Source organism: Pectinophora gossypiella, chromosome 3 (assembly GCF_024362695.1).
Source record: "Pectinophora gossypiella chromosome 3, ilPecGoss1.1, whole genome shotgun sequence".
NCBI classification, from domain to species: Eukaryota; Metazoa; Arthropoda; class Insecta; order Lepidoptera; family Gelechiidae; genus Pectinophora; species Pectinophora gossypiella.
In genome coordinates, this window is record NC_065406.1 from 10,549,145 (window position 1) to 11,037,012 (window position 487,868).

General features: G+C 38.8%; 20 protein-coding genes, 1 long non-coding RNA gene and 1 other non-coding gene across 70 annotated transcripts; 11 read left to right on the forward strand and 11 right to left on the reverse strand.

Annotated features, from left to right (window-relative positions):
- Positions 1 to 297: 297 nt before the first annotated feature.
- On the forward strand, positions 298 to 20,723 carry LOC126381881 (protein tramtrack, alpha isoform-like). Of its 5 annotated transcripts, XM_050031437.1 has the most exons (5): positions 1,317 to 1,510; positions 7,275 to 8,355; positions 18,415 to 18,837; positions 18,924 to 19,184; positions 20,153 to 20,723. In XM_050031437.1, the coding sequence occupies exons 2-5, from the start codon at positions 7,497 to 7,499 to the stop codon at positions 20,305 to 20,307; spliced, it is 1,698 nt and encodes a 565-aa protein (XP_049887394.1). In that variant the 5' UTR covers positions 1,317 to 1,510; positions 7,275 to 7,496; the 3' UTR covers positions 20,308 to 20,723. The 5 variants fall into 5 exon arrangements, with proteins under 5 accessions (XP_049887391.1, XP_049887394.1, XP_049887393.1 ...); XM_050031434.1 differs by lacking the exons at positions 1,317 to 1,510; positions 18,415 to 18,837; positions 18,924 to 19,184; positions 20,153 to 20,723 and adding exons at positions 298 to 713; positions 9,169 to 14,816; XM_050031436.1 differs by lacking the exons at positions 18,415 to 18,837; positions 18,924 to 19,184; positions 20,153 to 20,723 and adding an exon at positions 15,045 to 18,239.
- Positions 20,724 to 23,178: 2,455 nt separating this feature from the next.
- Positions 23,179 to 24,574, forward strand: LOC126381884 (MRN complex-interacting protein). The gene is made up of 3 exons (XM_050031439.1): positions 23,179 to 23,190; positions 23,245 to 23,408; positions 23,684 to 24,574. Exons 2-3 carry the CDS (start codon positions 23,358 to 23,360, stop codon positions 24,524 to 24,526), a joined length of 894 nt encoding a protein of 297 aa, XP_049887396.1. The 5' UTR covers positions 23,179 to 23,190; positions 23,245 to 23,357; the 3' UTR covers positions 24,527 to 24,574.
- On the reverse strand, positions 24,573 to 169,923 carry LOC126381878 (extracellular sulfatase SULF-1 homolog). 3 transcript variants are annotated; one of them, XM_050031416.1, is made up of 17 exons: positions 169,644 to 169,923; positions 112,214 to 113,051; positions 111,360 to 111,499; positions 63,215 to 63,366; positions 62,233 to 62,402; positions 45,089 to 45,227; positions 44,326 to 44,513; positions 29,938 to 30,102; positions 29,191 to 29,350; positions 28,606 to 28,774; positions 28,144 to 28,292; positions 26,610 to 28,054; positions 26,411 to 26,525; positions 26,057 to 26,276; positions 25,702 to 25,833; positions 25,419 to 25,497; positions 24,573 to 25,337 (listed from the first exon to the last, which is right to left on the reverse strand). In XM_050031416.1, exons 2-17 carry the CDS (start codon positions 112,897 to 112,899, stop codon positions 25,256 to 25,258), a joined length of 4,191 nt encoding a protein of 1,396 aa, XP_049887373.1. In that variant the 5' UTR covers positions 112,900 to 113,051; positions 169,644 to 169,923; the 3' UTR covers positions 24,573 to 25,255. The 3 variants fall into 3 exon arrangements, with proteins under 3 accessions (XP_049887373.1, XP_049887370.1, XP_049887372.1); XM_050031413.1 differs by having other exon boundaries at positions 28,144 to 28,295; XM_050031415.1 differs by lacking the exon at positions 169,644 to 169,923 and adding an exon at positions 119,921 to 120,058 and having other exon boundaries at positions 28,144 to 28,295.
- Trnak-cuu (transfer RNA lysine (anticodon CUU)) lies at positions 152,541 to 152,613 on the reverse strand. Its single transcript has one exon. It is a non-coding gene; the product is annotated as a tRNA-Lys (tRNA).
- Positions 169,924 to 180,033: 10,110 nt separating the features above from the next.
- Positions 180,034 to 194,620, forward strand: LOC126382294 (uncharacterized). Its single transcript, XM_050032112.1, has 22 exons — positions 180,034 to 180,225; positions 181,177 to 181,359; positions 182,078 to 182,108; positions 183,946 to 184,106; positions 184,618 to 184,772; positions 185,286 to 185,444; positions 186,368 to 186,480; positions 186,836 to 187,012; positions 187,346 to 187,639; positions 187,930 to 188,064; positions 188,329 to 188,468; positions 189,393 to 189,501; positions 190,012 to 190,124; positions 190,359 to 190,544; positions 190,948 to 191,135; positions 191,408 to 191,532; positions 191,619 to 191,724; positions 192,098 to 192,257; positions 192,517 to 192,550; positions 193,044 to 193,141; positions 193,970 to 193,991; positions 194,485 to 194,620. The coding sequence occupies exons 1-22, from the start codon at positions 180,034 to 180,036 to the stop codon at positions 194,502 to 194,504; spliced, it is 2,901 nt and encodes a 966-aa protein (XP_049888069.1). The 3' UTR covers positions 194,505 to 194,620.
- A 294-nt stretch (positions 194,621 to 194,914) lies between these two features.
- Positions 194,915 to 201,953, reverse strand: LOC126381877 (zinc finger Ran-binding domain-containing protein 2). 3 transcript variants are annotated; one of them, XM_050031411.1, is made up of 8 exons: positions 201,448 to 201,951; positions 201,193 to 201,357; positions 197,724 to 200,930; positions 197,505 to 197,637; positions 197,231 to 197,333; positions 196,929 to 197,000; positions 196,589 to 196,726; positions 194,915 to 196,190 (listed from the first exon to the last, which is right to left on the reverse strand). In XM_050031411.1, exons 1-8 carry the CDS (start codon positions 201,715 to 201,717, stop codon positions 196,067 to 196,069), a joined length of 4,212 nt encoding a protein of 1,403 aa, XP_049887368.1. In that variant the 5' UTR covers positions 201,718 to 201,951; the 3' UTR covers positions 194,915 to 196,066. The 3 variants fall into 3 exon arrangements, 2 of the variants coding, with proteins under 2 accessions (XP_049887368.1, XP_049887369.1); XM_050031412.1 differs by lacking the exon at positions 197,724 to 200,930 and having other exon boundaries at positions 201,448 to 201,944; XR_007568993.1 differs by lacking the exon at positions 194,915 to 196,190 and having other exon boundaries at positions 196,659 to 196,726; positions 197,218 to 197,333; positions 201,448 to 201,953.
- A 2,395-nt stretch (positions 201,954 to 204,348) lies between these two features.
- LOC126381882 (transcription factor E2F7-like) lies at positions 204,349 to 206,412 on the forward strand. The gene is made up of 3 exons (XM_050031438.1): positions 204,349 to 204,795; positions 204,869 to 205,202; positions 205,280 to 206,412. The coding sequence occupies exons 1-3, from the start codon at positions 204,608 to 204,610 to the stop codon at positions 205,757 to 205,759; spliced, it is 1,002 nt and encodes a 333-aa protein (XP_049887395.1). The 5' UTR covers positions 204,349 to 204,607; the 3' UTR covers positions 205,760 to 206,412.
- A 71-nt stretch (positions 206,413 to 206,483) lies between these two features.
- LOC126381885 (prenylated Rab acceptor protein 1) lies at positions 206,484 to 210,500 on the reverse strand. Of its 2 annotated transcripts, none has more exons than XM_050031441.1 (6): positions 210,331 to 210,500; positions 209,719 to 209,821; positions 209,327 to 209,430; positions 208,059 to 208,143; positions 207,632 to 207,740; positions 206,484 to 207,201 (listed from the first exon to the last, which is right to left on the reverse strand). In XM_050031441.1, the coding sequence occupies exons 1-6, from the start codon at positions 210,399 to 210,401 to the stop codon at positions 207,098 to 207,100; spliced, it is 576 nt and encodes a 191-aa protein (XP_049887398.1). In that variant the 5' UTR covers positions 210,402 to 210,500; the 3' UTR covers positions 206,484 to 207,097. The 2 variants fall into 2 exon arrangements, with proteins under 2 accessions (XP_049887398.1, XP_049887397.1); XM_050031440.1 differs by having other exon boundaries at positions 210,310 to 210,500.
- A 4,969-nt stretch (positions 210,501 to 215,469) lies between these two features.
- On the forward strand, positions 215,470 to 217,062 carry LOC126381888 (uncharacterized). Of its 2 annotated transcripts, none has more exons than XR_007568996.1 (2): positions 215,470 to 215,879; positions 216,632 to 217,062. It is a non-coding gene; the product is annotated as an uncharacterized LOC126381888 (long non-coding RNA). The 2 variants fall into 2 exon arrangements; XR_007568997.1 differs by lacking the exon at positions 215,470 to 215,879 and adding an exon at positions 216,027 to 216,167.
- Positions 217,050 to 324,882, reverse strand: LOC126381879 (nuclear receptor coactivator 7). 15 transcript variants are annotated; one of them, XM_050031418.1, is made up of 24 exons: positions 297,219 to 297,403; positions 288,063 to 288,785; positions 273,031 to 273,093; positions 271,634 to 271,731; positions 269,732 to 269,802; positions 268,670 to 268,805; positions 262,282 to 262,374; positions 260,690 to 260,793; positions 257,975 to 258,168; positions 257,027 to 257,099; positions 255,074 to 255,223; positions 254,215 to 254,307; positions 253,518 to 253,739; positions 251,719 to 251,922; positions 251,117 to 251,265; positions 249,311 to 249,432; positions 248,672 to 248,834; positions 248,150 to 248,288; positions 246,449 to 246,502; positions 222,447 to 222,565; positions 220,663 to 220,822; positions 219,542 to 219,788; positions 219,132 to 219,240; positions 217,050 to 219,024 (listed from the first exon to the last, which is right to left on the reverse strand). In XM_050031418.1, the coding sequence occupies exons 2-24, from the start codon at positions 288,620 to 288,622 to the stop codon at positions 218,889 to 218,891; spliced, it is 3,459 nt and encodes a 1,152-aa protein (XP_049887375.1). In that variant the 5' UTR covers positions 288,623 to 288,785; positions 297,219 to 297,403; the 3' UTR covers positions 217,050 to 218,888. The 15 variants fall into 15 exon arrangements, with proteins under 15 accessions (XP_049887375.1, XP_049887374.1, XP_049887376.1 ...); XM_050031417.1 differs by having other exon boundaries at positions 288,063 to 288,788; XM_050031419.1 differs by having other exon boundaries at positions 288,063 to 288,788; positions 297,240 to 297,402.
- On the forward strand, positions 272,856 to 328,899 carry LOC126381887 (uncharacterized). Of its 3 annotated transcripts, none has more exons than XM_050031444.1 (2): positions 272,856 to 273,240; positions 328,186 to 328,899. In XM_050031444.1, exons 1-2 carry the CDS (start codon positions 273,049 to 273,051, stop codon positions 328,360 to 328,362), a joined length of 369 nt encoding a protein of 122 aa, XP_049887401.1. In that variant the 5' UTR covers positions 272,856 to 273,048; the 3' UTR covers positions 328,363 to 328,899. The 3 variants fall into 3 exon arrangements, 1 of the variants encoding a protein (XP_049887401.1); XR_007568995.1 differs by lacking the exon at positions 272,856 to 273,240 and adding an exon at positions 327,752 to 327,820; XR_007568994.1 differs by lacking the exon at positions 272,856 to 273,240 and adding an exon at positions 327,833 to 328,009.
- A 3,809-nt stretch (positions 328,900 to 332,708) lies between these two features.
- Positions 332,709 to 336,656, forward strand: LOC126382024 (ankyrin repeat domain-containing protein 13C). The gene has a single exon (XM_050031710.1). The coding sequence runs from the start codon at positions 333,174 to 333,176 to the stop codon at positions 334,518 to 334,520; it is 1,347 nt and encodes a 448-aa protein (XP_049887667.1). The 5' UTR covers positions 332,709 to 333,173; the 3' UTR covers positions 334,521 to 336,656.
- A 46-nt stretch (positions 336,657 to 336,702) lies between these two features.
- On the reverse strand, positions 336,703 to 353,624 carry LOC126382023 (coiled-coil domain-containing protein 39). The gene is made up of 24 exons (XM_050031709.1): positions 353,361 to 353,624; positions 353,147 to 353,255; positions 352,828 to 352,975; positions 352,335 to 352,492; positions 351,818 to 351,937; positions 351,548 to 351,649; positions 351,149 to 351,340; positions 350,561 to 350,686; positions 350,037 to 350,126; positions 349,365 to 349,491; positions 348,447 to 348,535; positions 348,273 to 348,370; positions 346,977 to 347,106; positions 346,443 to 346,637; positions 345,612 to 345,751; positions 344,543 to 344,618; positions 343,615 to 343,774; positions 342,880 to 343,045; positions 341,552 to 341,699; positions 340,385 to 340,560; positions 339,906 to 339,958; positions 338,652 to 338,770; positions 337,751 to 337,775; positions 336,703 to 337,135 (listed from the first exon to the last, which is right to left on the reverse strand). Exons 1-24 carry the CDS (start codon positions 353,495 to 353,497, stop codon positions 337,032 to 337,034), a joined length of 2,988 nt encoding a protein of 995 aa, XP_049887666.1. The 5' UTR covers positions 353,498 to 353,624; the 3' UTR covers positions 336,703 to 337,031.
- Positions 353,625 to 353,929: 305 nt separating this feature from the next.
- On the forward strand, positions 353,930 to 356,013 carry LOC126382283 (zinc finger protein 260). The gene is made up of 3 exons (XM_050032099.1): positions 353,930 to 354,865; positions 355,080 to 355,277; positions 355,357 to 356,013. Exons 1-3 carry the CDS (start codon positions 353,992 to 353,994, stop codon positions 356,004 to 356,006), a joined length of 1,722 nt encoding a protein of 573 aa, XP_049888056.1. The 5' UTR covers positions 353,930 to 353,991; the 3' UTR covers positions 356,007 to 356,013.
- A 322-nt stretch (positions 356,014 to 356,335) lies between these two features.
- LOC126381944 (E3 ubiquitin-protein ligase TRIP12) lies at positions 356,336 to 410,800 on the forward strand. Of its 3 annotated transcripts, none has more exons than XM_050031534.1 (41): positions 356,336 to 356,694; positions 373,454 to 373,700; positions 376,641 to 377,584; positions 378,012 to 378,107; positions 378,728 to 378,819; positions 379,945 to 380,046; positions 380,878 to 380,983; positions 382,216 to 382,289; positions 382,937 to 383,033; positions 391,610 to 391,822; positions 392,141 to 392,331; positions 392,635 to 392,823; positions 393,165 to 393,313; positions 393,697 to 393,832; positions 394,399 to 394,563; positions 394,975 to 395,149; positions 395,436 to 395,660; positions 396,099 to 396,277; positions 396,587 to 396,820; positions 397,192 to 397,324; positions 397,643 to 397,730; positions 397,877 to 398,052; positions 398,330 to 398,504; positions 398,615 to 398,807; positions 399,478 to 399,668; positions 400,070 to 400,265; positions 401,095 to 401,192; positions 402,040 to 402,177; positions 402,752 to 402,876; positions 403,765 to 403,917; positions 404,207 to 404,418; positions 405,199 to 405,290; positions 406,029 to 406,263; positions 406,558 to 406,695; positions 407,197 to 407,318; positions 407,947 to 408,145; positions 408,411 to 408,599; positions 408,988 to 409,156; positions 409,551 to 409,667; positions 409,768 to 409,947; positions 410,036 to 410,800. In XM_050031534.1, exons 2-41 carry the CDS (start codon positions 373,642 to 373,644, stop codon positions 410,230 to 410,232), a joined length of 6,942 nt encoding a protein of 2,313 aa, XP_049887491.1. In that variant the 5' UTR covers positions 356,336 to 356,694; positions 373,454 to 373,641; the 3' UTR covers positions 410,233 to 410,800. The 3 variants fall into 3 exon arrangements, with proteins under 3 accessions (XP_049887491.1, XP_049887493.1, XP_049887492.1); XM_050031536.1 differs by having other exon boundaries at positions 376,653 to 377,584; XM_050031535.1 differs by lacking the exon at positions 356,336 to 356,694 and adding an exon at positions 373,169 to 373,370.
- LOC126381945 (uncharacterized) lies at positions 384,293 to 390,606 on the reverse strand. Of its 3 annotated transcripts, none has more exons than XM_050031539.1 (4): positions 390,589 to 390,606; positions 389,761 to 389,937; positions 389,158 to 389,373; positions 384,293 to 388,522 (listed from the first exon to the last, which is right to left on the reverse strand). In XM_050031539.1, exon 4 carries the CDS (start codon positions 388,274 to 388,276, stop codon positions 384,914 to 384,916), a length of 3,363 nt encoding a protein of 1,120 aa, XP_049887496.1. In that variant the 5' UTR covers positions 388,277 to 388,522; positions 389,158 to 389,373; positions 389,761 to 389,937; positions 390,589 to 390,606; the 3' UTR covers positions 384,293 to 384,913. The 3 variants fall into 3 exon arrangements, with proteins under 3 accessions (XP_049887496.1, XP_049887497.1, XP_049887495.1); XM_050031540.1 differs by having other exon boundaries at positions 390,082 to 390,593; XM_050031538.1 differs by lacking the exon at positions 390,589 to 390,606 and adding an exon at positions 390,082 to 390,586.
- A 169-nt stretch (positions 410,801 to 410,969) lies between the features above and the next one.
- Positions 410,970 to 412,505, reverse strand: LOC126381946 (transmembrane protein 256 homolog). Of its 2 annotated transcripts, none has more exons than XM_050031542.1 (3): positions 412,368 to 412,505; positions 411,892 to 412,167; positions 410,970 to 411,558 (listed from the first exon to the last, which is right to left on the reverse strand). In XM_050031542.1, the coding sequence occupies exons 2-3, from the start codon at positions 412,111 to 412,113 to the stop codon at positions 411,415 to 411,417; spliced, it is 366 nt and encodes a 121-aa protein (XP_049887499.1). In that variant the 5' UTR covers positions 412,114 to 412,167; positions 412,368 to 412,505; the 3' UTR covers positions 410,970 to 411,414. The 2 variants fall into 2 exon arrangements, with proteins under 2 accessions (XP_049887499.1, XP_049887498.1); XM_050031541.1 differs by having other exon boundaries at positions 412,294 to 412,473.
- Positions 412,506 to 415,272: 2,767 nt separating this feature from the next.
- LOC126381949 (inter-alpha-trypsin inhibitor heavy chain H4-like) lies at positions 415,273 to 441,493 on the reverse strand. 16 transcript variants are annotated; one of them, XM_050031551.1, is made up of 23 exons: positions 441,315 to 441,493; positions 435,900 to 436,022; positions 431,982 to 432,217; positions 430,321 to 430,431; positions 429,647 to 429,900; positions 429,205 to 429,308; positions 428,817 to 428,948; positions 428,076 to 428,276; positions 427,491 to 427,650; positions 426,783 to 426,995; positions 426,313 to 426,459; positions 425,678 to 425,844; positions 424,964 to 425,110; positions 424,076 to 424,273; positions 423,245 to 423,332; positions 422,957 to 422,977; positions 422,452 to 422,565; positions 420,124 to 420,234; positions 418,894 to 418,917; positions 418,136 to 418,177; positions 416,786 to 417,000; positions 416,252 to 416,394; positions 415,273 to 415,816 (listed from the first exon to the last, which is right to left on the reverse strand). In XM_050031551.1, the coding sequence occupies exons 2-23, from the start codon at positions 436,014 to 436,016 to the stop codon at positions 415,765 to 415,767; spliced, it is 2,997 nt and encodes a 998-aa protein (XP_049887508.1). In that variant the 5' UTR covers positions 436,017 to 436,022; positions 441,315 to 441,493; the 3' UTR covers positions 415,273 to 415,764. The 16 variants fall into 16 exon arrangements, with proteins under 16 accessions (XP_049887508.1, XP_049887511.1, XP_049887509.1 ...); XM_050031554.1 differs by having other exon boundaries at positions 420,124 to 420,210; positions 422,452 to 422,556; positions 441,315 to 441,492; XM_050031552.1 differs by having other exon boundaries at positions 422,452 to 422,556; positions 441,315 to 441,492.
- Positions 441,494 to 445,940: 4,447 nt separating this feature from the next.
- LOC126381951 (probable histone-lysine N-methyltransferase set-23) lies at positions 445,941 to 447,058 on the reverse strand. The gene has a single exon (XM_050031568.1). The coding sequence runs from the start codon at positions 446,772 to 446,774 to the stop codon at positions 445,941 to 445,943; it is 834 nt and encodes a 277-aa protein (XP_049887525.1). The 5' UTR covers positions 446,775 to 447,058.
- A 389-nt stretch (positions 447,059 to 447,447) lies between these two features.
- LOC126381948 (GTPase-activating protein) lies at positions 447,448 to 475,910 on the forward strand. Its single transcript, XM_050031550.1, has 16 exons — positions 447,448 to 448,000; positions 458,296 to 458,416; positions 465,163 to 465,964; positions 466,047 to 466,162; positions 466,906 to 467,098; positions 467,676 to 467,824; positions 468,419 to 468,635; positions 469,321 to 469,524; positions 469,723 to 469,866; positions 470,306 to 470,400; positions 470,635 to 470,745; positions 471,081 to 471,217; positions 471,998 to 472,136; positions 472,397 to 472,584; positions 472,864 to 472,996; positions 473,113 to 475,910. Exons 1-16 carry the CDS (start codon positions 447,916 to 447,918, stop codon positions 474,416 to 474,418), a joined length of 4,140 nt encoding a protein of 1,379 aa, XP_049887507.1. The 5' UTR covers positions 447,448 to 447,915; the 3' UTR covers positions 474,419 to 475,910.
- A 2,146-nt stretch (positions 475,911 to 478,056) lies between these two features.
- LOC126382029 (serine/arginine repetitive matrix protein 2-like) lies at positions 478,057 to 483,026 on the forward strand. Its single transcript, XM_050031714.1, has 3 exons — positions 478,057 to 478,240; positions 480,856 to 481,266; positions 481,628 to 483,026. Exons 1-3 carry the CDS (start codon positions 478,213 to 478,215, stop codon positions 482,404 to 482,406), a joined length of 1,218 nt encoding a protein of 405 aa, XP_049887671.1. The 5' UTR covers positions 478,057 to 478,212; the 3' UTR covers positions 482,407 to 483,026.
- Positions 483,027 to 483,443: 417 nt separating this feature from the next.
- LOC126382030 (protein cereblon-like) lies at positions 483,444 to 485,150 on the reverse strand. 3 transcript variants are annotated; one of them, XM_050031716.1, is made up of 5 exons: positions 484,823 to 485,150; positions 484,553 to 484,755; positions 484,290 to 484,467; positions 484,030 to 484,081; positions 483,445 to 483,521 (listed from the first exon to the last, which is right to left on the reverse strand). In XM_050031716.1, the coding sequence occupies exons 1-5, from the start codon at positions 484,935 to 484,937 to the stop codon at positions 483,461 to 483,463; spliced, it is 609 nt and encodes a 202-aa protein (XP_049887673.1). In that variant the 5' UTR covers positions 484,938 to 485,150; the 3' UTR covers positions 483,445 to 483,460. The 3 variants fall into 3 exon arrangements, with proteins under 3 accessions (XP_049887674.1, XP_049887673.1, XP_049887672.1); XM_050031715.1 differs by lacking the exon at positions 483,445 to 483,521 and adding an exon at positions 483,579 to 483,739; XM_050031717.1 differs by lacking the exon at positions 484,030 to 484,081 and having other exon boundaries at positions 483,444 to 483,521.
- Between the last annotated feature and the right edge of the window lie 2,718 nt (positions 485,151 to 487,868).

Here is a 487,868-nt window from a genome sequence, read left to right on the forward strand (position 1 = left end):
TAATGATTATTTAAACATAAGTACACGATGTAGGTTTGGTTGACGAAAAGGGATAAACGATTTATTTTTGTTTTTTGTTTCGATGAAAGTAGCTAATAGTCCCAGGTTGTTCCCGGGAGCTGACCGTCACGCATTGTAGTCGCCAGGACTTCACGTCGCGTGTTTTCCACGATTCACTTTTGAAACTTTCTAACCCTGTGGTGGCGGCGCGCGGGGGGAGGGGCGCGCGCTGCCAGAGAGAGGGTACCGACCTCATTGCCCATTGCCACTCCTCCCGCCGAGGCGGCAGGCCATTTTTATTAAAAATACTTCCGACTCCACAAACGCGCGCGGATTTTTTGTTCGTATCCTGTTAAAATTTGTGAAACAATCAAAAAGTACAATTACATTTTAAAAAGTGAATAATTTGTTACATCTTAATTGATTGTTAAAAAAACTTTCCTGAAAATAACTCAAAACTTTGGTGTCTGTGTCTTTTCAAACGAAAAAAAAATTGTAAAAGAGCGCCCCGCGATCTATTTTCCGTGTGGGTTCGGGTGCGTTCGTTGCGAAAAGTGGCGGCAATCGGGCATCTTCGGCGGCGGTCGCCGCGAGGAGCGTCCTACCAACCCCGCCCGTGGGGGACAGAGACGGAGCACGCTGCTGACATGGCGACAACACGAATGGATTGATGTTTTTCACGTGGAAAACTCATCCCTCGAACATATCTAGATGTAAGTGAGCTGATGATAAACATCTATAGCTGTATTCAGTGCATAGGTATATATTTTTAAAAGAACTTCAACGGTTTATTTATTGTTATTAGGTATATCATAGACTTAAAATACAGGAAAGGTACGAAAAATATTAATTGACTTAGGTAGCAAAAGAAGAGTCATCAAGGTCAACCGGCGACAAATTAAAATAAATGTTTCTACATTGATATTCTAGGTAGAAGATACCTATAGGCACTTAACATGAATCATCTTTCTTTTCGTGGTTTTATTAAGGGACGCAGGAGGACGGGTGCAGTCCTTGAGTGCTCACGGACTACACCCTTCTTCAATAAACAGGCCTACCTATTCATTATCTGTCACTGAGAATAAAGGTCGCTCTGAAATAGACGAATATGACGTAGGTTGTATACACCCATCCTAGGATGCATAAATACATAGAATCAGGTTAGATTTAGCCTACAGATCAGGGATGTTCTCTGCAATGGGAGAGAAAATCAATAAATTTCAATAAATCAATATTTTACCATGCACCCTGCGCTGAATATATCCGCTGCCGCCATTTGGATAATGACGGCGTATTTTTTGTGAGAGATATTCGAGGCGCGGAGCGAGTCGGTGGCTCGGCTCTCGGCGCTCGTGGCGCTGTGGCGAACCGTGGCGCGCGCCCGCGCGGGGTTGCGCCGTCAGTCGTCGGGTGAGCGGGGTGCGACGTAAACGCGGACTCAGACTATGGCGGAAGGGCTGATCCTCATTCCCATAAAAGGGTCGAGTTGATTGTGGTGCAGTTACGTGTGGTATGTTTTCTTATGTTAGTGCAGTGATATAATTACACTTCAATGTTTTTTATCTCGTGGTATCGGCCGATTTAAAGTGAATATCGTAGGTAATAATGCCATTGTGATGACGTAATGTAACGCGCTCGACTGGGTGCGTAGTAATAATTCGAGCGCCCGTTTATACCGCGATAACGTTGTGGTCAGCACCTGTGGATGTGGATTGGATTATTCGCGTATTGTATTTTTTTAAATTAGTTATTCCGGTTCAAATAAGATTCTAATTGGAGTGCTCGACGTAGATATTATAATTTCGCCCCGTTATTTCAAGTACCTAACCTTAGTACGGCGTTGTGAATAGTTCTAACCGCCAGTAATGTATGATAATGGAAATGGTGGTGTAAATGCAGAAGGTTACGTGCTGGCAGGATGTTTTTTTCCTACTGCAGTGCGCTCGGCGCACGGATCGCCTCCCGCCGCTAGAGGCGCCCTCGATTTTTTTAACCTTGATTGACTGTAGACAGGCATTGAATTCATTCACCAGCAAACAAAATTTGCCAAAGTCGATACATATCTTAACAACAGCTGATAAATAATATTGTTTGGTGTGCCAGTGTTGATATAATATTATATTTAGTCGGATATTACGGTTTCTAATGAGTATGATAATCACTAAATGTTGATATTAAGCTGGAATGATTTCGTATGAAGCAAAAGCTATTATAAAAACGTTGTAAATACTTAAAACAATAGAGGTTTAATCACGTTTAATTTCAATTTTGATCGTGAAGCGGCGTCGGCTAGTCGGACGTGTCCATAATCCAACTGAAAACAGCCTCCATATTACGAGACGCTGTGCGTAGGTTTACACAATACTGTTTAGCTTTATTGTAACGCCTGCCGCGTTTTACTACTGAGTGTAATTGCTCTTGTTTTTCTGTTAGGAACTATCAAAAAGTTATCATTGAAAACACTTAAAAACTACTGCTTAAAACTAAAATATTATTACATAAATAAACATATACTAATTAATTTAACAAAACATATCTATTTACAAAATAATTCCGTTAATATTGTACGACTTTAATAATAATAATTATCACATTGCGTAGGTAGCCGTACCTACATTCCACAGCCGAGCCGTTACTCTTCCGGTCGGATGTTCGACACAATCCTTCTGCCTTTGTAGCGAGAACACCTCGATTACTCGTATATTTTTTAAATACGTTTTTTTACTAATTTTGTCTACGATATAATAATTTATAGTGTTGTGTTATCCCCATTAATTGGGTAAGTGTAGCAATTACTATTTTTATTAGTTTAAATATCAACGTAGACTAGTACATGCTTTCTTTGTTCATTGCATGACTGTCATTTTTCATAATCATCGTGTAAATGTATTTTCACGCTTTAGTGCTTATTTTATATCATAATTAGCAATCTTTTATGTTCAAAACAACATTTAAATTGTCAATTTTTCTAAATTAATTCTACTTAACCAACTTAAAGTTATCTTTGTACCTAAGTACTTTCCTTGTTTAAATAATTCTTAAATGGAACAATATTAATGTACAAAATACGTTTAATATCGTTGCTATTAAAATTATTCAGCTTAAAATATTCAATTTTACTATTTTTTTAGATAGTTTTTTAAAACAACTACCTACCATAAATTTATCTTGTTCTTTGTTCTTTTTCTAAATTTATTTTGCTAAATTCACTTTTATTGTGTGTAATTTGCTGACAGCCACATCTTAGATTGCTAAGCTTGCTTGCTATCCACTTCCCATCTTCAATCAAGCTAAGGAATCGGCATGTGGCAGTCAGACTGGGAATTCGGACAATTCTTGAAATGACTAATTCCGGGTTCCAGGGTTCACCCTTCGAGTTCAGCAACCGCAGGACCCACTACCGGTCCTGTACTTACCTGCACCGTTTCACCCTTCGAGTTCTACAACCGCAGGACCCACTACCGGTCCTGTACTTACCTCTACCGCTTCACCTTTCGGGTTCTACAACCCGCTGGATCCACTTTCGGTCCTGTACTTACCCCACCGTTTCTGCTGCCCTGCTGCGCGCGCCGGTGTACCCCGTGTCGTCGTGGGAAGAGTTACAGGGAAGTGGTAGTTTTCCTACTGCACCAAGGGTGCTCAGCCAGTATCAAATTACCTGCGACCCAGAGATCCGATCTATGTACTTGCTAGGGATTTAATGTCAATAAACTTGGTTTTATTTCTATATACCGTTTTATTTACCCTAGTAAGTACAACCTATTTGATTCGCGTGATAAGAACGTGACAATGGCGCCCAACGAAGGAAATACTGAGCTGAGTATCCTTTTTGCTGGTTTTAGCATTTTTGGTCATCTTTGGTGTTGGTCTGATTATTTTGTCTAGCTCTAAGTGAATTGTAACTGCAACTTTTGTGTGCTGTGGTTGCTTTGTGGGAATACCTTACTATTTCTCTTTCAAGGTGATTGCATACAATTAAAAACTCAAAATCGAACCTACCACATCGCACAGAAGGAAATCTTTGATTTTGCACTGCCAACCTCTGTCTATCCCTGTGTTTTAATTGTTGTGTACTTTTGATAGTAGCATTTGTTTTCTTGTTATTTTCCTTCTGCCGTTTGTTGTGTTTTAGTTATTAAGACTTCAGGTACTTGCAACACTTACTCAAAAAATAACTATTCAATTAAACTAATTACAATTAAAACATAAAGTAATAGAGATGTCTCGTCCAATCAAATATTTATCACTTCAGAAAGATGAACTCCTTTATGAAGAGGTACATGGCATGTCAAGGATATTAAACTTACAAACTATTCTAAATAATTATATCTAAACTTTTACCTAACTAAAATAAAACTTTCTATATTTACAAAACTTCCTTGCTGGGATGGAAGTGAGAGAAAAACATAGAATCCCCCAGCTGCTTACTAATTCTCGAGCAGACTGTAAGAGTCAGTCAAGAGATTGATGTGTAATACCATCAAACGCCTTAGGCCTGCCAAAAACTTAAATCTTGAGCATGGCATGCGTCTTCTAATATCTTCTAATATTCTCTAAAAATACCTTACATACTACCTTAAAAAAAAAAAAAACTAAAACTACACTTACTAAACTATACTAAAAAATCCAAAACTAGCCTAAAACAATGTCTTACTTACTAAAACTACCTACCGTCTTAAATATATTTACTTATATATAGTATTTCTAATTTTTTTTTTACAAAAAAAAAATATTGAATCTCCAGGCCCTACCCCTAGGACATTCTATTTATTTTATCTTCGGCCCTACCCCGAAGATAAGAAAATTATACTATAAAAAGAAAAAAAAAACGGTTACCTTAAATCTCCTATTGATTACGTGTGAGTACTAAGCTGCGGTTAAAAGTCTAGTACTCTTTTTGGAAAGGACGCAGTCACTTAAAACGAAATAAGATAACTGTTTGTGTGTGAAAGGGATGAAAGAAAGTAGGGGGGTGAATGGAAGGGTTGAAATGAATGTGTACCACGTAATTTTTAGAATAGTCAATAGTAAGAAGGACAGACTAGCTTACATTTTAGTCAGTGGATTTTCTTAGCGAAAATCCTACCCAAAAAAGGGGGGTATGTAACGCCTGCCGCGTTTTACTACTGAGTGTAATTGCTCTTGTTTTTCTGTTAGGAACTATCAAAAAGTTATCATTGAAAACACTTAAAAACTACTGCTTAAAACTAAAATATTATTACATAAATAAACATATACTAATTAATTTAACAAAACATATCTATTTACAAAATAATTCCGTTAATATTGTACGACTTTAATAATAATAATTATCACATTGCGTAGGTAGCCGTACCTACATTCCACAGCCGAGCCGTTACTCTTCCGGTCGGATGTTCGACACAATCCTTCTGCCTTTGTAGCGAGAACACCTCGATTACTCGTATATTTTTTAAATACGTTTTTTTACTAATTTTGTCTACGATATAATAATTTATAGTGTTGTGTTATCCCCATTAATTGGGTAAGTGTAGCAATTACTATTTTTATTAGTTTAAATATCAACGTAGACTAGTACATGCTTTCTTTGTTCATTGCATGACTGTCATTTTTCATAATCATCGTGTAAATGTATTTTCACGCTTTAGTGCTTATTTTATATCATAATTAGCAATCTTTTATGTTCAAAACAACATTTAAATTGTCAATTTTTCTAAATTAATTCTACTTAACCAACTTAAAGTTATCTTTGTACCTAAGTACTTTCCTTGTTTAAATAATTCTTAAATGGAACAATATTAATGTACAAAATACGTTTAATATCGTTGCTATTAAAATTATTCAGCTTAAAATATTCAATTTTACTATTTTTTTAGATAGTTTTTTAAAACAACTACCTACCATAAATTTATCTTGTTCTTTGTTCTTTTTCTAAATTTATTTTGCTAAATTCACTTTTATTGTGTGTAATTTGCTGACAGCCACATCTTAGATTGCTAAGCTTGCTTGCTATCCACTTCCCATCTTCAATCAAGCTAAGGAATCGGCATGTGGCAGTCAGACTGGGAATTCGGACAATTCTTGAAATGACTAATTCCGGGTTCCAGGGTTCACCCTTCGAGTTCAGCAACCGCAGGACCCACTACCGGTCCTGTACTTACCTGCACCGTTTCACCCTTCGAGTTCTACAACCGCAGGACCCACTACCGGTCCTGTACTTACCTCTACCGCTTCACCTTTCGGGTTCTACAACCCGCTGGATCCACTTTCGGTCCTGTACTTACCCCACCGTTTCTGCTGCCCTGCTGCGCGCGCCGGTGTACCCCGTGTCGTCGTGGGAAGAGTTACAGGGAAGTGGTAGTTTTCCTACTGCACCAAGGGTGCTCAGCCAGTATCAAATTACCTGCGACCCAGAGATCCGATCTATGTACTTGCTAGGGATTTAATGTCAATAAACTTGGTTTTATTTCTATATACCGTTTTATTTACCCTAGTAAGTACAACCTATTTGATTCGCGTGATAAGAACGTGACATTATCAACATTTATTCATGCCCATAAACTAATGAATAACAATAAAACCACATTTTTTGCATTTCTTCATTAAAACATAATGAGTTGGTAACGAAATCATATTAGTGAACCATAGCTGTGAAGTCAGATTTTAAATAGCTAGTTGTATGAAATTATTATCGATAATTAACATTATAATTGCCATCATAATTTTCACGCATTAGTAATATACTAATATACTACGAGTAATATACTACGAGTGTAAAGATGAGTGTAATTAATTATGCATGATATGACATAAAATTACACTCGTTATAATAATGGGGGCTTATAGCAACATTATATTACTAAATCCCTGTGTACATGCAACCTTTTTATATCCAAACTGAAACTGAAAAACCAATATTATGAAAGATAGCGTCTTATAACTATCTGAGAGAAAAGAAAATAGCAGACGCGGAGAGCTATCGCGTGAATTTTCTCCGAGGATAATAGCGTGACTGATATCACACATGCTGTAATCATAAAGAGTAATTAATCAGACTCGGCACGAACGGAGAGAAATCATGGCGTCCCCACTTTCTGTTTTAACTTGCATTTAGAGCTTGTCAAAATAAAGATACATTTTGAAACTTTGATGAAGAATTGCGATTGAGAAGCGTTTGACCTGCTGTGGGACACTTCCCACAGCAGTGTAAGCTAACATCAGAATAATACTGTAAAAGTGTCATATTGTAGCCCTGATTTGCCCTATGTAATAAAACCCTTGTTGTCCTATTTCAGGTTCCCCTGCGCCCGTCAAGCGAAAAGCACTGACATTATGAAAAACTTTAATTGAAATGGCTTTTAAAAAGTAAACATTATCTATTGTTGACGTTTTGTTGTATTGTTCATGGAACAAGAGAGAATACTTATGTATACATTATTGAGAAATTGTTGGAATAGATTTTAAGTCTGATCTGCTGAATCATATCTTCCAAAGAAAGTATCTACACAGAAGGAAAGATGGCTACACAAAGATTTTGTTTGAGATGGAACAATCACCAGTCGAACATGCTGTCGGTGTTCGACCAGTTGCTGCATGCGGAGACGTTCACCGACGTCACCCTCGCCGTGGACGGCCAACTGCTGAAGGCGCACAAAATGGTTCTATCGGCGTGCAGCCCCTACTTCCAGGCTTTGTTTGTCAACCATCAAGAAAAACATCCTATTGTCATACTGAAGGATGTTCCCTATTCGGACATGAAAAGCTTATTAGATTTTATGTACAGAGGAGAAGTGAGCGTTGACCAGGAAAGGTTAACGGCTTTCTTAAAAGTAGCCGAGAGTCTAAGGATAAAGGGCCTCACTGAAGTTAACGAGGAGAAATGCGATATTCCAGCCCTTACCAACTCGCTAATACAACAACAGGGTGGTAACGCCTCCGCTCATACTCCCCCACCTCAACTACACAGAATACATCCATACATGCACCAAAAGCGGCCCGCTTCTGGAATGCCCTCGGGAGGAGCACCTCCCAATCTACTAATGCCATTGTTGGGCAACGCACTAATGCAACCGAAAAGAAAACGAGGCCGACCAAGAAAGCTCAGTGGAAGTTCTAGTGACGCCTTAAACACGGCAGCTAGTCCACCAGGCGAGTTCGTACCGGAGTCGGCGTCTCACGCTAACTCCAACCGCGCCGGCGACCAGCTGATCCGAGGCTCCCCGGAAATGCTGGAGGTGAAGATGTCCATGGACGGGTTCAGCGCGGAGGATGGCGGCACGTCGGGCGGCGAGGAGGGCGGTGAGGCACTGCTCATCGACGAGGGTGATGACGCGCAGTCCACCGACGCTCTCGCCGGCAAAGACTCCGAAACCGCAGGTACGTGTTTACATAAACTTCTTGCTGTAGCTGTGACGTTTATAAACATTTTTACCACCCGTTGTATAGCAACAATGTTATCTCTTGTGGTCAAATACAACGAAATATAATAGACGACGAAATCTTTCTTAAATGATAAAAAACGGACTTGTAAAATACTTAGTTTTGGATGAGGATGTATGAAAACACTTTATAGTTGCTTACCTTTTGTAAATATGTTAATCTTCCTTTCCGACAATCTAACACTGTTATATAACAGTTAAACAATTTAGGAAAAATAAGGGAAAAGCTAATGGGATATAAGCTTTGATGGTAGGAAAATAGTTTAAGTGAAAAAGTGAAGTGTACTTTGAATACTACTTATTTATAATATTTAAAGTTTATTCAAAAGGGGTAAGTGATAATCTATCAAATTATTTTTGACATATCGAAGTAACAGATGCTTATTTCTTCTATAAATCAACAGTTAACTATTGCTTGCTTTCTGCTTTCGGGGAGAGCTATTAGAGGAATGGCCAGGGGCAAATTCGGTGTGGTAATGGTTTCAGTACCTAATTTGTAATTTCTTCCATCAAAAACTTCTTTGAGTAATATTAAGTTATAATACGAGAAAAGGGAAAACAAACAAGGCTTATTCCCAATAGCTTTCCTTCATTATAAAGCAATTGGAAATATTCTAGTCAAAAATCAGTTTACAATCAGTTTTGTTTAGATAAACACTAAAATATTTCCAATAAAACTAAATACAACTTTAAATTCATTAATACACTTACCCAATTCGCGTAAATGAGACCTGAAATTGTAATATTTCAGATCCCGATAAAGCGCCCAAAGAGGAATCCCAGCAAAACTATCCAAGCAATGGTCCCGTGCTATCTATCGAAAACGGATCGATAAAGCAGGAGCCGGCTTCCGACGCCACCGACGGCTACAACGAGCCCATCGAATACAAATACAATCCCGACAGAAGCCGCGAAAACTCCAATTCACAAGAAGGCCCTCTCAAAGACACCGATGACAAAATCAGACTAGGTCGTAACTTAAAGCCAAAGAATAGTAAAAAACTACTACCCCAAATGTCAAAAATTAGAGCCCGAAACTTATTCAATCAGCTCTCTGGTCTTTCTAACTTAAATCCGGCGCTTAATAGTTTTGATAAGTTTCCTCCCGAGACTGTACTAATGCCGGCCCTCGCTACACAGCTCTTTGCTGCCGAGCTGGAACAAAATAATCTGAATTTGGCTAACAATGAGGTGGCAGACTTGTCGCAAACCAACTGGGAACACCGCATATTCCCTTCTCCTATCAGGAAGAATAATATGGGAAGTGTAGGTAACTACCATGAGGAAACTAACGAGTCTGTGAGGGATTACTGCATCAAAGAAGGTGAAAATGTCTTTAGGTGCAAAATATGCGCCCGTGTATACACTCATATCAGCAATTTCTGTCGCCATTATGTTACTTCGCATAAAAAGGACGTCAAGGTGTTCCCATGTCCGATTTGCTTCAAGGAGTTCACTCGAAAAGATAACATGATTGCACATCTTAAGATAATACACAAAAATCAGCCCAACGCCAATGAACAAATGGCAAAACAAGAGTCTTAATCAAATTGGCAGAATAGTCATTACTCAGCATATTTTGAAGTGGAAGTAAAAGATCTGATTACAGCGAGAGTAGGGTTCACTCACCTCTTAACCAGATGAATTCGAAATAGTATGTAACATATAGATTGCCGTTGAATAGGTCTCGAGCTCTATGTTTCACAATGTATCAATAAGTTTGTTGATATTAACGATATAGAAGTCGTTTGTTGTTATAATTATCTATTTATTTATGTTGTTCCATTGTTTCTCACGAGTGCTGATTTCAAAGAGATTTAAGAAATATTCTTTAATTTACTTGTTATTTTGCACTTAATTGTTACTTAATTTTATTACTTACAAAATTTTCAGGGTACAAAGCAACTACTCATGGTGATCGTTAATTCAAATGTAGTCTATTCAATTACTGTTTATATTCTGATTATTACATGCAATTCTCATTGAACTGAATTAGTTAGTTAAATTAGTCTAGTAGTTATATTAACGAGCGTAGCAATGGCGAGGCCTTTTATAAGTCACTATGGCAGCTATAGCTGTCGATAGCGACCTGCCCGCTGGTCCGTGGACGAGGCTCTATATATTGACTGGAAAGGCTCGATATCTAGCCGCCATTGTGTAGTGGTGTAAATGCATTTTCATTTAACTTGCCTTATTAGTGATCTTAGTTGTAAATAACGATTTGACTTCTCCGAAGTAGAACTCAACACAGGCTATGATTTTAATATCTAGAATTGTTAAGATTAATTTATAATATTTTATTAATGTTGAAATATTTGGTTGTATATGTTATGCTATTCAGAGACGCGTGTATCTAATTACAGCGTAATAGAAACAAATCTTAAATGAACGTAGCATCAAATCTCATTGCAGCGAAGAACGTAGAAAATTAAATCACACCTATTTATAATTTATGAATTGTAATTATAAACACCTTCAGTTCCTGTGCGATTATAAGCCCCAAATTCCAAAAGATAGAAAGGTACGAGTTAAAATTAGCAAAAGAGAACTCTTATTTCTTATCAATAGACAATTTATTATGTAAACTATATCTATCTACCGACTATACACGTGTACGTCAAAGACAATATTGTACGAGGCTAGTAAGTACATACCTATTTATTACAAAGTTTAAACATGCAAAGAGTAGTTAAGAAGCTCCTCAGAAATATTCTCATTTTTATTGCTATGAAATGTTATAATTGTAACAGTTTATTTGGAAAATGAAAAGAATAAATCTATTTAAATGTAAATATTTTGAAGATAGAACTTGGCGTTGTTATAAAAGTGATTAGCAAGGTGCTTTGAAAGAACTTATTGATAACTGGAATCATGAGATGATTTGTAAATTATATTTTAGTAGGAATCAAAATGCCTTAAATATTAAATAAGGAAAGTACTTATAAATTATTTAGTTAAAACTTAGAGGCAAAATGTAGTCTTCCATGTAACTATAGCAACACTTTTTGTCACTGAAGGACTCTGGGACCCATCACTGGATACAAATAGGTTGATCAGGTGTTCAATGTTACACCATGTAAACAATATTTTCCACTGTCTTATTGATTGTGGGGCCCAAAGTTCATTACTGTCTAGTGGTTAAAACCTAGATTTATCATGACCACTACTATAGGTATTTCATGAATATCGTGCGTTAACGAGGCGCATTGTCTACAACTAAATACTCAGATAATATTTACTTCTATAGAACCTACTTCGACACGAATTTCGTTTGTGAAACCCCAGATAAATTCCAAAATATTAAATGTAGGTCCAGGGAACGCTTGCCTATTAGTGTGCCTTTACTTGTATATAAGTTAAATATTTATCGACTACTAGATGACTAAGAAATTTCAAAGAATGTTATGTATATTTATTTATTTTCATTATTCAGAGTTTACAATCTATATACTTTAAGAAGCTTCCTTAGAAATAGAAACCTTTTAGGCCCAAGTAGTTAAAAATAAAATTTATATATTTAAAAATAAGAATATCATCTCATGTTTCCCATTTTATTTGGAAAGCAAAAGAACTAATGTTTTGAGAAGTTAATAATTAATGAAATCGTAAGATTCGAGGCGACTTAGTCTTGATAAATCAATATTAAGACTGTTTAAATTCATAAAACGAATTTATTGTACCTTCATAAACTTTATAATGAAAATTTATCTTGGACAATGATAGGTACTTAATGGGGAAATTAGATTAAGGTGAGGCTATTACTGAAAATTTTCGAAAATCTCTTACTTATTATAGTCAATTTAGCCAGTGCCTAAGCTTAATCCATTCTACACCGTATCTTAACTTAGTATTTTTTTTTATAAGATATGAAAGAAGTACCGAAACATTTATTTAAACATTTTTGTTCAGATGAAGGGTACAGTTCTAACTGTTTTAAATATAATTTGTGACGTGTTTCCATTTACCAACCTATATTATCATACAATATACTTTATTTATTAAATGTTATATCATCAATTGGTGCTAAATTATACTTGTATAAGAGAACGTCACATATGATGTGACCTATAAATGAAATTGTCCCTATAATATATACTTAATTATTGTTTGTTGAATTGTTGTTTCAAAATTTATCTATAAGTCGTCCTGTTTTTATTGGGGTTTAGAAAGTTTTGGGAAAAGAATATTATGAACTTTTGTTACCGGTATATCGAATGTTTACTTATTGCCTGTCTACTTAATGCATTATTTTTGTGTAGTTGTCTACAACACAATAGAGAATATATCTCGCAGTAACACTGTTATGTAACCCATATGTCGTCGATTATCACATTCGTAAAGCAATAATATTATAATCATTACGGTTTAATTAAAACAGTTGCAGCATACTTATTCTAAGGTTATCAACGCGATAACGTTTTAATTCATTTATCTAAATAAAACTATATTACCTTTTAGAAATAGTCCAGACGGGAGAACATGATTTATGAAAAAGTTATTTGGTAATTTGTTTAATATAACAGTTTGTTGCCAACTTGGAATTTATGATACACAAAGAAATGAGCCTAAATGTTTTGTAACTGTAAATTACAATCAAGTTGATGATAAACCAAAACGAGTAACAACAGAACTATTACCACATGTTTAATTATTGAGACAGATATTTAAGAAATTCAATCAATATAACACAACTCTCATAGTATATAAATATTATATATTATATTACTTACTGGTATGAATTAACATTACGCGAAATGTTTATTTAAATAGTCTTTAGCCAAATGTTGAATACATCAATAATTTTATTGTTTGCACTTAGACAATAGCAAATGCAAAATGTAATATTTAGATACATTTAGATGAAGATTACACGACTTAGAGCTATTTGTTAATGAAGAAAATACATTGGTATACAATAAGGTGTTAATTACTATTTTTAGAATCTTTAAAGAAATAATAAAAGTTACAGGAAAAATAGCAAATCTTTCTCTTGCAGTTATTATTATGTTTTGTTTTGTTTCACTTGTTTATATTTGATTTATTATAATACCTTCTTTATTTGATTGTGACGTTGGCAAAATCTCATTATATTAACAGCTTATTTAGTAGAATGTTGAATTATATTGTGTACTTATTATGTTTCATGAAACGCTATAGGCATCTGAAGCTTAACACTGTAATGTGGACGTTAAAGTGAGTTATGGGTGACGACCCCGGGCCGTGTGCCACGCGAGTTCCCGGCTCGCTCGTCTGTACACTTTACACTCCGGTGATATTACAGCAACGACGACCGACACTAACGATTCAGATTATTAAAAAATAAATTTTATTTTAATAGTAGCAAAGTAACAACACGGGTTATTAGTAAAGAGTAGAATAAAGGTTAAGTTATTTATAATATTGTAGACATAAATAGTATTGTTAACAATGGAGTGACTTTTTTAAACTGTAGGGAGCTTGGTAGTCACGAAGAGAGGACTGATCAGGTATGTTATCCTATGACACTACTCTCAGGTAGACGGTGTGGTTAGAGCTAGATATGTTTAATGTGCTTTCTATGTTGCTCAAATTGATGCTATGCGGTGAACAAAGTATTTTTGGTCCAGTACAAATTGTTGCTTGTGTATTTTTATTTTAAACTCCATGAATTTAAGCATCATCCACACATTTTATTTTAATGAGGCTATTCTTATGTTTCTTTTTCAAATTACGCCTTAATTTTAAGTTTATGTGAACGAGGCAGCTACATACTTCAGTTCCTTGAATTTTAATTCCTCTCAGTAAAGAACGATACGAGTTATGTTTATTTTTCAACTTTGAAACCCACCTTTTGTGATCTTTAAAGCTAAGTTAACTGAATGTTATTTTTATAATTATTGTACCTACTTACTGTACTTGCCGAAATAGTTCCAAATGCAAACACTTGAGTCCTATTATATCATAGTGAAATCTATTCTTTTTTTTTGTTATATTATTTTTTAATTTATTATTTAGACGTAATGGTTATTTCATATATTTTAAGCAGTCCGATTGGCAAAACTTCAATGTTTGTTCAAATCTTGGCTACTGTAAGCACTATCTATGAACTCTACATCGATGCAACCTAACTTTATCATTTTTATCGTGCTCAGCCACTAAAATGTAATTAATTATTTTATTTGGTTCTGAATTTTTAATTTTGATTTGTATGTTTTAATTTAAGATTTACACTACATGGATGAGTTTGTTTTGCATGTTCATTGATATACTGTGGTGCTACTGTTACATCAGCATCTTGATGGTCAAGTAAATCAAACTTATACATATCGAGTAGGGTCATCGATTGTAGTTCATCATTTTTATCATGGTCAAATCGATGTCATTCATTCAATTTGAACAAATAAAGGTTAATATATTTTATTTGGTTTTTATTTTGCCTGCCCACAATTATAGATGTTATAATTTGCAAGTCTATCATATTTGGATCGTAGTTTTTTGGTACCTACACAATACCTAGTATATGCAATAGCTAGATTTTTATTTATTGCTAATAACACCAAATTGTTAATAGAAGTATAAAATATTAGTCTTGTTTAATTAAGGATTGTCTCATGATATATTAACATTTTACATTATTATTTATTTCAGATCGTGGCACACCAGATTCTGAAAATAAGGATCAATCAATTGACGGTCATGGTAAAATTCGTGTGAACCCAGCGACTCAGGCATCCACCTCGAACGAGTATCAAAACGACTCCCTCAACAACAACACGTTACAAGGCAATCAGATGCAGAGGCCATCGGTTCGGAGAAGGATAAGGAGAAGAGCAAACTCTGCCTCCAACGATCCAGCAGAACAGCTAACGGAGATGTCGGTCCGAGGCCTCAACCTGTTCCGGTACGCCTCGGTCAACGAAGGCGTCTACCAGTGCACAGAGTGCGCCAAGGAAAATATCCAGAAAACTTTCAAAAACAAATATTCATTCCAGAGGCATGCGTTCCTTTACCATGAAGGTCAACAGAGGAAAGTTTTTCCTTGTCCCGTATGCTGCAAAGAATTCTCAAGGCCTGACAAAATGAAAAATCATATGAAAACGACACATGACTGTTACGTGCCCAAGGACTGTGTTTATCCACCGAACGCGTTCTTCATGCTGCCCGGGATGGAGGGGCAGCTACCGCCGGGCATCAAGCTGGAGGCGATGGGCGCGGGCTCGCCGCGCGGCTCCACGCCCTCGCACTCCTCACCCGACCCCGCGCAAGTCTGAGTGAAGTCACGTGACATACGCACACTCAGTATTATTCCAAGATAACTTTCTATAAGGACCATCTATGTGCCTTCGATAAATGCCTAAAAATATGTTATCCTACAGTTAGTGTTCTTTAGATATTTAGATTTCCGGAGTTCAATTATTAGAGTATTTATTCTATTTTTGGAGTAAAATTTTGATGTACACTTTTATAAGTACGTATTATATATTTCCAATGATACCGTTATGCATTTAATATCTAATGTTTGTTACATAAAGCTCATTACGTTATACATGTTTAAAAGTATGGTTGTGCAAATATTAGACAATAAATATAATAAAATCGTATAATTATGGCCAGTTACGCAATAATTACGCTATTATAAAATTTTGACACTTTTATACATCAATATATAGAGCACAAATAGGTGCCGTACAAGTGCCTGGTATGTTAATAATGGACATTATAAGTCGAAAGTTTTCCATTTAGTTCTGAGTTGTTGCCCAGAAAGTAGAGTTAGCGCAATATCGCAAGACACCAACCAAAGACTGTAACTAACATTTCATCCGTCTTGGCATTATGACAATAATATATATTATAATATGGAGAATATCTGCTTTGAACATTGGCAACAAGTAAGAGCATCTCGAAATAACTTTACGGCTAACTTGTTAAAATACTTATAGCAAAGTTAATTTTGAATTCTTTATCATTAAAGACTTGTGTAATGTAGATGTATTAATGGAATTACTATCTAAATGTTAGTGAGTTTACTGTTACTGGTACCTTTTGAATCTTTATTAGTAGGAGAGTATAGTTTGAGAAGTTAAATTATCAATATGTTCGCATAAAGTTTAGCAGTGCCATAGCACATTTATTATATTTGTTTAAATGTATAGATACGGATGTTTCCAACTCTTGCTACTTATTTCTCTTTTAGAGTAAGGTGGAGTCCTCGGAGTTCCAGGACCAGAAACGACATGAAATCACCAGTTCTTCCATTAATAAGGGAAATAACATTTAGATAATGTTTACGGTAACGACTAATCTCCATGTTTATATTAAGTTCAAATCTGAGAGGATTATACTAAGTATAAGAGCAATTTTTATTAAGAGAGAAAGTTTAAAAATTATAGATTTTAGATTTATTACTTTATCTACTTAAAAGATTATCGGTTATATTGAGTTTTTTTGTATTTTAGCGCACAATATTTGAAATAGTTTATGTGAAGTTTATTTTAAGTTTTGATAAGTCACGTTCTTGTATATAGTTTATGGTGTATTACTTGAATCATTAATATTACATAGTCGCCAATAAGGTATTAACAATCGCAGTGTGATTTTATATAAATATAAGTCAGCGCCAGTCAATCGCACAAATAATCTCAAACGTGGTCGCATTTGCATGACGTGTCGTAGAGGTATGCGATTTATGTGTAGTTATTTTTATTTCTTTTATTTTTGTTTTAATTCACAACTCATGTCACACTCATACGTGGACTTTGGTTCTGATTTTTTTCTTCCTTAACTAATTGGTGAGCGTTATTTTTTCTTTCTCTTGTAGTATTTTATTTTGTGATATTAGTGCTAACTAAGTTGGCGATCATGTTCATTGTTGAGTTATTGTAATTCTTTACTTTTTTCACTTCTTAACACGTGCTGCAAGGCAGCGTATTAATATGTGTCTATAAATACCTGACATTTTCAAATCATTTAATGTTTAAGGGTAAAAGTATTATGTACAAACAGCACTTGAGTGAAGTAGTATTTTGGTATTCTTCGTAATTTTGATTTCAGTAATCACACTTAGGGTTTAAATTTTATTTGAAAAAAAAAAAATAGATAATTACTATTTTACAGAATTCCTATATAGTTTAAAACTTGTAGATTATGTTTGGTATGTATAATTGGTACATAGAAGTTCAGATATATGCATTACTTACTTTATATTTTATCACAAGTTTGTATAGTTTTTTTTATTTCATGTGAAGTGCAATGTTTTATAAGCAAGTGTTGTTTATTCTATATTCTATTCAAATAATTACAATACAGATCAAAATATGTTTAAATCGCCTTGATAAAGGTTTATTAGATATCTACACGGTATATTCTTTCGTTGTTCACTTATGTCTAAAAATATATAATTCTAAATTTATTTCCTTTTATATCCTACTAAATTGAGTTACGTCTAATTTACTGTAGGTACATTTAAGAGGAATCGTCGATAGTATTTTATTTTTCAGTGAGTATAGACGTCGGCCATATTGAATATTTTAATCTCTCGACAATTCCTTACTTTATAGTATATTTTAATAAGACCGTTAGATTTTCGATAGTGTTTATATAGTAACAGTTATTAACAAATACTACCACAGTTTAACTGATTTAATGAATAATTTTAATAAGTCTAATTATCGTTGCAAACATCAAAGCTTTAACAATACATTGATGTAAACGAGACAACAAAATATTTTTATTGTAACAAAAAGTAGGTTTATATTACAGAAAGGATCTTACCATCTCACTGAATAATCAATGTGAAAACATGTACACTACAAGTAATCCAAATAAAACTGAAAAATATATGAACTGTTGTTATTTTTTTCTATTTTCCTGAGTTTTCCAAAGTGTATTTTTATTGTGTATGGTGACCATGAGCAATCATTCCTTCCTTTTGCAAAACTATAATTAAAATGTCGATTTTTAGATTTTTTATTATAAAATGGCATTAATGTTTCACGAATATTTAATGTAACTATTTCAGATTACCACTTCACAGATGAAGATGGCAACACCATGCCTGTAATAACTCTGGAAGTATTGTCTGACTCGAGCCACGAACACTTCGAGCATGTTCAAGAGCCGTACGCTGAGATATATCCCGTGAGTTACGTCCATGCTACACCGGATTCAAATACTGGATTACACTTCCTCTCAGAGAAATCCGATGAATCGGTTAAGATAGTCGATAAGGATGAGTCTAAAGAAACACCAAAGGCAAGGACTGATTTGTTAGAGTACATGATGAGGAATGACGGAAGTGTCGTGTGCAAGCTTTGTGGGGAAATATTGCAGAGTCGAACACATTGGTACCGGCACAAATATAAACACCACGTCACACAGCCGCTCCATCCTGCCCCGCTTTTCCAGTGCGAACAATGTCTTGTGTTTTTCAAGAGTAGAAAAGGTTGGTTTAGTTTAAAAAAAACTGTAGTCGATAACATGATGTTACTGTACTGACAAATTTCACAAAAACATTCTACTATCTTTCAGGGTATATCGGCCACTTAGCTAGCAGACACAGCGAAGTACTAGCAGAATCAAATCCAGTATTAAATAACTCGCAAGTAGAAGCGACTGCGATAGTAAAGGAGACAACCACACAAGCTACCCAGGTCACTCCAGAAGAACCAGTTCAACCAGATCCTGAAATGTCTATACCAAAAACCACTGTACCAACTTACCAATCATCAGTACTGAAACAAGCGCCTGCGAGAACAACAGAAGCAAAAAGAGCTTCTAGAGGAAGTCGAGGTAAATCTTGAAGCGACTTAGTAAGTCACAGACTAAAAATTGTTCCCTAAATCAGAATAAGCACTCCAAATCACTAGATATCAATGTATATTTATGACGATACAGAAAATCTACTTCTTATCAATTAATCACACCATTCTCTAAACACACATACATTACTAGTTAGTGGAAGCTGCTGCTCTAGCAGCTTCCGATCCCAAGATAAGGTCGTAGGGCTAACATACATAACATACACAAATACACTGTCACACACACACGCACACACGCACACTCGCACACTCGCACACACGCACACACACACGCACACACACACACACACACACACACACACACACACACACACACACACACACACACACACACACACACACACACACACACACACTGCAACCGTTCCCGAATCTATTTTTTATATTCTTACTTAATTACTTGTTTCATTTTAATTAATGTAATCGCTCATTTTTGTTTTCCACTACTTTTGTCATTTTACTGTATTGGTTCTTTTTACATTATATAAGTTTACTCTTATAGCTCAACTTATGTGGCCGAACCCTGATTACCAAGTCACAGGCCTGTGTGCTTAGTTTGGTTTATCAGAGTTCAACAATTAATTTGTACAACTTTGTTTCTTATAAATAAATAAATAAAAATGTCACGAGATAAAAATTCTGATTTCTTTCAAATCAAATATATTTTCAACGTAGTATTTTCATTGCTGTACCAAGGTTTCATCACTGCACGAACTTAGGGTCTTAACTAGCCACAAAGAGCTCAAAAAGATAAGGACAACATGTTGTTGTACCTGTTAGGAAATCCATCACCCGTTAAACAAGGATACCCTCGAGTGTACCGGGTGAGAGTAAGGACTCAGCGCTTCCCATTTGCCTGGCCAAGTAATGAATGTCATCTAAGACACGTCATAAAAAATATTTACCCGGTGACTAAACTTACATGTACGCTTATTTCAGATGCAAACCCAGCTGATTGGGAGGAGAAGCGATCTCGAGAGGAGAAGCTGGTATCAGATATAATAGACCGCGTGCGTCGTGAGTGTGAGGCCCAGGGCACCGGCGGCCCCGCGAGGCGAGGCTATTCTCGTCGGTACACCCTCATGCACACATAACGCCGAATTAGGAATGCGTACGGAAAAAAAGTTCCTGTATTGATTAAGTTCGCTCGGGAAACGTCACCCGATGTAGTTATTAAAAACTCCGCTCTCTCCTCCGATCTCCGATCTCATTGTTAAAAATAAAAAGGACACTTAAGATCCCTGGTAATTGAGTAGATAAGATATGAAAATTAAAATATTTGATTATTTCATAAAATTTTAACATAATGGAAAAATTTAGTTTTCAATAGAATGTGGCCTAATATGTTTTAAAAAATTTTAAAAAGTGCTCATTTTGTGCCAAGAGTAAATTAGCACGTGCCAATTGTATTACTAAAGTTAAGGTGCCAAAATTGTCCAGTATTGTAAATGAAGTAGGTACCTAATAAAATAATGCATTTAAATATTTCAATAATTTGACCGTAATGTGACAGTTGTGTAACTCAGTAGATGTCTATAACAATTCATTTAAATCATTAATTAACTCTTTATATTTAAAACATAATTTATATATTATAGTACATCATCTAATTGATCGAGATAGTGCCATTTGCGACATTTGCCTTCACATGAATATGCCTCCTACAACACAACACACAAACACAATTTTTATTAAACCTTTTTTTTTTATTTTGTTATTTATTTTAGTTTTTTATGTTAATTGTTAAGTAGGTATTTGTATTTTTTTTTGTTTATTATTATTTATTTATGTATTTTTGTCTTAACTGTTTGTCTGGAACAACAAACTTTCACATTTACTTATGATATCTCAGTTTACTTTTATTTAATACAAGAAGAAGACAATATTATAACATAACACAGTCATGCAATCTCAAAATCTTGTCAACCACAACATTCAGGGTTATTAACCTATCCCTATCACTGATTATATAAACCATCATGTAAAAAATAAGTTCTACTGTGAGAAGTAGGAACTAATGCTGTCCTCTATGCTCCCATCACAATTGAAGCATATAAATTATAAATAAAACATAACTGTTTCATGTAATGGTTATAGATTATAAGTATGAGAAGTGAGACTGGATAAACCATTAGACAACGGAAAAAATATAAGTATTATATTTAACAGTTTATATAGGAATATAAGTGTAGGTTTTGTTAAACATTTGTTTGTATTATAATGAAGTTGCTTTAATGTTTTGATAAGTCTTGTGCAATATTGGCATAACAAAACGGGTGTTAACTAATAAATTAAGTTATTTTTATATATTTTTCATTATTTTACATTGGTGATTTAGGTACCAATCTTATTAATATTTAAATTGCTATAAATATTTACTTACTTACATAAGAAACCAAGGCCAAAGCATTATCACGAGGGCTCAAATTTTCAATGTTAACCATCGTATTAATAATACACATATTTATTTATTTTTTCTTGTTTTTATGGCAATGGGTCGCTTTATTTATTCTTTTAAAAAATAAAACACCAACTCACTGACCTATCCTAAGTACGTGTCTTATGTCATTCGTAACATACCTACCTAAATAATAATAATGCAGTATGTATGTATCACATAATCATTTCTTTATATTTAAAACATTTTAAGCTTATACCTACTTACGTATTCATAAATTAATCGATGTGTCAAACTAATTGTAAATTACGATACTTACTATACAAAATCTGTGATGAATGTGGCTCAGAAATAAATATATTGAGAAAGAATTTTACCTGCTCTTTGTATTAACACTATTCACAACTCTATGAATCTAATACACAAGAAAAATATTCATTTCCAATTTGAAAAACTTTCGTTCCCTCAATTTAATGAACTGTCAGAAGGCTAAGAGATAAAAAAAAAGAAGGCTTAGAGAGTCAATCTTATACAGCCTTGTCTGTGGTTCTTTATCTTACCTACCGGTGCTTAGTCTTTTAATTATGATAAATAAGTAGTAACATCAATGATAAAATATAACAAATGGTCTTTATAAATCTAAAGTACCATTTTTATGTTATACAATATAAAAGGAAAGAAAAGATTAATCAAAAAAGGCTGGTTGTGTTGTATTAAAGCTGTAGCCTTGGTTCTGCGTGAATAGGAAGAAATAATTTAAAAAAAACTGTAAAAGTCAATCAAACAAAGGCTTTTTGGCGGGAAACGGGAACGCGACAGTTGCTTTCTTCATTGAATAATGTAAATAATTAATACGAAGTGGTGTTTTGTGGTTAATGATCGCATTAAGTTAGTCGGAAGACATTCGCGAGTGTTATTATATCGGAGTATTCAATGAACAAAGTGTATCTGCCTATTTTCGCTTCGTGGCAGGAAGCCGCTTCATAACTCGAAAGTTTATGCGGACTTTTGAGTTAATTCGTTTCGGGGTTCGGAGTAGGAGTCTACTCCGAGGGTGGGGGCTTAGGTTTCATCATCATCACCATTCATAATTTCATTAATCATCAAGAAAAAGAATACGTAAGACATGGCTGTATGGGCATAGTTCCCTTTGCCTTACCCTTCGGAGAAAACCAAAACAAAAAAAAGGCTTTTTGGCGGGAAACGGGAACGGGACAGTTGCTTTCTTCATTGAATAATCTAAATAATTAATACGAAGTGGTGTTTTGTGGTTAATGATCGCATTAAGTTAGTCGGAAGACATTTGCGGGTGTTATTATATAGGAGTATTCAATAAACAAAGTGTATCTGCCTATTTTCGCTTCGTGGCAGGAAGCCGCTTCATAACTCAAAAGTGTATGCGGACTTTTGAGTTAATTCGTTTCGGGGTTCGGAGTAGGAGTCTACTCCGAGAGTGGGGGCTTAGGTTTCATCATCATCATCATCTTTCATCATTTCATCAATCATCAAGAAAAAAAATACGTAAGACATGGCTGTATGGGCATAGTTCCCTTTGCCTTACCCTTGGGGGAAAACCAAAACAAAAAAAAAACAATCAAACAAAAGTAAACAATTATAAACTCTCAGCGTTTATCCATTATCTAATTCTAAATAATTAAATTTTTCATTGTGATTATCATCTATACTTAATTAACAATTTTGGTTCTTTATTATTCCTATGACAACTAAGTAAAAAGCGTTATAAACATGCCTCAAACATTTCAAGTGCTTCGGTGCTACAAATGTCTCGTCTTTCAAGTAAGTTATATAAATTACTATGTATGTATAACTCCTGTGTATCAGCTTGCCGCCTCCTGTAGTGGTACGGTATGTCACGTTCTCAACGTGAGTTATTTCTTTGATTCGCACGGGTTTATTACTTAAACTTACCAACTAAAAGTTTTGCGTTTAGTGATGGCATTACTTATCTTTCACTCATAAGCTCACACAAAAAAAATACTTCTTGCTTTTGGAATGATTACATGTACTATGATGCATCTTATTTGTTATTATCTGTTAATTAAATTTTTCAGGTTCATCAAACCAAAAAGTCAAATAAATGGGAATGTAAAATGTGTGCAGCAAAACAATCAGTCAAAAGACATTATGGAATTGGTACCGCCAAAGATTGCCGTTTGCATGTTCAGAAACTGAATGGAATTAGAGGGGAAATGGATGAACTAAAGGAGACGAAAAGATTGGATTCAGATGATGAAGAAGAATTTATTGAAGATAATACTCATATTGAAGAATGTGATGTTAAAACAAGTAAGTCACAAACAAACAGTAAATGGTCAAAATATATTGATGATAGTGAAGAGGTTACTGAATCAGTTCCCGAAGCAACTATGTATCTAAACAATACTGAGGTTGTTTTTGAAATGCCCAAAAAAAGAAAGAGGACTAATTTTAAAACTCCCGTATTGCGTACACCTTTATGGAATTCTAATTCTAAAAAACAGACTGATGACTCACAATCCAATGTAAATAGTAATACTAGTAATCCAGTTTATGATAATGATGGTGATGATCTTGCTTCTATAACAATGATGCACTCAGAAACTAAATATCTTGCTACTACTGAACCAGAAGTAAAGAAGTACTTACCTAGTAATTATTTTATTGAACATGAACTAGTAAAGGAAAACACGCAATTGCCAGTTAACGATCAGAAAACTGTTCCACCAATGCTTGCTCTACAAAAAGTTAGCAGCACTTCCAAATGGGCACAATATGTTGATGAAGAATTTGAAGATAATGATGAAAGTGATATGTCACTTAGCTTGAATAAAGATAATTTTCAGAGTCAAAAGAAAAATCAAGAATTATTTACTTTGTGTGATGATGGTGATCTTGATAATGTATTAGACATTTAAAGTTGTTATTTGTACAAGGATGTTAGAATAAACAGGCTACACGAAATACTTTTTAACATTTTTATTATTAAAACCAATACACATATCATCACAATGGCAACAGTAATATCACTTTTATAACCTCTACTAGATAGCTAGTGTACTACAGACATCTGAATTGTAATATCATTCATAATACATCTACAAAAAAACTTCGATGCTTACAATCTTCAAAGGTTGCATACAAATTTATACAATGCTATAATATAAATATTTGTTCAGTTAAAGCTAGAAATATACCATCTACAGAATGTCAAAAGGGAAGAAAAATAATACAGGAATGAATGTGGTTTAGAAATAGAACAGACACTTCCATTGAAGGAGACAAAAACTGTAAAACATTGATTTTGTTGAAATACAAAATTATGTTTAGGCAGTGATTTAAATTCTTTTTTCTTCGTTAAGTGGGCGATAGACAAAAAAACAGCAGGCACAGAATCTGTTTCTTACTTCAAGCAATATTAAACTTACACTGAGTAAAAAGATTATCATAGGAAGCCCTACAAGATTCGATGCTTTATAGTTTACTTATATTACTATGAGTCGTCAACTATTTGAAAACTATCAGTAATTAACCTCAGTCAAGTGTCTCCGGATCTCGAGACCCTTGGCCGCGTTTGATGAATCGCTGTCGCTAATAAAAGCAGGATCTGCTTTGTTGTCGTATCCAGTAGTTTACATTCGAGTAGACTAGAATGCCATCATGTGTCGACGCCGGTGCAACTCGCGCGCCCTCGCGTACCGACGACCGTACCCATTCCATCGCCAAGCCCTGATAACAAGAGTTCGTCATTAAAATCTAATTTAACAGTTCTAAATTAGGAACAGTTGTCTGGCTTTATCTAAAACTTACCTTTCATTATAGCCAACAGATTCTCCTCTGAAAACATGTTCACTTTCATAACGTCGACTTGCTACTTCCTCGCTGTTCCCTGTGAATTGATAAAACAATTTGATTAAATATGAATTTGATTTCATCTCTTTCAAAATTGATACTTTAAAAACGTTTCGAAAGCGTCTTAGAACAGTCCGTGTTGTTATAAAATTCGATTTTATGATTATATTTTAAAGTCAAAATCATCAGTCGATCGCATTTTCTGCGTCCCATAAGACACTAGATGCATACAATTGCCTACCAGTAGGATTTGAATGCGAAAATCGTCGACAGGATGGACCTCGGCAGCTCAATAGTTGCTGCAATTGGTTGTGGAAATAATCTTTCTCTGCATTTGTCAGGTATTTGACTCGATTTTGTGTTTCAAAGGGATCTGAAAGCAGATAGATAAACATAGGTAAGAAAAAGTAGTAAAAAAGTACTCTTGGAGAATTCAGCGTCCCTTTTTTATTTTATTTATTTGTGGAAATCATACAGCTTATAATTACACGTCGTATATAACTATAACACATATAATATAGGTAGTGCGTATAGTGGACAATTATCATTTATTTCAGTTCAATATGTCGTCGTAGATCAATGCAAAGAAAACTTACCAATCCTCAAGTTGTAATAAGTGACCAGTCCGGTAACAAACTCGCAGTACAATAAGTTATGTGTAGCATTGATGGTTCTGACGCAGTTATAGGTGTTATTGGAAGCACTCATGCAGAAGCAAAAAGGTCCCGCAGTCCATAAAGGTGCTGTGCGCCAATGGTCGTTGTCGTGACGGAAGCAGTTCATACGTTCGGACTCACAAAGCCGCTCTAACTCCGCCTGAAAGTAATAGATTTCATTATAAAATCATTCATTTATTATATCTTTGAGTAAGTATTTGATTCTACTCAAATTGAGAAATTAATATTACAGTATGGTTACCGACACTCTCTGTTAGTTTGTTGCTTACTTACCTTTTTCTTAGCTTTCCTCATTTTCTTGCGTAGTCTTTGCTCCTTGAGTTTCCTGCGCTCTTCCCTTGCTTTTTGAGCAGCTTCAATGTAACCATGGCCTGGACCTCTGGTTTTCCTAAAATGAAAGTCAATTTTATTATTTAAACTATAAGAAAAAGGAACTGTCATAGAAAAATATCAAATATAGTTTATTACGAACCTGTTTTCTTCACAATAACATACATGTTTGTCCTCGTTTTCAATATACAATGGATGCAACCTCCTCGTGAAGATATCAACCGGTTTTCCAAATATTCCTATGTTACTAGTGGCTCCTCGATTAGGGTTCCGATTCTCGAACTCAGATGCATCAAGTCTCGCTGGTCCTAAGTTTGAAGTTACAGTTGAAGTTTTAGAAGTCTGATGTTTATGTGACGTAATAGCAGTCGATGATTCTGCCTTTACTCTTTCTGTGGTTTGTTCTGTTGCTAGAATTTTATCAATGGCCGAATTAAAATAATTCAAGCCTAAAGAAAAATCTACCGGTAATACCTGATCAGTAGATACTTCGTCAGTTATCTGCTTTGCGTTAGACACTTCAAACTGCTTTGAAAACTCTGTTGTGGTTACATCCTCTGTAGTTATAGTGCTTTGTAAAGTGCTCTTATCCAACTCTCCGTTTTTATCGTAATAGTTGTCTTCTGTAATAATAGTGGTCACAATTGGTTTCGGTAATTCTTCGAGAATAGGCGTTATATTTTCTTCAACCATCACGTTGGTACTACTTTGTGTTATAACTTCAGTCGTAGTTTCATTTTTAAGTTGTACGCCGAAAATATCGTCTTTGGTATTAGCATTCACTGTGGGCATGACATATTCGTTAGATTGTCTAAATTTCTTATCAAACAGTGTGATATTTCTGTGTTTTGGTTTCAGTCTGTGAATTCTACTTTTTCTGATGTGCTCCTTGGTGCTGTTGTGATCATGTGTCACAGTTGTATTATGTAGATGGTTATTTATATATAGCGGTGGCACAGTTTGTGCATCCAATGCCGGTTTTGCAGTTTTCAAATGTCTCTTGATTTCTTTTAAGTCTTCTAACTTTGTCCTTAATTGTCTTATTTGGTCTTCTAAACTCAGTCTATTTGTATGCCAAGCTTTCAAGTCATTGTAAATAACCTGAGAACAGTTAACTTGACCGTCTTTTTCTATTTTGCATTCCAACGAAGATTCGTTATTGTTAGTAACAGCATCATTCCTATGTTTATGTTTGTTATGATTAATGTGTTGTGCACGCCGCTTAGTTCTCTTATGTTCTATGTTATCTTTGGTACGTTCATAAGCTTCTAGAAAAGCTTCTGTTTCTTTAATTAGTCTTTCTATTTTATCCTTTGTGTCGCTATCTTCTAATTCATTGTACGGATCATTTTTGAAGCTTAGATGACCGATACTTGGGTTTTCTTTTAGGATACTATCGACGGTATTAGGTTCATATACGTCGTTGTCTATGGACCTGCGAGTTCGATTGTTGTTTTCCTTTTGAGCATCGATGGGTCTTCTGGCAATTGTGCCGTCGGTTTCCAGTCTAGTATAGACAAGTCCACTGGGTGTAAAGCAAGCGCATTTCTTTGTGCTCATTTTTGGTTGTGGAACGTTGATATCCGGCTGTGGAATAAAGACACAAATTGAAACACTTTTAATAAAGATAACAGTACATATACTTATAAGAAGACTAAATTGAAGTTATTTCTTACCTCATATTTGCACTTATGCCGACGCCACCTTCCATTGACAAGGACGCACTTCCATTTTCGACCAGCGGAGCATGGTGCTCGTAGCTCTGCCTTGGAGCACTCTGCAGCCAACCGAGCCGCTTTTCCATTCACTAGGCTTACATCTGGCACTTCTGTAAATAAATATTTTTTTAACCAACAAACTTTTTAGTCATTTATTGTGAAGAAATACATAAGGTAGCCTATTATTCGTGAACTGGGCCATGGTATTAATGTTTATTATAAGTTTTGTAATGTAAAAGGACATTATATGACTTAACAATAGCATCAAACGTTTTGTCGACTTCAGGCTTGCCCTAAGAGCGGCTTCCATAACCTGATACAAGAACGTTCTAACTTGGTTGTCATTCTTACCTTTACCTGTATGTATTTCTTTTTCTTTATAAAAGAACAATATATAACATAATCTTTTTTCATACTCACGGTCTATCTTAGCGCCACCAGGGTTGAGGAAGTTAGGCTGGCTGTTGATGCTGGCATCTTCAGAGTCCAGAACCTTTTCCAGGCTTGCCTCTAACACGGGATTGTGGCTCTCATTGGTGACCAGCGGCTCAGAAGATTTGGGTTCAATTGTATCCGCTTCTGTGCTGTCCTGTAAGTTATTTTGTATATAAAATTTGCAGTGGATGGTTAGAAAAGTCTGACCACTGGTTGGCTGCTGTCCTGAACACTTTTACCAAGCCGAAATGCTGCACCATGATGCAGGATTGTGAGACCAATGATCGACCTCTCTCCTCGCACATAACGATTACATAATTAGTTACTTAGTAATAGTAGCCGGGACCGACCGCTTAACGTGCCTTCTGAAACACAGATCATTTGACTTTCGGATAATCGGGTATTCAGCCTGCAACCCGCCACTTCCGGCCACGATTTCATTATCGAAAGGATCAAGGTTCATGTTATTCCTACATTTGATAAAACCTAAAATTAATAAAACCTGACCTACTAAAGTAGGCCAGTCTTAATAGTTCTAGTATAGTTTCTATAATAATTTTAACAGCATACATCATCGTCGTCATCATCAGGCTCTAAAAAGTCGTCGTCCGAGTCATCGAAGTCTCCACTCTCGGAGGAAACCTCCGGGTGGGCGGTGGTCACACGATCGCTGTTCATTCCGCGGCTATACTTCAGCGATAGGTGCGCTTGCGTCTCTCGCCGACCCGAACTGAAAACATTTTAATTTTTCATCAATATTTCTAATTCAATATATTATTTCAGACTTAGATTTTTTTTGTTAGTAGTTTATATTGTTGTGAGCAGATAATTTTTGCCCGCTTCAAAGGGTCTATTAAATGCATAGAAATAATGTAAAAATATGCTACAACGGTTATAAAAAGTATTAGAAGAATAAAGTAGGTAGGTTTTAAACTTAGGTAATCCATTGACATATTCAATCTTTTTTTACTAAGCAACCGTGGTAGCCCAGCTGGAATGAACCGTTGAATCTGACTGTGAGGTCGAAAGTTCGAATCCCATTTTTGAGTTCATTTTTAAATTTATGTTTTGATAAGTGATTATCACTTGTTCAGCGGTGAAGGGAAACATCGTGAGGAAAACCACATTCCCAAGAATTGCGTTTCGGAGGAATGTGACCTAACTTACCTATAATGGCTAGTTTTTCCTTCGTGGGATGGTAGATCAGACGGGCAGTTGCTTTGCTGAAAAACAGCACCTATCGCACCTTTTGGTTAGGTAACCGGTGCCAGTGATAGACGGAATAACGCTAGGGAGATGATAGTAAATTTTGTCTACCTTTCCACAAGGAAAGTATCTGGCCAATGAGCAGTTGCTTGTCTTCGTCGTCGTGGTTGCAACAGCGGCAGGAGCGACCGTCCGTCCATGTGTGCTGGAGGCTCCACCCCGCCCATATCCAGGAATGTTGGCGCCAAGTCAATGTTTAGAACTATATCGTCGACACTGTAATTTAAAACGAAACTTTTTAAGAATGTATGTGTTAAAGATGTGGCTGTAGTTGTTGTTGTCGTTGCGTTTTGACGGAATAAAAAGATTATTTTTCGTTTCAGCCTTTTGCCAGTAAGCAAATTGAGCCGTAAGTGTAAGGCAATATAATATAATGGCGCAAGTATAACATCATATTTATGACTTTTTGCAAGAATTTCAAAAATACGATAAATTGTTCCATTATTCATATTTAACCACTTGAAATGTCTCGTTCAAGTAAATTACTGCCGTCCGCAAATAAAAATAACTTTCATATAAGTACAAAAAGTTTGCATAAAAATATTTTATTAAGTATTTAAAAAAAATATAATATATATTAAACTATACTGGCGTAAAAGTAAGAAAAATTTTGACGTAAAGCCATTTGCTTCGATAAAAAAAATATTTTTAAAATTTTAAATAAGTAGTTTTTTCAAAATATTTTTACCATTTCAACCAGTACATGCCCGATTATGAAAATTGAAACTTTTTAGAGATTATGAAAAAAGGGTAACAGAGGTTTGTGTGCGTTACCCCAACAAGAAAGTATCTCCTAGAGTTATATGAGTAGAACGTATAGTTGGTGCCTTATCTGCTGTAAATGTGCCCCCACATAAAAAATGTGTGCCCCCTGTCGTTTCGAAAAAAAATCGAAAAAACGATTCTTGCTGGGGTAACGTTTTTCTAGCAGGAAAATTCTAAACGAATGATCGGAGAGAGAAAAACTGTGCATGGCCAGATAGCTTATATGTGTGCCAAAATGTGCCCCCAAAAATAAAATCTGTGCCCCTTCAGATTTTCGAGATATTGCATTTCCTGCTGGAGTAACGTTTTGATGAATAGTATATCTCTAAAACCATTGCATGTGCCCCTGTAGAATAAACATACGCGAGTAGCTCTTAATGTGTGCCCCTTTGTGCCCCAATTAGATTTTAGAAAATATTTATAGTTTTCAAGTTATCGCGGTTTTATGAAAACCCGAAAAAACATCGCAGCGCCTAAATGAGACAAGGCATAACTTCGCTGAAAACTGTATTCGGTCTTTCTTGACGCTAATAATAACCATACAAAGTTTCAAAAATGTTCATGCATGCGTTTTTGAATAATCTTGCTAAAAGTAAAAACGATGGTGTCATAACTTTGACGGCAAAATACAAGGAACTGGCACAATCCCAGATGTGTAGGTGTAAACCAAAATCTTGTGCCTTTAGTCAAAAATATATGGTGAAAATATTGAGCTTCAAATGTTACGCATTAAGTAAATATAAACAAAAAACCAAAATATGTAAACAACGGCTGGTTATCCGACCAAATCTGAATGACTACTAAAAAGCGACGGATTCATACTGTCATGATCTTGGGAAAATGTTACATGGGTTTCTTATTTTACAGATGAATTTCGTATGTTCTAGCATTAATAGTCTGTGGGGCGGAAGTTAGAAGTTGGTAAAAGATGGGATTTGTGCTGACTGTCATGTCAGTCATACGATCAATGTACAATAATAGACTTTTAATCTCTAAATTAAAGCCGTTGCATTGCAATAATATTTTAATGTTTTAAAATATTATTAAATAAAATCATTACGTAATATTTATCAGTGAGGAGGTAAAATAACTAGTTAATTCATAAATCAAAGTAAGTATTTACTAAAGGCGGGACCGGAAGTGGGAATAACGCCGCGAATGTAAAACAAAACAAGAGCGGGGACACTTTTGGTTGGACCGCTCAACGGACACGTTACGCGGGACAAAATTAGATAGAGAGTGACTTATTGAGTGTCTTGGATTTAGTAATTCGGTTTCTGATAATTCAGAAGTGTTAATCAGTGAGCCCACGTTACAACCCACAAAGTGGACAAGGATTGATTGTGATGTGAGTACTATGGTTACAATTACTCATTCATTGGATTTCGTTTTGGCGCCATTATGATTTTTACGCAAGTATTTTGCATTGATAATTTTAGAAATGTTTGTTTAATGTTGTGTCTACTCCGTTGGGAGTTGTGGGCATGAATTCATGTATATGTACATGTTTTACAAGTAATTTGACAGTGAAACCTTTCACGAAACAATGAAAAACAGCAGTGTTTATTTCGTTTTGGCGCCATTATGATACATTTATCTTGGTATATTCCTTTACGCAAGAATTTTACAGTAATAATTTTTGAAATGTTTGTTTGTGTTGACTTCGGTAGAAGTTGTGGCCGTGAATTTACGTATAACTTATACCTATATGTTATAGAAGTGATGAGATAGTACACATTTATTTACTTATTATTATTAATTTTTACCGAAGATTTCTCGTTGAAAGTACCCAGGTATTTTCTATATAAAACGAAACATAATATAAATACCAAGTTTATTTTTAAGCTGTTTAAATGTTTTAAAAAAAATTACGGACACAATTTCTCTAAGTCCCTGTTAATAAATTTTGCTGATGAAAATTTTACAAGTTTGGGTTCCATACTAATTTTACTCGAAAATTCGGCTATGTTGATGGCCCTTACAAAATCGATTGAAAGTTTCAACTGATAGTGCCACTAATTGCATTTGACTGAAGTGAATGCTACTTTACAATTTGCAGTTGAAAGTATAATCATTATTTGTGTTGTGACATACAGAATATTTATAGGGAGTGAATGGTGTTTTACAAAATTGAATGTTTATTTTAAAATAATATACAGAGAGTTTGTAGGAACTCGAATGTCGATGGATAGCAATGTCATGTAGGTGACAGAATAAAATAGAGTTTGTAGGAACTCGAATGTCGATGGATAGCAATGTCATGTAGGTGACAGAATAAAATAGAGTTTGTAGGAACTCGAATGTCAATGGATAGCAATGTCATGTAGGTGACAGAATAAAATAGAGTTTGTAGGGAGTCGAATGTCAATGGATAGCAATGTCATGTAGGTGACAGAATAAAATAGAGTTTGTAGGCACTCGAATGTCAATGGATAGCAATGTCATGTAGTTGACAGAATAGAATAGAGTTTGTAGGAACTCTAATGACAAAGAATATTAATGTCATGTAGATGACAGAATAGAATAGAATTTATAAGAATTATAATGTCAAAGGATAGCAATGTCATGTAGGTGACAGTATAAGATAGAGTTTGTAGGAACTCAAATGTCAATGGATAACATTGTAGTGTCATTTAGGTGATAGAGCGGAATAGAGTTTGTAGGAACTCTAATGACAAAGAATATTAATGTAAGTCGTGTAGGACACAGAATAGAGTAGAGTTTGTAGAAACTCTTAACGACAATTAATTTCAATGTCATAAATGAGATCAAATACTGAACAGAATAGACAAAGTTTGTAGGAACTAAACGACAACGAATTTTAAATATCTTGTATGAGATAGAATAGAGTAGGTTGTAGGAGATTCTTGAATGAAAATGATGTGTAAAGTGTAGATATATTTTATTTATCTGCAAAAGTACCGGTTTTATTTTCCAAATGTTTTAATAGAGATAAAAAAAAAAAAAGATGGAAGATAACGTAATAAAGGAAGGAAAAACTGTTTCAGAATGAATACTGAAACTGTCACTGGCCGTAGAGGCCGCAAGAGACGGAGACCTATGGTGATTTCATCGGACTCTGAAGAAGAGATACCCACGAAAAGTCTGAAAACAGCTACTGATGGACTTACAAAAGAGGAATTAATGCAAATTATAGTATCGTTACGTGCAGAATCCAGTAGGTCTAGTGTGAATAATTTACCTAGTCATCACAACAATGTTGTCCCTGAGTTTGACCCTAATAACAAGTCGCAGAATGTTGATAGATGGTTAAGCAAAGTAAATGAATGCAAAAATATATATGGCTGGGATGAAAAAGCAACGATTCATTTTTCCCTTCAAAAGTTGACAGGATTGGCAAAGAAATGGTACGAGTCATTATCTAGTGTTAATTATACTTGGGAACAATGGCAACTGAAACTTTGTAAAGCCTTTCCCAGCGACGAAAATTATGGGAAATTACTAGAAGAGATGTTGGCACGGGTGACTCGACCCAATGAAGGTTTGAAGGAGTATTTTTACGAAAAGTTAACGTTACTTGGCCGTTGTGAGATTACAGGACAAAAAGCTGTCGACTGCGTCGTTCATGGAATCACAGATGTGACGGTTAGAAATGGTGCACAGGCCTTACAATGTAAAGAGCCAGAAGATTTATTACTGTACTTGGTTTCGCAGAAGACTAGAGACGTCTGGCCACGGGCTGGTGTAAGTCAATCGGGAAGGAGAGATCAGCGTAATCCTAATAATCAATTTCCTAATCGTAATGGTGGCACCAATTATTCTAAAGCTTTGATTCAGTGTTACAACTGCCGAGAAAATGGACATGCTTTTGCAGCCTGTCCAAAACCCATTGTTAGATGTCGCATTTGTAATCGTATCGGTCATGATCTTGCGTTGTGTTCTAGAAAACCTCTCATGTCTTATAATTCCACTATGGATAAAAAGACATTGAAAATAGTAGTAGATTTACCACAGAATATAGAACAAGAAAGTGACGGACAGACAAGACTGAAACGCGTACAGGAAACATCACAACCGATACAATTACTGGCGAATATTCCTGTAACCAATAAGAAGTTTTATAAAACCATGATTATTGATGGCATTGCTTTACAAACATATGTTGATTTTGGAAGTGACGTTAGTCTTATCCGTTCATCTGATGCTAGAAATTTAGGGTTAAAGGAGAGCAAAGGTAGTTTGCCGATTATTAGGGGGTTTGGGAATTCAATTGTTAGTCCGATTTCTAAGACAATTGCTTTTATAAGAGTAGATGAAGTAGAAACACAGTTAGAATTTTTAGTTGTTAACGATGATCTTTTACAGACTGCTGTCTTAATTGGGCAAAATTTTACAGAAATGTCGTCTATTACTGTTTTAAAAGACAAAGATAACCTTTTCTTTTATAATAGCCCTACAGATGAAAATGATTTTTCTTGCAACAATGATAAAGCTTTTAAACTTTATATTCGACATGAAACTGCCATAGATAAAGGAGGAATATTAGAAGTTTACACTGATGAACCTTTCACTGGTGACATTTATGCAGATGGTAATACTAATTTATCTCCGAACCAAGAGTATCATTTTCATCGAGGATGTTATAGTTTGGTAAACGGAGTTGGATTCGTATTTGTGTCGGTATTTACGGACGGAGTTGTGAATTTTAAACGAGATATGTTGTTGGCCAGGGTAACACCTGTTATTGAGAGAAATATTGTACAAGTCAATAAGATTGATCTGAATAAGTCAACCCCACCACCTTTGGATAAATCGGCGATTAAAGTAAACCGTGATTTGTGTATGTCAGATCAGGAGAGACTACACCGGCTTTTAGAAAAGTATCGGTCTTGTTTTGCGAGTAATCTAGGGGAGTTGGGTTGTACCAGACAAGCCGAAATGACAATTGAATTAAATGATACAAGACCAGTCATTTACCGACCATATCGTATGTCTGTACATGAACGGGAGAAAGTTCGAGATATAGTAGATGAATTGGTTCAAAATGATATAGTTCAGGAGTCTCAATCAAATTATGCGAGTCCGGTTATTCTAGTAAAAAAAAAGTCAGGAGAAGCGCGGTTATGTATTGATTTTAGAGCTTTAAATGCTAAAACCGTAAAGGATAAATATCCACTACCCCTAATAGACGATCAAATCTCGAATTTGAGTGGTAATGTCTTTTTCATCACATTAGACCTGGCATCAGGATATTATCAGATTCCGATGGAAAAAGGCAGTCGTCATTTGACTGCATTTGTTACCCCAGACGGACATTATGAGTTCAAGAGAATGCCGTTTGGGTTGGCTAATGCTCCAGCCGTGTTTCAAAAAATGATGAATAGAGTTCTTGGTTCACGAAGATTTACATCAGCTTTTGCATACATGGACGATCTTCTCATTCCATCAGCGTCAATAGAAGAAGGATTTCAGAGACTGGAGATTGTACTTCAATTGCTTCAAAGTGCTGGGTTGACGTTGAAATTGCCAAAGTGTAGCTTTTTTGACACACAGATTGAATATTTGGGGTACGAGATTTCGTCTCAAGGTATTAAGCCAGGTGAACGAAAAATTACGGCTGTTAAAGATTTTCCAGAACCCAAGAATGTCCATGACGTAAGACAGTTTTTAGGGTTGGCCAGTTATTTCCGAAAATTTGTCCAAGGTTTTGGTGAAATAGCGAGACCCTTGACCATGTTACTAAAGCAGAAAACTCCCTGGCAATGGACACATTTGCAAAAAACAGCGTTCGACAGTCTGAAGCAAAAATTGGTAGAAAGACCTGTTTTAGCTTTGTATGATTCAAAGCTGGAAACAGAGCTACACACAGACGCCAGCTCTCATGGTTTAGGCGGCATATTAATGCAGTGGCAAAGTAACCCTAGGGTACTTAAGCCAGTTGCGTATTTTAGTCGACAGACAACTGCAGAAGAAAGGCATCTTCATTCTTATGAATTGGAGACTCTTGCGGTTGTTTGTTCACTTAAAAAGTTTCGATGTTATTTATTGGGGTCCAAGTTCATTATTTATACTGACTGCAGTGCATTGAGACATACATTGACAAAAAGGGACTTGATACCTCGGATCGCTAGATGGTGGCTTCAGATAAGTGAGTTTGATTTCGATATAGAGTATCGCCCAGGATGTCGTATGAATCACGTCGATGCTCTAAGTAGAAATCCCTTATTTAGTTTAGATGGGGTTGATGCAAACCGAGAGGTTGACGATTTTCCACATGTGTTAAAGATCACTTCGGAGAATTGGCTACACACTTTGCAATTAGCCGACGCCGAGATATTGAGAATTTCTAAGATTTTGAAACCCGATACAGATGATGAGTCTAAGGACATTAAAAAAAATTATACGATTAAGGATCATCTCGTCTACAGGAAGGTGGATGACCAATTACGTTTAGTAGTTCCACGGAGTGCTCGTTGGCAAGTATGTAAAATTAACCATGATAATATTGGCCATTTTGGTTTTTCAAAAACGCTAGAACGGATTAAAAGTCAATATTGGTTTCCCAAGCTACGACACTTCGTTAAGAAGTACGTTTCCGCTTGCATAGAGTGTGCTTATAACAAGGACACTGAGTCGAAAACTCGAAGTGGACATTTACATCCTATCGAGAAGAAAGACATTCCGTTTCATACGATTCACGTTGATCATCTTGGACCTTTTGTGAAAAGCAAACGGGGAAACAATTACATATTGACAGTAGTTGACGGGTTCACCAAATATCTTTTTGCAAGACCCGTTAAGGACACAAAAAGTAGAACGGTTCTAAAAGTATTAGAAAGCATTTTTACCGACTTTGGCACTCCTACGAGAATTATTTCCGATCGTGGATCTGCATTTACTTCTGCTCAATTTAGATCATATTGTGCAGCTAGTGGAATTAAGCATATTCTAAACGCGGTGGCTTGTCCTCGAGCCAATGGCCAGGCTGAAAGATTCAACCAGACTATACTTGCAGCACTATCCACGCAAAATTATAATAATGATGAACGTGATTGGGACAATCAATTAAGTAAAATTCAATGGGGCATTAATAACACAGTTAATGCATCTACAAAGAAGGCTCCTTCAGAGCTACTGTTTGGGATAAAGTTAAGCAATCCTTCTGAGAATAAACTACATAGTGCCATGACAGATACAAGCACTACAGATATAACACACATTGATGATCGAGCAAAAATGCGTAGAGAAGCTAGTGACAATATTAAAATGTGTCAGGACAAACAAAAAGAAGCTTTTGATATGAACCGGAAGCCAGCTCGAATGTACAAAGAAGGTGACTTGGTGAAAATCACTAAGGTTAGCTTTATAAACGACGGGAAAAGTAAAAAGTTATTACCCAAGTTCATCGGTCCATTCAAAGTTATTAAAAGTTTAGGTAATGATAGATATCAGATATCTGACGTGTCGGGATTTAGTAAGAAAAGGCCTTACGATACTGTAGTGTCAGCTGATCGGATGAGACCTTGGATTCATTTTAAATCTTTAGAAGTTGTGAGTAATTCTAGCTCTGATGTAGGAGAAAGTGATTCAGATCATAACGTTACAGAGTAAATATTGTATGCTCGTATCAGATTAATATAACGTATAAACTGTTTTTAGTTTAATATAATAAGACTAGAGTTTGATATAAGTAAATATTTTGTTTGAAAAATTCAGTAAACATTTGCATTGGAGATAAGATTGATGATGATGTTTTTATTTTTGAAATGGTAATTAATGATATTTACACAATTTGTTCGTTTCGAGTGTCATGATATATATTAAAAAAATAATAATAATAATAATATCTCTTAAATATTTCTTAGTGTTATGGTTATATTTAATGTACTAAACTGAATGTTATGGAGAGTAATAAATGTTATGCTATAAACTTAAATATTCTTTTATGTACATACCTATGGATTATGTATATGCCTAAAGTGCTCCGGAGAGAGCACGGAGTCGGATGGCCGAGTGTCATGATCTTGGGAAAATGTTACATGGGTTTCTTATTTTACAGATGAATTTCGTATGTTCTAGCATTAATAGTCTGTGGGGCGGAAGTTAGAAGTTGGTAAAAGATGGGATTTGTGCTGACTGTCATGTCAGTCATACGATCAATGTACAATAATAGACTTTTAATCTCTAAATTAAAGCCGTTGCATTGCAATAATATTTTAATGTTTTAAAATATTATTAAATAAAATCATTACGTAATATTTATCAGTGAGGAGGTAAAATAACTAGTTAATTCATAAATCAAAGTAAGTATTTACTAAAGGCGGGACCGGAAGTGGGAATAACGCCGCGAATGTAAAACAAAACAAGAGCGGGGACACTTTTGGTTGGACCGCTCAACGGACACGTTACGCGGGACAAAATTAGATAGAGAGTGACTTATTGAGTGTCTTGGATTTAGTAATTCGGTTTCTGATAATACATATCGATGACCTTCTTTACTTTACTCACTAACCGGTTCACACGTGTTGTGCCTGAGTACACTGAAGTAGAAAAGTAATAACTAATAAAATAAAGTTGTTATTGGATAATATTTTAATAGCTGTTTCTATGACCTTACACATGATTAAGTACATTTATAAGAGCCATTTTTTTAATATTTTTAATATTTTTTTACACAATATTATTCTTATACTTAATATTGATCTGTGATTTTTTGTGATGTTTACTAATTATAATTATGTTAGGCTATGAAAAACTGATCTGTGATTTGATGCAATAATTACTTTAAGAATTAAAATTAAGGGAATAAAAATAATAATTTCCACATCAACAAGCTGTTTCATTTATATAGTCACAAGGTGCATTTAATATATTTTTTAATTAGCCCTCAAAACTTTTGAACGCGACTGTAAGGACAACAGCTTAGGTATAATACGTCCAATAAAGAAGGTCCTCGTTAAGTATGAATCCGTCGCTTTTTAGTAGTCATTCAGATTTGGTCGGATAACCAGCCGTTGTTTACATATTTTGGTTTTTTGTTTATATTTACTTAATGCGTAACATTTGAAGCTCAATATTTTCACCATATATTTTTGACTAAAGGCACAAGATTTTGGTTTACACCTACACATCTGGGATTGTGCCAGTTCCTTGTATTTTGCCGTCAAAGTTATGACACCATCGTTTTTACTTTTAGCAAGATTATTCAAAAACGCATGCATGAACATTTTTGAAACTTTGTATGGTTATTATTAGCGTCAAGAAAGACCGAATACAGTTTTCAGCGAAGTTATGCCTTGTCTCATTTAGGCGCTGCGATGTTTTTTCGGGTTTTCATAAAACCGCGATAACTTGAAAACTATAAATATTTTCTAAAATCTAATTGGGGCTAGTGATGGGCAGGGAAAGAAAAAATTGGGTGGGAAAGAAAAAATATCGGGAAAATATGGGAAAATAAAATAAACACCCGAAAAATTCCCGAATCATGGGAAAATATTTTTTATTTAATTATTTTTAATCTTATTATTATTTTTATCTCGTTTCCATGTCTCGGGTCGGGTCTGTCATGGAGTCCCGGACTTTTGGAAGGCGTGCGTGGGGCCGAAGCCAACACCTTAAGACAATTTACTCTAAATGTGTTGTGACACCAACCGGCGATTATCCCTGTATGCACTATGGGAGTGCACCCAAAGACAATCCCTGGTTCGTGTAGGACTATTGCAGATTATGGGAACAAAAGGAACTGGGCTATTGGGTTGGGGGTTAGTGAACCGGGATACTGGGGCTATGGGGGACTATGGCGCCTGCTCGACCAATGTTAATAACAGAGATATATTGGGCAGGCGGTGACTCGTCACTCACTGGTTGGGCCACCTATCTAGCCGACGCGACTGGACGGCAAGGCAGCAACATGGTTGTGAGCATCTCTGGTTGTCAAGAGGTGTACACCGCTTTCTGCGAGGCGGTTTACCCGCCTTACCAACTCGCGACTTATGCATCTTTCACTTCCACCCTGCGAGCGTATAGCTCTAACGCCCCACTCTGGCTGGCCAATGAAGGCAAGCCAGAGGTGAGAGTCCTGCGGCCCCCGCTAAGGTCCACTCTGGCCAGCCAGTACTGTCACCATCTTTGTTGCTCTTCTTTGGACTCTCTCTAGTAGTGCAATGTCCTTCCTATAGTAAAGTCTCCATATTTGAAACCCATGTTCTAACAGCCATCTGACGTAAGTAAGTTTTGTAAAGCCTAAGAAACAATTCCGTATCTATATGATAAAAAGCTTTTCTAATTATGTATAAGAGGGAGTTATCCTTCTTAGTGATTCCAATAATGTGTTCGTCCCACTTTAGATTATGTGTTATCGTTATGCCAAGGTCATTTTGTTTTTAACACACTCGAGAGGTTTTGAGTCAATGGTGTAACTCAACGTGGGGTGGTTACTGCCAACATGCAACACAGTGCATTTGTCTACGTTTAATGTGATTAGCCAATCTCGGGTCCAAGCAATTACTCTATCGAGATCATCTTGGATTATATTATGGCTAATAAGTGGATTCCCCGTTATTTTCGTGTCATCTGCAAAGAGTGATATATCAGACATGATACCATGTTTAAGATCTGTAAGGTAGATACTGAATAAAATAGGTCCTAACACCGATCCCTGCGGCACACAGCTGAGGACTTTTCTGGGAACAGAGTATGATTCTCCGATGCGCACAGAGAATATGCGATTTGACAGGAAGTCTTCAATCCACTTCACGACATTGCCTCTGATTCCAAAGGGCTCTAATTTAGCAATCAATCGTGTGACAGGAACTCGATCAAAAGCTTGTTCATAGTCCAAGTAAATAATATCTGTAGGTATTCGTGCCTCCCAATTTCATGCACAAAACCATGTTGCTCCTCGATGATGACATTCTCTCGTGCCAAAAGCATCCTATATATCCTATAATATGTAGATATCTTTGCATGGAATTATTAAAATCGAACATTCCATTCAAAATATATTACAAAGGAGATCGTCGGCTTTCCATACTTTGGCCGGCCCAAATTTGAAAGTGCCGGTCAGAGAAAAAAAATGTGTCAAACTTTTCGAGTAGATTGTTCTGAACATTTTTTACTATGACACCAGACGTGTATGACCATTAGTTTGGCTTAAATGGATTTTAAAAATCTCGATTTTTCATACATTTTGTAAAAAATAATATTATGTCCGTTGGGAAAAAGAGGTATACAGGCGTATTACAAAGGACCGTTAGAACATTTATTAGTATAGCGCCAAAGTTCTATGACCATTATTTTGACTTTTATTGGAATTTACGTTTTAGTTCAAATGTGAAAAATGCCGACCAGCAAAAATATCATGTTGAGAGTATCGAGTAGATGCCTGATAACATTTTTTTCTATAGCGCCAAACTTGTATGACCATTAGTTTGGCTTTTAGTGTATTTTAAAAATCTTGATTTCTTATTTATTTTGTATGAAAATAAAGTGCTTTGGGTAAAAAATGCGGTACGGCGGATTAAAAAGGACCTTTAGAACATTTAATAATCTGGCGCAAAACATTTTTGACCGTTATCTTGACTTTTTATTCGTCTCTCTTTCCGTTTTGGTTCAAATGGGAAAATGTCAGCCAGCGAAACAAAATAAGTCAAATCTTTTGGTAAACGACTTGAAACGTATTTTTACTATACTACCAAATGTCGACTTTGGCTTTTATTGGACTTTTTAAAAAAACTTTTTTCTATACATTTTAACAATGACAACAAGCAGAGCTTTCCCAATGGCTAGTTATTAGTCAGATAAATACTTTGTGTTTTTGTTTTGAGTGTTGTTAGGTGAACTTCTATATTAATACTATCTGATTTTAGATATGATGTTGGCTGTAGTTTTTGCATTCGACTCAACGTTACGGCCTAAGTTTAGGTTGAATTATGGTATTGATTCACCTTGACCGTAAATGGTTACCACCCTCCAAAGATAAGCTTGCCATCTAGTGACGAAATTCGTATTTTGGCATGACGTCTGAAGTATCTGTTAGGGAAAACAGGAGTCGGGTAGTTGTACTTTGCAAGTATGCCTATCACAATGTCCTGGTGCTACTCGGCCGATAACATAGTACCTCTATCACCCCACTGTTTATTCCTTGTTTACACTTTTCTTTAAAAAAAATAGCTTCTTAAGCGTGTATCACCATCAGGTAAGATAGTGGTCAAACGCAAACCTATTTTTCAAAAGACGACCACCATATTACGCCTTTAGCAAGATAGTTCCATTATCACTAGATAAAACATTTTTTTAATTTTTGAAAAATCGATTTAATTTCAAAATATTGGTCATAGTCGTTTAATGCCATAGTAATAAACATTCTGACGATCCTTTAAATAACGCGCCTGTTATATTTTATTTTTAATTATACAAAATGAAACAAAATTCAAGTTTTTTTTTTAAATCCAACAAAAGCCAAACTAATTAATGGTCATACACGTTTTTGTCATAGTGAATAATGTTTACAGGTATCTTCTCGATAGCTTTGACATGTGTTTTTTTGCTGACCGGCACTTTTCACACAGAAACTATAACGTAAAGTCCAACAAAAGTCAAAATAATGGTCATAGATGTTTGGTGCCCTAATAATAAATGGTCAAATGGATAAGTTCTAACGGGATATACAAATATTGTTCCATGGCCGGCACTTCACATTTTCACCAAAAATGTATGAAAATTCAGTTTTTTTTTAATTCGAATAAAACCGAAAATATTGACCCTACAGCTTTGGTGCCATAGTAATAAATGCTCAGACGAATAAGTTCTAAGGATAATAAATACCATTATTGTTACTTGGCCGGCACTTTACATTTTCACCATAAATGTTTGAAAAATACAGTTTTTTAAAATCGAATAAAACCGAAGATATTTACCCTACAGCTTTGGTGCCATAGTAATAAATGCTCATACGGATAAGATCTAACGGAATATAGCAAAATTATTTTTTGGCCGGCACTTTAGACTTCTGGGCCGAAATCCGATGATCTCCTTTAAGTTTTTTAAGAGTTCATACGACACTACGACAGAAAATAAATTGGGCATAAGTAGGCATACATTATATTTAAATGGTCTTTGTTGGAAATCCTTACTTTTAATACAAATATATGCGATAAAAAATATTTTCCCTTGAAATGGGAATTTTTCGGGTTTTTTCCCTCAGAATTGGGAAAATTCCCAAAACGCGGGAATTTTCCGGGTAAGAACCCAACACTAATTGGGGCACAAAGGGGCACACATTAAGAGCTACTCGCGTATGTTTATTCTACAGGGGCACATGCAATGGTTTTAGAGATATACTATTCATCAAAACGTTACTCCAGCAGGAAATGCAATATCTCGAAAATCTGAAGGGGCACAGATTTTATTTTTGGGGGCACATTTTGGCACACATATAAGCTATCTGGCCATGCACAGTTTTTCTCTCTCCGATCATTCGTTTAGAATTTTCCTGCTAGAAAAACGTTACCCCAGCAAGAATCGTTTTTTCGATTTTTTTTCGAAACGACAGGGGGCACACATTTTTTATGTGGGGGCACATTTACAGCAGATAAGGCACCAACTATACGTTCTACTCATATAACTCTAGGAGATACTTTCTTGTTGGGGTAACGCACACCAGAGGTTTTGCTACATTTTTATCTATTTTTAAGTCAAGAAAAAAACTCTTACACAGTTCCAGGTTCGACTCCGGGTCCTCGCACAAGGAATGGCACTCTGATGTCGAACTCGAATGGAAAGCTTTTGCCTTTGACAAGACCAAACTGCCCAAGATGATACCCATGGTCCGAAGTGTACACTAAATACGTGTTATCCAATTCTCCCAGTGCTTTCAGTTCTTGATAAACTCGCTCTACCGCCTGAAATAAAATCAATTTTAAATGCATTATCAGGAGAGCTTTCTAGATTAAGTTTTAGACTCGGTAAAGCGCGTTGTAATCTGGTATTATCTTAAGACTGCGGCAAAATCTTGCTATGAATAAAATTATCGCCTACGTATTGCGTTTTGCTTGTAAAAAAATACGAAATCCCCCGCCTAATCCGTATGCTCATCTACCCGGTTGCGTGTGCATGTGTTTAAGCGTTAATATTCTTTGAAAAGAGAAATTAGGCGGGTTGAAAAGGCCACATCAAAGCAATTCGTATAAAAAAAGCAATATTGCTATTTGACATTTGTGTGCATTGCGCGCTTACTTTTATATTATAATATTAAAATGTTGGGTTTTTATAATAGCACATTTTGTTTGTCTCATAGTGATTTTCTGAGTTATTGTAATCATAATAATTATTTACCACTAATAGCATTTACGCGTCCGTCCGTTAACTCAATAAGATAATTTTAATTTAAGGTATTTTGTATTTCTCTAGTAAATGAATTGTGAAGTGGAGAAATACATTTCTTAAACCGTTAACCCCCCCTGATCCCTAAACTCACCATGTCAACGCTCTGGAGGGTCTGCAGTCGTTTGGTCATGAGCAGGTCGGTGAACTGGCGGTGTATTGGCTTCATCTTCTCCGTCACCCGCAGGATCCACTGCTTGTCCGGGTTTGGGGCCATATCGTATGTTGGGGTGCTGTTGACAAGGAATTTCACTGATTAGAATTCATAAAATCCTCCTTTTTGAAGTCCTTAAAAAATAGATAACTTCATATTTTCGAAATTTTACCCGAATTAAGTTGGTTGCACACCAGCGAGATACCTTGTTTATTTGTACGGATTATGTTAAAGATTTAACATCAGCAGCTCTGCATCACCTATCCCCTTCCTTTTCGGTGGATAAGAAAATGACAAGTATAACTTAATATAAAATAAAGTGATTGGCTGAATGGATGCCATTGTCAATGTCTTCTAGTCTACAGGTCATAATATGGGGAAGGATATACTTAATTGATTTTCAGAAGCAATTAAAATATGCCCGGGGTGATCCGCTGAATGTAAGAATCCTACGCTAAGTATTTTGTAGGTATTTTTTATACCTCCAAAGATTCCATATCTTATCTTGACTTGAGTACGTCAGACTACGAGTCAGTTATATTCCTGTATAAATCGTCTTTTATTTGCAATCTCAAGGCTTTCATGTGCCGACAATTAACTCGAGCTCCACAGGGATGAATTTTAGACCTTAATTAGTTCATTATTTAAGACTTAAAAAAATATTTTGTTTACATGTAGTGATTCTTGCATTTTGATTGTTTTTGTTCTGTTCTAAAGTTAATTTCTCGAACTTCTGGGTTAGTAACATGTGTAATAAAAAGGTAGGTTTATCTATTAGTTTGCAAATCAAGTACCTATAAGTGACTATTATTTGTTATTTTTGCAATAACATACCAGTCAGTATTTTGAATTCGTCAATAAATAAATTTAAAAAGCATGTGAAGCTTACATTATGTAAAAAGCTTATTAGATTAATGATTACCTAAATGATAAAAATGTCTGGTATTCAAGGTGTCCCTCTAGTTATTAAATAACTTATAACGTATACCTACATTGATTTAAAAGATGTGCTGCTTTTACAATTCCTTGTCATTCTCTCAGCCATAACACCTTGCGAAATGACGTAGATTCAAAAATGTTAAATTGACCTTCGACAAGTTTATCTATGGTAATGATTCGAATGTCTGAAACCATCTTCAAGAAGTTTTATGCGCTTGATAAACGCTCATAACCGTTACATCCTTGAAAAAAAGCAATTTTGGCGCCCTACAATTTGTGGCCCAAGCATGTTATGTTTCTTAATTCAGCCCTGTAGTTAATTTATTCGCCGGCTTCGCGGCGGGCGGCAGACCTTTGGACGGCCGTATGTTACATCCCAATGCTGATAAATTAAGCCGTTTAAGGAAGTTTACATGATACGCCCCGCTACTTTAATACTAAGTGTTAGAAGAGGCATTCGAATCGTTAGGCTTAAGTGGAGATGGGCAGGACACTTGGCAAGACGGGAAGACAACAGATGGACTAAGGCTGTTACTGAATCGTGGCCAAGGGATGGAATGCGATATCGAGGCAGACCACAGTTGGGTGACATTGTGAGGTACGCCGGAAAGCAATGGATGAGACTTGCAAAGAAAGGATGGCGTGATAGAGAGGAGGCCTATACCCAGCAGCGGGTAGATACAGACAGTGTAGATGGATCGTTAGCACAGAATTGATCGGCTTAATCTCTTACTCTACCCACCTCATTAGGGATAAAGGGCGTGACTATATGTATTTATGGACATAGTAGGATTGGCAAATTGCAACTTAAACTGATTGTTGTGTCGTTGTACATTCATATTTTATAATACAATGCATTAACTAATTTGTACTTGTACTCTAAAATTATGCTCCCATGAGATGAAAGTGCTTACCTAATATTAAATAGACAATAATCGATCGACCTACCAACCCGCAGTGGAGCAGCGTGGTGGAGTATGCTCCATACCCCCTCCGGTTGATTGAGGGGAGGCCTGTGCCCAGCAGTGGGACGTATATAGGCAATTCATGTAATCGATCGACCTAATATCGACTGTCACAACACTAGCTTACTTAAATTTATTACTATATACTTACTATTTACTATATATTGTATTGGTTGTAATGAGTGAGTGTTGTGAACTACTGTAATGAGTTCATTAGTGGACCCACGATAATACTACAGAATAAATACAAAGTCGGTGCACTCTACATCGAACACAACCAAAGAATGTCGGCAGTAACAATTGACCAGAAAATAGCATTTCTCATCGAATCGACGCCACGTTCCTATTGTTGGTCTGACCTGCAATAAATCAAGTTTCATGCGCATTGACACACGTTATTACACTCACTGTAAACAAATCTTGTACACTCTGGTTGTTTCGCTTGATATACTTTTTACATAAGTACCTATTGTTAGATAGAACAGAATCAATCGGCCGATTCTCGACTGATACATCACTACGCTAATGAGTATCGCAGTATTTTTAAATTTGTCAGAAAATAAATTTAATACTCATATGAAGCTTACTTTATCTAAAAAAACTTATTATAAGATTAATGATTACTTACCTAAATTGATAAAAATGGTCGGTATTAAATGTGTTCCTCTAGTTATTAAATAACTTGTAATGTATACGCTCATTGATTTAAAAGATGTGTTGCTGTTGCAGTTTCTTGTCATTTCTTCTACTCAGCCATAACACCTTGCGAAATGACGTAAATTCAAAATTCAACAAGTTTATCCATGATAATTACGCTGAATAAATGACTCTGATTTCTGATTTCCTTTTGCAAGACAGCTCTAGCTCGTACCGCTTATTGCTTTCGTGTGTCCGGAAATGCGATAGTTTCGCAAAGGCTTTATGAAAAAGCATTGTACAAGTTATGTACAATACTTATTTTACTATAAATTCAAAATTCACAAATATCTTTATTCAGTAGGTAACATAGTTACACTTTGAATCGTCAATTTTTACACAACGAACGTCTCATCCGCCTAAAACTACTGCAGCTTGTCACAACCTGTATAGCCGGGGAAAAGAAGCTGCAAGAAAAACCTCGGCACAGGGCCCTAGACGTTCTTTAAAAATACTTAGTAAAACAGTATTGATGGGCAACTAATACAGGTAGATACTAAGCCTAAATGTAGCCAACCTTTCGATACAAGCCTCAGGTCACGACCTGGCCGAGGTTCTGTAATCCATGCGATAAAAACCGGACAGCCGACGGAGACAAATTGCTCGGAAGTCCTTGAATTTTATTCAATTTTCTTTATTATTTTTTGTTACTCCCTCAAATTGATTGTTTTCCGATATATTTTAAGTTTTTTTTAGTCATTTCTTGAATCCTAGCGGTGTTTTGTTTGGACGCTAATATCTCTAAATTTGGTATAAAGTACTTAGACGCTTTTATTAATTATCCTATAGAATAATCTATTTGACAAACATACGTAACGTAACATAAACAGCCTATAGGTATACGTCCCACTGCTGGGCAAAGGCCTCCCCGTATTCAACCGGAGCGGGTATGGAGCATACTTCACCACGCTGCTCCACTGCGGGTTGATGGAAGTGTTTGGACTATTTGACAAAATTAAAATAAAATCAGAATACGTTTTAATTTTTTTGTGATTTGGGCCGGACGTAATATATTATGAGGATTTTATTGTAATTTCTTCTGTCAATGACCTGAACTTTAGCGTGGAAAGTAATTAAAAATGTAGGTTTGCCATGAAAAATTTAATATAAGTAAGCTGCAATATCGAGCCTGCGGGCAAATGTCTAGACTTTACATTCATAATAAAAGGCATCGGCATGCATTTATTCTGAGTTCGCGGCGACTTTGCGGCGCCGGCATCGAACTTGGGACCGATCGGTTCGCATCACCACTAGTTACCGCCCGTGGCACTGTCTATAGGTTTATAAATTAAACGATTCGTGAAAGTCGATTTTATATTTTCCAAGCACAATGCCTAATTAGCGTCTCTCGCCAACACTCATATAACACTTACGTCGTGAAATGCCTAGCAATTGCGGCTTTTCATAGGATTGAGCATAGTTACGTTGTTTACTTATACCATGTTAATAAATACGCACTACATTGATGTTGCTTCAACGACATATGACAAGACTAAATTTATTCTAATCTTTCATCCTGTTTTTTTACTTAGACACAAAAAAGGACAGCTATGGTCTCAAATAAGTTTCAATATTCAATATTTTTGCATACTATAATGGTGTACAAGTTTGTAAGTTACATTTACATATGAGTTTAACCCTTTCACGGGCGGAGACCATGGGTCATTTGATGGTTCATTATAGATAGTATGACACATTATAATCAGAACGTCATTAGACGAAAAGTCCTTCCTAAAGTCCTTGAAAGTGTTAACATCCTAGATCCTTTCGGGCACAACAAAATAGAAGTTTAAAAGAGAAGATTTTAGTCCCGTCAAATAAGTTAGTTATGCAATTTCAAATCGAAACGATTATATATTTAAGAGTCCTAAATTCTGGGCTCTCAATTGACGACACAGACAGATAAACGCAATTTTTATTGCGTTAAAAAAAAAAAGTTTTTTTTTAAAGTTTAGAAGATACGACTAACTGTGTGGTCTCACCGCCCGCCGCCGTCGGTTCCGCCCGGGCGCCCGACATACGTTTTAAAATATGTAGGTACATACTAATGGAGCCTAAATGAACCTAACACGATAAAAAACTCGTCCGCATGTTATAACATTTGTTTTTACTTTTTAGAAGCTCTCGGGTTTGAAAACTTAGTTGTTAATTTGTTTTAGTACCCACGATTGATTGATTACTTATTATAACACTTTTGACCGAAGAGAAACACGCTTACCATTAGGATTCCTTTTTACCATTTTGGTACGGAAGCCTAAAAAGATTTACTTTCTCACAGTAAGTTGATAGAAGAAAATTAGCATTTTGAAACGGACAATCTAGGCTACAAGTGTAAGAACTTTCGAAACTGAAAGCAATGATTTGCTAAAGTTTGGAACGATCAATAGCCTCTAAGACCGAATGTTCTTTATAAATCCAAACCCCATTGTTTAACTATTGTGTCTGGAAATCTCGGTCTTAAGAGGATAGATATATAAGCACAAAACGCGAACTTAATTACTAACCGTCTAAAAATATAGCTTTGCCGATTATCCTCAAAGGTACTTTCAAATAACGTAGCTAAATTAGAAACTTCCATTGAAAAATGTCGCAAACTTCGAATCACACCTCAGGGTCCAATGACCTAACTCTCACCCTTCCCGTGACTCCCAACCAAAGCCATTCGATTCCGTATTCAAATGCAATGCATATTCAAACCCAGCTGGTGTTGGTAAACTATCAAACTGCTAGCAATATCGGTCGCGGTGGCTGACGTCGTTGGAATATATTGTTTACCTACACTGCCAATACCAAATGCTACTCTATGAAAATTCGGAGAAATAATGTTGAAACGATGCTAATGCAACCGCTGTCGTTCATATCTCCCTAGCGTTATCCCGTTTTCACGGGTTACGCTTACCTAACCTGAAGATTTGACAGGTCCGGTTTTTTACAGAAGCGACTGCCTGTCTGACCTTCCAACCTGAAGGGGAAACCAGCCCAATACAGGTTTGATCACATAGCTTCGAAACGCATTTCTCGTGTATGTGAAAACAAGTTCGAAAATCATTGGTTTACGCCTGTGCTGGGATTCGGACCTGCGACCTCAAAGTGAGAGTCAAGCGTTCGCGGATGTCTCAGTAGTCGCGTATACCAAGGACCTTATTTTATCTCGCGTCGTGTCGCGTCGCGCTTACATAGCGTATTGGGTAATTTTTACATGATATTTTTACCTTACCTATATTTACAGCCACCAGAACAGTGTTCTTCGTATAAGTTTAAACATCCAAGTTCCAAATTCAATTAGACATTCAAAGATGGCTGCCGTAAAGTCAATCGCAGTGCAACATCAAACTGCCAGTTATATTAGTTCGCAGCTGCTCTAGTACTCTGCCAGCCACATCTGACGTCGTGACGCTCAATTTATAGTCGCTTCTAGTCTGCAACTATTCTTGAAATCTGCATAGCTAGTAAAACAAATATTTTATTCCTTCTGACATATAAATTGAGAACCATATTGAGTCGAAAAAGACGTAAAAGTGAGTTTGTTGTGTTTTGTTGTTACAAAACACGCGCACTAAACGAATATTTATTAATATCTGAATAAAGTATAATATCGTCACTGGAAAGGCAAAATTACGTAAGCGCCAAAATAGGCATTTTGGGTTTTTTATACACTTCTCATCAAAAAAATCGAAACACTTCCGTTTTCATTGTTTCTGTCCGAATTTAACACAAAAAAGAATTCATACGATGAAAAAAAATACATAAATGTATAGCTGGCAGTTTGGCCATTACAGTAATAAGCGAAAATTCTAAATTCAAAATTAGAATTTCATTTGTTTATCTTATAAACGAAATGAATCACTGTTTTGAGACAAATGTGTGTTTAGGGTTGGAGTACATTTAGCGTTTAAAAACTAAAAATTGGCGCCTATCCTTAAACTTTTTGTTTTTTATTTCAATACTGTGACTTTGGGACGTCTGAAAAAAGGTTTTTTTTTTCTAAAACGTATGGATACTTCGCCCACAGAAGCCGCCCAAGTTGTGGCATTGCTGGATTCTGGCCTTAGTCAGCGTGTTGTGGCTGCAAGACTGCATCTAAGCCTGTCATCTGTTCATAGAGTCTATAAACGTTACCGGGAGACTGGTTTGTTCACGCGCCGTTCAGGATCTGGCAGGAATCGGGTCACTTCTGAGCGAGATGATCGATTTATTGTAACAACTTCTTTAAGAAATCGACGCCTTAACGCTTTTCAACTGCAGCAGCGGCTTCGTGTTGTACGAAGGGTGGCTGTAAGTGACTCTACAATTAGAAGAAGGTTGAAGGATCGTGGACTGGTACCGCATAAGTCAGCAAATGGGCCGAAATTAACTGCAGACCATCGAAGAGCGCGCCTTAACTTTGCACGTGAGCACCTAAATTGGTCATACCTACAGTGGAGCAAAGTTCTCTTTTCTGATGAGTGTAAAATTATGCTGTATGGTAACGACGGAAGGAACAAGGTCTACAGAAGAGACGGAGAACGCTATGCACAATGCTGCATTGAAGAAAAGGTCAGCTATAGTGGCGGTTCGTGGACGGTTTGGGAAGGAATCAGCGCCGACGGTAAGACAGAGCTTGCTTTCGTGTCTGGGCCACGTCTGCCTGCACTAAACTGTCATCGGTACGTCGAAGAGTGTCTCGAGCCTCATGTGATGCCCTATGCACATTTTATTGGCAACGGCTTCATATTCATGCACGACAATGCTAGGGCTCACACCGCGGGCGTCGTACGAGATTATCTTAACGAAGTCGATATCTCTATTATGGAATGGCCAGCAAGAAGCCCGGACATGAATCCCATTGAACATCTGTGGGATGAATTAAAGAGACGAATTCGAGCAAGAGATCCTGCCCCAGAAACACTTAGCCAGCTGCAAGATGCAATCCAAGAAGAATGGGACAATATACCACAGCATGTGATCGTGACTCTCATCCGATCGATGAAGAACCGTATGGAAGCAGTAATTAGAGCTCGGAGAGGGAATACAAGTTATTAAATAAACGTTTTTTAGATTTTTTTTTCATTTACGTGTGTTGTTTTATCCATTTCCTTTATACTCCATACGGAATAAAAATGACTCATTTAACAAAATACGAAACCTATGAAAAATTCATTTAAATTTAGAACATTAACATTAAGATTTGATAAGCTCATATTACTCACTATTAAACGACATTTAACATTTATTCCTAAATGTACACATTTTTCTGATAATCCTGACAAAACGTAAACTTGCAAGGTGTTTCGATTTTTTTGATGAGAAGTGTATATTCGGAATCAGCGTTTCATTCTGCGTCGATCTGTCTGGGTAGCATTGCGATACGAGCACTTTTTTGGCGCTTACGTAAATTTAAAAATAGTTGACTTTTTTCAATTCCAGTTTCTTAAACGACAAGATTTTGGTGTTTTTTTCGTGACTGGTGTATATGTAATATTGTGTTCCTATATAATAACTACATATTAACTTTAAGTAAATTTGGCATTCTATAGTTTGAAAAGTATCATTTTATTAGTAATTTTGGACTACTGAAAATAAAAAATAGACTATGTATAAGTAATTTTTATTTACAGCTTTTAAAATAAGTAAGGCGTATAAGAAAAAAATGTCTTAGCATGTTTATGCAGTGAATGGCGTATAAGTAATTTTGACTAACAGTATTTAGAATAAGTAAGGCGTGTACGTAAATTTGCCTTCGCATTTTTATGCTGTTATTAAGCAAGTTTGTGGGCTAGCAGTAAGTTTCCCAGGAAGTTATTTTTTAACAATAGGTCTAAAAGTAAAACTATTTTAGAATTGATTTTATAATTTATTAGCGACCCGCCCGGCTTCGCTCGGATGCAATGCTGAGGAAAAATGAAATTATTTACGACATCACATTAAAATCCTCAAAAATAACAGTATTTCTACACTATTTATTGGATGTCATTATACATACCTATAAACTTTCCTCTTGAATCACTCTATCTACTAAAGAAAATTGCATCAAAATCCGTTGCGCAATTTTAAAGATTTAAGCGTACATAGGGATATAGGGACAGAAAAAGCGACTTTGTTATACTTTTTAAGTTCTGTCGTTTGCATATTTAGCGCCAATTTTGAATCGAGAACTCAAAATTCAAATTTGTTGGAATTTCGAATATCAAAACAATTGAAAGCATTACGATTTATGCAATTGTTTAGTCACAGCGTTGGTTTGAATCTGTCAGGTCACGTCCGAAAATGAATCTTACAAAGAAAAATTTTCTAAACTTTCGAAGAGGCCTACCGCGACTTCAGTTTTTCAAACAGTTAAAATCTCTATTCCACGATGAAGTGCCATGTCTGCGAACCATCGAACGCTGGTATTTAGAATTCGAGCGTGGACATCCGCCTTCACTGAAGATAATATCGTTGCTGTGAGACAACTAATCCTCAAAAATCGTCATGTGACATACCGAGAATAGAGGCGTTATTAGGCATTTCAGGGACAACCATTTAAACGATATTGCATGAGGCACTTGGTGTGAGAAAACTAGTTTGCCGTTGCATCCCGCATTTTCTGACGATCATAAGGTAGCCCGCGTCAGATGGTGTAAGAAAACTCTTCAGAGGTTCAACCGAGGAGAGTCAAATCACGTGTACGACATCATCAGTGGTGACGAATCTTGGATTTATGCTATTATCCTAATTCCAAACAACAATCCACAGTTTGGGTCTTCCAAAACGAGTCAAAGCCGACTAAAGTTGTTCGCTCTCGAAGCACTTCAAAGAAGATGGTGGCTACCTTCATGGAGAAAATCGGTCATGTTGCGACAATTGCACTTGAAGATCGTAGGACGGTTAATGCGGATTGGTATACCACAATTTGTTTACCACAAGTCATCGCCGAACTTCGAAAATCTAACCCAAAGCGACGCATGATGATGCGCAGGGGTGCAGGATGCTGCACCATGACAACGGAAGCTCACACACCACTCGTCAAACGATTATTTGAAGCAGGAAAACGTAGAAATTCTTGACCATCCTCCATACAGTCCTGACCTAAGCTCCAATGATTTCTTTACATTTCCTAAAATTAAAAAAGAAACTCTTCGCGGTCAAAGGTTCCAGTGCGGTGAAGAAGCGGCCAACGCTTTCAAGTCAGCCATTTTGAACACCTCTACTTTGGAGTGGAATAAATGTTAAATAATACCTGGTTCGAGCGAATGGAAAAGTGTATTAAACTTCGTGGTAAATACTCTGAAAAACAATAAGGGGAATTATTGAGGAATTAGAAATTATTGAGGAATTAAAAAGACTTGACCCTTCCAGAGACTTGACTAGACTTAGAGCCACGTATGCTTGTCCTAATTCAAACAATTTTGAGCCCAAATATACTACTGCATGGTCGACTGTGCTGCCCTGCATATGTTATGTTATGTTAGTGGGCTCTGTTTTCCGCATTTAGACTCTAAGGTGGCCCATTATGCGTGTAATTGTTGACTACGTAAGCCAACCTATCTCCTTCCAGAAGCTCAGAAGCCTCCTGGGGATTGCACAGGCTTCGCGGAGCGACCCCATTCCTTTGAGGATTTTTACCCGTTGTGCTGACACTCCCGTGCATTCCAGGATTACGTGGGGGGCAGTTTCTTCTGCGTCCAGACAGCCTCTGCAAAGTGGGCTGTCCGTTATCCCTAAGTTAAATAGGTGCTTGTTGAGTGGGCAGTGACCCGTTATACTGCCCACTACTATTCGGAGGTCATTGCGGTTTAAGCGAAGCAGTCGGCGAGTGAATTGGATATCATAGACATGATATCCTTCGACTGTCTGCATGTGGGCAGCTGTGTCCATCTGTCGTTGTGTAGTTGCTGGGTATGGTCTCTTACCCACGAGCGTAACTGACTGAAAGGTATCGGCAGGATTGGTTCGGGTCCATATACCCTGGTGTCTGATCCTCTCCTTGCCAGTTCGTCGGCGGCATCATTACCCAGCGATCCACTGTGCTGCCCTGCATATTATGGACGGTGGATGCCAATGACAAAATTAAGGGCAACATCCTTCTTTCAGTCATTTTGTAATATCGTCCATCTTGGATTTGAAATTTTGACATAATGACAGTATTCTACTAGTGTAGTCCTATCATTTGATACCCATATTGAGGGGGTTGTGGAAAAATATGTAATCCCCCATTATGTACCGGCTGCCATCTTAGATTTATAATGTTATTGATTTTATTATATTGTATTGACATCGGAATTAAAGGTGCGTACCAAATTTCAGATCAATCTGACAACAGGAAGGTACTTAAATTGCAATATCTAATTTTGATACAAATATACCGTACGGGTTTAGCTAAATAAAACCGTTTAACCCTTTCACGGACAGAGACCATGGGTCATTGGTGGTTCATAATAGGTAGTATGACACCTTGGAATCGGAAGGTCCGTATACGTTCTGTCTTTGAAAGTGTTAAAAAGAAACTTTTACAAACAGATAACGGGTTGTACGCTATTATTTATATTTTATGAAACTTTATTTCTGGCACTTCAGTATTTTAATAGCTATTTTTATAAATCAATTGAAGTAATAAGTAATTTAAGGAGGTATTAAGAATAATTATTTGTCTCTTACGTCTTTTTACCCATGTAAGATATTACAAAAACTTACTTTAAAGAATCTTTGGTGAACTGACATAATCAATCGATCACTTTTTAGGCAATTTTCACATAATGAAAGCAGATGTGTAAAAGTCGTTACAGTAACTTTTACTCCGCTAACATTAGAGTATTATTATATTTAAAGAAATATTGTCGTTCTCGTATGCATTGTCGTAAGAGCTGTAAGTAATTTTGCTTCCAAATAATATTTTGACCAGATGGCGGTTAAGTAAATTTGCTTTACTGTAAACTGAAGTCATTTTTACGTAAGCGCCACTATATCCTAAAATAGCAATCCAACTGTTATGATATGTATTGCTAGACATAGAAAATTAAAAAACAATGTAACCTTTCATTGACATCATCTAAATTGGATAATTGGGTAAAAAGTTATGATAAAAAAACGAAAAAATGAAACTTTAAACGGCTTTTTCTCGAAATGGCCTTTTGGCGCTTACGTAATTTTGCCTTTCCAGTGACGATATGTCTATCCGTTTTTGCGATGATTGTAAGTCTTTCCCTCTCCGGTTGAATGAGGGGAGACCTGTGCCCAGCAAAGGAACGTGTATAGGTTGTTTATGTTATGTTATAAGTCTTTGATTAAGTAGAAACATACGCTGCTTTAACGATAGAAGGTAGAGTTAAGTAAGGTATTTATACCGGACATATCGTAAAATCTGACAGAGGGATTATGTTCTTTCTGACATGTTGGACAATTGTTATGGGCGATGGGCTGATCCCTTATCACCATAAGGTCCATCATATCCATCTTAGGACTTCGTGTCAACAGTGGCTGCAAGTTGTCTTGTGACTCTACCCACTTTAGTAAAATTACGAGATTAACTAGGTTACTTAACAAATTACAAAGTTTGTAACAGAATTGCTTTTAGTAAAATGAAAAATCTAGACACGTATAATGCAAAAGACTAATCAACTAATGTGACAGACGCGTCGACCCAAACGCCCAGCACAGGCCCGAACGCCGGCAATTTTCTGCCTACGTGTCAAGAGATTGCTCTACATTATTCCGCGCCTACATCATCCGTCGAGTAAACAAGCCAGCGTGATGCTGCCGAAATCACGGACAGAGACGAACTAAGAATATTTAGCTACATTTTTTTTACTAGTGGTTACTCAAACGGAAAGGTGTTGAATATACTGAGGTGTGTCAAACTGAATCTTATGGTGCGAACTCGCTAAGTGCAAAATGAGGTAACTTGTTCCCCCTTAGCTAGAAATATCCTTTTTCATGTCGGAACCCAATTTTTTACGAAAAAATAATATGAAAGTTCGCCACCAAACTTGGCACATTTTGATATTCACCCATTTACTTAAAACCATGAATATCCTTAAGCGCAAATAAACAATAACTTGAGCGAGCGGTTCAAGATTGATCTCTTATAAATCTTCTTTTACCGTGTGTTGGTAGATGACCAACGTTCAGCAGCCTTAGTGTCAGGGTTACTAGTGATGAGTGATGTGAGAACTACTTACTATTTTATTTCACTATCACCAATTGATTATCTACTTTTGGTGTAATGCCTTCAGGTTTATCAGAAGTGAATAGGTATGGGATCAACGTTGGGGACATTATGATGATACATAATTGATTGTTTTTAATATAATTTTACAGCTGGTGAAATCAAGAGTTCCGGCCAAGTAGTTAATGCCATTTGCGACAATAAGTCACGTCAAAAAAAGAATGAAAAAAAAAAACAAATAAAGAGCACACAATACATTGTCTTTTAATCTTCAGAATCACACATTCTACCCTTTGAAATGATGTGAAAACCATTAAAAAGTGAAGTTAAGTGAAATTAATAAACGTGTTGTCTTTATTTTTAGGGAACTCGTGGACTACATCATTGGACTTCCCACCGAATAGACTCCAAGAAAATTTAAATCTATTTCATCGTTTCTAAACTATGCTACCATAGACATTTAAAAAGTGAAGTTAATTGAAATGATATGAAATTAAAAGCGCTTTCAATTTTTCCTCGTATCAAATGTCCACCTACTAGCGCCCCCCAGTATTTCTCCTAGGGCCGTCCGTTGCCTGTCGATCGCAGCAGCCAGCAAGTGGAGGAGTCTAAACATTCTTATGAAACATAAATCAACGACGGCGGCGGCGAAATTACGAGTATTCAGGGCACGACCGTAAGTATACCTGAAAATTTCTGAGTGCTCTCGCAAAAAATGAGCCCGGCTCATTTTTACACGTGGTTCCGTATGCCCACATATTTTTAGGGTATTTTTAGAGCGCTACTTTGTATAACAATCAAGATTTATTGTTTCCAATTGATATATGGTTTTAAATAAATAAAGGTATCTTTATGTTTTTGTAAGAAAGTTCTTTCGAAAGTAAAGACAGCAACTTTCTTCCACTTATATTCTGTTTGTTCCACCCGTTTTTTCGTTGTTTATATTCAATATCGCACGCAAACTTCGAACCAAGCGCGCTAAATTTATTTGTTTACTCTCTTCAAGTTTGGACCAACTTTTCGGCTTTCCTGAGACCCCTAAAAAGCCGGTCAGCTTCTTAAATATTTAAAGAAGCGCAAGATGGCTGGCCGCGAAACGACGCGCCGGAGCAATTAGTGTTTTGTTGGAATATTTAGGGGACGTGCCGATTAATTCCCACGGATTTTATGCTCGAAAACAATTAGTTAAGTTTATTTTCGTTAGAGCTTACATTGTGTAAGTATATTAGAATCTTTAAACAATTCCCATCAGAGCTACTGATTTTTCTGGCGCTTCAAACATTTTAAAACGATATTCTTCTTCTATCGTATCGTTAAGCCGTTGGTCCCGGTTACTACTTACTGATGTAAGTAAGTAGTCGTTACATGAGCCATGTCAGGGGCCTTTGGCGGCTCAATAGGCGAAAAGATGTGTTGCTGTTGCAGTTTCTTGTCATTTCTTCTCCTCGGCCATAACACCTTGCGAAATGACGTAAATTCAAAAATGTTATATTGACCTTCAACAAGTTTATCCATGATAATTACGTTGAATAAATGATTCTGATTCTGAATAGCAACCCTGACACCAGGGTTGATGAGGTTAGTACTCCACCTCACAACCCACTCGATAGAAGAAGAAAACGATATTGAAATGTCAACAATTAAGGACCATCTATTTTAAGTACTGTACATTTTATTTTGTTTCGTTCATTACGTTACTTTTTCTTATCCATTATGACGTTCTGCGTGGTTAGAGAGATAGGATCACGAGCTGGATGTCGTCGTATAATGTGGTAATCAGCAAAACTCCGTATCATTCTACAAAAAGCTAATTTAAAACAGCTCTATTCAATAATTCATAAAACTTTCCCACATTCCGCTTTTATCAATTAGGCATAAACCACTAAAACTTATAATAAAATCGCCGAGTTTGACCTATCGTTGTCCTAATTAAAAAGATAACCTTACCAAAATAGTCGGGCCCTTACCTGACCTTTCTAATGCGTAGTGAAATAAATTCCTAATCTATACAACCTAGTAGGTACCATTCAACTCTATCGATTGGGGTAATGACCTTTACAGGTTTTAGAGGTGTATTGCCGGCGAAGACAACTGCTATGCTACATGTTTGAGCGTGTATAAGTAGACTTGTATATGTATGTTACTTTAAACAACATAGTTTGTGATAAGTAGAAAATAAATAAGGAAGATATAAGAGCGTACCCTAAATATTGTTATAGATACAATATTTTATGTTTATTTGTTTTTTTAAAGAACGTCTAGGGCCCTGTGCCGAGGCTGTTCTTGCAGCTTCTTTTCCCCGGCTATACAGGTTGTGAGAAGCTGCAATAGTTTTAAGCGGATGAGACGTTCGTTATGTAAAAATTGACGATTCAAAGTATAACTATGTTACCTACTGAATAAAGATATTTTTGAATTTGAATATAGTCGAAACAGTTTCTAAGGAAGTCGGTAAAAATTTTCATTAAAATAAATTTAAAGTCAATGTGGTCCTGTGATGCACCGGCTTGCTTCTCAAATGGGTAGCGCAGGTTCGAATCCCGGTACCGGATTTGCACCAATGAGTTATTAATTTATCTTCAGCCAGCAGCAACGTACTCGACAGTCGACTATTATACCACCTATCACGATGGTCTACCGTGAAGTTCGGTGACAGATGTACCTCTGACAGCCCCAATAAGAATATAATCATGAGCTTATAAAGTCGGTTAAAATAATCATGATCATTGTTAAAATAAACACCATCCGGGATTTGAGAGCTAAAAATAGAGAAATAAAGCCAATTAAGACGAAATCTCGAAATGTGTTTTAATTATGATAAAAACCGCGTAAACCTCAAACAAGCTATAGCTTTATACACTAGTCTCATCTTAAAATATCTCAATATCTACCCATAAACATTCGGACGCCTGTAAACAGTATAGGTACCTAAGCACTTTATGGATTTTATACCCAATCCCGACATTTTCAGCCTTTCAGGCTATATGGTAGCAGGTGGATTCGGATGACAGGGGTCCAGCCAGGTAGAAATTTACGACAACCACTCGAAAACGATATGTTTCGGAAAATCGAACGTTTTACGGCAATGGGTTCTTTAACTTACCTACAAATAAGTGTAGTAGGGTCACGAGTACTAATATGTATACACTTTGAAACCATGTCGCATTAACTTTTTTGACAAATTAAACCGTAAGTCTCATTAAATGTCAAATATGATAGTGCGACAGGGTTCTAAAGTGGGTACATGATATTGCTCATGACTGTACGTACATATCCCAATCATAGGTATTTTTTGCCATGACTTGATTTGCCGGAGATGGCCTTAACTATTTGGCTTGAAAAATAATTTTGGCTCCCATTCATAGGAAAAGGACTAAGTACTATAAAATGCAGCTGGACGCCTGTTTATACGGTAATTCTAAGAATTGCCAAGTAATCCTACTTTGGCAGTTCGAAACGAATATCTACTTTATTATCATATATAAGTTAAAAGAGATTTATTTACAATTTGCTTATTATATAGAAAAATATTTTTAACAATAGCTATTTATAAATTAGTAGGTATATCCGGGACGTATATCTACTTTTAATCATACACAGATCACACCGACTACTTCCTCTTGCTTCTATCCCACTAACGCGAAATCAACTCAGCGGGTTTTATAAACTCCACAACAAAAAGCTTTTACTGCACTTTAGCAACAGTACACAGTAGATCTCCCATATAAACTATCTGTCCAATTCTACACGTGCTTTGGAACTAACTGGAACTTTCCAGTCGCATTTAGCATAAGTTGGAGCTTATCTTATCGGCTCGGCACGCGCCCCACACTTAAGTTTAAGTAACTTGAGCACAATGTTCTTGTAATGTACTGATTTTGTAGAGATATCTGCTCGAGGAAATGGAAAATTCACTCGAGCTTGATAGTGTTAGTAATCTTCATGCAAAGGTTCTATTTGGATACAGGAAATCCTCATAAGTAGTGCAGTCTTGAAAAAGTAATCAAGTTTGTGAAAAATGGCAAGATAAAGTGGAGACTTTGCCCAGCAGTGGTACTTGAGATGCGATAAGAATCAAATTATGCAACTTATGATGATCTTAGTCGATGCGAGTCTGTTTAGCAGGTCACATAACATAACTGTACCATCTCTTCGGTAGTTTGAGGATCACTTAAAAAACAGTCCTCGCGGCACGACGCATACGACGCGACAAATACCATCGACCGATAAGCTGTCTACGTAGCCAAATACGCTGCGCCTATTGGTTAAATCCCACGATATTTAGTCGCGTCTATATAGAATACTGCCCTGAACCAAGTATTGTTATGTAAAAGGTAAATTCCAGTTCAATAAATACTTACTGATGCGTAGTAACATTGAAGAATAGATGCGAGTACTGGGGGGCCGAGTCTTCAGGGCCATGGGGCGCCGGGAAAGACATCACCAGCAGAACTGGCTTGCGAGTGAAGCGACGCTTGGATGCGCGCAGGAATGCGATCGAATCGTTGGCTATCAAGTCTGGGTAGTAGTCCTGGAATGAGGGTAATAATAATAAAGTATTATGCTAAAGAAAAGTTTAATGTAAGTAATGATGACTGCCAGTAGCCAGAAATCTATTCAACCTAATACCCGAAGTAGCGCAGCTTTTCAGACTCTACTCCGTAAGTACCACAAATGATTCACAAGCGGAAACTTCGTAGTGACCCAGGGAGGGGCCTAGTGTTCTTTCACCCTTGAAGGTTACCTGGAAGAAATTAGCAATAACGCCGCCAAGTGTGCTTCTCTTGTCACTTTTGTGATAGTTTTTAATGTTGTGTTTATATGTGCAATAAAGCGTTTTGTATTGTATTGTACCTATGATTTATTTATTTCCTTCAGTGAAGTTACATTACTGGCGGAAGGGCTACTTGCGTTAGCGGATAGATGATTCACAGACTCATTACATGATTGGTACCATCTCGGTAAACGAACTTCTCCAACAACTTTTAATAGTTCTAACCAGCTTACACCATTTTTTAAAAGAGTGAATCTCAAAATTTCAAGTTTGGTGGCGAATTTCATATTATTTTTTCGTGAAAAATTGGGTTCCGACATGAAAAAGATCCAAAAGGATCCTCGGTTCCGACATGAAAAAGGAATTTTTCTATTCCCAATTCTCCCAATTTCCCCAATTTTTCACGAAAAAATTATATGACAGTCGCCACCAAACTTGACACATTTTGATATTCACCCAAAATACAAATCGTCTGGAATAATATCATCCCAATGATGATTGATCCAGCCGGTTCCGGCTACAGCGACTGCTGATGGACCACACTGGAGGTGGTAAATCATCCAACTGACCTTATGATAATCGTCGCCATGCTTGATGCGCTTGCCGTTCATGTTGACGCTGTAGTTGTAGTACTTGGAGTTCATGATGAGCCCGCCCCACTCGCGCCAGCCCGGCGGGATGTACGACCCGTTGTACTTGTTCAAGTACTTGCCGAAGTAGCCTGAGACAAAAGAGATTTTACATTGTTTTAAGTTTACGCGGTTATTATCATAATTAAAGCACATAATAACGGGTTCTTACCGCGTTTAAATGGGGATATGTGCACAGAAAGCCAACACACACTGATCGTTATCTGCACGCGACCTCTCATCATCACCCTCGCCATTTGAATGCGGTAGTAACATCCTTAACCAACCGAGCATATGACATATGCGACAATGAGCACATAGACGCTGAAATTAGCCATGTACAGGAGGTGCTTCGAAACAATGGTTATAGGATAGATGTTAGAGCTTTGCGGGCAAAACCAAAGGTCAAGACGACCGTACCCAGGGTTGAACGTCAGCCAGCATTTCTTCCATATCTGAAGGGAGTTACTGATAAGATAGGAAATATTTTAAGTAAATATTTAATAAAAACTATATTTACTCCTTCAAAGAAAATTGCACAGAGTCTACGTTCCCCGAAAGACTGTTTTCCGTTTGAGAGCCCCGGCGTATACAAAATAGACTGTAGTTGTGGTAGTTCGTACATCGGACAAACAAAACGGTCTATTTCTTGCCGGATTAAAGAACATATTAGTGCCATGAAGAAAAACGACGTGCAGAAATCTGCTATAGCTGAGCACGTACTGGAGTCGAGCCCTAACCACTGGATCGAGTTTAACAATCCACGAATATTATCGACAGAACGTCATTACATCCCCAGACTCGTAAAAGAGGCTATTGAAATCAGAAAACATAAAAATTTCAACAGGGAAGACGGGTTCAAGTTGTCGAGTATGTGGAATCCAGTAGTAGGTGTTGTAAAAAGCTTGAAACGGCCTAATGTGGTGAAAAAACGTGAGGACACAGTGAGTGCGGTTTGTCGTAGTGAGTTTCGTGCGAGTTCAGATGGTTCCGAACATTCCGGTATCAAAAACATAAACAAGCGGCAGAGAAAGAGGGTAGACAGATATGTCTGCCCGTAGAAAATTATGGATCTACCTACTCCACTCCAATCTCATCAGTCATCCCGTGATCATGGCACTTGCAACAGTGTCGAAATATCGGGAGTCTCATATCCCCATTTAAACGCGGTAAGAACCCGTTATTATGTGCTTTAAAAGAGATTTTACTGTTAGGTCGGTTAGGTGACACGGTAAGTAATCTGAAAACTACATAGATGGCTTAATAGTAACCCTGACACCAGGGTTGATGAAGTTGGCAATCCACCTCACAACCCACACGATAGAAGAAGAACCGTTTGGACCATAGTCTTCTGCAAAGTATAAAATAATAACAATGTCTCTGTGCATCGTAGTTTCTAAACACATCGGCCAATGAATGGTCTGAATCGTTCCATTAGTTGAACACAAATAGCTAAATGCTGAAATGGGAACGCTTCCGTTAATTTAATTTCAAACAGTTTGACATTTCTAATTTTAAATGCAACGTTTCTATTCGAATATAAATACTTAGTTTTATACTTGCTTGTTTCTTATTTTATATTTTTAATTTTGATTATTATTACGTATAGAAGTAACGAAATGTACAAACATAAATTATTGCTTAGTATTTTTATGAAAATACCTACTTACATTAAAATTTATATGTCATTAAATATATTGCGTCGTGTGATAACCGCCTAAGAAACTAACTTTAGCATTTACTTATACTTAACATTAATTTGGACGTCTTATGTCCAGAATCGTAAACAGATTCCACTAACAATCTGCGTTTTCAAATGGAAAAGACATCAAGTCGAAGCGACGTAAACTTAACACAAAAGTTTGCAAGTTGCGGACAAGGAGAATTACTTGGAAAGTAGTTGGGAACACGAATGCATCGCGGCTGAGGATGGCTTCTGAAACGTTATTCCAACTTGTGATGTTCCAGTGTTCTTGTTTACATAACTGGAAACATCTGTGCATCTAGTGATGGGAAATTAAGGTTCTAGCCGAGCGCTTAGAGAACAAAATCATAAGGAACATTCTATCGTAAATTTGTTCACACACCACTGCAAGGAAAAGGGAGACAAAGTAGCGGGTACAGAATCTTGATAAGAAACGTGCTTAGCTTAAGAACTGTCCAGGGTTTTTTAAAATCTTCGATTTAATGCGCTTTTTCTCCAAAAGTGGCCATGCTCATCAATACACCCTCAATAATAACCAAGACAATACTCAGTCACATCTCAGTTTCAAGCCTGACGATTCTGAGTCGAGATGTTTGTACCATTTCGTTGGCTAAAAATAGTCTTCTTCTATCGCGTGGGTTGTGAGGTGGATTACCAACCTCAGCATCCCGGAAAAAATAATAGTGTAGTTTGTTTAGTGGTAAAAAGTAACTATCCACGGTTTGTTGCCTGTATCTTCGATTCTCCAATGGGAAACTATAGCTGGCGTAAGTTTATGTTATATAGCCTTTCAATTCAAGTTGTAACAGGATGGCAGCAATTAGAGACTTTCTAGACACCTGAGTATTCTTACGCATTACCTATTTACATAGTCACTTGTGGCTAGACCCGTTAGCGAAATTGCTTCTCGCGGGAAACTCAAACATTTTTAATACGCAATAAGGCATAAGGTAGGCCTGTTGTGCCTTTCTGTATCTTGTGTCCATTGAGCTCAATAAAGTATTTTATCTATCTATCTACATTCAGTACTAATCAAGTGTAGTGTTCCAAGAAAAACGTCTATTAGAACAATGTTAATAAGGAAGGATAGAATGACAAGAGCATCGTCGGCATTGTTCTTTTAGACAATAGTGCTCGAATTTTAATTTGGGCACAGCTGACGCAAACAGCGGGGTTTTTAATTTGGAGTGAGGCGTGCTGCGTCAGCCGATGAAGCGGCCACGAGGCACTGATTGCTTCGCTCGCGGATCCTGACTGGTCTAAGGGAACAAGCGAATAGGATAAAGAAGTAATATTACGGAAACGGCGTATAAAGCTGAAAGCGGACCAAAATTCTTCCTCACCCCACGCACTTTCGGAATTTTTCAGTTTTATATGGAATTATGTGGGGAATATAATGACTATTACAGAACAGATATAAGGTCGATTTTTTTTGTTTTTTTTTGAAAACTGAGAAAGTAATCAAAAAAATATTGAAAAAAAATCAGCGCGTAATGTCACTCGATGGCTTCCGATATTTTCAAATTAATAAAACAAAAGTCGACTTTTTCTGTTCATTATCTTTAACGACAAACATCCTCAGTGCGACAGCGTCCAAAGACAGCGTAATACTGATTTTATCAATGTTCCGATTCGCCAATTTTTGTGGGAAACACATGAAAACAACATTCTCAAAAGCTTTTAAATTGAACCACATCATTAATGGGAACCGGAAACAAAAGAAGGCAGGAAAGTGTAAACTGTAAATGGAACAAATTCTTTCCTTGTGACTTTTTTTTTCTTTTACATAACTAAGTACATATATTTATAATTAAAAAATATTTTTTACGTCACAGAATAATAAATATATGTATTTAGAAGAGTGAGCGAAAGACAAAAAACTAGAGCTTGGCACTAGCGCGTGATTGAAAATCATAGGGATAAAAAACAATATTGCTATTTGACATTGCGCACTTACTTTTAGTATGCGCAATTTCAAATTGCAATATAGCCTAGGGCACTTACTTTTTCTTCTATCGAGTGGGTTGTAAGGTGGAGTACTAACCTCATCAACCCTGCTGTCAAAGTTGCTATTGAGCCGCCAAAGGCCCTGACAGTAGTAACCGGGACCAACGGCTTAACGTGCCTTCCGAAGCACAGATCATCTTACTTTCGGACAATCAAATCAAATCAATGGTGATCAGCCTGTAATTTCCTAACCAAACTAGGGATCACAACGTACGTATAATTTAAAAACAACAAAAAAGTAACTTTAGTCACTTGTTGAACAATTAACTAATACTTAAGTATTATCCATCACCTGTTTGTTCTTAAGAATGAAGATTTAGTACCTACAAAGTTTGAATCTGTATAGAAGCGAACGCAATACTAAAATAGAAACTACTGTCTGCACCAGCGCAATTCAAATAAAACAACTAAAATTCCATTACCATGTTCAAACCAAACCTGGAGTACGCTTTCATACTAACAGCTGTATTTTATTCCATTAAACTACAATGACCAGCTGTAGCTGATTTTTCCCATTCCATCTCTTTGAATTTGATCTCAATTTAACTTAGTCCGAAGCAACCTTCTTTTAAAAATAATTCACTTAATTAATTAATTCTAAATTCAAGTTTTCAAATTCCACGTCAAAAGCACAGGAAATCTTCGAACGCTCTTCTTTTGTTATTCGTTTTTCGGGCCTTCTTTTCAACCAGCTACTCATGTCTAATTAGGCTGTTCAAGAAATATTCCAACGTCTCTTCTTAGCTCCCAATTACGTAAATGAGTTCTGTATTTCCAACAACCATATTAGATCACATTTCTCGGTATCTTATCTACGACAGGCGTGTTCTTATCGGCTGTCAATGAAAGCTCAGCTCCTGCCAACTTGCTGATAACTAAGCGTAATAAGTCTTATTTGAACATTAATATTGACAGTTGATGTCGTAAAACAAGATGTTGTTGTAGTTAAATAACAGAAAAATACACATATTCACATCTACAAGTACGTAGGAACATTACTATTAAAGTAAAACCATATTAGTTCAAACACAGAACATATTGATATCCAACATTCATTATACTTACACTTTGATTTGTTTTGATTATCTACCAATTACTAGTATTTATTCAATACGACTAATATAATTAAATTTCTGTAGTTCAACCATGACCGATACTTTACGCTCCCGATCGTCAACTGTTTTCTTTTTAAAAATGTCCGCCGTTGTTTCTTTTTAAAGGACTGGACCATAAGAGTTTTGGCCAAAGGAGTCTACTTGGGCGACAATTACAATACTGTCTATCGCCTGTGCCTTATATGACGTAAATACACAGGATAATAATATTCTAAGATAACGTTTTTTGTTCTTAGAACCAATTATATTACTTATGACTAAATTGTTCAAAGACTAGTAAGTGCCATAAAGTTCATTGCATGCAGGATTGAAATATTTAGACCAATATCTGTCGCAAGTGACAAAGTTTGGGTCATAAGCAGAGCGGGGACTATTTATCGTTTCATTAAAGTGACACAGGTCGGGTTAGGACAGGTCACGAGCCTTTCCACAGCCTTCTCTACCCGTTGCCCACTAACAACCTCAGGAATTCCAGAATCCAATTTAATGTCTCCAACCTTAATCTCGCTAAAGAGTGACATTGACAGGCAGTAATACCGCCTAGGCTGTGTTAGGCTATGTACACACTAGTGGTTAGGGAAACTGGCTAGAGACCATATTAAGACCATTAGAATGAATCATCCATATCCACCAAAATAATTAAGGCTATACTAATATGGACTATTTAGCAAAAATAAATAAGCGGTGAACGTGTACAAGTATTAAATATTTGACACCCAAGCAAAATGCGGCTAAGCAAAAAAGAGGGTTATGTGTTTGATCCCTATGTATGTATGATATATGTGTGTGTATGCACGTCTGTTCCAACCTAACTTCTAAACCACTTATCATAATTTAATTAATGAAGCGTCTGAATTGTCCGGTGGTTATAGGCTATGTGATATTAGGCTAAATTCAATGTGACGCCCTCTAGAGTACATAAACTTGAGGACTAAAAAGAAATTATTTTTCGCATGGTAGTGTGTTGGGTATAAAATTAAAGGGCTTAATTTGCACATTTCAAATATGTACATATAGCTAGCTTTTGTTTGCTAGTTTCCTTGTATACTCGATAATTACGTTGAATTACTACTCAGACAGGTTCCAAATAGGTTTTATCTCCAAATCTTGCACAAAACACGTATTGGAGGCACGTTATCATAATAAATAAAACCCCAAAATAAATAAGTTTAGAAAATAAAACCCGAATACGGAAAACTCCACGATCTAAAAAGTATGAAACAAAATAATAGGTATCTACTTACATGTTTCTCTAAAATTCTTCCGATTAGTGTTTATTAATTTGTCCTAAGAGCTTGCTTACCACGGCATACGACCACGGCTATCTTCTGGGTGGCAAGAATTATCGAAAGACATACTATTTTCTTGTTTTTTTTAGAGCTTGATTATTCCGTAGTTGGGTTTTAGTTTTTAAACTTATATTTTAATTCGATCGAACTTTGCTTGGCTGTGAAATACTTATACACACGTTCGTTCTCCGCTTTTTTAATTGATAAGGCAATAAGTGTCTGCAATAAAGGCCTATAGTGAATAGTAGTGGTGCCCACCGTGTAGCTGAGAGGTTATCAACCGTAATCTATCTTGCTGAAGAGGCACAATCCCTTAGTCCACTTTCATCGAGGATGAAAAGCAACTGCAACGTACATTACTACTCTTCGTCCAACAGATAAGTAAGTAAATTCAAATAAAAGGTATCAAAAAGGCAGCAAATTACCGAATTTAGAATTTTCTTACTTGGCGATTAGGTACTTAACCCACTCTAGCGGTCGTCGCAGTGTCATGTCTGAGGCCAATAAAACCGTTATCAGAAGCAATGTGGAGAGCCGACAAAGCCTACGCGCTGGCTTATGATAGCGCACACGCAATCCTCAACTTTATTTATTGTTTACTACTAACCACTTCGTTTTTTTTTTGTAGAAAGCGGGGGAAACTTTCGTTAGAACTTCCGAAAAACTAATAAAAAAATGAATAAGGGTGACAGCGGAAAAAGCAAGAGCATGGCATTTTCGTGATATTATTTTCCTTTCCTCCCGGATTATTGATTCTTTATACTAGCCACATCTTAGTAGTTAGTAGATTAAACAGGAGAAAGGGATCACGTCTTTATAATGGACTATTGAGTTGAATATAATAGAGAGCTAATATGGAGTATGGCTGCCCACCATTGTATTATAGGGACACGTTATCTATTATAGTAAGTAATATCCCATAGGCCAAAAGCATCTACCCTTACAATAAGGATTTTATATACATATAATATTATGTATATCACCATCTTTGCCTTTGCTTAGACAGTCGCTTCTGTAATAAAACCGGACCTGTCAAATCTTCAGGTTAGGCTAGCGGAACCTGTGAGAAACAGGATAATGCTAGGGGGGGGGGGGGGATGATGATGACCATCTTTGCCTACCCCTTCGGGCTTCAGGCGTGGTGTTATGTTGTCCCAAAGGATGATAAGGATGCTGCTAAATACTTAACCATCGACACGAAAGAGAAAAAGACAAAAAGATACAACCCAAAGGAAGTAAAAATATATAAATACAATTGTACATAAATGTAATATTTTTTTCAGATCCCGGATCTTATTTTCGTTTCAGCAGCAGCTCTAATCTCCAAGTCGCGACCTCGTTTCGAATGTTACATGTTTAAACTTACCTACATTTATCCCTGGCCTGCGCTCCGGCGAAAGCTTTATAAAATATTGCATATATGTTTTCTGTTTAAAAAGAGAGCTGAAAAGTAGTAATGTTTACGTACTTACCATATATTATAAAGTTACATTTTGAATGATTTAGCAAAGAGTTGAATAGAAAGAGTGTTAATCGCCATCTTGTGGTCGAATTTAAAACTTAAAACTAGTGTTGCCACATTATTTTATGTGAGGATTCGAACAGTGTGTATGACGTCTATTCCCCAAAAATAGGAAAGAAGAAAACTTAGAAAAACTAAGCTTTTTCCAACTGGCTGCATTTATTTTCCGTAAGTAACTCATTCTTCAGACGGGATACACTCTTCGTCCACATTTTATAGCAATTTATCATGAATTTTAGCTGGACAGTATGGAGAACTGTCAAAATTTAGGAACACTCAGCACTGTTGAGTCAACAGTGCTGAGTTTTTATCCTCATGGATCAGGAAATCTTTACGAAAAACCTTCTACTTTAAACAATTTCCAATCAATTTCATTAAAAGTCCCTCCAATTTGTATTTAGGTAAGTAGGTGTTATAATTACAGCATTCTGAAATCAGTCGTAATGCCGTTACCGTAAAGTTCTCAAGTTGATCTCTTTCACGAATGGTTTCCATTGAGCGCGACACATTTTCTTCATTACGCCGCCGTTGTCATTCACAACACTCGCATTGAGTAGGGTTGACAGTCATGCCTTGAATCTAAATATATAAAAGGAGAAACTGACTGACTGACACATCAACGCACAGCCTAAGCGGCTAAACGTAGGCACTTGAAATTTGGAAGGGGCGTAGCTTAGGTACCGCAGAGGTGCACTAAGAAAGGAATTCCTGAAATTCCCACGGGAACAGGAATCACCGGGAAAATCATTTTGTATGAAAAATATAAAGCGCTTTAGTTAGACGCTTGATGCAGGTACCTTAGTAAACTTAAAGCTTAGTTGCAACAGGATATTGCAAAATTTCCACGGCAACGGGAGTTAGCGGGAAAAAACATTCGTATGAAAAAATCTAAACCGCGTAAGATACGAGTAGATGTTTTCAATCTAGCATGCATGTATACCATAGTAAATATAAAGTTTAGTTATGGCTGTATTTTGAAAAATGGGAGTAAGCGGGAAAAAAATGTTGTATCAAAAAAATCTAAACTGCATACCTAAGTTAAATGTCTAAAATTTGACATGCACTCCCACACACACAGATATCTCTATTTTATAACACGCCACGCGGACAAAGTCGCGGGCAAAAGCTAGTAACTCCATCTCTGATTCATTCACATCTCTCTCCAGAGATGTGGTGTTGGAGGCGAATGCTAAGAATACCTTGGACTGCGTAGCGCACTAATGCATCGATCATGACCCAGCTCCAAATAAAAACTCGTCTATCCACTATATGCCAACAACGCATCCTTTCTTATTTCGGGCACACGATGCGCAGAGGTGATGACAGTTTGGAGAAACTGATTGTGGTTGGGAACACTGAAGGCAAAAGATCTCGTGGTCGTTCACCGACTAGATGGACTGATCAAGTGAAAGACGCGTCGTCATCCAAGTTCTACACAGTAGTAAGGGAGGCGCTGGACAGGAACCGGTGGAGGCAGATCATACGCTCCAGGTGCAACCCTGATGCTGACCACGATCCTCAGATATGAGGGACCGGCCAAGAGAGAGAGCTCTAGGTTATATGTATAACAAACCCTCACCGTTGTCATATTAGACAGGACATGATGCAACCGTCGAGTTTTTCCACATTATTTTTAAGATAATAACGTGTTTTCGTCTAAACATAAGACAACTGTTTCTTTTTTAAGGCAACTTTTTACACTTTTATCCCAAATGGCAATTACTACCTGGTCAGAAGGCTACTAACTGGTTATTTATAAAAACATGTTTTGTAGTGAAAAATATTTTGTTTCTTACCCTGTGGAAATTGACGGCAGCCCTGAAGGTAACGAGATTGCCCTGAGGCGTGAGGTTCGTGAGCGACGCCACTCCACCTCGACCATTGTCGTGTAATTATAAGGTTTTATATAAAACTAGCTTTTGCCCGCGACTTCGTCCGCGTGGTGTGTTATATAAGAGAGAGATCTTTGTGTGTGTGGTGCATATCAAATTTCAAGCATCTAACTTATGCAGTTTAGATTTTTTCATACAATTTCTTTCCCAATAACTCCCATTTTTCAAAATACAGCCAAAAATAAACTTTATATTTACTAAGGTATGCATGCATGCTAGATTGAATCAATTGATTGAATAGATTTTTTTTTAATTGATTGTTCATTGAGTTTTAATTTTAATACACATTTCCTCTCTTCCCTTCAACGTTGCTGTGCCCTACAGGGTCCATGTTTTAGTTCCTATGCCTATGTAACACCCCATTGTACTACATGGAATGCAATAAATAATTTAATTGAATTGAATTGAAAACATCTATCTTACGCGGTTTCGATTTCTTCATACAAATGTGTTTTTCCCGCTAACTCCCGTTTCCGTGGGAATTTTGCAAAATCCTGTTGCAACTAAGCTTTAAGTTAACTAAGGTACCTGCATGCCAAATTTCAAGCGTCTATCTTGAGCGGTTTAGATTTTTCATACAAAAGGATTTTCCCGCTAATTTCCGTTCCCGTGGGAATTCCGGGAATTCCTTTCTTAGTGCACCTCTACGGTACCTAAGCTATGTCCCTTCCAAATTTCAAATGCCTACGTTTAGCCGTTCAGGCTATGCGTTGATATGTCAGTCACTGAGTCAATCAGTTTCTCCTTTTATTAAGATTTGATGTTTTCATACAAATGTTTTTTCCCGCTAACTACCGTTCCCGTGGGAATTTTGTAATATCCTGTTGCAACTAAGCTTTAAGTTTACTAAAGTACCTGCATGCCAAATTTCAAACGTCTAACTTGAATGGTTTAGATTTTTCATACAAAAGGATTTTCCCGTTAATTCCCATTCCCGTGGGAATTTCGGGAATTCCTTTCTTAGTGCACCTCCACGGTACCTAAGGTACCTGCATGCCAAATTTCAAACGTCTAACTTGAGTGGTTTAGATTTTTCATACAAAAGGATTTTCCCGCTAATTCCCGTTCTCGTGGGAATTTCGGGAATTCCTTTCTTAGTGCACCTCCACGGTACCTAAGGTACCTGCATGACAAATTTCAAACGTCTAACTTGAGTGGTTTAGATTTTTCATACAAAAGGATTTTCCCGCTAATTCCCATTCCCGTGGGAATTTCGGGAATTCCTTTCTTAGTGCACCTCCACGGTACCTAAGGTACCTGCATGACAAATTTCAAACGTCTAACTTGAGTGGTTTAGATTTTTCATACAAAAGGATTTTCCCGCTAATTCCCGTTCTCGTGGGAATTTCGGGAATTCCTTTCTTAGTGCACCTCCACGGTACCTAAGGTACCTGCATGACAAATTTCAAACGTCTAACTTGAGTGGTTTAGATTTTTCATACAAAAGGATTTTCCCGCTAATTCCCATTCCCGTGGGAATTTCGGGAATTCCTTTCTTAGTGCACCTCCACGGTACCTAAGGTACCTGCATGACAAATTTCAAACGTCTAACTTGAGTGGTTTAGATTTTTCATACAAAAGGATTTTCCCGCTAATTCCCGTTCTCGTGGGAATTTCGGGAATTCCTTTCTTAGTGCACCTCTACGGTACCTAAGGTATCTGCATGCCAAATTTCAAACGTCTAACTTGAGTGGTTTAGATTTTTCATACAAAAGGATTTTCCCGCTAATTCCCGTTCCCGTGAGAATTTTGGGAATTCCTTTCTTAGTGCACCTCTACGGTACCTAAGGTACCTGCATGCCAAATTTCAAACGTCTAACTTGAGTGGTTTAGATTTTTCATACAAAAGGATTTTCCCGCTAATTCCCGTTCTCGTGGGAATTTCGAGAATTCCTTTCTTAGTGCACCTCTACGGTACCTAAGGTATCTGCATGCCAAATTTCAAACGTCTAACTTGAGTGGTTTAGATTTTTCATACAAAAGGATTTTCCCGCTAATTCCCGTTCCCGTGGGAATTTCGGGAATTCCTTTCTTAGTACACCTCTACGGTACCTAAGGTACCTGCATGACAAATTTCAAACGTCTAACTTGAGTGGTTTAGATTTTTCATACAAAAGGATTTTCCCGCTAATTCCCGTTCTCGTGGGAATTTCGGGAATTCCTTTCTTAGTGCACCTCTACGGTACCTAAGGTATCTGCATGCCAAATTTCAAACGTCTAACTTGAGTAGTTTAGATTTTTCATACAAAAGGATTTTCCCGCTAATTCCCGTTCCCATGGGAATTTCGGGAATTCCTTTCTTAGTGCACCTCCACGGTATCTAAGGTACCTGCATGCCAAATTTCAAACGTCTAACTTGAGTGGTTTAGATTTTTCATACAAAAGGATTTTCCCGCTAATTCCCGTTCCCGTAGGAATTTCGGGAATTCCTTTCTTAGTGCACCTCTACGGTATCTAAGGTCCCTGCATGCCAAATTTCAAACGTCTAACTTGAGTGGTTTAGATTTTTCATACAAAAGGATTTCCCTTCACTACTCTGCTCCTATTGATTGTAGCGTGATGAAAAGTATACTATAACCTGTCCAGGAGTGTGAAGAATAATTGTACCAAGTTTCATTAAAATCCGTCCAGTAGTTTTTGTTTCTATAAGGAACATACAGGCAGACAGACAGACAGACAGACAGACAGACAGACAGACAGACAGACAAAAATTTTACTGATTGCATTTTTGGCATCAGTATCGATCACTTATCACCCCCTGATAGTTATTTTGAAAAAATATTTAATGTACAGAATTGACCTCTCTACAGATTTATTATAAGTATAGATACTTCTATCTACAACATACGAGTTTCCTCAGCATCTCATCACAAATGTGTTAATGCCGCATGAAACTGGATCAGCTCGAATCTGATTTGTTTGAAATTCTATTTATAAAAGAACTCATGTAATTTTCTCAGCAATTTTACTTACGTGTTAATTGTTTCGCACATTTCAGCGTTTGTCTCACTAAGTTGCTAATTGTTTGAATGACACGACTTCCTCTTCGATAGGTGTCATGTTAGAATGTATACGAAGGGACTCGTTAGAATTGCAAGACACGAAACTGCAATCTTCGTAGTTAGAATGGCACATGGCAGTTGTTCTGTGCGATTGCACATGTTTCAATGCTTTAGATAGTTGTCTAATATTTTGGCAGTTGTATCTATTCTGTACGACATCTCTGACACTGCAATAAGATGAGAATTTTGCAGCCAGAGCAGCATTTTGTGAAATGTTAAATTATTAATGTTAAATTGGCCACATCGAAGCAATTCATCTCAGAAAGCAATATTGCAATTTGACATTTGCGCATATAAAAGTAAATGCGCAATGCAGAAATGATTCAGCTCATTATTCTGAGTTAATATCAAGTGGCATTATCTATCGCAAAAGTACAGCATTGAAAATTATTTAAAAAACCGAAACAATAAACAAATTTTTCGGTTTAATATTCCACTTCATATTAACTCAGAATCATGGCCTGAATCATCCCCCTTTGTATTCGTTACGATGTCATTAACACCCTGTATTATAAGAACAATTTTGAAAAAATAAAAAGTATCCAGTTCGAGTTATTCGATTTAATTTCATTTTGAATAAGCTTTATCTTTCACATTTTTAACGCTCTTAACAATAAGGCCTTTGCCCGTCTTGGAGTAAACTTATCCTGGAAATGTCTTGTTAAGTGTGCAATAAAGTGTTTTATTATTATTTTTAGCCTTTGAAAGAGACTACGCACAGACGTTTTTGCCACCTTTACAAAAATAAGTAGGATCGAGTATTTTCCTATTTCAAATCAATTTTAATAACGCATGTCCGGTATTTTTACCACGCACCTTACTCCACTATATCAATTAAAGTAGCGTGCAAACTCGAGGGTCCGAGTCATAAATATTAATTATAAGCCCATGTAAATAATTGTGGTTGTTATAACAATCGCCATTCATCACCTCAGCGCGTTGTCCGCCTGTAATTTATGTCTCGAAGGCGATAATAATAGAATTTAATGGCAATGGATTGGTTTGGACAATGCTATATCATGTCTCCCGGCATTGTTGACTATTAGATAAGTTATGAAATCACTTGATACAATTAGTAGTGGTCCATTTCAATGGTTCAGGCATGCGGATTAGCTGGCACGGGGTCAACGGTAGTTACTTTGTATGCAATGATAGATAACCTAACACAATCGAGCTACACAGTTCAGAGAATGTCCATATTTTAATATAAGTTACCGGTACGAGTGTTAAATAGAATATTGGAGAATGGTAAGAAGTAAGTACCTGATAGTAGGAATACATAAACCACATTATGGTCACGAGTACTAATAGTAAACACTTAACTTTTTTGACAAATTAAACCGTAAGTCTCATTAAATGTCAAATATGATTGTGCGACAGGGTACTAAAGTGGGTACATGATATTGCTCATGACTGTACAGTCACGTATAAAATATGTATACCTACGTAGTAATGAATCGACACTTCTCACATCGCGATTCGATATAGCATTGATCTGCAGGGATTAGGGTAAGGCTGCCAACATAGAACAGAAAACATCCTTTTCTCATGTTGCCAGTCAGTATTGAACCGCATGTAACAAAGAGTTCGACCATAGAGTTCTTAATATCAAGAAATGACGCTGCCGGTACATACATGAGGGATGGGGCGAATAAAAAAATACTTTATATTTTAAATTTCGAATCAATAAACTAATGATCTCGCACATAATTTTATCCCCTCCACCACGCAGTGCACCTCTCTTTCACTCCTTTACGGTGGTTTCCCGCATACATACATAGATGAACTCACGCCTATTTCCCACAGGGGTAAGCAGAGACTATGGAATACCATTTACTTAGATCCTGGCACACTTTTCTTGCTTCCTCTTCATTCATCAACCGCAGCAGGAGAGATTGAAATATGCACAAAATGAGCATATTATATGCGGCAGCGGAAAATATTATAAAACTTTCCACATACGTTCATTGCTTTTTTGGTATCGCGCTACCACAATTAGCGCTTGTGTTACCACACAATGAACAGCGGGTGAATCGATGTAGCGGTCCAGCCAGTCACGCTTTGGTGCGGCTGCTTCCCACGACGACGTGAGTTAACAGGCGACATACGGACTCATGTATAATTGGGGCATAAGTAGATCTCCTTGTTTCTATGATCTGTGAGTTCAAAAATTGACCATTTTTTGATAACGTCTTAACTTAACTCTGTCGTTTCGGTCTGAGTATCTAAGTAGATTGTCATTTGTTTCGATATGACAAGAATCGCGTTGCGCTCTGATGAAGTTCCCTTAGCTAGCTTTATATACCAACACCACAGTATTTACCGTGTGAAATAGGTATAGTTAAGCGCTCCTTTATTCGGTATGCATGGCAACACTGTACAACTGGCAAATATTTCTCCCAGCTAGACAGAAGGTAAAAACATGCAGTTTGAAAATGCATTGCATTCCATCAGAATCACTATGCAGTCATATTTGTTATTCCAAACTCGACTATGTGGTAAAGTATGTACCTGATATAATTAGTTTTATTCATTTCATATAACTTACTATGCTGGTAGCAAATCTACATATTCCTTGGTAATCCTTTTCGACTTTTAAATTATTCTTCTAAATATTATGTAGAGGTGGTAATCCGAAGTTTCGAAGTTTGAAAATAGAAAAAAGTATACTTGACAATCTAGCCAAATGAGATACTTTTTACGGAACCGAAAGTAGGTATTCTTTGGAGTTTGTGTGGTTATACTGTACGACGTCCGACGATTAGCATTTTGAAGATATATTTAAAGAGAATATAATTCACGATGTATTTTTTTTTTTCGGAAAATGAGGTGACGACGACCTCCGTGGTTGAGCGTTGGGCTCACGATCCGGAGGGTCCGGGTTCGAATCCCGGTGGGGTCATACCACAAAAATTTCTTTGTGATCCCTAGTTTGATGTTAGATGATCCGTGCTTCAGAAGGCATTACTTACTGATGTAAGTAAGTAGTCGTTATATGAGTCATGTTAGGGGCCTTTGGCGCCTCAATAACCCTGATACCTGGATTGATGAGGTTGGTAATCCACCTCACAACCCACACGATAAAAGAAAAAGACTGGGACATACCAGCAAGATCCACAAAGACATCGGAGGAAAGCGGAAAGTATTACCAAGTAGAATGGGTACAATACATGTAGCTTTATGCGTTGTGTCCACTCTGTTAGGGCTGCGGATGTGAGTTCTTTGTCTGCCTATTATAATTACTTTTTATGGCGATGTAAGCTGCCTAAATATTTCTTTCAATAATAGGCTTTCAAATTCCACCTACCTCTCTTATATCATATTGTATTCGATGTCATTGAACCGTAGAGGTCAATTACATCGCAGCTATTATTAACTGGTCGACCCACTCATATCATACAATATAATAAAAATATTAAATCCATTCATACTCTTCACACCACATTCATCATTTCGTTAACAATAACCCGTTTCCCTAACACCAACGACAGTACTAACCAATCGGCCTCATTTTCAGTTCATTGACGACTACGCTATGAATGAGATGCGCGCACGCAGGCTGTTCACGACGAAAGGAAAAGCAAAAAGACAACAGCGCATCTACTCCATACAAACACCTCCACAGCGAGTTGCGGACTCAACGGCATTCGTTTTCCCTTTAGCCGTAGAAAAACAGTATTAACTATACAACTCTCACGAGCAATCGTATTTATATTAAATTATATAAGCATAGGAGAGCCACAAGTTAACATAAGACGTGTGCGTGTGTTAATAGTTAATATTGAATTCATAAGATTGGACGAAAAATAATTTGACGTTTGGACTAATCTAAGCGCTTGTAATCTTATGTGGTGTATATCTAATGTCAGCGTTATTATTGAGATGACAGAAGCCCATGGGAATGCTCCCATAACGACTGTCAAATAATAATAATGTAGTGAACCCACTGTTTTCTTTCTACTATGAATGAGCCGCGCGCAGGCTGTCCGCGCAGTGCGCAGGCGTGCGGGCACGTGCGGCGCCCACGCAGCTCACCGGAAGTATCGCCCGATTTGTCTGACCGCTACTGGACGATGTATGTACCGCGATCAAGCGAGGGATAAGCTCTTAGCGATTAAGGATATAAAAAAGTATTATAAATATTCTTATGGACAATAATAATGAACAAAATGTATAAAATTAACCTTTCCTATTTATAGATTTTGTTTAACAATGGGATCTTTAGATACTATATATATGAATTAAATCTTACGTACCTTAGAACAAACACATCGAAAGACTCTTCGTACCCAAGATTGCGTTTCAATTTCAGTACAATATTCGGATGACCTCATTTCATAGATAATTTATAATAAGTACGTATAATAGAAACTATATAATGTAGGTAATCTGAAATGTATCTGTTTCTTTTCTTAATTTTCATGTTCATCAATTATTAGAATTTGAATTAAGAACTAACGTACTTTATAGCCGTGTTCTCACGGCAACATATTTATTGTACTTATTAAAATAGCAAAACGGACCTGCGGTTGCCAAGGGACATAATAAAAATAGAAGGTGAGGCATTGATATTAAACTTATTTTGTAACAACCTACCAAATAAATAAGGGCACATCCGTCCACCTCCATGTCACAATGACCAAAAATGGAAGCTCTACCTACGATGTTATCTGTTTGAATCACCGCTAATCTTTACAAATATTTAACGCATATAGTGTATAATTTACACCACATTTACGTAAGTTCACGGCATAACTTGCCCCCGGTGGGCGGATTATGTGGATTCCGTCGATGTCAATCTGTGACTTGTTTATGCCAGCCATTTTAACACCACCGGTCATTACATTACACTAACTAATTACCTTTGACGCTTTAAAAAACATTTTGATTTTATCAGTTCGTCGACAACATAATTAGTAATATTAAATTGTAATTAATCGCAGTTTTTTTTACCTTTGATGGGTTTGCTCTTGGCCCCAGATTTGCCCGAAGGCATTGACGAGGCCTAAGATGGAAAGAGCTCATCGAGCAGAAAGTTATTAAGTAATGTGTCCGGCCCAATGGGAATGGATTAATGTTTGTATGCATCCTGAGCGGTGGGCACGGATCGTCACGCATTGAGTGCCTCATGACGGGTACAGGCGTCGTGGTAGACCTCGAAAGAGATGGCGTTCCGGCTTGGACGCTTGCCGGAATACGCACAGGACCGCGAAAAATGGAAAGAGGAAGGGGAGGCCTTTGCCCAGCAAAAGCTGTGCTAAATTCGAACCTGCGACCTTAAGGTGAGAGGCAAGCGTTCTACCAACTGGGCTACCACGGCTCATATAATAGTAGTATATGAAGTACCTATAATAGTTTTATTTAGTCTATGACAATACCGTGACACTAAATATAAATATGGCTATAAAAACATGGTATAGCATTTCAAAACATTATCGACCATGGTAATACTGCGAAGGTTAACAAAAAACATAAATAATAAATCGTACGTAATACAATCTTGCGCAGGTGTCAAAGACGCATTATCAGCTTGCAAGTTGTTCCTAGAACGATGACGGTGAAAAGATTATTTGAAACCTATCATATTGTTAAAATATAACATCACTATTTACTAAGAGCTACGTTCTTATCGGTGTAGCATTCTCGATGCTTTTGACTAGACTTTAGTCTGGTTCTGGGCAGTTAAAATGGCCACATCGAAGCAATTCATCTAAGAAAGCAAAATTGCTATTTGACAGTTGTTTGCATTGCGCACTTACTTTTATATGCGCAAATGTCAAATCGCAATATTGCTTTCTTAGATGAATTGCTTCGATGTGGCCATTTTAATACCCCTCTGGACTATACTGGGTGTTAGTGACATTGTAACGAAAACTTTGATGGATGATTCACACCATGATTCTGGGTTAAAATCAAGTGTTTTTTTTTTTTTTCATGTAAATTCTGTCTCTGGTTCTGGGCTATACCGCTTTTCAGCTGCAGCAGGCAGTGTTCGGAAAACCCATTTAAAAAGTTAACCGGTATAAACGGTTACAGATTTAATCTTTTTATTACGGTAACATGTTATTCTGTTAACACTTTTGAAGGTTTGAAAATGGATGGCACAGTAATTTATTATGACCTGTCTTGGGAACTAGTTCTGTGTCGACAACATCATACCTACGTGACTCATACTCATGAGTTACATCTATTCCTAAAGACTAGATCAGACGAAGATTCATCTGGGCCAGATGAATGAACAGGATGGCCCTGTGGGATAATACGTTAATAAAAGTATTTTTTCTACTCCTCTACTTTAATCTGGCATTTAAATAACCAAAAAGTCTAATATAAGTACATACATAATTAAACTCTTTGAAAAAGTGTACGCTCTATGGCCTATAAAAGCATTGTTTACAAAGTGTAACTGTACTATAATGTCGCCAAAAAAGCATTGTTGTTGTTTTTTTTTTTTTGACCTGGAAACTGGCACCTTTACTTTGTTTGGTGCCATAGATATACTATAAAAAAAAAGTTTACATTTGCCGCCATTTTCCCGCGCGTTGGAAAATAAATTGGAATTTTTTTGTGTTTCGTTTAAAATTACGTCGTCGTAGAAAAAGTATTGTATGCAACGTTGTATAACTAGGTCAAAAAATGCTCGTGGCGTCTCTTATTGCGATGTTCGCCAAGGCTCACATCGCAACTCACGCCACTCGCATTTTTTGACCCTTCTTATACAACTGTTGCATAAAATACTATTATGCAACAGTTGTATAAGAAGGGTCAAAAAATGCGAGTGGCGTGAGTTGCGATGTGAGCCTTGGCGAACATCGCAATAAGAGACGCCACGAGCATTTTTTGACCTAGTTATACAACGTTGCATACAATACTTTTTCTACGACGACGTAATTTTAAATGAAACAAAAATTATACAAAGAAAAATTTTATTTATAAAAATTATTTTCCAACGCGCGGGAAAATGGCGGCAAATGTATACTTTTTTTTTATAGTATATCTATGGCACCGAACAAAGTAAAGGTGCCAGTTACCAGGTCAAAAAAAAAAAAACAACAACAATGCTTTTTTGGCGACATTATAGTACAGTTACACTTTGTAAACAATGCTTTTATAGGCCATAGAGCGTACACTTTTTCAAAGAGTTTAATTATGTATGTACTTATATTAGACTTTTTGGTTATTTAAATGCCAGATTAAAGTAGAGGAGTAGAAAAAATACTATTTTGTAACGTTAGGTCGTTATTCGTTATTATAATATAGTAGTTTGTTTTTATGATAATGGCAACACTGTCACTCAGATTGCTACCAGAAAAATGTCAGATTTGTTATATTTTATTTCAATAGAAAAAGAAGTTGTTTAAAGCAATATCTCTTTGATTTCCCCACTCCGGGTGAGAGCCCTCACCGCTCCCCATTTGTCCGGCCAAATATCTAATGCCTATGTATGTATGTTTTATGTAGATCTTTTTAAGTTATATTGCATTATTATTTACTTATACCTGTATTGCACCGTCCCCGACTCCAATATGTAGCAAGTTCATTCACCCTAAGGTTGCCTGGAAGAAATTGCTATTTAGCAATAAGGCCGCCGATTGTACTTCTCCTGTCACATTTGTAGTTGTTTTTAGTGTTGTGTTTATATGTGCAATAAAGCGTTTTTGTATTGTATTGTATTGTAAAGCCATCTGCGGCAAATCTACAATAAGTCACGTGAAAAAAAAGACGCCTGCTATCTCCTGTACTCCCAAGCAATCGAAACAAACTACTTACATCTCAAATCACCAAGCAGAAACAACTCCATTTTTTATGACCATTCGGGGTTGGTCGTATTTTTGAGTCGTTCACCCCTGAAAATATACACCTGTCTCATCTTGCAAATGACAAATTTTGATATGCTATGTGAAATGGGTATATACTTTCGCACGCGAATCGAAAAGTGCTAGTCAAGAGCGGTGCTGGTGACGGCTCAATTACCACCACAATGGAAGACAATCGCAAAACTGACAACCCAGAGTATTCTCTTATATTTATTTGCTCTTTCATTCATGGAGGGCTGGACGCGCTTTTAACGGGACGGGATTTTGAAGGGTTGGAAAGAAGTGGCCCGTGTTATGGCAGAGTTTTGCCTTGCAAATACAATATTGGTTGGCCAATCTTCTGCTATCGCACATAGGTTGTGAGGTGGATTACTAATCCCATCAACCCTGATGTCATAACCCTGATTACTGAGCCGCCATAGGCCCCTGACATGACTCATGCAACGACTACGTACTTACTTACATTAGTAAGTACGGCTTAACGTGCCTTCCGAAGCACTGATCATCTTACTTTTGGACAATCAGGTGATCAGCCTATAATATCCTAACCAAACTAGGGATCACAAAGTAATTTTTGTGATTTGTCCCCACAGGGATTCGAATCCGGGACCTCCGGATCGTGAGCACAACGCTCAACCACTGGACCACGGAGGCCGCCGGTTGGCCAGTAATAACTAAACAGTATAAAAATTGGCTATTTAATTTTAATCTCAATTCAATGTTTCAAAATATAATTATATGTATATTACATCGAATATTAAAATAACTGTTATTAATCGTCATATCTGCTTATCACCGGACCACAGTGTAACAGACAGTTGGTCTGATAATAATGGAATAGCGACCAACCCATCTCACCGGTGGTAAAATTCAATCACGATTCAGCTTCACTTTCCGGCCGAACTGTTAGTTTCTACTTCATTGATTTAAATTGGAGATCTAAAAATACACCGAACGTTTCTACCTATCCAATTATAAAGAGGTAGAGTAGACGTGGCCGTTGGTCCCGGTTACTACTTACTGATGTAAGTAAGTACTTAAGTAGTCGTTACATGAGCCACGTCAGGGGCTTTTAGCGGCTCAATAGTAACCCTGACAACAGGGTTGGTGAGGTTGGTACTCCACCTCACTACCCACACGATAGAAGAGAAGAAGAAGTAGCAGGTACAGGAAGAAGTACAGGATACGAAAACCCGCAATTTCGGATATAATTATTTCATTGCTAAATCACAAATAATAACGTTTTTAAAAATAAATTGCTACATAAGTATATCTTGGGAGTGAAGTTATTATTTTTCCGTAAATCTGAGTGTGCTGCGTTAGCCTTTTTTTGTAATTCAAATGCTCCCAGAATAGGAAAGAAATTGATAAACTTATCTGTTGCTACTTAATTACATGGATAAGTAAGAAATAATTCATTATATAATAAATATATAAACTACGCATGAAATGTGTAGGTACCTACCTACCGCAGCACGCATGTTACTTTGCTTTTAATAGAGTACCTATCCCTTGATCACGAAGCTCTAGGATGCCTTAATAAGTCATCATCATCAGCCGTATGACGCCCACTGCTGGGCATAGGCCTCCCCCAAGGATCTCCACGACGATCGGTCCTGCGCTGCCCGCATCCGCTGCCTTAATAAGTAAATCAATCTAAATGTTCAACTCGAAAGTACAAGTTACAAATAACACTTTACAAACAACCAAAAAAGAAGAAGTGGACTTGTAAAAACAAAACACCACGCAAGTTGTAAACTAGGGGTGCGTGGGAGGACCGGCGACGACCATTGAGAATCACATCCATTCTTGCTCACCGCATGAATGGACTATCAATAAACGTTTAATAGCACACATTTACATAACATTTCCATAACATTACACTTTTATAGTGGAAAGGGCTTAAAAGTTTCATTCAGAAATATGTCTGATGCTAACGCGGTTGCTACTTTAGCTAACAAGGAGGAAAGACGTTTCCTATATATATATAAACTATGTGTATATGTACGGATTTACATTATTAGTGGAGGCACAATGAAGTCATGAAAGTTATCAAGACGCCTAAACGAGTTCTGATAACCTAGAGTGACACAAAATCACACCCAATAGGAATAATCAACATTGCTGTTCGTACTAGCTAAGCTTCTAGTCTGTTGGGCTATCGAAATATTCAAACTGCAATAATCAACTTTTGCTTAGAACAAGGCTTGAAAGGGAAGCTTTAATTTAATTCTATGCTTACTTAGACGTCTGCAGTACTATAAGGTAAACGCGCCGGTTATAGACTTACGCCGAGAGAAGGATTCTACTAAGGAATCTCGTCTCTGGAGACAATATAAATTAGTCCCTATCCGGCGGTTAAGCAGGACATCCAGAGGGCTATATTTTTTAACAGAACAATTGCCACAATTGGCGTGTCGTTAAATTACAACGAGAAATCTTCCCTGACAGGCGTAATTATGAAAAAGTAGAATTAGATTCAATTAGTGACCTCTATGCGGGATAAGATAGAGTTCCTTACAGATTTGGGATGCCCATTTTCGAATTGAGTACACGAATTGGTCCTTAATTCTGTAATTATTCATTTAATAGTGTAACAGACCGTTGGTCTGATGCATCTCGTATTATCTCATATATCTTATCTTCCTGACAAAGGTTACGTCAGGAAGAAGTAATTCTTGGCTTGTCGATAACATCAAAATAATGATTGCTTTAATAAATGCCAAGCCAAAGACAAAGGGCAACACATCTGACGCACTCGTTTCGCTCTACTAACGGTTCATAATGAAAATTAACTCAAGTTCACGGACAAATGTTTAAAAATAAATGTTTTGGCTACAATGGGAATATGAAACTCAGTATGTTGCGTTTGTAGTACGTTGTTGTTGTTATGTTGTTGTACGTACTCCGCCTGTGCAACCGTTGAAGTTTTCACCCGTATCCCTGAGCAAGGGTAATAGAGGTACGTTACGGTAGAAATAAATATGCTTGAGTTAGTAATTAGTAAGGCACATTTTAAGTATTTCCTCCGTTCCAGTTCAATAAAACGAATACAAACTCACTATACTCTGGACATGGGCAATGCAAATGAAATTTGACACCTCATTATCGAGAAAAATTTCTCTCGTGACCAAATACGGGCCCATTAACCTTTCTCATTTACGTCTACCTACTTATTTGACCTATGAGTGCGCCCACGAGGTAGGGAAGGGCCAATCATTGGAACATTCGCCCCACGCAGCGTGTTGCGAAAGAACATAAGCAGTGTTCGTGTTGTTTCTCAAACGTTTACATCCCTGCAAGCATTATGTCTGATTCTACTGCCGCCTCAATTATTTACTACGTATATTTACGCAACCACTTAATCTAAGCTTCCTTAAAACTTGTCTAACCACTTCGCTGTGGTTAAAGCGTGTGATTTCCCTTTAGCAGCTGTACTGGTACTTACAATTTAATTGCTTAAAGAGTAGCTAGTGTAAAATCTATTTCAAGGCAACGCAGGACGCAGCAAAATATGCAGCAGTTTTTCAAAGTTTTGCATCCCTAAATAGAACTTTCGTAACTTCGTACAAAGTACAACTACAGTTACGCCCTTGGGGGTCAAAGCATGCTAATCAGCTGTCTCCCCCCTCCTCCCACTATCTCCAGCACTCAGTCGTGACGTGAAAGTGTTGAGTGTACACACTAATGTGCGAGTTAGCGAGTGCATCGGCTAAAAGCTTTCAAACAAATACGTACACTGGAAGCTACGAGCAAGTAACCACAGCACCACAATACGTATTTATTCAGCGAACGAAGCACTAATTACTGGCTGAAATACGTAAGCAGTATACATAATAAACAAGGACAATACCACTGTCGCTAGGAGTTTGAACTCTAAAGCTACTGTAGCGACATGGAATAGCTATCTTCAGACACGTGTTGGAAGTACTTCGTCCTTTATCAGTTTGAGAAAGTCACATCAAATTACCTATATTCTAAGAATACTTAATTAACATCCCTATGCTTGCTTTGAATTACAAAGCTGTTGAAAATGTTGTTTGTCGTATTTTCATTTGTATTTCATTAATAATTTATTATATACGTCAATCAATCTAAATTCGTATCCAGTAAAATAATGTCTACTTTCGAAGTCTATTTGTTTCTATTAATTATCTTGACTGCGTGCGTAAAACATAAGTTACTAAGTTACATAGTTAGAATAGCTATCATTTAAGTAACAGATCTCAGACAAGGTATCTGAAACGGCCATTAATTATTATCCTTCAGCAAAACACAGATGTGGGGCAAGCGATAGTAACCACAACACCTCAGAAACATACACCGACGTCTGGCCACAACGAGGTTGATACTAAGAGGCATAGAATCTAGTAGTGTATCTAGTAACTTAGATAGGTTTGATAGTTGGTAGACCAAGTGGCGCGGTTGGATGTACCCATTGCACTACACAGCACGTAACGGCCTCCGTGGTTCACTGGGTGAGCGTTGGGCTCACGATCCGGAGGTCCCGGGTTCGAATCCCGGTGGGGACATATCACAAAAATCACTTTGTGATCCCTAGTTTGGTTAGGACATTACAGGCTGATCACCTGATTGTCCAAAAAGTAAGATGATCCGTGCTTCGGAAGGCACGTTAAGCCGTTGGTCCCGGTTACTACTTACTGATGTAAGTAAGTAGTCGTTACATGAGCCATGTCAGGGGCCTTTGGCGGCTCAATGGTAACCCTGACACCAGGGTTAATAAGGTTGGTACTCCACCCTACAACCCACACGACAGAAGAAGACTACACAGCCCGGTCACTTCATACAAATATCTCGCCCTTATACAGACATCACACATTGACTCTGGTACACGCGCAACTGAGTGTGTGACGTTTAGGGCTACTGCAATAATTTACCGACCTTACTTGGATACTACTACGCTCGGGAGACGCTGTCTCGCTCCCACGCATGAGGCAAAGGTACCTCGAGCGAGACAGATATAAAATTATTATGCATAATAAACAAAAAATGATTATTATAAAAATACTAGGTCATTGGTGCTGATTCTAATACAATACCATTTAATTTTATTTTAAGTTATACTTACCTGTCATTTTCTTATCCGCCGAAAGGGAAAAGGACGGGTATAAAATTTATGGAAAACACGTCAAATTTCGGCAGAAATTTAAAAAAACCGTCCCAAAATTTTACATTAGCCAATAACCCGACAGAATTAAGATGACAGCATCCGTTAAACGGGTTGCAAATCAGCGAGGTGCTATTTTATTCGCCCGGGTTATTCATTAGACAATGAAATCCGTAAAACCCAATCGTTATTAAAAGTAATAATGTTGAAAGTTCATTCTAATCCCTACATTATTCCCAACCGCATTGCGAACAGATAACTTCACTAGGCTCGACTATCAAGTAACAGTTTACTTAGTATCGCACTAACCACAATACACATGGTACCGTAACGGCTAGACAGAAAGGCACCTGCAGTGGTTACCTGTGGCCTCACAGCCTTGTCATGCGAAAAATACAGTCGCGTTAAAGTTAAACCGACAGAGGGATTGTGTCCTCTAACATGATGGACTAATGTTATGGGCGATAGGCTGATCCCTATCACCATAAGGTACATCATATCCAGCTTACGACAACATATCAACAGTGGCTGCAAGTTGTCTTTGATTGCTTGTGGCTCTGCCCACCCCATTAGGTATTACGGGCGTGAGTTTATGTATGTATGTTAAAGTTAAAAATAACCAGTGGTCAACAGTTCACACAGTTTTTGAAGCCTATTTCGAGGTTCATTAAAGGATAGATTTATTGTGGTAGAAACCACTTAGTCGAATCTAAAATTATGTCTTTATAACAATGTTATATGCAGATGTATCGTTCTAGCGTGTATGTTGACAGATATAGATTTATTAAAATACGGATTAATAGTATACTTAAGTAAGATTTAGCTTTTAGCGGCTCACCACCTATCACGTTGGTCGAACAGAAGCTCGGTGAGATGTGGGTACTTAGTCCATCTTGCTATGGATGTACCTCTGACTACCCTTATTCGTGAGCTATGTTATGTGTTTGCTTTAAACTGTCAATAAAAAATGTTAAAGCTGAAAACCCGAACGACGCACACGCAACTCGCTTAAGCACTCATTAAATAGGTATTGCAGAAAAGCTGCAGTTGAACACATTGATTTAGTGCCTAGTCTTTGCAGTTGACACTCAGGTATTTTGTAATTGAAATGCCTTATGCAAAGTCAAACAGTTTTCCCATCTTATAAATCATAATGATTGATCGGCACCCTATTAAATGTTAAAATTATTGACTATTGCTACTTGCTGAAGTTATGAGCAAGTATTCACGAAATGTTACGCAAAGCTTATGAGAAAACGGCTATGTAAGTGTCAATCTAGGTGTGGTATAAGAAAACCATGCAGGTATGCTCAATCCCACTTTGATGACGTAAGTGTTACCACTGTGTTACCTTAATGGTATCTCCATCAGTCCAAGGACGTAAATTTTATTATTGAAAATTAAGTGAATTACTGATTATTGTATTCAATTACTATTACTTGTCATATGTATAAAAAATCATTAAAATTGTAAGTAAAAATTTTACAAAAAATTCAAAATTTGCTTGCAAAATAAATATTATAAACATTGGGCATTGGTATTTTTTTTTCTTAGGAAAGGCAACGAAGTGGAATGACGTTCGAATGACGTCAGCTGGGCTAACCTTGAAATGTAAGCTGTCACTATTGAGCATAAGTACCTAGTTTTCTTATACCATGAATCTAGGAATATGGTGTACTAAGCAATAGCCTAGTAAACTGCTTGTTACTATGCAGTTTTAATCCTATTTTCTATACTTTTGATAAATAGTGGCTGCAAATTATCTATTGAGGAGTTTTTGCCTCATATTTTTCTTTATAAATCATTATCACTTTTGACAAGAACATGATGTACATTCATGTGCATTCAATGACTATGAGGACCATTGTTTTTAACAAATATACACATAAACTCACGCCTATCTCCCACTGGGGTAAGCAGAGACTATGGAATTCCATTTGCATCGATCCTGACACACTTCTATTGCTTCCTCCACATTCATCAATCGTTTCATACACGCATGGTTCAGAGTAGATCGTACTAAACCTTTTCTAAGGACATCTCCAATTTGTCAATGTACGTCCTTCTAGGTCTTCCTCTGCCAGCCCTACCGTCAACCGTCACTTTATAAGTATACACTTTCGTAATCCTATTATCCTTCATGCACTCTATGTGTCCAAACCAACTTAACATTCCTTTCTCAATTTTAGTCACTATATCGTCCTTTACACCACTTCTCTCTTAAAAAAAATATATCTATTAAACTATTCCTTATGTTTCTTGCTTGCTTGTCCTATTCTTCTTCTTATCGTGTGGGTTGTGAGGTGGAATACCAGCCTCAACAACCCTGTGTCAGGGTTATTACTGAGCCGCCAAAGGCCCCTGACATGGCTCACGTAACGATTACATACTTACATCGGTAAGTAGTAACCGGGACCAAGGGCTTAACGTGCCTTCCGAAACACGGAAGCTTGTCCTGTTAACTATGCATGAATTCACAGAAAACCCGAATAGAATGGAATGATGTAGAAAGTCTAACCTACTGTGCCTAAACTAAATAATATATGTAAGTAGGTATCTTTCTTTTTTTCCTACGCCTGAATTTGAGGTGCAAGAAGGTGCAATAAAACACCCTCACCTAGATTCCAAGAGCTGTAAAATGAATACCTGTGAGGCTGTGTGCTATCAGAGCCTCAGGATTAGAATGTCAGAAACAGACTGCGCGACCTAGTTCGTAACTCGGCGTTCTCAAGTGCCTAGTATTAACTTAAAGTACCCACCCGTACGGTCACGAGTACTAATATGTATATAACTATATACGTACTTTGGTACCATGACACATCAACTTTTTTGACAAATTGAACTGTAAGTCTCACTAAATGTCAAATATGTTAGTGCGACAGGGTTGTGAAATGGGTACATGATATTGCTCATGACTGTACACGTTATCAATTTTTTTTTTATAGCACTCACCCTCACTTATCGGTCTAATATTAAATTAGCACTCAATATTCTAAAGAGATGGCGCCTGGGTCGGCTTAATATCGATACATAGATAGAAAGAATAGGGTAGTTTCCAACTAGTCAAATCTGTTACTTTTTACTAAACGTCAAAATACGAAATTACTATGGAATTTTTAAATGAAAATTAACTGTGACGTCATAGAAAAAGTGATAAAATGTCGGACTTATTATTAAGTAAGTAAGTACGTTATTCTTGATTAAAAAGAATAAATAAGTTAAATAGAAAAAAATTAAATGTTTTTCGCTAGTTTTATATTTGTCTTTATTTAGTAATCAGAATTTTATAATTTATCTCGAACCTAGTACAGGACCCAATTTCGCATAGACAGGTTGCGGGTTCAAGTCCCGTTCGAGTCGGAATGTTTTTCGATTTAATTTTCTCTTTACACGTGATCAAGTTAATTTACGACTGATTTTCACTGCCTTCGTGAATATAAGCGAGATTAGATATCTTGTTGTAGAACCAACGCTTATCTACTTCATTTGAAAAAGGTGGATTTATACAAACATTTTTTTTTAATTTAGTAAGTAGGTATACCTGTGCGCTTGTATAATAGAACAATGTAATAGTGTTTGTATACGACAATTGTGTCAGCGTATAAAAAGGCAGGTAGGTATTGCAACTGTTTTTAAGGAGTTTTCTATATTTTTAAGGTATTTCTGCGGTAAAAAGCCAACATACTTATTCTATATTCTGCTTAGTCTTAATAAAAATAAAGTTCATAAAGTAAAAATTAAAGTAAGTCTTGACTAGGGGATCTAAAGCTGGATATATGATCCATGCAGGATATTTTATTTTTGTCTGCCATACGCAATAATAAAAGTAAAAACCATAATACGCATAACAGGTACTTAATAAAGGTACACATAGACAACCAATAACAACTTCTCATTTACATGATACTAACTCTGCCAATAGAATAACAAACATCTCCAGATAATCAGCCATTGAATGCAAAGCTAGAACAAGTCTAAGGTGATAAGATCAATGGGACGAGAGACGCGTGCGCCGGCGCAGGTCTAGACTGCGCGGCGGCTGCGCCCAGCCCACGCGCGCCAACAGAGCTGCGTTACTCACCGGACAACGGCTAACGGTCGCAGCTATATTCGTTTCATAAACACATTTAAAAAAAAGCACCAAGACTATGATTCACTGGTTTAATTATAAGTTTTAAGTAAGTACATAAATGACCGTCTGTCTACCTTCAATCGATTAAAACAGAGCCAGAATTGAGCCTTTGTTCTCATAAATAAGAACAGATTCTCAAAAGGACAGATTTAAAAAAACCAATGTACCTACCGGTAAGCATAAAAAGAGAAATGGTGTATTACGCTATACGTTGGGGTACCTATGATGTAAGATAGACCATAGGGAACAAGATCGGACTTAGTTACCTACTTAAACCTAATATTTTTAAGTAATTTTTGGGGTCACTATTGGCAATTATCATTTATTATTATTATTTTATTATCTGCCAATTTTAACCACATTTAATTTATATTTAAGATGTTTCATGCTTGTCCTCACCTATTCAAACAAGAAACAAGAAACATTTATTGAGAAGCTGTGTAGGTACATACATTCGCGAGATAGATTCAATTTAATTATCGTTCTTCTATGTTTTGCTAGATTTAAAAGTTTCTAGGAAAGGCGGCCATTGTAATAAACTAGTAGAGCGTATGGTGGATCGAGTAATTTTTATTTTTATACAGATTTTGTACGTTTTTAGGCAGTTTCGTTTTTCTGTCGCGACCTCGGGAGCTAATAAAATACATACATAAACTCACGCCCGTAATCCCTAATGGGGAGCTAATAAAATAATAAGTTAATTTAGCTTTTTCTGCATCGGCTCTATGTATATACCCGCATACATAGAGCGAAGGTACATACGAGATGCATAAACGTGTAAATATCTATGTAGATAAGTACATCATACTCCGCTTTTAGAATGTAAAATTATGGCGGTAAGTACGCGGTAAACCAAAGGTTAAAACACAACTTTAGCAGACAATTCAATTACGGACTCACAGAAACAGCTTTTAACTGTTTAGTGCTGAACCAACAATTTGCTGTACATTTGCCCGTTTTAAATCCGAGTGGAGTGCACTAACCGGTACTCTGTTAATTAAGTATTACCCGCCCAACGTAAATTGTGTTCAACGGGATTTCTCAAACAAACTTCTACACAATGCGGACTCACCCGCAGTCTGAACATCCGCTTGTTTCCGCGATAATGTTTGCTTATTGAAATTTCGAGTTTATTTGCTTTGGTCGATTGGAATGGAGAAGTAGCTCGAAGTTTCCACATCGACGATTTGTTTAATAGACGGTAAAACTTCAAACAAAACTCGCTCAAGATATCCCCTTTTGTCCAGGCTAGTTGTGGATGTCAACCGAAATAATTTTACAATAATCGCTGCTGACTATTCAACGCGGAAACGCAGCCAGCATTATGGGTACATTTACGCCAGGTACGATTAGAGGCAGGCTTTTTATTTAAGAATTAGTTTAAGTTTAATTGGTAATTGTATATAATTTATTTTATTTTGAGTTTTGTTTATTTATTTAGTTTTATTTTTGTATAAATATGTAACTATCAAACTGAAAATTATGCTTATTAACTCCAATTAAACACTACCTATTCAATAGAATCATATTACTTAATTAGCGGCAGCGATTAATAATTTTTACATTACCCATCGTTGTGGAACTTCTAGGTATACTAAGTAGATATCTTTCCTGTAAAGATTCGCGTGTGAAAATGCTATCACATGGGCGAATGGAGCTATGAATAGAAATATACAGTTTATTCCCCCCAAGAAGCAAATAGATCTAGCCGAGTACTAGTACGCAGTATCTGGTAGCGAATTAAAACAAATGACGCGTGTAGCTGTTTTCTGCCTGAGTACATCGTAAAGCGATAAAGAGATTATAATCCTTTCTAATATGATGGTAAGTTGATGGTAGGGCTGGCAGAGGAAGACCGAGAAGGACTTACGATGACCAAATTGGAGATGTCCTTAGAAAAGGTTTAATACGATCTACCCTGAACCGGCGTGCATGTATGAAGCGATTGATGAATGTGGAGGAAGCAAGAGAAGTGTGTCAGGATCGAAGCAAATTGAATTCTCTAGTCTCTGCTTACCCCGGTGGGAAATAGGCGTGAGTTTATGTATGTATGTATGTCTAATATGATGGCATATTAAAAGCACGATGAGCTGGTTGCCGACACCATCATCAATCGTCTGTAAACGCCCTAAGGTTCATCACACCGTAAGTGTGGGTTACTTTCTGTACATTTTCATAAAAATGTTTAAGGATATTTACGACATTAGTCGGTTGCGCAAGTGGGGTAACACCTTAACCAAAGAGTCTCTTTTCCATTTGATTAAATCAAGAATGTAAGTAAGTATATTACTACAATTGGTTACAATTCCTATGGCCTTGAAGGCACTTATTGAATGATAACTTTAACAATTCAACTAGCAATATATTTTTTGTATATTAATATAATTCTAAATGTAACTATGTATAAGATCTACGATCTATCTACCAAATGGTATATGCACGTGTTTTAACGTTTAAGTAAAAAGCACTTAGATATCCATCTTGTTATTTACTGATTAATTGTGGCTCTGCCAACCCCATTAGTGTATGCGGACCAGAGTTTATATACCTTTATTAGATTAGTATATTCATGTAAGTTGAGGAGCTCGGTGGCGCAGCGGTAAACGCGCTCCGTCTACGATTGTTGAAGTTAAGCAACTTTCGCAAAGGCCAGTCATTGGATGGGTGACCACAAAAAAAAAGTTTTCATCTCGAGCTCCTCCGTGCTTCGGAAGGCACGTTAAGCCGTTAGTCCCGGCTGCATTAGCAGTCGTTAATAACTATCAATCCGCACTGGGCCCGCGTGATGGTTTAAGGCCCGATCTCCCTATCCATCCATAGGGAAGGCCCGTGCCCCATCAGTGGGGACGCTAATGGGCTAATGATGATGATGATGATTCATGTAAGCGTGGCCAGTTATTGGTTAGCAAAAATTTAGTATCGATCGCTACCGACTCGCAAAGAAGAGAAGTATATTCATATATACAAGTAGTTACTATAGGTGGTTAAAGACCTGCATCTTATCATACTAAAGAGAAACCCGACAATCGCCTACGCATCTCCACTTTCGTCTTTGAGCGGAAGATGCAATTTGACGATTTGTGTATATGTCCATGCGCGTACGCGTTGTGGGCGAGCCGGAAGGGAAAGCAAGGGATTTATGATGCCTCGTTTAGAGCATAAATTTACAAGCGGAATGGTCTTTACAGCCGTTTGATAAATCCTTTGCGCATGTCCCGTGTCGTGAAGGCACTCATTTGAATTGCATTACGAAGGGTGAACTCAGGATTCGGCCGTAATGATCTTTGACTTTGAGGAAATGAAGCAAGCTGTCACAAACGTTGAAATGTGTATTAAACACGTTGGGAGAATGCCGCCATTGTTTTCGTAAGAGCTAAACCAAACCAGAACCAAAACTGCTAACCTAACCTAACGGAACTAAAAGTATCTCTATAAGTAGTATCTGGAGTGTTAAAAAGCACATCGAAGCAATTCATCTCAAAATAATGTGCCATTTTTAACCGACCTAATAAAATATTAAATATTCAAAATATTTAAGGGATTAATATGACAAAAAACTAAAGAGCTAGTGTTATCTTAATAATTCATAAATAAGAGCTAGGTTTCGGCAATATATGAGCCTTTATCCAGTGCTCAAAAAAATTAACTCTGGGCACAAGCTTCTCGAAGTTCAGGAGGCTGTTTCCACTGCCACGCATTTTGCACATCAAGGACGCTACTCTCCTCATAATACTCTTTCTCATAATGGCTCCAAAGCTAATTAAATGGAAATCAACCCGAACGAACGTATCAACTCAATCTAAATAGTTCACTAATGTATGAAGTGCATGAAGCTTCAAAAGAGACGTAGCAAAATCTCCATCATGTAGATAGTAGGTACTTAAGTAACGAGCGCACACGCCTATGCTACTACCATAGAGCAACACAGACCTCTTGCTCTATAATACAGAGAATGTCAGAGAGTCTATATAAATATATACCTAGTCTAATCCCTAGTCCCTAGTTTGGTTAGGATATTACAGGCTGATCACCTGATTGTCCAAAAGTAAGATGATCCGTGCTTCGCAAGGCACGTTAAGCCGTTGGTCCCGGTTATTACTTACTGATGTAAGTATGTCGTCGTTATCATGTCAGGGGCCTATGGCGGCTCAATAGTAACCCTGACACCAGGATTAATGAGGTTAGTAATTCACAACCCACAAGATAGAAGAAGAAGACTGATCCAAACATGAATTCGAAAATAATTTTATGTAAGTACTTACCCATACCATCTCTAAGTTTTATTTTGCAATAGTTTTAGTTTTCGTTTTATTTTTTCATACCATTTGAACGTTGTTAAAAGAAAGCTTACACGATCTGTTTTTTCTTTTTTTTTTTTCTTTTTTTTTTTTCAATTACTTATTGTTCTTTTTAATTTGTTAACTTTAGTTTCTACTTTTTATTATCAGTGTTGTGTGCGTCTATAATTGGCAGGCATACCGGAACTTTTCGTATGTGTATTTTATTTTGTGTGTTTGTGTATGTACTGCTGTTGATGCACCATAATAAATAAATAGACAAAAAACTATATTTATTTTTCAAAATTGGCTTACAAAGTTAGCGCTTTTTGAACGTCAAAAACTAAATTACATATTATGTAACTAGCTGTAAAATAACTACCACATCGGAATCTGTAATGCTGAGGGAAAGACATGGCCAGAAAACCTCCCAGCACAGGGCTCTAGTCCTACTGTTTCATGTTTTCCTTTCTTCTTTAAATCCAGTTTGTATTACATAATTTATAAAATTAAATACAATAGTATTCCAATTACAGTCGGTGGAAGGAAAGTGAAAAACAAAGAGTTTATGTAACTTTATCACAGAAACAGTGTTTTATGAGCTCCCTGACAGAAGCAGGCCTGTCCACATACGCAGCACGACTTGTCACCTTGCCAATCTCAACGGGCCGGAACCGGCCGGATGGTCAAATCGGGTCCTCTTCTCTCCCCAAATACTCGCAAGGACAGTTCCATTTGGCTGACGTGTCTGATGCGACAATCGCCTGTGTCCGGCTGCCCACCCCAAGTAGCAACCGATTGTCTTAAAAGAGAATTGTAGATATCTTGAAGGCAAGTAGACTAAATCAAACCCTTGTCTTGGATAAGTCTTATATGTCTCCAAGATATCCCTCAAGATATCTTGAAGATACAGTTTAGTAAAAGTGGGCACATACTTTAACTCTTATACAAGACAGACTTAAGACAACGCTAAGTCAGACTTAAACCCTACTTTAGACAATGTTCTTGCATATTCTAAACTTAGAATTCTTGTAGTATCACTTAATACCAAGAATGTATACTTGAAGATATCTACAATACTTAGTTAAGACTATAGGATTGAATTGCACTGAGTCAATTGTAACTTAACGAAGTAAAACTTCAGATCATACTAAAACGATTTTTACTTCACGCGTCTTTATTTTAGAATATAATGGCGAACATTTATATTAACACAAGAAATGAAGACTGTAAGAAAATGGCGTCTAAAATATTTGTTAAGTTGTTTTAACAAAAGGTTATTCTGCCGTTTCACATACAGGAAATTATAAACGCATGATTGTTTCTCGTGTAAAATCGATAGAAAGTGTTAAAAAACAGAAGGGCCTTTAATATATCAGAAAAATAATAATAAAATTTGGATTGATTATTCAGCAAATAAAAAAAATGGTGACATATAGTATAGAGAAATTCATTTTCTATTAATATGTGACAGCTGAACGCAGTAATTGTTACTACAACAGGAATATATATTAATTTACTTCAGTTTTTGACGATAATATTGTCAAAAAAATATTACATGTTTTCTTCCTGTAAATGCAAAATGGCGTTAAGTAATATTTTTCTAAATGAAGTAAGACTTTAGAAACAATTGATTTCGTAAGAATCAGTTTAGAAAAGTAAAGTCAAGTTGCACTTCATCAAGTACTAGTTAAGATAAATTTTACTTCAATTGTCTAGGAGTATACCAACTTAAGACAAAAAGTATTTAGTGAATTCCTACTTAAAACTTTTATATCTAAAGTGATCCTCTATTTTGATTTAGTAAAGTAATGTCGTAAAATCATGTTTGTTTATTCTGTGCCAGAATCATCTATGTAACAAGTAACAATTAAAATCGAACAAGCTTAAAACCTATGGAAAGTATGTTTGTTTGAGAGGTAAGTTTTTCGACTCGTGGAAGATAAAAAAATATTGTTATGCTGAGTTCTTACTTGGATAGGAATGTGATTTACTTAATTATTTAATATTTATCACAATTGGAACTAACAAACATAAACTCAATTTGCTAATGAGTCTCCGTGCATACATTCTCATAGGTACCTACATGGTTCGCTGACGCAAAGTAGGTACGATCACCGCGCTTCTAATTGCCAACGGAAACAATGTGATTATTGTAAAAATTAACGAGTATCCGTTGAATATTGTATATACGAAGAACACTTGCAATTTGATTAACGTCGTGTGTGTGCGCGGTAGTTTCTAATCCCACCTAAAACATTATTGTTAAAAAAGGCGGCCAAATTCCCGATGTCTTTATCAAGCTAAAAAATAAAGGAATCAAATCTAATGCCCACTTTAAATGCATTTAACCATACACAAAACTTAAAATAGATATGTTTTGTTTATGATTGTGAATAAAGCTTAGTTAAAAATAGGTACATTTTTAAAATTATTAAAAGAAAGAATGAAAGAAGAAAGAAAAGTATCTAGACACGCGCCAGCGTGTCAAGCCAAGTTCAAGAAATAGAACTGGCGAGCCGCACCGTGTGTATTATTACACGAACCATTTGGAGCCACTTTTGACCCCCTCATAAATCAAAAAATATTTCACATAAACGTATCAAATTTGGCTCATATATTGAGACTTGTGAGATACATATAAGTGTTCTAAATTTCATAAGCTTATCTCAAACGGTTATTTAGATATTAATGTCCAAAATCCTCATTTTTTGACTGACTGACTGACTCATTTTTATCAAAACTCTAACCCAGTTCCAGATGACCTAGAGAGTTAAAATTTGGTATGCAGATAGGTAATTAGATGAATATAAAGGAAAAAATAAAAAAAACTGGCAACTTTTTAATAATTAGATTCTATCATGAACGCTTAACATAAATACCTAATTAGTGCCTGTACCTAACTATAGATGTAAGAATCAGTAAGTAATCAAAACTCATGACAGCCGGTCTTTTTGTGGTAGGTATGTAGATTAACTTAACATAACATACAATCACGCCTATATGCCCTATCGGGGTAGGCAGAGCACTAAGTGATCATAAAACCACTTGATGCCACATTTGACAAGTACTTTAAGGGTAGGTAAGCAAGTTGGAACATGTGTTTAGCAGTGATAGGTTGTCAGCTTTTCGCCCACGATACAACACAACTCTCATCCATTTTACTGGCATATTATTTTACCTATAAAGTCGACTTTTAGTTTTGAATTTGTCTTTTTAAAAGGACCCACGCGTTACGAAGATATGTACTTACCTACAATAAGACAGATCTTAGGCTACAATATATTATCTTATGTTATAAGAAGATATGATATGTTATACTGTTACTTATAAATAAATTTCAGGACTGACCATTGAACTTGGCACCCATTTAGATCTCACTTCTTTTGTCGTTGAAGTCAACAACCAAAGCATTGCATAATATTGAACTTGGCTCTCATTTCACGTCTATGTTTTTGATTGGATTTATTTATTATTAGACTAATAGGTACCTAATTTTATATTTGAACTTAGCAGGTTTTAATATAAAACTCGATTTTTCATAGTGTAGTGTTGCCGTGCGCTTAGACTAGGTTAGACTAGCTTAGTCATTTTTGAGAAGATTTGTGCGAGACGTAGGTACCTGGGCCGCCACGCGCTGGATCGGATTTGAAAAACAGGAACTTACGATTTTTTTGCCAAAATTAAATATAACCAATCGATATAAAAAAAATTATGGCAATGAAGAAGATATCGCATCGCTAACAAAAACAGTGGGATGTGCATTATCACAGGTTAGTTTTCTGTATTTAATATTCTGCCTTCGAAAACCACCAGATCCTTTTATTATTTGGACTTCATCCATCTTTCTGCTTGCTTCTATTTCGATTTTATCGTCCATTGAATAGACTTTTCTTATGTTTTACTTATTGTAGTCAAAAACGAATAAAACAGTCTTGTATAGGAGCAACAAATAATAAAAATTGCCTTAAGTATATCTAGGCAATCAATTTTTACTTTACAAGACTAAACTGATACTTCACTAAATCAATTTAGTGTTAAGTGAGCCTTTAAATAATCTGAGTAAAGTAAAAGAATACTTGTAGACTTAACAGTAGGCTGAGATAAGACTAAATAGTTTTGTGAATACTTAACTTGGTTTTGTGTATTCTAAATTATCTAAAGTAGGATTTTTTGAAAACTATATAGTATTAAAGAAGGAAATGAATTTATGAAGTCCTAATAAGTCCTATTTGATTTGGATAAATCTCACTTTAGCTAAAGTTTAGACATATATGACTTAATCACAATTCTTGATTGCTACTTGGGACGGCCTGCCTACGCCACTACTATGATGCTTAGGAAATCTAAATTCGCCTGCAAGTGTCTTCTGTAATGCCCTGCATTGATTTATTGTTGCATATGCTAGGACCTGGAAGTAATCTGTTAGCGTTTGCGTTACTGCCTAGTTGTGTAATAGTAGTACATATCTTATTACTAACTCACCATCTGCCTGGCCACGACATATACTTTTTATAGGGGTACCTACTTACTTATCAGAGAAAAATCCCAAAAGCACCATAAATCTACTTCTCCTGATATAAGAGTCCTAAACAGTAAATAAAAGCCAGCCCAGATGTGTCCCAGGAGACCGGTAAGAAATAGACTGGATATTATTAACTCGCACAATGATTGATTAGCACTAAATCAATCTTCAAGCTAAAGGAAACACGGAGAGGGCTTATTGTTCAATTTAAAATAACTAGATACCTCGTCAAAGAAGATTAAAGGAATTATTTGAACGTTCTGTGAGGATACTTTGAACGCTTCAACGCTTGAAGGAAATCAAAAATAAAATAAAGTAGAAAATATTCTCTGCGTACCGTGCCGCCAGCTACTTTACTCCACTCAAAGGTTTAAATAGGTTTTGCTTAGAACATTTTATAAGACTACAAAGAGCTTCATTTTTTCTTCTTACAGTAAAAAAGAAATTGCTGCAGTTCAATAAAGTTCTATCTGAAGTTTTAATCACTAAGAAATGGTGCTTATAAAAAAGCAAGTAATTATCGCTAGGTGAAGTGCCGATAGTAAGTTGATCTTGCGATGGATGATCTGACTAGCGGTGGATATAGAATTATTTAAATATTTGAGAAAAAAAAACGTATTTGCGATAAAGCACAGAAAAACAAAAATCAATACCACCGTTCGTGGTTCACACACAAACAAGAGTAAAAAGTTTTTATTTATTTGTTTTTTCAAATGAATAAAGTCTTTTTGGTGTGTTTCGCTTGGATAGGTAAGCTTATTAACCGAAATATAAAAAATAGAGCAAGTGGCTCAAACATCAGTCATGAGCTTATGTTAAGTAATTATCCTGTAGATTTACGCAAATGATACCTCCATCATGGTATCCTCCCATGATACCATGTACAAACACTAATCCATTACTATATACATATCAATTTGATCTCCGTTTCTGAACGACATAGAACATCAAACATCAGAAAGTCACGCTCATATCCCTATAGGGGTGGGTAGAACGATATAGAAAGCAAACTTCCAATCGTTTCTATCCTACGGAACCTTTACGTGTTTAAGTGTAATTGCGATTGCGCAGGTCATACCGATTACATCGCAATCGTAAAGCCAGAATAAAATACAAGAATCTGACCATGTTAATTTAATTAGAAAGCGCTGTTTTAATTTAGCGCGAACTTTACCGCAGTGGGTGGGTTAAGGGCGTCGACACACGGCGAGTTTTTTTTTTGTTTATCCAGCCATGAACGTTTGAGTGAATAAAAGTATAACGCAGGTTACTGTTCCGGGTATTAGTTAGGACCATCATCATCCTCCTACCCTTATGTCACTCTAGGTGTGGTCGGCATAACATGTATTCCTCTTCCATTTATTTCTGTCAGTAGTCATCTCGGTACTCACACCTTTCACAAGCATATATCCTTCTTTAAACAATCCATCCACACTTTCTTAGGTCGTCCCTTACACCTATATCCACGTTCATATTCATAACTATGTTTATTGGTTTTTTTGTTAAACATAGGAACGGATTATGAAATAAACCATAACTTAATTAACTTTTTTGGTGAGCTGCGGCACCCATATATCTTTATGCTTTCCAACTATATATTAATGTGTGTTTATTTTAATGTTGTAAATGTATATATGTGTGTGTGTGTGGTTTTACCTAAATAAACATTATTATTATTATTATTAATTATTATTACTATTAAATTATTAATGCGTTGAATATTAAAAGCGATGACCGGTGACAGGATCACACTAGAAGGCGAAACATCAGAGATCAATCTCACTATGTTTATAATACTTAGATCATAATATACAACTTAGGATTCCAATACTAACACTGCAAGTTATATTTCAACTATAGTGGATCTGCTCCCAATAAGACTTACCGGAGACTGTTATGACAATATGCACTTTGTCGACTAAACTCATAAGTATTACAACACGACGAATGAGTCGCTACGGAAAAAGTATAATCTACCGTGCGCTTGAGCACTAAAAGTGCTACAAGTTGAGTCAGACGGCATTCCTGACCTTATTGCATCACTGCACTGTCTGACGGGTATGAGTGCAACGCTCCGCAGGTATTACGTACGTACGAATAATCTTTTCCTTTTAAATGTTAATGCGCATTGTTTATACTTTTAGCTCACAAGCTTTCAATCTTTCAATCACAGCACTTCATCAACAACAATAAAGACCTTAGTTATGAATTCAAATCCTGATACACGATTGATGAACATGGAAACTAGCATTCGTTTGTATTCGAAAATACGATACTGCCACAGACTACTACAACCATTGATGCATAATGTGTTGCTACAACAAACTACTACAAAATTTAGCTCAGGCCTGTTAAAAGTGATAAAAATGAATAGGATTGGCATACTATAATACATTCTAGATATATTTTTATCATTATCGCTGTCTACTAACCACTAGGCAACAATGAACGGCAACACGTTACGCGCAACATGTACTGCAACGTACCACAACAACACCCGACGTTGCCAGCTGAGGCGCAATATGTCGCGCTTCTTGTTGTTTGTTTAGAGCATGGTATAAGAAAACCAGGTATGCTCAAAACTGACAGTCATCCCACTCTACGTTGCCATTTCGTAAAAAATAAATTACCCACGTCCAATGTTTTTCATTTACTTTGCAAGGAAATTTTTTACTTTTAGTAAAATATTTACATACAGTTTTAATTTTATATAATGTGACAAATAATAGTAATTAAATACATTAGTCAGTAATTCAATTAATTTTCAATAATAAAATTTACGTCCTTGGAATGTTGGAGATACTAATTGAATGGTAACACTTACGTCATCAATATTATATTTATATTTATGTAAAACTAGCTGTTGTTATTCCGAATAAATAAAAATAAAAAATAAAAAAAATAAATCAATGGGCTAGAAATTGTGGTTTGTCATAGGATTGAGCATACCTGGTCTTCTTATACCATGTTTTAGATGAGCGTTCGTTAGTTGAGCATCAATTGTTGTCGAGTGGAGACGTGACGCGCAACAACACTATTTCCTCTGTCTGGCAACATGTTGTCGACGACGTACGTGTATTAGATGCATAGATTAGACAGGCAACGTTGTTAAACAAAAGTTCCGCGCTAACTTTCAACATGTTGCGCGCGCCAAATGCTGCCAAGTGGGAACGCGGGTTAATAATCGTTTGCAACTTGGCTAAGGCCCACGGTAAGCCTACCAAGTGAGATTCTATTACTTTCATTGTACTATACGGGTTGGTTTGTGATAAAAATGGTCTGGTCCGCAATATTTTATGTTCTACTAACGGGGCACTTTATATTTTAATGAATAAACAGCCAAAAGTTCTTTCAAGAGTCGTTAATGCCTGAAACCCGCCTCTATTCATTACAAAGCACTTTACATTCATTATAATTTTATGGCATTTTAACGCCATAGGTTTAAAGGAAAATGTTCATTAATTGGAAACCTCCAATTTATGAATAACCTACATACTCATAATTTTAATTTTGGTAATATTTTAACGTAACCTAACTGTGGGGATATCTATGGTATTTTTCTATGGTTTGGTCTTGTCACAGATGTCACATGAATATTGCTTCTATTTCCCAATAAAAATGCACGATTTGAACGCCATTTAATTACACATAATACTATCCTTTCGTGTTCATTATTCATTTTTTAGAACATCCCCAATTTGTATAATCACTCGAAGCCTTTGAAATGTGGTGTTGGATGAGGATGGAAAGAATAAGTTGGACTGAAAGAGTTACTAATGAAGTGCTAGTAAGAGTAAGGGAAAAGAGGCAAATATTGACAGTTATTGAGAACAGAAAATTACATTAGCATGAACATGGCAAAGACAAAAATTATGTCCAACGACCATGTCGCACCCACTCCAGTTCAGGTTGGGAACGTTACACTCGAAGTTGTAGACCAGTACATTTACCTAGGACAAATAATCCAGTTAGGTAAGTCCAACTTCGAGAAAGAGATCTCTCGTCGGATCCAACTCGGATGGGCAGCGTTCGGGAAGCTGCGGAATATCTTCTCGTCCAAAATACCTCAGTGTCTCAAGACGAAAGTCTTTGACCAGTGCGTGTTGCCAGTGATGACCTACGGCAGTGAGACGTGGCCGCTTACTATGGGTCTCGTGAGGAGGCTCGGTGTCGCTCAGCGGGCAATGGAGAGAGCTATGCTCGGTATTTCCCTGCTCGATCGAATCAGAAATGAGGAGATCCGCAGGAGAACTAAAGTCACCGACATAGCTCGAAGAATTGCAAAGCTGAAGTGGCAGTGGGCAGGACACATAGCGAGGAGAACCGATGGCCGATGGGGCGGAAAGGTTCTGGAGTGGCGACCACGTGTCGGACGACGCTCAGTGGGTAGGCCCGCTACAAGGTGGACCGACGATCTGGTGAAGGTCGCGGGAAGCCGCTGGATGCGGGCAGCGCAGGACCGATCGTCGTGGAGATCCTTGGGGGAGGCCTATGCCCAGCAGTGGGCGTCATACGGCTGATGATGATGAGAACAGAAAAGGCAAGATAATTGAACTTAATAAGACACGACGAATTTATTAAAAAACACCATAGAAGAGAAGCTACAAGGAAAGAGAGGAAGGGGAAGACCAAGAAGAGCTTACATGGAACAAATTAAAGAGAAGGTGAACGTCGTGTCTTATAACGAAGTGAAGGAATTGGCCTTTGATAGACAAGAATGCAGAATGCTAAACCGATAAGAGCATGGCTCTTAAATTAGTGATGATGATGATGGCGCAACAATTACACTTGCATGCAAACTTTCTAGTCATCAAAACCATCGTACGTATCACACTAAGAATTCTTATAACACACTTGACGTGTCATATCTATCATAATCCCGCAGCAAACACGTTATATTTTTTCTAAAAGCTACCGCCATACAATATTCATGTCTAACAGATCACTCCTGCGCTCAATACACGAGTCCATCGCATTCTCAGGTGGGCGAGTATCGCATTACTGCGTTTTTGCCTTGAGTCTAACTATGCCTGCGCCCGCGCCTATGCCAGACAGATCGGCGCGAGCTTCCTATTGACACAGATAAAACATTGAATATGTAATAAAAGGTACACAAAAGTCAGACTTATAGACCACTTTTTGGAATAAACAAAACCTCTAGTTACCAGAGTTTAAAGTAATTATCTAGAAAAGCAACATTGCTATTTGACATTTGTTTGCATTGCACACTTACTTTCGTTCGCGCAAATGTCAAATTGCAATATTCCTTTTTTAGACGAATTGCTTCGATGTGGCGTTTTTAACCCCGCTGGACATGACATGGAAAAACATTTATAACGGCTATGAGTAAAAATATTGCTATTTACAACAGAGTGATTTGGTTCTGAGTTACTTAAATAAAAGTGTGGGACACTATGCTGGTGTCACCGCTTAAAGGAATAGGTACGGTCACGAGCATTAATATGTATACATTTTGGTACCATGTCACATTAACTTTTTTGACAAATTGAACTGTAGTCTCACTAAATGTCAAATATGTTAATACGACAGAGTCCTAAAGTGAGTACATTATAATGCTCATGAGTGTACTCTAGGTAGAAGAGTTCTTGCGGCAAAAGTTAAAAAAAAATACTGTAAACTATTATTCCATAACATGTGTGAAGGAAACCAGAGAGAATTTTAGAAATTAACTTTGATTTGAATTAGGAATGAATTCCAGAATATAATCAGCCGGGACGATATTTTTTGTCAATGAAGAATGTCTGGATTACAATATTGGCACTTATAACAAAAAAGCCTTTCGTCAGGTCTCAGTAGCGACTATACTATACCTACATTCTACTTGCCCCGCTGTAGTTTCGGAACGTTACGCAACATAAATCCAAATAGGGGCAGGTTTCAAAACGTATCTAGTCAACGCTGTTCATACAGGCTAGCCGTGTAAATCTTCGTTCGACCTGACATTTACCACGACACCGCGCGTAAATTCGCAGCGAATGTCTATCCAACTTAAAAACTGTGCAACTGTTTTGAATTCTGCAAATATATAATTAGCAGGCTTAACAGGACGTCATAATGATAAGTTGCAGTCACTTTTTGTATGCTTCCTTGGTCACGGTTACCTGCGTTCGTAATTCTGTGTTATGTTATGTGAACCGTGCTAGATGTATCCAGGTGAGAGCCGCACTGCACAGCACTCCCTATTTGTTCTACCAAGTAGTAGCAGATAGCAACCCATTTTCGGCATATCTACAATAAGTCACGAAATAAACATACTGTCTTCTTCTATCGTGTGGGTTGTGAGGTGAATTACCAACCTCATCAACCCTGATTCCAGGGTTATTATTGAGCCACCAAAAGGGCCCTGACATGGCTCATGTAACGACTACTTACCTACTTACATCAGTAAGTAGTAACCGGGACCAAAGGCTTAACGTACCTTCCGAAGCACGGATCATTTGCATGCGGGACATGCTGTAGGAATGTAATAATCCATTACCGAAGGTATTGGTGCTGATTCCAGTACACACCACTTAATTTTATTCTAAGTTATACCTGTAATTTTCTTTCTACTGAAATGGAAAGGGACGGGTAATCAACAGGTATAAAATGTATGGTTCACACGTCAATTTTAGGCACAAATTACAAAAAACCCTCCCGAAATTTTATATTGCCCACTAACCCGACAGAATTAAGTTGACAGCGCTCGTCATACAGGTTGAATACCAGATGTCTATTTTATTCGCCCGGGTTATTCATTCATTTTAAAAATAACAATTGCCAATCATCCGTTTCTTTCCTTTTCGGCGGATAAGAAAATGACGGGTAGAACTTAAAATAAAATTAAGAGTCTGCTGGTACCTAAGTCTATAACATGGACATGCATGATGCCGTAAAAATAAACGCTTTTATTTTAAAAGTCTGATTGATTAGGTGTCACACAATCGCGTCCATTATTCATATAAAATCACAATAAATGTGTAGGTATAAAGGAATTTGTATCAATAACAAGTACGATTATCATTTCATATACGTCAATATTCAATTGGAATTTAATATGCAGTAGGCTGCAGTGCAAACAGTCTATGTAATTTCTGCTAATTTGTGACCAATAAAATGTGTTTCCAGCATTTATTTACTTACTTACTTTAAAACGAAGTAGACATTTCAATGTAAAGAAATAGGATTCAAATGCCGCTCAAGTATCGTAAGTGCGATCACGCCCAATTGTAAACTTGTGACTTGCTTGCAGAGAGGGTTATTATGATAATTTGTTTATTATTATGTTTATTTTGCGTGTATTGATCTGTTATCACAATCGTATAATCATTTTGTCATTAAGTACTTCATAAACTTATCTGCCCTTTTTAGATAGAATACGAGTAAAATTGTCTTTGCGCGTAGAGCAACATGTATAATTAATTAAATTGAAATTGTACCTATACATTAGAAAACTTAAACAGATTAAAGAAAAGGTTAACGTCGTGTCTTATAGGGAAGTCAAGGAATTGGCCTTTGATAGACTGGAATGGAAAATGCTACACCGACAAGAGCGTGGCTCTTAAATTGATGATGATGATTAGAAAACTTACATCTTAGTCGTTACGTGAGCTATGTCAGGGGCCTTCGGCGGCTCAATAGTTACCCTGACACCAAGGTTGATGGGGTTGGTACTCTACCTCACAACCCACACGATAGAAAAAGATTAGAAAACTCACGAAAATATATCGTTCAAAATAGGCTATTTGACTGTGTCAAAGATAAATTATAAAATACTAATCTAGAAATAGATGCCAGTCTAAGTTGATCAAAAACAAATCCTATTTTACTTTTCAAATTATTATCAAATTTTATTAATGAATTAAGTAACATTGATACGACGTTTGACCGCTTTTATTGATGACGTCACATACAAACTCTAAAGAAAACTTTCGAAAAGTCAAAACGTTTCGTCTAAAAAATATCTCATTTGACTAGTTTGTACCTACCTAACTTTTTTTACTTTTAGGAATTATCTCATTTTTACTTTTTTTATCTTTTCATAAGGTGAAAACACACTGACACCCGACTGCCGCATCGCACTGATGCCACTCTAATAGCTACCTAATAATTATTTTAGAGAATTATTCGTCTCTCTCTCTCTCGACATTAAACTCCACTTATATAAAAATCAACAAACTGAAAGAGAAAAAAGAGTACTATCCAACTCAACACCTACGGAAACTCGAAAGTTAAACAGCACATTCAATCGCCTTGAGTCACCTTAACATTACCGAATAGCTCTAATGCACCTAGTGAATGAGAACTTTATCAGCAGGACTCATGGTAAAAACTATAGATTCTTTCAGACATATTTAAATGAAAATACAGCCGCCAGATACGATAAGAACAATAAAATAAATGTAAGTACATTGTACAAAATTAGACATTGCTTGCCTTGATGAGAACAAAATCTTAATAGGCACTTACTACAACTGATACCGTCTCTCGTGTGAGGTATGAGATCTATAACCGATCTGTCAACCCTGGTGTCAGGGTTACTATTGAGACGCCAAAGTCCCCTAACATGGCTCGTATAACGACTGCTTACTTAAGTAAATAACTATAACGTAATAATTCATCATAATCTCCCTACCGTTATCTCGTTTTTCACGGGGTCCGCTTATCTAACCTGAAGATTTGACAGGTCCGGTTTTTTACAGTAGCGACTGCATGTGTGACCCTCCAACCCGGGAAGAGAAAACCAGTCCAATACTGGTTAGGACACATACTTCCGAATATGCATTTGAAAAATGCGGGTTGCCTCATGTGTTCCTTCACCGCTGAGCACATGATAATAAGTTATGATCCAATCATGAATTCGAAAACAAATTCGACAATCATTGGTTTAGGCCTGTGCTATGACCATTTATGGTCAGTCACATTTCTAGCGCGAGCAAGCCAACGCGTCTCAATGTTTGATATCCTAAGTAATACAGTTCATTCAATTATTTGTGTGGGGTATTATTATACAGGGTGTTAGTGACATCGTAACGAAAACTTTAAGGGGTGATTGAGGCCATGATTCTGAGATGATATCAAGTGGAATTTTCCGTCGCAAAAGTATGGAATTGAAAATAATTAAAAAAATACAAAAATTTTCAGGAATATTCAGTCTGATAATTCCACTTGATATCAACTCAGAATCATGGTCTGAACCATCCCCCTCAGTATTCGTTACGGTGTCACTAACACCCATACCTACTTGTATGGCTACCGTAGTACTTGTGTGGGGTGTAAGTGACATCGTAACGAATACTGAGGGGGATGATTCAGCTGATTATTCTGAGTTAATATCAAGTGGAATTTTTCATCGCAAAAGTATAGAATAGAAAATAATTAAAAAAAATCTACAAAAAATCATGAATTTTGCGACGAAAAATTCCACTTGATATTAACTCAGAATTATGGCCTGAATCATCCCCCTGAGTATTCGTTACGATGTCACTAACACCCTGTAATTTACCAGCACTCCCTACACTGGATTCGAACCTGCGACCTCGAAGTGAGAGGCAAGCGTTGTACCAACCGGGCTACCACGGATCTATAACGTGTGTAAAATAATGTAAACTCACCAGTGCGGTACCCAGCGTTGGAGAGGTAGGTGGCGAAGGTGTTGGTCTCGTGTGTGGCCTGCCACATGGGCGACGAGCAGTTGTCATTGTTGGTGTACACGTTGTGGTTGTGGACGTACACTCCCGTCAGCAGCGAGCTCCTGCACAAGAAAGTCATGTTGTAAACACATACATAAACTCAAGCCTTCAACCCCGGAGGTGATAAAGGAAGCAATCAGAAGATAACTTACCAGCCACTTCTGATTCAAAATCCCAAGATTCATGAACCAGACAAATATGCAAATAGGAAAAAATGTAACAACTACTATGAAGATTTAGAGTTGCAGTGCCGTTGCAAGGCTGCTAATATGCAGCACAGAACGCAGCACTAAATAGAATGTAACTTCATACGATAATACAGTAAGTATATTATAACTTTTGAATTGCATTAGATGTATCGCTACTCTAGCAAGTTATAGTATTCCACAGAAACACACATTGAACCTATTAGTATAATACTCAGCAGAATAATCCCTTTCATAGCGACATCACAGAATTTGTCTTCAAAATCTGCAAAATTATTCCGAGAAATCACTAAACACGTTCTCGAGGTCTCTACGTGATCATTAATTTGTCCGTTCAAATGAACTGCGATTGAAACATAACGTTGGCAAACACCCAAATGCGTTTGTTTTACGAGTACATTTCGGAAAGCTCTCAAATATTGCAACTGCATTTCATGGAAACGGACGAACAATGTGTGCTGTGGTGACTATAATTAAATAAATAGCCATTAAAATGTACGACTGGCAGCGCAAACAATGACAATTACTTACTTACTGTTTATTTAAATAATAGAGTTGTAAAATACATACCTCGAAGGACAACACATCGGCGTTGTAGTGTAAGCATGTCTGAACTCTGCCCCGGCACTCCTGATGGCCTTCATCGTCCGCGGCATGAAGTTCAAGCTGCCCAATTCAACGTCCTGGTCATCGGTAAGAATCAAAATTATGTTTGGTTTCCTTTCTCTTGGCTGCGGATAGGGGATGTAACGTTCCTGCCACTTATTCGACACTTTCACCTTAGATCTTGTGTTATTCTCCTTTAGTGGAGCAGTGTGAAGCCTCTCCTGCATCCTGTTTTGATTAACTGGCTTCTTCCTATCAGCGAACTTGTCCATACTACTCCTGTTCCAATGTCTATCTGTTTCTGTCTTGCGGGGTTTTTCATCTCGCCTCAAGCTGAATGGTTCGATAGTCCTGTTTTTGTGGTCTTCAGCTGACTCAAATCCCTTCCTCCGATCTCTTCTGATTTCATGTTCTCTTTCCCAAGCCCGACGTCGTTCACCACGATACCGGGAACTGTTCCGGTGCCTCAAGTTCCGTCGTTCCGATGGGAGATCAGTCAGAGTTCCATTGAACGTGGTTCTATTGCGATTGTTCTCTCTGTTCCTCAGCTCTCGAGCTCTCGCTGCGTCTTCATCTTCGAACGAATCCCTCTTCGCGGATATCAGAACGAAGTTCCAAGTGAGTAAGAGTGATATTATTTTCAAATTCATTTTGATTATTAATAACTTATTCTATCACAGTTTAACTTCTAAGAAGTTGAATAGTTTTCTTATTCTAATGTGCGTTAGTTAGATTTTAAGTCGTTAAAGATTTTAACGACCGGCAGCGATTCTTCGCGCGATGCGCCATGTTGTACCACCACCTGGAACAAAGGTATATTGCTTAGTGAATATGGTACGGAAGTTTATCGAGGGCAACGCCTATTTCGTGTTTACTTAGAATATTGAAATATGCTCAATTTCAAGTTCGAGCAATCAATAGCGGCGTTTAATGGCGGTGGAAGTGAATCAATCGCAGGTAGCTTTTAACAGAATTGGACTGGTCGGGGTCGGGGCCCTCTCTGCAAACAAATTGCGCAGCTCCTGCACGCGAGCTACTATGCATATTGAGTCCGCCGGCTTGATGTCTAGATTTATCGCAACCCGCTACATTAGTATGTGAGAGGAAAGGTTGCTAAGGTATATATTATGCACCATGGTAAAATTATAATAATTCAACAATTTATACCAAAATAGAAACAAATTGTATCTATCACATCGATGTCTACAAAACCGCAATACTAACTTCTATAACATTGTAAACATTATAATCGGTGTAAAGTAAACTTCAAATAAATAATTACACTATTTAATAAATTCGTCGAGTTTTATTAAGTGTACAACATTCTTGCCTCTTCTGTCCTCAATAACTCTCAATATTTGCCTCTTTTCCTAAGGGAAAAAGATCCTAGTAAGAGCTTACTCTTACTAGGATCTTTTTTCCATGCTCCCCCAACACCACATTTCAAAGGCATCGAGTCTCTCTGCATCCATATATTAGTCAAAAATAATACTTATTACCATCAAAACAACTTTTAAAATCTTTATCCAATCACCCCAACTAGCGATACCGGCCGAATCCTGATTTATAAGGTCCACTTCGACTGAAGCGGTAATGGATGAGGGCGCATGCGATCGATGGTGTCTAATCTTGTGAATAATCTAGACACATTTCAAACACGGCAGAGATAGAAAGATCAGACTGACTAAATACTGGACGCCATATAGGTAGGCCTAGAACTGAAAAGTGGAGTCGCATTTACTATAGATTACAAAATTTCAGTCCTGAATTTATATTTGAACACATGCATGTTTCCTGTCGTGCGGATGCCGGATCTTGTTCGATTCGCAATCCCCCATGTATAAAAATAGATTTCCGGACATTGGATTTCCATTAAATAAGTCCCTTTTTTCTTATTAAAAATCTTATCTGTCGCGAATCTTATTAAACTTACTTCCACTCACTTGTCACAGAGCACTTGTCGCCAACTCAACTCGACTGATGAACTTATCTGACAAATAGGAATGCTGCCCACTTGCCGGCAGGTAGAATATCAGATTACAAAATATCCGAGTAAATCATGAGGTCATAATATAGGATAGTGGTCCAGAAGGCTCACCCACAAGGCGTTAAAAGACGACATCGAAACAATTCATCTACAAAAAAATGGGGTGTAGTGGGGCGTTTGAGACTAAACTTTGGGACTTTACCAGCCAGTCCATTGAGGACGGTAATGATCCTTTGGCCACAAACGTTCCATAATCTCTCGCCAGTGGCTCCAAGTAGCTGCGGTGCACGCAGCGGCCACACCCCGGCAAACCGCGTTGGCTCGCGGGCTGAACCTGGCAGAGGGGGGCTTGTCGCTTAGGCGATAGGTCTGACAACGGATCCTTCCCGTATAGTGCTTGAAGACTGTTTCGGTGGTGAAGGTAAACCAACGCAGATATGCAACCGGTTTTGGCGGATCTGGCGAGACAGCAAGGCATGGTGAAAGGCCGAGGGCGATGGTAGAAGGCTCAGTTACTATCGGCCAGACACTGCATCCGAACCTCTCTCTGGTTGTAACGGCTTTCCGTTCCACTGGGAATAGTGAGATCAGGACGAGAGAGTGCTCCTGTGTAGGCGCGCACACCTGAGCACTATAATATATCCTGCGCAAATGACTTTTCTCCGACGTCTGGACTCCGATCGACAAATTTCGTCCTGTGGCGATAGGCAGAGGCAGAGAGGTCTGGTTGTGATGCCAACTGGGCTTTGGCTAATGACTGCACACAGGCGGCTCAGGGAGAGTGGTCGCTTCTGCATTGCACAGGGCTAACAATGCGGGCTCGGCAGCACCCTGAGTGTCGAAGCAGCTCTATTTAGGGGGGCACTGCTTCCCCCGCTCAGCCGGGGAGGGGACTAGAAAAGGTGTCCCAAACAAATGCTTAGCCCAACCCCCTTTGGAGGTAGTAGCCACGGCTGCCTCTGCATCTTTTATTTCGTGGTCGACCGATGCAAAATAAAAATATTAGTTTAAAGAATATTAAAACCAGGACTATGACATTCGGCGCATGGAATGTGCGAACCCTCCTTGATCGCGACTGCAACATCTGCCCAGAACGGAAAACTGCCATAGTAGCCCGTGAACTCGGACGCTACGATGTGGATATTGCTGCTCTCAGTGAGACGCACTTGGCTGATGAGGGGGAGCTGGTGGAGCGCGGGGGCGGATACACCTTTTATTGGAAGGGTACCTCTGCTACCGAGCCCAGGCGATCTGGTGTTGGTTTCGCAATCAAAAATTGCATTGCAATTAATTTGGAGCAGTGGCCTGTGCACATCTCAGACCGCGTTACTTCTTTGCGCCTACACCTGGACAATGACAACTTCATGACGGTGATCAGTGTATACGCACCAACTATGGACGGGGGTGATGATATGAAGGCCAAGTTTTACGAAGAGATCGCGCAGCTCCTCTCTAGGATTCGTCCTAGTGAGCAGGTATTAATGCTGGGTGACTTTAACGCGAGAGTCGGTCGTGATTTCGAGGCTTGGCCTAAGGTCTTGGGAAGACATGGTGTTGGTAAAATGAACAGTAACGGCCAATTGTTACTATCGCTATGTGCCCAATTCGAACTGGCTATTACTAACACTATGTTTAGGCTTCCTGCCAAATACAAGACCACATGGATGCACCCCAGGTCCAAGCACTGGCACCTGATTGACTATGCCATCATAAAACAGACAGACTTCTCCCAAGTTCACGTCACTCGTGTTATGAGAGGTGCTCACTGCTGGAGCGACCATCGGCTCGTATTGACGAAGCTTAAGCTCCGTTTGCATCCTCCTCGCAGATCTCGAGGAGTGAAACCTGTGCGTCTGAACGTAGATAGGCTCCAGGATCCAGACACTCAGGAGAAATATGCTCAGGCAATCAGTGCCACGGTTCGGACACTAAATACAGAAAGTGGTGATCCTCTAACTGAATGGCAAAAGCTCTCGTCGAAATTAGTCGATATTGCGTCAGACACGGTAGGTGTAACACGCAGCCGCTATAACGACTGGTACGACGATAACGACGAGGTGCTGACCGAGGCAATTAGGAAACACCGAGCACTCTTTCATCAGAGTCCTGGCCGGCAGACGGAGCAGGTCAAGAGTAGCAGTACTCAACTACGAAGGTTGGTGCGGGAGGTGAAGGACAGGTGGTGGCTTGACAGGGCTAAGCGCATCCAGTGGCTTTCCGATACGAACCAGCTGGGTGCATTTTACGGTGAGGTGCGTAAGCTTATTGGGACGACACCTAGATGCAACATCCCACTTAGATCTCAGGACGGCTCGATGCTGCTTACCAACAAGCAGGATGTACTCAATCGGTGGAGGGAGCACTTCAACAACCTGCTTAATATTGATAGGGCTGCAGACTTGCAGTTCATCAATTCCATGCCATCGCTCCCCACCACAAGTGAGCTGGACGCTCCATTGGCGCTGAACGAAGTTGTTGCTGCTATTAAGCAGCAAAAGAACGGGAAGGCGTGCGGTATTGACAATGTACCCGGTGAACTGCTGAAATACGGAGGTGAGGAACTGCATGTCACTATCTTTAGACTGTTCTTGCGTATGTGGGATGAGGGGAGCGTGCCTGCAGACTTTAGTGTCTCTCGCATTTGCTCCTTGTATAAGAACAAGGGAGACCGCTCAGACTGCAATTCCTACAGGGGCATATCTCTTCTGTCTTCACCGGGGAAGGTCTTTGCTCGCGTTCTATTAAATCGCCTAGTGAAGCTAAGCGAAAACATCTTGCCGGAGACACAGTTTGGCTTCCGACCTGACCGAGGCACATGTGAGGCCATTTTCTCTATACGGCAACTTCAGGAGAAGAGCAGAGAGCAAGGTCAACCTCTGTATCTTTGTTTTGTTGACCTAGAAAAGGCCTTTGACAGTGTGCCTCGTGAAGCTCTGTGGATGGTACTAGCGAAACTGGGATGCACGGACAAGTTTGTGAGGCTAATTCGACTCCTGCACGATGGCATGCAATGCTGTGTCAGTATGGGGCGCGATCAATCGAAATACTTCGGTGTTACTTGTGGCGTCAAGCAGGGATGTGTTCTAGCGCCGACTCTTTTCGCCCTTTATTTTGCGGTTGTAGTTCGGGACACCTTGCAAACTCTGTCCGAAGGCGTCCGTCTTCGCTTTCGTACCGATGGCGGTGTTTTCAATCTGGCCAGACTAAAAGCCTACACCAAAGTGTCTTACACCACCATCACGGAGATAATGTACGCAGACGACTTGTGTTTCGTGGCGGAATCCCCGGATGGTCTGCAACGGCTTATGTCGGGTCTCTACGAGTCATGTCGTCGATTTGGCCTGAAAATCAGTATCAAGAAGACCGAAGTCATGGCTCTGGATACACTGAGTGTCCCTATCGACGTGGTGCTCGGCGGGGACTTGCTTAAGCGGGTAGACAAGTTCAAATATCTGGGGAGCACGATAACGTCTAAGTGCCGCCTTGACGATGAAGTAAACAGTAGAATTGGAGCCGCTGCTGCTGCATTTGGTAAACTTCGCGCCAAGGTGTTCCGTTCGCACGAGATTAAGCTACATACCAAGGTGTCTGTGTATACGGCGATCGTCCTGCCAAATCTCCTGTATGCCTCCGAAACCTGGTGCCCGTACCGCAAGCACATCCGCATGTTAGATAGGTTTCATCTCAACTGCCTCCGTAACATCTTAAACATTCATTGGTACGATCGTGTTCGAAACACTGAAGTCCTGCGACGTGCGAATGTTGGAGGCGTTGAGGCCTATTTGATGAGGCGGCAGTTGCGGTGGTGTGGGCATGTCTCCCGTATGTCTAATGACAGAGTAGCAAAGCGCATCTTCTACTCGGAATTGCAAGAGGGCAAGCGGAAACAGGGCGGCCAACTCTTGCGGTACAAAGATGTGCTCAAACGCCACATGAAAGGATGCGGCGTGGCCCCATCGCGGTGGGAGATACTGGCCCAGGATCGGCCGCAATGGAGGCATACTGTGAACACCAAGGTGTATGGTTTTGAACAGAAACGTCGGGAAGAGCTTGATTTGAAACGCGACGAACTGAAGGCCCGACCATCTGCGGCCATAACTTACAACTATATCGGAGGTGTGCTGACGTGCAGTGAATGTGGCCGTACATTCGCTGCTAAGATCGGTTACGTCAGCCATATAAGAGCGCATCTTAGGCGTTCCTAGATTGGAGACTTGTCGCCATGGCCGAATACGGCTGGATGGATATATATATATAAGTGCGCAATGCCAACAAATGTCAAATAGCAATATTGCTTTTTATTTATTTATTTATAAAAACGTACCAACAGCTTACATAATAAAACATTAAATAAAATAAAAGTTACATCAGGAATTAGACTGTTACATAAGCAAGCATGTTTTAGATGAATTACTTCGATGTGGCCTTTTTAACCCGCCAGAGCTTAAATAACTCTGCGTAAATTGCCAGTGAGTATCTAATACATTGAAGGTCTAGGGGTTGGTCGGTCAGTGATCGAGCCCAACACAAACTCCCATGGGACTGTGACTGTGAATTGTATTTACATACAAGATTCTGCAATTTAGCGGCCCACGGGACTCGGCTGACTGGCATATGGGACGCCACGTCAGCAGTGTCAGCCGTTACATTATAACTATACATGGGTACGTATCTACCCACATTTTAGCAAAAAAATAATTAGGGGACTTTTATGTTGACATTATTTATGATAGTTTTGCTTCGGACAGTATTTGCTACTTCGATAAGAACGATGGGGAGAGTGGAGGGTGACAGTAATAAAAAAAAATGTTTATTTCTCTCACTAGCTTAGAACTAAAACCATTATTGTAATAAACCATTTACGAAATGACTGTTTAAAGTTAATAACATATATTAAACGAAACAGGCTTTCTCCTATATTATTTGGTCATGGAAAGACAGCCCAGCATTATCATTTTTTGACGTCAGTTAATGTAAGCAGGTTTGCCTCAAATGGCATTTACAACACACCCCAGCATAAAGTAAGATAAATATAAAGTTGTGTTAAATGGAGCGAAATCGATCGACTGGGAGCCTCACTAATTCTAGATTGGATGTGTCACATCACAAATTACGTTTGACAGTTTTCCGATCTCCCGCCGCTTTGAGGTTGTTGTAAAATTTAATCTGTATTAAAATGCAGTCGTATTGTGCTGAAATGTGGTAAATATAGTTGTTTCTAAGCCAAGATATGGCAAAATAGAACCTCAAGGCAGCAGCACAAATTAGAAGCAAAGCAACGACGTGCGCGTTACCAAACTTTTATTTCAATTGCGCAAAATTCGAATTCCCTTGATTAAGCAAGTTTATTTCCCGCTGTATGTTACTCGAACATTTCATACCAGTAAACAAGGTGGCCTAAAATAACAGGTTTGCTTTGCATTTTCCTTTTGTTTGTAAGAAGAAAGCACGCTCTATATTTACAATACATTTAACAAGGGATCGGTGGAGGAATGGTGGGAGTAAAGTTGTACTGTGAATTCAACAAGCTTTGTTTTACAAAATATTTGTATTAGATTTTGTACGTTGTTTTTGCTACATTCGGGTCTATTTCCGTAATGTTATTCTTCTCAAGTAATTTCATTCTAAATATACTTCTTTTAAACACGGGAGGTTATTGTTCGCTAAATATATCTATTACTTACCTACTATAAATTGCTCAGAGTTAGACTGAAAAATTAAGACGAGCACGTTCAAAATCACATCACAAAAACACATCTTAGTCTAGTCAAATGCCAGTTGAGAATACGTATTTCCGTAGACATGTTTATCTAAGTCACACCCAGTCAGGCTTAGCAAACCGACTAATTCAGGAATGTTGACTGTTTATATCTTAACAAACATGCTTTGCAACATTGCCAATTTGACTGCTTATGATTTGTAAATTTGCAATGTCTATTTGTCTTGTTAGAGTTGTTTTACACGGGCGGTGGAGCGCGCTGCGAATCAGTTTCGTCTCGCGTTATAAGTAAGTGTGACGATTTTTTTTAATGCAGACAGAACAGATAGAAAACATGCAGGCGTGTTGAGTCACGGTTTCTTAAAAGCTCCCGCTTTCCGCCAAGGACTTTCCCGGCACCACCTCTATGTATTGGGAGCGTAAGCAAGTATGTACGTACAATGTAATAATTGATCGCATAATTAAATACTTTTTTGTGATATACATTACATTAGTACCAGTACAGGCGCTCTCATCTATCGAGTGTAGATTTTTTGCAAACACAAAGGCCTATTAACCTATTTTAGAATAAAACTTAGTTTGTTATAAATGCGTCGCGCACCGTACTAAGTGCGTTATAATATTTCACGCGACCGACACGCGTTATCGCGTTAAACGCGCGGCTCTTCAAAGAGATAAGTCTCCCTGTGTGTGGAAGGACTTTTACATTTCGTATTTGACTCACACGACAATAAGCACGTCATAGTCCAAAGCAGTAGAAAATACTTTAGTAATATCAAATATGATACTTACTAAAGTTCATTTATGATTAAAACATGAAGCTCAGCGGTGAAGGAATGCATCGTGAGGAAACTCACATACCTAAGATTATGCGTTTCGGAAGTATGTGACCTAACTGTATTGGCCTTCGCGGGTTGTAAGGTCAGACAGGCGATCGCTTCTGTAAAAAACCGGACCTGTCAAATCTTAAGGTTAGGTAAGCGGACCTTGTGAAAACGGGATAACGCTAAGATGATGAAACAGACAATCATTTTTATTACCTTCCTTGTATTTCCGGCAAAACTTTCTAATTTTCCAAAGTGCCACAGAATTTCATCGGCAGTTAAATAAGCATTATAAATTAGAAGTTAATCACCTATTCGGAAGTTGTGCTGTTGTAAATCCCTTAATGGCAGTCGGGAACAAAGTTTATTCTTCGCTAAGTTTTCGCTACGTAAATTTTACGAAAGGAAACAACGAAGGGTTGTATTACTGGTGCGAGTTATACCTGGGTACTTCTTCGAATATATAACACAACATAAGCTCATATATTTGTTTATATATTTTCTTTATGTGTTCCTTGTGTCTGTTTTATTGTGTACAAATAAATAAATAATATCCATTGGGGTAGTCATGGTACATCCATCGCAAGATGATACTTATATCACGACCTCACACCGATTCGATTATAGGTAGTTCTAGCAGATTTTCTTTACTTATTAGCTAAGGAGGTGGACAGAACCGCAAGATATCGGAAGACTTTTGATACTAAGTATGAGATGTACCCTACCTACCGTATAAACATCCTCGACTTTGATAAGAGTAACATCTATATTTATTCATTGCATCTTATTTTCTTCATATTGTATTCTATATATTAACGTTCAACTGTGACTTTAAGTTCCTGTTTGTGAAGTGCCATTTACTAAACTGTTTACTGTTCGACTCCTGTCTTCCTGTTACTACTACCTACTCCTGTTTTACTACTCTGCCCGCACGTCGGGTCTCCGGGCATCCGCCTCGGCCCTTCGTGCCGCACCGCTGTCGGCTTTTACGACATCTCCTAGAAGACAAGCAGCTGAACGTGTTCTATGTATTATTCGCGCTCACTCCAGCATAGAAGCACGCAAGCACCATAGTTATAAGTACTGGATAGTTATTCTGGGTTCAATGTAGCCGTCCAGTGAAGAATGGAGATCGTTTATTCTCATTAGTCCTCATAAAGTGTACAATGCACGAGCTACGTCTATTTTAGTATCGGATAAACTGGACGAAATATTGACACGGCATGTTGTGGCAATTCTAGGTATTTACTGCTGGATATGTGCTATAAGTTGACATCATTATGACTTAGATTTTATATTTCTAATAAGTATACTTAAGCTTTAATTTGTCGTTGAAATATATTTTTATTATACACGTATCATTATGCGTATAATAACATCATTATGCCCATTGGCCTTCTTACAGTTTAAATGCGGGAAACAGACCCCACTAACATAAACAAAAATATACATATTTTTATTATTAGCTGTAACTGGATCAGCTGTAATTGCATCGGGCTCCATACCACTGAATTCGACTTTATGAGCTTGAATTCATGTTTGGATTATAGATAATTGTTGTCACATACTTTCCGGGATTTGTGTCTGCTAATGGCTATAGGCTCGCCGCCAATTTATTTTATATTTTATTTTTATTTATTTATCGGTGTTAGAATTTAATGTTACATTTTAAATAGTTAACATCGGAAAACCATAATCTAGTATCGGATAAACTAAACGAAATATTGACACGGCATGTTGTAGTAATTCTAGGTATTGTATTCTAATGTAATTTACTGCAGATATGTGCTACAAGTTGACGTCATTATAACTTAGATTTTATATTTCTTAGAAACTTTTTAAACTTGTTAGAAACAATAAGGAATTGGCCTTTGATAGGCTGGAATGGAAAATGCTACACCGACAAGAGCGTGGCTCTTAAATTGATGATGATGATGAGAAACAATAATTACATGGGACATAGTCTTACATATAACACGCGAGGAGTGGGTGTATATAATATACAACTGCCTACCTCTTTGGAGACACAGGCGTGATGTCATGTTATGTTATGACTCATTATGTTATATACTTGCAATAAACATACTTATAACACTTATATGTATACACCGAAATTTTCTTTTTTGAAAAAATACGTTAGCTGCTGGGCCCAGGCCTCAATTCAATCAACCGAAGGGAGTATGCAACATACTCCACCACGCTGCTACGCTGCGGTGCTTCCTACGGCAAAAAAATCGCAAAAAAAAATTAGGCATTTTTTTGATGAGTTTGCTCTTGGCCCAGAATCAATAAGAAATTTACGCAAAAAAAAAATCGCGTATCATAATCATCATGAAACCGCTTTAGTCCACGGCTGGGCAAAAACCTTCTACTTACCGTTCTACCTCCGCAGAACACATACGTTATCTTCGCTACGTTATCGCATAGGAAATATAATATAATATTACTAATGCACGGCAAAATATTGTCCTAAAATCCTTTGACTTCCTTATTGCACAAAACAGAAAGACCCCTATTAAAATTGGAAAATAATAAAAAGCAAAATATTTCCTGAGTGGTGCCTCCAGCAGGGTCGCGATTGGCTTCGTACAGGGTTCATCACGATCTCATAATACTTCTCCTTAATGAGAACGCTTAGGAAATGCACTCCTCTTTCCTCTCACAAAGAGGAAATAAAAGTGTTCAGAAAGAAGTGATGAAAATAATTAAATTGTTTCCACGCGAAGATGACTGGGTCTCTAACATAAACTTTGTTTAAAAAGTTCAATTTAAAATATTAGGTACCTAAGGGATTTATCGTCATATTTGTATTATAATTTGTACAATTATGAAAGCATAAGTAGCAACACTTTAATTAATAATTAAAGGTACCTAAATTAATTATTTCTTTTTTTTTTGACGTGACTTATTGTAGATTTGCCGCCGATGGCATTAACTACTTGGCCGGACAAATGGGGAACGCTGAAGGCTCTCACGGTACAACGTTTAAGACAACAACTCAGGGCGTCGTCTGAGAGGAAAAATATCTGAAAGAATTAATCGACTCTAGTGGGTCGATAGCGATAAGCGCTGATTGAGGGAAATCGTCGACCACGTCGGCGGGGTCGGTATCGGGGGTCCTAAAGTGTTTGGTGTCGCGAGCTGATTGGCTGCATTAATTATTTCGGTGAGATGTTTCCCTAGGTAACTCCGCATATTTTTTCTGCGAAAACGAAAAGATGGTAATTTGCTTTGGTTTCATAAATAAACGCAGTATATCATCGAACTTTTGACAGATTTATTACACTTAATATCTTAAATGAAAGTCCTAAGGACTTACATAAATAGACGAGAATTACGTTCGAACAACTTGTGTTATGCGAATGGCATAAAGTTGTCATTGACCTTGGCAACTACTCTATTAAGAAGTTATAAAGGTGATTGACCTGGGGGTTTAAAATGGCCACATCGAAGCAATTCATCCAAGAAAGCAATATTGCGATTTGACATTTGTTTGCATTGCGCACTTACTTTTATATGCGCAAATGTCAAATTGCAATATTGCTTTCTTAGATGAATTGCTTCGATGTGGCCATTTTAACCCCTCTGACTTACACCATAGCGTCACGAATTCGAATCCCGGTTCGGGCCCTAAACCACTGATTACGACTATAATGAATTTGAATTCATATTTGTATACCTAATTAATATCACATGGCTTTTTTATATGACTTCGCTACGCAATTTCACATGGTTACCATGATTGTTGTCGCCGAACGAAGTAAATACTCCTTTAGCCAAAACTCTATGGTCTCTCAAAAATAAACATAATGCCGGACATTTTTAAGAAGAAAAAAGGAGAATTGACAGGCACGAAAAGGGTTGGTTATGGTTTAACTACAGATAATTGGTAGATAATTAAAACAAATGTAAGTATATAATGAATGTTGGATATCAATATAAATGTGTATGAACTAATATGGGTTTTTGTTAATATGATTAAATATATGAAAGCTAGACACAGGCTGGCGAGGAGTGGGTAAACAGGTATACTATATTATTATATCTCTACCTACCCCTTCTCTGCAGACGTGATACTATGCTTTGTTATGATAAATAGCCACAGACATCCACTAAATTACACTCTCGTATATCACACAAGTGGTCGAAACCGACATCCATCAACATTCACACTTCACATTGACCATATGTTTTTTATGAGCTGGGCATTAATTGTTGCTATCGGTATTTCAAGTGGCAAACTGCAGGGCTAGGCCGCCACATTGATTGAACATTACAAACCGACACGTTAAACTGAGAAGTTACGATCGCACTCACTTTAACAACGGTTTACGACGAGAAATATAATCGGCTGACCGACCTCTGGACCTAGGGAATTGCACTAAGAGACCCCCCACACTAGCGTCTTTCGAGCGGCGTCGTCGTGCCAGCCGCGCATGCTCGGCGTTCGGCAGCCGGCCAGCGCAGACGTCGCGTCGTCGCGACTTCGACGTCGCGTAGACGTCGACGTCAACGTCGCGTAGACGTCGCGCTGATGCTGGCACGACGACGTAGCCCGAAAGACGCTAGTGTGGGTGGTCTCTAAAACATAATATAACATAACATATCGTCGCCGAAGTCGCTAACTGACGTATTTGTCATTTTTGGCGAATCTGATTTGCACTCTTTGCTATTGTCAGACACAAATTATTTTAGCATATAATTGCAGATGCGTTAGTTTGCAACCCCACATTATATAGCATAAGCAAACGACTATATCCCATTGGGGTAGTCCGAGGCACATCCATCGGAAGAAGAACTAAGTAACCACAGCGTGACAGGTGGTGAACCGTATCGCCGTCTATAATAATCGAGCCAACTGCGATAGTGAAGTCAACCGGGTGAGAGCCTTCAAGTAGTTAATGCCATCTGCGGCAAATCTACAATAAGTCACGTCAAAAAAAAGGTAGTGAAGTCTGCACTTAAGATAATAACTCATTAGTGCAAGTCCTGTTCCAGGGTTAGAACCAACGCTCCTCGATCGAGAAGCAAGCCGGTGTACCACAGGACCACAGGGTCTATTGCACTAAAACCTATGGATTAGAAATCTTCAGATACATACATACATACATAAACTCACGCCCGTAATCCCTAATGGGGTAGGCAGAGCCACAAGTAATCAAAGACAACTTGCAGCCACTCTTGATACGATGTCGTAAGCTGGATATGATGAACCTTATGGTGATAAGGGATCAGCCTATCGCCCATAACATTAGTCCATCATGTTAGAGGACACAATCCCTCTGTCGGTTTTTACGACATGCCCGGGAAGACAAGCAGCTGAACGTTATCTATGTTTTTTATTTGCTCCCAGAACAGCATAGAAGCAAAATCTTCAGATACAGAGGAGATATACCGGGAAGCGGAATTTGTATGGAATTGCGCTGTATGATCCCCTATGCAAGGGTAGTTTTCGCTCACGCGAGCCCCTCTCAAATCCACCGTCTACAGGTAATACAAAATCGTTTCATGCGGAAAGCCACGGGAGCTCCGTGGTTCCTTCGCAATGAAAATCTGCACATTGACCTAGGTCTGCCAACCATTGCCCAATGGCTCAAATTAGCTTCCAAACGTTTTTTCGATTCTGCTCCGCACCACCCAAATCCCCTGGTAGTTGCGGCTTCCGAGTACATTCCGCTTAGGGACGGTACTGAAAAGTATCGGCGTCCGAAGGACGTAATATACGATCCCGACGACCCGATTACTCTAGCCATAGAGGCAGCCAATCAGCTCGCGACACCAAACACTTCAGGTCCCCGATACCGACCCCGCCGGCGTGATCGACGATTTCACTCATTCAACGCTTATCGCTATCGACCCACTAGGGTCGATTAATTCTTTCAAATATTTTTCCTTTCAGACGACGCCCTGAGCCGAGGTTCGCGCCCAACTGGGCACCCTCAGGCCTGTTGTCTTAAACGTTGTACCGGGTGAGAGCCTTCAGCGCTCCCCATTTGTCCGGCCAAGTAGTTAATGCCATCTGCGGCAAATCTACAATAAGTCACGTCAAAAAAAAAAAAAACTGTATGATCATATGTCTGGATTTCTATAGGTACCCACAAACTAATATTCCGCCCCCGCAACGCTTTCGACATCTACCACATTTTGTTACCTAATTACCTTTTAGTTTTAAGTATTACATATTTTAAATGTTTATATTTTTAACATTAAAAAGTTATGTTACGTTTTAAACCTAAATAAGTATTTTATCTATCTATTTGAGAAAGAAAACAGATGACATCTGCAAAACATATAACAATTTTAAACCAACGCAGCGCGAACAACTCCTTTGGTTTTGTTTGCCTAATTAAGTATAATTTAAATCAATACATATTTGGTACATCGCGCCATTCTGTTCACAATTCAATTATTATTTTAATAATTCATTTCTACAGGTGAAGGAACGTGAATATTAACCGTAGTAGTAGATAAACATCGAGGAAAAACAACCTGCAAGTAAATAAAGTGCACTCATAGTTTACGTAAACCAAAAACATATCATTAAAAATAAGGAAACGGTTTATTAAATCATATATTTGGAGCATTGCACTCTATGGAAGTGAAACGTGGACTATGACACAGAGAGACAGAGAGAGGTTGGAAGCGTTTGAGATGTAGTGTTGGCGAAGGATGGAGGAGGGTATAAGCTGGACTGAAATGGTGTCAAATGAAAAAGTGCTGGAAAGAGTTGAAGAAAAGAGAACTTTATTGAAGACTATAGAGAACCGGAGAGGAAATATGATTGGCCACCTGATACGACACGATTCATTTATAACAAACATTATAGAAGGAAAAATTGAAGGGAAGAGAGGAAGGGGTAGACCTAGGATAACATTTATGAAACAAATAAAAGAGAAGGTGCAGGTCGTGTCGTATCGGGAGGTGAAGGTTTTGGCGGGAAGAAGAGAGGAATGGCGGTTACTCCACCGACAAGAGCGCAGCTCTTAAATAGAGAGAGAGAGAGAGAGAGAGTTTACGTAAAATCAAAAGCTTCATCTGGTGTCTTAAGGCTCAGTAAGCCGATGCACAAGTCGCACAAACAAGTTGTTTAGCAACACGACGACGAATGAAACCGCCAGACGCATGCCAACATTGTCGCCAATCTAACTCGGCTGTCCATTACAGTTATTAGTAGAAACCAGGATATTTCTGTCTCGATACCTATTAAGTATAAACAGGGAGTTGGTGACACCGTACCGAACACTGAGCGAGATGATTCAGCTCATGTTTCTGAGTTAATATCAAGTGGAACTGTCCGTCTCAAAATTTATGATTATTTTTGACTTTTTTTTTAAATTATTTTTTTAATAAAAATAAGTAATAAAATATAACATGTCTCCTATCATCCTATGTGATAATCGTATTAAAATTATAATATAAAAATAATTTTCCCTAAAAAAAAGAAAAAAAATTTTTTTAATTATTGTCAAAGCTATATACTTTTGCGATGGAAAATTCCACGTGATATTAACTCAGAATCATCATCCCCCTCAGTATTCGTTTCGGCGTCACTTACACCCCACGTACGTACGTACCCATGCTATATGAGTGTTAGTGACACCGTAACGAAAACTTTGGGCGATGATTCAGACCATGATTCTGAGTTGACATTCAGTGGAATTTCCCATCGGAAAATTCAAGAAACTTTTTGTGTTTTTTTGAATTAAGTATTTTCAGTTCCATAATATTTGCGACGGAAAAATCCACTTGATATCAACTCAAAATCATGGTCTGAATCATCCCTCAAAGTTTTCATTACGGAGTCACTAATACCCTGTATATCAAAAGTTTTATGTCTGTAATCAAATGTTTAAAAGCCCATAAAGTTTAAGCTCAGAGCAGAATTAGTAACTGTAACTAATTAGAGTAATTTTATTATTATAATGTACTTAATTCGAGAAGCAGTTCATGTTGACGTGGTTAACAGTGAAGGAAAATGTAAATCAAATGAAAGATATTTAATATCTTCATTACAAAACAACGTGATGGTGTGTATTTACTTTTTTTATTCAGTGTGTAGTGATATGTCTGATGTAAGTACGTTTTTCCCATCAAAGTTACTTGCTTACCTAAAATTGGGCTCTAATGTTTTAAGTTTCATTTTCTCTCATAGAGCAACGCGGACCTCACCGGGTCTTCCTCTACAAAAAGTTTAAATTCGTAAGTAGGTAGTCTCCTCTCTTCTATCGTGTGTGTTGTGAGGTGGATTACCAACCTCATCAACCCTGGTGTCAGGGTTACTATTGAGCCACTAAAGTAGTAACCGGGACCAACGGTTTAAGGTGCCTTCCGAAGCACGGATCGTCTTACTTTCGGACAATTAGGTGATGAGTCTGTAATGTCCTAAGCAGACGGAACGTGAGCCCAACGCTCAACCACGGAGGCCGTTAGTAGGTAGTTAAAACAAAAAAAAACCTACCTAGGTAAACGAAATATGTAAAATACTTATAATTACTTACATATACCTATCAAATGGAGTTAAGATTTACGATTCTCCTAAACAATACTCAGATATTAAAGCAATATCTTAGTCAGATAGAGTTGTTGGAAGCGTAAAGTCTCTTCTAATCCCGATGCCTAAAGTGTGGCCCGAATTAGCGCGCCGTAAACAAAATCACGCGCCCGCGCCGCCGCTGAGGATGGATGCAACGCGATTCTTTCATTACGATACTAGGGCTGGCAGGGCAAAGGTTAACAAGTATCTTGTACAAACAGAAATAAAGCTTTATCCATAAAACAGTATCACATCCCGGACACTCCATACAAAAAACCTCGTTTTACACCAGACCCTACACATTGACGTTATCGTACACGCGCATCTATGTGTGTCACGTCTGAGACTAAAGTAAAACCGAGGGGGTGAGTCAAACCTAGCTCAGCCGCTGGTGGGGAGCGGAGAGTTGCCGTTGTCTTCAGTTTTTTGGTCAATAGTCATAGAAAGGGCAAAAAATATAACACTTGTCTGACAATGATTTGAAAGTGGACTCTCCTTAACCTCACTGTTACCAACCAACGCATACAGATCTATGTCCATAAACATCCGAAACATTTGGACACAATTTATAACATAAACAGCCTATATACGTCCCACTGCTGGGCACAGGCCTCCCCTCAATCAACCGGAGGGGGTGTGGAGCATACTCCACCACGCTGCTCCAATGCGGGTTGGTGGAGGCGTTTTTACGGCTAATAGCCGGGACCAACGGCTTAACGTGCCGAAGCACGGAATCATCTTACTTTTTCGGACAATCAGGTGATTCAAGCCTGAAAAGTCCTTACCAAACAAAGGACAGTCTCACAAAGTGATTTCGACAATGTCCCCATCGGGAAACGAACCCGGACCTCCAGATCGTGAGCCTAACGCTCTAACCACTAGACCACGGAGGCTGTTAAACACACACACACACACACACATAATTTATACTCTAAATTATTCCATTGTTCTTTGCCACTCCTTATTCTTAAGCGTGACGATTGTGTACCGAGTTTGAAATTACCAATCGTACGGTTAAGATAGCTCAACAACTTAGTTATATAAGGATATATATACATCTATGTAACCTTTACCTTATAATCCTGTCGAGTATCATGATATGCGCGGACAGGACTATTAACAGCATTCTTTTGTCAGCTCCACTGATATTACGATACGCGAGTCCAGATTAATAAAGTTACACAAACTATTTTTTTTTTGTAGTGCTGGAATTTTTATGTAGATATTGAATCTTTGAACGGATCTGTGAACGGGTCAACACAGAGAAATCCAGCGCAACGCAGCGCCATTTTATACTTTCCGCTCCGGCACGCTACCAGTACCGCTTTGTATAAGATGTGGAAACTGTAAGTATTTGAAAACGTATTTTGAGCCGTCAAGAAAATAAAAATTGCTTATTATGGGCATACCTAGCTTGGACACTCCATACAAAAATGTAATTCTGACTACGTGTAAGTGCGAGCGAGATGCAGTCTGCCCGTTCTCTCCCTTACTCCTTATCGGGTTAGGCCGGGTTTCCACTGACGCGGAGATGAGCGGAGAAGAGCGGAGATGTGCGGATTTGACCAATCACAGCGTTCGAGAGAGCGAAAAACGAAGACGCTCTGTCACTCTCTCCCTCATGGTGATTGGTCGATTCCTGCACATCTCCGCGTCAATAGAAACGCAGCCTTAAATAAACCATACTATTTAAATCATTTTATCCCGAACCGTATATGGCGCACATCGTTCTAGTACTGGTATTAATGTAATTAATTAATTACAGAAATTCTCTGCTCAAATTACGTGCGCAATAACAACGCGTCATCGATCCAGTTTTAATTAAAAAAACCAATGGAAACCAATCCGAGTCGATTAGAGCAACATACCTCTCTTTGAACGATAGTTCTTTTAATTAAATTCTAGCTTGGATTCAAAGGTGTATACTTAATTGTACTACGTATAGAAATGTACTGGATCTGCCATTGAATGGAACTACTTCATTATAAATGTAATTTAGTTTAGAGGAAAAAGTATTATTTCTTGCAAAAAGCATAAAGCAAAAAGCATAAAGTTAATAGCATAAAGTTTTGAGGCAATCCCAGGAAGCAAAGTTATAGGGTAGTTTCCAACAAGTCAAATCAGTTACTTTTTGCTAATCATCAAAACAATGAAATTACTATGGAATTTGTATGAAAAAGCAACCTGGGACGGCATAGAAAAAACATGACAAATTGACGAACTTATTATTACATTTTTCTTTATTAATATTCATAAATAAATTAAATAGAAAAAAGAAAACTTTTTGGCGCCATTAGATCTGTCTTTATTTAGTAAGTAATCAGAATTTTATAATTTATCTCTGACCTAGGAAACTACCCAATTACTTGAGTTGGGGTGTCTCGCACCCTAGTCCATCGCAAATTTATAAAACTATCTCGTCGTATTTATAAGTTACGAACTAGAAAGTCTCGCTTGTCCTCCTACATCTGGCATAAGATGAACTGAGTACCCACACTTCACTGAGTTTTCTGTTAGGCCAACATTAGTGAGGTAGGTGGTTTTCTTCTTATCGTGTGGGTTGTGAGGTGGAATACCAACTGATCAACCTAACAAATAAATCTTTAAAAAAATAAACTGCGGTAATTAAATCCGGGATCTCTAGTTTGATGAGCTAATACCGGCTTCGATATGGGTATTTCTCAGCGCTTAAAATTTTCGAGTTCTGTTGGGTTTTTTCTGTAATTAGGTACTTTATAGATCTAAAGTATATTTTTATGTGAACCTTATACTAATATCTACCTTGGACAAATGCTGTTTATTTAATAATGGCATTTTAAATGTATAAAAAAAACTTTTGAAACTTTCTTCTGATTCATATGTCGTGTCCGTTCCCCACTTTTCTGCGTAAAATTGTCAATAACTCGTATCTTATTGAAATAACAATATTATTAATAATATTGAAAGAAGATTAATTGTTTTACAAAATGAAATAAAGAAGTTTGTAATTTCTACTCAGAATTTGTCAAGGAACAATGATTGCTTTTCAAACATTATTATATTTATTATTATTATTCTTTACTCTATGCTTTATGCAGTGAGATGTATAGCCGCCATATTTACATAAAAATAATATTATTTAAAGGCCCCGATTCCTGTACCTCCTTGTTTTACTTTAAGTTATACCTGTCATTTTCTTATCCGCCGAAAAGGAAAGGAACGGATGATTGACAGCTCTTAATTTTAGGAAGAATGAGTAAATGAATGAATAACCCGGGCGAATAAAATAGGCATCTCGCTGGTATGCAATCCGTTTGACGTGCTGTCTACTTAACTCTGTCGGATTATTGGCCAATGCAAAATTTTTAAACGGATGTTTTAGATTTGTGCTTATTATTGACGTGTGTTGCATTTATGCCTGTCGATTACCCGGCCCTTTCTTTTTCAACGGATAAGAAAATGACAGATATAACTTAAAATAAAATTAGATGGTGTTTACGGGAATTAGCACCGTTAAGTGTGTATCTGAATAACAAGCTAGCATAATCACTTCTTAATAGTTTAGTACATGTGTTAGTAATTAAAATTATAGTATTAATACTAGTGAGACAGCGACGCCGCATTACAGTATAATTTATAGTCGCACAGTCGCACACTCATAGGTCACATTGTCTTAATTAATTCTCAACAGTTGTACAAACGAAACTCATATCTATAAACTCTGCAGACTAGTAATAAAGGAACACCTATTCTGTAAGACAATCCGGCCAAGTAGTTAAGGCCATCTGCGGCAAATCTACAATAAGTAACGTAAAAAAAAGAACCTATAGGGCTAACATGCGAAACGTGGTAAAAATTCTGTCACGGCCATTTTATCGATTCTGACGATATAATTATATCAATTGGTGCTAACATATGAACCGAAATAAATAGTGCCGCTATGTCAAAATACGAACAAAATTACGTGGCGGAAAAAAAACAACCTTTTTGCGCAAGATAGCCCTGCTGGTAACCTATTCCATCATCAAACGACCGCGTTTAGAAGTCCTATTGGCGTCTTAACATGGTCGTATGATGACCACAGACAGAAGCAGCATTCTGCTCGCAGGTGTGCTGATACTCAAACTCAAATATATCCCTATTCAGTTGGTAACATAGTTACACTTTGAATCGTCTTTACATAAACATATTTTTAAATAAGATTGACAGGTCCAGTTTACAGAAGCGGCTGTCTGTCTTTTGTCGAACGTCTCATCTACTAGTAGATGCTTCTCCTCTACGATAGATAAACATATTGTTTATATAATTATGTTCTAATTACAACAATAGGATAGTCTTCATTCAGAAGGAGAAAATTAAATCGAAAAAAATCTGACTCGGACGGGACTTGAACGCAGCTCTTGTCAAGCCGGGACGAGCGTGTTAACCATTACACCAGCGGGTCCTCCGCCTGCCCAAGCGCAATTCTTTAGATCTATGTATCGTCAATAAGCCGACGTCGGCGCCATCTATCTAAAATATTGAGTATTAATATTACTTAGACTGATAAGTCTACAGTTATGTAGATTTCAAGTTATTTTTCGCGGGTTCAAGTCTCGTTCGAGTCAGAAATTTTCCGATTTAATTTTCTCCTCACAATTCCCTAAGGTCGGGTAAGTGCTATAAAAAACAAAAACAGTCTTCATAAAGTAAGATTTGTATCCATTTGTTCACAGATTTACAATAGCACTTCCTACAAACGATAAAGTTGTAGGAAATAAAACCTATCTGAGTCGTAAATAATGCAAACTGTAGGTATAACCATAGCATTCCTAGTGCACAGTAAGATTTGTGATCAACAGGTAGTAATACTACCTAGTATTTACTTAGTACTTCACAGTAACTGTACCTACTATTTCTGAATCCTCCGCCAATGGGCTAACGGGGCATAGAATAAGGAATACTACTAAGGAATAATACTACGTACAGAATGGCAACTCTCCACTCCGCACCAGCGTCTGAGCTAAGTTTACCTCACCCCCCTCGAACATAGTTTAGACTTGAATCGTATAGCGTCAGACGTCACACACACAGAATCGCGTATACGATTACGTCAATGTGTAGTGTCTGTGTGAAACGAGGTTGTTTGTATAAAGTGTCCAGGGTGTGACGGGGGGTAAGGGCGAGAGAGGGTATCTGCGCTTTCGCACCCGCCTATGCACTAAAAGTACGCCTGCGCAGATGACCGCTTCCATCATCATCAATCTTGAATGATGTAATGTACTTACTTGACTATAAAACCACGACATCTGCCTTAAACTAACTGCTACTAAACAGATTAGTAATAACTAATGTTGTTTTTATAATACTCACCTGTGCTTAGGGAAACTCACAAAGAGAAAATAAAATCGAAAAAGTGTGACACGGACGGCATTAGAACCTGCAACTCTTATGAGGCCGGGACGAGCGTGTTGTATTAACCATTACTACTATTATTCCTTATTCTATACCATTACAACACCGGGTCCTCATCCTGTCCATACATTTTTTTTATCTACATCGTCATTATAAATTATTCTTTTAAAGCTAGAGTAAATAGATATTAAATGAAACATTCGTTGCTGAAAAAACGGTTGCTAATCTATCCATGGAGGCATTCCCACGAGACTGCGCCCGCGCAGACCAGACACATGGCGGCGCCATCGCCAACGCCGGCGGATTTGTTTATCCGCCAAGCAAATAAACACTATGTTAATGACGCATTTGACGCTCCATCATACATATGTTGAGATTACATTATGATATTATGATCGTATAGAATGTAAACATGATTTAGATGTCGAATGTATGGTGACCTTAGCTGTTTCTGTGTTGGTGTTAAAAGGTCATAAGTAATTGTCATAGTAGCAATAGGTACACGTACACGGTCAGAGATTGTGTTGTAATTTGTAATCAGATGAAATCCGTACAGATCCTCTGCAACTAATAGTAAAACATGGCGGCATTATTAGAATATACCTACTAGGGAATGCACCGATCTCGCGAGATCTCATTTAATTTTTCAGGATCAATCCCGAAGCGTAATATGACGAGATCCCATTAGAGACTGGCGGGATTGGGTGAACCTCCTTAGTTATATTTTTGTTTTATGCTGATTTTCAAAGTAAACTTTATTATTTATTTAGTAATATTATTAAAGAATAAAGGTTTTAAAGTTTTTTGGTTTTAAAGGTTTTTGTTTTTAAAGGTTTACGTTCAGCTGCTTGTCTTCCCGGGCATGTCGTAAAAACCGACAGAGGGATTGCGTCCTCTAACATGATGGACTAATGTTATGGGCGATAGGCTGATCCCTTATCACCAAAAGGTTCATCATATCCATCTTAGGACTTCGTATCAACAGTGGCTGCAAGTTGTCTTTGATTACTTGTGGCTCTGCCCACCCCATTTGCGTGAGTTTATGTATGTATGTATGTATGTTTTTGTTTTCTTTCAAAAAATATTTTATTCTAATTAACCTCACTATCCATATGATTCCGTGCTTCGGTAAGGCACGTTAAGCCGTTGGTCCCGGCTATTAGCCGTAAAAACACCTCCACCAACCCGCAGTGGAGCAGCGTGGTGGAGTATGCTCCATACCCCCTCCGGTTGATTGAGGGGAGGCCTGTGCCCAGCAGTGGGACGTATATAGGCAGTTTCTGTTTATGTTATGTAACCTCACTATCACAAACAAGAATAAATTTTGTCAGAGAATAAATTGAAAGCTCACGTGAAGCTTACTTGAATGTGTTCCTCTAGTTATTAAATAACTTGTAATGTGTACCATTGGTTTTTAAAAGATGTGTTGCTGTTGCAGTTTCTTGTAATTTCTTCTCCTCAGCCATAACACCTTGCGAAATGACGTAAATTCAAAAATGTTACATTGACCTGCAACAAGTTTATCCATGATAATTACGTTGAATAAATGATTCTGATTTCTGATTTCAAGCAGTATTCCTCGTTTTCAGCCATCCTTACACATTTTTTTATGAACTAGACGAGATCCCGAAAATTTCTCGATCTTGAATTTGCGATCTCGAGTCGGAATTGCATTCCCCAGTGCACCTAACTATTAAAAAAGCAGAAAAAAAAGTTTAATTAAGGAGAGAAAGAGAGAGAGAGGGAGAGACTGGTTTACAGTATTCATTATGTTATGATTTATGTTGTGTAAGTATTCTTAATTCTCAAAAAATACTGAGAATCAGCCATTTTGTATCTCTCTACCAATGAACAAAGAGAATATAATTGACTACGTTTTACCAATGAATGTCATTGGTAGGTGTCTATCTACAATCAGAGTCGACAGTTTACCAACGGGATTCTCTTAAAATGCATAAATGTTTTTGTCATAATTTTAATTATCATAATCCTTTTTGCATAACGTTTTTTAGCATAATATTACTTTCCCATAATAACATCTAAGAATACTGGTTTGTTAGGTATAACTTATTTTTGGACTAAGTAATATTTGTAACGAAAAGTACACTGAATGATGACCAACAGCATGAAATAGAGTCAAAAAATATAAAAAGTCACAATCATGAACCAAATGCAGCCAAGGAAAAAGTTTTGGAAATGTTCAAAGTTGTGCCAAAACTTTTCTTATTTGGAGTATAGTTTTTATGCTTATAATAATTATGCTTATATATCATTATTGTCATTAATTATTTTGTTTATAATAGTTATGATTTTCAAAATTATGCTTAAAAAGTTATGACTTTATACTATGCGTAACTAATAATAGGACAAGTAACATTAGGTAAGTATGCCATGGTAAATTATTACATAAAATTTTATGAGTAAAAATAGAGAACCTTTACTAACCACAGAGTTCTTATTATAGACAGTCATTTCATCCTGTAAACTTTGAATATCAACGAATAAATACACACAACTTTAGATGATTTGACAAGTCACCCACGGAACCCCCAACAAACATAGGGATTTCATTCATACACTGAAAGCTAAATTACTGAGGAATGTAACTAACTCTGCATCATCATAAGTTCATAACGGACATTTCCATTTTTAATTCTTTTGTTTCTAACAAGACTTATTTTTGTTCTATATATAAACACATACACACATATGTATAAGTACGTAACATTTTTAACTCTTATGTTTGTTAAGAAGATTTATAGCTGTTTTCATTTAGAAGATAATTTCTGTTTAAGTTTTATACATAGTTATTTATACTTTAATAATACCTAGATATATATACGTTCTGTTTTTGTAATTGTGAATGCCGTGTGTACCTGTAATTGGGTCACATATTCAAAAATTAACTTAAGACTTTAATTTTATTACTTTACAGTCATGAGCAATATAATGTACCCACTTTAGGACTCTGTCGCACTAACATATTTGACATTTAGTGAGACTTACAGTTCAATTTGTCAAAAAGTTAATGTGATATGGTAGCAAAGTGTATACATATTAATGCTCGTGACCGTACCTACTCACTAAATACTTAAGTAACTAATACCAAACCGAGACTTTGTTTGAAGTAGCATCTACAAAGCAAATAGGATTCCAATTATAGCCGACTAATGGTAGGTTAGGAATCGTTTGTTTGCTCATGTACTGGTAAGGCGCGTCCTCGCCAAAACATTCGAACTAATATTAGACGTAATGCGCATGCGACGAATGATCGCCGCTTTTGTTATAGTGCGGGTGAGACGAGATTAGAAGCGAAATAACTCAGTCGCTAACTTTTTACATTACCATAGATTTCAATTGATACATTTTAGTCACTTTAAAAGTTTCACGATCTTTATACATAAGTAGGAAACTATTTTTAACGGGTCGATATTTGTTTAAATGTTAAATAAGCTGTGATGATTTTTAGCTACGACTATTTCTGTACCCTTAATCATGATTGTACATAATATAGATACTGTTTACACGTATCTTGATAAAAAATATCCAAAGTAAAGAGAAAATACCTCAACCTTTGAACGGCGATATAACATTTCTCTGCTCGATACAACAATCTACAAGAATACTAATCACACCTATAATCCTAAGTGTACAAACACAAAAGAGATTACGAAAAACAAACGACTTGCTATTTTATTTCACATGAACTTTGAAACTTTTAAATATTTTACTAAAACACTCACACTTTCTTTTTTTTTAGCTGCATACTTGTTTGCGCCCGTGGTTTTTGAGACCGCAGGTTCTTGGTGTTGTGAAGCGGGGAATAGATCAGGGAGACCGTCCGGTGGGTCGAAGTCGAGGGGGTGACCCTAGGTCTCGGTTTTACCTGTTCCAACGCTCAATCAGTAGCTGTACGACAATAACGCGTGATGGGGTCGACCAGGTCAGTCTCAGAGCTTTTTCCTAAAATTATGACGAAATTAAGAACCTATGTATGTTTCAAATTTAATGTACTTAAATACTATTAGGAAGACTTTGTTACCTAATTCTTCATCATCAATTTAAGAGCCATGCTCCTGTCGGTGCAGCATTTTCCATGCTACTTTTTTAGGGAGAAATAGGGCAGTGGTACCTTTGTTACCTAATTATTAATCTTAAATAATAGGCTAGTTTTCTACTAGTCAAATCACGAAATTACTATGGAATTTGTATGAAAATAACCTAATTATTATTTTACTAACTATACCTATTATATACTAAATATATCTTCATAGTAACTATACTAAATATGTCTTCTTATAATAATTACGATCTGACTATCAAACTATTCTCTCTGGAATATGTTAAAAATGAGAGTGAGTAATATTTAAAGGGTACGTTGAACAATATCGGGCTCGTGAATGCGCGGCGCGTGACCCGACCCGGCAGCATTCCATAACAGGCTCCACTATTAATAAAATTCCTCAATTCTGATAGTTTTTTCACGTATTTATAAACAGGAGTACATCATTCTTCTTCCTTAAACGTAATGAATTTATAAGACTTGTCGTGAAACAGTTCCCTGATTTCAATGGACCGGATAGCACAACATAGAAGAACTAACATATTATTTAATTACTCTCCTAACAATATGTGACAACATGCAAACACACACCATACAATCCATACATACATACATACATACATATCTGCACCCACTTTCCAAACGCAAACACATCAAATCTTACTCACCCATCACCTTGTGTACGTAACAGTACCCACCTAATTTGTCTGCCTCATTTTGTCATTGTTATTATGTAAGTACATTATATCCGCTCTTAATTGGCTGTATAAGTATGTAATCTTAAGTTGTTATTGTTGCAGTTTATGCTGTAAAGTTTGCAATAAACGATAAAATAAAATTAAAATTCTATCGTGTGAAACACAGACTCAGACACCAGTAACTTACGTCGTACCTTATTTCTAATGCTAAATCTATTCAATGTTGTACTTTTTACACAATAAATAAATGTTATTATTCATTCTAGAACCCATGTACGTGAGCGTCTGCATGTCTGGCTGTTTAGCAGATATAAGAATAAACAAGAGAATAAGTGTGTTAATATTTGCACAATATCCTTGCAAATAAAGTGCCCAGATACCTACTGCTGAAATCGTCTGTATTAGACATTTATGAGGCTATATTTTCGTTTCCGCAAATAAAGTATTTGTACCGGTGTTCACTATTTAGGCCTCTGCCCAGCAGTGGGATGTATATAGGCTTTTTATGTTATATATCCATTCAAAAACTCTTACCGTATATTTTCGGGTGCATCTTGCTATAACCAACCAGGCTATGTTAACGATTAAGTATATGGAGAATATTTTTTCTAAAAAAACTCAAGTTAACGGTAAGAAGATACCTACCTAATATACCTTAGTATTGGCAACGTATGCGCAGTTAACGTTGACACGTAGGTTTAGGTATAGTGCAATGTCATAACTTTTCCCGACTTTTATAGTTCAATAACATTTAAATTCACATCTCATCCGCCTAAAACTACTGCAGCCTCTCAAAATCTGCATAGCCGGGGAAAAGTAGCTGCAAGAAAAACCTCGGCACAGGGTTCTAAACGTTCTTTTAAAAATAAACAGAAAATATTGCTAAGTACTTAAATATACAATTTAGTAATTTAGCTGCCTAATATCAGTTCAGTCAATCCCATGCATTAATATCTCATAATAACCTTTTTCTACAAAGTTTCTGTTTAATTTCTGTCTCGAAACTGTTCAAAGGTAAATTCTGAATGTCAAATTAACGTTTCAATAACGTAAAACAACCAATCAATACTTATTTTAATGTTATTTATTAGAATTCTAAACCTAATATCTATATTTAGTTACTAATAAACAAAATAACTGGTCTGTCTGTTAATTAGTCCCGTTTGAACGTAGTTTATGGTTTTACAACAGATACGGTGAATTGTAAATCGATTCTATTCTAATAAGCTGAAATACCGATGGCTCCCAAATTGGCAAAATCAATAAACCAGTTTCACAACAATCGAGACCTGGGCAAAGTTCCTGTTCGGGGCTGCATGTTAATTGCTTCGGAGTTTAGTTCATTTTCGTCTCATATCCCTTACGGTAATATAAATAAGGCGAGAGTCATGAAGTCGGTCATAGATCTCACAACGCGAGAGAACTTTTTTTGACATGACTTATTGTATATTTGCCACTGATAGCATTCACTACTTGGCCGGACAAATGGGGAGCGCTGAGGGCTCTCACCCGGTACAAAATTTAAGACAACAGGCCTGAGGGTGCCCAATTGGGCGCGAACCTCGGCTCAGGGCGTCATCTGAGAGGATAGTATTTGAAATAATTAATCGACACTAGCGGGTCGATAGCGATAAGCGCTGAGTGCGGAAAATCTTCAACGACGCCGGCGGGGTCGGTATCGAGACTCTGAAGTGTTTGTTGTCGCGAGCTGATTAACCGTCTCTATGGTTAAAGTAATCGGGTCGTCGGGATTTGACTATATCAAGCTTAAAAAAATACATAGATATATGATAGAATGTAATGCTTTGATCAATTATAAGTTAGATGCCCGGGATGATAAACGACATGAAACATTCGAAATCTTTCTTTTCGTCCCGGACCATTTATAAAATATAATCAATAATATAAATAGGTGATAGAAAGAGGACCCAAAACTATAATTATTAAGTAAGTCGTTTAACATAAAAATGACGCTATAAAAATACCTACATAATGTGAAATCAAGTTTGTAACTATTAGAATTAGTAAAAAATATGTTTTGACACATAATAACTCAAAGGCCAAGTCCAATAAAGCATAGAATAATGATTTTCATATCATAAATAATATTTCATACTTGACATCGCTGATAGATAAATAATTATATTACTACTCATAGCTTACCATACGAATATTAACATAATTACGAAAAAAAAGGTAAATTAAAACTCGTATAAATGTCGCAATTTAAGTTCGAAAACAGATAATGTTGTTAAAAAACGTTGGTTTTTATGAAAATAGAGAAAAATATTCTTGTCTCTTTCGTAAATGAGAATAATAACAAAGTACCTTTATGATTTGAAATAGACTACTATGGGCGCCATCCCATTCGCGTCAGACAGAGTACTGCGGGGCGGAAGGCAAGAGGGAAACCATCCTATTTTTTCGAAAAAAGTAGCATGGAGACCGCTACACCGACAAAAACGTGGCTCTTTAATTAGTGACCTTTATAATTAAAAGGAACTTGACTATCGATAATCGCTAATATTGAAATAGAACCTCGTCTAAGAAAAACAATCCAATTTTTCTCTAATATACTCAACTTACGCAACAAATACTTCGACATTTGATCATGTTTATTGATGAATTATGACGTCATATTTTTTTATTTTCGTACAAAATTCATAGTTTATCGGTTTGACGTTTCCATAAAAGTATCTCATTTGAACAAATTTTTATCTATCCTATTTTCCTTTACTACTTAACCTGCCATGTTCTGTTACAATTTGAGGACATTTATTTTTTTCTATCAAAAAAAAATCCTATGTACTTAAATGAAAAAGCTTTCATTTCACAATGATTCAGCGTGGAAAAAATAAAAACATCTAGGTAACCATACACATCCGTCGGTCGCCCTTTTGGTTTCAAAACCTGGCTAGCACACTGCAATGTATCGAGGTACACGCAGGCGCCGATACCGATATTGTACATTTCGATTATTTCCATATCTTCAAACTTTACCCGCAGCATGGAAGCTCGTCACTCATATTTTTTTTTTTGGCAATAAGGCCGCCTATTGTACTTATGTTTTTATTCGTATGTTTATGTCCTTTGTATATGTCGTTGTGCAATAAAGTATTATTGATTGATTGATTGATATTTTATCATGGATTGATTTGACACTTAGCTTCGACCGGTTAGAAAAAGTCGTTTTAATATAATAAACGTGCGCAGACAACGCAAGAAACGATTCGGCAAAAAACGGCCAATCAAATTTAAACACTAATTTAGGTAGGAGTCCTACTGAGGACGTTAAAGCGATAAATTATGGAAATAAGTATGTAAGTACCTATATTCTGGTAAAGTTTTAATTGCCGATACGAACACAATGGTACGCTCCATCTTAGTTAGCGATAATGCGATGAATATACTAATATTTACATGCATACACGAAAAATCCCAGATGGCTAAAACGACACGAAAATATGCGACTTGATTCGCTTCGTTTTGCCATTTTGGGATGTGGAATATTTATCTGTTATTTGTGGTTGATAAATTTAAGAAGAACGTCTGATTCTGTCAATTAATTCATTGCCAGGTACAACCTCGATTCCTGGAAAAAACTATATCGGTGTCTTTATATACTTATTAATTGTAATTTATTTAAAACTAGCGACCCGCCCCGGCTTTGCTCGGGTGCAATCCTAAAGAAAAAATGAAATTATTTACGACATCACATTAAAAACCTCAAAAATAACAGTATTTCTCCACTATTTAATGCATGTATGTTATTATACATATAAACCTTCCTCTTGAATCGCTCTATCTATTAAAAAAAAACCGCATCAAAATCCGTTGCGTAGTTTTAAAGATCTAACGGTACATTATATAGGGACAGAAAAAGCGACTTTGTTTTATACTATGTAGTGATTAGTGTAATTTGTGAGCAAACGAAAAATAGTTCAATTCACTTTGTACTAACATAGTTCTAATACTTACACAAAAAAACCAGGATTAAAAATATATTTTCAAGTTATTCGCGGCCCGCTACTCCTTTACTCTGCAGTATCAATTCGCTATCCGCTACCCGCTAACATTCGAACAACCAGCCCAAGAACCAGATGCTATCTAGCGCCGGCGTAAGAAACAAGATTAAACACCCGTATATTTAGCTACAGTGGCTGGAATGTTTTTATACTCCTATAATTACCTCGTCCTTTTTCGTTTTAAATGTACCATAGAGCACATTCTCGAGTTAGAGACCTACCTTTATAACGGAAGGATTGCGTAGGGCTGTATTATCTATACTATGTATATATATACTTATGAACGTGTCTCTCTCAGCAACCAAAGTCTATCTATGCGTACCTGAAAATAAGGAAAGTATAATTAGATATGTATTATTTGGTAGCATCAATTAACCTCACGCACTTTAGGGACGTCTCTATTGAGATGGAAAGAAAGAAAAAGTTCCGGGTAACCATCATTTTTAATATCATTTTTATTCCAATTCAAAAATATCTTTATTCAGTAGGTAACATAGTTACACTTTGAATCGTCAATTTTCACATAACGAACGTCTCATCCGCTTAAACTACTACAGCTTCTCACAACCTGTATAGCCGGGGAAAAGAAGCTGCAAGAAAAACCTCGGCACAGGGCCCTAGACGTTCTTTAAAAAAAATAGAACTAAGTATAGGTAGGTACCCTATCCTGCTGGAATAATCCGTCAGTCAAGTGCAACCAGAAAAAGTGTATTAGTTTTCGCAGAATCTAGCACAGAATATAGAGGTAATATTTAGCATGAATCACAAAATCTATAGCGCATATCAGTGAACTAAATACCAAATATTCTAGCACTACTATATGAATAACAGCCTCCGTGGTCTAGTGGTAAGAGCGTTAGGCTCACGATCTGGAGGTCCGAGTTCGATTCCCGATGGGGACATTGTCGACATCACTTTGTGAGAATGTCCTTTGTTTGGTAAGGACTTTTCAGGCTTGAATCACCTGATTGTCCGAAAAAGTAAGTTGATTCCGTGCTTCGGAGGGCACGTTAAGCCGTTGGTCCCGGCTATTAGCCGTAAAAACACCTCCACCAACCCGCAAAGAAAGACAATGTCGAAAATAAACAATTGCACAAAGTGAAAGTAGTGTGTTGAAAGCTTTTCATGCCTTTCTTGAAAAGGGTTTGTATTGTATCCAAAAGTCGAACATAAATAATTAGGTATTGACAGTCCAATTGCGATTGGATAATTAAATTTGGCAGTATGAAAATTTTATGCTTGTTAATTTATCTGGTGAAGCTTCGTTGAAGGATTAACTGTAACTAAAAATGAAAGTGGAAAGTCCCTCCGAGTCAGACTTTTTTTATTAAGTGTACCGATGACTATGGTTCTGTTTGTAATACCTGTCATTATCTTATGTTCTTATTACAAACACACTGATAAAAGAAGAAGAGTAGATATGATATGAAAAAAAAAAACGAATGTACGATAATCACCCGTCACCACATTTGGCTATTGGTCCTCTTAGCTTACCCCATAAGGAAAACAACCTGAAGGTATGTATAATATTTAATTGGTATTCCAGTAGCATCTGCTTATAAAATACCTGCTTAGCTAGTGTAAAAGGAAAAGTCACTCACAGGTTTCCTATAAGGTCCCCATTCCATTGGCTTTCTTAAAGGTAAGACCAGGAATCAGTTCAGCTACTGAAGCAGTAGTCAGGGATAGGTACAGGCAGATAAATAAGTAAACTGCAATAAATACTTATTGGTTAATAGTGAATGTTATGAGAGTCGTGCAGGAACTGAAGAAAGGCAATGGACCGAGCAATGGGACACAGCAAGATAGGTAAGTAAGTATATAAACATAATATTAACTCCAAAACAGTGCTAAATAAAACAATCTGTAAAAAGACTGAGTCTTTAAATGATGGACTTTCCAGGCTATATACCCCAAAAATAATATAGATTGTGCTGTCGAAATTTAACATGATAATTACGTATTTTCTCATTACTCGGGTAATTATTTTAAAATACAATGTAATGGCAGCAGCTTAAATAAAAATACTTGTTGCTTGATATTTGGATCACATTATGTATAAAATTATGTTGCAACCTATATTGCTTCTCTTTATTTTGACCAGAATAATAATGGGTGGAAGATGTAATTGTACCGGGGTGGTAATAAAAAGGGTCATCTTTTATACCTAAAAATAAACATATAGAAGATTCATGTCTATAATCCACGAAATTAGAAGTTTAAACGAAGGAAAGTCTTCACAGCGCCATCTATATTGTTTTAGGAACGTAGCCTGGAAGTCCCTTTGTTCAATTTCTACCGTTTCCCTCATCATCATCATTAATTTTAGAGCCACGCTCTTGTCAGTAGCATTCTCCTTGCTATTTTTTAAAGAAAAAAATGGGCTGCCTTCCGCTTTGCCTCATCTAGTCCTAAAACTTAACTTACAACGGATGATATTGAAATCGCATCATAATACTCAACGTATACAACCAGGAATGAGCTATGAATAAACAAATTACGTTCGTTGACGATACCAGCGCTGGCTCGATTTATTCCACCGTAAAAGGCGGGCGTTATGGGCGGGCTACGAATGCACATGCACGGCCATACATGGCTATGCATTCTATTCTTTCCAAGGAATAAAACCACTCCGGACTTTCTAACGCGCCGGGGCTCATAAAAGCTAAGTAGACCTTCTGCCAATCACCTCATAAAGACCTTTAATGTTCTCCTTTGCCGTATAATTTACATATAGATACAAAGGTCTTTTGAAGCCGAAGCCTACACTGCCTACATTCCGCGTTTAGTTTCTCACTTGCTTACTTATAATATCGACAGGTGCTTTTGCTAGGAAATATACTTCCATAGCACGTTTTCGGCATATTAATCAGGCATAACAAAACAGAATGTTCGTTGAATTCTGCGCACGGTTTACTTACCTGCAATCTTTGTGTAATCACTCCCTTCGAATTCCGTACCACTTAACAACTTGTTATTCAGATGAAGCTTACGAACAAAATCGGATCTTGAAAAAATTGTGACGTGAGTCTGAAATTTAAGTGTCATAATTGTCATCTAAAACCTTTTAGTATCCTCGAAATGTTTTCTTTATTATTTTACACCACATTCCCTATTTAAGAGACGTCTGTTTCAAAGTTTAAGTGCACTTGAATAGCTACAAATAACAAATGGGTCCTAAAATCTAACCCTGGGCGACATCCACATCGAGTTACTTGAAAAAGCTTGACCTTATTCCGTCAGTTTGGAGACAGTTTCATATTCCTAAAAGCAGTATTGTGTAGGGCTACAAAAGACCGTCTTACAATTCCGCCGAGGGTTTTGGAAGCCCTTCAAGGTTTAAGGGCAGCGGGGCGCCCGGGCGGGCTGACGGGCGGCGCTCGTTTAATATCGTCGGCTACTCCTCGACAAACATTGACTAGAGATTACATAGACTACTGCGGCTGGTTCAACGAGCTATTCTTCTGTAAACAAATCTTGAGATGAATTCTAGTCACTCATTGTGATTCTATCGCTGTCAATTGAACCCGTGAACAAATGTTGCAAATGACGCGTTTTGTTTAGTATTAAGAAAACTAATCGAGAACTACAAATAACTTACCTAGTTCTTTCTTCGTCTAGGTACTTTAATACTTTTAAATCTGAGTTTTAAACAGGTAAGTAGTTATTTACTATCCACATAAACATTGTTAGTAACTGAACATTGTACAAATAGACAATAGGGTAGTTTCCAACTAGTCAAATCAGTTACTTCTTACTAAACGTCAAAACAAAGCAACCTGTGACGTCATCTAAAACATTGCACTGGCTGCTTTTTTTTAATTATTTTTTTTTAAATATTGTTTATATCTTGTTTTTCTTGTTTATTTGATTGTGCATGCTGTGACTATTTGAAATTGAGCTAGCTCTTAATCTTTTTATTGTATTGTCTGTAACTTTGCATGTGCAGAGTGTAGCTTGTAAGTTGTCCACAATATAAATATATAAAATAAAAACATGACAAAATGTCGCACTTAATTTTTCTTTATTAAAATTAATAAATAGGTTAAATAGAAAAGACGTTTTTTGTCTCCTTTAGATGTGTCTTTATTTAGTAATCAGAATTTCACAATTTATCTTTGACCTAGGAAACTACCCAATGGTAGATAATATCTCAAATTCAAAAAGCTTTCCAGATTTGTAGTCTAAGCGTATTTTAATTTTAAGCGAATATATCTGTAACAAATAGGCGTAAATATTGGCATTTTACGACAACGCCCAACTTCGCAAAGGCTAGGTTAACAGATGATAAGAATTGAGTAGCTTTTAATAATTATTATGGACGAACTTAAGCAACACTCATCTTTGCGAGAATTTTTTTGTGGGAATGCGAATGTTCGCAGATTCGGGATATGGAGATTTGCTGAAACAAACGTCTGTTGGTACAGTGGAATGGCTCCGAATGTATATTGTTACCCCGCTTCAGTTCCCGTCCTTCGCAAATATTAATATGATTGTCGATTGTTTGTCGTTTGCTCTGCCATTTAAAGCTATTTTATCGAAGTTATTTTTTGTGTTATTAACCTCTTCTTCCCCCAACAAAAATGGCGGATATTCGAACGCAATTCGAACAATAAATGACAGATAGCAATATTGCTTTTTTCGATAAATTGCTTCGATGTCGCTTTTTTAGTCACCCTGATTGTTATGTAATTGATACTTCAAATGCGTAAGTACATCAGTCGAAAAGAAAAATGAAAATTATTTGAAACATCTTATACCGACTTCTGTTTATAGATTAGAGTTGATTATTTTTTTCCCTAGGTTGTTTTTTATTCGGGTATTGGGCAAAAATGTAAAATTACATAGATTTTTTTACTTTTTTTTTCATGTTTTTTTAGTATAGTAATTGTAAGTAAAACATTGGCTATTTCTAAATGAAAGCAGACCAGAGATACCTTATTGTTTGTAGTAAATCGGTTACCCTTCCCTCGTAATAGCCTATAAAATTTAATTTATATTTCACTAAGCACTACTAAACAGTTAAGTGTATACAGCCACTTTGACCCTAACCTAACCCTGTATTTAAGTACCTAACAAGTAATACAGCGACAAGTTCATCATAAACACAAATAAAAAAAAATAAACCCTACTGCATTACCATAATCATAATCATATCATTTAGGAGTGAGTGAGAGAGAAGAGAGGATTGCGGAATGACAGGGAAATGGCGGACGGTTTTTTGAATAAGGGAAAACGTAGAAAATTATAAAACGTTTAAAATAAACAAAGGTAAAGAAATAATAATATTTTCCTTCATGCCCTATCCCACAATTTTTGGAAAGGTGCAACCTCGTTTATCCTTGAAAACGAAACAATTGCACAAAATTGTTGGTCCCAAAAAACGGGACATTCGTCTTCGTCGGGACAATAGCTCGAGGACACGCGGGACACCGTACCACCTGGTGTTCTAATTAAACCAGCCCCATCGCGATAAATTTCCCTCCAGGCGAGGACCCACCTTCGGTCACTAGCGATGGGATGATATAACTAGTATTAAATACTAAGTACTTAGTTGTAGCAGAAGAAATGACAAGAAACCTCAATAGCAACAAATATTTTAAATAAATCAATGTAATTATACATTACAAGTTATGAAATATATAGAGGAACATATTTAATACCATGCAATTTTATAATTTAGGTAATCATTAATCTTATAATAAGGTTTTTTACGTAAAGTAAGCTTCACATGAGCTTTAAATTTATTTTCTGACAAATTCAAAATAAAACATTTAAATGTGCTCACCGGTATCATTTGCTTATAATGTATCATTTATGAATTTTAAGCATTACGTTACAATGCTCGGTTCTCCCTCTCACTGATTTAATTCTCGAATCTGTAACGTTTCTTTTTTTCTTAGGTTTTGGCTTCGCGTGGCCTGCTCATTTGCCACGCTAGGAAAACTAGTAAAAAGGAAAAAACAAGGAACTGAATTTAGAAAATCTGTAGTCTACGAGTGGTGAAAATATTGGATTCTGCTACGATCAAACAACACTCATTTTAACAATAGTTTATACGTACTTACAAATGGTTTTAGATGGGTTATTACCCACCCGTGGTCATATAACCCTCTTAAACGGGTATCGTAAAATATTCATTAAACCTGACTGAAAACCCTTTATAACTGTACTTTGGTTTATTACCTACTAAACTAACTACTAACTTATGATGCGAATCTGGAAAATTTCTAGTCAATGGCATATCCATTTCTTCAACTTTCGATTTATAATGATGATAACCTAAGCTAGGTTCAAAATTTCTTGAACATTCACCATATGCTTAGGTACTTACATAGTAATTTATCAGTCTATATAACATTCATTATAGCAGTAAACTGTATAATATGTTGGCCAGATATAATGATCTTGACATTACTATGCCCTTAAATGCATAATATATAAAAACAGCACTGGCTGCTTTTTGTTAGATCATTTCTATTAATTTTCTAATATAGTTTATGTCTTGTTTTTGTTGTTAACTTGATTGTGCATGCTATGACTACTATCTTATTTTTTTTATTGTTTGTAACTTTGGATGTGCAGAGCGTAACTTGTCCATAATATATTTAAAAAAAGAAAAAAAATGTTTGATAATAAACTGTTTAGTTTTGTTATTTATGTAACAGCTTGTTGAGGTAGTATTATTTATCTAAGTTCGTTACAGCTGTCCCATCCCTAGGAGCATTCATCCTAAGGAACATCGCAATATTACACTGTGAAAGTATACGGTTACGACTTACAACTCGCACTGACTGTCGACTTACTTACTAAGGGGATCACACTGACAAATTCTTTTTTAATTAGCTGATAAAAAAGCCTATCAAAACATATCACATAGTCGTACATACATACCTACGTCCTTTATCCCTAATAGGGTATTTGACTGGATAAAAGATAAATTATAAAATGCTAATCTAGAAATACAAGCCAGTCTAAGGGTGGTATCCAAGTTGTTTGTAAATGTTTGTTTCCTTTTGGTGGTTGCCTGGAAGAAATTGCTCTAGAGCAATAAGGCCGCCCAAATTGTACTGTATTCATGTTTTATGTCTGATTGTTGAAATTTTAGTTTTGTGCAATAAAGTATATTTGATTTGATTTGATTTTTGATTTGGTATTAATAAACCAATCTTAGCTGAGACTACCCTCAAGACCATGCTTAAGTTTCTGTTTTTATTATACATACAAGAACTGTCACATTGGCATGATCTTGAGAGCAGTCTCAAAGCTGAGATTAGTTTATTAATACCACCCTAAGATGATCATAAAACAATCTCATTTTTATTTATCGACTTATTTTTGAATTTTATTCATGAATTAAGTAACAATGAGAACAACGATTGACCGCTTCTATTGATGACGTCACAAGACAAATTTCCGTACAAACTCCAAAGAAAACTTTCGTTTTGACGTTTCGTTAAAAGTATCTCACTTCACTAGGTTGTCAAGTAGTCTATTAGGTACTCACATATGAAAGCTACCAAAGTGATGACGTCACAACAGGGAAGTTTACAAAACGGTATCGAAACTTATTTGCAAAGGATAAGCTTAATAAGGGAAGATGGTATCGCTACTTCCGAGCTACCGGGTACGCATATTGATGCGAAAATACGTTTTGTACACTAGGTACAGTAAGGAACAAATAGTTGTAATGTCCAATAATTAGGGACGTTCAAGGGGGCCGTATAGCATGGGCACATCTCTAGAGATTAGTTAGAGCGTTGGTCTCTCGATCAGAATGTTTAGGGTTCGATTACCGGTGGAGACATATCACAAAAAAAAAAACACTTTATGGTCCCTACTTTGGTTACGACACAGCCAATCCGTGCTTCGGAGAGCACGTTTACTATTTACTTAATTAAGTATGCAGTGGTTCATACATGAGCTATATCAAGGGCGGTTGGTGGCTCAATAGTACCGCAGAAACCAGGGTGCTGAGGTCGGTCTTGACTTCACAACCCACACGAGAAGACTATGAAATAGTTTTTGATTTATGAGGGGGTCAAAAGTGGCTCCAAATGGTTCGTGTAATATTGCACACGGTGCGGCTCGCCAGTTCTGTTTCTTGAACTTGGCTTGACACGCTACCGCGTGTCTAGATAGGGTGTTAGTGACATCGTAACGAAAACTTTGAGGGATGATCCAGACCATGATTCTGAGCGGAAAATTCCACTTGATAGTAACTCATAATCACGGCCTGAATCATCTCCTTTAGTATTCGTTACGACGTCACGAAAACCATCTATATAAATAATAACGGTATAGTTTTTAGTCTAATGGCCAATAAAGGATCATTTTAATGTCCACTTGTGCTAATTAATATTAATGAATATTAGGCGGCGCTTAGTGTGAACCAAAACTAATAGCTTCGTACATAATCTATCTTTCCGTTTATCATGGGAATAGTAATTAAAGAAACATGTTGATTTATAATTGGAACATCCAGATGTAGCCACGAGTATATAATATCGATTATCAACTAGATTTTAAATTTTATAGCAACCCGGCCTACCCAACATGGTCTAGTACGACAGATTCCTAAACGAGCCTCCCGCGTTCATATCTTCTTCTTCTTATCGTGTGGGTTATGAGGTGGAATACCAACCTCATCAACCCTGGTGTCAGGGTTATTACTGACCCGCCAAAGGCCCCTAACATGGCTCATGTAACGACTACATACTTACATCAGTAAGTAATAACCGGGACCAACGGCTTAACGTGTCTTCCGAAGCACGGATCATCTGACTTTCGGATAATCAGGTGATCAGCCTGTAATTTCCTAACCAAACTAGAGTCACAAAATATTTTTTGTGATATGTCCCCACCGGGATTCGAACTTGGGGCCTCCGGATCGTGAGCCCCACGCTCAACCACTGGACCATGGAGGACGTTATGGTCGTATGCCCGCGCGCTTTAATAGTTAAACGAGCGTGCTGCGCCACACTCACGCACTTCCGCTATCTGTCAAATTCATATTTTTTTCTTCTTCCAGACTTCATGCGAACGCTATACTAGTCCCCCCGTATCTGACGCCCAAAGTGAGGCTCGAACCCACGACCCTGAGATTAAGAGTCTCGTGCTCTACCAACTGAGCTAGCCGGGCCCCATTTTATATGTCGTTGTTGCCAATTTCAAATCTATTATGTGCAATCATTTTTACAGAAATTAAAAAAAAACTTTCGCCTGATTTTTTTTGTATGACTGTGTGTTACAAATATTAAAAGATACTTAATTGATATTTACGTACTTACATAAGAATTTTAGGAGGAAATACTGCAATGTTTTAGGAGCAAAATACTATTTGATCCTGACAAAAAAATAAATTTGGTAAGGGTGACACATAAGAGCTTTTAAATTGCCAACGACGATATTCGCTTTTCTGAATAGAAACAGTTTCCTTTACGTAGCTCAGCCTTGGGAAGTTAAAGATCTGTAAATTATCATAAACACGACACGCGAAAAACTTCAAGCGACGACCATACAAATCGAATAAAATAAAAATATGTTATAAGTGCCATATTGCGGAGACGTTGGAGCCGAATACTGTCACATCTTAAAGATTTATAAGAAGAAATATGTGTAAACGGGAAAATTCATGCGTCAATTTGAAGTGATTTTAGCCTCTCTCTTCCGGACGCTCTGTTTTATGATTTAATTCGTGATTTCTTCTGGGAACTGATATTAGGCAGTCAAATTACTAAATTATATAACAGTTTTAAAGAGAAAAATAAAAGATCTAGGGCCCTGTGTCGAGATTTTTCTGGCAGCTTCTTTTCCCCGGCTATACGGGTTGTGAGACGATTCAAAGTGTAACTATGTTACCTACTGAATAATTATAATAAATAATTATTATAATAAACATTTTCTATTCTATTATAATAATCATATTTTTGAATTTCGAATTTAATCCTGACAGGAGTTACGAGTAGAGGGCCCCCATCAATTGCGGGGCCATGGGCACTTGCCCAGAGTGCCCAATGGGGAAGATGGGTCACTTTCCTTCTCTATCTAACTCCTCCTCTGCATCCGAGAACGTGTCTCTATTCGTACAACTGTAGTTTGCAAACACTGCAACTCGATACTGTTTTATTGCACTGCAGATTCATAGAATTGAGACAATACCGAGTTACGACACTATTAACAATAACTATGCAGCTTGGGTTACTACTTTACGATGCTTAGATCTGCTTAATATAGGTACCTATCTAGGTATAATAAATAATTATTTGAGCTTTTAGTTCTAGAAATTCTATGACACAATGTGGTTTGATAAAAATTGTGAAAAAAATGAGGCAAAACCGGCTAAAACGAATACCTAATACGTATATATTTAAATCCGCTTGCTCTAATGAATTACTTGCCAACGAATTCTTCAATAGCAACTCCACATAAAACATACCTAACACATGAATAAGTAGGTAAAATATAAGCAATAAGATTAATTAATTATATTAAAGGATGGAATGAAATCCGATACGTCTCTGTCTGTATTAATTATAAATAAAATATGATAAACAGATAAATATCAGCAGATTATAGGTGCTCTTTTAAATGCTTATCCTACGTTTAGTCTTCTTATCGTGTGGGTTGTGAGGTGGAATACCAGCCTCATCAACCTTTGGCGGGTCAATCATAACCCTGACATCAGGGTCGATGAGGCTGGTATTCCTACATTTAGTGAGTGATATAAGTAGTAAGTATCCTTATGTTGTGGATATACCACCAATCCGCACTAAACATTTCGTCTCTTCCTTTTTGATGCGAATAGCGAAGGATTGGAACTGCCTGCCGTCGCCGCGTCGTCTGTTTTTCCAACTCGTTATAATCTGTCTTCAAGGCTAAAGTGAATAGGCATTTGTTAGGTAAGCTTGATCCACCTTAGACCACGTCGCCACTTACCATCAGGTACCTAATATTGTATAATGTACGGTCGCGAGTACTAATATATATATATATATATATATATATATATATATATATATATATATATATATATACACTTTGAAACCATGTCACATTAACTTTTTGCAAATGAAACCGTAAGTCTCATTAAATGTCACATTGTGATAGTGCGACAAGTTTCTAAAGTGGGTACATGATATTGCTCATAATTGTGCGTGCGTGGTGGGTGGGTATATACTTAATAGATCTATTAATGAATGTCTTCAAAATGTGTATTCAAGTCTAGGGGAGCCCCAAGGTCTCAAGTCAGTATTAAAAGCGAATATCTATATATATACTACGAATGAGCCTTATAATTACAATTATTATGATTATTTTAATTAAAACACAATAACGGGTTCTTACCGAGTTTAAATCAGGGATATGAGACTCCCGATATTTCGAAACTGTGTCATCCCGTGATCATGGCACTTGAAACAGTGTCGAAATATCGGGAGTCTCATATCCCTGATTTAAATGAGGTAAGAACCCGTTATTATGTCTTTTAATTATGATAATAACCGTGTAAATCTAAAACTATGATTATTTGATATAAACAAGATATATTCTAAATTATGGATATGTCATCAACAGTAAGGAAAGAAGACTACCGGTCCTCTCCGGGATACTTCCCTCCGGTACAACATCCCTATTTTGTTTATTATAGGGTTATTTTTCCGAGAAAGAACCTACAGGGAGGGTCAAAACGCCAGATCAAAGCTATTCATCTAAAAAGCAATATTACAAGTTGACATTTGCGCATACAAAAGTGCACAATACAAACAAATGTCGAATAGCAATATTGCTTTTTTAGATAGATTGCTTCAGTGTTGTCTTTTTAACCCCCATATGCTCAGCTTTCAAAAATAAAATGTCTCAATGTAAGGTTTATGTTTAAAAAATATTAAATTCTTACAACGTAAAGACAGACTATTAATTTATATTCAAAGTCCAGTCCAATCGGCATTTAAATATTCATTAAGGTATTGCAAACGAGTCAATAACCGCTAAACATTTGCAAGTATTATGTTTAATTTAAAAACATACAAATCTCACTCTTTCATTTCCAAGTTCTTAGATATAGCGCTCGCCATTTGTCCGACCAAATAGTTAATGCCATTAGCGGCAATTCGACAATAAGTCACGTCAAAAATAGTCTAGGCTTTTCTAATCTAATTGAGAGAAAAACAAAAGTGTCAAAAGTTGGAACATGCTTAGATGCAACTATTACCTAGCAAATTCTACGAAACTCGCTATAAAAAACTTTATTCCAAATCTGTAGATAAACCAGCTTTATTATGGAGAGTGCTATTTTTCGAGGCACTTACATAAAAGGTAGTATAATATAGGGAATATGTTCCAATGGAGAGCGCACTAAAAGTAGAAGCGAGTGCGACACTGGTTTTCCATTACACGACGTCTCGCGGTCGGATCGGTCGGCCGATAAGTACTGAGCGATCCCCGGGAATTACCCCTACTATATGCTACTTTCCAGTCCCACGGGGTATAACGTAGAACCCTTGCCCAGCGATACGGGTGAAGACCTCAACGGTTGCAGAGGCGAAGATGGGAGCCATCGGTACGACAATGCAGGACGGAAGGGGCAAGTCGCAGGGTCTGTAACCTAGAACCTGACAGAGTAAAAGTAAGATGATCCGTGCTTGGGAAGGCACGTTAAGCCGTTGGTTCCGGTTACTACTTACTGATGTAAATAAGTAGTTGTTACCATGAGCCATGTCAGGGGCCTTTGGCGGCTCAATATTAACCCTGACACCAGGGGTGATGAGTTTGGTACTCCTCCTCACAACCCACACGATGGAAGGATTAGGAAAACAATATCTACTCGCAATCTCGATACATATACCACCAACATTCGCATTGTGAACTTAATCAAGCAGAAAAATATTTCTATCCTCATTCAGTCATTGATAATTGAAACAATGCTGTGTCTATTGTCACCTATTAAGTAAAAAAACTGTTGCTTTCTATCCATGTCGGTGTATTCAATTCAAGTGAAATGTTGTTCCAAGGTGACCCGATATCTGCCTTACACCAATACCAAAAGTGGTTGCAGGTTCTTCCGACAACCAACCTCAAAGAGGAAAGGGGTACTTATAAGAAAATACATCGTTGCCTTATAATTAGTAGTATTGTTTCTTATTCTATGTATAATTATAGTGAAAACCTCGTCTTTTTATTAAAAAATCACATTCTGATTAGACTCGTTAGTTTTCAATCTACGTAAAAAATCTAATCTCAGTTTTTATTTGGAATGAAAATAGTGTGTCCGTTTTGTTGAAGAAAATCACATTAGAAAATCATCATTAAGTATTTCGTTTTCATGGGGTCCGCTTACCTAAGTCCGGTTTTCTACAGAAGCGACGGCCTGTCTGACCTTCCAACCCGCGAAGAGAAAATCAGCCCAATACAGGTTGGATCACGTACCTCCGAAAATGCATTTGAAAAATGCGGGTTTCCTCATGATGTTTTCCTTCACCGCTGAGCACGTGATAATCATTTACGATCCAAACATAAATTCCAAAACAAATTCGACAATCATTGGTTTAGGCCTGTACTGGATTTGAACCTGCGACCTCAAAATGAGAGGGAAGCATTCTACCAACTGGGCTACCACGGCTCTCATCAGAATAAATTATGATTTTTCAAAAAGGCGCTTACAAGGAGAAAAAGTAATAAATTTTCCTTTGCCGATATCGAAAACCGATGGTAACGGATCAATTCAAGCTTAAAAGATATTTTTATTATTATCACCCGCTCCATGTTAGGAACGAGTGGACACTTTGTTAAAAGAAACCGCTTTTCAGCTGCAAGTAATGTCGTATGAAGCGGTTAAAGGATTAGATTGTTATTTTACAACTTAGAACCTTTCATTTACGTAACTGGTTACGTGGTTCTATTACGGTATTCTGCCAAAGGTTAGTAAAAATAGGTACAAAGATAAATAGTGGCCAGTGGCATAACAAATTTATATTGTATTTCATTTACAACTATTTTCTTGTGTCATGCACTTTTGTTACCTGCTGCCTTGTTTTGTGTTCGGGGGGGTTAAAAAGTAAAAAACAATTTTAACATTTGTTTGCATTGCGCACAATTACTTTTATACGCGCAAATGTCAAATTGCAATATTGTTTTTTAAAATGAATTGCTTCGATGTAGCCTTTTTAACCCCCCTGTTCTTTATCCGAGGTTTGCTGGAAACAAACTCAACAGTTAAGCTCCCCTTTGTTCATTTTCATCTCTGTTATATTTCTGTGTAATTCGATGGTGTGCAATAAACAATAATAACATTTAATAAGTTGTCTAACCTTTTTTATATTCAAATTATGTGATTACACCGCCACCAACCCGCAATGGTGCATCGTGGTGAAGTAGGTAGACATTTCATCATCATCATCATCAGCCCATTAACGTCCGCACTGCTGGGGCACGGGCCTTCCCTATAGATGGATAGGGAGATCGGGCCTTAAACCACCACGCGGGCCCAGTGCGGATTGGTGGTTATTAACGACTGCACACGTAGACATTTACTTATATCTATTTATATCTAATAGTACAAACACATCACCATTACAGGCGGACCCAATGCGATGAATGTATATAGGTAGTACGCATATAGCAGTAGGTAAGTCACGTCTAAAATCAACTCTATCGTAACTACCTACCTACAACAACCTACTATCTATCTTGAAATATTATAGCTAATGAAAACGATTGTCTGATGCGTCTAATACTTTCCCGGCTACCCAGCCATAGATAATTTAATGACAATATCCACTCGTAATATATAATACCTCACGACTCCTGCATCAGTGCGCATACTCTTGCATCCAGAGTCGGCACACAATAATAGATTACCTAGAATATAATTATTCAGACTACGTAGCCGTATTTGGGCAGGCTCCCTGGGCCTCGCCTTGTTTGGTGACCCCACCCCGCCATATTTAAAAGAAAAAAAGTCATACATCAGCATTCCAGGAACGAAGGATGATCACACCTAGTAAGGTGGCGTACGACTTGCTATGCCCACAAAACAACCAAGTGCTTGTGAGCACTTTGTTTATGAGACATTTTTTTAATAAGTCGTTTAAATAATAATGATACCTCATGTCGTTATTTTTATCTCGAATTTCTCTAGTCCCTACGCCGCCCTTCAGTCCTTTTATGGATCATAATCATGCAAACATTAAGCCTGATATAACCACGTACTAATAAATTACTTGCTATGAACGCGTAAATTGGGTTTTAAAAGTGCACGACCTCCGTGGTCCAGTGGTTTAGCGTTGGGCTCACTATCCGGAGGTCCCGGGTTCGAATCCCGCCAGAGACATATCACAATAATCACTTTGTGATCCCTAGTTTGGTAAAGACATTACAGGCTGATCACCTGATTGTCCAAAAAGTAAGATGATTCGTGCTTCGGAAGGCACGTTAAGCCGTTGGTCCCGGTTACTGCTTACTGATGTAAGTAAGTAGTCGTTACATGAGCCATGTCTGGGGCCTTTGGCGGCTCAATAATAACCCTGACACCAGGGTTGATGAGGTTGGTAATGCACCTCACAACCCACACGATAGAAGAAGAAGAAAGTGCACAAATTACACAACTTATCTACAACATCATTGTCGAACCTATTGGTTATTTTTGTTCTCTGTTTGTTTGTTTGTCTCTGTTTAGTCCTGTGCAATAAAGTATATTTTTTATATCATGGATCAATGTTATTATTAAAGCTTCCATGTACAAATAACCAGATCCTACTTATAGTTCTATTTTTAAAAAAACCTGAACAAATCTAAAGACAATTTAGATATAAAAAATAATATAAAGACAATAAAAATAAAATAATTTACAACAGCATTTTATCTTGATCAAGTATATTTTATACTTGACTAAGATATAATTAACACGGGCAAAACCAATAATTAAAGATTATAACTACTTAGCAGTGATTCATTGATAAAGGCAAACGCAGAAAAAATCGCAACATCCTAAAAGAAAAACAAAGTGTGAATAAGAATAAATTATTCAAGCTTATAAGTACCTACACAGAAACAGGGACTTTCAGAAGGCGCCTAAACTTCTACCGACATAAAAAGCTACAAAGTAAAAAAAAATGTAAGTAACTACAATATAATTGTCTGCCGTTCATTTCTTTGTAGTGGCAGCAATGAATGATACAAAGAACGCCAGTCATTCATAACTTGGTTTCTTTGTAATGGCGGGTGAGCTTTGATTAAAAAAAAACGGTCGGAGCTAACTACGTAACAACAGTGATGCTAAAATTATTTCGCTCATCCTCAATTTTTCTACATCATTTATGCGACTAGGTTAATATAAAATGTAGTTGAAATGATATCTAGTCGCTTTGCGATGTAGTCTTTAATGTAGTAAGTCATATTGCTACCTAGACAATGGGACCAACCCCACAAAACAAATGTCAGCGCAAGGTAGTGTTCATACATAAACGGCCTATATACGTCCCACTGCTGGGCACAGGCCTCCCCTCAATCAACCGGAGGGGGTATGGAGCATCCACCACGCTGCTCCAATGCGGGTTAGTGTTTTTACGGCTAATAGCCGGGAACAACGACTTAACGTGCCCTCCGAAGCATCATCTTACTTTTCGAACAATCAGGGGGTCTAGCCTGAAAAGTCCTTACCAAACATAGGACAGTCTCACAAAGTGATTTCGACAATTTCCCCATCGGGAATCGAACCTGGACCTCCAGATCGTAAGCCTAACGCTCTAACCACTAGACCACCGAGGCTGTAGTGGAAGGTAGTGTTTAAAACGAATAATATCTTGAACACTCACTACCGTACGCTTACATTTTAAATTGAGGCTGAGATACATAATATAATAGTGCCGATTCCAGTATACACCATCATTTTCTTATCCGCCGAAAAGTAAAGGGACGGTTAATCGACAGGCATAAAATTTATGGAATGTCAAATTTAGGCAAAAAGTTAAAAATCCATTCCAAAATTATATATTGGCCAAAAACCTGACAGAATTAAGTTGACAGCACACGTGAAACGGATTGCATATGAGCGGGTTGCCCATTTTATTTGCCCGGGTTATTAATTCATTCAGTCATTCATTTTAAAATTAACAGTTGCCAATCAAGGTCCGTCCTTTTCGGCGGGTAAGAAAATGACAGGTATAACTTAAATAAAATTAGGTGTCTGCAGGAATCGAAGCCATTGTTTACATAAAGTGTGTGTGGTGTTAGTGTCGGCCATTGAATGGTTTACCATCTAATGATTGAAACAAATTAAAATAAGTAGGTTGATAAAAAATTTGCAGAGAAGAAAAAAATAAGTACCTCTATGTAAAGCTTTTTACTGTTAATATAATAGAGTTAATATAAAACGGTAATATGACTCGTAAGTGCATATATCTTTGTATTTAATTTTTTATATAATACAAGTATTCCCATGCTGCACTATCCCACTATATTATATAACATTAAATATCACCTATACTTAAAGGTTTTCTGGAAGAGCTTGCTACTTAGCGATAAGGCCGCCTATTGTACTCTTGCTATTTCCCTTTTGTTTTGTATTTTGTATTATCTGTGTGTGCCAAAAAGTATTTGTTATGTTTTGTTATAAGCTCAGGAGTAGTCAGAGAGTAAGTGCCTACAGCTGACCGAGCTTTCTGATAGACCAACGTGATAGGAACGCGAGCCAACTGTGTTAGTGAAAACTGCATTTCAGACTGACTTTTATTATGTTTACGTAAGTATCTTAATCAAATAAACAGCAGTCATGTCGCCATAAGCTTGTATGCGACGTAAAAAATCCAATATAGCACAGTACTGTAAAAATATGAGCTTTCCAGCGGAATTCATGAATATAATCTTCATAAATAAACGATAAAGGCATTCGCATTCGCACCGCCCCGTGTTTTGACATGCACCTGAAAGCACCAGTCAGCTTCATATTTACAGCAGATTTAAAAAATATATAATGGCCATTTTTATGATATTGCCAGAATAGGTGTATATATATTACGTTAGTAAAACGCCCTTTCATAAAAAGTCAACGAAGCGTTGCGGTACCATAATTTTCCTGTTTACCCTAAACTTGCGTAACCCAAAACAATATTGACGAAAAAACAACTCATTGAAGAGAAAACCTTACTTTCGGGTTGATGGATAAATTGATAGACTACCTGACTGGCTACACGGTAATTATCTGGAGCACGCAGTTTTTTCCACTACGGTACTCCTTTGGGGATTATTGAATTTTCAGATATCAAATTCAGTGGAATAGAGTCGACTCTTTAATCGAACTTAGTTCGTAACGTAACTAACGTAGTTAGTACTCTCCAACAAGCCATCCGTACGGCAATTCAGGACGGAAGAGGCGAGTCACAGGGACTGTAACCTGGAAACTGACAGAGGGCAGCAGTAAACGTCAGTACTATTCAGAGGCGGAGGACAGGAGTCATAGTACGGCTTTGAAATAGACTACTCTGGGCGCCATCCCACTCGCGTCAGACAGAGTACTACGGGGCTAGGCAAGAGGGACACCACTGCTCTATTTTTCCCTAAAAAGTAGCATGGAGAATGCTACACTGACAAGAGCGTGGCTCTTAAATTGGTGATGTGATTACTCTCCAACAAGTATGACAAGCACATAATATATGTAAAAGTAACAAATACGTAAATACAACGAAACATGGATCCACTTTATCACCAAGCAACAGTGTATTATCTTTTCCTTTAAGTTAAAAAAAGTTTCTATTCTTAGAAATAAATATTTTACAATATCACGAAATATACGAGACGGGGCTAGAGCTTTTACTCGGAGGAATTCAATATTTCACGACTTTGTCACACCCTAGAGGTTTGCCACGTTACAAATCTTATTTCTGCCGCGCGCCTCTATATATTTCATAAGCAATATTTGTTTCAACATTTTTAACTGGTATTTAATATCTACTTAATATGATTGCTATTATTTTTTTTAGAAAAAGAAAAGTACATTTCTCTTAAACAATAATATTTCTACATAAATAGTAGGTACTAATATATTTAAAATATATTTAATAATTATAGATATCTACAGCCCAGTTTTATCCAGTTTTTCAATTCAATAGCTTTTATTCATAATCACTTTGAAAATAAACAAAATAATAATTTTAATGACTTCCATATCACCAAAAGAATTCGCATTTAAAATGTCGATAAAGTATTTTACCCACAGAATACAGACGATGAATTGTTATTAATAATTACATACGGATTCTTGGAATTACCTACTGCAAAACATAATCAAAAACATCCTTATCATTATTCAAGACTGACTCGTTTAAAGTCTTCAGACGAGTCTTCGGCCTATAAAACGATAGCTGATCTCTAGATTTGCCTTCAACAGCATTAGCTACTTACTCAGCCGGACCAACGGGTAGCGCAGGGTATAAGTGACATCATAACAAATACTGAGGGGAATGATTCATCTCATTATTCTGAATAAATATCAAGTTTCCATCACAAAAGTATAGAATTGAAAAAAAGAACACAACAAAAAAAATGAAGTTTGCGACGGAAAATTCCACTTGATATTAACTCAGAATCGTGGTCTGAATCATCCCCCTCAGTATTCGTTACGTTATCATTAACACACAGTATAATATCACAGAGCGCGGAGATTGTACGAGAGAATTCACTTTCGTATACGACGACACAGTACCACAGTAGTATTGTACAACAGTGGGTTCGACAAAATCATTGCATGTGGTAATAGGTCCACGATTGCAACGGACCTCCGCGCCGCAAGGGTTACACTCCCGCTTTCTGCGTATCGAAGCTGGAGTAAGATAACAAGGATTATAAACCCACAAAGGCTAGATTACAGCTACTGTGCACCCTAGATAAATATAGATAAGGACCAGGCCCCACAAACGAGCTCAGCTGGTCTGAACATTCGCCTTATCAGTGTGGATGTCATTTACTGACAATCTCGATGAAGCAAGATTGTAAAGGTCTTTGGGATCCATTGAACTATGTAAATGTAAGAGATATGTAGTTGAAGTTTTTATGATGATGAATTCCTGAGTAGATCTTATGTTTTGTTGCATCTCGACAATATTTTATTCGTCCTTTGTTTGTTAAGTTTCAAATTGAATTTGTTATTGACAGTATTGCAAAAAATATACCTAATATTTTTTTTTATATTTCTAATGTAATCTAGCCTATAAGCCTTAGAAACACCTCCACCAACCCGCATTGGAGCAGCGTGGTGGAGTATGCTGCATACCCCCTCCGGTTGATTTAGGGGAGGCCTGTGCCCAGCAGTAATGCTATGCTAGCCTATAAGATCCTACTGCTGGGCAAAGGCCTCCGTCACCTCTTTACACTTTTCGCTGTCCTGTGCGTACCTACTTCTAATCACATCACTTTAAGAGCCACGCTCTTGTCGGTCTATCATTCTCAATGCTACTTTTTTAGAGAAAACTATATCACTACTTTTACTTTTTGTACTTCTAATAGGTATCAAAATACAAACTCCCTAAATTACGACCCATTATTTTCTCCGAGCCCCTATTTCAGATGCAGATATATTCCGACTCAGCAGATTCCATTCCAAGTCAGCATTTTTGCACCAACTCGACCGGACGAGTAGAAAAATAACGTTTTAGAAAAATCATGCATTCGCTTGCAAAAACAAGGAGCATTTTAAATTAAATCATTAACGCTTGGGAGCATCAAGCCTTACAAATGAGGAGTCGTTAAGAGTGATTACCAGTTTCTTGTCAGGGTTCCGCGGGTCAAAATTACACCATATTCAGCGGCCTTCCTGTGTTTTTATATAAAAAGCAGCGGTGCTAATGATAGCGTTTACAAGTGGATACAAACTAGCAATTTGTAGCCGAGTGCAAATTACACTCCCATTGCGTTTACTACTCACTTATGGTCAAGTTTATTGAGCACGAACATTGTGAATTTTGATACATGCCAAATGACTTCATAGAGGAAATCAAAATACAATATTTCTACCATAATAATTAATTGATCCCATTTTGTACTTGCTATACGGAAAACATGTTAAGTTATGAATTCTGTTTAATTTTACCTGCAACAATTTTATATTTTTGTCTATTACTGAAGCAATTTTCATTACGTAACCTGAGAAGATTTGAAAAACCTAATCACACCTATTCCCTCATTGAAATTTCTATACTTTATAATATAACGTAAGTATCTCTGTTTTAAAGTGGACATTACAGTAGACATTAAAGTCTATAGGAATAGCTACAAGCTGCGCATATGCGATTGTCACATTTAAATTCACATTCTACCATGATCTTTCACCTAATGACTGCATATTTTGCAGAATAACATATTATGAAGTCATTTGTCAAAGCAGGCAATAGCAAAAAGTTGACCTGAGCGTAATAACTTGCTATAAAACCTGGTTTTACTGCTTGTATTGCTTTATGTTTATGACAACATACGTTAATAAAGTAGTTTTAGACGTCAAAGCAATAACTCATACTGGTACTTATTTGTTTAATGATACCACTTTTGGTGATAAATACGTGTTGTCACAAATCAAGTAAAAGTTTTGAGTTACCTAATAAAAGTACATAATGACACTATTTATTTAATAACTTACATACATAAATACATAAACCCACGCCTATTTCCCACCGGGGTAAGCAGAGACTATAGAATTCCATTTGCTTCGATCCTGACACACTTCTCTTGCTTCCTCCACATTCATCAATCGCTTCATACACGCACGCCGGTTCAGAGTAGATCGTATTAAACCTTTTCTTCGGACATCTCCAATTTAGTCATCGTAAGTCCTAACTTAATAACTTCTAATAAGAAATAAAGAAACTGTATTGTCCAGCTAAGTAATCTTCTTCTCTATCGTGTGGGTTGTGAGGTGGACTACCAACCTCATCGACCCTGGTGTCAGAGTTACTATTGAGCCGCCAAAGGCCCCTGACATGGCTCATGTAACGACTACTTACTTACATCAGTAAGTAGTAACCGAGACCAACGGCTTAAAATCAAATCAAAATCAAATCAAATATACTTTATTGCACACAACATACAAAACAAATTAACACAGATGATGATAGATACAGTACAGTGTAACGTGTCTTCCGAAGAACGGATCATCTTACTTTCAAACAATCTGATCATCTAGGGCCCACAAAGTAATTTTTGTGATATGTTCCCACCGGGAATCGAACCCGGAACCTCCGGATCGTGAGCCCTACGCTCAACCACTGGACCACGGAAGTTGTTAGCCAAGCAATGAATGTCATTTATATAAATAGGTACCTACTTACGTGTCTAACGTAACACCTTGGACACTTCATACAAAACACCTCATTCTACACAGACACTACACATTGACGTTATCATACACGCGCATCTGTGTGTGTGATGTCTGACGCCCATACGATTGAAGACTAACATAAGACCAATAAAGGGGTGAGACCGTGAGGCACTTTAAGCCCTTGGTCCCGGTTACTACTTACTGATGTAAGTAAGTAGTCGTTACACGAGCCATGGCATGCCTTTAGCGGCTCAAAATTAACTTTGACACCAGGGGTTGATGAGGTCAGTAATAAGATGATCAAAATCAGTCTCATTTTACTTTTCGACTTGTTTTCGAATTTTATTCATGAATTAAGTAACAATGAGTACGACGATTGACCGATTTTATTGATGACGTCACAGGACAGTATTTCCATACAAACTCCAAAGAAAACTTTCGTTTTGACGTTTCGTAAAAAGTATCTTATTTGACTATGTTGTCAAGTAGCCTATTTAATTAATATAAAATGAATTATTATTAAATATTGTCATGGTTACGACGTCAGTATCCCTATGACCCGGCAACACTGACCATTATTGAATCACGAGATGTAGGTCAAATCGGGCATAAATTAATGTAGCGCACACATCACCATGCTCACTTGATTGTATGCAGAAATCTATTTTCGAACATTTATGCGAAATTATTAATGTCGCAATTAATTTTATTTTTTAATTAAATAGGGTAATGGTAAATTGGAATTGTGTATTCAAAGGACATTAAAAATAAAGCAGCTGTTTTTTATTGACTTGCACATAGTGCAGTGGTTTCCAACCTTTTTTTAATTTTGATTATTATACGCACGGACCACAAGATTCAATATGTCCTCAACAGCAAATTATATTGGCACAAAGCAACACTAGTGCCATAAAAAAAAAACAGCAAATTATTGAGAATTTCGAACTTCGAAAAATTTTACATGTTCTTGAATTTCTAAGCTTTTTTCTTTGTTTTTATTGATTGGCAACAATTAATCGTTACACTGTGTCTAAAGAAACACAAGTATTTATGATTTTATCCATCGCTTTTTATTTTACCAATATCAACCAAGACATTAGGTTATTTACCAAAAAGTAATCAAACTACTTTTGATGACGTGTGTATCTAGGTACATTTACATGATAAAATGTTGGTCAGCGAGAGAGTCGACTGCTGGACCGAAGCGAAGGCCTATTGTCATTCAATCGGCCATTGTGGGCCTTTGTCGGGCCGCGCGGAGCCCTGCGGTCATTCCACAAGGGGACACCAAATATGTTAAAATAATGCACGCTATTTATAGGGGATAAAGACTGGTTACATTGTTATTCGTACTGACCCTTCGGACACAAATTCGAGGGATTGTTTGACCTTCGAGAGATTTAAAACTTTTTGCATTCACATAAATTGTAAATCTCCTTATTTGACCATACAGTTTGGTTTAGAGAAAGTAATAAAAAAATACAAAAACACCGAACAATTTCACCAAAAAGTTTTGTTCAATGTTTGCATTCAAATAACTTACTAGCTGAAATGGATCGAATATTACTTTTGAAAGCTTTTAAAAATAAACTTTTTTATTTTTTATGTCCACAAGTGGCGTCGGTATTGTATTTTTCAGTGCATACAAGCCAGTCATGTCAATATTTTTTTCGATAAGTAATAAAACTCTTTGGTATTATTTTATTTAGTTAACAGAACGATATTTATTTACCTAATCAAAACTGTTTTATTTAAAAGAATGTTTTGTTTGCGAGCTACTAAAACATAAAAAAATACTATTAATTTTCTTAGTGTAAATAAGTACGTCAGGTTTAGCTTATTAAATATAAAATTATGAGGAGAAGAGCCAAAGTTAACAACTTCCTGGCTCTAGGCGGTATAAGTTGTACTTCTTAATAGATGGTATAATGACCACATGACCATACCCCTGGGCGGTGTAAAAGTACCAGCAATCAATGACTGCTACCGTCATACTGAGACACTGGAGTGCTTGCATACTTTAAGTTAGTTACTCTAACATAACATAAGCTGATGAAGATATCCCAATTGGCTACCTGACAGTTGTAACAATAAAATATGAAATAAGTCGGATATGGTAATTTATCATTTAATGACGTGGTAATCATTCATGATCCAAACATGAATTCGAAAAACGATTTCGAAAAAGTTATAGGATTAGGCCCGTGCTGGATTCGAACCTGCGACCTTACAGTGAATCAAGCGTTCTTCCAACAGGGCTACCACTACTCAAATTTGTAAGAGAACGCATCGGCATGTTACAAATTACTCTCAAGATGAGAGACTTTAGTTATAAGCTGTAAAGATCAAATCAGATCAAACTATCCTCGATGGCCTGAGGGCGTCCGAAGAAATGTTGATCGGGAGTCCAAGCCAAAAACTGTCCGAAAAAAAGTAAAAATGAAGAAGACCCGCTTAATAATCTACCATGAACACCTACAGCCAATGACAAAAACTTCAATTATCGAAAATAACTGAAAGTTATATTCTGATTAGTAGTTGCTCTGTCCACCCCACTCTTCTTCTTGTCGTTTCGATGGCATTCAGATTTTTTGAGCCCAGTATTTTGCCACCAGGACAGCAATTTCGTTTTTTTTTTTATCGGACCGGAGCTATGGCTGACCTGACATCTTGTCCCGCGTGCCCTGATACCTGTACGCGAGAGGAGCTAAAGAATGCTGCCGAAAATGCTATCCACCTCATTAGGAAATAGAGATAACATTCGTTGGTTTACGTACCTATGTGTTTTCTTATACTGTTTAGGTCCAAGTCCTTTACCTAACGTCTATCAACAACAGGATAATTGCCTACGAGATAAAGATACACAATTGTAGGTACCTATTATGTGATTATTCATTATCTTTGAGTACCTTTATACAATGGGTAGTAGGTACTTATTATAGTTCATATCGCATATAGTTAATATTATAATAATTATTAATATAGGTAGGTAGGTACTTACCTACGTTTAGGTACCTATATAAAGTGTAAGTTCTTATGACAGTTCTGAGTCATGGTTAGTACTTGCATACATTGTTTTTCAATGCATCCAGGTAGGTACCCATAAACATTTATCCCAGCATTTACTCAGGTTTACTACAGGCTTCTCACCCGTAAGAGGTAGTCTGTAAAACAACCTGTACTGTAAAATATAAAGGTACTTAAATCTCGTATTTGACATCTTTTACTTACCTACCTACCTACCTATATTCCAAAGAAACTTGACGTAATACTGTAAATAAATTAAGATTTCAGTGAAGGAGCTACGTGTATGGATGTAGGTACCTACCTACCTAGGTACCTACCTACATTCCACCCGGAAAGTTTCAAACTATTACTTATCAAACACCTAAATCAGTTTAAAAACTTCACTGTTCGCAGAAAATACTGTTAGGAAAGCATATTTACATTGTCTCATGCGTTATGTATGAATCTTGTTTCCATCCAAGATAATGCACATACAGATTAAAGACCTAAAAAAACTCAGGGTGCCACGGATGCAGTTAAAAATTACGCTCTTCTCATGATTATACCCAATTATATCTATATGTGGACACGTTATCTCACGAGTAATGATACTATTATGCGACAAGCACAATAAAGCGTGGAGATATCAAGAAGCACAGATTAAATGGTCGTTAGTCTCCTTCTCCATACCTACTTCAGTTTTAGAAAAGCGCAAAAACTCTAAAAGTGCCTAAACAATATGCGCTCACAAAAACCTAGGTCACACTATGTCACCGCTATAAATACTGTGATGACAATAATAATTTATTGAAACAAGTCAAGCGTCCCGTTGACCGTTTTTGAAGGATCACCCCACGAATACTCACCGTTATTAAAGGTGCAACAGGATCTCGCATGCAGGCGGTGCCGGTGCTTTCCACAAAATTGAAGACACGAACTCAAAACTGGTCAGGGTGGATCAAATCACTAAATATAACTAAGCAAACAGCAAACAAGCCGCTAAACTAAACACACGAGGAGTATTTACTGTTCGGACCCGTGGATGCGGGTGGTGAGACAGTACGTAAAGTTTTTGACGTTAGAAGTTGCGGAGACGACACGCACGGGCGGCAGGCAGCCGCGCCGACACAAGACTGCGTATCTCGCGCGTCCGTCCTCGGAATTCACGATCCTCGAGCTTTCGTACCGGAGGAAGCACCCGTCCCGCTCGCGCAACCGGTCACCTGCCGATTAAAAAAACGCAGGAGAAGCCTCACTTTCGGCGAAATATAAACCACACCAAGTGTACCGGGTACTCGACAATGCACATTGATATCCGAAAGCGACGATTATGATTTGGTGAGATTTGTGGGCTAGTTTAGAGGGGGGCACGTACTCTCTCATGGTTAGCCGGACGAGTGTTCGCACGCCGCACACTGTAATTTGGATACATTATCTATCATTGGAGATCTCGTAAATTGCGGTGTGAGAGCGGTGGAGCGGGTGTACTGCGGCCGGCGACCGGGCCGGCGGGGAGCGGGTACTTGACGCGCGCCTGATAATGAGCCGAATCAACAAGGAGTTATTTTAGCGGACGACCTGTAATCACCGATACAAACCGACCGTCGCTTCCCAGTATCGAATTCAATTAGCCGTTGTTGGTCCGCTTTATCTGAAGAACATCCTGGGTCAATATTTATAAATACAAAGTAGAGAAGCCCACATTACCCTATTTTTGAGTTGAACTCCTGAATTTACTAAACTACCACGGGAAACAAAGGAGGTTCGTGAATGTGGTTGTATTTTTAGGGAACAATACCTACCGGTCTTTGTGTTAGCTTGTTGCTGGAGGGAGCGGAGATAGGATCTAGAATTGAAAGCGTTTATTACGCGCTGACACTTACTTAGCTTCCTGTGTAGGAAAAGGCATGCAAATGCAAAATTGTAGTTGATTGACATTAATTTAGCAATTAAACAATTTGGGTCGGTCGTTATTCAGCGAATACGCACATCGGCGCTCGTAAAACTGTACACGAGGATATCCTATAATACACGATGGACCCGCGAACAATTCTGTAGCAGCACATACAATATACTTACAATCAACTTTGACAAATCTTTGTGAATTGAATTCGGAGAACTCTTTCGACACAAAAAAATAGTGGTGTATAAATACCTTTGCCTGTTGAGCAGCCAGTGATTTCGAAGATAACAAAAAAGAAAAAAATAAAGGTCACAGGAATTTATTCCCTTCACATCGTAAGGTCAAATGTCAGATGTAACTCGTTGCCCTCGATGTGAACAGAGGATGATAACTTGGATGAGGCGGGAGAAATATTGGTCCGCGGAAAAGGACTAAGCGTCGGAAACCAAGATTGCTGCCACTCTTTATGTTGGTGCTAAATCGGAAGTACCCAACTTAACCTGAGGTCACACCCCGGACACTTCATCACGCTCTGGACACTTCATAAAAACTCTTTCACACAGACACTACCCATTGATATTATCCTAGAAGCGATTCAAGTCTAAACTATGTTCGAGGGGGGTGAGGTAAACCTATCTCAGACGCTGGTGGGGAGCGGAGAGTTGCCGTTCTATACGTAGTATTATTCCTTATTCTATAACTACATACAGACACTACACATTGACGTTATCGTACACGCGCATCTGTGTTTGTGACGTCTGACGCCCATACGATTGAAGACTAAAGCAAGACCGAGGGGGAGTGATGTAAACCTAGCTCAGCCTCTGGTGGGGAGAGGGGAGTTGCTGTTCTATACGTAGTATTATTCCTTATTCTATCCTGATGTGTCCGAACTATTTTTGCTAATCAGAAAAATCCAACTTAACTAGTCTTATAGGACTTAACTTCATTCCTAGATACGTAACCTAGGTAGCGTGACATGCTTGCTTTTAAGATCAGCCCCGATAAATGGGAGGACCTGGCCAGTGACCGGAATAAGTGGAGGACGTCTTTGGCCGATGGGTGCAAAGCACACGATGAAACCTGGTTCCAGATTCTGGCCGACAAGCGCGAGAGGCGACACAGAAATGAAGGGGCTGATTTACCACCTGTGCCGTCTAATAACCCTCAACTACAATGCCAGTCGTGCGGCCGCTACTGTCGCTCTCGCATCGGACTTTACAGCCATTTTAAAAGCTGCCACAGAAACGCTGTTTGAATCATCTGATAAAGATGTAAAGGCCTGAACCTAGGTAGGGTAATTGTTAGTACTGGTTACCAGTCCGTCAACCTTCACTACCACATTAGAAGAGTTAACGTCCACAGAGGCCCAGTAGTTGGGTGGTAGGCTCACGATCCAAAAGTCCCGGGAACGAATCCCAATGAGAACGTATTACAAAAATCACTATGTGATCCCTTTTGGTTAGGCCATTGCAAGCAGATCATTGTCCTTAATTTTATTTTGACGTAACTTATTGTAGATTTGCCCCAAATGGCCACTACTTGGCCGGACAAATGGAGAGCGCTGAGGACTCTCACCCGGTATTACACCCGATTGGCCGAAAATAAGATGATCGTACATTTACTTGTAGTAGACGTTACATAAACCATGTCACCAGGTTTGATGATATCGATCTTTGGTCTCACAACCCGCACGAGAGAAGCAGATTAGTAGAAAGCAAGAGTAAAGAAATATAGTTACCTACGTAAATAACTACTTAATCCTAATTATGTTCCTGGTAGAGTTGGGGCGTCAGAAGACAACTTTGGTACCCGTGGCGCCATTATAAAGATGTGATACAGGTGTTCAGACCATGATTCTGAGTTGATATCAAAGTGATATCAAGTGAAATTTCCTGTCCGTAAATTTATGAACATTTTAGTATTTTTTTATTATTTTCAGTTCCATACTTTTGCGACGGAAAATACCTTTTGATATCAACTCAGAATCATCGTCGAATCATCCCTCAAAGTTTTCGTTACGATGTCACTAACACCCTGTCTAGTTACGTAAAATATTACTACTTAGTCCTAATTACATGATGGACTAATGTTATGGGCGATAGGCTGATCCCTTATCACCATAAGGTTCATCATATCCATCTTTGGAATTCGTATCAACAGTGGCTGCAAGTTGTCTTTGATTACTTGTGGCTCTGCCCACCCCATTAGGGATTACGGGCGTGAGTTTATGTATGTATGTATGTAGTCCTAATTAAACCATCACGCGGGCCCAGTGCGGATTGATGGTTATTAACGACTGCTAATGCAGCCGGGACCAACGGCTTAACGTGCCATCCGAAGCACGGAGGAGCTCGAGATGAAAACTTTTACCACAGAGCTCCTCCAGTGATGGTTTAAGGCCCGATCTCCCTATCCATCCATAGGGAAGGCCCGTGCCCCAGCAGTGGGGACGTTAATGGGCTGATGATGATGATGAGTCCTAATTATGTTCTTGGTAGAGTTGGGGCTTCAGAAGACCACTCTGGTACCCGTGGCGCCATTATAACGATGTGATCCAGTACATCTAGTGACAGCTTGCCAGTTTCTGATATCTGTGACTGCTAGCCTCTTGCGTATAATAGGGTAGTTTCCAATCAGTTACTTTTTACTAAACGTCTTTTTTTTGACGAGACTTATTGTAGATTTGCCGCAGATGGCAGCTACTTGGCCGGACAAATGGAGAGCGCTGAAGGCTCTCACCCGGTATAACGTTTAAGACAACAGGCCTGAGAGGAAAAATATTTGAAAGAATTTACTAAACGTCAAAACATTAAATTACTATGGAATTTGTATGAAAAAGCAAGCAACCTGTGACGTCATAGAAAAACGTGATATAATGTCGCACTTATTACATTTATAATGATTAAAATTCATAAATAATTTAAATAGAAAATAGAAAACGTTTTTTGTCACCTTTACATCTGTCTTTATTTAGTCATGAGAATTTCGTAATTTACGTTTGACCTAGGAAAATACCCAATTGGTCCATCACTTTACACAGGATGTGACCATATGACGTAGGTACAATATAACTATTATGTGTTGTAGGTACTATGTATGTATACATTTATCTCTCCTTTCACAAGTATCAATTGTATATCACCGCTCTTGACCCTAAGTGCACGATTGCGTTGTGCGGCAAGGTCATTTTAATATAGAATTTATCACCAGGAAGTAAGACACAATGTCAAGGTTAGCATTATTATTGCAACCCATTTGAAAACAATATGTTAACAATACCTATCATAAAAGCTGTTACAATTAAAACACATAATACCGGGTTCTTACTGTACCCAGGTTCTTGAAATTTTATGAATTTTTAATACCGGGTTCTTACCTCGTTATTATCAGGGATATTGGAAACCCCGATATATCCCTGATAATAACGCGGTACTTAAGAATCCACAACAATTTCAAACAGCACACAAACGTTAGAATCGCAACATGGTAAAAGGCATCTGCAACGTGCAAACTCTGCAAGCGACGGCAAATTTTTCACATCCACAGTCGCAATTTTATCTGTGTCTATCCCGCTAACGTAATAGGAACTAATACATTACATTATTTATTATTTTGGAATCGTTTTTTTTACGATACTTATGGATAAATTGTAAAATAACTCCGTTTAGTTTTTTATATTACATATTGTATAATTCCATAGAGGTTGCATGAATTATCTGTGGAAACTGTTTTGTTGTTAAGCTACTTATATGTAAGTACTTATTTAAATCTGTTATAAAATACAACTGTTTCTTTCCCAAATAAACTAAAATAAATAAAAATACACCCGGAGCAAATTCTTTATTAGCGCCTTCATAAACCCCTTCAGCAGAAGCCCGGGATAGGATGAAATCTAGGAAACTGACATAACGTCGGCGCACGCTTGCTCATTAGTTACTGTCGTACGATTTACAAAGTACAGCATAATATAGTTATCCTAAAACTAATAAAAATCCCGAATGTGAATATACGTTCTAAAACAATGCCAAAGTAAACTGCATTAAACATAACAAGCGACCATGGACGGATCCCGGGGGGTCATGACCCCCTGAGCGACAGGTTGGGTCATGGGTGACCACTTCTTCTATCGTGTGGGTTGTGAGGTGGATTACAAACCTCATCAACCCTGGTGTCAGGGTTACTATTGACCCGCCAAAGGCCCCTGACATGACTCATGTAACGATTACGTACTTACATCAGTAAGTAGTAACCGGGACCAACGACTTAACGTGTTATTTTCGGACAATCAGGTGAACTGTAATGTCCTAACCAAACTAGAGATCACAAAGTCATTTTTGTGATATGTGATATGTCCCCACCGGGATTCGAAACCGGGACCTCCGTATCGTGAGCCCAACGCTCAACCACTGAACCACGGAGGCCGTGATTACTGCAACTGTATCTAATTCTCTAAGGAGACAGATTGTCTGGGACCTGGTGATCCTGTCATAAAAGCTGAATCCACTCCTACAAGCAACCCACAATCGCAGCTAGAATCACAAGTTCAAGAAATATGCCAAAGTGCTAGCTGTGCTCCGCAGCTCTGCAACTGACGGAAAAAGCGTTCACAGTCGCAAGTTTATCTCTGTCGACCCCACCAACCCGCCGCTTTGTGGAGGAAACTACATATATACCAAAGACAAATGCTTTATTAGCTTACTTTGTGGCGTATTTTAGCATCTACCGGGGTATTTTTTTTTTACTTACTGTAGATTTGCCGCAGATGGCATTAACTACTTGGCCGGACAAATGGGGAGCGCTGAAGGCTCTCACCCGGTACGGTACAACGTTTAAGACAACAGGCCTGAGGGTGCCCAGTTGGGCACGAACCTCGGCTCAGGGAAGGGGTAAGAACGCTATTAGCTCTTCTCTGATATGGTAGATCAATGACGGTCATCAACCCTGGTGCCAGAGGCCCCTGACCTGGCTCGCAACGACCACGTACTTACTTAAGTAAATAGTAACCGGCCCGACCGATTAACGTGCGGAAGTTCGCCGTTCCGAAGACAATAAGTTTTGATACAAATTACCCTGAAAGAAATTACAGCACTAAACCTGATGATGCAGCCGAAACCAGAACACGCTTGCCCGGAATATTCAATTTACCTTCACTTATAAGCGAAAAATATTTTTCTGACTTTGTACTTTAGTTACATCCTTCACAAGAACTTTCGTGGTCTAATAGTTAGAGCGTTGGGCTCACGATCTGGAGGTCCGAGTTCGATTCCCGATGGGAACATTGTCGAAATCACTTTGTCAGACTGTCCTTTGTTTAGTAAGCACATTGCAGGCTTGAATCACCTGATTACACAAAAAAATAAGATGGTTCCCTGCTTCGGAGAGCACGTTAAGCTGTTGGATCCGGCTATTAGCCGTAAAACAGCTTCACCAACCCGCAGTGGAGCAGCGTGGTGGAATATACTATAGAACCTTTCCGGTTGATTGAGGGGACGCCAGTGCCCAGCAGTGGGACATTATAGTCTACGTATATTTTTTTTTACTTTAGGTAAGTACATAACCCAAGACGTAGGTTACATAGCCACATAAATTAACAAGTCATACCAACCTAAGCGCGAAAATCCTAGGTCAATGTACTAAAGGCTAAGAACCCTAACCTTATAGTGCAGCGTGAAATTGAAGTGTAGGTACTTCTAAATAATGTGCCGATTAATAAAATTAATGGACCTATGATTCAAGAGGCTCCATAGATGACGGTTATGATTAAATAACTTTTATCGCGCATTATTACTTTACAGTTATCTTCTGTCCTTTGCTAGAATGCAATAAGCTTTATATAAGTTTTTTCTTGTTTAACAAATGATCATTTTAAGATCTAACATTGTACATAAAAATACAGCAATTATCCAAATTAATAACCTTGATTGTTCAAGCGACTAGGTCCGAACGTGCGACCTCAAAGTGACAGGCAAGCGTTCTACCAACTGGGCTACCACGGACCACGGCTCGCTCTTCTAATCCTCATCGCTTTAAAATACAAAGGAAATTTACACTTAGGTAATATTTATTCTTATCCCTAATTGGGTTTTCTTCCAGCTAACCTTGGACTAAATGAACGAAACTCACGCACGATAACTTATGAGTTACAAATTCAGTTTACTTGTATAAAATAAATAAATAAAAATTGTTTATTTCTCATAATTGTAGCGAAGTTTGTCGTCGAGACTTCCCAGTAAGTAATTGGAGTACTTGTGTTGGGAATGACTCGCAAGTCCCCTTTGGTATACGGTCACGAGCATTAATATGTATACACTTTGGTACCATGTCACATTAACTTTTTTGACAAATTGAACTGTAAGTCTCACTAAATGTCAAATATGTTAGTGCGACAGAGTCCTAAAGTGGGTACATTATATTGCTCATGACTGTACATAAGATTTTAAAACATGGTAAATATATAGGTATATAAACACATTAAAAAAACAATTGAATTAAAAGAAAATGTGAGTGAGAGCAAATGAGCAAGTGTGATTATGTATACTTATTACTCATATTACTATACACATACAAAAACTACTTATTATTACTACAAAAATACATTTATATTACATAAATATGGGCATGTCGTATAATCCATAGAAGGATTCTATCCTTTCCAACCCTTGTCACCATAAGACTCATCATATCCATTTTAGCACTTCGTATTAAGTGGCTGCAAGTTGTATTTGATTACTTGGGGTCCATATTGGCTCACATTGAATTCTAATTCCTATTCTTTGTCTGACTACCTGTTTGTGGTCATAATAATCACTCTTAATAATTTTATTTTTTAATATATTTTTTACTCATATATTTTATTACTACCAACAGAGCTCATAACCGTTAGTGATCATATTTTTTAACCAGGATTTTAACCAAGAACCAGTTTAAAATTTAAATATATTTTTTAGATTTTTTTTCTTCATAACATTAATGATTACATTGGTTGAAAATATACTTTAAACATAGGAGTTAAAAAGTTATGTAAGACAATGCGCACCTGATTACTTGTGACTCTGCCCACCACTTTAGAGATTACGGGCGCGTGTTTAAATGTATATTTATTTACTCTGTAAGCTTTATGTCATAACAAATAGGCTAAATGGGCCACACACGCGGCCAAAGTTAGTCTCAAACGGGTAATACAATCAGAGCGGGAACTATAAATACCGGGTGCGCTGTCCAGGCTGGCTAAAATGAAAGAGAACTGAAAAACTAACTGAATTAACTTTATCGAGAGCTTGGATATGAAATACTGGGCTGCGAACGAAAATTTATTTTCACTCTGAATTTTAGTCACCCTATGACCCACTTTAGTTATACGAGCAAATATTTAATCGTGTTCACATAACATATCTCGTCTCATCTTACAGATAAACTTAAGTTATTATTATTATTTTTTATGATTTTGGTTTGTTTTTCTTTTTTTGTTATTAATTAATTTTTGATTTTGGTGTTCTTTATGTTTTTTTTTTGTACGTGTGGTTCCTGTCCTGTGTTGAATGTAATGACCTATCTCTCTGTGTCTGTGGTGTCCGGAAGTAATAAATGTTTCTTTCTTTCTATAAATATAATAAGTGGTTGCTTATTTGATTATACTAACTGCGCTGTACCTATTTGAAGATGTAGATTTCTGAACGGTCCAGTCTAGTTACATAACAAAAGTTCACTACTGTAAGTATATTCCTAACTGGGTTAGCCAGAGGTAAATCCATCGCAAGATGATCTTACACACGCTTCATCGAGCTTTAAACCAATGAGATAGGTGCTGAGTCCTATCGCTGTCTCTAATTCTTTAAATATAATTACAATGGCCTTGATTTCTGCACACATCTCTTAATTGTATTTTAAGTTATACCCGTCATTTTCTTATCCACCGAAAAGAAAGAGGACGGGAGATTGACAACTGTAAATTTTAAAATGATTGGCATCTTATGCGACCGGATTCACGCGTACTGTCAACGTAATTCTGTCGGGTTCTTGACCAATATTAAATTGGGAGGGTTTTTTAAATTTCTGCCTAAAATCTGTCGATTACCCGTCTCTTTCCTTTTCGGCGGATAAGAAAATCACAGGTGTAACTTAAAATAAAATTAGAATATGTCTGCAGGAATAGGGCCAATACGTATTTAGCTACACATAGGTTTCAGTTGCAGAGCTCTTAGGCAGTTTAGTATGTAAGTAAATAAAATATCAGAGATCACAGCCCTCGGGATTCCGCATGCGTGATGGAACGAACTCCTTAGATTGCTTTTCGAATATCATTCAAAATACTTGACGTGATACAAAATATTTGACAAGATCATTTTAGTGTTTACTAAACTTCTACGAGCACTCATCGTATTTTTTAATTTAATAATTTTATTTAGATTTTGTTCTACATTTTAGTTGAATTATTTAGTTTTTAGTGATTTAATTGATACCGTTCCTTTGGAGTTTATTTCGTTAAATAATTCAAGAATCATGGCATCACGTAAGTACCTACTTGTCCATCAATATAATGTTTACTCTCTTTATATCTTTATGCAAGAAATACCTGCACTTCAGTTACCTTCGGGACACCCTGAGTAATAGATATTAATTAATAGCAAATCCTTTCGCCAAGAAATGAAATTTCAAAGGATACGACGCCGATACATTAGTCGGCTTTTTTAAATATTTAAACATAACAGCCTATATACGTCTCATTGCTAGGCACAGGCCTCCCCTCATTCAACCAATAAAAAAACCGGCTAATAAAAGGCCGGCCGGTTAATACAAATCGGCTTTGTAAATATTTACTAAGATATAATTTGAATAGCATCATATCCATAATAAATATAAATGTTTCAAGTTATAGGATGAAACTTTCTAGCACTGTAATATGCCACCTAGCATCCAACAAGCAACGGTTTCAACATTAACAATCATCTCCCTAGCGTTATCCAGTTTTCACATGGTCCGCTTATCTAACCTGAAGATTTTACAGGTCCTGTATTTTACAGAAGCGACTGTCTGTCAGACCTTCCACCTCGCAAAGGGCAAACTTGTCCAATACAAGTGTGGTCACAAAACTCCGAAATGCACCGTTGAGCAAGAGATAGACATTTTAAAACATGGATTCGAAAATCATTGGTTTAGGCCCGTGCTGGGTTCGAACCTGCGACCTTACAGTGAGAGTCAAGCGTTCTGCCAACTGGGCTACCACGACTCCCGTAAACAAACAATACATTTTTAAGTAATACTCAGTTTACAAACACAAATCAATTATTTATTTCTTAGTTGAGGTTATCTATTCCGGCGCGCACAGCTGATCCAAAAGAATGAACGCGACGATGACGGCTGACCGAGTGAGTGAACGATCGGTGGCCCCGCGCCCCGCACCTCCGCCCGCTCTCGCCTTTGCCGCCTTCCCTCCGAAAGCAGCGATTAACAACATGACAGTAATTTTAACAATTACCATTTCAGAGGAGCCCGTAGTACTAAGTATCGGCGAGATGATCGACCAAGCAATAGGCACACCAGAGGTACGCAATACTTTCTTCTTACGAGATACTGGACGTAACCGAGTGTAATGCAAGTTGAAAGAAGTACCTTCTATCGTGTGGGTTATGAGGTGAATTACCAACCTCTTCAAAGACTACTTACGTGCTTACATCAGTAAGCAGTAACCGGGACCAACGGCTTAACCTGGCATCATCTTACTTTCGGACAATCAAGTGATTAGCCTGCAATGTCCTAACCAAACCAGGATTCACAAAGTGATTTTCGTGAGGTGACTTCACCGGGATTCAATCAATCAATCAATAATACTTTATTGCACAACGACATATACAAAGGACATAAACATACGAATAAAAACATAAGTACAATAGGCGGCCTTATTGCTAAATAGCAACCCTATTATTATTATTGGGTTGGGATTCGAACCCAGGACCTCCGGATCGTGAGCCCAACGCTCAGCCACTGGACCATACAGGCTGTTAAAGAAGTTCCAATAAAGGATCCTCAGTCTCCTACCAGTATAAGGATTACGGGTGAAAGATCAGACAACTTTAACTGCCGCTTTTCCGGGCCCTTTCGACCAGGGTTAAAAGTCCACATCGATGCAATTCATCTAAAAAAGCAATATTGCTATTTGACATTTGTTTGCATTGCGCACTTACTTTTATATGCGCCAAAGTCAAATTGCAATATTGCTTTTTTAGATGAATCGATACGATGTGCCTTTTTAACCCCCCGTTCACTTCTGCCGCAGTTTATAATGACAGAATCTCAGATCAGGGAGTCCTTTAAAAAATGGAAAATGTCGATCAGGTCAGGGCGCAGGCCTCAAGTTTTTGCTACTGCGAGCCTCTATGGCTAGACTAATCAGATCATCAGGATCGTGTGCTACGTCCGTCGAGCGGGATAAGCGCCTACTTCGGGGCGAAACCGAGCTGAACGTAAACAAGTTCTGAATGATACTGTTTCTTCAGATAGGTGTGGTGGACTTCAACATGCTGCAGACGGTGCTACACTGCCTGGCGCAGCAAATGAGGGTTCAGAACAAGAATGTGGAGCTTCGCGGTAGCATCTCCCACTTGCCTGTTGGGCGTGACCACGGGCAGACCATCGACCTGCACGAGTACGTCGTCGACACTAGTGGAGCGGAGGGAAAGGTACTTTCCATAATATTTTATTCGTCTCCTTCTATCGTGTGGCTTATAAGGTTTTTAAAATATGAGATAGGCTTTCGTGCTCAGCGATGAAGGAAAGCATCGTGAGGAAAAACACATTCCCGAGAAATGCATTTTAGCAGGTTGGAAGATCAGACAGGCAGTAAATTCTGTAAAAAACCGGACCTGTCAAATCGTCAGGTTAGGTAACCGGACCCTGCGAAAAACGGGTAATGCTATGGAGATGATGAGATAGGCTTTCTAAGTCAGCGACAAAAGGAACGACAGGCAGAGATGACGTAACTAACGGTCTCGATGCAAAAGATCACTGGTGGCACTGTTGAGAGCCGCGAAAATGTATTGCTCAATTGAAACAGATAAAATAATAATTAGGTATTTTAATATTTTTGAGTTGTATGTTGCCACTTAATACGCAATACACACCAAAGCCGCCAACCCGCCGCCACAGCCCGCCGACACGACCCGGCGATAAGTCGTCTGCTTGCGTAGATTCAAAGTTGCCTGGCGACTTGCAACGAATGAAGCCGCCGACAAAAATGTTACCAACAAAAGTGGACGGGTCGGCAGGTTCGGTGTGTACTGAAATTATCACAATCGCTAAGAGATGGTAGGTAGGTATAGGTACGCCAATTGCAAAAGTAGCTACAAATTTTCTAACGGTTTTTTAATGTTGTCAATTAATGTCATTCTTGTATTTCAGACGTTTAAAGAAGTTAAAACACCTGATAAAGGTATGTGATGTCCGTTTTGTGATCAACTAGCGACTAGACCCGGATTCGTCCGGGTAGGTAAAATTTTTACCCTACGTCACCCCCGGACACTTCATACAAACAGACAGACACCACACATTGACGTTGTCGTACACGCGCATCTGGGTGCGTGACGTCTGACGCCATACGATTGAAGACTAAACTATGTTCGATGTTCGGTGAGGCAAAGCTAGCTCAGGCGCTGGTGGGGAGTAGAGAGTTGCCGTTCTATACGTAGTATTATTCCTTATTCTATGCCTATGTATGGCATAGAACAATCAATGATACCTACAAGTATAGAAGGGACACTGCGCCCCGCACCAATATGAGCTTGGAGCGATTTTGATTTACTTCACCCTCCCCCGATGGCGATGGTAGCTACTGTAATCTATAAGCGCGCGTCCGTCTCGCTCGCACGGGGAAAGGCGACACACGGTAAGAATGAGATTTTTGTATGGAACATTACTTAGTCTTGGAGAAAGGAAATCATACATACATAACACACAAACAGTAACATTTTCTTTCCTTTAACTTCATTTTGTATTATTGTTTTTTTTTTTATTATCATTTATTTATTCAATTGTTTTTTTTACTTTAATAATTTATTTTTAAATTATTTTTGCAGGGCCTTCGCCGCCACCGAATGAACAAAGCATTTTAGTTGGTAATTAATGACTATCTTATTTTTGATTTAGTTTTGTTTTTACAAAATAAGTTTATCCTTCTAAAATATATTATGATACATTGCTTTTTTAGTCTTCTATTTTGTTTTTTTTTAAATGCCTATAAACTTTTTCTTTCCAGCCGAACTTATAAGGAGAGCTGAACCAGGTAAACCAGAAAATAACTACACGCTATGCTTCATACATACCTAATAATGAAATCAATGTTTTTACGTGTTACCCCTTTCATCAAATCAAATATCATTCATGTTCTTTCATTATCATGGAAACATTGTTAATTAGAAAGGTTGGACGTACCTGATAGAGAGCAGTCCATGGACAGCAACCTTGAAACAAACAAAATCAAATATAAATAGAATTAAAAAATAATAATTAAGTACCTAATTAGATATCAAAAATATACTTCACTGACCTTTTGATCCGATCGTCGATCGTTCACCGAAAATTCTCTGAGCACCTTCAATTCATCATCAATTAATTACATCTACATCACAACAAATGAAATGATGTCAGAACTACCCTACAGGCATGTTCCCACTATGTGGTAACGATCTGTTCCCTTTAATGCGATTGTTTGTCGTCAATTTTTTTTATTGTTAACTACTATCGCTGTTAATTGTCGTGCTAGCCGTTTCCACTGTCATGACAATCTGGGTGGTAAAAATGACTAAATCGAATTCATCTAAGAAAGCAATATTGCAATTTGACATTTATTTGCATTGCGCACTTACTTTTATATGCGCAAATGTCAAATTGCAATATTGCTTCGATGTGGCCATTTTAACCCCCCTGTTGTCACTGCAAAAAATGTTGTAAACGACAGTAAATCGTGAAGTTCTATATGTAAACACCTCCATTTAAACATATAAGCCACGACACTTAAAACTACACGATTATCTTTCGTCACGATAAAGTGAGAACGCGCCCTACCTTCTTGCCAATTCTTGAAATTACATACAAACCAGCTTGTAATTCCCACTTTCCTTTGAACAAAACGAAAAGTTACCTATTTTAACTGCTGCTGCAGTTTCTTGTAGTTTCTTCTCCTCAGTCATAACACCTTGTAAAATAACGTAGATTCAAAAATGTTAAATTGACCTTCAATAAATGATACTGATTTCTGCTTTCATCGCTAGAGGAAGACCCGTACGGCCCTACGGTGACTTTGGAGGCTATGGTGGAGGAAGCGACTTCGCACTACGGTCTCAGAGACCGCCACACGCCTCAACCCACCGGCCCCAGCGCCCCGCCCTCGCAAGGGGGTCAGCCCGGCGGAGCCCGCGAGACCGCTCAGAAGGTATAAAATCTATCTTCCTTCTGTTACCTCCTCTAATGTTCACATTTACTGAAAAGATGATTTGCTATCGAGTTTCTTGTCATTTCTTCTCCTCACCTTGCGAAATGACTAACATCCGCATTCTAAGATGTTCAATCGACTCTTCCTCCACTCAGCTCAGCATTTTAGTATTTCAAGTTGACATTACGTCCTCGACTTGAGGTCTTTATTCACTGGAGTCAAGCATTATCATACTGCCAACAAAGTAATACGAAATTAATCAAGTTATGCCTCACTGGAGTAAATTAGAACATAGAATAAGGAATAATACTACGTTACTCGAGTTAAGGTTGAGGCGCCGTCCTCGAAAATCCGATTTTGAGCTGAGTTTAAGGAAAATTTTGAGGGCTCAAGGAGTCGACGAAGTTTCAAATTAAACAGCTTAGTATACGGGCGGTAGAATCAATAATCATTGTAAAATGTATCTTCGTTCATCTTTGACGTTGAATAAATGAGTTTTCAATTATTTTAGAAGTCACAGCATGGGAGAGGGCAATTACCGAGCGGAGAGAGACTGTCCCTAGTTACGCTCAGCAAATTTAATGTACTACAAAATACCGTAGAAGACTTGAAGAGCCGCGTCTACGGAATGTCGCCGAAGAATATGGACCTTTTGGAAGACGTCAGGTTTGCCATTGGAGTATCATCATCATCAGCCGTACGACGCCCACTGCTGGGCATAGGCCTCCCCCAAGGATCTCCACGACGATCGGTCCTGCGCTGCCCGCATCCAGCGGCTTCCATTGGAGTAAACATAACATAATTTAAATGGCCTAAAATATTAACTATTCCGTGTATACGAGTATAGCCCACTGCTGGGCACAGGCCTCCCGGAATAGTTATGCCTATAATATGTCCCATCACGCTTCTTCACGTAACTATTAAGTATCTAATCTTTGGCTCGTTGCTATTATGGCCAATCCATTGCCCAGAGTTTTCAAACCGCACGAAGGCCTTTGACTTGGCTTTACTTTTATGTACACACGATTAAAAATTAAGCAGTTTTATAAAATCGTATGTGTGCACATAATATGCCTACTTATAGGCACCTACGTTCTGTAACGAAACTTATAGCCAAGGCTGATAATTTCCTGTATGAACAAAAACTTAAGCCTATTTTGCTATGTACTCACAATTCAGATCGCAAACGAACCTAAAAGCAATCACGGACATGTGGAACACCTTGAACGTGCAGTCTCGTCTGGATGCCGCTGAGAATGGCATCGGCAAGCTGAGCTCGCTGGTTGAAGACGTCATCACTGAATTCCCTAATCTACAGAAGCGCCTCCAAGAACAACGGTAATGCTTGTTTTACAATATAACAAACTCATAAGCTCACGATTATATCCCGAATTAGTCGTGACTTCACCCAGCAACAACATTACGAGAGATAGGCTCATCTAACCACCCGCAGACAGTCGAAAGCCATCATCCCGTCAATATCCAAGCGTTTCACAAAAAAACTGCTCAGCTTGAACCGAAAAGACCTCCGAATAGTGGTTGAAGGCTGTATGGAGACAAGAAACTGCCTCTCACGCCATCCTGTAATGCGTGGAAGTTGCAGCACAACGGGCACAAATCCTACAGCAAACAAGGTCGCTACGTGAAGCCTGTGAACGCCCCAGGAGGCTTCTGGGCTTCTGGTAGGAGCTAGGTTGGCTAGTATAGCTAAGATTTATTACAAGCATAATGGGCCATCCACGTGTCTGAACCATAACGAATCATACCATATCCCAATCGGGGTAGTCGAAGGTACATCCATCGCAAGATGAACTGTGTTAGTGAAAACTATACTTAAAATAAATTAGGGTGATGTTTATTTTGTTTCTACCTATACCTATAAGTAGAAACAAAACTAGATGATTTTCATGACAGTGGAAGAAGCGAAACTGCTGATGTGTCAGCTCAGGGTAGCAGTACGCAGAAAACAACATTATAAAGAGAAAACAGCTTTAAGTAGTAGGTACCCAGTAAAAAGAACTATTCATAGTATGCATATCGTCATCACTAGTATTAGACGAATATGAATGACTCATTCGAAGGGGCAGATAGGTATTTTTTCGAATTATTCGACTGAAAAAAGTACCTACTTACTTATTTGAATTAGTCGAATTAAATTCTTTATGGAGTTGAGTGGCTCGTTTTCTGATTGCTTGTGGCTGTGGCAACCCCATTAGGGCAAGGCATGAGTTTAATTTACTTGCGTTTTTCTTTACATTTAGCGCTGCTGCTGGCCCAACCGCAGCACCTCCAGCCGCGACAGGGGCTCCAGGACCGCCAGGGTCCTCCGGTCATCAGGGACCGCCCGGGCCGCCGGGACCCCCCGGACCTCCAGGCAGGGTCACCAGATATAAAAAAAATAAAAATAAAATAAAAAGTCATTTATTTCTGAAGATATATATTTTGAAATGACCCCATTTATATGCGATACCTACTGTTTGATAAAATTTTGCCCCAAAACTGTTATTACGAAACTTATAAGGATCTTACGTCGTAATAATACACCAAACACCATCAACATCCCCGACTAAACGAAGTCATTGACTAGGATGTCAATCAAATAGGCAAGACACGAGCTGGATTAGTTTAAAAAAATATATATACCTACCTATATTTCCTCCCTAATACTTTCCCCGTCGTTCTTATTTAAAATTGAGAAAATACCCTGAATTTGTCAATCCCGCCTCCAGGGCCCCCTGGTCCTCCAGGTCCCCCAGGAGGTGGCTTGCCAGGTGTAACCGGTGCTGCTGGTACAGCTCTTCCTCCAGGTGTATCCGGGCCAGTAGCGGTCCCAGGGCTTCCAGGCGCTCAAGGATACGAAGTTGCCCCGGGAGTGTTCGCGATTCCTGGACCTCCTGGTCCTCCAGGTATTTTGCACACTATATTAAGGTAAATATGAGAAACTACATTTTCTTTTTGTTTCGATTGTAATATTAGATTTTATCAGCATTTTGTCACCCAAACAGCGTTCTCGGCAGGACTCATCAGCTCCTCTCGCAAACAGAGTCAGAGCACACGGGCCAAGTGACCCATAGGCTGCCCAGGTCTGATCCATTCAGAAATCCTGACCTGGACAGGTTATCTCCACTTCACTCAACTTGAGAAACTATATCTACAAGATCTACACTACCTATAAGTGTAAAACTATTGTTATTACCTACCTATCACATTTAATACAATAAATGTATATTCTATTCTAGGCCCACCAGGTCCACCAGGGCCCGGTTTCGCAGGCTCACCAGGTGGACCCGGCCCTGCTGGACCACCGGGGGCAACAGGACCGACTGCTGCACCCGCGCCCGGGGCCAAATCACTCGGACCACCAGCGTCTATGACACAGTTTGAAGCGTTCACCAGTACTGATCCAACAGCCGGCTTCAAAGACATGTCCACTGGCGACATTGAAGCTATTGCGAAAAACGTAAAGGATCTACGGACGGATCTGGATAACTTGTATGTTATATTCTACCGCACGTTGGACGACATTGGAGTTGGTGAGTCATTTGATTTATTTGTCTTAAGCTTAATAAAATTTAGTTACCTATCTATAGGAACTCTCATAGAATACTTTAAAATCGGTATTCAAATATATACATAGTTTCACTTACGCCCGCAATTCCTAAGGTGGACACAGCGACAAGTAATCAGAAAAGCGTTGCAACTACGTTTTTAACGTGACTTACTGTAGGCCAGACAAATGGAGATGAGCGCTCTCACCCGGTAATGAACCTATGCAAATAATTAAGTAAAAAAATTAATCATACCAAAATACTACTGTTTACAGAGCCGGCATGTACTGGTAATGCTCCTACACCTGCATTAGCAAATGCGATAGTTTCTGCCACAAAGAAGTTCGAAGCAGACTTGACCGATGCTGCTACTGGTACGGACAGCGCAAAGCAGGGGCCAGGCAAACCCAGTGAGTTCACACACGTCGATGTCCTATTATCTTTTAATATAGCTTGATTAATTTCACAGTGGGAAAGAAAGATAGTACTAGTACAGCCTATTACGAAAGAAACATATCAATAAAATGTATTGCTCAGGGTTGATGAGGTTGGTAATCCACCTCATAACCCACACGATAGAAGAAGGAGAATGTATTGCTCTGTCAGCCCATATCGGAGAGACCATGTGGTGACGGATACATGTCCTATATACAAGATAATTGTTTTACTTGCAGAAAAAGGAAAGTTCAAACAACATAGTACGCCTATATACGACACATCAGCAGTTGATGGCAGGTTGTATGCAGTGGAACAAAGGTTGAGAGATTGTTGTAACAACGCATCAAATACTGACAGCAGCGGCCAGGCGGGCAGGGTATGTACACGTTGCCTATATTACATACGTAAGCGTGTTCCGCCAGATGCCATATCGTCACTTTGCATCAGGTTAGATTAAATGGAAACCCATTCCCAATTAAAAAAGATCCGTAAGCAATTTACGTTCTTCTTCTTGTTATCGTGTGGGTTGTGAGGTGACGTACCAACCTCATCAACCCTGGTGTCAGGGTTACTATTGAGCCGCCAAAGGCCCCTGACATGACTCATGTAACGACTACTTACTTACATCAGTAAGTAGTAACCGGGACCAACGGCTTAACGTGCCTTCCGAAGCACGGATCATCTTACTTTCGGACAATCAGGTTATCAGCCCGTAATATCCTAACCAAACTAGGGATCACAAAGTGATTTTTGTGATATGTCCCCACCGGGATTCGAACCCTTTTACTTTTACGTTGAAACTATTTTAGTTTAAAACCGATTATTTCCTTACAAAAACCTTCGTGGTCTAGTGGTTAGAGCGTTAGGCTCACGATCTGGAGGTCCGGATTCGATTCCCGATGGGGACATTGTCGCTTTCAATCATTCTTTCAAGCTTTCAATCAATCATTTTGTGAGACTGTCCTTTGTTTGGTAAGGACTTTTCAGGCTTGAATTACCTGATTGTCCGAAAAAGTAAGATGATTCGCCGTAAAAATCACCTCCACTAACCCGCAGTGGAGCACCGTGATGGAGTATGCTCCATACCCCCTCCGGTTGATTGACGGGAGCCCTGTGCCCAACAGTGGGACGTATATAGGCTGTTTATGTATTTCCTTACAAACATGACCCATTGCCATTGGCCATTTTAAAAGCTGCCACAGAAACGCTGTTTGAATCATCTGATAAAGATGTAAAGGCCTGACATGATGACAAACATGACAACCTCACAACTAATACGTATCTAATAATCGGACTTTAGATAAGTCGCCTGGAGGACCAAATGGACTACGCACTCAAACAGCTGGGTGTACAAACTAGTGATATAGTTGCCAGCAAGGTATCACCTGAAGTAGTCAAAGACTTACAAGGTGAGAACAACTGATTGACCAAATATTTTACTCGAACCTAAGTTGCCTAACAATGAAATCATCATCATCTCCCTAGCGTTATCCCGTTTTTCACGTGGTACGCTTACCTAACCTGAAGATTTGACAGGACCGGTTTTTTACAGAAGCGACTGCCTGTCTGCCCTTCCAACCCGCGAAGGGAAAACCAGACCAATACAGGTTAAGTCACATACCTCCAAAATGCATTTCTTGGAAATGTGGGTTTCCTCACGATGTTTTCCTTCACCGCTGAGCACGTGATAATCATTTATGATCCAAACATGAATTCGAAAACAAATTCGACGATCATTGGTTTAGCCCTGTGCTGGATTCGAACCTGCGACCTCAAAGTGAGATGCAAGCGTTCTACCAACTGGGCTACGAGTACCACGGCTCCAATGAAACGGTGAAATGGTGTTGAAAATATGAAATATAACATCAAATGATAACATGATGTCAAAGTATCTATCCCAATTTCTTCTTTATTTTTAGGCCTTATGGAGTTATTCCACAAAGTGCAAGGCATGCAACAGCAACTAACACAAGTTCACGAGACAGCTATGCAGCTGGCCGCTGAGAAAGAACAACGACAGCAGCATATCAACGTATTAACATCTAATATTCTGTTCTCTTCTGCTTTAAAGCTTGAGCGGATTCGGAGCGTCAGGATTTGTTGCTTTGTAAAACACCACTCACTAAATCGGCAAATCCACGCCGCAAGTCATTTGTAACAATTCGTAAATGCCGATATTCCTTACAATCCCTACGCAACGATTCGGCTCAAGTGGACGCACAGCTTTAAGCCGCCATATTACATTAACCATTTTTTTTTGTTCCAGACACTACTAGAGCAAGTCGAATTGCTAAAAGTAGTCAAATTAGATCGCGAAGACATGGCAGAAGCAATGGCTGAGAAAGCAGACGTACGAATGCTGGCTCGGAAAGTGTCCCATGATCAATTTGCGATGGCGTGTGACGACTTAGCTAAAGGATTGGAGAATGCTATTGGAAAGCTGAACATGCAGGTAATGTTATTATTTTCGTAAATGTAGTGGGGTAATTGATATAAACACCATAATCATCAAACCCGAGATTCTGGCTTCGATTCCCAATCGGATTTACGAAACAGTCTTCTAAAATTAGGTACAAGGGTCTGGGTCAAGAAATATCTCGACCACCCAGCAGTGACTCAGAGTGACGGAGTATGCTCCGTCATCATCATCATCACTAATTTAAGAGCCACGCTCTTGTCGGTGTAGCATTCTCCATGCTACTTTTAGGGACAATAGGGCAGTGGTATGTTCCGTATCCTTTCGAAAACGAGTGTCTGCTGGTCTGGCCTAGCAGTGAGACAGACATATACAGACTGTTTACGTATTTGTGAACTGAAGACTTTGACAAAACATATAAAGAATACGAATCCCACAGGAAGCATTGTGGCAACAAGTGCTAGACGACATACAGCGCGAAATCGAAACCAAACTGGACAAGATGGAGCTGTCGCCGGTGAAAGAGTTCTTCAACAACAAGTTGAAACAACTGCAGGATAATCTCAAACAGCTGGCCACGTTGCGCCGCGAGGTGGAAGCTGCTGGATCTAAGAGGAGACTCATGAGGTAATCAAGAGTTAAATACTTTTCCATATTATAGGTCATTTTGCAGCTCAATAATGGCCCTGAAACTAGTATTAGTGAAGTCTCTTTGACAGTATAATACACGACAGAGTAGGAAGAACATTCCATACATGTCCAAGGACTAAATGGAAAATCTAGAAAGTTCATTGCTCCGTCTCAGTTAACACGAAAAAACAACCTGTCACAAAAACTAGGAGTAGCTGCTTGATACCTTCCACGTATAAATGCTAAGAGTCCACATTCGTAATTTTCAGAGATGTCAACTGTATATCCTGCGATGCCAAAGTGGTGATGGCAATGGAAGCCATGCCTTCTATGCCTATGAGTAAACCCATGCCTGCACAACTCTCTATGAAACCTTATTTGACCTACGAACTCGGTTTGTATTGTTAATATTGTTATCATTTCACTAGTTCAACCAACCCCTAGTTGTCTAGTTGTATTATACGAAATATTATTTTACAGATACGATACGCAAAACACAAGCAAACAGTTTGCAACAACGCAATATGCATGACTGGGAGAATATAGCTGTAACAACTCATCAACAAAAACCGCTGCATAAAGTAAGGTAAGATTTGAAGCATCACCTGGCCGATTAGATTCCCCATTATGGAGCAATAAGTAAAAGCTGACATTATGTAGTTCCATTACGAATAAAACGATCCAAAAGAGGAGGAGCTTTGGGCATTTCATGCGCCGCAGAAGTTATTGACGCATAGGTATCTACCCTGCACTGTACCCCCGCTTTCGGCTCCGTGTATCGGCACATTTCCCTTAGCAAAATGTATCAACGCCAACTTTTGTTCTTTTTTTTGTTTTGACTGGACTTACAACTTTTGGCCAGACTTAACAACTTCTTTCTTGTTATGGAACTTGTTACACGAAGTTCCATGTGTTAATTTCGGGTACCGCTGTGCCTAACATAGGGAATTTGTAATTAGGTCGGACACAGACAAGCACTTATGCAACCGCTACTGCGGAGGTTCGCACACGGTGACAACACCTGCGCAGCGCGTGGCTCGTGTCGGCCATTTCGTGAAGCAATGGGGCCCAGACGTCGTGCCCTTGACGTCAGGCCTGGCTGCGGGAGACGATGGCAAGGTATATTCATGAAAAAGGGAAGCGCTTAATTTAAATCACTTCTTTCGACTTGACAACCGCCTACCTACGATTACCACAAGCTGCTGCTCGTAGCAAAGATACCTCTGTTTTATGATTAGTGATAAAACACTTTTGTGTTTATAAAATAGTAAGACAAAGTACAGAAAAGATTTGAACCACAAAAAATCACATAGAACACTTGGGAGACAATAATTGGTACCATATTTGTAATATGAACGTGGTAATGTTAACATTTCAGATGTACAAAGTGGAAGAAGCAGATAAAGGTGAACGTAAGTAATATAATTTGTATCATCATCAACTTACACTCACGAATGTTCTAATTTGTAAAGGCAATAATGTCAAGTCCTGTAAAATCAATACTTTTATATAACTTAACATAAGCTCACGACTATACCCCTATTGGGGTAGTCAGAGGTACATTCATCGCAAAATGAACTAAGTACTCACGTCACACCAAGTTTTCTGCCAAACCAATGTGATAAGCCGTGTAAGCCGTATCGCCGTCTATAATAGATGATCCAACTGTGCTAGTGAAAATTGCACTTAAGATAAATTAATAACTCATTGTTGCAAAAAACACAGATCCTTTTATCTCTATTTAAGAGCTGCGCTCTTGTCGGTGGAATAATCGCCATTCCTCTCTTCTTCCCGCCAAATCCTCCACCTCCTGTTACGACACGACCTTTTATATTGAGAATAAATATAATGTTCCCCCAAGACCAACCGACATTATGAACATAAAACATCTTTTGGCTATGGCAGATGGTTCGGACGATTCAAGTTCAACATCGTCAGGGCCGCGTAGGCAACCGTCCGACAGCGGCGGCGGCAGACCGATGAAGCCTATGATCATCAAAGCTGTAAGTGTCACCGACTCTACAAGTCTTTATATACATACCGATGTCTTTTTCTTGCACTTATCATTAGAGAAGGGTAGCACTGTTTTTGGAACTGAGTAATTAACTTAAGAATAAGTTTAGAGTCCGCCATATTTGATACCATGGTATAAGCGACAGAAAAAATTGTAAGATGATCTTTAATCACCAATTGTCCGAAAGTACCATGGTATAAGAAAACCAGGTATGGTCAAAACTGACAGCTAACATTTCAAGGTTAGCCCAGTTGACGTTATCCCAACAAACGTTGCCATTTCATAAAAAAAAAATTACCTTTGCAAGGAAATTTTTAACTTTTAAACTAAAAGATTTACTTACATTAAATACATTAGTCAGTAATTCACTTAATTTTAATAATAAAATTTACGTCTTTGGAATGTTGGAGATACCAATTGAATGGTAACACTTACGTCATCAATGGGCTAGCAATGGCGGCTTGTCATAGGATTGAGCGTACCTGGTCTTCTTATGGCATGGTCAAACTTAAGCTTACCATAGTGTTAGTTATTAAGAAGAGGGTAGTTAGAATACTTTTGGCCAGTGGCTGCGCTCCACGGCTCGTTAGCAAATTAGGCGTGGTTGTTTCCATTATCTCCGTATCGACTCCCTCTATGTGCAGCAATTTTATTGAAAGTAGCCTTAATGCCTACTACGTACACTACTTACTAATGAATATCTGTCTGATGGTATAACTACAACTTATCTGGCGTCTTTTATTAGTAAATTGCGAAATAGGCTACTTATATTAATAACAGAGATAATAATTATTAACCATAATTATGTTTCAACCAGGAATGTCGGTGCATGGACAAAGGTTAGTGTTTTGTATATAAACATTTCATCGTTTGTGTAATGTTGTCACCTACTTATTATGTTATTGTATAGTATTTCTAGGAATTATATAGTGGCTAGGTGACTATAGGTAATCTCCATTCAACTTAAAATGGAGCTCCAGTGGAGAGAAATAAAAATAATAAATGAAGAGAACTACTTACAGGAGTCTTCCAGCAGCCAGTGCATCTCCTATCACATGTCCTCTCCGAATTGATGGAAAAGTGGTACTGGGTCGTTTCTTCTCTGCCCCTCTGCTTGTATAGGTACAAACTACAAATATAAGAGTGGTTTCCACTAAAAAGGAAGAGGAAAGGAGACGAACGGAGCTGTGTGACCACTCAAGGGAGATTGACAGAGCGTATTCTCTCACTCTCACCTGTTTGGTCCATTCCGAACGTGGTGGCTCCACTTTGGTGGAAACCCACTCTTAAAATATCGAGACCATAAATTTATATAACATTTTTCGTTTACAGATGGGAAAAAAGATCATTGACAGAAATCAATGCTCATCATTTTATACAATAATATAATCATGTTTTTTTAAATAATGCTTTTCTCCGAGTACCTATTTAATGAAACCAATTGTTGTAATAGCAAAAAATTATGTATGCAAAGAATAATCAATAGCAAAAAGTAAAAACATTGTATCGTCTTTCGTTTTACCAAATATGTCCCAGGAATTTCTCAAAATTTTAAGTTTACTATGTAATTTAAATGTGATATTTTTCTTTTTGTATTCTTCTATGTTGTGAGTTGTGAGGTGATTTACCAATCTCATCAACCCTGGTTTTTGTAATGAAATGTGTAATTTTTTTAGAGGTAAGTACCTGCTGGGCTGTAAACTTGCTTTTACTATTTTTTTAATGTCGTTAATCTAATGTATAAAAATAAAAAGAATTCTAATATATTAATTTTGATTTAATGGTAAATCAATTACCATACACTGTTAGCTTAAACATAACGTATCACTAGACATTTCCTCAATCTTAAGTAATAACAAATGTCTTTATACCTAGTTCCGGACAGTTTACATACATGGGTACTCGGAAAGAAAAAATAGAATTTAGTACTATAAAATATAGCGTAATAGGTATTTACAGAATTAAAAAAATAGCTAGTACCCACAGAAAGAACGCAAGGATTTTCGTTGTTTTGTTTACAACTAGAAGGTTCATGTTACCACGTCACGCCGTTTCCCCACTCGCTATTTTATACGGGGTGGGCTGTGAGAAAGCTAACTCATACCCCAAAAAATAATCATAATACACTATGGACATGTAGTTATGAAAACAAACGAATGACATAATACATATAGTTTGACAAGGATGTTTTGGTGCGTGTGGTAATCGTAACTTTATAAATGTAGAATATAATGTATGGGGATGGTACATCTCATCCACGCGCCACGAAATCCTTGTCATTCTATAAAGTTCATAATTTTTTTAGTCCTTTTGTAAAACCCCATCGCCTTTATACACATTTTTATATAATTTTTACACAGACCTAAATTGTAACGAAATGAGCTGAATTTCCACTATAATTTTGACTTACACGTTAATTTTCAAAAATACTTAAATGCATAAATATAGTAGTCTACCAACAAAAAACACTCGTACATGAAAGTAATAAGAATATTATCAATTTCTTTTACTTTTATGTTGAGATCATATCACAAGAACCCAATGTCAACAATTTTCATTAGCACATTATTTACATGACAACCTTAAGCAGTAGCTCCATGGTTGATTTCTTATCAAAATTACCATAAAACTATACCTATGTCTATACCCGAAGGATTTTACACGACAGTCGCATATCACACATATACTCGTATAGTAAATGGAAATAATTACAGGATCGTTAAAACGCGACTTTTTAGGACTACGTCGTCGTCGACACAAGATTACTACAGGATAGATTTGGCTGTACCCAGTCGGTTTATACTGCATAATTTATAATTGTATCATGAGACACTGATTTTGCACCACTTTTTAAAGTAGATCATGGTCTGTGGTTCTGGCGTCATACCCCAGTCGATGGACGAGCAGCGTGGAGCTAGCGGTGGCGGCCGCGCCCGCCGTAGTGGTTGCCTTCGCGGCTGTAGCGACGCTCTTTACGCTCGCCTCGCGATTTGTCACGACGCTCCCGATCGCGCGTGTACTCCTTATCGCGAGAGTTCCTGTTAAACAAAAAACAAATGTTATTCCCAGATATCACAACTGCATCACCAGGCAAACAGACGACGCATATGGCTAACAAATGAAGAGGCTGTTAGAAATATGTATATTAATATCATTAAATATAGCTTGTTTAGAATGACAAAAATATAGTTTTTAGTTGACATATCAGGAAAAAGTACTGCTCTGGCAACAAACTTTGAATCAAAGAAATTTGATTTAAAGAGGTTTAATGTCTGTTATAATTCACGGCAAACTAGGCAATATATAGAAAATAGGCGTCGCTTTTAATTTATACTAGCGAATAAAGTGAGACTTCTGTATTTCAACACAATCACAAAATGGTTTAAGAATCCGCAGATGAAGTCTACGGGGGCGTTAAAAAAAGTGTGACACATACCTAGTCTCCCCTGCAGAGCGACTGTCCCGGGACTTGCGCCTGGGGCCGGCTCGTGACCCGGGCGACCGCGAGCGTGATCGAGACTTGCGCCCGCGCGGCGACCCCTCCCGCTCACTGTTCAAGTTGAAATCATCGAACCTGCACCAAAGAGATCCAATAAATAGAGTATTCGTTTATTATGTTTTTCTCCTCTCTCTCTATTTAAGAGCTGCGCTCTTGTCGGTGGAGTAATCGCCATTCCTCTCTTCTTCCCGCCAAAACCTTCACCTCCCGATACGACACGACCTGCACCTTCTATTTTATTATGTCTTTATAAGTAAACAAATAGTGTGATCCTTACTTGTTTTTTGGAGCAGATGTTTGACTAGAACTGGAACTGGAAGACGAACTTGAAGATGATGAGGAACTAGACCTATCAACAAAAAACAATGTTAGTCATAGTGGACAAAGGATTCCTAATACTGTCTAAAGCGATAGAAATTATTTATGCTATCTAATAATATTCACAAGGGCTTCCAACGTAAATAATTGTCCTTAAAGGGACCAAGTTTAGAGCAAACTAATAATTATAGAGAATAGTGTTTTTGAAGGTTTTTATTTGAGAATATTAGTAAAGCAATATTACCCACATCTAAGACAAACCTTCTCTTACTCCTCTTGGCCTCTGGTGACGGACGTTTACCGTTTTTATCGGCCGGATCTGAAACCTCTTTGGATCCCTCCCCTTCCTTAGCCTTTTCTGCGTCTAGAAACAACGAAAGACGTCTCTAATTCTAGTTTTCACTATGATTTACACAAATTCAGTAATACATCAAACAATATCTTCACCTTTACAGTATTGTCATTCAATCTGAATTACCAAGTAAAACGACAGCATCCCGGCAAGCGCTTTTACTCTAGGTGTGCTGTTACTAACCTGCCTTTGACGAACCTTGCTCGTTATCACTGCCCCATAAATCGTACTTGGAAAGGTCAGCTTCGTCCCCAGACTCTTCTTCGTCATCTTCTTCCTCTTCACCGCCATCGCCCTTCGACGCGGACGCTTTGCCCTGCAACAACAATTAAAGCTCAACTTCTCCATACAATGCGCGAAAATAATGTTAATTCTACTGCAAAACGTGTTTGCAATACAAACCTTCTTTTTCTTGCCTCCACCTTTAGAACTTTTATCTGGTACTTTCATCGTCACCTTCAGCCTATTCAACAGTATCGGCTTTGGTAACGCGAAACTTTTAAAGTTCCCTATAACAGGCGCGTTATCATTGATAAGAGGCAGTTGTGTGTCTGTTTTATCTTCTGGTTTTTTGAGGTTTATATTTAGTTTTTTCGCGATTTGTGGAGGTATAACGACTGGACTGGGATCAAAGATGTCGCTCAAAAAAGGAGTATCTCCAGTGTTGCCATCAAGCCTTTCTAGTTGACGTTCAATGCTGTTATCTGCATTAGACTCTTTCTCCCAATCCTCGTCATTTGTCAAATTAATAGTCTCCACAGGTTCATCATCATTGGGAGCATTTTGTTCAGTATCTTCCTGTGCCACAGTGTTTGTGTTACCAGTTGATGAATTTTGTGATATTTGTTGAATACTTTGCAGAGCTAATAAAAGAGTATTAGTATTTAAACCAGATAGTATATTTGACAAATCTATTTGTGGTGCTAAGATTTGTGGGGTTGGAGCAGAATCTTGAATTTCCGCTGGAGTTGTTGGTTCTTGTAAACCAAAACATGATTCTGAATTATTTGTTACCGATTTAGATGAACTATGATCAGTATGTGGATGACAATTTTGTTCCACATATAAATCATCATTTGGCTGAATAATTATAGATTCGATAATGTGAACTTGTTTAGATGGGCTGATTTTATATGAATTGTTTGTACTTTCTTTATCTTGTCCAGACAACACTATTTCACTGGAGAGCTCTGCAGGAATAGCCTCAGGTCTTTTTATAAGACTGGTGGGTATGGTCTGTTTATTCATTTGGTTAATAAAGTCTTGTTTTGGCGGGATAGGGGAATTCAGCGCATCAGCAGTTGAAGGCGAAATATTACTATTTACTTCTTGTTCCCGATTATTCTGAAAGTCCTTCAATATATCTAGTAACTTATCACGTCTATCACGAATAACATCCATGGATATTTTATTTGGCGTAGACGTTTTTTCTTGATCTATTTCATCAATATATTCCATATTGTTTGGAGGACTCTGTGCTTTTATCGATCCAATGCTTGGAGGTGAAGGTGTGCGCTTTGCAGCTACAGACATCTCAATTGTATCGGAATTTCCGTAGAGAGCGTCGTCATCATCGTCCCACTGAGCTTCAAACAGTTTCCTGGCACTGTCGTATTTTTCCAGGTCATTTTTTCCCTCAGCACTTTCTTCAGCTTGTTCCCCAATATTAAAAATGTCCATTATGCTTTTATTTTTGCTCGCCGAATTCGACTGTACCATATCAAATATGCTAGAAGTATTCTCTGGCGACTTTCCTATAGCAGGTATTGATAATTTGTCAAACGAAGTATAGTGATCTACTTGTAGAAAGTTATTAAAATCATCATTTGCAAATTCATTTTGATCATTGATTAATGGCTGTTGTGCTGAAACATAACCTTGATTCTCATTCCCATAAAGATGGCTTGGCAGTTTATCCACACATTTTATCACAGGCTCTTTGAATTCTCTTGTATTTTTAGGTATAGAATGTTCTTTAGCCCAAAAGCTTTCAGATGTATTGTCTTGTACACCAGGAATGATAACATGTGTATTAGTAACATTATTTGTGGACATGCATTGTTTATTAGTTTTAGCCCAAAATGAATCCTGTATTATATTAGTATTTTGAACAGTTTGCATTTTAATGTGATTCCTTGGTTTTGGTTTATTGGATATTGACTGACCGTTTGCCTTAGCCCAATAGCCCTTCTTCTTGACATTATCTCTAAATGCTTGATAGTTTTTCTTTGCATTTGAGCCAAGCTTTGTTGGAACATATTCACTTGAACACCCGTCTGTATCCACGAGTGAATACTCTCTGGTTTTCACAGTCATATTTTGTACATTTGATGTATAGATATTGCCAGTCACCAGGGGAGACTTTTCAGACTCTTTTACTGTATTATACCCACAATAAACTGGTACATTTGGAGATTCATAAGTGGTAGTTTTAACAGGAGTGACTGAATTATGGTGTCTCTTAATTTTACGTTTAGATTTTTTACCTTTATAAACTCTTGACAAGAAATCTTCTTCATCACTGTTATAGGAGACTGAATCTGAATCACAAACAGACTGTCGTACTGGCTTAGTAGATATAGTACTGTTTTGACTACATTTTGTTTTAGAATCTAATTGCTCAGATTCTGTATCAGGGTAATCAGATTCCTGACTGTCTTGTGAAGAGTGGTCTCGACGCTGTGTTGATCTTGAATGGCTCCTACCATGTGATGTTCTCTCATCTGCTGTGCTAGCAGAGCTACCTGGTTGTTTGTTGTTGTTGTCTATGCCACCTATCACCATTGTTTCAACACTAACACTTCTTGGCCTGGGCATTTGTGACACATTTTGTGACAATTTGTTATTGTCACTTTCACTGTCAGATGAAGATGATATGATAATTTCATCAGGGTTAGGCAACTTTTGAACTGGTTTTTTCTGCAAATTATTCTTTGCAGGAATGTTTGTGTGTGGTTTTACAGTATCAGTTTTGCCATCTGTATGAGCGTCTACTAAGCAACCAGTTAATAATAAACGCTGCCTCCATGCAAAAATAGTCTTAAAATCTGGTGCAGGTTTGTCATATAAGCCTTCGAATTTGTTGGTAGTAATTTTGCAATTATTGTAAACTATTGCAAATGCTGCAGCCTTGACTCTTTGCTCCAGTGTGTATGTAACTTCAAAATTTTCAGCTGCAGATGGTCCAGTGAATTTGTATAGTACATCATTATTTGTTGATGATACCATATTTTCCATGACAGGGTTATAAGCTTTTGTAATGGGAGATTGAGTACTATCTCTCTTGCTCCTTTTACATCCAGTTTCATGTCCAGATGAACCGGTGTGCTCTTTGTCTCCAGTGCTTGAATATCTTTTGCGGGAACGAGTGTCTGTCTTATAATTCGGCAACATATGAACTTGTCTGTGATAGTTGGTTTGATTTTGGATCTGACGTCTCCTGAAGGCAGTTTTACTGAGTGGAGGAAGTTCACACACTGAACCATCACTGAGGCTGCCACTTATTTTTTCATGCTCTCTTTTGTTTGATGCAGATGCATGCTCCAACATGGTTCCCTTTTGCAGCATTAGTGGCAACTTTTTGGACACTGGTACTTCAGTGGTGCCAACCTGAAGGCAGGAAAAATTATCTCCACTTTAGTAATGATGTGCTTCAACAAATGCACTTATAAGATAATATCAAGTCTTCTTAGCTTCAAAATCCATTATCCCCTGAATTTTGCCACAATTTGACAGATTGAAGTTGAAATTAGACACCAAAAATTAAATGCTTTTGCTAGATTAGTGAAAATAATTGAAGAAATGTAAAAGAAATTCATGCATGAATAATGATGTTACAAAACCAGCAAACCTATAGGTAATAGAAACATACCTTATCATGGGTGTCACTCCTTTGACTCTGAGACTCTGACTTGCGCTTGTTGCGTTTCTTCCTACCAAATTCATCATATTCATCATCAGATGATGGATCCCGTCGACGGTACTCCACTACACCGCGCTCGTTGTAGCCTCCGCCGTAGCCCGTACGGGCTTCTACCTAAAATGACACATTTATAAAATACATCAATTCATAGTATGAACATTTAAAGGAAAATTGTGAAAAATAGAATAGCTTTCTAAAACATACTTCACCGAACTTTGGCGCATTGCAAACATTGCAAGTCTGACGCCGGGCCCAGTTGACGTTTGCGCATTTGTTGCACTGCCAATCGTCTGCGTTGAACAAGCCTCTAGATTTTTCGGCGGCCGATTTTCCTATCTCCGTTCCCAATTTCTTCTTATTAAAACTTTTCCCTGCATCCGGCTTTTCTTTATTGCAACGATAACATGATACTCGACGAGCGAAGTTGATATTTCCGCAATTAGAATCACTGCAAATCCAGTCACCGTCGTTCATTTTGTTATGAATGTAAATGCTGCGTCTATACCACAATCACCATCGTCAATCATTGACGCGCTCGCGGCTTTCTACTGATAATCAAACATTTCACAATACTTAACTTTGAATCGTAAATAAAAGCCCGAACTTTGACGGCAATCGGCCCTTTCAAAGAAAACCAAGCTCACTTTCGCAAGAAAAGTAATCAAGCTTCATGCCAGCCATTGAGACGATAATAAATGAAGTTCTTTCCTTTCCTTCCATAGACTACAATCACAACACTTCCGTTTTTGCGTATTTTACCGTTTTTAACTTTAAACGAAAGATTTATAATAGAATAAACAGAAGTTTTATTTCATATGCCGTTTAAAATATTTACTTAAGTGATTACAAACAATTGTATTTTCTTTAATAAACGAACGTGAAAATATATATTCATTAAAAAGATAGTCAGTTGACAAAATAGTCGTTATAGTCGTATCCGGTCGTATCTTTATTTATGGTTCACGTTCATCGAATTTCTACGCAAGCAAAGGTCTTAAGAGCATGCTGCTCAACTCAAGCTTTAACTCAACTCAAGTTTACCGATCAGGAACGTATAGTCTAATATCAAATTGGTGGGGTTTAACCATGGTAACCACAATCTCGAGCGAGTTGGTGGGGAATAATCATGGTAACTGGTAACCACTATTTCGAACTAGTGTAATAGCGACAATTTTCCCAATCTCGATGCGGCCTTGACGAATCGGTCTGGCTGGATGGATTGGGTAATATAATTAGCGCTTTAGGGCGTTTTTGCACTATTCCGATTGTTATCCGATTCGAATCCGCCAAATGACGGATCCAAATTGGCTGTCTGTCGAGCTATTTGTATGATAACTTGCACACTATTTATTATCTATCTACATCCGTCCGAAATCTTATAAATATTTATTATTTTCGAGTGTCCTACATTCTCGGACTCGGATCGATTAAGAATCGGATGTAGTGCGAAAACTCCTTTATACTAAATCCTACGATGAGTATAAAATAAAAGCTTGTAGCCAAGTGAATATATATAAGCCAAAACTTAAGATTTTTTTTTATTGAGAATGACGATTGATTACATAATACTAGGATCGCGAAAGAAAAAATTAACCACAGATTTTATTATGAACACATAAAATTGATAAAATGTATGCCAAAACCTTTTTGAATATTTGGTTTAGGCAGCTTAATATATTTTTCTGATTGACATGCAATGCAAAATGCTCGTATCTATTCTGACCTTTGCAATCTGTATCCACCCGATTTATCTCGACAGGTTATTCGGATAGATCTGGGCCCTGTTTTATAAAGCTGACAATTCGACATATCTGTCAAAAAATGACAAAATTGTAGAATTGTCGCGCTTAGGCTGTTTTATAAAGGTAACAATTATGTCAAAAATCGACCGTGAAAACGTGACATATTTGTCATTTAAAAAAGCGTTTAATAAAACTCGACATATGTCAAAAAACCACAGTCAAATTATTACGTCACCACAATTGTGGGATTGTCGTGACAATTATGACGAATTTTGACATATTTGTAAATAATAATGTTTTATGAAGCTAAATGAGGGTAGAATAGAAAAAATATTAACAAAGTAAAAGAAAGAATCAATCACTAGTGCAACTTCGATTGTTTGTTTTGATCGCGTGTGATGGAAATGCACAAGAAACTAAGTATTTTGGGCGACAATTCGACATATTTCTGTTTAATAAAACTTTTTGGGCGACAGGTGACAAGTGACAATTTGTCGTGAAAAACTTGTCAAATCAGCTTTATTAAACAGAAAATTGTCACGACATATTGACATATTTGTAGAATTGTCCGACAATTCTGACAGGAGAGTTACCCTCTGTCGCGAAACTATATTTTGAATTTTAAAGGAGTAAGAAAGTGTTTATAAAACGCGCATTACAAAAAATGGTACTATCATCGAACAGTGAAAGTAAATTGGGCACTAAACTTCCCAAACAGTATGTTTCTATTTTCATAGATAATCCCCAAAATACTTAGTTTCTTGTGCATTTCCATCACACGCGATCAAAACAAACAATCGAAGTTGCACTAGTGATTGATTCTTTCTTTTACTTTGTTAATATTTTTTCTATTCTACCCTCATTTAGCTTCATATTATATTATTTACAAATATGTCAAAATTCGACATATTGTCACGACAATCGGACAATTGTGGTGACGTAATAATTTGACTGTGGTTTTTTGACATATGTCGAGTTTTATTAAACGCTTTTTTAAATGACAAATATGTCACGTTATCACGGTCGATTTTTGACATAATGGTTACCTTTATAAAACAGCCTAAGCGCGACAATTCTACAATTTTGTCATTTTTTGACATATATGTCGAATTGTCAGCTTTATAAAACAGGGCCCAGATTATTGTCGGATTGTACGTGTACGGGACACCTTCTTCAATCAAATTATAAAATGTCTCGTCGGTTTACTTTCTTCAGTTAAACAAATATTCTTTAAACCCATATTTAGTTGATTCCCTTATTTACTTTCATAAATTTTATTTATTGTATTAAATATAATTAATACATTTTAATTAAGAGTTTTTTCAATTTTGGCGGAAAAGAACCGGGAAACCGCGCGGAGTAGGCGCGCGCTCACATCTGTCAAAATTGTTTATTGATGATAGGTTACAAAAGTATTTTTACGTAATTTTAATAATTTTATTGCTTATTATTGCATATCAGAATGTTTAAATTGTTTTTTTCTTCAGATGTCATTAAAATTTAAAGCGTTCATATTAGTTTCCTGTTATAAATCTTCAGCCAACTGGATACATAAAGACACGGTGCAGTCAAAAAGTACGCGAATATTTTGTGGCAGGATTTTTGCATAATGTTATCGCACGATGTATGAGGATGATAACATTACCTCAACACCTAAGCGTTGCGCGCTTACTGAAGTAACCAATTCTACTAATTATGTGTCACCAAACGCTAACCTGAAGTTGTTAACTAATGTCGCGCTACAGTATCCCACGCCACCACCCAGCGCTGCGCATCGTAAGGAAAAGTCTCTTCAGATATTATGTGACAGGTATGTATTTATCTTGACATTTACATTACTGAATAATTACAGTTTAATGCATTGCAAGTCAATTATGTTGTAGGTTCCTTCATTTGTATCCACTTCATGGAAATGGGCCTGTGGAGATCCAACTGGACGGCACTGCAGCTCGACTTGGCGTGGAAAAGAGACGCATGTATGACATCATCAACATTCTGGAAGCAATGCAGTGCGCAGTTCATAAAAGAAAGAATACATATTTGTGGCATGGAGGAGCTAGATTGAATTCTTTCCTTAAAATGCTTAAAAAGCAAGGAGAGAATTTGAGGCTCTCTGAAGCTCTTAGAGGCAAGGCACCAAAACCACCTGCCCCAAAACATAAAACTTTAGGAGTTCTGGCTCAGAGATTTTTGATGTTGTTTTTAGTGGAAAAGCCTGTAAGTATCTTAACATATTATGGTATTGGGGCCTTTTGGAATTGAATTATTAAAAATGTAATATAATTTGTTCACAGAATACACTTATCAACCTTGAAATGGCTGTTGGGGTTCTTATAGACACAGCCAACAAAAATAAAACCCTCCTTTCTCCAGAGCAGCAAGACCGGCAGCACAAGTCCAAGGTGCGGCGACTCTATGACATTGCCAATGTTCTCATATCCATTGGTCTCATAGAAAAGGTATCCGGAAACCTTATTTTAAAGAAGCCAGTCTTCCGATATGTGGGTCCCTTAAAAGTGAAAAAGGCTGACAAAGTTACTTTGGCTACTCCCTCTCCAATCACACCTCTGTCTGTGCTGGAAAGCGAACAAAAGAACTCGCCATGTCACATATATGTTGGAAGATCAAAAAGGAAACTGGAATTCACAACTCCTAGTTCCAGCAAAGACTTAGGAGTGACCACTCCACCACACACACCGTCACACAAGTGGGATGAGATCCTCCTTGTTGCTGACATGGAACTGACTAGAATTAACAATGGCACATCATTGTGATTTATATTTATAACTTATTTTTTTATAATAATGAATTCATATTTTAGACAGATTTTTTCTACATATAGTCTTCCAGGGGATGAACTTTAAACATTATATTATGTTCCTATATTTAAATTCTATTAAGTTGTTGGTCAGAAAAGATTTTATCTTGTCCCAGACATGAATTTAGTGCAATTGGGAAATGTTTATTTTAAAGGTCATTTTATGAGACATACAAACAATATTTCTGAGAATAGTACATAATTTTTAAAATTATGTTTATAGTTAAGTACATAACATGTAAAATTATTTGTCTGTAAAAAAAACAATAGGTTGAAGTCAATATTATGTAGAAAGTATTTTCTATTATAGTTTTTATCAATATTGAATGTTATTTGTGGAGGATACCCCTGGAGTATCCAGACTGATTGACTAATTCTTTGACTGAATGTGTGCTTATTAAATACATATCTATTTTTGTATCTAATGAGAGTTAACATGGAACATATTTTATGACAAAAAGTATATGCTTGTTGTATATCTAATGAAATAAAGCATAATTACTATGCATTAGAAGTTGTCACATTGCTTCAGTTGATATAGTGGATTTTATATGAAGTTGCTTTTTTTAATTGTATTTAAGTAGTTAATTATTAAAGGACTTAAAATTACTTATCTTCTTTTTATATCAAACTCTTATATTGTATTCTACTCATGTTGTGTGTGTAAAAAGAAAGTAATCTACAGTTTCAGTAAATATTTTATTGGACTTCAAAATTATATTTACAAGCCACAAAAATTGTATCTAAATTGAGATGATTTGAGTTTATGAAATCATTACGACTTAAATTTTAAAGCACCCTTTATGATAACATTTATAGCATTTACAGTGGCACACAATAAAATTATAAATAAACACTTTATAAGTTATTAATAGTAAAATCTACAATAATACATTGATATATTCCATAGAGCAACATGGATCTCTGCGGATATATTCTTATAACTCTAACTTAATTGCATACTTTATAAAAACCTCATAATTTCATTATTCAATGTTTATATTATAATTAAAATAAACTGGTTTCTCAAATCAACTTAGTAAATTACATTTCAGGCCAGTGACTGACTCACCTCGTGAATGCGGGTGGCCTTACAAATTTTTGTTAACATTTCTAATTACAGCATTCTAATTATACTAAAGCGAATGTCATTTTTGGTTGGTCAAACCCAAGAACTGTTGTCACCTTTAATTTAGTTCCACCACAGTTATTATGTTTCACCATTCTTGAAATAATGCGGTGGGCAAGGAGTGTGGCAACCAGGCGGCGGGAGGAACAGCGGTAAGTAGCTCTGTCACACTTGCTCGATCATCGGGAACTGTTCGGGGTCCTCAGACTGTGGCAGCGCTTCCGCGTCGAAGAAACTAGCGTGAAGGGCCACCACCGTCACAGTTGCGCCTGGAAATATTACAATTTGTATAAGTACCTACAGAAGGACAAAAATTTGAAGAAATATTTAATACGCCTATTTCACATTGGGGATCCACATACTACTTGGTATCCAGTACCAATTTTAACTATTCTAACTAAATTTCTACGTAAAAGTAACATTGGGTGAATGAATAACATGAGGTTGGTCACCCACCTTACATCCCACACAACAGAAGACAGAAAAGAAAAACAAAATATCACAATTATAAAAGAATATTGCTAATATAGATTGCGGTTTCTGCCCATCCCATTATAAAATACGGGCGCGAATTTATGTATTTATCATCGTAATTTATGTATGTATCAAGGTTAACCCAATTATCTAAAAAGCTGTAATGCCGTAACGAACAAGATGCCTATAGGCAGTCTGAAACTGAAGATAGATAGCATCGCTCACCTAACACCCAAAACAGCACTGCGCCCGCGCCGGCGAGCCAGCATACCGCCATGGAGCCTGCAGCCGCGACCGCGTACTGCTGTGTCTTGCTCAACTCCCACCCACCAATCTAACAGGATATAGCACAGTGAAAGGAAATGAAGTATCATGTAGTTCATGTCAGATTTAGAAAACGAATTTGATTTAAACAGATATATTTTACGTAAGTATTGTAGATATTTACAAAGGTATGTAAGATGAGAATAAGTGAAAAATATTAGTTTATATGATTATAATAAAGAACAGATCATTATTATTGAAATCTGTTGTATGTACAAAATTAATATTATATAACTGGAAACTTACTCTTGGCTGCAAATAAAAAAAGAAATGAAAGTAATTACCTACTAAATTCAATTAATAAAAGTGAGTTTATAATCATTCTTACCTTCCAAGTGTTGGGGCCTGAGGTGAGTTTTCTGTATCCAAAGAAACTAGCAACCATAGCAATCAATAGCAAAGGAGTTGTGATTCTGAAAATAAATACCATTGTTATATTCATATTTGATTTTTAGGTTTATGTGCAAAATGCCTAATTCTAAAATGGGCTAATTATCAAGATGCCTAGTACATAAAAGGGCTTAATTTTCTGCCTATTCTACAACAACATAGCATCACGTCTATAAGCCTATTCTAATTCCATTCTAACTTGTTAGAAAGAATACAATTCCTCTGATGGTTTTCACAACAAGCTGGGGAAGATAATCAGCTATGCTGAATCATTGCGGACCCACCATACCACTAGCCCTACCCCTGGTGGTAGGGTGGGTCCCAAACCATACCACCATAATGATGTGACAAAGTACTCGTATGGTAAAAAAATAAAATAAATAAATTACTTAACAAGAATACTGTGACATTAATGCGTTTACTGAATGTATTACATAAGATTCATGATGCAAATATGGTACCTAAAAAACGGCGAATAAACCAAATTATCAACGACGATTTTATAATTGATGTACAAATGCAATTAGTCAACAAAGAAATTACCATTGGTCATGCATTGGACAAATTGCGTACATAATATTTTTTTTATTCTGTTCCTTTTTAATTTTTAATGTGTATTAATAGCGGTGTATCCATTTTAGTTTATTTGCTGTAAATAATAATAAGTGTATGTATATGTCAAAACTTTTGTTTTAATAATGTTTTAATTTTTAATAACAACACTATTACTTGATGGCATGATGGTGGTATGGTTTGGGACCCACCCTACTACCAGGGGTAGGGCTAGTGGTATGGTGGGTCCGCAATGAGCTGAATGTGTTCTATGTTTATTTTTATTAATAAAACCAATTGAAGAAAATTTTCCCTTATAAAAATTAGGCATTTAAGAATTAGTCCTTTGGCCACTCTGTTGATATTTTGAGAATTTGGTGCCCTGCACCTAAACAAAATGTTGAAATTATGTATGATAAGGTGCAAAAGTCCAATCGGTTTCCTGCAAAGTAATAAATTAACTGGTTGCATTTAAGACCTGGTTACATGTCGTTTCTGTAATAGGCCAAAAACATACATTTTATAATTATGACAACTATTGGTTCATAATCTTCACCACTGTTTACAAATAATTCACTGGGCTTAGTGACTGCACTTTTGCTCTTTGATTGTACCTACAGAATTTATAAGAAAATAAATTAAAGTAATACTTACAGGCAATAAGCAAATAGTCCTAGGAAAACAATGAGATAATTAGCTTGGAAATAGTCGACATTGCGGTAGAATCGTCGTGAGAGTCGTGGTAGAGATGCAGGAGCCTGTAATGAACAATTGTTTCATTAATATTAATGACAAATAGACTGCTTTTTAAATAGATTTTCTAACATTTTGTATGGCCATATTCATTGTCAGGTTTTGTTAATAACAATGGTGATTAAAATAGTCTACTAAAGGAAAAGAGGGCCTGTTCTACACACCACTACAACAATAAATAATAACTGCATAAGGTCTGTCAACAGTTTGCATGTTCAGGAACAAAAATGAAAAAAAATATAATGATTTAACTAAATATAAATTTTTTGTTAGTTATCCTCATTAGCCATTACCTTAAAATTTTCTGTTGCTACAAATTGTGTCCATGGTCTGCGTGTATTGAGGACTCCCATCAACAAGGCTGGGGCGGCTCCACTGCGGAGACTTTGCATTACCCTATAATAATATTAGTGTGTAGTAGGTATAATGATGATAGTTAATATTACATGTACAGAATTATTTTGCAGCTGAAATAAAAAAATACAAGCAATTTCTTATTGTTAGTAAAGAGGCAAACTAAGACTAAATGGTGTATCCAGCAAGTCTACAAAAAATTGGTATGCAACATAAATAATATAAACTTAAAAATGAGGTAGATTGATTAAACAAAAAAATTACCAGTTTCAATTTCAAGTCTCGCTTATCATAGGCAATGTAGGCGCATAAAAGTCCATCGTTAAATGATAAAATGCGTAGGAGCACAATAAAAGACCTATTTTTAGTAAAATCATATTACCCAAACTTCTAGTACAAATTAACTTAAAATATTGTTAACAGTATCAAACATATCAAATTACGGCACAAATAAAAATGAAATGATAAGCGTCCAACATTATTATAAGCTCGAAACACCACGTAGCATAGAAAATTGTTAGTAGACTTACAGTTCCATATCATTAACATACTTTTGGAAACCTTTCTTCTCTGAAGTGGCATTAATTTCGCCAGATAACTCAATATTTACGCTCTCAGCCATTGTAGAGATTGTTTACTTTTTTCTGGAAAATATAAACAAATAAAAATGTATTTCAACAGATTGTACACCAATGCCCAACTGTTCACCTGGCTGTATATGTGTGTGCAGGTTGCACTTGAACATTGCGGTCTCTTTTGTATGTTATTTTATATTTGTCTATTATTTTTTACTTCTTTGTATTTTGTTTTATTTTAGTTGTCATTATACTTTTACTTATGTCAGCCGCTCGTTTCGTTCTCCCAATTTTTCCCTATTTTAATTACTAGCTGTCGAAGGCTTAATCACACCGCTCTCATTTTTGGTCCTTCGAGCGGTCTCTCATTTTTTTGGTCCTAACCGGGAATATGAACACGCGATCGCGTAATAAGCGGCTGGCATCGCCGGCTAAAAGTCTAGTGGGACGCACGGAGACATGTGCGCCTGCTGTGGGTGGGCTCGGTCGGTCCGCAAGTCAGGACCCCTTTAAGACCGATGCCACCGAAACACCCATAGCACCAGGTGTGTCGCGCACGTGTCCCGTCTCCACGACCGGCGCTGCGGTGAAGTATGATGATACCACTAGTTACAGGTCTCACAAAGCGAGCTCGTCGCGTTCGTCGGCGACCATAAGAGCTCGGAGGCTGTCTGCGGAGGCCGAATTAGCCCGCAGAAATTTGGAGCGCGACCAGGAAATGCTCGAAAAGGTAAAGCAGTTAGATAAGTTAGATATGGAGGCGGCCTTGGCAGCTCAGGAAGCCGAAGAACGGTCAGCGCGATCAGTAAGTGATGCATTTTCTAGGACTGCGTCCTGGGTAAGGAAATCAAACCAACGCGACCGTCCCGCATGCGAAGTCTTCAACCAGGACGACCGTCCATTGCCTGTCAACTTACAGAATAACGACATTATGCTGAAGGCCATTGCGGATACTGCGGCTGCAGCAAAGGCTCTAGCTACAGGTGGTAGAGCAAAAATAGACCTCCCCGCTTATTATGGAAACGGTTCTCAGTGGCTACAGTTTAAGCGTTTATTTTCTAGTACTGAGTCGTCTTTTTCTCCCGCAGAGAATGTAGCGCGTTTGCAGAATGCGCTCCGCGGCCCGGCGCGCGAGGCCGTAGCGTCGCTGCTTCATACAGCAGCAGCCCCCGAAGAGATCATGCACGCCCTCGGGAGGTCATTTGCGTGCCCCGAAATGATTGTTTTCGGTGAGGTGCAGGTTTTGAAGACGCTACCGCGGCTCGGCGCCGACTTAAAAGAAATTGGTATTTTTGCCAACAAGGTACGCAATAGTTTGTCTACGATGAAATTGCTAGGCTTACGTGAATATTTACATTCGCCGGAGCTATTCCATAGCATTTTAGGCAAATTCAACCCGATGATGAAAATGAGATGGTCTGACTATGCGTCAGAAATGTCAAATCCTGACATGTCAAAGCTTGAGCTTTTATCAGATTTTCTAACACGTGAACACGAGCGATACATTAAATTCGCTCTATCGCCCGATATAGGGCTGTCTATCGCTTCTGTTGCCCCGCAACCGTTCGGCAAACCATTTAAAAAAGAAAATGTTAATATTATAACGCAGGAAAACAATAAAACTGTATGTGTCTATTGTAAAAACAGTCACAATATTAAAAACTGTCGCGATTTTGTAAAGTTGTCTGTCGACGATAGGTGGAGTTGGTTGCGTGAGCATAAGATTTGTTACAAATGTTTAAAGCGTAGTTCACATCAATGGAAATCGTGTAAGGTTAATCCTTGCGGCGTCGACGGCTGTACTTTTCGACACCATCCACTGTTGCATGGCAGGCAGGTAATGTTTACGTCACCGCAATCACCCAATGCGCAGGTGTTCAATAATACTGTTGATACTACTGCCACCGGCGATGTTGGGTGCGAAATTGCGTCTGAAAGTGATGTCCAGCTAGCATCGTGCCCCCCTGCTGCCGCTCAGAAGATTTCTAAAGAAAATGTGACAGTCTCCAATACAGGTATTTTGAGTGCCCATCCATCAACATCAACCAACGCTCAGACTAATAATACGTTGTTGAAAGTAGTTCCAGTTACTGTTAGTGGTCCAGCTGGTAGTTATGAGACCTTTGCCCTTCTTGATGACGGCTCGACGGCCACGCTAATTGCCGCTGACGTGGCTGCTCGTATCGGGCTGTCAGGTCCTGAAGAGCGTATTACTCTCAACGCTGTAGGTGGCTTGCATAAAACAATTACAATTTCTTACGTTGATTTCTATATTCAAGGTAAATACGAACATGAAAAGTTTTTAGTCAACCGTGCTAGGGCTATGCCTTCACTCAAATTGAGCACGCAAACATTGTCCAAACAAACCATACAATCGTACGAGCACTTAAGCGACTTGACTGATTATTTGTCATATGCTGATGCTACACCAACCGTGCTTATTGGTGCTGAGCACTGGCATCTGTCAATTCCTCGTGTTGTCCGCGCGGGCAAGCGTAATGATCCTGTAGCTTGCCACACTTTGCTTGGTTGGACATTGTATGGAGTGGCTTCTAGTAAGATTAAACCAGTGGAGTTTATAAATCATTGTAACCTGCAAACCATTGATCTTAGTAAAAATGAACGTTTAGAAATGCTTATTAAGGAAAACTATAAACTGGATTCGCTCGGAATTTCTAAACGCGAAAATCTGCTCAGTAAGCAGGACGCTCGAGCAGTTGAAATCTTGGACTGGTTCTCTGGTCCCTCATTTCTTCTCAGTCCTCCGGAAGGTTGGCCTGTGGAGCCGGCTGGCCAGCCGTGGGATCAGGAAGAGCGCAAGCAAACTCCTGGCCTGGTGGTTGGTCATCTGGTACTTAAGGCAGATTTCAGTCGTTTTAGTGACTGGTTATGTTTATTGCGTGCTACTGCTCGCGTTTTGCAGGCTGCGGCCAAATTTCGCTTGGTTTTGGATCGCGTTAGACACACAGGCCCTAGCACCGCTGTTCGGGCTCGTCCTCGTACAAACGCGTCTACATCCACCACTCTGTTACCCCTGTCAGCGGAATTACTGCAAGCCGCAGAAAGGCACGTCCTGCGAAGAGTACAGGCAGAAACATTTGCTGAAGAAATCCAAAGAATTGAACGTGGAGAGTTGCTGCCTAAGAGTAGTCGGCTGGCGAAGCTGTCACCCAAGTTAGGAACAGATAGGCTGCTACGCATGTTCGGTCGGATAGAGGCTGTTGAGGACGTCGGTTCAGGAGTCAGATCGCCCATTCTTTTAGATGGTCATCACCCAGTTGTGCGCCTATTGGTACTGTTTTATCATCGCAAGGCTGGGCACGCGAATAATGAGATGGTCGTCAATGAGCTAAGACAAAAATACTGGCTTCTTCCCCTACGCAGCACCGTCCGAAGCGTCACTAGCAAATGCTTGTTTTGTCGGATCAGAAAAGCAAAGTCGATGGATCCAATGACTGGAAACCTACCTCCACAGCGGCTTGCGCATCATCGTCGCCCATTTACTTTCACTGGTTTGGACTATTTTGGACCAGTAAACACCACGGTTGGTCGCAGGAAGGAGAAAAGATACGTAGCCCTGTATACTTGCATGACGTCCAGAGCGGTTCATTTGGAGATGGTCCACTCACTCTCTGCGGATTCAGCGATAATGAGTTTGCGTCGTTTTATCGCAAGAAGAGGAACTCCAGAAACTATATTCTCCGACAACGGCACCTGTTTCATCGGTGCTAATCGCATTTTAAGGGAGTTTTACCAAAATAAGGTCAATGACTTCGCTGCTAACAGAGGAATAAGGTGGAGTTTCATCCCTCCCGCTGCTCCATTCTTTGGCGGTTGCTGGGAGCGGCTAGTCCGGACGGTCAAGGTCGCGTTGAACGCCACATTGCGTGAAAGAGCGCCGAAACCAGAGGTGCTGGAGACCCTACTTCTAGAAGCCGAGGCAATTGTAAACTCAAGACCTTTAGGCCATGTCCCAGTTGGGCAAGATGATGAAGAAGCCTTAACACCCTTTCATTTTTTGATTGGCTCCTCATCCAACCAATCACTTCCTGCAGTTTTGAATGACCGGGACCTTCTGGGAAGAGCGGACTGGAGGAAGGCTTTAAGGTTAGCCGATCACTTCTGGAGCCGTTGGGTTAAAGAGATCCTGCCCACAATGCAGCCACGTCGGACACCTGAATACGGGCAACATAGTTTGAAGACCGGAGACCTTGTCCTCATAGTAGACGAAAACCTGCCGCGAGGAACATGGCCACGTGGCCGCGTCACGGAAACATTCCCTGGCAGAGATGGTGTGGTCAGGGTGGTGGATGTAGCCACACACGGTGGCATTCTTCGTCGGCCCTCCAAAAAACTGGTCAGGCTAGACGCTTAATTGCACCAGATCCTAGCCTGGTTAGTTTTGTGTGCTTTCGCACACAAGGGGGTGGGATGTGCAGGTTGCACTTGAACATTGCGGTCTCTTTTGTATGTTATTTTATATTTGTCTATTATTTTTTACTTCTTTGTATTTTGTTTTATTTTAGTTGTCATTATACTTTTACTTATGTCAGCCGCTCGTTTCGTTCTCCCAATTTTTCCCTATTTTAATTACTAGCTGTCGAAGGCTTAATCACACCGCTCTCAATGTGTGTGTTCCACAGACCAAGTAGAGATGCTACGCATGTGTGTTCTGTCTTTGTGTGACCTAGTAAGGGCGTATTCGCATTGCATGCGATTTAAAAAAAAAAAATGAAACCGATACGAGTTGTGCGTAAATGCAAAGTACAACTTTACATAGCCATGACCAATGGGCAGGGTGGGAAATTAAATGGTAGATCTGTATATGTACAACAATGGTTGAAAAATTACTAAAACCAAACCAACCAACTACTTGTATGGCGGAGTACCTGTAATTTTCTACTATACATCATTCACGGACTCGAATTGGATTCGGAATATTTGGATTAGAAAAATAGTGCGGAAACGCCCTTAGTGAAATGTCAACGTCAAACAATTGTCAAACAAGCTAACGACAGATTTTATTTTATAAAATGCAACTTTGGCTATGTTAGAAAATTGAGCCATATGTTACATGATCACAAAATTCAATAGCATATTTGCGAGAGTCATGAGTTCACGACACATCGAATATCGGAAAAACAAAAAAATAACGTGAGATATGGCTGAAAATATTTTTTTTTTGATATATGGCTGATTTGACCAAAATTCTTTGCATGGTGATTTCGATGACCTCACCTCACCTTTAGCTAGCTCAGCTGATTTTGACAATTTGACGCGGCAGTGGTTCGTGTAATTTTGCTATACTTTTGGAGTTTGGTTCGTAATCTATTTCGTATTCGTCGCAGCAGATAACGTACATTATAAATATAAATCGAAGCGTGCTGTTTATAAAGTGTATGTAATGTTTTATACTTTAATTTCACTTCTTTTTGTGTCGGTTAATTTATCCTTAGCCGAGACAACCTTAAATTTGGCAATTAAACAAACACAAGGGAATCTAACAAAAACTGCGATTTTGGACGGTAAGTTCACATTCATTTCCGGTCTAATTATTAAATATTACATTTTATTGTCTATAGAATATTACATATCCTTTACCTTTTATTTCAGATTTTATATTATGCCGTAGTTGCGGTAGCGACATATCTTCGTCAAATTATTTGGTCTCCAGAATTAGTCCGGCGTCTCGCTATTCTTTCAATGATACGTTATTCACTAAGCGGGTCTTAATTCAGGTGTTATCAAATGATATCTTCATTGAATTTCCAGTTATCACAGCAACTCATTCGAATTGCATTAGTGTTGGAGAGGTAAACATGATTAACTTATCTCTTTGATAGTGGCTGAGCCAGACACAACTGATATCAAATAACTTTACAGTGGGAAGATCACCCATCGTGGTTCCCCGACTACCGCTGGAAAGTCTGCGCATGTCCTGATTGTGGGGAATATATAGGATGGTTATTTGAGCCTATCAATCCTATTCTATCTTCAGACAAACCTTTTTTTGGTTTCATTTTGACAAGTTTAGTAGGAGAATCCTGTAAATATCTTTTCATATTTATAGGTGGCTGGTGTGTTGTTGGGAATACTTGTCTAATTGGTTTTGTGTCCATTATTCCCATTGTGTGTGGTGTTGGTGTGCAACAAATCATTGTCCCTCGAGTTCATATACAAACAGCTTCATATACATAGTAACTAAAAACATGTTCCGTCCCAGGAAGATAACAAAAGTGTTGTAGCATTACATACTCATAGACTTCTTTCTTTTCAGTTACTGACTCATTGCTCCGATTGATTACATTTGAAAGCAATTAACAAAATGGCTGTGAATACACTGTCTACTGAGGACAAGGAGTTCCTAGCCAAATGTGAGGAACAACTGAAAGATCGCTTTACGGACAAGGATGAACAGTTTATGGCAGTTTTTAATGCAGACCCATCGACCCCACCGATCATTGAAAACTGGTGGGTCCCACAGAATGCTGGACGTAGAAATGACCGTCGAAACAACAGAAGAAACCATCCATATGAACGGAACAGAGATAGAAACTTTGATAGGAGGGATAACTATGACAGGAGAGGATACAATGACTATAACAGAGGCTATGATGACAGGGGTTATGGCAATCGTAGCCAACGTCCCAGATATTGACTTACAATAAGGATAATTTGTAATTGAAACTAATAAATTTTTCAAAAGAATATATTCTCAATTATTATGGCTTGATTTACATTTTAACAACTTAGAAATTACATAATAAATCACCAATAAAATAATGCAGCTACAGCGATCGTAAGATGGAAATCATAACAGAATAATAAATAAATATATCTCACTGCTACTCAACAAGTCTAGTGATTATAAATTTGTAACAATAATTATGCCGATAATATTTTAAAACCTAAGTTCTTGTCTCTATTACATCCTGATGTACACAAACAATAACAATGTCAAATATATTGCATGGACAGACGCACGCGCCATCTGAGTTAGCTCAACGACTCAATAATTTTTGCCTACATAGATGATTACATTTTTTTAAATATATTTTTTCAAATGCTCTTTCTCTACCATCAATAAATATCTGTTATAATATTGAATACTTCGCGTGGCCATTCACAAAAATATATTTCTCTAATCTCAAATAGGAATAAGTTGTATGTACACAGAAAATAAATTAGGTCCTCGCGGTCGTCTCTGGGACGCTCCCGGAGGGCGCTGCGCGGGCGCCTCTCAAATAAATACATTATACGACCAGATAGATCTGAGTAACATCATGCTAAGTGACACGATTACTAAGCACAATGACGATTACATTCATCAAGCTCTAAGTTAACTATTAATTTTCATTACTATTTAATGATATTTATAAATCGGCTACTCATTTCTGTACTGAAGCATTACATCACAAAAATATCTTCATTATGTGTACATCGCATAAACTGAATCTACTTGGATACGTCCGCGGGGTGTGTCCGCCGCGCGGCGTGGCGGGGGGCGCGGCCCACGGGCGGGCGTATCGCGGACCGTACCTCCACTACATAGTACATGTGACAACGCTTCAACATATTATTATATAACACAATGCAATCATATTAATCAAATCACAGTGAAGTGTAACATAATTATGCTCACTAACTTAAATATTATGACTCAATACATTCAGACACGACAACGTAACATACAAAAATCACTACACAAATAAACAACATTTTATATTGGCGGTGTCGCCATGCTACCGGCGCCAAGTGGCGGGAGCCCCCGCTCCCGACTACAACAAACGTGGAGCACTACGCCTCTCCGACAAAACGCGATGCTTCTTCGATCATCAACACTGGGCAACATCTATAATGCGGCGCCTAAACACAATCGAATGACCGATTCTTTAAGATATAAACTTCTACGTAACATTATACAATGATGTTTATCATTACAAATATGTTTTTAATTTTCTTAACAACAATGCACAATATTAATTGTATGAATTGACACGTAATCATTGGCGGCGGCGAGCGCGCGGCCCGAGGGGTGCATTGGCACGCCGCGCCGCATGCCAGCTACTGCTCTACCCTAGAGTTCACAACTATGAGCTCTTCCCGTCGCGATAAACTTTCAACTTACATACGAATGACAATTGACTAGGATTAATGCACTTGCTCTGCTGGAGCCGGCGAGCCGCGGCCCGCGGCCGAGCGGCGGCACTCCATCCGAACACGCTTCTAAATTCGGAGAGGATCAAAACATTGGTCAGGTTTCAGTACATTTGACTAGAAATGCGCGTAGACGTTTCGATATATTGTCTTCGTGTCGGCCGGCCGGGCGGCCGCGCCGCTACGTTTCGAGTCATAATGCGAATACAAAAATCATGATCAGACTCATCGGTACTAAAGTTGAAAAGACTGACTTGTAAAAGTGTCAAATCTTCGTAGCAAATTTCATAAGATAGTCTAAAGCTTGTTTTTGATGTGAAGTAGAAACGTGGAGCGCTGTGCGCAAGTGGTGTCGGCGGGTGTGGAGGCCGCGGCGCTCAGATGAAGGTCCAGCACTCCATGATCTTGACGATGAAGTCCTCGCGCGTGGTGAGCGGCTCGTTGCCGTACGTGGTGCAGCGCTGCGTGCGCCCCAGGTACAGGTCGCCGTCCAGCCACAGCCCGAACTTGCCGCTGCAACGACACATACCGCGTTACTCACTCTGTATCATCACTTACTAGGTACTTCTACTATCTAAATATCTCACAATTTCTGGCTAGTATTGCAAGGTTCTACTCACTCTCCGGCTCCAATGGATATGTTGTCGTTGCTTCCGCGAATAAAGTACATGTTCTCGCCAGTCCAGCCCCAATATTTGAATTTCGTCTTCACCGGTGCGGGCGCTTGTTCTGAAAATTGAATAAGATATTTGTCAGAATAAAATCAAGGAACTATGTAACTATTCACGTAATTCTTATTATACAGTAGAGACCAAGTAAATGATGACTCGTCTGTAACTTTTTGCATTAAACTTATAGTGAGTTGTCACCAAAGCGTAGAGGAGAGAAGGCGATCGGAATGGAAACAGAAGGCGCTTGTCGCTCTCTCCCTCGCGGTGATTGGTCGATTCCTGCACCTTTCCGCTCGTCTCCTCACTTCTTTGCATTGGTGAAATCCCATCAGGAGCCGGAATATTAATTTATCTCTTACCCTCTTTCTTTTCTTGTTCCTGTTCCTTTTCGCCTTCTTTTTCAGCGGGCTTATCGGTGTTAGTATCGGGCGCGGGTGCGGCTGGGGCGGCGCCGGCCGGGGCGGCGGGGGTGGCGGGCGGGTCGGCATCGGCGCGGCGCGGCGAGGTCGGCGCCGACACGCGCTGGAACGAGAACAGCAGGGACTCGCCGGTGCCGTAGAAGTGCTCCGAGGGGTGCAGCGCGCACGATGTCAGCGCGCCGAACACCTGTAACGTGGAGATTGAACGTTAACTCTGTGGCTGCGGGATTGCTGAGCTCAGTAATAGATGATTTAAGTGCAAACGTTCTGGGGATAGAGCGACGTAAAAATGTATCCCCGTATCCTTTTCTGAAATTGCTGGAAGTGGGGCATGCATGTATCCTCGAAGGGGAGGCAGAGGTGTATGTACACCAGCTCCACACCAACTATGTTTAAGTCTCATGTAATAGGGGGACCTTTGCTATTAACCGGGCACATATCCCTCAGTCTAAATTGAATATAATTAAATTGAAACTTGGTAAGTATGAAAATAATATAATAATGGTGTATAGTATAAATAATACCCACTACCACTATCCTATGACCACTATCACCTATACCACTGCCGTATTTTTCCCTAAAAAGTAGCGTGGAGCATGCTACACCGATAAGAGCGTGGCTCTGAAATTAGTGATGACAGTAAGCTTCTAACTATATCTCAATTCGGGTGGACCGAGGTACCCAACTTATCACAAGTAAGTATAGTCTTCTTCTTCTCTCGTGTGGGTTGTGAGGTGGATTACCAACCTCATTAACCCTGGTGTCAGGGTTACTATTGAGCCGCCAAAGGCCCCTGACATGACTCATGCAACGACTACTTACTTAACACATACTTACTTTGTAAGTAGTAACCGGGACCAAAGGCTTAACGTGCCTTGCAAAGCACGGACCATCTCACTTTTGGACAATCAGGTGATCAGCCTGTAATGTCCTAACCAAACTAGGGATCACAAAGTAATTTTTGTGATATTTCCCAAACGGGATTCGAACCCGGGACCTCCTGATCGTGAGCCTGACGCTCAACCACTGGACCACGGAGGCCGTTAGTATAGTGTACGTACGTTATTATCAGTGTCCTGTATGACAAGCAAGACGGGCGAGTCGACGCGCTGCATCTTGCGGTACATGGACGCGAGCGAGAAGCCGTGCTGGCTCGTGCTGAACGCCAGCGACCACATGTAGCCCTGCGCGCGCGCCGGCAGCACCGTGCATAGCTTCTCTCTGAAAATTTATAAGAAAATCATTTTTTCTACTCCTCTACTTTAATCTGGCATTTAAATAACCAAAAAGTCTAATATAAGTACATACATAATTAAACTCTTTGAAAAAGTGTACGCTCTATGGCCTATAAAAGCATTGTTTACAAAGTGTAACTGTACTATAATGTCGCCAAAAAAGCATTGTTGTTGTTTTTTTTTTTTGACCTGGAAACTGGCACCTTTACTTTGTTTGGTGCCATAGATATACTATAAAAAAAAAGTATACATTTGCCGCCATTTTCCCGCGCGTTGGAAAATAAATTGGAAAATTTTTGTGTTTCGTTTAAAATTACGTCGTCGTAGAAAAAGTATTGTATGCAACGTTGTATAACTAGGTCAAAAAATGCTCGTGGCGTCTCTTATTGCGATGTTCGCCAAGGCTCACATCGCAACTCACGCCACTCGCATTTTTTGACCCTTCTTATACAACTGTTGCATAAAATACTATAAATTGATAGATACAAACACGGAAAAATTACACATGTAATACTGCAAGGAGGAAGAGCCACAAAGATCAGATAACAATTTATTTTATTACTTATCAACATTGCAGCCACACCTACTTAGTATTTATGCGAGTATTAACGATTGATATAATAAAATATTATATAATATGACAGGTAACCCGATGCCCATTAGCCCATTACCCGGATAGATAATCTATCATGAAATTCCCTTTAGATAATTAGGTACTGAAACACATTATGTCATGTACATCAGACTAGCGTTATTACGTTTTTCATGGGGTCCGCTTACCCAATCTGAAGACTTCACAAGTCCAGTTACAGAAGCGACTGCCTGTCTGACATTCCAACCCGCGAAGAGAAAAGCAGCCCAATTCAAAAATATTTCTCGGGAATGTGGGTACCCTTCCTTCCAGGACGTGATAATCATTTATGATCCAAACATGAATTTGAAAACAACTTCGGAAATCATTGGGGGCCTTCTGCTGGCTTTCGAACTTGCGAACTCACATTGAGTGTCAAGCGTTCTTCCAACTGGGCTAACACGACTTAAACACATACGTCATACTGAACTGATAAAATCATGCCATTTTATAAACACTTTAAACGAACGTAAAGGTATGTTTAATTTACCCGTGTTCATTCTCCCAGAAGGACCTATTATTATATTTTATTCACATAAATATTTAATGTTTTTATGATACCGCCAAACATAACTTTTCTAGGCAATTGGATCGTGTACTAGTTTCAAGATAAAGACAGATTAAAAAATAACGAAAAACATTTTCTTTTTTCTATTAAACATATTTATGAAGTTGAATCAAGAAAAACGTAATAATAAGTCCGAAATTTTGTCATGTTTTTTATTACGTCTCAGGCAACAGCAAGGAGTTTTCATACAAATGCCATAGTAATTTCGTGTTTTGACGTTTAGAAAAATGTAACTGATTCGCCAATACGATACCAAACTTAAGCGAAACGAATCCACATTCCGCGGCACCATGATAAACACATAGATATTTCGAAAGTGTCGAAGCCTAGGGAGACGAACTCTTGTGTACTTACCGCGATAATCGAAGTCGGATGACGCAAAGATAAAGTAATAAACCCAAGGATATTTACCTATGCTCCATGGTGAATATCTCCGAGGTGCCGATGAGGTCGGGCGGCGAGAACTCCATGTCGACGGAGGCGCCCGAAGAGTACAGTGCGCGCCGCAGCTCATCGCTCATCGACAGCACCTGGTAAGTCGGCAACGTTAAAACTTTGCTCACATATTCTGCCCTGCTGTTCCTGCTAAGAAAAAATCTACAAAGTGCTCAATTTAACAAAGCTGAATAAAAGTTTATCCCAATCTTTAGTTATGGCTTTTTTTCTTAGCAGAGCAGTGTTGTTCATTGCAGCCGTCAAACGTGATTATGATGTGTAGAAAATAGCCAAATGGGACATGTAAAAAAAGAGTGGGTAATTTTGAGCATGAGTTGTTGCGACACGGGTGCCTCGTTCCTGGGATCAGGTGAATGCTACATTTTAATAAAAATTCGAACAATACTCTGGTAGTGCGTAACATTAGACAAGTTAAAAACAGGAAAATATAAACTTCACGGGAGTTAAATAACCCAATTGTTATGACAAGTCACAATACTAGGTAAATTATGCCAAAATCTTGAGGCATTATTTATTACACCAATCACGTTTGTCGTCCGTAAAGTAAAATAATGACTGAAGATAAATGATTTAAAAAAGTGTAAATTAGCAGTAGACACAATGCTGATCCACAAGGAAAGGATTAGCGAAGTATTAACCGCCTTTGATGTGGGGGCTGTTTGCCAACTTACTGAACTGGCAGCTATCTTTAAAATTCCAAGTGTCGATAAAACTCAGACCTTTAAAGACAACTGGCCACAAATTATTTTAGAACAATGTTTCGCGTGCTTTGTATAATTCCATGCTGTGCCAGTCAGTTCAAAAATGTAATTAAATCCCAATTTGCCTTCACATCACTTTTCTTTGAAAGAGAAAGAGACCGAGTTTTATTTGTGAATGTGTTATTAGGCGGTGGCGTAAAGACTCAGCGAAAGCAGAGCGAGTATTCTTTCCACCCATAACGTTTAATCGCGAACCAGGCCGATCAATTGTTCGGCGACTCCAGTCCTATCAATTGTCTAATAATTATTGTTATACGTGTTGAATGTGGTTCGCGTGCTAGAAATAAAATTATAGGTGATTCCACACGACAACTATAACATGTAACTTCTCTGAAACTTTGATTACCAGCATGCCAACTTGGGTATACCAAAACATTATTTTTGATACTGACTAAACACAAACATTTGAGATAATTTAAGTGTTAAAAGGTCAAAATTGTGGAACTTCGAAAAATTCATGCCAATAAAAATCCCATTCATGTATTGATGAAAATGACAAATGTGAATGAATGATTCGTTCACAATTAATGGCGGTGGCAATGACGGTATGCGATCGACAAGATGCACTAGGGGTGACGCATTCCCGCTACAGTTCACATTCAACAGACAATCCAGTTAATGCGTGCGCGTGCGCACTACACTAAACAGACTGCAAACATATAGTGCTTACTTACATTTACACTTATATTACTTTTAACTTAACATATTAGGTTTCATATAAACCATTTTTGACACATACAATAGCTACAAAATCATTTAATGGCATATAAATCATGACACAAAGACATAATTGACTGAACAATAGGTACTCTAGCTAAGACGTTAATGAGGTAACAAAACATGCTTTTTGCTAATTAGTGTTAGCCTAACTTATAATTAATTCACAAGTACCTATAGTAACTCAGCCTGGAACTGAATTTAACAAAGTTAACAAGCCGTGACTAAACTGCCAAAATAGGTAGGTACGCAGCGATACTTCTCGTTTGCCTTTTCTGGAAACCTGTATGATAATGTGTCTACGTTTCGTATCCACATTCACCATTCCACTCTGAATATTTTCAACCTTATGCATATTGAATATAGAGCGAATATTATATTGACCCGTAAGACTTGTTTTTTAAATACCCACTTAGCCTTTAAAAGATTGTCTTTTTATCGCCTAGATAGTATGTACCTAAGAAGGCACTCAATCTGTATATCACTTATCCTAATAACTTTAAGTCTTGGCGATATATTTCGCGATAGGACACTATCAATATATCATTACTTAGGTGCTTCTGTGTGGTAACGATATGTATCCATTAACGTAATGAATCCAATTAGTTATTCCACGAAAACAGAGGTGCACATTCTTAAAATTTGAGGGCTCTTATATTTCTTTACGAGAATGAAGCAAGTTTAAGTTATCCACAGACTACGTTGCCATTTCAGTTGCTTATCTGTTTTTTTGCACAATGTCACGTATACGCACCTCATGTATAGAGTGTATGGTGGCCCTCCGTCGTAAGTACCGCAAAGTGTCACCAGGTTTACTGCAGATAGAGTGTATGGTGCCTCTTCTCTGCACCGCTATCACATTCACCATAAACAGCTCTACTTTACGGATCTTTTCCACAATTCTCCGGACCACTCTCCGTACGAAACGCAACATTTTGTAGGGAACTTTGTGTAATATGATGCAATAGAATATTTTTTAATGAACTATGGTTACTTTGGGTGTCGACTGAACTAACTTTTCACTGTTTTGCTCGATCGTTGAATTTTGTATTGATCACTGGTTTATTCTGATATGTTGAAGCGGTGTAGTACGCGGATATACTAACTAATCTGTAGCTGCAAACCCTACGGTTGTATCCCTATAATGGCCATGTTGACCTTACAGAAGGCGATTATTTTCCGAACACAATCATTATGTAGATTTTTCGCTTTCGACCGAGTTCCCTCATGTGGTGGTTGTTACTGACTGAGACACGCCTCACTCCTCAGGCAACATGAAGGCTGCTTATCTTAACTTATCAAGCTATTCTGTTGAAAGTAAAAGGATCATAGGATTAGGACGCGGATTATCGCCAATTTACGACCTCAACGCGTTATAAAAAAAGAAAATGATAAACGCCTAACTCCTTGCTGTTGCTTGAATAAGTAAGTCTAGTCTAAGTTGTACATCTTAGTTCGTGTCAAGTAGTTGTAAATCTAATTCGAGAATATTAATGATTTTATTACTATTAGTAAGTAAACTAAACAATTTTCTAACATAAATTATAATTCATCATCTCCCTAGTTTTATCCCGTTTTCACAGGGTCCACTTACCTAACCTGACGATATGACAGGTCTGGTTTTTAACAGAAGCGACTGCCTGTCTGACCTTCAAACTAGTTCCAACCCGCGAAGAGAAAACCAGCCCAATACATGTTAGGTCACATACCTCCGAAATGCACTTCTCGGGAATGTGGGTTTCCTCACGATGTTTTCTTTCACCGCTGAGTAGGTGAGAATCATTTATGATCCAAACACGCATTCGAAAATCATTGGTTTAGGCCTATGCTGGGATTCGAACGACCTTAAAGTAAGGGTTAAGCGTTCTACCAATTGGGCTACCATGGTTAAGATGAATTATAATTATCAACTGTAAATTATTACACAAGATATTTATAGAGCTAAAGATAGTTAACGCAGGTAATAACTACCGTATCATCTCTCAAGCAAATACTAGCTACGACAGTTATTGAATAATAAAAATGAAGAATCATCAATCTATTACAATAATATGTTATGTTCATTGTTCTGTTGTCAGATAAAAAATATGCTAAGTAGCTATTTCGATGCATTTTTTTGCAGTGATGTTGTCTGACTGTAGTCTCATCTGATATAATAATTAATTATAATGTATTAATGTTTGCAGTATTGGCAGACTGGGCTATTAGACAGAATCTATTTATCAGGTATTATCTTTTGAGCTGTTAGTCAGCTCTGTCTACCGCGAAATGTGTGTGAGAATTACGTTTTATTTAAAAATTGTAGCCATTCCGATTCGGCACTGTATAGTTTATGAATATTACAAAGAGATATAGCGCTATCGCATGGTATTGATTACCGAAACAATGTGAAATCGATATGCTGCGTGCGTGTCTAAAGCCCCCAGCGGCTTCTTTTAATCCGTGAACAATGGAGATAGTGGATGGGAGAGAAAGAAGGAAAATATAAAAAAAGACAGCCAGAAGCGAGAAAAGTGGTATTTTGTTTACTCATGTTTTCCTTCTGCGTCACTTCACCTGAATGTGGCATTTGCCTGTTACCTGAGGTTATTCCTGTTACTGTTTTGAATTGCCTTTAGAAATACATATGTATACACTTGCTTATACATTCGGTAAATACTTATATCGTGTCCAAATATAATAGGTAGGTAACTGTGTACTTTGAGCAATTTTTCGAACAAACAAGACAAAAAAAATATGTTTTATTGTAACGCTACTAAACATTGTTTTTGATGAAGATCTTTATGTATTGTACACCTGTGTAATAAATGAAAATGTAAGGTACTATCCAAGCAAATATACGCAGCAGGTAATTAAACAATGATAAATTCACATTGTCAGATACGTGCAATTCCGTCGAAAACTGTTTCAACAATAGGTGTTTGTTGGAACAGTTTTCGACTTTAAAACCGATGATGACGATGATAAGCAATTTCCAATGGGTACTGATTTTAGCAAATGCGTAAATACGCTTTTCAGATTGCATATCTTAGGTAATAAATCAGTCTATATTTAGAATAGGCTTTGTGGACAAAATTATATCTGGGGGTTAAAAAGGCCACATCGAAGCAATTCATTTAAGAAAGCAATATTGCAATTCCACATTTGTGCACATAAAAGTAAGCGCGCAATGCAAACATGATTGCAATGAATTCACTAAAAATACGTAAGTAATCCATGCTTCTTACTGCTTTGATAATTGTCAATCGCAATCTTCTATAAATAACGATTAGATTGTTAAGTTGTTAGTTTAACGTAGATACTAGATGACTGTTTTTGTAAGCATTGATAAATAGGTAGCCATGTTTACGCTTGCTAGGTCATAGATGCAAGTGTAGTGCAAAACACTGATTATACTTTCAAATTAACCCGTATATGAATAGGTAAGAATATTACGTAGTTGGATCCTAGTGCGTGTTATAATTTTTCTGTTTAGGCCACAGGCAGACCTCGCCGCGACGACGGTCATTCGCCTCTCTCTCTATTTATAGGCAGTTGGGTTCCTTCTGTTGCTGCCAGGAACAAAAGTAAGGCTCTACATTGTCATTGCACTCCCATTATTATCGGTTTTCATATTCACTAACAATGAAAATTGGTCGTACATGTCATGAGCAATATCATGTACCCAGTTTAGTACCCTGTCGCACAATCATATTTGACATTTAATGAGACTTACGGTTTAATTTGTCAAAAAAGTTAATGTGTATACTATTAGTACTCGTGACCGTAGATAAAAATGAATAGCCACTATAGCTGACGACGAATTCAAAGCCCAGAATCTTCTATATTAAATTACTCATATTTGGTAATCATCCAACTAACATCTCATTATATTCAGTCGGCTGTAGGTGTTACACAACCAGCAACCATATTATTGCTTCGATAACCATTTTATAGTTTCACCTTATCGACAAAAGATTGTATTCGCTAACGTCAAATTTTAGAAAATGACTACTACGTATTAAACAATAGATTGCATTACAAGTCTGCACTTTGTAGACTCAATGATGGTAAACAATTTTCATAATAAATATATATAATGATGTGGAAGGAAGCACACGCATAGTGCAATAGGTTTCGGTAAAAAACGACCGTATACCATGACGAAAATGACCGATTGCTGAAGAATTTCTTCATAATGTTGTACCTACATCGTTGTAGTAAGGCGTTGAATACAATTTTGACCAAGGTTGGAGTTTTTATTCTCTTCATAGTTAAAAACATCATGGAGGTCTGATAAAGGCAAATGCCAGTTTTATATGTGGCATGTTGGTAGAGCCGTGGCTCATTAACGGTACCGTCATCGCTCACCTTATCGCTTTCGAAAGCGGCGGGCTCCGGCGACGCAGGCGCAGGCCCGAGCCGCACCATCTCTATCCATTTCATAGTCTGCATTTAACCAATACGTGTTGCACGTTAAAAGTCGCGTGTCCACGTTACGCGGCCACGATGCACAACAAAAAACACATCACATTCGCGAGCGCTTAATTTAGAAACACCCACGCGATTACAAGGTTTCGTAAGCAAACACTGAACACAGGCGTCCGTCGCGGCTGCTTATAAACAACAAGTCGTTTGTGTACGCGCGGCCCGGTCCGGTTTAATGAGCGGGTACCTATTAATCGTGGTTACATTTTTGTATATTGTGCGGAGAAGCGACAGAAGCAGTTTCGTGGCTTCCGAATAGTTAGGATCGTTTACGATTTACAATGCCAGTGATGCGCGCGAGGCGAGTATAGCGGAGCAGCGCTGCTGGCGGACTGCTGTTATGCTGTGACAAAAAGAAAGGCAGCGCGCCGGTGCCGCGGCGCCGACCACGGCCGCGGCGTGCGCCCGCGCACCCTACATGTATGTGCGGAAGCCAAACAACTTCGCACCAGACAATTAACGGCGAAGATTTACTGTTGCATGCTGCACATTGATATGTGAGTATGCTCTCAAAGACAACTGCTATGGACCCTTGTCAGGTTAACGCGCACGATATAATCAAAAAGCGGCTCCGTAATCGCAATGTAATAGCTAATTAGCGGTAATAATTGTTTTTTATTTAGTATCAATCGTTGTCAATACAATGCGCGATGTATTAGATTAGATACAAGTTATGCACCGACGCCGATGTAAGTATAAGATATATTTTCATCATTAGAAGAATTTGAATTAAATAATGTAAATGTCAGTAAAGTAATAACAGTGGACATGGCGTGGTATCATTGTCTGACCCGGCGTGAAGGTGACAACTGAATATATCCGGTCGCTGAATTATGACCGGTTGGTATTTAATTAAAATTCTCCCGACACTCGCGTGTGTCTTAAAACACGTTATTATATCTATAAACTGTGTATACTTTATTGTGTTCGCCTCCCACGAACATTTTATATTGCGCGGAAATTGCACACATATTTATGAACAGCGACATAAATTCTTAAGATATTAAGGTATATCGCGGCTATATTTAAAGTTTTAAACTAACCAATTCCGGCTGTGGCTTAGGAATTTGTCACGCGGCAGCTTGACTAATTCTCTGGTCAATCGTTGTGTCAAATCCGTCGTGTAAAAAGATATGCAAAGGCTGTAACTGTATTGAAGAAACTTTATTTTTTCTTGGTTTAAACTACAATCAGTCCTCTAGACTATAAGCAGTTTCGTAGAGTGGATAAGTGACGTATCAGGAGCTACAACTAGTGTCACAGCCTCCTAATTTATACAACATGGCATTGAAGAAACTATCTCAAATTATTCCCCTAGTTTTAAACGAACATTTGCAGTGTTTTTACAAAACGATGACTAAAGATAAACTTGGATTAAAATAATAATTCACGCCGTGAAAGAAGTCGACGGATTTTAGAATAATAATAAAATAAATTTTATTAAATAAATTGACAAATCATAATAATTGCGTAGTGTACTAATGTCAAAATAAATTATGAAATTCTGATTACTAAATAAAGACAGATCTAAAAGTAACGAAAAACATTTTCTTTATTTAACTTATTTATGAATTTAAAACAAGAAAAACGTATTTTATGCGCTGGTTTATTTAAAAGTGTTTGGCAATAACAAATATTCAGGACCTCTGCGTTACAGGGTTTCCCTAGTGCGGGGTCCGCCAGTAATGTACCTATACATGTTTAAGTTTTTTGATAAATAAACATTATCTATTCTATTCTTCTATTCTAATAATAAGTCCGACATTTTATCCCGTTCTTCTGTGACAGTGTGCTTTTTCAAACAAATTCACACGAATTTTTAGTTTATCTTTATCTTTTAGTATTCGTTTTGTAAAAACACTGTTAAAGTAACTGAATAAAGTCACCAATGCTACATAAATAAATAAGATGGTGGAATATCTACATCACAGTAATGATTCTCTGAATTGTTAAATAACGGAAATGTCTAGTAGTCAGACGCGAGGTAAATAAATATTATAATAGTCATCAAAACAAGCCCCATCTAACAAGTTATATCTAAATGCTAGAGTTATCTCTGAATGCATTTCACAGATAAAACAATCAGTCACTCATTCATAGTATTTGGTCAACAAGTGTATAAAAACACATATACTAATATGCACTTGTTTACAAATCACGTACACATTTCAGTGTCATTTGCACATACCGTACGTAACGAATTCAAACATAAAACTTCTGTGCGATTGATTAAAGAGTAACGCGCTGATAAGAAATACATTAACAAAGGCAATCTTGAATGTTTGTAGTTAGCTAATCTGTACATAGTTGCGTTCTGCCGTGTCACGCACAAGTCTGCTATCTTAAAATAGTCGAGTTACGAATAACCAGTGCAAAAGGGGTTTATATCCTATGCTTTACATAGTGCAGTAAAAACATTTTAAAATTTATTGATACTTTTTGAGATACAGAGGTTGACAAAGTCTGCTAACTTGATTTTTTTGCATGTGGGTCACGCCTAACTCATCTAACTAAAAGTTACAATAGATAGGCGTGACTACGACGAAGGCAATCCTAGCGATTCGCGACATTCTTTGTACTTGCAAACCCGGCGCCCAGGGAGGAAACACTTCCTGAATCTGAGAGAGAAGTCGAGGACCCAAAATGCTTTGAACCAGGCATAAAGGGGAAATATTTTTTGGTTTGAATAAGAATGGGAAACTTCTTTAGAACAGTGATACTACCTGGAACCGTTGGTCAAAGGATCGAGTTTTGCAAGAACCATCAATGGGAGGATACAATACCAGGCTGGAAAACGGTTTGTTGTGAGAAAGCATACTCAAATGTGATGAGGATGATAAGGTCTTGTGACTTTTTTGTTGAATAAAGAATTGCAATAGATGTAACCCTGGGTTTTCATAACTAAGCAAGCGATAACATCATCGCTATTAATATTATTTTTAGTTTCGATCATCAATTGCAGCATCAAAATCGTAAATAGTTCATGAGCACAGGGTTATTTTGTTTATTGCTTTTATTCCTAGATGATTCTCGTTCGCCGAATGGGATTTTTTGTAAAACATTTGTTGAACCTTTGCTGGGTTCGGCTTCTTCAAGGGTTCTATGTATATTACACCCCCTTGGAAGCGGTTTTTGTGGTTTGTCGCGAAACGGATTCAGGTTTTGTGGACTGATGGTCTGTGTTGTCAATTTTTGTGATAATCTGTCAGATCGTCAATCTCTTTTACTCTCGAGAATTCAAGAGTTCGCTGTGCAACCGGGAACTGTATAAGCTGCCATGAGGGTGTACCTTGGTTCCAGAGCTTTGTGTTATCTGCAGTCACAAGTGAGGACGAGTTGATTGATCTCATCTTAGCCAAGAAGAGAATTATATTTTTCTTTTGTGAGGTATAATTGTCACAATTCAAAGCCAAGTTCTTGTGGTTGCAAGGGTTGTTTAATACAGAGACAGAATGCTGATGCTGTATTATGGACTTTTCACCCTGCAGTGGAACTGCCTTTCTCGAAAAATAATCCTTTACGGTTGGTTTCCACATCCATAGTATGTACATAATGATCCTAAGCTAAAAGCTTTTTGGCAGTACTTTCAATTTTAACACCATCTTCTGAATATCTACGGGTTTCATATGTGGAATAAGTCCCATAGATGTTTAGAGGGCGATCTAAATAATGAAGGTACCTACTGTTGACGAGGTTTTTGCTGTGGAAGTGCAGGATGCTATTTGCATGCCCAGGCTAGCTGTGGGGATTGCTGTTTTCAAGAACGTTGGTTCTGTTCATTGAGACGTTTGTCTCAAGGGTGAAATATGATACTGAGGCGAAGCAGGCGGAGGAGGCCAGTTTTTATAGTTTTATTTTCTACTTTCTTCGAGGGTTGTCCCTCGCGATAGAAAACCAAATTCCTACTCTGTGTACAAACTTCACAGGATCCATTCTTGTACATTCTTGTTGAGAGTGATTGACTCTTCTACGCTTGTGGCTGCAAAAAGCGTAGGGAGTATGTTTCGAGCCGGTGCAAACTTCCATCGTGTCTGGTACAGTTCGTGCTTGCATAGCAGACAAGTTTTCGGGAGAGGGGAGTTATGCAGTCTAGCAGATTGTATGGAGAAAGAGTAAATAAGTCGTCGGAAGGTACGACAATGCAAAATCTTGGCCACGAAAACATTATTTTATCGAACTACTGGAAGGTGTTTCCAAGGGGGTGTGGTGTGCTGGCTTTGAGGATGGTTGAATTTAGTAAGGGTTCAACAGATGTTTTTAGTAAGGGGTGGTGCATGTGTGCCGATGATTTCGGAGTGATGAAAATTGTGAAGAGGAATTAATCGATTCCTGAAGGTTATGCCTAAAACATTTTTAGCTATGGCATTGTGATTGATGATTGCAAACATGCTGTTGGAATCCCATTTTTTTCATTGTATTGAGAAGAAGTTTGAACATAATTATGTAGGCGTGTGGCTGAGTGAGTGACAGGTGAGTTGAGATGATTGTGTGAGAAGTAGACGAGTAACATGAGTAGTACAGAAGGTATAGAGTATAGAAGGGATGCATAGAGAAATGATAGATTGAGTGAAGGAGTGTGAATGAGTGAGTGATAGAAGGAGTGAGAAGGGAAGGAGAGGGGAGATAGCGGATGGCGGACGAAAACGATGGTGGTGTAATTACGCGGAGGTTAAAAATAAAAATAAGTGTTTGAACCGTACTTGACTGTTTAATTGAGCAAACCCAAAATCCCACATTTTGGGGGCTCGTCCGGGATGGGTGCTCATTAATTGGACAGGATACGGTGGGACAACGACGTTCGCAGACGGCGAAAATTTTCACGACGGACACGAGGCGCAGACGGCACCGAGTGGCTAGTTAGACGACGACGAAGACGCGAAATTATCGATCAGACGGCTCGATTAATTTCGATTATCATGACGACGGAAAATATGAAGGGCGGACGACGTGGACAACCAGATCCAGAATCGGTACCGGTTGTACCAAATTACTCGATGATGTACGACGGCATCATACCTAAATTCTCGGGAAATGACAAGATGTATACTGTGTCACGATGGGTGGAAGAAATTGAAGATAATGGCGAGATCTTCAACTGGACGCCTATACAAAAGCTTATTATAGCGAGGCGATCATTGTGTTCGACGGCGGAGCTATGGCTGAAGTCGGAGCGTGTTTTCAAGACGTTTGAGGATTTGAAAACCGCGATTATGAAGGAATTTTCTGATACAATTAACCAAAAAGAATTACACGAAATCCTAAGTACGAAGAAGAAGACGAATAACGAAACATGCTACGAGTATATGTTAGCTATGAAGGAGCTCGGCAGAAGAGGAAAATTACCTGATTACATTACTATACAGTATATTGTAGACGGTATACAAGACTATGAAAACAACAAGATTATGTTGTATGGCGTATCGACGTTTGGAGACCTGAAAGAGAAGCTTAAAATCTATGAACATGTGTGTAAAAGTGTGAAGCAACGACATAATGCGACGAGAGAACAAGATAGTAATACAGCAAGACGAAGACAGGAAGATAGACGTGTGAAGTGTTATAATTGCGGCGAAGAAAATCATGTTTCATCACAGTGCCCACATCGTGGAAAAGGATTAAGATGTTTCCAGTGCGGATTGTTCGGCCATATTGCATTGCATTGCCCGAAAAATCCAATGGTGATAGCAGCGACAGCGACATCTGGCGGTTCGGCGAAACCCCTGTCGCAATGCGACATGTCGGCAAAGCAAGTGAGTGAACGAAGACCGGTCCAGTCGGCGAAACAATGGTGCATTAAAGTGTCAGAAAATGGTAGGAATATAGATACGAATACTGGCAACACTGAGATGAACGAGAATGACGTGAAGAATGGAGTTGAGTTTGACAGATCACATACCGGTGCATATTCGCAAGTTATGATGATAAACGAAGAAGTTAATGGAAGAAATCGGCCGTTAAAATCTGTACAAGTTAATGGAAAAACGGTCTGCGCGCTTATTGATACGGGAAGTGAAGCGAACTTAATGTCTGCGACGTGTTATGAGAAGTTAAACATCGATAAACCAGAGAAGTGTGACGTGATATTATCGGGATTCGGCGCAAGCGACGTGCGATCGTGTGATTGTTTTGTTACTGTTGTGACAATAGACGGTAAATATTTTACGGACGTAAAGTTTAATATTGTGCCAATTCATGTAATGCCGTACGATATGATTATTGGTCAACAATTATTGCAGAAAACTGTCATGTTACTGGATCACAACAAAGTCACCTTTTTGCCTTCTTTTGACGATTCGTGGTCAACAAAAATCAAACATTTTCCTGCTGAGGTTGACTTTTTAGGTTGTGAAGTGAAGAGCAATTCCATACAAGACAAAGTTGAGTCCTTGGACACTTCCTATACCCCGACGAAGACGAGAGTATCTCCTACAGAGTTGAAGAATGTTTTGAAGGATGAAATACCTGTTCCCCGGCGATTTAGACGTTTGACAGTCATGGAGCAAGAAGAGGTTGAGTTAGAAAGACTGGAGTGGCTTGGAGAAGAAGGTGTTAAAGTCAGTACCTCCAATGATGCTAACCTGTTAGTGCTACTCAGGAGGAAAAGCAGCAGCAATTTATGGTTATTAAGAGAAGAAAACCAAAATTACACGTACAATAGAGAAGAATTGAAACGAACAGTCAAGAAGTTGAAAAGAAAAGAAGAAAATAAGAAGAATTATGATAGGATTAGAAAGGAAAGTACACAGGAAAGAGAGAGAGCAGCTAAAAGGACTCAGTTTAGGAGCAGTATGAAATTAATGCCAAAATTATTAGAACCCTGTAAGTCTATTAAAGTCAGATGGAGAGATTGTTGTGACGTTGAGAAGATGAAGAAGTCCGATGCTAGTGCAGACTTCATGCAGATGTATCCTTATGGCATTGGCTAGAGAGGCTTGAAGAGGTTTATTTTTACTATTTCATTATTTCACATCACTTTTAATTAGTATTTTCTTTAAAATTATACTGAGGTTCAGACCCAGTAACCATGCTTTGTTTTTGCTTGAGTTGTTATGTAAAAGTTAGGGTGTAAATTTTTACATGTCATAAGTAAGATAATGAATATTAAGACTGTTTATTGAAATAATTAAGACTGTTGGTTAAGAAATTCATTTATTGTGTTTACAGTTTCCCTGATAAGACTTACTTGTACTGAATTTTATAGTTAGTTTGTTATTACAACATATGAGAACTTTATCTAGTTTTGTTTGATATTTAGATGTTTAGATTGTTGTCGAAGTACACAAGCTGTATTGTTTAAATAAAATTGAAGGAAATAGTTTTGTTTTAGATGTTCTTTTATAAAAAATATATTTGAAGGTGTTTCAGTTTAAACATAAGTTGTGTAGGTATGTCTTGTTTCTTAGACGAGTTTTAGTGTGGAATGTAACTTTTTTTTGCATTAAAATATTTTGAGAATATCTAGGGTGGATAAGACTTAGTATTGTGTAACAGTGTTTAATACCTATTGACTTGCTTATAGAGTTTTTGTATTTTTTTAAGATTTATAATTGTAACAAGAATTTTAGGAGGTGTGATAGTGTATGAATGAGTTGTTATATGAGAATGTTTTGTTTATGTAATAGAGTCATTGTCATAGAGTCATTGTCATAGAGTCATTGTAATAGAGTCATTGTAATAGAGTCATTGATGTTTTGGTGTAGAGCTATTTGTAAAGCTTGAGGGCAAGCTTTATGTCAGGACAGCCGAGTGTAGGCGTGTGGCTGAGTGAGTGACAGGTGAGTTGAGATGATTGTGTGAGAAGTAGACGAGTAACATGAGTAGTACAGAAGGTATAGAGTATAGAAGGGATGCATAGAGAAATGATAGATTGAGTGAAGGAGTGTGAATGAGTGAGTGATAGAAGGAGTGAGAAGGGAAGGAGAGGGGAGATAGCGGATGGCGGACGAAAACGATGGTGGTGTAATTACGCGGAGGTTAAAAATAAAAATAAGTGTTTGAACCGTACTTGACTGTTTAATTGAGCAAACCCAAAATCCCACAATTATATATTTCACAAATATTTTTTCCAAACGTTCATTATATTTTAGATTATTTTATTTAAAATTATAAAATTACATAATTCTGAGCTCCTGATTGCTGATTGATCTTCTTCTTATCGTGTGGGTTGTGAGGTGACGTACCAACCTCATCAACCCTGGTGTCAAGGTGGTTGCTGATTGATGAATGTGTACGAAGCAAAAAAAGTATGTCAGGGTAGAAAAAAAGGAATTCCCAACTTGTACATTAATATTTCACTTAGTCTACTCAACCCGGGCTACCCCAAAAAGCAGTCCTTATAGAAAGCTTGTAACGATCATCTCTTACAACTAATAATTAGCATAGATAGATAAAAGTTATAACAAACCGGCTGCATGTGCCAAACTCTGCTAATTTAATATAGCACAGACCGCGTGACCACATTTCTATGGAAGAGTGGTCATGCACAACTCTTAAACTCGATTTAAATAAAAACTATTATAATAAAGAAAAAAATCAAAAGTGCCTGTTATTCAGAGTACATTTTAGAATATTTTCTGATATTTTGATGAAAGATATTTCACTTAATACGAACTATACAGACGATTAACTGAAAAAAACTTTAAATGCGATTTTCTCAAAACAGCATTTTTTGAGATAGCAGAGATTCGTATGACACGGCAGCGTTGCTATGCGACGCTTGAGGGATAACATGTTTTGTAAGAGGCAAAAATTTGGAACAATTAAAACAGGAGTCGTCAACAAGCGTTTCGCTCCAGTGATGTAGGACCACGTAGCCACATGTTTTTCAATCGTTTGTGCTCTACCGGCGACGCGAAATAGTCACATCCGTGGCAAATTTATTACATGTTCTCTTGTATTATATCTCAGAAAAAAAACCAAACATAAGTAAGACTAAATTGTCTTTCTTTGCGACATAATGTCACACAATGCTATTTTACATCTCGCTTACATAATTTCGTCTTAAAATTGTCGGACCTCAGCCCTCCTCTTCTGCCATCCGAGGCAAATCGAGAATAAGTTACAATAGCAAACTTTATCGCCTCCTGTTTTAACTATTTTAACGCATAAAATGGATGTATCGCAAAGCGGGCTTACCACACGAGTCGGGAGTAGGGTACTGCGAATGAGGAGGAACTAGGCCTGCATTTGAGCGCACTAAGTGCATAAATCACCCGCAATAAGTCCGCCTGGCGTCGCTCGCAATTAGTCGGGATAAACATTTAGATTAGCTCAACTACAATTGAAACGCCCCTTGGACAGACATGCAAATTAATTGTAAGACAGTTATAGCTTGGGTTTCATTCTTGACCTTGCTAAGATGTGAGAACATATTTATTCCAGTGACACCTTCAGAAGACTATGTCAATTTAGTTAAAGCTCCAGGATACCAAGATTTCCATATTTGTACCCGGTTAATGGCAAAAGGCTCGCTTAGACATAGCTGTCAAGAAGTGGGCGTATATACTATACACCTCTATACCCTCTCGGAGATACAGGTCTGGTGTTAGATGGTCACTCGTGCTTCTTTATGGTAACAAAATTATGTTCAAATCTAGATTTCAATTGAGATCATCAATTGTATAAAAATATTTTATGTTTATTTTTTTAAAAGAACGTCTAGGGACCTGTGCCGTGGTTTTGCTTGCAGCTTCTTTTCCCCGGCTAAACAGGTTGTGAGAAACTGCAGTAGTTTTAGGCGGATGAGACGTTCGTTATGTAAAAATTGACGATTCAAAGTGTAACTATGTTACCTACTGAATAAAGATATTTTTGAATTTGAATTTATGTTTTACCGTATATAAGGACATCATTGGTTTCAAAGTTTGAACACCAAAGATATTTGAGGAAAGAAAGCACTCATAGATATGCACAAGCACAATCAAGGACAAGGAACCAAAGTACTGTTAATCGATCAATGTCTTGTTTTTCCGTGCTTGATATACAACATGATATCTACTAGGGTATTTGACTGTACTAATGACATTAATGCCTAAACGGGAATGAACTTTAGGTACAACAATAAGCTAATCCATTTCAATGACAGGAATCCGGCTTAACCTGGGTAAATTTTTCTCTAAAGTCAGTCAATGGTTTTCTAGACTAGCCCGTATATACAGACATCATTGTTCTATATTATTCAATAAATAAATCTGAAAGTATATTTACATACTGATAATCTAGAGCTTATCGGTATCTATTATTTTGTGTTTAAAATTACTATTTGTTTAAAACTATGACTAAGAAAGAAGTAGTAGATGCCAATATATTTATCTGAAACTTGTTTTTTCTGTAAAGGCGGAAGGTATAAGCTGCATTTTTTGTGTACTAAGAGATTACGCAGTGTTAATTGCGGTCACGACCCTGCCAGGGGAGCGACGAACAGAACGTCATAAGACAAGAATACTTATGTGCGAACAACTTGCATTCAATTGTCACCATTTGCTCAATGCTCAACTATTTATAGCCTTAAAAAAACTTGATAATTCCAGCTGTGAGAACTGATAGCCAGTTCGATCTGAGCCTAGTTGTAACAAGAGCTTCAATTAAGAGTAATTTAAAAAACCTATATTAATCAAACAAGATCTGCGTTATTCTACGGCTCAGAATGCATTTAAAGTTGACGTATTGATTACCGTCATGTTCGGTTCACGCATTGTGAGAAATCCCTCTAATAGACGAACCTTTAAACGGATCTGTTAGCGATCGGCATGCTTGTAGGAAACCACTATCACCTTGGAGTAGGGTGAAAAGGGTATGCATAGATAGATATAGATAAAAGCCTGATAGAGTAGACGAAGGAAGGCCTTTGCCTAACAGTGGCACGTCTTCAATGTTTATGAAATAAGGAGCCGTCTAGAAATACATTAATTACCGAAAATAGTAACAAAACATCGGAATAATCCCAATAACGGGGACAAGGTTGTAGCTCACTAAATCTAATAAACCGGTCGACCCTACCACTTTATAAGGAACCTTACATACCATACAAACTATATTCAAACTTGTTTCTTCCGGCATTTCGTCATATGTTGGTATTTCGTAACTATTGTGAAAAAAATAAAAGGATTTGAAATAAAAATAGGCACGCGTGAGAGACAACGATTCAACTTATTCATTCATAACTGAGTGAAACCATGACTAACTAACCAGAAAAAGTTACACGCGTCAACACGCACAGTAGGTAGGTATGGGTTGCTTTCTCTTCCGTGCTCCTCGTTGTTTCCATCAAATTAATATCTTTAACCGCAATTTATGATAGCAAAATTCTATATACCTAAGAGCTAGGTTGGTTAACTGTCCGTAGTGTTACGAGTCATGAATGCAATTCCCGCCATGGACAATAACATTTATGTGATCAGCATTATTATTTGCCGTTTGTTGCAATGTATATCTACTTATGTTGGTTTTGGTTATATTGACTTGCAACAGTGTCGAAATATCGGGAGTCTCATATACCTGATTTAAACGCGGTAAGAACCCGTTATTATGTGTTTTAATTATATTGAACAGATCTAATAAAATGATCATTTATCACAAACAAATACATACATAGGCCGCCTATTGTGCTTATGTTTTTATTAGTATGTCTATGTCCTCTGTATATGTCGTTTTGCAATAAAGTATTATTGAGTGATTGATTGATTTTTTCTTTGGCAATTGGTATAACATAAAACGTATAATGTGTAAGGCCACTAACGTTTGAACCTCTCAGTGACGTCACCCGCTGCCAACCACACGACTCCAAAATGCGACATCACATTGCCACGTCAAATTAAGCTGTCTCCATATGTACTGAATAACAGCATTTCATCTGTCTCTATTGCTGCGATGGACAGGTAAATATGGATCGTTTTTTTTTTCAGGAATTCAAATTATCGCATGTAGAACAAAAATGAGGAATTAAAACTAGAAGTTCAAATGTAGGCGTGAACACTGTTGAGTGTTCCTAAACTTTGAAAGTTCATTGGTGCTAATTCCTGTAAATACCATCTAATTTAATTTTAAGTTATATCTGTCATTTTCTTATCCACCGAGAAAGAAAGGGACGGGTAATCGACAAGCATAAAATTTATGGAACACACGTCAATTTTAAGCACAAATCTAAAACAGCCGTCTAAAAATTTTACACCAGTCAATAACCCGACACAGTTAAGTAGACAGCACGTCAAACGGATTGCATACCAGCGACGTAACTTTTTGATTCGCCCGGGTTATTCATTCATTTACTCATTCTTACTAAAATTAAGAGCTGTGAATCATCCGTCCCTTTCCTTTTTGACGGATATGAAAATGACGGATATAACTTAAAATAAAATTAGGCGGTGTCTGCGGGAATCGGGGCCACTGTCCAGCTAAATTCGTGATAAACAAATAATGGAGCAACGTGGAATGTAAGATATAGAAGGATCAGTTACGAAAAAGAAAAGCCATCAATTGGAAAAAGGCAGTTTTGATGAAAATAAGTTTTCTTCTTTCCAATCTTTAGGGAATAAATATAACACTATAATTTTGCAGTTAACCGCTGCGCATAGTGTAAAATATAACCAAAACAATATGCTTGTTTACTCAAATAGTATGGGGAACTGACGAAATTTAAGAACACTCAACAGTAGCGACACCTGATGGGAGAAATAGGCAGTCTTTATTAGTGAATGATGTGACTTTGAGAGACTAATCATGTCATGAATATGTTAGCTAATCCCACTGTGAAATAGGCTCTTTTGATATTAAAGTTCTGGTACATTTGTGTAGAAAACACTGAACTAGAAAACAAAGTCTAGCTTTTGATACTTTATACCACAGCCACATATGTTACTCGTTATAGTTATAAGCAAGGTAGAAAAAACCTATTATACATTCAAGCATTATCGGATTAAGATTCAACAAATCTGATGATGTCATTTTATTTACGTATTGCAATGGATGATAATCAAGGCCAAGCTTGAAAGTCACAGGACGTATGTTATATAGGCCTTTATTAGGATTACATAAAGCAACTACTGTACCTACTCAAGTATATTCAAGTTTGATGATGATGATGTGATCCAGCCGATTTCGGCTACGGCGACTGCTTCAACTCCGACGTTCATGTGCTCGCATGTGGCTTATATAGCCAATTTTATTGGAAAAGATCCTCACACATAGCGGGCATGTGAGCACACCATTTAAAATATGTATAATGTATGCTATGTGTATTTAAGTGTAAAGGTAACAAAGCGAATGCAAGGAAAGTTCACTACGGTAACATTGTGCAATATTGTTGTAGCGGACGTGCGCTGCGCAGGCGCCGATACAATAAGTTAATTTGCCCTCAGGCACGTCCCGTCCCCTGGGCGCTATTGACACAAAACGATCACGGTGAAGGACCTTGCGCAGGCTGCGAGCCTCTATTGAATCTTGTTTCATTTGAAATTCGATAAAAAGGAAAAAAAAATGTGGTGGCATGTGACTGGTTTTTCATTTCATCATTTTCAAAGCTATTTCTTAATATCTCATTCGGTGATTAATGTGTCCCACTCCCACACATTGATGTAATATGATAAATATTTCGCATTTTTGTCGTTATTTTACGTTCTACAGATCCACGGCTACTATTTGATAAACCTATCAACCAAAGTATAATTACGATAACATAAACCGCGATGCAATGGAAATTTCTTAAGATTATTATCTTTTTATTAATTATCATTAATTAATTGGGGCATTGTGTCTTGATGCGTCTATTGTCGCCTCAAGGAGTGAAATCCGTGTTTGTCTCTATAAATATGTTTGTTGACAACCACTAATGCATATAATCGTTAAGTAACGCTATCCACGATTAAATCAGTTACTTTACTGGATTGCTTACCTAGTTTTATCTCGGTCCGCAATGATAAATACAGCAATATATTTTTATCAATTCACTATATATAATTTCACATTATGACAATGCGGAGTGTCAATATTCCGCAATAACTATATGGCGTTTTCACCAAGGAACATGAATAAATTCTCATAGTTCTTTATGTTTGTTTTCTCCTGACTCTATAATGATAATGAGACTCCGTGGTTAAGTTTCTCCTTGAATCAACATCTTTAAAGGTCCTCCCACACCGGTATGTTTCCCACACTTATAAGGTTGTGGTGTACACCAGTGGTAATCAGTTGGAGGTGCTCATTTAGTTTATAAATGTTTTAAATAGTTGATAGACACTCATGGTAACTTGTTAACTGTTACAAACAGTAATCTACGGGTTTATAATTTTTTTTAATCATTCAGAAAATCATCAGTCAAAAACAGTTCAGTTTGAAATGTTTAAGTTATGAAGCAATTATTCACACTACTTTGCTTTTAGTTTACATTGTAGAGATACAATGTAGCATCGGAAACCTCTTGCATAATGTTACAGATTATTAATTTTCTATTCACGTATATTTCAGAATATATAACGTGTAACGTATAAATGGAAGGCCGCCCGTATTCAGTCTGTTTGCGTACAAGCAAGCAAATTAAGAATGTCATGATGTAGAAAAAAAGTGGAAATATATCAGCATTCTTTTTTTAATGGCAGCCGGATTTGGAGCTGCGAGAAACACGTCGCAAGTGACATTAAGTAGATGCCAATCTCGAAGTGTTTAGTATTTTGAACGGTATTTTGAGAGAATTTATATTAAAATTCGACATAAGCCCCGATCGCGAATTGAAGTAGAGTATTTTTCTTTTTGTTTCTAAAACGATTCCGATTATCTACAGCATGGCAATCATACTTTTAATGGACTTTCGATTGTTCCATTCCGTTCCGCTTAACCATAACACATGAGACGTCATTACACGCTTTACAAAGCTTTACTAACGAAGCGTACTTGCATATCTTAATAAGAAATGGCAGCTTAATCCGTGTTTACCTACGATTAATTTCGCGGAGTAATGGATTACAGTCCAGCGAGCGGGTTACATAAGTGGAAGCAAATATTACGCAACGACAATGGCGGGCTGTGGATGATTACGGCCCCTGGACCATTGTTCGAGCCCATTGTTGATGTTCATGTTACATGTCACTCAACACTATACTTTTTGCCATCATTCAATGCCTACGTCGAGTTACGAGCGTGCAGGGTTTCAGGTGCAGAGGACTTGACCCTTTGAAGGGCATTTGTTTAATACCAGCGGCTGCAATGCAATAAAACAGAACAAGTCGCGTTTCATAAAACCTATCTGCCTTTAGTCCAACATTTATAGTATAATCACATGCACAGTTCCCTGTAACCCTATACACTTATATGCACAATTCTAAACATAGAATCCGCTTAAAACCTATTTACAAGTGTAACTATCTCGATCAAGACACAATTGATTCTAACAGTGCAAACATCTAAATTCTAGTCTTAATTGAAAGGATCTTGGGCCAACAAGCGTCGCTCAACAAGTCAGGGCAGCATTCACAGACATGGCTACACTACAGGTATCAGCTTCACTGAAAGATATAACACAGTTGACAGTCTAAAGGAGTGCTTCCTAGTCGCTAAGGTGCATTACACTCGCGATACATCTAGTAAGGCCGGACACGAGGTGGACGGGGCACTATTCACTAATATTGTTATTGATCGCCGACTCATTGGTAAATTAACCTTTTAAACGATTTAAGATTTGTCGTGTATAGTATCACGTACGCACGTTGTTAACGGACATCGGAAATACCAATGTCAGTAAAGTGGATGTTTACAAATGAATCGACAACAAACATTTTAGCTATCTCGTAAAGTTTGTCAAATACAAGTAATATTATTGTATTGCATCGTGAGAATGGCTGGTAATAAACCGTTCCCTTCTACGAGCCTGCTAAGTATTTGATATTTCCTGTAAACAAACTTGCAATCAAATCTGGATACTTTGATCTTGCTATTGGCGATCAAATGATATTATAGGATTCTGAACGTATACAATGGTTTATAACGTGCAATTTATGGCTATTATATACTCCGATTCAGTTATCATACAGTTTTATTGCGGCCCAATTTTAAGCCAAAAAATGAATTCATAAAAAGATTATCACGTCATTTATAAAGCGATATGCATAATATACAAACGGACTTTGAGACAAAAATAATAATTTTCGGCATCATCTTTTTCATCATCATCTCTCTAGAATTATCCCGTTTTCACAGGTGCGGTTTTTTTTTACAGATGCAACTTATATGATTAGGGACTTATGATTTTGTAGTGACCGTTCCCATTTTTGGATGTCTAGTCCACCTCGTGCCTAGGCTCTAGCCCGCGAGCGTGTAAGTACCTCCGGGCGCGGGTCCTCGCCCAGCGAGTCACCAAGCGCCTCCGCCTGGCTCTTCATAATCGAGTATATTTTCACGTACGGCGCCTTCAGGAGCTACACCCAATCGTACACGTCAGTCACCATAACATTACACTTTACAGAGAATACTCTAAAAGAGAAAAGATACAAACACTGCCCTTTGCACTGTTATTAGTATTTTTAGTTTACGAATAAAAAAACGAACTTGGTGAATTAATCGTACCATCTAAATTACCTAGTTCGTATGTAATTTTATAACCTAGGCTGGCAACAGGAGTTATGTTTAACTATTTAATAAAAAAATATAATTTGTTTAATGTAGTGACGCCAGCCAATGTACATGTGATGATCTTACATCGTAAATTGCAAACTAAATACGTCACATTTTCTATGAGGGCATCTTTAATAGGTATTGTAAACAAGAGTATTTTCTGTTCACCTATTGCTATTACGAGTACATAATCAAAACAACTGGAATAATATTGTGTGATTTGCTTTGTGTAGGTTTATAATTGAACGCCAGGACATTGATTGAGATTGATTTAATATTCCTATAGGAAATTATCTGGGCACTATAATAGGAAAATTGCTATGATGATTTTCCTTATTTGACTTGAGTAGATTGTATCTCGTACAAACTGCAATTTGTTTACGATGAAATACATTGTTTACTGAACACGAAAGCTGAGGCTATATTAATTTGCAAGGCGATCAACTATCAATCTCAAGTCAATATCGATAGCGTTCCTGTCGTAATACTGTTCTACATAACGTCGCCTTACTGACAAAACTACGTAAACGCTTTTTAGCAAAAAACTTTCAGCTGTGATTTTCGTCAATAAAACCTCTATTTTTTTCAAATAATTTAATTCTGGATAAAAATTGACACCAAAAGTTTTTACCTGGATTGAAATTAGCTTGTCTATACCGAGGTTTTGTTAAGAAAGTCCCATTAGAATATAATTTTTCAAAAAGACGCTTACGTGGTTTTTGGTATAAAGCAACGATATAAAGATAATCCTGTATTTATTTACAATGTGTAGATTGTGTTGTTGTTCAACTTTATCTTAATAATGTTGCGATAAGTTCGTTTTCACCAACAATGCAGATGCACCAAATCGTTATCGTACATTGTGACAATAATGCGTCACTTCTTCGTCAACAAGACATTAACACTGGTATTACCCCAGTAGGGTACGTCTGTATCTCTTGAGTCTCCCATATCTTTCAAGTAGCCAGCTGTTATTAGGAGATCAAACATCTCCGTTGTAATGCACCGATAAGGAGAGTATAATTGTTTTGTTGATGTCGCCGAGGCGTGCTAATGCCAACACGTCATCACATTGACGGCGGATCAACACATGCGCAAAAATTGATACCAGTTTTATTTATTAATTCACTGCGGAAACAATTAGCCGATTGCCATTTTAAAGTATGACAAGTTTTAGTAAATCCGCTGTCAATTTAAATGAAACCTTGACTTAATGCAATAAAAACAGTGCAACCATAGAAGAGTTGAAAACATTCATGTTCAATGTGTACTGTAATGTGGGATGTGAGATGCTGTCGTCAAAAAACGTGTGTTAGAAAGCTGTTAACCACAAAACGAACGTGTCCTTAAGAAAGAGTTGGAAACATGTTAGAAAAGATTATTTTTGAAGTGAGTCTTATATGAATATCTTACCTCCCATGACTCCCGGGTGATATCTGACACGTCGCCCGTACTGCCGGTGCGTTCCTGCAACACGTCCCTCGTTAAAACAATCAGAGTGGACAAAGTCTAGCACACACTGTGGGAACATTTGCAGTCGCAGACAAACAGAACGTTTCTAAGAATGGCTGTTATAAGTGGCACTGTAATTAGACCTCTGTTGCTATTCCATATAGAGCACAATTCAGTTGACAATTGCTACAAGTTCGGAGGACGCGATGTTGGTTTGAACGCGCGCTGTGTTCTAGGCTTTAGGAGCCATTAATTAACATGTGAGAGAATACTCTCATAAATAACGTCAACATGAGCCTGTTATCTTGATGACTGATGATGGCAAACGAGATACGCATCTGTGTGTAGGACTGCCGCAAGTAGCAATCATCCAACTAGGATGACAATAAAATACAATTCACGCTGATAACAGATATAACATAGTACACGGCAAAGCATTTAGTTTGACGCATATACATCTCAATAGCGTCGCGTGGGAATACTCATTTACCAAGATTTTCAATCGTAGTTAAAAGGTAGAGTGCAGAGTTTCAATTATGCACTAAGTCCTGAATGTCTAGTGTTGATGTGAATGTAAACTAACAGATATACAATTGTAGTTTACTCAACTATTATATAAATCAACATACATACATACATACATAAACTCACGCCCGTAATCCCTAATGGGGTGGGCAGAGCCACAAGTAATCAAAGACAACTTGCAGCCACTGTTGATACGAAGTCCAAAGATGGATATGATGAACCTTATATAAATCAAGTAAGGTATTAATATTTTTATTTCCAAATAATTTAAACCTAGAACAAAACTTTTACATAATAATAATTGTAATACCTTCCTAAGTCAACTTCTGCCTGACCGTGCATACAAAAGTACAAATCAAAGATAATTAAAATCAAATACAAAGTACCTCTACGTAATGATTTATTTACTCGGATAACTTTATCCTGCTACTATATCGCTGGGCGCCTAGCTTTATTTGTGTTTGTTATGTTTGGAAGTGATTGCATATCTTACCATGCAATGGTCTTGTAAACCTTGAAAATAGCTTTCAAACCATCACCTATGTAAATGGGGCTTAAAGGAGTCACCATACTGTGAATGTGGTCACCCGGACCAAACCATATCTCACATAGTGAACGAGTGCCCTCTGCACCGGTTCCCAGGTGGTATAGCCGAACTGCATTGTGTGACGGATGCAGCAGAGACTTGGTTAGGGGAGCTTAAGCTGGATATTTGATCCAAGCAGGATATTTGTCTGCCATACGCAATAATAATAAGCTTGACTAATTTTGAATAAAATTGAATCGATTTTGAGTTTTCTGTAGGGCTAATATGCGCAACGTGATAAAATTCTGTCACGGTCATTTTATCGATTCTGACGATATATATATAATTATGTCGTTTTGTCGATTAGTGCTAATATCTGAACCTAAATATCACATGCAGGCAAATAAATGTAGGGAAAAAAACAAACTTCGATTTCGACAAAATTAATTGAAGTGCTCGATAATTTTATCACGTTGCGGACGTAATCGTTACATGAGAGCCATGTTAGAGACCTTTGGTGGCTAAATAATAACCCTGACACTAGGGTTGCTAAGGTTGGTCTTCCATCTCATTAGTTTATCCTATGGTATTTCGTCAAATTATGGTCTTACCTTCTGTCCAGGTTTGGCCTCATCGTCGTCCCACTCGGTGTCGCTGTCGATCAGTTCGTAGCCCTGAGCTGATACGTCGCCCAGTGGTCCGTACCGGTCAGGGACCCAGTGGGTCAGGAACTTGTACAGGTCATCCACCCTGCGTGAGACAAGTCAAGGTTAGATGGATGGAAACTTAGAAAGTAACCCTTAAACTTAACACATATTAACATATGATCATTCGGATAAAGAAAATTCTTGATACCCGAAAACAAAGGGCTTTGTTTTAGATAGGTGTTCTTAGTTTAAAGAAAAAATAGACAAATGTAAGTGAGCTACGGTATGGGCATTCTTACACGGATTTAAAAAATCCTTTTGTTCAGCCGAGAATCGAACCCTATCTCTTAACACAGCAGACTGATACAGGAAACATTTAACAAGTAAACAAATCAATTGGCAAAATGACAGATAAGTTTTGAAGTAGATATTACGATAAATCAATTGCATAGAAATTACAGAGATGCAGAAGCTCAAAGCACGCACCTGTTTCTGGGCACCCCGAACCAGTACTCGGGCTTCATGCGCTTGCGGCCGTAGGACATGAGCGGCGTGGTGCGCGGCAGCGGGCGGCCGGCCGGCTTGCCCATGCGTAGCCGCAGGTACAGCGGCGGGTCGTCGCTCGGCCGCGCCGGCCGCGGTATTAACTCTGTTGGGGCGGTTCACAGATGTTTATTACGTAACATCACGCCAATTTCCCATTGGGGTAGGCAGAGACAACAGAATTCCACTTATTACGATCATTCTTATCAAAGATATCATGCATGTTCGCCGGTTTAGACAGTTGACTGTTTAATATAGAAAGGTAATAAGTAAGCTGTAGTGGAAAACTCTGATAGTGTTGTTCTAAGCCAACATCTGTCGTATTTTTATATTACATAAAGTTGATTATGTCTTCCAACTGAAGAGGGCAGAACCTGATCACTTGATAGACACCCATTGTTCCAGAACCAACTGCCAGATCAGAGGTCTTCGCCAAGATGGACTTGCTTAAACTCTGTATAATCTTCCGTCAAGGACGACGCATCTCGATTTGCTTGGATTATATTCCTACGTTAGCGAGCGTAGCAATAGGAACTTTTGCCTAAAAATCTTGGATATAAAATATTATAACGCAATACTGACTGTCAAAGGAAGCGAAGAGATCAGGCATGTCGTCGACGGACACCATGCTGCGGTAGTCGAGGCGCGGCTGCTGCGCCGACGGCTTACTCGGCGCGCGCCCGAATCCGCCCAGCGAGCTGCGTCTGCGCATACCATATAGTTTAGCACGGTTTATTAGTGGGAGTTGTTGGACTTGCAGCTCTCGAAGCGTTCTATTTTATTTTATAAATGCATAGTATGTCTAATTCAAAGTTTGCCAAAACTCATTTCGAGCACATCCTATGTGAATTTTTTTTAAAGATTTTTGTTTTAACCGCATTTAACAGACACTCAAACAATGAAAACATACTCGGATTTCCTCTTTTGAATTTTGAATTATTTCTTTTTATTTTTTCTTTTGAAGAAATTCGAGTATGTTTACACTGTCTTCGAGAGATGTTAGATTAGAGATAAATATTTCAAATGAACATATTATTATAGTATGAGAACAATTTTAAATAAGTATAGAGAAAAAATAAAAAATTGCAGTGAAAAAAGAAATTGTAATAATAAAAATATATTCGATTATTCTGCACCTGTGGAAAAACATCAATAGCCATATTTATAGTGTAATAAATATTTCCAATTAACAGATTAACAACAATTATATAAAAATCGGCTTAGCGTATTAAAGCTAAACATGCTTAGAACTGTTCATAATTGGTTTTACATAGACAGGGTGCCAATAAGGTAAATGGTAGTGGGATGGGTGACCATGATCATAGGACAAACATTTGTATGAAATCTCTCCTATAGAATGAAATGACATGAATCTCTCTATGAAGAATTCTACCTCATGATGATTGCTATCCTAACACATATACAACATGCCATTCAGCACAATTAGAGGAACGAAAAAATTAGTTTTTGACGAATATGTACTAACGGTCACTTGACAAAGGAATTGAAGAAATAACAAACACCGGTGGAGATGCCTAGAGAAGTGGTTACAACAGGAGGCTAAACAGGTCTGCCGCGGCGACGCACACCTGACGGCTAGTAATTTGACTAACTCAAAAACAATTTTACAAAATTAAAAAAAAAACGTTCTAAGTTTAAAATGCAAAATTCTATCGAATAATACTTTGTCAAGCAGTTCTATTTTTAAAATAGACGAGCCTCTTTCTCCCTGGCTGTTATTTAACCAGTCAAAGTACTAGCGTGTCATATTACAATATTGGTGTCGTCGACGCGGCTCGGGGCCGGCAAGGCACACATAGGTCGGCACATCGAGTCAGCAGCGGCGTGCGCGCACGTACCCCGACGAAAACGCGTCGTGCGGCGTCTCCTCCGAGGGCGTCTTACTCAGGAACAAACCAGTGCCCAACTCCACTAGGTTCATTGGAGAACTAGGTACCAATCAATGGCGACAATCCGGTTAGCATCCAGGTAGCAAAGGAAAAATTCGAGCCCAATATTAATTTTATTCTAGCATGTGGATATGTGTGCGTTAGTGTTAGTGAACGTTGTTAGGTTGGTGACTTAGTGAGCGAGCGATGTGCTCGGTAGTCTGAGCCGCGCAACGTCAGCCACTACTGTCACAATGTAGCCAGTGCGTATGTACTGAGGATGCAGTCCAAGAATACTTGCTCGTCCGGGACTAGTTACCAATATAATTTACGTTCATTTTCTTTTTCAAATAAATTAGGCCAAATTCTATTCAATTTACATAAAATCAATTACGGATCAATGTTTTTTTTTTTTAAATTCATTTTTGATATAATTTAGTATAAAAAGCAACGTTTCTTGGACCAGATGGAACATTTCCTTTATACAAGCAAGACATACCTGTTGAAAACTTTGGAGAATACGCTGGTAGAGTTGTGGCTGTCAGCGGAGGTAGGCAGAGAGTCGCCCTGAGAGCCCTGGGACCCCTGCGTACCCTCGCCGGTCAGGCCTTCCACCCAGGAGAGCGGGTACGAGAGCCTCTTTAGCATCTGAGGAAAATAAAGTTATTTTACAATGACATATTCGCTTCGTTTGAACTATCATAACTCGGATTTGAGGAGCTCGGTGGCGCAGCGGTTAACGCGCTCGGTCTGCGATTGTTGAAGTAAATCAACTTTCGCAAAGGCCGGTCATAGGATGGGTGACCACAAAAAAAAAGTTTTCATCTCGAGCTCCTCCGTGCTTCGGAAGGCACGTTAAGCTGTTGATCCCGGCTGCATTAGCAGTCGTTAATAACCATCAATCCGCACTGGGCCCGTTAGTGGGGACGTTAATGGGTTGATGATGATGATGATGAACTCGGATTTCATTCCCTTTCAAGTTTATGAGATTGCAAGCACTGGATGCAAGTTGGTTGTCATAGATGACTGTTAGTACGTATAAGCACGAGTAGAATTAATAATTACTTTATAAAAGGTGCGTTAATAATTATTCAAGCTTACCTTATTCTTCTTATCAGGTTTATCCCTGTCCTCCTTCTGGTTGTTGCTACCACTACCATCGAGCGAGAAAGAGACGGCTGCAGGTTTGCGTGGTGCGCGCTCGTTCTCTCCGAGCGGCGGTGCCGACAGCGGTGGCTCCGCGCGCGGCAGACACACTGGAGGCACCCACTCCGCTGATAGGACTATGTCCGCGTCACTGTATACCTGGGGACGGGCAGTGGAAACTCAGATTGGGTTCAAGAATATAATGGCAGCGAATTTGGCGACAACGGAGAGAGGGTGGCAGCGATTTTGAAACAAGCACGCCGTCAGGACTACCAGGTTACCATACCACACAAACACAGTACGACATCGTCACGTGACACGATGCGGCGTGATCTCGAAAAATGGACTTTGTGGAACACCTATAAGGCACGGGTGCGCCGTGAATTACTACTATTTATTATATTTTTTTGTTGTTAATTAATGTATGTAAGCGGCGTCGCTTAGTTTGTTTTATAGTCGCTGCCACCAGCGCCCCACTGCCCGCTGTCGTCCACTTCACGGCCGATGGTTTGAAAGAACAATGCAATGAGAAAAAAATAGATATAGACGGAATATTGAACACATACATAACATTAGAAATAAAGATGAAAGGAAAGAGTTGAGATTACACTCGACACCGATATGTTGAAGATAATAAAAGAAGACAGTGCAGGAACGGAAAGGTAGCTTGGACGACAATAAAGTGCACCTATTCAGATTCCGTTGGACATAAAAAGACAGTTTATAACTAAAAAAAAGAAGAATAAACACCGATATAGTTTGCAAGAGAGAACGAACGGAGCCAAGGCCATCAAACGTAGAGAATATCCGTTTTTGAAAACAACAAAGTACCCAAATCGATACGACACAGTACAGGAATAACTCCCAGAATTTCTGCCGACCCCCATACCTCATCATGAGAGTCTAGGGATCTCATGTCCTCATCGAGTTGGACATCGTAATACTTTGGGTATCTATGGTCGTTATACTTGAGGTGTCTGATGTAGTGGTCGTGGTCGGGCGGCCACTCGAATACTGAAGCTTCTTTCTCTGGCGACTCCGGGATAGTATCGATTTCATGGTAGTACTCGGGCTCTAGACAGTGCTCGCCCTAGAAAAGCGTGCGTGTTAGTGCCAGGGTCAGTGTGCTAAAGGAGGATATATAGTGCAGTGTGGTAATGGGAGTAATGGGAATATATTATATAAGATATCAGTGCAGTAGACGAGTGTTTGTTAACAGTTTTTTTATCATTAGAGAATGTTTAATAAAGTAAAAATTAACTTTGTATTCTAGATATCAAAAAGCTAGTGTTCTATATAATATATAAAGCTCAATAGTAGAGTAGCAAAATGTGTTCCAAAAAGAAATGTAAATCGAAGTAGCTTCCTCAGAAAAATTACAACGGGAATATTGCATGAACAGGGCCTCTAGTCGCATTATCCACCAGGAACTAGGAAACCACTTCTAAGAAAAATGCATTGGGTTGGGTGGTCACATCCAGTAAACATCGACTTAAAAAAATGAGAAGCTAAGTCGAACTTCAGCACTTATAAAATGTAACTAAAAGTTTATATTTACCAAAGAACTCACTTTATAAACGACGATCGACTGCGCATGTGCAGTTTGATCGTATGCAATCATTAATCAATAGAACACTTACTGAATCCACTAGGCTATCGCCGACGCCTTACGGGAAAGAGAGAGAACAGAGCGCCAATTTCTTGGCATTCCACACTCAAGTTAGTTGTATTATCAATGAAACGTTTATATTTACCAAAGGCCTCACCTTCTTGGAGTTGGTGGGGGTTACATGTAGTACGGGGTCGCGTATGTCAATGCCGGAGTCGTGGTAGGATAGTTTGACGAGGTGTTGGGCGTCGTCCGCTGCCTCGCCGCCCTCGCCAGGGTCGTTGCCCTCGGCCGACTCGGCTCGCGAGGCCGCGCCTACTGACGCGTCCAGGCTTTCTTCCTTGCCTTGGTCTGCGCTTGACGATACCTGGTGACACGTAAGATACTTGAAATGGTGTCTTTAGCCTCACATCGGAGCCTAGTAGGTTAGAATGTGAAACTTTAATCTTTTGACAGAGATTAAGGGATATAAAACAGGAGATATAAAGTACAATAAATGAAAAGTTAAAAAGAAGAGCAGAGTAAATCTCAGTGTTATAAGAGATAATTTTACTCACAATTTATTATTAACAAGTGTAATTTTAACAAGACTTCAATAACAATTGCTAGAAAAGATTATGGAAATTAACTAAAAAAAGTTAAAACTTTCGAGGACTCGTTATCGGATCTCCATAGTACATTAAGCCCTTGAATCTTTAGTGGTAAAGCACAAAATACGTATCAACTATTTTGCTTTCAGTAATTAAGTTGCAAAACATTAACTACTAAATAAAACAAAGCATAATTGCAAAAAGACAAGCAGTGATATTTAATAGATGAAAATGATTAAAATAAAATCTTACTTCGCTCCCTTGATCAATGGACATTCTGTCCTTGCTTGGTATAGCCCAGTGTTGATCCAGTAAGGATTTCCTCCTGTCTTCTGTGGTTTGTTGCTGCAAATGTCAGAATCCTTCAGTGTATTTTGTGTAGTCATTACATGAGCCATGTCTTTGATGGCTTTATGACGCCAGGGTTAAGGTCAGTCATAGACCTTAAAAGTTACAACCCGTACGATAGAAAATAAGTGTTTTTTTTAGTAATAAAATTTTGACCAAGTATTGGTAAATGTTATATCCAAACTAACGTCTGTACACACTCTTTCAGGGAGTATCCTCCTGTCCAGTGGTCGACTAACACAGGCGATGACGGTAAAGAAGACAATCACTATTTGCCCAAAAAATAAAATCTTGCAAATTAAACTCAACAATGCTTATCTAAGTTAAACAATATATTACTAAAGTGTGACGACACTACAGCCAGACAGAAAATATAATAAAAACCTTCGCTATTATGTGGCTAAACTAAAAAATAATTTCTATAACAAAAATGCGATCACAGCGCTCTCTGAAGTTGGTTCTCCTGAGTGAGGAAGTCAAACAGAGACGCACAAAAATCGATTAGCCACAACGAGCGAGGGAAGTTTTTATATTTCTGGTAGGCTTATCTAGTGGGTTGCCATTAAAGTTGGAGGAGAGGAGATGATTGGAGATGCAGAATCGACTAATCACAGTGTGCGAGAGAGAAGACGCTACGTCGATCTCCCCCTCGCGGTGATTGGTCGATTCCTGCACATGTCTGCCATTTTCTCTCTTCTCCACTCTGGTGGCAACCAAGGGTGGGGTTTGTTATCTATATTTTATTCAAGTAAGTGCTAGTTACCTGTAGAGCAGTGGGAGTGACGAGCTCCCTCTCGAAGGCCTTGGGGAAGGCGGCGCCGCCGCGGTCCTCCTCCGAACCGGGCCGCTCCTCGCCCGCGTTCCCCTCCTCTGTCTCCCCGCCGGCCGCCTGCAGCTCGGGGAATGTCTCGTCCTGCAAACGAAACCACTCATAAGTATTAGTCTCTTTTCAGGGAACCCGAAAAAAATACAAGATATAATGATATCACGTAGTTTCCAGGATTTGTGCCGGGGACTTAAACATAGCTCGCGAGGAATGGGTGTATATACCGCACACCTCTGCGTACCCCATCGGGGAATCAAACGGGATGCTACGTTAGATTATATTGAAAAATATAGATACCCTCGGTTTCGACAAATTACACGGATGACGTACGTATTGTCTACGTACACATACGACCATTATTCAAAATCCGCGATATTTATCGCGCCGCAAGTGATAACGTAACCGTGCAAATATATAATAAAAAGAGTATGTAAACTTGTATGCGTAAGTATACCCTACCCGTAGTCTAAGTGGTTGTAAAGAAAAATGCCAGAAACAAGCTTCGGCCGTTACATGGCTCGTTACCTTTCAGGTAAAGCCATGTCTGATCTAAAATGCATGACTTCTTCTTTCTTATGATACATTATTAAAACGTGGGATACTAGTATGATTGTTAATTATACTCCTTTGTTGAACATCAGTGTTCATTTACAGATCATTGCTTCATTGCAATATAATTCAGTCTCATTGAAAATGTTATTCTCATGTTATTGTTCAGCCAAACAGAATCATTAAAAGAAATAACTCTCAATTGACAACATTTCAAATTTTTAAGCCGTGGTTTTTTTGTGCTATTTCGAAAGTACTTGTTTAAATAGAAGACACGTATTTTTTCTTTTCAAGATTTTTCCACTAGAAGTTACAAAAAATATTTTTTGAAAATTGGATTCTGCCATTGATAGAATGAAGGCAGTATAATGTAATGTGCCTTTGCATGCGTATTTAAAACAAGTCGCAAACAAAGTGTCATGTTATGTATGACATTTACTTTTTTTATAATTTTTATGTAAAGGTCTGAACTTATTATGCCTTCCTCTTCTGACCTCGTGGATTTTTCAATATATTTCTATTATTACTGAATTAAAAAATCTGAAAAAATGTGTTTTGTGTAAATCATAGAAATATCTCGAAATGGTTTTCGATTTAAGGCACCTTAGTAAAAATGAAATGTTGTCAATTGTTGCAATACGACTGTTTTCACTGGATACAATTGACGTCCCACCTAGCAAAGGCCTCGGTCGTGAGGCATAAAGTCAGGTAATAGACTTAAATGTTTTATGACCGTTAACACGCCTTAGTCACCAGTCTCGTGCTTAGTAATAGCAACCTCGTTTTCACCTCTGGAACTCACCTACATTAGAGAAAATTGAAAAGCAATAAAAAGAATACTGTAATACAATAGTTATACAGTCAAGCTACGGGTTTTCGATCACATTAGCGTTAGCGTCAAACGTTAGTGTGTGGATTTTTAGTTATTTCTTCTTGAAATTGCATGGAATTTGAAAAAAAAAAAACGAACTATATTTATTGCGGATAGCTCGCAAAAAACAAAAAGTTGGTTTTCTAATATTAGCGCTTATACCAAACAGTATAAAATGTCTAATGTTTCAGCAATAAGACTATCTGGTATTAATACTTTTTGTCTCTAGACCTATGACCTCTTATGGTAGTTTTTGTGCGATCATTACTAATTTAAGAGCCATGCTCGTGTCGGTGTAGCATTCTTCATGCTAGTTTTTTTTATGGAAAAACAGAGCAGTGGTTTCCCTATTGTCTTCGGCCCTAAACTTTAAACTACTCTTAACTTTTTTCTTCCTTTTTACTTTAAACTTCGTTTTGTGCAATAAAGTGTTTCTTATTGTGTTGTGACGGACTAGAAGTGACACTCACTTTGACTAGAAGTGAATCCTTTCCGGGAGAATGTTCTGCTTTATTCATGTAGTATATTTCAGCTTGCTCAGCTCTGAAATTAAAAAAAAGTACATAAACATTAACACGTCCCTTATTATTCAAAATACTCAGTATATTGCAGTTAATAAAAGATAATAAATGACCTTGGTATGACAATTAAAGCCATAATTAAAACACATAATACCGGGTTCTTACCATGTTAATCAGGGATATGAGACTCCCTGATTAACGCGGTAAGAACCCGGTATTGTGTTTTAATTATGCTAATAACTGCGTAAACCTCAAACAACGAATTAAAGCCATGTCAAAACAATTACTGATAACGTTACTGACAGTTTTTTTGCAAATATGTATTTAATGCATAATCTTATTGCAAAGAATGAGGTAAAGGAAAAGTAATATACGTATGAACGTTATTTAAGGAATTTCCAGACACAATATCTAAACAATAGTTGGATTTAAAAGGATAATGGACTTTACTAATTATGGTGGAGACTAATGCAATATAAAATGTTGTTTATCCTTATTGGAAGTAATGAGCTCGCCAAGACATCCTTTCCAGGATGGCATTTGAAGACAAAAAATCGTCTCATATACGTGGTAACATAAATATATAGGGGAGGTTCAGGCATACCCAGGCACGCAAACGAGTAAGTGCGAGTGAAACGGACAGTTCGCGCGGTATCTCCTTTACTCCTCTTAAGACTAAACCCCGAGAGGGGGTGAAGTCGGCGTCCGATACGAATTGCTGCGGGTTACGGAGTTCTATACATAGTCTTATTCTTTATTCTATTGTGCAAATCCAGATCCGACAATAGCTGTGTCGGAGAGCAAGCAACATCCAGCGAGCAGCGTTATAAAATACAGTGCTTCAAATAGGTTGTTGTCGTTGATCTTTCTGTCTTTAATATATTCGCTGTAACTTACTTGTGCATGTTATGGTCGGAGCTGTGCGTGCGCATGTGCGCGATGTCGTAGAAGATGGCGGCGTTGACGACGTACTCCATCGGCGCGATGACGCCGTACGACTCCGGGCCGTGCTCCATCACGAGCGTGTCTGACACGTTCGGGTCGAACATCACTGCGTTCGGGGTCACTAGCAGCACGCCCGATACCACGCCCTGGAGACCGAATTACATACATTATAACTCACATTCGTAATATCTAAAGGACGAGTTACTATGATTCTACCCTGGTACAATCATAGTAACTCGTCAGAGTTACTCTTGTCAAAAAATTACTATTGAGCCGCCAAAGGCCCCTGACATGACTCATGTAACAACCTGCAATATGACAGCCTGTAATGGCCTAACCAATCCAGGGGTCGCAAAGTGATTTTTGTGATGATGCTTTACAGTCGATTTCGACTACAGCGACAACAGCTGGTGGATTCATTGATGGTTGTCATTCAAGAGCTTGGATTTTTGTGATATGTACCCATCGGGAGAAAAACCCGGCACCTTCGGATTGTGATCTCAACGCTCAACCACTGGACCACGGAACTTTACGGAAGCCACAAGTAATATATTCTATAATAAAGAAGTCAACTTGCAGCCACTCTTGATATTAAGTCCTAAGATGAATATGACGACCCATATGGTGACAGGACACAATATGTCGATTTTCGGCTTCCCCGATAAGTTTACTCCCATTCAGTCTACCATAAGAGTTACTTTTTGTTGTTTCTTTCTTAACTTCTTTCTTAAATACAAGTCGTATATTTCTCGGAAATAGTATTGCATCACAATACACCACACTTGTGTATACATACGCAATGAAATGTTATTATCTTCACGTTAAATTATGGTATTCTGAGAAAAAATGTGTTTCAAAGCGATGTTTTTGTCACAAATGACCCTACTTAAATACCTATTTCCTATGTTCTTGCAACGATTATATATGATTATAGTTAGATTGCAAATTTTCATGCACATCCGTTTTTTGTTAGGTTATGTTTATAACATATGTACGTATTTATTTATAGGAGTTGCACTCTGATGATCTCTAATTCTAACGAATGTATTATGTATCCTTTGTGTAAAATATAAATATAACTCATTAAAACAATGTTATAAACCTACTTATATCGAATAAGTATTTATTGACTTGTAGGTAGATTATTTAATTATTATTATATACCATAGTACAAGAACAATAGTCGTTGATTAGTGAGTGTTTTAATGTAATATCAACTTTGTATCTGACAACAATAACTTGAGTGTCATTTGCGAATGACACACATCGCTTTAGTGTTTTTTCAAATACCCCATATTCGGACTAATGACTTAATATTTCTGATCAGATTGTATATACATATGTACAGTCATGATCATGAGCAATATAACGTACCCACTTTAGGACTCTGTCGCACTAACATATTTGACATTTAGTGAGACTTACAGTTCAATTTGTCAAAAAAGTTAATGTGACATGGTAATGCTCGTGACCGTACATAAATGTATATAATATAAAATGTATATATAGCCACAAAAATTTAATAATTATTGGTACAGTTGGATAATAGCAGAAACAATATCAATTTTAAACCACAATAGGTACAACCTGTGCTTTTAAAACATACTATACTAGAATCTTTATGCCGCATGGTAGGATGTACTATCTATTTATCTACTCAGCCTGCATGCACCCATTGCTGGGTATATGTCTTCTCTCTCTCTCGTAAAATGTACATCATTGTAAAAATATATTTAAAGAAGTCTGAAGGCGAACCGGTAGTCGTAACGATTAGTTCTATTGTTATCTGTCCGTCAGTTAGGAGCCAAGTCAAACTAGGTTCTACACTGTATCAACTATGATATTGTTCCCTGTTTTGGTTATATGCCAGAGACGCAAGAAAATATAAAGTCAGTTTCATGTTACTTATTCCTTAATAAATAGACTGAGGCCTTGCTTACGTAATAGTTTATTTACCAAATGTCTTTTGTTATGGATTCTTCTTTGTAGAGGAAATAAACTTTTTACTTACTTACTTACAACTGAATATCTTGGGAAAATGAGTAAGTAGTTAGTATTGAATGGTAGGTATGGTTTTCATAATCTGTGTGTAATAATGAGTTAAGTTTGTTTATACACGAGCTCATTCCACCATCCCCCTTTTATCTTCGGACTTCCAGACATATGGCCGGGTTCCATCCCTATTTGGTGGATATCCTAACTATTCGCACAAAGCGCTTCGCATCGTCCTTCATTATGCGCACTGCTAGGGAGTGGAATTCTTTGCCATCATCAGTATTTGCGAATGCATATAACCCGGGTGCTTTCAAAGCCAGAGTGAACAGGCACCTTCTGGGCGAGCTCGCTCCATCTTAGGCCTCGTCAATGCCTTCGGGCAAGTCTGGGGCCAAGAGCAAACCCATCAAAGGTAAAAAAATATATATTCGTTGTACAATCTTGTGCCTGTCCAAGTAAAATCTTCATGCAGATATAGATACGCTTCTGACCATATTTTTTTTTTGTCAACATTTTGTGTATATGATATAAATAAATAGCCTGTATATTCCTCACGACACGGCGCATGCTTCCTCTCAAACAACCGGACGGGGTATGGAGCTCCACTTGGCTGCTCCAGTGCGGGTTGGTCCAATAAGTGGACATTTTTTTTTTTAATATAGATGTCCGTACCTGTCCATCAGTGATATGCCTGACGTTGATCTTGAGGAACCGCTGCGGCGCGCTACTGCTGGCCGGCGCGTCCGGCGACACCGGCCGGAGGCTGTCCAGGATCTCTGCAACGATAAATTATTAATGCATACAATATATATTGTCCGACAGTTAAATGATCCGCGCTTCGGAAGGCACGTTAAGCTGTTGGTACCGGTTACTACTTACTATAAAAATTACAGGTATAACTTTAAATTAGGAAGTGTCTGCAGGAATCGGGGCCATTGTGAGTTAGAGTTATGATAGTTTAGTACAGTTGCACTAACCAGGTTCAGGGTTATATCAATAAATTCTTGTAAACAATGTTAAGGATACTTCAAGGTTCAAGTAGAGAAATTCGGAGACAAAAAATATATATTTTGAATTTTAACTCTGTGTAATAAGTGTGTATCCAAGTGTTTCCCATTATAATGTGAAAACGTGTTAATACACGTGCTTAGTAAAGGTTAAGTTTAAGTACTAGGCGACCAGGGCGCGAGATTTGTGTAGTGCCAATGCAAGTTTCAAGTGAGTGTAATTGAGTGTACGTCCTTCTAGGTCTTCCTCTGCCAGCCCTACCACCAACCTTCGCTATATATACTTTCGTAATCCTATGGTATAGTGTATAGTTTACAATACATAGTATAATTGTGCATACATATTATAGCACAGAATACCAGCGTCGTGGCTCGCGCCGCGGCTTATGCTGAGTGAGGCCCTTTTATAAAGGAGACCACCACCATCGTGGACCAGTCCATACACTCAATTATTTGTATTTCTCGTGTATGTTGTCTCTTTATTTTTTATTATGTGTTTGATTGTAATTTATGTGTTACTCCGTGTTCTATATTATATATTTGTTATTTATTTTATATTTGTTACTGTGGTGTCCCTTTATAATAAACGTTTCTTTCTTTCTTTCTTTAATTGGTCTACAAATATACTATGCTTTCAATGATCGTAACCATTACGAATAATCTCTGGAAGATTCTTTCAGCTGAACGGAATAACTGTCATTTGATAAGAGACCAATTACGTTGGTGCTTCTAAAATGCGAGATAGCATATAATTTCGCTGTTGTTTTTATGGTAAAAACGCAGATTCATTATTAATATTATCATGTGAAATGTATCTTACAAATAAAACGTAATACAATGAAACAAACGTACAATTGACCTTCAAAGCAATTGAATTAAAAACACTAATAATATAGTTAATGCGTCTAATTTTAATAACAAATAAATTATAGTAAGGAACAGTAGGTATATTTCCAATTTCGTGTACCTATAACCATCAGAACATGACTTTGAAGTAAATAAACGTTCAGGTGGAATAACATAAGCTATGGTTCATCAAAAAAACGCAAAAAAAAACAATTTGATAACATTAACGCTGATACAAAATGAGTTAGTAAACAGCATATTTTTCAAATAAATCGAAAGCTGTGTCTTGATTTCATGACATAAGTGCGACTCTTATCGTTGTTTGGACGAATTAATCGTGCTTATCCATACATTGTTGGCGAGGAAATAATTGCAGTTATAATATAAGTGAGAAAATAAGGAAATGATCACCTTTTTCCTGCGCGGGCTCGCTGGGGGCGCCCTGGGTCGACTCGGACGTGTTGTCGCCGCTCTCGGACGGCCCGTCGGACTCCTTATCGCCATCTGCAAACCAACACTCGTCACAACACTGTTTACCCACGTCACGCCATGCCGGCACGACATGCTGAAGGTAAATTATACAACGCACCGTACCACCGCTTCAGAAACTCAAAACTGAACATTGTTGAAAAAGTGAAATGACAAGGAGCATTATATCGGAGTTATCGCGCGATAAACGGGTCCGTATCTTGGGTATGCGATGGGCGGCGTGTCTTCGTGTCCGCGGGGCTCTACAGCGCGTAATTGTGTACTTTATTTAGTGGTTTAAAATAGCATGGCGGCGCGTGGCGTTCGCTCGCCGCCGCGCAGTGCACTGTTCAGTGTTCAGTGCCGGCCCACAACCGCCAGCCGCCAGCTGTAATTCTTGTTTCGTTTGTTTGACATGCAAATAGGAGAAAAATATTCTCGCCGGCGTCACACGTGAGTGACTAACTCCAAGGCTGAGTGTTATTGTTTTCATTCGGTCCCGGACAATACTGAATCAAGTGTGCAATCAATGTTATTGATATTGATTATTATTCCCTGTTTGTTTACTTAGACATTGTAAGAATATCAATAGTTTTATAAGTCGATACCTCTATCAAAGTTGTTTGATTATAAAAGAGCTGTAACAAAATTTAGCCAAACTCCTGTGATGTTGAACGTACCGTTAAGTAGATAAACTCAGCGTATAAAGTATGTGAACATCATGTGAGTTTTTAGTAGCAATGTTCTGGAAGTTACAAGTTGCAGTAAATTACATAAACCAACACACCTGGTTCGCACTGAGGAGTCAACTTGTTCGGAACCTGAACCATTTTACAAGTTCACCGCTCTCAAGTTAATACGTTTTACGGTACTAGTCCAATCGTAAACAGTGAGTGTAATTGGTAGTTAAAGTCTCGATAAGGAAATAGATACTGTAAAATTTCCAACTGTAAATTCCTGAACTCCTTCGCCTTTGGAAGGCAATACAAAACAATAAAACCTTATCGGTTATGCTATTTACCTTGATCAATATGTTTTACTGCTTGTTTTTATGTACAAAGTGCTTTACATAAAACAAAAACGTTATTCTTTGTGCAATATATTTTAAACTATTGTACCTATGTAACAAGTACTCACTTCTATCGTCTTGCAGCATTTGTATTTCGTTTATATCGAGGAATATGAGGTCCACACACTTGAGGAACGTATCTATGGATTCTCTGACCATGTTGTAAGTGTGATCTCAACTATAGTCCGTCGACCAAGCGCGGCAGGAACTAATGGCTGGCTGGTGTCTGACTGGCGGCGGAGACTTGAAGGCCGTATTACCCAACATTATAAATTTCTCGTCCGAATGCGCCGTCACGGTTCATAACTGATATTGCAACGGTACTGATACCTCCCTACTATACTCATTTTATAGCAACACTCAATTCATTCAATCAGCAAAGGAACATCTCTGGTTCACTTGACTGTAGAATACAAGTGTTAATAGGTAAGTTTATTTAAACACTTATGGCACCCATGTTGGTCATAGTGGGCCGACGCTACTTAGAGAGATACATGGTAACTTGTCACTTTTCTATATTGTTCTACATATCTGTAAAGTCGATGCCAATAACAAGAGTATTAGACAATAAACAAGAGTAACAGTGTACCATAATATTGTCAATCTAAAACGACATGAATGGATCTATCAAGTCATATAATCTCTAAAATTGTTTGTGTGACCCTGTTAAAGATAGTGAACCTCCCACTAATTTAGCTTCATTGAGAGAATTTAGTCTTTATAAATTAGATATAAGAACACATCAACGTTATCTATAAATAGAAACCATAAATGCCTTTTGAATGTATCAATAAAATATAATTGATCTTAATATATCTATTGATATAATAATATCCATTTCTACCGAAGAACGTGTTCTATATTGTTATTGACTCCTAGTCCAGCATAGAAGCATTATTCATACCTGATACGACGCAAGAGTATTGTTATAATAAACTATTGTGTTCTAGCTGAAAATCGATTATAATTTCAAGTTTTATTGTTTTAAAATTACTATAAAACAATGGCCTACTTTCTCAATTATAAGTTTATAATAATAACACGAAAATAATAATAAATAAATAAAGTAGTATCATCATCATCATCACCTGCCCATTAAGGTCCCCACTGCTGGGGCACGTGCCTTCCCTATGGATGGATAGGGAGATCGGGCCTTACACCACCACGCGGGCTCAGTGCGAATTAGTGGTTATTAACGACAGCTAATGCAACCGGGACCAACGGCTTAACGTGCCTTCCGAAGCACGGAGGAGTTCGAGTTTTTTTTTTTTTATTCTGCTAACATGCGATCGGTCCCTCGACCATAAGCAGTTCCGTTATATTGCCAGTGGGATGTTAGGCATGCCTTTCCAGTGTCAGGTTGCCTTCATTTTGTTTCTCACTGCTGAAGTTTGTCCCAGATATGTTGCCTTTTTAGGCGTCTCAGCGGCAGTGGTTCACTTAAGGCCGATGCAAGCCTGTTTTCATGGTGGACAATCCTTTTTCTATAAGGCTCGATAATATGCTCTGCTTCCTCTTTAACAGTGGGCATTTGTAAATAGTCGTGAATTTCGTTCATTTTTGTATACCATGGTGCATTTGTTATGGTTTTGAAAGTGTTATTTTGGAATCTCTGGAGGATTTCTAGGTTGCTGTTTTTGGCAGAACCCCAGATCTGTATGCCATATGTCCAAATTGGCTTGAGCACTGATTTGTATATCAGTATCTTGTTGTTGACTGAAAGCTTCGATTTTCTGCCTAGTAGCCATTGTAAGGATCTGAATCTGTGGTTAAGTGCATCACGCTTCATTTGTATGTGTTCCTTCCAGGTTTGTCTTCGGTCAAGATGAAAACCGAGATATTTAACTACAGAACTATGTGGGAGAGTATCTTCGCCGAGCTTCACTGGAGGACAATCTCCCCGTTTGAGGGTAAATGTGACGTGATTTGACTTCGTCGCGCTAGCTTTGATGCGCCAGTTTCTCATCCACTTGTTGGATAGATATGGATAGGGAGATCGGGCCTTACACCACCACGCGGGCTCAGTGCGAATTAGTGGTTATTAACGACAGCTAATGCAACCGGGACCAATGGCTTAACGTGCCTTCCGAAGCACGGAGGAGTTCGAGATGAAAACTTTTTTTTTGTGGTCACGTTGCTTAACTTCAACAATCGCAGACCGAGCGCGTTAACCGCTGCGCCACCGAGCTCCTCATAATAAACAGAAGTTTCTACCTGAAATAATTAGTAATTGACTTGGCTTGTGGATTTATCTCAAGTGCTGCAGATTGCATTTGGCTCGAGAGTGCTCAAGTACTTGTACTACGATAAATACAACGGCTATTTTAACATCGCTGGGAACTAAAATAAATGGCATCCTGTCTTAATTGACACTTGCATTTGAAACACATTCCGACTGCATTCAATTGAGATATTTACGACCCAGTCAATTGGCATTGCCATCTTTATAAATCTGTGTAAATCTTGCTCATGAGTAAATCCTTGTACAAGTACTTAACATAACATAAACATAACATAAACAGCCTATATACGTCCCACTGCTGGGCACAGGCCTCCCCTCAATCAACCGGAGGGGGTATGGAGCATACTCCACCACGCTGCTCCAATGCGGGTACAAGTACTTATAATATAAAAACATTTGCGTCAACATAAATCAGCCCGAAGTAATTTCACAATAAAAATATAAAAAGGAGTTTTATATATAAAATCGAAATTTCGAAAGGTTGCAACTCACGTAAAAAACGGTCACAATATGGGCGCCAAAACATGAAACCTATAAATAACTCAAGCGTATTGCACCAGCAATACTTAAATTTTGATGTTTTTGCCTTTTAATCTCAATTATCACTAAGTAAATATACATACAGATTACATTTGATTTGGAAATAATATATTTTAACACTATAGGGGCAAGCAGAAGCACAGTTATAATGAAGGTATCCTAAAATAATTTACAATGAGCTGCATAATGACAGCTTATCTACGAAGCCATCGTGTAGAGCTCCATAACACGTAACACGCTTGTTAGTGCCTTTAATACTTCAGTTGACTATCAAACGGAGAAACGTACATATATTAATCAAACGCGAAATATCACAAAGACTTATTCAAACCAGAGTCATAAATAAAAAAGAAGCCTGATAGTCGAGTAGCGTGCGTATTGCGTGTCCGTACGCAATGCGTGCGTGCGTGTACGTACGCACGCCTGTCAGGTCACTGTCAAGGGAGACATACACTGGCAAATAGGGTCTTATATTACACAGGCAACGCAAGAGAAATGCCACTCACCGCTCCTGTTTAATAAGTAACAATGACTCGCCTTTCCAAACTTAAGAAATAGAATTTTATAATAATAGTGCCGTCCCTCACTTACGATAATTGCAAGAAAGAGATAGGGCGAGTTTTAGTAGTATAAATAAAAGACCCGAGTCTTCTAGCATCGACATCATTCTACCTACCTACCTGAATATTTACTACAAAACGTATAAGGCAAATCTCAAGCAATGATTCAACTGAATCACAAGATCTTACGTGAAGTGCAAGGCCGACTATGTGAGTAAATGTGGATTTTCCCTGGTATAGAAACCGTTAAGGCGCCATTACATTATTGTAGGCTTGTCTACTTAGATATTACAGGTAAACCGCAACAAAAATACAAATAGTTTTAACGAATTTTTAGTGTCGCTTTTACTGTAGTTTTTACCTACGATACACAGAACATAACATAACATAAAATAAATAGCCTGTATACGTCCCACTGCTGGGCACAGGCCTCCTCTCAATCAACCGGAGAGAGTATGGAGCATACTCCACCACGCTGCTCCACTGCGGGTTGGTAGAGGTGTTTTTACGGCTAATAGTCGGAACCAACGGTTTAACGTGCCCTCCGAAGCACGGAATCAACTTACTTTTTCGGACAATCAGGTGATTCAAGCCTGAAAAGTCCTTACCAAACAAAGGACAGTCTCACAAAGTGATTTCGACAATGTCCCCATCGGGAATCGAACCCGGACCTCCAGATCGTGAGCCTAACGCTATTACCACTAGACCACGGAGGCTGTTATCAATTGTTTGCATTGCGCACTTACTTATAAACGCGCAAATGTCAAATTGCAATATTGCATTTTGAGATGAATTGCTTCGATGTGGCCTTTTTAACTCCCCAGAACACAGAAGAGGCAAGCTGATTGGACACTTAATAAGATACGATGAATTATTAAAAACAATCATTGAAGGGAAGTTACGGGGAAAGAGAGGAATGAGAAGACCAAGAAGAGCTTAAATGGAACAGATTAAAGAGAAGGTGAACGTCGTGTCTTATAAGGAAGTGTAAGAATTGGCCTTTGATAGACAAGAATGGAGAATGCTACACCGACAAGAGCGTGGCTCCTAAATTAATGATGACCTAAGATAAGGCATGCATCTCTAGCAGTCGGTGCACTAATGTTCATAAGTAGAGATTCGAAACTTGCAGATGACTCATAAATAGGAGATAGTGCACTCTTGTGTACTTATCACTCGTCTTTCTTAGTCAAAGTAAATAAAGTTTTGTCTTTCGGAATGTACGCCATTATCTAGATAATTGTATATCTTAACCTCAGGTACATAACCGCGAACAAAAATACCCAACTCTTAACAGAGCCGACCCGCGTTAAAGGGTTTGAAACTTTTATCCGGAGAAGAAAAGCCACGTTGACCTTTCATATTATCAGATTATATCCAGTTAGAAAGCTTTTACCCTGTAGGTCAGGACACAAACCTACCTTTCCTCACATCAGATACTACTGAGTACATCATTAAGAAAACCTCAACAATGGCTTGACCTTTTTTTATGTAATTTCATACTCCTTATAACCCTGAATCAGATCCCGCAACATGCTGCAAAAATATCGCGCAAAAATTTTATATCGCACCACGCGCGGTATGCAGATTCCATGTTAGGGCTACTAATAATAGAATCATCAGCCGTACGACGCCCACTGCTGGGCATAGGCCTCCCCCAAGGATCTCCACGACGATCGGTCCTGCGCTGCGAGAATAATAGAATTTAAGTGACTTATTTATAAGGGAAATTCTTAACTCGAACCACATTTTGAATTTTTGGTCCTCTTTACAAATTATTTCGTAGTTTAGACCGTATGCGTACTGGATGAGACGCCGGGTAACAATGACTCGCTTGGTGTGTACATTTGATGTCGTCAAGCTCGGCCCGATGCCATCTAGGTAGGTTAGTTCTTGGGTCAAACCCCGGTCGTGACTGACCTTTCCTCTTGTCAGGTACAAGCAGGTTCTGTCCCGGGAAGATGAACTGCGTGGCGAGCCGGTTCAGCTTAGTCAACTCCGAGGGCGTGGTGTCGAAGCGCGCCGCCACTGAGGTCAGCGTGTCACGATCGCGCACCTGCACCAACAACATTAATATATAAACAAATTCAAGTGACATAAACAAACAGTAAAAGAACAATACGAAAAACTGAGTAGGGTTAATATACAGGCCGTATCAGAAGTGTACGCGGAGGGTTTTTTGGTAATGCACGCGTATGCTAAGAAATACGCCACTGCGACTTGATGCGACACACTTAGAGATTCCCTCAATCAGCGCTTATCGCTATCGACCCACTAGGGTCGATTAATTTTTTCAAATATTTTTCCTCTCAGACGACGCCCTGAGCCGAGGTTCGCGCCCAACTGGGCACCCTCAGGCCTGTTGTCCTAAACGTTGTACCGAATGAAAGCCTTCAGCGCTCCCCATTTATCCGGCCAAGTAGTTAATGCCATCTGCGGCAAATCTACAATAAGTCACGTCAAAAAAAAACACACACACTTAGAGACTTCTGGCCTTAAAAATGTTTTAGTATCCTAAATTGACTCAACCTGTACTACATTTTGTACACGCAAAGGCACAAAATAATAGTAAGCCGGTAATGGGCAGCTACTAGCCACATAACTGGTTCAAGAGGCTTGGCTATGGAGGCACACTCTAGCCCAGTTTGGCGTTTAGGCCAAATTCTCCCACGGACATTGCCACAATTTAGTGGCGGCTGTTACTTGTGCAATATGCGTGTTGCTAACAGCTGAGATACAAATAGGTCAGTTTATTTAGCAATTATACTTGTTTTAGGTCGATTACTAAATAAACTACATTGTAGTTAATTATAAGAGATAAATAAAAATGTAAACAAACAACGCCCGACGACGTTATCGCTTCAATGGATAACAGAGTCTGATACAATACAAATACATTGTATTGAGTTTATTTTATACTGGTGTATAGCCTTTGTCATCTATTAAAAGAGAAAGTTAGTGGTCTATATGGTCTATTCATACCGTGTACGTCATAGTTTTGATAGGCGGCGGAGGGGGTAGTCTGCTCTGTCTAGCCTGCTCGTCTTGCTCATCTGTAACAAACGACAAAAAACTATAAATACATATTACCGAATAAAGGAATCGGAAAGGTTATTTGTCTGTCTGGAGAGAACCTCAGAAACACATCTTACAAATTCCATACATGTATGTAACGTAAATATAAACCTTCAAGATGAAAGCGAAAATCAAATTTAATATTAAGTACGTTTTACAATTCAAATGAGTTCGAGAATGCACAAATCATTGCCCTTTGACCTGAACAGTTTACTTCATAAATTATTCCCTCGCGGGAGTAATAACGACTACCTACTTACCTGTAGCGCGGTGGAAAGGTACAAAATGTGATAGTATTACTCAAAACACTCAGCCGTTAATAGAGCAACGCCTACTGGTAATGTTGGCAGATTACGCTAGATTGCCAGTTGCCACGACTAAAGCCCAAGGCGTTAATTTTACTGTGCGGCATAAACATGCCAAAGTAGGCAGTTTTTCTACTTTGATATAATTAAGAACGAGCATAATACAAGTATCTACGTAATAACCGCCTGAGATTACGTCCGGAATGGGCTGATGGGCTGAGGATGACCTCGGAAGGTTTTAGTCCTTTCTTTTAGTATTAGTTTTGAAAGAGATTTCCACAATAATATTGTATTCCACTTTGTTTTAAGTAAACCTAAATAACTTTTTAATCAAACAAAATATAAAAGCGGAAAATTAGTCTCAAGACATCTAAAATAACTTTTGCAATGTTTAACACAAGTACGGTCACTAATATATACACACTTTGATACCATGTCGCATTAACTTTTTTGAAAAATTAAACCGTAAGTCTCATTAAATGTCAAATATGATTGTGGGACCGGATTCTAAAGTGGGTACATGATATTGCTCATGACTGTACCACGACAACCATGTTATTTTACTTGCCATTGCTTTAAGAATTAATATGGCGACCTCTGTAATTGACATGAAGGCAAACGATTTGTAGTGGGATTATTATATAGAACCAACTTGTACCTTTTACTCACGGTTAATCGAACACACATTTATTACCTCACCGTAATCGGATTACGACAAGCGGAGGCTGTTTGGAGGCGATCGATTAGAATTCAGTTCCATTGAACTCAGGTTTAGGCGAGCACAACTAGTACGGGTTGGAGGAGTAATTACATTACTCATTAGTCATTCAACACGGAATGAATAAAGGAAATTCATTAGGTATGTTCTCCCTTGAAAATTATTCCCAAGTTTAAATGGATCGCTTCGGTTGCTCATGCACGAAATGGTGTTCATAAATTTTCATCGAATTAAATCCCGGTAATCACATCGCTTCGGCAACTCGGGCCGGAGACGAGATAAATAAACATGCAAGCTTCACGGAGCTCCAGGAGCTTCCAGCGAACTCAACGGATTAATTATAACTGCCGAGCCTCTTGCTTATTCAGAAAACATTTTAGCCATAAACAGATCCGTGGGAGCTCGTGCCAAAAATTTGCGAACAGTTAAAGTTTTAATGGTTACTGTCGTGCCTTTTACAATTCCGACAGTTTATTTGGCTTTAAGTCGCTGCAGTTTGCGTCGCAAAGATTGATGCTGTGCTGCGAACTCTGGCAGTTTCAGCTCCTCGTTTCTCAGTCGACTGATAAACATATCAAATGAAACAAGTGAGGTTCAATCTGATCTAAGGACTTGTTGAGACAAATGCTGCACAAAACTTATATAATGCTACGGAAGAAAGGAATTTATTTGCGTTATTAAGACCGTCACAAGACTTCCTATCTGATGACAGATAAGAACATTGACGGCTGCCTCTATACTATACAAATGATATACTTACATAGAGTGTGTGAAAATATTTCTTACCTCTGTGCACAGCGTCAAATCGGCCCTCAACCTTGGAGCGCAGGGCCTCCAAGTCGAAGGGCGCGGCGAACCCATGGTCCACTGATCGACTCTTAGACCTGCAACACGTAATACATTGTGTTAACATACAAGATTATTACAAATTCTAATAATGTATAAATTTATCAGGACATACTGGCAAATATACAGCAGGTAGGACATCACCATAATTAGCAGGAATTTTTAGACGGGAAACCCCACAAATTGTCTAGAAAATTTGGATTTCCAGGGGGGGTAATACCCATTTCATGTTTTTTTTCAAATAAGGAATCCTAATATCCTTGATGTTATCGTAATTAAAGTGATTCTAAAAAGGCCGTATGTTTCTCGGATGACGATGATCAAGGAAAACCCGAGAAACCGTCTAAGCATGCGGGGTCAACGCACGAATGATTGTGTCCAAAAGTTATGCGTCCTAAATACTTCGACACAAATAGACGATCTGACACACCTACAGACAGACATCGCCGGGAAACCGTGAAGTTCCAGCCATTGTTGAATATTTATCACGCCTGAATTAAACTTTGCTACTTATTACTTATACCTTATACAGCCAATCGTAATGGCTGGCTGAATGGAAATTAATTGTTACTGAAGGGTACGAAAAACTCAGCTTTATTTTTTTCGAAATCTCTGAATTCAGAACGCTTTTGTGAGTTAAAATTAATTACTTTTTATTCAAATATATTGAAAAATTGCCCGTCTTTTCCAGTTTCTCGGAAATTTTAAACAAAAAGTTAAAATTAAGTACCTAATTCTGAGTACTTACAAAGCTAGAGTGTTTTATCCACTTAAAGTGAGCCTTGGATGCCTATCTTGTACATTAGTATAGGCCCTCCGCCCTTTGCGTATCAGTCAAGGTCAACACTTGTCCTAATCTTGGATCCGTATGGAATACCCGTAAATATTCTAGAAACGTCTTCCAATATCAAAGTCTTATGAGATTACATACAATCCGATCGCCGCTTGTCGGTAAACGGTTCAATTCGAAACAAATTTGTTTCTTAAACTTATTATGGAAGAAACAATTAAAATTAACAAAGATACATTAGGAAGGAAACAGCGAATAGAGTATTATTACATTGTAAGGATACTATTTCTGTTACGCTACTTCCTTTGTAAACAAACTCGGCGCAGTAATTTTAATATTTTAGCATAATAACCGGACAGCAAACGATAAAGTTCGCAGCACGACAATAACAACATTCATATTAGTGTTAGTTGACTTGATAATCGGGCGACATTTTGCGGGGTCGAGAATGTAATGGAACATATAAACTTTCTAAGATGCACTAATAGCTAAACACTTATAGTAATGAGTGTAACATGAACACTTAAGTGGGGTGTGAAGTGGTTACCTTTTGAATGACTGGTCGATGCTCTCGGCGCTTCTGGACAGCTGCTGCGAGGCGCGCCTAGACCTGCATGCAACAGAGACCACGGACTACAGGCGCGGCATGCAAAATAAAAACATCAACGACCACACTCCAATAATTCCATACGGAACCCGCAACGTTGATGCGACTCACAGAATTATTCGAATGAGGATTCAAACCGTTTCCGCACTGGTGAGTCGTTTACTTAACAAATAAACATAAAAGTCTTCATAATATTTTTAATGAAAATGTAAATACTTCAACATGTTTTAAAATGTAATCCAAATGTTTATATTCATCCAGTGTGAAAACGTTCATAAAATGTGGCTGGCAAACCAAAATGTGTATATCTGCATGATAAAAATAAATAAACCGGCAAAAAATATGTTTCTTCCACATCGGGTCATGCGACGGGTGAACATCTATTCTGTATGTATGACATGCAATGCGTAATAATGAACTAAGTACGTATAAGAAGACTATCACAACCCTAAGCTGCCAATCGGGTACAAAATCTAATTATAATTTTACTATCTGCTGCTGCTATCTGCTTGTATTCATTAAAGATAAGTACGTGACGTAAAGAAAATAGACACTGTTTTAACACGCAATTTTAACCAATTTGAATACACTTTCGATTTTACAAGTAAAAGTATACTTTCCCAGACTTGGCCACCACTAAGTAAACAATAAACAACTATATTTTACAAACGTAAATCAATAAACTTTAATTGAAAAAATATTCTTTGTTCCTGGTTACTCATCATGATTTCTTTGTCTAACCAACTTTATAGGAAGTCATGGAATAAAGTTTATTTACTTGTAGATGTTGAATGACACAAACGAACAGGCGTTTGCCTTCAATCTTCCACAAGAATAAAGATGATAAACCTACACAGTTACATAGTAAACATTCTGAGATTCTCACCTACAGTACTGATACTCCTGTGAAGCTTCGAAACTAGTATTCACCTCATGTGTACATAAACAAAAAGACCAAAGTTTCGACATTTCGACAAACTACCATTAATTTTATTGTTTACAATATGAATGTCATTGACATAATGAAATTTCTTAAGGTTTAATACGTATAACGAACTGGTTTATTAAGAGCAGTCGTCCTGAAAGCACCGCCAAGCTAATCTCCTGATGATATTAGCTAGATATTAGCATTGTTTACATCAGTAAACCAATTAACGTCAGAGATAATTTGATTGATGCTGATGTTTACGGCTAAAAAGTACATAGAGACAATATAAACATTGTTTAGCAGTCAGTTGTCACAGCAGATGCTACTGAACTGTAAAGTTAATGTCATCAGGTCCTAAATAAGCAACCAGACGACACATAAGGAACATACACAATAACACTTGCATTGCATTCTATTTTATAACATTGCAGGCTAAACGTGTTGCGTTATAAGGAACTGACTTAATTAAAGGGCTTAACGTAATCCTCGAACTGCGACGGTCCTTAATTGCGTAAATTATTAGCATTAATTTAGAGAAGACGTCTAAGTTCAAGCGTTTTGCGTTACATAAACACTATGCAGGGCGCGTTACCCGGAACCAGGGGTAACCAGTTGCTATTGACCTGCGACGTGACGGTCTTTCTTCCTATTAGGAGGTAAGTGCGTGGGTGTGGGGGGTCTTGGTGGTCTGGGGGAGGGCGGGGGGTCGCCAAGCGAGGAGGGCGCGTCCTTGACACTGGGCGGCCGGATCGGGCGGCGGCGGCCGCGCGAGGCTTCGCCTACTTATTTACCAACACAACCGCCTTGTAATCTCCGTCTGCTGGTTCACAGATTCTTTTATATTATGTATTCATTGAGACGCGTTTATTCGTTTTAGAATATGAGTAACCCAAATTTGAGTCGGAACTAGTATCGATTTGTGTACAAGCTACGTACAAAATCTCTTTGTCATTACATTACAGTGTTGGCTGCGCGAGTTAATCTATCTTGAGAGATTAAAACTGCGCATGGCTGTATCAAGATAGTGTTACGATCGCCTCCTTGTATTACAGGAATAAATACAAATGTATGAAGTGCGTAGATGGTTATACTTGCGTAGCATAACAACTGTGAGGTAACAGGATCCGTACTCGGCGACACTGAATAATGTCCCGGCAGTGGAGCCTCCACACCACACGTATATCGTATACATATTACCTACATACAGGCACTGTAACGTAACGATGGAAATTAATATCTCCGCTGCGCATTTTGCTACGCGCGGTTGGGCCTAAATGTTGGTAAATTAATATGAAAACGCACTTGTGGACATTTACTAAAATATGTTGTCCCTTTATGGAGCTTTACGGTGTTATAATAAAAATAAATTGTACAAACGTCGCATGTAAGCGTTTTTTAATGTCTAAACGTGGAATATACGTATAAAAAATGTTACCTAGTTTGGGATAATGCCGGAACAGAAATAATGCAAGACACTCCACATTAAAAGTTCACAGGGAACATTAACAGACATCTTATTTTGTCAACAAAATGTCTTTCAATAAGGTCGTTTAACGGACATTACCTTCTGGAAAACTTTGACACGTGTACGTATACTGTACGTAATACTTAGGGATTCATAAAAACTAAACTAACTTCCGGGAAACGGCAAGTGTTTTAGAACTTGGGTACAAGTGACGCGTTGTGACTCTGTACATTAAATCTGTAACTGTATTGTGGGGGAACAAAGCTAAACTAGTAAGTTATTGTTTGTACAGTTATGGCTACAAGTTGTCTTCTAACAACTTGTGGCTGGTTATTTTAATAGTGGCGACAGACTTAAGTTTATTTGTATTCCTGTAAAAGCCCGATTACATCGTATATCTTATCTTTTTTTTGAAGTGACTTATTGTAGATTTGCCGCAGATGACATTAACTACTTGGCCGGACAAATGGGGAGCGCTGAAGGCTCTCATCCGGTACAACGTTTAAGACAACAGGCCTGAGGATGCCCAGTTGGGCACAATCTAACGGGTGTAGGCAAAATGTATGGCAAATTCGGGACCCAAGCCCACCGGAAGTATTTCCTGCTTATTACACCGCCCGGTCCCGACAGATCGTGTTAGATAGATTGTGTAATAATAATAGGGCCTTAAAGTCGTAAGACCGAATGTTATTTTAAAATCCAAATTCTATTATAATTGCGTGTGGAAATCTCTGGGCTAGAAGGTTAAGGATAGTTTTCAAAACCTCGTCTCAAGCAAGGACGAACCAGTTCTGTCAATAATGGCATAATCAATCAACAAGCAACCTGTACGTTATCAGAGTAGTTTTAATGAGATAATTTATAGTATGCTATTATGCAGATTGCTATACCTACTTACTTGTATGAACATGTAGTTACTACTTACAACTTGTTCCCTATGAACAGGAAACAATTTTAAATGAAACAAATAATAGAGATTGGCCAAAATAACTCGCATCAACATTATAAGCCCAAGTTGCTCAAGCTTGCGTGCAATTGGGTCGGAAAGAAACAAAACAAATATGTTATTAAGCCATAATTCATAATCATAGCCAATTACGGTCTTACGTAGCCTTCACGTCAGAATTCTTAGAAGGCAACGGCTGAACCTTTTGGCAACATTCTTGATATACAACTCTTCAGTGTCGTTTAGCGCCGGAAGTACGGAAGTAGAAAAAAAAATGTATTAATATTAATGGAATCTGAATTTCTGCATTGTAAATACAGAAACTGTTGATTGAATTGTTCACCTAAGCTGGAAAATTACGCAGGAAATTGGCCATCAGCGATACAAGACTAGAGAGTAAACAGTACGTTGGAAAGTAACAGAATTACGAGTTTGATCTGGGATTAATTTGGATCGATGACTGACATGTTTAAAATAGATAACAGTAACTATGGTGCCGCTGTATTATCTATTGTTTGATAATAATTTGGATGTGAGGAAGTACCGATGGTTCGTAGCCGGCGAGGTCATCGGCCCGTGCGTGATTGTGAAAGAGGTTCGTGCACGCGCGCACGTAGCAACATTTGACTATTGCACCACCATCATAACTCCAACAACAGTCGATCACCCACCTCCTCCACTTTCCCGCCCCACTTACCGAGATAACAAAGACGTTCGTGATTCATTTCTTTATGTAAACGGTGTACTTGCGGTGACCTCATTATCCGATGGAGAACATAACTTGCCGAGAGGCAAAAAACCAGGATAAAAAAAAAATCTGACACAACCTACCGTCTTGGTAATGAAAGAGAACAATAATGAAAGAGCAACAATACAGTTACGTATCAAAATTTCGCAAATCAAAAACCCGAAATTGAAAATCCGACTCAAAAGGTTAATTTGACAATTATTTACGTCTTTTGTTAGGTACCTACCTCACTTAGTAATACAGAGGACAACTTGAGTTCTCAACGCCTCAATTGATGACGTGACGTTGCGTTGGAAGAATATTAAAATAAAATGTTTGCAATATTTTTTGCTTGGCTATTGTTATTCGAAGTCACAGATGTAGTGTGTGCTATTTTTTTAGACTGCGCGGCGTCTGCGCGGTGGGTGTGGCGAGTTGGCGAGGCAACTCTTGCGCTCAGTTGCACAACAAGCGCGCCATCCGTACACCATGTGTATCGCTTAACCAGTTCACGGAAACAAACATCCATTTCATTACATTACACATCGATTTCGTTAATTTCATTACCCAAAAAAATTAAAATGTCGATGTTTAAAGCAGGCAGCAATTGACCCAGTTACGGACAAGACAGATGGCGACTTATCTTTAAAAGTCAGATCAACAACTGTGACACAATTTGTCCAAAAAGTAGACCTGAATAAATAAGTATCACAAATTACATGAGAACGTACAATAATGAGTGTGGAGCATATTCATAATGTACACACTTGTAATTAACCATTCCGGACACAGATCGCAGCCTTACAGATTCATACACCGTTGCGAATACAATATTACGCATTTCATTATGAAACACCGCGTATTTACACTTTTTAAAATTACGATTAACATAATTAGCGCCGTTATTCTATGTGCAATTAGAATGCGCAATGTATTTTGCTTAATAATTACGTACGAGTAAATATGATCTCATTTAAGACGGTGCCGCTGGGTGTAGTGCTAATACGTTTTATAATGAGCAGATCGGACAAGTGTGGCATGAGTGATCACAGTAGAGTACACCGTGGTAGACGCCGGTTGACCCTAATGACTGCTGTGGCCTTCTAACGCTGTGTACATAAAAGGACTGGCAAAGAAACTCACTGTGATATCGTTAATCTAAACGCACCTTCAACAGCCACTCATTTGTTTGACACAGTCAATTATGTTATGAGTCACTACATAAATTATGACGTGAGATATGACGAGATGTTGCGTACTTAATAATTCAACTTTGCATAGTTTGCATATTAAATCGAAACAACTTTTGCTGATTAACATTATTAGCGTATTACCTATAGCGTTTCTCTAAACTCAAATAAAAATCCAATATCTATTCATGTATAATAAAAGCACAACCGTTCAGAAAGTTAAAATCTGCAATTCGCGTCGAAGCAGCTAAAGGATAACCTTATCAAACTTATGACATCCAATAAAACAAAGTTTTTATGTATCAAACATAACAAGAAAAGAAGTGTGTGAGGAGGAAAAATATCGCGGATAGAACTAGTCACTAGGGGTTTGCGCAACCCCGTCGGCTCGCGTGTTGCGGATAATCTATGGACAACTAACTGCTAACTAATCACCCATCAGTTTCTTTACTGTCCATTTGCTGACGCGTATGAACGTCAAGTCGTATGTCAAAATGTCGCTGGTGACGGGATGGGTCGGGCACAGTCGACAGCTCCGTCGCCCCCCAGTGCCCTCCTCCCCAGTTCATTTAGAACATCATTTACAAAACATGCCAACTGATATGCATCTTGTTTCGCTCATTTTTAGCGTCTCGATGGACGTAAGTATCGTTTTATTGCGGTTGTAAAACGGCTACTGGAAAACAAAACTGTAAATACTGATATTATGCTCGTAAGCTGTCTTACTAAAAGGAAAGTTTGTGGCCAACCGTGTTAAAATGACACGAATGAAAATTCGCTGTGTTTATACTTCAGTGAATAGCACAACGGATCTTAATATTACGTTCTATAGTGTCGGGACTGGAAATGTGTAATGCGCTGTCTTTCATTTAAACTGACATTGGGAAACGAATCGTTAATGCTAACGTATGGTGGATATTTCAAGACCATAGGCAATCCGCCAGGATTCGTAGAAACCAAGGCGAAACGAAAGTATTGTATGCTTTTATGAATTCAACATAATGAATTCCGAAAACCACAACCTTTAAGATTGATTGGGATCGCGTGGTATTATTAAGCGTACACGTCCCAAATTACAATGGTGGTCTGATTATGGGGTACGATTGTGGCGCGTTTCGGATGGAATGTTAACGAACACCAAAAGGGATATTTCCTTGTACTTGTGTAATCACGTGTTTACATGTGTCTCGTTGCGAGGTGCGCACTCGCCTCGTCACTGACGGCTAATTGCGAGCTTCACAATTAGTCCAGTGCCGGCAAACGAGCGCAATTGGCGCAATGGGGAGGAAATGGCCATCCATCCATGAACACCTACATACACACATCTAACATACAGCAACCATTGAACAATCAACCGTAACCTATATACTACATTTCTTTACAGTGATATATTTCAGACTGGAGTGCTTCTCCCACACGTAGATATTTTCTTTGTTGGAAAGAAGCACCTTTAGTAGGTAACATCTCTCTTTCGTATTACATCTATTTTGTATTCATGTATACGGAGAAACTCCCGATTCAATAAATTAGATAGAAAGAAAGAAATTACATACTAGATATTTAATAATCAAACAGATATATAATTTTCATATGTAATGTGATACCTACGCTCCTACCCGGTGAAAGAACGGGATATAGCGCTAGGAAAATGATCGATAGAATGTGATTTGCAATTTGTTTATGAATTAATCTGCTAGCTTATGTTATCAGAAAAATTACGGCCAGATATATCGGGTGATTCATATAATTTTATCGGATTATCCATGTGTTTAAGTGCATAAAACAACTGAAAATCAAATAATTATTTGCAGAAATACTCGGAGAGGTTAATAAAAATATAAGGAATACATTTCTTAAGGTTATACAAATCTTAGAGGCAGTAAGTATATACGCATGCGGTAGTGGTTTTACTAAGCAATAAAAATAAGAATTTATGCCTTCAAGTGCAGGTGCCGGTGGTACCACATGGTGGTCGCAAAGCGAATAAATTTGCAATAAAATAAACGCGAGTGCGCCACATACATCTCGTAACGAGCGCATGAATGCGGCCGTCCTTGCGCAAGTGTACATTGTCGCCACGCCACACGCTGCACGCTGATCCTGCGCGTGAGTCGCATCGCACGGTCCACGCCCGTTCATTGGATGTCGGAATCGGAAGGAAGTAATAACCCAGCAAACTAGGTAATTTATAAAATGTCACTTGTACCTAGTAGGAACTTGGCAAACGATCGTGAAGCCTGCGTTGGTAACGACAAACAAAACATGTAAAGACAATCATTACTAATGTTTAGTGTAAACAAAGGGTAATGTGCGTCGTGTCTTTATTATTTATCTAATTACCGTATCCTCTATGTTAGCAAACAGTCGTAAATATTTATCTTAAAACTAGTATATAATGCTCATAATGCTCGTGTAACTATGTAACCATATAAAGAAACGATTCGAATAGATTTGACACGTATATCCGATCGTACGATATCTGTAACTATTTCTAACTATTGGTATAGTTAGCTAAGTACATTTGCTTCATTTATATCTAACAGAATATTTCAACAATCGATCAGGCCAAAAGCCAGGGCCCGTGTAATTTACGAGAGTCATTTTCCACAAAGAGGATTACGGGATTAATCTATAAGTGGAGCTATTAGAGAGGTTCGCATTATGCGAAACTTGGGTAACAGTTTAATTTCGGGTGGCCGCACATAATGCATTCTATAGGCTATCTACAAGAGCTACTCGTGTACGGATACTGTGGGTATTGATCGGGGCGCACGCAGCTCGATATCGCCGTTCCATCGCACAAATAAGGTCTAGATTAGATGGAGCCGGTGACATCGGCCCGGCGGCCGGCTGACCACCTACCGTACAATAATGGGTACGGGTATGGGCTCCAGGCACACCTACCAGCCGACACAATGGAGGCATCCACGCAACTGATATTTACTCTTCATTTTTCATCTTGTTTCAATACTCCCACAGTTTCAACAGTAGTACTATGGCTTATTAAAATTAATACGAAATGACAGATCGGTTCAGAAACCCCTGAACTCCCTGATATCATGACCATGCTGTAACAGACGTTAACTCCTACAGCGCTGTAACTGCGGGGGTTGAAAATGTAACTGCCACCACATGTCGATTCTCCCACAAACAAACGTTTATATTTCTCGCTTTGAACTCACTCACATGAAATGTTGTGTTTCAGTGCAATAAAGCTTGCATTCAAATTGCTTTAAATTTTCATATAATAGTTCAGTATCGATCTAGAACATTAGGTAGTTTATTATGAATGTGAATGCGAACCAAATGTTTTGATAACACGAACCTAGCTGGCGTGAGAACGAACAGATTAATGCAAGCTATTCAATATACCTAGGTATAACACATGAAACTATTTCAATAGCACCATCTGAAAGGATACTAATTCTAATACAATGTCTAACGTAAACATTTATACAAGAGAACACACACGATACGATGTGTCCGTTTGTAGCAGTAAGTCATTGGTGATTTTAAAATAATTTTGTTTGTCGTCACACCAGGGTGTGGAGCAGAGGACGTTGACAATAGTTGGAATCAAACATTACAAAAACATCACGACTTTACATCCCACAATTCATACCTAGTGCGTCACGACTGGCTGAGAGCTATGCTGAGTTTTTACGACAAGCGAAATATTTTCGTGGCGAACATAAAAGCACCGTGTACACTAGTGCTAGTGCATAATGATTAAGATCGCAAGTGAGCGACACGACGCGATAAAGTGACGTTTGGGATGATTTAGTTTATATGGAGGAAGCCGAAAGCTGGGCCAGGGTCGTAAACGTATATCTGTCTGAGTGAGCACGCGCGCCCGCTCGGGGACATAATATGCCTTCTTTACGACGTGGAAAATAGAACGCCGCTCTTACTGGACATTTCCTTTCGTTTAAACAATACGTCTGAAATCCGGTTAATAAATCGCTATTCATCAGAATAACCTTCACATGAAGACTTCGTCACGTAATTATTTTTTGCGCGTAAATGTAATATTAAAATAATATACTTATCCAAAACAAAGGCTACTTCATTAAAAATAACAGATTATTTACACAAGTGTCAAAAAAAAACAAATAGATACGACAATTTCTTATGTTAAAGGTTGAATAAATATAAACTATAATTACCTAATGTTTACGGAGAAATTGTATTGACCCGAGCAGCAAGCTATAAAGATAAACTCGAACCAAAATACACATTATACAAAATTAAACAACAATTAAGATAATATAAATTGACGATTTTATATAGAATGTTCACGTTCTATATAAAATCTTCAATTTATATTATTTCAATTCAAGAATCGTATTAATTTCATCAAAGACAAGGCGACCATGTATTCTGTTATTAACTGGATTGTAATGGCATATCCTTTTACGCAGAGAAAGTCAATTATAAGTAACATAAATGTTATTTTGAATACAACAATTGTAAACTACTATCCGTATCAATGTCAAAGGTACAAGAGAATTGGCGTCACCGTTGTCTACAAATTCCGAAATTAATGTATTTTATTAATTCGAATTTAAGTCTTCCTCCCTAAACCATATTATCCATTAAGGCATTGATATGCTTATCTGGAAGGGCAAAGATTAAACTCATTTAAATCAGCTTCGATTGCATTAGGTTAGATAATGCATGTAGGTAATTAAAGAACTTTATATCATGACATTGAGAATACTTTCAATGACACGCGTTTTATTGCTGACCGCTGCATGCTGGCCTCTATGTTTGATAAACAGCAATGGAAGTGTATTAACATATGCCTATTGAATAGACTTTGTCGTGATGTTGTAATCGTTGGAAGCGCTATCTTTAATTGTTAGAAAACATGATGGATGGCAGAGAAATCAACAAGCTGCAGCGTGTTCGCGACAGACAGATGCGAGACGCAACAGTTTTTGTGTGTGCGAATAATGTTTGTAATAAGTTAATAACGCGCTATATGTTTAGTGCGGAGACGCCAAAACGCTGCTGGCCGGCTGCCAACCTTGGAATATTGTTTTTCAACACACAACGCATCCCAAATTCACACTTGTCAAAAATAACGCGCGTAACTTCTATTTTGGAATGTGTATCAAAATAAACTACTAACCAAAGTTGTAATTGCACATGTGAACGCATGTCGTAAACATCAAAATTAATATAAATATTTGAATTAATGGAATTGGTTTTAGAGGTGCGCAAATAACATAAAGTAAATAAACTAAGAGAGTCCTGTTGGCAGCTTTCCGAGTGCTCCAACTCTTTTCTTTTACTCGTTAAAATGGTCCTAAAGACGCATATTTCCAATGTAAGTAATATAATATTATAAAGGCTAAAACTTTAAAACACACGGAACCTATGCGTACACCTTTGCCAGTTTCTTTTTAACACGAGTAATACATGAGTAAAGAAAAAATATTACACTTGTAATTATTAGTGAAAACAGTTTTAGCGTTTTGGCAATTATTCATTTTCTTTGAAATTTGAAATGGTATTTATGATATTAGACACAACAAGCTAGTTATATTCGCTTCAGCTAAGTACGTGGGTTGCGCAAGTCTACAGATGTGAATGCTTTTGCGCGTCAAACCTCTCATTATAGACTTTTTTCTACTCCTCTACTTTAATCTGGCATTTAAATAACCAAAAAGTCTAATATAAGTACATACATAATGAAACTCTTTGAAAAAGTGTACGCTCTATGGCCTATAAAAGCATTGTTTACAAAGTGTAACTGTACTATAATGTCGCCAAAAAAGCATTGTTGTTGTTTTTTTTTTTTTTGACCTGGAAACTGGCACCTTTACTTTGTTTGGTGCCATAGATATACTATAAAAAAAAAGTATACATTTGCCGCCATTTTCCCGCGCGTTGGAAAATAAATTGGAAAATTTTTGTGTTTCGTTTAAAATTACGTCGTCGTAGAAAAAGTATTGTATGCAACGTTGTATAACTAGGTCAAAAAATGCTCGTGGCGTCTCTTATTGCGATGTTCGCCAAGGCTCACATCGCAACTCACGCCACTCGCATTTTTTGACCCTTCTTATACAACTGTTGCATAAAATACTATTATGTATCTTATGAATTACTATTCACTCATCTAAACACCCTGATTTCGTCTTTGATTAATGTATTAACGGACTCACTACAAATCTCAGAAATCACAAGGCGAACGCCTTTATATCCTTTATAACACAACCAACCACAACTCTACGTTTTTAGAAGATACTTCATTAAGGATATAAAACTTCACGTCATTAAATTGTACGTGTCGTACTTGATCGGTGTTCTGATAAAATTTTACGATTCCGTTAGATAGAATAGTCTTTGAAATGGCTGCTGCTGTTCTGATTAGTCTTTATTGAATCTCGACCTGTTTTCGTTACCTACATCAATACTACCGTTGGATATGATTGTGTATGAGTTATAATGACGAAAGGTATTTGTAAAGGTAGTACCTAGATGACTAAAGGCAAGTGGCCTGACTGCTATAGAAATTGCAAAGGTGAACGTTCGATTGCGGAAACAATCGCGTGGAGGCCGCGCGATCTGTGACGAAACATTTTGCCCCATGATGACGCGGCAAGTGCGGTGCTGCAACACACGCGCTCACTGGCACCAAACTTTTACTTATCCTTCATATTTGCGCTCACGGCCGCGACGCCAAACCGTGTAACTTCTACAAATAGATTATATACAAATACAATTGCTAGCCGCACTGCTTTTGTTACTTCCATAACAATAGCAATAGCGTTAAATCGGTCAACAACAAGATTATTTCCGAGTTATCTTAGATTAGTTAACTGTCGTTCTACATATAAGAAGCAAGGAAATATCAAATTCATATGGCAACAAGATGACTGACAGATTATCTATCTTGGAACTTACAGCCACTATGTAATTCAGAATATGATGTTTCCGGAGACGAGGATCAGACATAATCCTTATCTACATTGATATTTATGGCAATATTCAAACACAATATTTGGGTGTATACGGAACTCGATTTTCTAGTGGGCAGATGAAGGTCGATGTAAATGGGGTTCGAGAGTCGAAGCAAAATCAAGTTCACATCTGTTGTTTTCGCTAAACGTAACTTGAATACGTTTAATAAATATTGTACAGAAACTAGATAAAACTCAAGTATTTATACGAGTAAGTTACGTAAATGTTAACAGTCATCATGGTCATCCGTTGATTCTTTTGTTATTTAAATGTAAATAAGGTCATGTTATCTTTCAATAGACATAATACTCGAAAGAGCCTCACGGCACGGTATTTTTTTGCTATAACGCTAGTTGAAAAGAGACATGCAAATCGAAACGTGTGTCGGAATACAAATTCGGTCACTTTATTACGCCCGTATTCCATATCGGATCATGGAGCAGGATCCAATCTGATTTTATCAACGTGAATAAATAACTCAATACTGAATGGCTGAATGGAATGGTAAACCCAAGTGGAAAAGCAAAAAGATTTTTATTCAAATTAATATTATTACGTTTTATACTCCAGAAAAGCTATACGTCTGAGAAGAGATATTATCTTCTGGAGTTATCTTAAACGCAGTGGTCGTATGCGATCCGTTCAAGACAGTCTTAAATCTGTCTCCTTTTATAACTGTGCCTTGAGGCACAATACAATACAAATAAAGTTTATTGCACCAAAACAAAAAATAGTTACAATAAACTTGTTAATTAATACTTATGGCAATTGGCAGCCTTATGGCCCCTACATAAGTTTGCGAGATCCTCTTAATCATTTTTCACGTATACCATTGACTGGCGACGAGTACCTACGTGATCTACGAGGAGATAGCTATAGTGTCAAGGTGAAAATCGTATTATTTCGCACATCGCGCACGTACAAATACAAATAAGCTTAACACGCTTTATCTGTGTTGAACTGAAGATATCGTGACCAAGAGTTAGGTCTAATGAATATGTTAATGTCCAAAACGCTGTTAGCACTCAACTGTAAAATATATCAATGATCTTCAATAACAAGTAGCGATGACGTAACGGTAGCAACCTTCAGTTTAGGTATTACATTCGGTTCAAACTGGTATAGTTACGCTAAGTACAAATGGATCTGTAATGTTCGTGTGTACACGGTCTGAAATGGGCGGGATGCGGTTTAATACCGACAAATCCTTTGAAATTGTCACATTAATGTTATCTGCCCGTCTAGGCTCAACACTGCTTCGACATCATGCCGAAGTACTCGTCAGGGTATTCAAGCACCCAGTGTGTACTAAAAGTAATCTTGTGGTAATAATGACAAGTTATGATTTCATCTATACGTATGTTTTAAGTTGGCAACTTGGCACACTTTACTAAAATATAGCTATTATACATAGTAGTAAAATCAATAATACTTAAAAGTGTTATTGTACTTGGATACATGAGTATACTACAACGATTGAACATTATTTTAAAATATAGGTTTATGGCAATACAAGTTTCTGCTGTGTCGATAAAGCTAGTTTTATCATTGTTTATATTGGTCTTAGGTTTGCATGTGATATAACACCTAAGATTTGTGCGTAACAGAATACGTCAACCTGACGCAAAACGTGCCTCTTCCATGCGAAAATTCAAGGTTCGTTTTAGAAAACACAAACCAGAGCATATTTATAATATACTGTGAACACACCAGAAGTTTCAACTAAATAAGAAAAAATACTCCATCTCTTATCTAGCAGAGGATTCCCTTGTAAATTAAACAAATATTTTTTTTAAAGTCTCAAGTACAAAAATACCGTACATGGCAACGATAAGAGTAATGCTCGCGTAAATCTTGATAGCGTTTGCGACTGATTTATCAAGATGAAACCATAAATTTGTCACGTAGTACATACAATGTGTAATCAGTACACATTTACCAGCTACCGAAGGATTATTAATTTGTGGAATTTTTTTACATCTTCACTAGTCTCAATCATACCCATAATATCTGTAAAGTCAATGCAAATAAAATTGTTTAAATAAAAGTTAAAATAAATCCATTGCGGGAACAAATAAAAATAATACTGGAAGAAAAATATTCTTAGGAAACTCTAGGAGTTCATTTACATTTAAAAATATATTTATCTAGTTTCAAGTACATAAAAATTGACGAAAATCTAACTAACAAAAACAAAATGTAACTAATAAAATTCTAGCTAACAGCGAGTAGAATCGCAGCGCGAATATATTAGCGTAGGTTGCACGGAAGACGGAACCTAATGAGATCGCAAATGTTAATCGTCATGTGACTATCAAAATTCTAAATGCCCGAGTCAGCCACGTCAGGTTGGAGATATGCAGACATAAAAAACACGGGCAGTGTCGCGAGTATGTAGTGTTGCGACCCTGAGAGCAGCGCACCCAGTTTACTAACATTAACAATCGGACTCGGACTAGAGCATTTTGAGTCAAGGAAATCTTGTTTCATGGTGTCGCATTTACTCATTACCATTCTAATCCCATACATATATTGTGTACATTATATAGCATTGCATGTTACAGTTAAATAAAACGATGATAATGAATGCCATAATTACTATCAGAGATTGAGCAACAATGTCTGGTACAAAACAAACAATGTCGTTATTAGTCACAGGATATTGAATTAAACAAAAAATGATGCGTTGACATCATACAAGGATAATGAACTTGAATAGAGCTAGAAATGACCCTATGTTGCAATACCTTTGCTTCAGCATGTTATCGGGCACGAATACGTTCCACCAGGAGGGTCGTTTCTGCCGCACGTAGGTGGGGGAGTCGCTCTCCTCGTCAGTGTCGTTGCCGCCGGATTTCCGGCGCTTCTTGCGCTCGAGCTGCAGTCGCGCGGCCCACGAGCGCCGGCGGCCCTTGTCGCCGGGACCGAACCCATCCACGCCGACCGCCACGGCCAGGGAGGCTCGCCGCGGCTGCTCCGGCGGCGGGCCATCGAATTCATTTAACTTTCTGTATCTCTCAGCGAATGTGGCGTCTGACGCTCGCCGACCGTTGGTCCCAGGTCGGGGTGGCGCCTTGTTGAAGACGACGTCAAGATCTGTGAAGGCCTCGTCGTCGTCCGTGTCAGGCGCCACGGGCTCCTCGCTGTAGCGGCGCGGCGTTTCGTCGACGGCTTCCTGCAGGCTGGCGAGCGGCAGGCTGGGGCGGTGCGTGCGCAGCCCGCGCGGCAGACGCCCCGGCCGCGCCTGCAGTCGCGCCAGCGCCAGCGGCACTGGCGACTCCGTTAACGTTGGCTCTCCTCCACTCATTGTCACAGTTTCACTCACTTGTTGACAGTACACAACACTTTATGGCGCCCGCATTACAATCACGGCTCCACCATTTTCGACTATCTTCGTTCGAAATCTCCGAGAACACTAAAAATACCGTTTAGAGTATTTATTGTTCTGTAGGTTTCGTTTATTGTTTCGCCTGCTGATAATATTTAAAACATATACATTTTAAAACGATCCCAATAAAAATGTCTGGCAAAACCCGAGCACTTTAATATAGAAGTAGAAAACATGTTTTCAGACACGGATAAGATCTGTACAAGCAAATACATTGAGCTCAGAATTAAAAATCCTGCGACGGCGTAATAAAGAAATTAAAGTAAACAACAGGGAAAGCGCAAAGCTTTTGTTTAAAATAAGAAAATTGGGTATTGTTTCAGGGAATTAAAATATGAGAATGACGTCAGGAAATTTTTAAGGAGCAGAAAAATATGTCGGTTGACGGTGATGTATTTTGAGCTGTAAAGCAACTCATGACATTCACCTTCATCAAATCATATGGCAATCAATTGGTACATCAGTCTACTGCCAAAAGTTAGCGGCGGAGCGTGCCGCGGCTTTGTTCGCAATGACCGGCAAATTGCCTCATTTCGTCCACAATGCGCTAACTAATTCAATGGTAATCGTTCTTAATAAAGGCAAAAAACCATAACGGCTGATTAATAGTCATGTCGATCGTAACGCATGCTTGTCAATTTTGAGTGAGATTTATATACTGGAGTTAATTGCCCGGTTGGTGTAATGAAGCTAAAATAGCACATGACTTAGTGCATCGTTACACAGAAAATATGTAAATACTTGTATTTCTTGTTAGAAAGAGCAAGAGTCTATTTTAAGCTCGTTAATGGGTTGTAAGAAATGGTAGTAACAAGTGTCGGCGCTAGGCCATACAAGTAAACAGGTGGTGCAGCTTTCGTAACTGCATGGTCGTCAGCCGCGAGTCGGAGCGGCCGCGCGGGGAAAGTTGCTACCGTCTTGCATAAATACCAGACTCGTACCACTAGGGTCGCCTCTGTTATCGTTTGATGACATTTTGATGACACCTTTGACCTTTGCAGCGCCGGCTATTTTTTATTTGGCCAATGTCCAGAAAACAGCCAAGTAATATTTAATGTATCGTCCACTCTACAAAATATGATCTCGCTGAAACCGGTTCAACAAATCGTGGATATTATGGGATTGCCTCCCGATGACGTATGCATTCCCAGTGGTTATCTACGCTTGTTTGATATTGTGCTCACTTGAAATAGACAGAAAAATACAAGTAGCAATGCCGTCGCACATTCGTTACCAAGGTCGCGGAGCAATTGAGTTTATTAATTGACACTCATTGAGCTTACTGTTTTCATTAATATAAATAGCAACAGATCAACATGTTTGAAGCCAATGAACCAGCAACTGATTATTGCAAAACTATCCGAATTATAGACGTGCCAAACGGTATGCTAAAGTAGTCGACTGTCTTTGCTAAATTATAATTAAAAGTCCTTGTAAAATAGATATCTTCAAAGAAAAGCTAACGTAAATAAAATGGCGTTTGGCAAATTTGAAGTAGGTCAAGTAAACGTTAAAATGTTTATAAAGTTGACGTGTGCGTAGTAAATGTGAGCAAAAAAGGGAGTTTTAACCTAAATCGTAATTAAGCGTATGAACATCGAGCTAAGGTAACCTACATACGTCAATCAGCGCGAGAAACGGCCTCCCAATGTCGTCGAGGAGATTAACCTCTCAAGAGAGGGCTTGCTTCGCGACCCTCTCCAAGTCTACATCACGATCTCTAATGAATACCACATCGGCTGCACATAAGTTATAAAGAACAAGCGCGACGCTGTCTTAACGAACTTGCACCGGCCACGATACGTATGAATTTATTAGTTACTTAGTCAGATTTATCGGCTGTAATCTATTGTAGCCCTCCCACTTGTCCGGGAGCAGTAAACAACACATTGCCACTTGCTGAACGAACTTAGCATTGTTTACAAGTACCACTCACGAAGAGAGTTAACGTTCACATTCAGTAAACTCAGTCGTCGTTGCTTCGCTAACGGAACGTCGTAATTCTGGAAGCTTTTGAAGTTTCACGACGTTTACATTTCGTTTGAAGTGCGCAAGGATCTTTATTTCTGTGATTAACGTTATCTCAATTCGCCAAACAATGGACTCTTGCAGTTTTTCTGTCAGCGCGAACATAATGGTAGTAGCTTAACTTTATAAATACAAGTTTAAATTTGCCTATTCACGAAGCAGGGGATTTTCATTGTGACATTTGATGATATTACGAATTAATATGCTGTAGTATTGCAGTCAGATAAAATATTTATTAAAAGGACTCATGGTTAAAGAATGCTATTAGGTACTGAGTGGATAGGATATCATGCCTATACGTATATGGTAGATGAAGCGCGAACGAACAATGAGCTGTTCACTCCTACGACAGGGTGTGTGACTGATAGAAAACCTTGGAGCCAACATAGTTAGTTATAGCTGTGTTCATAATGGGAAACATTCAGCTTCTAAATCATTATGCGGTTTATGGTAATAGCATGGATGGTGATAAAGCACGCACAATCGCTCGTTAATGTTCTGGCACCTTTGGCTATGCTCGTTCTTCAGCAGTTATCGCACGTAGCAAAAATATTTCATACAAATGTCAATATTCATATGGACGCTAATTGCAACTTTGTTTAATTTTGGGGACAAAACTGGGCTGGAACACTTCATGGCCAATTAAAAAAATCCGGAAATAATAATTATACAGGTCATTTATTGTGCACAATGTTCGCTTGTATTTAAAAGATAATTGATAATATCCTAAACATGAACGAAACATTGAATCAAGGCTACGACAAGGACGTTGAGAAGCTCTACACTTAGATCGTCAGGTCAAAAGCCATGTCATGTAAGATTGGCTGATGGCTTTAAACATAAGGATGATCTAATATGCTTCGAATAAAAAAACAGAGTAATGAGACTTCAGGGAGAATTAAACAAAATAAAAAAACACTATCAAGATGCAACATGCAGAGCGTGTAGGTAGTAAGTACAATCATAAAGTTTAAATTATTCGAGTAAACACTGGGGTCAATGTACGGCCTCTCGCGAGGTACGAGTTACTTTGCTAGCGGCAAGTCCAAGGGAAACATTTTCATAAAATGTACAAAATCACAGCAGCTAAACTACAGACTCCATAAAAATAACTGGACAAAACAGTTTTTTTTTTCTTCAAATACAAAAGAAGTATAGAAATACATAAAATCCAATCGACATTAATAAGTTTTTGAAAAACACAAATGATATGATTATAAAATAAGAGCTGCAAGTAATAAAGGAAGTGAAGACAGATTTACTGTTTACATCAAAGATTTTGTTTAAAGAGTTGGCAAAATAAACTTAAATGATAATGATGCGATAAATTTAAGCGATAAAACGCAGAAATAATTTCCAAAAGAAAATATGTATATGTAGGATGTACTAATAATATACGGCAAATGCAATTTTAATCTGAGCGAAAATTAATATTTAAATCCACTGCTTTTTGATATGATAAGACACGTAAATGCATGAAATCTGAACCCTTGCAACAACAACGATAATTTAGTTTCAATAATATATTTAAAGAGCCATAAATCCTTAAGATAAGTAAATCTATTTGTAAACGCCGGCTTTATAAAGACATTTACTAACTAAAAGACCAAGCTCAACATCTGGATAGATAAAGCAATATAAATCTACAAATGAATGAAGCAAGCTTTCGTCTATTTCGACATAGTCAAACGAATATTGGCTGCGACGCAAAAACTTTTACAGAAAAGCTTATTTCCACAGAGATTTGTCTCATGATGAGTGGGTACAGATAACCAACTTTGCAAATGCAACTGGCAATGGGCAGTAGGCATACCACGTGACTTTGCAGATAATTTTGCACTATTGTATTGAGGAATACATTAACGAAAGAGAAACGAGATACAATAACATCAACTAACAATGACTGTCCACAACATACAAACAAGGCAAAGGTAATGAGATGCTGGTCGACGCACACGGCATACAGATTAATTGTTAGCAAATACACTTATACAGGACAAAGAAGATCGCCCTCATTAATTCAATTGAATTCAGATTCTATAATCGGCCGGTTCTCTACAGTCAACCATTCCCAACCATTCTAGGAGTGGAAAATAGAGTTTAAAAGAGACGATGACTTATATCTCGCATGGGAATTTGCAACGTATTATTATAAGCTAGAATACAAAGAACACAGACACAAATCCAGTACGAAATTCACGTGGCTATCACATAATAATAACCTTAAAAAACTGAACTGCACTGAATTCTATAGTAGACCATTATGTAGAGCAGACTTACATTAACAAAGAGGAGACAAAGGAATGTATGGCGATGTTTTGGGAGCAACAGGGCACTGAGTCGTCGACAGCAATAACACGATCGGGGCCAGCGTGACAGCAACTATTGATCTAAAGTATTTAAACAACAAACAAAGACAATGTATTATTCAACTGAACTGTAAACGAATGGGCTTGTTATAGTTGCTGTGAAGTGCCAAACGTGCGTAGAGCCACGGATGTAAAACATCACATACATAGTTTTAATTTGACAATGTATACTATATGGCTTTTTGTTACAAAATAATACGTAAGTAGCTTTTGTTCAGTCTGAATAACACTATGATCTTCAAGGATCGAGACTATTCCTGTAAAACTGCAATAACAATAACAGTTGCTTTGTTATCAAAAGCGGGCTGGAATACATTTGCATGTGTAGGAGGAAAATGTGATTATTTTGCAGGGTGTTTCACGGCACGAATCAGCTTCAATTACTCCCAATGAAGAATAATTGCTTCACGTCGCATTATTCAACTACGAATAGTCTTGAGAGGCGGAAATTTATAGCAGTTTAATGTGAAGTAGGTATCCACATTATCGGACTTTAGGGGCTGTAATGTAGTGCTAGTGCAGTTGCACACGACAGGAATTGGAAATTATATGACACTAGACAAGAGCCACTGTTGCAACTGAAAGCCTTTCAAGCGTACGACAATACATTATACTGACTGTTACGATGATAAAAATGCCAAAATAATAATAAATAATACAGAAATAGTTTTGTGTATAAGCATACATACACTCGACATAGCAGTTGCAAACACATATATACACGTACGTAGTTATAGTTAGAATCAACTACATTCTTATTCCGAAGGCATGCAGGCAACATAAGTGATGTGATTGACAACCGATTTACATCATGCACCAAGCTAAATTAAGAACCGGTTGATACGTATTCAATATTATTATTTATCTTCCTCTTGACAGAACGGATGTGGCCTATCATCTATGCAATAATCCGGTGCGTTTAGCGTCATCGCATCAGAAATGAATCCGCAACCCGTGGAACATTCCGCGATAATATCCCAAATTTGCTACAAATAATGCTTCATTAATCAGTGCCGCTCGCAGCCGGCCGCGATGACCCGATTCCGACTCGCGACAAAACAAAAATATTGCGTCTCCTTAATTGATGCCTCAACGGGATCGAACTCTTCGCTTCATTTGCGAAAATATTAATCATGCAGTTTTTTATGACAGCGACTTTCAAGAAATCTCTTTGAGATCTTGTTTCAATTAAAACTCGTTTTCATAAATTAATCGTTCAAGTCCGAATTGTTGCGTAAACAAGGACATCAGGAAAGCACAGCAAATAAGTAAATATTGAGTATTGAGAAAACAATGAGGACACGTGCTAAGCTGAGAATAATTTTAGAATTCAATTTATTGTATGAAAAGAAAATATTGAAACATTGCATGGATGAAATAGTTGGCGGATGAATTTATAATCTAGATCGGATTCCCACGATATTGATACAAGTAAAGGCCGACTGGAGTTGGGAATGCAATAATGCACATATTTTTATTCAAGGCTGTCGAGACGCTTTTACTTCAAGCTTAAGACTACAGATGTGTGTAGCGACTAATACTTGAGCATTGACTATCGCAGTTGAAAATGAAGACGAAACTATTAAGAAATTTAATGTATATTCTGCTGCCAAATTCAAGATCGATGAGTACGTTAGGAAAATTTTAAGACGCTTAATGGTTTGTTGTTAAGGTTTTGCAAAATTAGCTGATAGAGTACTAGATCTAGATTTAAAATGGAATGAATATGAATGAGTTGTCGTTAACGAACGAAGCAATGTCTAGCCACATTGGTCTGACCCCGTTCCGTGCGAGCCCAGGGCGGGTCGCGGCGCGGACGCGGTCACATGGCGGGCGCGGGCTGCGGTGCATAACGGCGGTCAAGTTACGCCCATATTGCTAGAAAAATGTGCCTCGTGTCCGATTTCAAAGTAATATAAAGCGCACCGGGACTTGCATAACTAACCAATGCTCGCAAATCGACACCGCGATTTCAATGACATTCAACTAGCTCTGCTATCAAACAATCTGCCTGTACAAATTATGTATACCTACCAACGTTAAGATAGTATTTGAAGCCGTTGAATCACATCACGTGCTTATTATCAAAATAATTTACATAAACCGTCTACTTAATTACATTAGATACATACCTACATACTGCAACGATATTATGCGAGTACGTCGTATATATATATATATATAATAGGTACAATATTAATATGTGAGTTTTGATTATACATACATCGTTTTTCGTATAAAAATTCTTATGTTTCTTCTTCCTATGAATGTTTCGAACGATACTTTCCGCTTGTATGTATACAAGCCCTCTCGGGATTCAACTACGCCATATTAATAATGTTTGTAACAATGTTTTGTGACAAATTCAAATTCAAAAATATCTTTATTCAGTAGGTAACATAGTTACACTTTGAATCGTCAATTTTTACATAACGAACGTCTCATCCGCCTAAAACTACTGCAGCTTCTCACAACCTGTATAGCCGGGGAAAAGAAGCTGCAAGAAAAACCACGGCACAGGGCCCTAGACGTTCTTTAAAAAAAATAAAAATAAACATAAAATATTGATATACAATTGAGTAATTTAGCTGCCTAATATCAGTTCTCAGACAGTTAATCCCATGCATTCATATCTTCTAAATAATCACTAACTTTAAAATAACCTTTTTTGTAAAGTTTTTGTTTAACAATACGCAATATTTAACAATAAGTTTTTGTTTAATAATAATATAAGACAATAAATGTATAAGTACATAATAAATAAATAAATGTATTACAAACCGAATTGTATATAATTATCATTGGCAAGTTGCCGACTCATATAAATTATATGTATTAACTTTAATTATCTAAATAAACGAATCACTTTAAATTTAGACATACGTATTAAAAATAATTATAGGTATGATTCTTCTTTTTATGTATTACCCAAATTATACATAATTGACACAATCACTTCTTTATGTGAGAAACACACTTCTGTCTTTGTGGTTACTTCTGTAAGCGATAAGATTATGCAGTTGTGACACAGTATCACAAATCAAAATTGAATCAAACTTAATAATCTCAAATCTTATCTGCAGTTTTTGATAGCTCGATTAGTGTGCAAAATATTCCTTTACTGATGTAAACATGTAAATTAATCATTTTTGTAAATTCTAGATTTATCGTACACCTAACCATGGCCTAACTTTAACCTGGAAAAATGTTACCTACTTTAATATAAAATTAATAACTTATTTAGTGTGATAGTCACGCTATTTATATACAACAATCAAAGTGATTTCAGAAAGAATGAATATATTTCAATCTTATATCGTAATATAATGTTACTGTCGAATAGAATATCTTAGCAAGGAATGTAGAGTGTATTTGGGAAATGGCATCTAAGGTCACGGTCGCCGGCGGTGCAGCGGTGGCGGAACTAGAGCAGCCGACTGCAACCACACTATCATTTCCATTTAACCGCGTATAAAAGTAGAAAAGCGCTTTACTCTATTTTCATGGCAAACTTTTATCGTACAACAATTGTGGAAATTTAAGGGACTTTTTATTGTGTTATAAAAGCAAATATTGTACAGAAACTTTACACTTTAAAGTAGTATTGCATGTATAGCAAGTCGGCGAGTGTAACGAGAGTAACATGAAGTTGTTCGCAAGTTGGTCGTTGTTGCCCAACAGACGGTCGACATATCGACAGCGCTCAACTTCCCGCAACTTCCTATAGTTCATTTCGATAGTTTTGATAACTTCTCGCCGTAGACTTCTACGAACTTCGTAGACGCTCGTAGCTACTCAAAATTATGAATTTATAACAAAAACTTGTTAAAACAAACTAGGTTACTTGGAGTTTTGAAGTTGAAATTGTAAGCCAGATTCGAGAGGGTATCTGATAAAAAATACAGACTGCATAATCAAAACAAACAGGTTTTCGGATAAAAAATATTTTTGATAAAAAAGAACCTTGATTGTAAAGTTTGGTAACGAGTATAATTGGAAATGTGTTACGCTTTTAGGACAGTGCACTAATAAAATAAAAGTATAAATATTTTCGGGTAATGCCACACAAAACATTTGGGATCGGTTTAAAACTGCGGCACGTTCAACGGTGTTCTTACGGGCAGCGGCCAAGCACCGACCTCCTTTCCCCGCTGCACTGGCGCAACGAACAAACAGAATAACTAGACGAAGACGTTGGCGCACGAAATCGTAGCGGAACCTGCGCGCGCGACTTTCACTGCGGGTCTAGCGCGTGCGCGAGATCGCGGCGTGTGTAGCGCTCGGCACTGAGAATGCTACTGACGGCGGCGCCGGCGGCCAGTGGAGGGGCCGCCTGGACGCGCTATCTTCGTCACCTGATAACACCAGCCCCGAACCTGTATACCCCCCTGCCCTACTATGACATTCTTATCATCTACAGCCTGCTTCTCGAACAAATTCTTACCAATCTCCTTCCAGGAGGAAAACAACAAATTACTTAAATCTTAATAATGTTGATTAGCACGATATTCCAAATATGGTAACACTTCGCTAACAGGAAATCTTATTAAATTCTTCCAGTGCCCACGTGGGTGTACTGGCTTGATATTTCAATTTGCGAGTGTTAACATAGAATTTCACTTCCAACGATGACTATTGCGCTTATTGTATTCAAATTTCGCCTACGCTTGCTTCTTGTTACGCCGCGTTCTAGCAGGTTGTGTTATAAAATTAATACAAAACTACTATTTAATACAGCTAATTTCCTAGTTAGAGCCATTATTGATTTCTGAATGAATGTTCAGGACATTCACAAATCAGAAAGGCCAATTTCACGTCATTATTCTATCTCGTAGACAATGTTATTGTTGTATAGTATTGTTAGAATTCAGTTATAAAGAGGTCAGTGTTTATCAGTGAGTCAGTTGAGAATAATAGGTATTAAGCAAAAAACATAAGTAACACGATTAGATCGATAAAAGGAACGACGGTCAAATAAAACGTTTATCTGACACACAAATAAAAGTGGAACGATTGGAAGAATTCGCCTAGACAATTTGTAGAAGTAAACATGGAAAGTTTAAGCGTTTTGAATCTGCAAAACTATTCGTAATATTCATATTGTGAGCACATGAGCTCACATGAAATTATTTTGGCATAACACGTACACGACTTGACGTATTAATGTCGGATACAAAACGTCTCCGGTTCTACGATTAATAAAAGGCAATAATTAGTGTTCTCTCCGTACTTATCAAAGAGAATGCAGTTAATCACGTCTTAGTTAGTACTCGGTTAGCCCAGGGTTGCCAGGTCGTCCGGTGTGCGCCTGCGCGGTTTGCACAACATCCGCCCTTTTTGCACGCTCTTGACATATTAATGTGTCGCAATCACCTTCAATATAGGCACATATTTCATTCATGTTAATTACATATACAGTCACCAAAACAAGTTTGTGAAAAATTTTATAATTCATTTCTTCAGTCCAAAAAAAATATTCCCATTCCGCGCGTTAAGGCAAGCAATTCAATTTGTATTTTGGAAGCTGAACATTTATTTTGGTGAGGTTCGTTTGATTTGTCCTAAACTAACAATCTAAAATGTTAAATATTTGCATGGGAACGTAGTACGTGGTGAGTAACGGTAGGCAGCATCGCAATAGACGGAAGAAAGTGTTACAACGGTACTCGGATTGTAACAAAACTTGGACTAATGAGGCCGTCACGGACCACCGGCCAAATTGACGTATTATAAGTTCGCGTTCTCGCAGCAGATCTCTAGCGACCGACGACGTCGCGAATATTCCAGATAAACTACGAGGCAGTTTTCCTCGAATGTGCTGAACTCGTAATCATTCCGTTATTTAATAGGAATGATATGTGATATTATCGAGCATTTCACATTTACTGCGGAACTACACGTGAGACCGGAGCGATAAGGAAAAGCTTTTAATTCAGGGACTTATCGCTGACACCGCCTCCACATTGTATTTAAGGGCAATAAGGCGCCGCCTACCTCATAAACCCAGCTTTGTTTACTATACCATTCGATGATATTTACTATAAAATATTTAATAAAAAGGACAATCGCTTCAGGGTTATCTGTAAACTTAATATTAATGGAAAATCGCCAAGCTTTTCAATCAGTAAACCGTCATATTGCTATTATACAATTAATGTCTTCTGTTGGTGCAGGATACAGTCTGATCAGATGCAGTAACAGTAATGAACGGATGACGCGACGAACGGTATAGATTAATACGATTGTCAAAACGGTAAAGGGCATCAATTTTTACATTACCATGACAATTAAAGTCATCGATGGGAACTGACCATCACCTTTACAGGAGGTCGTGAGTACATGACACACATTTCAATAACAACGCAGATGCGACTGCGCTGTTTACGATGCTCGAGAATAAAACAGCTCGTAGTTAGTACTCCAGACAACGACATATCGATCTGGCGTAATAAACCTAATTGCTGCTTCGATGTGGCCATTTTAATCCCTCAGATTTGCAAGACCAATGAACGCAAAAATTTTAGTCATACATAAGCAGAATCTAAAGTACCTAATGAATCATACAGTAATATAAGTGAGGCGGAATAGAGGTTAAGTTCACTAATTAGTGTCGGAATTAGTCGCGAACCTCATCAAAACTCGAGATGTTTTTGGCGAAGCCCCAGAAAGGCTAATCACCGGCAGAACATTTTTGGACCATTCGGTGAATAAATGGAAAAACTTCAGGAGAAAATGGATCTACTTTATAAATTAAATTACATTTCATAAGGAAGCAAATGTTTTGATTTTTTCATTCATATAATCAGTTCGTACGTATTTACTCGTACACGTGTTTGTTTACCTACTACATTTATCATACATCCGGTGCTTATTCTGATATATAACTTATCGAAACGTCTATTGTAACTGCGTCTAAATAAGAGTGAGATAATTTTGAACGATAATAGACGTATGTATCTAGACTTTCATCGCAGTGGCACGGCAGGATAGGGTGCGCGGTACGCATGCGCGATGCAGCAGTAGCAGTGTTAATGTACAGAATCGTCGACGCGGAAGAACAGCTCTGTTTGTTAAACAAACTCCGGCTGCGAGTCATCTGCTTCTTCTTGTTTACACCCTACGGTAAACATACCTTCGCAGACACAATAATCCTAGAAATATTCCAACGTAAATTCAATTCCATTTCCCGCTTACCTTTTCCTCGTAATTGAAATGAATTATCAATTTCCCGCATATCTAAACGCGATTCTCGCTTAGTAATAAAACCAGCCAAAAGCGTTTTGGATGTGCCTACGATATGGTTCTGTAGCAACTGTTTTAAGTATATATATATATTCTATTATGCAATAGAACAACTTTTTAACTTTACTAGAGATCGTTGCAATGTTTATTTTATAGTACTAAGTATACCTGTTCTTTTTATTATTATTATTTATTAAAATAGTAAATGTTGTAAGTTAGGATGGCCGACGGGATTGGGACGCTTTAAACACGTTTTCTAAAGCGAAAATTAAAATTTCACAATAACATTATGAAAGTATTACTTATAGATACTACTTTATTAGTGGTTTATGGTTCTTTTGACTGAGGATCCCTAACAATATTAGGCTACCCACACCGAAAGGGATCCATCAATGTGTCAAAACGTCTGAACCACAAATGCAGTGTTGTTACACGAAGCGAACGTTTATATTATAATACACGTTGGAATCTCGTTTAGAGTGGAGTAAATCAAATTCCATCACTGAAAATACAGTTAGCTACATATAGACGTACAGTATATACGCATTGAGGCGGTGGTGTTGTATTTTACCCAGTGTGGTGTATGATACGGCTTACCTAGTTAGTGGCAAGCTTGGTGGTATGAATATTCATAGATTGGGAAAGTACGCTACAACAGACGAGCGACGCAACCACGCCGGCGGGGAGGGTTGCGGCGTGGGCGGCGGCGACAACACTACATAGCTGAAAATGTTAACAAACTTTGAAAGATATATATAGATCATACGATTTTCCCATGAGGAAAATCAGCCGCTCACAACAATAACATCATCACCGAATATACAATGAATCCGTTCATATCACACAGAGGTGAGATGAGCGATGATCAGCTGACAACGTTACGCATTTGATAAGCGTCTGATTCATCCATACTGACATAATTATCAACATGTTATTTCTAGTCGAGGTAATACGCAGCCTTTTCCTTAAATATGTATACGTGATTACTGACATGAAAGCTTTTATAAATCAACTGACACAAGATTATGGCCACCAGACTAAATACAAAACAAATAAAAGTATTATTATACACATACATACATACATTAACTCATGCCTATTTCCCACCGGGGTAAGCAGAGACTATAGAATGGCTTCGACTGACACACTTCTCCTGCTTCCTCCACATTCATCAATCGCTTCATACACGCACGCCGGTTCAGAATAGATCGTACTAAACCTTTTCTAAGGACATCTCCAATTTGGTCAATGTACGTCCTTCTAGGTCTTCCTCTGCCAGCCCTACCATCAACTTTCGCTTTATATACCGCTTTCGCAATTCTGTTATCCTTCATCCGCTCTACGTATCCAAACCAACCTAACATTCCATATTACCATAATCGCTACATGTATATCTTTATAATCGTTATTGTGATTATGACGTCTCAGAAACGAGCTTCTGCAGTAAATTATTGTGTAAAGAAAACAAACTGACACGAGTTACCGCCATAAGAGCCCCAACACACAAATACGTATATCACTTTTTCAAGTGACAAAAAATGTTTTACGTTTAAACATTATCTCGGAGTGTTTTCGTAACGAGGCTAAAATAAAGTTGGTATGCCTGCCTAGTCCCTGAACAATGGCGCTGTGGCGGCAAACATTTCTTATCTTGACAGGTTTACTTACTCCAGTGTCACCACTAGCAAACACGGCTTCCGAGAAACATGTTGGAATAATGTTAAATTGGAATCGCTAACACATCAACGTGCCATTTTCTCTTCTCATGAGTTTATAGAAAGGTGGTCGTTCGCTTTCGTTTCGCTGACGTTGACTGACAAGCATGGAAACGACATGTCAACATCGCTCCATACGTTCATCAGCGTCTAAACGAAGGTGAAGGGCACCATAGACAGACCTCGCCGGTCGATAAAAGGGAAATACAACCTGAGCCGGTGCGGTGGTTTCAATTCAATAAGGCAGAATTATAATAAACGTGTAGGTAGATTAGATTGCCGACTACGAAGCGCTGATATCAGCTTCTGACGTAAAGAGCATGTCAGCTGAAAATATTGTCAGACAAAGTTATCTCTCAGTACCCGTTCTCTTTCTCCGTATCCTATTTGGTAAAACGCAAATCCTCCGATAAGAAAATGCTAGTAAAATCCTATGGACCGAGCTACTCACTCGATCTCAGTACTCCAAATGTCGTCGTCGTCTTCGTCAATTTGCATTTTAAAACAGCATTCAACTTGAAGAAAATTATGTAGATTTTCTCAGAGCTTACGATCTACCTGTAATAGCGAGGTGACGCTTTTTCAATATAAATATATAAATAAAGAAACGTAATAATATAAAACAAAAAGATTGTGTATAAATTACTTAACAGTTATGTAAACAGGAATTACACTAGGTACCAAAGGTTGCTATTTTGACGTTGGCTCAATAATAGTGTGGAGCTATTTCTAATTATTTAAATATTTTACCAGTAATTATGTATTTATTATGATTAATAATTGTAAATACAAGCAGTTATGTTTCAATATTCCACAATGCCGCAACGAGTTTCCTTAAAACACATTAAATGAGATGTCACGAGTTAAGTATAGTACCTACCTACTATTTAATTAACTTACCAAGTTATCGAATTCCTACCAAATAAAATTTAAATCGTAAACTCACCAAGGGAAAAAAATGAAACTCATTGGTATCACAGAATCGGGCACAATATTTCATTTAAATCAAATTTCACAAAAATAAGCAAACAAATTATAACCTTAAACAAGTGTAATTATCTGTGAAACATCGTAATCAACTGTCGAAATTGATAAAGTTATCGCTGATATACAACACCAATTAAGGCGTCCGTGTGATATAGAAAAAAACCCTATTCATATTACTTTGACATCGATACATTATACAAGCACAGGCGAAAAAAGATTTTTTTTTAAGATCGTTTAAAGTTTCAACTATGTCGAGTAGCTTCAAACAAACCAGGGAATGTGATTATGTAACGTATAACTATGAGAAGGTAGATATGCGTGTACCTACTGTTAGGTCTTAGTTCATTATTGAATTAAGAAGTCCCACAAGAACTAAAACCTACACTAAAAACGAAAATCTGTAAACTTTACTACAGTATAAACTATTTTCTTTACGCTCATGTTAAATGGAAAAACAACGACGCAACGATGTACTGAAGAACCCCTTAATGTAAAAAGACGATGTCGTGAGATATATAATCATTAAAGTATCATTTGCCTCTGAAACGGGAGCACGAACAACTCGCAGACAATTTGAAACTGATCTAACTACGATCGTCTTATCGACGTTCGGACTGACGTAAATGCTGAGTAGGTGGTACAGTCATCACGAGTTAACACTTAACCAACTCCGAATAATAATCGGCGCAAAACGTGGTAAGTATTTATTACAGAACATACATACATCGCGCCTGTAATCCCTAGCGGTCGGCAGAGTTACTCGCAATCAAATTTGCAGCCACTTTTGACACGAAATTAAGCTGGAAATAATGAACCTTATGGTGACAGATAAGCAATCTATCGCCAATTTGTCGCAATAATATGATAATCCATCATGCAAGAAAGGTCACAAAGGGCATGCCCGGGAAGACAGGCAACTGCATTCCAAGGTTTTAATTAGCTACCTGTCTAGCATTGCAGCTAGTTTTGCACAGAAATGTAAAATTTTATATTTCCCTTTCAAACAACGAAACAATCTAAAATAGAAAGTTCTCCACTTACGGTTGAATTTTCCATATCTGTTTAATAAAACCCTAAGCCTCTTATGCAAACAAAGAATCTCATACAACTTTCTCTGCGACTGAATATGTACAATATAGGTACGTGTATACCATCCACGTTCACGTAATTGTAAAGTTAATAAAAACATTTATGTAAGAGACGTAAACCTTTCTGTCTATCATATTCCATGGTTAAATGATTAAGTGTTGAGTAGTGTTCTAGAAAAGTCACGGTTAACTAGATAATATATTTGTCGTGCCTGTACTTTGGACTGCGGAGACAAGTGTCTCGAGTGGAGGATGCAGTCAGGCGCAAATGGCTAACGACGTGGTGCAGGACGGATGCCTGCACTGCATCACCTCGAGTGTGCGAGCGGCGCCGACGCGGACCGCCGGCAATCATTCAATTGCCGCCCACTCGCAATTGAATTCGAGAATGCACCATGTCGAAATTGGGACTCGAGCACTTCAAGTTACATGTGCCGCTCCAGATAAACGAATGCTTACAATCCAAAGGGTACCTACTGCAATTTGCGCAAAACTAGAAACGGTAATGTTCCCACCAACGCTGTCGTAAACATTCAACAAACTGAACGACGGAACTACTATTTACATTAATCTTTACATAAATGGGCATCATCCGCTTTTTCAAGCAAAACAACTATATACTCGTAAATAGCTATAAAAAAGTCGTTTCATAAAGTAGAAATAAAGAAGTGCTAAGCAATTATTTGCATAAAATATTTGAATAATGTCAGTGCTCTGTCAGAAATTTAGAAGAAGATGAACGTTTCTTCAGAGACCGCATTGTTATCCTATTGTTTGTTGACTAAACTAAGCCAACAGAAGAGACAAGGACACAAACAAATGGTCTGAAGCGGGGGCTCGTCCACTTTTATCTCTGTAATAATTTGACACTATCAGTGTAAGTGCGCAGTAGATCCAAGTGGCGATGAACAATTTTGGCCAATGTCTGATAAGGCCATGATCAATCGCGTTACAGGTAACAATTATTTTCCCTGACTGATGTGTTCAATTCGACACTTCAGTATCATTGTTCCACGCCAGCTATGTATGATCATTCCAATTTCTTTACAAACGCGTACACAGGATATGCTATAACAGATGTTAACCATAAAAAAATATTAAGCAGTCCAGTTTGTCAGCATTTGAAACAGTATCTGTCATACAAAAGTCAAGGTAAAACAAACAAACGTAGAGCACAATATTTGTTCTTTTAGTTTGAACTGTTTTAGCATCACAAACTTTATCTTACATAATCAAATCATGCGAACAAATGCTAAAAATAGAGATGTATTTTGTTCATGAACATAAACAGACCCATGTGTTATTTTATGTTTCAGCGCAACACGTATGTTATAGGTACAATACCTAAACACCGATGATGCCAACGCTATTATTCTTGAATTTGTTTATTTCTTTATCAGTGTGTACACCTACGATGATCATTGTTCACGAAATTAACCCTGCAACAATACAATCAATATTCTTCACTGAAGCATCTGAAGCAATGAATCAGATGTGCAGATAAACATCATCTAATTTACCATATCATTGTGACACGTGAAGAACTCCTAGCCAACATTATCCATTATTTCTGAAATTATCAGATGCGTTTCAGAAAAAGAGATTTATGAATCAGACTATACGTAGAAAATGTATATTTGTTGTCTATAAAGATAATAAATAGCGTTAAAAAAGTTAAATTTTATTAAACTCGAACTAGGTTAACAATGTACTAGTTATAAAACAATATTTATTTACATAACTACGATTGTGGTACTTAATAAATCTCGAAGGCATGTATGAAGCACACGATTATGAAATATTTATGCAGTACGATAGCGTCCCTAACATGCGTGACTGTGCGTAATGTTACCCGCGTCCCCACACCTACGTCAGGAGGCATAATGTAAAATCCAGGGACTGCCTTCGATCGCTCATTTTTTTAAATCAGGTCGGAAGCTGCGCAAAATCGGGGAATATGGGATGGGCTTCATCGCCTTGAGTTCTAATATATTGATATGTAAATATGAAAAGGGTAAATAGATACACCTGTAGCGAGCGTGTGGGCGTGAAATCGATTCGACGGCGCTAACTCGGTGACAAAGCGGTGCGCTTTGTGCGCGCTGGGGCCGTCACGAGCGGCTCCTCGCCCGCCTGGCACAATGTACCAGCTCGCACTCCATGCGGCCTCGTGCACCGCCCGCAGTCACGACTATCAGTCACCACACACCGGCCTTTCATGTCTCATCTCATTGTACGCCGTTTGCTGCTCCTCACATGAGGCAATCTGTAATTGACCACGCGTCTCGTCACGCGATGTGTGATTGCCCAAACACCACACGCCGCATCATGTCAAGCCGACTGTTGCGCTCTGACGGGCTCTAATCCCTCAGCAACTATACTAATTGCAACCAAACACCCAACGTTGGAACATCCGGACATTACGTATATCACGTGATAACCATATAAAGCATCTGTTCGGTACACTACTATTGTACCGAGATTATTATGAACTGCGTTTACTATTTACAAGTTCGTTATACAACGTTATTGTCCTCCATGTGAATAAGACCTCGTATCCAAGCAATGACAAAACATAACGCAGTTCTACAAATGTTTTAAAAGTAATAAAACAAACTAACGATGAGAATAGCTGGTTATTACTATTTATTATGTCACCTACGCAATCTGGCGTATGAATTAGGTACAACGCTACTCTGTACATACCTAGCGGTAAATAGACTTGAATATAGAGGGCTTCGGATGTCCGATCACTTCCATCACCATTAATCCGGGCCGTGATCGGTACTGTTGCTCCTTACACAAACAACGTGAGTCAAGAACACATGGCTGAAATACCGCTGGAAATATATACAAAACCAGTTTGTATAAATTTGAAAAGGGCTGCGACCGGGAGGTGGGATTAAGGGAGCATTATTCCTCTCGTACCGTACGAGTAATATAACGAGTAACACAAGAGAGTCGTAGGTATAATAAGAAATTCTCGAGAACGGGATTTTCACCGCTAAAACCTAGTTGAATTCCGCTCGTAGCTCGTGTAACCGAGGGTTACCCGTTGTAACTACGTAGCAGGCAGTAATCTTCCGTATATATGTACGTAATAGATAGAGAGTAGGTACAAAGAAACAATGGAGGGTGGTCTCCCTCCACCCTCTTGGTCGTGTCGCCTAAACATTTTATATCGGCCAAGGACGCGGGCTTGCAGCTCGGCAACGGCGCTGCAACCACCGCGCCGGTGACACTGTCGTGAATGAATTACTCAAACTGGGTCGAGTTAAGCCTACACGTAAAAAAACGATACTTTTAATATACTTGAAAGTTAACTTTGCTAAATAGCAGGTCACACTAGGTACCTCTAGTAGGTACTGATCAGAGCCGGCTATATATGAATTGGAACTAAGTTATTAGAACTTCATCGTCAGTGGGTGGGTACAGAGGGCTTTGTTTTTAAAAGGAGCGCAGCGTGAAACATAAATCATATTATTATGTGATCTTGCATATATTACCACATTTACTTTTCATTCGAAGGAGAGGCAGGTGAGAGAGCCAATTTTCGGACTATTTACAGTTGCCAACATTTCGTTCAGATATTGAATGGTAAGGCTTATACCGCGGCTCATACATTCACTTCACTTTAAAGCAAAGATTTTTCAATTTGTTAGAGCAGCTAGCAGCTTATAAAATGCATATCAAATTAAAAACACTTTTTCCTATTTCTCAGTCGTCCACGAAGCAAGTGATGCGTCGTATAACAGCACGTGGAGGACTGTTGACGGTGTCTTATCGCAATATTTTTTCTCAAACAATCTTTCAGCAAATAGTTGCGCGACTGTGCCATGATATTTTCCCAGTATCATTTTTTTGCTTTGAGCGCAGTATTGCTTTCATTCTTTGAACCTCGCCACGCTCGACTCTCACGTTCCTGTTTCATTTCAGTCTGTGTCTGGAATATAAAAACGTTTCTGCGCCGAGCGTTTGATGAGGGAAACTGCATTTCGCTCATATACCTAATATTAAGTACCCGTGTCTGTGGTTGATGATGGTTAATAAATACATATTATATAAATAATTAAATTAATTAACTTGATTCAATGTGGTGAAGTGAACGTTCCAGCGTAATGTACTTAGCTGAGTAACATAACATTTCCAAGTTCCTCAAACATTTAATGTTTGTCGGACCAAATAGAAAAGGAATAGAGAATTATGTAGTGAGTGAGGTCGTACAGAAACACAGATCCCGTAAAGCTCTTAATTATTAACTAAAGCCCGACGAGGAGCATAAGGTTTTTAATTAAATAACCTCATAAAGGGGCGCGGTAAACAAGCGAGATTTAGTTAGGAAGGAAGGCCTGCCGGGACGAGATAAGGAGCTGCCGAGAGCGGCGGAGTACACAGCCAGATAGGGAGTGTTGCACAACGCAAATATTTGCGCCTACGGTCTATGGACTGAGTAAACCTTTCAGCGAAATACGCTCACCTAAATACGTGACGGAAGGAAGATTGATATTTGTCAGTCACATTTACACAACCCTTATTCCGAAATTCCACTACGTATATTTAATAATCCTCAATTTATTAGTAGCGCACGTAATTCTATATAACTTCGCCGGTATTATACTCTGAATCTAGTTCAAGTAATCCTCCGCTTCTGCAACAAGCGGCTAATCCAAAATGCATTCACATAAATTGTGCATCCGAGTTACCGCTACTACTAAATCCCGAGTCACTTTAAAGTCACGCTACCGTCTGTAGCTAATTCGCTGTAAATTGAGACTTATAGTCACATGTTATGCTAGTTTATGTTACAGTACCACATGCCACAAAGCCTTGAGTACTACACAATATCGTATGTACGCGCGAATGTATACCTACTTATGTAACATATAAATCTTAATATTGCTACCGAAATTAATTTCTCTCTAGAATCTATTTAGGTGCTAGCAACACGATGTAAAATACAAAAATAATCTATTGTTGAAATGGGTAAACAAATGCTAAACATAAATTCAATTACGAATGTCAAACAAGGGTATACAAAAGTTAATCGGTTATCGAACAATGGAGGTGACAGTGTCACAGTCACAGTATGAACTCCACTCACGTACCTACATTAATGTAAGAGTTGGAAGCCCCCTTCACCCCTGGAGCCCGGTTCGCCCTGTGTCCGGGAGCAAATTGGATCTGCAGTGACGTTGCATCCGCCGTCACTGTAAATTGAATACCGCGCGCCCACAACCCAGACTTTTCCCAACATTTTTCCTCGACAACCAAATTCCATACAGGAAATTGACTCAACTTGTCCCGAGTCCGTTTACAAGCTTTTAGAGAAATGTTGTTTCTATTGCGGCCGTAATAGAAACGATTGTGGTTTATAATACGCGAGGTAAACTATACGCGTCAAGGCTTCTATACCTACGTGAACTAGATCATACGTGAAAATAAATATGATACAATTGCGTCGCATACAAACAATTTATTGTCAACGCTAGTGTCATGTAACGTAAACAATGTCTATCTCACTTAGCGTACCAAAATGATAAAAAAAACTACTTTGTAAGTATTGCGCACCTTAGTACGTTCGACATACTTAATTCAACAGTAGGTACCTAATGGTTTCAAAACTTTTCTACCGCATTTAGCATCAAATAGATGTAGCAGTTTATACGGACCATTTACTACGCCGCGTGGGAGTAATATTAACTAAATGCTCCTGAAAATTACCTTCTAGTCTCGATGGTGAAAATATGAAAGGAGCGGTAGATATTACTATGCAAAGACGTAACCGCAGAGAAATTCTTGGGACACAAATGGCGTCAAAAAGTATTTAATAAAGGGTGTTCGAAGGTCGCTCACGCGTGCTCGCGCCCCCAGCGGCGGCGGGACAAGACCTCCCGTCACGCCCGATTTGGCACTTTAATGTGGATCCGTCGACAATAAAACTTTACTGTCGAACGCGCCTCGACAACGAGAAATACATGATGCCTATTACATATTACGACCGTGTCACATGACACTTGGAAGCTGGAACGACAAAGGTATTGCGTTCTTTTCTGATAGATAAATTACACTTCGTCGAACCAAGAAAACTAGGACAATATCGATACGAAAAAGTTGTATTATATTTGTAATGCAACAACTAAATTAGCGTTTACAATAGTAGAACTAGATGATAATTATTATAATGCAATTTTCTTTAATAGCATAAAAAGTAATCAATACAAACTTTAGAGAAAGGAAATAACGTTTAGATCGCATTATCAAAGCAAGCTTAAGAACTTGCTTTTGTTCAAGTTGCAAAGTTTCCCTGCTCTGAGGAGCTTTATTTGAAATAATATTAAATAAGTTATTTCAGAGTACAAATAAAAAGGGATTCGTTTTCACGCAGAGTTTTAATTAAAAAGTTGTTCCATTCAAAAACCGTAACTGAAAATGACGGGAGCAGTCGTTCGACCAAGTAAAAAAAAAGTTTATTTAGGTAAGTACTAAAGGCCTGGGCCACGCTTCGCTGCTTTAAAATATATTCCTGTCTGGAATTAAACTTGGAATTGTGGGAATAAGTAAAAGTGACAAAGAAGGTACATATCAAAGGACAAAAGTTACGCCTACCGACTTGTGAAGTCCCAGAGGAGTGTAGATCTTACAAAAATACGCGGTGGGAGGAGATATAATAAATCAAAACGATGGGATGGCGGAGTTGAACAGCGCCTACTAGTTGGCGACAAATTGGATTTGTCGTCGCGGATTTCGCCGGCCGGCAGTCGCTGCGCAGTCGGCGCCTGCCGCTTCAATCGAGTTACTGCTTCCCTGCTGTTACTCGCTGAGAATTTCTAATACTCAACCGACAACATGAATACATACTTTTGTCTCTTCAAAATCGAAAGTCCCTGTATACTACAAAATCGAACAATAGAAACAGTACATTTCGTAAATAAGTCATGCCCTTTTGGGCTTACTAAATAACCCCGACGCCGGGGTTGACGAGGTTAGTTATCCATCGCACAACCCATGCGATAGAAAAAATACATTTCATAAAATTTCAGAATATCTATAGTTTATTGTCGTATCTCAATTGAGAACCTTAAATTATAAATACTTATTATCTAGAATAAAATCTACCTTATCAGTACAATTTTAGCATTCATAATCAAAGTTTTAGCAATCACATCTTCACAGCAGATAGATAGTTTATCAGACCCAGAATATGTATGTATTTTACGAAAGTGCCGCACGTTCTTCAATAAGTTTAAAATAAATAAAACAAGCAACAAAGTCGCACTTTGTGGCAACCATTGGCGTTTATATTATGTTTAGAGAAATGTTGAAACTTTGTAAAATGAGGTGCTTACGAGTACTGTGAGCACGAGCTCACGCGAAAAGATTATTAACTCGAAATCACGAGACGGGGGAAGAAGATTCGGTGTAGGTAAATGGGCACATGTAGTATTGTTTTGACAGTACCGAGCAGAGCATAGGTATTATGAAAATCCGTAATACATAATATTAAAAGCCATGCTTCTTTGCTGTAAGCGACATCATGCAGTTGATAATTGAGGATGACGCTGCAGTCGTCGGAGATGTCCTGTAAGAACGGAATGGGAGAAATAATGTAATGACTTACTGCCAGTGGAAGGGTCCAGTGATGCCCTCTCGGAGTCGGTCCTTGAGCGAGCGCTGGCGCGAGGGCCCGGGCCCGGGCGGCAGCATGCCCGCGCCGGCCGGCACCGCGGGCGGCGGAGGCGCGCGCGCCGGCGACGACATCCTCCCGCGCGTGCACTACCAGCCTCGCAACAACAACATCACACCACCGCACCGGCAACCACCACTACTAACGCGCGCTGCAACACAACAAACACAACCAAAGCCACATAAATAAAAACATAAAGCCAAGCCCGGGTGCTACATCGATAAGGGCAAAATTAAAACTTAATAAGCCAGGGTACCTACACATTGTATATGCATCTAGCCATTGGATGTCGTGAATTTTAAGTAACATGAAGTGCTTTGTAAAAGTAACAAAAACATTAATGAAACAAAATTGGCAAAATAAAAAGGACAAATACAGCTTGAGTAAAGAAACAACACAATTTAACGAGAATTTTGCTTGTACAAAAAGCCCACAGCTAAACTCAATGCGCCTAAGTTTATTTATTGGCAATAAGGAAACTCCGAGCATCATAACTTTATCAGGCGCTTTTATATGAGCGAGCAACAACGTCGTCGTCCGAACTATGGAGCAAATTCAATAAACTTGTCTGGGCTATCGACAATTGGTTAGTTGGAAGAAATATTCACACCTATCTATGTCGTACCTATGTATAACGAAGCAACCAACACGTATTAACAAGATTAGATTGCATGTCTTCCTTTGTAAAAGTGAGGTATTTCTCAGGCGTTGGGCGCGCTGACGGACATCTCACGAGATTGTGACCATTCTCAAATATAATAGAACTGTCAGCCTCGTCGTTTTCAATACACGTAAACATATTTCTCAGAGTGTCAACAAACCGGATACTTTTGCCTGTCTTTCAGCATAGTTATGATTATTTTTTAACATATTTCTACAAAGAGAATCGGATCAAAATTATGATGGTAGGAAGTGCTATTTCATACGAGTTTATTGATATTAGTTACATACTGAAGTATGCAAGCGTTCCCCAGATAATAGGTATTTTCAAAACGTCAAGCCAGCGGGATCAAAGAACTGCCTTTATAACTTTGGAACCGTTGAAGTACTCATTTCGGTATTTTGCAGGGGGTGAGTACTATTTCGGTACTATTTTTTGGCGTTTAAATCAAAGCGAAAGACCTTGTCGTTAACTCTCGCCAAATTTCGCTCACCGTCAAGCTAGCAAGTGCAATAAAACATGACTATAAATCCAGAACCGTGATGGTACTATTTTTTTTACAACAGGTACTATTTTTTTCAATAAGAGTACTATTTTTTGGTATGGTCAAATTATTTTTTCGTGCCCATTTTTTTTTTGAAGCCGCTAGCTTGACGCACACTTCAGCATATGTAGTTATGAGCAGGTATGGTGTGGCGACTATAACATATTATCGCATAACGGACAATTGATTGCTGACATATTCCAGTCTAGAGCCAGCCGTTTTCCCGTATTTCTCGGTAGTGATGTCATGCTGATACTCCAATCAATGTTCTACGGCTATTAAAAACCTAACGTGTACGTCTTGCACGCTATATTATTATGACGTTAGATACAAGTGTTGTTATTTTCCTTTTAAGCGTTGTTTTGTATAAATATCGTATGTAGAATAGGTAATTACTTCCTAAAGCGAGGTGTGGTTTGGAATACATTACGGGAACGTGTGAAAAATAAATTATGCACCTCTGTCTCGCCTCTCCCGCTTGACGGCGTCGGGCTCATATTAAATTCGAATACGTAATGCGACATAGGTACGACATCATCCAACTCTTTGAGCTTTCAAGTGCGAAATAAATATTTATTTTTGCTGGATTTCAGAGATGTAATGTTACAACTTGGAGCGTCGCTTCGTGGTCGTATATCTATTCTGTTGTGGAGTATTGATCAATAGCTAAGGCGTCCACGTATATCGAGACTAGGCTCGACTTAGTAGCAGCTCATTGATATGCACTGACAGTTTCACGGGGTTATTATGCAAATTGCTGCTGCAACTAAAATGAACTGTAACTTATACGCTCGCCATAGACTTCCCTATTACTTGATAATATCGTCTGATATTTCCGTTACTTACTGTTCTCGATAACGTTTTGATGTGTGTTTTCCGTTTCCACATTTCAAATTATCATGAAATGTGTAGGTAATTAATGTCTTTGTACTAAGGTTGCGAAATACTTATAATCTCTGTATTTTATTTGTTCTGGCCAGAGTTCCTTATCGGCTTCCTTGGACAGCCTTCGACAAACTAAGTGGCTCCTTTGTCTAATGTTAATTACAGTTATCAGTCAGAGCTATGTTACTGTTACCTACTGGGTAGGTAGTAGGTTAGGTGCCTACTACCTATTATCGAGTGGTCGGACGGCGGCACGGCGGAGTCACCTGACGTCAGCCACTTCCGCGCCGAGGTTTATCTGTCGCCGCTTCCTCGCCTCGCGTGCCGAACCCGACTAATAATAAACTCCACCCTCCCGGCTCCAACCCCACGACGCCATAACACAACCGACCACATAAGCGAAGGTAAAATGAGAAGTAACTCATCTACGTAAGGTATTAGTTAACAAGCCAAGTTCGTCCATCAACCCGCGATTACCTGCCCCGGAGCTCACAAAATACCAAATTTGCATAATGGCAAGATTGAATGATATCGCACCTTGACCCATTTTCATGTGATAATCGATAAAACACGCTGCAAAGTTCAGCGAAGGGCACCGTGACCAAGGTAAGGGTGTACGCGTTGCATAGCTAAACATTCGTTCATATTTTATGTATGATTTCGTTGCGAATTACTTAATTTAAAACGAGACCTCGTATGGCGATTATTATTTAAATTAAATCCAAACTCGTCACGGCTAATCGAAGTTGGCCAATAGCCAATATTATCCATTCAACAATGTTGGCTATTACCGACATTGATTTGAATTCGAGAGTGGTATCAAAGTTGGGCAGCGGAAAGTTTTGGGCGAGCTGTAGATAGTAAAGTTGAGTGCGAATACAGAACGGCAGGGCAACAGCAGCAAGCGAAAGCAGTTATCGATCGGCCCTAGCACAAGCCCGCCCCGCCCGCGCCCCGCACACCTTACGTAAGTTCAGCTGATCGCACCCACCCCGTAACCTTGGCGACGGGCCCTGCACGCGCTCAGCCCTTCCTATTGACCCTCGATTGCCACGAGTGTTTCCCATTACTCCCATTAATACTACTACGAACAGTTTTCTTTTTAAGAAACTATCTGTAATCTTGTATATACGTAGCATCTTGCACTTCAATATCTTGGTAGTTATACATAAACTACAGACAGGGCTCCAACTCCACCGGTAAACAGGCGTGATCTTATGTAAGAAAGATAAACAACGGTTCCTAAACCATTGGTATCAACAAAACATTTAGATGATTGATAAACTGTTACAATTGTCCGATAAATTAGCTGTCGTAATTATGATAGGTAAAGGGATCTTAATTGTGGTTGTTAATATCTGAATGTAATTATTTATGTTCGAAAAAAGTTTTTCAAATTATTTTCAGTTCATAAACGCAATAATACACGTTTAATAAACCTTTCTTAAACCTTCATTCCTCATAATTTACCGTGTACTCTTTATTTCGCGGGTCTTAATTTTATTTATTAGACGTAACAAATTGTATTATACCGGGAACTAAGTACCAAGGACTTCTTAACTTGACGAACAATGTGTAAAGGCGTGTTTTTATAAGTGAGAAAGGCTGTCGGTCTAGTTGGTAGCGCGGTTATATCCGGCGGTAGCGTCCTCGATACGCCCAGACTTCTAGGCATGTTAATTTCCTTTACCAAACTGACCCTTCAATCATCTACGAACATCGTTAAAACGCAACCTACATAGAACATTTTCCGAGCTTGAAATTAACCTAAAAATATACAGAAAACCGATAAACCTAATTTCGAAAAGTCAAAGGTTAATTATACGTTCCAACGCACGATCACGCGTCAGGCTATGTTGAGACGAGCTTTGATCTTAAATCTTCGATAGGTTGTTACAGTCTTAGTCACCCGAAAAATTAAGTAAGTGTATTTTCAGAAACAGCCTGTGCCTGAGATAGATTAAAATCTCAAGGGCCTTAGGGCGTGAAGGAACAATAAAAACAGAAGTAGCGGAGCGGGTCCATAATTCATCGTACTGCGTATCAGAATAATACCTACATAAAAATTCCAATTTGAACAAAAAGTAGCTTCCGCACTCTTCTCGTTAAATGAAGAGGTTTTTCCTTTTTTCTCTTTGCACGAGTCGCGTTTGTATCCGGCGGGTGTTGTTCACTTAACCGAAGCGGGGGAAGCACGCAGTGGGCGCAACGGAAACCGACGGGAGCACGGGAGATCCGAGAACAAAAGAAGCACGCTGTACTGCCCCCGACCGCGCAAGGTTAGGATCGGGGACCGTGAAGCGTGCCTTCCTAATACTCACATTATCTACCGCTTACCCAGCCTGCCGTGTAAGACGTATCAGTATGTCGGTAGGTTTTATAAAATCCGCGTTTGTGGGACCATGAATTAGAATAGGCTGTACGGTAGGTGTTCGAAACAGCGAGCCCACAGGCGTACGAGTATAGTTCGTTAAATATTTGACCGGCGCCGCTCGATACATGCGACCTTGTAGTTGCGGCGCGCCTGCTCGCTGCTAAGTGGCGCCCGACGTGGGGCTCGCGATCAGCTGTTACTCACCCACGCGACTATGAGTCAACAATCAACTTTAAAGTGTAACGACTTTCTGGCTTTGTTTATCAAAATTCCAAACAGGAAATGACAACCATACATGTCATCCTGTAGAAAGTTCGCGCACTTTGATAGCAAGTGTAGGTATGCACAAATTCTCCTGCATGAATAATACAATGTTTACAGCGATGTAGTTTTCGCACCGTGACAAACGGCCCGCACTTGGCGAGCTCTAGGGAATTGTCAGAAATGTACAACAATCTCAAGTTTAACGCTCAGCTGAAAAATGAGTTACGGAATAATAAAATCCAACCCTCTGGGTTTCGTTCGTTTTAGAAGAAACATGACCAAATAGAATCCTTAATAAATCGTTTAAAAAAAAGATTTTTTTACATGTAACTTTACAATACTCAATCCATCCTGTCTAATGTGATAAATCGCTAGTGGGTTTTTGTAAATGAAAAGAAAAACTACACAATAATGACAGAATTTAATTACTCGAATCTTGAACTAATAACACGTACAATGAATCTACTATCACCGTTTCGATGATAATGAAACTAACATCCTTAAGTAATGAAATGATCATGACGTGGAGCTTTGAATGGTGTCTTCGTCTAATGAATGATTAAGTGCAGAAAGCATCTAATGTGGTCCATGCATCGATGCAACGAACCGAAGAGCGAGGACGAGATTGGCGTGGAGGAGCGCAGACGGGAAAATCGGCATAACGCGCACACGATAGGCCCCGAAGGCTGGAAACGTGCAACTGATGGAAATATAGTGGGGGCGCGGGGGCGGAGGCGGGGGGCGGGCGGCGCGGCCGGGCGGGGGCGCCTCCACGTAATCAGAACTGTTCCTCGACACCTATTCTATTGCAATACATATATCGGAAAACCATATCAGTTGATCACTTCGATTAATTTCTGACTAACACGTGTAATTAGAAAACTAAGATTTTCTGCGAGAAACTACTATTATTTCGTAGTGAAATTCCAAAAAGACCGACGAAAGGTATTAAAATTGTTCAGTGTGTAAGTATTTTCTGAGTCAATACACCGATACAGCCTGGATGGAGACGGGTCTGCCGAAGTACGTTCGAGAAACCGTGCGTTTGTAATCGAGGTGGCTGAACTTGCGGCTTTATGATGTGACGTCATTTATCATCACTCACGACAAAGCCTTAGATCGTAATCTAAAAGCTGACAAATTACGCAATGTGTTCCACGTACTGAAGGATTAAATTTAAAATATTTCATAAACCGATAATTTTGCCGTTTGATTGCCCTTCCGTAATTTATTTTTATTATTGACTGAATTGAATCTTCCTATCAGAAGCACTTACTCGAAACTATCGAATAGATTTTATACAAGAGTTTCATCGATTGTAAAATTACAGTGGACTAGTTTTCTATACAGGCGCTTATGAAACCATAGAACCGTCTTATGTGATTGAATGGTATTGATTTTGCACACAATGTTACACCCTTACGAGAATTACTAAGAAAACAAACAGGCAACTACTTACATAATTACCTGGATGTTAGTACACAACACAGCCTCCGTGGTCTAGTGGTTAGAGCGTTAGGCTCACGATCTGTAGGTCCGGGTTTGATTCCCGATTGGGACATTGTCGAAATCACTTTGTGAGACTGTCCTTTGTTTGGTAAAGACTTTTCAGGCTTGAATCACCTGATTGTCCGAAAAAGTAAGATGATTCCGTGCTTTGGAGGGCACGTTAAACCGTTGGTCCTGACTATTAGCCGTAAAAACACCTCCACCAACCCGCATTGTAGCAGCGTGGTGGAGTATGCTCCACATTCGCTCCGGTTGATTGAGGGGAGGCCTGTGCCCAGCAGTGGGACGTATACATATATACGCTGGTTATGTTATGTTAGTACACAACAGCGAATGCGTACAAATGATCTCGGTAAATAAATGGCGATTTTCAAGCATCCACCTAAGCCGATGCGAAAGAGGACTTCCAGATAAATCTGGAATTCACTTTTTGAAGAGATTTACAAAAGGTAGCTCAGACCTTTAAGTGTATAATACTTATGTGGCTTAACCTTGTATGACCATGAAAAATACGTATCCGAAAAACAACTTACGTTGTCTGTCACAGGCAAAAATGATATTTTGAACATACATCTAAGATGTAGTATAAGTGATCTGTACCCCAAAGTCAGAAGCTAGAAACCATTAGGTTCTATTCCGTACTAAAAATGTTATGAACATCATAATAATATCTTCCTTCCGTATTAAAACGACTAAGGAATGGAGTAACCTGTCGCAGCCTCTGTTTTCACCTTACTAAAATCCTGGACTCCTCAAAACTAGAGTGAATAAGTATTTAATGGGTAAGCGTGTACCACCTCAAATCACATTTTCACCTACCATCAAGTGAGATTGTGGTCAAACGCAAACTTAAACTATTTTGGAATAAAAAAGAATATGTTCAAATTACTAGTGCTGACAACGTCAACGCAAAATTCTCGACTTCCTGGGAACAAAACTCAAGGCTTCCTTCTGAAACTTCGCAATTAGGTTGAAGGAGCAATCACTTTCCCCGGAAAAAACATTCATCAGCCTAACCGAGTTTGTAAAGTAGAACATCGTTTTCCGGTTGACCTTGACCCGGGGCCGTGGCCATGGGCTTCGGTATACCACTCCACCTGGCGTACCCAGATTGTTTGCGTATTCGAGATAGGCCTCCCGCAACGTCAGATACAAGCGCCACCGTGATAAACTATATGCCGTTAAACGAATATTGAAGTATTGAGAATCGACGTCGACAACTCTTCGTAAGTAAGTTTGTAAGTATAGTAGGAACTGGATTCAAGTTACATAGAGAACAAAATGCAGTCGAAATAAATATGTAAAATAAATGTCAAAGGCCAAAACAACGTGTTTTGTTAATTTGTAATATAAAATCCAATATTAAGTTAAACGGAAAGCGTCAAAATATGCTAATAAAACACCAGCTAACATAAGATAATGCAACTTATGTAACATAGACCTTATTGAGATCTTACATTGATAGCCAAGAAGTCAACCACAGGTCAGTAAAAAGCCTTTGATACATTATGATATGCCCTATCGTATTAATATTTAATGAAATACCATCCGTTTGAATGTTTAATGAACTTGGACCAAGATCTGTGGGCCCAGGCGCAATATTTTCAAGTCTATCAGGGGTGACAACATTTTTTCTCTTTATCTGTGAGTGCATTAGCAGTGTGATCACTCTAATTGATATTCCACCAACACTGGATGTCGTATGAGGGGGATTTTCCAAATCAGAATTGAAGGCTACCATTGCCATGGCCTTTCTTAATCTTGTGTTTATAAGTATTGGATACGAACCCTTTCTTTTCTTTTGCATAATTACGCATTATCAATTAGATCCAATACTCTGTGTTGACATGATTAGCTATTCATTTAGAATTCGAAGTTCTTTAGAATTAGAAGTTTTTCATATTTTTCTTGTAACCAATGAACTTTTGGTATGGTTCGTAACGTAATTCAAACGTTGACTAGCAATTGTCAAAACAAGTTTAAAGGTTAAGCACGCATTCAGTCGTGTTTTTTTACCAAATCCCGTCAACATACAATCCTGAACTTCGCCACTTTCCGCTCCAGCTTCTGATTCTAAGTATAAGTAACACGGCCTCTGTGATCCGGTGGTTGAGCGTTGGACTCACGATCCGGAGGTCCCGGGTTCGAATCCCGGTGGGGACGTAGCACAAAAATTACTTTGTGATTCCTAGTTTGGTTAGGACATTACAGGCTGATCACCTGATTGTTCGAAAATAAGATGATCCGTGCTTCGGAAGGCACGTTAAGCCGTTGGTCCCGGTTACTACTTACTGATGTAAGTATTTAGTCGTTACATGAGCCATGTCAGGGGCTTTGACCGGCTCAGTAATAACCCTGACACCAGGGTTGATGTGGTTGGTATTCCACCTCACAACCCACACGATAGAAGAAGTAACACGGGTGGATATTGAAACACCTACTTTAATTCTCCTTTTCTAAAACCATTTGTCTACTTCATGAGGTGGAACTGCAACGTATTAAAGGCAATGACGGGAGCGAAATTACTATCGATGGCGGCCGCGTTATCAGTAAATGTCAGAATACCAGATATGTCTGGTAGATTAACAGTAAATAAAGAATAACACTGCCTACCGATTTTAATGTAAGTAGAATCACAGATTTCGAATATCAACACGACCGATGTCACACAAAGAACGTTGTGTAAGTTACGGTTGATTAACACAGATATTTGATTCTAGCTGGGTGTACAGTCATGAGCAATATAATGTACCCACTTCAGGACTCTGTCGCACTAACAAAATATTTGACATTTAGTGAGACTTACAGTTCAATTTGTGTCAAAAAAGTTAATGTGACATGGTACCAAAGTATACATATTAATGCTCATGACCGTACATGAATTATACCAGTTTTTGTGTTACGTGTCTGGATATAAAATAATTAATTTGAATTCCCGCCTCCCACCCTGGACACTGTATGGGCCTACATGGTTTACTGATTTTTCATTTCATAATCACAGTAGTCCATTAGCTGCTTTAAAATTAGGACCGGCACTTGCCTATGTGAATATGTGATATTTGGCGCTGTACAGTCATGAGCAATATAATGTACCCACTTTAGGACTCTGTCGCACTAACATATTTGACATTTAGTGAGACTTGCAGTTCAATTTGTCAAAAAAGTTAATGTGACATGGTACCAAGTGTATACATATTAATGCTAGTGACCTTACATAATGAATACAGCGCCAATAAAATATTCGATATAGATGGCGCCGGTGTGAGCTTAATGACGATACATAGATCGAAGAATTCCACATGGACAGGAGGAGGACCCGGGGACCCGGTGGTGTAATGGCACAATAACACGCTCGTCCTGGCTTGACAAAGAGTTCTGACCTGCGAGTTCAAGTCCCGTCTGAGTCAGATTTTTTTCGATTTAATTTCTATTTGTGAGTTTCCCTAAGCGCGGGTGAGTGCTATAAAAACAAAAATCCTGTATATTATATTTACTAGCCTAACGACACTTGCACTCTCGACACTGACCCAAGAGATCAGTTTTATTCTGACTAAAAATTAAAATCACGGAATAGAAGAGAGAGATAGTTGGAAGGGCCAAGCGAGCGCAACACGCACGCCATACAAGTGTGAGCAAATAGTTTATACTTCAACTTTGCACTCCACTCTTCCGCAAACTTTACGACGCACGCAGCTCCGTGATAGTGTTTATAAAGGTCGTCTTGAGTATTATAACCTGCAGGGAAATAAGTCAAATATTAACTATCATGCAAGGAGATCCCTCCTTATCATAGGAAAGCTTCTTCTTCTATCGTGTGGATTGTGAGGTGGAGTACCAACCTCATCAAGCTAAAAACCTTAGTATGATCGGCTATTTAAAAAAAACCTTTTTTATGCAGTATCTTAATGATAAAATTGCAGCCTATTACATAAAATATTGCCTATCCCATTGCCGGTAAAGTGGCTATGGAATTTGAGAAACAGTAGAGCTATCTTAGTTAGCTGTTTGCAGGAGTACCTAATAGTAAAAGAGAGTGGGGTCCAACTGGCGACAGCGGTTCTCATACAAAATGCTTGTTAGGGCCTTTCCAACCTCTTTCTTCTATTCCATGATTAAAATGTATACAACAACATAGTGATATTTTGATAAAACTATCGTATAATTTACATAATTATAACATATTTGATTTCAAAAAGCAGATTGATGTTTGCATTTGTTTGAAAATACTCTTATTATTAGTTTTGTTATCTTTGCCATGTCCACAAATATTACATTATACAATATAAAGTTATCTTTATTGCAGATCACAAGTATCTGCAGTACAACAAAACGTGTAGCAAATGCCCTCTTCAAAATTGTGAAAGTCTTAAGCACTAGTCTTTTTAAAATCCAATTGTTTAACTAATATCTCAGGGCCGCAGGAGGATATAGCCGACAAAGCTGGTAGTCTGTTCCTATTATTATTTACTATATCAATGTTAGGAATAAAATCCAGATTTTTTAAAGAAAGACCAGGAGGTTAAAAAAGCCACATTGAAGCAATTCATCTAAATAAGCAATATTTAGATGAATTGCTTCAATGTGGCTTTGTTGGTGTTGTGCACTTACTTTATATGCGCTAATGTCAAATTGCAATATTGCTTTTTTAGATGAGTAGCTATCTATTTATTGTTTAACTGGGACTCCACCAGACTTTGTGGATCTTAGGGCTACTGCGATACAGGGAAAACCCTAGTGCAGGGCCCATTATTAACCTGTTTTAATTTTAATTGGTAAATAAAGTGTTCTCACTTTTTTCACACACAGTTTTTAGTTATTACAATCAAATTTCCTTTTTAACAATGGGTTTTATATGACCACAAGCCAAAACTTTAAGTCTGTGTCTTGTCAAGACAGGACAATCTCAACCAGTACATGTAAACACAAAGAAACCAAATAACAGCACTTATTTTAAAAACTTTCATATGTACATAAAAACGCAAGACTTGTAATGATTGGTCATTCAGTAAATGTACTAAAGCAAATGAGTTTTTATAATTTATTAACGGGAAGCAAACAATTAGGCACGCATTTACCTGTAAGTTATGCTTCTCATATCTTTGATCCATCCCATCATTTTATCATTAACTTAAAATTACAGCTTATTACTGTTAACTTAATATTATGACTTATTAATTTATCTTAAGTGCATTTTTTACTAACACAATTGGTTTGAGACGGCCTTCTTGCTCAGAAAGCTCAGGTGAAGCATGAGTATTCAGTTCATCTTGCAAAGAATGTACCTCTGACTAGCCCGATTGGAAATATAGTTGTGTAATATGTAAGCTTATTGTATATGAAAGTTATAAATAAAAGAAGTACACACCTTCGTACATTAATGAAAATGATAGTTAATAATTAATCACATATCCATAATACAAAGTAAATATAATAAAAACTACTTATTGAAAAACCGAACTAAGGAGCAGGTAGTTAATGAATTATTCAAACAATATAAATAAAAAAACACTATTATCAAGTTATTGTTATTATGTAAACTTGTACATATTATAAACTTACCTCTCTTTGGAATGAATATTTATCACTAACAGGTAAACAGTCAGAACTCAATAATAGTTTGTTGATTATACTATAAGGAAACAACTTAATGTTTTCAAACTTGTTTTTTTTAATAGGGTGTTTGAAAATGTTTGTAATCAGAGGATTTAGATAAAGGTATGAGTGGACAGCTCTAGAAACACACAGGTAGAGATGAATGTTCACTTGATACTGTTAGTTTTTAAGAAAAACATTCAAACTGATAATTTATTATGACTCCACAAAGAGACGATAACCTTTCCATTGCAGATAAGGTAGAAATCTGTTCATAATAATAAACATAGTTGTTTACAATGTAGCAATCAATATTAATAAATTTTTAAATAATATAATTAATGAATGATCAAGTTGTATTTGGCATTAGTGTAGATTTTTTGTCAATTTTGTAAAAATATGTCTTTGTTTCGTTACTTCTTCACGAGTAATAAGTAAATAGATTCATTTATTACTATTCGATTATAACTTAAATAAGCTTCTTTTTAATACAGATTAGAACTATAATTTCAAAAGTAAAGAATATGTCTGTAGATTTAGTAGTAGATACAGAGGTTACTTTGGTATTAAAAGTAATTAAAATTAACAGGAATTAAAAAATTGTGTTACCCATTAAACAACAATAATTATTGGCGACACATCTGTGGAATTACCTGTTTCTTGTTGGTATAATGTTTAATCCAGCACTTACACATAAAATGCGTATTAGATAAACTTACCATAGGTAGTGAAGACATTTCTCGATCAATGTTCATAATTATATAAAATACTTACATGGTGAGAAGGTGATATACCCCACGAACAATCACTCACAGAAGAATATTTTAGTGTTCCAAGTCCTAATTGAGTATGTTCATAATAAACGAAGCCGCAAATCGCACAGAAATGGGATAACGTAAAAACTAACTGAAGTCACCAAATCTTAACATTTAACAGGTTTTTAATCAATTAAAGCAATAGTACAGTTCCACAAACAATGTTCCACAAATTCACAATCAATAAAAATGCAATTTATACGAACTAAATACAAAGATGCGAAACGTTGCAATGCAGTTTTATCAACGCGAGATTTACACGAATATACGACAAATAAAGTATTATGGCCACGCCATTATAAACTGATAAAGTTCACTTCAATAAGTTTCACCAACAGTTTTTAATATCCTGGGGCAGTTCCACTATTTTTCAAGTATTTCAGATAAAACTGAAAAAAGGCGTTCGTTCGATTTGCTATGCGCAGCTGTCAATCTTTTATTTTGTCGTCTTCAAAACATGGCAGGCAACGCCATCTATCATAAAATAACGGTAGTAAACTCACAAACTCAAAACTCTGCTCTCGTTTTTTTTTTGTATATTTTGGCCTAGTTTTATGGACAATATTAGCTGATTTCAGCCTTTGTTCCCACTAGTTCGATTCATTAGTTCGATCGTCGGACTAGTGAGAATTTTTTTCTCATTAGTTCGACCGTCGAACTAGTGAGCATTTCTTTTCTCATTTGTTCGACCGTCGAACCAATTTAAATTTAAAAATAGTTCTACCACATTTCAATGTTTTACTAATTTCGTAATAAAATAAAAAACGCTTGGTTCGTTATAAAATATATATTCGTGTACATCTATAGGATATCTTAGATCTTCTTTCTTATCGTGTGGGTTGTAAGATTGATGACCAATCTTACAGACCCTGGTGTCAGAGTTATAGAGCCGCCAAAGGCCTCTGACGTGGCTCGTAACGACTACCTCCATAGATAGTAACCGGGACCATCGGCTTAACGTGCCTTCCGAAGCACGGAATCGTCTTATTTTTCGGACAATCTGGTGGCCCGCAATGTCCAAACCAAACCATTGAGTAATATTGATATCCCTCTAATTGCAGAAACCTTCCTCGACCACTTTTAATAATTTTCAATTCTTTAGACGTCATTCCGAAAAAATAAACAGTAAACTAAACAGGCACCAATAAATAAAACGTTATCACTGCAGCGCATGACTAGTGCAATACATCATATCGCATAGTTAAACAGGCTAAAAAAGCATCTACCCTCAAAATGAAAATAAAATCTATTACCACACTCCTTCTGCAGTTAAATATGTAGGTGTTCCAAATAAATAAATGTTTATAATGTATAATGCACATACCTAGGCGATGTAGGTATAGATGCATTTAAGGAAATGTGCAGTAGACAACTTCCGGGTGATATGACGATGATTTGTGTAATCTATATGTATTGTTTATTTACTTTGTTAGGAAGCCAGCTTATAATTTATAAGTTTTTTAAATATGTATTAGATCTAAGACAGCCTCCGTGGTCTAGTGGTTAGAGCATTGGTCTCTCGTTCCGGAGGTCCTGGGTTCGATTCCCGGGTGGGAAACAGTTTTTTAAAAACTACTTTGTGAGACTTTCCCGGTTTGGTTAGGACATTGCGGGCCACCAGATTGTCCGAAAAATAAGACGATTCCGTGCTTCGGAAGGCACGTTAAGCCGATGGTCCCGGTTACTATCTATGGAGGTAGTCGTTACGAGCCACGTCAGAGGCCTTTGGCGGCTCTATAACTCTGACACCAGGGTCTGTAAGATTGGTCATCAATCTTACAACCCACACGATAAGAAAGAAGATCTAAGATATCCTATAGATGTACACGAATATATATTTTATAACGAACCAAGCGTTTTTTATTTTATTACGAAATTAGTAAAACATTGAAATGTGGTAGAACTATTTTTAAATTTAAATTGGTTCGACGGTCGAACAAATGAGAAAAGAAATGCTCACTAGTTCGACGGTCGAACTAATGAGAAAAAAAATTCTCACTAGTCCGACGATCGAACTAATGAATCGAACTAGTGGGAACAAAGGGATTTCAGATGTCTAATTTTATTTAAAGTTATTTTTATCTACCAAAAAGGAAAAAAACGAGTAATCGACAGGCTAAAAATCTACAAATGTACGATAGTAGGATAAAAGCGTCAAATTTAGACAGAAATCTTTCCAGGCTACGTTCGTTCTCTAAAAACAATATAGATGGCGTTGTACAGATTAAAGTGATACTTAATTACCTATTTTCTCACTGCTCGGGTAGATAATTATTCAAAAGTATAATGTAATCTTCTTCTTCTTATCGTATGGGTTGTGCATAGAGCAACACTCCGCGGTTGTGAGGTGGAATACGTGTGGAATACCAACCTCATCAACCCTGGCGTCAATAATAAATAATGTAATGGCAGAGGCATATATAAATATATTGTTGCTTGATATTTGAATCAGATACCTATAGTATTATGTTGCTACCTTTATTGCTTCTCTTTATTTTGATCAGAATAATAATGGGTAGAAGACCTTCTGGCTCTGGGTGTAACAACAAAGGTCATCATTTATACCCAAAAATTAAATGATGCGTATGTATGTTACCCATGAAATTAAATGGTAAACTCTGTACAGCGACATCTACATATTTTTTTGGAGAACGTAGCCTGGAAAGTCCCTCATTCATGCATGATGCACGGCCAGCCACACAGTAACAAGTTAATAACCACCCACCGTGGTCTGGGTTCGATTTCCGGTGTGGACATGTCAAACAAAACATCACTTTATACGAGTAGCATTGTCTCTAGTTTTCTAAGAAGCTGAATCATCCTATTAATTTATCCTTTAAGTTTAAGTAACATGATTCTGTGCTCCAGAAGGCACATTAACTTGTAGACCCCGATTACTAATTTGCTTATGTTGTCGTTTTTTGAGCCATTGGGTTTTAATAACAACCCTGACACCAGCCCACATCTTATAAAAAGGTAATCACAAACGGTAAGTATATTCCTACCTCCAAGATGGCCATTGAAAGAATAAATTCCTTGTTTTCTACTAATGGCACTAAACAATGGCGTTTTACATGTGTATGGTGAAATGATAGATAAAGCACGTTTTACTTGACATTAACTAATTACCAAACAATGATTTATCCAAACAAAGGTTTTAATTTAATGGCTTTAATTTTAAGCATGTTTAACTATAACCTTCTCAATACTTTTCATTGACTAAATCAAAAGATATTCGTAAACCTTTTAATAATTTGACGTACCTACCTACTTTAAAAAAAAATGCGCCCGTGTTTGTCGAGCACTCGAGTTACTCGTAATATAATTTCGCAATGAAAATAAATACGTATCTACGTGCCGGTATGTCGTTATTCATTGATAATGCTGAATATTTTCTAGTAATAATTATCTCTATTACAAACAGTTTAAAATGACGCAAAGTTGGGTATAAAACAATCGTGTTCCCCCATACGATTACAGTTAGTGAAGACTAGCAAAATGGCGACGAAAACCATTTTAATTTGCTTTGCTGTTGTACTGATCATCAGCGTACGTATATAATTCAAAGTTATTTTCTATTGTACATTATTTTAGATAATTAAGTAAGGGATTGTTCGCTACGTAGCCGTGATGTTCCAGTTCAGGGACCATTTAGTACTGTGTTCAGTCTCGAACATATTTTCTACATAAGTATACCTCTAATATGGACTTTCATCTTCTTTCAGGTTATCTCAGTGGAATGCCAATGTCCCGGCAGCTATCCTGCTGGACTTACGGGTCTCCCCGGCTATACTCCTCCTCCGATCATCATAACTAAGAGCAGCAACAACGACAAGGACTTAATGTACCCCATCCTTCTCTTGCTGCTGCTTGGCAACGGAGGTTTTGGTTGTGGTTGTTAAATTATTTTATTTGCGGTCTGTCTCAATATCTACTTACTGATGAGTTTCTAATAGCCCATCCAGACAGATAGACTACCAGGCAATTGTTAGCAAGTGGTGAAACAATGTCCATAAGTGTACTAATTCCTATATTTTATCTATACAACAATGTACAATTGCACAGATATATATATAATACCTACTTATATAATATTCTAGACAGACATTAAACCTTTTACCAAATCAAATTATGAATTACCTGTTCGATTTTTAATTTATTAATATTTAAACATAATACCTATTGCATGTTATCTGTCTCTACCTTATACATACACCCTTATTTATAGCCCGACCAACCCAAACCTGTCCGCACACACCATGTATGATTGTATGGGTTTGTAAAGTATAAAGTTGCATGGGTAATGTCACAAGACTGTAATTGCACTGCATCTAATGGCACATACAACTTCATAAATTACAATCGAGTGCGACGGGCGAGGTGTTTGGTGTGACAAGGTTTTTATAGTTAAGTATATCAAGCATTTCCACAAATATAGTAATAATAACGTAAGAAACGTTTTTTACTCGTAAGTAAACCCATATCTCTATTTTTCACTTTAGTGTCTGTTCATGACTTCCTTCTGTTCACATTAATGTACTTATAGTAAAATGGAACTTCTCATTAAAAAAATTAGGAGTTCACGAGGTTTTTTCAACAATTTGATTTGATTAATTTCACCTCAACGAATTAAGAAACTTTTCCGCGAAAATTTGATTATAACCTTGCTTGCATGCCTATCTAAGTTGCCTATTATACAGCAGACATCCGCATCCGTCTTTTTAGATATTATACAAATATTAAATATCTCCATGACAGGATAGAAAAATCTCTACGAATGAATGTGTAAAACAAAGTAGTGTGTATGAGATACCAACTTTTTAAAATATATTTATGAAAAGTCCCTTTTTTATAAATATTTATTATTATATCACGTACATGAATGCGACTCATTTATTAGCGCTACAAAGTAACGACGTAAACACATTGACAGCAAAAAAAACGCATAATTGACATTTGACCACAGACTAGTAAGAGATACTACGTATCAGACGAACATCTCTAGTACTAACGTTTTGTTTGATTGGTTTTAATGATACATGACAGTTGGTTTTTTTTTTAATAATCGAATTTTACTTGGCAAAGGACTACGCGTCATGCGGCCTAATGTACAGGAGTGGGACGTTCAAAAGAAAAGGTCTTGTAACTGGGATCGGTATTATTCTACAGATTTTAATTTGACTTTGAAACAAGTAAGTACTTATTTCAAAGTCCCAGATAAACGTAAAATCTGTGGAAAATAATACCGAACACAGAAACAAGACCAAATGACCTCTTTTTTTAAGTTAGGGCTTGGTTCGTAGGGTTAAAAACATGTGAGAGATTATTCATTAAATTATTTATTTTTTAATTTCATACAATATTTTTTACGTGATGCAATAAATGGTTCTTACATCGGAGGCACACACTTCTTTAGATTTAGACGGGATAAATCCATGCCTTTTAATATGCGATTTACACACAAAGAGATTCAAAAGTTCACTTCTTGGTGTATCTTTTGAATTAATTTCGAATTTGAGACACTTCCGCCACTTATTGAGTCTTTTCTCGGTGCAAGGAAAATGATGCAATGAAAACAGCGCCTGGTCACGAATTTTTGCAAACACAGCACTCGCGATACATTTTCGAAAGAAAATACATGCGAAAAGATTCACTGGGCTTTGTATTACAAGATAAAGTGGAGAAGATAAGCACAAATACACTTCACTCGATCACACCTCAGAACAATAACTAAAGCATAGAAGGAAGGCTAAAATAAGAATTCAGAAACTATAAACCGGCTCTCTTCTAGCTTACGACACAAACTATGAGTGAGAAAAGGACAAATGATTCGCTCTTTGCTTCATTTTTTCCGAGGTTGTCACAACATGAAATGTCATTTGGACCTATTGGACTCATTTTAACTCGGCCAAATACATAGTAACATACATAAGAAGATTTTACTTATATTTACCGAACTATTTGACACGGTCGCGTCAACTGTGTTTACGAGTGTCTTGTGTTCAGATTGTTTTAAGTGATAATTTAACAATATTTTTCCAAATAAATGGAAAGAAACTTTTATTTATATCAAATAATTGAGTGTCTCGACTGTGTGACATTATGTCTTGTGTGGTATGGGGCTGCAGCTCACATTCAGGAAGAAAAGAAAATAGCCAACAACTTCTGTCGTTTCATCGGTAAGTTTTTTGTAATTTTCTAGTGAAATGTGAACTGCTGAACAATTTTAGGAAAGTAATATGTTTTGCTGAATAGATTTGTAGCATAAAATATTTGAGATATCCATTATATTATACGTTTCATCGATGAATACGGAATTGATTTGAGGTTATGTTGATTGTCCATAGTGATGTACTAAAATTATCGATACTTTTAATTTTTAGATTTCCTGTAGACGATAACAAAGAGAAAGAATGGATAATTCGCATTAATAGACGAAATTGGATTCCAAATAAGTACAGCCGTATTTGCTCGAAACATTTTACTGCGGATTCATTTATGTGTGTTCCTAATTCAAAGTGGAGGCGTCTTCGAGACGATGCTATTCCTACATTGAACATTATAGATCAGACAGATGAAATGGTGTTTAAATTTAAATTTCAGCCTAGCCTGCATCATCTCACTGCTGGATAGATAGATAAGATATTTGTATCATGTTATCACAACACGTTTATACTATCTATCATTCAACTACATATTATTATGTACTTAATAAACTTAGTATATATACTAAGTCTGTAGTTGTTTTATGTCTAAACAATTATGAGTTGTACACGTTTTATATAAGTAAATTATTATTATCTTTGATTTCAGATATTAAATCCAAAAGTGTCGACTGGATTTACATGAAAAGGTATATCAAATAATTTTCTTTTTTTATATTTTTAACATGATATACATATATAGAGTGTATAATTCAACCAGCTGCACAATGCACTTAAATCAGATATATTTTACTTTTATTTTTATAGATTATTTTGTACATATACTATTTTAACATTATTATTAAACTTTATTTCAGTCAGTTCAAGAAGACGAGATGAAAAATTTAAAAGAAAAGCTGAACAAGTCCCGCCTCAAGATCAAACGACTTAATGAAAAAAAAAAAAAAACAATGTGACAGGGTGTCACAAAGACAGTTTCTAAGCAAATTGACACTGTTTAGAAATTAATAAATTTGTATTTATTGTAAATATAATGTACATAATTAATAACGTGTGAAATAAATACTTGCTAATGAACAGATTTACGATCTAATTTATATTTCATTTTACCTCCTTTTCTTATTTACTCCTACTCCAACACTCCAGGTTGATACGAACTGCGCCCAATAAAGAATGTAATGAATGTTATAGATTTGTGTAAGCGACTTAGATAAATCTTGACTAAACCTTCCTTTACAAATACAAATATACTTTATTGCACACAACATACAATACTTACAAGTTTTGCACGAAAGATACAGTACACCACCTACCTACCTTTTACTTTCCCTTTCTGTTCTCTTATGAATACTTGTATGCCGTATTTTTTTAAGTATAATGCTATATCTAGTAGGTACGAGTATGGTAATCCTAGTATTGAAACAGCTTGTAGCCCTAGTAAAGACCGCCATTTTATGTTTACAGAGTGGCACGTTTTTTCTGTAGGTATTTCCAGTCCATACTCTTTTCTATGTCTATGGCGTGACCCCATCGGGTCTCTTACCGTCTGTGCGGCTTAGACCCGGCGGCGGCGGTTCCAATTTGCACGGCACGTCGATCGACACCAGTGCACGGCGGATGACATCATAAATAAATTCGAATATTACAAAATACTTACCGATGAAACGATAACAGTTGGCTATTTTCTTTCCTTCCTGAATGTGAGCTGCAGCTCCAAACTGATATAAACCAGACAATATAATCCAAAAATGGTTAGATACTTACCTATCAGAGACAGAGTCTCCTTTCATCAAGAAGAAGATAATTGCATCCTACAAAAAAATCTTGTAAAAAAAATTTATCGACATTAATTGTAAGTAAATTTAATTTTATCGACATATTACTAAAGTGAAACCCAACACTAGGCAATGAAAAACTTGTGACAACCTACGAAATTACGAAACAATTTTTGTATATGCGTCTTTGTCTAACATTACGCCGGTTCCGTAAGATAAAGTAGAGCAGAATTATAGAGTTCTGTTGCTATTTTAGCCTTCCTTCTATGCTTTAGTTATTGTTCTGAGGATCACACAGTTTGTCATCTGTGTCGGCCATCTTTGACAGTACACCGGTAAAGATGGCCGATAAAGATGGCTGTCACCGCTAACCAATCACAGGCCAGCACAATTTGTCATACATCGTTAAAAAATATGGCGCCTATCGACAACATTCGTTCTACGCAGATTTCACGGTGTGCATTTGACTGACAAAATTTTCGACACGACCCATTTTCGATTTTATTTGGAAATAATAAGAAATCGAAGAAAATAGTGATAAAAGTACTGAAACAGATATGGATAAACACAATGGTGTCCCAAGAATTATAAAATTATCATAAAATGTACGGACTGCAATATAAACATACGTCTAAAACAAAGTCTATTATACTTTCTCCAAAAATTTGTATCTTATCGCGCTGATTAGATATCTAAGTAAATCAAAGCGTTTTCGTGTGAACCGGGCTCAATAATTTAATTAATGGATGTTCGAAGTGATGAGTAAGGACACGTATGTGCGAAATGTCTAATACGAATTTAACGTGCAATGATGAAGACGAATCATATCCGCTGCACGAGTGCGTGTTTGGCGGCGACGTGCGGAAGCTGTCGTCGCTGCTGCGGCTGCAGGACGTGGCGCGCAAGGACAAGCACGGCAACACGGCGCTGCATCTGGCCGTCATGCTCGGACGCAAGGAGTGCGTGCAGCTACTGCTAGCGCATGGTGCGCCTGTCAAGGTCAAGAACCTCACGGGTTGGTCTCCGCTCGCCGAAGCCGTCAGCTACGGCGACCGCCAAACCATCTCGTCACTCGTACGTAAACTCAAACAACAAGCTCGCGAGCAAATGTTACTTGGCAGGCCTGATCTCATCCGAGCACTTGCCCAAATTCAAGACTTTTATATGGAACTAAAGTGGGATTTCCATTCATGGGTACCTCTAGTCTCTAGAATATTACCATCTGATGTCTGCAAAATTTACAAATCTGGCTCTGGAATTCGCTTAGATACCACGTTGGTTGATTTCACTGATATGAAGTGGGAGCGGGGTGACATTTCCTTCATATTCCAAGGTGAAAAACCCCCTAGTGAGTCTCTTACAGTTTTAGACAATAAGACCAAAGTCTATCAGCGTGTAAGATATGAAGAGACAGAAAGTGAAATAGAAGATGAAGTTGATATACTTATGTCCAGCGATATTATCTCTGCGCAAATGTCCACTAAAGGAATCTCATTTGCCAGAGCTCAGAGTGGCTGGATATTTCGTGAGGATCGCAAAGAAACAGTTGCTGGTCAATATAGAAGTGATATCTACACTATCACTGGCTTGGTTTTAGAATCACGTAAAAGGCGAGAACATTTATCAACAGATGACCTACAAAAAAATAAAGCTATCATTGAAAGCCTCACTAAAGGTAACCCACAGAATTTAGAAACTAATGGTGAACCTGTCCGACGTGCATCTCTGAATCCACCTCCTGACTGTGGGGTAGATTGGGCAGCATACATATCATCCTTGCCAGGGCAATACCCTAGCTTGGGACGGGAGATTGTTTACAAGGAATCATCTAGGAACTTCAGAGCTACAATAGCTATGAGTGATGACTTCCCGCTCAGTGTTGACATGCTTCTGAATGTATTGGAGGTTATTGCTCCATTCAAACATTTTGCTAAGTTGCGCCAATTTGTTGCCATGAAACTGCCTAAAGGATTTCCTGTGAAGATTGACATACCAATATTGCCTACTGTCACAGCCAAAATAACATTTCAAAAGTTTGATTTTCGAGAAGATTTGTCACCAGAGCTATTTGTTATACCTGAAGACTATATAGAGGATCCACTCAGATTCCCTGACTTATGACGCATTGATATTCTAACACTGTTTGAAATAAGTGAAAGGCCAATGTGGCGACGTGAGGGTAAACGAGGGCGCGCGTGGCGGGCCGGGCGAGGCGCGCGCTGCCGGCCCGCGGCGCCTCGTCTCGTCACCATCGAGTTCCCCATGCTGTTTGGCCTAGGGAGCTCCTACTCTAGCCACTGTGTCCTGTTTGTGGAGTAGCAAAATTGCTAAATGTCTTGTAGGTGTACAAAATTGGTGGTAAACTGTCTGTGTGTAGTAGAATCACCAGTGTTAGAATAAAATAAGTTCATAATTTGTGGGGAGATCTTTAATTTTTTTTTAGGATAAATATGAACTAAAGCAGCTGACAATTGATGTTTTCTTGATATCTATCTATTATCGCCGTCTACCAGATTCAGTATATTAATTGTACTGATAAGAAAGTCAGTCATGTGGAACTGATCACACTAGCCTACTTAGTTTAATGTTATATTATGGAAATGTGCACTGTTTTGCTACTGTAATAACTAATAACGAATTTATATCTTTGTTAGTAACGGAATTTCTACTATAGTAGGTAAGGTACTATAGTTAAATACTACAGTAGCCAAATAGTAATTTTAACTAAATTATGCCCAACTGAAGAAGGCATTCTATTGTGAAGACAGTTGGAAGTAATTATTTCAAAAGCCAGTCAATGTAAATCAGAGTTGTAGATATTAGAGTAGTCAATTCATTGCTCATACATAAAATTGCGTCCAACATGTTTTTAATTTTAAATCTGTGTTAAATCGTATTACGTATTTTTATTATTTATGTTGTCCCACAGACTTAAAATTTTAGAGGCAATCAAAAACTGAAGCCAGATTTTATATTAAAATTGGCTACACGACTCTCTAGCAGGAATATAGGCTTTTATTTTGTTATTTAAATATGATAAGTATTTATAATAAATTTTATATCTCGTGAGTAATTAAAAAAGCTTATAAATTAAAGATTCAGTTTTGCAAACTTTCTATGATGTCCGATAATATTTCTTGTATGCTTATGTCTGAGATAAATACTGAAAAAACTGTGAAAAGATTTCAAGATTTGAAAGGTATAAAGGTGACAAAACCAGATCTTTGTTACTTCTACAAAAATGTGTTTTATCTCGTAAATATGGAGATTTTAAAGTTTTCCTCATCATTTTGAACTATATGAAAATTCAATGCTGATAAAAATGGAGTGTTTAAGTTGTCGCCTGAGATCAACATAATTATGTTATTATCTGCCTAACTGGAGTGGATAAATACAGTACCTATACTGTGTATGCACTGAAGAATATTCTCTGCTCGTTGTTTGACCACGCCGGTTAATGGCGACGAGGAAAACATATCTTTTTTATTTATGCCTAAAATAGAATTACGGTTCGGTAAGCAGACAGACTTATTTAGTTAAAGTTTATACAGCCTGATTTTAAAATATTTGGCAGTAACGTTATACTGTTTTATAAATTAGTATGTATTGAAATTATTCTACACTTTTCCAAATATTTAAAAAATGACTTGTATGCTTGTACTCATATGGATCTGTAATTCACATACTACAGTTAGCTACCTTATATTTAATTGATTAGCACATAACCCAATTAATAGATTAGTCATTTCACAAGGCTGTTTTATCAGCCTGATGTCAAAATCCTTGTGCCTTTTGCATTTCTGATTTGTAGAATGAGCTTTAGTAGAAAAACTGCACTAGATTTCATGGTGCAAATAATGTTTTTAAAATATAGAGTTCACCAACTAGTAACGTATTTTGCAAAGTACTTATTTATTATTTACTTAAAATGTCGAAAGATGTACCTCGAGTTGAATACCAGCACTGGTAGTGTAGAAGTAGACAGCTTGTTTAGTTAATAATAAGTGAATTGTATTCTATCAAAATTATCAATAGAATGTACAAACTTGATTACTATTTGATGCACACTTGACAATAATATTTGAATCCCACCTAACAGATTTTATTGTTGGTTGTTATATGTGAAACATATTTTCTTGCCAATAGTTTGATTTTGTTACTTTTATTATATTTTTAAAACGAAAACGTAATGAGCTGTAAATTTCAAAGAAACGTATAAAAATTAAGAATGTTGTAATAAATAGATACGATAAAACATGTCCTGCGTGTTAATTTTGCTTAATAAAAATGAAACCCATTATAGAAATTGCACATATTTTTATTACGCAATTTAAATCTTTACAAAATGTGACTAGACCTCGAATGTCGTTTGTGACTAGCAAGACTCGATATAAATAATTATGATTACTAGACCATACACTCATCAAACCGATGTCTTCATTTAGATATCGTATTCAAATACACGATTGTAATTTGAGTATAAATTACTTAGCTAATATTAATTTGGCATTTGGTCCCTTTGGTTACAAGTTTCTACTAACTAGGATATACTTTAGCTCTTCAAATACCGCAGTGTTGAAGCCGCATTACAGGCTAGTTGTGACGTCACACATTGATTGATGAACCAGGGTGTTATCGGAACTTGCGCGTTCTCATGACAAGGTTGGACTCTACGATAGGCACCGACTCCTCTAATCCCAGCGTTATCACACGCAGGGAAATTGTGGACCGCCGAGCTGCAAATGTAATCATATTAATTACTCCTAAATCCTAAAAGACCATCATTTCAGGATGGTATTCTCTATTGCAGGGCATCGTAACCTGCTGAGTAAAATCATCATGACCCATCTCTTTGGACAATGGTATGAAAACCTGTAATGTAACCATATGGTAAATCTTCGAATGAATATCAAGAGTAGCTGCCGGCTGTCTTGTTGATGGCTTAGGAATCTGCCGACTCCAATAATGACTTGCAGATTGGGGCGTGACTTGATAAGATAAGAACGTGATTTGCAAATTACAGCAATTAACGATGATATAAAAGGTTTGAATTGATAGAATAAGACTACGTAGAACGCAGTAGTAACTCTTAGTAACTAACGCGTAGTAGCCCCCCCCCCCCCGCACGAATTCGTATCGGGCGCCTACCTCACCCCCTCTGGTTTTTAGCCAGTAAATGGCTGTAGCTGCTAAGGACGAAGAGGGAGAACGCGATCTCTCTGTTTCGCTCGCGCTTACGCGTTAGGCGGTAAACGGTAAGAATGACATTTTTGTAGGGAGTGTCCGGGATGTGCTACAGTTGTAAAAAGTCCTAGGAAAAATGTTAGCGTGCGATTGTGGGGTAAACTTACCTTGTTCGGGTATCTCGTCGACCAACTGAAAAAGATCAGAAGTAGAAATATTTTTCGGATTCCTTTCTTAAACTGGAATAATATGACAGTCTCTCTTAACTTGCTGCACACAGGCGGTGTTATCAGGAATGATCCGGGCCGGATTTGTTAATATGTTAGTTTGTATGCATGCGTTCAAACAGACGAATGCGCTACGGTTTCGTACAATACGCACATCCACCCGCAACGTTCCCGGTCCTGCTTTTGTGTGCATCAAGCGCTTCGAGGAAAATAGATTCGACATGCTGTCCCTTATGAAATCGTAGACAAGTTTTGTCTTGTCATGAAACCCGACAGCGGAATTATGATCTTTCTAACACGATGGGCTAATCACCTATCATCATCATACATACATGGTATAAGAAAACCAGGTAAGCTCAAAAGTGACAGTTAACATTTCAAAGTTAGCCTAGCTGACGTCTTCTGTTGCGTAGCGTTGCTATTTCGTAAATAATAAATAACTTACCCACGATCAATGTTATTTATTTTATTATTAGCAAGGAAATTTTGAACTTTTAGTAAAAGATTTACTAACTCAGTTTTAATGATTTTATATATATTTGACAAGGAATAGTAATTAAATACATTAGTCAGTAATTCACTTAATTTTCAATAATAATTTACGTCCTTGGAATGTTGGAGATAATGGCAGCTTGTCATAGGATTAAGCATCTTGACGTAGGACCATACCTGGTTTTCTTATACCATGATTACATCCATCGGACTTCAAATCAAAAAAGTTTTGGCTCTGTCTATCTCATTGTGGATCAGGGGTCAACGGTCAAAGATAAACTTGTTGAAGTTTTTTTTTTTAATATCGCCGAGTGTTATAAGTGTCTATACAATCAAATGCTATACTTACAGCCTCCTCTTGCACCTTAGCGGCGAGCGTCTTGCGGAAGGAAGCGAGGCGTCGCGTGAACCCACTCGCTTGGCTCACTCCACTGCGATTGGAGTCCGATGATGTCGAGAACACGGATTCTGCGGAATTTGACAGTTCAATACGTCATATCGGGAGTCTCATATCCCCATTTAAACGCGGTAAGAACCCGTTATTATGAGTTTTAATTACGTCAGACAAAATTGGATTTATTTCATCCGAATTTTGAGCTGTAGCGTATAACGAGAATTAGGGCGTTTTCGTACTGATGATGCCGGACTTCTTGATTGACGACGGATCCGAATGGTATGGTAGCTTGTGCACTAAAATTTTTTAATACCCGTCATTTTAGAACTCGGATCGGATAAGAATCGGAGGTAGTGCGATAAGACCCTAATAGCGTACATATGAACATTACTATGAAATATCGGATGGATGTAATGCACAAATGGTTCTACGTCCACTTCGAATCCGTCATTTGACGTACTCGGATCGGATAGGAATCGGAGTAGTATGAAAACGCCATTAAAATGTGTGTGAAAATGCATGGCGGGAAAACGGTTCAGTGAGAGGAGATTGAGTATTAGTTAGTAAATATTACTTAGAATCTTAAACTCCGGAACTAAAGTAGTTACGGCTCTCCAAACCTACGTTTTGCAAAGGATTCAGAGGATTCAAAAGATTCATAGGTCTACCTATGGGTAATCACTTGGGTATTATACCTACACGTTTATAATAGTTTATATCTAAAGTAATTGGAATGATGTCTCTTACGACGCTAATACTTCCCGCTTAGGGGCTTCCGAGTACATCCCGCTTAGGGACAGTACTGAAAAGTATCGGCGTCCGAAGGACGTAATATACGATCCCGACGACCCGATTACTCTAGCCATAGGGGCGGCCAATCAGCACGCGTCACCAAACACTTCAGGACCCGACCCCGCCGGCGTGGTCGAAGATTTCCCTCAATCGGCGCTTATCGCTATCGATCAATTCTTTCAAATATTTTTCCTCTCAGACGACGCCCTGAGCCGAAGTTCGCGCTCAACTGGGCACCCTCAGGTCTTTTGTCTTAAAGTTGTACCGGATGAGAGCCTTCAGCGCTCCCCATTGACCGGCCAAGTAGTTAATGCCATCTGCGGCAAATCTACATTAAGTCACGTCAAAATAAAAAGGTGTAATAAAGTATATTTGTATCTGTTAACGCGACAGGGTTCTAAAATGTATGACACTCACCTTCCATTTCCACCTGAACGTCTTTGAGCGTGGAGGTGGCATCTGACACAATGCTGTGAAGGAAAACATATTACAATGATCCGTAGGTTGAAAGTACTTGTAGATTAATTAGATTACGTAACTTGGGAACTAGTTCATCGCCAATTAAACGTTTTTAAACGTCTGTAATTGGAACATGCGTCCACGCATGCTTGGTCATCATTTCATCAGCATACTTATTTATAAATGTAGAAAGATTTGTTCGCAGTATTACTCTTATTTTCATTCTTTATTAGAAGTAAGATGATCCGTGCTTCGGAAGGCACGTTAAGCTGTTGGTCCCGGTTACTACTTACTGATGTAATTACGTAGTCGTTACATGAGCCCTGTCAGGGGCCTTTGGCGGCTCAATAATAATAACCCTGACACCAGAGTTGATGAGGCTGGTATTCCACCCCACAACCCACACGATAAGAAGTAGACCCCCCCAGGCCACTGACCGCTGTACAAAGAGCTGCAGCCGCCGCTGGTGTCTCGACATGTGCCGCTGTATGTCCGTGCTGGAGACCAGCGCGGCGAAGCGCGAGCGCACGCTCTCCGGCGCCGTGCACACCTCATTTAGTGCGTGCAGGGAGTTGTGCGCAGACTCCGCGTAGTCGCGCACCCATAGCGCCATCTGTTGGACAAGGGGGTTTTGTCCTTTAGCAAAGTTTAGATGGGTTACAAAAATTCAGCTTGCCGCCGCCGCGTCAGAGTACAGACCAGCCAAAATTATGTGGCTGCTTGCCCTTTTCAATATCCACGTTCGAGGCGACCAAGTGCACGGAAGGCCGTACACTCACTACAACATCATAATCTCATCGAACTTTATGCATCACAATGGCTGGGAATGCTCATAATATCACTTTTAACAAATCATCAGTCCAGTGGGCGTGAAGCTCTGAATATTCACCACTTTAGAGACATCCTATCTCAAAACATCTTCACTCCACTCGAATGAATGTATTATAAGTATTTTCATTATCTAACTTAAATAAGAAAACATTTCTAGCATTTCAAGCTCAAGGGATATATATGCAGATACGTGAATAACTATGTTTTTGATATAAACTCACGAATATATCCCAATTGGCTATTCCCAATCCTTTTTTTTGACGTGACTTATTGTAGATTTGCCGCAGATGGCATTAACTACTTGGCCGGACAAATGGGGAGCGCTGAAGACTCTCACCCTGTACAACGTTTAAGACAACATGCCTTAGGGTGCCCAGTTGGACGCGAACCTCAAAATTTGAAAGAATTAATCGTCCCAAGTGAGTCGATAGCGATAAATGCTGATTGAGGGAAATCGTCGACCACGCCGGCGGGGTCGGTATCGTGGTCCAATTCCCAATCCGACGCTTCACCGAGCTATCAGTTAGACCAACGTGATAGGTGGTGAGCCGTATTACCCGCCGTCTGTAATGGTTGAGCCAGCTGTGTTAGCGAAAACTGCACTTAAGATAAAAACTCATATGGAAGTTCGGCACCGGCGCTCCTCGTCTGAGAAGCAAGTCGGTGAACCACAGGAACACAGTGACTTCCGTGACCATGTTTTTGCTGTCGTGAAAAGAAAGGAAACTACACGTAAAGCGTACGACAAATAATTCATATTCATTCGCACTGACCTGGAAGATGCGCCAATCGTCGACCCCCTCGATGAGCTTTTTCGCGCGCTTGGCATTATGTTTGACGATGTCCTTCGCGTTCTGAAGTCGGACCTCCTGTTTCGCGAGGCGGTCGCGCGCGTTTTCTAATTCCGCTTCCGCTTCAGCCCTGAGTTTATTTATTTATTATTACCAGTTCTTATAGCTAATTACATTATTACTATATTTTGTATAAAACGCAATTATAACAGATTTACTTCCATTAATGAGGGACTTTCCAGGCTACGTTCCTTAGAAACAACATAGATGGCGCTGTACAGATTTTCCGTCGTTTAAGCTCCTAATTTCATGGATAACAGACATAATAATATGCATCTTTTATCTTTGCTTTTAGGTATAAATTATGACCTATTTTATTACACCCAGGCATAATTACATCTTCTACCCATTATTAATAATATATATAATTTTATATAATTCTAATAAAATATAATTATAATAATTTTTATGTATGCTTCTGCCATTACGTCGTATTTTGGAATAATTATATATAATGAGAAAACAGGTAATTATCACGTTAAAGCTGTACAACGCCATCTATATCGAAAGTCCCTAATTACGATAAAAGGATTTTCCGCTAGATTACATAAAATATGATAGTGCAAGCGCAAAATATTTAAAATTTATAATTAATTATTATTTGTTTATTATATTATATTAAATGTTAAGTTATAAATATAAATTAATTATTGAAAATAAAACGTGTAAACAACACGTGCGGCTTGCAGCAAACCAACACCTGCACTTGTTTACGACACACGTGGGAGGTATGTAGTGGGGGCAACCCTTATAAGACGGCGAGGCGCGTGAGTTGGATGAAACGTTCGACATAATATACATAACATAAACAACCTAATACGTCTCCCCTCAATCAACCGGAGGGGGTATGGAGCATACTCCACTACGATGCTCAACTGCGGGTTGGTGGAGGCGACATAAAATAAATTTATGTAAAAATTTTCGATTCAAACTGTTAACTATTTTATCAATGGCGGCGAGGTTGTGCTGCCGCCAAAGGATGTTTTTCGGGGTACCGAACAGAGCATAGTACCCCGCTAGTCACAAGCTGCTAGTGTGACTAGGGATCGACGATCCAACGGTGTTATGTTGGAAGTTGTCTTGCTGTGTAAACTTCGATATCGCGTTTCACGACTGCTTAAAGATTGCCTTATTGAATTTGGCGCCATCTGTTGCATGTGGGCGGAACTAGCTGGCCAACTAGTTGGGTCCGCCACATCAACTGAATAGAGAGGTATTTTTGAATTGGAATACAACTTATTGGTACTGACTCGCGCGCAGTGAGCTGCTTGCACTTGTCGGAGAGCGCGGTGAGGCGTGCGCTGGCGTCGCCCACCCGCAGCTCCACGTCCGCTGTGTCCACCTTCAGCACTTTGATCTCGTCACGCATCTCGAAGTAGCGCTGCATCAGGTCGTGTAGCTCCTCCATTTCAGGCGCTGTTGGAGACATTTGATTAGTATTTGATTCATCTGAATGTCCTTGGTTCGAATCCTGATTCAGCATCTTAACCACTGAATTCGGCTTTATAGATGATTGATATCACGTATCCGGGATTTAGGCTGCGTTTCCATAAACGCGGAGCTGTGCGGAGATGAGCGGAGATGTGCAGGAATCGATCAATCACCGTGAGGGAGAGAGTGACTGAGTGTCTTCGTTTTTCACTCTCTCGAACGCTGTGATTGGTCAAATCCGTCCATCACCGCCCATCTCTGCGTCAGTGGAAACCCGGCCTTATGCCTCGAATGAGACAACATAGCAGGCTAGGAGTGGGTGTGTACACTATTCACCTCTGTCTACCCTATCGCGGATACAGGCATGATACTATGTTATGTTAAGGAACAAAGATTTTGTCTTTTGAAACTAATTAATAAATAATTCCTCGTTATCATCGTCCACTGCGTTTATTAACTATGTCCAGCATAAATGCAGCTTTAGTCTACCTGTCGTCGACAAATGCATTAACGTAGGTTATAAAGCACGAAACGGTAAGATTTCTGATAGCTACCATCATCAGAGAGCGGGTTGATGTGGTGCAAGAAGTGTGAATGGGCGGCTGCAACCACCCGCATGGTGGCTTCTAGCGCGGACACGTCGCGCTCACGCCTGGTTATATCAGCGTCCAGGGCCGCGCCCTTCTCACGAAGCTCCGCGCGTTCTGCCGCGAACTACACAAAAAACTATAAATATAAAGATCACATAATATAAAGGACTCATCCTCACCTACTCTGGTCATCATTTTCCGAACGAACGTTTCATAAAATCCATCTTAAGACTTTGTATCAACAGTGGCTGCAACTTGTCTTCTGATTACTTGTGGCTCTGCTCATCGAACTAAGGACTACGGCAGTGAGTTTATGTATTTATCCCGTTGTTATGGAGTCCCCTTGTAGGTAAGCCAGACTGTCAGTCGCTTCTGTAAAAGTTGGACCTGAAAATGTGACAGGTCCGATTTATGACAGCAGCGACTGCCAATCTGGCTATCCAACTCGAAAGGAAAACCAGCACAGGTTAGATAAACCCCAGCAACACTGATAACATAATAGAGTAGTTTCCAACTAGTCAAATCAGTTAGGTACTTTTTACTAAACGTCAAAACATGAAATTACTATGGAATTTGTATGAAAACGCAACTTGTGACGTCATAGGAATACGTGACAAAATGTCGCACTTATTACATTTTCCTTAATTAAAATTCATAAATAAGTTTTTTGTAGATCTGTCTTTATTTAGTAATCAGAATTTCATAATTTATCATTGACCTAGGAAACTATCCTATTATTTTTGAGCCTCCATAGGCTTCTAACATGCTCTCTCATGCACCGTTTGACAGTCTCCGTAAATGGAACCCTCATTGGGAACTGAACAGGCGCGAGTTGTTTCTATTATGTGTCTTATGTTCGCCTGTTTCAATAGTTAACACGTTTCATTTGTACCTTTATCTTGAAGAATGCTACAGACAGCTGCTGCCCAGAATCATCTTTACCAAGTGACGCAATGAAAATATCGTATCTGAAACAAGATAAGAGTTACGGGCCTGAGTTACGTCTGACACTAATTCTATAACAACCTAATGTCGTCTTTAAGCTATATAACATTATTTCATTTCTGCGCTCCCACTATTTCCCTGGCATTTTCCCGTTTTTCAAAGGGTGCGCTTACCTAACCTGAGATTTAACAGATCCGGTTTTTTACAGAAGCGACTGCCTGTCTGACCTTCCAACCCGCGAAGGGAAAACCAGCCCAATACAGGTTAGGTCACATACCTCCGAAAATGCATTTCTCGGGAATGAGGGTTTCCTCACGATGTTTTCTTTCACCGGTGAGCACGTGACAATAATTTATGATCCAAACATGAATTCGAAAACAAATTCGTCAATATTTTTTAGGCCTATGCTGGATTTGAACCTGCGACCTCGAAGTGAGAGGCAAACGTCCCATCAATTGGGCTACCACGGTTCTCATTTCATTTCTGCGCTCCCGAAGTCTGCAAGCGTTTCGAAGGGTAAGTTTAGCCGTTGGTCCCGGCTATAAGCTGTAAATAAACACCTCCACCCGCAGTGGAGCAGCGTGGTGGAGTATGGTCAATATCCCCTCCGGTTGATTGAGGGGAGGCCTGTCTTCAGCAGTAGGTTTTCCTCAGATGGAATTAACGAACGATCTCCGTGGTCCAGTGGTTGAGCGTAGGTCTCACGATCCGGAAGTCCCAGGTTCGATTCCCGGTGGGACATATCACAAAAATTACTTTGTGGTCCCTAGTTTGGTTAGGACATTACTAGCTGATCAGCAGATTGTCCGAAAGTAAGATGATCCGTGCTTCGGTAGGCACGTTAAGCCGTTGGTCCCGGTTACTACTTACTGATGTAAGTAAGTAGTCGTTACATGAGCCATGTCAGGGGCCTTTGGCGGCTCAATAGTAACCCTGACATCAGGGTTGATGAGGTTGGTACTCCACCTCACATCCCACACGATAGAAGAACTAATGGACTCTTACGACATAGGTACCTCTTGATGAGCTGGTCAATGCGCTGCTCTCGCTCGCGGATGTCGGAGCGCAGCTTGCCGCAGTCCTCCAGCAGTGAGCGCTTCTGTACCGTGAACATGTCGCGCCGTGTGCCTATCTCCACCAGTCGCTCGTTCATTGCCTGAACACACATTCAAATATCAATAACATAATCAGAATCAATTCTGCATAATGGGTACAGACGGGTTTTAAGTGTACCAAGCGTAATGGTGGGCTGATAGACATTTCTAGTAGATAAGCAATGACTTCTGAAACTGAAACCTGGTTCGGCTAAAATGACAATTGATTTCATTATTTTATGACAAATAACATTTTAATTCCCATCGACTATATCCCAATTGGGGTAGCCAGAGGTACATCCATCGCAAGATCAACTAAGTACCCAAGCCTTACCGCGCTTTCTGTTAGACCAACGTGATAGGTGCTGGTGTGGCATTTGACTTTACCTATTCCTAAATCAGTTGTACCACTGTTTAGCGTCTTGTAGGGCTAACATGCACAACGTGATAAAAAATATCTCGGTCATTTGTCGATTGGTGCTCATATGTGAACCCAAATAAGTTATGTCGTTCTGTCAAAATAGGAACGAAAATTACGTGCCACGCATGGTTGGGAAAAAACAAACTCTTCTTTGCGAGTCGATGGCGACCGATATTAAATTTTTGCTGACCAATAATTGGCCACGGCATTGTCAGTGGCTTCGTGAAGGTCTTTAATAGTGCAGGTGTTAGGGCATAAAAACAAACTTATCGATTTCGATGAAATTGATTAAATTAAATGTTAGCCCTAGTGGTGTGTGTAGGGGCACTCACGGCGTCGAGGTGCAGCCGCTGCGTGTCGAGCGTGAAGGCCGTGTCCTGGAAGCCGGCCACGGCCCGCGCGGCGTGCGCCACCCGCAGCCGCAGCAGCGCCTCCTCCACGCGCTCGCGCCGCCACACGCCGCGCGCCGCCTTCACCTCCTTGTCGCCGCCTTCCACGTTCAGCAGCGACGTCTTCAGCCGGCTTTGCTGCAAATGGTTAAACTCGTAACACCGAATGTCCTTTTGAAACGCTGACCTGGTTTAAACACGTAATACCGGGTACACGTAACCCGGTACTATGTGTTTTAATTATGATGCTCACCTGGTTGTCAACTATTGTGTTTGGAAATCACGGCTTTACCCACTACTCAGGCACGTTGTATTAAAATTTTGTACCGGATGAGAGCCCTAAGCGCTCCCCATTTGTCAGGCCAAGTAGTTAAAAGCATTTGCGGCAAATCTACAATAAGTCACGTCAAAAAAAAACTTCAACTCGTGCATGTTCGCCAGGTCACGCGTAATGTAGCTTATATTGGGTATACTAACGAGGTTGCAATGCTCGATGTTCTTCTGCTCGAGGTCCCGCGCCAGCCGCCGCATGTCGTCGTGCAGCCGCGCCGAGTGCCGCTCCAACATCGTCACGCGCGCCATGTGGCGGGCACACACGTCCTTCAACCTTTAAATAACATGTCAGGAAGTTTGGTGCGAGTTCAGATGGTTCCGAACATTCCGATATCAAATACATAAACAAGCGGCAAAGAAAGAGGGTAGACAGATTATGAAAATTATGGATCCACCTACTCCACTCCAATCTCATCAGTCATCCCGTGATCATGGCACTTGCAACAGTGTCGAAATATCGGGAGTCTCATATCCCTGATTTAAACGCGGTAAGAACCCGTTATTATGTGTTTTAATTATGTCAAGAAAATGAAACATTTATTTATTTAAATAACACAGTTACATACATATATACTTCAAAGTCACATCTGTATCCATTTTGGGGTGGGCAGAGGCATAAATCATTAGTATGACAACCCATGTCCACTCCAGATATTCTATGAATGGATATATTAAATTGCGCGTTTACCCCTTTAGAGGACATTAGGCTAGTGTCTAACTGAACAAATCAGTTACTTTTTACTAAAGGTCCAAATACGAAATCACTATGGAATTTGTATGAAAAGCAACCTGAGACGTCATTGAAAAACGTGTCAAAATGACGCACTTAATATTACATTTTAATTTATTATATTATATTTAGAAATAAGATAACAGAATTTCATAAATTATCTTTGACCTAGGAAACTACCCTATTATTTCATATACTTAGGTGATAATTCCTATAGAGACTAGTGTAGCCAAATAATCGACTGAATATCGATTAATATTTGATTATTTTCTAAGCCCCTAAATAATCTAAATGTCAAGTCGATCATTATTTAAACACCGTCTAATTTTATTTTAATTAATACCTGTGATTTTCTTATCGCCAGATTAGGAAAGATATCAACTCAGAATCATGTTCTGAATCATCCCCGGTGAGTTACGGTTATTCTGAGTTAATATCAAGTTTTCAAAAAGTATACAATCGAAAATAATTTAAAAAGAACTAAAAACAATCATGGATTTTGCGACGGAAAATACCCACTTGACTTCAACTCAGAATCAAGCCCTGAATCATCCCCATTAGTATGTGTTACGATGTCATTAACACCCTGTATAACAAAACACATACAAAACAACCACTTAACCGCCCACACCGATAGCGAACGCGATCGAAATTAAGCGTAAATAAAGCGAAAAGTCGGGTCTTGAACGTTCCAGTTATAGGCTGGTCACCTGTTTTCCTTTTCCACTAGTTCAGCTGAACAATCGCGCTCCGTCAGGGACCCCTCCATCTCCATGACGCGCGCCCCCAGCGTTTCCACTTGGTAACACTGTAACACCATACAAACTGTTTAACTAAGTGTTTCAAGGGCGAGAACCGTCACAGAAAGCAAGATGAGTACTAACAATGGAGTAAAGACTCTCCTTCTGGGTTTGAAGTTTCTTCTCGATTTCCGCCTGCTTGTTGTCCAGCTTACCCATTACCGCCTTCGCCGCTGTAAAACAAATCACATAACATAAGCTCACGACTATATCCACATTGGGGTAGTCAGAGGTACGGTCACGAGTACTAATATACACTTTGAAACCATGTCACATTCACTTTTTTGACAAATTAAACTGTAAGTCTCATTAAATGTCAAATATGATAGTGCGACAGGGTTCTAAAGTGGATAGATGATATTACTCATGACTGTACATACTTCGCGAGATGAACTAAGTACCCACACCTCACCGAGCTTTCTGTTAGACCAACGTCATAGCTTGTCGAGCCAACTTTTTTTTTTAACGCGAATTATTGTAGATTTGCCGCAGATGGCATTAACTACTTGGCCGGACAAATGGGAAGCGCTGAAGGCTCTCACCCGGTACAACTTTTAAGACAACAGGCCTGAGGATGCCCAGTTGGGCGCGAACCTCGGCTCAGGGCGTCGTGTGAGAGGAAAAATATTATTTGAAAGAATTAATTGACCGTAGCGGGTCGATAGCGATAAGCGCTGATTGAGGGAAATCGTCGACCACGCCGGCGGGGTCGATATTTGGGTCCTGAAGTGTTTGGTGTCGCGAGCTGATTGGCCGCCTCTATGGCTAGGGTAATCGGGTCGTCGGGAGCTATTGGGCGAGAATAGACACAAGATTCACAAGACCGAGAGGAAGACCACCAATGAGATGGAAGGACGACATCGTACGGCACGCAGGATATGTCTGGATGTCGATAGCCCAAGAGTATCGGAAGTGGAAAAACATGGTGGTCCAAAATTGGATATGAATTTAGGCTGACATAGACAGATAGACACGATAAATGCTAGACGGATGCTAGGATACCTTTGATCTGCATGTGGAAGAGTTTCTCCTCGTTCTGCAAGGCGAGCAGTTTCTGTTGCTCTACGAAGGAGCAGTGCATCGCGCGCTGCTGGTTATGGGTCAGGTTGGTGGCGTAGCGCTCCTCGTCCTGTTGTTACCGTACGTAATTCATATTATATTAAACGATAGTACAGCTAAGTTACAGCCCTGGGCATGGTAATTTACAGTTGTAATTATCACACGCACACATACATATATACACGACATCTGTGTTGTCTTAAAACTAATATAATTAATACCAATAGAAATATTTTTTTTTCCTTGTTATCTGCCATCAGTCGCTAGACTATTATCAGATTTGTTCTGTTATTTTCACTGTTTTGAACTATACAGCCAGTGCTGCATTGTCCATTAGTCCGTAAGTACATTCGCACGTTTCAGTCTTTTTATGTCCCAAGAGGATAGAAGGGAATAATAAATAAAAAGAAAAATAGTAAGTAAAACAATTTCTAAAACAAGATATAATGAAGCGATGGCATGCCAGGACAAACCCAAGACGGTTTATTAGTATGTCTGCATCATTCCATGTAGGTATATGTACATTTTGGGTTAATAAAAAATATATATATTCGCTAGTTGATTTTGTTTGTTGACCAAAAACGAATGGTATCTATTAAAATGTTTGTTACTTACGTTCAGCATGCTTTCAAGTTGTTTTGCGCGTATTTCCGATGATTTGGATTGATCTGCTGAGTCTTCCAGCTTCTCTCTTAGATCTCGCATCTAGAACGAAGTTACAGAAAATTACAAAATTACAGATATTTATATGCCGTTTCCATATGGGCACTATTCCTTGAGGTATAACGTCGCTTAGCGTTTAACTTTCTTCAGCGCCTCTCATCCAATAAAATTTACACATACATACATAAGATCACGCCTATTTCCCGTTGGGGTAGGCAGAGACCACGTTCTACCTGACACACCCCTTTCGCTTCTTCCACTCTCATCAGACTTCATGCCCGCCGGTTTAAAGTAGTCTTGACCCGACCTTTCTTTAAAACATCCTGGATCTGAAAGCTGTCTGTACGCCTATAGGCCTTCCTCTTCCAACCCTGCCACTTACACCTATATCATACATCTGTTTCGTAAGTCTACTAACTTCAATCTCTCATTTATTCCCACAAGATACGATACATATTAATAACAAACTGTCATACCCTCTCGTTGACGAGCCGCAGCATGTTGTCTTTCCGTTGCTGCTCCTCCTGCGTTCGCCGGTTCTGCATGTGCAGTTTCTCCACTCTAGTCTGCATGTTGCCCAGCTCACGGTGGAGGCTTTTGACCTGGAACAAATGAACCGCTTATATTAGTACTACACGTACGTTAAGCCGTTCGTCCCGGCAACTAGTTACTAAAGTTGGAAACACAGACACTGATCGCAAGCTGGCTGAATGTCAAGAGTGGCTGGCAAGTATGTATACTGTACTTCTGGAAATTGCATTAAGTATTTATAAAGGTTACGTAAGGACGTAAATTTGATGTTTGTTTGTGCTTTACGCTCTGTAAACGCTCGCAGACGCAGCTTTTAGGGAGTCGTATAGCTGGTGGTGGAGAAAAATATCAAAAGCGCTCATTGCCTAGCTGTCACGCGTAATGCTGGCGTCCTGCAGCTTGCCCAAGGTCCGACATCTGACCGATGCCGTGCGCCATAGTCGTGTTCCGCCTCGATGTTGTTGCCCTTTTACTTTAAGCTCAGGAATTTCGCGCAGGAATGATCTAGAAAACTTGTGTTTGTTCGTAATTACCTCCCCATCTAGCGTAACGTTGGCGTCCTGCAGCTTGGCCAAGGCGACCCGCATCTGGCCGATGCGGTGCGCGATGGTCGTGTTCTCGCGCTCCGCCTCGATGTTGTTACCCTTCTGCTGGTCGAAGAACGACTGCTGCTCGCGACACTGTTCCGCCACGCGCTTCGCTTCCTCTTCCAATACTGCGTAGTCCTGGGGAAAAAATTGGAGATGTTGTGAAACCCATATAAAACACATCAAACATATGAAGATGCTTTAATAAAACATTTAGAGGGACAAGTGTAGATTACCTTCCGCAGATCGGGTAAAGTGGAGGACAATGGGGAAAAATATATTAAGTGAATAATAGTTTATAATCCTTTATCGGAATTAAAAGTTACCAATATCATATAATATTACCTCTCTGATGTGTCTGATGTCCGTATCTCGCTGGCGCAGATTTTCCACTGCAGCCGTCCACATCGACATCATCTGTTTTCTCCGCTCCATCCCTTCTATCACCTGAAATTCAGATCAAAAGAGTAAGTGCACTAAAAAAAATGCAAAAAATGCTACTTGTGCTTGTGATACGACAGTGAAGCGGTTTTCGCACGCTAATCGCGCAACTATAACGAAAAGACAGGCAGGAAAGACCCAGAGACGTCCATTACCCCAGCAGTGTGACGTCACCTGAATGGAGATCCTCTCGCAAGCCCTCTCTTCAGCAGCGAGGTTGGACATCAGCTGCGTGAGCCGCTCATGCATGCGGTCGTGCTCCACTTTCAACTTTTGACGCTGAGTCTCCAGTTCCTGAGGATAATACAACACCATTTTAACTAATAAGAACATTCACATAACACACACACATAGTCTTAAGGAGATTTAGGGTCTTTTCTTAAGCACTATTAAATAAACAGATTCATGATGCGGAATTCTTGAATGGAAACCCTCAACTTAGAAGACTTGTAGGAAACCTAAAATCTTGCTAAAGAAGTCTAGACAGTAGTTGGAAAACACAAAAATATAATCTCCTGGATTAGGTAAACTTAAGATTATTTTTAATAGTAGCCTATTGAATGTTCATCCCTGGCCTGTGCAGCATCTTGCAATCTGTTCCAGTCAGGTTCCTCATTGTCGATGGCCTTGTGAGGTTCAGTTAGATGTCATTCTTAAGAATGCGAATTCAATGTCATCGTCATCTTCCCACCTTGGCCTTGGAGGTGTCCTGCTTGGTGAACTGCTCGATGGCAGTGATGTCTCCGGCGCAGCGATCGAGCGCAGCGCGCCACTCCTGCAAGGCTCCGCGCTCGCCACATACTTCGCTCTTGAGGGTGTCCGCGCGTTTCAGCAGCTTCGCTATCGTGCCTGGGCATTGGTAATTTTGATGTATAAGTTACCTACACACATACATTCACCATATTCATCAGACTACAACTTGCAGACACTTTTGATATGTAGTTGTAACATGGATATGTTGATAAGATCTGGACTGCAGAAAATTCATGTTTAGAAAGACTATCCATGTACTACTCTTAACAACAAAGAGGTCTGAATATGAGTAAAAAACAATGTTTGAAATTTGTTTAAACCGCTAATGAGGTTGTGAGTAGTTTTTAAATAACTTGTTCATCTCTATTTCAAAGGTGTTCACCTCATTTCAGTTAAAACTAGAAGAATCAAAAATAAATATGTCTTTAGACCTTGAAATCGATCAAGGTGGCCATTTAGATCTTTGCTTTTCTTTGTGTATTCGATGATGTCCCGGTCGAGCCTGTCTGCCTCATTGCAGGCCAGCTGTCGGAGCTTAACCTCTTGCTCCATTTGGTTCTTGTGGGCAAACAGGAGACGCTGCAACATAAAAACATTGTATAACAAAGATTTTATCTTTTTCACAAAAAACATTTATTACAAGTAGTCTCACATCTTACATTATCTTAGTTCACTAGTAGTAGTATACATTACATATAACATAGACATACTTCTAAGGCAATCTCTTAATATTCTTTCTTTTATACTTACAGTATTCTCTTGATATTCTGTGAGTACATTATTCTTATACTTGTTGAGATCTTTTCGTTTCTGGTTTTGAAAAATAAGTGCTTCTTTGAGCCGTTGAATTTCATTTTGTCTAAAAAGTTGTAAAATAAAATTAGTAGTTTGTGTATGAACTTGCTTTAACTTAAAAAGTAAATAAACGATAATTAGACATTTTAATGCAATTATGTATTAATACCTGTTTATCAGATTATTCTCCAAATCTTGGTTATCAGGATTTGCTAGGGGAATTCTGGTGCCTTGATTCCATCCTAATTCTTTCAACAATTTATCCATATACCGAGGGACTGTGGGCAGTTTATCGAGTGGATCCATTATTGTAAATATTTCTATCACTAATCATAAATTGATTATAAAACTAATAAAAAGTTACTAAAATAACCGGAAACTATTTGATCAATAAAAATTGTGTCCATCGCAATCGCATCCTCGTCAAATAAACATGCCGCCATTTTTCAAAACAAAAGACAGCTGATTATTATGACATTAGAGATAATTGTAAACCGTAAACTATCGAAAATCGGTTCTTATAACCGTTATTTTCCAGATTAAATATAAATATACTACTATAGCTATCAATCTCATCGACAATCAACACAAATAAATTTAAATATTCGGTACTCTTTAAAATAGCATAATTATACTAAAAAAACTTTTAGAATTTAAATCATGATGTTAGATTTCTTGAAACGGTGCCAAACTATATGTAGATTTCCAAAAATAACTATTACAAGATTTAGTCTCACGCGTTTGGACCAGTATGCAAACGTTCTTTAAAAATTAAGTAATATTATAAAAAATTTAAAACAATGAGTGCTGACGCTGCCTCTTTACCTTGTCCGATATGTTCGCATACTGGAGTGTTCGATTCTGTGCAATCACTGAGAGATAGATTAATATCTGTATCTACCAATACTATATTGTGCCCAGTTTGTCAAGAAGAAGTATCTGGTTTAGATAAACTTACTATTCATTTATTTAGTCATGTGAAAATAGTACCTAAAAATGGAAATATAAAAACTGATGATTCAAAGGATTCAAGAAGCAAATCGAAGTCGGAGAACCAGACTGTGGTTAAGTTGCAGCAAAAAAAATCAAAACCACCGACGGCTAAAAATAAAACGACAGCTGCGCCAAATACGCCAGTTAAATTTGTAAAGATATATCCAAAGCTACCGGTAATATCGTTAAATACGGTGCCTGTTATAGATATATCGCGCAATCAGCCATTAGAAGAATGTGTGCAAGCTGGCAATCCTATTTATGTACCGACTGTAAAAACAGAAGTATCGTTTACACAAACAAACACTACATGCAACGTCTGCGGACTGCAGTTCGTTGATGCTAATATTTTGAGAATGCACAGATGTTTAATTCATAATATTGATGAAAACTCTAATATAAATTCAACCCGTTATCATTGTCACATATGCCCTAAAAACTTTAAGATGAGGGGTTCTCTAATGGTTCACTTAAGAGTTGCTCACTTTGGGTTTTCTTCAACGGAAGGTGGCTCCGAATCAAATTCAGATAGGAACTATGAAGGAAAAAATGTTAATCAACCTGCAGACGATAAGCCAGTCAACCCTGAGAGAATTGATAATAAACAGTGGCAATGTGATGTTTGTCGAAAATGTTTTACGACGAAGTACTTCCTGAAGAAACATAAACGATTGCATACAGGTTAAAACAATTGGCGTAGGTAATTTATACTAACAAAATGTAATATGATTACTGCAAGCGCGATATTTATTATAGCACATTAATAGATCGTTACTAAGCTTGAGCTTAGATTTTTGGCTTTCTTATCAGCTTACTTTCTAATTTACAAGAGTGGATCGAATTTTCAATTATGGTGCTATAGTATTATTTTGTTTAACATTGAAACTTGTTTCAGGCGAGACTCCGTATGCGTGTACGCAATGCAACAAGACGTTTACCTTTCAACAATCGTATCATAAACATCTCTTGTATCATAACGATGAGAAGCCCCATACGTGCAGTTATTGTGGCCGCGCTTTCAAAGAGCTGTCAACCCTGCATAACCACCAACGCATTCACACAGGAGAGAAACCTTTCTCTTGTGAAACATGCGGTAAGAAAGACAAATTGAGCTCAATATTTTAACTTTAAAGCAAGTTTTCGCTGGATGACTAATATTTCTAATTTTGCAGGTAAATGTTTCCGTCAGCGAGTTTCATACTTAGTTCACCGGAGAATTCATACTGGGGTCATGCCCTATAAATGCACAGCATGCGAGAAAAGCTTTCGCTATAAAGTGTCACAGAGGACACACAAATGTCAGGCTCAACCACCGGGAACAGTTGTACGACAAACAGGAGACCTTGTTGAAAAATTGAAGAAGAAACATACTGATACAAGTGAATTGCTGGATGACTGTAACCAAAATTCAAATAATTATAAAACAGTTGAAGTAATTTCTTCAGCATTTCCGGAAGTATCTGAAGCAAATGCAGAGTTAGCTCTTAGAGGAGCTAAATTATCATTGGAAGATATGGAATCAGAAAATTTTTCCTTGATTGCAGAAGCTTTTAATGAAAATAATCAACATCCAAGTACCAGTTATGGAACAGAAATTAGAAATGACGTATCAGCAGTAGCAGATAATGAACTATTTCAATCAAATATTGACGAATTTATAGATACGATTCCAACTGCAGACAAAAGTGTGCCATCGCCATCGGAAATATTGAAGAACTTGTGTCTTTCTAAAGATGAAGACTATATTGGAATTTTACAGAATGTAGATGACACAAAAAGTTACAATAATAAAGAATTTGATGTATTTTATAACGGGTTATAAAAATAAACGTAGTTTTATTTGTTGTTAACTAATCAATCTGACTTCGCCTAGGATAGTCTAAGAAATAATCATAACAATAAAAATCGCATGCAAATCCATTCAATGGTTCTATATTTTACCCCGAACATATTATAAATAAAACGGAATTTCTTAATTAAAGTGACGATATGATTTAAATGAAAAATAACCTTGATAAAAAACAAACAAAAGTTTTACTAAAAATAGTCGTTTTCATAAAAACCGTAAAATAACGGTAACTATCGGTTTTTTGCTTTATTAAACAGCTCTATAATATGTAAACTTCTTCTGTACTTGGCCAATCACGGCAGTGCTCGGTTGGTGAGCGTTCGTTTATTTGTGTGTGCTGAGAAAAAAACACAATGAGCAACCAGCTGTTTTTGTTCTCGACTGTGTGCTTGAAAATCAGTGAAAATCTAGTATGGATCAAAATTGAATAGTGTCATTTCATCTTAACAGTGACAATTTGTGAACTGCATGTGAATTTAAATAATTCCTTGAAATTTACGTAGAGTAAATGTATTAAATCGATTGAAGGTTTGTCAAACACCACTCCCGATAAATGGACTACGTTTTCAGTTACTTATTACGCCTTATTTTGCTCGTGCGATGTGTGTAAATTAGGCCAACTGACTACTCTCTGTTGATCGCTGGAGAACTCCTTAAATAGGTGAGTTGTTGCTTTATGTCGTAAATACTATAATATTTATTGATTATAGTCGTACTGCGTTCTCTTGGTAACGTTGAGGCAGCCTATTTTGTGAGAAGGTCATGATGCAACAACGTGATTTTTAGTCACTTCCTCATTTATGTAGTCAACAAATGGATTATTTGCTGGCTAAGGAAAATTATTTTGTTCTAGTACCGTTTCGTGTACTAGTCACATTACTAATTAAGTTAGATCCATGTTTCATAGCTATGAACAAAATGTTTCAAGGCTTTATGAATAGTCTTTTATGCCACATGAATGCATTATGAGTGGTTGAAGGTATCTTTAAACAAAAGAATAATGCAGTACATAAAAGCTCCAGCAATGTCATTTGCAATTAATATTTTAAGTAATACACAATAAAGTGTGAATGCAGGCAAAGCTAAAAATTTATGCAGATTTTTATTGTTCAGCCCTTTACTCTTGAATGGTACCTACTTTTTAGGTTTTGGCATATCACTCTGTTTTGATAGGAAAATAAACTGCTTTTATAGGGTGAGAGCTCTCAGCACTCCCTGATTGTCCGGCCAAGTAGTTAATGCCATCTGCGGTAAACTATAATAAGTCACAAAAAATAACAATCTTTTAAAATAATTGCTGTTTTATATAATACCACCCTACCTGCTTACGCAATTAAGTTCTAACATCAGCTATTGTAAAAATAAAGAGATTGTTATTCTTCTGTTTTCCTGGCTTGTCAGTTTCATTCTGTGAACTAAGATCCTTTAGTTTTTTTAGAGATGTTTACAGGGTGTATTAAAAATTATACCTGTTATACTTAAACATTTATAATAATCTCACTAGGTACTCTGTGCAGGCCAACTCCTGATGCTGGTGGGATATAATACCAGAGAGTAGATAGACTGTAACATATTAAACAGCATGCTCAGCCTCACTACTCCATTGCAGGTTAATAGAGATACCTGGACTAGTGATGGGGCAATTTACCTGGTATTTTTAGAAAATTCCCTGTTACAATAAAAAGGGGAACACTGCCCATCTAATATAGTTGGTAGGAAGGGTAAATAAAAGGGTGTAATTGGAAATTTTAGCTAGCTCCAGTGGCTTTAACATTAAAAAAAATGCAGGCTGCACTTTTTAGTCTCACTTTACTCATTGAATTTTTTAAAGTGCACTTTTTAGTGCAGTTTAAGTAATTTAGGATATCGATTTGATATCAAAACAAAAAGGTAATAAATATTATGACAGTGATAAGATAGATAACTAGGTACTTTAATAAGCTACAGGCATGGCACAGTCACCAATCCTTGGACAATACAACAACAGATGATAGGTACAAGGCTTTTTGTTATTTTTTTATCTTAATCAATTCCTATTTGTTATCTTCATTCAACATTATAATAACATAACACTAAATATTATCGTAAATTTGTGTGCTATAATATTCCTAAAAGTGGGATTTTGTTGTGTGAATGATTCAACACATAAGTTCAAGACTACATTCTCAATTGGGCAAGAGGTACATCCATTACAAGATACACTGAGTACCCATGGAATTAATTCCTTTATAGGTAAATAATTATTTTGTTATCATAGACACTGTGTCACCCATATGATTTTGGACACTCACATAGTTTGAAAGTATATTTTTTATTACATTACAATTATTTGTAAACAATGATCAAGAAATCACTGATATTTTCACACAATACATGAGCAAGTAATCGTGATGTCGTATCTTGATCAAAATGATGTAATATTTTTTTTTTTAAGAAAGGTGTGTATAATACCTATTCGCATCAATTTTCTTACGCCCATACATATTTCTTGGAATTTGTAGGTATTGGGTCACTATGTCAGTCGACTACCCGCGTCGTCAGTCGCGAACTACGTGTTGTCGACTTACTGGTGAATTTTATCTTGACATTATAGGCACAGCGATAAGTTATCGCCGCAAGTTTGCCATTTTGTAACGCATATATGTCAACCAATATTGCACTTCTGTAAACCATCGCATTATTTTACATCGATACGATGTTATTGACGTTATCGGGTAGTCATTAAACAAAGTTATTACTAGAAGACTTTCCACGCGGGGTTGCAAATGTCAAATTATCCACCTAGTTTTGAATAAATGAAATAAATAGCAAAGGGAATAATTTGTATATTAAACTTGCCTAGTTAATTTTAAGTGATAGATAAGTATGTACATAGCCTTAGTTACATCATTATTGCGCAGTACTATGAGACATACTATGAGATATACTTACGAGAAAATTCATTGTTTATAGAAGTTTTAATCATGTAAAATATCAATGATATCTAAAATGCATGAAATGGCGAAAGGTCGATAACAAAAACAGTCGCTAAAACTGTCTCAGGGGTCCATGTAGATCGTTAACAGCGTTCGTAAACTTTTAGAGATTTTAAACGGATAGCCATTTTAATGAGATCTGTTGCTATTCTTGCACTGGCGCGTTATATACGGGTGGTATAAAGGGGCGCTAGCGGTGCGGGGGTCTGGTATATTGGCAGGGGTAGCTGGCAGGTCTGCGTCTATGGACTGTATCGATCGCGGCGGCGGCGGCCCGGCCGCGAGCAGACACCTCTGCTCTACCCACACACTATGCTCGATTACGCTCTTACATTGTTTTAAATAAACATTACAGCCGACGTGGCCAGCAGCAAGCTAACATACTGGCTATGGTTAGCACAAAACGTATTCGCAGTTGATTAATTGCGAACCGCATATTTCTGCGATTGGTACATAAATATATTTTTATTGTGACCATTCTGAGTCGACTTCTGTACATACAATAATTACTAGGATCGTGGCGTCGTTGTATTCACCTTTGTAAAGAATCTTGTAACAGCGTGGGAAGTTCCTTTGTTGTCAATTGCTGTAATCGTAATTCATTTCCCCGAAGCTAATTTCGAACATCCTTTGTTGTAGCATCGTACTCTCGATAAATGGATTTTAATATCTGTTAGTGAATATTGTCCAGTACGAGGTACGTACCTAATAATAAAAGCCGTCAGTCACATCATTAAACAAGTGAGCACAATCGACAACGTACCTTGTCACGTTTGTTTCGTTATTCGTAAAACTAACCACAACATGCTAGCGAGGTGTAAATATATCGATAGAGAATTATTCAATATCTTCAATCATCAATATCCTTGTCTGCCAGCCACTTAGAGCGTAGCTCTTATGTAACACTGCAAGTAGCATTTTTCTATCCAGCCTACCAAAAAAACGAAAATCGGACAGTAAGTACTGGACACAGGCACAGAATCACAGAAGGATACCTTACATGTAGGGATCTAGTTTGCATTTGATGGGGGAGTTAAAAATGCATATCGATCGATCAGTCTAGACTAGGACATGCGTCCCGCCCGGGATGCTTAGGTATCTTCTTATTGTCGACACTCTGTTTATATTTTGCTTTTAGTTGAATACTATTATATATCAAACGTCTACTATTCAACCCATAACAGCTACCCTCAGCGCTGATGCTGCTGCTATTGCACTTTCTATTCTCATAACGAATCGTATAAATCTACCGAAGCGGAGAGGAGAGAAAAAACTATCAATAAGATTTCTGTATTTATCCATAACCCGTGAAAGCAGAAATAATGCGGAATCTATAAAAGTATACCTTTGTCTGTTTGTTATATTTTCTTGGCATTACCGCGGAAATTCATTTGGTTCTTGCAAGAAAAGTCAAAAGAATAATGAGTTATGTAGAACGTATCGATATTCAGTGCCGGGCACTAATTGTCTATCGACGCCCTAGTCTAGACATTACATTAGCAGAGTCTGGTGTGAAATTGGTTGGAGCGGGCTTTTAGAAATATTGTAGGGGACAGCCAGCGTCGCCATGACCCTTTATCGTTGCGAGAAACATAACATGGAAGCGGGGACGACAGACCTCAAAATTAAATTGTTTTTCGTACTTTCGATTAAAGATTAGAGTTTGTAGTACAAATAGATACATATCTATCAAATCACTATCACTGAAATAATATGTCTGATTCATTTATTCAACATACAATTTGTTTCTGTGTCGATAAATATTTCTGTATTGGTCTGAATAAAAGTTTAACCACGAATTACTTGTAAATGGATCATCTAAAATTATACCGCAAAGTTGGTCAATACGATAGAAACATGAACTCAATACTTGAATCGGCATAACAACATGAAGCCTATGCGACCACCGACTATGCGACCTTAAAGACGAAGTCGTCTGAACTTGGTAGAGCTACATATGTTTATCTTCACGGCTCGTTGGTTTGTTGTGGTGTTCGCAGCCCGTGGTAGTTGTACTTATCAGATTATGTAACTCTACTCGGACAGAAATAGTTGAGACGCCACCGCCACTCCGCTTGCTTTCATAAAGCTCTCTTAGTATGTCACAGCAGCGCCAGCTATTTCATCCATGTCCACATTTATAAATTCCAAATATAAATTTAAATCCGCATCCGCATCTAAAGTATATCCAGTTGTGGACTGTGATAGTGTGACGAATGGTCGGCGCTGATTATAGTCCAAATAAAACTATAGCCCCTCGTGCAAATCCTTTCATTCTCAGAACATTTATTCTTAGATCGGATTATTATAAAAACAACCTCACCAAGTCTCCAATGTGTTGTTACTATTCTACTTATAAAGTAACTTGATTTGCTTTCATTTCACATTATTTATTATAAAAATGGTGAACTTAAAGAGGTTATTTTCGTGATAGGTGGCTATTTATTCGTGATTGGCTCACTTGTTGATCATACCGGAACCTATTTATGGCCTGTATCTATTGATCGCTTTCTTCGTAAGTCGTGTCGTCATTCACAACGTATGCATGATCCTTATAAATATTTTGAACTTGCTCATTAAATTAAACTTAATTTGTACTCAAATGCATCTTGATAACATGTAGTATAGTAAGTATAGCTATTAAGTATGACAAATAATCTATGTAATGATCTTTCAATATAATCAGTATTAATCATGCATTCGCTGGTTTTACTTGCCTCTTCGACGTCCGTCCCTATATGGCGACCCTGCCAGGATAAAACAAACAACAAAACCCCCTATAAACATACCATGCAAGCAATAACATGCAAGTCCTTGACATGGCTAGGCGAATCACGAGTCTGAAGTTGAAATGTGTCAGACACTAGACTCAGAGGCTAGACGCGAGGATGGTCGGTGGACAAAGGCCGTCACAGAAGGGTGGTCACGAGAAGGGAAAAGGTCACTGGTAAGACCAGCAGCCCGGTGGTCAGTTGACATCTTTGGAACGGCGGGAAAGTTGTGGATAAGATTAGAGCAGGACCGGAAGGGTGGTGCAAAATGGAGGGGGCATATGCCCAACAGTGCGATGATGTGGGCTGACTGATGATGAATTTACCATGCAGATTGTCGAATCCTATTATCGCGATAGAAGTCAATTTCAAGGATCCTAAGACACGACACAGAAGGAAAAGAACATTCATACATTTTCTCATTTGTGCAAATGAAAATTCTGAGCTGCATCGTACTTCACACATGACGTTGTTAAACAATGTACGCAAAACACTCCATCAAAGACGCCAGTTTACGATTGTGGTTTTATGCAAGTTATCGTGTGGGCTGATATTGCTCTCACGATTACTTACTCTTGCCGACTGTATCCGATTTATGCTCTTCTGTAAATTTGTAATCATCGAACATGTATAAAGACAACATTTTTAATTCAGGAAATTATGTCACCCACCCAACAGTTGCCAATATCTGTAAACTTTACGATTTGAATTACAATTTTACCACTTTCCAACATAAGCGAGTTGCTGCTGATAAGTTTTCTCTGGTTTCTTATAATAACCGCAGTGTAAATGTTGCAAATGGCGTGAGTCCCATTAGTAGTGAGCTAAGCAAGCCTACCATTCTATACAATATTGGCCTAGTTGCCAGTGTTGCGTAAACGGCCGTAGACTTGAACTCATTCTTTCCTACGTTGGCACACTTAACGAACACGACTAATAATATCGAGTGGATCTCTCTGACATTTTCTGCTGTAATTTGCATTTCGTAAATAAACTCAATGACACACAATATTCCCAACAAAACTCGTTGGTTTACACATAAAGCTAAACATTGTGCTAAAACGCTGCCATCACAATAACGACATTGACGATCATGTGACGTTCTCTTGCTTTATTTCCGAATCAAAATTTTGCTGGATAATAATTTGGCGCGAGTGGTACTGTTTTGCTGCTAAGCTATCAACAGACTAATTTTCCAGCGTGGCAGTATTCGTAGAATCGTTTATATTCCGCGTTAATCCGTGAAAAGCCAGTCCGCGGTCGCAGTAACGCAGGGCATTATGCAAGCGCCACAGGCAGCCGTCACGAAACCTTTTGCCTTCACCGGGCTTGCGACACCACAGCTTTCTCCACTCCACTCACACCGAAAGCGACGCTACAAGCTTTTAAATGTAGGTACTTGTATACCAGCAGCGCCCCAAATCCTACGACCTACGAACCCAATGCTTAAATATTGTAGGAGCTGAAAATTGCAAAAAATCTAAATGCGAGCGAGACTGCTCTCTTTTGTTACGAATACGTAGTGACATAAATTCATATCCGAGCTATATCAAAGTTCCCCCTCTAGCCTCCACTCGCGCTCCACCTCGCTTCGCCTGCGTCCTTTGTTCTCGCAACAAAACGTATAAAATTTATTTTAGTTAATTGGGGCGTTTGCCCGTTTTCGTTCGTGTCGCAGGCATACCATGTCACATTTTCATCTCCGCCGTGATGTTAGATTATAACTGGTTATGATCTTCTGTATTTTTTAGTTGTGGTAATTCGCAACAGTACTTGTTTATTATGCAGGAATCGATTTCATTAAGCGCAGTGTATTTCAGTCGCGTGCGAAGCAATATTGCAGTCAACTGACGGTGTTACGTTCGAGACTGGCAAGCATCCGCGAACACCTCTGCAACGGGCTTTACTAAGCAAAAACATTGTCTTTGTGAGCGTCGATAGGGTTACTTTACAACCCTGGTTGACATGGTTTTTTAACAACCGCGATGCCTTATCTTTATTGGGTTTGTTTATATTTTTCTAGACACCTTGTTAATTTTATTTCTCGTCTAGCGTGTCCCTGACGTACCCGTACAGAAATAGTGGCGTCTCACTCGTGTACCGAGCCCAATGAGTCGTTGGCGGAGTCTCGTTACGTTTTACTATGCAGCTCCCACCCTACTCATAAAAACTACAATGAATCTTGTGAAGGTGTGCCTGAGGTTCTACCCACAGGTGCAGATTTGTCCTGTAGGTACGTTTTTCTTGATTTAAATCATTCCGTACATATCCAATTCAAACACTTAATTGCTCACAAAATCCAAGACGTTTATGCTCAATCCTTCCCAGAAACTTTAGGATAGCACCAAAAAGCCAAAAGAAATTATTATTCCACCGGCAGTTAGTTTGAAATTCAGAATCGCATTGTTTCCATACTGCTGTATTATCTCGGGTTTGTACGCGATAAGTGAGGTGGGTTTGCACTGCGCAAATGACTTGTATCTACAGTCAACAATGCATGCCGTACACATAGCGTGTGAGACATTTTGATGAGACGAGGGCGAGCTCGACTCTTATTAATTAAGTAGGTACCTATTTTCGCTTAACTAGATTGAAGGTGGTTGACTGTCAACGTATCAGTGAACCTATCTTTAATTGAGAGGCTGCTCTGGCTGGGTGCATTATTTGCAGGGGCTTCATACGGAGGGTCGGGCGGTCGTTGAACCCGTAGGGCTCCGGAGTCGCGTGTGTCGGCGCGGGGGCGCGGACGCACTGGGCCGGTCGTTGACTCCCCCTGGGGTGCACCCCGACAGATTGATTTCGCTGCACTCCCGCTAATGGCTCCGACGCTATCTGCTATGCATATACTTGTATTTGTGCATATTTACACTGAACATTCAACCCATAAACATAGTTATCTTTACTCGTTACTAAAATAACTCACTGTGGTGTAGATTACGAGACGTGTCGTGTCGCCCTATGAACAGCGCCATTTTCTCGGGCACGTCGTGTTCTTGTAACAATGACATGACGTCACGTTATGTGGGAGAAGGTGATGGAACTGGAAACTCTTGGAGCGTGGAACCCGCTCATGTTTTCCTTTGCACAGTGAGACTTGTCCATTATAACTGTTCCTATGCGCAGCTAGTTATTATTTACGTCTTGCGTGTGCGATTCATCTGTGATGTGCTTGCTTCCTGCTTAGATTTATGTGACACGGTTCTGCTATGCATTACTAAAATATTGGTATTGATAACTTTCAATGGTTTGAAATTCTCGATTTGTTGATGTCTACTCTATTATATGAACCAGTTTCAATATATCTCGTTATTTAATCACTCAGGTACTCAAAGATGAAAGTTCCGGTGAAATTCCAGTAGTTTTATGCCTTATGGGTTAGACGTGACAAAAAACGTTAACCATTTGGTCTCGTTTCCAAACATTTGGTAGCGAGGGGAGCCAGAATGTTTTCGGACGTTTTTTTGTGCGTAGAGTATTCTACCTGTGAGTGAACAGCTGATATCTTTGTATGGAGTACATTCAAACAGACGTTTTACGATATTGTTGTTGTTTACATGCCGCCTGACAAACAATCAGCTGGTGGACATACCTCCCCCATCCGCTATTATTCTTCAATTTATTTTTCAAGTTATCAAAGAAAAATGTGATTGTTCCGGGCATATTGCGTGATTGGTAGCACTCGTAATAACATAACAAATATGGCGATTGAATTGAACAGTTGGCCGATGTAGTGGTAATTCGGGATTTGTTCGAAATGACGATATTAAAAAGGTCTTGTTGCCGTGGAGTTTTGTATAGGTGGTTGATTGTCAACAATACGGTAAATGGATGTTCGGTAATATGAAGAGGTGTGTTGTATGTGTGTGGATGTGTGTGCTCGTCGGCAGTGATAGGGTGTCGGCGGCGTCGTCGAGGCGAGCGGGTTTGCACGAGATCACAGCACCAGCGCGGGTTGTCGACCCGCGGCCTTGGAGCTCAGCCCCTCGCCTCATGCCACAAACCTAAAACAACACTTTAATTCCCTACTCCTAAAGCGCAAACTTCCTCAACACGTTCACAAATTCGAACAAAAACCGTGCTCAAATAAAACTTGCCAAAGTTAATCTTGTATCTTGGATGGTCTTATTCTTAAAACTTGTGGGCTTGTAGTGCCAGTGCCATAGCGCGAACAAATGCATGGACGTAATAGCTGTTTTAACATACGCTGTCAAGTGTCTGTGAATGATGAACAGTAGGAGTCGGCCCACCTATTTAAATAATTGAATACGTCATTTGTTACCTCAACACTCGTACAACTCGAAGGCTATGACGTGTTACCTATTCAGCTTCCATGTTTTTATTCACCGTCTTCAAAGTAAGGAAATGAATTTCATTTCAACAAGGCGTTTGTTTTACGATGTTTTGTTCTCTGTTATTTAAAAATCTATGACGTATAGGTAAATTCCAACGTCATGACTTCATATTCATAACATTCCTAGAAAAATACGTAATTCATTATCGCTTTTACAGAATCGAAATAAAAATAAGTGACTTTTCAATTTTGGCGAAGTCACTAGAGGATAAACGCCCGAAGTCAAGGAAGGTCATGTTGGAATAACAAATCAGCGTCGACGCTTATTTTTTTTGCTTGTGCCGCGGTCCGCTCACGCGCAGGTTTAATAACACGATATCTGACCGGAACCGAAACGTGTGGCGTACATCGCTACGCTCACATGCTATTGACCTATAAAGGATCCACTTGTACCTGCCGATGCATCGGGGCCGGCGATAGCTTCGTCATCTCGTCTACCTGCGTCTATACTATATACTCGTAGCAACATCACCTGGCACCCTCTTGCTTTATTTTCCATCTCGCAGACTCTGCTTGCAATTGAATTGTAACTGGACTGGTTTATTTTAAACAGGTCCCCGGTTTAATGTCCACTAGTGAGTCGTTTGAATCTCGTGGATTATCATTGAAAAGCTCATAGAATTCAGTAATGTACCTATATGTATGCCGGCTGCCAACCGGTAGGTAATGGACCTAATTCATTATAATTTTGTTTCTTTAACTACAATCCTGTATATTTTACGCAAGAGAAGTGCAGTTTATTGCTCTTACATTTTATTTTACCAAGTATTTTAAAACGAATTATCGTAATAAAGAAATGTTGGTTCTAATAACTTCCTTTCTAAGGATTTACAAAGTAATGTTATATTACATCAATGTATAATGCGTGTTGGTCGGGTTGTCACCGATACAGACTGCTACCTCTATTCATTAGGCATGCATCGATCTTTACTGATTTCCTGGGGTGGGTGAGGTTGGGGTCATACTATTGTTTCTAGCAGACATTTTGTATACAATGTTGATCTAGCCATTCTACTGCGTTGCATTTGTTTCATATAGTTAGTATACAAAACGTTGTTTTTCACACACTCTTGTTTGAGCAAATATTAAACTGTTTTATAGGTATCGGTAATTGCTAAAGAACAATTGTATCCATTTACTTATTTATAGATTTAAAAGTCATATTTTACTCCGTTTTCCTAATGTGATTTAGAAGTTATGATAGGATTGGTTTCTTGGAAAAGCTGGCTCTTGCCAACATGTAAGGAATATTAGTTAGTTCGATTTTGAACACTATCATAATCGGATTTCTTACAAACAATCCCGAGTTTCATGTACTCCGAGTGCAGTCTACAGAATTATGCAGCGATTGGGTATATTTATATCCAAAACAGCTAGTCCATATTGGTGGGGGCAGGCGGAGCGGCGAGTGGACCGGACACCGCGACACCGAGCGCGACTCCGGTCGTTCACCAGCGCCTGGCCCTTTGCCCTGCCTACGGGACGCGATACGGTCCACGCATAAACATAACATAATATATGCACGCGGCGCACTCGTTGATTTAAGTCCTACTTTCGTGGATTCATACATTGAAACTTCTCGCCACCAGACGCCCAAGCTGTCTCCAGCCTTATTAATGTTATGATTACGTACTTTTAGTGCAACATTAACTTGCGTACTTACGATTATATGTTTTTTAACAGCCTTGTTACCGGTTTTATCAAAGCTGCTACAACTTTTTTGGTAGTAACATATACGGTTTAAGTTATCATGCAATGTGGGACTGGTCGTAATCTTGCATATAGGTACCGAATCTATGGGCTAAGATTACGAAAGCGCAGACCTCTGCAGAGATGAATTCGATACGTTTCCACATAACTGTCCGGAAGAGGCGCTAGAGATATAGTTGGGGAAAAAACAGAGAGGGCTTCTAAAATTTCTAATTATCTGCGTCTTCTTGCACGCGGAACGCTTTTTAAAATCGAAAGTCACTGCCACTTCTACAAGTAATAAATCTCTAACGCGTAATAAAAGTTAGCGTTACAAGTAGCTATCATGATCTGCGAAGGTTTATGTAGATTTCGGTTTTAAGGTCGAGCCCAACAATGCTGCCCTTGATCGACGCTCGACTTGTTGCATTTTTAACTATCTAACGACTTACGCAATACAATTGAATACGAAAATAATGTGTGCCAGTAACTTGAGGTAATGAGGGTACGTCGGATGAGCTGGTCATGCGCGTCGGTACGAGTACTACATGCGCTACTGCACTACATCTATTTCGAAGCCAGTAGGTAGGCAATAAAGTTTATCAACCACCAATATAAAAAATATGCTTATTTATTTATTTTTGGTAGTGAATATTGGGTATGGCAGAAGAAGCCTGAAAGTAGGATCAATGCCGTAGAAATGAGGTCTTTGCGTAGCATCTGCGGTGTGACGTTGAGTGATAGAGTGAGAAACAGTGTGATAAGACAGAGATGTGGTGTAAAAGACGATATAGTGACTAAGATTGAGAAGGGAATGTTAGGTTGGTTTGGACACGTAGACCGGATGAAGGATAATAGAATTGCAAAAGCGGTATATAAAGCGAAAGTTGATGGTAGGGCTGGCAGAGGAAGACCGAGACGGACTTACGATGACCAAATTGGAGATGTCCTTAGAAAAGGTTTAATACGATCTACTCTGAACCGGCGTGCGTGTATGAAGCGATTGATGAATGTGGAGGAAGCAAGAGAAGTGTGTCAGGATCGAAGCAAATGGAATTCTATAGTCTCTGCTTACCCCGGTGGGAAATGGGCGTGAGTTTATGTATGTATGTATGTATGTTTATTTATAAATACCGTTTATCTATCGTTTAAAACGAGGACATGTAACTAGTCTAATAACCAGTTACTAATATTTTGACTACCTTTTCATACATTTTTGAATGACTCATCCGGGTGGCCAAATATGTGCTGAATGTCCCAATAACGCTGACGTGGTGATGAGGTGTGTGAGTAATCAGTACTGGGGGGTTAAAAAGGCCACATCGAAGCAATTCATTTAAAAAAGAAATATTGCTATTTGTCATTTGATTGCACTGCGCACTTACTTTTATATGCGCAAATGTCATAACATACATAACATAAACAGCCTATATACGTCCCACTGCTGGGCACAGGCCTCCCCTCAATCAACCGGAGGGGGTATGGAGCATACTCCACCACGCTGCTCCAATGCGGGTTGGTGGAGGTGTTTTTACGGCTAATAGCCGGGACCAACGGCTTAACGTGCCCTCCGAAGCACGGAATCATCTTACTTTTTTCGGACAATCAGGTGATTCAAGCCTGAAAAGTCCTTACCAAACAAAGGACAGTCTCACAAAGTGATTTCGACAATGTCCCCATCGGGAATCGAACCCGGACCTCTAGATCGTGAGCCTAACGCTCTAACCACTAGACCACGGAGGCTGTTAAATGTCAAATTGCAATATTGCTTTTTTAGATAAATAGCTTCGATGTGGCCTTTTTAACCACCCTGAACGTTCAGCTATTACGATGTGAAGTGACTTATCAACGTTTCATTTAGCTGAATGTTGTTCCGGTAGTATCTGGAAAATGGTAATATCTGGGCCCTAGAGTCAGGGTATGTGGAGAAAGCTGAGCACAGTGTAGCCGGTAATAATGGTGTGGAAACCAGTAAGAGAGTGTGCGTTTGCGTTTAGATATAGAGCGGAGTGCCGTCCGGCCTTGCACGCCGTTAGAGTTAGCTACCCGGGTAATTAAAGACCAACCTTCAAGCGATGAATGTTTAAAATTGTACTACACAGAGGCAAACGTGAAATATAGTAATCTTATTTATTACACGCGACACTACTATCATATTATAATATCATACATCAGAGCCCAAAGCGAATAATTATTATAAAATAGATACATAGTACATACACACACGTATAATAGGTATGATGAAGTAAGTAGGTACTTATTTAGGTAATTACTTACCTACGTTATTATTTTTTTACATCCATAGGCAGTAGGTACCGGTTCTTCAACAAATAGCGCCACTAAGTAGGTAGGTCCTTAGCTTCCTACTTGGAGAGTCTGCTTACACAACCATTCCATTTCGCCCATTTTCATGTAAAAGTATCTATATTATAACCGCGTGAGTCATCGTGAAACAAAGAAAAAATTGCGAAAACATGTTAAAACTTTCAGAAGAAGCAACAAAACATGTTTTTTCCCCTTTAAGGCTTTAACGAAAGTTATTGTGAAAATGCCCCGAAAACGTTAAATTGAAACATTTAATGAAGCACGTAGATAGGTAGGTATCTACCTAATAATGTTTCTTAACTCAAGTTTGTTCTCAGAGTTCTCTTTCGTAGAGCTAAAGCTTCCGTCGTACAGTAATGAGCAATTTAATAATGTACCCACTTTAGGACTCTGTCGCACTAGCATATTTGACATTTAGTGAGACTTACAGTCAAAAAAGTTAATGTGACATGGTACCAAAGTGTATACATATTAATGCTCTACCTACCTACGTCATACGCAGTGATGTGCCGTTCCTGGGAATGTTCCTTCTTTGGGAACGTACCTGGCAGTAAAAAGGCGCAAAATTTATGTGTAAAAATAGCTTTATTACCTAATTATTATTGTTTTTGTTTTGGTTTTCCCCGAAGGGTAAGGCAAAGGGAACTATGCCCATACAGCCATGTCTGACGTATTTTTTTTCTTGATGATTAATGAAATGATGAAAGGTGATGATGATGAAACCTAAGCCCCCACCCTCGGAGTAGACTCTTACTCCGAACCCCAAACGAATTAACTCAAAAGTCCGCATAAACTTTTGAGTTATGAAGCGGCTTCCCGGCACGAAGCGAAAATAGGCAGATACACTTTGTTTATTAAATATTCCAATATAATAACACTCGCGAATGTCTTCCGACTAACTTAATGCGATCATTAACCACAAAACACCACTTCGTATTAATTATTTAGATTACTCAATGAAGAAAGCAACTGTCCCGTTCCCGTTTCCCGCCGAAAAGCCCTTTATTACCTAACCTTTAGGCAGATAAGGCCAGAGTTTAAGAAAGAACAATTTGAAAAAGGAAAGCAGCCAGTAACTTTACAATACAATACAAATATACTTTATTACACCAAAATAAACAGAAATAATTACAAAAAGACTCTTAACAAAGTACATGGCAAATGGCTGCTTTATCGCTTAAAGCGATTTTTTCCAGACAACCATAAGGTGAGGAAAAATGTAAAAAAAGAAAGATTACTATTAAAGAGTTTTTATAACGAGAATATTCCCACTTTGGGAACATTCCCGGGAACGGCGCATCACTGGTTATACGGGACTCGAACCCGTCACGGTAGACGATAGGTAAATAATGGCTTCCGTTTCTCAGACTCGAGCAACGAAAAATAATGCGGATATGGGATGTACGTACATACATAACATAAACAGCCTTTATACATCCCACTGCTGGGCACAGGCCTCCCCTTAATCAACCGGAGGAGGTATGGAGCATACTCCGCCACGCTGCTTCACTGCGGTTTGGGTTGGGATGTAATAATAATAAAAAGCTTATTTTGTATTGAAACAACGTACAGATGAAAACAGGTAGATATAGGTAACACAGAGAACTTGTTGAGCATGGCCAGTGTACGCGGTCGATGTCGACGGTACGTAACCTACCTATGTTGTACCTCGAGTCACCAACTACTTCGGTGACAGAACACTCCGTAAACGAGTAGGTATCTACGTCAGGAGTGCAATAGAAATAAATTATGTAAATCTTTATTTAAAGATCTTATGCAAAGATCTCTTAGCTAAAGTTACCTACCTACTAACTGTATTTTAATAATATTTTTAAGCGAACTCCACTCCCACAGACAAACCGAGGAATTGGTTTTGTAGGATTTTTATTGTATTGTGGTTTTGTGTCCTTATGAAAAATAAACATTGGTGGAGGCTACGCGGAAATGAGTTTCAAATTGTAGGCCTACCTTCCTACCTACAAAGAGCTACAAAGCGTGCAAGTGAAAATGTTTGCATTGATTGCAGTTTTATTCATTTTTCTAAGGGATAACAGGTTTATTTTCCATTTGTAATTTCCAAGTAACAGTACTTAGTTAAAAGCGAAATCCGAAATAGCCAGAATCTCGCCAACACAACGCACAGAGCTGATGTGTGCCCTGCTCTTCTAATGTACAGTTAGTTCATATAATCGTTTCTCGCTCTATCACGCTGCTTGTGTTGATATTTTTATTGTTGGTAATTTTTAACCAGTGTTGCTAGTATCGGCGAAATTATATTTATACAGTAGTTTTCAGTAAAAATGTATGTAACAAGCTACTGATTTTCATAGGTACCATTTTTTTATTGTTGCGTATAAATTCGTTATAAATATGCTTTTTTTTTATTAAAGTTTTGAATTATTCCTAACATATTTTTTGTTTTTTTAGCTTATTTATTACACTCTCAAGACTGAGTCAGGCTGAGGCTGTCGATTTAACGTTATAATTTGTTAATTTAGGCATCGTTTGTCCTTTAGTAGCCGTGGTTCAAGGTAGGTAGGCAACTTGCTAATAACGCAGACTTCGACCAATATACGCTGCCCATGCTATCTAGGAAGATAAATGTACGTTCGTTGATCTGTATAGTAATATATTGATATATGACATAATTGAAGTCCATAAGTTATCCGACGTACATTTCAAAGATCAATTTTACAAAGGTCAAGTACTTATTGTTTATCAAAGGTCAAGTTTAAAAAGCATTTTTTATTATTTTAATTAAAAGGAGTTTTATTTGAGAAGTGACAAAAATCCTCGATGAATGTATTTTATTAAAAGCCATCATTTTCAAATTATGGATTGTAATACGTCGTAATTAAAATAGCTTAAAACTAAATAAATGTGTTCTATAAAACGATTAATATTTAGTGTATTATTTACTAGAACGATAGTTTTATGTTTTTTCAATGCGTCTCGCTCTTGTAGAAAATCAATAGCAGCAAGTTGTGGTAGTATTTGTAGTTCCAAGATGGCAACATTATTTCTATGACAGCCAGCCAGCTGTGTGGAATGGAATGGATTGAAAAATATCTCGAAAAGCGTAGCCGTCCTTGATGTGTCATCCATTCCAATAATTTCATCAAAACGTGGTCTCGGAAAGAGTTAAAATTTCTGTGTGTTTATATATCAGTAAAGTGATTTGCGGAAGCATCGTTTAGCTATTGTCGGTCCCCTGCTTCGGTGGCAGGTAGTCGTAATATTAATCGTTAAAATGTTTATGTAATGCAGCATCATCGGTATCGCTGAAGGTGTTATCGTAATTGTTTGCAGATATCGGAGTGGTGTGTGAGTGCGCGGGGTAGCAGTGAGTGGTGTCGAGGGTAATGCAGTTGTGAGTGCTGGCGGTGGATGTGGCAGCGGAGTAGCGCTGGGCCGGGCATGGTGCCGGGCAGGTAGCGCGCGCGGGCGGCCGGCGCAGGCCTCACACAAGCAGCCGCGTGTGTCCCCCAGCGACGTCTATGGCCGAGCAACACAACTCACCGTCGGCGCACTCTGCACTATCGAGAGAGTCCAACGGGTAAGTTGCAAATCATGCTTATTATTCACGCCCTGAAATCCAATAAGTATATACCCATCTACATCAGCCATTTCGATTTTTTTTTCTATTCTTATTAGATAACCAGATATCTGCAGCCATTTCACCCATTTGTTATCCTACCAATCTAAGAACACACATTCCTTATGACGACAATACTGAAATAACCTGCCGCAGTCTGTGTTGCCCCTTCATTACAACCTAGGAATCTACAAGTTGACTAGGCATTTATTAGATAAGCATGTTCCACCATACACATCTTACGTCGTCAAACTTGAATCTTCTTGAAAAAATATTAAAATTATATGAGTGTAAAGTTTACAATTTCAAAGTTTTATGGAAGGTCATGAAATGGTTTATTTCATACAAGTAATTTTTTTTTTCAAATGTAATCTTTGACAAGGAAATTAAAATTTTGGGAAATGTTGCTTCTATATTTTGTAACAAATATGATTGGGCCAAATATGTCATTTTGTCTCCATGATTCAGCGTTTATTTTAACTTTGTTTATACATGGCTATCTTTTCTTCAATTTAAATAACTGGTACATAACATAAACAGCCTATACACGTCCCACTGCTGGGCACAGGCCTACCCTCATTTGACTGGAGAGTGTATGGAGCATACTCCATCACACAGCTCCACTGTAAGTTGGTGGAGGTTTTTTTACAGCTAATAGCTGGGATTAATGGCTTAACATGGCAAAGCATGGAAGAATAACTTCATTTATATAAAAAATAATAATCCCAGGTTTAAGAGATGTTGCCATTGTCTGTATAAATTAATTGTTTTGTTTTATAATCACAACTAGTGAATAGTGTAGTGTATAGTTATAAATAGGTATAATATTGTAACATATCCCTTAAGGGAGACATAGGTGCAACTTATTTGGTCACTTTGATTTCTAATAATTATATTATCATTTGCAAGGCATATGGAATGGTAGACCAACTAACAAAGAAGCAGTCTGGAAATGGCTTAAGAGAATAATAGGTCTGCTCAGGCATCAATCAAAGAAGCGAAATTTGATGCTTCTGCATTTTAAAATATGATCTCACATCAAATCTGGATTTACCTAGTCTTGCCACTGATTTATTTCAACAAAATATTGCAGAAAAAGTACAGTAAGAGGGTATTTTTAGTATACCTATTAAATTATCAAAACCAAATCAATGATGTCAATAGAGGGTATTTCATTGCTGATAACATACCTTATTCAAACATTTTAATATTTTTCCCTTTTAACCTTAACCATCTTTCTGTAAGTGTAAGTACTTGGCCTTCCCGTTGCTACTTACATAATCTTTAACTAATAACAATGTAATTACTTAAAAGAGTAATTTGGTAAACTGGTTAATGTTAGTTATTAAATGCTACTGTATTACTGTAATTGTTTCCACCTTGAACAGTTCATTGTTTTAAATTATTTAGTAATTTTTCACACAATACTTTTTAGCGGATACTATTTCTAAGCAGTAACAGCGCCCTGCACTACTCTGTAGTCTACACTTCTACACTTCAATGAGGGACTTTCCAAGCTATGTCCCCAAATGCAATACTGATGGCTTTGTACAGATTTAACATGATAATTACCTATATTCTCATTGCTCGGGTACATAATTATTAAAAAATACAATGTAATGGTAGATTCATTGCTTGGAAGGTCAGACAGGCAGTTGCTTCTGTAAAAAACCAGACCTGTCAAATCTTCAGGTTGGGTAAGAGGACTGTGAAAAACCACCAATCCATATAGAATACATTCCACTGTTAGAAGTGGCATAAACCAAGAATGCTGCTCTGCTGTGGGTCACTAGGGAAACAACTAGACAGGTCCATTATTTGTAGAAACTAATAATACTTTTGTGGTTTAGAGACCACAAAATTGAATGCAATTTAATATTATTGGCAGTTGAATGCAATATTTTCAGTTTTAGCAGTGGTGGCCCTAGCAAAATATTTAGGTGGTGCGACACCTCAAAGTGGCGCCCCTCAACCCCTCAAAATACAAAACCCAGTTGCTCTCCTCTAGATACGGGGTTTCTGGCCAGGGTGGACCAATCTTGTTGATTTTGGCGGCCCCCTATTTCGGCGCGCCGGTGCGGTCGCACCGTTCGCACCGCCCTAGGGCCGCCACTGAGTTTTAGTATTGTGATATTTAAATAAAGAAGCTCATCTCATGCCATCATCATGAAATTTGGTAGCAACGGTATAAACAATAATTTTAATGTTAATACTAAACCACACTATTATTAATAAAAAAGAAAATATTTTTTGGGGAAATTTAAATATCTTGTGTGTTAACGATTTTTGTAAATTGCTTATAAGTTAAATACTCATTTAAGCTGATATTATCAAGTGTGGTAATTTAAAAAGTGATAACATTAATTCAAATAGGTATTAACAGGTATAGGTATTGCTAATTGGCAGTTGTTTGTTTATATTGAGTGAAAATGAATAAGTATTCACTTATGCTTCCATGACAACACCATTAATATCTACCAAAAGGAAAGAAAACTTAGTCTACTTTTGAAAATGGTATGGATAATGAAATGTGTCACACACATATTTTGTAGATTGTATTTCCTTTTTATTTATACCCACAATAGTCACTCAAGTTTAATTATTGAATCCCTTGGGCTCTAAACCACTAAATTTGACTAAATTGAAAAAGAATTGATATCATGTGGTTTTCAGGACTTGTGCCCGTTTAATAGCAATATGCTCACCCCCTCTTACGTGGGACTTTAACATAGTGTATATTATGTACTATACACCTCTGCCTACCCCTTCAGGGATCCAGGCAGACTTTCGATTTCCTTCACGTTTTTGGGACTTATGGCTGAACCCGGCATTTGACTATGAAACAATAATAGCAGTGGTAAGTAGGTATAGAAATGAGTTCGAAATAATGTTTATGTGCAGGTCTTCTCCTAGCAGGGTGGTGGGCGGTCGGTGGTTGCGCCAGGTGCGTCGAGCGAGCCACAGCTGCCGCAGCAAGCGCCACGCCACGTCGCCGTTGTCGCGCTCCGCGTCGCGCCACTCGGGCCGCCTGCCTGACCGCGAAGCCGAGCCGCACGCGCCCTACGCACCTCACGCTAGACTCGAACTACGTCGCAGCTCGCGCCTCGTCAGCGCTCTGCCCCGCTCCGATTACTCCATCACCGAGCGCTGGTCCTACGGCGCTGACGTGTACGAGACTCGCTGCGACACTTCGCATCACAAATCGGGAGACACCAACAAAGCCGCGCACACCAAACGCGGAAGGACCTCCTCGCATGACAAAAAGAAACGCAAGAGCCATTCCACTTCAAATAGCCCGGCGGACGAGTGCGTCGCCCACTGCACGCGCTCACGGACTGCTCTTAAATCTAGTGAGAGTGTTTGTGAGCAATTTCAGGACAGTTTCAAACGTTCGTTATCGAATACATCTTTAAATCAAAACGCGACACCGACTTCGACACAGTATCAGACGGAAGGTGGTCTACTGCCGCTAGACGAAAGGGACTTTGCGTACTCGCCGTTCAGTTCGTCGACGGTCACAGACCTCTTAGATTCAGATTACTCTACATACAGTCCTAGAGCTAGCCGAAAAAAAGGGAAAAAGAGGAAACGATCGGCGCATCGTTCCTTGTCAAACAGGAAGAGTAGCTTCCTGATTAACTTGGAGGAGTGCAGGAAGAAACTTAAAATAGAACCTCAAAGTAAAGAAGCATCAGAAACCGGCAGAGAAGCCACAGATTGTAGGGGTTCCGGACACGATATCGACAAGGCGGACCCGAGCAACGCGCAGTCGTGCTCGTACCTGCTGCGGAACAGATCGCACCGCGACCTCGGCCCGCCCACCGCCACCGTCACCAGCGACACAGGTAATACTAATATCACTTTGACCAAGGCCTTGCGAAAACCTGCCATAAAATATCCTTATTCAGACAAACTATACATTGTTGTTATTCTCGTACTCTTGTAACATAGAGAAATTACAGTCTCTAGACCGTGTTGTCCCTAGTATATACAGCTTTAGAGACTAGAAATCTTGTCATTTACATTTCACTAGTTTAGACATGTCAAACTAAATTAAAATTATTGCGATATTAACACAATTAAGGTGTTTGTCAATATCGACAAAAACGTCAGCATTGAGGTTTAGACTGTTCACTATTAAAATAATCAATTTTGAGATAAAATAAGGTTTTTGTTATTGGAGCTTGCGCGGGGCTTATCGGGCGTTATCTTAGTTATGAAGTGCGTGCATTCATCGCGATAATGGTCGCGTAATGTGGACGTTGCTTGCAGCGAGCGCCGAGGCAGGCAGTCAGCCGCCAGCGGAGCGCCGCGCCGCCCTCGACTGCCGCCGCGCCGCTACTCCGCCGCCCTACAGGGATATACTAGGTACAATGCAACCCGTGCGACTTAACTAGATACCTCACGTCAAGGGCGATTGCGCTCAGAGAGATATCTAGTTGATTCGGACGTATATTCAACCAATACAGACGCACATATTTGAACTAATAGAGTTATTTTTGTGTTATGGAACATAAAATAATGATATTCGGATTGTTTTCTTTACTTTAAGTAAGTCCTTCCTTTTTGCCAAATTTCATAATTCTAGGACTATGGGAAGTAAATAAATGAAAATTGGGCTAAAAACGGCCGATTTAGAAGATTTGATTGTTTTTTTTTTTTTGAAGCTTGATTTCTTTACAGCTTCAAGGGACCGCAAACATAAGTATTAGATGTTTATTTCATCTTGATACCTCCACGCGTTCCCGTGAAAAACGTTTTTGAGTTTCGGAACCCTAAAAATTAGGCAAAGTTCAAACATGATCTGCAGTACAAAGTGTAGAGAACAAAGCTTTTGCCACCTCTTGTTCATTCACTCAGTCACCGCTTTCCACGTCCAACCATTACATAATGACCAATAATTACCTAACAACATATAATTACTAAATTGCAGTTGGAACATGCTAATTGTGAGGTATGTGCGTCTCAACTGTACATTTTGTTTGCAGAAGCAGGCTCGTCCAAAACATATACTACTGGGAGCAAACTTCTGATCGTTCCCCGCGATCTACCGTATTTACGTCAAACTAACGCGCGGAGGGTGAGTTGTATGAAATACCTTTGTATGATTGCGAGGGGTGTTCAATAAAAAGTGAGAATGAGATATATATTCTTTAGAAGAAAAATAAATTAATACTGGCTGGTATACCCCATACATTTGTTATCGTCATAATATAAAAGTTATTGATTTTCTTAACTTTTATATTATATTGATTGATTCTCTTATTTCTTTCCTACGTGTCGAAATTGTAATTCGCGCAATAATAAAACATCTGTGCTTGAAAAATTTTAATACGGAGCAGGTAAATCAATACTTAAGAGGAATATTACAGGTTGATGCTCCGCCATACTCTACAGTTAGGAGTTAAGAGACGTCATCTCCAACGCCTAAGAAATTTAAAGCAATTCCATCTGCGGGTATGGTCATGGGTCTCTTTTCTGGGATAGTTAAGAGGGTGGTGATGATCGAAAACCTCAATCATGAGACCACTATTACGGGGACTTATACGCAAAACAAATAAAAAAATTCGAAATAATTGCGAGAAAAAATGTCGCAAACTCGCTAAAGTTGTTTTGTTTCCCCAAGATAACGCTCTCGCGCGCAACTTCAAAGTTGCGATGGCTGCTATTGAAGATGGAACATCATCCATATTCACTAGACCTTCCTCCTAGTGGTTTCTATTTCCAAGGTTAAAAGAACATCTTAGAGGCCGGAAATTTGAACATGATGCTGCGGTGATCACTGCCATACGAGAATTTTTAGGGGATCCGGATGACCAGTTTTTTCGGAAGAGAATTTTATGTTTAAAAAAATATATACCAAGTGTGTAAACCTCAAATAAATTGCTGCATGAGCAATAAGGCCGCCTGTTGTGCTTTTCTGTATATGTTGTCCTTATCTCTGTATTTTGTGTCCATTGTGCTCAATAAAGTATTTTATCTATCTATCTATCTATCTCAAAGGTGACTATATCAAAAAATAAAATAACATGTAATAAACTTGTGTTGTGTTATACTCATTCTCATTTTTTATTGAACACCCCTCGTATATCGTGGAAATACCGGAGAGAAAATATAAAGATTTCCGTGTTGTCCGGCTTTAGACTAGTTTTTATTAGTATATTTTTATTAGTCTAGTTGATTGTAACAATACGTATGTTTGCAGAGCATCGCTGCTGCAACGGGTGCGACCCTGGGTGCTTGCTTGACGCGAGGAGCCAGTAGTTCTCAACGACAGAGGCAGGATAATACTGCTTCCAAAAGACAGGTACCTTCATACAACATTAACACCTTCAAGGACAGAACGTCTACGGACGTTCCGATTCCTAGGTGTCATACTACTTATTATATGAACCATCAATGATCCATGGTCTATGTCCGTGAAGGGGTTAACTTATACAATTAATACTGGTTATTGTTTCAATGTGGCCTTTTTAATCCCGGTGGAGGTTTATTCCCGGTAGGGATGTTGTTAATATTCACTTATGAGACTATCTCTAGTAAAGTAAAGACAATGCAGGCTGAATCTTATGATTATTCGAGAAGTAAAATTACCATAATCATAATGGAAGTCTCTGCTTACCCCGGTGGGAAATAGGCGTGAGTTTATGTATGTAAATTTACTATCTCGCTCTTCGGAAATCACATTAAGCCTTAGACCAGTGGTTCCTAACCTTTTTAATGTTACTACCACTGTGAACAAGTTTGTAAATTGAGTTTACCCCTAATTTAAAATAAATCCACACAAATTCGAACGAATATATGTTTATTATGTAAGTAAGAAAATGCACGTTTAGGTAACTAGTAAAGTAATATATAAATCTCGGAGTTAACTAGTATGAAGGTTGAAATTGCTTTGCATTTACAATTTTGACAATATTGGGTCGATTTCACTCAACGCGCATCTCATGTCATGATCAACATTCAGACGGTTTCTGACTTTTTTAATGTAACAAGAGTTATAGTACTATTTCGTGCCATCCCGTGTTACCCCCTAGAATCTCCGTTTTACCCCTGAGGTGGTAATTACCCACTAAAAACCACTGCCTTAGACTATGTATGTGTATGTAATATGTTACATGTGCGTGTTATGCTGCAGGTATCGGGAGGCGAGGGCGCCGGCAGCAGCGCGGCGAGCGGGCGACGGGCGCGCGCTCGCGACATGCCGCAGCCGCAGCCAGCGTCCACGCGCAGAGACAAGCGAGGTTTGTACCACTGCACTATAGATAGCAGACCAGATAGACAGATTGCAGATTGTATAGATAGCGATAGATAGTATAGTATAGGTATAGTATAGGTATGGCCTAGGCGTACTTCCAAATTCCACTTACTACGATCCTGCCACACCACTTCGCTTCTTCCACTCTCATCAGACTTTATCCAAGCCCGCCGGTTTAGAGTACTCTTGACTTGACTTTTCTTTAAAACATCCTGGATCTGATCGCTGTATGTACGCCTAGGCTTTCTACTACCACTTACACACTCATTATAAATCTTTTTCGTAAGTCTACATTCGTTCATTCTCTCTACGTGTCCCGAACCATCGGATCATCCCGTTCTCAATTCTCGTCACTACATTTTCTTTCCCACCACAACACACCCTTATCACACTGTTCCTTATTCTATCATTCATACTCATACACATACTTTTCAATGCTCTCATAGTGAAGTATAGAAGATTTATAGTCAAGAAATACTAACGGCCTCCGTGGTCCAGTGGCTTGAGCATTGGGCTCACGATCCGGAGGTCCCGGGTGCAAATCCCGGTGGGGACACATCACGAAAATCACTTTGTGATCCCTAGTTTGGTTATGATTGTCCGAAAGAAAGATGATCTATGCTTCGGTAGGCACGTTAAGCCGTTGGTCCCGGTTACCACTTACTGATGTAAATTAGTAGTCGTTACATGAGCTATGTCAGGGGCCTTTGGCAGCTCTGTAATAACCCTGACACCAGAGTTGATGGGGTAATCCACCTCACAACCCACACGATAGAAGAAGGCAAGAAATACCACAATATCGATGCGTTCCGGCGAGTTGCGGAGTAGATAGGATGAAACAGGTATAATCAGGCCTTATTCTTCTGTATCTGGATGGATTTCGGTCTAATTCGAGTTTTATTGAACACTCTTACTCAACTAAAATTGATTACCGAGTAACAGACACAATAATATTGATATCCATCGCATTAGCTAGCACTCACAATATTTTATATTTCCCTTAATCGATCACTGTAACTACATATACACACACAAACAAAAGCAATGCGTATATTTTACTTGGACTTTATCTTTGAGATTCTCTTAGAAAATCATTTTTTACATCTGTTACCTACCATAACTGTTTAACCGATACCCATCCGCATTTATCAGCCTATCCCCTCCCTTTCTTTTTGTCTTCATTGACAATGGTATTTTATATTATCTGTTCATTCGCAGGCAAAAGCAGTCTGGGTTCGTGTGCTAGTACAGGCGGCGCGTCCAGCCGATCCCACCCCCAGCCTTTAACCACGGTGAATATTTAATAAATTCAATATATGTGACGGATTATTTAAAATATGTTTTTGTGAAAGTTTCTAGTGACAAAGAACTACAAAAATACTTTTAAGTGGAGAATATTTTTCTTTTGTGAAGTTTTAGTGAAAAACAATTTGCGAAAAACTAAAAATTGTGTTGTGTGTATTGCCTGCCAACAGTAATTTGGAAGATGATTAATGCATTCATAGTAACTATCAAAATTTCAATATTTTCATATTCTTAGTTCATACTTAATTTCTTAGTCTTAGTATCTTGTATTTAAATATAGAACTTTGATTCATTTACAACAACCTGTGCAAGCATTTAGAAATCACCACGATAGAACAATCGTTACGTGAAGGCCACGTAATGAAGTATTTATCAAATGATTGACCATTAACTAATACTTGCCCATTGCAGAGCATAAGCCTTTTCTCTTTTACGTCACATTCGATCTTGTGTTAGTCGCATTCAGGCTTCCTTTGCGATTACGATACTCTGGTTTATTCAGGGTTTGGCTAACCTTATCGGAAGAAATTGTCCTTACTATATAATTCGTGTGAATTAACTAGACATCTCGCATCTACATTAGCGAGGTATCTAGTAAATTTGGGGGAGTTGTAACAAAGTATTCGTTGCGCAGGGTGCCGTGGCATCCACATCGTCGACACCGCCAGCCACAGCGTCAGCCACTTCGATGCCGGACAACGCGGCCGCCGAGGCCAAGCCCAAGAGCAAAGGTATGTTTATCTTCTCTTCTATTACCAAATGTTCTCTCAACCAACCACTGGACCACAGAGACCGAATACTTTACATGTTAAGATATTATACAGTAGCTTTTCGCCCGCATCGCCGGACTCGGCGTATGGATTACATTTCTCAGTCCTTCGCAAAAGGAACCTCTTTTTAACTTAGTGTACGGGCCGCAGTTTACAGCTCATACACCTTAAAGTTAATTGAAGTTATAAGTAGTTAAAGTCGAGTGCACGGAAGTCAAGTTTAAAGGAAACACATACGTATTGTCACTTTAGACACGCGAAAGTAGGTTGCCGCGTCTGCATAAAATATGTTCGGTATTAGACCGTACACTTGGAGTTCAAAAGATACCTGTATTAAAAGTATATCAGCCGAACAGGGGTTGTGAAATTATTGCTTTGTCACGATCGACAGATTTCATAGTAGGTAGTTATTTACGCGACCACCATGTAAGGATTGAGGGTGAGTAATGAACAGGAGTGTAAGTTTAATGACGATTTATAAGAAGCTTTGATTTGCATTTTTTATCGTTGGTCTTATGGATATGTCTAAAGCTCAATTCACGAATTGTTCTGCCCGATGAATGTCCGGTCTACGGCTTATCTCGATAGGAAAATAACAAATCGTTATTTTACAATAACCCGAAAACAAAAAGGAAAGGTTTCCGAGATTACCTGAGTAAAGATAAAATAGATCGTTTTATTGCTTCATTTATTGCCTTTTGCGAAAAAGTACAACGTATTAATAAATAAATGAATGAAAAAGTTCATGGTTTGTCGAAGGTGCAAAAAGTTTTCTATTGTTTTGAGTGTCCATAAAGGTTTATAATCCGTTTGAGTACATTGTAAAACCATCACTCGTCAGAAACAATTGGCGACCATTGTGTTAATAATCATTGAAAGTTGTAGGTACAGAAGGGCTCTAATTATACGAAAGACGCTTAAGAGAAAGCTTTACACGAAAAACAATGAGAAAACTATTACCTGGGAATACAAAAATAAAATACTATTGTTTTGAGTCACAAAGGATTATAATCCGGTAAACTTAATGCATCATTAGCAGTGTTGCTTTTTATGATAACTATTTTTTGTTTCCTTTACTATTTTACTTTGGATTTTCACGGGAATTTGCGATAGTCAACGTGAATCAATAAATAATCTGAAATGAAAATTTAATTGGCATGTTTATAGTAACATCGTATCGGTATTTACGACTTATTAATAGCTTTATGCCATCTGTGGGCATCTAGATGTGGTCGATGCTCTGCTTGATGGTAGGTATGGGGAATAACACAGCTGGACAATGTTGACTGCACTTTTATTAATTTATATTATAAAATGTTTAACACACGATAGGTACACGTTAGTTAGATTTGAGATCAGAAAGGCAAGTATTGCCATACTTAAAATATGAATTACAATTTTGTTGGGGATGCCAACATGCTGCGGCCTGAGAGAATTTAAACTAAAAGAATAAAATACAACTTATCCTATCCTCAAGAAATCAAATAAATAACTCATGGCTGCTAAATAATATTACAAGTCACTTATATCATATCATCAACTTACACAGTAATTAAATTAAACTTGCAAACCTTAACTTTGTTTTTAAAGTAATAATAATATAGCTTATAAATTCAATGAAATTGTAGGAAACGTAGCATATTTTTTACTTTTTACTCTAATAAGCAAGCTTAATATTTATGAGACATTACCTTATTATTTATTCGTAGGAAATTACTAATTCAACATTTTACAATTAGGTATATTGTAATTAACTCTTATAGAATAAACTTATCTTAGTATACATTACATAACAAAAAAGTAAGAAGTGTTTTATACTATCTTATTGTAAATAATAAAACTTATTCTAAAGGTAAAATACAAACGCTCGATAACGATCGAGTATACGTCTTGCCATTGGACGTTTTCAACTCTAAGGCTCGGACCTTACCGTCTCCGCCTGGGAAAATCTGAGTCACTCTAGCCATAGGCCAGTACAGAGGAGCTGAATTTGGCTCGCGCATTATAACTAATGAACCTACTGTTATGTTAGGCAAACTATCGCGCCATTTTGGTCGACTTTGCAATATGTTTAAGTATTGTTTGTGCCACGCTTTCCAAAAACATTGTTTCATGTTCTCAACCAAAGTCCAAAATTTGAGCCTATTAGCAGGAACCTCCGTTATGTCAGGTTCAGGGTAGGACACAAGTGGACCTCCTACTAAAAAATGTCCTGGTGTTAAGTAACTAAAATCTGCAATGTCCGAGGATGAAATCGGCATGATTGGTCGCGAGTTTAAAATGGCTTCAATTTGAGATAAAACCGTATTCAATTGTTCGTAAGTAAGTATACTTTTTTCTATTGTTCTTTTTAAGTGATATTTAGAACTTTTGACTGCAGCCTCCGCTAGACCAGCGAACACCGGTGAATACGCAGGAATAAAGTGGAATTTTATTCCTTGTTGGGAGGCAAACCCTTGCACCTGTGTCTGGTGGTCAACGGAGCCGTGCAGCTTGTACAAGTCAGCTAATTTGTTCCTTGCCCCTACAAATGCGGTCCCATTGTCGCAGAAGACCTCGGTGGGCAGTGATCGACGCGAAATAAATCTCTTAAAGCAGGCGAGAAAGGTATCCGTGGATAAGTCTGAAGCTAGTTCTAGATGAACCGCTTTTGTTGTGAAGCAGACGAATACACAGATGTAACCTTTACTAAGAGTTGCTCGCCTAATGCGTGAATTTTTTAACTGCACCGGCCCAGCGAAGTCCACTCCAACAACTTGAAAGGCCCTTGAAGCGGTGACACGCTGTTTTGGCAAGGAACCCATGAGCTGTCTTGCAGTGTTTGCTTTCATTCTGAAACAAACTAAACAGTTATGAATAACTTTTTTAATCGTTCTGATACCGTTTACTAACCAGTATTTTTGATTTATCTGCGCTAATAGCAGTTTGGGCCCTGCATGAAGCAATCGAAAATGTTCGTGACGTATAATAAGTTGCGTTAGTCGCGATTGCTTTGGCAAAATAGCAGGGTGTTTTTGTGTGTATGGAATGTCTGAGTTGTGTAGTCTACCTCCTACTCTAAGTACGCCCTCCTCGTCGAGAAATGGATGCAAAGGTTTTAATGAGCCTTTAATATGATCGCCTTTCAATAAGCATTTTATTTCTTCGTTATAATAGACTGTTTGCTCGTGCTTAATTAAAAGTAGCAGAGCCCTCTGCAATTCATTGCTCGACAAAAATTTCGTTCTTATTTTTGTGTTCGTCGGCTTACTATTATGACAAAATCTAAGTATGTATGCTAAGATACGCTGCATTTTGTTAATGTCTGAAATGTTACGTATCATCATGTCGAGTACCTGCGACTGATCTAAAGTGCAAGAAAGGATAACTGCGCCATGATCTGCGTCTTCTGCTTGCGGTTTCAATTCAGGTAATTCTGTAGGCGACCGTATTTTATTGTTAAATGAATACTCCCTGCGCTGAAGGAAGGCTGGTCCGTTCCACCACAGTGTGCTGGAAGCTAGTACTCGCGGATCGTCCACTCCTCTGCTCACCAAGTCTGCAGGGTTCTCCTGAGTATTCACATACAGCCAGCGCCATCTATTAGTGAGTTGTTGGATTACTCTCACTCTGTTCGAAACATACGCTTGTAGTTTTGTGACTTCCGTTTTAAGCCAAGCTAAAGATATCTGCGAGTCAGAAAATAGGTAAACATCGTCTACTCGTATCTTTGTTGTGAGCGTTTCATGCACTCTGGTTATTAACTTTGCTAGTAACAGACATGCGTTGAGTTCGAGCCTCGGAACGGTCAACGGTTTCGTGCGTGGATTGATGCGTGATTTCGAACACAGTAAGGATGTTTCAACTGTACCTGATGAGTGAACCACTCGTAGGTATACACAGCAACCGTAGCCCGTAGAACTCGAGGCGTCTGCGAATCCAATGAGCTGCACAGCTTCAGCGTCTGAGGGAATCTGTATGTTTCTTTTTAATTTAATAGTGTCCATAGAAGCTAAGTTATTAGAAAATTGTACCCACTCGTCATGTATGTGCTGAGGCGGACATGCGTCCCACTCCATCTTCTCAAGCCATAGCTGCTGCATAATGACCTTCGCCTTCACCACAATCGGACAAACAAAGCCTAGCGGGTCATAAAATCGAGAAATCTGGCTTAAGATATTTCTTTTTGTGATGTTTTGTGTATGCATGTTTGTGGGAGGTGTTATGACAAAGCAATCTTCCTGTACGTCTATAGACAGACCTAGCGCCCTTATATTATAATTTTCCTTTTGAAGTTCTATATCATCCAACTGTTGTAGGCTCGTGGGAATGTCTGACAACACCCGTTTGTTGTTGGATGACCACTTGTGCAATTCGAAGCTACCCAGAGCCAGCAATTGTGTTAGTTGCATTTTTGCCTCAAGTAATGTATTCAAATTAGAATGCGAAACCATGACGTCATCGACATAGGTACAGTTTTTAATTATAGAAGCGGCTAAAGGTAAGTTAGTTTCATTCTGTTTTGCAAGCTCTAGTAAGCATCGAGTCGCTAAATAACTTGACGATTTTAATCCATATGTGACGGTATCTAATCGTATACATTTAATGGGTTGGGAAGGGTCTTCACGCCATAAAATATTTTGTAATGAGGTGTGTTCAGGATTTACTAAGACCCCCCTAAACATACGTTTGATATCTGCATTAAATGTATAATCTCCGAATCTATATAAAATGACTATGTCAAAGAGATCCCTTTGCACGACCGGGCCGTTAAGTAAAATGTCGTTGAGAGAAACCTTACTGCGCGTGTTCATAGACGCGTCGAACACTACTCGTGTGCGAGTGGTTTTGCTGCTCTCGTTTATAACCGCGTGGTGTGGGAGAAAATATACGGGATCCTGCCTTAAATTATAAGAATCCAAATTAATATAATGACCGTGTCCCAGCTCTACATATTCGTTTATAAACTTACTATATTCTGAGTGTAAAACACTATTTTTATTCAATTTTTTCTCAAGACTTAAGAACCTATACAAAGCTAAATCGAAAGATTCACCTAATGTTTCATTCACATCAGAAATAGGAATCTTTAGTGGTAAGTCCACTTGGAATTTATTATTTTCCAATTTCATAGTACTTTGAAAGTTATTTTCTACAATGTCATGTTCTGAAAGTTGCTCCTTATATACCTCAGGTACAGACTCAGTTTGGAAGAAGCTTGCCATAGTATCATTTAAATTGTTGTCACACTTCGTGCATAAGAGCGATATAAGCTTTGTTACCTCATGCTGGCTTGGTAAAGCACCGCCAATTATATGTCCAAACTTAGTGTTTAAGATGCGCGGGCCATCCTCGGGCGGAGCGGTAGGTGTCGCGTAGGCGCACGGCTCAGGCCGCAGCGCCGCCGGGCTCGGCAGCAGCGTGTGGCTCGGCCGAGGCTCGCTCTGCTGGCTCGCCGGAAGCTCCAGTATCTGAAAAAATACGTCGGCACCAATCAGCATGTGTATATCAGATGGTAGGAAAAAATCATCGTCAGCCAGCTCTATTCCTGCAGGTATTTTGAACCTGGAAGTGTCAATCTTCTGCTGAGGCAAGCGACATGTTATCGTGTCCACTACGTGGCAGTTGATGGATGTTTTGTAAGGAGACTTCAATGAATGTATTTCTAATGGGATGGAAAATTTTACACTGCTTTTATTGTCTGTGACCCCTATGATGTGAGTGCTATTCTGCACAGGAGCCAATCCCAAGACTTTTACAAGCTTGCTTGTCACCAAGGAAGCTTGGGAGGCAGAATCTAGTACTGCTTTCACATGGACCTCTCTCTGGTCCTGGGCAATAAGTTTGATGCGAGCTGTGGGGAGTAAAATGTCATTAGATACTTTACTTGAGAGCATAATGACTGGCTCTGTCCTTGAATCGAGATGGATCAGTGTGTTATGGTTTAATTTGCACTGACCACATCTAAAATGGTATCTACATTTACCCATGTGTTTATTCAAACATGTATTGCACAGCTCTTTTTCTTTAACAAAGTTAATTCTGTCTACTATAGGTAGAAGTTTAAATTTACTGCATGAAAATATTTTATGTTCTGTGGACTTACAGTAATTGCATGCTGGTTTGCTTCCCACCGCTGCTACGTTGACTGCCAATCTGGACTGCCTGTTACCATAGGCGTTGCTGGTAGAGGGCTTCACAGGAGGAGGCTCAGCATTTTCCATTGCGAGCGCTCTCTTCTCTAAAAATGCCAGCAGCTCCTTAACCGTGGGCTCTGCAGACGTGTCACGTTCCATGTGGTAGGCTCTTCCCGTGTAAGAATCTAATTTCCGTACCAAAATACAAATTAGGATGGGATCCCAGTTGTCAATGCATGTATTCATGTTTTTGATTGCGGCCAAGTGTTGTCTGACTTGACAAATAAATTCCCTAAGCTGGGTGGGAGTCGAACGAGATATGTGGGGCAAGTCCAATAAAATATTTACATGTTCATTAATGACCTGAAATTTCTGACAGTACCTATCATCGAGCATTTTGATTGCTTCATCATAGCTGGCACTGGTGAGTGGTAAGTTTTGAATCAATTTAAGTGGTTCACTGCTTAAAAAGTTTCTCAAATAATGGAGTTTTTGTATATTGTCAAGCGTGGCATCATTGTGAATTACAGATTTAAACAGTTCAATAAATGGTGTATATTCGGAATATTTACCTGCGAATATAGGAATCCCTAAAGTTGGTAGGTTCACCAATCTTTTAGCTGGAGGAGGTGGAGGCGAAGGCTGCAAAACCTGCTTGCGGGACGCAATTTCCCGATCCAAAATAGAGAGGACGGAATACATTTTGTCCTCTGTTGTCGCGATATCTTCCGACATTTCCTCTTTAGGATCTAGAAAGATTATTTCTCTATTATAATTTTCGTATTGTTCATAAGTTAATAGCACTTTTTTGCGCTTTTCTTCAAGCGTGGCTAACGGAACATCTTTTAACTTGTTGACGTCGGATAATGTGGTATGAAAACGTGTCAACGTACCTTTATTATAGCCGCGGTTTAACCTAAGTTTGCTTAGTTTTGCAGCTACGTCCTCCTCTCCGTTAGAAACAGACATTTTCACAATGATAACAACGTACACACTCAATAAATTCGAAATATTTTGTTGTAACACGGAATTACATCAAAATGGCGTGTATAAAAATTGCGTTTACGCTACTAAAAAACTACTGAGTAACGTCAAACGTACACGACTAAATTAAACAACCTCTTAAAATTAATAGGAATATATGCTGTCCTTGTTACTTGCGTTGAGAACTACTATCTTGCGTTTCACTCGATTTCGTGTACCAATACCTCCTTATTGCGTCGCGTTGGCAGAACTTCAACTTCGACGAATAGGCGATCGCGTTGCTTCTGTGTTCAGCCAATGGCGCGTTGACGTTTCGCGCTTCGGTCGATGAGCGGTCGATGATGAATTTCCGGTAAAGCGCGGGACGTTTCAACTGTGTATATGGTGAATTCTGAAAATATGCTGCAAAATCCGACCTTATTTCCTGTAGACACGGGTGATTGTCGCTCGCAGGGAACTTCACCACGACGAAAAAGATGACGAAAGACGCAAAATGGCGGCGAAATGAAATGCGAAATTATCTTGATAGAAATTGTATGAGACGATGTAAATGTTGTAGTTCTTCAACGATGATGAAATATCTTGCTGCACTGTGTATTTTTCTGCGTGTGCCAAATAGTACTCGTCTTCTCTGCACTGTTGTTAGAAAGCCGAAGTCGAATGTAAATTGCGACTTGATCGCGGCAATCTTCCTCGCAGCTGGCTGATTCTTATTACCGGGACGAAGGACCAATGTGGGCATCTAGATGTGGTCGATGCTCTGCTTGATGGTAGGTATGGGGAATAACACAGCTGGACAATGTTGACTGCACTTTTATTAATTTATATTATAAAATGTTTAACACACGATAGGTACACGTTAGTTAGATTTGAGATCAGAAAGGCAAGTATTGCCATACTTAAAATATGAATTACAATTTTGTTGGGGATGCCAACACCATCGAAATATTCTTTTGCCGATGTTCCTGCGTGGACGGGTTACGGTAAGGAATAATTATGTTAGTTGGAATGAAGATCGGTCTTTGGTGATCTGTCACCAATTGTATCGCTGCCATATATCTGCTTAGGTTTCTTTCTCTTCTTCTCCGTCCAAACTTCTGAGATTTATAATAAAGCTACTTATAAGTAGGCATGATGGCCGCTATGAAAGGTGAGTCGTTAGGTCCCTCGGTGATTTTATGAGGTTATGGCCTAGATGCCAAAAACCAGCACATTATTGTTTACTTGACTACACGGCTAGGCCACTAGCGAAGGGCCAAGTGGGCATTGCAGCCGGTAGCGAACATTTTAGAACATTTGTTTTAATATGATAGTCGCTAGGCAACTTGCTAGACTGTAGACTCTAAGCTAGCCACCTGTCAGTGCGGTTGTAGCCTTGTAGATGATAAGTTAGCCTGATGGGAGGTCATGTCTCAATGCATTATGGTGTTCGTGCAGCGTCGTCGTCGGCCGAAGAATGCGCTGGCGGCGGCGGCAGCGCTGGGGGCGCGGGGGCCAGCGGCGGCGCGGCCGAGGAGTCGTCCTCGGAGGAGGGCGAAGTGGGCCGCCTGCAGGCGCTGCTGGAGGCCCGCGGCCTTCCGCCGCACCTACTCGGCGCGCTCGGCCCGCGCATGCAGCATCTGCTGCATAGGACCGTCGCTGCCAACTCCGGTGAGTAACATGCTGAACTGTTGCATTCAGTGACAGCGTGGATAATATTATATTCAATGTTCAACAAAGGTTTCTGTTTTATGGAGCGGATGTTGATACTATGGATTTAACCTTGACGTGCTTGACGATGTGTCGATTGGTTTCCTAAAATCAATACACAAATCAGACTTTAAACTGTGCGGCTCTTGAAGCCGAATTAATCTCACCCTCCTGTCCTTATCACACTTACTCCTTTTATATTCATTTCTGTCATTGCCCACACCTTTCACACACATATCCTTCAACAGCTAAAATCTATATATGCAATATCTTCCCCAGCTGCATCGAAAGCGGCACAACTGTTGGCTGGTCTGCAGGCGACGGGTGACGAGGGCCAGCAGCTTCAAGCCGTCATAGAGATGTGCCAGCTGCTAGTGATGGGCAACGAGGACACGCTCGCAGGCTTCCCTGTGCGGCAGGTCGTGCCCGCGCTTGTCAACCTGCTCGCCGCTGAACATAACTTTGATATGGTGAGCGCTTTGGTAGATTTGGTTCTGGAGGAATAAAAGTTAGATAAGTTAGTAGAACACCACAATAAGTCAAAGGTAATTTAAAAGCACCTGCTTTGAGAAGAGTAAGTTTACATTGCAGTTGCATACAACGCTAGTTTCGCATTGTTACCGGACATGAAGGATATTCAAATTCGGCAAGTTTGACAATGAGTGAATAAATGAGTACCAGTTACTGTAATTGATTATGTTTGTACAAGTACTAAGCGATTTTCTTACTATTTTTATTATTAAGAAAACTAACAAAATCGTTCTTTCCCGCAGATGAACCACGCGTGCCGCGCTCTAACATATATGTTGGAGGCCCTGCCCCGGAGCAGCGGCGCGGTGGCGCTGGCAGTGCCGGCCTTCCTCGACAAGCTACAGGCTATTACCTGCATGGACGTCGCCGAGCAAAGCCTCACGGCGCTCGACATGCTGTCTCGGAGACACGCCAAGGCTATACTGCAAGCGGTAAGGATATTTACACGACACGTTCACCATAATATCGCAGATGTTCTTAGTGTAGAAGTGTGCAATTGAGCACAGACATTACAACAGGCGACATGCAATTCAAAGAACATAATGAATAAAATAAATAACTTATATTTTATACCTGCTATTTTCTGACGCATTTGCACATAAATTAATATTAGTACCGGAATCGGCACCGGTATATTTAAACCGCTATTCAGCTCACTACCTATCAAGCTTGGTGAGGCGTGACTACCTCTGCCCGCCCTAGGACATAGTGGTGAGCTTATGTCATTTTTATTACATTTGAAGTACTATAAATGTCTCATTTCTCCTCACAGCGCGGAGTGTCAGCGTGCCTGACTTACCTGGACTTCTTCTCGATCAACGCGCAGCGCGCGGCGCTGTCAATCACCGCCAACTGCTGCCAGAACCTGACGCCCGACGAGTTCCACCTCGTCAGAGACTCATTGCAATTACTTGCGAACAGGTATGTTAGCCTACCAGCCCGATAGTCGTATGACAATGTGAGGTATACCGGAATGCAATATTAGATAAGTATACTAGGTCTACATTAATCATTTAGGATGACACACTAAAACCTAAATAAAAAGGACACAGCATGACCCGCGGTGCAAAACAAATCGCTTTCTGACAACCTTCCAAAATCAAGATCCCGATTTTGACAACTTTCCCGTTCAGAAATTAGTCCATCATTCGTTTCCAGACACAACTACATACTCATTGGCTTTTCTATTTTTTTTTGGAGTTTGTGTAAGAAAGTATCCATACGACTGACCTATCCATACCGACCGCAGCTGTTTAGCTTCCTAACTTAATAACACATGAACTTACACAATGAATTCGAAACAGATTAACCCAACAAGACAAGAAGTCGGTGGAGTGCGTGTGCCTGGCGTTCTCGCGGCTCGTGGACAGCTTCCAGCACGACCCCGCGCGGCTGCAGGAGATCGCCACGCCCGAGCTGCTCACCAACCTGCAGCAACTTGTGAGTAAACTCATATTCTCTATTATTAATCTAATATACAGTCTGTTGGCGCCGTTTCCCATTATATAGCAACCGGCCAAGGGTTGTCTATTTCTCCCTTCTGGATAAAGTGATTTCTTTATCCATGCCCGCTTTATGACGAGCATGCTACTGTTAAAAGTAAGGCTAGAACCTAATTAGATGTCCATATTTAATGAAATTGTGTAAAAAGTTAAAAAAAGGATCGTATAATGAATGATATGACTTTGCAGAAAAGGTTTTTAAGCGGGTGTCATCCGCCATCTTGTCAAGTCACTTGTAACAACGCACAACTATCCCGGTTGATGACTAGCGCTAAATACTTTGTAATTTTGAGTTATCATTATTCATTTATAGTGCGTAGGATGCCAGAATGGCGCAGTTTTTTTGGATAGCTATAATAAATTTTTCAAATTCATTTGTAATTTATTGCACTAAAATAAAAGAAATCAAATATTTCTAGCCTACTGTCATACGCAGTAAGCGAGCGCGAATTATATATCTAAAAACCATTGTTGACTAATCACAACAATTTTTCGTGCCAATAGTTGGTGGTGCAACCGCCGCTGATATCGGGCGGCACGTTCATCACAGTGCTGCGTTTACTGTGGGTGATGTGCTCGGCGTGCCCGCAGCTCGCGCTCGCCCTGCACCAGCGCTCCATCGCCGACACGCTACTTTGCTTGCTCACTGGATCCACTGTGCACCAAGAGGTTAGTATCTTTTGTGACTCTGATTTTGTTCCAAAGGTCGCAAGTTGTGCGCGATTTCGTACGAATACGTGCACGTATGAACACGCATGAACAATCTTAATCTTCCAAGTACTATCGCGCGCACAATCTGTCACACTGTCGGTTATAATGTGCGTACGTCATACATACATCATATTCGAATTAGTAAGAAAACGCACCCGTAATGCGTCCGGCTAAATATTTGAGCTTTAGTTTAGTATTAACGCATTTTACTATTCATCTTTTTATCGCATACGATAAGCGATTCTTTCGATCAAACTAAGCAAACGAAGCCACTGGCATACACATTGATGGCCCTGGAATATCCACCTTCAAGTCATAAATCATAATTAATTGGCAGAAACACAAATTAAACCTTTTCTTCTATTGTAGCAAGTGGAATTGATCCCACGCCTGCCACAAGAGCTGTACGAGATCACGTGCCTGATCGGCGAGCTGATGCCGCGGCTGCCGACGGACGGCATCTTCGCCGTGGACGCGCACCTCGACCGGCCCTGGTCCGCCAACAACGACCGCACTGCGCACTGGCAGTGGCGCGATGATAGAGGTGAGCCTCCACATTATATACCAAGTTTGGCTGTACCACGTAAAGTATCCATTTATAGTTTATAGTTTTAAAGAGTTCTATTCGCAATTGGTTAATTTAAACAATTTGAATCCATACGATCAAAATCATTTTCATATTCGCTTTGTGCATCCTCTATCCATCCATGGAACAAATGCGGCTCGAGTCCTAAACACTAACAATGCGAAAGGATATTGCCTAAAATGTCTTAACCAGTTAATGTAAACTTGGAGATGATCCCCATTAATAACATTGAATACCTCCACAGGAGTATGGCGCTCCTATTCATGGGCTGAAAGCCGCGCTCTCGAAGCGGGTGCAGCGGCAGGCGAGGAGGAAGTATGCCTGACTACCCTGGGCCGCTCGTACACCGTGGACTTAACAGCCATGCAACAATTGAATGACCACACCGGCACTGCGCGCCCCGTACAGCGCGTGGCTCCGGCGCCGCACGCTGCTGATCAGGCGTCTTCTACCAGCGCCGCTGCCCCCGGTATGTATGAAGATATAGATAGTCGGACAGTTTCAGAAGTAAATAGGTCTTCACAGTCATTAAGCTAACTCTTGCGGTAAGAAAGGTCGGTGTTTGAAGAGAATCGAATGAGTTGTCTTGCCTCGGTGGAATACCTTATACATAAAGGATAGAAAATACTCTAATAAGGCTCGCCAAAAATTACATGATGCTACTTAACCCAATGTGCCTAATGGGAAAAGTTGAAAATGGTAAGTTTTTTTTAGGTCGATTCCTACGTTTAGAGCACTTCTTCGTTGTGAGTTGTAAGGTGTGTGTAACTGACCATACATTCTTCTTCTATCGTGTGGGTTGTGACTTGTGAGGTGGATTACCAACCTCATCAATCCGGGTATAATGATCTTAGTATCATTATAAAGTCGCCAACTGCAACCCTACTGACCTCCCTTGTTGTTGCAGATCCACGCATCGCAATGGTCCGCAGCAACCCGTCGCTAGTCCGCGCGCTGCTGGCGGTCCTCCACGAGGTGTACTGGAGCTCGGCCGGGCCCGCCGTGCGCTCGCAGGCGCTCAAGGCCATCCTGCGCTGCGTGTACTACGCCGACGCCACGCTGCTGCGGCAGGTGCTCAAGATGCAGGTACGTTGTCGCTGTGACACACTCTGCTGGTAGTGCTCAACAAGGTGCCAAGGCGACTCAAAATTTCAAAAGTCGCCAGTCTTATTGATTTAATATTCAGGAGACCAACTGCTATTAACTTACTGACTAATATAAAACGAACAACACAAAGCGAATTACAGATCACCACAAATAGCGTCAACATAAATAAAGCAAGAAATCGCAGCGCTCAGAAATAAAAGCCTGTTATGGGCGTATGGTTAATTTCGTAACTGTTCTGTACCACTAATGTAGTAATTGTAGTTGACCAGTGCTATTTACTCTCCCCAGGTGATATCGTCTCACATCGCCGGAATGATGGCGTCGAGCGACCTGCGCATCGTGGTGGGGTCCCTGCAGCTGGCGGAGATCCTGATGCAGCGGCTGCCGGACGAGATGGGCGCGCAGTTCCGGCGCGAGGGCGTGCTGCACCAGGTGGCGCAGCTAGCTGACCGCGCGCCGCAGCCGCAGCCCCCCGCCAGCGGGCCCGCGGCCGCCGCAGCGCCGCGTCAGGCCAAGCTCAAGGTAAACCAACACATACATCTTCCCCCTTCTAATTCTGGTATCGCTGAGACGTATGGTTCGAATCTCTCTGGGTATAGTTGGGATCGGCTTAGAGGTGAACTTATAGCAGAAGGAAGCGATCACAATAGATTTTCCAGGTGGCAGTGATACCACCCAGCTTCAGAAACAAAGGGTACGAACAGATTTCCATTCATTTAATCTTTTGCAGCCTCTGGAGCTTGCTCCAATCATGTACTGAGGGTTTTGAGCTTTTGAGTTTACATGTAATGATTAGTCCACTGCCCACGTCAGAGGGATTCAGCAGCTCGATAATAATTCTGAATAGTAATTCTTACAACCCGTAGAATACAAACCATTTTTCCCACCCACAGTCGCCAAGCAACACATCGGTCCGGTCAAGCGGCGGGTCGTCCCCGCCGGCGTCTACGTCACAGACGTCGTTGGAACACAACAACTTGTCGCTGGCTTTCTCCGCCTCCGGATCCTTCGTCGCTAGCTCTTTGTGTAAGTATACTGTGTAAAAACTACGTCAGCGTACGCGTAGCGTACGTAACTACGTAGCGTCATACACGACAAAATCGTCAAACCTTTTGTCACTCAAGCCGAAAATATTAATTATCGCTGAACAAATTCACAACTAGTTATTCACTTATTGAAACTTTTAAATTTAAAAAACGCATGTTTCAACAGTGTAAAAAAGTGATTCGAATGGTTCAAATTCCTTCGAATGACTATGTTCTATTTGACTAATTCTATTACCCGGTCATTTGAATGAATTATTCACAATTGCCCCTCTATAAATAGTACTCTTGTCTCTCCCAGTGAACGCTGAAGGCAGTGTCTCGGAGCCGGCTCAAGCGTCCGCCTCCACACATGCACAGGCTACAACAGCCACTACGACCGTGCATCGGTAAGTTTATTCATTTACATTACAAGATGTTATATTGCCTAGCCCATAAAGTGGATAAAAGCCATCAATTCATCTGTTACATTTATCTAATGTGTAAGAAATTTGTAAATAAATTGTACTAAAATAATAATATGCTCGTACTCCAGGTCGGGCAGTCCTCTCCAGCTAGCCGAGATGCTGAAGCGCAAGCGCGCCGTGAAGCGCTCGGGCGGCGGCGCGCGCCACGGCCGGCGGCGGGACGACGCGCCGCACGCCGCGCCCGCCGCGCATGCGCACGCCGCGCCCGCGCACGCGCCCGCGCATGCGCCCGCGCCTGCGCACTGTTAGTGAACCTTTATTCTCACTCATAGTATTACGTAATACAGTATTCTGCAAAAAGTAGGATTTATCGATGTTCGTCAATGTTTTATTTTAATTATTTCTACATTAATAGATCTCACTGTTTAGAAATGCTAAAAAAATGAGTCTCTTCCCGTATGTTTGTTACTAGTTAACTAAAGTAATAAGAAAATACCATACTATTAGATTAGACGTACAAATACCCATACAGTTGTGTATAACAAGTGACGACATCACTAACGTAACCATGCTTCTTCCAGCATCAGGCGTACCGTCAGCGGCTCGGTCAACGACCCGCGTGGGCGGCGCGTCCAAGACGTCTTCCTTCCTCTCATCACTCAACCCGTCGCGCTGGGGCCGCAGCCCGCATGCGCACAAGGACTCCGGCCTGCTGGCTTCCCCACACACCTCCACCAATCTCTCTGTTCAGAACAAGTAAGAAACCCTGGCAAATCGTGACCACTAAACTGTGGAGGCCGTTGTATGTTATACTAGTTGTATGTATGTGCGATGTGTCAGAAGCTGAGTTGAGGGTGTGGTTGCAGGGAGAAGGTCCGCGAGTGGATCCAGTGGAGCGCGGCGCGGCTGCAGCGCGAGTGGGGCGCGCTGGGCGGCGGCGCGGGCGCGCTGGAGCAGCTGGCCGCGCTGGCCGCCGCGCTGCCGCACCCGCCGCACCACCGCGCCGCGCTGCGCCAGCTGCGCGACACGCTGCTGCAGCACGACCTCTCGCCCTTCGAGGTACGCGCACTGCTACGCTCACATTTAAACAACACTTTACTTACAACAAATCTGCCCATAGTAAACAGAAAAAAAGAAGATACTAAATTCAGATTTAGCCAGGAAAGAAATAAAATAAACAACAATGATGCGGATAGCTACCTGTTCCGCACCAATACGTATCGGACGCCAATACACCTCCTTTGGCTCAAAATTCAAAAATATTTATTTTTCAAAATTGGCTTACAAAGTTAGCGCTTTTTGAACGTCAAAAAAATTAAGTTACCTATTATGTAACTAGCTGTAAAACTACTACCACATCGGAATCATCGGGTCTCCCTTGAGTCAAAGAATAAAGGGATGTTCGATCTCTGCCGCTGCTCGCGCTGCCTCCTTCCCTGTCCGTTTCACTTTCCAATGTTTACATTCGACGGTTAACGAACGAGAGGACGCTATGCATTTATTTGCGTTCGCTATTCCCTTATTCGAATCGCTCTCACGTTTCTCTGACTTCTGTGCAATTATCAAAAGTTACCCACTATTTATTTATGTGTTATACATACCGCTCGGAGCTTGCGCTTCTACTAAAACGGAACGCAACCTTTGAATACGCAATACTGCCTACTTGAGATTCGCACAGCGCGCTCTTTTGAAGTGAACTTATTTATAAGTAAAACCATTTACCTCCCAGGTGAACCACAGCGGCGTGCTAGGCGCGTTGCTACAGTTTTTGACGGGCGGCGAGGCGGAGACGGAGCCCGAGGGCTCCCGCGAGCGCGACGGCGAGGGCGAGGGCCGGGACTCCGCCGAGCAGGTGGCCGCCTGCGAGGATCGGCTCCGGCTCTTCCTGCATGTCTTTGCTGACATGCCGCTCACGCCTGAGTAAGTATTGAATCTAGTGATTTTATCCCCTATTCCCAGTAGACTTACCGAGTAGTCTTACCAGTTGAACTACTGGAAATTTCCTTCCTGAATAGCAAGACTTCGCTTTTCCCATTACTTTTCTCTGTTTCATTCATTATGCTTATACTTAGCCGTAGAAAATGCTATTACACTGTTTCTCATACAGTTTACCCACTCTTTAAAATTTAAATTTTAATGCTTATTTATATCTCCTATTTCTCTTATCATCAATTACGGTATTCATTCTGCCGATACGTTTCCGTTTGCATCATAATGAACAGTAAATTGGAATAAATATCGCGATCTCGGAGATAACGTGTTGACAAAAAATGTTGTTGTGTACAAATATTACCCCTAATGTGACACAATCGTGCGTGCAGCCTAACAGAGTGGAACGACAAAGGCGGGCTGATGTCGCTGGAGCGCGGCAGCGGCAGCGGCGGCGCGCTGTCGGCGCTGGTGTGCAAGGTGAACGCGTGCGTGTCCCACCTGGAGCAGTTCCCGGTGCGCGTCCACGACCTGCCCGCGCGCCCCGCCACCTCCGCGCTCAAGTTCTTCAACACCCATCAGCTCATGGTCAGTATAAAGGCAAGTCGACTTTGTTGTAAAAACAGCTTTGTTGTATCGACTGCGCTTTTTTGTGAGTATATTTTTTGACTTGTGGTTATATTTGCCTGTTGTAACACTTACTGATAAATAGCCTATCTGCCGGATTAGTGTCTGATAGCACTTTGTGAGACGGATGAGACGTTCGTTATGTAAAAAAATGACGTATTATTTTGAATTTGAATTTGCTGTCCGGGTTCCAACTATTGTGCAAATAGTCGGGTAGGCTGTCAGATACAATCAGTAACTGGTGAAACAGGCCCTATACGTTGTGGCAGGAGGTTTTATGTTAGTCATGTTTTGTACTGTTTATGTAGAATATTAGTAATGTTTTTGAAATTGAAATTATTAATTTCCAAAAAAGTTCCTGTACCTGATGGATAGTGCTGGATTATTTGCCTTACAGAACTAAAATAGAGTAACAAGTTTGCACGTTGCATGAATCCAGTTTCTTGTGCTGTTTGCTTCTCTTCCAAGCCAGTGTTATAAGTTATAAGCGGTAATAGTTATGTATTCCCCAGCCAATTACTGAAAAATGTCGCTAGCCGGTTAGGATATATATAGTGAAATTAAAAAAAATATATACGAGAAATATCTCGGTAGTGTCAATTATCCCGTAGCACATCATGGTGTAGTTACTAGAAATATTCCTAATACCTCGCTTTGGCGTCAAGCCGATCTCAGGCCGCACATTATACTGGCGATAGTTGGCAGTTTGTAGCTTGCTAGCCCTAATAATTATCTACCTCGTCAGTGTTGATATTGGCATATACTAATATTTGTACTTGTATGTTTGCAGTGTGATCTCAAACGTCATCCGTCGTGCTCCAACCTGAAGCAGTGGAAGGGCGGCGTCGTGCGGATAGACCCCCTAGCTTTAGTCCAAGCCATTGAGAGGTCAGTATTGTTCAATTAATGTTTAACGGCCTCTGTGGTCCAGTGGTTGAGCGTTGCGCTCACTATCCGGATGTCCCGGGTTCGAATCCCGGTGGGGACATCCCAAAAAATACTTTGTGAGCCCTAGTTCGGTTAGAATATTCCAGGCTGATCGTCTGAGTATGATGATCCGTGCTTCGGAAGGCACGTTAAGCCGTTAGTCCCGGTTACTACCGATGTAAGTAGGTAGTTGTTACATGAGTCATGTCAGGGGCCTTTGGCGGCTCAATAACCCTGCCACCAGGGTTAAAGAGGTTAATAATCCATCTCACAACGCACAAGATAGAAGAAGAATTTAATGTTTATGTATAGACACATGTTCCCTAATATATTCTATATCGCACACTATAGCTCATATTTCTTATTGCTTCTGTGGGGGGTCTCTTGTTGAGTATAGGTATATTATATAGTCACTTAGACCCACACCAATTATTGTACTGACTGTAACTAATCAGGAGGAAGTCACGAAAGTAAAAACACTTAGTGAGTTTAGAATCTGTATTGTCCAGTAAACACTGATTACATATTATGTGGAACACCGGGAAAATAACACGCGGTTATATTAAATACAGGCAGTGTACCTAGCCTGGTGACGGAAAGGGAGAGACTGCCAGCCACAAGGCCACGTTGCCGTTGCTTGCTACAAAGAACGCTGACATTGAAAAATGTAATGAAATGTGTCGCTACACTTATATGTTTTATCCATTAAGATAAGTCGAAGAATATCATCGATATCGTCAGAAAGACCCTACGACTGTCATCGTGTGTTGGTGCCGCGTGTTGTGTAACGTATAGTTTGTCCGTGCAGGTACCTAGCGCAGCGCGGCTACGCCACAGTGCGGTCTCGCGACGGATCAGCGGCGGCCGCGCACTCGGACGACGACGCCGCCTCCGACGACGACGTGGACGACTCGCTCGCCACGCCGCCGCACCACCAGCCCACCGAGTGAGTTTATAATACGATACGTGAACAGAATACACAGTCGGCTCGACCATTATAGACGGCGGTATGGCTCATCTACTCGTGAGCTTATAACACATTGGTCTATCAGTAAGCTTGTTTAGTTCATCTTGTGATAGAAAAAAACGTATCGACATCATTTAATAGATTGTGTCTGCGAGTTCGTATTCTGACTATTGAGGGACTTTCCAGGCTACGTTCCCCAAAAAAACTGTAGATGGCGCTGTACAGTATTGTCTTCGTTTAACCTTATTTCATGGATAACGGACATATGCTTTTATCTTTGTTTTGGGTATAAATGATGATCCTTGTTATTACACCCAGGCACAACACATCTTCCACCCATTATTATTCTGATCAAAATAAAGAGAAGAAGTATAGGTAGCAACATAATTCTATACGTATCAAATTTCAAGCAACAATTATTTTTATATGTCTCTGTCATTACATTATATTTTTGTATAATTATGTACTCCGAGCAATGAAAAAATAGGTAATTATCACGTTAAATCAGAACAGCGCCGATTAAACATATTGATGGGAATTGTTATGTTCACAGTTCGGACCACAAGTTGGAGTTCCTGATCGGCGACACGTTGCTGCCGTACAACATGACGGTGTACCAGGCGGTGCGGCAGTACGGCGAGCTGAACGACGCCGACACTGACACCGAGACCCCGCTAGGTCAGTTGCTGGCAACACATGTACACATGTACAGTCATGAGCAATATAATGTACCCACTTTAGGACTCTGTCGCACTAACATATTTGGCATTTAGTGAGACTTACAGTTCAATTTGTCAAAAAAGTTAATGTGACATGGTACCAAAGTGTATACATATTATGCTCGTGACCGTACAACACACACGTCCATACTACTTAATATGCATGAACATTATATTCATTATATTCCCTTTTGTTTCGCCGTCCGAGACACCTCCGCCAGGTCTTCATTTGCTTTGGCTTACCTGGAAGTCTCTAAATAGACTTCGGACTCAGGTGGGCCGAAGTAAGGACAATTTGTTCAGGTGGGGTTTCTCGGATGGCTCGGACTTAAAGTACAAGTGCGGCACTATTCCCCAAACGATGGAACATCTTACATCATGTCCTGCGTGCGCGAACACCTGCACGCAGGAGGATCTGATGAGTGCTGCAAATAGCGCCATACTTGTTGCCAAGTTTTGGGCCGATACTATTTAGTTTGCCATCGACAGGATAAGAAGATTATATTCATGCCTTTTTGTTTTTTTTAAATTATTATCAGTTCTATACTTTTGCGATGGAAAATTTTACTCGATATTAACTCTGAATCATGGTCTGAATCGTACTCCCTCAGTATTCGTTACGGTGTCACTAACACTCATATGTACTTGTATGGCTACCTGTGCGTACTTGTACGGGTGGTAAGAATACTGAGGGAGAGATTTATGAAAATTAGTGTTTTTTAAGATTATTTTCAGCTCCATACTTTTGCGACGGAGAATTCTACTTGACGCATCCGTTAAAGTTCTCGTTACGATGTCACTAACACAGCATAATGCTCTTAAAATGTACATTATAATGTATCCACAGCGAACGCGGGCATCTGGGTGCAGACCCACACGATCTACTACCGCGCCGTGGAGGCCGTGGAGCCGCCGCGCGCCGACGCCACCTCCACCAGGAAGGGCAAGGGACAGCCCACCAAGTTGTCTTCCCGGCGGAAACCTGATCTCTTGTGGAACGGTACGTTTATCATTATTATAAGTACTGTAAAGTTAACTCGATTTTTAGGTAATGTAAATTCATTGTAAAGGTTAAATCCAAGGTTGAAGTGACAGACGTGAGGCAACGTGACAGCACGACTTTAATATGCACCACACAGACGGTGTTCCAACAAAGCTTTTTCGTCCTAAAAGGAAAATTTGAGACTAGCACTCGTATCTGAAACGTGACGAATGAGTGAGTTAGTCAGTGAAGTTTCGCTTTTATGTATATAGATTTGTAGGGAGTAACCTGTAAGTTGTGTTGCCAGAGGGCATAGTGCCGAGCCGGGAGTCCCCGCTGGTGGGGATCCTGCGGTCAGCGCTGGTGTCGGGCGGCGAGGTGCGCGACGCGTCGCTGCCGGCGCTGGGCGTGCTGCGCGCGCTGCACGCGCTGTCGCGGCACTGGCCCTCGCTGTACCGCGCCGCCTGCCTGCCCGACCACCGCCCGCTCGTGCCGCACGCCGACTTCGTCAACGCCAAGGTCACTACTATACTCAAACAAAATGCATGTACGAACAACATAAAATCGATCTTCGTCGATTAGTTACACAAATACATACGTAACATCACGCCTATTTCCCGTTGGGGTAGGCAGAGACCACGGAATGCCACTTACTACATGATGCATGCGTGAAGTCCTTGATGTGAGAAGAAGAAGCGAAAGTGGTGTGTCAGGATGTCAGTATTGTAATAAGTGGATTAGTTCAAATGAGTTATTAAACCAGTGCAGTTAACACTGACGGAATTCATGGGGTTTATACTCATTATAATATAACTCGTCAATCGGCAGTATTATATGTCCACCTACACCATCTTATTTCTTATAAGAACGGCAAACGATCTGACGCAGTCTGATTCCCCCCTCATTATAAACTTGGAATCTTCAAAGCTAGAGCACATTTACTAAGTAATTGTGCCATTGGTCCCGGTTATTACTTACTTATGTAAGTTCGTAGTCGTTACATGAGTCATGTCAGGGGCATAGGCGACTCAATAATAACCCTGACACCAGGGTTGATGGGGTTGGTAATCCACCTCACAACCCACACGATAGAAGAAGATTGTGTAACTCTACTATGTCCGTTCTTATGTCTTCTGCTCTTCGGCGCTCTTTTCATTGTTAATTAGTTATCTATAGTGTATGGGACGTACCTAGTCTGCCATTTATGGTCAGTCACATCTCTAGCGCGAACATACCGACGCGTTTCAACGTTTGCCTAATATTAACTTTTATTACAATGGAAACTTTGTTCATTTGCAGCTCGCGGCTAAAGCAAACCGACAGTTACAAGATCCTCTTGTTATTATGACTGGAAATCTCCCACCTTGGCTCAAGAAGATTGCTTATGCCTGGTAAGTTACAACATTTATGCTCATTAATTAAATGCTCAATGGTTTTTCCGGTAAATATTAGGTAGCTTTTATGAGTACAATTGGGTGTACTACGTTCAAGATACATTTTGAAATTCTGACTACTAAATAAGGACAGATCTAAAACTAGTGAAAAACTTTTTCTATTTAACTTATTTACGAATTATAATCAAGAAAACGTAGTAATAAATCCGTCATTGCCCGTCATTTTATCACGTTTTTCTATTACGTCACAGTATGCGTTTTCATAACAATTCCGTAGTAATTTCGTGTTTTGACGTTTAGTAAAAAGTAACTGATTTGAACCTTAACCAACTTTAAGGTATATGCTCTACAAACTGTGCCTCATGCAGTATTATCAATATAGATTTCAGTATCATCACTGACATTCCATAAACAAATATACTCACACTCGCTGAGTTTTTCTAAAAGTGTCCGAACCCTGTTCTAAATACGTATACATTAAGTTACGTAGATAGTTCAAGACCGTTCGCTCAAATTGTTATAGCTGTTGAAATAAAGTGCAATATCGGTTGTACAGTGTCGTTACACACCGTCGCTTGTGACAAGATGCGCGAAGACACTTTTACAGAGATTGGTTTTCTATTTGTTATACGAGGTGTATGAGAATCACGGATTGTTGATTTGAAATTTGCAGCTTTATGAAATATTTGAAAACGTTCATTATTAATTTACAACATTATGCATGATTACTTGCAGCCCATTCATCTTCCCGTTCGAGTGCCGCCACCTGCTGTTCTACGTGGTGTCGTTCGACCGCGACCGCGCGCTGCAGCGGCTGCTGGAGGCGGGCGGCGAGCGCGGCGGCGCGGCGGCCGCGGGCGCCGACGCCGAGCGCGTGGCGCCGCGCCTCGACCGGCGCAAGCGCACCGTGCAGCGCCACAACGTGCTGCGCCAGGCCGAACATGTCATGCACGAGTTCGCGCACTCCAAGGTGACTATCAAACAACCGTACCCCAGTACTAATGGGTTAAACTCTCTCACCCCTCCAAATAACATAAGCCCCATGCATCAATGCCTAATCAATGACTTCTCGACTTGCATAGTTTATACGTTAACTCGACAACTCTTCAACCGTGGACAATACAATGTAAAAAAATAGATTTAAAACACTTTTGACATTTAAATTGTGTTCTGCTGACTTTAGTACACAATTTCTAAGAACTTTCCGTCACTAGTTATGCTTTCACAATATTTACCTTTTAGTAACTCATAACAACTTTTACAGGCCCTACTAGAGATCCAGTACGAGAACGAGGTGGGCACGGGGCTGGGCCCCACGCTGGAGTTCTACGCGCTCGTGTCGCAGGAGCTGCAGCGCGCCGACCTCGACCTCTGGCACGGCAGCGAGAACTTCAAGCAGAAGGTACTTATCTGAACTACTTATGGCTGGCCGGCTGGGCCCCACGTTGCAGTGTTGGACACACGTTGAAGCAATTCATCTGAAAAAGCTATATTGCTATTTCACATTGCGCACTTACTTTTATATGTCGCTTCTGTAAAAAAACTAGATCTATTAAATGATCAACGTAGGTAAAAGGACCTCTGTGAAAATGGCATAACGCTGGGGAATGTGAAAATATTTTCTCGTATAACGATAGGTAATTACACGATTTTAAATTATTAACAACATCCGCTATAGTCTACCCCTCTAGAGGTGTTCAATAATCAGAGAAACACAAAAAGACACATAAAAATCACTACCACATAAAGTCATTGCCACAACCAACATTTCAAAGAAAAAAAAAGGAGTAATATTTAATATCAGATGAAAGCTAGGGAAATGATGATGATATAAGTTATATAAGCACCAACCGTATTCACTCGAAGAACTTCCCAAAAATTATCCCAGTCTTATGTCCAACAGCCGACGTCCTTCGCCGGGGAGATCGTCAAGAGCCAGCCGCCAGTGGTGACCGACCGCTCATCAGACGCGGCCGCACGTCTCGCCTCCTCCGTGCGTGACGCGCTCAACCTCGACGAGGAAAGGTAGATAATAGTTTTTTTACTGGACGCCGTCATAAACGGAGCGGTACGATATTTTGGTTTGTGGGATAGAGAGGGAAAGTAGCCCGGATGATTCTTACTATAGACGCACATATATAAATAACAAACAGCCTACATCCGTCCCGCTCCTAAGCACATGCCTCCCCTCCTTCAATCGTAGGTGGCATAGAGCATACTCCATCATGTTACTCCAATGCAAGTCGGTGGAGGTGTTTTAGCAGGTAGTCCAGACCAACGACTTAACATGCCTTCCAAAACGTCAACATCTTACACAAACAAATAAATACATAATTTAATAACAAGACGAACACTTATGAATGATGAAATATAATTGGGAAGTTTCTTAGGTCAAAGATAAATTATGGAATTCTGATTACTAATTTCTATTTAACTTATTTATGAATTTTACTCAAGAAAAACACAATAATAAGTGCGACATTTTGTCACGTTTTTCTATGACGTCATAAGTTGCTTTTTCATACAAATTCCATAGTAATTTCGTGTTTTGACGTTTAGTAAAAAGTTATTTGACTAGTAGGAAACTACCCTACTGACACCATTTCAAATGATGTGATTATGAAGTTATTGACCCCTTGTTTGTTTTGTGAAGGTCACCAGAGCCTTCCGATTTAGAGAAGGAAACGTCAATCCCGTCCCCGGCGCCGGACGCGACGTACGTGACCTGGCCTTGCGGACTGTTCCCGCAGGCGATCGGCCGCAACGCGCGCGCCTCGCACCTCTCAAGGGTCAAAGCGAAGTTCCGCTTCCTTGGGAAATTCATGGCCAAAGCTGTTATGGACTCGAGGATGGTAAGTTTCTTAGTTTCAGAGTCTACTAACTTTTACGGCAATTTACTTGTGAGTCATGTAGTCTGATAGATTGTTTACGTAATTATAAAGGTTTGGGATGTTGCTTGGGATTTTGTCAATCTTTGTTAATCGAATAAATAATAGTCTATCTACGTTCTGTATATAGTAAACTCATAAGTAATCAGAAGATAAATTGCTACTTTTGATTTGAAGTTAGTTAGTAGATACATGTGGTAGTATTGATCGCTAACGTTCCTTGTGGCAGGTTGACATCCCCCTGTCAGTGACGATGTACCGGTGGGCGGTGAGCGAGGACCGCTGGCTGTCGCTGTCGGACGTGCGGCACGTGGCGCCCGAGCTGTGGCGCTCGCTGTGCCGGCTGCGCCGCGTGGCCGACCGCGCCGCCACCATCGCCGCCGACACCCGTCACACGCCCGACCAGAAGCAACACATGGTAATCACTTTGAATCACATACATGCCCACGAGATAGGTGAATGAATGGATGACCGAGCGAGTGAGGATATGGGGTTATGATTAATTAAATTATAGCAATGCCTGGTCTTATATTAAAAAGTTTCTTGTAATTTTTTCTCCTCTGCCATAACGTCTCCTTAGCCATGAATAAATGATTTTAGTAAGATAAGATGGTCACAAGCAAAGCTTTCTAACGGCGCTCATACACTACGGTAAACTGTGTTAGGGCTGAAAGCGACAAGTCGTCGACAACTGGCAGCCATATTTATTTCGTCTTCCAAATAAGTTATATTGAAAACGTGGTATTGAACGTAAGTTCAAATTGTATTAGTGTATCTCCGCCCTCACTGTACTACTGTTCACCCAGATAAGCGCCCTGGAGCTGGACGGTTGCCCCATCGAAGAGCTCGGGCTGGACTTCATTCTCCCGGGCGACGGCTGCACGGAGCTGCGGCGCGGCGGCCGCGACACGCCCGTCACGCCGCACAACCTGCACAACTACATCGCACTCGTCACGCACTGGCTGCTCTATGAAGGTAAATATTGAAACAAAGAAGCATTTACTATCTCATATTGTTACCAGAGGACATTCTGTATCGACGCTGATTATTTCTCAAAATGTTCCCGGTTTTAACACGGGGCGACATCGATCGATTAGGAACGTCACTAAATTTTGCCACATCACTAATTTTCACGTTTGACAGTTTTATCCGAGTTCTATATCCTGCCGTGCATTGAAGTTGAAATATATATCAGTGGTACAGTCCCAGTTGTTTAAAAAAATACATGGAAAAGTGTATCTGGGATATTCTAAATATGTATGTATTGATGATACCAGCTCGACAAGGTCTTAGCTGCATTACCAGTACTCAAACTTTTAGTTAAAATTATATTTTAGGACTTTCCTAATACAAGTCTGATGTTTTGCAGGTGTTGCCAAACAGATGGAAGCCTTCAGAGAAGGATTTGAATCGGTATTTCCATTGGCCAACCTCAAGATATTCTATCCTGAAGAGCTGGAGCAAGTGTTCTGCGGCAGTCCTTCAGGTAAGACACGTTCATTCTCAATACTAAATAAGAAAATAAGATATGCCATTATTTGTAAATTGACTGTATAAGACTTTATTAAAAAAAAATGTGTTTGCAGGCGGGCGGGAGCAGCGCTGGGAGGCTCGCATGCTGTCGGAGTGCATCCGGCCGGACCACGGGTACACGGCGGAGTCGCGCGCCATCCGCATGCTCGTCGACATCCTCGCCTCCTACACGCGCGACGAGCAGCGCCTCTTTTTGCAGTTCGTTACCGGCAGCCCACGCCTGCCCACTGGAGGTAAGGCTCCGATGCCCATTCGAACCACTAGGAAACATTTATTATTTTATTTATACAATCAGACTATAATACGCAATTTGCCCGACAGGATTCAAAGCTCTGAACCCGCCGCTGACGGTGGTGCGCAAGTCGCTGGAGTCGTCGCTGGACCCCGACGAGTACCTGCCGTCGGTGATGACGTGCGTCAACTACCTTAAGCTGCCGGACTACTCGAGCGCGGAGGTGATGCGCGCCAAGCTGCGGCTGGCCGCCTCCGAGGGGCAGCACTCGTTCCACCTGTCGTGAGCTGGCGTCGGCCCGCTCGCTTGTGTGGTGTGACCCTCGGTTAGTGATATATCTATAGTCGACGTCGTGCCGGCGCGCCCGCTCCGGACCCTGCTGTTTATGTGCAATCAGAGTGATTTATTTCAACAATGTGACAGACACTCAAAAGTGCTGTGCGTTTTAACATTTTGTTTTCTCTTTGGATTATTTTTAGATTACAGAAATATGTTTATAATTATATTTTGTGTTAATTTAATGTGATAGCTTTGTATATTTGTTTATCGAAAGAGAGTGCTAGCTCTCGGTCTAGTATAACGGCGACAGTGTCGGAGCCCCGCGCGCCCCGGCCGGGCCGCCGCCTGCGCTGCCACCATTGTTATATATAAAAATTACATTACTACCTAAAAATAAGCTATATTTGAAGGACCATACAAAATCTCCTTCGAGAGTCCTATGATTTAAATAGCATTTATTACCAAACGGTGTACGTTTTCGATTAACATTTAAGTATCATTGATGGAGTAAAGAAAAGTGCAAAATTGAATATGTAACGATTTCAATAAAACATGTAAACATAAATATGATCAAATCTTGTGTTTTATTTTATTCTCTTCGTCTTTTCAATCTAGGAATATCATAAAGGCATGATTGTTGTCATAAATATCACCAATACGTCCGTCCAATACTCACATTCCATCTGTTGACAACAATGTGGGGATGTCTGTACCCAAATAAAGGACATGTTCAATAAAAGATAATTTTCCACAACTATTAACATTGTATTAGAAACAAAACTGCCACCAACTTTGTCACCAAAATATTCGTATTTCACCACTACATTGAAACAATAGTTTATACAGCTTAACTACAAGAATATGAATATTCTAATGTGCATGTGAAAATAAGTATAAATATTTGACACATGAGTAAATTGTATCACTTAAAAGAACAACTCAAAGATAGCTAGCTGACTTCCAGTCCTTGAAATTGTTCGTTATTCATAAATAAAAATAAATTACAACTGTAACATACTTCTGTAACAGCTATTTGATACATATCACACTTATGATAAAACACTACTTATATTATGTAAACATACAGTCACATCTACATGATACAACATGATAGTAAGAGACTGGAATGAACTTAAAATCCATTTCATCTTTATCTAAGAATTACACTCTGAACATGAGAGAATTGAGCTTATAGTACCATTGCAATCCAGCCGAGGATCAGACAGGATCCCCCGATCGGAGTGAGCCGTCTAAAACTGCGGTCTCCAGTGAAAGCGTGATAGTAGCATGTTCCACAGAAAAGTCCCATACCAGCCAGGAAGAATGCACCAGCCTGTAAATAGATTGTTTCTTCATGTTAAATTTAATTAAATATTAGTCAGTAGTACACGAAAGCTTACCCAAAAAGCATTATTACTGTAATCAATTGTTGTAACTTTACAAGAAAACAACTACTACTTTCAAATTATTGCATTCCCCATAATACCTATTTTGTACTTTTTCAAGACTAATATACTTAACTCATCATAATATATTGATGCAATTTAATTGTTTACTTCATAAGTCATCATCATCACAGCAATCAATTCTTATGATGTTAGAATCCAAGTAAATTAATTTGAACTTGCTTGTATGTATAGCATAATCAATAGCATAAAATACTCACGACAACTGGCCGCCTGCACAGCGGCACAGTAACGAGGGCTAGGGTGTGGAGGAAATGGAAACGATTTGCAGTTTCAAAGATCTTTCTGAGGTCCTCTTTGGTGTCTGTCTCGGGAAAGGTCCGGTGTGCACCCATGGCCCCTAGGACCACGGCTGTGGCCCCGCTGAGCCCCGCGAGTCGCACCCACGGGCCTGTCTCCTGCGCTAACTCCCACAACGGCATTTTCACTATGATTGGAGCTGGAGGTGCTGAGATTGACTTAGACTTAAAAACGCCCTGTAGAAATACATTGATTAAAAAACTAGAAGAAACAATGGCTAAATGAAAATTAAGCAACTGCAGGTAATCGTAAGTAAAGTGATAAGAAACGGAACTACGAATCAACCATGAAGCGACACTTACGATTTGGCGTAATAAATTCATAGCTCCGTCCGTCACCGCATTTAACATAAGAGTATCGGCAAGATTTACCATACCTTTTGGTTTATATATAAAACGTAGAAAATAAAATTGAGATAAGAAAAACAGCAAAAATCTTATGACAGGGTATCGCGATAAAACAATAAAAGAACGAATGATTTATTGAACGATATAGTGACATTGACATTTCGATTCATCTTCTTTTTTTCTTTGGCCCATATAAGGGACAGGCTAGGACAGGCTAAGACAAAGGCTAATTTTTTTTTTTTGTTTTGGTTTTCCCCGAAGGGTAAGGCAAAGGGAACTATGCCCATACAGCCATGTCTTACGTATTTTTTTTTCTTGATGATTAATGAAATGATGAAAGGTGATGAATGATGATGATGAAACCTAAGCCCCCACCCTCGGAGTAGACTCCTACTCCGAACCCCAAACGAATTAACTCAAAAGTCCGCATAAACTTTTGAGTTATGAAGCGGCTTCCCGACACGAAGCGAAAATAGGCAGATACACTTTGTTTATTGAATACTCCAATATAATAACACTCGCGAATGTCTTCTGACTAACTTAATGCGATCATTAACCACAAAAAACCACTTCGTATTAATTATTTAGATTACTCAATGAAGAAAGCAACTGTCCCGTTCCCGTTTCCCGCCGAAAAGCCCAGACAAAGGCTAAGATCATAATGCTATCTGTCGTCAGACACTTCATTCTCATAATGGCACACATTGTAACTATTGAACATAACATCCATTTGCAATTCATTGCTTGCTGGACATTACAGATGTAAAAGTTCCGCAAAGAATGACCGAGAAATAGTGCAAATACTAAGTATATTATTAAATCGCAAATGTTTTTTGTCTCCTTTAAACGTCTTTATTTAGTAATTAGAATTTCATCATAATACACTTCTCATCAAAAAAATCGAAACACTTCCGTTTTCATTGTTTCTGTCCGAATTTAACACAAAAAAGAATTCATACGATGAAAAAAAATACATAAATGTATAGCTGGCAGTTTGGCCATTACAGTAATAAGCGAAAATTCTAAATTCAAAATTAGAATTTCATTTGTTTATCTTATAAACGAAATGAATCACTGTTTTGAGACAAATGTGTGTTTAGGGTTGGAGTACATTTAGCGTTTAAAAACTAAAAATTGGCGCCTATCCTTAAACTTTTTGTTTTTTATTTCAATACTGTGACTTTGGGACGTCTGAAAAAAGGTTTTTTTTCTAAAACGTATGGATACTTCGCCCACAGAAGCCGCCCAAGTTGTGGCATTGCTGGATTCTGGCCTTAGTCAGCGTGTTGTGGCTGCAAGACTGCATCTAAGCCTGTCATCTGTTCATAGAGTCTATAAACGTTATCGGGAGACTGGTTTGTTCACGCGCCGTTCAGGATCTGGCAGGAATCGGGTCACTTCTGAGCGAGATGATCGATTTATTGTAACAACTTCTTTAAGAAATCGACGCCTTAACGCTTTTCAACTGCAGCAGCGGCTTCGTGTTGTACGAAGGGTGGCTGTAAGTGACTCTACAATTAGAAGAAGGTTGAAGGATCGTGGACTGGTACCGCATAAGCCAGCAAATGGGCCGAAATTAACTGCAGACCATCGAAGAGCGCGCCTTAACTTTGCACGTGAGCACCTAAATTGGTCATACCTACAGTGGAGCAAAGTTCTCTTTTCTGATGAGTGTAAAATTATGCTGTATGGTAACGACGGAAGGAACAAGGTCTACAGAAGAGACGGAGAACGCTATGCACAATGCTGCATTGAAGAAAAGGTCAGCTATGGTGGCGGTTCGTGGACGGTTTGGGGAGGAATCAGCGCCGACGGTAAGACAGAGCTTGCTTTCGTGTCTGGGCCACGTCTGCCTGCACTAAACTGTCATCGGTACGTCGAAGAGTGTCTCGAGCCTCATGTGATGCCCTATGCACATTTTATTGGCAACGGCTTCATATTCATGCACGACAATGCTAGGGCTCACACCGCGGGCGTCGTACGAGATTATCTTAACGAAGTCGATATCTCTATTATGGAATGGCCAGCAAGAAGCCCGGACATGAATCCCATTGAACATCTGTGGGATGAATTAAAGAGACGAATTCGAGCAAGAGATCCTGCCCCAGAAACACTTAGCCAGCTGCAAGATGCAATCCAAGAGGAATGGGACAATATACCACAGCATGTGATCGTGACTCTCATCCGATCGATGAAGAACCGTATGGAAGCAGTAATTAGAGCTCGGGGAGGGAATACAAGTTATTAAATAAACGTTTTTAGCTTTTTTTTTTCATTTACGTGTGTTGTTTTATCCATTTCCTTTATACTCCATACGGAATAAAAATGACTCATTTAACAAAATACGAAACCTATGAAAAATTCATTTAAATTTAGAACATTAACATTAAGATTTGATAAGCTCATATTACTCACTATTAAACGACATTTAACATTTATTCCTAAATGTACACATTTTTCTGATAATCCTGACAAAACGTAAACTTGCAAGGTGTTTCGATTTTTTTGATGAGAAGTGTATTTTTGACCTAGGAAACTACCGAATTGTTTTGATGAATTGATAGTTCGGGAATTAAGAGCGTACGAAAGTGCAATGCAGTGCAGCCAGTTGTAGTTCAACCCTGATACTATCTTTTTTTTTTGACGTGACTTATTGTAGATTTGCCGCAGATGGCATTAACTACTTGGCCGGACAAGTGGGGAGCGCTGAGGGCTCTCACCCGGTACAACGTTTAAGACAAGAGGCCTGAAGGTGCCCAGTCGGGCGCGAACCTCGGCTCAGGGCGTCGTCTGAGAGGAAAAATATTTGAAAGAATTAATCAATAGCGATTATCGCTGATTGAGGGAAATCGTCGACCACGCCGGCAGGATCGGTATCAGGGGATCCTGATACTATCAAACGAGGGACTTTTATACAAGTATAAAAAAAACAACTTAAAGTCTTAACGTATTTATTCTACAAAGTATAAAAAACGATTGGAAGGCAAATCTTGTTCACACGTAGCCGCACAACATCAATATAAGTTGACTGAAGCTGAAATTCAATTGATAATACTTTTACGTGTACATTACAACAGCTACGTACAAATGAACAATACTAAGGTATTGTTATCATTTTAATTACAATATAAACTAGGTACTTGTATAGTAATCTAAAGATGGCACTCTTCAATAAATTAGCACCACACATCACAACACGTCCAAGACACTATACAATGTCACTTAATTATATCGAAGGCATGTTAAACCGAAGTCATACCATAAAATAGAAAAACCGTTCCAATGTAGTCACAAATCAACATTAATTATTAAAAATTCGAACAGAACATTTATCACAGCAAATAGTGGATTCATCACGTTTCACACTTCATATTTCGCCACTCAATAAGTGCCATGTACACTACACTAAATGATTGATGTCTTGAATCAAGCTTTCGCCACGTCAACCTGCGCCCGCGGACAGCACACACCGGCGTACCTGGTAAAAGCATAATCATTTTTAAATATTCATCATAATTCAATCACATCGTAACAATGAGTCATCATCATCATCATCAGCCCATTAACGTCCCCACTGCTGGGGCACGGGCCTTCCCTATGGATGGATAGAGAGATCGGGCCTTAAACCATAACGCGGGCCCAGTGCGGATTGATGGTTATTAACGACTGCTAATGCAGCCGGGACCAACGGCTGAACGTGCCTTCCGAAGCACGGAGGAGCTCGAGATGAAAACTTTCTTTTTTGTAGTCACCCATCCTATGACCGGCCTTTGCGAAAGTTGCTTAACTTCAACAATCGCAGACCGAGCGCGTTTACCGCTGCGCCACCGAGCTCCTCGTAACAATGAGTACCTAGAATCAGCTATTTCTCATGCTCATCTCACGTTTACCTAGTATCATTAACGTCACTTACGATTTGTTGACAGAGCAGTATGTTTCCTTGTACTGTTCTAATGTGATGTTCTTGGCCGCGTCGCACCGCGTCAGGTACACACAAACGCCGGCCGCGCCGTCGGTGGCGCGTGCGCACTCCGCGTCCTCCGCTTCTTTGGGCGCCTTCAAATAAACACATTTTATTTTAATTCATGATTTGTAAGAAGAGAAAAAGATACTCAAATATAATCTTAAGTTGCACATGGCACGAAATAGATATATATTTTGTGTAAGAAACGTTCCATGCCGCGTGTCGCCACGGGAGTGTCGTGAAAATCGGCTAAGGAATCCTCTCTACTAATTTGTAGGCGGTGAGGCAGCATGTACTAGGTACAATTGGGTCTGATGCAACAATAAACTGTCACTATCACGGCACTGTTTTTCATACCTATCATATTATGACAAAACTATGAGTTGCTGAAAGTTGTTCTTTGCCAGATCCTTACAGTTTTGCCAATTGCACATATAAAAAGAAGTCGACGCGTAATAAAATAGTTGCAAAACTGTTACTTACAACGTCATCTCTTGTGAGATCCAACACGGCAATATCAGCCGAGGTATCGTTGCCTTTGAGGGAGAGCTGTATGGCGTCGGAGTCTGGCTTGAGCGCGCTGCGGACCCAGGGATACTCCGTGAGATGTAGGACTGCCAGCTGATCGACGGGAGGCACTGCGGATGGAACGTACGTCGTGGTTGGAACGTACGGCGTAGACAGGTCCAACGACTCACCTAGTAGAACATAATTGAATCACATTTAAACACACAAACATTCAAATATACTTAAACAATTTTTAAAAAGTTTTCGAACACGATCAGCGGCCGTACCGGGTGAGAGCCATCAGCGCTCTCCATTTGTCCGGCCCAGTAAGTAAGTAATCTGAGGAAGTGACGATCGATGGTGACAGCATATATTTCGGTATAATTAGTTTTTGATGATATTTAGAACAAAAATTAAAAAGTACTTAAATAAAATTATAAGTAAGTACGTGTCCATTTCAATACCTCGATGCTGAAATTAAAAAAGTCGTTAGACTATAAAATGTAAACAAGCATTCAAGTATTAACAGAAAAGTATGTGTACAGAGTGTTGGACCAAATTGCAAACACATAACATATTAGAAAGTACTTGGAACTGCAAGTAATACTAAACAGCAACTTCTTAGGGAAATTACTTTGTATCTCATCTATCGTTTTGAATCTAAAAGCCCCCATGGCAGTTCTTGTTGAATGTAAAAATGCCAAACCAATTGATATTATGCGTAATTTATGTCCTTATTTTGTAATTGAGAGATTTTATTTTTGATGTAGTTATGCAAAATCAAAAAGGCATGCATTTACTATCGACAAAACATTACTTATCACATTGGTCTAACATAAAGACTTGGTTAAGCGGGGGTACTTAGTTCACCATGCGATGGATTGGGTGTACTTCTGACTATCCTAATTGGGAATGTAATCTTAATATTTATGCCATGCATAAGCATTATTTTTCCATCGCGTATTAGCAACACACCGACGGATCTGTACGTCTAGATAACTTTGTTTTAACTAGATAACTTTGGTTGCAGACCACGAGCTAAGCTAGATTAGCTTAGCTGAGGGACTTTTCCTTAGTTTGTGCAGTTTGCAATCTGCACTCCACGATGGAACGTCAGTGGAGCGTGACTGACGCGCCAGCTATGCGAGCTAACTATAGCTTAGCCTTACTCATGCAATTTGAACGCATAGTTAGATAGCCATTCTTAGGTCATATATGCAGCCTTCTAGGCTGGAGACGCTACTAATTGTGGAGAAAATGGAATAAATATGAATTTAGATGGTCCGATGCGACGATGACAGTTGGGAAGACATCCATGCAACTAACCAGTATAGTAGTCCAGCGGCATAAATTCGTCGCCACCACCACCTGATAGATAACAGCATCATTAAGTATATAAGTAGCTACTCGTATATATATTTTTCATAAAAGTCGATACATAGTGTAGTTCTTTATGGAAACAGAAATTAAAATTATCGTATTTTTTTTCAAAAGCGGGTTACCGGTGTATCAGCCAACATATGTGCCGAAAGCAAGGCTTATATGTATATGTATGGACCATATCGTTGAAACGTCAACGTTTAATGATATTTCAATCAACGTTTGGCCATATCGTTAATGCAGGCGGTGTTCATGCTATCTGCGGTGTGATAAAAATGTGAAAAGTCGATTAATTTCTTAGATTACGTAATTACTTATTTACGTAATCGATACGGATGGGATGGGAAAATTGTACAATTACAATGATTCATCGATTATATTATCAATCAAGTTTTAAATATAATCGACATCAGCGCCACTACCGGTGGATAATGTTACTAATTTTACGATATGGCCAAAGTTTGGCCATATTATCATGATGTAATAATGCATTTAGTTGCTCATATCGTTAAACGTTTTGTGTTCATTGATCTGGCCAAACAACATCATGATGTGGCCAATGAGTATTCTATTTCATGAAATATGACCATTTCATGAAATGATCGAACACATCATGAAATAATCAATTCTAAGATCTGGCCACGACATATGCACCAAAACGGAAATGCGGATGATATTATGAAGTTTAAAAAATATATACTTACTACGATCAGACAAGTAAGCTGGCCCTGTAACAAAAATAAATTGACAAAAAAAGAAATATGAAAAGCCATTGAGAGAAAAGTAGTAAGTACATACCTATAATTAAAAGATTGAAATGAATACTTATACCAATTAAAAAGTAATAAAAGTTGATTACCTGTTAGTCAATTGAAACATGCAGCTCATTGTATGGTTCAGGAACAGCTAAAGCTTATTATGATCTCTGAAATGGATGGCCGCGAGTCAACACAAACATGCTGTCACCATTTTTCGTCACTTATGATGGGGGTCGAAACAAGTTTATAGTAAAAAAAACTGACTTTGCTGACTAAAAAAAACATATTTGGAAAAAATGCTGGCTTTATCTAATCATTCTAGCAGGCTCTGCACAGCAACCGAGCCGCGCGCGGCTCAAATTATATAGAAGGTTTCGAGCAACACACGCAGCGAATCTTATCTACGTGGATAAACGTCGTACGAATATTGGTCGACGCCCTCAATGTAATTAATAAAATTCGCGCGCGGCGCGGTTACCATAAATAAATATGTACTTAGTTAAAAAATAGAAAGTCTACATAGAGCATTATTTTAAATCTGAAACCAACTTTACTGATCAATGTACAAAAAAACTGTCTTTGTCTGATGTAACAGTTTCGACCCCCGCTATGATTTATATTATAACTATTCTTAATCATGCTTTCTTGCAAATCATATAGTAATGGTTGAATCATATGAAGTAGAGTAATAGTACCTAGTAATTTCTTTGTTATATTACAAAGAGCAACACGTGAAGGTCCGTGTAGGTCCACTCTATGTTATATTAGGACTAAAACTGTGATTTCTTGACTGTTTTGAAATAAAATGTGGTGTGTTAGGATTGTAGTAAGTGGAATTCCGTGGTGTCTGCCTCTACCTATAGGACATAGGCGTGACCATAGCAATATTTTGAAATGTTGCTTACTTTATGGCTAACAACAGTTTTCCTGAAGACTTCTCAGTTTTGACAGAGTTAATAACTCCGCAAGACCGGTTCTAACTCGGTTAAAAGATTTCGTGCAAAATCTTAACATAGCACTGTAGAAGAAGACAAACATATATGTTCCAATACGATAACACCTTGGAACAATAAACATCACAAAACCTAAAGAACATTCGAAACGAAGAGTTGCAAATCTGCACAATAATAAGGTATGTTTACGACTTCTAAAGGTTCGTGGGGTGTGGAGTCTCACCTTCCATATCCTCCTCTTCAACGTCGAGAGCCGACTCTGCCTGCCACACTGGGATGTCGTCAGCGATATGCGATGATAGCACGTGGCCTATGGCAGATGAGAAAGCGGCCTCTGAGCATAACATACACGAAAACCAATGGCTTACTTCATTCAACAAGCGCTTAGCAAGCGACTAACACAATAAGCTAACGGTAAATATAATTATACATTATAGTAACGGCGATATGTACACTTCTAGAATAAATAAAGAAGCCGCGTCCTTATCTATGACACCACTACAGGCATTGATGTATAAGTTCCTATTGTTGAGTACCGCCCCTGCGGCATAACAACCAGCAGCGCGCGGCGCGAATTATAAAGGGAAGCTACATGGAAAGAGAGGAAGGGGAAGACCAAGAAGAGCTTACATGGAACAGATTAAAGAGAAGGCGAACGTCGTGTCTTATAAGGAAGTGAAGGAATTGGCTTTTGTCAGACAAGAATGGAGGATGATGCACCGACAAGAGCGTGGCTCTTAAATTAGTGTTGACGACCAATAAATACATCGAATGATATCTACGCAGATAAACGTCGTACGGCTATTGGTCAAAGCCCTTGATAAAACTCGGCGCGATCCTCATGCCGCGAGGGCAGGAGTCGAAAATTTACAAGGGAGGCTAATTGATGATGACAGAGTGTTTTTCACCAATGTGTGATCTACCTTGTTGATTCATCACTACAATTTATATTTACATTTTAAGTCCTTTAATTTGCGTTTTTAACAACATGTAACATAACATTGTGATTATCAAGTAGGTAAGGGGTGAAATAATCAATGTAAAGATTACTTAGTAGTCTTTCATTCAGCAGACCATTTTGTAAGCCTATTGCCTTTATTACGTACCTCCTTAATCAACAAAAAAACTGACCACTTTAAAAAAAATGTAAACTGAAGATAGAAGTATATACCTATAATAAATCAATAAAATATTTGTTTTTATTTGCCTTTTACATTTTAATAGAGAAATCCCGAGATGGAATGAATGGAATGTATGTCCCGAAATCCGGAGATTGGAAAATGTTTCGGGATATCAATCTTGAAACCACCACCATTAAGAGCTGTGGTGCCTAAGGTGGGCATATACTTTCAGGTCCTAAATAGACGAGACAGCAGAAGAATATAAGAAGAATATAAGAAGAAGAAGAAGAGTAAGACGTCGATAGATGTAAGTACATAGATATCTTTACACAAGAAGAGAAACAAGTGTCAGTCGGTAGAAACGGCAGAATAATGCAGCAGAAGATAGTGTTAGACTCAGCAGTTGAACCGAAGTAACCTATATACAGACTGATATTGGAAAATAAGTATCGGAGAAAAACATTTTCAAATATTATTATTTTTACCATGAGAATGAACTGCCATTTGTAGTGAGTGTTTATACATAGCCAGCCGTCCATTAAATATGCATGCATTGGTATTTATAAACAGCTGTTAGTAAAATGGGAATGAGAGAGTAAACTAGGTAAAAACAACATGTAAAACATAAGTTAAGAAAAGGGAGGGACTTTCCAGGCTACGGTCACCAAAAACAATATACTTAGATGGCACACTCGTACCTACATCATTATTCCAAAATACAATGTAATGGCAGAAGCTTTATATAAAAATAATTGTAGCTTGATATTTGGATCAGATGAGTATAGAATTATGTTGCTACCTATATTTCTTCTCTTTATTTTGATCATTAGAAGCTTAAACGAAGAAAAATCTGTGCAGCGCTAACTGTATTGTTTTTGGAGAACGTAGCTTGAAAAGTCACCCATTAACATGATACTTATAAAATTACTCTTTGACTAGGTGTCGACCTTGTACATCCCTATATTAGTAAATCCTTCAACAACATTAGCATAGTGTGCATAAGCGACTCATGATGCGTGACTGATGACCCACTGTAACCGACTCGTAAAGGTAAGGTCCATTCCAATGTTCTGTCCTGTACCAAAACAAAAAAGCCTCCACCAGCCTAATTTTAAACTTCTAGGCCTGTCGCACTTTGGACGCGATTTCGCACTAATTAGCATCGCACGTAATAGTACGAATATTGATCTAGGTTATGACAGACGTCTCGCACCTATAAACCTTGGAAAGTTTCAAGTTGTTCCTGCCTGAAATAAAGTCTTTTATATCTGCTTGGATGGATAACTTGGCTGGGTAAATGTGGATCGCTGAGGAATTTTCACCGTGATGAAATCGCATCCAAAGTACGACCTGCCTTATATTTTCATACTTTACATTAGACGCTACGACATTTACTTGGGAACAGACTGTATAGAGCGAGTAGTACTTACTGTAAGCGAACTGCGGAGCCCCGGGCATACCGGCCAGGCCGGACGCGGCCGCGAACCCGGGCCCGCCCACCATCGACGAGCTGCCGAACGCATACGCTGGCACCGCTGCAAGAACTGTGCACATTAAACTCATGCATCACTTGTCTTGGTTATCTACTTATATACAAAAGCGAAATACCATTCATTGATTAATCACGAAATCTCAGAAACTAAAAGTGCTAAGAGTCTCAAATTTTGCATGGGGGTTCCTTTTGGGACTTAGGTGCTCACTGGGATTTTTGAAATTCAACCCCGAAGGTATTAAAAAAGGGGTTGAAAGTTTGTATGAACCTTGGTCATTTTTAATGTTAGTAGAATGACGCGGATTAAGTCGCGGACAAATAGTTATTGCATTAAAATTGTCGCGAATATGCTGTTTATTTATGTTTTGACACTTATATCAAGGTGTTTTCTAACTAGTAGTGGAATTATTATTCGTAATGAAGCAAAAATAAATTTTACTCACGTGGGCTTGGGTTGAACGAATCTGAAATTAAAAAGAATAATTCGTATACTTATTAGAAAATGATGGATAGATGGAAGGCTTTGACTCACGTAGATTACATATGGAAATAAGCGTCATCTAGTGACAGCGTGTGGTATCATTATGAAATGTCAGTATAAATGCTCTGGCGCTCCATTTGCGCGCGTTTTAGCGGCAACTTTTTCTAATCGAGGAACTCGCTGTTTTCCATAGTAATAGTTAGTTCATTTTCGTTTTAAGAGTTGCATGTTTTTGTATATGGTGACTTACCCTGCTTGTCAACTGACTCAGCATCGACGGCGTTGGTGGCATTCGGCTTCACCACCACCAGAGACGTCAGCGGCGTCACGAATGAGTACTGTGAAACGTAATTATACGGTAAACAAATGAAACAATTACATGAAAGCAAATGAAATGAGCGCAAATTTTGTCTATAGATCGTTCTACATCCCTACTACTTCATCACATCACTAATTTTAAGAGTCACGCTCTTGTCGGTGTACATTCTCCATGCTACTTTTTAGGGACAAATAGGGCATTGGTTTTCTTCTTGCCTTCCGCCCCTACCCTCTACCTACTACTTATAATACGCAAAATAAGAACGATTACAACTGGAACTACTTACATCTTTTGTAGAAATATCCACGTTTTTACGTTTGTCTGTTATTTTTCGCTTAATATCAATCAATTGGGTTCAAATCAGGTGTTTGGATAAAACGAGATAAAAATATATATATTCTTTGTATTATTTATATTCATCTGGTTTTAAAGCACGCACGTAAACCGAACATCTTCTTCTTCTATCGTGTGGGTTGTGAGGTGGATTATAAACCTCATCAACCCCGGTGTTAGGGTTATTATTGAGCCGTCAAAGGCCCCTGACACGGTACGTGTACTTATTTACAATCAGTAAGTAGTAACCGGGACCAACGGCAACATGCCTTCCGATGTACGGACATTTTACTTTTGTACAGTAGGAATTATAAACTGAATTTTGTGATATGTCTCCACCGGGATTCGAACCTGGGACCTCCAGATCAGGAGCCCAACGCTCAACCACTGAACAACAGAGGCCAACCATCAATAGTTTTGATATATTACCTTAAGAGCCAGCTTGAGCGCTTTCTTCTCAGGCGTATTCTCGTCATCTTTCTCCTTCTCCTTGTCCAGCGGCTCGTCGGCGGCGTCTTGTTGGTCCAACAGCTGCTTGATGGTGAGGTACGCCCACAGCCGCTCCAGAGGCAAGTACTCGCCGGCTGGCCGCGCTACTGGGACTTTGGGGAATATCTCATACTTCTTCTGTTGGGGAAACAGGAAAGGTTTCATGATTGGATTGATTCGGCTGGCTATTTGTGTGATATTCATGTCAAACCGTTACGTCTACTGTGTAGTTGTAAGGCCCACAATCTTAGGAGGATAAATAAGACTCATGTCATTGGTTGTTTAAGCAGGCCAGAGGTTTGAAAACTCTGGCTGGCTAAACATCCCATAATGCTCAGCCTTTTGGAGTATGCTTCATACCCCACTGTTTGATGAGGGAGTGCATGAGTGTAGGGCTGAGATATATCAAATATTTTAAACTACACAGACATACCCAACTCAAATCCGAAATTCTGTTGGGTTGGTTGGATTACACTCAGTATTGGAGTTGACATACATACACATAAGTACATGAAATCACGCCTATTTCCCACCGGGGTAAGCAGAGACTATGGAATTACACTTGCTTCGATCCTGACACACTTCTCTTGCTTCCTCCATATTCATCAATCGTTTCTTACACGCATGCCGGTTCAGAGTAGATCGTACTGAACCGTTTCTAAAGACATCTCCAATTTGAAAAAGAAAAAATATATTGGAGATATACATTGGACTTGAAAAGGAGGATATTTAATATTTGAAATAAACAGTTAATAATTATTCTGGAGAACATCTCTGAGTCCGCGTACACGGCACGGACCTTATACGACATGATGGAGGTCAACATACCCTGATGAAGCCGTCGTCGACGCCGCATATACCGTACAGTCGCGGCGTCAGCTCGACGGCCGTGTCCGCCAGGTACCCTGCCACCACCGTCTCTGAACCCGCGTACACCGCACGGAACTTGTTCTTCGTCACTGAACCTTCTTTTACCTGGAAAACGGTAAGACATTGTCATATTTGGAGGCTTTTTGAGAGGTGCTCACGTCAAATAAATAAAACAATATGTCAAAAAGACCGTTAATAAGCGTAATTTAATTTTACCGGAAAACCTGCAGACGAGTCAAGTTCCAGTACCATCCAGCGGTTGGCGTTGTAACACTGTGGGAGATAGCTTACTTCACCTGCATGTGTGCCTGTAAAGCGTGTGGTGGTTGCCTACCGGACTGGTCCATTGATAACTTCTAGATGAGGGTAGATATTACGCTGAAAAGCCTACCACTTGTGCGAGTTAACTTGGGACTTGACGGCCAAATCAAAGCAATTCATCTAAAACAATACTGCAATTTGACATTTGCGCATATAAGAGTAAGTGCACAATGTCAAACACTATCAAATAGCAGTATTTTTTTTTAAAGAATTGCTTTAATGTGGCTTTTTAACCCCTTGAAATGCGACTTCCATTCTGTTGGCCCACGCGGCGCCCCGCATTCGCCTTGTCAGTTGTGAGCTCTGTACCGATACCCACCCATTGTACGTGACGTCATCAGCAGCTCTCACCTGATCCTTGGGATATTGGAAGTGCACGTCAGCCAGCAGCGGCGAGGACACCTGTCGGTAGAAGTCTCGTAGCTGTAGCGCCGCGTCCGCCGCCTCGTAGATGTGCCGCATGAAGCCCTCGTTGCGCAGGGACAACTTGCGCAGGAACTTGCGGTCAGCGTCCTCGCCTATTTAATCATTCAGATTGTTTTAATGAAAATTATTTCTTATGGCAGGCAACTATGACTTCATCTCCCGTTTCTAAGTCCAAAGTCCGAGATCCCAATGTCACTACTTTATTTACTATATTATAAGTATAGATTGTGTCTGGTTTAAGCCTTACGAGGATGTAGAATAATCAGCGGTGAATAATACCAGAGTTATTTGCTTTGCACAACACCCACCAACTGCACTCTTAGAATAACATTTTAAGTGTTTTAAAGTAACAATAGCTACTAAGTACTTTTTTAGTTCTTTTGTAAAATTGTTGAAAAAGTTTATTTCATTTCAGCAGACAGTATTTTTACTTGACCCAATAAATAAATATCAACGGGTTAGAACTAACCTCATCTCAGAGCGTTGTTAAACAGAAGTGTCTAAGAAAAGTGGATTACTTATACTATTTATTTGAAAATAACAATGTTCGGTGAACTTACCGAAAGCCAAAGAAAATATGGTAGCCTTGTTTTCACCGTAGTTCTTCTCGGAGAGGCGCGTGATGATGCGCGCGGGGTCGGTCTCGCCGACTGTCGGGTCGCCGTCCGTCAGGAAGATGATGATCGGCTCTAGCTTGATTTTGTCATCTGTACAACAAACCCACATTAAAAAAATAATTTAAATAAGTCTGGAAAAGCGGTTAGCAGTTGGCCAAAGAATGTGAGAGGTTGAAAGATAAAGGGGACGCCTAAAAACTTAATGGTCCAGGTGTATATCGGGACTGAACAAGATGTATAACAGATACTAGGATGATATACAGATATATAGGATTATACCTTTTGCGCATAGGACAGCTGTCAGAATAGAGCATTTTCTTGGTATGTTTGTTCCACATCAGGCTGTACTCTATCACTATCCTGCTGTCAACACGTACCGTGCTAGAGTGCAAATAGTATAGTATTGGACATACCATCCTTGTTATCAGGCTTGGCGAGTTCAGTTTGTTCAGGCTTCTCGACCTTGGGTGTCTCAGTGGTAGTCTCAGCGGTCTTCTCTTCCTGGGGCAGAGCCCTGGGTGCCTCGTTGTCACTGGTGGCATTGGCAGGAGTCGTCTCTGGAGTCCAGCCGATACCCTTTTGGATCAGGTCTACTGCCACGTTGAGAGCGCTTGCGATATTGGTTCCTGCACAGAGACGGGAGAGAGTGTTAGATGATATTGAAGATCTTAGTAGGGCTATTGTAATGCAAAAGATCTCAATTGATTTATCCAATGGAGAAACATTTTTGTCAAGTTCCTGTTCTAGTTCCAAATGTTGTCACAAATATTCCTATCGGTTAAAAAACTCTCCAGGGCACGGCATCTACTTTTCGAACAATCAGGTGACTCATAAGCAATGTCTTAACCAAACAACGAGCTGTCTAACATAATGATTGTTGACATTTTTTGGTGAGACCCGAAATTAGGATCCAGATCCTGGATCCGAGAGCAGAAGTAACAATTCGTATAAGGTTCCGAATGGTGGAAAAGTTGTTCGTTGCAAAGGCATGTTTGTACGGATACACACGATTCAAATTCATACGAAAACACGTCTAAGCGCTACCGGCTTTATGGTGCGACTCTCCCGTGCGTTCGTCTGTCTGTCCATCTGTCGCAGCTGGTTATTTTAATTCTCATTACCTCCATTGGCAGTGAGCCTGCTGACGATGGTCTTGGCGCGCGCTATGTTCTCAGGCGTGGCGGGCGAGGGCGGCTGCAGCACAGGTGGCTTCACCTCGAACGAGAAGTAGCTGTATGACGGATTCTTCGGCGGCTCCTCGATATGCTGCAGGTCGTATACCTAAATAATACACAACATTTTAGTATTTATGGAGTAGGTAGGTTCACGACTTCACTAGACCAAACTGGTCTTAACGCGCCGCTTTGAACCAGGCTGTCGCTGAAATCGAATTTGTTCACGATATTGATATCACACCTAACGGTGAACGAAAATAACTTGAGAAAAAATTCGGAGACATGTGACCGATCCCGTGATTGGACTGTTTTCCTTTCGAATTGGAAGGTCAGATGGCAGTAGCATCTGTAAGAACCTAACTTCAAGTCAGATAAGCGATCCCGGGAATAACACGAGAATAATCTGAAAGACAATATACACATTAGCTGTTCTATCTGCCACATCATTTTACTCTACGTCTTATAAGGTCGTCTTATACGTCTTATAAGGTCTTTTAGGTCAACTTAAAATATGTCCGAAGTACAGCTTACCTTAACAGAGGTGGCGAACTCAACAATGTTGAAGTAGTCGCCAGGGTTGAGTTCACCCAGGATGGTCTGCATGGCCTCCCGCAGCTGCACGATCTTGCGGTCCATCATGGAACCTGAAGTATCAAGTACGAAGACCACGTGCTTGTTGAGAGGAGGCAAGTCCTTGGGCGCGTAGAAGTGGACGAAGTAGCCGTCATTGACCTGGAGTGAGTAAGTAAATTAATGTAGGCACCCAATAAAAGAAATTTGGAATATTACAAAACTTAGATCAAGATGTATTTGTAGAAGCTGACGGTTAAACTAGGATACGCTGTGATTAAGGTCTACAGGTTTCCACTTATAAAATATGGTCAATATTATGAATCTATTCCAAGATTGTTGTCAAAGAATAGAATGATCGTTGGAGTTTGGAGTGACAGTATGTTAAACATTAGTCTGAATGCGAGTGCTGTACCCCACCTAGGGTGGCGACAGACGTGTGGAGAAGAGGATAACAGGAAGCTCTATTAAAATATTGTGAACAACAGACAGTTGTTATGTTTTATCTACTAAAGCGCCAGTGGTACAACAAGAAATGTCAAGGACTCTTTAGCACAGTTGCTACATCGGTAATTTTTTTTCAACGGACATGTTTACACATTAAATAAAACCTAAATAACAATAGACGAATAACATTATTGAAAAGAAAACCGACCCGACCAGTGAAACAAGAATTTCAAGCAAAGTTATCGAAGATCTTACCAGAATTTCGCCTTCCTTAGGCCTGTCGACGTCGTATTGGACCACAAACTGTCCCAGAATACCATCTGGCTGGCTTTCTTCCGTCTCCGGGTACCAACTGTGGCTGTGTGACTGGGTTTCCTTGCTTTTTTGCTGAGAACCACATAATAATACACTCAATTTATGTTATCGGAAACATAGTAGATAAAAAACATTATATAACAAGTGCACAAGTAGGACAAAAACTAATAGTATCCCATGGCGGAACATGTTGCATGGGGAATTTTTATACCCAATAAACATTTAAAATCTGTATTTTATCCGGCCAAGTAGTGAATAGAATCCACAGCTAAGAAAATTACATATAGAATTTTAAAAATAACTGACGTCAAAAAGCTATAATACATACAGCATAAATCTGCATGAGTCTCCGCTGCTCGTCGAGGTCCGGTGAGAACGTGATGGTGGCTTCACGGTCGTCGTGACCGCGCGTGATCACGGCCTGAGAGTTCTCTGCAATACATCAACACTTATCAGGTTTGATTTATTAGGATGATATAAGGACGCACCGAAAACACTTTAAATTGTCTGAATGAAATCCAAACTCTAGCGATTACCGTACCCAGAGATAACTGCGAATACCTACGACAAAGTACAGCTTCGTCGATTGCCCTTCGACTTCGACAAACCTAATAAAAACCTGCTGGACGTGGTGGGATATATATATTGGGAACCTGTCGGATTTTGGGATTGGAAACCAGTTGGAAGAATTCTTGCGGGATAACTTTGGATACTCTGGAACAAAAGTGTTCATTCCAGATTAAAAACCATACTGCACATAAAATACTTACGGGCATCATCTTCAGAAGCATCGATTTCATTGCCGGTCCTGACTTCAGGTACCCTCAGCTCGGTTATCTTCTGCGCCTCGCGGATATGCACCGTCACGGACAGTTTCGGCACTATACCTCCCGGGTGCAGGTTGATGGCGTGGTTGTACACGTTGTTACGACGGACAAGGAGCTCTTCGTATGTCAGGTTGAACACTGCCGTCGTATTGGGCTCTACGTTCACTGACACTGTGAAGTGGTTTGAGTCACGAGCTCTGGGAATTTAAAAGAGTAAGATTTTTTGGAGATGTTTTTCTGAGATACAAAAATAGGTTTTTAGAGTCTGTGGCAGTTTCCAATATTCTGTTGGGATAGCGGCAAAACTCGTCATTGAGAAATAGTTATGGAACATTTACGCTCAATGAAAACAGAGGTGGTACCGGGAACTTTCCGTAGGCATATATTTTAGATTTTAGTAATGTTCGAGTTTGTATGAATGCGTTCATAGATTCGGTTTCATAGAAACTCCTACTTCCAGGTCCACAACGCTATCTGATGCTGATGTATGACTTGTACCTTAAAGGAATAACTGCTGTATCTAACCCGGAGTTTCTTTTTGCGGAGCGATGTTTACGAATGTTTATGAGCAACAACAAAATGTTACAGATGGTTGTTGAAAGCGACGGTAGACTTACTTGGCAGCAATGTGCGCTGCGCCAATGCCGTGAGACACAGCTTGAGAGTATATCTGCTTGGCTTCTTCCTTCTCCTTCACGTAGGCTTTGTATGGCTTGCCGTCGAGGATCCTGAAAACATACAAGGTTATATAACGTGTGATGTAAGTTCAAAATATCCTGTCAACCTTGCTTATGATGGTTGATAGCCTTTGCTCAGGATATCAATCTACATAACGGACGATTTCAGTGGTATAAAGGCTGAAAAAACCTGAGATTCCGATTTTGATTCCCGATCAGGTAAATTTAGGCAACGAACTTTATCGAGTTGCTTCGTCTGTCTGTCTGGATATTACTGTAATACCCACAGTGAAGTAGTGTGGACAGTGTGGTGGAGTATGCCCAGTGGAGCTGAAGCTTTGTACCCCTTCCGATCGATGAGAAGCCTGTCCAAGGAACGGAATATATGTGCCCAATGCCAATGTACCACTGTATACGTTTTACAATTACCCAGGTAATGAGGAATTGAGCAATAGGTAATTGTAACAACGACCGAACAATGCTATTGATATAGGTACATTTATAAAAACGGGTACAAAGTATACAGTAATATTAAATGGCACGACAAACAAAGGGTTTATGCACACCGCTGCATTATCCGGTAAATATAAGCTTAACCACAAATTACAGGTCTAAATATAAAACTAGTTCACAGGATGCACAAATCGTTTGTCCATCAGGCAAGTAACAATCCACTTACATCATTATGTTTTTTTTTTTACTTAATGTAACTACTTACGTGTCAGACACTTGTTATGTATAGGAATTATGTACATTGGCATGGTGATTTCATCGTATTCTAATTACTTCGCGGAAGTATTGAATATAAAAAGAGATGGGTTTAGAATAGAAGACGTTTTTGTATTGATTTGAACATAATAATACGTCGTGCTTGAATGATACCAACATTTGTTAGTTGAGGAAAATGCTTTAGGTTTTGTTCAAACAAGATTCTAAGTAGCCTAAATATTATGTTCTATATTAATGCTAACGATTGCCCGCAGGTCCGATGTGTGGATCGTTTTGTGTATTTTTAGCTATACCTATATCAAGGGTTGTTTGAATTACAAGATGGATAATGAGTTAAGTAAATGGTCAGTATACAGAGCTTAGTTACATCGTCACGAAAAGTGAGGGACGATTCAGACCATGATCCACCTCAGTATTCGTTACGGTGTCGTAGTACGGTGTGTAAGTGACATCGATGGAATTGCAATGGAAAATTCCACTTGATATTAACTCAGAATAATAAGCTGAATCATCCCTCTCAGTATTCGTTACAATGTCACTAACACCCTGTATACTATGAATTGTATCAGCAAACTTTTAATACTTCAGAAATTTCTCGCAATGAATTACAGCAAGTTCATTATTGCTGTCGTAGTGCATACAACTACAACTCATTGCTGCGTAGCGAGCGATGTCGATTTCTCCCCAGTATAACTTAATGCTAATTAGTTTCCATCTGTCATTTAAAGAAAGCAAGGTTTGATATGGTTTTACAGCTGAAGGCTCAAGCCGCCGTGTGTGCGTGTCGCATCGTATAATAATATATGACACTTGGGATCGGGACCCTTGAAAACTGTTTTTTTGAAAGGGCTGCTATTATAACAACATCTTACATGGTAAATCCGCTGATGAACGCTGTCTCCGGCAACAGCACCCTGAAGGTGGCTTCCTGCGCGCGCTTGGCGGGGTTGCGTACGCGCGTCACGACCGCCGTATGCGCATACCGCATCGTAACTTCAGAGTTCACCGTCATCTCCGTCAGCTTCACCGGTGGGCTGGGCTCTTCCGTAGTAGGCCCTTGTATCTTTGTCACTTCTTCTGTTGTCGAGTCCACTGGCGATGACGTGGTCTAAGGTAGAAGAGAGAAAAAGAAAATATTTTCAAGGGTTTCAATTACTCTGACCTACTCTTGAAATAAGCTTATAATTTAATCTGTAGCAAAATGAATGACCTGCGTAGAAAACGGCTTAAGATCGCGGAATGAAATATTACTATTTAGGACGGATGGCCGCACAGAAAAGGTTCGGTAGGATGTCTAAAATACTAGTAAAATGATGATTTTATGCTTTAGAAAGGGAAGAACTAAGTATTAGGTAGCAGTTTAGTACCAAACGGCGATGGTGTCGTAGGTCTAATTGCACTTATAGTCGTTGCGATAAAGAGTGTATGTACTTAAGTGCACGTAAAATCTATTTGTAATACCTACAGAATCATATGTACTAGGAACGTAGGATTACTACGCCGCAGCCACGACATTCCGTAAATATGACGGAGTTAACCACCTTAATTAAAATAAAATCATAAAAGTAGCTACCTACAATACTCTTCCATGGCGTTGCATTGAATGGAACTGTATTATGTAACGTACATCGCATTTAAGATTAATGAAAACTGTTTTAAAACGAAATATGTGCAATTTCTCTTGAGTTATAACCTCGTGATAGCCTTGGTTGCCTACTTGGTCTTTGACCCGTGAAGATCGCGCGGTCTATAACGGGAATCTTGTCTTGCAGGGTCAAAGGTACCTAAATGCAACTTTATCTTTACTATAAACCAGAATTCCATAACTAAAACCTATGAACATTGATTCCTCATGCATTTTGAGAATCTAATTCAATAAAAAGAGGTCTATGTTTGTAATAATATTACAATCTTAAAATACGTGACTTATTAAAAAAAAACTTGAAATAAATTGTTTTGATAATTAATTATATTCCGACCTTATAAATATCACCAAGGCAACCACATACCGCGCGCGATGCGATAACTGATTCAATAAAATTGGTTTATTTATCGCGTAGCCAATAGGATTGGTTAATTTACCGCAACGCGCTCGGCAAGTGTTTGCCATGTTATGTGTGCTGGTACTTGATGTTTGAGTGATCAAGAATTTGCAACAAGGTCCCAGGAGTTCAGTGAACGGTATTATATTGTCGCAACGTTATTGTTGCCATATTGCGACATAAAAATTCACACCCTATTATAAGTTTAATGAGTAATTTATAATTATAGAGGCAATTAAGACCTGGACTGTATTCTCAATGGTGTTAATTCCTGCAGACGCCATCTAATTTTATTTTAAGTTATACCTGTCATTTCTTATCCACTGAAAAAGAAAGGGACGGGTAACCGACAGGCTTAAAATATAGCTTTTTATTTAACCGACTTTGAAACTCAGAACTCAAGAAGATAATAAATAGGCTAGTTTCCAACTAGTCAAATCAGTTACTTTTTATAAAACGTCAAAACACGAAATTACTATGGTATTTGTATGAAAAAGCATACTATGACGTAGAAAATGTGTCTAAACCTATTATTATTTTTTGTTTGTTAAAATTTATAAGTTAAAAAATAGAATAAAGAAAACGTTTTTTGTCAGCTTTAGATCTGGCTCTATTTAGTAATCACAATTTCATAAATTTACCTATGACCTAGGAAACTAAGTAAGTACTACAACTATTCCATTCGGTCGATGTTTAAAACGATACGTACTTAAATAAGGAACTTCCATTCTATTGTAGTCAAATGTGACATGTAAGTAGGTACTCGTACACTTAATGGCCGCTCACGATCATCGATACAATTTTCCTCCTCGGATTCAAAGGATAAATCCAAGCTAAAGTTTCCCCTTACGACGAACAAAACATGACGGTGTAATAAACTAAGTTAAACTTGTCGAAGGTCAAAGGCAAACTTCGAATTTAAATAACAAGTTATTTAAATTCGATTTCGTTATTTATAGTTAAGATAACCTAAGCTCGTGATTATATCCCAATTGGGGTAGACAGAGGTACATCCATCGCAAGATAAACTGTGCCCACACCTCACCGAGCTTTCTGTTCTTCTTCAATCAATCAATCAATCAATAATACTTTATTGCACAACGACATATACAAAGGACATAAACATACGAATAAAAACATAAGTACAATAGGCTATTGCTAAATAGCAATTTCTGCCAGGCAACCTTCTTTGCGAGTCGATGGCGATCGATATTAAATTTTTGCTGTTCCAGTAATTGGCCACGCTTACGGCATTGTCAGAGACCTACGTGATAGGTGCAGTATCTCCGTCTATAACGGTCGAGTCAACTGTGTTAGTGAAAACCATTACTGCAAGGCTGGTACCGGGTTTCGGACCGGAGCTCCTCGTTTGATAAACTAACCGTGAACCACAGTGACTTCGTTAAGATATTCAGCCGTAATCAATATAACTTGTATAAATTGGTTTTTGTACCACTCTAGCTGTCTCATTCTTCGTCCAATCATCCACTATGGAGTATACGTATTTTCCATCAATGGTTTTGCACGTTACAGCACCTAAGATGTTATACAAGGTACAATCAAAGAGCAAAAGTGCAGTCATTGAGCCCAGCGAATTATTTGTAAACAGTGGTGAAATTATGAACCATTAGTTGTCATAAATATAACATTTAAATGTTTTTGTTGGTGTTTTTGGTCTTTGAAACAGGAGGTCTTAAATGCAACCAGTTAATTTATTACTTTATGCAAGAAACTGAGCTTATCATATATGGTTAATGTTATACACATCGATTTATTTGCATCTTCGATGAAATTTTAATTTTACCTGTATCAAGCTAGAACGATAAAATAAATCAGCTTAAAGACTTATGAATTCATGATCATGACCTACGATACGAACCATGTATTGTAGATGCAGATATGAGCGACTACAAACGACTGGTTTAAATAGCTGCCTACAACGACAATATACAGGGTGTTAGTGACATCGTAACGAAAACTTTGAGGAATGATTCAGACCATGATTTTGAGTTGATACAAAGTGGAATTTTCCATAGCAATTTTCATGGTTTCCTTTTGTGTTCTTTTAATTTTTTTTCAATTCTATATTTTGCGATGGAAAATTCCAATTGATACAATATACCGTTGTAAATAAATAATTAGTAAACTTCTATCAAACACGTTAATCATCATCTGACTATCCGTCCTATCCGTTATCCCGTTTTTCATAGGATTCGCTTCCGATTATCTAGGTAACCTGAAGATTTGACAGGTCCGGTTTTTTACAACAGCGATTTCCGGTCTGACCTTCTAACCCGCGAAGAGAAAACCGGCCCAATGCAGGTTAGGTCACATACCTCCAAAACGCATTTCTCGGGAATGTTTTCCTTTACCACTGAGCACGTATTAATCATTTATAAATCGTCCAAATAATTCAAAAACAAATTCAAATACCTATTACTGGTTTAGGTGTGTGCTGCAATTCAAACCTGCCACCTCGCAGTGACAGTCAGTTGATAATTTTTATATACCGTCAAAATGTTGGCATGATGCGTTTATGGTCAAATAACAAAATATTTGTATTCCAGAAATTGAGTATATTTGAAGGAATTTTCAATTGTAAATCCACTGGAACTGGCACAGATATTCCGCCATTTGGCTTCAAATGCAAAGGTGCCAACTTGCCAAGCCTACATTCTCCGGGGTACCAATATATTTCCCTATCTGGTCAGTCGTTAGCCTAAATATATCTCAGAGAGTATGACTTACCCCTTCCTCATCAGAGCGGGCGACGACAAGAGTATCCTGAGTGGGCACTGCAGCGGAATGTCCCAGCACGACCAGGGCGCATAAGCACCCGAGTACCCCTAACCAGCGCGTGCCCATGTTTACCTGTCAATAGATACAAATATTTTTAGCAAGTACAGAACATAAATTAATGATGAAAGGTTAAGCGAACAAATGCGTACAGATCGTGATTTGTATTAGCATTATGTTCCTTATCTACTATGAATAAAAATAATTTAATAAAATACAGTAGCGAAAATATCTCATGAACAAGACGCAAGACGAAGAGAGAAGGTTGAAGCAAGACGAGGAATAAATAGTTCCTTCACTTATACGTATGACATGCTTAGAACTTGTAGGTACGTACTATGTCTCTTTAACTAACGTGTTATGTGACGTTTTCGGAGGATGTTATGTAAAAAAAAATACACAATCTTGGACTAATTTAAATATTTCTAAAGTTAATTTACGCATTACTAATTTTTCACACCCGTAAAGCCAGCTAGGCTTAAATAACATGCTATAACATCTATACTTACCTACCTACCTAGCAATATCTACAATAACAAACATCTTGCCTTCTTAAGTCGTTTGACTGGTTTCATCCAGGTTCGAGTCGTATTTTATTATGCCCGTATGCACATAATATACGTGCAGATGTTAGGTATCTCCCGATGCACGGATATAGACAGAGTTGTATTTAGAACGCAGAAATAGAGGCGCAAAGAACTGAAGGCGCTTTATGAGTTACATACTTTATTTACACAAACAATTTGTACAATAAATTTACACGATACTATTGTTACGATATAGGCGCTTTATTAGAATGATACCTAACTTTCCTAAGATTTATTTGGTAATTTTTATTGTAAGTACATTTTAAGAAGACAACATCGGTAAAAATATAGTAAAACGATTATTTATAAGTACATGGATTTCAAGTGCGCAAAAAGTAAAGATTGAATTACAAAACGCTCCATTTTTAGCGCATACTTACTCGTAATATTGAGTGACCAGAATCCCAAGCCAAAATCACATCTAAGTCAATATTATTTAGTCATTGTTAATAATATATGTTCCTACGTCTTATGAAATGGCCAACCCTTATCTTTTCACAGTCTTGTAAAAGTTCCGTAACGCCTCCTTAGAATTATGAGTATTCCTATTACATACACTTTTTTAAAAAAAAACCTTGACACCAGTGTTGATGAGGTTGGTAATCCACTTTATAACCCACACACATAGAAGGGCGCAAGATCTAAATGTGGGGTCGCTAATACCGCTGGTTGCGTTACTAGGAGTAGCACCCACAATTACGTAACGCTCTTGCCTGGTGGACGCAAGTTCAAGTGTCCACCGCATTGGACAGTTGATCGACATTAGAATACTTTGTCGTTCAATGCTGGTAGGAACTCGACCATAATAACATACCACAGATTTTAAATTCTTTATCTTTATATTTGTACTAAGTATATAAGCCTTAAATATATGACAATATTAGTTAACATTTACAAGTATGTAGTTACAGGCTGTGACATAATTGTTATGAGTCAGATGGTAGCCCTAAAAGTTTTAAAACTGAGCTAAGGACACCAGCTACCATCCAAAAGTTGTATACAAAAAACCAAGAGTGAGGATGCTGACAATGAATATTGTTATATTCAGACAATAATGTGTAAAATTCTAATTCTAAATTCAAATTTAAAAATATCTTTATTCAGTGGGTAAGATAGTTACAAATCCTATTTTGTTAAATAACGAACGTCTCATCCGCGTAAAACTACTGCAGCAGCTGTAATGACTTGCGTTTATTATTTTGTTGGCCATATTGGCGTTTACAGATAGAATCACTATTATGCCATCATCATCATCAGCCCATTGACGTCCCCACTGCTGGGGCACGGGCCTTCCCTATGGATAGATAGGGAGATCGGGCCTTAAACCATCACGCGGGCCCAGTGCGGATTGATGGTTATTAACGACTGCTAATGCAGCCGGGACCAACGGCTTAACGTGCCTTCCGAAGCACGGAGGAGCCCGAGATGAAAACTTTTTTTTTTGTGGTCACCCATCCTATGACCGGCCTTTGCGAAAGTTGCTTTACTTCAACAATCACAGACCGAGCGCGTTAACCGCTGCGCCACCGAGCTCTTCACTATTATGCCAACTGGATCGTAAATATAGGTTAAGTACCTTGAATGGTTTATCACCTCCCACATATTGAAAACTCCATTCTATGAGTATTTACGGGTTATTTTATTAAGGTTGGGCGTGACGATCTATCCAAAACGAATACATTAAGTAATTATAACAGCATTGCCGATTTCCTTACCGCGGATCGCCATCCATGGCGGATGGAGTACTTATGGATGAAAGTATAGGATGCCCATGTTTTATGCCGCGAATATCTTAATTGGTCACATACTAAATACATAAGTACATAAATATTATTTGTCACTATTTCATGAATAATAAATTATGTCCGTGAGGAGTGTCTTATCTCACCAAGAAGTTAAAGGCTAATGCCAACCTTGATAAATATCCAAGTGAGTCTACTCAGTGATTATAAGCTAATTGAAAATTCCGATGTTTTTATTACGATTTGGGTAAGTGTTCTTTATCTGTCCTGTCGAAAGGGAAGTACGCCAATAGCTTATTCCCATTAATAACATGTTGCTTAATTTTGGGAGGATATTGCTGGCTGGGCTTAATGCAAGTAGGTAGTTGTTTACTTTATGAAAATGAAGGCTGACCAAATAGTATGTTGTATATATACGTTCCAATAGAATATGTTCGTTATTATTATTATTAAGTATGTTTGTTACCCCGTAATCCCGTTGTACAGTCATGAGCAATATAATGTACCCACTTTAGGACTCTGTCGCACTAACATATTTGACATTTAGTGAGACTTACAGTTCAATTTGTCAAAAAAGGGAACGTGACATGGTACCAAAGTGTATACATACCCTACATAGACAATCGCATGGCCTTTGCCTAGCACACTCCAATAGGACAGAATATTTTACTTCTTGTATTATTTCATGTGATGTGGACCTGGACGAGGGTCGCACAAGATACAAAATATTAGAGATTAGCTAGAGATGAGGGAGAGATAGTTAATGTCCTGCATCGGCAGAGAAAAGTTTAAAATGTAATACAATACAATATATACGGGATATGGAGCACGCCATGTTAGGCATCCACCTGGCAGATCATATACCAAACGTCGAAATTCGGCAACGCACTAAAGTCGAAGATGTAGGTATACGAATCACTAGGCTTAAGTAGAGATGGGCAGGACACTTGGCAAGACGGAAAGACAACAGATGGACTAAGGCTGTTACTGAATGGTGGCCAAGGGATGGTATGCGATATCGAGGCAGATCACCAGCCCGGTGGTCGGATGACATTGTGAGGTATGCCAGAAACCAATGGATGAGACTTGCACAGGACCGGAAATGATGGCGTGAAATAGAGGAGGCCTTTACCCAGCAGTGGGTGGATACAGACTGAGTAGAGGAGATATTCTGAATCCTAAACAGGATTGCTAGTTCATACATATTGGATCATTTACAACACTTACAGCTCAATTTCGTATAACCCGCAAAGAATAAAATTGAAAGTCAAGGTTATCGTATTCTTTATATCATCGTCCTACTGGCATACAATAGTTGGACTACACGCTTCAGTTGCACTATTGAAAACGTACTATGGTACCAAAACAATCTAGAAAATATGTATTCAAATTACGAAAACTTCGTTTTAGAAGGTATCCGTATAATATTTGAGTTCTTATGTGTACGAAAAGATATCTACCCGCATAAATAGAAGGTTTAACCAAAACTTATTCGGCAGATAGGCATCAAATAGTGTTTAGTGGTAAAACAAACAGTTTTTTAACCTAATCTTGCATTCAGAGTAAGATAGATAGATAAAATACTTTATTGAGCACAATAGACACAAAATACAAAGATAAGGACAACATATACAGAAAAGCACAACAGGCGGTCTTATTGCTCATGCAGCAATTTCAAGTAAGGTTTTGGAAGAAGTATTTCCGTTTCTCCTTGCCACTAGTTACCCCTGCACCGGTTTGTGGGCTTTGGCTTTACATAAAGGTGTACATTTGATGAGGATTTGAAGATGTGGGGAACGTAAAGTAAATCTATCAAAAGTAGTACCTAGGTGTATTATAATATAAGTTATTGGAGTACCTTCAACGAATCATGAAGAGATTAAACGAACTTATCTGTAAGTGAAGTTCTATCTCAATTATACGCAGCTCCTTGTTGGAGGCGGGACTAACGATGTCGAAGCACAAGAGGTAGACTACACTGTAAATACCTATCGAACAAGGAGCGAGTATAATGTAAATATTGTTATATTTAGATACCTATCTGCGCGTGTACAAATAACAAAACGGTCAATTAGGCTACTTTCTAATAACTGAACTGCTATATGAATGAGGTAACACTACTGCAATATGTTACATATAGCTTTAAGTAAAAAATAATCATTGCAATTTTATTGAAGCAATAATTATTGTTTTGTGTAAATTTATATGACCTTAGAGCTTCCAATTCTTTTTTATTACAAAATAAAGCTGTTTCATAAGTAAGTACTACATATTTACTTTAAGACCGCTACAAAGGAAGATGACATCAGAATTATACGATTTGCATATAACGTAACAATGGTTCTATGTACATAAACGAACAGAAAAAACGTAAATAAATGCCATTTCCTATTATTTTTTTATATAGATGCTAATGTGAATAAAGGTGGTCCATGCTGGGCATACATTGAACAGTTCGTGTTTGTGCCATAGTTGGTTTACAAACATCTGAACCCACTAGTTTTGAAATGGGCAGTGTAGCGATGGCGGCCGGCTAATCGATGCAAAATGTAAACAAGTTTGTATCTACAGTTAGCTCGCGGACGACGCGGGGAAACCCATCACTTTACTTCAAGGAAAACATTGCTATCCGAATAATCAAACCTAAATACAAATTGTGGGTGTCTTCAACACCACAAAAACAATGCGTGACTAACATTTTTATAATGTCTGTCAGGCACGTTACAAAAACAATCTATAAACGGCTAGGCCGAAATTGATTACCTATACCGAAGCCTATACAAAACAAATCCATATGCAAAGGTATCAATTACGACAGCTATGGGTTTCCAAACAAAACTTTCGCATTCATACGTTCATGAATAGCAACCGTCCCTTATAATGGAAAGCTACCGTAGTAGAAATGGCGAAACATAAAACGATCGTATCCTGATTTAACATTTAAATTAAGTCGATGCGTCAAAAAATATGGGATGATTGATAGTTTGCGACCGGCCGGCGTGAGGCCATGTTACATAAAGGCAAGTAACAATACTCACCGGTTTGTTTACGCTCAACTAGATGATTGCACCAATTGAAGGAGTGAAGGCTCTGGCACGTTCCGTGGTGTGGTGGCGAGTGTAGTGGCGGGAGCGTGTGCCCCGGCCCACGGCTGCAGAGAAACTCGTCAGGCGCCGGCGGTGGGCGCGCTTATGTGCATGTGTGTTGTTGTATCGGCCGGCGAGCCGCGCCGCGCGCCGCCGCCGTGGGCTTCCCGCCTCTGTCCGCGGGTCACGACGAGCGGGCGACGCTTCTCAAACATCCTATTTGGAAAATAAGTTTGTAATTCTGTCTGTTGACTGTTATTCGGACAAACAAACCCTTAATATAGATAGACATCTATCTTATCTATTCAGCCTGTATCCACGGCCCTGTGCCATCCATTGCTTTTAGGCTAAACGCTAAATAACATTATAGAAAATAGACCCTATTACTCACCAACTTATTTATAAATATGCCTGTTGACGTAGGTGTCTATAATATAAGTAAATCAAATCACAAAAGCATGCTCCGTGCTTTGGACGGCACGTTAAGGAAGCTCTGGAAGCTGTTGGTTCCGGCTGCTATTTACTTAAGAATGAACTCGTTACGAGTCCTGTTAATGGTCTTGGGCTTCATTAAAAACCTGCTGGTGATGATACTAAGACACATACAGACAAACAGACAAGTAAACATAGACAGAAGAATTATGACACACCTACCCTACTTCGATAAAACGATATCCTTTGAAGACTAAGAAAAACAGCTCTTGTTCTTCCTTAACGTTTCGATGGCAGATTTTGTCCGCTCATTATTTTGCAAACAAGCTCTGAAGTTATATATTGTTAAGTAAAAGTTTGAGTAGCACTGAACATTCGCGGAACCCGTTTGTCTCTAAGAAATATAACTACCGTACCTTATCGCATACGTAGCTTTGGTAAATAACGATACAAAATTACTTATCTCGCGTGCGCCTTACATATGATCAAGTTTTTACAACTTTAGTAAGAAGTAATATTAGTGTGTGGGGGACATCCCAACGAAACAAATGACAAACCACAATTAGTATCCAAGTAATAAGGAAAATCGATAAGTTTCATAACGCATTTAACAAAATAGTCTGAAGTCAGTTATTCAAGTAGGTATCTCCCGTCTTGGTCCGCTGGTCTACATAACATAACCAGCCTGTATATACGTCTCACTGCTGGGCACAGGCCTCCCCTCAATCAACCGGGTATGGAGCATACTCCACCACGCTACTCCAATGCGGGTTGGTGGAGATGTTTTTACGGCTAATAGCCGGGACCAACGGCTTAACGTACCCTCCGAAGCACGGAATCATCTTACTTTTTCGGACAATCAGGTGATTCAAGCCTGAAAAGTCCTTACCAAACAAAGGACAGTCTCGGGAATCGAACCCGGACCTCCAGATCGTGAGCCTAACGCTCTAACCACTACACCACGGAGGCTGTTCTATCTTTTATTTATTATACTAGAATGCATATGGTTAGACATCGAATAAGGAATATTATCCGTGATATAATGATTATAGGCTGTGGCTGAGGTGCCCGATACACCTGTACCTGATAGGTACTTACAGTTCATCACATCTATCTTCGAATGCGAATATTAAGAACGGTTGCAAGTTGTAGGTATGTAACTGATTACTAACATTGATACAGATACAGAAGATATAATTAATAGATATACCAACTAACTTGTATTGGAACAGATTTGATTAATAAACTCTTCATTCATTTGAACGAAACGAACTAATACCGTAACCTATATACATAGCAACATACATGGCTCACCTTTTGTGCTGTCCTAAATGCCCTAACACCTGCACTATTAAAGACCTTCACGAATCCACTGACAATGCCGTAAGCATGGCCAATTATTGGTCAGCAAACATTTAGTATCGATCGCCATCGACTAGCAAAGAACATACTTACATAATATTAGCTGACGACTATATGTATACCCCAATGGGCTAATCAGAAGTGTAGTACATCCATCGTAAGATGAACTGAGTAAGTATCCACGCTTTACTGAGCTTTCTGTTAGACCAACGTGATACGGCTGTATCGCCGGCGATAATCCTCGAGACAATTCAATAACACTTATTATTACATTATGCTAAAAATTAAGATACCGTTTTCAATTTGAGATGCCTATTGAAGACTTGTTGATTATGCATAGATACCAATGCATGTAGCAATATTAGGTAAATAACCGAATGACAGTTAGTTTCTCAGTATATAGGTAATTTACTACCTAGATTTAGCGTTAGCGTTTACTACTGTATTTTATGGCTAAGTACTTACTGAAAAATTTACCCCGATACCGACCCCGCCGGCGTAGCCGCCGACTTCCCTCAATCAGCGCTTATCGCTATCAACTCACTTGGGTCGATTAATTCTTTTAAATATTTGTCCTCTCAAACGACGTCCTGAGCCGAGTGTCGCGCCCAACTGGGCACCCTCAGGCCAGGCCTGTTGTTTTAAACGTTGTACCGGATGAGAGCCTTCAGCGCGCCCCATTTGTCCGGCCAAGTAATTCATGCCATCTGCGGCAAATCTACAATAAGTCACGTCAAAAATAAACTGAAAGGTTACACTTAGTACAGACATCAACTTTATCGTTCTCCGAAACGGGAAATTATACACGGATGCACGGATTGTTGTCAGGTATAACGATTGAGGAAAGAAGGTCAAAAGTTTAGTAACAGGTAGTACCTGGCATTCATACTTAATTATTATAAGGAAGAATCATCAAAATATTCCTGACATTTTTCTGAGTATCGTTAAAGATGGCGTAACGAAAATAAGGTACTTACTACAATAATTGAAAACACGTCTGCTAAGCGTCTGGTATCTAAACGTTTGAAATTCGCCTTTATGCCCTATGCGGCTTTCGGACATGTAATGCGGGAATGCATGGATGTTGCATTGTAGTGTAACTGGCTCGACTTCTCAAGCAAACGTGGCCACTTCTGAGCTTCTAAAAAGAGCTGTGTAAGCTGCTTTGATCCACATAGCCAATATTAAAGCCCACTAATTTACGACATTGTCGGTCTTCCGCTCTATGGAAGGAAAGCCATTGGACGTAGTATATTCCTTATTCTATGCCATAGGTATAAAACCGTCGATTACAGACGGACCGGGCTTTGGCTAGATTACGTTATTAAAAGAAGCATAATGTCCGAGAGTATAAGGGTATACGTACAAGTGGAAGAAACCGAAATTATTAATTAACTTTGACATTAAGTAGTGGTAAAAGATACACTTTTATCGAAGTACAAATTAATACTTAATCATGCTGAGTTGTTCTTAATTACAACGAATAAATAACGCATTCAGTCAGTGGTAGGCTTCGGACTTCGCTTACTGTTGCCATAGCAACCAAGGCAAGGAAAGCCATACGAGGGAACGAAGAGTACGCGCCTCGTTAGAAGTCCCGGGTATTTTAATGAAACTGTTCGCGGAGTCATAATTATGCCATGCAGATACTGTGTCACCAGCGACCACAGGGATTTCTTTCGTGGCGCGAACTCTACGATGTGAATTGTATTCCGGTGTGATACTGTATGCTGCCTAGACAAGGCAATTTGTGTGAGGGCTTTGAGTGTCGCAGTAGTTGGAATATTCATATCAATTTAAAAATACTCTTTAACCAACTGCATTATACGTTTGTCCGCGCTTTATGTACCACAGGTTGATTGAAGCCGTTGGCTATAATACGGACAGTATGTGGTATTATTTTGCGAATAAAAAGAAATCAGGTCAAGTGTTGAGGTCAAGTCAAGATTCACACACCAAACTCAAAAACTTCATTACCTTTCTACTTCCTACCACTTCATTGATTGATAGATTATGACTTTGAAACATAATTTATACTGATCGCTAAACTTAACGCCTATACGAAATATAATAGCAATTATATTGATCTGCACAAAAGCAATATGGTTCGTTTACGTAGTATATAGGTACTATATTTACTTATATTGATTACTCTATCTGATTATATGATTTTTAATGTTTTATTTAATTCTTTTTACATGACAAGTGTAAATGAGAAAACACCCTTGTAGGGTGGAAAACCTTTGCTTGGAGCTTTACTACAGAATAGGAGTCTGGGAGATCATAATTAATACAATAGCTTTTTAACCAAGTTCTTGTCTCTGACGCTCCCCTAAACTTCTTCCATGAACTTGCTGTAAATATACTCCATTATTAATGGGGGACCCCAGTGTGGGTGCTGCCCCTCTGTGCAAATGGTGAAGTTTATATACTTACCCATTTGTATCAAAAATATTTGACTAGTACAGATATAAATGTTTGGCAAAAAAAAAACTTGTTAAAGGTGTTGAATCACATTTTTTTGTTCCAGTTATTACAAAAAAGGTGCTTTTTATTTTACCCAGACCTTAACAATGGTTTTTTTTATTATAGGCTGGCCCCTTTTCCTGCAAGACTACCTGTCTGGCTGTAAGAAGCTCATGAGGGTCCTGTAAAAACTATAGGGAGGCCTTTGCCCATTAGTAGGAGACAAGAGAAATACAAGCTACATAGCATTAGGCTTTAGATTAAAAATATAAATAAAATCAAAATATTTTTATTTATTATTATACACCATAGTAAACACTAATAAACTTCAAATGGCATCCATCCTCTACAGTTTTGGCTGTTACACAAACACTTCTTTCTGTTACTTCTTTCTTGAGCCGACATGACACATTCAGTTGGCAATACATTTGATCCATAGTCAAAAGTCAATTCTGATTCAGGGAGAATGTCTATGCAACTGAAAATAGCCAGTTTAGGTACTGGTGTATCCACTCTAACGGGAATAATAAAACAATTTGGTTCACAGCTGTGGTTCATATATCTCCCAATGTTGCCAAAACTACTGGGGTCTACAAAGGTCTGTGTAAGCTTGCCATTACTGTGTTCCTTTAGACAGTAAATATAATTCATTTTTCCTTCATTTTTATTCTTATTATGTCTCCTCAAAGCTTCCGTTTCAGTTATTACTTCCCCTGCATATTCACATATGAATGTACCTTTTATAATATGAGCTTCTGTGTAAAGACCAAAGCCCTTAGCTTGGTCAACACAACTTTTTACTATCAATCTATCTGTAGGCCCATTTTGAACAACTCTGTTGCCACAGCCGCTTGGGCATTTGCACAGGCTATTGCATTCAATTATAGGATATGTTTTAATATCTTTTCCTTTAAAATTTAATACATATCTACAGAACTTTGCACTGGGTTTTAAACTATAGTTACTACCACCTGATTGCAGAATGCACATACATTCATTTTCGCAGGTCTGGTAGCAAACACAATGTTGAGTTATTTGAGAGTTGAAAGCATTTAATATTTCTTCATATTCTTCATTATCTTCGTAAGGCCCTAAGATATTCTCCACTATATAAATAAGGCTACAATCATTGTGGGTATAGTTGTCATTCATTTTATAAATTAAATAGAAATATTTTCATTATATACTAACTTTTTTTAGTCCATCCTCTATTTTTAAAACACTTTCATACTAGAACTATAAAAGTTTTATATTTCGTTGATGCTTGTTATACAAATTATGTGTATTTCTACCACTGGATAAAAATAAAAATGATTTGTTTTTATCCAGTTGTAATTACTGTACATACGTTATGTATTATTTTAATATTATAAACCGTATAATAGGTACAAACTTTAGGAAAAAAATAACATAACCTTTTTTTTACCGACTTTTTCTTAACTTTTGTCTCAATTCTCTAAGTAAAGAGCTTCAACTCATACAGCCATTTCTGAAGTAACTTTCTTCCTCAATCTGTTATTTTACATAATTTTACTAACATATTTGTGCATTCACAGATAAAATGGAAAATTAAATATAATATTGTTATTTCATTATTTTCGAATATTGTACAAATATGAGAAAAAAATATTAAAATGAAAATTAGAATTGATGCCATTGCTACTGAACGCATCCATAAAATTTGAGAGTCGACCAATCACGTTTTAGTATTTTGTGTTCGGATACACTCAATGCAACAAATTTTACAGTATTTTCTTTTTCAAACTGACAACAAAGACAGCTTATTTCTGGCGATGTTGCCTAGTATTTCTCATTTTCATTTGGAATTCGAACTTGTGTGCGAGTGACGTATCGCAACCGCGCAGGCGCAACTTTTCGTGACGTGACGTAATGGTCCATTCATACTTTTTGTTCATTCAAAGATATGATATTTCCAAAATATTTTGTTGTTAAAGTGATGTGCAACTTATTAGAGACAAATACATACCGGATAATTGTGATCGATTTATTTTCTTCATAGTGAAGCGAATGTTTGTGTTTTTGACCAGAAAGTGCATTCATTGATAAAATAAAGTGCATGTATTGAGCACATGCGCAATGCAACAGTGATCATTCAAGTGACCAATCTCATTGAAAATGTGGACTCGTAGAATGGATTGTGTAGTTTCTTGTGTTTGGCTTTCAACTATCGAGATAGATAGTTGAAACAGGCTCAAGTAGAACATTACGACACTCCGGAAGTGGCGGGACAAGCCGGCCGAGCTGGGGCTCGTTCCGAAAGAGATAACAGCGGATGAAAGAGATAAACAGTTATGGATTTAACATGGCGGACGATACGCGTAAAGTGCGAGTTGAAGAAAGATTGAAAATAAAGATTGGTAAGTAGTGTTTTTATTTCTTTGTATGTTTAGAGCATAATTATGTAGAAGTATACTGTGAACCATTTCGCAGTAGCTATTTAGGTCGTGGGCGCATTGTGAACGTTGTTGTTGTCATTGTCGTGAACAGGTGGTGCTCAGGATCTTGGCGTTTTCTGAGCCAGATGTGACTGAATAACTAATAAAAAGCGCATAGGATCATAGGAAAAGTTGCACATATCGGTAACACGTGGATCGCGGCAAGATATACTAAGAAATAAGGGCTTAGTTCTTTGTTTTCTTGGTGTAATGTTTTGACAGCTCGCGTACAGTTTATGAATGAATCGTGATCAGTCAACGATCACAATGAATCTCGTGCCTAGATCATATAAGATTAGATATCCAGTGTGTACACTCGGTTGGCGTTTTAGATATCACCAATTAGATATAAATAAACACACCAATGCACATTTCACAGATTCCATATACAATGTACTCTGCAAAGATGTTGTTAATTTTCACCATTATTTAGACTCCAACATATATATTATCTCCTGCCTTTCCTGAATATTAATAGAATAAAATATTACATTATGAAACAATTAAAAATGCAAGGGACCCGGCCTGTATGTTGGTGTTTACGGTGAATTTTTTGATAATTATAATGTATAATGCATGTTGACACACCTGAAACAAGCTAATTTGTAACACATTCATTGTATAACTTAAGAATACCACACATATAAAAGCCTTTTATGGATGCTGTAAATTTGTAGTATTGCTCGGCAATTGATTGCCACGAGCCATGGATGCTCTTCCATTTCATTTAAATCTGAATAGTATGTCATATTCAACATTTTTATTTCATCAATAACAAATAAGCATTGACCCATGTTACCTTTATTAATATGAGTAGGTATCCATCCTATTGGTTGTCCCTCAATGTAGACTTTATACTGAAAATTCTGATATTAGTGTGCTATACTATAGCCTTAAATATTGTATTTTTTTTTGTTATTATATTTGGCTACACTATTTAATAAATATGTGTTCTATGAGAGAGAAACAAAAACATTCTTGTTTTTTTTTTCGTCTCTAACTTATAATCGGTTTTCCAACCATAAGCAGTTTTTTGGTAAGCAGTATTGGCGTGTAAGGCATGCCCGCCCGTTGTTGGGATGCCTGCATGTAGATTATTGTAGATTGCTAGAGGTTATCCCTCAAGACGAAAGCAGAAACTTGTTAATTATATCATTGATATTTTTTATGAATGAAATGATTTTGAGTTTGAATACAGTATACAGATATTCACCCGTCCTAAGGTAAACAGAACCACATACACAAGCCTATCAACTTGCAGTATATTTTAGTATTACTATTCTATGATATTTAAAGTAACTGGTTACCTACCCTTCCCCTAAAACAGACAGGACTCAGTAGGCTACTTCTGTATTACATATATTTGGGATGATAAGTAGCACGGAACATATGGTAGCTTTTTTGGACAGACATGAGATATGGAATCTGAAAATATTGAATAAGAATCTAATAAGTTATTCTTACATTTGTTTGTTGTTTTAATCTGTAATCAATCATGGTAATACATTGGTAATCAAGAGGGACTAATTATGTATTGACTGTTATGAATAGTGATGCAATTGTGTCAATAAATATGTAACAAAAAGAAGTAGTAATACACAATAACACAAATAGAAAAGAAATAGGTACAATTTTAGATTTACAATTACCAAAATGATTTTTTTTTAAAGACAGACCAAACCAGAATTCATCTTCTACTTTTGTACCCACAGCTCTTCATGAATCAAGTAAATGGCAATATCACATGACAGTAGTAACATCTACACAGATGATTGATTTGTGTCGGTGTCGGCGCATAAATCCCCGATAACACGGAGTGTGTCTGTCGCGATAAGGGTGCACTGTGCTTTCCGGAGCGCGACCCGCGACCGCCGACCCCGCAAGCGACGCTATCGCATACAATGCACCCCACAGTGTACCACCACATGCATTCATTTTACTCTTAGACATGTTCCTACACTGTCTGCTCTTCCATACTCTTATTTCTGCCCAGTATAAATTATTTCACTGGTTTACAATTTAGTTGCTTGCGCTTCGAAGTACTAATAGTTCCCATTGTTATATCGAGTCCTCTATCTACTTGTAGCTGTTCATGATGAGTGTATCAATTAGTACCTAGCACGTACCTACACGCAAGTCCTAGCTTATGTGGGTGGAGCGGCGGCGTCTCGCCCTGGCGTCGGTACTGCACCGATAAACACAACGACTTTATACTTATGGCAACTTCCGCCGCGCCTGTGCCTTATCTACACCTTACCTTTGTTCTTACTGCCTCACACAACCCACCCAAATGGGCAGCAGCTAATTGTATCCTATTATATTTTGCATTGTGTGACTCAATTGGATACCTGTCCCCTTGCACTCTTGTGTAGCATAAATATCATCGGACCCATTCAAGAGCCATATCGCTTAATTAACTTTGCTTGCTTTAAAACACCGCGTGAGTCACGTACCGCTTCTTAATTCTTGAATAAACTGAAGCTCTTATTAGCTGTAAACTACTCTGATTATGAGGTTCAATAGAATTTGCCCAGAATAATTGCTTGTGTTTTTTTAATAAATGTAAATACTAGTGGATATACGGTTGGTTAAAGGATTTTAACCTACAAATTATACAAAGAAGCATAAAAAATGCTCTATAACAAATTGTGCACGAATTTATTTATCTATTTCACTAAAGATGCGCCATTACGAACTTGCCTTTTTACAACTGTTCAACTTATTAGTTTTATTTTATCGCTAATTATATATTTTATTATAAATCTGCATTCCTGTCGAAACAAGTCGTCGTGTTTATATCAGATAATGTGTTAAACATAGGCATTAAGTAATTTGTTTATAAATTTGATAAGCTTGGTAATATTTCGCCTGATAACCGCGCGTACTGACCCCAGACCAAGAGGTTTACTTTCTCAGTACTTATAGTAAATCTATTTGATCAATGACATACTTATTGACAATAATTATACCGTTTGTATTCTAAGGTAAGTTCTACTTATTTAAAAAATAACTTTAAGACGCTGTCTCTTCAACATTCACTATTTGCAAAACAAAAATATACACCTTTAAAACAGTAACAAAAAAATAAAACGATAAAATCGTTCCGAATACGTACTCTGTACTTCACTCTTAACAGTGTCTTAAATATCAGTGAGAAAATCTGAAACAGCGTGAATGATTTGCATTAAGTGGGTTTTGTTTTAGTTCAGATCAAGGTGAAGGCCATTGGAAATATTGGCCTTGTTAGAAGTTGGGCAAAATGAATAATTTTCATTAAGAAAACAAATTGTTTCCAAGCAACGCTCATCAAGCGTTGTAAAATTGGTAACCCGATAAGATGATGCGAGATCATCAACAATTATCTCAGCAGACTAACGTTTCACTGTAACAGCGCTTTCAAAACAGATGAGGTTGAGTAGTCGGATTACGTTACACATCGCCACTTGCTGCGTAATGTTTGAGTAGGCATTGTATCTAGTGTCGCGATGTAAAACATTGTTCTCATAAAGCCAATGAGCCGTGGAGCCGCGGCATTGACACTTTCCGGTGCGGCCACTCGGCCACCGAACACGGTACCTGCTGGAAATCCGGCAGTGTATCCGCACCCCGCTTTGTAAATACGTACCGTTGGACAGTTCCTTTCATTACAACCGAACCAATGCGGAAATTACACCGCCGAAATACCTACTCTGGCTCCGGCTCTATTAGCTAATCTATGATGTCTAATCTTATACACTAATCCTTTGTATACTAAAGATTATTTAAGTTTTATATTTAATATAAAACTGAAATCATGAAACTGATTAGCCAATTCCAGCTAAGTGTTCTTCAGTTACATCAGTTACATTACTAAACAAAGGTTATAAGAAGTCGTTTATTAAACTTTATTACTATAATTGTCGTTAGAACGGTATGTGCTACTTTAAAAAATAAATCATAAGAGCGTGAGTACACGCCATAAAATCGCTAACAACAGTTAATCTCTTATGAGATTCTCGGAGCACGATTCGACGCGGGGTTTTTTCAGTGCTATTTTAGTATGAATGAAGTTCAGGCGTGACATTCGTAGCTACGTAACGTATTACTAGGACAGCGAGCTGATGAGTGACTTATATCCATCCGACGGCGGTCGTCGCGGCGTGTAGATATCTGCCGTCGCGTAGCGGGCGTCGGGCGGTGCGCGCGGTGAATGGGGCAAACCGAGCGTTTTCCATTCAGCGCACCCATTCATGGAAACTCGCCGCGCCGTTAATGAAAAACGCGGCCGTTTATCGTCACCGTTATCACAACCACCACGTGTGGACTCTACAGGTACATTCATTGACAAATCAACACAATAACATATATATCTATTACCGTTCGTCGGCGATAAGATTAACAAATTATATCCAAATCATTTATTGCTCTTTGATTACACAAATCTCTTTAATTACTAATTAGCTACCGGTTATATTCGAATTTGGTGTAAAATTAAGTTTTATTTCATCTCGCTAACAATAGGTAATTTGGTAATTGCCGCAATGATTAGCGCATACCGTTTCGTGCAATGACCTATGTGAGTTTTTACAGTTTCTGTATTACGAGGACATCACAGCCTCATATTTACTGCGCATCTGCAACGACTTTGTCCTTGACGTAATCGTTTTCCGCTTTTCCTTATCAATTTTATCGCAGATGGCTTTATTGACACAAACGCTATAAAATATGTTTTGTTTTCGTTCTAGAAGTCCTTTAAATACTAAGTTTCCAGTAGGTGGGTTAGTTAACCAAAAATACTCGTTTTGTGTAGAATAATGAACAATTTCGAAGCAGTATGCAGCTGGCCAATTAAAACGATCGTCAAAATTCGCAACAATTATTGCATACATACGATTCGCGTCTAGCCATTCTTGCAAAATGTCTGAAATTGCAACAGAAATTGTGACAATCAAGATGGCCTATTAAAGTTATTGTAAAGCAAGACATGTTGTAAAGTAGGCACCGTTGTACATGTGCCAGTTGATTTCATACGGTGCGTGCGTGAGATTGTAATCCATCATTGTGGGCCGCAGCCTCCGCGGCCTACCTTCCATTGTGCGAGCTGTCTCGGCTGAGAAAGCTTTGTCGTACCAACACCCAGCAACGTGCACTTTCTACGCACTGGCGCCAACGCTCACATCATATCGCGCAAAAAGGGCCACTTTATCTTGAACTACAATCACCCGACCGGTATCGACTAACCGTACAATACAATTGAAAGGTTTCGTCGTCTACGTTTTCTAAACCAAACAATCTTGAACAAAATGTAACTTAAAGCCAAAGGTTTAAAGCTTATCGTCTCGTCTATAGTAACTTGAATAAAGTAATAAATAATTTTGTAAAATAACACAACTTAGTCGGCAAACTTCTGTGTTGTGTCTATGACTCATGCTCAATATACAGAGGCCGCGATAATTTAATTCAGGCTGTGTAATATAATGGTGCTAATTCCTGTAAACACCATCTAATTTTATTTTAGGTTATATCTGTCATTTTCTTATCCGCCGAAAAGGAAAGGGACGGGTAATCGACAAGCATAAAATTTATGGAACACACGTCAATTTTAAGCACAAATCTAAAACAACCGTCTAAAAATTCGCCCGGGTTATTCATTTATTTACTCATTCTTCCTAAAATTAAGAGCTGTCAATCATCCGTCCCTTTCCTTTTCGGCGGATAAGAAAATGACAGGTATAACTTAAAGTAAAATTAAGAGATGTCTGCAGGAATCGGGGCCAATATGTACCTAAACTATTTACAAATTTTCACGATTGTAAATACATTTGGCTTTATAGATTACGCGTGATATAACACAGCTGCTCGCCACCCACAGACCTAATAAACATTCATTGGAGGACATTGCAAAATTGTCATCCAACTCGGCGGTTTTTTTGCAAAAACGTGCTGCTAAGCCAAGTTGCTTTCGCAAGTCGCTGCCCACCTGCAGGACAGACTGATCCTGTGTGGGTGACAACTTTATACCGCCAATAGCGGCTGAGCTACGTAGGTTGCATGGAAACTTAAGCTCTGAGAGATCACTTACCTCAATAACATTCTAATGGATTTCTAATAGTCTCGTCGCATGACAAGAATCTACTAGACATCTACTAGAGAGTAAAGCATACGAAACTAAAATTACGATTCACAATTACCAAAACCGTTATCGTGACTGTTATCATAATACATCTGATAATAGCTTCATCAGATAAGAATACATGTGAGCCAGCCTACCTGATATTGCGCTACCTCAAGATACGTTCACAGATTTCCAACACAACACTACGTATTCATTTAATATTACCTGTAATGTAAAGGCATGCACATTTATATTTTATTCTGACCTTCTACCAGTATTTTCCTTATATAAGTATACTGTACTAGAATTTACTGTGAATTGTAATGACATTGCTATAAGTAGTTTAATAATGCTGCCTTCCTTTCACGGAATGTTTAGTTAGTTTACTAAGAATCAACATTAAAATGCTGGTTTGATATATAGCGCGTTATGCGTGGCGAGGCTGACTGGCTGACCGGCCACGATCGCGTACGCAGAATTAAATAATTGCATGAGCTGTTAGTTCACGGGAATTGCGAGAAAAAGGGTCGCGTTGCGTAAGTCCGGGAATTTAGTGCTTCCTGTGCACATTGATGTTGTCATCGCTATGATATTCCGGGAGTGATGACCAGCGGCGCGACGAGCGGCACATATCCTCGCAGCCCGACGTGTCAGAACAAGATTGATAGCGCTGCCCGAAGCCTAAATAGTTTCGTTATCAATATTGACTGGTGAGTGCACTCTCGACTCTCACATCCAGCCGGAAAGTACTTAGAAAAGGAAGCCCATAACATTTACATAAAATTCCATTACAGGAGGACCGTTAGAGAATGACTACTATAAAGCAACGGTAGGTTAAGAAACGACTATTCAAAAATGTACCTACTATCAACACAAGAACAAAACGCTTATGGTTCCCATGTTTCAGACATTTCCAACATAGTTCATGTACTCTCGATTTCGAAACAATCGCTACGCACAGAGTGTGGAAACATCTTAATGATCGCTATTGTGACTAAATACCGAGTAGGTGCGTTTCCTCAGTGGCTGATGGTATTCCATTATTGAGGGTCCCGTTTCTCTCCCACGATCCAGTTTGGTGGCGTGTGTTACTGTCATGTCATGATGATGATGACGGTTGTTTTTGCATCAGCAATTATGTACAGTTTGATGCAAGTTTCTCCCTCAGTCCAATTACGACAAATTTGTGGGAGCCTCCGGACACTAGAAGGTCTTTCCTTTGTTTAGCCGCCCTAACTATCGCAATGAAATCTTACTCCAATGTAAGGGTAATTACACATATAATAATGAGCTATTTGAGTTGGAAATTTTTTCGTGAAAGTTGAGGCATTCAGTACACAATGAGAACATTGCGTGACGGCGGCTACATTGTCCATGTTGCTTCAAATTATCGTGATGTTGCATACTTATTTGACAGGTTATGCTTGGTATGGATTATCGGTCACGGCCATTACTTACCTATGCGCTTTGTTTCCTTATACCAGGAAGTGGTTTTCAAAACATAATTCACTATTAATAACGCTGTTGAACGTTACGTCACCTATATACTATACAGGAGAATATGCAACTGGTACACGTCACATGTCTATTGTAATAATTGTTAGCTTGATACGCTAAGCTGCAAAAGTATTCGACGTAGGCGTTAGTACTCTAGTAAAGGTAAAATACTCGCACCATTTAACCGTCTCGATTATTACGCCACTTGGCCATTAATCATACTCTCTTTCACAGTACATACCTACACATTAAATCTTATTCAGTATGACTGGCTTATGTTCATTATGATTTGTAGCTAGTTTTTTTAATGTGTTGGGCGATAACACTACAAGTTTCGATTACACGCGCTTCCCTCAGAATTTCTGTTTATTTGTTTCAACCAAAAAATTAATTGACACACTCCACTGCGAGACGCCCATAGATCTTAACTAACTAGATTTACTATTTCAGTTTTTTCTACACACAAAGCAAAGCCTTTTGTAACAAGTATGAAAACGTAAGAAAAATGTGGGAACACTGTTTCAATTGACTTCGCATTCGTGAGCTGCTAACGCGACGAAAGCTACGATCACTAATAAATTAACGTCGATCATACTATGTAATCGCGTGCTGCGTTTTATAAGACACTCTAACAGAGACATTTCGTAAAATGTCATAGGTATAAGAGATATTATAAATACATGTAGAGGCAAGTATATAAAAAAAATCTCTTTCATTTCATTCAAGTTCATAGTACTTACATATAATTTACAATGTTTCGCCGGTTGAACCTTATGGAAACTTATAACACTAGTTTTACATTTCAAAATAACATAGCAATAATACAGATAACTAATTTTATTTATATAATTTATGTACACTTTAGGAAAGGCACATTTTTGGTATCAAATACGTTTAAATATTAAATATCATTGAGTTTAACTCAATATGTCGGGTAGGTTTCATTCATTTATTAATGTAAAATTTACGTTGAAGGTGAATAAAAAAGGCGGCATGGGCAGAATATAGGCTGATCGCGGCGACAGGAATCGCATGGGCCGATGGTCGCCTCACCTTGGCTCTCCATATAAAGCGATATCCGCCGAGGTCGCGACTCTTGCGCAACGGACCCTTCCTTTTAAAGATCATTATTTCAGTACTTAATCTGTACGAAAGCGATAACAACGCGTTTAATGGGTATCTATAATACGGATTTCCAATGTGCCCAATTATTTTTGTAATGGTAACCTTAATTTACAGTAGTTAGATGATTGCGGAACAAGTCGTGAAATTATCAAAGCGTCGATAACGAAATCGCCAAGGTCGCTCAGAGAGAAGAAATCGTTGAGACCACGGGGAAATTGTTGTTTACTAAATGTCATATTGGATATTCTGAATGAATTGTTTTAAATGCCACGGCGAAAACGTTAAGTCAATAAAACAGGTTTAAACATTACATATAAGTAAAGGTATTGAATCACTTCAATAAATGAGTGGCTTTGTTTACAAAGTTGTCGCTTTAACGTCCTGTAATAATAATATAGTCGTAGGAAATGCTTAGTAACCGAGGAATGGTCCGATGACGACAGTTGAACCGAAAAGGCGAGGCAGTCCAATAGTGTAGGTAATTGGAGATGAGTCGTTTGGTGACGCTGGACGACACAGTGTCTAATGTCTAATGTTCTTGCCTCGTGTATGCTTGACTAGCTGTTGCGTTTGCGCATTACCTCTTATTACCTCGTCGACACAGTTGCAGCTGTGACGGAGATTCGTATACTAGATAACATTCAGGTTCCAAGCACCAATATCGTTTAGATCCTTGTCATTCACATCGTTAAAGAAGCAATTTGTAGGCTATTTTTGCATACTCCTCCTTAATGATGTTCAGTTGTTAGTCAATGTAACCCATGTCCTTTCTCAATGCGACGAGTATTTCGAAAACTTGATTCACAATTTACCTATCAGTTATGGATATCTCTGTGAAGAATACGCATGAGAAATGTTTAAAGCATATAAGAAAATACACCGCAAGGACAATCAATATGTTAATGAATGACATAAACTCTCAGTTGAATACTAATGTCATGATCAATCCTTTATAAATTGCATTGTCTCTGCGGACTTACCCCTGTAGGTATTTCAAAGTAGATATACGGAGATAGATACTTTTTAGTCTACACTTAGGATACCTATTACCATGGCGTAACTAGTATACTACGTAGAAGTATTACTTTTATACTATAGTGTATAAAAATACTTGAAAGTGGCTTCTTCCTTTTTTGAAAAAAGAGTAGAAAGTATGGCATTATTAACATACGATACAAAATAAGCAATTTGTAATCAGTCACTATCTGCCCTAGGTGAAAAAGTTAATAGTCTTAAATAAAACCACGCTTACATTGCGTATCGGAGTGTGTAGAGTAGAGACACAAATCGCAAGGATACACAAATGACAAACAATACATTCATCGATATGTATAACTGTATTACACCAGTTAGTCTATCGTCTATAATATCACGCTCAATCGAAGTTACAACATGTCTCCGGATGATAAGCAACGTAGTTCATTTCATTTTATCTATTTTGTCTCATATATATAATATAATTTATTGAACTGATAAAAAAATAGAGTGTAATTTGTTGCAGGAGAAGCAAAGAACTTGCCAGGACGTAGTCATGGCGCCGCCTGCCACCGCGACATTTACTGCGTGCTGTCGCTTGACCAAGAGGAGATTTTTCGCACATCCACCATGGAGAGAACACTCAAGTAAGTTACCAAATGACACATCAACCCCGTGTTTTCAATCTCCATATTCAAACACGGGCAGGTGCAGTGACATGTAACCAAACATCGCATCGGTAATGTAACATGACACAACTCGAGCAATACACGTAATGACTGTTCAGCCAAGTCGTTCAACCGTACTGTATCCGCCCGTATTGTCCCGGTTCCAACTGACATTACAGTTTTAAAATCTCTTCATAGAGCTGTGAATGTAGGTAATTCCATTTAACATCTCTATTCTATTGAAACTGGTTTCCATTGCACTACATGAACGTTTCCGATGTAATCTCTACAAAGTCCGGTAGCGCAATTGAGTCACAAACTAGGTAGGTATCTTTTCTCATGATACGACTATTGCATGCAGTTGCGAAATGTACCTTTACACTGAGAGGTTTCAAATTGTTGTCACTTAAGCAAAGTAGCTAAATTGTCCGTTTGCTTAGCACGCATCCACGTTTCTTTGTACATTTCGTAATCATCTTATGGAATTCATAATATGCTATCGTAACTTTGGAATCGATTTGAACGTTGTTTGTATAGTAACAACTAGAACTATATTTTTGATCTTGAATAAGAACGTTTCAATTAACTTAGAAGGCGTTTGGCAATTATAGTTCATCAACTAATTGTAGAAAGCCGTGTAATATAATCTTCGTTTGAACATTTTAATTGCACGTGTTACATATTTCATGTCGCGTTAATAAGGCATTAGAGAACTATAGTTAGACCAATTAACTTTCTCTTAGCCACCTAAGTATTTAATTATTTTGATTTCTATTATGTAGTTTGAAAATATGTAGTATGTGACTTGTTTTGTGTTCCATTACGAGTACCTATTTGTTAAGAACAAGAACCAACTCATTCGAAGAATCTTTCCCCTTCGTTAGTAAAATGTATAATATCTCGTCTCGAGGCTGTCATCAGTGCACTTTTTGTCCTTGACTCGCATACGGTACCTAACTATTTTTAAGTTTCCTTCCTGTCGATCCCCCTGCGGTTGCGTACTTTTTGAACGCTCTCCTGAACTGTCAACTGTCAGTATAACGGATCCATTGTCCGGTGCTCGGGCGGCCGGTCGGGCTTCCGGCGTTATCTGGTGGGAACCATTCCCGTCGTGAGGGCAAACAAATTACCGGGTCAAGGTTTGTCACTTCGTGAATGAGTGGACGCCTCGGAAATTGGGAATAATTAGACTATTACGTCCTATATTTGCCGTTTTAACAACACACGTGGAATTTCCTCTATTTTATTGCACGTGTAGCTAAATTGAAACGGCTACGCTTCTCTATTAATGATCCGATCTCGCCTCTCGTATGAATAATACGCTAAATAGTTCTGCCGTTATCGTTTTAGTCCAACTTTTATTAGCTTCATACAAACCATTCATTGATCATCCTATCAATGAGTCAAGAGTATCATTGGCAGGTGGGATTTCAATAGGGAGTTATTTTGATATCAGATGAATAAATACATGAGAATTTCATATTTTCGTAACGAGCGACCGGTGAAAATAAAACGTTGCAAACAGTTTTATAGTCGATCACTTCATAAAATCTATTTTGAGTACCATTAGCTGACATGTTGGGTGTTCAAAATTCCTGTCTGCTATCGAAATTGTGAGGCATGAAGCATGGAGTACTATGTAGTGGAGAGACTTTCTTGGAATCGTTTATTAATGTGTCGGCACGAGCGACGCGGCCGGCCGCGGCGGGCATGTATTCGTGTTAAAGGTATTGCTTCCGGTGCTTTCACGTGCACGGCGTGCCATAGCGCACTCTATTAGGGTAAACAGACTGTTAAAGTTGGTCAGTAGAAAAAAGGAAGTTTACACCTTATCTGATTCATATGAACTATATGAACACGATCTGCGTATCATCTGCTCAATTTAAAAGAAATCTGTATCTATGATTTTGTTAAATTAGTACAAAATATCCATCTTGTACAGTAAGATGACTGAACATGTTACAGCAGACAGAAATACCTATACTTACACAGAGAAAGTAACGATATGAATTCTGAAACACTACGGCTTCATTTGTGTATAAGAAGTGATAGTCAGATTGAGTAATTCCGTATAATCTCTATAGAATGAGCACCATACCCAAATATGTTTTGTGATAAAAACATGCTGATATCCTCACACGGAAACTATTTCTTACATCTCATCCGTTTCCTCTCTTCATCCCTGCTGTCACGACGGCTGCATTCATTAACTACAGGTGCTAACTCATTAAAACATTTAAAACTATGTGCATGGACGGGGTAAGCGCATTGTGCAGCTAAGGGAGGGCGGCGCTGCGGCGCGCCGCGTCCCGGATGCGCTTCCGGCGCGTGCGCCCGCGCGGAACGTCCCTTCCGTCCACCCCCACACTCCGCGCCGCCGCCGCCGACACCACGCCACACCCCTCGCCATTCAGTTTTGGGAGCTAACGACACAGTAATGAATCCAATTACTGGATTAGCTGTGGGAAAATGGAGCGGCCGGAAACCACCCACAATGTTGAACTTGTCAAAGAGATTAGCGCGGATTTAGGAGCTCGCTTTTGTTCTTGGAACCTGTATCTTTAGATCTTTTTATATCTTCGTTATTCTTTTCTCACACCGTAACTTTGTACTGGACTAGATTTGTATGGTTCTGAAGTACCTAGAAAGGAAATTGAGATAAAAGGACATACATATTCTTTACTTCCTTTAGTCGGAACGTATTGTTTGTCGAAGAGCGGAAGCGAGATAATGATTTAGTGACCCGAGAGGTGAGCGTCGGATATCGAAGGAAATGTCACGTCAGTAGAGTTCACTTAATGGGTTCTTTGTCTCGCGATACCTTATCAATGCACTCCTACTCGGGCTACATGCTAATGTTGTCCTAACTACTGCAACTGCCCTACAAACTTGTTGGGCTCCTATTGCACAAAAAGAAAATCCCTGACACAATTTGTAAATAATTCATGGTGGAGACTTCACTAGTTGCTAATATTTTCGAAACACCAAAATTATTCACAGATTGTTGTAACAAATGTACTTATTGAAATAAAAACTGCTGTGACCTAACTTTAGTAGACTAAACAAGACAGCCCCACAATATCTAAGCAGGAAATAGGATGAGTCAATGAATACAACTCTCGTTCCAAACGTAAATATATGTAAAGAAGCTCTAAATTCTCATGTACATGTGTTTATAATCAAAATATTCCTGTACGTTCCAAACTAAAAGTGTTTTAAAAAACTATGTGCATTTAGATTGCAGTGAGTCATTTCCAGGAGCGGTTTGAGATCGGGAGCGTCATAAAAAGCAAGTCCATAATCCCGAATAGTGCTGCTGCATTAAGCGGAAGCTTTTAAGTGATAAATTGGGCCCGGAACCTCGTGGCACGTAAAATGATCATCGCCTGCGCCCGCCGCGCAGACGGTCTTCAGTGTTGCCAGAGAAGTTTTCTCTTTGAAGAACGAATAGAAATGTTGTTTTTTCGGGAATATATAACTGATCTTACGCTTCTAGAAGTTTTAAAGTACAATTAGTATTTTTTGTGTTCTAACGGAATGTATGCTAGACTATTCTGCTAAGGTTTGCCTAATTTCACTTAGTACCTATTGACTATCAATACTCTTAGTAATATGTCATTCAAATACAAAATAAAAGCGGGAACATGGTTTCTTTATAGTTAGTTCATATTATAATCTGTATCTAAAATATTTGAAACCCACTGGCAACACAGATGGTAAGTGCATTGCTCTGGCTCGAGCTATTTCGTGCGTGGTGCTATGGCTGCCGTGTAGGTGTGGTTTGCCCTAATTGTCCTCATTGCGGAGCTGGTAAATGGGAAAGCTTTATATGTTTTGTAATAGTATTAAATTTAAACTTGGAACTTATCTGTCATCATTTGAACAGACTACGCGACGTCAAGCCGAAATAGACTTTTCTAAAACTTCTAAAAGAAAAGCAAGGCAAAAGGCTATTGGACTCATATATAATAGCATATAAGTATTAGTTCATAAATATGAGCAAAGGCAGTGAGAGCTTATATTCATTGAAAGACATTATGCAAAAACTTATCCATTTAGTAAAAAAAAACTTCTGGTTATAACAACCGCGTCGCGTGATAACTGTATTCTCTCATTTGAATGTCAAATAAGAACAATGCACTTAAGATGGTAAATATTGATTACAAGTTTCATTACAAGCATTACTGCGTGAAGGCGTGAGGTATGGTAATATGTGAATAATGGCGCATGCGCCTACCGCCCCCGTCGTGTTCCGCCTCCGGTCCGCAGATAGATTGAATTTCCACTGGACCTTTTAAGGCTTTGGCACACCGAAAGCAGCGACGACGCAACGCAGATACTAGGTATATGAAGTGGGTCACACCAAAAGCAGTATTAGTAGCGCAGGTGCAGCGCGGCGGCAATTTGAACGCGTGCATCCTGTTTTTACACGAAATAGACATTGAATTAGTGTAGTGTATTAAAATAAAAAATAAAATAAAATAAAAAGTAAATAGACTTTTTTATAAGATTTCAGATAGAAAATATAGAAACACAACTATGTGATTTCCGGGCAATATTCTCCATGTTGCACGGGAATTAAATTTGAAAACTGAACGCGGTTGTAATGCGGTCTTGCGCTGCTTTTGACCAGCTCCCGCTTTTAGTGTGCCGAAGCCTTTACTTTTATAGCAAACAGTGCATTTTATAGAGATGGTTTCCTGTATAAAATATTGTACTCGACGAAAAATCGTATGGTACTGATATTATAAATGAAATATGATTTGATTTATATTTAACTTAGGTCACGCGTCTGATTAGCCAACATAGATATCTCTCGTCCCCCTTGGTACAAAACAAGAGAAAAGTATCCACTGGGATTCAAACCCAAATAACTCCGATTTGGCGATGAACTACTTAACCGCCATGAGATCGTCCTAAGCCAGTAGCAGGCAGGTTATAAATACTTGCACACGGTCCGGGGCGCCGGATGCTCTCTCCACTCCCACCATGCCGCTAACTCAATAAACGCCTTTTGATGTACACGCGTTTATTGACACATTATTATCTGTGGCTTATAACTCAGCTTTACTACGAGGAAATACGTTAAAGGATGTCGAATGTAGGTAACTTTGTTATTGTGACTACTGATATATTTTTTAACTAATTCTCGTAATTTTCGTCGCCTTATTGCAAAAGCGGTATGCGAAAGATGATGGTAGGGCTGGCAGAGGAAGACCGAGAAGGACTTACATTGACCAAATTGGAGATGTCCTTAGAAAAGATTTAATACGATCTACTCTGAACCGGCGTGCGTGTATGAAGCGATTGATGAATGTGGAGGAAGCAAGAGAAGTGTGTCAGGATCGAAGCAAATGGAATTCTATAGTCTCTGCTTACCCCGGTGGGAAATAGGCGTGAGTTTATGTATATATGTAATTCTCGTAATATCAAAACTTTATAAAGTTTTAAAGCTTATTAGCGAGTGAGTTATCTCTATCCAGTAGTGGGATGTAAATACATACATAGTTATTTTTAATGCGAATGTTAATGTAAAATCCAAAAAAGGTTGTCTCTCGTAATTTACACACTGGTATTGAGGCTAAAGTTATGCACCACTTGTATCTCATTAATACCATAATAAGCACGTGAAGAAAAAGTACGAGGTGATGCAATAAGCGCACAGGTTATTGGTTATTCGTCAACCAGTGCCGTAACCTCCGCTTTATCGGACGAGAAGCGAGACAGTGATCGATGCTCCACTCACTTTCCAAGATTCGCCAACCAAAAACAGTCTCATAATTATACAAACAATAACATCATCATCACATTATTCCACTTCCAGGAAGGAAAATCTTGTCATACTCTCATTATGTCCAAGATAAACAATGCATCATTCGGCCAACTCTTCCATTGTTTGAAATAATTTTGAATATAATTTTCATTGGAGTGTTTGTCGCTGCTATTTAAATATTTCCAAGGGAGATGCGCGAGTAAAAACTTTCTCCATATGAATAGCCGCCCACACACGCCCGCGCCGCATATCTCGCCTTATCGCGCGCATCGAGACGCCATTCAAGCTTATTTACTATTTATTTTATTAAAACCAACATTATGTTCTCCATTCATACACATTAGTGTACAGATAACACTGCTACAAAGCAGACCGGCCAAAGGTATATTGTTATTGTAGGTGTCGATGACGTCCACTGTAATCTTTCTTGCAATTTAGAAACTCATTCTATACAAAGTTTTATGAACCATTCGCTCTCTTTATGTTCAGTTAATTAATGCATTTTACAATCCAGACTGACAATTTGCATTCCCCGATACGTCTGCAAATGGGAATATAAAAGCACATGTAATATACCGCGACTAATTTGACAACATTAACTTAGTCATTACGCCTTTTCCGAGTATAATTTAAATTGCGGTTCGTCTTTACAGTCGTTTCTTAGTCTTTTATCCTGTGGTATTGTTACCTTTTTGTTTTACGAATGCACAATAAGTTTGTAACATTTCCATGAAAGCTGCAAATTTCCACGAAGTCGCAACTAGAGCGCGACAATAAATATCTTGCGCGTCGAAAGCTGATATGATAACGATTGTTTAACCGTGCTAGTCAACATAAATAAACATTACTCTGATATCTGTGACAGTTGACACTATCTTAGAATTGCTAATAATGTATATTATTCATATGCACATTTTATATGCACTCTCATATAGACTTTGTATTGTTTCAGTCCATTCTTCGGCGAGGAGTTCCAATTCGAGGTGCCTAGAAGGTTTAGATACTTGTCCATATACGTGTTCGACCGTGATAAACACCTTAAGCAGGACAAGGTCCTCGGGAAAGTGGCGATCAAGCGAGAAGATCTCCACAGATATAACAATAAGGATCATTGGTTCGCGTTGCGGCCCGTCGACGCGGACTCCGAAGTGCAAGGCAAGGCGTATATCGAGCTTACGTTGGAGGACTCAAGAAAGCGGTTACGAATGGAGCCGAAGCCGCCCGACCCGGACCCGACCGCCGACAACTGCTCGGCGAAAACTAGAGCCAACAACCTCGTCCGCCTGTCAGAGTACTGCAAGGAGAGCATGAGGTTCGGCTCGTGCTCAAGTTCCACCAGCAAGAAACTCTTGAGTGGCGCCGCGCCCGAACCTGCACTAGCGTTGTCTCGCTCAGAGAGCCTGAAGGATCGAGCGCAATGGGCGACCCGAACGAAACCTCCCATGCACACGATGTCCGAGGACACGTCCCCCACACCCACCGCAGCCGACTACTGGTCGGACCCCGAAAGACATTGCGCTGCGCGCAACGGCCCCGACACGTTACGGCTTCGAGTGCTCGAATGCTCGGAGCTGACCACGAAAAACGGCCAGTGCGACCCGTTCGCTCTCGTCACGTTATTGTACTCGAACGGACGGAGAGTGGAGAGGCGCACCAAACCAAGAAAGAAGACTGTTAATCCTCAATTTGACGAAATATTCTGTTTCGATCTCGTAATGGAAGCCGACCCGAAAGACAAAGACGGCTCGCAGTCGGTGAGTGGGCTTGAGTAATTGGTTGAGTGGTGCGTCGGCACCGGTTGTCATGATTAGTAATGTGGGTATTGTGGTGTTGCAGGCGGGAGTCGCGTGCGAGGCGCGGGTGTCCGTGTGGCATGACGCTGCCACGCCGGTCTTCCTCGGGGAAGTGCGGGTGCAACTGCGACAGCAGGCCCCGTCGCCGATGAGAGCTTGGTAAGGCAATATACAGGATGTTAGTGACATCGTAACGAAAACTTTGAGGGAAGATTCAGCTCATTATTCTGAGTTAATATCAAGTGGAATTTTCCGTCGCAAAAGCATGAATCTGAAATTAATTTAAAAAAAAACAGGAAATTCCACTTGATATCAACTTAGAATCATGGTCTGCATCATCCCTCTCAGTATTCGTTACAGTGTCACTAACACCCATACCTATTTGTATGGCTACCTGTATGTACTTGTAAGGAGTGTTAAGTGACATCGTACCGAATGTTGAGGGGGATGATACAGCTCATTATTCTGAGTTATTATCAAGTAGATTTTTTCATGGCAAAAGTATATAATTAAAAATAATTTTAAAAAATCATGAATTAGTATACTTGAAAGATATATAATTCGAACGAAAATGAATATCGTTCATAGATAAATTGTCATTGTTCGTTTAAATGTCATCTATTAGCTCATTATCTGCTATGCTGGACTTAGTGAATAAAAACAAAGTATGCGTTCAGATGCCTACCTTCTCGGGCATTTCTGACTTTTCTGACGTAATGGAAGGAATTTATCACCTGTCATCGTATGGTACATCATATCCATCTTAGGACTTCGTATCAAAATGGATCTGCTCGATGGGGTTCACGCGTAAATGTTTATGATATAAAATACTTCCCTGTGTCCTGGTTGGAGCCAGTATATTAGTTTACGCACGTGCGCCTCTAACCCAACGTTTCGTCCAGGTTCTTCCTATCGTCCCGGGCAGGCGGCGCCCTGTCCCGCGGCGCCACCCCGCCGGGCACGCGGCTTTCGGCGGCCGGTAGCGCTACGCTCGGATCACTGCGGTTGCTATTACAGTATACCGTCGACCACGTCTTCCCAATACACCACTACCGACAACTAGAGGAGCTATTCCTTAGGAGTGTGCATCAGAAGGTAATTATTGACCAGGCTTCTTCTTCTTATCGTGTCGGTTGTAAAGTGGAATACCAACCTCATCAACCCTGGTGTCAGGGTTATTACTGAGCCGCCAAAGGCCCCTGACATGGCTCATGTAACGACTACATACTTACATCAGTAAGTAGTAACCGGGACCAACGGCTTAACGTGCCTTCCGAAGTACGGATCATCTTACTTTCGGACAATCAGGTGATCAGCCTGTAATGTCCTAACCAAACTAGGGATCACATAGTGATATGTCCTCACCGGGATTCGAACACGGGGCTTCCGGATCGTGAACCCAACGCTGAACCACTGGACCACGGAGGCCGATACCGGGCAACATAGAACACTAAAACCAAAAATGGATGCAATAATTTGGATTGTTTTTGAAGAATTTGTGGCTTTACACCCGGGATTAGTTTGGACTTTTTTGTATGTATGTATGATTCCATCCGGCACGAAATTCAGCGACCGCTAATGTTTCAGCAGGTCTTCTGATATAATATTGATTTTTGTATTTTATAACCGACTTATTCTAACTGTATATTTCATATAAGCTTCATGTTTCCAGCCGATAACAACATCAGCGGTGTACATCCTCGGCGAGATAGTGTCGAGCAAGACGGACGCGGCGCAGCCCCTGGTGCGGCTGTTCACGCACCACGATCTCATTGTACCCATCGTGAAGGAGCTCGCCGATGCCGAGATATCTGTGCTCACGTGAGTCTATGCAATATAAGCTCCTTTTAAAATCCTTTTATTTTGTCGTGACTTATTGTACATTTGCCGCAAATGGCACTAACTACTTGGCCAGACAAATGTGGAGCGCTGAGGACTCTCACCCGGTATAAAATTTTATACAACAGTCCTGAGGGTGCTCAGAATTAATCAACCCTAGTGGGCCCGTAGCGATAAGCCCACATTCAGGGAAATCGTCGACCACGCTGCGGGTTCAGTATTGGGGTCTACGAATAAATAACCTGAAGTTATAAATCCGATTTCTGTCGTTAACTATTGCATCTGAAAAGCCGGGTCTTACGAAGCTATATTATTTTCAACATTCCAAAACTTACAATTCGACTTTTAATATTGATGAACGGATGATTCGGTTAGTAAAACTCGTGTTTTTTTGGCGACAAACAGTTCTGCTGCTCTCTTTTGAGTCTAGGCAATAAACTTTTTTATTCTATTCTCAAAAGTATTGTATTAGCCGACCATATTACCACATCAGGAAGTGCTGAATATTATTAGCACAACCAAAATCAGTATATAATTCGAAAGATCCCTATCTTAACAAGGCCATTAAAATTCCAGTGACGCAACGACGATATTCCGCGGCAACACTCTCGTTTCCAAGATGATGGACGAAGCGATGCGACTGAGCGGCGCGTCGTACTTGCGATCAGTACTGCGACCGACGCTGGCCGCTGTACTAACGGAGAAGCGGCCTTGTGAGATCGACCCGGCACGAGTCAAGCCCTCCGCTGCCATCGCTACTAACTTGGCTAACTTGAAGGACTATGTGGAGCGGGTGAGTGTTACTTAAGACCCAATCTGCGCGTCCGCTTGGGAAAGCGTCTCTTTAGAAAATTATGTTTACATTGATTGACTTGGAGATCGGCAAATTCACGCTGGACATAGTCTTTTATTTGGTGGCAATTTGTAAATGCCTACGCTTCATATGCTAGCATACCGTTTAAATACAAGCCTAACTTTAAGAATGGTCGATAACTTATGACCTTCTTTGTAATCCGAACTTGTATCTGTATGTGGATATATTACGATGTTAGGAATGAAGAAAATCTCTCTAAGGAAGACACATATTATTATGACCTGACAAAGAGTTACTTCATTTGCAACTGAACTAGTGTATGCGTATGCACGCGCCTACGTTTTCACCTTAATAAATAAAACCATTAGAGAGCTTGCTGGTTTCAAACTGACAATAGGCAACTTGACAACCTAGTCAAAACGAAACTTCTTTGGAGATTGTATGGAAATACTGTCCTGTGACGTCATCAATAAAAGCGTACAGATCGTTACTTAATTCGTAATTAAACTCGAAAAATAAATGAGATCGATTTTTGCTTATCTTAGACTGACTTTTGTTTCTAGATTAGCATTTTACAATTTATCTTTGATCCAGTCAAATACCCAATTAAAGTTGGAAATTCACCACGTTACAACAAACAATCTTACGGTTGTGTTTTGTCTAGGTATTCGCAGCGATAACGTCGTCGTACGCGATGTGCCCGGCGGCGATGTGCCGGCTGTTCGACGCGCTGCGGCAGTGCGCGGCGCGGCACTTCCCGCGCAACGCCGAGGTGCGCTACTCCGTCGTCTCCGGGTTCATCTTCCTGCGGTTCTTCGCGCCCGCCATACTCGGGCCGCGGCTCTTTGACCTTACCACCGAACAGATTGTAAGTATCTTGAAACTATTTGTAACATCAGCAAGTTTCGAAATCACAGATATATTGATAATGAATAGTCGAGAATATTCCCTGGACTGAATGTTTTGAATGATTCGTGTCATAGACTACCAACAGACTTTAGAATGACACTTCTATTGACCAAATTTAGTTACGCTCAAAAGCATCTACTTGAATTTGGAATTGCAGGACCCGCAAACGAACCGCACGTTGACGCTGATCTCGAAGACGATCCAGTCGCTAGGCAACCTGGTGAGCAGCCGCTCCGCGCAGCAGGTGTGCAAGGAGGAGTACATGGCCGAACTGTACCGCAGCTTCTGCACACCCAGACATGTTAGTACACATTGTTTTATACATAAACTAGCGTCCAAGCGCTTGCAGGAGGGACTGGCCGGAGCACGCATAGCAACGCGAGAAATGGAAAGAGGAAGGGAAGGCCCTAAGGCGGCCAGGCAATCGAAGCAGTGGGAGATTATAGGCTAGATTATATATAAATCGATTGAAGCAACCATCACCTTAATTTTAACAGATAGTTTTAATTTGGCAGGTTAAAACTATCTGCATCTCTTTCTTGCACGTATTGTAAGTAAAGGACGTTACTCGTTTAAAAGCTGACAAACTAAAACTAGGTTAAGTTTGTGTTCGCTAGAGTACACACCATTGCCCTATTCGATCACAGCGCTTCCTACCTTATTCTCTCTGCTAGATTACGGACATATTACATCGTAAGTCTCTCTATCTCTGTGTGTAACCATATTGTATTCATTTCCAGGTGCAAGCAATAAAGCAGTTCCTAGAAATAATCTCCACAAGTTCAGATACTCAGAACAATAACGTTCAAGAGACACCAGTGCTACTTAAAGAAGGGTTAGTTTTAAATTATATTTTAGACATTATAATTACATTACTACTTTTAAAACCACATTCAATAATAAACTGGTTTTAATTCTGTTTGTGCCTCGCTTGGATCAGATATGGGTATGTATGCACTTATGACTTTTGTACATGTACATAATTGTCAAAATATTCACTATTACTTGTCCCATTTATCTCATTTTTTCCCTAAAAATACAGAAATATTTACGTCGTGTGTTATTGCAGGACGATGATCAAGCGGTCGGAGGGCGTGCGAGCGGGCGCGGGGTCGCCGCGGCGGCGGTGGACGCGCGCTGCGCATGCGCACGCCAAGCGGAGACATTTTAGACTTACTAGGTAAGATGCTGTTTGTAATTTTATAGTACACTACGCGTAAAGTGCCTTTTGAAAAGTGGGCAGAAAGTTCGGCATTATTATCATACAAATAAGCGGGAAGCAAAAATGTATAAACAACTCCCTGTTTTCTAAATTTGATTTTTGTGTCAATGTCAAAAGATTAATATATCAGAAGATTTTATCAATTTGTGTTATGCGCACGCCTCTAGAAACAAGTTGGTTATCAATATCGAAAAGAGTTACTGTACCTAAAGCTACAATTTGTGTTTTTCTGACTTGTGTGTCGTTGACCGGGTGTCATGTGAGTGGAGTGTAACAATGTGTTGTGGGCGCAGCGGCGAGCTGTCGTGGTCGCGCTGCGGCGCCAAGTCGGCGGCGCACCGGCTGCCGCTGGCGGGCGTGCTGGCCGTGGCGCCCGTCGACTGCCCGCCCGCCGGCGCGCCGCTCGGGGCCAACAACATCTTCCAGATCGGTGAGTGGCACCTGCATTACCACTAACAGTACAAACAGAAATGGCTCAGCTAAAGTCACATCACGACGCCATATTAGGTTAGGACGAACTTCACGAGTACCTTGGAATGAGGACACTTAAGCAAGAAATTGCCACCACCACAAGGTTATACAGAGATCGAATTACTCATGACCAAAACAAACTGGCCCGGAGTTTAAGTGACAATCACTATATGAGACGCCTCAAAAGGACGCACATATGGGATAACATACAGTAGCACCTTAATGAAGGCAGCTATCTAATGAGGGGGCCTGTCCTGCTCGCCACTAAAACCAAACCATTAAAACTGCTTATGGTCAGTCGCCCGATCGCATGTTTGGGCACAAAAATGAAAACAAAAAAAAAAGGTTTGGCTCCAATCCGCAGGTTATTTATTTATTTTTATTTTATATTTATTTATTTATTTGCTTTTATTTATTATAAGTCTATGGTTTAAATTGTCATGTAAAATTATAAAAGTAAAATAAATAAATATTTGGAAGATCAACAGATCGCTTACTGACTAATAATTAAACTAGTAACACAAAGCCTTTATCAAACGTCTCGCCACGTCACAACCGTATTAAATAAATCATAAGCATAATGAATTATAAGCATAGGTTATGGGCTGGAAACCTGTCAATCATACGATTCGTCAATTTGTCTTTAGAATCTAACACCTACGACTACTGTTCTGCGGTTGTGATATATCTCTCTCACCATTAGCAAGAGTTGTAGAGTGACTATGCGATGTGATTGCAGTGCACCGCGAGCGCGTCCTGTTCGTGCAGGCCAGCAACTGCGTGGAGCGCGCGGAGTGGGTGCGGCTGCTGTCGGCGCTGTGCCGCCGCTCGCCCGCCCTGCACCACGTGGGCTACTACGCCGGCTCGCACTGGACCTGGTACGTAGTTCCTTGACCTCTGGCTTATGTCATGTTGCCGTATCCTGAAATAAATTTAACCGACTTAAAAAAGTAAGTTATCAATTTGAGCCTGTATGTAATACAATCAGAATAGGTGTATGTTTGTCCACGCTTATCTCCGAAACTTCAAATAGTATTGCAATAATATTTTTTTTATGAAATTTAGTTTCGGCCGACTTGGGAATAGTGCAAGTTTCATCAAAAATCGGACTAACCCGCAACCCTTTTATGTCCAACAGTTGCGGGCGCCAAGAAGCAGAGGCGGAGGGCTGCAGCGGCTCGGACCCTGCCAGCGGGGTGAACTCTACCGGCGGCGCGGTGGCCCTGGCGCTGCGGCTGGACCCTGCGCGCGACCTGCAGCGGCTGCACGCGCTGCTCGTGGCACACTCCACGCGGCTCGACGACCGCCTGCACCACGCCAACACCGGTAACGTCTATTGTCCATCTGTCGCGACAAGACACATCCATCCATCATAGATAATATAATCTGCCTATGTACCTAAAAGCCTGCCCTCAATCAATCTGAGGGGGTATGGAGCATACTCCACTACGCTGTTCCATTTTAGATTGTTGGAGATGTTTGAGCGGTGGATAACTTCTGCGCTCAGTGTCTTTACATTGTCTAGCAGTCGCAAATGTTATACTTGTTTGTAGATTATTAAATTTTCGTCGTTAGTCGTTCTAATCCCTCTTATGTTTATTTCAGACGGCACGCCTCCAGAGGAACGGGAAGCAGAGGCGGCGACGCTCCGCGAATTGCAGGAGACGATGTTCGACCTGGAACACCGGCACCGCATCTATAGGAGATCCCTTGCGCGGGAGACCAAATATGGCAGCAAGTGAGTACCTCATCTAAATACTTAATTGAGTGTATAATTCAGAGAATGAAGTTTAAATTTTGTGATAACCACTAAAAACACTGTTCTCAACATATTGCTTGTTCGCTTCTACCCAGACAAGCGCCCATCGGCGACGACAATTACCTGCAGCTGGCGGGCGCATCGGGGGCGGCGGGCGCGGATGGCGCCGCGTTCCTGTGGCGGCCGTGGCGCGAGCTGCCGGCGCCGCTCGACCTCGACGGCAAGCCGCTGGCCGCGCGCGACCTGCCGCACAGCTCCAGCTGCGAGTCGCTCAAGCTGGCGCGCCACGCCGACGAGCGCTCGTCCGGCAAGTCCACGCGCTCCGCCGGCAGCGGCTACCTCACCATGTCCTGCCTCAAGCACGAGCCTTCCGAGGACAGCGACGCCAGCGCCGAGCGGCCCGCGCGCCCGCCCAAGCCGGCCCGCCTGTCGCCCGCGCGCGGCGCCGACCCGCCCCCCGCGCCCCCCGCCTGCGAGTACGTGGACGTGGAACCGCGCGCGCCGCCCGCGCAGCCCGCGCAGCGCTGCCGCGAGTACGAGCTCATGGCCAACTTCATGTCGCACGCGCGCGCCGCCGCCGACCACGACGCGCCGCCCGCCGTGCCGCCGCGGGCGCGGCGCGCCGACCTCGCGCCGCCCGCCGACCCCGCGCCGCCCGCCGGCGACCCCGAGCCGCCCTCGCCGCCGCGCCCCAACAGCGCCAGCGACACTCTGTCCAACGACGACAGCCTGCTCGACGAGCTGCAGCGCGACTACTGCGTACTCAAGGTGTGCGAGGATGACTCGCCGGCCGACGGCTCGCCGTCGCCGCGCGTAGACTCCTTCGACCGCGCCGATCCGGATGAGTGTGGCGTGTTCTCCCGCGTGAGTGTGCAGCGCAAGTCGAACCCGATCAAGACGCAGTCGACGACGATCAAGCCGCTTAAGACCTCGAGCTCGACGTCGAACGTGCACGACGCGGGCGCGAGCGCGTCGCGGCCGTTTACCGAGCGCCTGACGCCGTTCTTCCTCAAGAAGAAACCGAAGCCGGTAGACGAGGCGCCAGCTAGCAAGAAGGAATCGAAGAGCAAGGAGGACAATCTCATCGGGCGGCTGACGCCGCGCTTCGGGCAGTCGCGGCTGTACGGACGCGGGCAGTCGCTCGAGCTGACGCCAGCGGAGGGGCGCACGCGGCGCATCGAGCGCTCGGCGACGACGGTGAACATCCCGACGCGGCCGATCAACTCGTCGATCGTGGCCAACCTCAAGTTCCTGAGCCTGCACCGGTACGGCGCGCAGGAGGACGTGCAGTGCCGCGGCTTCGTGCAGACGGGCGAGGAGGCGGCGCCGGCGCCGGCGCTGGACGCGGCGTGGCGCGCGCCCCCCGACCTGCGCGCCAACACCACCGACATCCGCCTCTAGCCCCGCCGTAGCCCGCCCGCGGTCGAACATTACTATACTTAGTGCTACTGTAAATGTATTAGTCTAGGGTTGTATTTATTTCTATATTTTTCGAACTCTTTTTCGTCGACCTGAAGCGTGTGCCTCCTCTAGTTTGTAGTGGATCGTCTGAAAGAATACTGATACGTTTAAGTATATTGTAGCTTAAATACTCAGTAGGTGCCAAGCGTTGTGCGAGCTCGCCTCCGGCGACGCGTTCTCATTCCTCTAGCACAATAATGTTATTATGACACTAAATGTTATACTAAAGAATTAGATATTATCGATTCGTGTCTTGTCTTATCTTGAACTTAGCAATACGGAATAGTGAACTTTATATTTTAAATATTTCAAACTATATTATATTTAGGAGAAATATTGAAATGTCATATTGACGAATGCATGTGTGACTTCCGATATATTTTTAGACTCAAATACTTATTAGGAAAGAAATCTTCCAAAATCATACTTAGTCGAGAAAATATTCGGTTTTACGAAGATTTACTGCACAGCTTTAAATACTTTCTGCACCACTAAAATGTACTTAAATTTTGATATTATTGGCATGCCTAGAGTAGAACCAATACGCGGGTCCGTGGTTCTTAAGAAATACATATCCAGCTGGCCCATCGTTTGTCTTCTTTTATCTGTCGTAGATATTAGAAAGACGTAACCTTCGAAACCTTGTATTGTTTCTACTCTAGCATTACTAAAATGTCTATAAACTACCTATTTAATTGAAATCTTAATATTGTATAATATTCGGCCTTAACATAAGTCATGATGCCGGCCTTCAGATTTAACACCACTTATACTGTGATTCAATTTTACAAACATATTAACTATAATAATAATTAAGTATGTATACATATTTTAGCGAGGAGAACCGATGGCCGATGGGGCGGAAAGGTTCTGGAGTGGCGACCACGTGTCGGACGACGCTCAGTGGGTAGGCCCGCTACAAGGTGGACCGACGATCTGGTGAAGGTCGCGGGAAGCCGCTGGATGCGGGCAGCGCAGGACCGATCGTCGTGGAGATCCTTGGGGGAGGCCTATGCCCAGCAGTGGGCGTCATACGGCTGATGATGATGATGATGATGACATATTTTAGTACACCTTCATACCTCTTTAATATCAGTAATTAAAGAACATAATTGTATCGAATATTAATGATCAGTGATGATAACATGGGAGGTCAATATCTTGTTTCGAAGTTCATAATTATAAGAATGAACTTGAAAAGTATGTTAAAATTTGGCAATAGCTATTTCTTATAGAAATTAGATATGTTTGAAAACTCAATAAACTTGTATTTTACGTACATTGTTGAGCTCTGATTGAGAGGAATATTTTGATTTAACTTGTAATAAGTATAAAATAATGTACAAATTAATATTTCCCATAAAATATATTATGTTATTTATTTCACCTATTTTCATTTTGTTAATAAAATTACACATAAGTTCGAATTTCATTGAAAGCTTTTTTTTTAAGAATTTACGTCCTGATTCCCGACTACATCAGGGACACTGCAAGCCCGACATTCTCCCCTACTTTGAATGTGATGTGCTGGCTGAATGACTAAAGCCTATACATAGAACACGATTCAGGGCTCTGGTATTGCCTGCACCGCGGTAACTAAAGAAACTGCGTGCAGTAGTGATATAACTTCATGTATTTACACCTAACAACTACTATTCAGTACCTATGTATGTATGTGTTATTTGTATGTATGTATGTACCTATGTTGTACAGACCAAGGTCTTTGGTACAGACAGTAAGTATTAGAAAGATACGTTCCATTTCACTCATCACCCATATTTTAATCGAAAGGACGTACGAATGTTTAAAGCATAGGTACTGAATAATATCCCTTCGTCCACGTTTTCGTAACCAAAGTTTCATAACTAGTTATGAAAAAAGAATTTTCTTACCCTCAGTTTAGGTACGATTTTTTTATATACATTTTGCCTGGATTCAATACAATATACCCGCCATTTTGACTCTCATGAATTTTGTCGGTTAGAGCCCGAACTGAGTTTCGAACCCATGACACTACGATGTATGTCAATGCGTTCTCCGAACATTATTGAACGCTATTACGGATTTCTACGTAATCTATCGTTTCAATTCAGGTTAAAAATTGTGGTCTCAATTTTACCCGGTATGAAATTAAATAAAAGAAATTGAGGTTTTGTTGAAGGAAATAACATCAAAATTATTTTTCATAATGGCGCGACGGTAGGTATGTGTGTGTCCCAGTGTCTTGGGTAACTTCCCCGTAGTACAACCAGTTGGACATCGCAGTTGTACCACGGGTCGGGAGTACAGTCCGCGGTATCTACGACATAGTCCCGGTCCCGCGGCGCTGCTGGTGACATTTGTAAATTTTGATTTTGACGATTCCTAAAATGTAAAGTCCGCGCCACGAAAGAATTCTCTTGTTAAGAACTTTAGAAAAGTGTGATGCACGAATATATCTTGGAGTTCCTGATTGACAACAACGGAACTCTAAATTCTAAATCAAATGAATCCTTGTTTCGACACAGAATAAATAATTGTTCGATGAGAACATAGACATATAAGAGTATCTCTATGGATGAGAACGGAATGCTATTATCGACATGTAATAGAACTCTGCGTGTATCCGATTTCAAATTATTATTATATTTTGATTTAGGGTATCGTTGGAAATGGGATAATGGCCCCGATTCCTGCAGACACCGCCTAATTTTATTTTAAGTTATATCCGTCATTTTCATATCCGTCGAAAAGGAAAGGGACGGATGATTCACAGCTCTTAATTTTAGGAAGAATGAGTAAATTAATGTGTCGGGTTATTGACTGACGTAAAATTTTTAGACGGTTGGTTTAGATTTGTGCTTAAAATTGACGTGTGTTCCATAAATTTTATGCTTGTCGATTACCCGTCCCTTTCCTTTTCGGCGGATAAGAAAATGACAGATATAACTTAAAATAAAATTAGATGGTATTTACAGGAATTAGCACCACTACTATTTCATTATGAAAAGAATAAAGATGGCGCTATGCCTTCGTTTTACCATCTAATTTCATGGATATCAGACATAATATGCATTTTTATCTTTGTTTTTGGGTATAAATGATCTTCTTTTATCGTGTGGGTTGTGGTACCAACCTTATTGAACCGCCAAAGGCCCCTGACATGGCTCATGTAACGATTTGTGTAACGACTACTCACTTACATCAGTCCTAATTAGTAACCGGGACCAACGGCTTAACGTATTCGTTCATTTTTTCTATCGATTATTATTTTGATCAAAATAAAGAGATAGTCGAACTACTTATCAAGCAACAATTCTTGTTATATATGCCTCTGTAATTAAATTATATTTGAATTATTATGTACCCACAAAAATAGTAATTATCACGTTAAATGTGTACAGCGCCATCTATATTTTTTGGGGAACGTTACTTGGATCGTCCCTTATTAACATAATTTGATTTGGATATTTAATTCTAAATCCCGAAATATATCAAAAACAAAATTTGGCTATTACTAAAAAGATGATTGAAATGATTGTAACTTCATTCTCATGTTTGTAGAGAACCATCAAAAAAAAATACAACCAATTATTTTATTTTTTTATCTGTGGTCTGAACGATCGCTTTCGCATCCTTCGGAATTCTAACCTCCCTTTCGAGTGTATTTTTTGTAGAAAACGAATGGATTTCACGAATTAAATGTTAATACTAGTTAGTTTATATCGTCAAAGGAAAAGTGAAAATTCTTCAACATGAACGACGCAATAAATATGTCTCTTGGTAAGAAGTAAAATTTCATAAATATGTTTGATGTATTTGGCGCTTGTTGGCGGTCTGAAAAATATCAGATAGTTGTTTTTAGTACAAGTAAATTAGTTTATAGATGTGTTTTCTGAAAGTATTCAATGCATTTCAAAGTCACAAGAGCTTTATATTATATTCTATGTTTATAACCTTATACCTAACCGCGTCATAAGTTTGCTCCAAATTATTTACTTCTATTTTGGGATATTAGTAATATGCGTGTTAACAGCTCCTGCTGCACTGTTCGTTTTGAAATACCATTCTGTTATTTCTAACTGTTGTCATCGTGTATCAGTTAACAGCAGATCCTGATTGATAACAATATTTTTTAATACCATGTCATATAGGTATACCTATTTATGTATCTCTCTGTAGTTTGTACTGTACTAAGACAGGCATACTACTCTGAAAGCTTGGATTAATCACAATATGTTCCCTAAGAAGTCAATTCGTACAATGTGCATGGCACAAGAGTTTCATATGGTAGGGCCTACATGACTTGGACGTTTTTAATCTCATCCTCCAATATTTTTCTATAGGTATTCCCTTCCTGACCAATCGATTAACTCTTTAGTTACCTTACTGTATATGTGATACCTACCACTTTCTTAAATTTGTTAAGAAAGTGGTAGGTTTTTAATCTTTTGGTTTAATATTCAGCATACTTCTCTCCACCCAGTGTTGAGACTTTTAGAGCTTTCCTCTAAAATCTATCAATTCTATAACTTAATGTAAGTGATGATGATGAAGAAGTTATACTTTTTATCTAGGTACACAAATTGCTTTTATCTATGCTGATAGGTCAATGATTATTCATGTTTTACCTAGTGTTATCCCATTTTCACGGGATTTTAACAGTTCTGGCATGTTACTGAGGAGATTGCCTGTCTGACTTTACAACCCGCGAAAGGAAATCCAGCCCAATACATAACCGGTCATCCTTTGAAATGCATTTCTCAGGAATGTGGTTTTCCTCACTATGTTTTCCTTTACCATTGAGATCTGATAATCATTTATGATCCAAACATGAATTTGTTAGTAGTGTAATCAAAGCCTGTGTATAAAGTACAAAAATCTACAAGCAGGTTTGATTAAGAAATAACTAGTTTTAAGAATGTTTTTGCTATTTCTTCAAATGTCTACTTAACTTGAATAGACACTTTACCTGCTCTTTTTACCACAAATTCTTAACAATATTATAAATAAGAAACTAATAAAGTTTAGTTACACTTTTCAATCATTCAACCAATCATCATGGAATTTTGCAAACACATTGTCAGGTGTAAAGATATAGGCACCATATTACCCTTTGGCCCTTTGCATCGATGTTGGTGAACTACATAACATAGCACCACGCCTATGTCTCCGATGGGGTAAGCAGAGGTGTTACGTATTTATTTATACACACATTCCTCTCCAGCTTGGTAAAGGTTTTTATCACCATAAAAGTTCGTGCGGTTGGGTACACTTTCGCGCGCTTTGTTTGTTTGTTGTCCGTTGTCAATGCCAATCCTTAGGGTTACTTTACCACAGCATAGTTCTGGTAGTAACCAGGGCTATCTCCTAAACATCACTATTCGGAAGAACTTCAGAGAAGAGTGTTTAAACTTATATATTTTTTTTTTTTCTTGGTTTAAACTACAATCAGTCCTCTAGACTATAAGCAGTTTCGTTAAGTGGATAGATGACGTGTCAGGAGCCACAACCAATGTCACAGCCTCCCACTTTATACGACATGGCTTCTCTTCAGTCGTTTCACCACATTTACGAGGTCTATAAGCTCTGATGCGAGGGGATTCGGATGATCGGCTAGCCGCTCTAGATGTTTCTTTTGGTAATTTTTGATCTCTTCAGCGACGGTTGGAATGTTAAGGTATTCGTGTATTTCTTCATTCTTGCTGAACCATGGTGCGTTCGCAATTGAACGTAGGATGGCATTCTGCAAACTTATATATGATAAGTAATTATGGATGAGAATAATGAGAGAACACTGCCTTCTCTATTTTTTTGTAAAAAATAATTATCGCTACATTGCGAAATCTTTTTTCAACGTGGCCAAACACTTCATCGTAGATCGAATAGTTTTATCGCGACAACGCGAACGTGAATTTTCGCCGCAGGTGTGGCTGTAGCATAACGCCCAATAAAGGTAAGCCAGAGGTGATAGTCCTGTGGCAACCCGGAGACAGAGGGCCTGACCCACTCGAGGGACCTCAGATCCGTGGTGTCGTAACTCACATTCTCCTCCTCGCTACAAGCTGACATGCGGTCATCACATCCCAACATAGGGTACTTTCCAGAGACAAGATAGAACTGTACCCACCTTTAATAACTAAGTTTTATAGACAAAACATATTAGCATCAAATGCCAAATGAGTTGAATAATTTAGGAATCGTTGTCCATTTTCTGGTGATACATAGGTAGTAAATAATGGTGCTGACTCTGATTCAACTATTAAAATCAAAATTAAATTTATTTCGTCCTAATTTAATCAGTCTTTTTTTTTTGTTTGGAGTGCTGAGTCTTGGACACTCAATGAAATCGCCTTTTTTCTCATAACAAATCCCATATTATTTTCATTTTATTTCAGATGAAATCATAAAACAGAATAAAGAACAAAACCGAGCAAGTAGATCTCGCGGCAGAGGTGGGACGATGCGCGGGCGCGGTGGTCGTGGGCGCGGCGTAGCCCGTGGCGGCGGTGGGCGCGGCGGACGTGGCGGGCGTGGGCGCGGTGGAGGCGGGCGCGGCTCCCGTTCCGGCACGCCCGGCCCACGGCAGGGCCGCTCGCGCTCGCGCGGGCCCAATGGTCAATTCCGCTCGCGCTCACAGTCGCAAGCACGCTCGCAGTCGAATGCGCGCTCCCGCTCCCAGCAACGCCGCGGCAACTCCCGCGCGAGGTCCGCCTCCAGGTCTCGTTCACGCCTCCGCAGTATTACGCCTAGGGGTCGGGCAGGGCTTGAACAAGAAATAGAAATGCCACCACTAATAAATAGACGAGGTACATAATTCTGTGAACATTTTCTTTATATCGTCACTGAAAAGGCAAAATTACGTAAGCGCCAAAATGTCATTTCAAGAAAAATCCGTTTAAAGTATTTTATTCGTTTTTTATCATAACTTTTTACCCATTTATCCAATTTAGTCGACGTCAACGTAAGTTTACATTGTTTTTTCAATTTCTATGTCTAGCAATAGATATCATAAGATGGACTACTATTTTAGGATATTTTGGCGCTTATGTAATTTTGCCTTTCCAGTGACGATATATTATCATTTATCTGAAATCCTACTAAACTGAAAATATAAGTGTACACACTTTTGGTGACTAATATTTATAATAACAATATTTTTCTTGTCAGGTGGAATTCAAAACAGACTTCGGCGTTATAACTCAAACCCAAATCTCCAAAGTAACGTCCACAGTAGACTTGGCGTGACCACTCGACGTGGAGGAGCCCTTCGTGGCAGAGGTAACCTCCGTGGGGGAGCCAACCTCCGCTCTCCCATTGGAGCGAGGAGAGGAATCTCGAAGCGTGGACGCGGGCTTACCACTGGCAACCGATACAGTAATGTTGGACTAAGATCTGATCAAATCATAAAAGAACAGCAGCGTCTATTAAATAACATTATTAAATCCCAGACATTCAGACGCTCGCGCTCCAGAAACAATTCATTTAGTTCTCCTGGCTCCCAGTTAACTGTGAGTGTCGCCAATGATTTTCCCAAAAGACGCCGCAACAGCGTCGGCAATGCGGGCTATCTTAGCCAGCAGACGTTAGCACAACTTACCAACCAGCTCGGAGGCTACCATACTCGCAGGGGTCCAGGCAGCGTCCGGTCTATGGGCTCCAACAGATCTAATAGATCAAACAGATCCAATAGATCGAACCGCTCCAACCAGTCTAATCGTTCGACAAGATCTCGAGGACGAGGGCGCGGCAGAGGAGGCAACCGTGGGGTCGGTCGAAAGTTTGTTAATAAACAAATTCTGAATCCAAAACTTCAAAAAGAAATAGCTGCCATTCAGGGCAAGAGCTACGGCAATGAACCGGCAGCGGAGCCTCCCGGTGGCGTCAACTTCTCGCCCACTCCGAATGCTACCAGGGTAACTCTGCATCAAAGATTTGCTAGCCAATAGTGCGGTATTGGAAGTACTATGTTGATTGTGATTTTACAGTACCTATACCTACATACCATTACTAAAACTCTTAAGAAGTCGAGGTAAGAAGTGACTTAATTGTGTGAAGTATAGTTTACTTATAAAAGTGAAAATATTACTTATTAATACTTAGTATTAATTATTTTGTTTGTTAAGTATTGACGAAAGTGCAAAATTCGTTAAACTGACTGTAGCTGGTAGGAACAAGTGAGATGGCCAGCATTCTTGTTGTAGTATACTCTGCTGCTCTGTATAAAGTATCTAGAAAGTCAAGTAATACCAAATTTCGATTGATTTTGAATGGAGATAGTTTTCTTAAGGCACTTTTTTATTATGATGAGATATGTACTAAAGTTAGTAAAATATGCAAAACAGAGCTTTAGTTATCATAGCAAAGATATTGTACTGTTGTCTAAAATACAATTCTTTTATTTGCTGGTTACCATACTTCATGTTGTTTTACATCAGTGTAACACTGACGATTTTGGAATTTGCCATTTATTTGACTTCTGTAAATTATGGCTGCTTTAGCATAATTCTCGCCAGACTATTATTTTGTTACGAAGAAAGTAAGTTTAAATAAAACATTTTCTTTATAAGTAATAGTTTTATTTTCACTTTAATTAATTTAATTACAAATTCTGGTTATTAAAATATGATTGAATAAATGATTCTGATTCTAGATTTTATCTAGAAACTGAATTATTGGTGTCAATATTCAAGGGACAGGTACCAACTGATAAAAATATCAGCAAGAGTGAGATACCAATGAGCGAATGTTGATAAAAACAGCATAAAATTTCCATAACTTCCAATAATTGCAAATTCTGATCAAAATGTTAATTATTTTTTTGCGATAAGGCACTTTATTTACATTGAAGATAAAATATAACTGTATTGATAGGACTGTACAATTTAAATAGAAGTTTATCTAGACTGTAAAGAATATAGCCTACTACATATTTATACATATTTTTTCAATTTGATTCTTAAGACTAAAACTCCCAAAAATTTTTTTACATAATTATATTCTTCAGATACGATTTTCGTTTACATCTTGAATGTTTTCGGCATCATTATTAGGGAATCTGTAACTGAAAATAAAAATAAAAGATAGTATCATGCCACATAAAAGATAGTAAGTACAGTAGAGAATATTGAGTGTAGGAAAACTAAAGTTCAAATAAACACAGAGCCATCATTTACCGATGTTTTCTACATTTTAAGACATACAAGACTAGAAACTTGTAAAACAGACACATCAATGTAAATCCTGAGGTTACAACTAGAAGATATTGAAGGAGATTCATATCTGCAAAATAATAGATTATAAGCAAGAAAAAATGTGTGTTAAAGATGACATATTTTTATATTGGAATCAAACATTATTTCAAAATGATAATAATGCATCAAATGAAGGCAGAAAAATCCCAACTGTTCCAAGATAAGACAGACAATTAACCCAAAATCAAAAGTAAAATATTTTGTATCTACAGATAGAATTGTTAAGTACAAGTATTGTATCAAGGTACAATATGCTTTGGTAATCTGGTTAGTAAGGGACAAGACCAATTAAAGCTTTCAGTTTCCAGGGATTCTCACCGAATCCCATCTAGAGCATCCTGTTTCTTTGCAGCTACATTTGCATCATTATCTGAAAGCATATGTGACTCAAAATGTTTTGAATACATCAATAAATGTGTCTTTCTTCATGGTGCACTAAAAGTAAAATGAGTGCACTGCCTGTGTATTAAAATTTTAGTATGTTTTAAAATCTATTGTTAGACATCATTATGATGGTTCTCCCTGGATAAGAAATATAAATATTTTTATTAACTTGTAACTAATAAATAAAAACTTACAATTCTCTCCTAGAACATTGCTAAGAATAAGTCCATGGAATTGCTGAATTTGATCCTTTGGTTTTTCTTGTGATGGGTCTGCCACACTCTCAAATGTCCAGCCAAGATGATGTCCACAACGAGGACATGCACAGATCCGCCACACATAACCAGGAAACCATGAGTCTGCACCTTGAGGCTAATAAACATTTTGAACAAATTAAAAATAATAAATCACAAAGTTAAAATTGTTTAATAATATAAACAAGATTTAAATTGCATACCAGACCCAGATTCTCGCATCTCGCTTTTTCAGCAGTAACTATATCAAAATTTATTCCAAAAGGATTGACTAATGTCTGCACAGAGACATTCTGCCTGCCAAACAAGTTCTGCTTCTCAGTCTTCCGTGCTCCAGGACTTAGCTTGTTGAATAGGTAAAAAGAGTCCGCCACGTCAGAGCCACATTTCCGACACAATAGTAATTCTATAAACAATTACATACAACAATACACATTTATTTCGATTTTATTCTTGTTTATTATAAGACTTACCTTCGCCAGGCTGCTGTGGCTTTACTGGCTTTTCACTTGTAGGAAGTTCTTCAGCTAAAATTTGATAAGCTGGAAGGGCGCATGATAGAAACAAAATAATAGAATAATAAATCATGCCGTGTTTGATAACAGGCACTTTTTTCCAATAAGTTACTTTATAAGAACACAATTTTACGAATTGTTTCCAATTGTAGTTCTTGTCTGGTAGGTAACAGAAATTAAAATTTATGTTCTAATGAATAAGAACTACCTTCATAATTACAGATTTACATTGAAAAGTAGTAAAAAAAGATTATGTGAATACACCGGCAAATACCAACGCAAAAATATGTTTTTTTTTTGTTTTGGTTTTCCCCGAAGGGTAAGGCAAAGGGAACTATGCCCATACAGCCATGTCTGACGTATTTTTTTTCTTGATGATTAATGAAATGATGAAAGGTGATGATGATGAAACCTAAGCCCCCACCCTCGGAGTAGACTCCTACTCCGAACCCCAAACGAATTAACTCAAAAGTCCGCATAAACTTTTGAGTTATGAAGCGGCTTCCCGACACGAAGCGAAAATAGGCAGATACACTTTGTTTATTGAATACTCCAATATAATAACACTCGCGAATGTCTTCCGACTAACTTAATGCGATCATTAACCACAAAACACCACTTCGTATTAATTATTTAGATTACTCAATGAAGAGAGCAACTGTCCCGTTCCCGTTTCCCGCCGAAAAGCCCAACGCAAAAATAAATTTGACAATTGCGACTAGGTACGTTCAAAATATCGATACTAGGTAGACACCGGTGCACGGTGTGAACCTGCCAACCTTCGTTTGTTATTTACGGCGGCTTCACTCGTTTCACTGTAAGTCGTGTCGCTGGGCAACAGATTACGTGGATTACGCAAGTCAGTCGGCAACATGTCGATGAGCGCACATTGCCGACATGATTATTAAGCTTTGAACCGTTATTTGAAGCCTAAGTAAAATTATTTGAGAGTAGTATACCTGATTTCCGGTAACGAGTCGGTTTTTGGACGAATACTTCCCTTTTTGCCCCTTCCATCATGTGACGTCATGTCCTGTCCGCCTGGTGGGGGGGCCTCGGCAAGGTGGGCCGAGCCCCTAGCTTCATTAGTGACTTGTAAGTCGTAACAGTCGGTTGTCGAGTAAGTACATACGTACAATTATTATAATTTTTATAAAAAAATTACGGCTAAAAATTTAAAACGGTGTTACCGTTCGTTATTAACTGTTTTTTATTTTTCAGTTATGAATATTTCAAATGAGGACGAATCCAGCAGCTCAGATTCGAGTTCTAGCTCGGGTTTTTGCTCTGATACTTCTATACAACCCGCGCCACAAAGGGAGCCTGAGGCGAACGACGTCCCCGAACCTGACCCACCTAGGGTTAATAGGAAGAGAAAGGCAAGGAAATCGTCAAAAAAGTCTAAACGGCGCCGCCGCGACACCGATAAGGCTATTTGTATATTGGCCGAGCAAGTAAGTGGTATTAAAAACTTTTTAAATAGTGTTGCCTTCCGCCCTACTTCTCATTCAAGTGCTTATATGCCCGAACCTGACGAGATGAATGATGCTGTTTCCGAAATAAGTGCCGATGTTAGTAGGGAGTTATATAATGAGGACGCCGTCGAAAACAGTTTGGCTCCGGAAAATAACCCGAATTTTACGTTGATGTCAGATTCTAAAACGCATCTACCCTCTACATCCGAGCCCTCGGAATTATCATGCACAGTAGATTTACATTTAAATACCGTTCTCAAGGAACCTTCTGTACCTAAATCTACCTCCAAACATTTGGATTTATTAAAAAACATACAACATTTCGATACTGCTGAGTGGAATAATGTCCGTTATGCGGAGGTTCAAAAGCAATATTGTTCTTCGCCGGGCTTTACGTATTTGGAAACTAACGAGGAGATTAAACCGTATGATAAATATAACTCTTTGGCTCTTCTTGAACGCGGATTTGCCGCGATTACACAGGCAGTCATTAAACAAAATGAAGCGGCGCAAAATGGTTTTAAAACGCTTATCGAGTGGGCAAAATCGACTGGCCAAGTGCCACATACCATATTGCAAGAAAAAATTCATGAGATTTTTGTAAAGGGTAGTTTTCAGAAAATCAGTAGTGATATTTTGCAGTTGACGTGTGGCCATAGGGCTGACTTAATACAACAGAGACGAGATAATATATTACGATCAATAAAAGACAATTTTCTGAAAGCTAGCTTACGCAAAATCCCACCTACTTGTGAGAACTTGTTTCAAAAGGATTCCTTCTCCTCTATCATGGAAAGGGCCGGAGGTGTATCTAAAACATTCTGGCCGCTCAGAGCGCCAGCACAAAACCTAGCTGCCGCGAAAGCGCAGCCTTCACAGCAAACTCAGGTCCCGCCTAGTTATGCTGGTAATTCTAATACTCCCGCTGTGTTTGGCCACCCAAGCGTGCATACACAAGGTTTTACGAACGCATATAATGGTTCTACTTTTCAAGGGCGCGACTACCATCGCCCCGCATATAAACAACCTACTCAACAACCGCGATCTTCACGTCCAAGATCCGGCCGTAATTACCCAAACGAGACGTATTCCAATAACACCCGAGGACAGGGTAGGCCGCCCGGCCAGTCCGGTCGTGGACAGCCGAGGCGAAAATATTGACTCGCACAGTTTCCGGGCAGGGCAGTTACAACATTTTGTCAGTCGCTGGAGGAGTCTTCAGGCTCCAACTGCGCTCGTAAATATGATAGAAAACTTCCGTATACCCTTCATAGCGAAACCTCCCTTAATAACTCCAGACTTGATAAGGCATTGCTTACAAACTCCGGTTTCGTCGGAAATGGACAAAATTATAAATCAAATGTTGCAAATGGGAGTGTTGGAAATGGTGGAGCCCGGCCCGAGCTTTGTGTCCCAATTTTTTCTCATACCCAAAAAGGATGGAACTGTCCGACCTATTTTCAATTTAAAAATTTTAAACAAATACGTGTTTGCGAAAAAATTCAGGCTTATAAACATGCAAAGAATAT

Excerpts from the sequence above, each read along its gene's own strand:
- LOC126381881 (XM_050031437.1), top strand. The coding sequence starts at position 7,497 with ATGGCTACACAAAGATTTTGTTTGAGATGGAACAATCACCAGTCGAAC. Across the intron at positions 8,356-18,414 it reads CAAAGACTCCGAAACCGCAG|ATTACCACTTCACAGATGAA; the intron begins GTACGTGTTTAC and ends TAACTATTTCAG. Across the intron at positions 18,838-18,923 it reads GTTTTTCAAGAGTAGAAAAG|GGTATATCGGCCACTTAGCT; the intron begins GTTGGTTTAGTT and ends ACTATCTTTCAG.
- LOC126381884 (XM_050031439.1), top strand. The coding sequence starts at position 23,358 with ATGCCTCAAACATTTCAAGTGCTTCGGTGCTACAAATGTCTCGTCTTT. Across the intron at positions 23,409-23,683 it reads ACAAATGTCTCGTCTTTCAA|GTTCATCAAACCAAAAAGTC; the intron begins GTAAGTTATATA and ends TAAATTTTTCAG.
- LOC126381878 (XM_050031413.1), bottom strand. The coding sequence starts at position 112,899 with ATGAATTTGAAAATAATATCACTCTTACTCACTTGGAACTTCGTTCTG. Across the intron at positions 111,500-112,213 it reads CCGATGTGTTGTCCTTCGAG|GAGCTCGCTGCTGACGGGAG; the intron begins GTATGTATTTTA and ends TTTCTTGTGCAG. Across the intron at positions 29,351-29,937 it reads GATACTTTCCTTGTGGAAAG|TTCGGGTCGGCGAGAGACGC; the intron begins GTAGACAAAATT and ends AAATGTTTTCAG.
- LOC126382294 (XM_050032112.1), top strand. The coding sequence starts at position 180,034 with ATGACGGCTGACCGAGTGAGTGAACGATCGGTGGCCCCGCGCCCCGCA. Across the intron at positions 184,107-184,617 it reads CCCGCGAGACCGCTCAGAAG|AAGTCACAGCATGGGAGAGG; the intron begins GTATAAAATCTA and ends CAATTATTTTAG. Across the intron at positions 192,551-193,043 it reads AGAAGCAGATAAAGGTGAAC|ATGGTTCGGACGATTCAAGT; the intron begins GTAAGTAATATA and ends TGGCTATGGCAG.
- LOC126381877 (XM_050031411.1), bottom strand. The coding sequence starts at position 201,717 with ATGAACGACGGTGACTGGATTTGCAGTGATTCTAATTGCGGAAATATC. Across the intron at positions 201,358-201,447 it reads ATGCGCCAAAGTTCGGTGAA|GTAGAAGCCCGTACGGGCTA; the intron begins GTATGTTTTAGA and ends GTGTCATTTTAG. Across the intron at positions 197,001-197,230 it reads GCCAAGAGGAGTAAGAGAAG|GTCTAGTTCCTCATCATCTT; the intron begins GTTTGTCTTAGA and ends TTTTGTTGATAG.
- LOC126381882 (XM_050031438.1), top strand. The coding sequence starts at position 204,608 with ATGTATGAGGATGATAACATTACCTCAACACCTAAGCGTTGCGCGCTT. Across the intron at positions 204,796-204,868 it reads CTTCAGATATTATGTGACAG|GTTCCTTCATTTGTATCCAC; the intron begins GTATGTATTTAT and ends ATTATGTTGTAG. Across the intron at positions 205,203-205,279 it reads TGTTTTTAGTGGAAAAGCCT|AATACACTTATCAACCTTGA; the intron begins GTAAGTATCTTA and ends ATTTGTTCACAG.
- LOC126381885 (XM_050031440.1), bottom strand. The coding sequence starts at position 210,401 with ATGGCTGAGAGCGTAAATATTGAGTTATCTGGCGAAATTAATGCCACT. Across the intron at positions 209,822-210,309 it reads TATGTTAATGATATGGAACT|GGTAATGCAAAGTCTCCGCA; the intron begins GTAAGTCTACTA and ends ATATTATTATAG. Across the intron at positions 207,202-207,631 it reads AGTGCTGTTTTGGGTGTTAG|GCGCAACTGTGACGGTGGTG; the intron begins GTGAGCGATGCT and ends TAATATTTCCAG.
- LOC126381887 (XM_050031444.1), top strand. The coding sequence starts at position 273,049 with ATGCTCTCGGCGCTTCTGGACAGCTGCTGCGAGGCGCGCCTAGACCTG. Across the intron at positions 273,241-328,185 it reads TTCAAACCGTTTCCGCACTG|GTTATCTCAGTGGAATGCCA; the intron begins GTGAGTCGTTTA and ends ATCTTCTTTCAG.
- LOC126381879 (XM_050031418.1), bottom strand. The coding sequence starts at position 288,622 with ATGAGTGGAGGAGAGCCAACGTTAACGGAGTCGCCAGTGCCGCTGGCG. Across the intron at positions 269,803-271,633 it reads ATTTGACGCTGTGCACAGAG|ATGAGCAAGACGAGCAGGCT; the intron begins GTAAGAAATATT and ends CGTTTGTTACAG. Across the intron at positions 220,823-222,446 it reads ATATTCACCATGGAGCATAG|AGAGAAGCTATGCACGGTGC; the intron begins GTAAATATCCTT and ends ATAAATTTTCAG.
- LOC126382024 (XM_050031710.1), top strand. The coding sequence starts at position 333,174 with ATGTGCGAAATGTCTAATACGAATTTAACGTGCAATGATGAAGACGAA.
- LOC126382023 (XM_050031709.1), bottom strand. The coding sequence starts at position 353,497 with ATGGATCCACTCGATAAACTGCCCACAGTCCCTCGGTATATGGATAAA. Across the intron at positions 348,536-349,364 it reads CTTCCACATGCAGATCAAAG|CGGCGAAGGCGGTAATGGGT; the intron begins GTATCCTAGCAT and ends TTTGTTTTACAG. Across the intron at positions 337,776-338,651 it reads CTAAGGTGCAAGAGGAGGCT|TTGGTCGACGAGATACCCGA; the intron begins GTAAGTATAGCA and ends GATCTTTTTCAG.
- LOC126382283 (XM_050032099.1), top strand. The coding sequence starts at position 353,992 with ATGAGTGCTGACGCTGCCTCTTTACCTTGTCCGATATGTTCGCATACT. Across the intron at positions 354,866-355,079 it reads ACATAAACGATTGCATACAG|GCGAGACTCCGTATGCGTGT; the intron begins GTTAAAACAATT and ends AACTTGTTTCAG. Across the intron at positions 355,278-355,356 it reads TTTCTCTTGTGAAACATGCG|GTAAATGTTTCCGTCAGCGA; the intron begins GTAAGAAAGACA and ends CTAATTTTGCAG.
- LOC126381944 (XM_050031534.1), top strand. The coding sequence starts at position 373,642 with ATGGCCGAGCAACACAACTCACCGTCGGCGCACTCTGCACTATCGAGA. Across the intron at positions 398,053-398,329 it reads TGCGCCCGCGCCTGCGCACT|CATCAGGCGTACCGTCAGCG; the intron begins GTTAGTGAACCT and ends TGCTTCTTCCAG. Across the intron at positions 409,157-409,550 it reads GCACTGGCTGCTCTATGAAG|GTGTTGCCAAACAGATGGAA; the intron begins GTAAATATTGAA and ends GATGTTTTGCAG.
- LOC126381945 (XM_050031539.1), bottom strand. The coding sequence starts at position 388,276 with ATGGCAAGCTTCTTCCAAACTGAGTCTGTACCTGAGGTATATAAGGAG.
- LOC126381946 (XM_050031541.1), bottom strand. The coding sequence starts at position 412,365 with ATGGTAAATCTTGCCGATACTCTTATGTTAAATGCGGTGACGGACGGA. Across the intron at positions 412,168-412,293 it reads TGAATTTATTACGCCAAATC|GGCGTTTTTAAGTCTAAGTC; the intron begins GTAAGTGTCGCT and ends GTATTTCTACAG. Across the intron at positions 411,559-411,891 it reads TGTGCAGGCGGCCAGTTGTC|GCTGGTGCATTCTTCCTGGC; the intron begins GTGAGTATTTTA and ends ATCTATTTACAG.
- LOC126381949 (XM_050031551.1), bottom strand. The coding sequence starts at position 436,016 with ATGGGCACGCGCTGGTTAGGGGTACTCGGGTGCTTATGCGCCCTGGTC. Across the intron at positions 429,901-430,320 it reads GCAGCGCACATTGCTGCCAA|AGCTCGTGACTCAAACCACT; the intron begins GTAAGTCTACCG and ends TTAAATTCCCAG. Across the intron at positions 425,845-426,312 it reads CATATTTTCTTTGGCTTTCG|GCGAGGACGCTGACCGCAAG; the intron begins GTAAGTTCACCG and ends ATGATTAAATAG.
- LOC126381951 (XM_050031568.1), bottom strand. The coding sequence starts at position 446,774 with ATGAATGACAACTATACCCACAATGATTGTAGCCTTATTTATATAGTG.
- LOC126381948 (XM_050031550.1), top strand. The coding sequence starts at position 447,916 with ATGAAAGAGATAAACAGTTATGGATTTAACATGGCGGACGATACGCGT. Across the intron at positions 458,417-465,162 it reads ACCATGGAGAGAACACTCAA|TCCATTCTTCGGCGAGGAGT; the intron begins GTAAGTTACCAA and ends GTATTGTTTCAG. Across the intron at positions 470,746-471,080 it reads AGACATTTTAGACTTACTAG|CGGCGAGCTGTCGTGGTCGC; the intron begins GTAAGATGCTGT and ends TTGTGGGCGCAG.
- LOC126382029 (XM_050031714.1), top strand. The coding sequence starts at position 478,213 with ATGAACGACGCAATAAATATGTCTCTTG. Across the intron at positions 478,241-480,855 it reads CGCAATAAATATGTCTCTTG|ATGAAATCATAAAACAGAAT; the intron begins GTAAGAAGTAAA and ends ATTTTATTTCAG. Across the intron at positions 481,267-481,627 it reads ACCACTAATAAATAGACGAG|GTGGAATTCAAAACAGACTT; the intron begins GTACATAATTCT and ends TTTTCTTGTCAG.
- LOC126382030 (XM_050031715.1), bottom strand. The coding sequence starts at position 484,937 with ATGATTTATTATTCTATTATTTTGTTTCTATCATGCGCCCTTCCAGCT. Across the intron at positions 484,756-484,822 it reads GCCACAGCAGCCTGGCGAAG|AATTACTATTGTGTCGGAAA; the intron begins GTAAGTCTTATA and ends AATTGTTTATAG. Across the intron at positions 483,740-484,029 it reads GATGCTCTAGATGGGATTCG|ATATGAATCTCCTTCAATAT; the intron begins GTGAGAATCCCT and ends ATTATTTTGCAG.